We start from the raw sequence: 576,716 nt of genomic DNA, 5'->3' as shown, positions 1-576,716 counted from the left end.
GAAAGCTCTTCAGAATAAACTTCAGAAACTCTTCTCTCTCTTGCCCCTTATACTATAACTACCCAAGTCTACATTAGGACAATTAAAGCCCCCAATTATAATTACCTTGCAGTTTTTGCAATACTCCGTAATTTCCTTACAAATGTGTTCCTTCCCATATATTTTCCATTAGTTGGTAGCCTATACAATATACCCAGAACTTGAAGGGAAGAAAATAGTGAAACTTGGAAATGAAGGGCACCAGTAAAACTTGTCCAAACTGGTCTTGTATACCTTAAATGGAACTCCAGTATTACTGACTTTTACTAGGATTTTAACATGTTGAACTTTTGTTTTTCTTTTAGGGCTGTGTTTTTTCTTTGCTTGAACCAATTAAATTCTGTCTTTGACCACTTGAAGACATTCTTTCCTTTCAGCAATGTATTATTCTCATTCATCTATGCAACTGTCCTTTCTGCTTTCTTTCCTTCTCTATCTTTCCTAAACACCTTCTGTGCAGGAACATTCAGTACCCATCCACTCTTTTTTGAGCCAAGTCTCCATTATCATGATGATAACATGTTTTCTGATGCCCGTCGACACTTTCAGCCTTATCTATGACACTCCATATGTTTAATACATGCACTAATCAGACCCTGTTGCTCTTTCTCTGAGCTCTCCCAAAATCTTATTATTCCTTATTCAAATGTTACCTATATCTCCGAATTTTTGTACACCTTGGTTCTCCTTTATGATGTTGCATTCTCCTCCCAAGCCAATTCAATTCCAATTGCACTGACAAACCACCCCACAAGAATCTGATTGCTAGTGACTGCTTGTGGATCAGTAATGGGGGTATGTTGCATTGGGCTGTTAGTACAGTGTGTTTTTAAAAGATGCATTCAGTATCCTTGACCATTGTGAAGGTTTTGGTAAGAAACGGTAAGTTATTCAGTAAACAGCATTCAGAATCAGAATGGAAGTGCTATTACAATATGGATTCTTTCTATTTCCTTTGGACTCCCTCTTCTGTATATGCATATAACCTTAAGTGGGCAAAATTCATAATGCAATTTTCAATAGACGATAACTACCCATTTGAGGTTCTTGCAACTTTGATGCTAGGTCCTCATGGCCAGACCTCAGGCATTGCTCTCCTGAATATTTGCTCCCATTCTTTTCTCAGGGTATTCATTCAGGGCCTCCTGGATCCTATGAAAGCAGAGCACCTCTCGCCCTGTCATCCTCCTGGACAAAGGCGTCCAGCGCTGCATCTGAGAACCCAGGAGACATCGCTTCATTGTTGTTCTAGTTGAGGTGCTTCTCCTGACAGCTAATTCCTGTGAAGGAAATCAGCAGGAATCTCCTTAGAATCCAATCAATTTTAAAGATGCAGGCTAACCGAAATATGTGCTCGCTATGCACACTGCCCTGTCCCTTCTTCAGTGATCAGTCAGCTAGCAGTGATTGAACACTAACAATTATTCAAATGAAGAGATTAGCTGGGGTTTACATACTGTCTCAACAGAACCAGGGATGGGCTAATCACAAGTCATGATTACTGAAGCATTTGAATTTTTGGCCCATTATATTAAGGCTGGTTTTCTGAAACCATTTATGTGGCTCAAAGGAGATAACTGGCCTTAAAATGGGAAAGGATATCTCAAGCAGGCAAAGATAGAATCTATTTGGCTCAAGCAAAGAGAGAACATAGGTCTAAAAGAAAATCAAAAGTTCAACATGTTAAAATCTTGGTAAAAATCAGAAATGCTGGAGTTCCATTTTAAGGCCTGACCCATATGCCATTTAGCAAAAGATTATAGACACCCTTTATCCTGCTCACATTAAAATGTGAGCAGATTTTCTTTTCTAATGAAAGGTAAATATTTACCAAGTGGTACAGCTTAAGTCACTAACGTACTTAACAATGTACTTAACAACAAAATGTACAATGTTAACAATCTTCAAGTTTTTGAACTTTAGAAATCACAGAAGCATAAGATGGTATGACACAGAAGGGATCCTTTAGACCCATTGTACCTATATTGGCTTTTTGGTAGGGCAGTCCAATTAATCAAAGTCCCCTGCCTTTCCCCATCGCCCTGGAATTTATTTCCCTTTAGGTATTTATCCAGTTCTCTTTTAGATGTTACTTCTGCATTTGCTTCCAGCATTCTTTCAATCAGGGCATTCCCATCAAGTAACCTTTTTAAAATGTCCTCTTTTCCTTTATTTGCTTAAAGATGAACAGCACCAGCTTCTCCAGTAAATCTACAGAAACTGAACTCCCTCACCCCTATTCCATTTTTGTAAATCTCTTCTGCACCCTTATCCTGGCCTTGACAAACTTCCTCACATGTGAAGCCCATAATTGAACACAATACTCCAGTTGAGGCTTAACCAGTGTGTTATGATATTTAGGTATAACTTCCTTACTTTTTCACTCTATTCATTTATTAATTATCCCAAGCATCCCATAATCTTTCATTAAACAATCATCTCAATGTTTCTGTCCACTTTAAAGATTGAGTACATGCACACCCGTGTTTCTCTGTTCCTGTACCCTCTTTAAAACTGTAATTAATTTCAACACTCTAAATATTTCCTGGTACAATGTATCACTTAACACTTTTTTGTGTCAAATTTCACCTGTAACATCTCTGTTCATTTTATTCATTTGTGATGTTAGTGTATCTTTAAGAAAGTTTTTTTTTTAAGCCTGTTCTCTGCAGTTGTAAGTAGACCTTTTTCAGTTTGGTTTCATTGTGGCCGAGTGGTCTATGAGGGGTCCTTTCATTGCTACATCAATTACTTAAATGAGGTCTATTTATTTTAACTCTGGGTTGTTTCATGATCCTGCATTGTTAGGAGGATGGTCCTGTGTTTTTGGATAGTTTTTTCTCTTTCCAGTGAGTTTAGGTTTCATTTTCTGTATGGTGGCAGTTAGAGTGGAGTTTTAGAAGGGAAAACTGAAAAGAAATCATTCTCTCTCCCAGGATTTGGAAGTTATACTGGTTAGCTGAAAGCAATTTCTTGTCTTTCTGAAGGGGAGAACCTGTTGTTGGAAGCTGCCTAGAGTCCCTGCTGTTTTGAGAAGCTGTTTTGATTTCAAACTGTTCTAAGTCTATCCAGAGAACTACAGACTTCATCCAAAGAACTCAAGTGCAGTATCATGTGAGCTTTGCTATGGTTAAACCTGTGAAAAGGACCTTTTGTCTCTGGAATTTGTTTGATTGGAATACATTAGATATATTTGTTAAGGATTATGCATTATGATGGTTGTTTTGGTTCTTGTTTGTAATTGGTAAAAGTTCTTGCTAATTTTCTTACTATCTATATAAACTATATTCTTAAATAAACTTTGTTTGATAAAAGCTCTTTAGTGGGTCATTTGAATCATACCTGAAGTGAGACAGATCATGCTTTTCCTAGCCAAATTCAAGGTGCAAAAATTATGATCCAAGCGGGCTCCATAAAACACTTTGGAGTTTCTGACCTGAACCATAATAATCTACATATGCTCTTCTGAAGTCTGTTACTATTCTTCTCATTCCTAACTACATTTCTGAATTGCTTATCATCTGCAAACTTTGAAACATTCCCTGTATATCCAAATGCAGGTAACTAATAAATATAAAATCATTGGGTTTTTACATAGAACATAGAAAACTACAGCACAAACAGGCCCTTCGGCCCACAAGTTGCGCTGATCATATCCCTACCTACTAGGCCTGCCTTTAACCCTCAATCCCATTAAATCCCATGTACTCATCCAGAAGTCTCTTAAAAGACCCCAGCAAGATTGCCTCTACCACCACCGATGGCAGCCAATTCCACTCACCCACCACCCTCTGAGTGAAAAACTTACCTCTGTACCTACTCCCCAGCACCTTAAACCTGTGTCCTCTCGTAGCGACCATTTCGGCCCTGGGAAATAGCCTCTGAGAATCCATCTGATCGATACCTCTCGACATCTTATACACCTCTATCAGGTCACCTCTCATACTTTGTCTCTCCAGGGAGAAAAGACCGAGCTCCCTCAACCTATCTTCATAAGGCATGCCACCCAATCCAGGCAACATCCTTGTAAATCTCCTCTGCACCCTCTCAATAGCTTCCACATCTTTCTTGTAATGAGGCGACCAGAACTACGCACAACCTTATGAGTGGTAACATTCCTATTATGTTGATGTTTTTCGGCATGTTTGTCAGTTTATCATTTTTTTGTGACTAAGAATGCAACAAAATTTCTTTTGCAAGCACACATAGAGGTAAAATTCTTCATTAAAAAAAAAGTTCTTATTCTCCATACTTAACTTATAGGGTTGCCAACCCTCCAGATTGTCCAGGAATTAAAGATCAATCTCCAGGATACTGCTGTGCCCAACCCTGGAGAAAAATAATCACAACATTAAAAAATATTGCATTTGGTCATTTTTTTTAATGTTTCTCTTCAGCAGATACAAAAACATTGAAAATTGGCATGGGGTGCGGGACTGTTTGTCTAACAGTCAAGCATCATCCAATTGGATAATGACTCTTTTTGTTTTCCAATTGGCATAGGGAGGCATTGCATCACAAGAATGGACACGTTGTCTGAACAATGGGTGAAGCATTGGGGCAGTTACATGAAGAAACCTCTAGTTTAATCACAATTAGCAACCTTAATTGGCAACATTGAGAAGTACAAATACAAATATTCTTATCAAATATTCTTGTCTATATAAAATAATACTTCTGTTAAAAATAATTTTACACCATGAATCAATCGTGGCGATATCAGGTATGTATTATATATGTCTTTGGTGAATGCCATTATTTTCTATGTACAGTTTGTATGAAGTGGAAAAGTTTGTTTAATTGATAAAGTGGTTAATTGTTAAGGCACTAAACATCAAGTTCGATTCATTTGCCTGGATCTCTTAATTTTTATATCTTCATGTAAAACCTTCCCTACTAATAATTTTTTTGTAATGACACTGTGACCAATTTATTAATTGTGTCGCAAGTAGTCTTACATTGACATTGCAATGAAGTTACTGTGAAAATCCTTCAGTCACCACACTCCAGCGCCTGTTTGGGTACACTGAGGTAGAATTTAGCATGGTCAACACACCAAACCGGCACATCTTTTGGACTGTGGGAGGAAACCGGAGCATCCAGAGGAAACCCATGCAGACATGGGGAAAACATGCAGACTAACCAGTTGAACATACATCAAATTGACCATCTCCCTACAATTTGAATGTTAGCTGCTTGTTAAATTCTTGATCCCAACTGCACTAATATAGAAAGGCACTGAACAAAATGCTTTCTCTCCACCATTCGAAAGGCACTGTAATGCACTTTGTTGTATTCAGTTTAATGGAAAGTCATTCAAGACTTGCTGTGGGTTATTTTGTGAAGATAGAATACTGATGGCACAAGGGGGAAACCCAAATGGTCAGGGGTGATGTCGTCAGGGATGTCGCTTGCTGGCTGGACTTCCATTGCAATATCTGTGGTGTGTCTTTTCGGGTAGGTCTGCCAAACGACTTGCCTGTCAGGCAGTGGCAATGCCACTGGCTGGTGTTCCCACGGAATCAAGACCCTGGGGATGGCAGTTCCTCCTAGCACAAGATGCCAGTCAGTCAGAGGTTGGCAGCTCTTATGCGCAGCAGTGCCATGGTTTCTGCTGGATGGACAGGCATGGAGTCCCAGAGCAACCTCAGGCTACACGTAAGTAATGTGGAGGATGGAATGAGGGTGAAGGGAGGTAGTTTTGCATGGTGGGGGCCATGAGGAGAGGGGGTGAAGGAGGTTCAGAATTAACAGCAGAGGGGGAGTCTCAGTGGATCTACCCCCTTTGTCTTGCCCAAGCCCTCCATCAGGCACTGATTACTGTTGACCGAGGAACCCTCCACCCAAGGTGACAAATGGCCCTCAGAGTTTCATGTGTCGTGGTGCTATATGGCAAAATACCCTGCACCTGGGTTAATCCCAGTGGTGGCAAGATGAGGCCCTTAAGTGGTCATTACTTGGTTAGGTATGGAAAGCACAAAAAAAACCTTGTCATTCTTAAAAATACTGATCTGAATAATCACAAATCAGTTCCACCTGTTAACCGCATAATAGCATCAACAGAAATCTTGTGAAGCATCTCACCATTCTTCACTCCTGACTAGTATCTAATCAGGAATGGCATAAGCAAGCAAACAATCTCAAGTAAATCATTAATAATGCTACACTTGCACAGTTACTTCGGATCCATAAATGTGAAATTCCTACCCTATAGCCATCAATCGCAGAGCCTGCATCTCCGTGATCCTTGTCTGGGTTTAATAATTAATTGTGTGCAAGTAGGGGCATGATCTAATAGTCTCATGTCAGTTCTTGCTGCCAGAAGTCCAGGCACCAGAATTGTTTTCAAATGTTGATAAGGATCATGTACTAATGCAAAATTCAAAATATCACTCCCCTTGGGGTATGCCTTCTTCAACAATGCGGAGTTGTCGGATCATGGTATAAGCTTGGATGCGAAATTGCACAATAAAGCTTGCAATCTTACCGCGTATCCAATTCTTATATCCCTTCCCTAAAATAAAGAACATATCACTCCGTACTAATTAAATCCCATCCATAATCAATAGAAACAATTAATAATGCAATAGGAACATATTTCCAAATATGTCCACTTGCTGTCCAAGTGAAGACCAGTTTAATACAATCTACTGCCTTTATTTCTTTTGTTTCTAATTATTAGAGTTTTGACATGTCACAAATATTTTGTATTTGCTGAGCTGGCTACTTTTCCAGATCTCTTTTTAGACATTGTGAGACACAAGTGGCACAGTGGTTAGCACTGCTGCCTTGTAGCACCAGGAACCCGAGTTCAATTCTGGCCTTGGGTTACTGTCTGTTTGGAGTTTGCACATTCTCTGTTTGAATGTGTGGGTTTCCTCAGAATGCTCTAATTACTCCCACACTCCAAAGATATGCAGGTTCAGTGGACTGGCCAAGGTAAATTGTGCCTTAGTGTCTCAAGATATGTTGGTTAAATGGATTAGCCATTGTAAATGTGTGGAGTTGCAGGGAAAGGGCCTCGGTAAAATACTCTGTCAGAGAATCGGTGCAGATGTGATGGGTCTTCTGCACTGTAGGGATTCTATGAAATTCTTCTATGAAGCATTACAAGAATATGACAGTTTTAATACGAGAGGTTGGGAGTCACTTTGCAACCTCATCCATGCTTTTGTTACTTGCACAGTTGGCTATTCCAATGCACTCCTTGCCGGCATCCCATTTTCTGCCCTTCATAAATTTGAATTCATCCAAAATTCTGTTGTCAGTTTTCTGACTTACATTCATTCCTATCATCTATCAGCCTAGTTGATCTCCACTGGCTCCCAGTCCAGCAAACCACTCTCAGGCCTTGCCCTTCCTATCTCAGCAATTCTCTCCAGCCTGAAAACTTTTCAAGAACCCATCACTCTTCCAATTCTGGTTTCTTATGCATTGCCAATTTCTTCTGACCCTCTTATTAGTGGCAATGGCTTCAGTTGCCTGGTTGTAGCTTCAGCAATCCTCTCTCTACACCAATCCCAGCTCTCTAATTCTCTCTTCTCCTCAAATATATTTTTAAAAAATCTATCTTTGACCAAGCTTTGGTCACTTCCTTAAAGAGTCCTTACATCATTTGATATAAAATTTTAACTGAAATCTCGCTTGAGGAGTGCATTGGAACGTTTTAGCACATTCACTGTACATAAAAATGCAAGTTATTGATGTTGATGATGTTGTAAGATTCACACAGTATACCTGTCCCATATAAACCTGAACCATATAAACCTGTGGGTCGGATCTCAAACAATGACGAGACTCAATACAGGAAAGAGATAGAGAATATGGTGAACTGGTGCAATGACAATAATCTCTTCCCCAACGTCAAAAAAACGAAGGAGATTATCATCGACATTAAGAAGCGTAGTAGAGAATATACCTCTGGCTACATCAATGGGGGCGAAGTAGAAATGGTCGAGAGCTTCAAGGTTTTAGGTGTCCAGATCAAAAACAACTTGTTTTGGTCCCTCCATGTGGAGACTACAAGTAAGAAAGCCCATCAACACCTCTACTTTCTCAGGAGATGAAAGGAAATTTGGTATGTCAGCTACAACTCCCACCAATTTTTACAGATACACCATAGAAAGCATTCTTTCTGCTTGCATCACAGTTTGGTACAGCTGTGAAAGGAAATACAAAGAGTCATGAATGAAGCCCGGTCTATTACGCAAACCAGCCACCCATCCATTAACTCTGTCTACACTTTCTGCTGCCTCGGAAAAGCAGCCAGCATAATTAAGGACTTCATGCATCCCAGACATAATCTCCTCCACCATCTTCCATCAGGAAAACGATACAAAACTCTGAGTTCATGTACCAACCAAGCTTCTTCCCTACTGAATGACCTACCTCGCACTAAGTTGACCTTTCTTTACACCCTGGCTATGACTGTAACACTACATTCTGCATTTTCTCTTTTCCTTCCCTATGAATAGTATACTTTCTCTGTATAGCACGCAAGAAGTAATATTTTTTACTATATACTAATACATGTGGCAATAATCAATCAAATCAGTTTTTAAAAAATCAATCCTAAAATTTTGCTCCAACTCTTTGTATCCCTACACTTTGTTTCTCTTCTCTATTTGTTATTTCATCACCTATCTCTTAGACTTTTCAGCTGATCTCCACACATGTTCACCCATTGTTACTTTGAGAGCTGGAATTATAGCATTGAAAAATAGTTTCGATCTCCAATCAGTATGAGGCCATCAGGATTATTCACATTGCAGATGTCTTTCTGCCTGCCTTCTGTCACATTTCCCAGCCAAGACAGCTTCTCCTTTCCCTAACTAAAACAGAAGATGGTAGAAACCTTGGCAGGTCTGATAACCTGTGGAGAGAGAATAGAGCTAACATTTTTGAAACATTGGGTTGGGATTTTATGGCCTCGCTAGGGCAAGATCGTAAAATCCCACCCGAGACTAATGGAGATTTCTGTTCTGCGAGCCTCACCTGTCCTGGGGTGGGCAAGGCAGTAAAATTCTGGCCATTAGCTCTATTCTCTCCCCACCAATGCTGTCAGACCTGCTGAGATTTTCCAGCATTTTCTGTTTTTGTTTCAGATGCCAGCGTCCGCAGTAATTTGTTTTTATTTTTGCTTCTCCTTTCTTTGCCTGATTTCCCAAACCATAATCATTTGCACCTCCTCCGGGTCCACTTTCTCTCTCTGTATTTGTACCACTATCACATCATTTTGCCTTACACTATTATCACTTTTGTCGTGCAATAATACCCTATTATGGACTTTTGCTTTTTGTCCTTTTCTTGCTTGCTTTTCCTATCTGGAAAGTTATCCCTCACATCACCCAGCTCTGATTAAAATCGTCAATCTGGAATCTTAACTCTGCTTCTGTCTCAGACCCGTGCCTGCCCTCTTAGGTGTTTCATTTTTGTAACCTGTATTTTTATATTTTTATTTCAAGTTCACCATTTTGATTGACTGTAAATCACCTTGAATGTTTCCTTGTTCAACGGTTTACTTGTCCACTAATCAGGATTAAATGTGATTTGGTTGTATCAGCAGAAAGACAGGTCAACAACGGCAACTTATTGTTGAGAGTGTGTTCAGATGGCACTTTTAACACAAAAGATTTCTTAAATACTTTGTAGATGTTCAGCACTGCTGGGATGGGGGTGTGAGGTGAGTTCTTATGATCTGGAGAATCATGTAGGGTGGGATTCTCCAGCCCACTTGCCTGAAAACAGGAGATTCCCGCCCAACTTCAATGGACCTTTAAATGATCTGCTCACCGCCCGTGAGGATTCCAGTGGCAGGAGAATTCCAGCTAGCTAAACCAGCTCGACTTCTGGGGTTCAGTTTGAGCTGAAGTTAGTGCCACTGCTATGCATCTGGGAGGCTGAGAGTTTGGTGGATGGCATATTTCTAGAGATGGCTATCTACAACTTAAGGGTGTGCAGGTACTGAAGGAATGAATAACTGCCAGGCACTCAAGATGGACCAGGCACTTTATGCAAGAGTCCTGAGTGCATCTTGTTCTTCAGCCAGTATTCCATTCCGAATGCTAGTGAGAGTGGTGGTTCATCTTTTGAAATGCAGCCAGGGCCAAGTTCACAACACTTCAACTGGCTCATCGTTTGAGGGGAGAGGGGGGTCCAGTAGGGAGTTTGGAAAAGTGTTAGTGTTACTTAGGGGAACAGACAGGCAGTTCCAATGGGGATCTAGGACAGTATGTCTTCCTCTATTGCCCAGGTCAAGGGTTACAGGGGAGGAAGGTGATCCAGATCGTCCTTGTGGGGTAATGCTGGAATGCTGGAAAATCTCAGCAGGTCTGAAGGCATCTGTGGGGAGAGAAGAAAGCTAATGTTCAGAATTTTACTACCTTGCCCGCCCCAATTTCAGTTTATTGATGATGTTGGGGAGGATTTAAATTAAGTTGGCAGTGTTTGGGAACCAAGAAGTAGCATTAGGGAAGAAAAACAAGATGTAGAAAGGATTTGAAGACACATGTAACATTAGAGTAAGAAATAGTTGGGCAAGATAAGAAATAATCCAATAAAGTTTAAATTAGGTTTACTGTTTATCTATGTGAACGCACAGAAAGTGGTAAATAAAGTTGGTTAGTAGCAGGTACACGTAGCCACATGGAAATACGATGCTGTCGTAATAGCACAAATCTGGCTCAAAAAGGGACAGGATTGGTACTAAATATTCCTGGATACAAAATATTCAAGAAAGAGAATGAGGAAAGAAAGGAGAAAAGGTGACAACATCGATTAAGGAGAATATCACAGTGCTGAAGAGAGATATTGGGCAGGATTTTATGACCTCACTTGAGCAAGGCTGGAAATTCCCATCCCAGGTCCATAGAGATTTCTGTTGTTGGATCTTTGTCTGCGCCAATGCCGTAGAGGGCAAAGTGTTAGAGTTCCGGCCATTGTCTTAGAGGGGTCAATGACATAAACTAATTAGTTAGAGCTAAGAAAGAATAGATATATTATTACAGTACTTACTGTATTCTGGAAGGCCACCATTTATGGGAAATATAGAAAGAACAAATTTGCAAGGAAATTAATGAGGTGGAAAAATCATAGAACAGTTATAATGGGGGATTAGTAGTTATAATTATTCAAACTGGGAAAGTAATATTATAAAGGACAAGGAGGAGAAAGAGATCCTGAAGTGTGTTCAGGAAAATTTTCAAGATCAGTATGTTCAGTGTGTTCAGGAAAATTTTCAAGATCAGTATGTTTCAGGTCCAACAGGATAGATACTGCTGGATCTGATTGAGGGGTATGTGTTAGGTCAAATGGATAAAGTGCATTTAAAGGACAGTGATCACAATAGCTATGGAAAAGGGCTAGGATCTATCCAAGGTGAAAATAATTAACTGGGGGAAGGCCAATTTTAATGGCACAAGAAATTGGAATCAAAGATTACAAGGTAATGGGATGGAACAATAGGCCTTCTCTACAGAGTTGATAGTGCGGGTTGAGTTGAGGCGCATTCCCATGAGGGGAGAAGATAGGACAATAAAGTCAAAGCTTCCTCGATGATAAAAGAGGCAGAAAAAAAGTGTGTATACAGATGTCAGGTTGATAACTCAAATAAAAACCAGGCCAAATATAGAAAGTTCAGAGTATAAATGAAGAAAAGAAGAGAAACAAAGGAAAAGTATGAGAAGATATTGGCAGTTAACACAAAAGGAATCCAAAAATCTTCTACAGGTATAGGAAAAGTAAAAGATTGAGTAGGGATGATTTGAAGCCAAAAGGTGGATTTAAGCACGAAGGCAGAGGGAATGCCAAAGGTACCAAATCGTACTGTAGCTCTGCCTTTACCAAGGAAGAAGATGCTGCCAAAGCTGTAGTGAAAATGGGTGGGCTAAAAGATGATAAAGAAGACATATGAGGCTGACAGTACTTAAAGTAGATAAATCACCAGGATTGGATAAGCTGCCCCCGAGCTGCCCCCTTCCTGAGGGAAGTGAGGGTGGAAATTGTGGAGGCGCTAGTTATAATCTTCCAATCCTCTGTAAATACAGGAATGGTTCCAAGAAATTGGAACATTTCAAACGTTACACTCCTATCCAAGAAAAGTGTAAAGATAAACCAAGCAACCACAGGCCGGACAGTTCAATATTGGCGATGGGAACGCTTCTGGAAACAATAATCCAGGACAAAATGAATCGCCACTTGGACAAATATGGATTAAGTTAGGAAAGCCAGCACAGATTTGTTAAGGGAAAATCATTAGCTTGATGGATGTTTTGGCAAGGTAACTGGCCAAATGGGAGTAATGTGTTTGATGTGTTATACATGGTTTTCCAAAAGACATTTGATTAAGTGCCGCAGTTGGAGCTCAAGGAATAAAAGGGACAATGGCAGCATGAATGTGAAGCTGGCTGAGAAAACAGAGAGTAGTGATGTATGGTTATTTTTCGGACTGGAGGAAGATTTATAGTGAGGTTCCTCAGGTGCTTGTATTAAGGTCACTGTTTTTCTTGATCTACATTAATGACCGAGAATGGGCTGTGTAGACACAATTTTAAAACTTGAAGATGGCAAAAGACTTGGGCGTATTATGAATTGTGAGAATAATAGTGTCTGGCTTCAAGAGGACATGGACAGACTGGTAGAATAGGTGGGCACGTGGCAAATTAAATTTCATACAGGGTAGTGTGAAATGATATGTTTTGGTAGGATGGATCAGAAGAGATGATATAAAAAATGAATACAATGCCAAGGAGATGCATGAGCAGAGGGACTGGGGATTTTTATGTACAAATCACTAAAGGTGGCCAGGTAGGTTGAGAAAGCAGTTAGTAAGGCACACAGGATGCTTGTCTTTATAATTAGAGGCATAGGAAGTTATGGTGGACCTTTATAAAACCCTGGTGTGTCATATGAGGGTATTGTGTCTAATTTTGGGCACCAGGCTTTAGGAAGGATGTGAGGGAATAAGAAATTGCAGAAAGGAGGGATGGGAATTATTCCAGGGATGAGGGATTTGAGTTACTTGGATAGGTTGGAGAAGGTGGCGCTGTTTTCTTGAGAGAAGGTTGAGAAATTTAATAGAAACGTTAGATGCACTTTGTTGCTCCCACTTTCGCTGGTTGGTCCAGCAACAGGAGTGAGAAATCATTGAATCTTAGAATCCTGACAGTACAGAAGGAGGCCATCCGGCCCATCGAGTCTGCACCAGCAACAATCCACCAGACCCTATCCTACAACCCCACATATTTATCTTGCTAATCTTGCTAACCTACACACTCTGGGACACTAAGGGGCAATTTAGCATGGCCAATGCATCTAACCCACACATCTTTGGACTGTGAGAGGAAACCAGAGCACCTGGAGGAAACCCACACAGACAGGTGGAGAATGTGCAAACTCCACACAGACAGTGACACGAGGCCGGAATTGAACCTGAGTCCCTGGTGCTGTGAGGCACCAGGGACCACTGTGAGCCACTGTGTTGCCCCAAAATCCCATAGTTAGTAAGTTTACAGATGATACCAAGATTGGTGGCACAGTGGATAGTGAAGAAAGTTTATCTCCAATTGCAACAGGATCTTGATCAATTGGGCCAGCGGGATGACGAATGGCAGATGGAATTTAATGTAGATAAATGCAAGGTGATGCATTTTAGTAGATTGAACCAAACTTACTCAGTTAATGGTAGGGCGTTGGGGAGAGTTACAGAACAAAGAGATCTAGTGGTACATGTTCATATTTCCTTGAAAGTGGAGTCACAAGTGGACAGAGTGGTGAAGAAGGTATTCAGTATGCTTGGTTTTATCAGTCAGAACATTGAATACAGAGTTGGGACGTCTCGTTGAAGTTGTACAAGACATTGGTAAGGCCAAACTTAGAATATTGTGTACAGTTCTGGTCACCCTATTATAAGAAGGATATTATTAAACTAGAAAGAGTGCAGAAAAGATTTACTAGGATGCTACTTGGACTTGATGGTTTGAGTTATAAGGAGAGGCTGAATAGACTAGGATTTTTCTCTGGAACATAGAAGGCTGAGGGGTAATCTTATAGAGGTCTGTAAAATAATGAGGGGCACAGATCAACTTGATAGTTAATATCTTTTCCCAAAGGTAGGGGAGTCTAAAATTAGAGGGCATAGATTTAAGGTGATAGGGCAGAGATACAAAAGTGTCCAGAGGGGCAGTTTTTTCACACAGAGGATGATGAATGTCTGGAACAAGCTGCTAGAGGTTTTAAAAAGCCTTTAGACAGTTACATGGGTAAGAGGGATATAGGTCAAATGCGGGCAATTGGGATTAGTTTAGGTGTTTCAAAAAAGGGCGGCATAGACAAGTTGGGCTGCAGGGCCCGTTTCCATGCTATAAACCTCTAGGATTTTATGATTCTATGAAGGGTCCCTAAACGCAGTTTACACATGCACAAATTCCCATAGTGATTCCCCTCGCCGATGATGTATGGGAATATGGTCAGGCTGTATGTTTGAAAAATGTAATTATCAGGCATTTATGCTCGATAATCCCACCTTGCCCTCCTTGGGGTAGCATGGTGGCACAGTGGCTAGCACTACTGCCTTACAGCGTCAGGGACCCCGGTTCAATTCCCAGCTTGGGTCACTGTCTGTGTGGAGTTTGCACGTTCTCTCCGTGTCTGCGAGGTTTCCTCCGGGTGCTCCGGTTTCCTCCCACAGTGTGAAAGACATGCTGATTAGATGCATTGGCCATGCTACGTTCTCCCTCAGTGCACCCGAACACTGCGCAGAGTCGCTGAGCAGAGATTGATAGCCAAGTTCCGCATACATGAGGATGGCCTCAACCGAGATCTTGGGTTCATGTCACACCACCTGTAACCTCCCTGACTTGTCTGGGATTGCAAAATCTCACTAACTGCCCTGGCTGGAGACAATACACATCTCTCTAACCTGTGCTTAACTCTCTCTCCACTCACATTGTCTGTACCTTTAAGACTTGATTACCTATAAAGACTCGCATTCCAACCATTATTTTGTAAATTGAGTTTGTGTCTTTATATGTCCTGATTGTGAACTGAAATCCCACTCACCTGATGAAGGATCAGTGCTTCGAAAGCTAGTGGCTTTTTCTACCAAATAAATCTGTTGGACTTTAACCTGATGTTGTGAGACTTCTTACTTTGAGAACCACCCCAGGACTTGATGGCCAAGGAAGTTGTGTTCATAATGCAGTCAACAGTTTGAGTATTAATCTGCACAATCCTTCCAGCCCAACCCAATGGCAGGCAGTAAGAGCAGGAGAGACTCCTGGGAAGGGATTTTCCTGCCTGAGCTCGATGGATCTTTGCCTGGTCCGCATCCGCCCACTACAATTCCCATGGTGGGTAGGATGAGAAAATTCTGCTCTTGGTCAGCGATAATCGATGCAGAGTTGTGCCTCTCAAGCTGTGAGCTTCTGGCAATAGACTGGTAACTTATTCAAGGAAAGGCCTGGGAACAGATGAAAATACGCCCTGAGGGCTCTGCCTCCAAACTTTGGCTCTATTCTCTCTCCGCAGATGTTGTCAGACCTGCTGAGTTTCTCCAGCATTTTTTGTTTTTATTTCAGATTCCAGCATCTGTAGTATTTTGCCTTTATTATAATTAAAAATCTGCCTTGTACACCACTGGGTGCAGAAAGAGAAACAAAAAAAAATGGTTTCTAGTGGCTGGAGGGTTGATACTGAGAGGGAAAAGATATAACGTGATTGGCATCAACACTAGTGGGACCACGAGGAAGCATTTTGTTTTCAGCAACAAGAATTTGGTATTTAAAAATGCACTTACCCGACAGGATGGTGGAAACAGGTTCAATGGTAGCTTTCAAAAGGAAATTGTATAAATGTGTGAATGAAAATCAATTGTCGGATTATAGGAAAATTGCCAGGGAGTAAACTAAATGAATTGCTCTTTTAAAGAATTAGCACCGATACATCAGAGTGAATGGCCAGTTTTAGTATTATGCTTTTCTTAAGGTCCAGATTTTCCTTCCTACCAGCCAAATCTTCCAGTCCCACTGAAGGTGACCACCTCCTGCAGCAGGATTCCCAACAGCAGGGTGGGCAAGCCGTGCAAAATGCTGTAAACCTCATGATTTTGAAGGCGTGGCACAGTGACACAGTGATTAGCACTGCTGCCTCATAGCTCCAATGACCTGGGTTTGATTCCCGGCTTGGGTCACTGTCTGTGTAGAGTCTGCATGTACTCCTGTGTCTGCATGGGTTTCTTCCAGGTGCTCCAGTTTCCTCCCACAGTCCAAAAGACATGCTGGTTAGGTGCATTGGCTGTGCTAAATTCTCCCTCAGTGTACCCAAATAGGTGCCAGAGTGTGGTGACTAGGGGATTTCCACAGTAACTTCATTGCAATGTAAGCCTTGTGACACTAATAAATAAACCTAAACTTGAACATCTTGTGAGATTTTCTGCTCCTGTCACCAAGTCCATCCAAAAAAACACAGGAGTGAAAATCCTGGCCTCTAACTCTGTGAATGATTTGCTATAATCTTTGAAATGCTCTGTTTCATGAAGAATGATATATAAGGAGAATAGTTTTTAATTTGGTGCTGGTGCTATACAGCACTCAGCGTTGTTAAGAGTTCATTTGCTTCAGTGCAGACAAGGCATAAAACCTGGAACTGTCCTGCTATAGATGCTTCAAAACAATATCAACAGGTGCATTTACCACTGAACTATCAATGGCATGGTATCGTAATCACTGGAGTAAAACTTGGTACATCACACTAAACTGCTTTATATGCTAAAATTTCTCAGTTCTTCAATTGACATTTAATCACCTTAGTATAAGTCTGTAATCTATCAGGATAGTATTTTTTTACAGGAGTCTACTTTTTAATATGAGCTAAATGTTCCAGTCTGTTGCTACTCTGATGAATAATTTTGTTTCTTTCACCACATAAACAAGGCGTGCTGTGTATGTTTTTGTTTTCTCTTCAAAGCAACAGCTTGTTCGTGACATATACTTGACCAGAACCTCCAGTCATAATTCAGTGTAAATAGGTCAGCTGTCCTGAACCTCTGTTATATTTTAACTTGACGCTTTAGGTCAATGTACATTTCTTAACCAAAGTGGAGCAAAGTAAGAATTTACAAATGGAGAAATGTTAAATTCCATTTACAAGTTGCTTTGCGAGTTTTCATTGACTTGTATACTTACATCCAGTTTACACTTGCTATGGAGGACTTCAAATTTAATTTTCTTTCAATCATTTATTATTTTAATTTTTACAGGGACTACATCTTAAGAAAAGCAGTACTGATTGAAGTAATCACATATTTATACAATAATTGTATGGTTAGAGCACAAAGGAGGCTATTTGCCCATTCTAGCCCTCTGCCAGCAAACTAGGCCCACTCTCCTGCCTTTTCCCTATACCCCCGCCATTTTTTCTCTTCAGACAATAATCCAATTCTTTTCTGAAAGCCATGTTTGAATCTGACCCCACTGCACTCCCAAGTTCTGCAGTCCTGATCCTAAACATAATTCCTCATGTTGCCTTGGTTTCTTTTGCTACTCACCTTAAATCAGTGTCTTCTGGTTCTTGACCCTTCTATCAATAGAAACTTATATCCTTATTTTTCCCTAGGTACCCTGTCCAAGGGCTGGATTCTTCAGCCACATGCACCCCTCGACTGGAAATTTCTGCCACAATTCAACCGACCTTTAAATGGTCCGTTGAATTTTCTGTCTAGAAACCACCCCCCACCCCCACTACATGACACCTATCAAAGGAACCCCCACTCTCTCATGGAACCCTCATACCCAGAAGCCCCACCCATGCAACACTCCCCTCAAGGAATATCCTGTTGGCAATGCCTAGGCACTGCCACCCAGCATGACCTTCTCCCCCCTGAGTGATGCACTCACCTGTATGTCTCTGGGATGGGTGGGGGCTGGGGGGGAGGAGAGAAAGTTCTACTTGCCAGTTGCACACCCTGGGAGGCCTGTTGTGATTCACACTGGGAGGAATCCACAATCTTTTATAAAGTTAAAGTTTATTTATTAGTCACACGTAGGCTTACATTCACACAGCATGTTACACCTGGAGCAAAAGTCGTTAGAGTGGAATGGAGCCAGAGAATTGTTAGTGAGCAGTTAGTGCCTTCTGCACCCCCAATGTGAATTCCCACTGGTATCTTCAATCATAGAATCATAGAACCCTACAGTGCAGAAAGAAGCCCTTCGGCCCATTGAGTCTGCACCAAACACAATCCCACCCAAGCCCTACCCCATATTATACCCACTAATCCCTCTAACATATGCATCCCTGGACACTCAGGGGCAATTTCTTAGCATGGCCAATCAACCTAACCCGCATACCTTTGGACTGTGGGAGGAAACCGGAGTACCCGGAGGAAACCCACACAGACACGAGGAGAATGTGCAAACTCCACACAGACAGTGACCCAAGCCAGGAATCAAACCCAGGACCCTGGAGCTGTGAAGCAGCAGTGCTAACTACTGTGCTACCGTGCTGCCCATCTTCCCACCCATCACTCCCGGACATAACCTGGTCCTGTCGATAGGGACCCAGATTGGAATATTTAATGAGCATTTAAATATGCAGAGTCCATTTGAGGCCTAATCTTCACTGTTCCTGGGACTCTCCATCACTTGGATGCAGTGCGAGCCACCACAAATGGATGGCTACACTGTGGTGGGGGCTGGGAAGCCATTGAAGCCCTCGGTGGTTGGAGAAATGGCTGAGTTTTGCCCATCTGGCAGTGCCAGCCTGGCAGTGCCAACTAGTTGGTCACTGTCAGGATTCCCAGGGTAGTGCCAAGGGGGCTGGGTATGATAGGGGGTTGAAGCCTGAGGGGGTGGAGCTGAATGTGCTGAGGCATGAGGCGGCTGGAATATGTGGGGGAGGCATCATGAAAAGGGAGGGGTCATGGGGGGAGATTATGAAGGGGAGATCATTAGCCGGTGCATAAGATGGCGTAATTAAGGGCACCCAATAGGAGTGCTTGAATGCCCCAGTGCCAGCGCTCTTTGATGTGGAGGGAGGTGGGTAAACGTCCCTTCAATGAGAAGGAGGGGATGTCTGCGGAGGAGGAAGGGACGTCCTCAATTTCAATTTGAGATCGCAGCACCCTTTAATAATGGCATCCGATCACTGTGAAGCCAGGCTCACCAGTGTGTTTAAGGTCCCAGCCCTTTCAGAATTAGTGCAAAACTTTCCTAAAAAATGACTTTGGGGGAGGGGTAACTTTTGCTGCCCTGCCCACCACGGGAATCATAGTGGGCAGTGAGTGGACTATGCTAAGGTCCGTTGACTTCGGGTGGGATTTTCCAGTTTTGGGGTGAGGACGGCCGGAAAATCCCACCCTAATGTGTGGGAAAATTGTGATCTGATTGCAAATCACACTGACTTTCTCATCCAAAAAGGAGGGCATTAGTGAAGCAGATGGGTTTTTCCAACAATCGTCAATGGTTTCATGGTCATCAGCAGATTCTTAATTCCAAATATTTTTCATTGAATTCTAATTCCATCAGCTGCCATGGAGGGATTCGAACCTGAATCATGAGAAAATTAGCGCAGTTTCTGGATTAATAGCCCAGCAATAATACCACTAGGCTGTCATCTTCCCTAGCCATTAATTCAGCCATGAATTTAGTCTCTATCAATAAATTTTCACATTAGCTCCTAATTGGCCACATTATTCCTCTGACAACACTTGTAGAAGATCATTGTATTTAATTTCAGTTAGCTGCTAATTTATTCACATTTTCATTATTTGCCTCTCTCACTTATTTTGTTCACTTCTTCTCTGTACTTTTTATATTCAGCCAGATTCCCTCTACCATTATCATGATGGCAGTTGTCATATGTCCTTTTGTGGAATTCTAATTACAGTGGATCCAAACCATCTTCTCTTTCTTATCAACCCATTGATCCATTATCTTTCTGCTTTCCAGTCTTTGACTCCAATTTACTCAGCTCAGATTCCTCCTCAATTTGCTGAAATTAGCCCTCTTCCAGTTAGATATTTTTATTCTAGATTATTCCTTATCCTTCGCTATATTTAATCTAAACCCTGTGGTACCATGATCATTATTTCTGGGATTTGCCCCCAGTTTACCATTCTTCACTTTAGCCATTTCACTCCTCAGGGCTGGTTCCGAAATGCCCCCTTCCCCATTGGGCAGGAAACTTACTGACTCAGGGAATTCTCCTGAGCTCACATCACAAAACTCCTCCTCTTCTCTGTCCTGAACACAATCACTGCCCCTTTCAATATTGGGGTATTTAATTTCCCAACTACTTGTGTTAGATTCATTGGTCTGTAATTATATGATTTTTCCCTACTTTTCTTGTATAATGCTACCACATTAGCTGTCCTCCAAACCTCTGTGCTATATGATTCCATGATTCTATAAAATGCACTGAATAGCAAAATAATTCTCTTATAGTTTCTTTATTCCAAATATATTGTTCATCTTACCAAAGAACATTCTCTCTTTCCAGCGCTTATTAATCCTGTCTCTTTACTGATTTTTGTGATCTTTCCTGAATACTTGATCATTAAACATCCAACCTATCCCTTTTTTGATGGAGATCTTTCTTATGGCCTCTGAAAAATATTCTGACCTGGCTATTTATGGCTGCAGCTCGCCAGCCTCGTTAACTGCACTTCATGCATTTACAGGAAAATTTGACTGTAGAGCCATAGTGCCAAAGCTTAATAGATCTAAACCTCAGGAAGTGACAATCAATCCAGTGTGGCATATGCAGGGCAGAATATAATCTAGGTGATGTGGGTTCAGTTTATTTATTATTTATTAGTGTCACAAGTAGACTTACATTAACACTGCAATGAAGTTACTGTTAAAATCCCATAGTCACCACATTCCAGCACCTGTTCGGATACAATGAGGGAGAATGTAGCATGGCCAATGTACCTAACAAGAACATCTTTCAGACTGTAGGAGGAAACTGGAGCACCTGGAGGAAACCCAAGCAGATGCAAAGATAAGGTACAAACTCCACGAAGACAGTGACCCAAGCTAGGAATTGAATCCGGGTCCCTGGCACTGTGAGGCAGCAGTGCTAACAACTGTGCCACCATGCTGCCCAGCCCACTGTACAAGAGCCATGCCATTTCCCCAAGGGATGCTATTTAATTGCGAATAGACTCTTAAATGGGAAATGTTGGGCGTCCCACAGAATTAACATCCCAGAATGGTAGAGATCTTGCCTCTGAGATTGGGAATTCTATGTGACAGGTAGCACTATTGGGAGCGATGGCTGATCCCTGTAATGAAATGAGCCCTTTACCAGGAATTATCACTGGATCCCTGGATGCATGTTGGGAGTTGCAGAGAGGGGGCACTGGTGAAATGGGGAGGGGTTTAGAGATGATTATAGGGGGGTTTCTCTCAGCAGATGCCGTCCTTCCCAATGCATGGCAATTGGGCACAGGATGCCTTTTAAAGACGAATACCTTGTGCAAACCGCCCCTCCCCCCCTCCTCCGCTGAATAAATGAGGGTCAGTATTCCTGCTGGTGGGAATGAGCAGCATGGCTTCCCCTGCATTGATGCAACCCTGACCACCACCTAGCCCTCTCCATTGGGCCCCATTAATTCCTAGCTCAGTGTGCCATGCACCACAGGAAACATGCAGAGCAGGCAGACCCTGAAGCCACTCTGCAACTGATTTGGCATCAGACGTGGCACAGTGGCATAGTGATTTGATTTTGATTTGATTTGATTTATTGTCACATGTATTAACATACAGTGAAAAGTATTGTTTCTGGCGCGCTATACAGACAAAACATACCGTTCATAGAGAAGGAAATAAGAGAGTGCAGAATGTAGTGTTACACTCATAGCTAGGGTGCAGAGAAAAATCAACTCAATGCAAGGTAAGTCCATTCAAAAGTCTGACAGCAGCAGTGAAGAAACCGTTTTTTAGTCGTTTGGTACATGACCTCATGACTTTTGTATCTATTTCCCAAAGGAAGAAGGTGGAAAAGAAAATGTCTGGGTGTGTGGGGTCCTTAATTATGCTGGCTGCTTTGCTGAGGCAGCGGGAAGTGTAGATAGAGTCAATGAATGGTTAGCACTGCTGCCTCACAGCGCTAGGGACCTGAGCTCAATTCCCAGTTCCTGTCAGTGTGGAGTTTGCATGTTCTCCCCATGTCTGAGTGGGTTTTCTGCAGGTGCTCCTGTTCCCTCCCACAGTCTGAAAGATGTGCTGGTTAGGTGCATTGACCCAAACAGGTGCTGAAAGTGTGGCAACTAGAGATATTTAACAGTAACTTCATTGCAATGTTAATGTAAGCCTTACTTGTGACTAATAAATAAACTTTTTTAACTTTTTAGACCTGTCAATTTACCCTCTCTAAGCATCCTTGGCTTATGTGTTCAGCTGCAAGTAAGACACAACACACAAGCATTATTTAAATAAGTCAGCTTGGGACTTTCAGGTGAGCAGCTTTTGACTTTCTCTTACTGTTGCAGAATTAACAGAGGTACTGTGTTCAGAGCTAATGGAGAATTTATGAAAAGTTGTTGGAGTCAGGGGAATGTTGTCGCAATTTGCCAAACAGTCAGAGGAATGTGAAGGCCTGTCAGCAGGAAGCCTGCCTGCTATCACTAATGGGGGCTATAGTTGCAGTTACTGGGTACAGCATGACAGGTACATGGAGTACAGCCAGTAAAGAGAAGAAGCTGTGCCTAGAAGGAGGAGGAGGAGAGTTCTTAAAAGAGAGTCATACCCACCAAGGCTACTCAAGGAGCACTCCTCCTGTTTCCACTTAAACTAGCAGCTGTGTCTGAGACATTTACATTTCACCCAGGAGGTAGTTAATGACCCCATGCCACCTCATGTAACAGGACCTACATCACACAGAAGGGCGAGGACAATGATGATTACCATTACCCTCAACTAGATTCTTCTAGGTGGGAATCAACAGAAACAAACCACAGTTTGATGGTCCTGTACACCAGGAGAGGGGAACTCACAATCTCTTCTTTAACTAGGAAGAAGCAGGAGCTGTGGACATGTGGCTTTGCCAGGTTAACGGGCTTTTCCATGGTGCACTGTGCCATCAACAGCACACACTTGGTGAGGTATACCAAAACTGGAAAGGATAGCACTCATTTAAACGGATAGTCAGAATTTCAATAGTGGATTGATTGCATGCATGTACTAGCACTCTTTGAACTGCACTGTTGTGTGACCATTATTGTGGCAATGTTTACAATGTTTTCACTTGAACAGTCAGTCTTTCTGCCATATTTGAGCCATCATGATAAACTACAAGATAACTGCTTGGTAGCAGTGGTTCTAACCTGAGCACTTGGCTCATGACTCCCTTCTATTATGTAACCATACATGTACAATGAGAGTCACAGTGCTCGGAACATCATTCAGACAAAGTCACTCTTGATTTTTGGGATGAAGAGTTTGGCTATATCCATTGGGGTTTAGGCCCAATCTACCAGGGCAAACACTATGTTTGAATGCATTGCATGCCACAGCAAATTTATACCCATCTTCCCATCAAGTATTCTTCAGTACTATGGCAGGGCTTCCATTTCCTAGACTCAGGCCAGTTGAATATTGACAATTTTATAAAGATGTTTTTGAGGGGGGATATTTTCTATTCACTATCTGCAGGGAAATTCCAAGCAAATCTTTTAAATCAACTTTGACAATTTTGCTACAAGTTCTCATTTACCTGTAGGTAGTCAGGTGCCGAATATTTGAGAGCTAAGGGGTAGGGGACATACTTCAATTAATGAGTGGGGTAAAGCTTAGGGCGGGGCGGGGCGGGGAGGGGCTGGGAAGGAGCCAGGGATCAGGGCGGGGCTGGAGGCGGGGATATGGATGTGGTCATAACTCAGGGGGCGTGTCGGACCCTGGGGGGCGGGACGGTCCTAGGGGGCGGAGCTAGTCCCAGGGGGCGGGGCTGGTCCCAAGGGGCGGGCCGAGCCCAGGGGTGGGGACCAGGTGGTGCGGATTATGGGTGTCGCCATCGATCAGATGTGTGGCCATCATCCGGGCCGGGGGGGGGGGGGGGTGGGGGCCGCCGGGAGGGCGGAGCTGGACCCAAGGGGCGCCAAGGGGCGGGGCTGGACCAAGAGGGCGGGGCTATCGTTATTGTCCTGCCCCCTGGGCAGGGCTGAGGGTCAGGGGAAGTGTTATGGGGCGGGGCTATGGGTGCAGCTATTCCCTGAGGGGCGATGGGTGTGGCCTTCCTCTAGAGGGTCCGGGGCTGAGACTCGGTGGGCGGGGCTAAGTTCAGGGGGTGGAACTTTGGGCCCATCCCGGGGGCGGGGCTGAGAGGCAGGGCCTGCGGGGGCTGAGTCCGTGGGCCCCGTCCCGGGGGTGGGGCCGAGAGGCAGTGGGCGGGGGCTGGGCTCATGGGCCTCCGTCCTGGGGGCGGGGCTGAGAGGCAGTGGGCGGGGGCTGGGCTCATGGGCCTCCGTCCCGGGGGCGGGGCTGAGAGGCAGTGGGCGGGGGCTGGGTTCATGGACCTCCATCCCGGGGGCGGGGCTGAGAGGCAGGGCTGCAGGGGGTCGGAGGTGTGATGGCGGCGGTTAGGTGCGTGGCGGCTGGAGCGGAGCTCGACGATTCGGATGATGGCTGGTACCTGGGCTGTGATACGTACGATGACTTCCAAGTAACGGTGAGGAAACCAGAGAAGGAAGAAATTTCCAGAAAGCCTCACTTAGAAAGAGAAAAGAACCTGCCTCTCTGTCTCCAGGCAAAGAGAGAGTCTGAGCACCTGAACCCTGAGTGAGCGAAGAAGCACAAACACTGGCACAGCCCAATTTCCCAGTTATATCCCCAGGAAATACCCCAACCAGTAATACCCAGGGAGGGAGGGAGAAAAATGTCCCAACTTTGACCAAACAGTGGATAACCACCCCTACCAAACTGTGAGGGAGAAATATCTGAACCCACTTGGGTTGAAATACGTGCTTTTCATCTCATATACACTGTGAAAAATATGAGACAAAACCCACAGACATAGTGAGGAGCAAAGCTTTGGATGATGCAGATGGGCTGGTTCGATGGGCAGAACGGTGGCAAATGGAATTCAACCCTGAAAAATTAGAAGTAATGCATTTTGGGAGGTCTAGCAAGGCAAGGGAATATACACGATGATTGGTTAGACCCTAGGGCATACAGAGATTCAGAACAGCCTTGGTGTGTATGCCCATAGATCTTTGAAGACAACAGGACAGGTCGATAAGATGGGACACGACTTTATCAATTGAGGTGTCAAATGTGCAGGGAGGTTACGATGGAGCTGTATAAAACATTGGTTAGACAGCTAGAATACTGCATGCAGTTCTGGTTGCCACATTATAGGAAGATAGTGATTTCATGAAAGAGGGTGCAGTGGAGATTCATGAGGATGTTGCCTGGGCTGGAGTGTTTCAGCTATCAAAAGAAACTGGATAGGCTGGTGGTGCTTGGAGCAGAGAAGGTTGAGGAGGGGCCTGATTAAGGTGTATACAATTTTGAGAGCCTTATGGTGGCTAGGAAGGAACTTTTCCCCTTAGCAGAGAAGTCATTAACCAGGGGGTATAGATTTGAGTTAAGGGGCAGGAGGTTTATAGGAGTTGTGAGGAAAAACTTTTGCACTCAGAGGGTGATGTGAATCTGGAACTCACAAACAGAAAGGATAGTACAGGCAGGATCTCTCACAGCATTTAAGAAGTATTTAGATGAGCACTTGAAATGCCATAGCATGCAAGGCTGTGGGCCAAGTGCTGGAAAATAAGATTAGAATAGATAGGTGCTTGATGGCTGGTGCGGTCAAGATAAGCCAAAGGACCTCTTTCCATCTATAAAACTCTAAGAAGTCTCACAACACGAAGTTAAAGTCCAATACATTTATTTGGTATCATGAGCTTTCGGAGTGCTGCTCCTTCATCAAGTGACTCAACTGATGAAGGAACAGTGCTCCAAAAGCTCATGATAACAAATAAACCTAATGGACTTTAACCTGGTGTTGTGAGATTTCTTACTGTGCCCACCCCAGTCCAACACTGGCACCTGCACATTGTAAAGCTCTTATGACTCAGTGAAATCAGAAAATGACATATCACAATGCTTATATTGTATCAAGTTATTATGTGTTGTATGTGCCAAGATTCACACTGAAGAGAGAAATATGTTTCTTGCTGACACCCTTAATGAGGAGCAAGGTATCACACCACTCAATCTTTACTCAGAGAAGGAAGTGACAGTGAACAACTCCACACACCCAATACAACTACATATAGTAGGGAAGAGTTGGCTCATTTCCTTGCTTCTGTTCTCTTAACACATGGTGAGAAGTCACCATCAAGCCTTGCTGGATGGAGGGAGATGTCTAGTGATCACTATCCCATGCAGCCCACTCTCACAAGTATACACAAAGATGGAAGTAAACTATCTTAACGTAATGAAGAGGCACAACAGGATATTAGGAGCTTGCTTCAACCAAAATATGATATAAAAGTATTCATGTGCATAATTATTAATGTTGTCTGTGTTAAGTGCCTGTTGATGTTTTGGTGACCTGCTTATTGGACAAAAGAGGAGAGAGAGATACTGAAACAAATGCCCTGCCCAAGATGCAATACAGGAAGGTGCTGCCGAACATTTTAGCAGCACTATCTCAAACACAATTCAAAAGCCCAACAGATGTAACAATAAGCACATCCTTAAAATGCGGAGTAAAAGAATTGAATGACAGATTTTCTTTAAGATGTTGAACTATATTCCCATTCAATTAGATGCTGAAGATGTGTTGTATTCACAGAGGGACGTCCTGACCAAAGTTCCCCTCTCAACTGATGCTAAACAGAAAGAGGATACTCATTGATTTCCTAGTTGTATGTTGCTGCATTTGCCTACCTAATAATGAGCAAATTCTTAATGTTAAATTCAACTATTGTAATGGAAAATTATTATTGGCGGCATGGCGACACAGTGATTGGCACAGCTGCCTCTCAGTGTCAGGAACCTGGGTTCGATTCCTGGCTTGGGTCACTGTCTGTGGGGTTTGCACATTCGCCCTGCTTTTGTGTGGGTTTCCTCTGGGTGCTCTGGTTTCCTCCCACAGTCCAAAAGATGTGCTGGCTAGGTGCATTGGCCATGCTAACTTCTCCCTCAGTATACCTGAATAGGCATCAGAGTGTGGCGACCATGAGATTTTCAGAGTAACTTCATTGCAGTGTTAGTATTAATAATAAAGCCTGCTTGTGACACTGATAAATAAACTTTTAAGCTAAAATTATGACTGAGTCAAAACGTCCTCCAACTGAGCATCAGGGAGACCAAAGCCCTTGTCTTTAGCCTTCCATAAACTTCTATGCCACCCTGACTGTATTGCATTCTGTTGGGACATTGTGGCAGGCAGAACATGATGTGAATCTTGAAATTCCATTTGAACCAGGACCAAATTTCAAGAGCCACATCTTTCCCATTATCAAGACTGCTAACGTCCATTTCCACAACTTCACCTGTCTCAGGCTTTCTACTGTTGAAAACTTCATTCAGGATTTCTCAATTTCTCCATTGTCTCTTTGCTGGTCTCCCATGCTCCAAAATCCATAAGTTCCAACTTTGCCATAAAGTGTATTTACATGAATATGGAACAGGAATCCACTTTTTCACAAAACATGGTAGGCAGTTCCAACAGGTGGCAGTGAAGTACAGAAAAAAGAGCACTCGTATTTAAGCACAGAGGGCGTGCAATAGTTTTTCATTGCCAACTTATCCAGTGTTCTTGTATGTAAGAACACTGATTAAAAACTGCTTTATGAATTGATAGACTATGATGCATGTTCCCCAGATTACTGCCACAAATTGGATATACATAATGTGCTTTTGTAGAGTATTTTCTTTAGGTACATTTGAAATGATGTAGAAACAGAAAAAAAGGCAAGTTTAGCAAAATTAATTTCTTTGTGTATTGTTTGTGCAGCTGAAGTGGTGTGTTGATTTGAAACATTTAAGCTTTAGGCATTCTTTTAATTTTCAGTAGCAAACTGGTTTAATGACAGTAATAGGATCACTATTTTTGAAGATAAACAGGTAAGTGGTATGTGTTACTCTTGTTAAAAAGATCTTGAGCAAAGGACAGTCAATTAAATCAACAGCAAGAATGGCTGCTTTGTATGGAAATTTCTCAATCTTCAAATGGGAAAGTAATCTATGTGCAGGCTGCAATAAGTTATGTACAAAATAAAATCCCAATGAAATCCAGTAGGGTAAAGAGGATCCCTCCTTCTCTGTCCTTGACCATTTCATTTCTGTCTGTCTTCATGTGCATAGACACACGTATGAATATGCTAACTTTCAATTAGCATCTTTTGTAGGTGACTGTCCCAATTCACCGTCATTGGTGTCAGTTGCCAACTTTTCCTGCACTAATAATTCTTGATTTTTATGGATGAAATAATGAGAATATAGGAGATGGCAAAATGTTACACATGTTGGGTAAAAAGCTTACGCAATCAGTTACTTTGAGTAATCTATTGAAGTCATTTTGGATATGGAAAAGTAAATCTCACATTTTTCAGAAGTGAATATTTGTACAGATTTGTTTTTTTTGGATCAGGTTTATGAGAATAGATGTGTTTTTTATATAAAAAAGTTTTATGTACATTTAACACAGGAAAACACTTTGCTGCAAAACTGAACACACCTTATAGCATGTACTTGAGAATCTTGTGCAGTCGACTGAGGCTACTCATTTTTTGCTGAGTTCTGCATTCATCATCTTATCTAGTTTGGAAGTTTTGCATATTTCCACTCATTAATTGAAACGTGAATGTTTTCCTCACCCCTGACCTCTGTGCAGCTCCTTGCTTTACTGGATGTTAGAGAGCCAAATACTCTGAACTGACTGGTTGCCATCCAAAACCACTAATTGGAGTCAATAAGGGAATTTTATCAAAATTGAAGGTAACAGAATTGGATTAAATAATACTTAATATACTGTTCTAGAAAGACAAGGAGGCATGAAGTTATATATAATCCAGTAATTTCTTTTACTTACTAAATGTGATGAGTAGTAGCTTCAGATCTGAAGTTAAGGCACAGGGTCCAGTTCCCTCCCTATTTGGGAGTGTAATGATTGGTCATCTGTAATTTAGGTGAAAGTGAGTAATGTGAGTGAGTGTGCTGAAAATGCAAATATTAAATAAACCCAAGCCACTTGATGTGCAGTTTTCCACATTACTCATTACAACTGGATGCTTAACGAATACGGTAAACAGTAATAAGAATACAGTAGCAATTTGCTGCTAGTAGCCAACTTTTGTTGTGACATTTTCTGATGTTACTGATATTTCTGATGTTAGATGTTTCTTAATTGCAAGTTGTTTTATGTTTGACCTAAATTAAATTGGTATATTGATATTGCGTTATTAAAGTTTAACCTCTTTGTTTTTAATCACCAATCTTTCTGACTTAAGTGGAAATGAAAATTGAGCAAGCCATATAACAGGTGGCCAATCTACTGCCAGTTTTCTGTTTGTGCCCAAAAAGAAAAAGACCTCATTGTACACCTCGACTATGAGGTTTAAATGTTGGCTAAACTTAGTGCTACTACATAAAACAAAATATGCACAACATGATGCAAGTCTTATGATTCCAAATTGATTTCAACTTAGCATTGACTTCAAATAGTGATGAAGATTATGTATCATAAAACCATTTTGTGTGCATGCTGTTCCAGCAGTAGCCTGTATTAGTATAATGTCTTTTATATATCATGTCACAGAAAGCTTCACAGGGGCAAACTGAGTCCCAAAGCCTTGTCAAAGAGGTGGGTTTTAAGGGGCACCTTAAAGGAAGAATGCACGGTATGGAAGTGGAGAACTTTGGGGGAGGAGGTGGACATTCCAAATTTTGGGGCAGTTGGTGACTTAGCCATCAATGATAGTGATTTAAAATGGGAGTGTTGAAGAGACCAGAATTTAAAGGAGTGCAGATATCTGGGAGGGGCAGAAGATTAGAAATTTGGAGAGGTGCAACTATTGGAGAGATTTGAAAATAAGGATGACAGTTTTAAAATCAAGGCATTACTTAACACAGAGCCACTGTAGGTTAGCGAGCACAGTTTGGTCATGGGTAGTAGGATGTTGGATGAAGTTTGCAGAGGGTAGATGTGAGGGGCTGATTTTGTTAGAATAGTCAAGAGTAGTGCTAACAAAGATGGGGACGAGAAGTGGTATTTCTGAAATTCAGCTGGCAGTTCCATCTAACATCTGCAAGGCGAATTCAAGCTTTTTCCTCTATTCACCCAATGCAGAGTGGAGTGAAAATCCTCGGAAGGGGCAGTCTTCCACCACTTTAGTTGGGCACAGTAGGAAAGGCAATCTAATGCAGTGCCAAACTGGGTTGGATCCTTTGGATAGTTTGTAAAGTATTTAGAAAGTGGAGATTCTCTTCTCTGCTTTCTATGCATTTATGTTGTTAATTATCATGAAAGAACATTGCTAGTGTAAGAAAAGCAGTTTCATTATAATTGTGAACACATTTTAACGTTGCCGTTATAAATCCATAAGTGCAAAATGTATAACTTTGTAATGGGATTTAAATTATGCATGCGTGCCCAATATAACTGGCCTCTGTTATCTAATTCCCCTCACCTGAGGGCTATGCAAGATCCTAAAGACCATGGAAGATCGACTAATAATTAAGATTCTTAATCTGTAATATTTCTAATTGAATTATAAAGACTCCTATGGAATATGAATTCTCCAACCACACAGAATATAAAACATGTATCACCCAAGTTTGGCAAGAGCTGCTTTGTCAAAATGACATTCTGTGAAAGACTTTTGTGGAGACATAGCATGTTTAAAAATGGGCTTCAGTGAATACCAGTGGAATATTTTTCACTCATACTATCAGGACTGGCAAAGAAAAATACATTTGTCACATTGTGCTTTGGTCATATTGATTTGGAATGGTCAAAAAATTAAGCAGTTCATGAAAGCTGATCTAAGCTGTCTGCAGGTATTATACAAATGAGCTCCTGAATCCACGTCCGAGATTGCTGTCTGACCTTTCTAAGTTCAGTTGCCCTTTCATATCTTATTTTCTCATCCTGGATGAAGTCAGGACGTTGGAACAGAAATGGTGAAGGTGATTTTGCATCTTATTGTGGCACTAGTTCGTTGACAATTGATGCACTATACAATTTTAATATTTAAAAAATCGTGTCGTTTCCCCCCCCACTACCCAATTTAAGGAATGATCGGGAAGAAGCTTACATTGCAGCTGTTTTTTCCCTTGGTTGCTTTCCTCCACCCCCACCCCATATCTACACGGTGGCTTGACATTCGGGAGGCATCTCATTGCCTGAGAAACGTTGCAAAACTGAATATTAGCATACATGGTCAATATTTCAAAATCATTTTTTATTGTTCTACATCAGAGCCTTTGATAAATAGTCATAAGAATTGTTCAAAGAAATATATATTAGAATTATACTCGCATAAAGACCCTGGTCTAATGCCAGAAATAATATAATTACCAAACCTTAAATTTCAAGTCACCACTACAGTATTCAGTTTTATTATATTCCGAATTGCTTTTGATGTGGTTAAGACCTAGAATGTAAATGCACGTCTGCGTTCATTTTTGCCTAATCTTAGTAGAATTTAAGTTAATTTAGCAGACTGGGCGAGCTGGATGGAAGATTACTTTGCTTTGCGACGTAAGTTCCAAAGCCTCACATTTGTAAAACCAAGTAATAAACTTCTGATTTATTAAATATTCTCAAGTAGGTTTGCCTGACTTAGCTGGCTAAACCAACAATGAAGTGAGCTATACGTACCAGTAGGATAGGACATGTTTGATCAGGGCAGTGAAATCGTACCACCTCTAGGTCAGGGAGAGGAAAATCAGCCAGAATTCTTGCAACCAACCACCCTTGCGACGAAATGCACGTGTGGAAGTCAGGTGAGACCTAGACCTGGCTTGGCTGTGGGCCCAAGTTGGCTGATTGTCCAAAAGCCTGCTGACGCTTACTGTTTAGGCATATGGACGAGATACTTGAGGGTGTACGCTACTCTGGAACATACACCAGCAAGAGTCAGGCTTTCAAGGTAGGAGAATATTAATGGTTAAAAGAAGAAATATTTTTGATGTGATTTATACGATTACAATGTTTGATTTTGGGCTTTGGAGATGACCAATTATTTGAGAACCATCTTTGTTTATTTGCCTGCCTAGTGAGTGAGCCACTGCTGCAGTGCGCGCAGCTTGTGTGGAAAATAAACTGCTTTAATAACTGTTTGTTACAATTTATAGTTTGGATGAATGAATTGTGAACTGTTGTGAAGATCATATCTTGTGTTCATTCTTCAAAGGTAAAGCTTACTGTACAGCACTTTTACTGCTTGCTGTTCAAGGACCTCAAATATTAATTCTTGTTTTAACTCTCGCCCAATATTGACTTAATCGGTCAATCTTTGGTTTTTATTTCTATAACTGCCTGATTCAGATTCTGGATCCTAACACCTGTAAATTAACTTCCAGCTTCTTTATCCCAGCAACAAACTTGTAAATCCAAAGGAAATCAATAGGACTACAGGTCTGCCGCCAGGCTAAGGGAGCCAGATTTAGGAATGTAATAGCCAGGGCTGATGATCAGGTATTGGTACCTGGTGTTCAAGATAACATGTTTTAAAATGAATGCAGCATATTTTAGATTCTACCTCATTGCAGACTGTAGCTTTGTTACTTGTTGGAGCTTCTAAAAAATTATATTTGCAATGATATAATAGTATAAGAGAAGACAGAAAAGTTCCAGCTGGAAGAGTGTAATGTATACTTCAAATTTTAATTTCTTATTTTATAAGTATACTTGTGCCTTAATCGTTAGCACTCTAAGGGATTTATTTACATATGCAATGGTACATGTAGTTCACTTACTGCTACTTAATGAGCTGGCAAATTAGACTAACAGTCCTACTTTTATATTTGCGTGATGTTCTTGGCATCTGAAAGAAAGGTGTATTGCAAGTACATGTTTGTAGTTAACCAGTGTTCCCATGCATAGTAGTTAAGATCAGAACCTGTTGATAATTTTTTCTTTAGAATTTCAGAAAGCACTTTTTTTGCCAGACATAAGTAGTTTAGCTCTATTCCATAAGTAGTTTCGTAAGAACACACCCACTTGTTGTCTTAATTGTATATACTTTGTTTATAAGTACTCAGAAATCTTAAGAGTAATTGTCTGTACATTTCATGGTTATCTGCTGGTTTGTGTAGTACAGTACTGTACTATGATATCTGTATATTTACACAGCTTCACAGGAGAGTTGGGTCAGTTTGGTGACGTGTTTTTAACTAGTAATTCTAGTTTAGAATTGCCCTTTTGTCTTGTTCCATTATTGTGGTCATGGCAAATTTTATGGAAGAAAATACAAGAGGCCTTACCTTTTGTATCAGTGCAATCAAGAAAAGAAACAGTTTGCAATGCTAATTTGATCTTTTAGCTATGAACATAGTTATAGTATACTATTTCCATCAGACACCCAAGTAAAATTTTGGCATTTGACTCTGTGCAATACAAAAAAATCAACTCCATTAGTTGATTGTGTGTTTGACAGTATGCTATATAAGCAGCCATTTTGCAGAATGCATTGATTAATTTTACAATTAAAAACTGAAAGTGCCATTTCTCCTCAGATTCTCAGCAACTCTATTACAATAGCATTCAAAGTAACATTGCTAATTTTTACACAGAGCATTGCAGAGTAACATTTCTTGGAGTGGGTGGAAACAGCGTTAATAGGGCTGGTGTGCCTGTAGCTTTCCTTCAACTGATTCAGTTTTTTTCGAGTAGTCTTGGGTTATCATGATCTTTAAAGATTAAATCTCCTAGCTTTGTGTAACTTGAATCAGTTATGTTTAAATTGTAATTCTAGTTGATAATATCGTTAATTCATGCTGATATTTAGGCTTTGTGAGAGTTTAAAGTAGGTATATTGTTTGGCATAAGGGAGGGCATTCTACTTTGTCTCCCATAGCAACTGACAGAGTGACAGTAAATGTGTGGCACTGATGTCATGGAAGGGTGAACAATGGCAGTCGGTATCTTCACTTTGACTATTTGGCATGGAGGCCAGAATTTGTAAACCAACACTTTTGATTATAAAAGTTGGATTTTTAGGAATGAAAGCAATGTCAAATTTATCAATTATTCTAGGAATTTTGTATACTGTTCTATAATAGGGAACCCTGGACGACCCGGGATATTGAAGCCCTGGTCAAGAAGAAGGAGGCACGTGACATGCATTGGCAGTTGGGATCAAGTGAATCCCTTGAAGAGTATAGAGGGCATAGGAGTAGAGTTAAGAGAAAAATCAGGAAGGCAAAAAGGCGTCATGAGATTTCTTTGGCAGATAAGGCAAAGGAGAATTCAAAGTGATTTTACAAAACATAAAGGGCAAAAGAGTAACTAGGGAGAGGGTACAGCCTCTTAAGGATCAACAAGGTCATCTATGTGCAGATCCACAAGAGATGGGTGAGATCCTAAATGAATATTTTTCATCAGTATTTACTGTTAGGGAACTTGAGAAAATAAATAGTGATGTCGCAAGGAGTGTACAGAGAAGGAGGTGCTGGAAGTCTTTAAAGTGCATCAAGGTAAATAAATCCCTGGGACCTGTTGAAGTGTATCCTAGCACACCGTGGGAGGCTAGGGAGGAAATTGCGGGTCTCCTTGCAGTCATATTTGAATCATCGATAGTCACAGGCGAGGTGCCTCAAAATTGGAGGGTGGCAAATGTTATACCTTCATTTAAAAAGGGCTGCAGGGAAAAGCTTGGGAACTACAGGCCAGTCAGTGAGCCTCACATCTATAGTGGGTAAGTTATTAGAAGATATTCTGAGAAACAGGATCTACAGGCATTTAGAGAGGCAAGGACTGATTAGGGACAGTCAGCATGGCTTTGAGAGTGGAAAATCATGTTTCACAAATTTGATTGAGTTTTTTGAAGGGGTAACCAAGATGATAGATGAGGGCAGTGCAGTTGATGTTGCAGTATATGAAGGCACCGCATAATAGGTTGTTGTATGAGGTTAAATCTCACGGGATCCAGGGTGAGGTGGCTAAATGGATACAAAATTGGCTTTTTGACAGAAGATAGAGAGTGGTTGTAGAGGTTGTTTTTCAAACTGGAGGCCTGTGACCCCTGGTGTGCCTCAGAAATCGGTGATTTGGATGAGAATTTAGAAGGCATGTTAGTTTGCCAATGACATCAAGATTGGTGGCATAGTGGACAGTAAAGAAGGTTATCGGGGATTGCTGTGGCATCTTGATCAATTGGGCCAGTGAACTGACGAATGGCAGATGGAGTTTCATTTAGATCAGTGTGAGGTGATGCAATTTGGTAGATCGAACCAGGACAAGACTTACTCAGTTAATGGCAGGGCATTGGAGGGTGTTATAGAACAAAGGGTTCTAGAGATACAGGTTCATAGCTCCTTGAGTCACAGGTGGACAGCGTAGTGAAGAAGGCATTCAGCATGCTTTGTTTCATTTGTCAGAACATTTGAATACAGGAATTGGGACATCTTATTGAAGTTGTACAAGACACTGGTAAGGCCACACTTGGAATATTGTGTACAGTTTTGGTCACCTATTATAGAAAGGATATTACTAAACCAGAAAGAGTGCAGAAAAAGTTTACAAGGATGCTATCAGGACTTGACGATTTGAGTTATAAGGAGGGCTGGACAGACTGGGACTTTTTTCTCTGGAATGTAGGAGGTTTAGAGGTGATCTTTTTGAGGTCTATAAAATATTGAGTGTCATTGATCAGCTAGATAGTCAATATCTTTTCTCAAAAGTAGGGGAATCTAAAACTGAAGGGCATAGTTTAAGGTGAGAGGGGAACAAAGAACAACCCAGCACGGGAAACAGGCCCTTCAGCCCAACGAGCCCGCGCCGCCGCATCACCCTACACCGATTCTACCCTGCATGTCTACGAATGGAACCCTACTCAGTCAGATTCAGGGAAGAAATAGTGTCAATTTGGTAAAAACCGATTAGCCTAAGAGCACATCTTTGGGGTGTGGGAGGAAACCGGAGTGCCCGGAGGAAACCCACACAATCACAGGGAGAATGCGCAAACTCCCACAGACACAGGCCCAAATCCATGTGTCTGCACAGCCAGCAGTGCTAGTCACTGAGCTGTTGCGGCGCCCATCTACCGGTCCAGGATCAAGCACACACACCGACATGAAGTACTAGGCCACTCCTGGACTTCCAAGAGCAGCCCACGCTCCAGAAAGGGTCCAGAAGGACATTTTTTTCGCACACAGGATGGTAACTGTTTGGAACAAGCTGCCAGAAGTCGTAGTAGAGGCGGGTACAATTTTGTCTTTTAAAAAGCCTTTAGATGGTTACATTGGTATGATGGCTAATGAGAGATATGGGCCAAACATGGGCAGTTGGGACTAGCTTAGTGGTTACAAACAAAGGGGTGGCAGGACAAGTTGGGCCCAATGCCCTGTTATCATTGCTGTAAACCTATATGACTCTATGAATACTTTGCAGTTATCAACTGCAACACATTTATTAAATATTTCTGTTGGACTGGGTAGCTACTTTGCAATATGGGGAAGTAGCATCACTGAGTGATTTAAGGTTGAAGTCGTTGGCAAAACATTGATATTGTTTCATACTTTTCTTTACTTCCCTCCATCCTGGCTCCATTTGATTCCATCCATCAACATGAAACAGGCAAAACAGCAGAAAGACATTGGCCTAGAATTTGAGGTAGTAATTATGGCATGGCTGTCAGTACCTTGTAAATCTGACAGCAATTTTTGCTATCTACATACAGGCAGTTAAACACGGAAATCCATGAGTTGCTACGAGGGATATACTGCACAACTGGGTTCACTGGGTTCTGCAATCGATATTGCAGATCGATACAATTCAGAATCACCTATTTGTTGAACTTCATCTATTTTTGTGGAAAAGCAACAAAAATTTGAGTTGCTGTTCAATCAGGATTAATAGCATACATAGTGTGATAACTGCCAAGCAAACTCTTTGGTCCTGAAAAGCTAATGTTATACATGTGGCGTTCCATTCCCCAGTACATTTAAACATTGCAGATTTTCAATTAAATACAACTTTTTTTCAAAAAGATATTGTTCTGAAATTTAAGTTTCTTCCTTAACCCCATGTGTGTATCTAAAATTTATTTTGCTTTCAGTAACAATGATTTCAATACAAACATATGAATTAGCAGGAAGCTTAGGTGGGTCAGTACTTCAAGCCTGCTCCGCCATCAATAAGTTCATGGCTGATCTGATTGTAACTTCAACCCCTCATTCCTGCCTGACCCATAACCTTTCACCACCTTGTTAATCAAGAATCTACCTGGCTCTTCCTTAAAAAATATCAAAGAATCTGCTGCCACTGCCTTCTGGAGAAGAGAATGCTGGAGACCCTCAGAGAAAAATGTTCTCTCTTATTTTTAAACAGTTACCCTAGTTCTAGATTCTCTGGCAAGAGGAAACACCTGCTTCACATCCACCTGTCAACAGCCCTCAGGATTTTTCAGGTTTCGATCAAGTCACCTCTTATTCTTCTAAATGATTCAAACGTAACTTCTCCAACCTCTCCTTCTAAAGCAACCTGCTCATTCCTAGTATTATTTTAGTGTACTTTCTCCCAATATTGTACACAATACTCCGGATGTGGTCTCACCATTGCCCTGCACAACTGAAACTTAGCCTCCCTACTTTTCTAAACAATTCCTTCACAACAAATGATAACTTTCTACTACCTTTTCCAATTACTTGCTATATTTGTATATTAGTCTTTTGTAACCCATGCATTAGGATGCCCAGATCCCTCTGCATCTTAGAGCTGTGCAATCTCTCTCCATTTAGATAATGAGCTTTTTTCATTCTTCTCACCAAAACAAACATATTCGCATTTTCCCACATTATACTCCATTTGCCATAGTTTTGACTACTCACTTAACCTGTCTATGTCACTTTGTAGCCTCCTTGTGTCCTCTTCACAATTTACTTTCCTACCTATCTGTGTTGTCAGCAAATTTAGCAACCATACCTTTGGTCCCTTCATCCAAGACATTTGTATGAATTGTAAAAAATTTAGCTCCCAGCACTGATCCCTGTGGCACACCACTTGTCACAGCCTACCAACCAGAAAAAGACCTATTTATGCCAACTCTGTTTCATGTGAGCTAGCCAATTTTCTCTCCATGACGATGCGTTATCCCTGAGAGCTTTTGTGCAATAACCTTTGATGTGGCACCTTATCAATTGCCTTCTAAAAATCTAAGTACGATATATCCACCGGTTTCCCTCCAGCCACATCACATGCGACTTCTTCATAGAACCCCAAAAAATTGGTTAAGCATGATTTCCCTTTCACAAATCTGTTGACTCTGCCTGATTGCCTTGGATTTTTCCCAGTGCCCTGCTCGAACATCTTTCATAATGGCATGTAATATTTTCCATATGGCAGGCGTTAGGCCAACTAGCCTATAGTTTTCTGCTTTTTGGTTGGAACGCTACCATCTCGCCTGCCACAGAATCAGCATGGGCGAGGTTCCAACAATAGAAATCTCCTTTGACCTCAGGTGAGAATTTCCGGCCTCGCCCAAGCGAGGTTGTAAAATCCTGTCCTCTATTTCCCCTTTTTAATAAATGAGTTCCATTTGCCAATCTAAAGAAACAGTTCCATTTTCCAATCTAAAGAAACATTCCCTGAATCTAGAATGTTTTGGAAAGTAAAACAAATATCTCATTAGCCACTTCTTTTAACTCCTTACAGTGAAGTTCCTCTGAACCAAGGGTTTTGTCAATTCATTGATCCAACAATTTGCTCAGTACCACTTCCCTGGTGATTGCAATTTTCCTGAGTTCACCTCCCCTTTCCAGCTCCTGATTTACAGCTATTTCTGGGATGCTACCTGTGTCCTCTATAGTGAAGACTGATGCAAAATACCTGTTTAACTCATCCAGCATAACCCTACTCTCCATCACTAATTCCCCACAAGCCCTCTGATTTATATTCCCTGCTTTTTACTTCCTGCATTGCTGTTTATGGGAATTCTTCGATTTGTGTGTCAAACTGCTACTGCCTAGCCAGTTGGACAAATTGATCCTAGAAGGATTCAGATTGAAAGAGAGGAAATCTCTGCTGTCAAGCCACCTATCTGTGGACAGCTTTATTCACTTTCAATAGCAACACCATGCTTTTGCCCACTGCAAAGCTAGGATTGCTAATGTTTTTTAAGAACATAGAACATAAGAAATAGGAGCAGGAGTAGGCCATCTAGCCCTTCGAGCCTGCCCCGCCATTCAATAAGATCATGGCTGATCTGTCGTGGCTCAGTTCCACTTTCCCGCCCTCTCCCCATAACCCTTAATCCCCTCTCTTATCAAAAACCCATCAACCCGCGTCTTAAAAATATTTAGCGAGGCAGCCTCCACCACTTCAACGGGCAGAGAATTCCAGAGATTCACCACCCTTTGAGTGAAGAAGTTCCTCCTCAACTCCGTTCTAAACCGCACCCCCCCCCCTTTATCTTGAGGCTGTGCCCCCTAGTCCTACTGTCTTTTTTGAGTGGGAAGAGTCTCTCCACCTCTATCCTATCCATCCCATTCATCATATGTCTCAATGAGATCTCCCCTCATTCTTCTAAACTCTAACGAGTACAAGCCTAGTTTATTCAGCCTCTCCTCATAGCTCAACCCCCTCAACTCCGGTATCAGTCTAGTAAACCTCCTCTGCACTCCCTCCAAGGCCAAAATATCTTTGCGCAGGTGCGGCACCCAAAACTGCACACAGTACTCCAGCTGCGGCCTCACCACTGCCCTATACAGCCGCAGCAAGACCTCCCTACTTTTATATTCAATCCCCCTTGCCATGAAGGCCAGCATCCCATTCGCCTTCCTGACCACCTGCTGCACCTGCAAGCTGGGTTTTTGCGACTCATGCACAAGGACCCCGAGGTCCCTCTGCACCGCTGCCTGCTGCAGTTTTTCACCACGTAAGTAATAGTCCTTCCTACCATTATTCCTACCAAAGTGGACCACCTCACACTTGCCAACATTAAATTCCATTTGCCATTTCCTGGCCCATTTGCCCAGCCTATCTAGATCCTTCTGCAGACTCTCCACACCCTCCACACAATTTGCCGTTCCCCCAATCTTGGTGTCATCAGCAAATTTCGACAGCCTACACTCGGTTCCCTCCTCCAGATCATCTATATAAATGGTAAAAAGCTGAGGCCCCAGCGCCAACCCCTGGGGCACTCCACTAGTCACCATCCGCCAATCCGAATAGCACCCGTTGACCCCCACTCTCTGCCTCCTATTTGACAACCAATCCTCTATCCACGCTAACACCCTACCCCCAACTCCATGTCCCTCGACCTTCTGCAATAACCTCTTGTGAGGTACTTTGTCAAACGCCTTCTGAAAATCCAGAAAGACCACATCCACCGGCTCTCCTCTATCCACCGCCCTAGACACATCCTCATAGAACTCCAGTAAATTTGTCAGACACAACTTCCCTTTAATGAAACAGTGCTGCGTCTGCTCTATCAATTTTAATTGTATTAATGAACAGTTACTTGTTCAATGCACAATGCTACTTTTCTCCTTTATTCTTAGACATCATTCTATTTTCTTTCAGGCAGTAAAAACATACCAAGCAAGAGCTGATTCAGAACTTGAAGTATCAAAAGACCATAAGGAAAAAGGGAACAATAAGGAGACAGGCAGTTTGAAAGAAGCTTTAGCATCACAAAACGCACATTTGGTTGAACAAATTTTAAATTCTGGTAAGAAAGCAGTACTTTATTTTTATACTGTTTTACACTTTGGATACTGTTGTCCTGCTATGCATACTAAATTCAATACACCGGACAAATTACTTGTAACTAATTGAGAATAAAATGTTGTTTTCCCTACCCAATGGAGGGCAGTATATATAACATATAAAACACCTCGAGGTAGTAATAGAAAAGATATTAAAACTGGTTGTCAGAGAGGATACTGGTGCACAGTGCTGCCCATTTTCTTCACTGACAACAACTTGGATTTATACAGTGCCTTTAACATTTGGGTGGGATATTACTGCCCATTCACTCCACCCTATCGCTGCAGCAAAGATGGAGAATTTGGCGACAAGCCAAATCTCTGTTCACTGTAGCAGGATAGGGAAAACCCTGCTGGTGTAAACGGTGGAAAAAGTTTGGCCTAAATGTATCATTTTAAGAACATAAGAAATAGGAGTAGGAGTGGGCCATCCAGCCCTTCGAGCCTGCCCCGCCATGCAATAAGATCATGGCTGATCTGAAGTGGCTCAGTTCCACTTTCCCGCTTTCTCCCCATAACCCTTAATCCCCTTTCCTACCAAAACCTCAGCTGCCCAAATGGTGGCAAATGCTAATCACTCATTATCATTAAGTTGTGAAGCTTGCAGCATGTAACAATAAACCTGGAATTAATGTCAAACCTGTACTGGAAAATTCTTCCCAAATAGTGGAAGAGTGCTTAAGCACATCAACTGGCTACTAAAGTAAAACTTCCAATGATGACATTTCTGTAACTGTGCGTGGGTTTCTGGCAAGAGTAATGAAGAGGGTACGCCTTGACACTCAGTAACCAGTCTCTCTTATGGCCTGTCTGGCTCCAACAGAGTCATGATGTGGAAATGCTGGCATTGGATTGGGGTAAACACAGTAAGAAGTTTCACAACACCAGGTTAAAGTCCAACAGATTTATTTGGTAGTAAATGCCACTAGCTTTCGGTGCGCTGCTCTTTTGCCAGGTAAGTGGCTAACAGCGTCTGTGGTTGTCAAGGGCGTGTTTGTGCCATAAAGGTTGTTGGTTGGAAAATTTTGGCCTAAATGTATCGTTCTCCTCCTCATTATCATAATCACTTATTATCATAATTAATGTCAAACGTGTACTGAAAAATTCTTCCCAAATAGTGGAAGCAGTGCTTAAGCACATCAACTGGCTACTAAAGTGAAACTTCTGATGATGACATCTCTATAGCTGTGCCTGGGATTCTGGTGGAGCAGCGCTCCGAAAGCTAGTGGCATTTACTGTTGGACTTTAGCCTGGTGTTGTGACACTTCTTACCGTGTCTAACAGAGTCATCCAGACTTGACAAATTAGCTCTGTTCTCTCTCCTCAGATGCTGTCAGCCATTCTGAGATTTTCCAGCTTTTTTTTTCAGATTTCAGCATTTGCAGTAATTTGCTTTTATCTTTTTGGCCTGTCTAAAGGCAACACAGAGGATTGGCGCACTGACTGAATGAAACATGACTGCTGCTTGGACACCAGGCGCAGATTTGCAGATGTGCTATCTGTGGTCATGATCAAGTTGGATATTGGGGAAGCGGAATCAATTTCTATTCAGAAAGATGAAGGCAGCACACAAAACCTGGGTGCCATGGAATGCGTTACAATGAAGACAGCCTAGTGCTTCTTGATATAACAATGAACAGCAAACTGGAAAATGTCACTAATGCTACCTGTTGAAGCCTGCAACATCTTTTATGGCACAAACATGCCCTTGAGAACCAAATGTCGCCCATGTCCTGGTTCCAGACTGTAACCGGTGACATAGCTTGACAATAGCCGTGTTAGTGAAATGGTGTCGGAAAGATTATCTTAGTGAAGATAAAGTAGAATAAATGTTTCCCAAAGACACCCTAGCTATTGTACCCTGCAGAATTCCCACCTCTCTACAGATTCTCTACTCTTCCTTGTCGTCTTGGCTGATCTTCCTCAATTTCCAGTTCCAAAGGCAGATCTACCAGGCCACCCATGACTGCAGTTACATTTTTGAAGACAGACAATGCAATCCAGCACTAGCAAAAGTCACAAAAGAATTGTAGAAGACAAAAAAACAAAAGGCCCAGCAGTTAACCAGCAGCTGCAAAGGAAAATGAGCAACTCAATTCTATATGGTAAATGAACTCTTTAAATAGCGCTGCTGAAAGGTCCATCCTGCTTTTTAGTTCAATGATGAGTCAAGCACATGGGCAGACCATCTTCTCAAAGGCATCCCACCGTGAGAACCTTAATTTAAATATTATAATGAGGCTTTTGAATGCATCCTGTGCAGTGCACTCTAGTGTGAAATGAGTGTATGCATGTCAACTGCCACATTAGACATATAGCCACTTGTTTTACAACTGTAAAACAGATGCTACATTGTTTTTTTAGGCCAGAGTTTGAGTGAAAGCAATAAGTGAAATGCTGCGTACATTTGTGATTTACTCCTGGAAATGAATTGATGTCACATTGTATTCAGGCCAGTTTTAGCTTGGATCACCCTTATTGATTATTCCTGCCATGTGTTTTTCAATGCACTTCTATATTTGTACTTATGTGATTGGACCGCTCCTATGCTTGACTCATCATATATAATAAACTCATTAAACTAAAAAGCAGGAAGGACTCTTCAGCAATGCTATTTGACGAGTTTGTTTACCACATAAAATCGAGTTACTCATTTTCCTATTCAGCTGCTGGACCTTTTTATTTCAACAGATTTGCTTCTCAAAAGGCAACGCTGATTTCAGAATGCAAGAGTTATCAGTCTTGGATATTTCTGACATAGTTACGGTTTTGACCAAGCACAATGGGTGTAGAGGCAACAAGCAAATTATGTTGTTGAGAAGTAGTACACAATCCCGAAACAACTGCAGCTGGATGGGATTTTATGACAACAATCTTTGCCATCTATCACTCAACTGCAGAATCTACAAAATATAATGAGGCCGCAGAGAAACTTAGTTTTGTCTATTTCACTCTTTCATAACGGATTGAAGACATTTGTGTTTTGTGCTACCTGATACAAATTGTACTTCTACTGTGAAACAGTAAAAGTGTGACTGAACCTTTGGAAATTTAGTTTGATTAAATTGCCTGGTATAACAGATATTAATCTTCCTAAGAATTGGTGTGGGTGTGTAGTCAAAGCCCAAGTGTAAAGTCAGAGACAATAAACAAAGGCCATTGTTCTCTCAGGGTGTGCTATCAGAAATCACTTTGTGCAGTAGGTCATGCTATGAATCATTAGAGCAAGAGGGCTTGTCTGACCTTTGTAGCACATCAGACAAAACATCTTGTAAAACCTCTTGAAGTATAACTCAACAATATCAAATCAGCGGTTTGTTTAAGGGGTGGGGATAATGAAATGTAAAACTGAAAAATTCACAACTTTCTTTGAAACAGATATCACTGCCTGGTAGCATTAAAATGCTAATGCGTAAATAAAAATGTTTAAATTAGGACCTTTATTCAGTGTTTTCCTTCCAAAATTGCATTACTATGCAATTCTGCTACTGGCTGCTTTTTAAATTCTGTTTCAGAAACGAATGCATGAAACATACCTCTTCTAATCATTTAAAACAGAAAATTGTAAATAATTGCAAAATTTCAAATGTGTAACGTGTGTTTAACATCGATTACTTGTGAAATGTGTTGGGGATGCTGGTAGTTTCTTCATTGATGGACAATGGATGGGATTCACAAATAGCAAATTCTGCCATGTGGTCCTTGTTCAATCTACCATTGGTCATAAAAATACTTTGGGAATCACAAGTACAGCTCATGCTGAAAGTTGCAACTGATTACCTTGTTAAATCACTTCAGCTATTATTGTTTGCTCTGGGAAGTTCCGTAAGTTAAGAAATAGGAGCAGGAGTAGGCCATCTAGCCCTTCGAGCCTGCCCCGCCATTCAATACGATCATGGCTGATCTGTCGCAGCTCAGTTCCACTTTCCCGCCCTCTCCCCATAACCCTTAATCCCCTCTCTTATCAAAAACCCATCAACCCACGTTTCTAAGTAACACCAAGCTTCTCATCAAAAACAGTAGAAGTTCAGATGTTAAAAAATGCTATTGCAAAGGTAATTCATTCGCTTTTCTTCAAATGCTTTTGTTTAAAAATAATTATGTTCTTCATACGTTGCAAAAGTCTTTTGGAAAATGTCCTCTGATTAAGTAAGAAACCAAATATTTGGAATGGTGACATGGTTTCCCCTTTTTTTGATAGATTTTTCTGATCACTTATGTTTGATTTGTTTCTTTTAAAAATCCTAGTAGCTTGTTACAGTTTTTTCTGTTTATCTATCTGGTATCTGATCTGTACATTTTTAGTTGTGCTTTTTTTAAATTTTATAAATGGAACTTGACCATGTAAGCGGCATACAGAATTTTTTTATATGCAGATGCAATGTCAGAAGGCACTGCATCAAACTCTCTCTAGGTGCAAAAATTATATGCAATAACCTTCTGTCTTGCATTCCTTTCCTGTTTGTCATGCTTAACCATTATGCTAGCACTCAAGAATTATGTTCCAGCTCTAGTAACGTAGGTGTCTGATCTAATGTAGTGAATGCAAGTTCAAACTCCATAATGGCAGTTTGAGAACTTGAATTTAGTTGAACATATAATAAATATGTGCGCACACACATGTGCGCACACACATATGCACACACAACACCCCCACACAAAAAAAAACTGGATCGCATCCTGACTTCTCTGTCCTCAACCTCCTGTATTTGGCAGTGAAGTCCAATATAAGCTCAAGGAACAGCACGTCACCTTTCAATTAGATACCTTAAAACCTCCTGGCTCAACATTGAGTTCAATAATTTCAGATTGTAATTTTTTGCCCCTTTGCAGGTTTCAGCCTTAACCTTATTTTTTCTCATTTTTGCTTTCAAGTTGTTAGTTACTCTGCCATTTATACCTCCTCAGGAAGAATATTTTATTTGTATGTCTCATTGCCACTCCCTTTAGTAATTCCCACAAATTGTTTTGTCATTTGATGTCTCCTGTTTTCTATCCGACCACAGACATTTCTTTTTTTCCTTCCTGTCCCATTTTACCTCCTTAAAAGTGATTATGTATCTAACTTCTGCCGGTTCTGATGAAAGGTTACAACTGAAATGTTAACTCATTTCTCGCCACCTATTGCTGAATGTTTTGATTTCAGATTTCCAACATCTGCAGTGTTTTGTTCTCCAATGCCCTTTGTGTAAGGAAACCTTTATTTGGCCTGGCCTATTCCATGTCAATGTACTTGACTCTTAAAAAGCCTAATAAGCCACTCTGTTTTTGATAAATACAGAGCTCAATGACCAATTATTCTGAATAGCCAGTCAGACCTATCATTAAAAAATGCTTAGGGAGCATAAGTGCTGAACAAATCCAATAATTCTGTCTGTGTTGATCACAGAATCTTCCTGCTTTTTTCACTCCAGATTTACTTACAAAATACATCCTTTCTGAGAAAGACAGTAAGCATTTTAGGACATGATCATTTGAAAGCATCGTTATGTCAGTACTTTGACGTAATTCTTGTTTATAGAAATTAAATGCTGTGGAAGTTGAACATAGTATAAATCAGACTCACTGATATTAAGGGCTGTTAATGCTTAAAGGCAATGATCAGCTGACAATGATAAAAGCATTGTGGGAGGACAGGTGACTGTTCAAAAAGGATGACAGATGGGTTGGGAAGAAGTAAAGAAGGAATGCAGCATGAGGCATTAAAAAGGTGCGAGGAGTAGCATTGATCACAATCTACAAGAGCTTCTAACTCTTAAGATAGCTGGATTCTGTGCCAGCACCAGACTTCCAAAAGCCTCCTTTACCTCCAGATTCTTTTCTCCCATCCCTTTCTGATGCTTCATGATCCCAGGTCTCAACCCAATGCTTGCAGGCTTTGCCTCTTGTTCTTCCTGTTATTGTTGGATCCCAAGGTTGCACCCAACGTTGATAAATTATTATTCTTGAAAACACTGCAAAGCATTTGAAAGAACACACCTCTAGCTATCCCTGAATAGTACTATTGTAAATCGGCTTTGTGTATAAATAATTTGCAATTGAATAAAGAGTAATAATTGAACGAATATCCTTGACACAAAGAATACCTAATTCTTGGCACATGGTAATCCCTTCAGATAGGTTTGAACGTATCCCTGTGTTACGTTTGTTGTAGATCATGCACTTTTCTTGGTAATTGTGCTGTTCAAATGTATACGAGCCTAGTTTGAAGATTGAGGCACCAGTTGGTGGCAGCAAAGTTCTTATCAACCATTTATTGGTCCCATGTTCATGCTGGTTAACATTTGGGTATTTTTTTCAAATATCTATACAGTTTATTTTATTCAAAACTTCTCAGAAATTTGCCTTTCATATAACTTCTGCAATATGTGATTAACCTATTCTGATAAAATTCTTTAATGGAACAGCTTTGGTAGATAATAAAATGATATCCAGACTCTAAGGCCAGGATTTTCTGGGATCCCCATGGCAACCTTCCTGGTGGCTGAGCTGGCTCACCATTGGCTGCCAGCAAGCTCTTCTGATGCCCATTTGCATTACTCGCGGGCTGAACCGCCGGGAAACCCATTGCGGGGGGAGGGGGTTTGCCTCCAGCAGGACCTAAACATGCTGCTGGTGGGAAAGGTTGGAAAATCCCAGCCTAAGAGTTATGAGGAGAGATTAAATAAACAAAGGTTGTAGTACCTGAACTTTTGATGGTTAAGGGATGATTTGATCTAAATTTTCAAGATATTAAGGGAGCAAATAAAGCATATTTGGAGGGACTATTTCCATTAGTTGGAAAATGTGGGCTAGGCATTATCAAATTTGGTTATATCCAGAACTATCTGGAATGAAATTTTTTAACGCAGAAGGTGGTAGAAGTTTGGAAATCTCTTCCACACAAGACAGTTGATGCTCGATCAATTATTAAGTTTAAAACTAAGATTGATTTTTTTTTGCTAGCCATAAGATTAAGGAACATGGAGAAAAGATAGATATATATCATTAGTTGCAGATCAGCATTCATTTTGTGGAAAGGCAGAGCAAGCAGGACGGGCTAAATGATCTACCTCGGTTCCTACGCTCATAACGTGGTTAATAGAATTTAGTTTACATTCATTTATTGCTTCCTTCAGCTATTTGGACGTTTTTAATGTTGCTATTTTCAATTCAATCTATTGACTGTACCTTGAATATTTCTGATGGTACAAATCACACCAATGTGCTTAAATGTGTAAATAATCTTAACTGGCATTTTGTTTTCAATAATGTAGCAACAAAATATTAATCATGCCAAATTTGAAAAGCATACTTGTTCTTTGCAGATTTAACTTATTTTTCTCTGCTCATAGAAAACAACAGAGAAAAGAATTCAATGCTTGATATTCTGTATATATCTCCATCCCATTAAAAGTAGGAATGAGTGCCAATCTAGGTGAGATATCCAAGTTGATTTGAGTTTGCAGTAAACTGGATTGAGATTGTTTTTCAACATGAATGTAGGCAGAATCAGTCAAATAAAAAATGTTTGCCTTTAAATAGCATCTTTTAATCTAGTAAAATCACCTAGATCTTGTGAAACAATTTTTGATACTGAGACACATAGGAGAGATTACTAGAGATGGATGCTAAGGAACATCTTTTAAAAAGCAAGAGCATTCGTGAGAATGATTTTAGGAAGGGAATTCCACAGATTTTGGCTTAGGCAACTGAAGGCATGGTCACCACTGGTGGGATGAAACTAATCAGGGTAGTCAGAATTGGAGGAATATAAATATCTCAGCGGGTTGGAGGATGTTACAGAGATGGCAAGTGGAGATGGAGGAATTTGAAAACAATTTGTCTACTGTTACGAACAATTTATAATTTTAAGTTGAATTTATATGTGTACATTTGTGTGTTAAGGTAAAAATGGTTTCAGTTTTATTTAGGTTTTGCTTATGAATCTTGGTGCCTGGAAATCTGCACAGACCTGGGACTAAAAGGTTTCCAATCTTTTGGGTCCGTTTATGAAATATAAATATTTCATGAGGTTATACAACCACTGAAGTTAGAGATGGGTTGAAAGGAGTTGAAAGTTCATTGATTTTGAAGAATCACCAGAATTCACCAGAAAAAAACCATTTGCAACTCTGCCAGTCCCAAGTGAGAAGCCTTTGTATCAATGAGTGGTAATTCTTCACTGGTTTATGGGTCTGTAAATATATTGCTGGGGTGAAGGAATAGTGGGAATTTAAATTGGTGTCTTGTGTTTATATGGAGCTCTTTCTAGCCTTTTTGTCCAGTGTAATATAGTTCACTTTTCTTGCCTTTACAAATATTCTTTCTATTAAATATTAATTGGACTCCTGTGAATATGTTCTGTAACTTTGTGTCTTTGAAAAAAAAGTTAGGAACTGTGAAGTCAGGTTTCACTTTGGGATATAATTTGTCCAATACTACCATCAACTGCTACCATAGTGCTACCAACTGAATAAATATTTCAGAAGGCAACTAAGCGGTTCTCAGTGTCCTGATGCAAACTAAATAGAATTCGAAGCTCGTTGTCATTTCATTTCAGCACAGCAACTTATCATAATTTAAAAATGTACAATTAGATCTACGTCTATGCTGAAATCTTTAGATATTGAGAAGTTCCTATGAAACTGAATAGTGCATGCTTGGTTAATTGCCATTATGAATAAAGTGGGAATTAAGCTGCCACTCTTCATTGATCTTTGTTGAAAGATTTGTAAATTATTTCCTCAGGGCACATGCAGTCGTATCAGCATGAATAAATGTTTCTTGGGACGTGAATAAGTATTAAAAATTCAGGATATTAAAGTAATTTTAGTAGCCACTCTAGAATATAAACTTTATATCTATTTTTAAACCTGATACTCTAACTTACAAATTTTACAACAGGTCTAGATGTGGAAACACGTTTTGGCTTTGGTTGGACTCCATTGATGTATGCTGCAAGTATAGCTAACTTTGAAATCACTCGCCTTCTTCTTGATAGAGGTGCTAATGCAAGTTTTGCAAAAGGTAAGTTTTTTTTTTATTCTGAACTGCAGTTGTCTGAAATGCCTGTGCAATGTATGTGCCTGGATTGAAAGGTCCAAAACAATTAAATACAATTTAAATGTACATTACAAGCTATGTTCAATTGCAGAAAATAGAATTATGTTTTCAGTGGTGGAAGTTAATTGTGATATCATTGAGGGTACAATGTCTTAGTTATGTATGAAACATATGAGGCAAATTCTTAAAGACTAGATATTTTTTAAAGTTCCTGATGGTAATCCAGTTTGTCAAGCTACATATTGATTCTGTGTAAATAACTGAAGAAGTATTTTCTTCAAATAAGCCTTGAAGGCAAGCGTTTTGAAATCCAATCTTTACCAGTAATAACTTTGCTGCTGTATGGTTGTGCCGGTTACATTGGATTAAATGAAAGTGAATTATGATGGGACAATACTGTAAGTTGACTGAAAGAAATATGCTATTTTATAGGATTCTGCTTCAAACGAAAACAGCTGCTAATTTGTGAAGCAATGAAACCCAATTATTTAGAATGAATAGAAAGTGCATTAGTAGTACATTAATGAAAATAATTTGCATGTGATTTGGAAAAATAGCTTATTTTGTATAATACTGTAAATGTTGATGTACCAAAGGAATGGGAGACATTGAATGAAATAACTCTGTACCGGTTTAATTCTATCCATTAATCACTCTGGAAAGCTCTTCGGAAAAAGGCAGAGATATTCAACTCCAATGAGCTGAAGAATGCTAATGAATTAGATAAATGAGTCAACGGAATCTCCTGCCCATGAAATGAATTTGGCTTTTAAACATTCTGATGGAGTTAGATTTTGGATTGATACGGCAGAAGAACATGAAAGAATCCTTAATTTTGGCATGTTTATAAATAATCTGTTCTTTGGCAGCCTTTCTGAATTGTGTATGACTTGCTTCACTCTGGTTGGATGAGTTTTGAGATGGTTGATAGGTCCACTGTGCAGTCTTCACACATGAGGCAGGATGATGCTTGCCTGGTCAGGCTGATAAGGTGTTTGAAAGTTTGTGTGCTTTCTCCAATGCCTCAACTTCACTACTGTGTGCTCCCAATAAGATGTAACGTATTTTTTGCCTTCCCAAAAAATGTTTCTCCATTGGTTAGTCAGAGGCCAGGGAGTCCAATGGGTTGCTGGAATATTTTATCTCTTCAGGGATATCCCTGATAGCAACTCCTGATAGTGTCCTGAGAACCTCCTGTGGCAAGCAATTTCCAAGTAGAACAGTTGCTTTGGGACTCTGGTGTTAGGCACATAAACAACATGAAGCCATCTCCGCTTAGAACCTCAATACAGGGCATATTGGTTTGAGAGAGGATATTGCTGTTGGACAACCTTTTTTGCTACCAGATTTGGAGGATATTACAATGGCATTGCTGATACCTCTCCAGTGCTTTCAGGTGCTTGCTGTAAGGTGTCCAAGCCTCCAAAGCATACAGTAATGCAGGGATCATTGCTGTCTGGTAAACCTTGACTTTGGTTATGGGTTTGAGATCCTGATCCCCAAATAAACTTCACCTCAGTCAGCAGACTACTGACTGAGGATGAGGATGAATTTTGTCATCTACGTCTGTTTTCGTTGAGAGGAAGCGCTCAAAAATATGAAAAGATCCACATTTCCAGGATCTTGCATGGCAAATTTGGGAAAGGCAGGAAGCAGCACCAATCAGTGAGGCCTTTTTTGGCCTCTCTATTAGACATGAAGGTTTAAGGTCCTCCTCATATTTGGCTGTTCTCACATTTGTCACCATCCTCTGCTTACTCCACAATGGGATGCAAGATGTAATCCTTACTGATACCATCACCACAAATCCAGCCACAGTGAAGACTGGAGTCAGATACAGCTGGGTTATTATGCCAGCTCTCCTCTTCATTTTTCTTGCTCCAATGTATTACCTTATCTCTAACAAATTACCCCTTAAGAGTGGTGATAAACTACAGAACAAGAAATTACCCGTGCCACCTTGATCCAAAACTAAAATCACTCCAACCTTTAGTCCTTGAGCTTCAGTATGCAGATTGTATGTCTGTGTGCACGCTAAGTGTCAGATTGTTATTAACTCTCCCTCCGAATCCTGTGAGACAATGGCCAGCACAGCGCCTCTTGCATCTCAGGTCCACGATATTACTGCAAGAGTTCCTCAGGGGAGTGTCCTTGGACCAATCATCTTCAGCTGCTTCATTAATGACCTTCCTTCAATCATGAGGTCAGAAGTGGGGATTTTGCTGATGATTGAACCATGTTCAGCACCATTCGTGATGCCTCAAATACTGAAGCAGTCCATGTCCAAATGTCCCATTTGCTCTCTGAATTCTCCCTTCACTTTCAGATCGTTGAGCTTTTGCCATGTGTTAGTCTGTTTACCTCTTTCTTGTTTGCTGTTTTATTTTTGCTTTAATCAGTTCTGCCATCAGCATTCTATGTTCGGCGATCAATGTCTCGATTGGGAAGATTTTGCAATGATGTAGACATGTATAAAACATAATTTCAAAGAAAGCAGTGCACTTCAAGAGAGCACAGGCTCATGGACATGTGGCTGCTAAATTCAGTTCAGGAATGTGAGATGATCATTTGAAAAGTATTTTAAAATGGTGGGAATTAACACACTTGCTACAGATCTTGTTCAGGGCTTAACTAAAATATCGTCTTATTTTGACCCAGACTATGACTGGGGCACTTTGCTTTGAAATGCAAATGATGATGACATGGTGCTTGCACCTGAGCAAACACAGCCATAAATAAGCTACTATATAATAGGTGTTTCAGATCAATGTACTTTCAGAACCCAGTTCAGCCACCTGGAGCAACAACAAGAACTTGCATTTCATAGAGGTTTACATCATGGAAATAGGCCCTTCGGCCCAACTTGTCCATATCGTCTTATTTTTTAAAACCCCTAATCTTATCCCAATTATCTGCATTTGGCCCATCTCCCTCTATACCCACCTTACCCATGTAACTGGTCTGTATAGCATCTTGTGAAGTTTTCATCAGTTGGTTATACTATAGCAGAGAGATTTTGAAATGTTTTAAAGCAGTACTAGTGCTTTGATTGTAAGTTAATACCTGGTCCATGTTCAAAAGGGGCATGTTGCTTTGTAAGTTGTTGCAAATGAGCGCCAAAGAAAATTCTGAGATCCCTGGTCACCTGATATAGTGCAACAAGACATTTTGGTGGAATTTATAGAACCAAAACCAGTCATCGTGGAGTAACACTTACGTAGATTTTATTTACTGCAATAAATGTTTCCTAAATATGATCTTTTGTTTTAATACATCATTAAGTGTTATAATTTTAAAGTTTTAAAGTATGTTTATTAGTGTCACAAGTAACCTTACATTAACATTGCAGTAAGTTACTGCGAAAATCCCCCAGTCGCTGTACTCCGGTGCCTGCTCAGATACACTGAGGGAGAATTTAGCATGGCCAGTGTATCTAACCAGCATGTTTATGGACTGTAGGAGGGGGTAACCCCGAAAGCTAGTGAGTATATTATCAAATAAATAGGTTGGACTAAAACCTGGTGTTGTCAGACTTTTTACTGTGTTTACGCCAGTCCAACGCCGGCATACCCACATCATGACTGTAGGAGGAAACCAGAGCGCCCAGAGGAAACACACGCAGTCATGGGGAGAACGTGCAAACTTCGCACGGTTAGTGACCCAAGCTGGGAATTGAACTTGTGTCTCTGGTGCTGTGAGGTAGCAGTGCTAACCACTTAGCCACCCATGCATTTTCTGTATCGATTTCTGTAAGTCAGCAGCACTGTATCGGAGTGCTATACCAGGTATGTTCCTGTAAAAATGAAGAATAAAGATGGCAAGATTCAGGAGCCCTGGATGACAAGAGAGATTGTGAGCTTACTGAAAAAGGAGGAGGCATACATAACTTTCGGGAAATTGAAATGGATAAGTCTTTTGAGGAATACAAAAATAGCAGGAATGAGCTTAAACAGGAACTTAGGAGGGCTAAAATGGGCCATGAAATGCCCTGGGCAAGTAGGATTAAGGAGACTCCCAAGGCTTTTTATACGTATGTAAGGAGGAAGAGGGTAGCTAAGGAAAGGGTGTGTTCACTCCAAGGTAGTGGAGGGAATTTGTGTGTGGAGCCAAATGAGCTGGGTGAGGTCCTTAACGAGTACTTTGCATCAGTATTCGCAAGGTAAAGAATGTGGTGGATGGTGAGTGTAGAAAGGAGGATGTTGATGTTCTAGGATATGTAGAGATAAAAAAAAAGGAGATATTGGAGGTTTTGAAAAACATTAAGATGGACAAGTCCCCAGGGCCAGATGGGGTCTATCCCAGAAAACAGAGAGGGAAGGAAAGAAATTGCTGAGGCCTTGGCCAAACCTTTGTTTTGTCTTTAGCCAAGGGTGAAGAACCAGAAGCTTAGAGAGTAGATAACATTGTTCCTCTGTTTAAGAAGGGCAGAAGAGAGAATCTGGGAAATTACAGGCCTGTGAGCCAGTGGGGAGGGGGTTTATTGGAGAAAATTTTTAGGGACAGGATGTATTCACATCTGGAAGAGAATAGGCTTATTAGCAAGAGGCAGCATGGTTTTGTGAAGGGTGGTTGTGTCTCACAAACTTGATTGAGTCCTTTAAGGAAGTGACAAGAAAAATTGACCGGGGCAGGCCTGTGGATTTTGTATACGTGGACTTAAGTAAAGCCTTCAATAAGGTTCCTCATGGCAGGCTGATACAGAAAGGTGAAGTTATACAGGATGCAAGGTGAGCTGGTAAAATGGACATAAAACTGGCTTGGGCAGAAAGCAGAGTGTAGCAGTGGAAGGGTACTTTTCCAGCTGGAGGTCTGTGACAAGCAGTATTCCACAATGATCAGTACTGGGGCCTCTGTTGTTTGTAGTATATGTAAATGAATAAATGATTTGGAAGAAAATGTAGGTGGTCTGATTAGGAAATTTGCAGATGGTACAAAAATTGGGGGAATAGCAGATAGTGAGGAGGATTGTCAGAGCAGGATATAAATTGGCTGTAGACTTGGGCCAAAAGATGGCAGATGGAATTTAATCTGGAAAATGTGAGGTGATGCTATTTGGGAGATCTACTACAGGCCTGTATAAAGTATACAGTATCAATACAGGTACACAGATCTACTACAGGTTTATAAAGTATACAGTAAATGGTAGAGCCCTTGGAAATATTAGCATATGGAGGGATCTAGGCGTGCAGATCCACACAGTTCCTTGAAGGTGGCAACTCTGGTGAACAAGGTGGTCAAGAAGGCATATGGCGTGCTGGCCTTCATTGGTCGGGGCATTGAGTATAGGAATTGGAAAATCATGTTGCAGCTGTGTAAGAGTTTGGTTAGGCCGCATTTGGAGTATCTGTGACAGTGGTGTTGATCTCTCCTTGCTTCAGTCTTTACAGTTGACAGTGCCATTTTCCCTCTTGCTTTTCTTCTGCTGTCTAACTACTTGGGGTTACAATCTTGCTTTTCCACTTTTGCCTGTCTCAACATAGCAGCCAAATTGTAAACACTGCTTCTATTTTCACTTATCCAACATATAGACTGCAACAGTTCAAGAAGGTAGCTCCCCATCACCTTCTCAAGGATAATTAAAGGATGGGCAGTAAATGCTGGCCTAACCAGCAATGCTCCCATTTTATGAAAAGTCAAAAAAAATTCAGCTTCAGCAAACCCCTAATAACACATCCTTCCCCCACCATTCATCCTCAACTGTATGTTATCAATTGGTAACAACACAGACATGAGACCAATTTACATATGAATGCTGTTACCACACCTTCTCCATTGATCCATTAGATTAGTTTTGTGCTGTCTGATTCAGCTGTGCAAATAGTCAGTGAAAATTGGGTGACATAATTCTAGGATTGAACTTCAATTTCTACATTGTCACCCCGACCCCTCCCCCCAGGTGAGTTTCTCTAAAGTTATTGATTTGAGTGAGACCCCTGGATACTCCCAAATTATTGCAAACCTCAGTGAGGAGGTTTGAACTTCAGCAGTCTATATGCTGGATGTGTTGGATAAATGAAAATAGAAGCATGTTTATGATTTGACTGCTATAGTGAAACAGGCAAGAGTGGAAGCATGAAATTGCAACCCAGATAGCAAAACAGTAGAAGAAAAGCAAAGGAGAAGGAGAATTCTTATATAAATTCCAATATTTCCATACATATTTGTGTTTTTTTTTCCCCATCATGATGACAACTTGCTGTTAATGATCAAGACTGCTGCCTCCACCTCCATCATCACCATCTCTGGCCTATTCATCAAGCAAGGAGACATTGAAGCAAGGAGGTCAACACCACCATACCCATGCATCACTCCCAATGTCACTTTTGTCATCTCTAGACTTGATTTATCTAGCACTTAATTTAGATTTATCTGTCACTGTCCACAAATCACCCCCCTGCACCACCAGTGACCGTCATTGTCCTTATTTTATTTAATATCCCCATTAATTCTAGCATTGCCTCATTCTGTGTATTTTAGATAGAATATGAAAAAACAGAAACGAGACTTTTGGCTCAGTCAGTCCACTTATATTCCATTTGGGCATTCTTGCATGTTTCCTCATTTCTATCACATTACCCTCTATTCTCCTCTCTGTCATAAGGATTTTTATTTATTCAAGGGAAATTAGTGTCGCTGAATAGGTTTGCATTAAATATCTATCCGAGTGGCTTGAAAGGGCAGTTCTGGAGTCTTACACAGATCAAGTAAGGATGGTAAATTTCCTTCCCTAAAAGACATTGGTGAACCAGATGAATTTTACAACACTCTGGTAGTTTCATATTCACCACTACCTTTTATTCCTGATTTGTTTAATTGAATTTTAGTTCTCCAGCTGCTGTGGTGGGATTTGAACTTGTGTTTCAGCACTGTTAGTCCAGGCCTTTGAATTATCAATCCAGCAACATAATACTCTACCTGCATGCTACGTACTCTCCAGCATCCCCTTAAACGCATCTACATAATTCACTTCCACTATTTCCTGTGGTGGCGAGTTCTCACTACAACCGGTTAAAGGTGTTTCTTCTGAGTTCTCTCTTTGGTTTCGTGGTGATCTAGTTTTTCTCTTGCCTGCAAGAGAAAATGTGTGCGATCTCCCTCTCTCTCTGTGCTCTTATCAAAGTTCTTCACAATTTTAAAGACCTCTATTTCACCAATCACCTCCATCCTTAAGTTTTACTCGTTCTGCCAGTTCTAACCCGAGTCTGCCTCTCTTTTCCCCGCTTCAGCCAAGCACTATTTTGTTCTGTTTTTATTTTGCTTACCTTTTTAAGTTGAGCCCATCTTTGCACTTGTCATGGCTTTCACATAACTCAAAGGTTCTTGCAAAGAGAAAGAGAAAAAAAAAATTCAGATTTTGCATTAACTTTCTTTGTAGCTATATAAGACATTTTCATATTCAAATTAATGCATACTGGAAAAATCAGTAAATTCCATGGCTCAGGGTTTCTGAAAAAACTGATTCTTAATCCTAGACTATATAACTCAAAATGGGCATTCTTGGATCACGGAGTCTTGTGGAATATGGTCAAAAAGGATATTATATTTAAAATCCTGAAGTGAAACTCCTGTTACAAATACTGACATTAAGAATCTCATCAATACCTTTCAGTCTGAGAACTTTTTCAGACCATAGGCTTCATTTCACTGATACTTAAGGTTTTGTCATTTGGAAACATATTCCCCCTCCAACAAACAAGATTACTATTCTGAATACAGCCCCAAAATGTTAGCTCTGTTTTTCTCTCTCCATAGGTGTTGCTACACCTGACTTTTTTCCTGTAATTTCAGATTTCCAGCATCCGCAGTAGTTTGCTCTTATTAAACAATATCGCAAATTGTTTGCTAACCTTTTTAATCTCTCATTTATGCATCTTGCACAATGAGAATTAGGCTTCTAATTAATCTGTTTTGGAGGGTGTACGAATTAGGGTACGATCTCAAAATTGAGTATTTTCAGGGCTTTAGTTATTGACAACTTTGAAATGTGACAATAGTGAGCAATGGAATAGGTGGGACAAAGTTGCTGCAAATTGGGAAAAAATGAAGTCAAATTGGAAACAGCCCTAAACCAAAAATTCACCAACTCTGTTGCCTATTTAATTATCTGAATGGTTGTGACGTAGGTTAATGTAAAATCGCAGCTACTTTGTTCCGTTGTATATGTTTTCATTTGTAAATTCTGCTTTTTAAATTGACCCCATATGTGATCACAAGCCGACTGTGGTAAGACACTCATTCATATCATTTGTAGTTACTCAACTGAAGAACATTGCATGTAGTGAGCAGATGGTTAAGAGTATGTTCAAGAGGGTAATCAGTGCTTGAGGCTGCAAAAGGAAGCAATTATTGTGCTTGCGTCAGAATCCCAACTTAGCTATTTTACAAAATAACTGTGCAGTTCATGCATTTGTTCTGCAAATCCTGCCAAATATTATACATGGGCTGTTAATTGTATTTTATATTGTGAATTGAAGCTAGGTGTTTTAAACAGTGAGACTGCCTTTTCTGCATAAAATGGCAATCTATTTTAAAATGACCTTTTTTATATTTTGCTAAACCAATTAAAACTTATTGAACTGTTCTGATAGTTTTGGTTTAACAAAATGTTGCATATTGAATTTGTTTGGGGGTGTCAAGTCACTACATTTCATCACATTTGCATTACTTAATTTTTCAATGCATCAATATCACAATTAATAAATATGTAGCTTTATATATTTTGCTTGAAGATTGAAATTTAATCAGTAATTCATAGTGCTAATTATTGTTTGCACCAATATCTTAACTATCTACTGCATAGGTAATTTTCACATTTGCTTCAAATTGTTAATATTCCTTTTCCTCCTTTGTTTCATATTTTAAGTATTTCCTCTTAGTAGTTTCCCTTTTTACACAAAATACATTTTGTGTTTTTAATTCTGTAGATCAGTATACAGTATTGATGGCAGCCTGTGCTAGTAATGAGTCAGAAGAAAAAGTGGTAAAGTGTACAGAGTTGCTGTTGTCCAGAAATGCAAATCCAAATACTTTAAGCAGGTATGAAACATTTATAGCTATAAACTGTATTGTGGAAAGAGGTCCAAGGTTACTATCCTTCTCTAATTATAAAACGCAGAATGGTGTGGAGGTCCAGAAGCAATTTTTTATATGATTGCAGCAGAGAGATGATTAAAGCAGGAAAATTAATTGTGCACGATTACGCCAGAATTTTACCAGCTTACCCCGCCCATCATTGGGTATTGTGGCTCTGGTGCTGGGAAATAAAACATTAGGTGCCATAAGCCTCTGTGTCGAGACCCACCAAGTAAGTAAATTATTCCTAAAGCCTGTTGCCATTTAATCTTGTCATCCACAGTTACCTTACTGAATCAATTCTTTACATAGTGATTGACTATACATCTCATCTTGATTTTGCATCCTTCAATACTGCTGTTAAACAGATATTCTTTAAAGGAGCCCGTGGGCTGAGTCTCTCCAATAACGTAGTATTCTATGGGAGTTTAAAATCCTTCAATATCTATTTTTGAAGTTCGCTCATTTTGCATACATATTTATATGCTCCATCCCTTCACTTTCAGATATCAGCCTTATTAATATCCTCCTGCACTTCTCACTATCTATATAATCTCCCTTTTGCAAAATTGTTTTGGCTCTCTAAAAGGAAGGTTGTAAGAGAGAGGATTTCTAAAATGATGATAAGCTTTCAAATCATTTTAAAGTACTATAGAAACAAACATATGCCTATATGTATTTTGAAAAGCTTTGACTCAAGCTCAGAGAGGACCTCTGGTGGTAGAAATATATAATACATTGTAATTCTGTACTTTAATACGATGTAAACATATCAGAACCATTTTGGACCATAATCACCCTTTCACCCACTGTGTCTTAAGAATAAATATTCTTGCCACAGTGAATTTGACGTGTTTGGGTACTCAGGAACCTTGAACCAGTGAACAGACAAAATCAAATCTGGCTACTGCCATTACCGTTGAAGGTTATCTCGGGATCATTGCTTTCATAAGCTATTGGAATGCTATTGTTCAGTTGAACACAATTTTCAGACTTTTATCAGGCTGAATTGACTTCAGAGCTGCTGTTAATATTCCTCTGATTCTAACTGTGGGTACACTTCATCCCACACCTCAAGTTAACTGTTGAAACAGCTTCTGTCTTTTAGTTCAAACCCCATCCTCTAATCATATCTTATGGACCCTGATAAACACCTGGAAAAGACCAATATTCTACCTTAAATCGCTCCTGGACCCCTCTCACTTCACCTGTCTCCAAACCCAGATAACTGTCCGTTGATGCTTCATGCAGTCTCCTTCCTATTATCAAAATAAACATACAGTGCTGATAAACCTTAACAGCTCTGGCAGCATCCTCTGAATTATCTTGTACCTATATCCTGTTGACTAATAGGTTTCTCTGTATTGTTCGGTGAGTAGGGGTAGATTAGAGGAGAGGGATCTTTGACTCCTACTGGTATTTTTAAAAAAGAATATGTTTGCCAATTCATTGAGTGTTTAACATAAGAACATAAGAAATAGGAGCAGGAGTAGGCCATCTAGGCCTTCGAGCCTGCCCCGCCATTCAATAAGATCATGGCTGATCTGTCGTGGCTCAGATCCACATTCCCGCCCCCTCCCCATAACCCTTAATTCCCCCTCTTTTCAAAAACCCATCAACCCGCGTCTTAAAAATATTTAGCGAGGTAGCCTCCACCACTTCAACAGGCAGAGAATTCCAGAGATTCACCACCCTTTGAGTGAAGAAGTTCCTCCTCAACTCCGTTCTAAACCGCCCCCCCTTTATCTTGAGGCTGTGCCCCCTAGTCCTACTCTCTGAGCGGGAAGAGTCTCTCCACCTCTATCCTATCCATCCCATTCATCATCTTATACGTCTCAATGAGATCTCCCCTCATTCTTCTAAACTCTAACGAGTACAAGCCTAGTTTATTCAGCCTCTCCTCATAGCTCAACCCCCTCAACTCCGGCATCAGCCTAGTAAACCTCCTCTGCACTCCCTCCAAGGCCAAAATATCCTTGCGTAAGTATGGCGCCCAAAACTGCACACAGTACTCCAGCTGCGGTCTCACCAATGCCCTATACAGCCGCAGCAAGACCTCCCTACTTTTATATTCAATCCCCCTCGCTATGAAGGCCAGCATCCCATTCGCCTTCCTGACCACCTGCTGCACCTGCAAGCTGGGTTTTTGTGACTCATGCACAAGGACCCCGAGGTCCCTCTGCACCGTCGCCTGCTGCAATTTTTCGCCACATAACTAATAATCCTTCCTACCATTATTCCTACCAAAGTGGACCACCTCGCACTTGCCAACATTAAATTCCGTTTGCCAGTTCCTGGCCCATTCGCCCAGCCTATCTAGATCCTTCTGTAGACTCTCCACACCCTCCGCACAATTTGCCGTTCCACCAATCTTGGTGTCATCAGCAAATTTCGACACCCTACACTTGGTTCCCTCCTCCAGATCATCTATATAAATGGTAAATAGCTGAGGCCCCAGCACCGACCCCTGGGGCACTCCACTAGTCACGTGTGATTGTAAAAGACACAAGTCAAGTGAATAATATTTATTGTACTTAACACCCACCCTAAATAAAAGTAATAAAAAATCTCTGACTTTCACATAACACACTCAACGTTCACGCATATACATAAATAAATTACAGAATAAAGGATAGATTAAGAAATCATTTTAGAGCCCAATAAAACTTAAAGGTATATGACACTTGTAGATTGACTTAGGTAGTTTCAGGCTGACAATGTAGAAAAATACCCAGCTATGCACTAGCCACAATAAGGACAAATCTAATTATCACCCAACCTTTAGCAATGTAGTGGAAGGTGTCATCAACCGTGCCAATAATCGGCACACTGGTGCTCAGTTTGGGCTCTGCCATGGACACCCAGCTCCTAACCTCATTACAGCATTGGGCCAAACATGGACAAAAGTGCTGAATTTCAGAGTTGACTGAGAATTAACTGCCATTGACATCAAGGCAGCATTTGACTGGATGTGGCGTCAAAGAGCCCTAGCAAAACTGAAGTTGGTGAGTATTGGGGAAAATGCTTCACCGTTTGGAGTCATACCTAGCACAAAGGAAGATGGGTGTAGTTGTTGGAGGTCAAACATTTCAGTCCTAGAACATTGGCTGCAAGAGTTCCTATGTATAGTGTCCTATACCCAACCATCTTCAGCCGATTTATCAATTACATTCCCTTCACGATAAGGTCAGGGGAATGAGCGTTCACCGATGATTGCACAATCCTCTACACCATTTATGACTCCTTAGCTACTGAAGCAATCTATGTCTTTTGTGAAACAAGACCTGGACAACATTCAAGCTTGGGCTGATAAATAGGAGGTAACATTCATGCCACACAAATACCAGGTAGTGGCCATCTCAAATGAAAGAATCTCCTTCCTGTTGACACTCAATGATATTACCATCACTGAATCCCCCACTATCAACATTCTGGGGGTTATTATTGACCAGAACTTAACTGTACCAGCTATATAAATACAATGAACAGATCAGAGGCTGGGAATTCTGTGGTGAGTAATTTAGTTCCTGACTCTCGAAGCTTGTCCACCATCTACAAGGCACAGGTCAGGGATATGATGTAAAATTCTCCACTTGCCTAACTCAAAGCTCAGTGCCATCCAGGACAAAGCAGCTGGCTTGATTGACATCCCATCAACCATATTAAGCATTTAACCCCTCTATCACTGACATTCCCAGTAGCAGTTAAGTGTACCACATACAAGATGCACTGCATCAACTAGTCAAGCCACCTTCAACATCATTTTCCAAACCCTTGCTAGTCCCATACCAATTACAGAGATGGCTATCTCTTATCACTTCCTTGTATCACTCTTACTTGCATCCTTCTTCCACGTCCCAAGCCTAGCTCTTCATGTATCTGTACTGAAAATACTATTGCCCAAATTCACTTACAACTATTTGACATTCCAACTGTTTAGCTTCTGGCCCTCCATTCATCACAGCATTTCTGAAGCTACTGATACTGGTCTCACCACCACATCTAATTCCCAATCCTCAATAAAGCTATTACTCTGTCTCACTCTGGCATTTCATCCTGGGGTTTGGCCCTGATCTCCATCCCCCTAAGTCCCTGCAGCGCAGACTTAGAACCATAGAAAATTTACAGCACAGAAGGAGGCCATTTGGCCCATCTTGTCCATGTCACCCCAACAACACCCAGGTGCCCTATTTAATATCACCTTCATGCACTCAGTCCATACCCTGTAGCTTATAGTAGTTAAGGTGCAGATCCAGGTACTTTTAAAAAGAGTTTAAGGTCTCTGCCTCCACCACTAACTCAGGTAGTGAGTTCTAGACACCCACCACCCTCTCTATAACATTGTTCTTCCTTATGTTCCCTCTACACCTGCTGGCACTTATCTTGAATCTATGTCCCTTGGTTCTAGAATTCTCCACCAAGGGAAACAATTTTTTCCTGTCTACCCTATCTCTTTCCCCTGGTAATTTTATACCTATATCAAGTCACCCCTCAATTTTTGTTTTGTAATGCTCCTGTGAAGCTCCTTGGGACATTTGATTGAGTTAAATGCTCTATCGCAATACAAGTTGTTGGTGTCTTCAATGTGCAGATTATATAACCTCTGGGTAAGTACAACACGTTATAAAGGAACTTGTTGCATGATGTTAAACGCTGAATATGACAGGGGTGTTAGCTGTTTTCCAAAACCAAAGGAATATCATTTCTAGGCAAATACTCCATAGGTCAGCAAACAATAAAAGTTATATTTCAGAATTATTCTTGTAATCATCCTCCAAACGCTTTCCAATCTGTTAGTCATTTTGAAGTAAGGGTGCCTAGTATTGCATGTTGGCTTATGAGTGAGGCCATACAATTAAATCAATTACACAAGGTTAAAATAAGAAGTTTAAACTCCAATCGCCTTTAACGCCAAATCAACTTTGACTGCCGTACGTTAACTAGATAGCTTCAATGTGATAGATTAACAATTTGTATCTGTGCAACTGTTATAAATGTAATTTATTTTGTGACAGAAGCACACCAAACTCAGTTGGAATTTTACTGCCCCGCCCATCACAGGAATTGAAAAGGGCGAAGGGCAGACCATGGCAAGGTCTGTTGACCTTGGGCAGGATTCTACAGTTTCGATGTGAGCGAGACCATAAAATCCTGTCCCCAAGCCTTTTTTTCATTTTTCTTCTCTTTATTTTTCTTTCCATCTGCACTGTTTCTCTCTTCTTCCTGGGTACCATTCTGTCTGAATGGGCTACCATTTGGCGTCCTGATCCTGATACCTCTCAATGCCCATATATGTGGACTTGCAGTAAAGATTGACCTTTCCAACCTGGGTTGCTGAAACCAATAGTAGCTTCTTTCATGAATTCTTCTGAGTTCGACTAACCGCATCAGAGATGCTTCAGTCTGACTCAGGTACTCATCGCTTTAACTAGTTTGGCTACCTGGAGAATGGCTATGTTTCATTCTGTTATTAAAGTGTTGCACCAATTTTATCTTTCATGTTTGTGCTTCACTTGAACACAAGCTCACACTACTGTGACTCCAGTCATTATAATCTGTGGTTTTAGTTCATTTCCATGTAATTGTAACCATATTTTTGTTATGAAGGTGCCAACTATCCAAAAATTAAATACCATAGAATTTATTATTTGCTCTTGGATATTTTTGTGAGCTGATTGTCTGGCAGGGGTAAAATGTTAGTTTGATTAAAGAAAATATTAAGATTAGCAAAATGACATGAGATTGGGTACCAATTAAGCAATGTTTTTGGAAAACTAATATAAATTAGGTTAATAACTTAATAATAACTAAATTATTTTTATTTGATTTTAAATAACTTTTTTCCCTTAATTTAATCTTTAGCTTTTTTTTGCCTGCTACAATTACAATACAATATGTGCAGTACCATATTGTAATTGCCTGGGAAGTTCAAAGGTCTGATGAGCAATTGTTCTGCACTGGGAACTATTTAAAAATGTGATTTTTAAGTCACAAACTTCAGGTGGTTGTCAACTGTGTTAAAATAGCATTATCCAAGAATAGTTAGTAGAATTAAAACCATGTTGCACCCCACCCCCGCACCTCTCCCCAAAGGCTGACCTGACTGATCACTCTAATGAGCAGAGCAACAGTCCAATTCCATTGCCACTCCAATGAAATTTACAGGCCTGGAATTAAGTCTGCGCATCGTTCATTTGGAGCCTGATTTTACCATTTTGATTCTAAGTGCTGAATCTGGGCACAATTCAGACACGATTTGGAAATCTGTTCTCAGGTGCTCCCATATGCACTTAGCCTGAAAAAAAAATCGCAAGTCTGAATCACACTGTGGGTGGAGCTTATCGTGAATGAAACAGCTTTGATTGGAGCTCTGAACTGTGCATGTGCAGTGAAAACAAATTTGAAAAACGTGCCCCTGTCAAATCGCTCCTGGGCTGCAAAAAGTGGATAAAGTGGTCCGAGAGCGATGATCCCACAGATATCGCCCCACCCTCACAACATAACTGTCCCCCATATCCACCCTCCCCCCCCTCTCCAGACTGATCATGACCCCCTTGTCCCCCTTCACTCCCCCCCCCGCCCCGCCCAAAATCCATCAGGCCTCCATCCCCCTTCCCCCCACCAAACCAGAGAATGATCGGGCCACCCCCAAACAACCAGAGATATATCTGATCTGCCTCCTAGCTCCCTCCACTCCACCAGAAAACGACCTGGCCTCCCTCCTTTCCCCTCCCCTCCTGCAAGAAAACCATCTGGTCTCCCTCCCCTCCCCCAACCAGAGAATGATTGAGCGTCTCCCCCCTCCAACAACCAGAGATGCATCTAATCTGCCTCCTTCCCTCCACCACCAGAGAACGATGAGGCCTCCCCTCTCCGCCCCCGCCCCCCCCACCAGAGAATGATCCCCCCCCCGGCCCAACTGGAGTGCCCAGAACAGACCTTTGCTGAGCATGTCTGTTTCGTATCGAATCTGGAGGGGTCAACAGAACGGTAAAGGGGGAAGTGCTGGCAAAGTTGGGCGGGCAGTCCATTAATTCAATTTAAATGCATGCAAATGCATTTAAATTGTCATTGCACCCATTTCGGGTGCATTCGGATCACGGTTAATTTCGGGCCTTGGTAAAGTGGGCATCTGCAGGAGCGTGGGCATGGATCACGCTAATCGCCTCATGCCCGACTTTACCAAGTTTTTGTGCCCGAAAACAGGCACGACACAATGGTAAAACTGATCCCTCGATTGCTTTGCTGGTGTGTTGTTTCTCACTGGAGCTTCAATTCTTGTGCTTAAAGCAAAGATTTAATTTCACTAACTTTTTGCCACCACGGCTAAAAACTTATGTTATGCACTATACAAGTTCTCCAAGAAATACTGTGGTTGAATCATTATTAATGAGTGATTATGTTGAGTTTTAAATGTTTCCTATTTAAAAAGATATCAATTAATGCAGGTGCAATTCTGTGTTAAATGTACATTTTTTCATGAAGTGCGTCTGTGGTAATTTTTAATGTTTTAGAAACGTGCTTTGATTACAGGTTTACTGTTTTTTTTTCTCCTTTCAGGAATCAGATGTCCCCACTGATGTACGCAGCTAGGGAAGGGCATACTCAGACTATTGCACTGCTGATGGCTCATGGAGCAGAAATAAATATCCAGGATGAAAATGGCTATACAGTATGCAACTTTGGTCAAGTTTCATTGTTTGCATTAATATTTGAAAAATATAGTTGATTTAAAATAACTGAACTCTCTGCTTGACCGCATTGTAAAAATGCCATTTGAAAGCTACCTTGTCCTAAACACATTTTGCTTGGGGAAGAGAGGGTGTGGCTAAATTTTGGTTAGAACATTACCAGGATATGAAAACATTATAATCTGTGGATTAATTTTACAGAGGGAATTATTGTCATGTCTCATTCCTTGGTAGGATTTTTTGCCTACTTTGTGGAAGTATTATAAGTATGATAGATAGCTGCAGTGATTTGATGTAAAGCTTGCAGTGACTTGGAAAATTTTGTGCAGCCTCTAAATAGCCTTTTCTTCCTAATAACGTTTAGGCATTGATATGGGCATCAAGTCAAGGCCACCAAAGTACAGTGCTGAAATTAATTGATTTAGGAGCTGATAAAACTTTGAAGACCAAAAATGGCGAGGTGGCAGCTGATATTGCTGAGAAAAATCATCATTCACAGGTAAGCACCAAAAATGCAAGCAGGAGAAAAGGAATTGAATTTTTAGCTTTTAACAATTTCTCAGAACAAATTAGGTTATCAAGATTGTGTTAGTTGACTTTACTGGTGATGTAGCAGTACTTTTAGTGCTCTATTTAGTAGCATATTGGATTGTAAGAACCAGTTGAAGAATAAAAATGGTTCTGAAAGGGCAATAATTAGTTGTTGAGCAACTGAATGTCACTTTATATGGTAAAATATCGGATCAAACCAAGTCCACTACCCCAGAATAAGAGAAAACTGATGCCCAAGTGCAGTGCCTGCCCAATTTGAGCAGCTGATGCCTGACTGTTTGTACTCAAAGCTAATAATTAAAACTCCTGGTTGAAAGTTACGTACTGCAACTGCTTAAGTCAGTAAGTGAATTCTATAGCATTCCCACTGACAGTTGCGTTGGAGAAAACAAAATGAAAAGCACAGAATATGCTTCTGTATTATATTTAATTTTGTTATTGCCTGTGGTTAATAGGTATGCAGTATGGAAGCTAGTGCAGTTGGCTGTGTTTTTGCTAAAATAGTCTATTACAAATTTAAACACAATTTTTGAATTTAAAACTGGTTGTTCAGAGATGCACATGCGGACCACTAATAGCAAATTATATAATAAAGATCGCTATTTGTTTCACTATAATAAAGCAAAAACATTTTTTAGTTTGTTTTTCTTTCTTCAGTTAGCATCATTACTCTCAGTGACTTCAAATTCATCTTTATTGGGAAAACTGCAGAATGTATCTAAAGAGGAGGTGATTTTCAAACACTTCACAAGTCATTCTAATGCAGGAAAGAACACCAGATTCTGGTAATAAACTGTTCAGTATCTTGTTAAAAATTATGCTGGTAATTTTTTGATTTATATTACTTCATAAGAATTTGTCAAATTCTGTATTTTCCTATTGTACTCTGTTTAACAGTCTTAATAATTGTGCCTGACTAAATATTTGTCAATTTAAAACACAGAGCTAGAAGAAATTGTTGCATGGAAATGGTTCTAAATGATAACTACTTAATATAAAGGGAAATAATCACTTACTCCATTTTAATCGCCCTGGAATATTGAATGATGCAGTGGTTGCAGGTAATGGTGATGGTGGTGTTCCCATGCATCCTCAATCCTTGTACTCCTTGGTGGTGGAGGTTGTATGCTTAGGGGAAGATGTCTAAACAGCCTTGATGAGTTCATGCAGAGCATCTTGTGCACACTGCTGCCGTCACCGTGCGTCAGTAGTGGAATGGAGGGTATCTTTGTAGACAGGGTGCCAATCAAGCAGGGTGCTTTTTCCTGGATAGTTTTGAACTTCTTAAGTTTTATTGGAGCTGCACTCTTCCAGGCACATGCAGAGTATTCCATCACACTCCTGACTTGTGCTTTGTAGATTGTGAACTGGCTTTTGGGGAGTCGGGATGAGTTACTTGTCACAAGATTTCTTCCTCTGATATGCTCTTATGACCATGGTTTTTATGTAGAAAATAAGAGCAAAGCTAGGGTGCTTTGAATCTGTTCTGCTATTCAGTATGATCATATGCGATTATCTTTCTCAACACCTTACTCCCACTTTCTCCTTTCATAACCCTTGATGTCTTTAGAGTCTAGAAATTTATTTGTTTTCTTCTTAAATATATTCAGTGACTTGGCCTCCAGCTTTCTGTGGTAAAGAGTTTACAAGTTCACCACCCTCTGAATGAAGTGGTTTTTCCTCATCTCAGTCCTGAATGGCATACCCTGTATCCTAAGACTATGACCCATTTTTCGAGAGCCCCCAACCAGGAGAAACATCATCCCTGCATCCAGTTAGCGCAGCCCTGTCAGAATTTTAAATGTTTCAATACAATCCCCTCTTATTCTTCTAAACTTCAGTGAACGCAGGCCTAGTCAACCCAACCTCTCTTCCCATGACAATCCTGCCAATCCAGGAATCTGTCTGGTGAACTTTGCTGCACTCCCTCGATGGCAAGTTTATCTTTTCTTAGGTAAGAAGATTAAAACTGCACACACTACTCTTAAGTCTGATCTCATCAAGGCCCTGTAAAGCTGCAGTAAGGTATCCTTGCTCTTGTGCTCAAGTTGTCTTACAACGAAGGCCAGTGTACGATTTTGTTTCCTAACTGCTTACTGCACCTGCATGCTTGCTTACAGTGACTGGTGTATAAGGACACAAATACAAGTGTGTAAACATTTTCCAATTTATCACCATTTAAATAGTACACTACCATTCTCTTTCTAAGTAGATTACTTCACACTTATCTACATTGTATCCACCTGCCATGTATTCACCCACTCACAAAACTTGTCTAAATTACTGTGAAGCTTCTTAAAATCCTCTTCACCATTCTCAATTCCATCTTGTGTTGGCTCATCAGTCCAGTCCAGTTCAGTTTCTGATCAATGGTAACTTTAGGATGTTGATAGTGGGGGATTTAGCGATGGCAATGCCATTAAATGTCAAAGGCTGATGGTTTGATTCTCTCTTGTTGGAGATGATTATTGCCTGATACTAATGTGGCATGAATGTTACTTGCCACTTGTCATCCCAAGCCTAGATATTATCCAGGTCTTGCTGCATTTGGACATGGACTACTTCACCATATAAGGAGCCATGAATGATGCTGAACATTGTGCAATCATCAGCGAACGTCCCTACTTCTGACCTTCTGATGGAAGGAAAATCATAGCTGAAGCCCCTGAAGATGTTTGGGCCGAGGACACTACACTGAGGAGCTCCTGCAATGACTTCCTGGAACAGAGATGATTTAACTCCAACCACCACAATCATCATCTTTTATTCTAACCTGGGGACAGATTTCCTCCAATACCTGTTGACTCCGGTTTTGCTAGTGTTCCTTGATAGCATATATTGGGTCAAATGCTGTCTCGATATCAAGGGCAGTCACTCTCACCTCACCTCTGGTGTTCAGTTGTTTTGTCCGTGTATGATCAAGACTGTATTGAGGTCAGGAACTGAGTAGCCGAAGCAGAACCGAAACCTAGCATTTATGAGCAGGTTATTGCTATGCAAGTGCTACTTGATGACTCCTTCCATCACTTTACTGATGATTGAGAGTAGACTGATTGGGTGGTAATTGGCTGAGTTGGATTTGTCCTGCTTTTTGTGTACAGGACATATCTAGGCAATTTTCCACATTGTTGGGTAGATGCCTGTGTTGCAGCCGTACTGTACGTCCTTACCAGGGGGCGTGGCAAATTCTTAGAGCGTAAGAGAAATTGTCAGGGCTCATAGCTTTTGCAGTATCCAGTGCCTGCAGTTGTTTCTTGATGTCATGTAGAGTGAACAGATCGGCTGAAGACTGACATCTGTGATGCTGGGAGCCTCCAGAGGAGGCCAACTGAGATGGATCATCCACTCAACACTTGTGGCTGAAAATGGCTGCAAATGTTTGAACAATATCTTTTGCACGGATGTGCTGGGCACCTCCATCATTACGGATTGGAATATTTGTGGAACCCCAGCCTCCAGTGAGTTGTTTAATTGTTCACCACCATTCACAGCTGGAAGGAATCTAGATTTGACCTGTTGATTGAGGAGTGTTGAGGAGCAGAAGGACCTTGGGGTCTGGGTCCATAGGACTCTTAAATCGGCCTCGCAGGTGGAAGATGTGGTCAAGAAGGCGTATGGTGTACTGGCCTTTGTTAATCGAGGGATTGAGTTTAGGAGTCGGGAGGTAATGCTGCAACTTTATAAGACCCTTGTCAGACCCCACTTGGAGTACTGTGCGCAGTTCTGGTCGCCTCACTACAGGAAGGATGTGGAAGCTATTGAGAGGGTGCAGAGGAAATTTACAAGGATGTTGCGTGGACTGGGAGGCATGCCTTATGAAGATAGGTTGAGGGAGCTAGGTCTCTTCTCCCTGGAGAGACGAAGGTTGAGAGGCGACCTGATAGAGGTTTATAAAATGTTGAGAGGAATAGATAAGGTGGATTCTCGGAGGCTCTTTCCCAGGGCTGAAATGGTTGCTACGAGAGGACACAGGTTTAAGGTGCTGGGGAGCAAGTACAGAGGAGATGTTAGGGGTAAGTTTTTCACTCAGAAGGTGGTGAGTGAGTGGAATCGGCTGCCGTCGGTGGTGGTAGAGGCAAACTCGCTGGGGTCTTTTAAAAGACTTCTGGATGACTACATGGGATTTAATGGGATTGGGAGTTACAGATAGCTCTATGGCCTGGTAGGTATGGATATGATCGGCGTAACTTGTGGGCCAAAGGGCCTGTTTGTGCTGTAGCTTTGCTGCTTGCTGCTTGTACAATTTGGCATGTGAGTTGTCCTGTGTTGTAGCTTCAACAGGTTGATGATTCATTTTTAGGTATGCCTGGTGCTGCTCCTGGCATTCCCTCCTGCACTCTGCATTGAACCAGGGTTGATCCTTTGGCTTGCTGGCAGAGATGGAGTTGTGGATACAGTGGGTCATGAAGTTACAAATTGTGGTTGAGCTGAGTTCGGCTTCTGATGGCCCACAGTGGTTCATGGATGCCCTGTCTTGAGTTAATAGATGTGTGCAAAATCTATCTCTCTTAGCACGGTGGTTGTTACACACAACAATGATAGAGGGTAGCCTCAATGCCTCCACAAGAACTGCGCAGTAGTCACTTCTATCAACATTGCCATGGGCAGATGCATCTGCAGCAGGTAGGTTGGCCAGTACAAGGTCAAGTATCTTTTTCCCTCTTGTTGGTTCCCTCATCACCTGCTTCAGACCTAGTATGTCCTTTAGGACTCAGCATTTTCAGTCAGTAGTGATGCTACTGAGTCACCCTAGTACATCCTGTGCCTTTGCCATCTTGGGTGCTTCCTCCAAGTGATCGGCATGGAGCGTACTTATTTATCAGCTGAGAGGGGTGTTGTACGTATTAATCAGCAGGAGGTTTCCTTGCCTATGTTTTACCAGATGTCATGAGATTTCATATCATCTGGAGTCATGAGGCCCACATTAGTCAGTTTGCTGAGATTTCAACTTGTATATTATGTACTTAATAATTTTTGTTTCTTTCACTCAATCAAAAGTGATCAGTATTGTATAGCAAAATCGCCAGAAGTGAAGAACAGCAGTAAAAATATATAAGATTATCAGGCATATAACATCGAGATGCTGAACAAGAGTTCAGTTTATTTAGTGAGCTCCAACATCGAATTGGCGCCGGACAACATGAAATCCCATGACATCTGGCTGCCTACGTTATCTGATTCCCTGTGAGCTTATCACAGGTACCCATCGTATTGCAGGACATCAGATAAAAGATGGGCAAGGAAACCTGTTGCTAATTACTACGTATAACACCCCATTCAGCTGATGAATAAATACACCCCTTGTTGAACACCACTTGAACGAAGCATGTAGGATGGCAAAGGCACAGGATGTACTCGAGTGGCTCAATAGCATCACTTACAGACTGATAATATCATAAATGCTGGCTGTCGGGACCAATCAGATGTAATGTATTTCTGAAATCCTGTACATGGGACCCCATGTTATTTTGATTTTTGTAAAGATTTTTTGTTGTTTTAATCATTATGCTCCTTCCTGCTGTATATTAAAAGATTTGATGAATTTTTATAGTTCAACTTCAAACTTTGGTGATGTAGAACTGTTTCTATCTGGGCTTGAGCTTGAACATCTGCAGGGATTGTTTGAGGTGAGTTTGTTCATTTTTTTGATAACTAAAAATATTTGCTTTAACATTGGCATTTTGTATAGCCAATGAGTTATCTATTAAATATCCAGTACTGCTACCTTGCTTTTGTGATTTTTATCTTTATTTTGAACAAATGTCAAACCTTTTATGTGTTCTCAAGTACAGGCTAGCCTAGTTTTAAAAATGCGAAACAAGAAGTAATTTTGTTATGGGGGATACCTTTTCAAACTTGAGGTTTTTTATCACTTGCACAGTAAAAATCCAACTGAGGCCAACATAGAACTTGATTTGTAAAATGTTTGCAATAGTTTCTTAAACCTAAAGAAGTATCTAGTCTATACAGTTTGTGAGGCTATAATAGAAGATAGAGTTTAGGATTAATTCATTATGGAAAGGTTAATAATTGTTTTACAAGCTGTTAAATTGGTACTGTAGAATATACTTGCATGTTACTGTCTCTCCACTGGAGTCTAAAATCATATCCATAAAAGAGCATCTGTAAAATGTACTGACTTTTTAAAATGCATTTTATTATTACTTCTGTAGGCAAACGATATATCTTTCAGAGGACTTCTGACAATGGGGAAAGAAGACCTTGAAAAGGTTTGCTCACTGTTTCTTTAAATATCTTTTAGTTAAAGAACAATAATAGTCATATTTCTTCACATTACAGGACTAATAAAAGTTTGATTTCTCCTTATTACCAGAGTAATTACTATTTTGATTTCATCAAAAAAAATTTTATTTGAATTAAGAATTTTAAATAATCTTCCAAGTGAAATATTTTGACATTTATCAATTTGAACACATGTCCCCTATGATAAGGGGACATTTCCCTTATTAACATTTGAATAATAGGAGTCCATGCCACAATGGGTATATCTGTGACATTAGCCATAGCAGGAAACAAAAATATCTGGCACCATTCTGCTTCTTGATCTTACAAATTTTTATCCAGATTTGCAATGGTCTTTCACTAGAAATACACCAACATTTTTGTTGTAACAGTGCCATTGTGCAACTTTCTAATGTTTAAACCATGAACCACTTAATTCATTTGCAATACCATCCTATTAGGATGTCACTTATAAAAAGAAGCAGCTGTGATCAGTATGATCAATATGAACACTAAGAACTTTATTTGCTATGAGAAGCTTACAAGAAACCCAAACTATTTGGGTGAAAAATTCTGAAAGTTGTTTGATAACAGAGAGAAACATAAAAAATCTTACTCAAGTGGACAAAAGTGAGAGATTAAAGGGAAATAAAAGTACAATATTGCGGATGCTGGAATCTAAAACAAAAGCAGAAAATGTTGGAAAATCTCAGCGGGTCTGACAGCATGTGTGGAGAGGGAATAGAGCTAATGATTCGAGTCTGGGTGACCCTTCCTCAGAGCTGAGCTCACCCAGACTGAAACATTGGCTCTATTCTCTCTCCTCAAAAGTGAGAGATTGTTGGCGTTGAATGGAAAATAGTCAACTCTCCAAATATAATCACGGATCAGTGAAATGGGTGGGACAGTCTTAAAAATGTTGAAAGCAAATCAAAAAGAAATACAAGGCAAAACTACAATCATTCGTTCCTTTTATTTAATATTCAAAAACCCAGATGAAGGGCAAAGACACGTAATGAAAGATACTGTCAAAGGATGGGAATTCCAGACTTTGACCCAGTGACAGTGAAGGAACGTCATTATAGCTTCAAGTCGGATGGTGATCAGATAGAAAGACGTTAGAACAAGGATAGAGTGAGAAATTTGCCCTGTTCCAGCTGGGTGGTGTACCATGTAATCTCCCATGTCTCCCGTTGAACAGGTCATGAGACATTTGACAGTTTCATAGTAACAATTTAAAGGGCAAAACCCTGAAATGCGTACAAGAGAATTTTCTTGATCGGCACCATACACAAGATCCCTGTTAAGGCAAGACTTGTTTGACAATACCAACAAGCGTACAACCTCTACCACTTAGAAAGACAATGGCAGCAGATGCATTGGAACAACACTGCGTACAAGTTCCCATCGAAGTCATACACCATCCTGACTTGAAGCTATAATGGCGTTCCTTCACTGTCACTGAGTCAAAGTCTGGAATTCCCATCTTTGACAGTATCTTTCATTATGTGTCTTTGCCCTTCATCCGGGTTTTTGAATATTAAATTAAAGGAGCAAATGATTGTAGTTTTGCCTTGTATTTCTTTTTGTTAGTAGCTATGTGCACAATAATATAATGATATGGATATGCCAGTGTTGGACTGGGGTAAACACAGTAAAAAGTCTGACAACACCAGGTTTAAGTCCAACCGATTTATTTGATAGTAAACTCACAAGCTTTCGAGGTTTCCCTCTTCTTCAGGTGAATGGAGAGTTCTGGCCTCAGACAGAGCATAAAAAGCATAGACAGTTTACAGATTACTGGTTAGAATGCGAATCTTTACACCTAACCTGCTGTTCAAGTCCTAAAGTGGCCAACAGTGTGAGTGGAAGGCGCACTGATCACAGGTTAAAGAGATGTGTATTGTCTCCAGACAGTACAGTAAGTGAGGTTTTGCAAACCCAGGCAAGTCACAGGCGTTACAGAGTGTGACATGAACCCAAGATCCCTGTTGAGACCGTCCTTGTGTGCGGAACTTGGCTATCAGTCTCTGCTCCTCACAAGCTTTCGAGGTTTCCCTCTTCTTCAGGTGAATGGAGAGTTCTGGCCTCAGACAGAGCATATAAAGCACAGACAGTTTACAACTGATAGCCAAGTTCCGCACACATGAGGACGGTCTCAACAGGGATCTTGGGTTCATGTCGCACTATCTGTAACCCCCGTGACTTGCCTGGGTTTGCAAAACCTCACTTACTGTACTGTCTGGAGACAATACACATCTCTTTAACCTGTGATCAGTGCTCCTTCCACTCACATTGTCAGCCACTTTAGGACTTGAACAGCAGGCTAGGTGTGAAGATTCACATTCTAATCAGTAATCTGTAAACTGTCTGTGCTTTATATGCTGTGTCTGAGGCCAGAACTCTCCATTCACCTGAAGAAGAGGGAAACCTCGAAAGCTTGTGAGTTTACTATCAAATAAATCAGTTGGACTTAAACTTGGTGTTGTCAGACTTTTTACTGCGTTTACACAATAATATAATACAGGGCATAACACTAGTATCCCCTTATGCTGTGAACAGTGTATTTATGTCTTTCTCATTTTCAATTTCTCAGAAGAAGCTTAATGGAAACTGTTAAAGCATTTTAATTTGCATCCCATGAGCGCACAGAATGACGGCCGTGATTAGATTCATTTTTAAAAGCTTTTTTTATTGTCAGTAGCCTACTCTTTCAGGTGTCCTGATTGAATTCTGATCCAGATCTCATGGCTCTGCTGTCCTAAGAATTTATCCTGTAAAAAAAAATGTTTAGTTCAGTCATAGCGTTTTAACAAATCTTGCATTGATGCCCACAGTGCCTCTCCTGCCCCCCCACTGGCAGCATAGTCAGGTAACTAAAAGTTGTTAACCACCTGAAAAGCTTACATTTTATGTTTCTTTTTAAAGAGTTGAACTTTCCAAGCCTTCATTTGCAGGTTTTTAATTTGCAGGTAGAATGTTCTCTGGTATGCTAAATGCTCAGTTGATTTGGGGGATGGGAAGGGGTTTTATGTTTTGACGATGTTTTGCCTATACATCTGTGAGCATTAACATATCATTCAATAACTTTAAATGTCATGTTAAATATTAAATAAACATAAGTAATTTCCCACCATTATATATTTCTGAAAATATATTGGGTCTGAAAACACTGCCTTGCACTGTACCGAAGTTGTTAAGCTGTCTGATTGTGACTAATAGCCCATAAACTAGTCAAGACTCTACAGTTTATGATTTGACAGAATCAACTCATTGAGCTCACACCATGTCTTGATGCCGTTTCTAATACCACAAATAATGTTCGTTCAACAGTCTAATGGAGAAAATTACTCTCAATTCTGTATTCATTCGAAAAATGAAAAAGCAACGCTTTCAGCACACTTTTGAGTGGTAAACTTTACTCTGTGTTTGAATGTTTCTTGTCATCTTTCAACTGCATTTGAATCATTTCAGCAATCATACCAATGAGGGTTTAGGAAATATTGACCATAAAAAGCTATTTGTTTGAATGAACTCGTGTTCCAAAGACCTATAATGTACCATATCTAGTTTAATCTTCTAAAGGAAATTTCAGCATTTTTCTCCTGCCCTTCCCAAATGTAGTAGGGTATCTCTGCACCCCCATGCTTGTCCAGCGAGCATGATTGGCGGGAATGGAAGCGGATGTGAAATCTGCTCCATCTGCGATTAGCTTCCAACAGCAAGTTCACGATGCTTTCTTTGCTGTTAACTCACAGCTATTGTGAAACCGCACTGATAGAGGCTCAGCACTGCTGAAGGGGTGGGTAGTGGATCTGCTTCAGAGAGATGTTACGATTTTCCAAGGGACAGACTGCTGTGCTGATATCCTATGCTGTAAAGTGTGGTTGGAATAGGTCTTTTGGATCTGGAACTCATGCTAGGTGGGATGGAAATGGCTAGAGTTAATTGGCCCCTGGCTTTTCAAATGATTCTACTGAGCACAGAGACAGTATCTTGGCTTTGGAGTCCTAATAGAATCAAGGCCTCTCTGCCTTCCATAAGCAAATTCAATGCTGGATCCAGCTCTTAACTCTAGCTCTGATCAGGCGGCTCCTAAGGCTCAGCGCTTGATTCTGTGGCTGCGGTCTCTAGAACAGCATCGTTGGACTCATCCTCCAAAGGGCCCTTGAGAGAGCCAGATTGTTTAAGGCACAGCAGACTCCTATAAGAGAGACATGTTCCAGAAGCTATTTCAGTGATCCCCTGAGCGGTCCAGGCAGCAAAACCTCATCTTGAGTATGTCTATTATCCTCCCAATTATTGCCCTTGTGGAGGCATGACTGCAGTTGTTGTTGTCCTCTGTAGGAGCCGGTGCTGTCATCAGCCAACATTTTAGTGGATAGCCTTTGTCTCCCAGCAGCCAGCCAACACAATGAAGAGTCTTGGTACTGGGCAGTGATGCAAGCATAATGGCAGCTCTGGTTACCTGGCACAAACCTACAGTATCTTATGCTTATGGTAATACACAATCTGCATATTTAGAGAGTGGAATCTCTTTTTATTCATAATGGCACCTGGCTCCTCCGCTGGTGCCATGATGGGCACATGCATGCACTCAATGGCTGTCTGAATTATCTCAGATTCTACTTTTACAATGAAACCTCTGACTACTTGAACTGAATAGTGGTGTTCATCCTTGGGAGTAGTGCACTGCTCCCAACTTGATGCAGATTTCCACAGTGGATTGAGAGACTCAGCAGAGATCACCCACTGACCCCTGGAATGGCATAAAAGTTCAGGGCTACTATCACCTTCAGAGTCACTGGTGAGGGGTGGTGGTTGGTATTCCCATGTGCTGTTATGGTTCTTGTTGGAGTACAGTAAGAGGTGCTGTGGGAGAAATGTTGGTCAGTTGCTGCAGTACATCTTGTAGATGGCACATACTGCAGATGTAGCACACCGGAGTTATTGAAGGTGACATGGTTGAAGGGTTGACCTTGAACATGGGCAGGGGAATCAGCAAGAAGGCAGAATTTTAGAGAGGATAAAAGGACAGTGATTCCAGAGAAGGAAGAAAAAGCACGGTTAATTTGAAGATTGAAATCTTCAATGATGAATCCACCTTACAATGCAGAAGCTGAAGGGAAAAAATATGGTTAAGTCTGATAAGCCCAGGGTGAGAATCAAGTTTCCTAAATACAAACACTGGCCAGGATTTTACCAGCTTACCCCACCCATCGATGGGCGGAGCAAGCCAAGAAATCAGGATTGTGCCTGATTTTTTGGCTCATGCAATCTTATTCTGACACAGTCAGCCTTTCGCTGAAAATGGGCGAGAGGTTGAATAAATTGTTAATTTATTATAATGCTACTTTATATAGCATTAGTGAGCCCGGCGCTGAATCGTTCAGGCTCACCTTGCCCTTGCAACTTTGGGCAAGGTCCTCTCCAGCAAGGAAAGCACCTGCTCCCCTAGAGTGGGGAACAGTCATGTTGGTCTCAGTGAAGGCCATTGAGGTGTCCTCAGGAGGCTAAGGGCAAGGAGGGGGGGTTCCCCTTGACCATTGCCTGGGGCTGGGGCCTGTGGGGATAGGGTCTGAAGGGGCAGCCCTCTAGGGGAGGAAGAGGTGGCCATTGCCACTCTGCATCACAGTCTGAATGGGAGGTGGGCATGGGCGGTGGGGGCTATATGTGCGGTGTGAGGCTCGCGATCGGCCTCTGACCTCCACAGTTGCGGGGACGTTGGTTCAGGCTAGCTCCAGCAGCAGGGGCCTGACAGCTTGCTCTCGCGAACGACCCTTGCTGTTGGAATTGCACATGTGCAGAATCAGAGGTCCGCGCATGCACAATAGCTCCCACTGCAAACTGGCTGGCAAATTAAGCCCATTCCTAGCAGCAGTGAGAAGTGGTCAAGACTATTTTTCAATGTCTACGTCTGTAAGATTGGGGGTGAAAGCTCATCCAAAAAAACGGATCAGGAACTCTAAGTGTCCAGTGGCTGGACACTTAGAATCATTCTCATAAAATTCCGCCTATTAGATTTGTTTGTTTATCACCATTGAGAAATTATGATTTATAACTGCAAATTGCCAAAAGTATGCAGAAGGTATATTATTTTGAATACAGGTAATTATAAAATTACTTGCATGTGAATAGCTTTACACACAATTAGTCTTCGCTGTTGCTTAGGGATTCCGATGAAACAGGAAAATACATTTAATCGTCAATGATAAATTTGTAGATAACTATGAAAGTTTTTAAATTTATCCTTGTCTGAGTCTAAACTATAGAAATTTTAATCTTTATGCAGATTAACATTACTGATCCGGATGAGCAAAGGAAAATTTTGGAAGCAGTTTGTGAGATGCAGCCAGAAGACCTACAGGTTGCCCAGTTACCTTCACTAGACAATTTTGATTGCAGGTAATAAAAAAGTAATGAATTGGCTAACTACTTTGCAGATACTTTTCTATCAGCACAGTGGCTGTTTTAAAAACAAGTGCCATACTGAGTAGCCAAATTAGATTGTATTTTGTAGCAGTCCTGTAGTTTGTCATTCATCTTAACATCAATCTCTGTTACAATGTTGCTCCATGAGGGTAACTAGTGAGTGAATGCTGCATTGTTGGAAATGCTCTTTTTTAGATAGAACATTGAACTGTCTTACTCAGTGGTACTTAAAAGGTCTCAAAATGGGATTTTTCCCATGAATTAGTGAGATTAACTTCTGTTTTTGTGGAAGGGTTGACTGCCACAGTTTCCTATGTAACACTGCACTTCAAAAGTAATTACATGGCTGTGAAGCACATTTGAGGCATTCTGAAGAAATGATGCCATGTAAGTTTCTTTACTCTTTCATGAGAAATGGGGGTTGCTGGCAAGACCAGCATTTAATTCCATCCCTGATTGCCCTTGAACTGAGGACAGGTAATAGTCAATCATATTGCTGTGGTATTGGAGTCACATGTAGGCCAGAACAAGTAAGGATGGCAGATTTCCTTGCCTAAAGGACACTAGAGAACCAGATGGGTTTTTCCAATAATCAGTGATTTTCATGGTGACCATCACTGAAGACTAAGTTTATTCATTGAAGTTAAATTCCACCAGCTGCCAAGGTAGAATTTGAACCCATTGTTTCCAGCGCATTGGTTGGGTCTCTAGATTTCTAGTCAGTTATCATTACCACTACACCACCACCACCTGCCCCTACAAGTTCCATTTTCTTTTAATTCAAGGGAACAATAGTTTATGGAGTCCATTATAAGGAGTCGTGCAATCACCATTTGTATATATTCATCCTACTTACCAGAGAAATTGGAGATGCGTGTCCCAAATGTGAAATGCTTTGCAATATTCTGTGCTGTGAAAGGCACTACTTAAATTTGTTTTTTCTCTCCCTCAATTTACTAGCCTTGCACCTAGCCCTGCAATTTTCTGTTGTATATTACATTAATGGAAGGTAATTCTGTATATGATGGTTTCAAACGATACTTACCAGTGTCCTCCCCAGACCCATCAGATCCTTGATCTTGTCTTGGAGAAAGGAGTAATAATGTTTCTGTTTCGACTGAGTGCAGCTATTAAGAATGTGATTGCTCTTGACTGTAAAATCACTCTAAGTCTTAAAACCAAAATTGCACCATTTTGCTCCTTCAGATAACAATTGCAAAGGCTTACGAAGGGAAATTAGCATTGCATCATCTTAAAATGATTCCCACTAGTTATAAAATAGACACATTTAAAATATTTTAAATATTTACTGGTAATGAGTGAAAATAGTACATTGGCATAGAAATTTCTCAAAGTCAAGGAAAGATTTTGAAAATTTACTTATTGGAACAAAGTTAAGCAGACTGCAGGGGAACAAGCATATTCTAACTCAACAAGTAAAAGTGAAACCATGCTCATTTGAAAGTTTGCCCTCTTAATCATTTTAAAGTTAAGGTGAATAATTTGATCTAACAAAGTTATTGGTATTTTTTGATATTAAAGACTAAAGCATCCATTTAGGTATAAGATCGTTATTGTCACCATGAGAATTATTTTGCAATGAAACCCTCTGTCTCCATTCATGCTATGTCCTTCGAATTCATGAAACTGTTGAGAGTCATTCATCAGCAACAGATTATTGTCAGCGTGTCGATGCAGTTTCTAGCATGTTCACATTATTGATGTTCTTCAAGCAAATATTGCAATTAATTATGTGCTGTGGAAGACCTTGCCGTAAGCAGACAGGCATTGAAACCCTTAATTCCTCTGCCTCTCTGTAAATATGCCTAAGTTCACAATGTCCCTGAGATTGTCAGAAAGTTTGGATTTAGGTTATGGATGACAGAGGGAATGCGATCAACTATTATCCTGTCTTCCAAAATAAGCTGTGCTCGAATTAATCCAACATGAGCACCCTTACCACTTCACTTTTGACAAAATGCTTTTGAAATCAGTGTTTTCAATGAAAACATTTTGCTAAGATAATGTTTATAATATTTGTAATGTAAATGGTTGGCACAAGATCCAGGTTGTTACATTTTACGTTTAGACTGTGCTTGAGATATTTATGTTTTCCTGAAGTATCCCAAAAGGAGGTTTTTCTTGTTCAGTTTTCTTAATTATCGAACATTTATCACCGATATTTCACATTGAAGTTACAGAGAAAATTTTAACACAATTTATTCCTTGATAAATTAAGTATTTTATTAATGTATGAGCACACGACCTTTTTAATCTTAAACTAGGTGTCAGAATAAAGCAGTCCAAACAATTCCAGCTGGCATTGGTGTTTAAATTACTATGTTTATGGTAAAAATTGTTAGACACGCAAGAGTTCGGGAATCTAACCTTGCAATCTGTTTCTGGGATGTGTTTATATACATTTTTTTAGTAATATCTGGATTTCCATCTATCATGAGCTTTCTGTGGTACACATAAGGTAGTCATGCAGTGATTTTAAAAAATTTATGGAAATATGCATTTATTGTTGGTGGTTGGATGGGGGTGGGGGGGATGGGGTGGGATGGGGCAGACACTGCGAATGTTTCAGAAGTCATGTAACTTCAAATGTGTACCTTAATTAATCTGCACGGTGTCAGATCAGAACCTGATCCAAGCAAATATCCTCACCAACCATGACAATTAAAACAGCTAAGTTGGGAAGCTTTGAAATGTACAAGTTTGTCATTACTTATAACCAATTTTAGAATGGTGCCCTCATGGTTAAAATATTTCCATAAAAAGTAATAGATTCCTATTGATTATTCTCTTTTAGTTTGACTGTAAAATAAACAATAGTGTCTTTCGTAGGGATGGATGGAAACAATGCAAGTCTCTCCTTACTTTCCAAATGTCCTTCAGGGAAGGAAATCTGCCGTTTTTACTAAGTCTGGCCTACATGTGACTCCAGAGCCACAGCAAAGTGGTTAACTCTCAACTGCCCTCGGACAATTAGGATGGGCAAACAATGCTGGCCAGTCAGCAACGCCCATGTCCCATGAATGAATAAAATTAGTGAAACTTTAACTTGTAAGTAATGTACCAATCACAAGCTACATGAAATCTGTTCTATGAGTAAACTGGATTCCAGTATACTCCCAAAACTAAATAACACCAAACCCATTTTTGGGAAGTACGTTACCGAGTGTGCTATTCTCTGAAAAATGAAAGGAAAAACTAACATCTAACCAGTTTCCTGGAGTCTATGATGGCAGATTGATAGAAATATTGTACCCTATATGCTTTCAATTGAAAAATCATGGAGAGGCACGATTAGCCTTTGTAGTGGTACTTGAGACATTTTGGAGGCAATCAAATTGAACCATCATTTCTTGAAACATTCATGACTGAGCCATGAATAAAGGCTGGTTCACTAACCTTGTGAGCATTTCTGCAAATAAAATGTGTAAGTCTAAAATCATCAACAATAAGTATTTATTTATGCAAACTGACTGATTATAGATGGTAAGTAACTGGCAAATGTTTATTTTTTTCCACTCCATTATCACTATGAACTTGAACTGTGCACTGATGTGACCTGTCAACTATTTTTAATTCTAAGTTAAAAGAAATGCCAATAAGAACTGAAATGAATTTTAGAATATTTAAAATTTTATTTGGAATGAGCAGACAATTGCATAGCAGGAATTTCTGACGATTTGCTGATACAAATAAATCTTTATAAGAGAATTTATCTGCCATGCAATTCCTTCACTTTTTTTTCTGGTACTGCTTGTTAATGCATCAGGAAATTACATCATAAGTAGAAACGCCATGGGCGGTCCATGTAAATTATTATAATTATATTCTCTTTAATTTATTTTTCCTCACCCTCACCCAGTTTTCTTCCCCCTTCCTCATTTATACACCGTGTTAGACTGGGTCATGGCTTCATTGATTTTGGTCATTCTCAGGGTCCATTCTCTCAATCATTCCATTTCTCCCTGATGTCCTCTCTGGAAATCATGTGTCAGATTTCCATGCAACAGTATATTAACATATTTGAGGTCAAGTAATTAAAGAAGTATATACACAGAGAATGTCATAAGCTTGGTGATTGCTTGACAGCTAACCTAGGACCTGTAACCTTTTGGAATGAAATTTATTTAGCTATTTATCTATTCTCAAGTTGCTTTCAAAGCTTAACCAAGGCTGCAATTAATACATAATTGAGTTATAGAGGTATCATCTTTCTTAGGCAAAGAAAAATAAGAACAAAATATCCCTATCAGACTGCAAAGCCTTATCAACCTCTTCTTGTTTCAAGCCATCAGAAAAAAAACCCATCAACTCTGATATGTTACTGTACCTTCCCATTCCTCATCTTTAAATCCATCTACGAAAAATGGTGTCTCACTGCTAGCTACTGTTAATTTGTTTGTTAACCAAGCATTTGAAAGTGACATATTTTATATTGATGGCTTGGCAGAAATGGTACTTCTGCATTTGATTTGGTTTATTATTGGCATACATACAGTGAAAAGTATTGTTTCTTGCACACTATACAGACAAAGCATACTGTATAGAGGGAAGGGAAGCAGAATGTAATGTTACAGTCATAGCTAGGGTGTAGAGAAAGATCAACTTAATGCGAGTTAGGTCCATTCAAAAGTCTGGCAGTAGGGAAGAAGCTGTTCTTGAGTCAGTTGACACATGTCCTCAGACTTTTGCATCTTTTCCCGATGGAAGAAGGTGGAAGAGAGTGTGTCCAGGGAGCATGGGATTGTTGGTCATGCTGGCTGCTTTTTGGAGGTAGCGGGTAGTGTAGACAGTGTCAGTGGATGGGAGGCTGGTTTGAGTGATAGACAGGGTTTTGTTCACAACCCTTTGTAGTTTCTTGAGTACTTGAACAGAGCAGGAGCCATACCGAACTATGATACAACCAGAAAAAATACTTTTTATGGTGCATCTGTAAAAGCTGGTGAGAGTTGTAGTGGACATACCAAATTTCCTTTGTCTTCTGAGAAAGTAGAGGCGTTAGGTGGGCTTTCTTAACTGTAGTGTTGGCATGAAGGGGCCAGGACAAGTTGGTGATCTGGACACCTAAAAACTTGAAGCTCTCGACCATTTCTACTTGGTCCCCATTGATGCACACAGAAGCATGTCCTCCACTACACTTTGTAAAGTTGATAACTATCTCCTTTGTATTGTTGACACTGAGGGACGGATTATTGTCGTTGCAGCAGTCACCAGATTCTCTCCTGTACTCTGTCCCATCATTGTTTGAGATCCGACCCAATACGGTGGCGTCATCAGCAAACTTGAAAATCGAGTTGGAGGGGAATTTGGCCACAGTCAGAGGTGTATCATGAGTATAGTAAGGGGCTAAGGACACAGCCTTGTTGGGCACCAGCATTGAAGATGATCGTGGAGGTGGTGGTGTTTCCTATTCTCACTGATTGTGGTCTGTGGATTAAGAAATTCAGGATCCAATGGCAGAGGCAGTAACTTCCTTACGATTTTTCCCAGATTCAATGTATTAGACATGTGAAAATCTTCAGCCACTATGCCTTTAAACATCAGGAGCTTAGAATTTCTATCCAGTCATTTTCCAAGAGTCCTGTATGGTTGCTTGTGGATAGTCATTTGTTCAGTAATCATAATTTGCAATATAATCAGTCTAGGATCAGCCTGCACCTTAAGTAGATTGCTGCTACTGAAACTTATTTGGCAGAATGTTTTGTAACAAAAGGTAAATGGTACAGTGGAATCTAGGCATATTAGACGCAAGTTCAGCAAGGCTATGCTGAACAGTAAGGAACTAGCAGAACTGTTAAAAATTAGTGTCTGTTTTGACAGTGAAACAAAGAGATGAAAAATAAGCAAAGGGGAGAAATTTGTTTCTGCAATATGAGGGAAAAAAGAATTTAAGATGGCAAAATATCCAGACCAAATGGTTTCTACTGCTGGATATTAAACGAAATAGGAAATTGCACATTTGTCTTTTTTTGTTCTTTCCTGGAATATGAGTATTGCTGGCGAGACCAGCATTTGCTTCCCATCCCTGATGGTCCTAGAGAAGGTGACGGGTGAGCAGCCTTCTCGAATTGCAGCCCAATTGGTGTAGGTACACCCCATTTCTGTTAGGAAGGATGTTCCATGGCTTTGATCCAGTGACAGTGAAGGAATGGCGATATAATTCAAAGATAGGAGGCATGTGACTTGGAGGGAAACTTGCAAGTTGTGGCGTTTTTATACGTCTACTACTCGTGTCCTTCTAAGTGATAGAGGTTTTGGATTTTGATGATGCTGCTGACGGAAGCTTGACAAGTTACAGCAGTGCATTGTGTATATGGTGCATACCTCTGCCACCCATACCAAGTCAAAGGAGACATTAGGACAAATGACCAAAATCCTGTTGAGAGTTGGGTTTTGAGGAGGAGAAAGAGATGGAGAGGTTTGGAGAGAAATTTCCACAGTTTAATGCCTTCAGCTAAAGGCACAGTTGCCTGCGGTGAGATGATGAAAGTTGGGGAAGAGAGCTCGCTACTGCATAAATAGTGCCGTGAAGTTATTACCATACACCTGAATAAGACTTTCAATATTTCATCTGAAGCACAGTACATCTAGCATTATAGCACTCAGCCTGGTATTGGAGAGGTAAGACGGTGGTTGTGGTACTGATCAAGCGGGTGGTTTTGTCCTGGGCAGTGTTGTGCTTCTTGAATGTTGAAACAATGCATTAATCCAAGCAAGTAGAGAGTATTCCATCACACTCTGTACTTGCGCTTATAGTTGGCGGGCAGTCTGCGGGGAGTTAGAAGGATAAATTATTTGCTGCAAAGTTCCCAGCCTTGACCTGCTCTTGTAACTGCTGTATTAAATGGCTGGTCCAGTTCAATTTCTGGTCAAGGGGTCCCCTGTGATGTTGTGGTGGAGTATTCAGCAAAGATAATGCCATTGAATATGAAGAGAAGGTGGTTAGATTTTGTCTTGTTGGAGATGGTCATTGCCTGGCACTTGTGAGCTGCAAAGATGTGTTGTAATCTTCCAAAAGCTCATTTTGGTAATGACATTAGCTCTTGTACACCTAATGGTGAACATCTCAGTTTAAAGAAATATATGCATTATCAAAACACAAGTCTCAAAACAATGCTCCTAAAGGTGTTATACTAATCATTAGCCCTTTTGGAACATGTTGTAATGGTTTTGAAGCTTGACCGATGTAATGTAACTATTAACGTCTGTCCTCATACCCAGTCAGTAGTTCATTAGTAGAGCTGTAGTATCTGTTTTGTAAGGGACAAGGGTCCACTCTTGAGATAGTCATGGAATTCTGTCATGCCTAGGCTTCTTTTATCTCTGTGAAGCTTTTTGGGATCTTTTTACATTAGTGGAACTATATAAATAGAAATTGTTGCTTTGAAATTGTGAGGTGTCAGCAAGATCTAACTTGCAGTAGCAAAGTGCTAAGTTTCTCCTCACTAGCAAAGGTTACTTTTGTTCAGTTGACAATTGTGATGACCCATATAAGAACCACTGTTCAATTTCTTCCAAGTAAAACTCTAAAGTATTGTGTATGTTGAAATGATTTGTTTCACTAATACAAACTGCTGTGATACACAGTCATCATCATCAACAGCTTTTTTTCTCTCTATCCCTCCCTCTTTGCACATCTCCCACCGAAGAATCTTCTGGGTTTGATCTTTTTTATAAACAACTGCCACTTCTCCCGTGGAAGGAAGAGCTTAATTCCATCTTTGACAACAGCTTAAAACAATTTAATGTGGTAAAATGTCTCAAGGTGCTGCACAGGAAAATGTCCCAGGGTGCTACACAGGAGGGTAATTGGATAAAGATTGATACCAAGTCAAAGGAGACATTAGGATAAATGACCAAGATCCTGTTGAGAGAGTTGGCCTTTGAGGAGAACACAGTAAAAAGTCTGACAACACCAGGTTTTATATATATCTTTGAGGAGAAGACAGAGATGGAGAGATTTGGAGAAGGATTTCCACAGCTTACTGCCATCAGCTAAAGGCATAGTTGCCTGTGGTGAGGTGATGAAAGTTAGAGAAGAGAGCTCGCTACTCCATAAATAATGCCATGAGCTTATTATCATACACTTGAATAAGAACTTCAGTATTTCATCTGAAGCACAGCACATCTAACACTGCAGCACTCTCTGTCTTAAGAGTCAGCTGAATGGTAATTCAAAATCCAAGAGTAGGACTGGACCATATGGACCATTTTGGCTACATGATCTGCTCAACTTAGTTGTGACTGTCTCAATATGGTGTGCATGCTTAGCATACCAGCTCGGGTGAGCCCCTCAGCATCTGGTACTTTGTTTTGCCTTCTGATCTACAGAAACTTTCGAAGGCACCTCAAGTGAATGTTGTTGAGCTCCTTGACATGCCATGGTCCACAGTCCAAGTCTTGCATGTTAGAGCAGAGTAGACAGTAATTTTGCAATAGAAGTGAGATTGAACCAAGCTGACACACTGCTCAGTGAATGGACACGAGGGAGGCGGAAGAGGAATAAATCAGGATTAACAGAAGAATAAACTGTACATAAATAATTACTAAAGCAGGCAATGTTTGCCATAATTATTTCAGATAAAGTCATTTGAAGAAAAATACTCTCTGATCCATGAAAAGATCAGAAAAGTAGGATTGTAAGTGCCAAATTGCCACCTTCTGTCTGGAAATGTCTATGATTCTGTAAACCTCGGAGTTGTGGGGAAGGGTCTGACAGATTTGCATTTGAAGTACTAGTACTAATTGTGATCGCCACTAGGTGGGCACATTTACTGATAGACAGAATGTTGCACTCATTATATGCAGAATTCACTGTGACAAGAATTTGAGCAATAGCTAAATTTGAAAGCAGGGAATAGTGGAAAGCAAGTTGATTATTTATTATATAGAATAAAAATCAGGCTTCCTAAATTTTTACAGTTTTCCTTTTAAACCCATTTGCAGTAAATATGGCTAAAAATTCATGAAGGAAGCTATGTCTCTGCATATGAGCTTGTAAGCTTCCAAATACAGTGTCAATTATTTCCCCCAACCTATGATTGCTAATTTTATTACACAGTCATTAGCCAGAGTTGAACAGGAAAATGTTGGTATACAAAAGGCATGTATGAAATAATCTGATTCATATAATATTCCACCTGTTACAATAACCTAGCCTACTCATCAACTATGTTAATTTAACTTAATGCTACAAAGAAACAGCTGTTTATTTGCTACTTGTTCATCTTTCAGGACAAGACCACGTTTGTCATTTGGGGTGGGTTTGATAGTGTTTGATAGTGTTCCCGTGGCTATATAGGTGACTGCTGTGGTCACTCTGTGTCTGCTAGGTCCTACTGCAAATAGGCAAGCTCCCGCAATTATTTGTTGGATTGTCTGAATTCCTTGGAATTTTTTCTCCTTGCATGTTCTCTCTGTCTCTGATATGCACTTGCTTTTGAAGACAACCACATAGTTGGTTGCGCCGAATGCAGTGATCATCGGCATGTTTCTCCCAGGACTCAATGTTGATATCAAAAACTCCAAAGTGAAGTCTTTAGAGCGCTAACTTTGACCACCGCAAGAGTTGTGCCCCAGACTGTAGCTCTCCATAGAACATTTGCTTTAGTAAGTGTACATCAGGTTTTTTTGGTTACATGATCAGCCCAACTCAGTTGTGCCTAGTCAGTATGGTGTGTGCACGCTTAGCATGCCAGCTGGGGTAAGCACCTCAGTATCTGATATTTTGTCTTGCCTTCTGATCTAAAGAAGCTTTGGAAGGCACTTTAAGTGAAAGTGGTTGAGCTCCTTGACTGGTACACAGTTCAAGACTCTCATGCATAGAGCAGAGTAGACAGGACTATTGCTCTATGGACATTCACATAACAACACCTTAAAGTTTGTCTGAAAATTATCTCCTGAATCTTCAAATGCAGAAGTTATCTGATTTCCTTATTTGAATTAGGTCATTTGGGAGATTAATTGTTACAGTTAAAGTGCTGGATTTGTTGCTTGTACTTTCATTATTTCACCTAATGAAAACAGAATCAGCTTATCTCATGGACAAACAATGTGATCTTGGTTAGACTAAAGAGTACTGAACCTCAATGCAGTTAAACTATTTAGGATTGATGGATTGCCATTTGCTTTCACAAACACTTTTTCCAAGGACCATTAGGATGATTAAACATTCCCCAAAACAGCAGATATTAAATATTTGATTGACATTAAGTCCAGTACTGCAAAGCTCTTACTGTGAAAGGTGTTTAGTGATCTGGTTAAAGTATATATGGTTCGACTAGTGATTAATTAGAAAGATGTCATTTGCTTTGATGGTGACAAATAGCATTTTCCTTGCATTGCTTGAAGTTCTGCCATCTATTCACTGCTGTTCCAGTTTCCAAATCACAATATGACTTTTCTCCTAGAGAAACCAAGATTCTAACTTACAAAATGCTTTTTAAAATGTTGCTATTTCAAAATATTTTTGCACAATTTCATCTGTTTCCCCAGTGTAAAAAATTGTATTTGATTTCAGTGCAGCTGTTAAGGATTTTAAGAAAAGATTTAGTTATCTTATGGGCAGAAATATAAAAATAGAGCAAAGCAGTAAATTTCTGAAGCTCAATGTATTGAAAGAATTTTCCATACTGATTTATAAACTGCATAACAAACTGATCATCTGCCACTGATCACTTTAATCCAGTTAAATTTTAGGCAGAAAATGGTTGTGATAGTGCTTAAAATAATAGACATTGTGATAACTGTTACAGTTCCATAAGAACCAGCTGTGTAATGTATTAGTATGGAACAGGTGGATCAGTGAAAAGACTCATAAACTTCTAAAATATGCTCAGTTTTTCAAAAATATTTAAAAATTGATATTTATTATTGGCCCCTCTTTATTCTCAAACAGAACTCTCAGCAGAACCATTTGTGAGCACAATCTGATGACTTAAAGAAGTGTTAACTTTTTTTTAAACTAAGTAACGTTGATTGACTTTCCATCCTCCAGAATGTTGCTAAATCAGTTCACCAAAAGTGGCTGATTGTCAGTTTGCAATGTTCAATGTGATGAAAAAGTAGGTAGTTCAAATTACAGTAAACAATCAGTGTCCGGATCACAACCTGTTGATGGAGTATGCAGTCAGTTTCAGGTCAAGAATCTGATGTGAAACCAATAGCATTTATTGGCAAAAGAACCGCAATCCCAAGTTCCTGAATCTGAATCACAATAAATGATTTTAAAATATAGAATTCACATTTATTCAGTGAAGATAAATTTTGTAGTTTGTGTTTAAAAATGAGTTTAATTTATATCACTGTTTCTTCAAAGTAATGTAGAATTCGTACCTAACTTTTGCTATCAACATGCATGTTTCTGAGATTATGTTTAGTTAAGTGATGCATTAAAATAATCCATTGTAAATCTGACTTCATTGTACTTAAGTAAACTATCAGCATTTTTCAATGTAGTAACAAAGATCAATTTCTACTCAGTTTATTCTACATTTATACATGTTTTCCCTTTAGTCTTCAAAATTGTGTAAAAGTGGAGTCATGTTCATGGGCTTAACAGCTGATATTTCTTTCATTTTTTAACATGTTTTACATCTTGTCTACAATTGCCTTTATTTGGCTGACAAAATGTATAGAAATACATCGAAATATCCACAATTGGTTGAGAATTTGTTGTTGAAGTCTGAGAAATTATATTTGCCTATTTGTCTTTGTTTAGAAAAATATCTATGAACCCTAAACAATAAAATGTTTTAAAGTTCAGCCTATTCAAAGAAAAATTGTTGTTCACTGAGCAAACTAATTTTCAAGTTTTCAGCTCATACGTTATAGTAATTTACTGACATAAAATATATTGTCAAAATGTAATTAGATAGTGCTGTTTTAATGTCATATTATTAAATTTACCCAACAAAAATATTTAATGTCCATGAAGAAAGCTGCTACAGTAACCATGTTATCTCACTAATGGACATGAAGCCTGATCTCATCTGAATGTGATAAAGCATCACTATGTGTTAAGGGCTAGTAATACCTACAGCCCAAATAACAGCACATGAAATAGGGACAGGAACAGGCCAAATGCCATGCTCGAGCATGCTATGACATTCAGGAAGGTCCTGATTGACCTCAAATAACTTTCCCACCTGACCCCACATCCCTTTGAGTTCAAGTGCTGTTTGTCTCAATCTTAATTATGCTCAAACATCAAGGGTGGGAGCTCACGGCTTGGCTTATCCTGAAACCGTAAAATACTGCCCGAAGTTAATGGGTCTTCCCATTGTCTGCTTCTCGCCTGCTTCAGTTCCTGTGACAGGCAGGGTGGTAAAATTCTGGCATAAGCATCCATGGCCCTTCAGATGGAGAATTCCAAAGATTCACAACCCTCTGAATAAAGAAATTTCTCCTTCTCTCAGTCTGAAATGGTTGACACCTTATCCTGGGACTCTGAGTTAAAGAATCTCACGCCAAGGGAAACAGCCTCCCATCTATCATGTTTGCCCTTTCAGAATTGAATAGATCAAGGAATCATTGCAGCAAGTAAGGAAGCGATTAAGCTCATCGAGTTGTGATAGCTCCCTGCAAGAGCCATTTGACTGGTTCCTTTTCCTTACCCTTGATTTTTTTTTCCTTCAGGTGCTTATCCAGTTCACTTAAGGCACAATTGAATCAGCCTCCATTACCGTTGCAAGCAATGCAATCCAGATTGCAACCATTACTGCATAAAATTAATCCTCATGTTGTCTTTTGACGCTTTTACCAATCGTTTTAAATTTTATTTACCCTCATTTTCCAGAACTGTGAGGAATTCTACACAATCTCTCCTCAGAGGGTATCCTTCAAGCCAAGAGTCAATCTAGTGAGCCTTTACTGCAACACATCTAAAATTTGTGTATACTTTCTTGAGTATGGGTACCATAAGTGCACACAGTACTGCAAGTGTTGTCTCCTCAAAGCCTCTACACTATTGCGGGAAGACTCCCTTACTTTTGTATTCCAACCCTCTGGCAATGAACACCAACATTTATCTTCCTAATTGTTTGGTGTACCTACATGTTTATTTTTCGTGTACAAAGAAAGCAAAATCCCTGTGATCTCCAACATGTGCTAGTTTCTCACCATTTAAACAAGTTTTTCTATTCTGACAAAAGCGAATAATCCCATATTTCCCCACATTTTGTATTTTGTGTCTTCTCTTGTGAAGATGGAAAGAAATGTTTGTTTAACATATGTCTAACAACCACATTGCTGTGGCTCTGGAGTCACATGTAGGCCAGACCAGGTAAGGAGAGCAGGTTTCCTTCCCTAAAGGACACTTGTGAAGTAGATGGGTTTTTCTAACATTCGACAATGGTTTCATGGTCATCAGTAGATTCCAAATTCCAGTTTTTTTTATTAAATTCAAATCCCACCAATTTGCCAAGGTGTGATACAAACCCAGCTCCCCAAAACTTCAGCGGAGTTTCTGAATAAATAGTCTAGCGATAATACCACCAGGCTATGTACAGACAAGTAATGCATTCTGGGGGTTCAGTGATGCAGAAAGCAATTTTCTTGAATTGGTTATGAAGCTTATAAGTGAGGAATAATTGGAGGTTGAATTTTACATTAAGAAAATTACAATGTGTTGAACTTATGCTTATTTTGAGAAATAACAAAAGTGAAGCTACAACATTGCAATGTTAATTAAATGCAAATGCATAGCTCCCTAATACACTCGCAACATCTCCAGAAAATTAATTAAGCAGAATTGCTCATTTGCATGTCACCCTAATCCCATTTATATAGTAAACAAAGAGCTTTTAGGCTTTACAAGCCCACATTGGTAGTCTTGACTGAAAATACTGATATTGATTTTGTGATGGTCCATGCGGTTTTAGAAAATAAGAAATCTAGCGGTGGAATACTCCCGTGCTCAGCCTCAATGGTGGGTAGAGTTTGGCTGGAGGCCCAGAAATCAGTTTTACACTGGTGTGAACTTCCCATGAGGTCTTCTGCTGGAGGCCAGCTTGGTGGATCGGGAACCCTGCTGGAAGCCAGCATTGTGGATCGGGAACCCTGCTGGAGGCCAGCATTGTGGATCGGGAACCCTGCTGGAGGCCAGCATTGTGGATCGGGAACCCTGCTGGAGGCCAGCATTGTGGATCGGGAACCCTGCTGGAGGCCAGCATTGTGGATCGGGAACCCTGCTGGAGGCCAGCATTGTGGATCGGGAACCCTGCTGGAGGCCGGTCTGGTGGATCGGGAACCCTGCTGGAGGCCGGTCTGGTGGATCGGGAACCCTGCTGGAGGCCGGTCTGGTGGATCGGGAACCCTGCTGGAGGCCGGTCTGGTGGATCGGGAACCCTGCTGGAGGCCGGTCTGGTGGATCGGGAACCCTGCTGGAGGCCGGTCTGGTGGATCGGGAACCCTGCTGGAGGCCGGTCTGGTGGATCGGGAACCCTGCTGGAGGCCGGTCTGGTGGATCGGGAACCCTGCTGGAGGCCGGTCTGGTGGATCGGGAACCCTGCTGGAGGCCGGTCTGGTGGATCGGGAACCCTGCTGGAGGCCGGTCTGGTGGATCGGGAACCCTGCTGGAGGCCGGTCTGGTGGATCGGGAACCCTGCTGGAGGCCGGTCTGGTGGATCGGGAACCCTGCTGGAGGCCGGTCTGGTGGATCGGGAACCCTGCTGGAGGCCGGTCTGGTGGATCGGGAACCCTGCTGGAGGCCGGTCTGGTGGATCGGGAACCCTGCTGGAGGCCGGTCTGGTGGATCGGGAACCCTGCTGGAGGCCGGTCTGGTGGATCGGGAACCCTGCTGGAGGCCGGTCTGGTGGATCGGGAACCCTGCTGGAGGCCGGTCTGGTGGATCGGGAACCCTGCTGGAGGCCGGTCTGGTGGATCGGGAACCCTGCTGGAGGCCGGTCTGGTGGATCGGGAACCCTGCTGGAGGCCGGTCTGGTGGATCGGGAACCCTGCTGGAGGCCGGTCTGGTGGATCGGGAACCCTGCTGGAGGCCGGTCTGGTGGATCGGGAACCCTGCTGGAGGCTGGCATGAAATTGATTTGCATCCAGCTAATTGGATGCAAACAAAGACCCAATCCGCAACACCCTGAATCTCCGTGATGGTTGTTCGTGTCATCGCCATCAATGAGGACCTTGACACGATTAGTCATTTTGAGGCTGGTTGCGGTGTGTCCAAAGATGACTGATCAGGCCAATTCGGGCATGGAATGTCCTGGCACATATTGGACAGACTTGTGTAGACACTGTAGTTGTTGCGCTGGTGGCTCTGGACTTGTGCAGCTTGCGCTTAAGTTGTGCTTTAGCAATATGTTGCTTCGTAAGCTTGACAGCCTTTGTGGATGAGGCAGCGCCAGGTACAGCGGTTTTGTGCCAGTGTTTCCCAGGTGGTCGTGTCAATGTCAAGCAACTTCAGGGAAACTTTGAGTGTGTTTTTGAAACATTTCTTCTGCCCTCCATGAGAGCGCCTTCCAGCAGAGAGTTCCCCAAAAAGGAGCTGCTTGTGTATGCACTCATCTGACATACGGATGACATGACCTGCCCACTGAGTCTGTGCTCTCATCAGCAGTCAGCTATTAGCTGTCAGCCAGCGATCCAATGGCAAATCCCCAGGGGAAGATGCCATACTCGCAGAGATCTACAAAGCTGCTGATCCTGTACTTACCGAGAAGCTCAGCGAGTTGTTCCAGTCCTTTTGGAAGCAAGGATCCATTCTTCAGGAGCTTAAAGATGCTTCCGTCGTTCACCTCTACAAGAGGAAGGGCAATAGGCAAGTATGCAACAGCCACCGAGGAATCTTGCTGCTCTCCATCACAGGAAAGACCCTCGCAAGAGTCCTGCTAAATCGTCTCGTCACTCATCTGGAGCTGGGCCTGCTTCCACAGTCAGTGTGGCTTCCGCAAAGGTTGCGGCACTATTGACATGATTTTTGCTGTGCACCAACTTCAGGAGAAGTGTCAGGAGCAGAATCACAAGCTCTACACAACCTTTGTTGACCTCGCGAAAGCCTTTGACGTTGTAAGCTGACAAAGGCCTGTGGAGGATCATGTCAAAGTTCAGCTGTCCCCCCCCAAAATTCTTTCAGATGGTACACCAGTTCCATGATGGCATAATGGCCAGAGTACTAGATAGCGGAGAATCCTCTGAGGCATTCCCAGTCACCAATGGTGTCAAACAGGGCTGTGTGCTCGCACTCACACTGTTCAGCATGATGTTTACTGTCATGCTGAATGATGCCTTCCAGGACAGTGTTGCTGGAATCAGCGTCAAGTAAGGAGTGGATGGGAAGCTCTTCAACCTGAGAAGACTTCAGGCTATTACCAAAGTGAAGGAGAGTGTTCTGAGAGACTTCCTCTTTGCCGACAACTGCGCCCTGTATACTGGCTCAGAACCAGAGATGCAAGTCAGTATGGACAAATTTTCCACAGCTTGTGACAACTTTGGATTCACCATCAACATTAAAAAGACCAAAGTCATGCACCAGCCTGTTCCTCATACACTGTACACAAAACCATAATCACAATCAAAGGACAGAAACTATAGGCAGTGGACTTGGCAGCACTCTCCCCCAGGCAGTGACTATTGATACAGAAGTTAACTGCAGAATAGCCAAGGCAAGTTCTGCTTTCAGTCGACTGTGCTCCACTGTATGGGAACGTCGAGGAATCAGCCCAGCAACAAAACTGAAGGCCTACAGCACCGTGATACTCACCACCCTCCTGTATGCCTGTGAAACATAGACTGTGTATCAAAGGCATGCAAGACAGCTCAATCATTTCCACATTTGTTTTTGCAGAATATTACGCATCAGATGGCAAGGCAAAGTACCAGACACTGAAGTTCTCTGTAGAGCAAGTCTACCATCAGTCCACACACTGCTGATGAAAGCACAGATTCTCTGATACCGTCAGGAAAAAAACACCAGTGCAGAATACGCTTGCACCAACGTGGTGTGCAGATGTCCACACTCACCTGAACGATGCCTGAGACTACATCTGGTTCAGGGTGGAAGCTGTCAGCAACCCTGTACTCGAGCACAACAGCAATAGCTGGGGGGGTGGGGGGGTTACAGGCAAATCTTCCAGATGCAGCATCAAGGAGGAGGTCCATTTAAAGATTAAGTTTTAAAGTTTATTTATTAATGTCACAAGTGGGTTTACATTAACAATGCAATGAAGTTACTGTGAAAATCCCCTGGTCGCCACACTCCGGCGCCTGTTTGGGTACACTGAGGGAGAATTTAGTATGGGCAATGCACCTAACCAGCACATCTTTCAGACTGTGGGAGGAAACCAGAGCACCCAGAGGAAACCCACACAGACACAGGAGAGCATGCTGACTCCACACAGACGGGGACCCAATCCGGGAATCGAACCCAAGTCACTGGTGATGTGAGGCAGCAGTGCCTGTCACTGTGCCACTGTCCCGTCCATCTCTAGCCTCAGGTTGCTCCTGCCTATCTATCTGCTTGCTCTGGGTCAAAAATAGGTCATGATGTGGATATGCTGGCGTTGGACTGGGGTAAACACAGTAAAAAGTCTGACAACACCAGGTTTAAGTCCAACCGATTTATTTGATAGTAAACTCACTAGCTTTCGAGGTTACCCTTCATCACCTGACGAAGGGGGTAACCTTGAAAGCTAGTGAGTTTACTATCAAATAAATCGGTTGGACTTAAACTTGGTGTTGTCTGACTTTTTACTGTCAAAAATAGGTCAGTGATGTTGGGTGCGTTTTCAAGATAATGCCTGAATACAAGCACCATCAGGCCTGCTCTGCCATGAAATATAATGCAAAACCCTGGTTGCATATTTAATGAGGTTGGACTAGAAGATTTGGCATGTTTTCCCACTGCCCTCAAGCAGGAAATCCTGCGTGCTGCAACCTTTCCAAGGGATTTAGTCCCAGGATGAAAGGATTTTTCCCTATGATTTGCTTTGAGGTTATGGTCCCTTTAAGAGCTAGGATTATCTGAAAGATTTCTGGTCAAAAAGCAGCTTGGGTTCCAGTGAATGATCAAGTGACCAAGCTGCCTGGGAGATGAACAATAGGAGAAGAAGGGTCAACCGGAAGCTAATTGTAAGGTGAGTAGGTCCCTGGGTGTAATTTTGTTTTAAGCAGTTTGGTTTTGGGTCTTGGAACAAACTGGCTACAGGGAACATTCCTTTCAAGCAGGATTTAGTTGAAATTCTGTGTGCACTGGCTAAAAGGGTGTTTAAAAGCCTGGTCATCTTTTTTGATTTGATTTATTATTGTCACATGTATTAGTGTACAGTGAAAAGTAATGTTTCTTGCACGCTATACAAAGTAAATAGAGAAGGAAAGGAGAGGGGTACAGGGTATAGTGTCACAGTCATAGCTAGGGTGTAGAGAAAGATCAAATTAATATGAGGTAGATCCATTCAAAAGTCTGATGGTAGCAGGGAAGAAGCTGTTCTTGGGTTGTTTGGGAAGTGACCTCAGATTTGTGTATCTTCTCACTGGAAGAAAATGGAAGAGAGTATCTCTGGGGTGCGTGGGGTCCTTGTTTATGCTGGCAGTGGGAAGTTTAGATGGAGTCCATGAATGGGAGGCTGTTTTGTCTGATGGACTGGTCTTCATATACGACCCATTGTAGTTTCTTGCAGTCTCCAACAGAGCAGGAGCTATACCAAGCTGTGATACAACTGGGACTATCCCAAGAGTGAGTTGGAGTTCTGAGAGAGTGACAGAGAGATTTCACAGAGACAAGGCACCAGAGTTAAAGAAGATTAGGCCTCAGGTGGCTACGTTTTAAAATGCTAATGATGCCCGTGTTGAACAGGGAGTCTGTAACCATAGGACAGTTGGAGAAGTTTTGAAGGGAAAATTTTGCTGGAAGTAAGCAAATGGCCCAAGAAATCACAACTTTCATACTCAGACTGAGTGGTTAATCTTCCAATTTCTGATGAGTGTCAGACTTGAGTTTTTTGGGGGTGTAAATCAAATGGGCAGAAAGAAGTACAAGTTAAGAAGCCCAGCTTTGAGTATAAGTAACTGAGTTCATTTTGCCTTCAATACCTTTAATGTAACTGACTGTTTTGAATGTCATTAAAAGCATGCACGTTTTTGGTTTTCCTGCAGGAAAACTCTCTATTTTGAACAGAGTCTTGTACTTCATTCTTTTAGTAAATACCTGAGTTTTCGATCCTAACCAAATTAAAACACATTACTCTATGTAGATCATAATTGTTTGTTGGTTTATATGTTAGATAATATGCATGATAAATTTATTTTAAATTTCTTTTCAAGCAGTGAAGAACTTAACAAATTTTTGATAAAGCTGAAGAAACACTGTGGTCACCTAACGCTAACAGTTCAAAATGTGACAAGCCAATTAGCAACCAACTCGGAACTGGTATGTTTCAGAGTAAATATTCCTTTATCCCTATAAAGTGATTTTGAAAATTTACAAAACTGGCAGTCCTACTTCCTCAACCAGACATACCTTTTTAAACATGATGACTAATCTTAAATGTTTAAATTTTTAGGAAACATCTCCAACATTATGTTCACTGGCTTTACTGTAATGTGGAAAAGGCAACTATTCTGCCAATATACTAAAAATTTTATTGTGTTCAGTTTTCTCCTCTTACCCCCTTTCTCCTGTAGATGGCAAGTGACTAATTCTAATTAATAGTCTCATGAACATCGACAGTCCATGGTTATTAGCCAAAGTGATCATTTGTCATTTTGATATGACAGTGATCTGGCAGGCCATCACAACTAAACTCATTCTTTTTCTTCCCGTCATCAGTATGCAAATTTCCGTTGAAGTGGAATATTAGGGGACTGAAGTGCTGTCTATACGTTCCTGCTCTTCTTTCTGCCTCTGAGGAATACGGAGTCCCAATATTTTTCTTCACTAAAAGTCAACCAAATCAGTGCAGATTAGGGTTTATGCAAGGAACCTTGCTGGTCTCAATGGCTTAGTTCATCCATACTTTTACTTATTCGGCTGTCTATTTTGTTCAGTTTTTTTGAACCTGCCTTCATGAAAAAGGCGCTTATTTAAATGATTACGTAAAAATTGATGGCAGCACCTAGCAATTTGCAAAAAGTCAATTTCTAGAAATCAGTACAAAAGGTAGCTGGAGAATTTATTGCAAAATGCCTCATCTTAAATGTTCCTCTAAGGAAAACCTCCAGTGTATTTGAGTGACATCAGATTGATTAGAATCATAGAATCCCAAAAGTGCAGAAGGCAGCCATTTGGCTCTTGAGCCTGCACTGACAATCCCATTCAGGCCCTATCCCTGTAACCACACACATTCACCCTGCTAGACCCATGACGCCAAGGGGCAATTTGGCATGGCCAATCAATCTAACCCACTTTGGACTGTAGGAGGAAACCGGAGCACCTGGGGGCAATCCATGCAGACATGGGGAGAATGTGCAAACTCCACAGAGTCCCCCAAAGGCCAGCATTGGATGCGGGTCCCTAGTGCAGAGGCAGCAGTGCTTGCCACCATGCCACCCAAATTGACATTCAACCTTAAGAATATCACAAAGATTAGTTTTTTTTATTGCTATCTTGCCCTAGTATATTCAATTCACATCTAAATTTATCTACTTGCTTTCAGAGAGTGCTGGATTTGGACCCGGACCAAAAATCTGCTTTAGTCTGTGATGACTTGGTTAAATGTATTCAGGATCTAGATAAAGAAGTGGAGAGGTTGAAGAATCTTCTGCTAAAGGTAATGGAAGGTTAACAGATGCTTGTACAGTTTTAAGTTAGTAGATATTAGTAATTTTATACATTTTTTTGAATTAAGTAGAATTTCCCCTGTATCCTTGGACTGTAGATCAGATATAATCTGGCTAACACTTGAGTGGCGACAGAGATAGTGAGGGTGGGAGAGGTCAAGGCTGTATGTTAACAGCACATCAGTCATTTAGGAACTAACAACATATTGACAGGTACTTGTCAGAAAGTGTCACTTGAAAGTAATTGACTGTTGGAGTGGGAATAAATTTGCAGAGATTCGGCAAATGGAGTATTAGTGTCAGCAAAGAATCTGTTACTGAATGAAGCCACGTGCAGATCTAGTAATGAATATATGAGAGAACCCAGCAAAGAGTTAGTATTTAGAGATTTGTTATATGATGTTATGGCACTTAATGGAGCGATATCTGATAAAAGAGTGTTCTATGAAATGTTTTCTGTGAAATCTATAAATTGTTTTGTTTGAAAACTCAATTGATTTAACCATGAGAGCATTTTTTGTTTAACTGAAAATTATGCCTTTCTTCCAGTACTTGAAAAAGAATTGCGAGTTAGCAACCCTAGTTGAGTGAACTTAAGATCCCCTGTACAAAGTGGAAAATATTAATCATTACTTCTAATGTTGCCTCCATTATTTGAAATTAATCAACTGAAGGAGTTGAGCATTGGGAAAGCTTTTCCTTTTGCCAGAATCACATTACAATTTTTTAGCTATAAAATCAAGATTAGTTTGTAATTATCTTGGAACAGCCCTTGTAAAAATTGAGATTAAAGGGTCAATTTGAAGATAGTAATGATTAAAGTTGTTTGAAATGATCATGAATTGCCTTGTTCACTCTTCCAACTTCTGAAAACAGTAACTACACTAAGGATTCTTGTCGACCACTAACACATTCAGCAGTTCCCAGTTCCACTGCCCAGCACAAGTCCTGTAAGGAATTCAGAGCTATGGACAGCCACATTTACTGGCTCACGTGTAGGTACCCACTGGGGGAAAAAATAAATATCATCACTTGAGTTAGATCAAGGTCCTGGCATTTTAAAGGAGCATTCCCCAAATTGAAGGTTGCTGCTCCATTAGTGGTTGTGGTCACGTGGTTTCAACACTTGCACTTCCATATTTCAATTCAAAGTAAAAAGAGGATGTGTTCCCAGTACCACTGCTTTCCAGAGACTATAGGAGGAACATCTACTTACAACTAAACACATCTTTTGAAATGGCCATTGTAGCTATAATCGTTCAGGCCATCCATTCTTAGCTCATTGTCTTTGGACAGATGTCTGAAGGAGCCCCACATCAAGATGAACACAAATTAAGAGTGCGGTGTAACTGCTCCTGCTTCACCTCTTCTTGAGCTACTTTGCACCACTAAGTTACAGGCTTCCTGTTTCAGAGTTAATTTTAAAATAAACAGTCTGGAAATGTGTGTGATAACTTTTCCTAAACTTATGTCACTTGCAATCTTTCTCTAATGGTGACAGCCTTCCCTTGAAATGAGTCACCAAATGTGTACTTCCAAGAGGTTCTAGGTGGGTCTACCTATGGCAACCATTGTTTCAATATTCAGTATTTTACATCTTTAATCTGTTTTAGACTGTTGCACGTTTCAATGGGTGTCCAAATTATAGGAAATGCCTCTCTCCTCACACTCCCCTGAGGACTTTGTTTCACATCTTCCCTTTAGGGTGTGGCCTTGTATGTTTTAGGAGTTTTTTCTGTCTCAGTTTAAATTGCAAATGTTTCAATCAATTGAAAAATCATATTTTCAAAGATGAAGGGCGTAGCCTCTTGACATATTTAACTTCAGTGCACTTTATGGATCAGCAAATGAGTGAATGAAACATTTATGATACTGCAATAACATGTTCCAATTATGGGAATAAGATGATATTTTTCGACTGTGGCTTTAAATTTATGGTAAATGAAGGGGGTTACATGACCTGTTCTGCAGACTGCCTGGCAAACCTGCATGGTTTGATTATTGGAAAATAAAGAAAGGCTGAGATTCAAGATATTTGTGCTTTGGAAAGAGTGGCAGCAGTATCTGAGTTTACACTGTGTACACTCTGGTCTCTCAAAAATCCCATAAAGATGTTGCAGATATTGTATCGTGAACAGTTGTGCTGCAAACTGTCAATTTACTTGTAAAATGAAAATGAATTGTGGTCAAGAATAGCTAACAAGTGCAAGAGAGAGGGCAAAAGATGCCACTTTTGAGATCATATTCCCCTACAAAACAAGCATAGAATCCCTACAGTTCAGAAGGTGGCCATTCAGCCCATTGAGACTGCACAGACAACAATCCCATCCAGGGTCAATCCTCATAACCCCATGTATTTACCCTGCTAATCTTCCTAACACTAATAGTCAATTTAGCGTGACCTAACCTGCACATCTTTGGCGTGTGGGAGGAAACAGGAGCAGTCGGGGGAAACCCATCCAGACACGGGAAGAACACACAAATTCCACACATTCACCCAAGGCCAGAATTGAACTCGGGTCCCTGGTGCTGTGAGGCAGCTGTGCTAACCACTGTGCCACCATGCTGCCCAATATCTCAGACAGCAGCTTCTGGTCAGCAGAGAGGAGAGGCTGCATGGTTTTGTGAACCATCACAGCCGAATGTGGGGGAGAGACAGTCTGAAGTGGGAGATGCATCCTGCAATCATCTAAGGATTCCAAGAGATTTGTCCTGGTATTGGGGGCAGAAGAATCATTGGAACATTGGTTACTGTTGGCAGTGCATTTAAAAAATTCTCCAAAAACTGAGGAATGTGTCTGGAGATGGTACGGCATAGTGATTACACTGCTGCTTCACAGCACCAGTGCCCGAATTCGATTCCAGGCTTGAGTCACAGTCTGTGCAAACTCTGCACATTCTCCCTTTGTTTGTGTGTGTTTCTTCCAGGTGCACCTCCCACAGTCCAAAAGACGTGCTGGTTAGGTGTATTGGCCATGCTAAATTCTTCCTCAGTGTACCCAAACAGACACCGGAAGGTCCCAGTGAGGGGATTTTCACAGTAGCTTCATTGCAGTGTTGATGTAAGCGTACTAATGATGCATAACTAAACATTAAACTTGAAGTTACTGCTCAGAGATATTGGAAATACAGGAAACCATTGACACCCTGGAGTAGCTGTGATTATTGGCTGGTAGAACTATAATTTTGATATGTGATAAAGGAGGAATAATTCCCCTCTATAGTTTAAAGTACAAGTTTAGTTAATACTGTTTTTAGTCACTCATTAGAGTAAAAGTTTTAAAACATGAAATATTGGTGGTGTCAGTCTTTCAGCTAGTAATTGAAAGTTCAAATCTCCTTTTAAAAGTTACTGGTCTCTACGGGGATCAAACAACATTTATGAAATTAATCTATTAGAAAAATACTTCAAAGATTAATCTACATCCTATAACTCATGCTGATTTGATTTTAAACTTGGCCTTCAGGTGTATTCAAAAAGGATTGCATCTGAACAATTTTTAAAATACCACACAATCATGTTTTTCCATTTTAGTTGCAGAATAACCACGAGCAAGCTCCCTGTCGCATGCCACCATCTCACCGTTACTTTCATCACAATCACTTCCTGAAGAAAGTAGCAATTGGCCTATTTGGAACTGGATTTATTTTTTTCCTCATAAAACTACGTGTTCTGAGAAATTAAGCTGGAATTAAAGTTTTATTTTTGGCTTTTGGTTTTATTTATTGAAAAGTTTTTGGATTTTTAGCATCGGTCTGATGACCAAAAAAGAACAGTTCTTGTATTTTTCAGTAACCAAAAATCCTTGGTATGAAGAAAGCAAATTATGCAGATGCTGGAATCTGAAACAGAAGCAGAAATTGCTGGAAAATCTCAGCAGGTCTGACAGCTTCTGTGGAGAGAGAATAGAGCTAACGTCTCATCTGGAGACTGGTTTCAAGTCTCTGACGAAGGGTCTCCCAGACTTGAAATGTTGGCTCCATTCTCTCTCCACAGATGCTGTCAGACTCGCTGAGTTTTTCCAGCATTTTATATTCTTTGTCCTTGGTTTGAGTTGAGTACAATTGTACAGTTTAAAAGAACATTTGAGTAGTTATTGCAGTAGTATCCATGGGATGAAAGCATTGTTGTGAATATTGCTATAACTCTGATTACCACATTGTTCTTGCCTAAAACATCTGAATATGCATGATGTATTATCTTACATCAGAGGTTTTCAAATTTTGCTTATGTGCCCACTGCAAAATTCGAGACACCTCTAGGACTTTGTATTTCATTCGGAAGTTAAGACAATCTCGGCTATCCAAAAGAAAACGATTGTCATTCAGAAAATATTTTATCAGAATAGAAGCTGCACAAATTATGTACTGGTAATTCAATAGTAAGTTTGATGATGGGCTGACAGATTTCTGGTCACCATGCAGGCACCCTAGTGTCTGGGGATTGAGTTTGAAAACCAATTAATGAATGGATCTTTAATCTGATAGTTTGGTGCATGGTCAATAAATACTTATTGCCACAATATCAAATTTAATACATGATGTTTCAAGATGTACATTAGATGTAAAAATGTCAGCACCTGATTCAGTTTTTTTCTTACTGTTGGGAACTATTTGGACCAGTGGGGTAGATTATAAGCATGAGAATAACGTTTTTACTTCACCTATGTAAGATTGAATTACATAAGAACTTTCTGAAAGATTTCTTCCACTGTACAAGAGGAAAACACTCATTCAGGTCCATTTGAAGTTTTTTATTTTGGCCATCAAAGATATTTTTGGATATAGAATAATAAAACTGATTTCACTTTTGAGTTTTCTGCCCAAGGGCAAGTCCACCTCGGGTAGTCCAAAGAAGCAGGTCCTAAATCCACCCCAGCAGGGACGGAGATCAGCTGAGCCCACCGGTCCTCAGGAGTGCTAGTTGCTGTAGCAATATACATTTCTACTTGCATGTTGTAGCCTGAAACTATGGCAAATGATGATCGAAGTACCAATTTCTTTCCATCACATGGCTGATCAATAATCTCTCCCATTCCCAGTGCCTGACATTGGCTTTTGTTGGAAGGATTTGCAAGTTGATACCTGTTTGGTCACATTGTGAACACACCTTCCTTGGCCATCAAGTGCTGGGGTTGGGCTCGAACCTGAAGCTTCTGACTGAGAGGCAGGGATGCTCCCCACTGCACCACAAGATGTATTTCACTGTTATTTTGATATTAATAAATAATTGCAAACATGTTCAAATATCACCAGCTGTAATGTCCTAACTACGCTAGGGGTTGTGGGCTTTACACAAAAAGGAAGAGGAATGATTTACTCACATAGATTCAGGCTAACAACAAATTTATTCTCTTGCCTGTACAGAGTACAGGGTAGAAAATGCAACTAAACAGTAGCGTGTGAAACCTCTGTATTGACATTATCAAACTGTGATCAGCTGAAAACAATCTTGCAACTATTTAAATATACAACACAGGCTTGGTGATTTGTTTTGTGTGTTTAAGGTTTCCTGAAACTCAGCATTCAATTTTGCAGCAGCCAGATACTGCATTGGTAAACTTATTGTAGTGATTAAGGTATTAAATGATTTACCAGTAAGCAAAAGAACTGTTGTTCACCACACATCAAGCCATGTAGTTAGAAGTTGATTTTTTTTTTAAACTTTATTTGTACCACATCAGACACCCAAATTCTCTGATTGAAAAATGTAACAGCTAAGGAACAGGCTGAACACTGAATTCTTAAGGGTTATTTGACTACCATATGACCAAGCATGGATCATAGAATAGGAAGAAATCCCACAACATCAGTTTAAAGTCCAAACAGGTTTGGACTTTAAACTGGTGTTGTGGGATTTCTTTCTGTTTTACCCCAGTCCAATGCCAGCATCTCCACATCATAGAATAGGCACAGCATTGAAGGAGACCAGCTCTCTGCAACTCAGGTAGTCCCAGGTGCCCTCCCCCTTCCTGCAATTTTCTTCCTCTGCAGATAATTATCCAATTCCTTTTGACAGTTGAATTTATGTAACTCACCTATTTTACACTCAGGTAGTACATTCCAGATTCTAACCACTTTATTTAAAAAGTATTTGCTCATGTTGCTTTTGGTTCTTTTCCGAATCATAAACCAATGTTGTTTGGTTCTTTACCCTTTCAGCTAATGGGAGAAATTTATTTCTATCTGCTCTGTCTAGACTCCTCACTACTTTGCACACCACTATTAAACTTCTATAAGGAGAATAACTCCAGCTCTACCAAGTAACTCAAGTTCCTCATCCTTGGAATCATTCTTGTAAATCTTTTCTGCACAGTCTCTAAATCTTCTACATCTGCCCTGAAGTGTAATGCCCAGAATAGTCCTCAATACTCCTTTTGAGGCTCAACCAGTATTGTATAAAGGTTCATAACTTACACACCCTGTGGCTCTATTTATGAAGCTGGTAAGTGTTTGAACAATTTTTTCAACCTGTCATCCAGCTGGCTTCAATGATTTGTGTGAATATACCCGTCCCATCTCGATCTTATACCTCCTTTAGGACTGTACATTTTACTTTGTATTTCATCTCATACTTCCTCCTAAAATATACCACTGTACATTTCCTGCATTAAATTTCATCTGGTTTGTGTCCATCTTTTCCACCAGTTCTCTTGAAGTCTATTTATATCCTCCTCATAGTTTACAATACGAACAAGTTTTGTGATATCTGCAACATCTAGGTCACTCATACATATCAAGAAGAGCAGTGCTCAGAGTGCTGATTCCTGGGGAACCTCACTATATATCTTATTCCAGTTTGGAGAAATAACTATTCACCCCTCCTGTTTTCTGTCACTCAGCTAACTTTGCATCAATATTACCACATCCCCTCTCATTTCATAGGTATTTGACCAGTCTTGAAACAAATACTTTCAGAAAAATATAATCCAGCAAGGGCCAAAAATGTAGTGTCCCTCCCTTCCACTGTTGCCTTGTCTTCCATTGCTCATTATTACATTTCCTTCTTTGACTTTTTGTCACCATATCAGAGGACATAGTATGAAACATTTTCTTTATCCCTTTGTGGGATGTGGGCATTTGTTTCTCATCCTTAATACTCCTTGACCAGAGTGGCTTAGGCCATTTCGAGGACAGCTAAGAGTCAACTACATGATAGAACTCTACAAGATTATGAGGGGTATGGACAGAGTGGATAGTCAGAGGCTTTTTCCCAGGGTGGAAAAGTCAATTACTAGGGGCATAAGTTTAACGGGAAAGGTTTAAAGGAGATGTACAAGGCAGATATTTTACTCAGGATGGTGGGTGCCTGGAACTCGTTGCTGGGGAAGATAGTGGAAGAAGATACGGTAGTGACTTCTAAGGGCGTATTGACAAATACATAAATAGGATGGGAATAGAGAGATATGGTCCCAGGAAGAGTACAGAGTTTTAACTAAGTCAGGCAGTACGGTCAGTGCAGGCTTGGAGGGCCGAAGGGCCTGTTCCTGTGCTGTAATTTTCTTTGCTTTTTGTTCAAATTGCTATGGGTCTGGAGACACATATAGACCAGACCAGATAAGGGTGACAGACTTCTTCCCTAAAGGATTCAGTAAATCAGATGGGTTTTCACAATGATCATTTTTCAATTTTCATGGTCACAATTTTCGGACTAGCTTTATATTCCAGATTTTATCATTTGAATTTAAATGTTACCAGCTACTATGGTGGGATGTGAACCTGCAGCCTCAGATCATTAGTCTGGGCCTCTGGATTATTAGTCCATTGCCACAATCTCTCCCAATATATCCACCACAAGATCACCAATTCCTCTTGGAGGGACTCTTTCCATTTCCTCATGTCTTGTATCCTAATGATGCCATCTTCTTCTGTACTAGTACTTCCAACATGTGTCCTTTTTTTCCTCTCAATAGAGGATCCTCCACTCATCATAACAGGGTCTAATGTATCGATTCCATTTCTGTTCTCATTCCTACCTCTCCCAGAGTCTTGACAGGGTTCTCTTTATCCTCATCTTCCACCTCACCGGCCTCCATATTCAACAGATCATGTCTCGATTTCAACCACTTCCAGCATGATGCCACCACTTCCCCTTCCTTTACATTGTTCCCAAAGGAACTGTTCCCTCTGTAACACCCTACTATGTTCCTCAGTCACCTCCAACAGCCATTTCCCAGCCTTTCCACAACACCATCCTTTGCAGACGAAGGGTAACAATTACCTTTCATCGCCACCACTCTTCTCACCATTCAAAGCTCCAAACGCTCGTAGGTGAAACAACAGTTTACTTGTATTTTTAATTTATTATACTATGCACTCTGTTCCTGCGACAATCACCTGTACGTTGGGCCAGACCAAACGCAGATTGGCTGACCACTTTTCAGACAGCCTTGTGCTCACTGAACTCCTGCAATTCTCAGGTTCCAGTTGCCTGTTAAATCTCCTCATTCTGACTCTGACCTCACTCTCCTCTGCATCTTCCACTTATTCCAATGAAGCTTAAGGTAAGCTTGTGGACAGTATTACATCTTTCCATTAAGTACTTCACTGCTGAGATCTGCCGATGTCTGACAGCAGATTAAAGTCCAACAGGGGGGCTGCCCTCTGAAAGCTAGTGATTCCAAATAAACCTGTTGGACGTTAACCTGGTGTTGTGAGATTTCTTACTGTGCCCGTGCCCATCCCCATCCAACACTGGAATCTCCACATGGAGTAAAAATAGGAACGTTGGAAAAACTCGGCAGGTTTGGCAGCATCTGTGGAGAGAGAAACAGACTTAATGTGAATATGATTCTTATTGGGAACTAGGGGCTTGAAATGTCCTCAATTGGCCCAATTTTTGGCATCGACCTGGTTTGTTCCTGACAGGACCAAATACTTAATAAAGTTTAACGCTTTTAATCCTTTACCGAGGGGAGTTCTTGACAAGTACTTTGTCCTGCTTTTTACTCTGATCAAATCAGCTAAATGATTGGTTCGCCACTGAAGATGAAACCAACCACAAGAACTGTCCGCCTTTCTGGCAGCGTTTAATGTTGAGTAGATTTCTGTCAGTATTTACCTACCTGTTTAATTCATTGCTTGTTGTAACTTGTGTAATTTATCGTGTCATTGTTATTGGCTTTTGCTTCTTGCAACCGCGTACTAAATGATTGTTTCAATGGTTTGAATTTGGGTGTGTTAGATTCTTTCGGGTGTTCCATTTCGATTGGCGACAGGAACTATTTGTAAGTAAAACCCACCCTATCCCTCAGTGATAACGCCCTGGTACACAGTCCCCACATTGCCATGTAGTTACTTCTTGCCAAAACTGACTCCTTGTCAATTAGCGGAATTACGGGTGGAAATTAAATAACCCAACGGGGAATGTGTAAGTGGCATAAACCTACAGAGAATACAACTGGTGTTGCAAGTAAAGCGATTTGAGTGATTGGAAGATATGTAGCAAACTTTACAACTGCCAGGACAATGATCTTTTCAGATTAGTTTGGGCTGGATTTGATTCTGTTCTTTAGCGCAGTTTGCAAGATATCTCAACCGAGATATTGTACTTTTTAACAATTCGCTGTTCAGTATTTTCGTGTGGATATCGGCATGATCACTTCAAGTGTCGCCTCACTTGTCAAAGTGTCAGAGGATCAGAATTCACACTAGGTTCACCCTCAAGAGTAAATCCTTCATTATTCCAATGCTCGACATTTCCATCACAAATGTGTGGCGACATTTGCAGCAAATGGGGGGGGGGGGGGGCGGCATTTGATGTTTTTGTCCCGACATTTTCGTTTATTTAATCGCCACGAGCTGTTATAGAGATGGCCAGGGAGATGTCGGCAGGTGTTACAGGTCTGCGGCGCGGCTTAATGGCAAACCACACATCGCTGGCGAGCAAACGTAACCGAGAGTTTTCTCAAACATTGTATATACCCAGTCCCAGATACATAACAACGCCTTCATTTCTGATCAGAATCTGCTTATATTCCACTTAAATAACTGCCAGCATCTGCAATTTCAAAAGTAATCCCTGGTTTGTGTCGGTGTGTAACAAGAGCTGTTTGTGCTGTCACGTTTGGCTGTTTGTCGGCAGATATTAAGAACAGTTAGTTTCATGGTAATGAGAATCCAGGCCACTGAGAATGGACAAATTGCTGGAATTCGTAGGATGGTTTGAACGAAACACAGCGTACAAGATAATTCGATTCCTTCCTGCTCACGGGCGGGGGGCGGGGGGGGGGGCGTAACAGAAATTTGATGCATAACTTGCGCGTTTTGATAGCTTTGTATATGAAATAGTGTAAAGTTATGTACTTCAAGTAAGATGTTCCCCACGTAACATTACATACCATAAATGTTTTACAGCTAGGGATTAAAGTATTATGCGGAATATATTCCCTCCTCGAAAACTATCAGGCCATTTATCTGTGCTGATCTTTGCATCAATATATTTTTCGACCTCGCTCGGGCGAGTCTCTTAAAATCCCACCCGAGACCAATGGGGAATTCCGTCCTGCGAGCCGCGCCCGTCCCAATTCCGGGGCGGGCGTGGCGGTAAAATTCCGGTTCAAATGATCTCAGTCAGACAGAATAAATCAGGCTGGAATTCAGTTACTGGCGCGCACAAGTCTATCCCAATTGCCATCTGCCAGGTCTGTTTAAAGTTGAACATTCATGTTGCCGTCGCTGAAGTTCATTTCCGATCAACAGAACCGCAGAGTTCACTCATCTATCTGGGGAATGTATGTTCTCATGGGTAATTATCAAAGAGAAATTGCTGACTGCCGCAGGCTACTGGATAAAACAGATATCAGGTCCGTGTATTTTTTTTAAGAAAATCAGGAAAAGATTCTAAAAGTTTCCATGGAACAAATATGACCATTTGTCACACATAAATGTGCAGGTTAATAACTAACCAGATAGGGAACATACATGACTGCATGTCCCAATAACATGATTCTGGAATCAACACGGTCACGCGAGCTTAACCTTGTCCACGTATCCATTATTGAAACGTTGGATGTTGTCTATTTTCGCGGGAAATTTTTCCTGGGTTGCTGCTGGGAAAATGCTGAACTTTATTGAATTCGGAGAAAGCTAACATGTATCCGAGGTATTAGTCCCTTTTCCTTGGGGTGCCCGCCTTTTACTGAAGTGATATTAATGCGATATCACATTTCCAAGTGAAAAAATCTGATGGAATTATTGTGAAGGCGGCTGCAGATATTTGATAATATGAGGCCCCCCTTTGCTGATTGTAAAAGGGAAGGCTAGATTTTGCTATTCTTTGTACCGCGAATGGTGAGAGTGATCTTGAATCTTATAGATTTATTCCTGCAGGTCGATGATCAACTTTACTATTACACGAATTATTTGGTGATAACGGTAAGTGGTCTAAAGACTGGCGTTGGACCTCCCTGGAATTATATTATTTCCACCTTAGTTCAATCGGGGAAAATTGTAAATTCAGTTTCTTTTTAAAAAGCGGTTTCTAGGAAAATTAAGATGAATTAAAATCCATCTATTCTAGCTCATATTTTAAAATATCATGGGGATGCCTTATAGATTGTGCATATGTACAAATTATGGAGTGTCGGAGTCATTCTGAACCAGTACATACAAATATTATAGTTAAATCTTACAGAGAAGATGCCACAGTGCTAAAGTAACCGGACAACTTTAGAATTGGTCGGAGAGACACAAAAACGCAACTGGTCAGAGACTGTGTTTATTCATTCTTAAATTTCAGTAATGGATATAGAATAAAATCCTTGGCAACTCCATGCACACATTATTTATCTGACTGAATTTTAACGTTTTAACTGATTTGGTTTTGCCGATCGGCCTGTACCATCCAACAACAAAACAGTTCTGACAAAGAGCCAAAAGGACTCGAAATGCCCGATTCTCCGACCTCGCCCGCAACTGGGATTCTCCGGTCCCGTTGCACTGAATGGAGACTTGACTGAGTGCCAAATTCTCCATTCTCACTGGGCAGCTGGAGAATTACGGCCAGTTCTCACCTTACAGATATTGTTTAAAGTTTATGAATTAGTGTTACAAGCAGGCTGACAGCAATACTGCAATGAAGTTACTGTGAAAATCCCCTTGTCGCCACACTGTGGCGCCTGTTTGGTACACTGAGGAAGAATTTAGCATAAGCAATCCACCTAACCAGCACGTCTTTCAGCCTGCCAGACTTGCTGAGATTCTCCAGCAATCTCCTATCCTGTTTCAGATTCCAGATTGGCTGTATTTTGCTTATTTTAACATAACTTAGCAGCTTGATTCAGAAATAACTAGTGCCTCGTATTATGTTGATTTCCTTGTGAAAAGAATGGCCAGAATTTTATTCCATCGTTCCAGATGGGAAACTATTAACCCAAATCAAACATCTGAAGCGGAGCAACACCCAGAATGTCCACATTGCTCCTGTTTTCTTGCTGGTTCCACATCCTCCTGAGTGATGTTAATACACTTGAATGTGGAATTGATTACATGGAAACTCCAATATCAACAGAAGAGGTTCTCTAGGGATATCAGTGCTAAATGGACAATCATAAAATGACACCTGTGGGAAATGAGAGGAGCGATATCAGCTCACGAATAATTACTAATCTACTCTAACATGCTGGCTAAAACAACTTGGGATTTTATACAAGTTGGTTTGGTTTATTATTGTCACATGTGCTGGGATACAGTGAAGGCGGCATGCTGACATAGTTGCTTCCCAGTGCCAGGGACCTGAGTTTGATTCCCAGCTTGGATCACTGTGTGGAGTTTGCACATTCTCCTCGTGTCTGCGTGGGTTTCCTCCCACTGTCCAAAAGACATGCTGGTTAGAAGCATCCTCCATGCTAAATTCTCCCTCAGTGTACCCGAACAGGTGCTGTAATGTGGTGACTAGGAGATTTTCACAGTAACTTCATTGCAGTGCTAATGTAAGCCTACTTGTGACAAATAAATAAACTTAACCTTAAAAACTTACGTACTGTTTCTTGCGTATTATACAGACAAAACATATCGTTGATAGAGTACATGGGGAGGAGGAAAGGAGAGGGTGTAGAATGTAGTGTTGCAGTTTGCAATCGGTGTAGAGAAGTGCAGAAGTGCAATGAAATAAATCTTTCTGATGTTGCAGTGCTTGTTAACACGAGGATGTTGCCTCACATTGACCTGTGAGTGTTTGTGGGTGGTAATGGATTAATACTGTCACATTGCTGATTACAGCATCTACTCTGTAGGTTTAGATTGGAAATAAGTGGACACTGATTAACCATCATCAGGATTTGACAATTGACCTATCTGTCCCTCCCTCTCTTCCTGCCTCCCTTCCTCCCTCCCACCCTCTCTTCAGCACCACACAACTGCATTCCCACAACCTTAATGTTGTCCATTCACTCCAGAAACGAGATCAAAGACAGATCTAATGAGTTGTGACAAAACCTCAGGATAGTCTTGAAGGTCAAAGGAATTGACAAACACAGGCACCGACAGGCTGTATTACCAAAAAAAAACCCTTCCTCCTTCTAGCTCTGAAAGATCAATAATAATAACTCCAGTATTGAAAAGACGGTCAATGAATGACTTGCTACTTTCCCCGCTACATATATCCTGGTTTAAGAATTCAATAATTGTGTAGACCCATGGAACTTTCTCTCATTTCGGGATTTTGAGATCTCGGTGAATTCAAACGCCACATTTTCTCGGTAACTATAAGGACACAATGTAATCCGCATGACAGAACATAATCCGAGCCTTTATTCAGATCAAAGGCTGGAGAGTGAGCTCCTTATAAAACACGGCAGCAGAGGCACTAACGATGTGTAACACTGTATTGCAGTTTTATGGCGCACAATCAGAATTCATCTCAATCCCATTTTCCCGATTACATTCCGACCAGTGTCTTCAGTATATCATTGAGCCCGAACTCTTTGCTTTAGTTTGAAAGGGTTAATGTAGTGTGCTCTGTCTAGCTGGAAGATCCAGTCTAACTAAAGGCTGACGGAATTGGTCCCTCCTATGAGAATGATGAACTACTGACGCCTTGGACTAAGGTTTCCTTTTTTTGTTGCTGCTAAATAACTTCACCTCTAACCTTCATCCATCAGGAACCTGCTTGTCCCACCCCGCCCGAGACCACAGGACTGAAGGCAGCCGATATCTGCTTCCAAAAAGTCATTGCAATGTCCAGCAGCCAGCACATGGGAGCTCAGCATCTGTGATTTGGACCGAAGCTTTGCAAAATGTTCCTTTTGGCAAAGTTTCCAGGGAATGTCCGCAAAATCCATGGAACAGGATCCGCTCCGATTCCAGGTCTGGTGAACTGTTAGAGCCACAATCCAGGAGTGTTTGAAGAGGGAGGCACTTGCTCCCCCACAGGTCCTAGCCATTTGGCAATCTCAAAGAGACCGTGGATCGATGGAACAACTTCTACAGACCATGTGCGATCTGGCCCGGATCCGGATTCAAACCTTCTAATATGAGCCCCGTGCTCCGGGGGCTCTGCTTGTCCCTGTTTGTGGTCGCAGTGTGGCTGGCAGCCCCAGTCTACTCATCATGGTGGTAAGTCACTGACTGCAGCGAGAAGCAGCAAACCATTGCAATGCCCCACTGCTCAGTTCCAACACTTGGAGCGAGCAGGCAGCTTAATGTTTTACAGATGCTGCCAGACCTGCTGAGTCTTTCCAGCATTTTCTCTTTTGGTTGTTTTGCACCCTTGGGTCAAACAACACAGCTTCCTCCCGGTCCCAATGCTCTCCCATCTGCACAGTGCTGAAAGCTGAAATGAACAGAGTGGAGAGAAATAGCCCAAGTCACCGCCCTGGCACACGGAGACGCGTTTTATTGCAAAATGCAATGTCTCACTTTAATTATTAACTGATTTTGCACCCTCCTCAGACTTTATTTGAAACATCGATAATCTGTCCCAATTTGTGAATAAGAGTTAACACTTGCAGGTTTTATTTTGCTCCCAATTCGCTTTGGAGAATATCAGTGTTATTGACTCCAAATCCTTGCAGAGACACACAGTCGGAGAATAATGTTCCAGGAACCTCTCCTCTCCAGACAGAAAGGGAAGCTGAGTAGGGCTTTGGAACTTGGTTGTTCAGTTGGAGAGACAGGTTACATACCTTCCGCAGACTGTACTCCACAATCCCGTTTCTGATTCGGATTAAACTACTAATTGCGCTGTTCAGTTCTAATCGATTAGTCGGACACTGGACAATCAGCCCCTCAATAAACAGTTCAAGATTCGCACAATTCCACGTCCTGCCTCTTTCAACCTGGTTTCCCACCGACCCTGCTCTCTTCAAGAATAGAAAAGGAACTGTAACTATTAAAATCTAATCCCGTGTGTGAATTTTTCGCTTTGGTTTGTCCAATTAAATATGAATCAACGACATACTGGGTGGAAAAACTAAAACAACGTCTGCATTTAGATATGGCGTGTATTTTAAAAGCAAAATGATACTGTGGTCCGAATGTTAAAGGGGGTGAGTGCTGTTGGGGGCTGGGAGTGAGTGTTGTTGGGGGCTGGGAGTGAGTGTTGTTGGGGGCTGGGAGTGAGTGTTGTTGGGGGTTGGGAGTGAGTGTTGTTGGGGGTTGGGAGTGAGTGTTGTTGGGGGTTGGGAGTGAGTGTTGTTGGGGGCTGGGAGTGAGTGTTGTTGAGGGCAGGGGGTGAGCGTTGTTGGGGGCAGGGGGTGAGCGTTGTTGGGGGCAGGGGGTGAGCGTTGTTGGGGGCAGGGGGTGAGCGTTGTTGGGGGCAGGGGGTGAGCGTTGTTGGGGGCAGGGGGTGAGCGTTGTTGGGGGTTGGGAGTGAGCGTTGTTGGGGGCAGGGGGTGAGCGTTGTTGGGGGTTGGGAGTGAGCGTTGTTGGGGGTTGGGAGTGAGCGTTGTTGGGGGTTGGGAGTGAGCGTTGTTGGGGGTTGGGAGTGAGCGTTGTTGGGGGTTGGGAGTGAGCGTTGTTGGGGGCTGGGGGTGAGCGTCGTTGGGGGTTGGGAGTGAGCGTCGTTGGGGGTTGGGAGTGAGCGTCGTTGGGGGTTGGGAGTGAGCGTCGTTGGGGGTTGGGAGTGAGCGTTGTTGGGGGTTGGGAGTGAGCGTTGTTGGGGGCTGGGGGTGAGCGTTGTTGGGGGTTGGGGGTGAGCGTTGTTGGGGGTTGGGGGTGAGCGTTGTTGGGGGTTGGGAGTGAGCGTTGTTGGGGGCTGGGGGTGAGCGTTGTTGGGGGTTGGGAGTGAGCGTTGTTGGGGGCAGGGGGTGAGCGTTGTTGGGGGCAGGGGGTGAGCGTTGTTGGGGGCAGGGGGTGAGCGTTGTTGGGGGCAGGGGGTGAGCGTTGTTGGGGGTTGGGGGTGAGCGTTGTTGGGGGCTGGGGGTGAGCGTTGTTGGGGGTTGGGGGTGAGCGTTGTTGGGGGCAGGGGGTGAGCGTTGTTGGGGGTTGGGGGTGAGCGTTGTTGGGGGTTGGGGGTGAGCGTTGTTGGGGGTTGGGGGTGAGCGTTGTTGGGGGCAGGGGGTGAGCGTTGTTGGGGGTTGGGAGTGAGCGTTGTTGGGGGCAGGGGGTGAGCGTTGTTGGGGGTTGGGGGTGAGCGTTGTTGGGGGTTGGGGGTGAGCGTTGTTGGGGGTTGGGGGTGAGCGTTGTTGGGGGTTGGGGGTGAGCGTTGTTGGGGGTTGGGGGTGAGCGTTGTTGGGGGTTGGGGGTGAGCGTTGTTGGGGGTTGGGAGTGAGCGTTGTTGGGGGCAGGGGGTGAGCGTTGTTGGGGGCTGGGGGTGAGCGTTGTTGGGGGCTGGGGGTGAGCGTTGTTGGGGGTTGGGGGTGAGCGTTGTTGGGGGTTGGGGGTGAGCGTTGTTGGGGGTTGGGGGTGAGCGTTGTTGGGGGTTGGGGGTGAGCGTTGTTGGGGGTTGGGGGTGAGCGTTGTTGGGGGTTGGGGGTGAGCGTTGTTGGGGGTTGGGGGTGAGCGTTGTTGGGGGTTGGGGGTGAGCGTTGTTGGGGGTTGGGGGTGAGCGTTGTTGGGGGTTGGGGGTGAGCGTTGTTGGGGGTTGGGGGTGAGCGTTGTTGGGGGTTGGGGGTGAGCGTTGTTGGGGGTTGGGGGTGAGCGTTGTTGGGGGTTGGGGGTGAGCGTTGTTGGGGGCAGGGGGTGAGCGTTGTTGGGGGCAGGGGGTGAGCGTTGTTGGGGGTTGGGAGTGAGCGTTGTTGGGGGCAGGGGGTGAGCGTTGTTGGGGGCAGGGGGTGAGCGTTGTTGGGGGTTGGGAGTGAGCGTTGTTGGGGGCAGGGGGTGAGCGTTGTTGGGGGCAGGGGGTGAGCGTTGTTGGGGGTTGGGAGTGAGCGTTGTTGGGGGTTGGGAGTGAGCGTTGTTGGGGGCAGGGGGTGAGCGTTGTTGGGGGTTGGGAGTGAGCGTTGTTGGGGGTTGGGAGTGAGCGTTGTTGGGGGTTGGGGGTGAGCGTCGTTGGGGGTTGGGGGTGAGCGTCGTTGGGGGTTGGGGGTGAGCGTCGTTGGGGGTTGGGGGTGAGCGTCGTTGGGGGTTGGGGGTGAGCGTCGTTGGGGGTTGGGGGTGAGCGTCGTTGGGGGTTGGGGGTGAGCGTCGTTGGGGGTTGGGGGTGAGCGTCGTTGGGGGTTGGGGGTGAGCGTCGTTGGGGGCTGGGGGTGAGCGTCGTTGGGGGTTGGGGGTGAGCGTCGTTGGGGGTTGGGGGTGAGCGTCGTTGGGGGTTGGGGGTGAGCGTCGTTGGGGGTTGGGGGTGAGCGTCGTTGGGGGTTGGGGGTGAGCGTCGTTGGGGGTTGGGGGTGAGCGTCGTTGGGGGTTGGGGGTGAGCGTCGTTGGGGGCTGGGGGTGAGCGTCGTTGGGGGCTGGGGGTGAGCGTCGTTGGGGGCTGGGGGTGAGCGTCGTTGGGGGTTGGGGGTGGGTGTCGTTGGGGGTTGGGGGTGGGTGTCGTTGGGGGTTGGGAGTGGGTGTCGTTGGGGGTTGGGAGTGGGTGTTGTTGGGGGTTGGGAGTGGGCGTTGGGGGGTCTGGGAGTGAGTGACGCGGGGCTGGGAGCGAGCGTCACAGAGCCAGGGACCTGGGTTCAATTCCAGCCTTGGGTGACACTGTGGAGTTTTCCCATTCTCCCTGTGTCTGCATGGGTATTCATGATGTGGAGATGCCGAGGTTGGACTGGGGTAAACACAGGTTTATTTGGTAGCCACTAGCTTTCGGAGTGCTGCCCCTTCATCAGGTGTTAAGATTTGATTGCCTGTAAAGACTCGCATTCCACCCATTATTTTGTAAATTGAGTTTGTGTCTTTATATGCCCTGTTTGTGAATAGAACTCCCACTCACCTGCCGAAGAGGCAGCGTTCCGAAAGCTTGTGGTTTTTGCTACCAAATAAACCTGTTGGACTTTAACCTGGTGTTGTGAGACTTCCTTCTTTCTGCATGGGTATTCCGGTTTCCTCCCACTGCCCAAAGATATGCAGGTTAGGTTGATTGGCCATGCTAAGTTCCTGGGTAGGACTGTTGTCAATACAGACTTGATGGCCAATTGGCCTCTATCTGCACTATAGGGATTCTATGATTTTCTGAACATGATATAGAATTACACAGGATAACATTCTATGGGGCAAAACAATACGGAAAAAAGCCATTTGGCTCAACAAATCCATCCAGATGTTTATGATCCTCCCACCTTCTTTGCTAAATCTCTCATCATAACCTTCCATTCCCATCACCGTCAAGTATTTCTCTAACTTCCCCTTAAATCATTTCAACAACTCCCCTTAGCTGCAAGTTCTGCATGTTCATTACACTCTGGGTAAAGATGTTTCTTCCAAATTTTCTAATGGAGTTCTTGGTGACTATCTTGCACTGATAGCCTCTGGCTCACAAGAGGAAACATTCCCTCTATCCACTCTATCAAAAATGTAATTTTAAGGACCTCTATTGTATAATTTATTCATTTTTTCATTTTGTCCCTCTGGAAATAAAGCCTGGCACTTGATCTGATATTTTAATGGCCTTGCTAACCTGTGTTGCAACTTTTACTGATTAGTATATCTGTATTTTAAGATTGTTTTATTCCATGGCCTCACCTAGACCTGCAACTTCCAAGTAATGAATTACCTCCCTTATCCTCCATCAGCATGTATTACCTTATATTTACCTTAATTTGCCAATTGTTTACTTGTTAGTAATTAGTCACAGTCCTCCTCAGTATTGACTATTCCATAATCACCTCCATCCCCCCATCCCACAACAATTTGGTATAATCTGTAAATTTAGAAATTGTGCTTTTCATATCAGAATCCAACTCATTAATGTAAATTGTGAATAGCAGTGGTCCCAGTACTGATCCTATGGAACACTGTTTCCCACCTTCTGACATTCTGAAAAGCTACCCTTTATTCCCACTCTCTGCCTTCTGTCTTGGAGCCAGCTAACAATCCATTCTGCCACTTTCCCCCTTATTCCACATTCTCTGACTTTATTCATTGGTCCATTATGGACATTTTATCAAAGGCAGTTTTGCAAATCCAGATAAATTAGATCTACTACATTAGCATTATTTGTTCTCTCCGTTACCTATTCAAATAAACAATAACGCTGGTTGAACAAGATTTTCCCTTTTGAAATGCTTGCTGACTATTCATTGTTATCTTTTCAATTTATAGATGTTCTATGTTATTCTTTAGTTGTGATTCCATTATTTTACCCAACACCAACATTAAGCTGAGTGGTTTCTAATTTTTTGGACATGTCTATTCTCTTTCTTAAATATAGGAATGACATTAGCTATCTGCGAGTCTTCTGGTACCACAGGTTTTTCTAACAAATTACTATGTTTGATAGATTCTTATAAAATATATGATTTCAATGCAAGAACAGGAGTTTTATACTTGCAAGTTTGATTTGTTTATTCAATAAATCCCCTTGTTATTCTAACAACATTATCTCATTGTGTGTCTCACTATTCAATCTCATGTCAATCTGTTCCATCTCCTGATAAAAACTGAAGTGAAATAATTATATGATAATTATGCCATCTCTATTGCTACCTGTGATCTTATTCTGTCTATCCTTTAATGGTCCCATTCCCATCACAGGCTATATTTAATGATATGCTGACAAATTATTTTAAGATTTTGTTTCATGTTTCTTGATAATTGACCTCTTCGTTGTTCTTTGCTTTCCAAATTTTTAAACTTAGCTCCAAATCCTTTTGTATTCTCTGTTAACATGTCCTCCTCTGTGTCTATCTACTTAACATATACCACTTACCTGACTCTCAATTATTTCTTTATATCTGCATTCATCTGTGGAGTCTCACTAGTTTAATGATAGTTTGTCCTTTTCTTTTAGTAGAATATATTATTTACCAATTGTAAATAATGAAATAATGGCATTAAATAGTCAAAAAGAAAAGAGCAAGATGGAAAATTAGAACAGGAAGGGTGCAAGAAAGAGGAAAATAGAATTTCACACAACCACAAATTAGCATTCCGACATTGTTCATGTTCTATCTTCTTTGCATCTTTAACTAGCAGTTCTTGTAAAAGATTTTTTTTTCAAATGAAAGAGCTCTTCCTTCCTCAGCCAACAACAATACACTCATGTAGAAGAAGCCATTTGGCCCATTGAGTCTGCACCAAGTCCCTGACAGAGTATCTTATACAGGCCCACCCATCTCTCTAACCCCACTCATCTCTCTAACCCCACTCGTTTACCATGGCTAATCCACCTAACCTACACATCTTGGAATACTAAGGGGCAATTTCACATGGCCAATCCACCTAACCTGTGCATTTTTGGACTGTGGGAGGAAACCGGAGCACCCGAAGGAAATCCACGCCGACACGGGGCGAATGTGAAAACTCCACACAATGACCCAAGGCCAGAATTGAACCCTGGTTCCTGAAGCTATGAGGCAGCAGTGCTAACTGCTCATGTGTTCCTTTTGTTTGTATTCTGATCATCAACATCAATCATTTGTGTACTAACCTAATGGCTGCAGGAAGAAACTTTCTGTTATAATATTCAGTGCTCTGATTTCATTAATTCAATTTCTACCATATTCATTTCTCTCATTTTTAAGTCTTTCATTCCATGTTCTGTTCTTTTATTTTTGGTTAGGGTTTATCTTCTTCCATCTGTTTTGTTATAACAGTGTAATCATGTGCCAGGATGAACTAGGATTGTTCAATTTTTAATTCTCACACTTCCTCTGGGAATGAGTAACCTCATGATAAAGCAATGGTCAAGTCACAAACTTGCCCTAGGAGGTGTTTTACTGTTATCTGGAAAATATATCAGCGCACATTGCTGCCTGTCAATACATTTTTACTTTATGCGATAAAGATAAATTTCATTTATAATTACGGAATACTTTTTCAACTTTGGAGGACAGAATGGTATGACATACCCTGATGCAAAAATATCATTTTAGTTTGTCCCAACAATTTGCTCTGGAATGGACAATCTGCTTTGAGAACTTTAACATTTTTGAGACATTTTTACATTTTCTCTATTTGTTAAGGAGGTGAAAGTGAATATTGAAGAATGGGATAGTTTTCAGCATTGCAGCACTCAATGACAGAGCCCAGACAGCTCAGATACATCTTAGTTACCTGTAGAGCACAGGCCTTAAATTTGAAGTATTGTCATCTGTGTGGAATTAATGATAAGGGCGAGAAATCATTCAAACTGATCATCCAAAGATTCTAAAAAATAATTTGCAGCTATCAAAACCTGCTGGCAGACTATTTACCTGCTACCTTGAAGGAGAAAGGATTTCTAGTTTCAATCAAAGAATGGCAGTAGTGTCTTCATGTTTTCCAAGCAGGAAAATAGGACCTGATGCTAGTTCACCACTGACTGGTGCTATATTTAATATCATCACACTCCATGTCAGCAGAGCACCCATATTACTGTTTATTCTTATTCGCTTTTATGGGTAACTAAATGATCTGAATTATTCATTTTGATTAGGACCATTGCACTTAACAGAGCAATAAATCTTTCATTAAGATGGTATGTTTACATGCTTAGATGGGGGAGATGGTGGGGGTAGTGGTATTGTCACTGGCCAAGTAATCTGTAATCCCAGCTAATGCTCCGCAGACCCAGGTTTGGATCCCTGGTGAAACTTGAATTTAATAAAAAGTACGAATTGAAAGTCTAATGATGACCACAAAATCACTGTTGATTGTTGTAAAAGACCATCTGGTTCACTAATGCCCTTTAGAGAAGGAAATCTGCTGTCCTTTTCTGGTCTGGCCAACATATGATTCTAGACTCACAGCAATGTGATTGATTCTTAACCGCCTTCTGAAATGACCGAGCAAACTACTCAGTTCAAGGGCAATTAGGGGTATGAGTGCCAGCGGCACTCATATCCCACAAAATAATTTTTAAAATTCCCCTTATATGGGGGAAGGGAAGTGGGGAAGTTGGAGGGGGGAGGTGCTGGGAGTGGTTGGTGGATCGGGGGGTGAGGAGAGGGTGATGAGGGGAAATGCATTTTCTGTTCATTTCCAGTATTTTCCTGAAAATGCTTGTATCGTGCTCAAATTCTGGTTTTGAAATTTGTGTTAACTTTCTGGTGATCCACAACAATAAATTAGTGTGTTTTCCCAGACTATGATTTTGCCTGGTGTAAATTTGTTAGCTCAATAGAGGGACATTCAGGAAAGCCAACTTTGTTACCTTCAAGCTATCAGTTCATTAGTTGCTGATGGTGAAGGTTTTCAATCAAAAGTCAGATCTCAAGTAATCACCTTTTAACTCCCATGTGGAAAGTTCATCTGCAAAGAGACGATGTCAACTTTTGATGTCTCAATCAGCTCCTTTTTTTTGACAAGGAAGATAAAATCAAGTTATTTTAATAAGTCTTTTAGCTCGCACCCTGATTTGGTCTGGAGAAAAGATCAAATGAAGTGTCAGGGAACTGAATGATACTGGAGGCCTTGTTACACTGAAGCTTTTCAAGATCACCAGAGTCCCTGTGGTTACTGCAAAGTCAAATGTTGAGGCAGCAACTCTAAATTTGGTGCAGTCATCAACCTATCTACATTGTTCAACATCAGGAGCATGGAGAGCTGAATCTCTTGGGCCCAGCGAGATGATGTATGCATCTTTTTAGATACATTTATGTTTGGGATGGGGACCATCCATTTTATTGGCTGGCATTTTATTACCCATCCCTAATTTCCCTTGCAAACCACTTCCTGATAACTGCAGAGTTGTGTGTGGCACAGTGGCACAGTGGTTAGTACTGCTGCCTCACAGCACTGGGGAGCCAAGTTCGATTCCTGGCTCAGGTCACTGTCTGTGTGGAGTCTGCACATTCTCCCCATGTCTGCATGGGTTTCCTCCAGGTGCTCCTGTTTCCTCCCACAGCCTGAAAGAGGTAATGGATAGGTGCATTGGCCATGCTAAATTCTCCCTCATTGTACCCGAACAGGTGTCAGAGTGTGGCCACTAAAGGATTTTCACGGTTACTTAATTGCAGTGTTAATGTAAGCCTACTTGTGACACGAATGAATAAACTTTAAGCTAATGTTTGCCAAAAGAGATCTAAATGGTTGCCAATGTTCTGTCTAAATATGGCACCAATCATTGGTGAAGAATCATTAGCCCTATTTTGCTGCATGGGATCCAGCAAAATTACTGTCAATCCCCAAGTAAGGCCAGGAATCAGTTGAAATTCATCCTCCTACACGGCAGCAAGGAAATGGAATGAATATTTTAGTTTGCAGCAGTGGTATTTGCAAAATATTGTTCACAGTGTTTGGAAGATCAGTTCAAATACTTCAACTTCAGTCAACATGCTTTGTATTTGATAGAGGCAAGAGATTCTCCAATAAGTGTTTATCATAATGACAGGATTTCTGAGTCTGAGCGTAATAAATCCCATTAGATATTTACAACATGGACTTTCATGCTTTGAGACTTGGTTATTGTTTGCTTAGAATGCTGGAGTACAGGGGAGGAGGAGGGGTTGGAGAGGGAGGATTGGGGATAGGAAAGAGAAGGGATAGGATGAGGGGAGAATGGGGTGAGATAGAACGATGAGGAGAAAGCAGGGAGGACACCAGCAAAAGAGGAAATGGAAGTTGAATGTGAGATTTAACAGTTTTAAGTTCATAATTATCAATAAAGATTTCACTCTCCGGCAATGTTGTTCTATTTTTGTACCTTGAATGTTGCAGTTGTTGATTATTCCACTAATTCCGGCAGGTATATGGGTGCCCTTGGAACCCGGGTGATTTGTGACAACATCCCAGGCTTAGTGAGCAGACAGCGACAGCTTTGTCACAAACACCCCGATACAATGCAGTCAATTGGAGATGGTGCCAAAGAGTGGATTGCAGAATGTCAGCATCAGTTCCGCCATCATCGCTGGAACTGTAACACTCTGGACAGGGACCACACGCTCTTTGGTAGAGTCATGCTCAGAAGTAAGTAAAAAATGGAATCAAAAGCCAGACTTATTTCTGAGATTATCTTCACAACTGCTATTGTCTTTGTAGGTTGCACTTATACTTTAAATGCTAGTTACAGGCAATAAATGCAGTGGAGCATTGGAGGCTTACAGGTGATCTTATTGAGGTCTATAAAATAATGAGGGACATAGATCAACTAGATAGTCAACATCTTTTCCCAAAGGTAGGGAAGTCTAAAACTAGAGGGCATAAGTTTAAGGTCAGAGGGGCAATTGTTTCACACAGAGGGTGGTGAGTGTCTGGAACAAGCTGCCAGAGATGATAGTCGAGGTGGATACAATTTTGTATTTTAAAAAGCATTTCGACTGAGCAAGATGGATATAGGGGGATATGGGCCAAACACGGGCAATTGGGACTAACTTAGTGGGTAAAAAAAAGGGCAGCACGGGCAAGTTGGGCCAAAGGGCCTATTTCCATGCTGTAAACCTCTATGACTGTATGACTCTAATGGTGGCTGAGAAGTGCGCCCAAGAGCTGGCAATCCAAAATTATATGGCTAGCTGTGCATGTGCCCAGGTCACAATAAGGTCAGCCACAAAGAAACTCTATGTTCACATACATAGACAGATGAATCGTATTGGGCTATCAATCTATAATGTCTGGAGAGTGTACCTGGTTCATTGCTTGCATTATTAAAAATTAAAGTTACAGTTCAAGATCTACTTTGCTTTGATTATAGAATGCAGACTCTCCTATTTCTAAAGTTTTGGTAAAATATGGGTGAATACTTAGGCAATAAAAATCAGACATTAAAATTCTATCCTCTGCTCAGCAGCGACTTACAAATGTTTTTGATTGAGAAAGATAGACTCGAGTTATTTGAGACTCTCAGATAATTACTTGAATAATAATTAAACATAAACTGCACAGTAGCACTGTATTGACTCCGTTTTAACAATCAGACAATCTTTAAAATCTTCAGCTCCCATACCAGATTTTTGTTTAATATTTGGTCCCTTTGAGCAGAGAATCGATCTCAGCTCCATTATATATGGAATAAATGTGAGTGACGGACTGGGAATGAAGACTAACAATGGGTTCAAACAGTCAGAATAATGATGGAAGTTTGAGTGGTTTACAATAAGGCGGCTGTTAAACATAATCTCCACAATTTGCTCAGCTTCCTATTAACATTTAGGGAAATAGGTTCTCTGTATCTTTATTTACATAATATTTCTACTCTTGGTGACCACAATGCAGTCAACTGGAGATAGAGCCAAAGAATGGATTGCAGAATCTCAGCATCAATCCCACCATCGCTGCTGGTTATATAATACTAACCACTGATGAACATTAGATCGTTAATTTATACCAAGATTTCTGCCTTTTTAAAATCTTTTCTCATTATTTTTAAACTATTTGTTTTTATTTTTGTGAAATCAATGCTTAACTAAAAACTATTCTTGATATTTAAGTACCTTTATTATTGTAATCTTGTTTCATCATCACAGTGCTGAAATGTATAAAATCATCACAGTCAATGGAATGGAATTATTCTAATCCTGCTGGAGCTCCCACCATTGAAACTAAAATTAGGCCATTAAAATTAAACTTAAATGGATACTGATGGTAACAAATTCCTGTGGAGGGGACCTCACCTGTGTGTGTTTGTGTGCATGTATGTGCACATGCATGTGTGTGTTCATGTGCATGTGTGTGCACGGGTGTGCACATGTGCATGTGTGTACATGTATGTGTGTCCATGTGTGTGTATGTGTGTGTGCATGTCCATGTGTGTGTTTTTGTGTGTCTGTGTCTGTGTGCGTGTGGGCTGAGATGGCAGTGCAGGGATTTGCCTTGTGACAGTAGGCATTTTAGCCAACCATCTTGTGCTTTCCTGATGCAGGTAGCAGAGAAGCCGCCTTTGTTTATGCCATCTCCTCTGCTGGTGTTGTGTTTGCCATAACGAGAGCTTGTAGTCAGGGAGAACTCAGCTCCTGTTCCTGCGACCCTCAAAAAAAAGGCAGCTCCAAGGACAGCAAGGGAACCTTCGACTGGGGAGGATGCAGTGATAACATTGAGTACGGTATTAGCTTTGCTAAAGCATTTGTGGATGCCAAAGAAAAGAAAGGAAAAGACGGGAAGGCACTAATGAACCTGCATAATAACCGAGCTGGCCGAAAGGTGCGTTCATTCTTACTCCTCAGCTTTTTAAAACCATAGGCTTGTTACATTTGGCAATGGGAAGTTTTATTCCACAAAGAAAAATGTTTGCAAAACACTTTGGCTTTCACAACAGAAAAGACAAACAGCAGGTTGTCACTGCACAGAAGTGAAGTGACAAGCATTTAAACTTTTGGTGATGTGCTTACTGATATTTTTCCATTTCAGGCACCCAGTGTCAACATCAAGGATCTACATGTCAGGTTTAATTAACCAAGGTTGCATTCAAAGTAAAGGTCTCTCTATTTTATCCCAACAATCCATGTATGTACCTTGACTAACCTCTGCACCATTTAGGGTGGAATTGCTAATGATCGTCCATGTACCTCCTCAGGATGTATGTTAGATCACGTCAGTCCCATTGACAGCAACATGTAAACATTTGTGCTCAACAGAAAGACACATTTGCTGCAGTAATCATCATTATCATGTACGCTATGCCCCAAGGCAGGTCCTTGGCTTAGTTGTCTTTCCATGTCTCTATCCTGTGCCAGTCTTTTCATTTGCCAATAACTTCCTTCAATTTTCCATCCATCCTGCAATAAAATTTGCTTCCTTCCTCTTTTTCCTGGAAATCTTCCCATTTCCTCTTAAAATGTGCCCTGCCCACCCGCTCTGCACTTTCCTAATTACATTCAGTTCATTTCTGTGTTCATTCACTCTTGTCCAGCACTCCATCATTTGTTACCTTTTCTGGCCAACTGATCCTTTCCATTCTCTTCCAAACCCACATGTAGATTTGCCATAATAAAAAAAAATCCGAACATCTCTCTAAACTCAGACATTAAAAGCTGGACTTTAATCCAATTAATCCAATTTGATTAAGATCCAGTTCACTTCTTTGTTGGAGATGGTTTAGTATATCAACTGTGCTCGGTGGGGTGGGGGGTGGAAATAAACTTAACACGCTACAAATCTGAAATGAAAGCATAAAAATACTAGAAATAAACCAGCATCTAAAAAGACAAAAGTCCCTTTATCAGTTTTGATGAAGGATCTAGCCCTGAAAGGTTAACACTTCTAGCTTTTCTGATGTTGAGAGATCTGCTATGTATTTCAGATTTCATCTGGCTTTATCCAACATTTCAACTGCTTTGTTTCAATTCCACACATTGTTAAAATCATACTGTGGTGTCCAGCACAGAATGCATGTGCTCTGAGGATGGACTGTGTGACTGAATTGTTAGGACTCTTGCCAAGTATAACAACCAATTAATTCTCCACCCATAGGTTAGAGAAGAGACCAGTGCCTTGCAATAAATTATCTTTTGCTCTTGTGGGTAGGAATGTTGCTGACAACCCTGTGAATATCAGCATTGCCGCAGTCACATTTCTCGGTGGTAACCATCCTGTTTCTTCTGCTGATTATTTCCAGGAATCTAGCGAGAACACTCACAGAAAAACAGATATTTCAAGTACCTTATAAAAAGTAAATAAAACTGTAATTCCAGAACATGTATTCACATATAGGGTTAGTACACTATTGTTAAATAGCAATAGTTTTCTGCAATTAAGTTGTATTCTATTTAATTTGTAATTAGGTTAATCTGGTACCAATTCCATTCCAATTCTCTTCCCAGTGGTGCACTAAGGCAGATTTTCATCTATTTCTGAAGCTATTAATTCCTGGAACAGGGTTGCTTAGTTTGTCACTAGGGACTTATAGCTTGAGGGCCACACTCCACATCAAACATGGCTGACCAGGCATCTCTCCTGCTGTTTTCGCCAGCCATTGGCGTGTTTGGAAGGATTTGCCAGTTGACGCACTCGGCCTGTTTGACCGTGTTTTTTGAGCCATGTTCCTTAGCTATCAAGTCCTGCAGTGGGATTCAAACTTGGAGCTTCTGGTTCAGAGGCAGGGATGCTGCGCCACAAGACCTCCTCCTGATACCAGTTAGTTACTGATTATGCCACTGCTGATGTCTCCCGTGAATTGATGCTTCAATGATATTATTGTTGGGAACTGAAGGTACTCTTATCCTCCTGGCAGGCTGTAAAACGCTTCCTGAAGCTTGAATGCAAATGCCACGGAGTGAGTGGATCATGTACTTTGCGAACTTGCTGGCTTGCCATGGCAGACTTTCAAAAAACGGGTAATTACCTGCGGAAAAAATACAATGGAGCTATCCAGGTGATCATGAACCAAGATGGGACTGGTTTCACTGTCGCAAACAAGAACTTTAAAAAGCCAACGAAGAATGACCTTGTGTATTTTGAGAATTCACCAGATTATTGTGTCATGGACAGAGAAGCAGGTAATCCAATACTCCAATGTTTGTTATATTCCACTGAATGTAAACTCAATTTGGTTGCTGCTATCATAGTGTAAGCCTACCCTGTACGTATTCATCCTGAAATTATAACACCTTTTTACATTACAATCCGTGCCCTTCTTTAGATGTTTTCAATTAGAATTTCCTTAAATAAGAAACACCCCAATTGAATGGTTTCTGCATCAGCGACTTGTTTTTTTCCCATGGGACTTGGCTTTGAATCCAACTCAAACTGATGGGATAGTAGGGCGCTTAAAATTAAATTTCAATCAAATCGATTATGTGATTTTTACAACTTGCAGAGTAACACAAATTCATATTGCATTGCAGTTTCTGAGCACCTGTGGAGAAGTTACATTGGTGCATTGAGGGTGTTCTCTGAGGTAGAAGCAATAAATACTGTTGTACAAGGTAAAGGGGAGATCAATCTGCATTCAAACCAGAGAACAACAAAACTATCATAGAAATCATAGAATCCCTACAGTGCAGAATGAGGCTATTTGGCCCATAGAGCAACAATTCCACCCCAGATCCTATCCCTGCAACCTAACACATTTATCCCGCTGATCCCTCTAACCTACATATCCCAGGACACTAAGGGGCAATTAACATGACAATCAACCTAACCCACACATCTTTGGACTGTGGGAAGAAACCAGAGGAAACCCACGCAGATAATGTGCAATCTCCACGCAGATGGTGACCCAAGCCGGGAATCAAACCTGGGTCCTCGGCACTGTGAGGCAGCAGTGGTACTGTGCCGCCCAAATGCAAATAGTGAGAAACTACTTCTTGGCGCTAATATACTTCTTGTGAATGCAACATTTACCAAAAAATAATATCTCCACATCCTCAACAGATTTGCTTTTTGGACTTAAAACTTTTCATTTGACATTGCAAACAGAAATAGTTTGGTTGCATTGCTGATGTGGTTTTGCTGCAGTAAATGCCACTCTAGTCTTCCTTAAGGAAGAAAAGCTAGGAAGTCAGTTTTCACAATATCCACATAGAAGAATTAAGGCAGGAGACAGTCCTTGTACTCTACTCTCCTCTATGTATCATTCTTGGATGTCATTTAAGACAAGAAGTATTGAAATCTTCTGAGTCTATTGGTATAAAAGCATTCGCTTCCATAACATAATGCCAACATGGGGTTTTAAGAGCATTTGGGATAGTCAGGAAAGAGTTATATTAAAAATGAAGATGAAATGATAATCCCAGCATAATCCTTTCAATCTCAGCATACTTTGTAAAATATTTGCCATTATATCGATTTGAATTCAGCAGTCACATAATGCAGTAGTCAGTGGCGGTTACAACTCTTCATGTATTCACAAATGAATTGGGTGGCACGGTGGCACAGTGGTTAGCACTACTGTCTCACAGCGCCAGGGACCCAGGTTCAATTCTGGCCTCTGATCTCTGTCTGTGTGGAGTCTGCATGTTCTCTCCGTGTCTGCGTGCGTTTCCTCCGGGTGCTCCAGTTTCCTCCCACACTCCAAAATTGTGCAGGTTAGATTGATTGGCCGTGCTCCAGTGATCATTAGGGTCAGGGGATTAGCAGGGTAAATACATGGGGTTACAGGGACTGGACCTGGGTGGAATTGTTGTCAGTCTTCTGCACTGTAGGGATTCGATGAACATTCTTTACTGGACAAAATACACAGTCGTTAAACTTGACCAAATGTAAACAGATTTCCCCAAATGCAATGAATTGTTCTATACAAAGTCCCATATTTTTAATTGTGTTTACTGCTGGAAAGAAAAGAAACTAGTTTGTATTTTAATACAGTTTTGCTTGAATAACTGTGGGTGGCAGTCTTTTGACAGTGGGAGCAGTATTTCTAACACTAGGTTAAGTCTACATAACTCTTGGCAAAGATACAGTGTTCAATCATCTCTGCAAATTTTACAGTCCTAAAGCAAACATTGGTGTACCCTGGAAATGTTTGCCTAACATCTTGCAAATTCATGCTTTTGTTTTACTCACACTTTTTGTTGGCACACACTTGCTTTCTTTAAAGTCCATGTGGTAATCCATCAGAATACATTACAATCTCCTGTCGAGTATGCCAGAATGCAACTGTAAGCTTATGAATGGCAGGAAAGTATTACTTCATTTGAAGGTTTTCACACTTTTTTAAAAATTCTGTACTATGTTCGCTGTTGCTAAGGTTAGCTGATACACTTGTGTGTTTTTCAAGCCTTAGGAACTGTAACTATACAATGATGCAGGTAACATTTTGTTAAAAATATTTGGACTTTTAAGCAGTACATAATTTAATTCTGATATGGATACATCGAGATTAAAGGGGAATTTATAACATCCATGAGGAGTTGACATTCACGGTCTTCATGTTGAATCTTTTTGTGACAGCTGTTAGCTTCATTAGGTACAAATAGCAGTAAATGTGTTAAGAATGAAGAATGTCTGTGGAATATTTCCACCACCACATCTGCTGATGATTTTTCTTTCCTTTATACCTTTCACTTGACCTGACAGAACTGTAATGTGTCAAAGATAAATATCACAGTCAGATCCGCTAGACACCAACCCATTGACCCATGAAATGTAAAGCACTGTCAAGGACTGGCGACAATGTCTTATAGATATAAAATGCAAGGTTCTCCTGGTGGTGGGTGGCACAGTGGTCAGCATCACTGCCTCACAGCGCCAGGGACATAGGTTTAACTCCTGGCTTGGGTCACTGTCTGTGTGGAGTTTGCATGTTCTGCCTGTGTCTTCGTGGGTTCCCTCCAGGTGCCCTGGTTTCCGCCCACAGTCCAAAGACATGCTGTGTAGGTGTATTGGCCATGCTAAATTCTCCTTCAATATACCCGAACAGACGCTAGAGTGTGGCGCCTGGGGGATTTTCACAATAACTTTATTGCAGTGTGAATGTAAGCCCACTTGTGATTAATAAATAAACTTTACTTATTTTCACAATGCAAAAAGTAACAGTAAAAACTTGACCCATCTAAAAAACTGCAATTGTAAAATGGAATGTCCTATGATTAACCCTTTCCTAATCCAAAACTATTTGTGAAATTCCATTAAAAATGATAAACTTACAAGTACATGGAAGATACAACATGAAAACAATCCCTTCACCCAACCAATCCATGTCAGCCTTTATCCCCCATTGAGCAAAAAGTTCCTATTAAATTTATCCACTAGTTCCATATTCCATTTACCACCCATCCAATCTAAGCTTGTATGTTGATATAGTTCTGTTTCAAATACTAATACTGCAAGTGAATTCTACAACCTCACAATTGACTGTGTGAAGAAGCTTCCCTTGTGTTCTGTTCTAAAGCTCTTGAGTTTAAATCTTTGCCTCTCATTCAAGATTTGATTCAAGACCGCTCACTCGCTAGGGCACTGTCTACTTCTTTCTGCCTTGTCCCATTCTTCCATCACTTTAAGAGGTTCTATCCTAATGCTCCATAATCTAATGAACGTTTCAAGCAATACTTTGGCGGGCATATCCCACTGAAGAATTTTGGTGTCTACTTGAACTCCTGAAATCTAGGAAAAGTCTACCATTCAGTATCACGTTAAGTTCAATTGGATTTTTAAAAAAAGATCATATTGAAACTTGTCCTCAAAGTGAGAAATGTCAATGTTGGGGAAACAGTGTTTTCGACTTTTTGCAATGTTAGCGTTGAGCACTGCAAATCAAACGTGGCATAGGTTATGTACAGTTCAAAAAGCTTTCTCCCTTGTGTCCTAAGAATAAGAACGATTTTCCAAGATTTTGCTGCCAGGAATATATTACCAAGAATAATTCAGAATTATATCTGATGATAGAAGCATCAGAAGTCATTTGATTTTTGATCATTCTCTGAACACTATTGGAAGAATGAGCACAAGAATGTCTAACTGGAACAGAATGTCTTCAGTAGTATCCTATTTACTTTAAGAATATGCTTAACTTTGGTGTTGAACGTTCCAGTGTTCTGAAATGTCTCCCCTGTTACACCCCACAATTCCCGCCCGCCACCCCACCCCCCCCCCCCCAATAAGTTGCATTATTACTGACCACTGTAAGAAAAGAGAGGGTAGATAAGTTGTAGAATCCTCAAGTGGACAGATAATTCACTCCATGAACAAATGCATTGTCCTACCTCAGGAATGTTCATTATGCTGCTTGCAGCTGGAGGCTAGAAAATATCACTGGCAGACATTCGGACTTTCCACAAGTTCTGAGCATGACGGGATGTGGTTAAAATTAGGCTCAGAGAAGTTGTTCCCTGCAGTTTCTGGAACTTAACAAGTTGGAAAGCCTCCTGCGAGGATCCAATCCACAATAATTGATTCTTCATTGCAAATATAACGCTGGATAAAACATCTTTTAATTGCCAGTGGCATCTGAACCATATCATTTTCTGTGAAGAATGTATTCTGTTTAAATATAATTTAGTATCATAGAAACCCTACAGTGCAGAAAGAGGCCATTTGGTCCATCAAGTCTGCATCCACCACAATCCCACCCGGGCTGTACCCCACATCTTCACATATTTACTCACTAATCCCTCTAACCTACACATCTCAGGACCCTAAGGGGCAATTTTAGCATGGCCAATCAACCTAACCCACACATCTTTGGACTGTGGGAGGAAACCCACACAGACATGTGGAGAACGTGCAATCTTCACACAGTGAGTGACCCGAGTTGGGAATTGAACCCAGGTCGCTGGAGCTGTGAAGCAGCAGTGCTAACCACTGTGCTGCTGTGCCACCCCAGCTTTGGTACGTAGATGTGTAGGTTAGAGGGATTAGTGGGTAAAATATTTAGGGATATGGGGGTAGGGCCTGAGTGGGATTGTGTTCGGTGCAGACTTAATAGGCCAAAAGGCCTCGTTCTGCACTGTAGGATAACTATGATTCTATACTTGTATTTATTGTGTAAGAGCAGTGACAGCCATGGTAGCATTTTTGTCTGAGTCAGAAGGCTGTGGGTTAAATTCCACTCCAGGAGTTGAGCATAAATACCAGAAACGGGATTTTCCAGCCGTGCTCGCCCCAAAACCGGAAAATCCCATCCAAGGATCTTTCCATGGTCCAGCCCTTGCCCATTCCAATTCCAGTGATGGTCGAGCGGAACAAGAAAATTCACTCCAAGACTGCACGCCAGTGCAGTGCGAAGGGAGCACTGTGCAGTTAGAGTTGCCATCTTTTGTATGAGACATTAAGCCAACCTGCCGTCTCAAGTAGACATAAAAGTTCCCTGGCACAATATTGAAGAAAATGAAGAGGAGTTTATCCCTGCTGGCCTTGCCAATAATTATCCCTCAGTTAACAGCACGAGAAACAGAGGATCTGATCGTCATTGTGTAGGAATTAGCTGTGCACAAATTGGCTGTTGAGTAGTGATGGCACTTCGAAAGACAGAATTTTACAGTCTCCTGTTAGCACGAAAGTAGGCTGGAGAGCCTGTAGAATTCCCCAGCTGGTTATCCCACCCCCAATTAGTGACCATTTCCCTCCTGGCTCCAATTTTTCATGATGTGGAGATGCCGGCGTTGGACTTGGGTAAACACAGTAAGAAGTTTCACAACACCAGGTTAAAGTCCACAGGTTTATTTGGTAGCAAAAGCCACTAGCTTTCAGAGCACTGCTCCTTTGTCAGGTAAGTAGGAGTTCTGTTAATTACAGGGCATATAAAGACACAAACTCAATTTACAAAATAATGGTTGGAATGCGAGTCTTAATCAAGTCTTAAAGGTACAGACAATGTGAGTGGAAAGAGCTTTAAACACAGGTTAAAAAGATGTGTATTGTCTCCAGACAGAACAGTTAGTCAGATTTTGCAAGCCCAGGCAAGTCATGGGGGTTACAGATAATGTGACATGAACCCCTGGTTCTGTAACCCCCACAACTTGCCTCAGCTTGCAAAATCTCACTGGTCTGGAGACAAAAATATGTGTCTTTTTAACCTGTGTTTAATGCTCTCTTCACTCACCTTGTCTGTACCTTTAAGACTTGATTACGTGTAAAGATTTGCATTCCAACCATTATTTTGTAAATTGAGTTTGTGTCTTTATATGCCCTGTTTGTGAATAGAACTCCCACTTACCTGACGAAGGAGCAGCGCTCCGATAGCCATTGGCTTTTGCTACCAAATAAACCTGTGGACTTCAACCTGGTGTTGTGAGACTTCTTACTCCAATTTTTCAGGAGGAGGTCAGGGAGAGTGGGGGGGAGACCCAGCAAATTGCTATGCCTGAGTGGACCTCAGGCAGGAAATGGAAGGGACTCCTTGATCACTGGCTCCCTTTCCAGATCAAGTGCCCCTCCCAAGGTCTGCTCCCTGGTATGGTGGGAAGGTCTTATGAGGAAAGGCTGAGAGACTTGAGGTTATTTTCATTAGAGAGAAGAAGGTTACGAGATGACCTAATTGAGGCATACAAGATGGTCAAAGGATTGGACAGGGTGAACAGTGAGAGCCTTTTACCTTGGATGGTGATGGCTAACAAGAGGGGACATAGCTTTAAATTAAGGGGTGGTAATTATAGGACGGATGTCAGAGGTAGGTTCTTTACTCAAGAGGGTAGTAAGGGCATGGAATGTCCTGCCTGCAGCAGTTGTGGACTCGCCAACTTTAAGGACATTCAAATGGTCAGTGGATAGGCATATGGATAGCATTGGAATAGTTTAGGTTAGAGGGTCATTAGATTGGTTCCACTGGTCGGCGCAACATCGAGGGCCGAAGGGCCTGTACTGCGCTGTAATGTTCCATGGGTGCTTCCTTCCTGCATGGCTTTGCCATCACACACTTCTCCCCACACACCTGGGCATCCTCGCCAATAAAACCCGTACCTACCTTGCCCTGTGGATTCTGGCAGTTAGACAGGGAGTGTTAAATGGCTACAGGTTCCTGTGATTAACAGGGATGCGTTTTCTGCTGACCCTCCAGGTGAAGGAAAATCCACCATCTGAAATCTTTGCATCAACTGAATGTCAAAGAACAAAGAACAGTACAGCACAGGGACAGACTCTTCAGCCCGCCAAGCCTGTGCTGATCATGTTGTGCAATCTAGACCAACCCTTTGTATTTCTCTATTCCCCATCTGTTCAGGTGTCTGTCCAAATAAGCCTTAAATGTCGCACACATATCTGCCTCCACCACCTCACTTGGCTGTGCATTCCGGGCTCCTACCATCCTCTATGTAAAAAAAACCATCCTCCCCATACTTCCACGGAACCTCACCCCCCTCTAAGTGTCCTTTATACAATGTTGACTGAGCGTTCTTTATATTGATCGAGCAACTTTTACATTGAGCCTTCTTTGCATAATCTAGAACTCCATTCACTTAGCGGAACAATGTGACAAATTGTAGAAGGGTTATATTTGCAAGTCACTTATTGTAAAGGTGAGATTTCAGAAAAAATGGTATTGTGGAATTAAACGTTTGTAGTTAATACAGTGAGTTAACAGAATATTCTAACTCAGTCATACACATTGTTCAGCATTCTGATTTCTACCGAGCAGTTGTTTAGTGGGGCAGTGCTGGCTAGTGGTAGTGTCACTGGCTGTTAATATAGAGGCCTATGGCAATGCTCCAGGGCATTGGCTCAAATCCCATCATGACAATCAGTTGAATTTGCAATTCCAAGTTAATGGATTTTTAAAAATGTTATTTTTCATAAATCTGGAATTGAAAGCCAATCTTGGTAATGGTACCATGAATCCATCATAAGAACATAAGAAATAGGAGCAGGAGTAGGCCATCTAGCCCTTCAAGCCTGCCCCGCCATTCAATAAGATCATGGCTGATCTGAAGTGGATCAGTTCCACTTTCCCGCTTTCTCCCCATAACCCTTAATTCCCTTGTCTATCAGAAGCCTATCTACCCATGACTTAAATTGATTGTTGGAAAACCTATCTGATTCACTAATGCCCTTTAGGGAAGTGATCTGCCCTCCTGATCTGTGATACTTGACTCCAGAGCTACAGCAATGTGGTTGACTCTTAATTGCCCTTTGAAATGGCTTAGCAAACTACTTGAGTTATACCAGATGGACTACAGCAGTTCAAGAAGGCAGCTCACCAACACCCTCTCAAAGGCAATTAAGGATGGGCTGTATATGCTGGCCTTGCCAGTATGCCCCTATTCTGTGAAAAGATAAAAGAATAATTTAACTTGGTGCACCTATGCATTAATTCAGGTCTACAACAGTGCCTATAATAAATATTGTATCAAATTGACAGTACAACATGGTGTAAATGTTGAGGTCAGCATATATGCCTCTCATTTCAACATGCATTGTTTATTAATAATTGCTAGGGAAAAATAATCTAGTTAGCATTTTTAATGGGGCTAACTCTTCTGTATCCTAGAACACTCAGACCAAATGATAAAACATGATTTTGGATTCTTTTTCAAAAAGACTACACATGTAAGCATTTAGCAGACCTCAGGGACTGTGACTGACTTTGATATTTAAGATTTATGAATGTAACGGTAATATTATCTACAGTATATGGCCATTTAGAAACCAGTTGTGTTGAAGTACCAGTCCCTGGAAGGTACCTACAAATAGCAACTTTATGCAGCTGGTTCCCGAGTTGTGCTTTGCCTAAAGACAATACCGTTCAGTAAATTTATTGTCGGACAGAACAGGTAAGTCTGCTGACTCTCTCTTAAACACCAAAAGCTTTTTTAAAAAGTGTATAATCGGGTAAAGTGCTAAACCATCCAAATTATAAGATCTCCGGTTAAACATCTGATCAGTGCTCAGGTTATTAAAGTTTATTTATTAGTCATAAGTATGCTTAAATTAACACTGCAATGAAGTTATTGTGAAAATCCCCAAGTCGCCACATTCTGGTGCTTGTTTGAATATACTGAGGGAGAATTTAGCATGGCCAATGCACCTAACCAGCACGTCTTTCGGACTGTGGGAGGAAACCAGAGCACCCGAAGAAAACATACAGACTCTGCACAAAGAGTGACCCAACTGGGAATCAAACTTAGGTCCCTGGCGCTGTGAGGCAGCAGTGCTAACCGCTTGCCACCATACTGCCAGTTCAGACAGAATGACAGTTAGAGCACCTCTTGTCGCAATGTACTCTGTGGTAAGATTACCAAGCTGAATGTCCAGGCATACAATAATTTTAACATGATGCCTATCTGAAACATGGTAGCAACATTTTAGATATGAATCATTTTATGTATGTAATTAACTTGGCTGATTTTCATTTAAACATCCTTTTTCTGGCCTCTTTCTCATCTTTTATTGTTCTGAATTCCAAGGCAGTATTTATTGTTGGTCGGGCTTTGCATATTCCTGAAATCATTGTAGATGAGTAGATGACAGTCCTTTCCACCGATGCCCGAGTTCTTATTCTCTGTATTTTCCACTGATCTTTTTATTCCTCGCAGAATCCCAAAAAAGGCCCAGCAGTAAATTCATAGAGTTCATGCAGCTGTTCATTTATTTTGGAATCTGAGAATAATTCTGTGCTCTGAAAGCACAAAGTGATGATTAACTGTCTAATGATGATAGCACAGTTGCTAATTCTGTGACAGGTTATGACAGGATAAACACAGATACTGCAGTCACTCAGGCACCACATTTTCTCAGCTATTGCCAATTCACTCATTATTGGCAGATTTATGAAGGAATAAAATGTTGAGGCTGTTTGTATCGAAGGCTTTAATCAGAATTCTGGAGTTACATTCCATGTTTCCATTCTGTAATTAAATCCGAATATTCCACTTTCTAAAGCTCAAGTTTAATACTCCGTTTCATGGTAACGTTACTTCAAAATCAAATGCTTTAGAACTTGGCTCCCTGGGGTTGTCCTCGGGACGTTTCCCTGTCTTATCCGTAAAAGTTGAACATTTACCTCTGGCTTGGATTATTGAGACCAGTACAGGGCAGCCAGTACTCTCACAGGCCTGAAGGTTCCACCATCCACAACTTCCTTAGTTTATTTACTCTGGGCTCAGGCATCTATAATTTTTTTTTGTTTTGCTTGGTTGAAACTTGAATTATTGCATTTTAGTGGCGTGGCTATTTTTTTTAGTACCCTTCTGTCTCCCAGCCAGGAAAGCCACAACTAGCCTTGGTGCCACAGTAATTGTTTTCACTTGTTATCTGTTAAAATGATGGTGCATCTGTTGAGAACAGACAAGAAACAAGCAAGAGTGCCATACATTACATTGGGATCTTTGTTAAAGGAAGAGGAAAGCAGAATGCCAACAATGCTTTGTTAAGGTTGTTTTGTGATATAACAGGGTTACAACCAATCCTTCTTTCTCCTGATTCAGTACTTGACAATTTCAATACATTGAACTTCTCTGACCATACAGCCAAAACTTTCCTTAGAAGGGTGCTTAACGCCTCACCAGTTGCTCTGAAAATAGCTTGTGGTCTAGAGACAATGTCTATCAAATTTCTTCAATCAAAAGAATCCATAGTTTAATGTTTATTTATTAGTGTTACAAGTTGGCTTACATTAGCACTGCAGTGAGGTTACTGTGAAAATCCCCATACTCTGGTGCCTGTTCGGGTACACCGAGGGAGAATTTAGTATGGCCGATGCATCTACCCAGCTCGTCTTTCAGACTGTGGGAGGAAACCAGAGCACCTGGAGGAAACCCATGCAGATACGGGGACAATGTGCAGACTCTGCCCAGACAGTGAACCAAGCTGGGAATCGAGTCTGGGACCCTGGTGCTAATCACTGTGCCACCCTCGGTGTTTCTGGCTTCCATATGATTGTGATTTATAATCCAAGTGGACCATTTCAGAGTACCCTGAGTAGTTACATCTCTGCTTTTACCATTGAAACATGTCTTCATATAGGATTCCCAATTGACATCCTGTTTTCAGGTGTTGCTGAGTCATTTTATTGATGAAGGCTTGTAAGCTGATTAAAAATATTGTTTAAAAAGTTGCATTTTTGTAACAGCAAGTTCATTTTTTTTTCCCTGATCTGAGTAATATGGACAGTGATGATAATAGCCAACCTCTAAGCTGATTTTCGTCTCCAGTGTGATCAAAAAGAGCCCAGAATGCCACCATGTCCCTAGATTACATTGAGCTAGTATGGATTAGAAGCACAATGCTTTTCAAAAGCTCCACTTTCATGGATCATTTCACTGCTGACTGATGGCACATCACATTAGATTAATGCGGGATCGCCTCCAAAAGTGCTGTACCTATGAATAAAGCTGGAGGTCACCGTCAGCTCTCAGGGGGACTCTGTAAAGTTTGAGATATTAGCGGGCTAATCAAAAAAGTTGGGGGCAGAGGCACAAAACAGATACTAAAAGGAAGATGGTAGAAATGCTTTAACGCAATCATCGGTGGCGCCCACATGTTGGGTTAGCAGTCAGCCCAGAGGAGTTTACATGAATATGAAGGTTCCAACTGAATATATTTGAACAGCCTGTTTTCCAGCTCCCAATGGACTTAATTACAAAGGCAGTGTTGATTTATTGACTTAACAGTTGACATCTAAAACATTATCACTAATTTTTAAAATGAACCTCCAGTCAGCAAGATGACATGATAATATTCATAATTCTTTAACAAGATGATTCTTGCTCATTTATCAGGATGTCACAGTTGTGAATTATATACTTATCACGAAATTAATGTAGCAATGTAAGATTATACCTTCTGTTGTAACGTTAGCACTAGTTGCCTCACTGCTCACCATTAGGAAATGTAGATCCCAAGCATAGTAACATAGCAAATAGGAGCAGAGTGAGCCATCCAGGCCCCTTCAGCATGCTCCACCATTCAAGTACCTCATAGCTGATCTCCAAATGAATGCCATTTTCCTGAACTATCCCTATATCTCTCGATAACTTTAACATCTAGAAATCTACCGATCTCTGTCTTATGTGTGCTCATAACTGAGCCTTCACAGCCCTCTGATTTGGAGAATTGCAAAGGTTCACTATCCTTTGAGTAAGGAATGCCTCAATGCTAACTGGCCTACCTCTTTATTTGGAACTTTGTCTCCCTGGTTCTAGATGTGCCCCCTCAACCCTGACCAGTTAGGGATGCATCCTTCCTGCATCTACACTGACAAGCCTTATAGGAATTGTGTACACTTCAGTGAGATTGCCTCTCACTCTTCTCAATTCTAGAGAAAATAGAACCAGTTCTCAATCTTCCCTTGCTGGACAACCTGCCATCTCAGAGATCAGTCTGGTGAACCTTCCTTGCACACTCTATGGCAAGTATGTCCTTCCATGTGTAAGGAGACCAGAACTGTACACAATACTCCAGGTGCAGTCTCACCAAGTCTATACAATTGCAACTTACCATTTGCCTTCTTAGTTGCTTGCTGCACCTACATTGTGGCTTTCAGCAACAATGAATGTGGACACCCAGGACCCTTTCGACATCATCACTTCCCAATCTCTCACCATTTAATAAATAACCTGCATTTCTGTTTTTCGACCAAAGTGGATCACTTCACTTCTTTCTACGTTACATTCCACCTGCCATGTTCTTGCCCACTCACTCAGTCTGTCTAAATCTCCTTGAGGCCTAGAAATCATAGAAGCCCCACAGTGCAGAAAGAGGCCATTTGGCCCATCGACCACAATCCCATCCAGGCCCTACCCCCTTCTCCCTACATATTTACCCACTAATCCATCTAACCTACACATCTCAGGACACTAAGGGGCAATTTTAGCATAGCCAATCAAGCTAACCTGTATATCTTTGGCCTATGGGAGGAAACCAGAGCACTTAGAGGAAACCCATGCAGACACCAGGAGAATGTGCAAACTCCACACAGACAGTGACCCAAGCTGGGAATCAAACCCAGATCCCTGGAGTTGTGAAGCAGCAGTGCTAACCACTGTGCTATCGTGCCTCTTTGTATCTTCCTCACAATTCACATTCCCACCTAGTTTTGTGTTATTAGCAAACTTGGGATTTTACATCCCTCACCAGTGGGTTCTGAGGTGGGAAGAGCATAAAGTTGCATGAATGGGATTCCCTCTGGTATCCTGCCCACCCAAACCTAGTTGCAATTTGAAGTGTGGTGGGCAGGCACCTTGCTCCAATTAAGGCCTTTATGTGGCCACTTGAGAGCCCTTTCCAGCCAACTTCAACTTTTAGGCTGGTGGGTGTCAGCTGGATTAGGATGTCACACTTAAAAGGTTTTCACCCTTGATCTCAGGTGGCAAAGACGATGGGGGAAGGAGGGGGTGGTTGCTTTAATCAGAATGCATTCAGATTGCATTTCCATTCCCTCAAGGACCTGGAAGATCTGGTCCTCCCCCTCTTTCCCCCCATTGGCCTATATGCTCCGACCACCAAGATCAAATCCCCCCCCCCCACCAAGATCCCTACTGGGGCATCCCTACCCTCCCCAGAACCCCTGGTACTCACCTAAGGTGGGGTCCCAGGACTTAGTTCAGTCACAGCGCTGCAGTGCCTCTTCTGGCCATTTCAGCACCCTACATGGATGGGCTGGAGAGCTGTCGACCATTCTGATTCACCTAAAGCTCTCCAAGGTGAGACTTCCATCCAAGTGTGCTGAGCACTCCCCATCCTGAAAATTCAGGCCTTGGAAATATTTGACTCCCACATCCAAATCATTGATATAAATAATGAATAGGTGAGGCCCAAGCACTAAGCTTTGCAGTGCCTCACTAGTCATAGTCTGCCAATTTGAGAGTGACGCGTTCCTACTCTCTGTATTTTGTTGGATCACCTTTCTCGCTGGATTTTTGTGCCTAAAAGGAATGTATATTTGTTGTAAACCATGCATTAATTGTTTACACATTAGCCCTTGCCTGTCTATGGTCATACATTTCCCAATCTACCACAACCAATGTGCCCCTCATACCTACAGAGCTTCCTTCGTAGAGGTTAAAGACATCACTGTTAAACTTATTGCAAAATTATATCATATTATGGTCACTCCTCCCCACAGGTTTCTTTATAATTAGATTATTAATCAGCCTTTCTCATTCCACAATCTAAAATTTCCCATTCTCTCGTTGGTTCCTCAACAAATTGTTCTAGAAAACAGTGTTTGATATGTTCCAAGAATTCTTTCTTCACAGCATTAGTGCTAATTAGGTTAACCCATTCTCTATATGGATTGAAGTCCCCCATGATTACTCTATTACCTTTGTTACATGCACCTCTAATTTCCTGATTTGTATCATATCTTACGTTACTGCTTGCTGACATATAAACAACTTCCATCAATGTTTTCAGCCCCTTGCGGTTACTTCCACTCAAACTTATTCTACATCTTGATCTTCTGATCTAAGATGCCTCTCACTAATATACTGATTTATTAATAGTGCTACCCAACCTCTTTTTCCTTTTTGCCTATCCTTCTTAAATGGTGAAGACCTTTGAACATTCAGTTCCCAGCTTTGATCGCCCTGTAGCCAAGTGTCCATAGTGGCAATTAGATCATACCTGTTTACTTCCATTTGTGTTGTCAATTTATCTACCTTGTTGCCAGTGCTGTGTGCATTGAGATAGAGTACCTTTAATTCTGTCTTCTTATTACTTTTGCAATCTCAAGCTTTACCCTCTGGTAAGTTTGTATATTCTATTCCTTCCCAGTAGTAAGATATAGGTGAAAGTGGGGGGTGGGGGAGGGGGGTGCCGAGGGTGTTAAATTGGTCAATCACAGCAGCACAAAATGGGCTCATGGATGATTTTTTGTCCTGTCTGATCTTTCTACTCAGCTTCACAGAATGATAATTCTATCTTATTTTTGGTGACTCAATTCCTAGTTTTATTTCATTTTTCATTCCCTCACCCTGCAGTATAAATATCTCCCACTTTCTATGCCTTTTAGCTTTGACAAAGGATCATCGGGACTCGAAACGTCAGCTCTTTTCTCTCCTTACGGATGCTGCCAGACCCGCTGAGATTTTCCAGCATTTTCTCTTTTGGTTTCGGATTCCAGCAACCGCAGTGATTTGCTTTTATCTAGTTTTATTTTCATTTTTATATGGTTTCTAATTAACTTGATGAAAAATAAAAGCCAGCACTGTGGAAAGATTGGTTGCCAATTCATTATGAGCTCATTTCACAATATTGGTGCAGACCCAATTTCACACGCAGTACCTTAAACAAGAAATACAAGACTGTAATCAAAAGGCAATTTTACTGTTGTATGAGTGAATTCACAAATATTTTATATTATTCTTGTGTTTAAATCTAAATGATGAAATAATGTGAACTCCAATCATAATGTGGCTGGAAATTTAGACCAGTTAATAAGGCTTTCCCAGTTTGAAGTAAAGGTATAGCTGCACAATCCAGGGACTCTAATTTAACACTTGGCTTGTCTTACGTTTGCAAGTCTCAGCCCGAGGATACAGAGAAAGTCCAGTCCATGCAGAACTATCCAGTGACCATTGCTGGAAAGCACATGTGATACATCCACTGGGTGAGGAAAAGCTGGAACTCAGCTGTAATGTTTTTAATGGTTATTGTGACCCACTGTCTAGGTACGAAGAAGAAGAATAACCAGATGAGTGAGGTTCCTGAGGGCGCTGACGAACACAAATGTACTCCCCGGCAAGAGGCAATGACTGCTTCAGGGGAGGAGGGAAACAATTAAAGGATCTATATACACTCAAGAAAATGTTGAAGCAGATTCAGCTAAGCTGTCCTCTGTGCTTTCCGCGACCACTGTTTTAAACTTGAGTCAAAGCCTTTACCTTCCTAGGCACTCAAACCATCAGTAAATGTTCAGTTTTTAAAAGGGATCACCTGCCTGCTTTAACGTGACAATGCAAAGTGGAGATAAAGTGCCTCATTCATCATTCACAGTCAAATAGGCCACAGTTTGATATCTTTGTGTGCTATCATATATCAGACAGCTGCATGCTAATCAGATACTGTAAACTGGACTCCAAAACAGTAGAAATATAATCTTTATCATGGTTCATATAGCTCGGCATTTTTAAACACGCTGCAGGTTCTTCACGTGTGAGAAATTATCCTCCAATGTTAAAGGGACGTTTTGTGTCAACTATCAGTTACTTGTTTTCAGTGTTGTAAAGAACTGAGACATTTATTCCTTGTTTGCCAGGTTCTTTGGGTACGGCAGGCAGAGTGTGTAACAGGACCTCTCGAGGAATGGACGGATGCGAAGTGATGTGTTGTGGACGGGGCTATGACACCTCCCGTGTCATGCGAGTGACAAAATGTGAATGTAAATTTCACTGGTGTTGTGTGGTCCGCTGTAAGGAATGCCATGAAATGACAGATGTGCACACATGCAAAGCTCCAAAGAATGCTGATTGGCTAGATCAGACATGAATGGCAAGGGGAAGCTCAAATATTCATCATGGGACAGACGACACTCTTACCTGTTTTCTCATTATTGACCAAGCAAAATTATCCCCAGTTTTCATCCTATCCTCTGAATTTACAGCAGCATCTACTTCTACTAGCATCCTAAATTATTTATGTACTGAAGATGGCCATTATTTTCAATAGAAACAGGGTACTTGTTTTGGAGTCTTTGGACCAGGGCTATTATGAAAATAAATGTGGCCTTTTCCCTATTGAAAATGCAGAATATTGTCCTAGGTACATGATTATACAGTCACCCTTCGCTACTAAGCATTGATAAATTGTAGTGAGGGTATAAAAGTTAGGGTGAAATCAAAAGATTTTGAAACCAGCAAACAGCTCCAGCTTTAGAAATCATAAACAGAAAATTCCTGGGATCAAAAAATTGCTGAATTTGATTTTATTTTGATAGCATCTTAATACAGGTAAATATTCTGGGTACCAGCCACAAGATATTGCAGTCCTATTTTGGAATAATCAGTATGTCTTTGTCCTCTGCCGCTATTGGCTTTCTACAAATTTGGCCTGAGGCAAACATGTTCCCCAGGTATTTATTCAACTGACTAAATCACTGCTTTCTATTTGTTAAGTTTCTACATCAGTTTAGGAAGATCTCAGGTAACCAATTTAATATCAAGTTCTACATCACCTGCAGCAGCCTTTTCATAGTCCTGCAGCTCCAACCACACTCAAAAAGTTTGACACAATCCACCAAAGCAGCACACTTGGTCAACAACCAATCCACTGCCTTCAAACTTCTCTTCACCACTGATGCACAATGACAGCTGTATGACCTACAAGATGCACTGCAGCAACTCACCAATGCTCCTTCAACAGCATCTTCTAAAAAAACCTGTGACCTCTACCACCAAGAAGGACAAGGGCAGCAGATAAATGGGGACACCACCACCACCTGCAATTCCTCTCCAAGCCACGCAGCAGCTTGACCTGGAAATACATCACTGTTCATTCACTGTCACCGGGTCAAAATCCTGGAACTCTGTCCCTAACAGCGCTATGGATGTACATACACCATATGGACTGCAGTGGTTCAAAAAGGCAGCTCACCATCACCTTCTCATGGGCAATTAAGGAGGGATATTAAAGGCTGGTCTAGCCAGCAATGCCCACACATCCTATGTAAAAAAAATTTAAAATGCTACTGCAACCTTTTCATATTCCAGGTGCACTGGTGACTAATTGATTTGAAATGTTATGTTGCCATAGTGCATTTTGCCAGATTTTAGTTACACTTCATTCACAGCTGGAGTAAATCTCACCTCATAGAATATAGAATCCCTACAGTGCAAAAGGAGGCCATTCAGTCCATCGAGTCTGCACCAACCACAATCCCACCCAGCCCCACATATTTATCCTAGCTAATCCCCCTGACACTAAGTAGCAATTTAGCACAGTCAATCAACCTGACCCACGCATCTTTGGACTGTGGGAGGAAATCTGAGCACCCAGAGGAAACCCACACAGACATGGGGAGAAAGTGCAAACTCCACACAGTGACCTAAGCTGTGAATTGAACCCAGCTCCCTGCACTGTGAAGCAGCAGTGTTAACAACTGTGCCACCCACCTCAACTGCACATTTGTGATTTCAGTCAATTTTTTTCCCCAGGGTGCTGCAATCTTTGTCATTCAACGCTGTGTGTCAGGTAGATATGATCTTCATGTTGAAGTTCCAATCGTTAAGTTAACTATTAACTTGTTGCACTGAGCGTCTGTTGAATTCTGTCAGGGCAATACTGGTGACACATTCATTATTCTTAATGGTCCTGGACCAGGGAGAGGTAAAATCATCAACATTCCTATTCCTGATTGCTATCCAGTGACTAATGCTGGAAGGCATGGCGGCGATCTTGTCAGGTTGCTGGTGGCTATGATAACAAGCTGGAAAGCTGGAGTGGGAGGCAACCTGACCACAGCCACAAATGGGAGCCCCAAACAAATTTAACGCCCATTGTGCTGCTGGTTGTGCTGCCATCGGAGCTCATGCCATTCACTGAATCAGCTTGCACAAGAAGAAAGACTATATTTTCAACAACTTCAATTATTGTTAGCAGGATAGGGAAGAAATATCTTTGTTGTAATCATTACACAAACCTAAGATGCAAATAATGGAATTAATTTTATTGACAATTAAAACAGTGCCACTCTAAGTTTCTGCTCAAAGTTCAGGAAATTTGAACTTATTTATTTATCGACAAACACCACACATGCAAATGGCAGCTTCAGCGATAAGGCCACCTTGAATAAGGCAAAGGAAATTATCTGACATTAACTTACCCTCAATATTAATACTGGAGGAGCAATGCTCCCCATAAGATCACTCCATTAGATGACATATTTGATATATGTGAATGTAAAACCCACACACACTTAGGAAGTCACTAAATTATGCAGTTTTTATAATGTGCAAATTTGATGCTTTAAATTAGGAATTCTGTTCGGAAGAAGACTTATCTTTGGGGAATACAAAGACTCTGCCACACTTGAATTTTAAGAAAAGTAATTTGAAAAACTGCTATAAATGAAAAAGTTCTGTATAATTTTGTTGTCTTTACAATCTAGATGAGGGCATAGTTAATAGGGATAATAGCTTACATTTTCTCAGGTACCTGTTGATTTCCAACACAGATAAATCAAATTGATGGACCTTGTTGCAGTGAGATACTCATAGCTTTATTTCCTCAGTTATCTGATATTGAAATCAATTTTTTTTGTAATTGTAGTACTAATTTTATTTTATATAGCATGTCGTATTAATCCCTGTTGCTGAATAAGTAAACCTATAACACTTCAGAAATGTGTACTTTTAAGTTGAAAAAAATCTATAAAAATAAAGCACAAAATTACATGGTTGTTTGCTTTGAAATCATTGGATTATTAACATTGCAATGCGCCATCATCATATTTATCTGAAATTCACTGACCACTGTCCATACTGTATTATTTAAGAATAATTTGGCTATTTTCAGTGTTCTCCTGCTGTGTTATTATGAAATTGAGTTTTCAACTATAGAAACAAAAACTCTGAAATAAAATTGTAATGGTTACTAAGAAAGAAATTATTGTGACAAGAAATCTGAATTATGAAGATTTTAAAATGTCTGTTGGATGATGGTTGACGTGATTCTGTAGAAAATGCTATAAATAATTATTTTTGTTGTATTTTTTGTGCATTTTACTATGATATAGTTATGAGGAAAAATATCAAATCACAGCTTCTTAATATTCCTGCGATTCTACCAAAAATGACATTTCAAACTTCATTTAATGCAGCGAAAATATTTTTTTGAAGAATCAGTTTCCACTTGGGCGAACACAATGCGATTAATCCCTGTCCCATTGCACAGATAGTTACCATTCATTTTTAAGACTGAGACATTGCATTCTATGGAAACTATGGGCAGAATTCTCCAGCTGCTCTGGTCTAAAAGCCATAAATTCCCACCCGATTGTCAATGGCGTTTCACATTGACCGCAATCCGCCCGCTAAAATTCCAATAGTGGGTGGGATGGGAGAATTCCGGCCTAAATACTCCATGTATAAAAACAGCAGTTTTTATCAGTGTCTGTCCCTGTGAGAAACTTTATTGAACTGGCTGGAAATGGCAGCCAACAGTGCTTGCCTCGTGGCACAGTTACATGACTACAGCAGGCCAGCTAGTTACATCTCCAATACCCAAACACCCCCCTTTCGTAGAAAAATAAATACAAACATTCCTTTATCCTGGTGACCAAAATATATATTTGCATGTATGATCCTGTGTGACTGAGAGTTATTCAAGGTACCCACTATACACCCACTGTTCTCATGCATTAATCACTATTTGTTCCACCAGTCTCTGCAGTTTAAACCATCCAAATCTCTTAATAGAATGCATGTGTGTTGACATTGGCCATTCAAATGGCTGATGTTCCTTGTCTAGAGTGTCATGTCATTCCTGTGGCCTCTGCTGCTCTGGTAACTTGTTACTTTGTGGTTGTTGGGGACTCATGGACCTCTGGGATTGATAGTAATTCTGTATTCAGTCTAGGTGGGGAGATCCCTTCCTCCTGGCTGGCTGACTGATGTGAGGGAGCAGCTTCACTAATTGATCAGATATGTCTGTGTTTTCACTGGTATGTTTGGTCATTCCCTTCCACTGCGCACAATTGAAGTGATAATTTCTCCATGCATGTGCCACGTTTCCACATAGGGTGACTTCTGTTTAGTGCATTGAAGGTTTGCATCCTCTCTGGCTCTCTAATAGTTGGCTCTGGCAATGGTTTGGCAGTCTTGTCAAACTGAAATCTGACATTTTGTCATTCCATTTTGATCTTTTTACTCATGGCTGTGATTATGTCTGGTTGTAGTAATGTCTTTGCTATCGGAAGAGTAAGACATTATCTCTGGGCAGGATTACTTTCTGTGCAGTCATTGTGTTTTTTCCATTCAATGATTGCCTTGTATACATTTGACTGGATTTTCTCAATTTCTTGATGAGCCCTTTAGCAACTTTCATTGCTGTCCCAGCCTTTCCAGAGATGATGTGTAATGATTGATTTCCCAATCCTTTGTGAGTCAGCTCACTTCTTCACTTGTGAACTGAGGGCCATTGTCACTCATCACAATGTCCGGAATGCTGTACCATCTGATGTGTGCTTTCAGGTACGTCATTATGTCAGTTGGTCTAACTCCCAGCAGTCAGAATAGTAGTCTACAGTGACAAGATACTTAGTTCCTAATATAGTGAAGAGGTCTACTCCTAGTTTTATCCATGGGTTGTATGCAATGTCATGAGTCAATTGCTTTCTAGCTTGTTTAGCTTCTTTCTCATTATTAGCCAAAATTGTCTTTAATTTCATGTTTAGCCAGTTCCTCAGACTTGATTCAATTCCTTGATGGCTTGCATGGATCCATTTTGACATCTTTCCTCTCATCTCCCATGGAATAATGATTATTTCCTTTGTATAACACGTCATCTTGGCTGTTAATTCATCTTGATGTACCTAATTTCAGGACATCCTTTCATCACTAATTCTTGTAATGCCTGTAAAGTTGCATCTTTTTGGGTAGATCACTTGATTTGAGCAAGATGCTTGCCTGTCAGATTTAATGGCAGGGGAGTGGGGGTGCTAATTCTAAGTCCAGAATGAGCGTTGAAAAGATTTCAGATCTGTTTCTTTGGCAAGGCCACCAAGTCGAATCTTATGGCATAGTGTGCAATAAGAAACCCTCAATCTATTTTCTACCAGTAGGGGAGTGGGTGGGGCTTAAGTCACCCGAAAGCTGGCTAATAGCAGCAGAGGGTGCCATTGCGCATGTGCAGGTTTCTGTGACCTGAGTATAGGTAGCTATGTCACTGCCTCTACTGCCATCAACCAGCCTTTATGGCTGAAACCTACACCCCCTGCTACTATGGGGCCCTGCAGGCAATCGCGAGCTCCGCCACCTGAATCAATCGCCATCCCCCCTCCACCTGGACCGATCGCAGCCAAAACCACCAGGCCTTTCCCCACAACCCCCCCTCCCCCCACACAGACCGATCACTGAGTAGTGTGACTTCACTTCACAGGAAATTTCCATGTTCTTCTTCCGATTGCCCCTCCTTTGTGTCTACCTGATCAGGCAGGAGGGGCTGCATTCTTATAACTCAGCGCAAAGATCTTGTTAATGCAGTAGATTTTTCGTACAGTATTGAAACACCCATTTAACTTTATATCCGCAAGAGCTGGGCTAGTGTTTGAATTCATAGCCCTTTGACTCATTCACATGAATATCACTACAGGGTCAAGTACAAAAATATAATTTAATCTCATTTTTATAGTATACATTAAAAAATTGATTAATACTGAATTTACCAGAATACTATGCAAAATGCTTCCTTTAAACTACATTTTTCCACATTATTTGTCACTGCATACTATCGGTCCAAGAAGTACTGCTCTGTATTTAACCTGCTAATGTTTTACTACTATCAAAGGTGATTCAGTAGCTATCAAAAAAGATGAACTTGCATGTTTTCATTCATGCTGAAAGCTCAAATAACTATTTCTTTCAAAACACAGAATGCCCTGAATGATACAGTTACACAAGTTAAAGAAGATGAATGATTCCTGTCTTGCTGCAGAGAGATCAGATCACGATTGATATTAATACCCAGGAATATTTGTTTGAAATAAGAAACCGAGCCCTGTGAGGCCTTCACTTCGGAATTCCGCTTGCACACCTCTGAAATATTTACAGTGGATCCTGCAAAATCACTTCATGCTGCCAGTGTGAACAAATAAACAGCACAATGAACGGAATTTAGCCAGATCAGCATCGTTGGGTTATGAGAAACAAGTGGAGGTAGAGAGTGGGGATAGGGTGAGTTAAAAAGAGAACAGGCTGACTGACATATGCATTTCAGTCCAAATATAGCAGTGCTGACCTGTCTGTAAAGGAAATCTTCACCATCTCAGATTTATTACCTCTCCCCTATTTTGTGATCTGCTTCTATAATGGGTTTTTAGACAAGTCACTAGAAGCACTAACAACTTGAAATCTGCTTCCAAAACCATGCCGGGTCAAGCAGGTTAGCTACCCTGTGACAGAAGAAATTCCTCCTCATCTTTGCTGATGATCCAAGGATAGGTAGAAAAGCAAATTGTAAGGACAGGAAGGGCTGAGTTCTATGGCCTCTGGGAGGCTGGAGAGCTAATAGAATTGCTGGGAGCTGGGTTGGATCGGCTCTCGAACATGGACATGTTGTCACATCACAAAGGGTGGCACAGTGGTTAGCACTGCTGCCTTACAGCACTAGGGACCCTGGTTCGATTCCCGGCTTGGGTCACTGTCTGTGTGGAGTTTGCACATTCTCCCTGTGTCTGTGTGGGTTTCCTCCGGGTGCTCCAGTTTCCTCTCACTGTCTGAAAGTTGTGCTGGTTAGTTGCATTGACCCAAACAGGCGCTGGAGCGTGGCGACCAGGGGAATTTCACAGTAACTTAATTGCAGTGTTAATGTAAGCCTTACTTATGACTAATAAATAGACTTTAAACTTTATTTTCGAGACAAGGCAATCTCTTATTTTGCAACTGTGCCCCCTAGTTCCAAACTCCAAACAAGGGGATACATCCTCTCAGCACTCATCCTATCAAACCCTGTCAGAATCCTAGCTGTCCCAATAAGATGGTCTCATTCTTCCAAACACCAATGAGTATAGGCCCAACCTGCTCCAACTTTCCTCATAACCAATCTAGTGTACCTTTCCTGAACGGCCTCTGATGCAAATATATCCCTCTTTAAATAAGGACACCAAAATTATACAGTGTGTTTCAGATGTGGTCTCACCTGTGTCCAGTTAGAGCAAGACTTCTCTTTTATATTTTCATCCCCTTCCAATAAAGACCAATATTAAATTTACCTTCCTAATTATTGCTGTACCTGCATGCTAAACCTTTATGATTCACATATGGGGACACCCAGATCCCTCTGTACTGTTGCACTCTGCCATCTCTCTCCAGTTAAAAAACATTCTGCTTTTCTATTCATCGCATCAAAGTGGACAACCTCACATTTTCCCACGTATATATTCCATCTGTCAACTTTTTACCCACTCAATTTGCAGCCATTTTGGGCTGGATTTTATCAGCTTAGTGGGGACCCCAGAGTCGCAATGAGTCATTGTGAGTCCTTGCCAGCAGTGGACTCATTCAGCAATTTTATCACAAGCAACCTCCAGTTAAGACTGGTTGACAGACTATCCATACTGATGGCCCAGAGGGTCAGCAGATCTGAAAACCCAGCAACGTGAGCGGGAGCGGTGGTCACTGCGAGGAATGTCGAAAACCTCAGAATCACAGATAGATCAGTGATTTTATTTTTAAGTATTCACGGAGTCAAAGGTTAGAATGGCAACCTCTTCATGGAGGTTGTTGGGACTGGAGATGCAGGTTTCCCTGCCTGCAGTCTCTTCTTCGGCCCATGAAGCCTTACTCCTGGAGTGCTCGTGGAGATCACTCCACTGTTGATAAAATGCCAATGGCACAGTATTGGTTAGCAAAATTGGCTGCTCGCCTCCTTGGGGAGAACAGCCAGCTTGCATCCAATCTCTTGTCAGGAAAATACTGGAGAAGATTCTGAAGGAGAGAATCTATCTCCATTTGTAGAGGCACGGTTTGTCCAGGGATAGTTAGCACAGTTCTGTCAGAGGGAAGTCATGTCTAACAAATTTGATTGAATTTTTTGAGCATGTAACAAAGTGTGTGGATGACGGGAGTGTGGTTGATGTAGTTTGCATGGATTTCAGCAAAACCTTTGACAAAGTTGCATGTGGGACATTTATTAAGAAGGCTAATGCACATGGGATACAGGGTGATCTGACAAGGTGGATTCATAACTGGCTTAGTGGTAGTAGACAGAGGGTGGTGACAGATGGCTGGTTTAGTGACTGTGACCAGTGATGTACCACAGGAATCCACGCTGGGCCCCCTATTGTTTATCATTTATATAAATGACATAGATGATGATGTGGGGGGGATAGGGTCAGTAAGTTTGCTGATGATACAAAGATTGGCCAGGTGGTTAACAGTGTGGTTCAGTGTCTTGAGTTACAGGAAGATATAGAAGAGATGATCAAATGGGCAGATAAGTGGCAGATGGAATTTAACCCTGAAAAGTATGAGACATTGCACTTTGGAAGGAGTAATTTGACAAGGAAGTATACTAGGAAAGGTCTGCCACTGGGAAGTTCCAAAGAACAGAGGCATCTTGGCATGTTTGTCCATAGATCTCTGAAGGCGGAAAGGCAGGTTAATAGGGTGGTGAAAAAGACATATGGCACACTCTTCTTTATCAATCAGGATATAGATTACAACAGCAGAGAGGTCATGATGGAGTTGTATAGTGAGGCCACAGCTGGAGTACTGATAGCCACATTATAGGAAAGACATGAATGCACTGGAGGAGAGGAGATTTACCAGGATGCTGCCTGGGATGGAAACTTAAGTTGTGAAGGGACATTGGATAGGCTAAGGTTGTTTTCATTGGAGCAGAGAAGACAGAGGAGCGACCTGATTGAGATGTTCAAGATTTTGAGGCGCATGGACAGGCTGGATTGGGAGCAGCTGTTCCCCTTAGTTGAAGGGTCAGTTATGACAGAAGTTACAAGTGAAGGGTGGGAGGTTTAGGGGGGGAATTTGAGGAAGAACATTTTTACTCAGAGGGCGGTGACAGTCTGGAATGCACTGCTTGGATGGGTGGTGGAGGCGGGATGTCTCACATCCTTAAAAAGTACCTGGATGAGCACTTGGCACTCCATAACATTCAAGGCTATGGGCCAAGTGCTGGCAAGTGGGATTAGGTGGGCAGGTCAAGGCATTTCATGCATTGCTGCAGACTCGATGGGCCGAAGGGCCTCCTCTGCACTGTGGTATTCTGTGATTCTGTGAAAACGCAGACATGTCCATGTTAAGAGTCAATTCAACACAGTTCCCAGCAAGTCTACCAGCTCTCCAACCTCCCAGAGGCTATAGAATTCAGCCCTTTCTGTCCTCCTCACAACTTGCTTTGCTACCTATCCTTGGATCACCAGCAAATTTGGATACAATACACTCAGTTCCTTCATCAAAGTCATTAATACAGATTGCAGTCAAGAGATTTGTGACAAGGCACATTCTACTGGGTCAGTAATGGCTGTCATCAGAACAACAGCAATCACTGGCCAAGTAGCCTGTCAGTCTACATGCCTGTTTGGCTTCTTTGAACACTGGCCATCCTGAACGACAGATTACATGTCTAAGGAATGCCGGCCCACTTCAAGAGCTTAGGTCCCCCATCATTTGTTGGGCGCCAAACTGGCTGCTGTCATTTTCTCATAACCTTGGCCCACAAACACTTCTGACATTAATAGATTTTTCCCACAAACTCTCTGAGACAGTTAACGAACACCCCACCCAAGGGCGTCATGAACCACAGTTTGAGAAGCAATGTGTTTTGAGGACTGTAGTTTACAAATTCAACACGGCTGTTGACGCCTGACTAAAGTTGGATTAGGAAACACTTAATGAACAGTTTTTCAAAACACTTTGAATGAGTGGAACTACTTCCAAGGCATTTCCACTACAGCTTCCGAAAGGTAGTGCGATCACACTGCATGGAAGGTTTCATCAGCTACAGTTTAAATATGTCCACTTATATAAACACTTACCCAAGTTCTTCCTCCCTTCTCCAGTACTCAGTTTTGGGGCATTTTATTTCAACTGAAACATTCTGAATTGGGAAAAGATAAAACTTTGTCAATTGTCCAGAGAGATTGAAAAAGAATGGTTACCTAACTACACAATTTACCACATTTACAGTTCGTTTCTAGCATTGTTAGGACATACGTTCAATACTATAGGACTGGAAAGGGTTCACTGCACAGGGAGCACAGCAGAAACTGCAATCACACTTACACAAGATATTCTTTAAAACTGTAGCCCATGCACGGGTATGCAATTTAATCACAAGCAAATAAAGTTTACTTATTAGTGTCACAAGTAGGCTTACATTCACACTACAATGAAGTAACTGAAAATCCCCTAGTCACTGCACTCCAGCGCCTGTTCAGGTACACTGAGGGAGAATTTAGCACAGCCAGTGTACATCTTTGGAATGTGAAAGCAAATCGGAGCACCCAGAGGAAACCCACGCAGACACAGGGAGAATGTGCAAACTCCACACAGACGATGACCCAAGCCAAGAATTGAACCCAGGTCCCTGGCACTGTGAGGCAACAGTGCTAACCACTGTGCCGCCCTATCAAGTCAGAAGCCAACTGGGTTTCAGTTTGTTACAATTTCAGCAAAGACGCTGCAATGTTTCATTCTGTTCAAAATAAGCCTTAGAATCACTGGTGAAATCATCCTTAAAAGTAAAATTAAAAGCAATTTAGTAAGGCCAACTGATTTTCTGCAACACACCACATGCACTTTCCAGTATAAATGTCGACAATATAAAAATATATATCTGACAGTTTTAGGAAGTAAACATGCAGGATAGAGCCAGGGGAATTGCAAAATGTTTTGTTTCCCATGGCTGGACAGTCCAGAACTGGGAGGGGGGAGTGGGCATGTGGGGGAATAGGGTCAGGATAAGGGGATGATTATTTAAGTTTGATATGAGGAGGAATTTCTTCATTGAACTGAATCTCTGATGGCTAATGAGGTTGAGTACATTCAAGGCAGAGATCAATAGACTTTCTCTCGGAGAATCCGGAATATGGGAATTGGGCAGAAAAGGTGAATTGAGGTCAAAGGTCAGCCATGATCCTATTAAAATGGTGGGTTGGCTGGAGGAGCCCACTGCCGCTTATTAGTTTTTCCTTTGAATATATACTTCATAGCAATTTGTGATTCGGAAATTTGCCTACATTGTGTAGAAAGACCGAATTAAACTTCTTACACAGCCTTTAAAATATGGTACGTTACTTGACAGAGGCACTGGTTTGATAACCCATACACCTCAGCAGATTCTGGACCCATGCCACCAGCTTGAAGTGGTGGTTGGCTGAGTTTCCTTTGGATAGAGTTTATTGACCAGACAGGAACATTCAGTATCACAACATCCAGAACCAACATCTTCCCCTCTTCAGCACACAATGCATGACAAAAGACCGGTATGATGAATCTTTGTGCTGGGTTAAACTAACAAACCTATCAGAGCACTGATGTTAGGAGATTGTAGCAACTTCTGTATTCAATGTGGTTTATCCTCTACAAACTCCAACAATGAACATGACAGAAATATTAATACCTGATTTCCTAGCCACATGCATAGCAAGGACACAAGCAAGATTACTAATTATTCTTAAAAATTATGAAAGTAAATTTACTCATATTATGAAATACAATTTTAAAACATTTTCATTTTTATAAATCTTAGTTTTAGCTCTCAGCCACTAATAAAGTTTAATTGATAGCCAATAAAACTTATTTATAAGTCACAAATAGGCTCACATTAACACTGCAATAAAGTACTGTGAAAATCCCCTAGTCGCCTCACTCCTTTGCCTGTTCAGGTACACTGGAGGGAGAATTTGGCATGGCCAGTGCACCTAACCATCATGTCTTTCAGGAGGAAACCGGAGCACCTGAAGGAAACCCATGCAGCTGCGGGGAAGAACGTGCGGACTCTGCACAGACAGTGATCCAAGCCAGGAATTGAACTTGGGTCCCTTGAGTTATGAGGCAGCAGTGCTAACCACTGAGCCACCGTGCTGCCCAATAATGATGCTACCTCAGATGGGACCCCTGTGTCCACTAAATTAGTAAGACAAAGATTTGTTATGAGGGTTACCATCAAAGTTATTGATCTCAGCTGTGCTATGAGAAAAGATTGTTTTGTTTCCCATCGGAATGAAGAAAATAATTGAAGGATAGGATGAGGCACCCCGATTCACCCTTCACATCTGCTAGCAAGCTGATCAACAGTGTCAGCGCGGGAGAATAAGTGGCATAACAAGTTGGCACACCCAGATTGCTGTCTGCTAACAACTATTACTTTGGAACTTAATCTGCTTCTAGTGATCATGGCTCCCATAAACCAAATCTCTCCTTAATTTGTACAAAATGCAGTCTTACTCAGGGAGAACATTCAGAATGCTGGTGTAAGGTAAATATATATATCGTAAGAGATGGCGTGGTGAAACTGGAGAGTGGAGAGTTCCATTTTGCACTTGGCCACAGAGATAGTTAACACTAAAAACCAAAAATGAAATTTTTCCCCCGCCCCATCCCGTCTCCTTATTCTCCAAAATATAACCTCCCCTAAGAGATTAATTCAATGCATAAACTGGAGTTGGCAGAGTTCGGGAATGAATGTCCATTCCACTGGGTGGGAAATGGTATGTTATCTGTGGGGGGAGGGTAGAAAGCATAATAAATAAAAGAAAAATACAATGTTAAAGAAAAGTCCCAATCCTCTTGTATTACACAAAATTTAAACTTTATTTTTAGGGCCTTTTTTGTTTTTTTTTTGTAGAATTTTGCTAACGGCAAAATAATAAAATAAAACAACAACAACTTTGTTTGGTACAACAGAAAAACATGTTCACATAAGAACAAAACATAGCATATAGAGTCTTAAAGTCACAGATTCTCATCCCTTTTTTCATGCTGTTTTGCACTCTGCAAGAGGCGAGCTTGGCACAGGTGTCATGGTGAGTCAGTCCATCACAGCTCCTTCTTTCTTAGATCCGCGTCAATTGATGCCACAGGCTAGAAGGTAAAATACTTTCAACCTTCTCCATCACAAAATTTAATGGAGCAAACAGTGTGCTGAGAAACTGGAGAAACAAAAAGTGGGGAAAAGAAAAACACTCACTTCAGGAGAGAATTTAGAATTAAGTACAGTATACAAATGTTCGATAGATGCAGTAAGTGAACCTCAGAGACTCTGATTTAAAAGGATATTTTAGCAACTGGTCATTTTCAAATATAGAATCCTTACAGTGCTGGAGAAGGCCATTCAGCCCATCAAACTTGCACCGACGGCAATCCGACCCAGGCATGATCCGTGTAACCCCACGCATTTACCCTGCTAATCCCCATGACACTAAGGGGCAATCTGGCCAATCCACCTAACCTGAACCTCACTGGGAGGAAACTGGACCCGGAGGAAACCCACGAAGATACAAGGAGAACATACAGACTCCACACAGTCACCCAAGGCTGGAATTGAACTCAGCTCCATGGAGCTGAGGCAGCTGTGCTAATCACTGTGCCACCTGAACAATTACATGCTCTCTTCTTCTCTTCACCCCATCAGTAGCTGCAATACTATATACAGCACCCTATCCTTTCCTTCTCCCTCATGTCTGTACAGTGCGCAAGAAACAATACTTTTCACTGTATGCCAATACATGTGACAATAATAAATCAAATCAAAATCAAAAGTTTGCTTTAACACACGTTTAAAAAATTGAAGAGCTTTTACAGATTTTTCTTTGACGTTGCTAAGTGTTATCTGTGCTGATGCTGCATTCTTGAGAGAACGTTGCAGTTCCATGTACAGTGTTTCAATGGGATCCAGGTCACAAGGTCACATTTAATGATAGCCTGTCTTTGGTGCAGTGGGGAGGGAGCTATCAGCTCAGTTGGTAGTAAGTTTTGACTGAGGTAGCGCTATTGAAAGAGGGGTATAGAGCTCTCCTGGTATCCTGGCCAACCGTTCTCCCTTCAACAACATTACCAAATTAAATAAACTGGTCACCCATTTAATTTGCTGTTTGCGTGACCTTGCTGCACACAAAATGGCCTTCAATTATCTTCAAGAGCCAGACTGATGGTACCTCCATCATTTCCACTGGCTACGAAGGGCTTCAGGATGTCAGAGGATGTGATATGCTCCTATTTGCAAATTCTTTTATTTCCCCATCATCTGATGCATTAATGGGTAATCGCTAAAAGATTTCGTCACAATTGTCAATTGTGGTGCCTCCCCAATTCAACGAGATATTAGCTCATACTATTTTGAGTCACCGAATCGAACTCGTAAATTAATTGTTTAATCAACGGATCTACCCCACTTGGAAAAGCAGTGAAGAAATATAAAGTGCAAAATTTAAGGAAAGATTGCATGTGAGAACTAGTTTGTGCGATTGGGTACATTTATACAGTATTTTCAGACGTGGGCCACAATTCTCCTGAATTGGGACTCAGTGCCCACACCAGAGGTTTTCCTGCTGGCATAAGCAGTATCCACCAGGTGGGATTCTCTCAGCTGATGTTAATTTATTCATAGTGGATAACCCATTGGCCAGCCCCACTGTTTAGAGGCCGGGCTGCTATTTTTAAATGGTGACCTGATCTTCGTGTTCGGAGATAGGTAACCCCCTCTCACAAAAATATAAATGGTGGCCCCATAATAACCAGGGGCGCACTGCCAAGCCCTCAAAGAGGAACATCCTATCTCTCCCACCCACAAAAAAAGGGTAATGACCCCACCCACACAGGCATGAGGGCAACCTGATTGGACCTTGTCCTGCCCCCTCCCCACTCAGGCCACCTCTTCCCACCCTCCAGACCACCCAGTCAGGCCGCCTTTTCTCTCAGCCACCCACTCAGCCTCCCTTCTGACCAAGCACCTTGTCAATGCCAAAAGTGCACTGTCCCCGGGCACCCTGGCACTAACACCCTGGCCTGGTGCCTTGGTACCTGAGGGAGTTCAAGGATTTAGGTCCAGTGGCCATTTGCCCCTCCGTTGCGGCCAGGCTGCAGAGGAAGAGCCCCTCAAGGGTCCTGGGGGTTGGGTGGGCTTAGGCTGGGAGCAAGGAATTGGCCTCGCCACTCTCTGCTGGCATGGATGTGTGGTGGCTGGACTACATTCTAATGGGAATATTTCACCCATAGCCAGGCATATTGCTGGAAATGTAAATCAACTGCAGTAGAGGAAGCAAAGCAGCATTATGGTCCTCCACCCTTCATTCTCCGCTTCGCAATATATGCACACATAATGCAGAGGAAAATTGTCTCCACGTTTTTCCACTGAATTCTGTTCAGAATATCAGAGTAGAGTAGATAGAAACCTGCTCGGCAGGTCTGTGAGCGAATTCTGGCGAATTAAACACCCACTGAGACACTGAAGTGGGAATGAAATCTCATGGAATAAAATGTCTGATCTCATTCAAAGCAACTGTCTGTTGTTTCCTCAGTCTCAGGCTGGAAAGCTCCGTATCTTTCAGACACCATTCAAAAATAGATTATCAGATAATTGCTGGACCAACAGTTTTCCTGCATTAACTGGCCACGGGCAACACTGACACTCAAAGAATCTTACAATGCACAAGGAGGCTATTCGGCCCATTGAATCTGCACCGCCCACAATCCCACTCAGACCCTATCCCCATGCACTTACCCTGGCTAATCACCCTGACACTAAGGGACAATTTAGCATGGCCAATCCACCTAACCCGCTCATCTTTGGACTGTGGGAGGAAATTGGAGCACCTGGAGGAAACCTACGCAGACACAGGGAGAACGTGCAGGCTCTACAGTGACCCAAGCCAGGAATCCCTAGCACTGTGAGGTGCTAACCACTGTGATACCGTGCTGCGTTTAACTCCATCTCTGCACTGTACAGCTAAACATACCTATTTCAAAAGCTGGTGCTAAATGACACACTGTGTGCCAGCATCATTCCTTGTAATGCCCTTTGCAGAAAGAGCAAACCTAGTGTAATTAAATGCAAAAGGTGGTTAAGGGTTTATTTTTAATGCTGAGGATAGACAAAGGGCTTTAACTCTTAACAACTAATCCACAGTAATGACAAAACTTCAAAAAGACTTCACTGTCTGTAAAGTACTTTGAGGTACCCTGTGATTGTGAATGGCACGACACCAATGTGAATCTTTCATACAATCACACAGTGCATAACAGGAGCTTTGGCCCATTGAATCTACACCCACAAAACTACCCTAATCTCACTTTCCAGCACTTGGCCCATAACTTTGAACGTTATAATATTTCAAGTGCTAATCCATATACTTTTTCAAGGTTGTGAGGTTTTCTAGTTTTACTACCCTCCCAGGCAATGCATTCCAGACTACCACCACCCTCTGGGCTAAAACACATTTCCTCAAATCCCCTCTAAACCTCCTGTTCCCCAACCTAAAAATATGTCCCTTGTTATCAGCCCTTCAACTAAGGGGGGCAGCTGTTTCCTATCCATCCTGTCCACGCCCCTCATTATCTTACACAGCTCAAGCATGCCCCGCTCCCATACTCTTCTCTGCTCTAAAGAAAACGACAGGAGCTTAACCAGCCTCTGTTGATGGCTCAATGTTCCATCCTAGGCAAAATCCTGATGGATCTTCTCTGCACCCTCTCCAGTGCAATCACATTCTTCCTACTGTGAGGCAACCAGAACTGCGCACGCTACTCCAGCTGTGGCCAAACCAATATTTCGTAAAGCTCCAAAATAATCTCCTTGGTCTTATAATCTATGCCGCATCTAATAAAGGTCAGTGTCCCGCATACCTTCTTATCCTTCCTACTAACCTGTCCTGCCGCCTTCAGGAATCTGGGGACAGGCGTTCCAAGATCCCTCTGTTCCTCTGAGTTGCCTGATGTCCTGGTATTAATTTCTTTAGAAAAGTATCGTGGCACATTTCAGTAGATGTGAGAAGAACCTGCAAACTTTGCGCAGTTACCCAACTCTGGAATCAAACCTGGGTCTCTGGCGCTGTGAGGCAGCAGTGCTAACCACACTGCCACCGTGCTGCCCATCAAGAGCAACTTAAGTGCATCTCCTGCATTAACTCTAACCTAAGAATGACCCTCTAAACATTGTTTCTTAATTCTACCATGGCCTACTGAAATCACTAGGCCCTCTGACCAGGCTCAATGTAGACTGACTAGTAAACTGAGGCCAGGCTGTCAAATCGAAACCTAGAAATCAAAGCTTGAGTGCACAGCTGTCCATCAGAGAATCAAGGACCTGGTCTCTCACAAACTTAAAATGTATTCAACATTGAGACAGCTACCAATCAAATTAGTTACTTCAAAACAAAAAAAGAAATCCCTAGAGTCAATCACATGGCTTATCTGAATTGAAGACTTCACTCACTGCCTATGAACAGACTATCCAGTCCCACTGGGGAGGGAAGCGATGGCCTAGTGATATTATCGCGAGACTATTAATCCAGAAACTCAGCTAATGTTCTGAGGACCTGAGATCAAATCCCACCATGGCAGATGGGTGGAATCTGAATTTGCGTTTTTTTATATATTCTGGAATTACGAATCTACTGATGATCATGAAACTGTTGTCAATTGTTGGAAAACCCCATCTGATTCACTAATGAACTTTAGGGAAGGAAATCTGCTGTCCCGACTTTCAACTGCCCATAGGCAACTAGGGATAGGCAATAAATGCTGGCCAGCCAGTGACGCCCAAGCCTCACGAATGAATAAATAAAAACAATGCAGCAGAACAATTATTATTATCTGCTTTGAAGATGTCAGGTAGAAAAAAGTGTGCCGAATATAAATATCAAGGAGAGGGAGACAATCATTTGGCATGATGAGAAAGCCTATTCTTGCTTTCTCTAAACACAGCTTACTTTTAACCATGTGCTGGGGCTATTGAGGTAGAATCAATAACCAATCAATCACAGATACAAGTGCTTTATTTTACCATAGGTTTAAGGTGGGAGGGGAGAGATCCAAATCGGTCCAGAGGGGCATTTTTTCACACAGAGGATGGTGAGAGTCTGAAACAAGCTGTCAGAGATAGTAGCAGAGGTGGGTACAATTGTCTTTTAAAAAGCTTTTGGACAGTTACATGGTTAGAATGAGTATAGCGGGATATGAGTCTATCATGGGCAACTGGGACTAGCTTAGTGGTTTTAAAAAAGGCAGCGTGGACAAGTTGGGCCAAAGGACCTGTTTCCATGCTGTAAACCTCTATGACTGTATAAGAAGCACACTGGAGAGGGAGGTGGATGGGCAAGAGAACTGATAAGACAAAGCCACTAAGGAATCATTTCTAAAATATTTCAACTGACTTACGTTCTAATTATTCAATTCAGTCATTACTCAAGCCCATTTTTAATTCTCTTCCTGCAGTTGGAAATCTTATCAATAATGAAGAACAGCTTGCACTTACACGGTGCCTATAGTGCAGCAAAATTTTCCAAGGCGTTTCACCGGAGTATTCCAATTAACCTTGACACCAAGTCACAAAAACAGATATTAGGATTTTGCTTGGTCAGAGGTAGGGTTCAAGAAGTGACTTATAAAGGAGAGAGAGGGGTGAAGAGGCGGAGAGGTTTATTTACAGAGGGAATCCCAGAGCCCAGGGCCTAGGCAGCTGAAGGCATTCTGACATTAAATCAGAGGATGTGAAAGAATGGCAGGACCAAATGAGTACAGAAAGTCATATAGAACCAAAAGGAGATTACATAGATAGGGAGAAGTGAAAACAATGACAAGGCAAGATTTGGAAGACAATGGTGAGAGTTTTGGAATTGATACATTGCCAGGTTGGGAGCCAACGTGGATCAGCAAACACAGGGACCACTTAGTGTCCATTAAGATCCAGGAAGCAGAGTACAAGATGTACTCAAGTTTATGGAGGATGAAAATTTGGATATTAACTATTAAACAAATTACCTGCGCTTTCTGCTTCTGTATTAAATAATCCATGATATTTCTTCTAACATGTCAAGCATGAAGTGTTTTTTTCATAAGAAATAGGAGCGGGAGTAGGCCATCTAGCCCTTCGAGCCTGCCCCGCCATTCAATAAGATCATGGCTGATCTGTCGTGGCTCAGTTCCACATTCCCGCCCTCTCCCCATAACCCTTAATCCCCTCTCTTATCAAAAACCCATCAACCCGCGTCTTAAAAATATTTAGCGAGGTAGCCTCCACCACTTCAACGGGCAGTGAATTCCAGAGATTCACCACCCTTTGAGTGAAGAAGTTCCTCCTCAACTCCGTTCTAAACCGCGCCCCCTTTATCTTGAGACTGTGCCCCCTAGTCCTACTATCCTTTCTGAGCGGGAAGAGTCTTTCCACCTCTATCCTATCCATCCCATTCATCATCTTATACGTCTCAATGAGATCTCCCCTCATTCTTCTAAACTCAAAAGAGTACAAGCCTAGTTTATTCAGCCTCTCCTCATAGCTCAACCCCCTCAACTCCGGCATCAGCCTAGTAAACCTCCTCTGCACTCCCTCCAAGGCCAAAATATCCTTGTGTAAGTACGGCGCCCAAAACTGCACACAGTTCTCCAGCCGCGGCCTCACCAATGCCCTATACAGCCGCAGCAAGACCTCCCTACTTTTATATTCAATCCCCCTCGCTATGAAGGCCAGCATCCCATTCGCCTTCCTGACCACCTGCTGCACCTGCAAGCTGGGTTTTTGCGACTCATGCACCAGGACCCCAAGGTCCCTCTGCACCGTCGCCACAAGTATTTTTCAACACAAGTATTTCAACACAAGTATTTTTAGTGCATGTGGGTGAGTGTGGAAATTGCTGTTTTTGGATGAGCAAAACAAATCAAAAAGAATATGGGAAAGCCCAGATCTAAAAGCATTTGCATCTTAAAAGGAACGTGTTCATGTTTGCTTCAAGAAGGACCTGGACAGAGCAAGGCACTTGGAAGGCAAGAATGGTCCATGGTTTGGATGGATTTTCAGGAGCCATTTCTCAGCTTATCACCACTTAGGGCCTGTGATAGGGGTGAGATGTGGGGTGAGTGAAGACTGAAGGCAAGAGAGGCCCAAGGCAATCTGCTACTTTGGCCCAGAAGGAAACTAATTTTTTTAAAAAAGGAATTTAGCTTGCTGGATCTCTTTCTGCCCTTGATCTAACTCTTAGCAAGTTTGGCCTAGCAGGCAAGCCACCACCGCCCCATTGCTCAGGCCTCAGGATAAAATGTGGCGGTCAGGCCTCGACTGCCATTCCCACCTGTGTATTTAAAGGGGGACTCCACTTGCTTTGGTACTCTTGCCAGCTCACAAGGCAAGAAGCCAATGAGTACGTCTCCAAATCCATTTTAACTGCTCCAAAGTCTGGTTTCCACAGGTTTGTGGGGGCAGCGAGTTAAAATACCCTTCTAGGTGTCAGACTGGAGAACATTTAAACTGGCATTAAGAATGGGCTAGTATCTGCACTTCACTGAAACTTGAACCTATGCTATTGAGAGTTAATAATCACTTGAACTGGGCACCTTATATCTTTAGTCATTTCCCTGAATTTGAGTACTTAAAAGCTATGCAAGAAAGTAGCAAAAAAAAACTCTCTCTCTGGCAACACCGCATACATATTATATGGAGCACATGCCCCATAATTTTAAAGATAAGTGGGGCCTGGCACCCACAGAGCCAAAATAACCAGCTTGCATTATTGAGGCTTTAAACAATATTCTACTCAAAAATCAAAGCTCAATCTACTGACATTGCGCACAGATGAAAAACCTTTGATCTGAGTTTGCTTGATCTTTCCAACTGCCCTTTTGCATCCGGATTTCATGTAAAGAAAAATAAAAAACCAAAAATAGTAATTAAGCAGTCCCGGTTTGTTAAAAATCAGATGATTTTGTAGTATTTCCGTCCAACACCTTTTGCACATAAGGGTGACCTAACAAAGCCCTTGCTTCTTTCTTAGCAAAACCGATCAGCAAGATAAGGGCAAGATCAAAAAGGACTTGCATTTTAAGGATACAAAAATAATTCTGCATTGTTTGCTCATTCCATCTTCTAATACCATTGATCTGCAAAGGTATTAAATCACCCTTAAGGCCAGGTGCAAAAAGCACACTTCAAAATAAATTTTGGAAAGTGAATGTAATAATGTACATTGAGTGGTTAAAGGGTTCTGCCCATTTTTATACCAGAGTAATCCCATTTCTCAAGCAGATGGTCAGTTTATCAAGTTGTGTACTACACAAGTGCTAGATAGATACATTCTTAACAACAGCAGTGGTGAGTCAACAGCCATCTTTCAATACTTGTCAATGTAAACTACCACTTCAGTCACACTGTTTCCAAATCAGATCTTAACTGTTGAACTCAAAAGAGGCATTTGTGCCTGAAACAAGTTTAGTTCTACTGGAACCCCTGCTGTCAGCCAAGGTAAGGGTCAGAGAAAGATCAAAGAATTGCGATTTTGATATGTCTACAGTAGTCACAGGGGTCCTTTAGGCACCCACACACAAACATCATCACTTTGGAATCAAGGGAACTTCTATCATTAGACTTATTGAGTAACACAATGGACGAACACTTCTCCGGACAAGAAAGTCAGAAACTATGCACCAGGGGCTCAGGTGGTTCAATGCGTTAAGGTCACAGACTTTCATGTTGTGACCTGGGTTCAGATCTTGACAAATCTTTGACATCAGAGCACAGCTGTTACCTGAAGCCGAAGACTTTGCAAAATAAGTTTGTCAGCTCAAGGTTCTCTGGCTCATACGATCTGTCCGTATTACTAAAATGAAAGATCTGAAAGTTCCAGCAGTTCTTCGCAATACCTCAAATGTGCAACGGATTTCATTTTTTAAAATTTCCCTCCCAAGAGGCACTCAACTCCAGTCAGTAGTTTGCACAGAACTGTTATTACTGCAACACTGCGACTGACTGCCATGATTTGAAAATGTAATTTTCTTCCTTAGTTTGCTCTCCTGAGCACAAAAAGGTGCAATGGGGCTTGCTTCCTTCATTTATTGGACCGACTGTAAATCTCTACAAGTCATCCTCCGTTGGAAACACAGAATCTGCCATGCAATTTTGCAGCTTTCTGCTTGAAGTCATGACTCTACTGATTGAGCTGCTATGCAAGCAATCAACGTTGGCTAGATTGTTCCTTTCCTTTAACATTAGTTACAAAAGCATGGGTGGGATTCTACCAAAAAAATTCTAAGGGCTGAATTCTCGTAAAAACTGAAGTAAATTACGCTGGGTTTTTTTTCAGCTGGTGTTTTAGAATGAATCTCCCACAGTCTGTGCACTGCAGAGTACCCTGGTGGGATTCATTCCAGAAATCAGTGGGCGGGTTCTATTCCTGCTGGGGAGTTCGGCAGCATGATGCTGAATGAGCAACCGTGTATGCACCGATCTGTCAGCACTGAGATCGACCGCTGTCTGCCAGACTCCCAAGTGCTGGCCAGCAGCAACCCTCACATTGCCGGCTGTGCACCCCCCTCCCCCACAACCCAATCACTGGCCCCCGAACATGCCTGGGCCCAGCCCTGAAATCCACCCCCCACCCCTCCCTAACTGGCCTGCCTCAATCTCTCTCCCCCCACCGACAGCTCTGATTTCCCCGACCTCCCATCACCCGCAGCGTCGACCATTCCCACCCTCCGGCCCTACCCCGACGGCCAGCCCCAATCGCTGGCCTCCCATCCTCTCCCACCGATCCCGATTGTAGAGTGGCAGTGGGACATCCCACCCCCACCGATCTGCCCCCTCAGAGGCCCTGCCCCCATTAGCCCCCCTCCCCCAACAAAATTAGGCCCCCCCCCCCCCCCTTGGCACTGCCTGATGCCCGATGGGCAGTGCCAAAGTGCCCCAGGGCTTTGGCACTTTGTCCCTTGGGCAGTTCCAGGAGCTCAGGCTGGCAATACCCAGGGGGCACCACCCCACCATCACCTGACCCTCTGGCGGGGGGGGGGGGGGGTCGGTCTCAATTGCTCCCTCCTTCACTCCAGTAGGGTCGGATGCCAGGTCTCCACAAGTGGGAAGCTATAATAAACCTCACTGCAGTGAGACACTCCTGGCAGTGGGTAGAGACTAGCGGGCCTGGAGATTTCAATCCCAGGCCTGCTAATGGGACGCTAATCGTGATTAGCGTAATTTGTCCAGCTCCACACTAATTTCTCACATGGAGCTTACGATGCTGGAGATCCAGTGCTGGGAGATGCATGGAGGTCACAGACCCAGCAGGGAGTCCGCAAAACGGCCTCCACTAGAGTCTCCTGGCCCAGTGCGCCAAAGAAGCAGTGCAGCGGGATGGGAGAATCACCCTCCCCGCCATGTGTTTCCATTCTATTGGGACCTCTAAAGTAAAGCTCTACCCTGTAGAAAAAAGAATTTCCCAGCTTCAAAATGGGCAAATATAAAGTGCAATGGGCAAGACTGTTCACTGATCCCCTCTAAATATTAGAGAATTATGAGTTCTGATTAACATTACTGTTTGAAATCTTCATGAAACGCTTTGATTTAGATAGAAGACTGAAAATTGGCAGAGTTATCTTCGTCTTCTGCTTTTCGAAGAACTGTGCAGTTGCTGCGATCCAAGATTCAAACATGACTGCATGCTTGACTTCCTTGAGGTGGCAAAGAAATATGTAGAGGCTTATCTTACTTAATTGACGAAATTAGATAATTTGTTTCTGGTTTTATTATAAAGTCAGATTAACCTGCATTCATATAATACTATTAGCGTTGCAAAACAGCTAAAGGTGCATCACAGGAGCCTTTAACATTAGAACAGGTGACCAAAAGCTTGGTCAAACAGATACATTTTAAGGAATGTCTTAAAAAGAGTTGGTAAGGCAGAGCTTTAAGGAGGGATTTCCAGAATGTAGGGCCTAGATAACTGAAGTTTCAGCTGCCAGTGGTGGAGCTATTGGCAATTGGCAATGAGCAAAAGGCCAGAATTGAAGGAATGCAAATATCTCAGAGGGTGGTAAGCCTGGGCAAGGTTACAGCGATAGGAAGGAACAAGGCTGCGGGGGCAACTGAAAACAAGAAATCTGAATTTTAAAATCAAGGCGTCACCAGACTGGGATGGGAATAGACAGGCTACGAGCGATCTCAAGGTCCATACTGATTGCGGAGTTCATACAAAGGGAGAGGTTAAGGGAGGAGCTTGAACTCAGAGGAGAGAGAGCATACTGAACAATAATGTATCCTGAAATCACTGAGAATGAGAAATCACTCAGTGCAGAGGTTGAGAAGGAAAGCAATGAAGATACTTCAGTTAGAAACTTGGCATGGTATTAACAAGGCTGCACAGAATGAAGATCTTAAATGACAGATGAGAGAGGTCAAAGAAGGTAAGATGTTCAAAAGGGGAGGGCTTGCTGGAGGACTAGGAAGGTAGACCAAAGTATAGGTTGGTAATAAGAGCCATACTGTTAATGTACGATTTGGGTAAGACAATTGGTGGAAATATAGAAAAGGAGACATCACTAAGAGTGATGGTGTATTTACCCCTCAGCCATGTTTCTGCCAAGGACATGTTGTCAATATATATGATCCCTAATAAGCTCAGGGATGACCAGGGCCTATTCACAAGTGGACAGATATTATTGGAGGGTAATGCGGACTGGGTGGTGATAACTGACCATCTAGCATTATCCTGGGAGATGTGAGAGGGATTGGCCAGAAAGACATTGCCAGATTAGGCTCTGCTGGTACACTAGATGAAAAAGTCAGTGAGAGAATATAATGGTTGCTGCTCAAAAGGAGGTGGCTTTCAGAGAATGATTAAAGAGGCACAGAGAAAAGCTATAGGCTTAGTTAGGAGGGAGTCGAGCCTGGGATAGTGGCAGGAGAGTCAGAAGGTCGAAGAGCGTTGAAGGATTTGGGTAGGGATTTAGATGCCTTGGCCGCCTGAACTAGCACTGATGATGCAGACGTTTATTTGACAGCTCTGTATGATTGCCATGCACAATTTAACTGCTGCATCTGTCTACATTACAACAGTGATTACATTTTAAAACTACTTCGTTGGTTACCAAGCACTTTTGACATCCTAATGTTGTGAAAGGGCTTTTCCAATACAGGTAAGAGGTAAGTCAACTAAAGTAACAGATACGCTCTGGCACTGTGTTCCCAAATGTAAGATCTTGATAATTCTACTAATTTTTAGAATGATTTTGTAGTACTTTCGTCCAATACCTTTTGCGCATAAGACTGACCTAACAAAGGAGAGAAACACCAAGGCAACTTGGCAACAACAAGAACTCCCAGAATCCTGAAAGACGAGAAACCTTTATGTTGTCTTCACTGCTGCTTGTTAAAATACTTGTAAAATCGTGCTTAATAAATCATACTTGATTCATAAATACTAGTTATTCATACCTCATAGATTAAGCACAACCGAGGACTCTAGTGTTATAAATGAAGAATTCAGACCTTGGAGTTTTTTTTGAATTAGAAGGGTTTTATATATCGCAAAGCCCTAAACCTTACACAAAGGGAGTGATTTTGCGACTCCTTTTACCATGAATGCAAATCCCATTATGGCTGCTACCTCTCGCAAAAGGGCCAGAACGAATTTTGCACTGGGGAGATCTCAGAATGAGATCTTCCCCACGTCTTCCACCCACCAACAACATAAACAAGCTCATGCCCAGCAAGGGGCCCCTGATACCCCAATGCTAGCACTGATGGGGGATGGGGTGTCTTTAACTTGAGATCAAAGTCTGTGGGGCCAGGACTGCTGGCATCTTTAGACCTTGCCTCTCAGACATGATGGTGCCATACCACCAGCCCCCTACTTTTTTTTTTAAACAAGGTGTCAGAAGATCTGAGGAGAAAACCAATCCATTTCTCTGGGGAGAGACATGCCGGTTTTCTGTCAGAACCTGACACTGCCATTTTTGGGAAAACTCTGCCCAAAGTAATCTCAGAGAAATAGGCAAATTAACTCTCTCCACAGAAGGAACAGAACTGAGGAGCTGAATGGACTACGATTGTTCCTAATTTCAGAATATGAAAAGAACAACTGTATAAAATATTTAGAATAAGATTAATGCTACGGATCTAATGAATGTCTAAACTTGTGCTGCCAGTAACATGCAAGGAAAACATTCTTTATGTCTGCAGAGCTGGCAAAGTGCAAGAAACAGGTGTGCTGTGTTGTAGTTAAACTGAAGAGGTACTTACAGCTTTTGCAAAGACGCCCATGAGCTCTGGAAACTGATGTGTGAGGAGAGCCAACATGGCGGTGAAGGAGCACAGGCCGGCTGTGAAGAGGATGAAGAATGGCAGCTCCTTCTTGGGATACACTGAAACTTCATGAAACGCTGGATATGAACAGACAGCATCAGATAGGCAGACAGAAAGGAACAGAGAGAAAATAAAGTGAAAAGAAACAAAAAATAAACAGATTGCCAGGAACAATGTGAAAAAATAAAACACAGATGGAAAGGGAGAAGGAGAAAGAAAAAGGGAGAAATAAGGACATAGCAAGGCAGGACAGAGACAGAAAGGAAGACGGATATAAAAATACATCTTTACTAAATATTTGCATGTAACATACTGCCATAGAATCCTTCCTGTCTTTTGTCTTTATAAATGCAGAGATAAATAAATGCCCATCTTCAGATCCAAGCCATACAATTCAGAAGGAAAATATCAAGAGATTCAAAATGGATGCAGATATAGTAGTCTAATGGTTTTGTTACTGAGTTAGTAACCCGACCGTCTAGAGATACAAATTCAAATCCCATTATGGGAATTGGAGGGATTTAAATTCAGTTAATTCAATAAATTCTGGAATTAAAAGGTGAGTCTATCAGTAATGCTGACATTGAAACTACTGGGATTATTATTTACTCAGGAAAGAAGTCTGTCATCTTTACCATGTCTGTCTTATACATGACTACAGACCCACTACAATATGGTTGACTCTGAATTGCCCTCTGAAATGGCCTAGCAAGCCACCCATTTTTATTCAGAAAGCAGGGCATCATCATTTTCTTAAGGGCAATTAGTGATGGGCAATAAATGCTGGCTTTTATGGTGACATCTATATTCTGGAAATGAATAAAAATAATGAGGAAGTGGCAGAAGTGTTAGAAGAAAGGAGACAGGGGAATTAGGCCAACACGGAAGCTGTGGAGCTGAAAAGTTGCAGGGGTTTAGTGATACATTGGGGATGTTAGCGGTGACAACAATAACCTTCATAATTCAGCGCCTTTAATTTGAAGAAAATTCATTCAAGGATGCAAGTGTCACTAGCTGGACCTATGTTTAAAGACTTTTCATAGAGGCTTATGAAAAACAGATGACGAGCTAATATAGGAGAGATGACAAGGGGTGACATAAGGCTATTGAGTAGATAGCTTTCATTTGATTTTGAAGGAAAAGAGGTAGAGCAGATCAGCGAATCAATTCCAGAGAGTGGGATAAACATAGGTTTCTGAGTCCTGTCACCAATGATGGGATGAAGGAAAACGGAAAGTATAAAAAGCCAGAGATGGAATGCTGGAATATTTGTTCAGTGGAGGTGTAACGGAGCTGAAGGAGATTGCAGATGTTGAAGCAAGGTCATGGAGAATTCAAAGGTGCCAGAGATTTTAACTTAATGTGTTGGGAGATTACGGAATCATAGAATGCAGGAAGCCATTCAGCCCATTGTGTCCGCGCTGGCTTTTTGAAAAAGCTATCAAATTAGTCACACTCACTTGCTCTTCTGCTATTGCCCTGCAGTTTTCTCCCTTTCACGTATTTACTCAATTTAATTTTTGGATGTTACCAAATAGGGAGCCTATGAAAATAAGGGTGATGGGTAAGAGGCAAGAATATGTGCAACAGAATTTTGAACAACTGGGGAGTATAGAATATTGGACAAAGATTTTGAAGAACATGAAAGGGGATGGGTAGATAGACGATGAGCACAAACAATGCAGAAGATATAAGACAGCACACATAAATAAGGGAAAGGAAATAACAAAATGGTAAAATATTACATGGATTTTACATGCCCACATTAAAAGGCTCCACACGCAGATTTTTCCATGGGATGTACAATGTGACAAGCATCCTCTCACTTTGAGAAAGTGTGAGATGTTCCTGATTGTGGACATCATTCACGTCTAGGTCTAATCACAATGCTAAAGTCTATCAGAAACAAATCTGGTATCACGAAGAATAAGTTAACCCTTTGCCTAATAAGAAACCAGCTTGGTTCATGTTAATTCTAAATAGGAACTTAGAAATAATTAACAGAACTATGACAAAAAGTGAATACAAACATGATTTTCTTCATGAACTTACATGGCAGCAATTCTCTGTCTGCAGTCTCTGTGCAGATTGGATATGGATAAAAAAGATGACCTTTTTCCAAGGGATAGGGGATCATTCGGAATGCTGAGGAAAGAATGTTTCATTCCATTTCTGTTAATTACAAGTTGTAAAAATGGACAAAATTATATCTAGGCTTAAAAAAAGCTGCAGTATAGTGCATAAATTTCCCTGGTTAAGTAGACATTTATAATTCCATACTACCCAGAAACTGATAGCTTACTTGAAATACAAAAAGCTACAACAGAAGTATGTGGGATATTTAAAAGACAGTTCATATTATTTGCATGTTAGACCTGTTACTTGAACTGCATGTACATAGTTAAAACTTTAACACATGCCTAATTTTTTAAAAATTAAAAACCAATTAACCATTTTAACTTAATACTTTGATTTTAACTTATTTTGCTTTCACCAGACCAGTATTTCTGTGGAAAGTCTGCAGAGGGATCTAGATAGGCTAGGCAAATGGGCCAGGAACTGGCAAATGGAATTTAATGTTGGCAAGTGTGAAGTTGTCCACTTTGGTAGGAACAATGGTAGGAAGGACTACTACTTACATGGCGAAAAACTGCAGCATGCTACGGTGCAGAGGGACCTCGGGGTCCTTGTGCATGAGTCGCAAAAACCCAGCCTACAGGTGCAGCAGGTGGTCAGGAGGGCGAATGGGATGCCGGCCTTCATAGTGAGGGGGATTGAATATAAAAGTAGGGAGGTCTTGCTGCAACTGTACAGGGCACTGGTGAGGCCGCAGCTGGAGTATTGTGTGCAGTTTTGGTTGCCGCACTTATGCAAGGATATTTTGGCCTTGGAGGGAATGCAGAGGAGGTTCACTAGGCTGATACTGGAGTTGAGGGGGTTGAGCTATGAGGAGAGGCTGAATAAACTAGGCTTGTACTCATTAGAGTTTAGAAGGATGAGGGGAGATCTCATTGAGATGTACAAGATGATGAATGGGATGGATAGGATAGAGGTGGAGAGGCTCTTCCTGCTCAGAAAGGACAATAGGACTAGAGGGCACAGCCTCAAGATAAGGGGGGGGGAGCAGTTTAGAACGGAGTTGAGGAGGAACTTCTTCACTCAAAGAGTGGTGAATCTCTGGAATTCTCTGCCCGTTGAAGTGGTGGAGGCTGCCTCGCTAAATATATTTAAGACGCTGGTAGATAGGTTTTTGATAGGCAAGGGGATTAAGGGTTATGGGGAGAAGGCGGGAAAGTGGAACTGAGCCACTTCAGATCAGCCACGATCTTATTGAATGGCGGGGCAGGCTCGAAGGGCTAGATGGCCTACTCCTGCTCCTATTTCTTATGTTCTTATGTTCCAATGTTTTCTAATATATAATCTTTGCAAATTGAGTGCATTTGTTGTTACAAGCAAAAACTACCAACAAAATTGATATCTTGAAAAACAGTTACAAAAGTAAAGCTAAAACAATTGTATTGAGGAACATGGTTTCACATTTACACTCTAGCTTCCTATTGAAATGCATTGAGTAGTGTAAAGTCACTGTACTTGCTGTGGATACAAATTTAACTTGTCACAGAAAGTTGCAGCTGGACTGAAGTGGTGGAGAGAGCTTGTTTTGAAACTATGTAGGGGCTGTGCCTATTTACTTAAACTGGGATTAATTGCTGGAGAGTCATTTTAATGATGTGTTAATAGTTAATTATTAGTCAATGAGTCTTGCCCTTGTTTTGACAGTGTTACAAGGCAATATTTGCAGAATAAACAGGAACCACAGATACAACCAACCAAGCAACTATTGGTTATGTGACTGGCACAGGCAGAAGACCAATTTAGTTGCTGGGCTGAAGTTAAGTTTATTTATTAGTCACAAGTAGGCTTACATTCACACTGAAATTAAGTTCTGTAAAAATCCCCTAGTCCCCACACACCGACGTCTGTTCAGGTACACTGAGGGAGAATTCAGCATGGCCAATGCACCTAACCTGCACATCTTTGGACTGTGGGAGGAAACCGGAGCATCCGGAGGAAACCCACACAGACACGGGGAGAACATGCGTAAACTCCATACAGACAATGACCAAGCCGGGAACCAAACCCAGGTCCCTGGAGCTGTGAGGCACAGTGATAAGCATTTGGTAATGAAAGACAGTAATTAATAGTTTGCTCATAACGTTGAGCAGAACAGTGGCTTGGTTTATGATCAGAAATATTACTCTACCATTAGGTTTGAGGGAAACAAACTAATTACTCTGGCCTTCTGGAGACTAAACCATGTTTTTGTTAAAACATAAATGTTCTCCAGGAACTGTCTGCCCTACACTGAGTTTTGTTAAACTGACCATTGCTGTCTGAAATCAGAAGGCACATTTACAATGCCACCTAGTGGCAAAGAGGGGGAAAAGCCACTGCTGCAGTATCTTTTATCTTGAGGCATATTTGGTAAAAGACAGTAAAGCTTTATGTTTGAGATACTGGCAAAATCAGGTCCACATTTAGCCACTGGATGGGTATGCCAACATCAGCAACTACACAGAGTTTGTTTCCTTGAATTTTGCAAGGCAAGACTTTTATGTTATCTGAATAGTCTACCTGATCATGGAAGTTAAAAGCAGGGGATCTGACATGAAAGGTAGATGGGACACTGATTACAAAACCGTACAAGTCTACAGCTACTACAGAGTTACTGCTGGTACTTTAAAAGTCAGTAACCTTGAGTTTTTCTGGAACCTGATGGGAGCAGCATGAGAAGCTACCAGCAAGTTCAAAAATGAGTAAATATCCAAAATGACGGATATTCTGCCAATTGCCATCCAGCCCCTAATCTACCTTATTCTGTTCCTTTAGATGAATATGAGTTTCAGGTGCCTTATCATTTAACTGCTCAGACACTGAAAGTTTGTAATGACACCTGTTTAAACTTGATGAATGGTCTGTAATAGTTTGACTGCCATGTTGGTGAACCACTGTCTTGAAATCACATCCTTCCCACTCTTAATTGCCCTTTCTTTTATAGTAGATGAAATCCTCCAGATTAAAAATTATCTTGGATGTCTTATACAATGCCTTCGAGCTCTCTGAATTTTTTTCCAAGGCTTCATCTTTGATGAATGCCCTTCTGCAAATAAGGCACTCAGGTATACAGGAAAAAAGTGAACTAACTGTGGTCCCTTCTAGAGCAGAGAGATATTACTCAACGCAGAAGTTAATTTATGATTCTTCACACAGACCAATTGGTGAGAACTATCACCCCAACCATCTGAAGTGAATTGATTGGATGGACTGTCCATATCTGGGCAGCTGTTAACCAGCAGTCTGGCTGATCAGCTAAGATCTTATGGAGCAGGATCATCTCGTTAATCACCATGTGATTTACTGGGAAGTGTGAATGTACGAAGGAACCTGGGTGTCCTTGTGCACCAGCCAATGAAAGTGAAGAGGCAGGAACACCAATCAATTAGGAAGGCAAATGGTATACTGGCCTTCATTGTAGGGGGATTAGAGTTCAGAAGTTAAGGATGTTTTACCGCAGTTATACAGGGCCTTGGTGAGACCACACCTGGAGTATTAGGTGCAGTTTTGGTCTCCCTATCTAAGGAAGGATATATTTGCCACAGAGGGAATTCAATGGAGGCTTACTAGGCTGATACCAGGGACTATCTTATGAGGAGAGATTGATTTATCTGGGCTTGTGTTCACTAGAGTTTAGATGGATAGAAGAGATCTGATTGAAACATATAAAATTCTAACAAGGCTAGACAGACTAGGTGCAGAGAGAATGTTTTCCCTGGTTGGGGAATCTAGACATGATGTGGAGATGCCGGAGTTGGACTGGAGTAAACACAGTAAAAGTCTCAGAACACCAGGTTAAAGTCCAACAGGTTTATTTGGTAGTAAAAGCCACTAGCTCTGGGGTTTGCCCCTTTGTCAGCTGAGTGGGAGTTTATGATCAGAACTCCCACTCACCTGACGAAGGAGCAAACCCCGAAAGCTAGTGGCTTTTAATACCAAATAAACCTGCTGGATTTTAACCTGGTGTTATAAGACTTCTTACTGGGAAATCTAGAACCAGGGGACACAGTCACAGGATACGGGGTAGACCATTTAGGCTGGAGATGCGGAAAAATTGTTTCACTCTAAGGGAAGTGAAACCTTTCCTCATCAAAATCATTGATATATATTGTGAATAGCTGGGGCCCAAGCACTGATCCCTGCAGTACCCCACTAGTCACTGCCTGCCACTTCAAAAAAGACCCATCTACTTCTACTGTTTCCTGTCTGTTAACCAATTCTCAATCCATGCCAATATATTACCCCCAATCCCATGTGCTTTAATTCTGCACACTAACCTCTTATGTGAGACTTCATTAAAAGCTTTCTGAAAAGCCAAATACATCCACTGGTTCACCCTTATCTATTCTGCCAGTTACCTCCTCAGAATGCTCTATCACAGAAGGCCAAGTGGAGGCCAAGTCACTGAATGTATTTCAGAAAGAGACATTTTATTAGATTTTAATGGCATCAAAGGATGTTGGGAGAAAGCAGGAATATGGCTTTGAAACCAAGGATCAGCCAAGTTCATACTGAATGGCAGAACAGGCTCGAAAGGCCGAATGGCCTACTGCTCCTCCTAGTTCTTATGTTTTTAATGTACTTAAGTCGTCCTGCAATGAAGGCCAACATCACATTTGTCTTCCTAACTGTTTGCTGCATAGTATACAGTGAATGCTTGCTTTCAATGACTGGTGTACAAGGACACCCAGGTCTCTTTGTATGTCAGCATTTCCCAATCTGTCACCATTTAAAAATACTCTGCCATTTTGTTCCTCCGTTCAAAGTGGATAACTTCACATTTATCCATGTTTTAATGCATGTTATAATGTGGGCAGCACAGTGGCACAATGGTTAGCACTGCTGCCTCATGGCGCTAGGGATCAGGGTTCGATTCCCAGCTTGAGTCACTGTCTGTGTGGAGTTTGCACATTCTCCCCATGTCTGCATGGGTTTCCTCTGGGTGCTCCGGTTTTCTTCCACAGTCTGAAAGACATGCTGGTGAGGTGCACTGCCCCGAAAAGATGCCAAAGTGTGGCGACGAGGGGAATTTCACAGTAACTTTGTTGCAGCGTTAATGTGAGCCTTACTTATGACTAATAAATAAACTTCAACTTTACTATACCTGCCATGTATTTGTCCACTCACTCAAATTGTCTAAATCATCTTGAAACTTCTTAACATCCTCCTGATTGCTCACATTCCCACAAAGTTTTGTGTAATCAGCAAACTGGGAAATATTACGTTTGGTTTACTCATCAAAAGCATTGATATATATTGTGAATAGCTGGGGCCCAAGGACTGATCCCTGCAGTACCCCACTGGTCACTGCTTGCCACTTCGAAAAAGACCCATTTATTTCTACTGTTTCCAGTCTGTTAACCAATTCTCAATCCATGCCAATATATTACCCCCAATCCCATGTGCTTTAATTCTGCACACTAACCTCTTATGTGGGACTTCATTAAAAGCTTTCTGAAAAGCCAAATACATCCACTGGTTCACTCTTATCTATTCTGCCAGTTACCTCCTCAAAAACGCCAACAGATTTGTCAAACATAATTTCTCTTTCATATAGTCATGTTGATTCTCGGTCATTCAGTCACTGATGGTTGTTGGACCTGACTGCGTGCAAATTAACTGCAATTTTCTCCCACATCACAACAGTTACTTCAGTACTACTTCATGAGCTGTAAAGTGCTTTGTTATGTCCTGAGGTTTACAAAAAACAGTACAGGAACAGATCCTTCAGCCCTCCAAGCTTACAGTAATCACATTTACCTATCTAGACCAACTGCTTATATCCCTCAATTCCCCGTTTGTTCATATGTCTATCAAAATAAGTCTTAAATATGGCTAATGTAACTGCCTCAACCACCTCACTTGATAGAGCATTCCAGGCCCTGACCATCCTCTGTGTAAAAAGATTTCTCTCGCACATCTCCACTGAACCTTTCCCCCCTTATCTTGAACTTGCATCCCCTTGTAATTGTCATTTCCACCCTGGGAAAAAGCTTCCAACTGTTCACCCTATCTATACTTCTCATAATTTTATAAACTTCTATCAGGTTGCCCCTCAGTCTCTGTGGGAGAACAAATCCCATTTATTCAATCTCACCTCGCAGCCAGTACTCTTCATACCAGGCAACATCCTGGTAAACCTGTTCTGCACTCTCTCCTAAGCCTCCACATCCTTCTGGTAGTGTGGTGATCAGAATTGGACAGAGTATTCCAAATGTGGCCTAACCAACATGTTACATGTTTCTGTCAAGCAATGTAATTTCATGGAAATGCTGGAGATATTTTCAAAGGCAATAATTGATTTCTGATGTATTTCCCTTAACAAGAACAATTTGATAAATTGGGAGTACTTCTTTTCAATAGGTACAAGCCAATTATCAAGGTGGTCATCAGGACTGTGAAAATGATGGCAATTTTACTGGGAAAGGCATATATCAAAGAACTAGTGAAACACTCTGTGGTTGGACTAAATAACTCAAGATAGGCAACTCCTAAAAGGCACTTACTTCCTTCCCAGGTACAATGTAATAGGTTGAGAGCTCCTTCTACCCGTTTCCAGTGCTGAAGATGGAAGAACGCATATGCTATTGCTTCACTGTCTCCTCGCTTCAAAATATGTTCTGGTGGCAGTATTAAACTTTTCATTTCTAATAAATACTAAAAAAAAGAAAGATAGCAATTTTTAAAAAGACATTGTTGTAAGACCAGGAATTGTAAATACAGTGATTAACATTCCAAAACCTTAACATGTTTTGCATGAAATATTTTTTTGTCACGTAACTGAGTAATAGCCTATTTGTTATTTGACTCGTCAGGCACCAAGGGTGGGATTTTCCAGCCACGCTCGCCCCAAAACCGGAAAATCCCGCCCGTGGTCAACAGGACTTTCCATGTTCCGTCCCTTGCCCACTCCAATTCCCGTGGCAAGCAGAATGGGAAAATTTCTCCCCCAACCCCAAGTGTTTAACAACATTATTTCAGAACTAATTTATCTGTTAGTTTTAGACAGACATGTCAGTCACAGAGATCTCCCTCATTGCCTTCCACCTCACCACATTTACAAACAACTTCAATTTCATGCCTTCTCTGTTGACAAGTGATCAGATACTGCAAGCCAATTACAGATCACAGAAACATTAAAATTAGCATTTCCAGACAAAGCTGTTAGCTTGCAAACTAATGGAGAAAAGAGCAGCCACTCACTTTAGGTACATGTGGGTTAAATTCTACTGCCCTGTGTATTGCTTCTACAGCATTCATCTCTGCAGTACTCAGCCCTCGCCTGGAGGCAGCCTCTGGTGAGAATCTACAACAATAGCAAAACCATTCGTCACAATTCACATCATGATACCACACAACTCAGTGGACCACTGAGGAACATACAAAATGACACAGAGGGTTCCCGGATACTTAGTAGCCAGGACAGGGGCTCTGTACATCTCACTGCACTCTCTAGTGATTGGTGATTGTTCCACCCTGACAAAGTCACACACCCATCACTTACCTCTCTCCAATTTCCATCAGCCAGGACTTGTACATTACATTCACAGATTCACACACTCACAGACTTAGAACGGTTTCAAGCCTCATACCCATATCTCACCGTCTGCACACTTTGCTATCTAATCAATCATGACAGCCACATCAGGCAAACAGATACTGACACACCTCCCTCTCTCCCACTCGTTAGCACACAACTGGAGGCAACAGGAACTACCTAGACAGGGAGAGGAATGCTACATGTCATTATCCCTTTGGAGGAGACTGTGGTGGCAATCATTGGAGCAGCCATTGATGAGGCCATGGCCAGTGATAGAGCTGATATTGATACATACAAATCCTTCTTACACTCCAGTGTACAGTAATTGAGTGCATAGTTGTGTTCAGGTGGTGGCCATTTACTGAGGATTGACTTGAATAAACTGTAAAAATTAGACTCCAATTCTATCCTTCACCACAAGGCTATCTGGAGAACAACACTCACATTTCCTTCAACCCACACTTCCTTTTGATTTACAAGCTGTTGATAGTGTAAAACTACATCTCTTACTTTCTCCCCTTCCCCTCACTACAACCCGACACTTCTGACGTTCACTTTTCAGAAACAAATAAAGTACAACCTGGCTAGGCAGTGGTGGAAGAGTAAATGGTGGGTGGGCAAGAAAACTGCAAAGATGAAGGAACACTATCACTCATTCTCACACTTGCAGCCACCAGTTGAAATGGTATACAGTATGTACTTTCGAGGATAGTAAACAGGCTGAATATGAGGCACTAGACATGAGTGGCTTCCAGCTGAGGCAAAGAGCAAGTAAAGCAAAGCTGTCAAGTCACCAGCAGTGACCTTGCTGTTGCCAGCCAGCCCAGACTGTTGCCACCCATGTCAAGTTGGTGCAGTCCCAGGCCATCTGCACCCTCCACTACTGAAAGTCATCAGCTTTCAACTAGCCACACTGCAACTACTGGGGCAGCACTGCGTAAAAGCGCCAGAACAAGCACATGGAAGACACTAAGGGAACAATTAGTTGATGTTTGTATGTAATATTTGCATGTTTTTGATTGATAAATTTGTTTGGAATATTTATTCGATGTTGTTCAAAACTACATGAAGAATTGATTTATTCTATTTGAGGTGTTACACTCCACTTCATTGCCACATCTGACTGTTTCATGTTTCCATGTTTTTAAACTGATTATGGCTCACAAACAAATTTTTAATGCAAGTTACACCCATGTCTGGGAGCAAGTAGCTTGTGCAGAAGCCTTGAAGTCAGGACCAAGTCCTTTAACAGATGCCACACCACTCGGTGCAGGCTTTAATAACTTTAAACAACTTCAAAAAGCACCAAAGATTTGCACAGTCAAAGCAAAAGCCAATAAAAATTCATCAGAAAATAACCTAAAAGTAGTTGATGATCCTTTTAAATAATCATAGTGCCAGTTTTCTCCTGCTGCTGAATGTATGTTTAGCTATGCATAATCGAGAGAGATCTTGGAGCGCCAAAATAGCAGAAGTGGCATCAAATCAGTGTTGTGTTGATTGATATCATGAACTGCCAATCCTGCATACTTTGGTGTACACTCACTGAGTGCACACTAACACTTTGGTCAATATGGCGTCCAGTGTGATACGGGTTCCACTTTGGACTTCTAAGGCTACTCTTCGTGTGTATTTTATTCTGTGCCACATATCTGAATATTGTGCCACGCATACTTAATCTCTTTCAGTCTTTTCAATCCATAATGTCATTCTTGGCATTATGCTAATATTAGCTTCATTGAGAATACCTACTTGTCAGAGACTGCTCTTGCTTTAAGTAGTGCCGCTGTGTAACATATTGTTGCTGACTTTGGTAAGCTAATATCTGTCACAAAAAAGAGAAGAAATCATGATTAAATTACTTTGGTACATTACAAAAGTCAAGGCACTCCACTTCCCTCTAGAGTGGAATAACAAAACATATGCTCATAGCTAAGACTTCCTTTCAAAAGTTCTCTTTCTATTTTTTCTCAAATGATCCAAATCAGTATATTGTGCAGGCAAAACCCAATAACTCATCTATCACAGACAGAATTGTTCAAATTGTCATCTATTCATGGGGTCTAGATTACTTTACAAGGGCTTGACTGTGTTAGCCTTCACACTGATTTACTTTGTTCCGCCAGATTTTGGAAATCGTAAAAGTAAAACAGTAACACACATCCAATCAGGATGATGTATGATCTGGGGGGAACTTGGAGAAGATGGTACTGTCATGGAGTTGGCAGGTGCTGGAAGTAAGGTTAAGGCATGTACTGAAGAAATGGGGTAGGTTTATTGATGCAAACATGAAGGGCTTTCTGGTGGATCAACTCCAAACTGTTTCAGGATGAGTTCAGATAGAGGACATGAGTTATAACCCTACAGTCCACATTTCGTTAATCTCAAACACGAACAAGTGTCATGAAATTAATAGTTCTCTGCAAATATGAATTGCTTGAGGCTAAATGCTAAAGATTTTGGAATAAGTGTTACTCCTGTGGTTGTATAAACAAGGCACTGAATCTTCTACTCTCTCTGGTGGTGAGCTTGGGGGCAGGAAGGGCATTTACTTAAATGGGATGGTAGTGTACTTGAAACCCACCGCCTTTTGGCCTCCTCCAGAATTAAGATGGCCTTCTGGCCTCTGCCACCAAATGAGAGGTAGGGGTGGCCTTTGAGTGCCATGATCAAAGGCAATCAGCACCTGATTGAGGGGCCAGGAACTGGGCACTGGAGAGAGGCGGGTGCTGAGAGCCAGACCTCTTCCCTGGCTTCTGATCCCCTTACCCCCTCTCCCTCAAATCCCCCATCCAAGTAACTTCCAACCCCCCTCCCCCGCATTCCTTAGCTGTAGCCTGAGCTCTCTGTGATCCTGGGACTGAGCGGGAGTGGGGGTCTTCCAACAGCAGCCACAGCCTCCTCAGCAATGCTGCTGAGCACGAGTTGCTTGGTAGGTGGAACTTCTGCCCCCAGTGTCTAGATTCCAAGGGAAGGCCTGTTGGTGGACTCACCATTGCCTGATTGGTATGGTGACCTGACTAGCCCTTACGACTCCACTCAAGACCTGATAACCCCTCCCAAACTGACCCACCCGTACCCACGCACCACCTATCACCCTACCCAGTTGTCACTGTATCTGCTTACTACCCTGTCCACCCGCCACCCTAACCACCTGACACCCGACCAAGCTGCCACCCCACCCCTTTGCACACTTCTCTTAATTTAAACTCTACTTCCCAGGACATAGCAGCAAGTGCCATGAAAAGTGAACATGGCTAGTCTTCCGCTGATAATCTATTGCTACAAGTAAATTGTTCAATTTCAGGAATGCTTCCATTTCTGGAGAAGCCAGAATTAGAAGTCATGGCCAGAAACACGGAGCTCCGGTGTGGCACAGAAAAGTAGGATGGCTTTTATCCCTCCTCTGATGATTTGAGCCACTGAAGTAAACATTAATGAGAATATACTGTATGTTATTATGTTGATATATTGCTTGTTTTTGCTGGCATCTGAGGTGGCATTAGTCTTCATGGATTAAAATAAGATCAGGTTGGAAAATAGTTGGGAATCACTGGATTAAAGGAAATAGCCGAATAAAAGCAAAATATGGTGACGATTAACTTACTGTCTTGGCAATTGGCCCTTACCAGCACGACAACAACTAATTGGCCCAGCAAACAAAACGTGCTTCAGTCTTACGGAAAATACTGGTATTACACTGAATGAACTATATCACAAAATACTGGAAACGTAATGGTTCCCAAAATACAACAGCATTTAGGTGTTTTAAGTGAAGGATGTGGAAATCAGTGTCGGATTGGGATAAGCACAGTTAAGAAGTTTCACAACACCAGGTTAAAGTCCAACAGGTTTATTTGGTAGCACAAACTTTCGGAGTGTTGCTCCTTCATCAGGTGAGTGAAGAATTGTGTTCACAAACAGGTCATACATAGACACAAATTGAGTTTGTATTTAGCAACAATGAATTTCAACAATGGCATCTTCAATGGATTTTAAGATCAGAATATTTGGAACAAACAAATTCTTACTCAGTGATGGTTTCAAACATGGACTTCCTTTAGTATCCCCCATACACCCCTGACATGACCCTCTCGCCCGAGTCTATACTCACCTGTTCACCTCTGGTGGGCTCTGCTGATCAGATGCACATCATGATTTGTCATGATTCAAGTTGGCACGCCAAATCCAACAGGAGGAGGAGGCAAAGTAGTTGGATGCGGGGGCTATCAGGCATAAAGGCCTGATTATGATGCTTGAGTCGATTCAAATGGGGATACCGACTTTCAACGTCATGATCTCTGTAATATGACTGACAGAGAGCAGGGAAAATATGAAAAGTGTGGAAAATCCTGCCGGCGTAAAAGCCGTTTTGGGACTCCCACAGGAATTTCTGGTTCTGCTGCCATTCCACACCCCTCCCCCCACTGAAAACAGGAATGGAGAATCCCCCCGCTCCCCACCCCCCCCCTCATTAACTCTTTTTCACAGACCTGCTGAGTTTTTCCAGCGATTTCTGTTTTGATTTCAATTAGCCAGAATTTCACACGTAAAGTTCTGGCACAATCTTGATCCAGAAGTGTGTAGAATCGTGCGGGAAGACGGTGAGGCCAATCTCCCGACATTATCATGCCCTCACACGATATTTTGGCCGGTTAGTGTGTGAGCAAGTGCGTCCACTATCAATCAATACGCTGATTTAAATGAATTAAATAGCACTGGGGTCTTACATTGCCCGACTGACTTTACAATTGACAGGCAGGCCAATTGGCAAGGTAGCCTTTACATTCAAGCTGCAACCTCGATCCAGGATGGGATGAAAGGTCAGGGCTCAAATAAAATTAACAAGTGTGTCTGTGGGTTGAGGTCCGTGTGGGATTGTGCTGCCCAGACACTGGGGGAATAGCTTTAACACTGATATTAATTTCTTCACTGGTCAGCAGTTCGCTGAGACAGCTCCGCAACAACTGTGCCTCGGGGGGAAGCACATTGGAAGTGCCAGCTTGCACACGCCAACTTCCCTCTTCTCACCTTCCCCGGAAGGGCTCAGCCTTTCACAGAGCGTGTTTTATGCCGGGTGGCCATTTATTGCTAAACTGCTCCTTAGTGTCAGGGAGATTAGCAGGATAAATATGTGGCGTTATGGGAATAGGGCCTAGATGGGATTGTTGTTGGTGCAGGCTTGATGGGCCGAATGGCCTCCTTCTGCACTGTGGGAATTCTATGTTTGGCCAACCAGTGTGAAATTGCGTCTCAAGGTCAACCATGGCAGGGAGCACATTTCACACTCGCTTCTGGGCTCACCAAGTGCATGCACCCAATAGGCAAGAAATTCAACCTACTGTCTAGTTGCACTTACTCAGAAAGGCTATGTAGCTAAGGTACTGAAAGCTGCAAGCCTTCGTGGAACAATACCTGCAGCCAGGGTCAGTACCTAGAAGCGGCAAGGCAGCACAGTGGTCAGCTCTGCTGCCTCACAGTGCCAGAGATCCAGGTTCAATTCCAGCCTTGGATCATTGTTGGTGCAGAGTTTGCAACATTCTCCCTGTGTCTGCGTGCATTTCCTCTGGGTGCTCAGGTTTCCTTCCATACTCCAAAGATGTGCAGGTTAGGTTAGGTAGACTGGCCTTGCTAAATTGCCCCTAAGTGTCCCAAAATGTATAGGTTTGTTAGGTTAGCCATGGTACACGTACGGGGTTACAGGAATTGTTTGGGGAAAGGGCCGGGATAAGGTACTCTGGGAGAGAATCGGTGCAAACTCAATGGGCCAAATGGTCTCCTTCGGCACCATAGGGATTCTATGATTCTAGGAGAACATGCGAGGGAAAATCCTCTGGAAATGAAGGCAACAACATCAAGTGATGCAGCAGCTTCAGACTCTGACTGGAAAAAAGGCTCAAAGAAGTATCTTTGCATTTATTTGCTATCAGGCAAAATCGTTAACAATTTAATGAAACGCCATGGGATGTTTTGCATTGCTTACAGGCACCATACAGATACAGGTTGCTACTAAACAAAACTCTGCCAACTATTTTCCCACCTTTACTCCTGTGTATAAAAATCTACAAGGACTCACCATCATATTTGGCTAAAACTGCTTGAACATCAGCATAAGCCTGTAGCTCTAAAAGTGCCTCCAGTAAATTTTCATGAATGTTGAACATACTGAGAAGAGGGAACTCCTTCATCAGCTGTAAAACAATCAAACCCACAGTTAAACTGAGAAGAACAGTCAGTAATAAGGTCAGGACTTGTAAAGAAAAAGACATTCAGGTCACCACAAAGTAAACTGATGCATTTGGATTATGAATTTTCAACAGACTTTTGTCCATTCGGCCTAACCGTCCACATTTTTAAATCAATACATGCAAGTTTGATTTTGGATTCTCCCGCAACATCTGAATTTTGCTATATAACTAGTACAGGCTGCACGGTGGCGCAGTGGTTGGCGCCAGGTACCCCAGGTTCAATTCCAGCCTGAGGTCACTTTCTGTATGGAGTTTGCACATTCTCCCGACATCTGCGTGGGTTTCCTCCGGGTACTCCAGTTTCCTTTCGCACTCCAAAGATGTGCAGATTAGGTTGATTGGCTATGCTAAATTGACCTTAGTGTCAGGGGAATTAGCAGAGTAAAAAAAGTTGTGTGAATGGGGCCTGGGTGGGATTTTAGTCGGCGTAGACTCGATGGGCTGAATGGCTTCCATGAGTACTGTAGGGATTCTATGATTAATTTGTTCAGCTAGTTTGCTGAAGTTCCAGAATCTAACTTCAATAAATGAGAATGGTTACATCATTCCTCTAAGATACTTGTGCACAATATTGATGTAGCAAACCAGGCATATCGAAGGAAACTGATGCATTATTTGCAAGGTAGGATAGCAATATTTCTTAATTGTGAATTTATTTGTTCTATGGAGAAGCATAACATGCTTTGAATATTATACTGGGGGATAATTTTTAATTTGAATTCAATATGATGTTCATTTTGATACGTTTGTGTTCTTAAGTGATAAATAGTGCAGATGGAAAGCATCAAGTGTCAACAACGTCACACTGACTTTGGCATATGTGGGCAATATTACTGGACACAACTTGGGAGTGTCCCAAAGTTCACTTCAGCCCAAAAGGCTGGTGGAACTGGTCAAGTAGGACTGGATTTTAGTTCTGAGGTTAGGATCCTGACATTGGGTGACATTTCTGGGTCCCCACAGTGCAGTAGCACCTGATTCATCCCACGTGACTTTTTTTTCAAAAACTGGTCCATTGGTGGACAGGAAATGCTCTCACTGTCCAACCGAGGTGGGTTGCCTGGGTGGCATAACCTGGCTTGGAGGCATAAAGTGGCATGGGAGTTTGCGTGGGGTTAAGGGGTGTGAGGGCTGAAGGGGCTTAGTTTTTTTTCATTATAACAGGGATGAAGGCCCATAATATTGAAGCAGGTCTTTTAAACAGTCTACCTCAACACCTGGCGATCCCGATGGCTGCCTCCGACCTCTTTCCTTGATTAGCTAGACCGACTGCAGGCCATGCCCGCCAACCCACCAGCAATGAAGATCCTGCATTTGCAGGCATGTTCTCCCAAGGCAGGTAGGGGATTTTCTCCCAAGGCAGGTAGGGGATTTTCACAGTAAATGTAAATCTATTTGTGACTAATAAGTAAATTTTAACTTTAACCTCAGGCAGGCCGAGTTGGGAATTTCCTGATGTAAGCTATCTACCTTTGGTGTTGAAAACTCAGACCATTGTCTCCAGAGTGCTGACTGATTAGGAATAATCCACCTTCCTAATAATCAGTTCAAGCGTTTCAAGCCCTTTTAAAACTGATCATCACATACAACCAGCCACACCGGCACTGTTCTGACAGTGCCCATTTTTACTCACATCTCGCATCATTTTCACTGCTTCTCTTGTCCTCCCCAGTTTTCTCGAACACATTGCCAATCTTCTTTTAATGTAAACTAATACATTTGTGTCCCTCCCTGAAAGACAGAACATCTCATCTCCATTTTCAGTGGTGAAGACAATGATTTACCATGAACCTAGCAGCAGAAATTGATCATTCAACTCCACCAGCCCATTCCACTGGATCCTGATTGATCTACCTACTCCATCCTTCAACTAATTTCCCACACAAACATCAGAATTTAAAAAATGAACCTTTTTAATTCAATTACAGAATGCTATAAATTACACCTTAGGATAGCTAGAAAATATTTTATACTTTCAAAGCACAGTTTTCTTTTAAAATAGCGGAGTGCAACAAACATTCAGTACCTTTGTAAAAGGATAAAGATTATGTTACAATGTAAGCTAAAGTGACAACTACTGAGAACTTCACTCAAATCACATGCTAATTTTTAAAAAGTAATGTGATCCCAACAGGATAGTTAGATTCTGAACAAATAGGTGTAAGGAAGTGGAATACTATAGCTGAGTGGATTCATAGAGTTTGTGCTTTCTTCAATTTCTTCTTTTTTGTATGTATCTTACAAATTTGTATAAACCAATGTCAAAATGAATACAAAAAATGCATTGTCTAGACGGCTGCAAAGGAATCATTCCATGTACACTCAAGTGGATGCATGGCTCAATGGCTTCTTATCCCTTGATCTGAATCAACAGGGATTTGTTCAATAACCAGTCTGATATTACAGAACCGCCAGGCTTTACAAAGTCTCCATTTAACAATCTCCCTCACCTAATTATTCAGCAAATTATTCATCTGACAACTTGCAGGGCTTACAAAGGAGTTAGAAGTGGAAAGCAAAATAAATAATGGTGGGCATTATCACATTATCTCTCCGATACATCAGCATTACCCCTCGCAGCAATCACGGCCACCTTTTCTTGCGGGACGGGGGAGTGGATCGGGAAAGTTAGAGTGCATCTTAATGTAATAATAGAGATTACAGCCAGTGACATCTGTCAAACTCTCTGTCTTAGATTCTGTCACCCTTTCTTTATTTGGCATTTGGTGTTATTCACTTTCCTAATTTCATTCCAAGTCATTTTATGCTACAAACCATTACCTGGGAAAAGCAGCTACAGACATCCTATTCCCCAGACTCCTGTATTATGTTGCTTCTAATTTAGCTGCCGGAGCAGGGGAAGAAAAAAATGATTTTACGTAGTGTAAAATAAATACATGACATGCTCGAGAGGAAAATGAAGTAGGGCATTAATTCCATAAGTGAGTTATGTCCTGATTTGTAAATAGTGATAAAATACTTATTGCCATCTCCCTGCAGATTCAATTTAGAACACTCCAATGGTTTTAAATTAACATAAAGGTTATTTAATTGGGCAGCTTTATTTTTTTAGTTTTAATTGGGCTGTTACAAGCACAGCAGGTGCTTTCATATTCCACATTAGGTCATGTTTCTCACCTTCTAAAAGGAATGACCAATAGCTTCCTTGCAAATCTCCTGAATGACGATTAAATGAGTACAGCTACCTCAAACCAATCTGCTGCAAAATTATTAGGAATATGTAGCTGAGACTCAATGTTTTTTTTTGAATGAAAGAATTTCTTTGGACGCAACCCTTTAAAGATACAACACACTTTGCTTGGTACATAGAAAATCAATGTCTGAAACCATGCCCCAGTAAATTCCTATGAAAAACTCCGCTCCGTACTCTGAAAGGTTCAGTGCCGCCATCATAGAACTTCTACATTCTCTGATCCCAAGAGGGATGGTTGGTTTCTGAACAAATATTCAGAAAGAAGTTATTTATCTAAGTGAAGGATCTCCACATTCCAAACCTTTATTTTAGGAGACATTGTTATTTTTCCCCAGCCACAACACAGGACTACTTACATGCCAAATAGCAGAAGCAGTGTGCAACAGAGAGAGCTAAGTGATCACAACCAAGGAATCAGATTAAAGCTCTGTAGGCCTGCACACTGATTCATGGATGGTGGTGATACCAAGTAATCAGAGGAGGAGGGTCCACAAATATCACCATCCTCAATGATGGGAGAGCCCAACAAATCAGTACAAAAGGCAAAGTTGAAGCATTTGCAACTACCTTCAAACAAAAATAGTTAAGTGAAGGATCCTTCATGGACTCCTCCTGAGGTTGCCACCATCAAAATAGGCCAATTCTCAGCTAATTTGATTCACTCCACCTGCTATCAAAAATCAGATTAATTTATTGAATATTGCAAAGGTTATGGGCCCTGACAACTTTCTGTCAGTAATACGGAATGAGCTGCACCCCTAGTCAAACTGTTCCCATACAGCTACCTGACAATGTAGAAAATTGCCCAGGTTTGTCCTATCCATGAAAAAAAGGGCAAAGCAGACAATCACTGCCCCATCAGTCTACTCTCAGTCATCAGCGAAATAATGGAAAGTGTTGTTGACAGCATTATCAAGTGGCACTTACTCAGAATTAACCTGCTCACAGAGTTTGCATTCCACCATGATCACTTGGTTCCTGACCTTATTAAGGCCTTGATCCAAACATGGATAAAACAGCTGAACTCAAGAGGTGAGGTGAAAGAGACAGACCTTGACATCAAAGCAGCATTTGACGAAGCGTGGCATCAAGGAGCCTTGGCAAAACTGGAGTCAATGGAAATCAGGTGCAAAACTCACCATTGGTTGACTTTGAAATATGTTGCCATTCCTCCACTGTTGCTGGGTCAAAATCCTTCCTAACAGTACTATGGCTGTACCTACACCACACAGACCACAGCACTTCAAGATGGTGGACCTCACCACCTATTCAAGGATAATGAGGGATGGATACAAATGCTGGCTCTGACAGTGATGTCCACATCCCTTGAAAGGATAAAAAAAGAACAGAGGGTGGAGTCCCATTCTCTTCAAACTAGAAAATGCCAGTTTCTCTTGAAGTTCATGTTTTCATATCCTCCATTTAACCAAAATAAGTGCAGCAAAGTGCCTTAAAGTTTTCTTTGACTTGTATACATTCGCTCTTCTTCAATTTTATACAACAGCTGAAAGTGTAATATGTGTAAGCTTCTGAACGCAAATAACAAGCAAAGAGATTGTTGGAGCATTTTTGCATAAAACGTTTTGTGCAATTTTTCTTTGTGTTGCCTGAGTCCTGCTGACAATCACGCCTGTGATTCAAGAGATTTTTTGATTTGAGTTATTATTGTCGCATGTATTAGCATACAGTGAAAAGTACTGTTTCTTCCAAGCTATACAGACAAAGCATACCATACATAAAGAAGGAAAGGAGAGGGTGCAGAAGGTAGTGTTACAGTTATAGCTAGGGTGTTGAGAAAGATCAACTTAATACGAGGTATGTCCATTCAGAAGTCTGACGGCAGCCGGGAAGAAGTTGTTCTTAAGTAGGGTTGGTACGTGACTTCAGACTTCTGTATCTTTTTCCTGACGGAAGAAGGAAGAGAGAATGTCCAGGATACATGGGGCTTGATTATGCTGGCTGCTTTGCCTAGGCAGCAGGAAGTGTAGACAGAGTCAATGGATGGGAGGCTGGTGTGTGTGATGGACTGGGCTTCATTCACGACCCTTTGTAGTTTCTTGCGGTGTTGGACAGAGCAGGAGCCATATCAAGCTGTGATACAATCAGAAAGGATGCTTTCTATGGTGCATCTGTAAAGGTTGGTGAGAGTCATAGCAGTCATGCCAAATTTGCTTAGCTTCCTGAGAAAGTAGAGGTGTTGGTGGGCTTTCTTAACTATAGTGTCAACATGGAGGGACCAGGACAGGTTGTTGGTGATCTGGACACCTAAAACGTTGAAGCTCTCGACCACTTCCACTTTGTCCCCACTGATATAGACAGGGGCATCTTCTCCATTATGCTTTCTGAAGTCGATGACTGTCTCCTTCATTTTGTTGATATTGAGGGAGATTACTGTCGTTGCACCAGTTCACCAGATTCTTCATCTCTTTCCTGTACTCTGTATCGTCACTGTTTGGGATCTGACCCACTACGGTGGTGTCATCAGCAAACTTGAAAATTGAGTTGGAGATTGGGCCAACAGTTTTCCTCATGACACCAACAATAATCCCCAAGTGACCCTTGAGATACGATCTACACTTCCTATTTCTCTCTCCCTTCAAATAGTGACATTCTGCAACTTCCTCTCAGCACCTTCAAGAAATGAATCAAGTGAAGCAAACTAGAATTAAGATTGCTCATCATCAGGATGATGGTTTTAACTTTCTACTTACTGTGCTGAGCTTCATACTGAGCCCCGTGGTGCTGCAGTTGTTGACTACGTCTGTAACAAACCTCCCCTGCTTTTAGTGCTTGTTTAAAAAGTCTTTCTGCTTCAACAATGGTAGTGGCTTCCTCTTCAGCCAAAAGAATGTAGGCAGTGGCACACCTGAAAAAGATTACCCTCTGATTAGTCTTGGCCTCACTTGATGCTATGGTGCTGATAAAATTGTAAAGTAACATCCATGAGTAGATTTTCTTTCCTGAAGATAGAAATGCAGACATCTTAGACTGCAAATAAAAACTGCATTTTCTGCATCTAATTAATGTGTTCTACTTCCCATGTGCATTGCTCACCTTGGCAGATAAATCAGTGGAAATTCAGTGGAGCACTACCTAAAAGACTATTCACCCTGATGAAAAAGATCATCTAATTTATTCATGGCCATAAATAAGAAACATATAATTTATGCAAATTGGTGCATAATTGCATGTTTGCAACTACACCCTTATCAGTCTTAGATCTGCTTTCAATTGCATATGAACAAAAATCCGTGAGCTTCCATTCCAAGTCCACGCCAAGTTAGCTGGTAATAAAATACAGTAGTTGGCTAGCTAGAAATAACCTCAGTGCCCATCAAATGCTGAAGGAAGGAAATTAAAACAGGAATAAATCCTATGCCCAATGATTATGCAGCCCCACTATTGGAAAACATTAATAGGTCCGTGTTGATAATTAGATACTGGCAGAGCCATACATTCCTGCCATTTTCTTTGTTGTAGCACAGTGGGTTGATATTTACTGTCTACACTCCACACATAAAATGGCAACGTAAGCAAAGCATCAAAAGCTATGCCAGCTTCCAAGGAACTATAACCCAAGGGGCCTGCAGCTTTAAGAAAGGACAAAAAAAACGATACCCATGGCATTTAATAAGCTTTACATTTTAGGCTGGAGATTTTGAAAGACTGCAAATGTCTGAATGTTTATTTACTGATTTGATGAAAAGCCACATGAAAGCTTGTCTTCCATACAGTAACATGGCACTGTTTGAAAAAAATCCATTCAGATTTATTAGATCCATGATTGTTCATAGGTACAAATGCAATAATGAAAGGTTTCAGCAGCCAGATTGGTTTTTGAGTCAATCAATTATCTCCATCTTTGCTTATAGCTAAATGTTGGTAAATCCTCTATATGATATTCATCAATGTTTTTAAATTCAGTTATAGTTACTACAAATTCACAAGAACTTAAGAGATGGAAGCAGGAATAGTCCATACTGCTCATTGAGCCAGCTCCACCATTTAGTATGATCATTGCTGATCTTGGGTTTCAACTTCCCTTCCCTAGCCACTCCCCATACCCCTCGAGAGGCCATAAATCTGCTGATTTTAGCCTTAAATGTAGTTAACAATGGAACATCCATAATCCTCTAGGGAAGAGGATTCCAAAGATAACCCGTTGAGTGAAGGAATTTCTTCTCATCTCAGTCCTAAACTCCTTATTCTGAGACTTGTGTTCTTTATTCCCCAGCCAGCAGAAACAATCTCTTAGCATTGGCCCTTTAAATTCTTGTATGTTTCAAAAAAAAACACCTCTTATTCTTCTAAACTCAAGTAAATATACGCCCAATTTACTCAGCCTTACATCATGGCACAACACTCTCATCCCAGCATACTATCCAGTGAATCTACATCGTACTGCTTCCAATGCAAGTGTATCCTTCCTTAAATGTAGAGACCAAAAAAGGAAATTCATTATAAATTGGTTTATAATTTAACTGCTTAACATGGGAAATCTTATCCCACAGGTCCACTTTAAAGTGATCTCCTTGTATCACACAAGTCTGACATTAGCCATGAACTAAATCAATCTACAAAACATCATAATGTACAGCTCAATCTAAGTTTTATGTTAAATACATCGCAATTTCAAATGTTTAATTGATCTTGTTTAAGCAAAGCAGAATCACAACATAGAAAAATATATTCCACAAGGGTAAAAGAGGTGGCAGTGAGTTACAGTACAGTGATTCAATTAAATGTCACAGAACAGTGGCTGAATCCCAAGAATTACTTTATTAAATACAAGTAATTATTCTCAGGAGGTGGGCAATGCTGAAAAAAAAACTGCATGTGTTACCCAATCATGGTCACTCTGAATGGCTTCACAAAGCACCAAACTGTAGGACTGGGGTCATGTAGCGGGCAGACTGGACAGCAATTTCAGGTTCCCTCTTTGAAGGACATTCGATGAATTTAGACAGCTTTTCATGACTTCTCTGGTTCATTCATCATGTGTTCTCTGCCCAAAGGCAGGTCGTTGGCACATTGTCTCCAAATGCTTTCATTCCTGGCAGATTTTTGTCAGTGGTGGTTTTGCCAATGCCAGGGATAGGGCAAGGAGCCGGGTTCTAAGTCCACACAAGCCAGAACAACACAATTGCGCTGTTAATCTGAATCACATTCTATCTATCTAGCAGATCTGAGCTAACTGGCCCCCATTTAATTTAATTGAATTTTTTGAAGGGATAACCAAGAAGGCGGATGAGGGCAGTGCAGTTGATGTTGTCTACATGGACTTCAGCAAAATCTTTGACAAGGTACCGCATGGTAGATTGTTGCATAAAGTTAAATCTCATGGGATCTGGGGTGAGGTATCTAAATGAATACAAAATTGGCTTCTTGAGAGAAGCCAGAGGGTAGCTGTAGAGAGTTGTTTTTCAAACTGGAGGCCTGTGACCAGCGATGTGCCTCAGGGATCAGTGCTGGGCCCACTGTTATTTGTCATTTATATTAATGATTTGGATTAGAACATAGGGGGCATGGTTAGTAAGTTTGCAGATGACACCAAGATTGGTGGCATGGTTAATAGTGAGGAAGGTTATCTGCAATTGCAGTGGATCTTGATCAATTGGAAAAGTGGCAGATGAATGGCAGATGGAGCTTAATTTAGACAAATGTGAGGTGATGCATTTTGGTAGACTGAACCAGGGCAGGACTTACTCAGTTAATGGTAGGGCGCTGGGGAGAGTTACAGAACAAAAAGATCAAGGGGTACATGTTCATAGTTCCTTGAAAGTGGATCCACAGATGGACAGAGTGGTGAAGAAGGCATTTGGCATGCTTGGTTTCATCGGTCAGAACACTGAAGATGTTGGGACATCTTGCTGAAGTTGTTCAAGACATTGGTAAGGCCACACTTAAAATGCTGTGTGCAATTCTGGTCACCCTATTATAAAAAGGATATTATTAAACTAGAAAGAGTGCGGAAAAAATTTACAAGGATGCTATCAGTACTTAATCGAATGAGTTACAAGTAGAGGCTGTACAGACTGGGACTTTTTGCTCTGGAGCGTAGGAGGCTGAGAGGTGACTTTATAGAGGTCTATAAAATAATGAGGGGCATAGACAAGGTAGATCGTCAATATCTTTTCCCAAAGGTAGGGGAATCTAAAACTAGAGGGCATGGGTTTAAGATGAAAGGGGAGAGATACAAACATGTCCAGAGGGGCATTTTTTTTCATACAGAGGGTGGTGAGTGTCTGGAACAAGCTGCCAGAGGTAGTAGCAGAGACAGGTACAATTTTATCTTTTAAAAAGCATTTAGATAGTTACAATGGGTACGATGGGTACAGAGGGATATGGGCCAAATGCAAGCAATTGGAATTAGCTTAGGGGCTTTTAAAACAAAAGGTGGCCAAAGGGCCTGTTTCCATGCTGTAAACCTCTATGATTCTATTTCGTGGTGTCAGCTCACAGATCATCAAATTTTACTGAATGAGTTTCATACCCTGCGATGGTGAGATTTGAACTCATGACTTCTGAGTTGTTGACCCAGTGCCATGACCATTAGGCTACGGTCGCCCCAGCACTGTACTGACTAATAACTCACTACCACTCTTTACAATATTTTCTCTAATTTAATTTGAGACTATTTGTAACTCTTATGAATGCCCTACATAATGCACAGGCACTGTGACTTAGATAAAGGGTAATAAAAATGGCAGTGAAGAAGTTATATATATAAGCATATATTTATTTATATTGTATAAAACTAGATACAAGATATATTGCACGAGGCTAATTTTGTTTCCTGCAAAATATGAAGAAGCCAAACAAAATTCAGATCGAGGACAATTCTTTAACAGTTGCTGCTCAAGGATCTGTATACACTGACAACTAACCTACTTAACAAGTCACAGGTCTAAGAGATAAGACAGGAATGAACTTAGAGCGAAATGTCCTGAGTGCCTGGCGGGTAGCAGCACTGTTAGAAAATGTCAAATAGGCTGCTGGAACTCAGACTAGCTCAGGGCTAAATTTTCCATTTGCTGTTACTTCAACAGGTCCAATCTGAAACTCTTAGCTTAATTTGTCCCAGGCTCGCACTTAAAGGATGGCAGCTTTTGTCATTTTAATGAGAAAAATGATCTGCTGAGCTAGTCACCAATGGATCGCTTGACCTACAGATTACAGAGGTACCAGCAGTGTTAAAGTTTTCATCTTAAAATACAAGGTTGAATGGGTATTCAACAATGGGACTGTGTTACCTGCCAACTGGCATGGTCAATGTATGTTTTTGTGAATATTGAAAAAGATTAATCAAATAGGGGGTTATAAGGATATTAATTCTGTTACATGTGCACACAGGGGCATGTTGATGTCGTGCCAAACAAGCTTTACCTTGCTGCTTGTTCTGAATGTATACATGTTCATGAGCAGCTAAGAAACCAAACACTGAAGCCTTTCTGTTAATGCATGATGTCAGAAGTCTTCTGTGGAACAGGATCTAAGTGAGTGAATTAAACATGAGTGCCAGATTGTACAACTCTCAGCCTGGCTGATGTGACGCTAAAGCAAATAAAGTGAAATGGGGAATAATGGACACCCAGGAGTGATTTAGACACAGTCATTTCTTTGAGTAGTTCAGATAATGTCACAAATCACAAGAGCAGAGCTCCAGCAATTTATAATCACCATCTGACTTCTGAACTAAAATCACAGTCTTGAAATCACTCCCAGGTGACTTTTTAAGAACATACATTGTGAAGTTTATTCCATTTTGGGTCCTTCTTTTTGCTTGCAGCGGCTGTAGCAGTGGACGCCAATGGTAAAATATCCTGGATGAAAAGCGGACACGGGTCTTGTCAGAACACAGCAGAAATGAAAAAACTGCACAAAAGTTGATCATACTACATCAGCATTAAAATATACAACCATCCTTATGGCATCGGTAAAATATATTGCTTCAAAAAAAATACGATTGAAATAGCAGGTAGAAAGGACATGTTTGGAATACAGACCAAATTTCTGGAAGAACTGAAGTAAAAAGGATTTGAGCCCACAATGCAAAAAAAAGTCACTCACTCATTTAATTCTAAGGCTTCATGCGCCGCTGAAATTCTTGCTTGCGGGTTCCTCTCTCTCCAAGCTTTCTGCATTACTGCTCAAACAAAATAACAGCACTTTTTAAAACAAGATTAATGTCCAGGATGGAACATATCACTGGGATTCGAAAGCTTTCCTACCCTTTTCCTTGCACTACACTACAAATAAATTCCAACTGAGATTTATCCAACATGATAAAAGCAAAATATTATGAATGCTGGAACTGAAACCAAGAAAAGAAAGTCCTGGAAATTCTTATCGCAAATTCTTATTGTTGTCTGATTGCATCAGTGGAGAAAGAATAGAGCCAACGTTTCGAGGGATGACTCTTCATCAGAGTTTTTGCCTAACAAAATCATCCAGACTTAAAACACTGGCTTTATTCTCTCTCTCCACAGATACTATCAGACATGCTGAGATTTTCCAGCATTTTCTGTTTTGGTTTCATCCAACATGACTTATTTCCATTCTGCGAAAATTGATATAAGTTTTGGTAGTATTCCACTGAATGAAAAACTAAGTGATAACGTAGACCGTAGCAAAATTCTCAAAATAACAACCTCTCAGGAAAATTAAAGATGTGCTAGCCTTGAGATTAGCTTCACTGCCCTGACTATAGCATTTCACTGAATCCAGCCACCCAATGCTGAGATAAACCTGCAGCACTTACAGAAAGAAGATAAAACACTGTCCTGGAGGATAGCAATCTGGAAGTTAAGCATGGTCATTTTTGAGAAATGTTATAAATCAGATTCTGTAAGACACAGCTGGTTTTCAAATTTATTTTAGATGATTTGCGTATATGCTGTCCTCAAAAACAGAACACATTCAAACCAGCTCCATAAGCCTACTCCCAATTGGCAAAGTGAAAGAAGGGGATGTCAACAGTGCCATCAAGTGGCATATACTCAGCAATATCCTGTTCACTAATGCTCAGCTTGAGTTCTGCCTGAACCTCTTGGCTCCGGGCCTCAATACAGCTTCAGTCCAAATGTGAACACAAGAACTGAACTCTAGAGGTGAGGCAACTGTAATTGTTCTTAATGTTAGAATACCATTCGACTAGATGTTGCTCCAAGGAGTCTTAGCCAAATTAAAGTCAATAAGAACTGGTGGAAATCTCTCCCATGGCTCACCATGCCTGGCACAAAGCAAAATAGTATGGCTGTTGGAGGCCAATCATCACAGCCCCAAGACATCTCTGCAGGACTTCCTCGGGGCAGTGTCATAGGTCCAACTATCTTCGGTTGCTTATCAATTATCTTCCCTCCTTGTTAAGATCACAACTATGTACTCATAGTTGCACATTGTACAGTTCCATTTGCAGTTCTTCATTCCAAACTTGGGCTGCTAAGTGGCAAGCAACATATTTATGCTGCATAAATGCCAGGTAATAACCATCTCTGGAATCTCTGCAATTAAAGGAACAGTAGCAACATTGATACAAAAACATAAGTTGAATAATAGGAAACAGAGATTAATGGTCAATGGATATTTTTCAGGCTGAAGGGAGGTTCGTGCTTGTGTTCCCCAGGGATTGGTATTAGGGAATATTGATCCCTTGCTTTTTCTGATATATATTAATAATCTAGAACTTGATGTGTTTGCAGATGACATGAAACTTGGAAGCATTGTAACCTGTGAAGGGGACACTGTAGAACTTCAAAGGGACATTGATAAATTGATGGAGTGGGCAGATAGATGGCAGACAAAGTTCAATGTGCAGAAGTGTGTAGTGATACATTCTGCATAGGAAGAACACGGACAAACAATCTAAAATAAGGGGTAAAATTCTTGCCGAGAGATCTGGGTGCACATGTGCATATATCATTCATCAGGTGAACAGAGCAATTAATAAAGCATACAGTAACCTGGGTTTCATTAAAAGGGGCACAGAGTACAAGAGCAAAGTGTTTATGCTTGAACTTATACAAGACACTAGTTAGAGCTCAACTAGAGTATTGTGTACAATTCTGGGCGCCACACTGCAGGAAGGGTGTGAATGCACTGGAGAAAGTGCAGAAGAGGTTTACAAGAACGGTTTTAGTGATGAGAAACTTCAGTTATGAAAATAGACTGGAGACGTTGGAACTGTTTTCCTTGGAAAGAATGTGGTTCAGATGAATTTGATCGTGGTGTTCAACATTATGAAGGAGCTGGATAGAGCGGATAAGAAGAAACTGTTCTTGCTCATAAAAGGATCGCAAATGAGAGGGCACAGATTTCAAATGATTTCAAGATTTTCAAAAGAAGTAAATGTGATGTGAGAAAAAAGCTTTTTCACATTGAGCGGTTTGGATCCAGAATGTACCACCTGGACTATGATGGAAACATAGGCATTCAAGAATACATTAGATGATTATTTGAATGGAAATGATGTGCAAGGGTACAAGGAATAGGCAGGAAGATGGCACTAAATTATAAAGCTCATTTGGAGAGCTGGTGCAGACATGATGGCCAAATGGCCTCACAGTGTACTATAACAATTCTGTGATTCTGTGAAGAGAACACCTACCCATTTCCCCAAGTTAATCAACTGCATCATCAACATGATCACCTATCACCAGTGGCTTCACCACTGATCAGAAATTCAACTGCACTATCTGCACAAATGCCGATGCTATCAGGTTAGGGATTCTGCATCGAGTGACTCACCTCCCATTCCCCAAAGTCTCATCACCACTTACAAGGTACAACAAAGGATGCTTGGCTTAGTACAGCTGCAATAACACTCAAGAAACTCGGCATCATCTAGGGCAAAGCAGTCCACTTGATGGGCTGATTATCTACTTGCCTGGACTTCCACCTCCAATGTGCCATGCCTCCAGTTTTTTCTATCTACAGGACGTCTTTTGCAGCACCTCCCAAACTTGCAATCTTCACGGCTAAATGGTCATTGGTTAATAGGTGGATGAAAACACCATCATCTCCAAGTATTACACCATCCTTACCTGGACACGATGGGCCCAATTCTATACGATCAAAGGGTCAAAATTGGAATTTCCTACTCAACAGCATTGTGGAAGCACCATCACCCTCACAGGCCATAGAGGTTTAAGAAGAAAGCCTGTTATCAACTTCTTACTGGCAACTCATGGTGGGCAACAAAGACTGACCATGCCATTGAAACCCATTACCTGAGAATGAACTAATAAAATAAATCCTGACCAAGAGGATCCCAATGTACTACCACTAACAAATGTTAGAAACATACTCAAATATTTGTTTGGCAATGCAGACAGATGCTGCATATTGCTGAATAAAACAGCAGCTTTGGTGAACGGACATGGTCAATAGAATCCATCCCTGAGGTTTCAATTTACAAATTATTTCCCATCTGGCAGCTTTCCCCTTTTTCAGATCTCTGGGCTTTTTTTTGGCTTAGATAGTTTAACATTGGTTACAAGTAGCATTAAAAATTTTGATTGTTTCAAATCCAGATGTCAGGGTTAGGCGAGATTACACTCCAGTAACTTGTGTATATGAAATTAATGGTCCAAACCTTGAGCTATCAATGATGGCAAGATGGTCAACATTTGCCAGCATTACTTCCCTGAAACTGATTATTTCTGGAGCCTACATATCACTGTTAAACATGAGAAGTTGCTGTTTAGTATTCTATGCTGCTCCAGAGCACTGTTGAGGTCCCCCAAAGTCCCTATAATCCATAACCAAGCAGTAAGCATTGGACTGATGAAAGTTTGCCCTATTAGCCTCACTGTAAAAATCCTTTAAAAAGTTACACCTTGACGTATGAGGTAGAACTGGGTTTTTAAGGGCATACTAAGTTCACTGGCCCTGAGAAATTAATTTTATGTTTGTAGAATGTCATTTTTTTCCATGATGATTAAAAAAAACACATCATTAAAATAATACATGTTTAAAAATAATTGGTTATAATATCCCACCTTCTACCTTAATCGCATGCAATGCTCCAATCATTTACGTCACACTGGGTAAAATTTAATTAAGAGTGCAAGCTAAAATCAGTTCATTTTACTTCCTGCTCTGCTGTCTGTGAGAATGCTTCAAAGTGAATGGCTGCTTACCTGTTTGATAATGTCACTATTGCTGGACACCTGGAGATCCCTGTGGCTGATTCAAACTGATACCAGGGAAAGGAAAACGCATGTCGCAGCGATTGCCAGATTTTTGTAAGCAGCTTTCCTGGAGGTCAGCAGTGAGCACCGTCACTTTGCTGCTGGCCATGAAATCTGGGCCAATGCTAATGATTTTCAAAAGTGGATTGTGGCTTGTCGCATTTTCCAGCTTTCGCAAAATTCCAAATCAACTTTATGCTTCACTGTGTGAAATACTTGTTTTTAAAATGTACAGGTGTGTATATAAAACAGGAATTACCATTCCTCGTGGACTAAAAACTGCATGGCTAAAAAAGACAGAGAAGTTCTGGATCTTGGTCAACTGGGCCAGTGGGGCAAGGAATGGCAGATGGAGTTTAATTCAGATAACTGCGAAGTGTTGTATTTTGTTAAGACTGACCAAGGCAGTACTTACACAGTTAACGGTAGGGCCTTGGGGAGTGTTGTTGAACAAAGAGGCCTAGGGGTGTAGGTACACAGTTCCTTGAAAGTGACGTCACAGGTGGATCGGGTGGTGAAGAAGGCGTTTGGCACACTTGCATTCATTGGTCAGAGCACTGAGTACAAGAATTGGGACGTGATATTATGAGTGTACAAGACATTGGAAAGGCCACATTTGGAGTACTGCATACAATTCTGTCGCTCTGCTTTGGGAAGGATATTATTAAATGGAAAGGGTACAAAAAAGATGGACAAGGCTGTTACCAAGACTGGGAGGGTTGAATTATAAAGGGAAGCTGGATAGACTGGGACTTTTTTCCCAAGAGCATAGGAGGATGAAGGGTGACCTTATAAAGGTTTATAAAATCATGAGTGGCATAGAAATGGTGGATAGCCAAAGTCTTTTCTCCAGGTAAGGGAGTCCAAAGCTAGAGGGCATAGGTTTAAGATGAGAGGAGAAAGACTTAAAAGGGACCCGAGGGGCAACTTTTTCAAACGGGGTGTGAGGCGTATGTGGAATGAGCTGTCAGAGAAGGTGGTAGAAATGGGTACAATTACAACATTAAAAAGACATTTGGATAGATACTTGAAGAGGAAAGGTTTGGAGGGGTATGGGCCAAACACTTGCAAATGGAACTAGTTCAGTTTAGGAAATCTGGTGGCATGGATGAGTTGGACTGAAGGGCCTGTTTCCATGCAGTATATCCCTATGGCTCTACTTAAAACATCCAATTAGTTAACAGAAATGTAACTATTTGTAAATTTAGAATCTAATCATCAGAATGCACAAGACGGATCAGCATTTCACTCAATACGATATCTTTTCAGATCATTACACAGCAAAGCAAGATTACCATCAGTCACAAATAAGGAGTAAATATTTGCTGTAACTGTACAAGAATCAAAAGACATTTGGAGAATGTGTAACAAGTAGAAGTAACAGAATCATAATTTACTGTAGCACAATCCTATTTGACTTTCGCAATTTGTGAGACAGGCGGTTATGGGGCAGGGAATCGTTTGCAGATACTTTAGGCAATAACAAATCTCTGAGATGGCCAAGATGTGGTCTTAAGCTGTAACACTGGTTTAGTCTGCATTTAGTGCAAGATACCATCTTAGTTAAGAAATTGAAGCTTTCATTAGGAATAGATGTCATTTAGCAGTTGATTGCCATTTAAATTGCCTGCCTGCGCTCATTGACAATGCTGCATGGTATTTTAGTGGCTGGTGCTTAATAATGCCTTCTCATAACACCAATGGACAGATTGGAAATCTCGTCACTGGAGAGGGTTGAGCATCACCTAAAGGCATGTCACATTTTCCGATCCAATGCCGCACAAGGTTTGAAGAAGATTTTTGGAACACATTTGGAGACAAGACTTTATCATAATTTATTCTGGAAATTATGAGGACTTCATCTAAAAAGAGAGTATTACTGGGTTTCACCTGGGGAGAAAGGGGCTGCTTGGTCATCAACATATTGCTAAGGACCCCACAAGGCATGCAGCAGGGATGGGAGGAAAGCAAGAAAAAGGCATGAGAGTGAATATAGGGGAATGAAGGGGATTCTTTCCCTAAGTTCCATCCCCCAACAGAGCCTCCAGTTCTCCTTCTGAGAACCGGTGCACCTTCTCAATCAGCTCCTGACTAATTATGAAACCTCACGTTGTGGTTAGCAAATGCACATCACAACTTCAAGGGAAGTGGATGCGCAAAGTTCACATTACTGCTCAATGAAAAATAATTGTGTCTATTCAGCACTTGGGGACTAACCCTGCAGCCTTCTGATTTAGCACATCCAGGCAAGTTCAAATTATGGTGAACATTAATTAGGCCCAAAATGGCAAATTAAAACCAGACTTTCAAACAAACTTTCTTATTAGCACAGAATACATTCGGTGCTTGTTTTTACTCTTCCATCAAAATAACCCCATATATATTTAGATGATTGCCTCTGTGGTGGCAAGACTCAATATCACGTACAGCCTATCTCAGATAAGTTCCATTGCTCAGTATCATTACACATCTAAGTTCCATTCTGTGAAAATTAACCTCCTCGTGATATGACCAATGATTGTGACAATAAAACATTAATGTAGAAAAGGGAATTCTAACTCCTTGAAAGAAGGAAAACTTTTTTTCCCACTTCTGCAGAGTTGTCATTAGGAATTTGACTAATAATGAAAGGTGTTTCACGAATGGCAACTTGGGAAATGCACAAGACTAGTATGGTACTGACCCATACAGAACAATAACATGCCAGGTTTACTCCCAGGTCTACATCACGGTTAGCAAGAAGGGTAATGACTGATTTGAACCTTTCCCAATAAGGAAAAAGGAAGAGCCCCCATCTGTCAAGGATTTCCTCTCAAGAGTAAGACCTAGGATGGGATTTTCCAGCCACGCTCGCCTTAAAACTGGAGAATCCATCTGAGGTCAATGGATCTTTGCATGGCTCCTCCCCCTCGTTACAACTCGCATGGCAGGCGGGACAGGATGGGACAATTCTGGCCCTGCTCTCCTTCAAAAACAAGTGTAGATATTTAGCTATCAGGTGATGACAGAATCAAGATTGGCTGAGATCTCCCTCAATGGAGTAGCTGGTTTCCACTATTCATAGTTTAAATAAGAACTTCGGCCAGGTCCCAGAGGGATCTCGCAGCCTGTGGAAACGTGCACCAATACAAACCAACATGTCTCATGGATGAAGGGGAACAATACTGAAAAGAAAATCAGTAGGAGAAAACAAATCAAGATTTTTAAAAATGTTGGCAAGCTCCTTGTTCTAAAATTGGAGGGTGTGGTACCTACTAAGCTTAAGTAAGGTCAAAAGATTAATTAGCAATACCTGAGGAGAAACTATATAGATTTTTAGGAGATACAAAAATAATGCTGATTTTGGAATTACAAGTCAGACAGGCAAATAGTATATCAAGAAGACAATATTCATAAATGTCTGAATTCTAGATCTTACAGTCCTTCTTACTAGCGTCTGCAGGCCGTAAGTGGTCGGTCTCACAAGTGAAGAAAGTTTGATGATCTTGTGCAGAAAGATTCATGTCATAATATGTCAGAGGCTCTCTTCCTGTTACCCACGTATACCTTCAAAAGAATAAAGCAAAGTAAAAGAGACCACTGAACGAACATCCTATAAGCTAGAGCCAAGGTGAGCTGAATAGCGGCAATCAATGCATCCTTTAACTCCCAACTCTAAAGAACAGATACTGGTGCAATTAATAACGTACAGAGGTGATCATTAGAAATTACACTGCACCCAATAACAAAATCGCAAATTAACCACAGGATGTGAAGCACTTGGCCCAAACATGAAAGCTCAGTTACTCTCCCTCCTCTTGAAGAATGAAAGCCTGATTTTCTATAATTCTGCACCGACACAGGAAAAATTCCACAGAGGAGGCAAATCCTAATTGCATAATTACTTCCTAGACCAAAAAAGATGTGTTTGTCCAGTCAGTGCTTCAGTCAGTATCACACTTCTAGAACTTTTTATAGGTGCACATATAGCAAATAGACTCCTTTGCAGTATTAAATATGCTGGCCAAAAACTGAGCAACTCAGGAGCATAGCTGAACATTATAGCTGCCTCTTGTAATACCACATGTTATAAAGTCATTCATGCAGCTTAAGGTTAATGAAATGAGAATCATCCATATACGCTGTGGTGCCAGCCACTCAATGCAAAATGACTCACCGATTGTATTCTGCTCCTCTAAATAAATTTAGTGGATTTCGCCACACTTTGCATTCTGTCAGGATAAATAGAAACCAGTTAACAGTATGCATTTATTGTCTATTTCTCTGGACTGAATATAACATATTATTGTTGTACATAAAACTGCACTGTATGTCTGAAAGGCCATCCCGAGTTTCTTAACTGCACAATTCCCAATGGTGGAAAATATAACAACAATGTATATTGATGTAGCTCTGACGAAGGGTCATCCAGAATTGAAAAGTTGACTATTCTCTCTCCATCGATGCAGTCAGACCTGCTGACGAAAGGTATTGCGTGGGTGGGGTGAGGACTGTGTTTAATTTTATTCCCTTTTAGTATCATTGACAAAGTGCCACAGCACCAAGGCAGATCTTCCACTCACACTGGCTCCACACCTGACAGCCTCTAAACTCTTTCCAGGGTCATCCACCACAACTCCCATTTTCACCTGCGCCCAACTACCTCGGAGTGAAAATTGGAACTGTTGGGACATTTTTTTCCGAGCTGGGAATTATCCAAATCCGTGCTCCTTAAACCCAGGAGTAAAAATTCATGTCTATGTATTTGAACTTGATTGATCGGCAGCTCTAAGTTTACAGGCCTCCGGACTGTGATTTAGTGCAGATCTTTCTTTATATTTTCACTTTCATCTTAATACAATCAATCTCAAACAGCAAATTCAATGCATTGGGCAATACTGTCTCAACTCACATCGCTGAAGAAGTCTACTGAAGATTGCTTCGTCTAAATGCCTTGCATACGATTAAGTAGTATAATAAATACTATGTAGAAAATGTTACATTTCTGAATGGATTTGTTTTGTTTCCTAAGTAATTGCACATCACCAACTTGCCGCGTTTTACTGCATCTGCACAATTATCCTGTAAAATAAATCTGACTATTAATTTAACCTGAATGCAATGGTCTACCAATGGATGCACTGGCATTTGGAATACACACTAATAAATATAGTAATCACTACACATGGTCCCGTCAGCCATGGCAATCAGAGTGGGCGAGGGGCGGACAATGGAAAAGTCTGTTGACTTCGGGCGGGATTTTACGGTTGCGGGACAAGCGAGGCAATAAAATCCCGCCCGTGGTCTCTGGTGCACTGCATCCAATTCTTGGCAAAACATTGCAGGTTCTGGTTAATAGGAGACTGGTTCTACCTTTAAAAACTACCTTTGCTTGGACGGTAGTTAAATCTACTGGTAGAAACTGAATTATGACATCTCAGGCGGAATTCTCCTATCTGGGATCAAGTCCTGTGGCAGGGGTAGGGACTGTTTCCTGTGGAGGCCAACATGAAACCACACCATTAGTTTTGTCCCTGACATCATTAATTATGCATTTGGTGTTTCTGTGCCATCTTTTGTAGTGAGGCAGGCCTGATGGCATGTGTCCTGGCATAACACCCGGTGCCATATTGTAAAGGTGCCTCACGTCACTGATTCACCATTGAAGAAAGAAGATGGACCCCCTGGAGTGAGGCTGGTAGTGGGACCTCCTCAAAGAACTGAAGCTGAAAGATCCATCTGATAGATGCTCCCTCACCCACTGCTGTGGTGTTTCTGAGTCGCTGGCGGCTTCTATCCTGAAATCCTGAGACAGCTCCCAGCCTTCTTCAGCTACGTTCCAATTTCTCCACACCACACTGTTCCAGACATGTTCAGGACCGGTTTGTTTTCCTGCTGGTGTAATGGAGAACTGGACGTGGGGGGAGGTTTCTGGTCCAGCCTGCATCAATATCCCATCAGCAGGATGCAAATCAGTTTCACTCTGGCCTCAGGACTAGGGACCAGGTGGTGGCAGATGGGATTAGGTGGGAGGTCAGCTGTTTCTAATTTGTTGGTGCGGACTCAATGGGCCAAAGGGCTTCTCTGATTCCAGTAGGATTCCCTGAGTAGCATCAGAAGATCCCTCTCTAAATTCACACCAGCGTAAAACCAATTTTTTGGCTCCCTATTGAACTCTCCACTGCCCACCAGTGAACCTGCTAGCAGGGCATGAGAGAAATCCAGCTCGAGTTTTAAGTTCCCATTGTCACTAGGTGATAAATTAAGAGGTGAGTTTCCCTGGAGAATCTCTCACTTATCCACTTTTCATGGAAAATTATGTAAACACCATTCCGCAATTTCTGAGATGTCGTCCACTTTTCTGATGAGATTTCAGTAAATGAGTTGGAGAATCTCAATGGAAATTCATCTCTTCGTCTAATTTAATCATTTATGATTCTAGGATTTATTTTTTCCCCTGAATATATGGTTTGGTACTTTCTAGGTCCATGTGGATGGCACATTCCCTTTCCTGATCAATGTCCAATGACTAACAAACCAAAGCCAAGTAAAGACCATTTTTGAGGACCTCCTGAAAGATTCTTATCCATTTCAGTCTATACAGAATGGAGAATGAACAATATTGATCATAGTTTATGCACGGGGAGAATGCACACCCATTTCCAACACCCTCCCATCTGAAAAGAGTGTGCGAACAGAGAAGGAGTGAGAAGAAAAGAACGTTCAATGCTGATTCAAGAGCTACAAGACATAAAACGCAGCTGCTGACACTTTCTATGCTGAGCTGACTACAGCTACCCGAGAAAAATGGCTTTTTACAATCTCATAATCACCAGCCTTATCATCAAAACCAATTGAACTCCTTCAGGGATAATCTCTTAACAATTAACGCACAGAAAAACTAATTTTCTATTGTGCACATTCACTGTGCTTCAGATCACATGCATCGCTGATACATCAGAAGTAGTTGTTCAGCTGGTATCTTCAGTATCCAAGCCTCACAGTTCAGTTACTGTTTAATACAAGCACCCAAGGCATTGAAACAGCCACATATAATCTTCATCTAAATCACTTAAGCATTATAACTTGAATCCAAATCTTTTGCTTCACTCCAATTGCAAACAAATCTGGATTTAAAAGATTAAAGCTGCTCAATATGCAAATCATCGCTAAAGTAGCAGACAAAGGCCCCCGGCTTCCCCCGGATCAGTCTAACAAAGCCGCCTGGATCACGGCATTTTACCTGACCTCACTCCCGTCACAAGAGTGCTTACAAAAGCCTGTTAAATTGACTGTTGAATTAAGTTGCAGTGGAACAATAAGCCTAGCTTTCAAAATCCCAAATTAAACTGAAAGAGTCTGCTCGCGTTGTACCTCAGAGGGAGAGGTCCCAAAAGCTAAACGTCAGTGCACTGTTTATCAAGGACATCAGGTAAAATTAAACTTCCCCAGTAGGAATCTGCAACAGCTACAGAACTGTCTAGAAGCATGAAGTTTTCATTAAACAGTATTGGCCTGTGAAAGATAACTATATTTAATTGATTAGGCAGGTTTATCCTGCAAAGTAAATAACATATCAGCTACACCACTAGCGTTGACAGGGCGTCTACATAACATTTCTCTTTCACAGTCTTCTTGTGACAAAACAGACATTTTGTAGATTTCTCAAAATAGTTTGGTAGGCAGTCTGCTGTGCTATCTTAATTGCTAAATGGAGCCAAAGTATAAACTTCCTGGTGTTAATTTCAAATATATTAAACATCGGAAGATATTGGTGTCGTGGTAATGTCGTTGGACGAGTAATCCAGAGGCCCACTTTACTGCCCTGGGGATGTGGGTTCAAATCCCACCATGACAGCTGGTGGAATTGCAAGCTAGCCTCAGTAATAGTGACCACAGAACTATCGATTGTCGGAAAAACCCACCTGGTTCACTAATGCCCTTCCGGGAAGGAAATCTGCCATTCTCACCCCACTCTGGTCCACGTGTGAATCCGGACTCACGGCAATGTGGTTGACTCTTAGCTGCCCTCTGGAATAGTGGGGCAATTAGAGATGGGCAACAATGCTGGCCTTGGCAGCAGAATCCCATGAAAGAGTGAGAAAAAAACATACTCTGCAGATAATACTCTACAGGACAATACTCTTCCAATATTTGTTCACCAAATGACTTTCAGGACATAAAATTAGGACATTTATGATTCACTTGGCTGCCTGTTAATTCTCTCTGAACATTACTTCACCCTAGTCCAACAATATACATTTCTATAATGCTTTCCCACGTGTAAGGGACTATCTGAAAGTTTCACAGGATAGTGGGCAAATGGTAGTCCCTAAGCAAAAGGAAAAGACAGTAAAATTGTTTTTGGGGCGGAGGCAAAGGTAATGGTAAAGAGAAGCATGTCAAGGAGACTTTTAAAAAATCAGGAAGATGCTGAGGAAGGAAACTCTGATGTGGAGATGCCAACTTTGGACTGGGGTGGGCACAGTAAGAAGTCTCACAACACCAGGTTAAAATCCAACAGGTTTATTTGGTATCATGAGTTTTTGGAGCACTGCTCCTTCATCAAGTGACTCACTTGATGAAGGAGCAGTGCTCCAAAAACTCGTGATACCAAATAAACTTGTGGGAGGAAACTCTGGGGAAGAATTGCCTGAAAAAGAAGCCTTGATTGGTGGAGAAGATGGAGCTTCATGTTCAAATTTTACATCAATGCATGTTTGGACCTCAAATATGGTCCTGTTTGCTATTAGTTATGCAGGATAGCATTACTGATAGCAAATAGGTGTTTTAATGGGGAAAAAAAAATCTGAACCAGAAGAGTTAGGTGACACTGAAAGCACCCACAGCATTTTAAAATTAAATGAGGAATATTCTCAAGGAATGGTCATGCTGTGGTTACCTGATACACTTTGTCTGTTGGAATCGGTATCTCCATTATTGGAGGTGGAGTTGCTGGGGGCAGTGTTGTCCACTCCACCAAGCAGTGGTCTTAAGTGGCTGACTGAAACTTGCTCAATAAACGATGTCCCATACTTTCGAAAATACCACCATTCAAATATCTGTGGATCAAAAAGAAATAAAATTCAATATGTTGATCAAACCTAAAAATTTGGGATAACTTTTAAGATTGCTTCTATAGTGGACACCTGCCCTAAGTATCTGGTCATTGATCTCCGTAATGCTTGTGAATCCTACAGTGATGCATAAATTGACTCCTACACTCCAACAGAGACTAGGTTCCAAACCAGTGTAACTGGCTGTAAAGATCTGGGTCATGAAAGATGCTAATATAATGCAAGTCTACTCTTACCTACAGGTGGATAATGGTCAAAATGAGAATTCTAATACTCCATCGAATAAAAGTGTCCTTAGAGACTTCTTATGTTTTCTTCTGCACCTTTGACTAAGGTCATAAGCATTCATATATAAGTAATGGCACACCAAAAGAAGCAATGGGGTAGAATTTCAATGAGGGTCCTCCCAATTTCCTAGTGCAACCTCAGCAGAAACCCTGAAGGAAGGATGGTGGATTATGCAGCTTCCCAGGGATTTCTGCCCCTGGGCAGAACTGGGAGGACAACTATATGAATCCTAGCCATGGACTTACATTTGTGTTTTTAAACACTTGATAAGGGATGAAAGGAGAAAGGATTGTTTCAAGATATTCAAGCTGTACTATCTATGTTTAATATATCTCTTTTCAGTTTGTGAGAGCATGCATGTGCACACGCACGTGTGTGAAATGTGAGGGGACAAACTTTACTGCCATGCCACAATGTGTTGGATACACCCAATAGTAAACACCAAACTTCCACTCTACATAGTTAAAAGTAAAGCAAAGTTTACTTACTAGTCACAAGTAAGGCTTACATTAACACCTCAGTAAAGTTACTGCAAAAATCCCCTAGTCGCTACAGTCCAGCGCCTGTTTGGGTCAATGCACCTAACCAACACATCTTCCCGACTGTGGGAGGAAACAAAAGCACCCAGAGGAAACCCATGCAGACATGGGGATAACGTGCAAACTCCACACAATGACCCAAGCAGAAATTGAACCTGGGTCCCTGGCACTATGAAGCAGCAGTGCGAACTGCTGTGCCACTGTGCTGCCCAAAGTGTGATCAGAGCAGAGGCTGTAAACATTGGATGTAAACATGGCTGTAAACCATGTCATTGGATTTCAGAACACAATGTGGTCCTGCAATAAAACAGAGATTTCAAAATCACCTGGAAGAGCTTTTATATTGAAAAGATTCATGTGCAATTTCCTGACAGATCCTTCATTTATCAAAGGTCATTGAGGGCGGTAAGTGGTAAATTATCTAAAGGAAAGAACTCACAGCACCATCCATAGCACCATCCATATGACATGCAGAGCTGAGAACACAAGTTATGAAGCCTATCAGGTGGCACTTTATTATCTTTGATCCATCGCTTATGGATAAATGTCACATACTCCATTTCTCATGCATTACTGCCTCGTCAGCTCACTTTATGACCTCTGAAAACAGAGGCATATACAGTGAGCTTAACTAATCACCTGTCCCAACAAATGTCTTTGAATTCAAATACATTAAACCAAAAAAAAACATTTGGCACAAATTTGGGTCTTGCTCATCCCACATTCGGTGCAATGAGATAGATACAAACTTAGTGAAGAAATGGCTGATCATTCTACAAAATAAAAGCAAAGCTCTTAAATCCAAAAAGCTCAAGTTAACATTCTGAATTGAGGCAAAGCCAATTTTGATGATATTAGGCAGGAACTTTCAAAGCTTAATTGGGGGAGTCTGTAGGAAGGAAAAGGGACGTCTGGTAAGTGGCATGCTTTCAGAAGTGTGTTAACCAGGGTTCAGGGTAAACACATTCCTCTTAGAGTGAAGGGCAAGGCTAGCAGAAGTTGGGAACCCTGGATGACTCAGGATATTGAGACCCTGGTCAAGAAGAAGAAAGAGGCACGTGACGTGCATAGGCAGCTGGGATCAAATGAATCTCTTGAAGAGTATTGGGGGTGTAGGAGTAGAGTTAAGAGAGAAATCAGGAGGGCAAAAAGGGAACATGAAATTGTTTTGGCAGATAAAGCAAAGGAAAAACCACAGAGCTTCTTCAAATACATAAAGGGCAAAAGAGTAACAGGGGAGAGAGTAGGGCCTCTTACGGATCAATAAGGTAATCTATGTGCGGATCCGCAAGAGATGCGTGAGATTCCTCATCAGTATTTACTGTTGAGAAAAGCATGGATGTTAGGGAACTTGGGGAAATAAACATTGATGTCTTGAGGAGTGTACATATTACAGAGGTGGTGGTGCTGGAAATCTTAAAGCGCCATTAAGCTCGATAAATCTACGGGACCTGATGAGGTATATCCCAGGACGTTGTGGGAGGCTAGGGAGGAAATTGCGAGTCCCTAGCCGAGATATTTGAATCATCGATATTCATGGGTGATGTGCCTGAACATTGGAGAGTGGCAAAGTTGTGCCTTTATTTAAAAAGGGCTGCAGAGAAAAGCCTGGGAACTACAGACCAGTGAACCTCACATCTGTGGTGAGTAAATTGTTGGAAGGTATTTTGAGAGACAGGATCTACAGGCATTTAGAGATGTAAGGACTGATTAGGGACAGTCAGCGTGGCTTTATGAATGGAAAATCGTGTCTCACAATTTTAAATGAGTTTTTTGAAGAGGCAACCAAGAAAGTAGATGAGGGCAGTGCAGTTGATGTTGTCTACATGGACTTCGGCATGGCCTTTGACAAGGTACCACATGGTAGGTTATTGCATAAAGTTAAATCTCATGGGATCCAGGCTGAGGTATCTAAGTGGATACAAAATTGGCTTCTTGACAGGTGGTTGCAAAGAGTTTTTTTTCAAACTGGAAGCCTGTGACCAGCGATGTGCCTCAGGGATCAGTGCTGGGCCCACTGTTATTTGTCATTTATATTAATGATTTGGATTAGAATATAGGGGGCATTGTTAGTAAGTTTGCAGATGACACCAAGATTGGTGGCACAGTTAACAATGAGGAAGGTTATCTCCAACTGCAGTGGGATCTTGATCAATTGGAAAAGTGGCAGATGAATGGCAGATGGAGTTTAATTTAGACAAATGCAAGGTAACGCATTTTGGTAGATTGATGGCAGGACTTACTCAGTTAATGGTAGGGCGTTGGAACAGTTACTGAACAAAGAGATCTAGGGGTGCATGTTCACAGCTCCTTGAAAATGGAGTCACTGGTGGACAGAGTGGTGAAGAAGGCATTTGGCATGCTTGGTTTCATTGGTCAGAACACTGAATACAGGAGTTGGGATGTCTTGTTGAAGTTGTACAAGTCATTGGTAAGGCCACACTTGGAATACTGTGTGCAATTCTGGTCACCGTAATATAGAAAGGATATTACTAAACTAGAAAGAATGCAGAAAAGATTTACTAGGATGCTACTGGGACTTGATGAATAGACTGGGACTTTTTTCTCTGGAGTGTAGGAGGCTGAGAGGTAACCTTATAGAGCTCTATAAAATAATGAGGGGCATAGACAAGGTAGATAGTCAATATTTTTTCCCAAAGGTAGGGGAACCTAAAACTAGAGGGCATAGGTTTAAGGTGAGAGGGGAGAGATACAAAAGTGTCCAGGGGGCAATTATTTCACACAGAGGGTGATGAGTGTCTGGAAAAGCTACCAGAGGTAGTAGTAGAGGAAGGTACAATTTTATCTTTTAAAAAGCATTTAGATAGTTATATGGGTACGATGGGTATAGAGGGATATGTGCCAAATGCGGGCAATTGGGATTAGTTTAGGGATTTCAAAAAAAAAGGGCAGCATGGAAAAATTGGGCTGAAGAGCCTGTTTCCATGCTGTAAACCTCTATGACTCTAATCTTTGTGCACATCGATTCCAAATTAATAGGAAAAACAAGCACAAGCATGGCAGCATGGTGGCACAGTGTGAATGGTGGTTTATGCAGCTTCCCAGGGACTTCTGCCCGAGTTAAAGCAGATGATTGGGAGAACACCTGTGTAAATTCAAGCTATGTAAATACCATTGTGTTTTAAACACCTGATAAGAGATGAAAGGAGGAAGGATTATATTAAAATATTCCAGCAGTACCATCTATGTTTAGTACATCTCTTTTCAGTTTGCGACAGTGTGTGTGAAATGTGAGGGGGAGAATTTTGCTGCCGTGCCATAATGTGTTCAATTCAGCCAACAGTAAACACCAAACTTCCGCCCTACATAAACAATCCAGGGTGTTACCAGAAGAGAGGCTGTTCACATTGCGACCATATCATTGGATTTCAGAACACAATGTGATCCTGCAATAAAACAGACATTTCAAAATCACTTGGAAAAGTATTTATATTGAAAAGATTCATTTGCAGTTTTCTTTCCCTCTGCTGGTGAATTAAGCTGGCTGGTGAGTTAAGCCCCGCACATTGTCTCCAGTAGCTAAAAACAGTCTGGTCCATTTTTTCAAGCACCATGTGCATAGGATTGGGAGCAAAAGCTCACCGAAAAAACTGTCCCATTTTCACTGGACGCTTTTTTATCTTGTAAAACTCCACCCATTGGGTGGGAAAAGCGAGAGTAGCCTGCCAGTAGCACTGCCAGGTTTTCCCACCATATTTTGAAATACGTTGCCAAACAAAATGTGAATGGATGGGTCCCATGACTTCATGGTAAGTTTTCAAAAGCGCTTCGATAGAAAAATACCATCCACCATGGAACGCCCCCTGAAACTGCTCCTTCATACTTCCCAGATAGTGCCACGGTACTTCCCGAATATGACTCTCTCCGCCATGGAGTTGCACTCACCTGCCCGCCTCCGGAGGGCTCTGCTCGCCAGGTGCAGGTCATGGGGGAACCTATGATGATTCATGTCGATGTGACCGGACAATTTAATGTTGGGGCGAGTGGCTATCAGGTGTGAACGTCTGATAATGATATGTAAATGTATGCAAACAAGTATCCCAAATTTTAAAGTCAGGATTCCCGTTGTGTCACTGGTGGGGAATGGAGATGTTCAACTGAGGAAATTATTCCAGCATACAAGTTATTTTGGGATTCCCGTGCTATTCTTCACCCTTTACCACCACCACACCACACGCCCCACATGCCCCCCCCTCCCCCGCCCCCAACCACCCCCCGCCCCAAAAACAGGAGCAGAAAGCCCGAATCAACCCTGTTTCGATCTGCACGGATGAATTTTTCCAGCACTTTCTCTCTCAATGAGAATTTAAACAGGCGCGAAGCACCAGCAGCTAAATACAGCTCAACACAACAGCATTGCTGCCACCTGACCATAAACACTGTTTTCTCAATGCAGGGGAACTAGACTATGACAAGTTAGGGAATGACTTATACAAACAAACCATCACACCAGGCAGCTAACAATGCCGCAGCAGAGGAGGAGGTAACAATAAATTCAATGCCAAACTCCAGAAATAGCAATAAGACATGTTTGAACTGTGTGAAGAATTACAAAAAGTTAAAGTTTATTTATTAGCCACAAGTAGGCTTACATTAACACTGCAACGAAGTTAGCGTGAAATCCCCTAGTTGCCACACTCCAGCACCTGTTCGTGTACACTGAGAGAGAATTTACCATGGCCAGTGCATCTAACCTGCACATCTTTGGACTGTGGGAGGAAACCAGAGCACCTGGAAGAAACCCACGCAGAAACAGTGATTACGTACAGACTCCGCACAGACAGTGACCCAAGCCGGGAATCGAATCTGGGTCCCTGGCGCTATGAGGCAGCAGTGCTAACCACTGCGCCGCTATGCTGCCCCTGACAATTGAATAATAATGAATATGCAGGCTACTACACTATCTGCAGAATGGCTCCAAAAACACTGAATATTGCTGATTGCAGCAACACTGGACTTGTGCAGCAACATAAGCATATATCTCTGGCAAGCGTGCTCATGTTTCCTGAGATTGATAGATATTAATGAGAATGTTCAATGATATAACACAATCTTCAGGAGGCTCAGCTTCAAAATCCATTAAAAGCTGACCTCAATTTCTGCAGAACAGGCAGTATGATCTCAGATGAGCTGCTGCATTGTTTGGAAATGCATCAAAATATTACATCATGTTTCAATAAGCTAAGGATGGAGTGATGTGAAATCAGCAGCAGATGTGTAAAGGAGTACAGTAAGTGCAATAATGTGCCAGTAAATACAGTGTGAGCATAATCCTTCTGTGAAGTCCACTGAATGAAAGGCGTGCTCTCCACTGCTGTGTCTCCTCCACTTCTAATTATTCAACATCCTAAAGGTATTTAGTCCTTTGAAAAAGGGACAGGGGTCCATCCTGTGGCACAAATGCAAACACTCAAAATTCACAATTGCCAGCTGCAGCTCAGCTCATAATACAACGCAGCCTCCTCATAACACAATGGTTGGGGTCCATAAAATGTTATCGCGAATGTTATCAGGGTCGCACTAAATCACTAAACCGGAAAGAGCAAAAAAAAAAGGACCCATCCATCATATCCGATTTTGTGCTAAATCGGGGTGCGTAAAATCAGGGTTCTACTATGCTCTCACCATCTGAGTCAGAAAGTTGTCAGCTCAAGTCCCACTCCAGAGACTCAAGGACAGTAATGTAGGCTGGCACACTCCACTGAGGGAGTGCTGCACTGTTGGAGGTGCAGTCCTTCGAGCAAAGCGTTAAAAACAAAGCCCAGTCCGCTTTTTACCCTCCATGGCACGATTGCGAAGATGAGCGGGGGGAGCTATCCATGTTGTCCTGGCCAATATCTATCTCTCAATCAAAATCACTGCAGTGGCTGGTCCAATCATCAGCACATTATTGTTTGTTGGGGCTTGCTGTTTGCAATTTCTACATTGTAATGTTTCCACCATTACCACACTTCAAAATTATTTCATTGACTGTACAGTGTTTTGAAATGTCCCAAGGTAATGACAGGTGTTGCACAAAGACAAGTTTTCATTTCTATGCAATTGATAAAAAAAAGCATTCAGTTCCAGGGCTCAAGTCCAGAGACCATGCAGTCCCAGTCAAGGAGCAGTTCCAAGAAACCTCTTTAGGAACCTTTCGAATTTCAGCAGCAGGTATGCCGTGGGTGGAATTTTCCATTCTGGACACCAAGTCTGGTGACGGGTGGGAAAGTTGACACAATTCCTGCTGGGCATCGGCACGACAGAACACACACAATCTTCCGATCAGCCTATTACTTATGCAGCTGCGTGAAGAGCAGCGAATCTCATGGCGGGTAGCAGGAAGTCGGTCGCCCCACTGTCGCCTCATGGGATCAAAAGTCCTGACGCCATTTTCAAAAGACACCCAGACAGGCATTCACTCATTGCAGGCCAGGAGCTCTGCATTACTCCTCCAAAGTTGTTATGGCTGTAGCTCACACTGAGAAGCTGGCAACCACAGCCCAGGAAATACGAGGGCACGCCTGCAATGCCTTCCGCTCATTTCTTGATAAGAGCACTACCAGCAATTGCACCAATGCTTGCCAGTGCAGAGATGCAGGTCTACTAGCCTTTTAACGCTATAGAAACTCCGTTGCTTCTTCCTGCTCCAGCCCTAGCTCCTCTTGGCCTTGTGCCAACCAGCAATGAGCCCTCCTCTCCTCTTCTCGATTAGAGCCATTACCAAGGTAGGTTGCCTGCAGCCTGTGTCATTGATGTCTCAGTAAATGTGTGAACAGATTGAACTAATACAAATGGTTAGCATGACCTTTACAGGGTTTCCTCCAACTCAAAGCCAACAGGTCAGTGCTAAGCCTTGCGCCTGGCCTCCATCTAGACATGGCAAACCCATCCCACTCCTTCCAAATAAAGGACACCCTGGAAGACCAGAGATGTGGAGACATTGCTCTGTGACCAGGATGATGAGAGCCAAGTGCAAGAAGCTTCACTCCAGCACTATTCTGCTTATCTCCACTACCTTTGAGACTCTATAGAGAGCCCATTGCGTTGGCAGGAAGGAAAGACAAACTGCATGAGGACTTGTCAGCCAAAACCATTCATCCAGGAGGATGGAGATGTGGAGTCACAAGTTGGCTGTTATCTAGCAGCTGCTTTCAGAGATATCCACTTCCCTGCCTCCGAATGCAAAATGAACAGCAGCTCCAGACTTTGCTGGGATCTTGATGTCATGAGTTGGGAGTAAATCTGCTGCAATGTGTGAGAACACAACTGTGCATGAACGACATCCAGTTGTCTTAATTATTAGGGTTTCCCTTTTGTCAGCCACTTGTGCTGACTGTGAATCCACCCAGAAAGATCCTCCCCCCATCTTGTGAGATCTCATTGACTAAATAGCTGTGTACTCAAGGTCAGAATGGAAAAATGGTGCTCTTCATCTTTCAAACTCACTACTTCTAGCCTCTCCCTGTCACCTACCAACTTCTCCCCATCACCACAGACTACCCAATATCACTATTCCTCTCCTCTCTGTCACCCTTGAACTTCCTCCCATTACCCTGGATTCTATCACAATCTATCTCCATTTGCCTTTCATTCCCTCAGAATCAACACGCATTACTGTTGTCATGCCCACCCTGCGCCCTCCCAGTACCTAAGCCATCTATCTAGCCCTTGTGACCCTCCCGACAACACCTTCACCTACCACTCCCACCCTGGACCTGCAACCCCACCGTATCCCATTATCCCCTCTGACTGTAACTGTACCTCCTATCACTGGTATCCAGACTTCACCCCCCCAACCCCGGCACCTGAATACTCTCTTCCGCTTCCCCAGTAAGCCTGCCTCGCGTGTCCAGCCACCACTGCTCCACCCTTCCATCCTACCACCATACCCCTTCATCCTTCCAGCCTTCACATGCCTTATCTCTCCAGCCTTGGCATTGCTGTTGCTACCAGCATTGAGTGAAGTTATCTGAGGTCCCCAAGAAGGCAAAAGTAACATCTAATAATCTCAAAGTGTGGAAGAGATGAAGCTCGCTACTTATGTACACTCGTAAATCTGAACGTTCTAAATTCTCACTGGGGGAGGGGGAACTTAATCCGGAGGATATTCTGGCACGATAACCTTCTAATTAACATACATGAGATGCTAATGATTGCAAATGGGGTTCCCAACATTGTTGATTGGGAAATTCGATCTGCCTTTAGCCCACTATCAAAGTAGGGAGAACAAAATTCCAAACTAATTCTCCTTCAGCAGCAAACAGACTTCTTTAAAAAAAACACGCCAAATTAACTGCCCCATCTAACACAAAATCCCGCTGTTGGCGGGATTGGAAAATTCCACCCCATAACCAAAAATGTGAGCTTTCTTGATTATAATGGAAGGCAAATACACGTGTTTAGTCATAGAGTCTATAGAAGCAGTAGTATCAAAACGCTTCCAGAAAAAAGATCAAGAAATTACAGGAGGTGGAAGAACTGAAATGGTGCAGTATGTTAGACAGGATCATCAGCAAGCTGGACAAATCCTCCACGTTTATTTATGCCCATATTATTATTAATGTTACTAACAATGATGATACTGACTCACCAGAATAAGCCCGGAGATCAAAGATGATGTGCCTGTCAGAGCAACGTAGAATTTGGGAGTTAACGTATTCAAAAACATACTCACTGCAAAAGAAAGAAGGGTAAGATGTATTAACATTCATCTTTAAAGGCAAAAGCACAGTTCTACAGGATTTAAAAGCACTTATAAACAGTCTTGAACTTCAATGCTATCCAATTTTTGGATCTGACCTGATAGAATATGTATGTATGAATTGCAGATTTCAATATATGATTTTGCAATTTACAATTATGAATAGTTTTCAGAAATCACCGTTCGTCTCAGAGTTTAACTACTGGTTACAGTCGTGTGCAGATTCTGCTACTGAGCTTTCTAAAGCAGAGGCAAAGATTGTGTTTGAGAATTTGAATTTAGTTTTCTAATAGGAAAGAAAAGCCCTGAAAATTAAAAATAAACTAGTATCAATAGACATAAGGCTGTGGAGATTGTTGTAAAACCCGACTAGTTCACTAATTCCTTCTCTGAAACCTGGCTTTCAGTGACTCCGAAATGCCACCTGAAGAGGCGTAGCAAACAACTGCTGCCATTCAAGAGGAACACCCACTACAACCTTCACAGGGCAAGTCGAGGCGAGCAACAAAACACCCATATCCAGAGAATCATAGAATCCTTGCGGTGCAGAAGAAGGCCATTCAACCCATCGAATCTGCACCGACTCTCTGACAGACTATCTTACCCAGGCCCACCACTCCATCTTAACCTTTGGCTAATCCACTAACCTACACATCTTGGGAAACTAAGGGGCAATTTAGCTTGGCTAATCCACCTAACCTGTGCACCGTTTGAGTGTGGGAGGAAGCCGGAGCATTGGGAGGAAACCCACGCAGAAACGGGGAGAACATGGAAACTCCACAGTCACCCAAGGCCGGAATTGAACCTTGGTCCCTGGCACTGTGAGGCAGCAGTGCTAATCACTGTACCACTGTGCTGCCCTTATAATTTTTCAATTAATTTTTCAAAAAATAATTGTTCAAAGATATTCAGCTTTATATTTACTTTCTTGATTTATCTTGTGCATGAGAGGAACAGGTGCAGAAAGCTACAGAACGGTGAGACGGAGAATCTTTCGAGCTGAGGCACAGAAATATTGATGCACAAATGTGCAAACAATCCCTGCAGATTTCCTCACTTCCCTTTCACACACCGCCCCCCCCCCCCACCCCCACCCCACCCAACACTGCCTCCCCCTGCTATTTCCCCATCCCCTTCAGGCCCCAACCCCCTCAGGCCAAGCATCCTTGGCACTGTGAGTGTGCCCTGTATCCAGTGCTAAACAGATACTACCAGGCTGACACTGTCCCATGGACACTGCCCAGCCCTGCCCACAATCCCTCTTGGCTACAATGGCCTCTGAACCCACGATGAGGCCATCACATCCGGTCCCCATTAGTTGGGGACCATATGTGGTTCTCACCAGTGAGGGCCGTTAAGCGAGCAGCTAAGTTCAAATGACCCCGGAAGATAGTGCCTGGAGTCACTAATGATATTTAAACGATTTCCAGGCACAAAAGCTGATTTTGCCAGCAAAACAGTGCTGGTACGATCGGGAGAGGAAAGAAATTGAATGCAAACCGGTTTTTTTAGCCTTTCGCTCTGACTTACCAGCTCACGTTGCCCCCAAAATCTCAACATTCAGTTCAGGGTCAATTATTCCCATTTGGTAATACATTGCAGACTGACTTTACACAATGGATTTATAACTTCCACCACCTCATAGTCAACACAAGGGGGCACTAATGATCCAAGAGTGGGGCAAAGTAACTCTCAGGCCATTCCTTACAGGCAATTTATTAGAGTAAGACATTGCTCAAAAATGTGACAGAAGCCAACAAACTTACAGATCTTTTTAAACTCTAGTAATGCTCTGCATTCTAACACACCAGGCACACTACCAAAGTGCATAACTAATTGTTTCAATAAAAAAAAGACAACTTCCCACATTAGTTTATACAGTAACCTGATTATATAAAGTCTTGAACGTTCAGAGTAATTTGCAGTTATGCACTCAGTTTCAGGCTGAAAATGCCTAATGGCAGTCTACTTAGAGATCAAGCTTGTCCGTAAGTACCATAGTGTCAGTCCTCTGACAAGACTTGCTGATGTAAGTTCAGAACAATATTTTTCCAATTAGTTTGTGTTGCAGTCGACCTTTCATCTATACTTTTACATGGAATGCAAACTGCGTTGATTTTGTCTGTATTCCGATTATGCTACTGAATGAAATATCTGCTGTTATAAAGGGCAATATAGTTGAAAGAATGTAAATATAGTAAACAAGTCTTAACGAATGAGGGTTTTTTTAAAAAATAAAGTCTGCAAAAGATACTTGGAACTTCATTTAATCTCAGCACGGGTTCTGAGATCTTCCCAAGGTGGATACTGGCTGAGTTAACATGGTGGGTGTGAGGGCAAAAGGTGGTGGCTGGGAAGCATGGGTTGACATGAGTTTTTGCTAAGTTGGCATTGGGGCTATGAAGGGCCATGAGGATGAGTGGGGGCCATAGATTGGCACAGAGGGTATGAGGGGCCATGGCAGTGGGCAGAAGAATTGGGGTTTGCATGGAGGGTGAGGGGGCATGGGGATGGGTGGGGAGTATGAGGTGTGCTGGTATAGATGGGACATGGTGAGTATGAGGGGATGCAAGGGGAGAGGACTATGTTTCTCTGTTTCTTTTTAAAGCTTTGATATTCATCTCCCTATCCGGCAGCCTTCACACTCATTTAGGGTCACCCGTGGAACCTCATCACCCCAGATCAAAAGATCTGACATTCTAGGCCATGTTCTCCGTCTTGGGTTTGCAGAATGAGGTAAAATGTCTTGACTTTGCATTTCCCACCTGAGAGCAAAAACCCAGGCTTTTCATTTGGTATCCAAAATCTTCCAATTGAATTAGTTGGTTCAAGATTTCAGTAATTCCCTTTGATGAATTAATAGAAGACTGCTAATGTAAATTTTAGAATATTCTGGACATGTTAATACAAGGTGGCTCACGTAAGTCAAATTCAAGCCTTTAATACGCTACAGCATGTAGGCAACATATTCCCAGATGGATGTTTCACGCAGTGTTATGGTCGAGGGTTTATAGTTTATATTTATATTTATAGTTTATAGCTGTATAGGGCATTGGTGAGGCCACAACTGGAGTACTGTGTGCATTTCTTCCCGCTCAAAAAAGACAGTAGGACTAGGGGGCACAGCCTCAAGATAAAGGGGGGGCGGTTTAGAACGGAGTTGAGGAGGAACTTCTTCACTCAAAGGGTGGTGAATCTCTGGAATTCTCTGCCCGTTGAAGTGGTGGAGGCTGCCTCGCTAAATATTTTTAAGACGCGGGTTGATGGGTTTTTGATAGGAGAAGGGATTAAGGGTTATGGGGAGAGGGCGGGAAAGTGGAACTGAGCAACGACAGATCAGCCATGATCTTATTGAATGGCGGGGCAGGCTCGGAGGACTGGATGGCCTACTCCTGCTCCTATTTCCTATTTCTTATGTTTAAGAATTAAACCAGTGTACTTTAATTAATATTCCTCACAAGGTTAACCAATCCTGTGATCTTACATGGGGGTGGGATGGGCAATGAGAGCAAAGAAGTAGAAGTAATGGGGAGAAGATGATGTAGTGGTATTATCCCTGGTCTTGTAATTCAGAGATTTGGTATTCCACGTAATACTCTGGGGACTTGGGTTCAAATCCCATCATGGCAGATGGTGAAATTGGAATTCAATAAAAATCTGCAATTAAAAGCATAATTGTCACCACGAAACCATTGTCAACTGCTGTAAAAACCCATCTTTAAAGAAGGAAATCTACCATCCTTACCCTGTCTGGCCTACATGTGACTCCGGACCCACATTAGTGTGGCTGACTCTTAAAATGCCCTCTGAAATGGGCTTAGCAAGCTACCTATCTCAAGGGTAATTAGGGATGGGCAATAAATGCTGGCCCTGGCAGCGACACTCACATCCCATGAACAAATTGAAAAAAAGATGGGAAAGGAGCTGCTGAGGGCTGCAGGCCACATTTAACCCAGCTTCCCAACAGGAAGGTGCAGCATACAGCCATTGGGGGCTCCTTTCCTTGTCACACACAGCACTCCACTCACCTCCCGCAACCCAAAAGCAACAAAAAAATTTGAATGGACGCAGAGGGCCAGCAATACATCAGGATGGCAAGAGGGACACAATAATCTGAATTTACTTGACAAAACAGTGACGCAGCAGTTAAAGTAAATACGAACATCAAAGTTCGTAAGAGTAAACACTGTTTTTCCTTCTGATTTACACCACGGACAGCTGACGTTCATGGCAGTTCTCAGAGGTCTGCATGAAATTATCATTTACGATCACTGAGTTCCCTCAAACTGCAAACTTATTCAAGTAAGTGAGCAGTTTAAAACCGAGTTTAATTCAACCAGATATCTATCTCACTGCACAACAGATGGCAAAGACTTTATCCAATAAATCTCATTCCTCACAGCTGAGATGTGATTTCTTCAAGCCGAACATATACTGGTTGCAAACTCTTGTGGACCTTTCAACAGCTGCAACTCACATGGAGTTACGCACCACTGTGTTGCACAGATTAAAAACAGCTGCAGTATTCAGTCCGTTGCTTCCTCACACTGTACACCATCTTCTCTGATCAGTGGCTGTTTGGGGGATATAGTCTGCTCAGATGAAAACTTTAGTTGGAGAGAGAGCCCTAAGGGCACCCCAATCAAGAATACCTCCAAATCGGTGTCAACTTGGACACCTCCAGGAACCACCTGGACGCAAGCTGTCTTGCAGGAGGATCTAGAAAGAAAATCAACCTTGGCTTCCAAAGGGCCTGGCACAACATGCAAGACAGATATAGTGTGCAATATAGCACATCCACAATAGGTCCTTAACTGGTGCAGTAGGTGACCCTAATTATGTTTCCTCCTCCAGTTGTGAGGGCAAGCAAGATGAAAAATGAACGGTTGTCTGTCAGTTCTCAAAGGCTTTCACATGAAACTGAATGGTGACAGGGCTTTTGAGCAAGGGACTAATTTTCTTCTTACTATTTCACTCACCACACCATTAAAGACAACTAAATTCTGCTAAAATGCTCCCTACTCACAAATGCCAATACAGCAATTGCTTGTGTAATTTTTTTCTTAACATCTGCAGGCCAGCAGTGCCCTCAGCATTCTTCCTTGTGCCCCTGCCCATTGGTCCGTGTAGAATCTGGTTAGAAGCTGATGAAAATGAATGGTGACAAAGCAGGCTAAAACACTGAACTCTCATCTACGAGCTTGATTTGATGCAAGCCCTTTCTTTTCCAATCATCCAGGGGAACCACTCTCTTCGAAGCTGGCTCCTCAATGCTGTCAAATTGTATCCGTCATCCTCACAGATCTACATTGACATCCTGTCCTGCAAAGAACAGAATTTAATATCCACATCCGCATCTACAAATGCTTACACAGACTCACACCGTCTTATCTTTAGTCTCCTTGAGACCCATGCCTCCTGTATCTTTCAGCCCTCAGATTCAGGCCTTATCAGCTTCTCCCCTTCTACTGTCTAATCATTGTGGGCAGAGCCGCCACAGCAGACAAGAAACCTCCTATGCACTCCCCCCCCAAACTCCCCACATCTCCCGCTTTAAAAACTTTCCCAAAACCATCTATTTAACCAGATTTCAGACATTCTTCCTAATAGTTCCATTCATGAGTCAACATTCATTCTCTTACCTGCCTCCACTGAATAGCACCTTGAGAAGCTTATCAAAGGTGCTACATGTTTTCAAATTGTTGTTATTTTGCTGTATTAGGTGCACTGGGCTCGACTGTTAAAGAGTCACACATCTCTTGTTCATTTTATTCAAAGTTGCTTCCTTAATCCAATAACGAGCTGAGGGCGGCATGGTGGCACAGTGGTTAGCACTGCTGCTTCACAGTGCCAGGGACCTGGATTTGATTCCCGGCTTGGGTCACTGCCTGTGTGCAGTCTGCACATTCTCCCCGTGTCTACATGGGTTTCCTCCAGGCACTCCAATTTCCTTCCACAGTCCCAAGATGTGTAGGTTATGGGGATTAGCCATGGGAGATGTGTGGGATAATGGGGATAGTGCCTAGCTAAGTTCCTCTCCTCCACCCTTCTCCCCACATTCCCAATTGGAGCCAGCATTTCTCCTCCCTACGCCCACTTGGAATCAGCATTTCTTCCCCCCCGCAACTTCCCCCACCTTCTTCCTCCAGATCAGAGCCGTCATTTCTCCTCTAGGTAAACCTGTTGTAAACCTTTTTGAATATATAGTGGGGAAAGGGAGGGCGGGGGGCTAATTTCATATAAATAAATTAAAATGTATTTAAAGCAGGTTCACGCCCTCAGGATCAGGATCTCGCCAGCATGAAATGCGACTTCTGAGATATCACCAAATCTTCAGTCCCTGCCGTCATTCCCGGGGACGGTGAGCATGGGCTCAAGATTGCCCCCATGATAACATGACACGAAAATCAGTAACCAAATTGCAAACAGTAAGGTTCTACAAACAGCAATGTGGTCAATCCTGAATTAGTATGTTTGATGCTAGGAAAACTATTGCTCAGAGGGCAAGAACTACTACCCTGCCCTTCTTCCCACTGTACAAAGAACAATCTGTATCCACCTAAATAAGTAGGTAGAAACTTGGCTTTAACATCTGATTGGAAAGATTGCATTTCCAACAAAGCCTGACCACCTCTACAAGGCACAAGTCAAAGTGTGATGGAATACTCTCCACTGCCTGGACGAGCGCAGCTCCAACCACAGTTAAGAAACCACCCAGGCACAAGCATCCACTCCCTTTACCACCGACACACAGTGGCAGCAGTGTGTCCCATCTATAAGATGAACTGCAGAAACTCACCAAAGGATCCTGTGACAGAACCTTCCAAACCCGTGACTTCCACCACCTGGAAGGACAAGTGCAGCAGATTCATGGGAAGACCATGACCAGGAAGTTACTCTCTAAGCCACTCGCCATCCTGACTTTGAAATACATCACAGTTCCATCACAATCACTGGGTCAAAATCCCTGGAGCACCACCACCACCACCACCTCTCTCCACCACCTCTCTCCACCACCCCCCCCCCCTCAAGGCAGCATCAAGGGTGCACCTAGGCCACATGGACTGCAGCAGTTCAAGAAGGCAGCACCTTCTCAAGGGCAGTTAGGATTGGGCAATAAATGCCGGCCTAGCCAGTGACGTCCTCACCCCATAAATGAATGAAAAAAAAATGCAGCATTTCCTCAGTGTTTTATGAAGCGTTAATTCAAACATATCATCAAATTATTAAAGCACAGCTTGACCCATCAACCTGCCGACTACAAACCAAGCTGACACTCAATAGTTACTTCTTTTATTTAGAAATGGAAACAGCAAATGTTGCTGACAGAGTTGAATTGGAAGGCTGATCAATTTGCTCTGTAAATGATTGTGCCAAGTGCATGCAGGTGAGCATGCAGCACATCTCATACAGCAGTGGTAGTCTCAACCTATTCAAATACTAATCACAAGCTCTTCAGTATTTTGCCCTTGGTTTGATTTTACTTCACAATATCCCGGGTTATGTGCCAATGCATCTTGAATAAATTTATGGGGCATTCCTCACTTCAGAAGAATGCGGAAGAGGAATCCAACACACTGGTGCGTGTAATTCTCCAGGATTAGGCAGACGGTTTTACTGCAGATTACAACTAGGTGAGTAGTTCCCCGCTCCTTTACAAAATGCTTAATGCAGCTTGACAAACAGGAACAGTACCCAATTGAAGGAGTCCTTGTTTCAAGGATTTCACCGGGAGTATGCAGGTTGATGCTGCAAATCCCCCTCGAGGTCCCTGAGCGAGTATGATTAAAAATGATTAGTGAGATTTCCACCTGAACAAATCCAAGTTTTCTCCTGATAGCCTGCAGTGTGGAGGAAGGGAAGAACTCTGACAAAGCTTCTTTGTAATAATCTGGATGTTAAACGTTGATTCTTATCCTTAGGCTATTTCACATTTAAAAATAAGGTATTGCTAGCACATACCGAACACAAGCACCTTTTTTCTCAATCTGAGTTTGGGCATGAGGCATTTTCTTCAAATAATTGCAGCTGCATATTCATCAGTATAAATTAACACAAGTCAGGAGTGGCATCATTATTTAACTTCGGGATCAATTGGATTAATCTATTTAATCACCCGCAATAAACTAGAAGGAGGCCTTTGATGGAATGTAAAATATTTCTACTTCTCAGCAGATTTAGCCTTCAATCAACTTGCTGCTCTTTCCTCATCAACAAATATAAATTTCACAGCATCCCCTACAATTTTAAAAAACATAAGACTGGTGCTGTCTAAAACAGAGTAATTCACTAATTTTCAACAGTAATCAGACCAAAAGTAACAAAGTTAGTTTATCTGCTTTGCTGGGTTTTGTTTTGGAGAAATATATTTCCAATGGGTAAAAGGGTTCAGAATACAAGGAAAAAAATGAATAGGGTAATCCTTTTTGTAGAGAGAGACGTTTTTTTCATACGACAAACTGCATTTGAGGTGCACTGACTCTCATCGAGTAGGTAAATTCAGCAACCAGTATGTGATTGCAATATCTTCCAGACATAGAAACTAATGTCCTTTTAATGTTTGAGAGGTTGGCAGTAGTAAAAATGTCAGTTCTTCTCTGATTAATAAATGAGATCTTTATCTTCTACGTAGAGAAACAGACAAGATCTCAATCATGTTTCGTTTAAAAGCCGGCACCACTAACAATATAGCACTCACTGAATGATGTACTGTAGAGTTAAATGACATGCCAATAAGACAGGAAAGGAATCAGAAACTGTGTATATCAAACTTAAAAAAGAAATTAGCTGACCCAAAGTATGCTGCCACAAGTCACCTGATGTCTGGAATTGTAAAGTGACCACAAAGGCATTTTATAGATTGCACTCGATGCATGCCCTGTCATGTTGCTCAGAGAATCTCACATCTGGAACCGTCAAGACACATTTCAAAAAGGAATTGCTGAAAAGAAATGGACGTAATTTACATCTTTATAAACTTACCCCTCTATCAGAGTGTGATGATCTACCAAAATAATAGCTACACAGAACAGGTTTCCAATGTGGTAATTACTCTTTCAGCAGCTGATGAATGGGACATTATAAGTCACAAAACAAAAGCCAGATCTAGATAAACATCGCTTTATGAAATTGTTGTGGAAAGAGGTCACATGATTTGAGCAACCATTTTGAAATCTCCATGGACAGTTCAGGATTCAAGCGCAGTCAGTCTACTGATTTAGCTCCAACCTGCAAGCATCTGACAGCAAGACTCCAGGCTGACCAAGCAGCCTGCAACAAGCCCTCTTTGAAAACGGTTTATCTGGAAGCTGTTAGCTACTGCCTGCCGAGCAGACCAAGTCTATAAACAGCAATGTAATCTCACTCTGTCGCCATCCAATTTAAAGGAATTCTGCACTTCTGCCTTCAGCCAGGAATACACCTGAACTGGATCTTCTTCATGAAGTACCTCCCCCCTCCCACCTCTCCTTTAGGTGTTGACTTCCTGGACTCGGGCAAACTCGCGGGCTGATATCCACTTCTGTGTTTTTTACTGTTTATTAATAGTTATAATGCAATCTCTATTCTATGCCCTTACTGCATACTTCTGTATGCCTGTATGTGAAATTGCAATTATCCCCACTACCACCCTACTCTACTCAGGTTTGAATGTGTGAATAAATTAAACTCGTGATTTAGTCCTGACAGTTTGCTGTGAGCAACTTTAAAAATTTAATGCACAATCAAAGGGTTGTTGGAATAAGCGCCACAGGCTACTTTTAAAACAAAAAACAGGGTTAAGTGTTGCCTCTCTCTCTTGCCCGCAACACAAGTTTAAATAAGCATTGATCAATGACAACAGTTTAAGAAATAATTTTAAAACAAAGGCTGTTTTGCATTGCAAATTTGCATTCGCTTTTCCTATAATACGAGGTCCTTTATCCACTTATGAATTGCATTACAATATGCAGATCAATGTACTTACTCTGGACATCTGGCCAAATTGTAAGCAGAAACATTAAGTCTCACGAGATAAAGAATGGCCTATCTCTATTAAAATAACAAATGCTGCTCGAAAATAAGTCATGATGTGGCGATGCTGGCATTGGACTGGGATGGGCACAGTAAGTAGTCTCTCACAATATCAGGTCAAAGTCCAACAGGCTTATTTAGTATCATGAGCTTTCAGAGCGCTGTTCCTTCATCAGGTGAGTGGCGAAAATAAGTCCTCTTCTACCCACACTTTCTGCTATGTGTACCATAGAATACCAAGGTATACCAATGTATACCACAGAATACATTGGTTTCCAGTATCTCCTGATGGGCATATAGTCAGGAACAAAGGAACACAATCAGCCCCTGTTCATCAGATCAGGAACAGATTCTTATGAAAGAAGGATAATCAGATTCACAACTTTCACTGCAAGATATTCCATTATCAATCCTATCATACATAGTGCTTATTCCATTCCATCAATTTTGACAGCTCTTAAAAGGCAGAAACTTAGATCACATCCCTAATCATTTCGACATAATTTCTCTCAATTGGAGAAATTCAATAGGCCAGAATTTGTTGTCAAGGTAAGTGTGCAGCTAACTCTGCTCTCTGACATTTGAGTATAAATGGTATAGCATTTTGGACAAGGAACAGGTGTGCGGTTAAATATTGAGGTTCAAGTTGTGCTGTTCTGCCTTTAGCTTCACAAAATAAGCAATTTACTGCCTGCCTTACCACTACTCTGCATTAAATGGTGTGAAGTTGCTGTATCTGCACGGTGGATACAACCAAACCCAGCTGCAGATATTTAATTACAAAAATAAGGACCCTTTTAACAATGTGATAAATGTTATTTACTTCTGATCGACATCCATGGCATCGAAAATTAACTATTATGAGAGCAATGTCTCATTCCTTCAAATTTTCAATTTTCTGAGATTTAAAAAGTCAAATAAGTTTCCTGATTTTTTTCCTGGTTTTGTCTCTTTCTCTCTCTCAATCGCATCTTTCCCTCTTTGTTTCTCTTTCTATCCCTGACTGAACATGGATTCGCCCATTCTGTCCATATCATTTCTTCTGTTTATTTCCCAATCGTTAATCGTGACTGATTAATGAGATTCCCCCATTGGCTGCCCTGTTCATACAGGTCCCTGATGCCCTGCCTCCCCTGCAGTGTCACCACCAGCTCACATATTGAGCAGCTTGGTGGGGAAAAAAATCTTCTGAGCTGAAGGATGCAGGGGCGAATCTAGCTAATAACACTATGCCATTAGATTCCCTACTGCAACAAAATCAGGCTCATTAACTCTGTAATCCAAACCCCCACCTCCTTCACATCCTGTACTGCTTCATCCCAGAAAAGATTATCCAGCCTCCGTCTACAGAAATAGAATTACCAGAACCTTTTAGGAAATGCAAAAGGCTCAGAAGTTAAAAACACTAATTACTATAATGATGTGCCAGAGGTATATTGTTTTAAATATTTGGCCTTTCTTATTTCTTGCACAATTGCCCTTAAACTGAGTGGTTCGTTAATGCATTTCAGTGGCCAGTTAAGAATTACATTGCTGTGGATCAGGACTCACATACAGGCTGGACTGGGCAAGGATGGTAGAATTCTTTCACCAAAGGACATCAGTGAACCAGGTAGGCTTTTACAACAAAAGTCTTAAAGTTTATTTATTAGTGTCACAAGGAGTTCACATTAACACTGCAATGAAATTACTGTGAAAATCCCCTAGTCGCCACACTGTGGCGCCGATTTGAATACACTAAGGGAGAATTTAGCATGGCCAATGCACCTAATGAGCACGAATTTCGGACTGTGGGAAGAAACCGGAGCACCTGAAAAAAAATCTACACAGACACAGGGAGAACGTGCAGTCTCCACGCCAACTGTGACCCAGGCCTGGAATCGAACCTGGATCCCTGGTGCTGTGAGGCAGCAGTGCTAACCACAGTGCCGCCCAACAATTGATGAGGCTTGCTTTACCGTCCAGATTTATTTACTGAATTTGAATTCCAGCAGTTATGTGGTGGGACTTGAGCACATGTCTCTAGAACATTAGCCTGGGCCTCTGGATTACTAGTCCAGTCATGTTACCACACACCAATCTCTCCCCCTACTGTCTTCTATTCAAGCAGTAGACATATCGAACAAACAGGGCCTTCGTCATCCTAAGTGCTCTTGCAGTGACGCGCTTTCAAGTGAGCCAAATAGAAAGCTCATCTGGTCCAGCTGAACACACTGTAATTATCTGTGAATTGACAAAGCAAAACTGGCAACGCAAGACAAACATAATGCATAACGATTTAACAGATTAAAACTACAGAGGGAGTTGGCACGAATGGAGTGATTTAATAAACTGGGTTCTGGACAAACAAATGCACCAGTTGTGTGTAATAAATGAAACAGTTTAGCTGGCTGCTGACAACAAAGCCTTTTGTTTGCCATTGGCCTGCTCTGATTTCGTCAACCTGCAGCTTGACAATCTAACACACTAATTTAGCCTTTGCAATAGGTGTCACTTCCGCACAGTCATACTGTATACCAAAGCTTCTGTAAATTTTGTTTTAGCTTTAGCTTCAGGGAGGTAACAATTTAGCTCGTCATATCATTTGAACTTACTCAGCAAAATTAAACCCTTAAGAGGAGTCGTGGCTGCCACCCAGCAAATCCAGCTATCGCTACTTATTTTCCCAAGACAAGCTGGCAAGTATTATTGACACATATCACGCACAGATTTGCATTATTTTGTTTGCCAACAGCATTATATACTATGACTCCTGAAACTGCACCTAAAACCAACATACTTTTGCTCTCATCCTTTGTTTAACATCAAAAATCTAAAAGGAAAATACCGAGCTAGATTATTTGGCCCAACAGTTTATCTTCCCCAGCTAAAACATCTAAACGCCTCTTTAGTCACTATTATATCGTATTTGTGCCACCAGATTATTTTCTGTAAAAGGAATTAGCGCATTAACCATCAACATGTCTATGGGCTTGTGCTTACAAGCCTGCTAAGCACTCCAAAAGATGAACTTGTCAGATTCACTAACATAGAAGCTGTGAAGAGATTTTTTTTAATACGTTCTGCTTGGTGTTAGGCACATACTGGAAGGGAAAATGGGCACCACACGTATACTGTGATTGCAGTAGAAATTGCTAAAGATGAAAATGAAAGGAATTAGTCAGACTAGATCAGTGAGAGGAGGAGGGCATGGAGGAAACAGAATCCCTGACAAGACAGGTCATAAGGAAAGGTCTTAAGCTGGTCCTCAGTGTTAGGGGTCTGAGTTATAAGGAGGTAGTGGGGTGGCACAGTTAACGCTGCTGCCTCACAGTGTTAGGAATCCAGGTTTGATTTGCAGCTTGGGTCGCTGTCAGAGTGGAGTTTTCACGTTTTCCCCGTGTTTGCGTGAGTTTCCTCCGGGTGCTCCGGTTTCCTCCCACAGTCCAAGAGATGTGCTGATTAGGTGGACGGCCCATGCTAAATTCTCCCCCAGCGTACCCAAACAGGTGCCAGAATATGGCAACTGGGGGATTTTCACAGTAACTTCACTGCAGTATTAACATAAGCCTACTTGTGACTAATAAATAAAATTTGACTTTTAGTGGAGAAACATGGGTCTTTCAGCTGAGGTATAGGTAAGCCCAACATGAAATTTTACTTCAGGAGGGGAATAAAAAACACAAGTTCAAACTAATAAAGGGCAACTGTAGGACTGGTATAGGAAATTCTTCTTCACAGGAAGGGTACACACATAGAACAGGCTTCCCAGGTGGCATAATGGAGTCCAAAACTCCGGAACTACTTTAAAAAAATAATTGGATGCTGCAGTGGCAGAGAACGGAGGGCGGAAGGAAGGGGAGCTGTTTCACAGAGATCTCCCCAAATGGATGAATTAGGATAGGCTGAATGGCCTTCCTTTTGTGGAAGAAAAGAATGAAGTATTATTTGAAAGAGATTAGGGAGCGTCTTTTTAGTCTTCACTTCCTGGATGATAATCTGGCAGGGCATTTGAATGGAGCAAAAATCAGCTAGGCCCTATGATGTGTGACTCATTTTGCTGTATTATGGCCCAGGTAGTGAACATGAAAATCTATCAACTTTAAAGTTTATTTATTCATGTCACACGTAGGCTTACATTAACACTGCAATGAAGTTACTGTGAAAATCCCCTAGTCACCGCATTCTGGCGCCTGTTCAGATACACTGAGGGAGAATTTAGCATGGCCAATGCACCTAACCAGCACGTCTTTGGGACCGTGGGAGAAAACCGGAGCATCCAGAGGAAATATGCAGACTCTGCACAGACAGCAACCCAAGCCAGGAATTGAACCCGGGTCCCTGGCGCTGTGAGGCAGCAGTGCTAACCACTAGCTAGCCACCAAGAAGTGCTCAATGTTTTCGCTTAGGAAATGTGAATGGCAAGAAGAGCCATGAGTTATTTTCATTGGAATGATGGGATTATCATGTGGTATATTGCAATGTAAACTAAATCCTCATGTGTCTGTGGGAGTTTGCGCATTCTCCCTGTGGTTGCGTGGGTTTCCTCTGGGCGCTCCAGTTTCCTCCCACACCCCAAAGATGTGCTCTTAGGCTGATTGGTATACCAAATTGACACTATTCTCCCCTGAATCTGGCTAAGTTAGGGGTTCCACTCGCATACACGGAGGGCAGGGTAGGTGTAGGAGGATGCGGCGGCGCGGGCTTGTTGGGCCAAAGGGCCTGTTTCCCGTGCTGGGTTGTTCTTTGTTCTTGAAAATGAAGAAAGGATAACCAGATCATTTTCACCAAATGTCCTGCTGTTGTGGGGGAAAAAGGAGTTGTGATAATGCATGAAAAAGTGCAAAATGGTTATATATGTTAAATCTGCTAGTTATTTGTGAAGACCGGTAGACAAAGTGTGGCCCTAGGGGCAGATATACTCAATTTGAGAAACTTCTTTTTTGAAATGTTGATCAACAAAGAAGCAAATCTTCTGATGCACAATAGTTAAATGCAGCATATGGTGCTGTTAGGTCAAAAGACTATGAAGGTCTTAGATTCAATCAATAGGCTGTTCAATGAGTTGATCAGCTGGGGCAGCTTTGGGAGTATTACATCCATATTTAGCAGCCAAAGCCCTGAGCAGACTAAATCAGTCAGGGTTTTTGCTACTAATCGATGTCTAGTTGTTCCTGCTAATGTGCATGTGTGGACAAGAACAGCATGGAGTCTGGTGTCTTCCATGATGAAATAGTTTTCCAATAGAAATTCAGATTGATAACTGTAGAAGTAACTCCAAACCACATCATCACCTTTGTTCCTACCAGCTAGCTATTGCTATCCTCAGCAACACCCGTCACACGGAAGGATGATGTAAACCAAAGAAGCTTTGAAGAGTAAAGGTTAAGAAAACTAACCAGAAATCAAATTTTTAAACAAATCACCAACCTCTCCCCCTTCCTGCACTGCAGTTTAATCTCCTAATTTACTGTCAGCTGCCATTAAGATGGTGCGTGAATGCCTGCCCATCTATTTGCATCTAAGAAATAAATGCACAAATAGATGCAGCTTCTTCCCTGCTGCCATCAGACTTTTGAATGGACCTACCTTGCGTTAAGTTGAACTTTCTCTACACCCCTAGCTATGACTGTATCACTACATTCTGTACTCTCTCCTTTTCTTCTCTATGAATGGTATGCTTTGTATAGCATGCAAGAAACAATACTTTTCACTGTATACTAACACATGTGACAAGAATAAATTAAATCAAAATCAAATCAAGGACTGGACTGCCATCATATTTTATAGACAAATGCCCTGACGAATAAGTGTTTTTTTCAAATTATATTTCATCTTTTTGTGCTCCTGACTTCTTTAAGTTTTTCCCTATAAAGCCCTGGTACTTTTCATTAGATTTAAAAGTACTTAATGAACTCTGGGAGGGAAGAATTCTGCTTTGGAATTTCTTTAAAACATCACATCACATTGGTTTAACATTGGGATTGTGTCCTGCAGTGCAAATGCCCAATTACAAGCTTCAACAGCTGGCGTATTTGGTAACAACCAAATCTGTGGACATAAAGGGACTGGATTTCCAAAACGGGGTTGGGAACCTAAAACCTGGATATGAATCCAAGGTCTTGACAGCACGCACCGCTGCAACAAAGCTACTTATTAACATAAACAGGATGGTCATGGTCAGTGTCCAATTATAGGTGCCCCTTGGAAGCCAGAGCAGTTTGTCTGCTGTCAGTGGCAAAGTTAGGAGGCAGCCATGGTGGAGGCTGCTGCTGGCTTGCTGAGGAGAGCAGGCAACACATGCAAGGATCAAGAAGATAAAGATGGCACAAAGTGCCCATGGGCGCCATGTCAAAATTCAGTACTCAACACAATACTAGTTTGACCTCTCAAATTTTACAAAAAAGCACTTCCTCTTGCCCTATGGCAACCCTGACAGCTATGCACTAACATGCAACAGGCAGCTTGGTTTTGTCCAGAAGAAAGAATGAAAATCCCATTCAATTCCAGTTAATAAGCTCCTTGAGGAGCTCATGGCACCATTTATTGACGGCAAATGAGTTTCTCACTTCCTTCCATCTGAAGGCCTTTGAAGATTACACACAGCACTGGAAGCTGTGTGATCCAGCGCCACTAGTTCCCCGGGCAATTTACAAATTCCGCCAGAACCACTCATGCCTCTGTCAGCAAATGAAAATCCAGCCCATGTTATTTGTGGAAGACACAGTGTCCCAAGCAACATTCGGTTATGAGCTGAGGAAGGAAGTAGATGAGTATTCTCATCTGTTTCTGGTTAGTAGGGTGTCTGTAGATCAACATTTCAGGGTGTGGGAAAATATTCTTCAGTGTCTACTGTTCAAAAGTGTTTGTTGTCATTGGACTGAGCTTCATAAAAAAATGCTGTACATCTACATAACAGAATTCTCAGAAACCATGGTTGAGTGTTGCTCTTCCAATTAGTTCAATTTGATTCACAAATTTCGATATTCAGAGCTACCTTATATATGTTACTAAGCTCAGACAACATTATGCAAAATCAAACAGTGCACTGCACTATTAATATTCAAGGAATGCTCACAGAACTTCTGTGCAAGTGCTGGCTGCTGACAAAAGCAATATGCTAGCTCCCAAAAGTAATTGTTCAAATGCTCTTATATGGAGTACAGAATAACTCATTGCCAATTATATTAATAGTTTCCTACAATAGTCATTCCATGATAACCTGATCAGTGGATTAACTTGACATACTTCATGTTGTTTTTATCATACTTTGTGGATCCATAGACATAAGGAGCTAGTTACACCTGAAACAAGATCTCAAAACAGCAGGTCGAACAGAATATTTGGAGAGAACAGATGGCTTAACATTTCAGATGTAGACATGTTGTCAGAATTTGATGAAAGATTTACACCTGAAACATGAACTTACTTGTTCTTTCCACAGAGGTTGTTTGACCTGTTTCTCACGTTTTCTATTTTTGTTTCAGATTTCTGACATCTATATTATTTTACTTTTTACACCTCCAAGTGATGTGGTTTTGCTCCTGTCACCTTTGATACAGACTTCAAATCTAATCTAAAACACCTCGGGGGCAATCTTACCTTCTTGTCCAGCTGGTTGATGGGTGTGGCAAGCCAGTAAGGTAACGCGACAGACGAGAAACTGGATTTGTGTCCAATTTCGTGCCTTTTGTGATTTTACTGGACATCTGGCGAAATTAACCTTGTGCCCCCCACCCCCCAATTCAGGTGGTCAGGGAAAGGCACTGCCAGCCTGGCACTAATCCAACAGACAATAATAACTTAGCAAATTATACTTTTATTTACTGCATACTTCAAGAATAACTCAATGTTTATTCCAAGAATAATTCAAAATGCTTCCTATTAACATACAACTAATAACTTATTTGTTCAAAGAAAACCTGATATTGCATTGTATGCTTGGCATCTAGACAAGGGTTTCTGGGATTCTCCCAAAGAATATTGCTCGAGTCTATAGTTTCTTAAAACCATTACTCTCTATTAAATCATGTATTTACACAACTGGGGATCTCGTGATTGGAGCTTTCCATCCTTTCAGATCCCCTTACTTCATAGTCTTGTAGTCTGATTTATTATTACATATATGCTTCTGATGGTTACTCTTTACTCTATATCTCCCCCAAAGTCTATCATATTTACAACCTTCTGCATTCCCTCTGCAAAGTCTCATGCAGACACGGGGAGAACATGCAAACTCCACACTGATGGTTACCCAAGGCTGGAATCAAACCCAGGTCCCTGGCGCTGTGAGGCAGCAGTGCTAACCACTGTGTAGCCACAGCACTTATACCACTTGTCCAAGTGAGTTTATGGCCAACAATAGCCCCCACGATGTTGATAGTAGGGGATTCAAAGATGGTGGTACCACTGAATGTGAAGAGGTGATGTTTATTGGAGATGGTCATTGCCTGGCACTTGGCTGGTGCAAATATTTTCAGCCCAAACCCTGATATTGTCTAAGTCTTGCTCCATTTTGACATGGATTGCTGCAGTGTCTGAGGAGTTGTGAATGGTGCCATATATTGTGCAATCATCAGCGAATATCTTCACTTCTCACCTTATGATGAAAGGAAGGTCAGTCGTAACCTAAGTTTCTAGTAGCCTTTTCCCCAATGATTTAAAGGCACTGTGGTTTCTTTATATGATAACTCGTCTGTCTCAATTCTGTATAATCTTGGCTAAGGAGCTTTTTCAATGATTGCAACTACCTTCTGCTGGTGTCAGACGCAAACTCTCTCCTGAGCTGCAACACTAGTAACTCAAATGCTCCGTACATGTGATTGAAGTTCCAAAACTAGTTGTTTCTCTGTTCTTCCTCATTCTGTTTTACCCTCTTGCAGTTGTTCATGATGATTCTGAAGTTTGAATTTTTGTGCTAGAGATGAAAGCTGTGTTCTCACTCCTATTACCCATAAGTGACTCTAATGGCGAGAAGCCATTTTGTAGCGGTGAGGTTCAATAAATCAGAAGAGTGAGATAAAGGTCTTTGTTTCTCTCCAATAAATCTTTAATGATCTGCACTCCTCTCTCAGCTTCTCCGTTCACTTGGTGAAATGGTTACATGAATGAAGCCACGTTCATCTGCGAAAGAAATTGTGGAATAGTTCATTAGCAAAGTTCAGCCCACTGTTGGACACTACGATGTCCAGGATGCCATGTGTTGTATAAATTCTCTCGAGGGATTGGAAAACTGTTCCTGCTGTACCAGTATGCAATATGTTTCTTCAGTCCACCGTAAGTAGTAATCAACAGCAACAAGGAAGGTTGTCCCCTTAAATTCAAATAAATCCATTCCCAGGTCACAGCCTTGATACAAACGTAGAAAGTGATAGTGGTTCTTTTTGTTTCTGGCTGTTTATGGCACAAGTAAAACAGCTAGAAATCACTCCTTCTATAGAAAGGTAATGCCTCATCACCTGACTGACTGATGTGTTCTTGCATGGCATTTTCCTATTTACAGATGGCCTTATTGAAGGTTTTGAAGAATATCAAATCGAAGTGCTCAGGGTATCACAACTTTCTTGTTGAAGGCCAGTAAGTCATCAATGATGGTGAGATGTGCTTGTACTGTTCAAAGTACTGCCACAGTATTGTATTAGTGGGGATACAGCCTGGCATTTCTCCAGACAATATTTTCAGATTTAGAGACATTCTTCACCTTGTTGCTGGGCTTGTCTTATTTCCTGCAATTTCCATGCAACAGCTGCGGAGTGCTGAGTGATTATAGATGTATGTGCATCATGTGATGAAGTGCAAATCGTCTTGCTTAATTCCTTCTGATGGTACGTGTGATAATAGCCAGAGTTTTACTGTCCCACTGCCACGGGAATCAGAATGGGCGAGGGGTGGACCATGGACCTCAGGCGGGATTTTACAGTCTCGAGGCATGCAAGACCATATAATCCCGCCCAATATATCTGTTGGGGTCTGATACTTGCCTCGCACATACTCAACGATGGAGTCACATCTCATTGATCTCAGTCTGAACTGCCAGATTCTGGATGGAATCTTAAAAACTCCATTGATGTTCAGAAGAGTGACATGTGACTTATGGTCTGTTTTGATTTTGAAGCACAATCCCATAACTCGTGGTAAATCTTTGCACACGCATATTATTGACAATGCTTCTTTTCTACTGTGGCATAGCATTGTTCTGTTTCTGTTAGTGACCTGGAGACATAGTAGACTCATCTAGGCTTGATATCTCTTTGTACTTGAAATAAAATTGTCCTTAGGCATGTAAACGAAGCATCTGTTGCTACTACGGTCAGCAATCCTGAGTCATAGTGTGCCGATATGTCAGAAGAAATTAAGAGTTGTTTAATCCTTTCAAACGCATTTTGCTGGTCCACATTCCAGCACCACTGTTGATTCCTTCTCAACAACTGTCTCAAGAGCTCACTGACCACTGCTAAATTTGGTAGGAACATTCCAATTTGGTTAACCATCCCAAAGAATCTTTGAAGCTCAGTTATGTTCCTAGGTTGTGGAAATTCTCGGATTTTTTTCTGATTTTTGAGGATCAAATGTCATTGCAGTGGCTTGTACTATGTAACCTATGTATCATAGGTTTGGTGAACTCACATTTTTCATTCCATGTTAGGTCTGTATCCTTTAAGATTTTCGTGACTGCTTTAGCTGTGTGATCATGCTCTTCCCTCATGGAGCCATTTACAAGTATGTCATCCATATGGCACATTACTCCTTCCACGCCTTCTGCAGAATGAGACATTGTTCTCTGGAGAATTTCTGGAATGGGTTCTATTCCAAAGGGAAATCTACTGAAAAATTAAAGTTCCGAATGATGTTATAAATGTGGTCAGCAATCTGGACTTTTTGCCCAGAGGCAATTGCCAAAATCCACAGTTCACACCTAGTTAGGTAAATAAAATATTCTTGGGCAAGTCTGGCAAGAATCTCATCCACTGAGGTTACTGGATGGATCCCATGTTGCACTGATTTGTTTAGTTACATCTATGCAGATTCATATAGTTATTTTGGAATGTAATCATTTCAGAACATAATTCTGTTACCACAGTGACCAGTGAGATAACCACTTGCTGCTGCATCTTTTCAATCTCACCCTTGATTTTGTGCAAGACTGGGCTGGGTGAGGGATCTTCCCCAGAGTAAAGGTGGCAAACTGGATTAGCATCAATTCGAAAGGTGATCTGGCACTTGATCTTTAAGGTCACTACGTCTGGACACAATTCTGGCGGTTTATTTCAAAATATATTGCTGTAGGTCTCATCTGCAACACTGTCCACTTTACAGAATAACTCAGCTTTAGGCATGCATTTCTGCCTAGCAAAAAACAATCGGGGGGGATTCTCCCATCCCGCTGCACTGCTTTCTCAGTTGGAAATCGGCACACAGCTGCATAATAGATGGAGTGCCTAATTTGCATACTATTTAAATGCCATTAGCAGACCCGGAACTGAAATCCCTGGGCCCGCTAGCATCTCCCACCTCCCCACCAGGAGTGTTTCACTCTAGCAGGATTTACAATAGCTCCCCACTTGCCGTCTGACCCTCTTCACATCTCTACCTTTCTCTTTACTTTAAGGGTCTCCCTCAAATCTACCTCTTAGACCAAGCTTTTGATCACTTGGTTTAATATTTTCACATGTAGCTCAGTATCAAATATTGTCTGATATCTCTCCTGTAAAGTGCCTTGGGTCATTTTGCTAAGTTAAAGGCACTATATAAATACAAGCTGTTGTTTTTGCTGCATTGTAGTCATTTTTCAATCCTTATTTGATTATCAAGAAATCCTAGCTTGACAGACTTACTTCTTATACTACTGAGAAAATTGTTCAGTTAAGATGACACCTACAACATAGAAAAATAAGGCTGCCGTTCAGATGTAATTCTTCAAAGCGAATTCTGCGTTGGTGCTTGTGAAAGCTAACTGTTTAGATTTCAACTACTCTCTACCGCCCCCCCCAAGCATAGTCAAGGTTAATCAACCAAAATCTAACCCACATCAATCCAATTACACTATTAGATTAGCTCCTTTAGGCACATTAGGGGATTGGCAGAGAACTGGGTCCTTTAATGATCACATCAAAGTCTCGGAGCTACATCAAAAAATGCCACCTTTTAAAAAGAGGAACTTTACTCAGATGCACCACTGAGTAAGCAGTATTCTCCAGGTGTCCTTCATTAACTAGTGTGTGAGGAACTGTCTGGTGTATGTCTAAACAATACGGGTCAGATCATTCCCAGATCTGATTCTCCATTTGTGCAGTTATCTCAGCCAGGATAACCACAAAATCAATACAATTAACCACACGTCCATGAGTGGAATGGGAGAAGAAATCATTAAGGGTTCCCGCTCCTGATTGGTATCTAGTGGTTGTCACTAAAAAGGATTCACAAAAAGCCTCCAACTTGGAGAATTCTCACAAAAGCCTACGGTTCAGTGAATTGAACTGTCCTTTGGAAGGTGCTACAGCATACTGAAGTCCAGCTATGTTCACAAACATATTTTGTCTCCCACATGACAACAGAAAACAATAATAACTCCACTATAGAATTTTAGGACAACGTCAGAAGGGGTGTGTCACTGCACCAAAACAATTCTCTCTCTCTCTTATTGCTGACAAACTTACCTCAAAGTGTGGTAATGACTCATTGCACTGATGGTAAACTCTTCAAACTCAACCAGCTGAAAGCCAAAAACAAGACAGCGACCACTTCTATAATATCATATAATATCTTAAAACTACAATAAGCTGACGATGCACAAATTAGTAAAGACTCTGACGAATACCTATAACAGATAGCTGATGCATTCATCAAAGCCTACAAGAGCATGGTACCTACCCTGAGCACCAGGGCAACTAAAGTCCTCTCCCAACTCACACTAAATGTATCAAATCCAACACCTTTCATTGCGATTCATGATGAAGTGTTGGGAAATGGTCCTCACTTCCCATGTCTTGGAAGTATCTATGACATCAATGAAGAGGTATACCACCAAATCCTGTCTGCTAGCTCAGACTATGGTACATTACATTCTCAGGTTTTTGAGAATCTGACACTAAACTCAAAGTCTATCGGGAAATGATTGAAATATCGGAGCTTGAACAACTTACAGATAGCATATCAATGCCCTAGAGCAACACCATAAACACTGGCTTAAAAGGAACTTGCAAATCCAGTTGAAGGACAAAAGAACAAATACAAGCATCCCCAAAGGCACAGATATGCCAAGTATCGAGGTCATGATAATCCCACATCAGCTGAGATGGATGTTGTTGGAACGTCCAACTCAAGACTGCCCAAAAGATGCTCTACTCAGAACCACGCCAGGGAGTTCCTTCTTAGCCAGTGTTTATGGTGTTGCTTTAGGGCATCAATATGCCATCTATAAGTTGTTCAAGCTTCGATATTTCAGACAATCATTTCCCGATAGACTCTGAGTTTAGTATCAGATTCTCAGAAACCTGAGAATGTAATGTACCATAGTCTGAGCTAGCAGACAGGATTTGGTGGTATACCTCTTCATTGATGTCACAGATACTTTCCAAGACATGGGAAGTGAGGACCATTTCCCAACACTTCATCATGAATCACAATTAAAGGTGCTGGATTCAATACATTTAGTGTGAGTTGGGAGAGGACTTTAGTTCCCCTGGTGCTCAGGGTAGGTACCATGCTCTTGGAGGCTTCAATGAATGCATCAGCTATCAGCTACTAAAGCAAACATTTTGACGACAGGCTCAAAGCCTCCATTAACACTTTCAGATGGGAGGTAGCCAACCAATCACAACCAAAAAGACAATTCGTTATCAAAAGCAATGCCAGGGCTTTCCAATCAACAAGAGCAGCCACAAAGAAAGTACTGACACAGGTTAATGAGTCCATAAAAAAGCCAACAAAGCACTTGGATTCATTCCAGAGGTACAGAATTGAAAAAGGAGAAATATTATTGCACTTATTAAAAAAAAGGATAAAGAGACATTGGAGAAGATGCAAAAAGATTTAGTAGAATGTTAGCAGAACTAAGAGATTTAAGGCAGCAGTAAAGAATGAGCAAGGTGGATCACTTTATTCTATAGGAAACAGAAGACTGACGAGTGGTCTGCTAGTAGTTCATAAAGTTTTAGAAGAGTTTGAGAAGGTACATTTGCAGGCCAGACCAGATGAACAGGCAATAGATGCAAGACAGTCACAAAGAAATCCAATGAGAATTTAGGAGAACTTTCTTTAACCAGAAAGTATATAAAATATGCTACCACAAGATGTAGTTGAGATGAAAAGGATAGATGCTTCTAAGGGGGAGAAAAATTAGCACATGGGAGGAGACGTGTGCGGACCATAAATATTTATATGGACCAGTTGGGTCAAATGGCCTGCTTTACTGCTGTAAATACCCTATCTTGCTTTGTAGTGACATGGCCTACAATACAGAAGTTAGAAATCTGACACAAAATTGCTGGAAATATTCAGCAGATTGGATAGCACCTGTGGAGAGGAAAACAGAGTTAATGTTTGACAAGGGGCCATTAACCTGTAACACTGGCTGGAATTCTGTCAGATCTATGGGGTGGTGGTCTTGCCACCAGTCAGAGAGCAGGTGGGGAGTGCCAGGCAATTCTGTGGGGGAGACACAACAGAATTAAGTGCCCTTCAGACTGTTATGTAATTGAGAACCAATCAGTGGGGGTCTCACTCGCTAAGATCTGCTGGTCAATCAAAGCCCAGCAGCTCCTCATATCGACAGCACCATTAGGAGTAGTCGTAATGGGTGGCAATGCGCCCACCAGAAGCCCAGGATCATCATGGGACCCCGGGTGAAAGGTGAGTGAAAGCAGGGTGGCAGTCATGGGCAAGGGGATTAGGAGCAAGGGAAAGGCAGTAGTTTTCAGCAGACAGGACCACGCTGTAAGAACGTAACTCCGAGTCATTGCCCCTGATGTTTGTTGTATTTATTGATGTGAACTAAGATAATGACCTTTATATGCCAGTAAGACTTTTAACTATTAGTCTTTCAGCCGCATGTTCAATCATTGGAACTCTTCACTTAGTTCTTCACTGGTCTTCCCAATGTCAGGTCCCTCGATCATGCATAGACTGCCTGATATCAAGCTGTCCCCACCACTCCACTGGCCATTGACAGGACTTGCTGGACAGCCTTCGGTGGTGTGGGTAAGTCTTGTTGTTCTGCATTAATCCTTCAGCCACCATTGAATTGCGGTGGATTCAGGGATTAGTGAGTCAGAATGACATCTGTCTGCCAATGGTGGGAATCCCACATGAGCCCTTTCCACTCTCTGAATTAACTCAGGGGAGGTTTTGGCACTACCACAAGACTGGAGCAGGGCCCCTCCTGCAATTATGTTGGCCCAGATGCCATGGTTACATTGGGCATTAAGGTAATTATAAGATATGGGGATAGTGCAGGAAGCTGGAATTGATGTAGATGATGAGCCAAGATCTTGCTGATTAGCAGGGCAGGTTCAATGGGCCAAATAAACTACTCCAGTTCCTACTTCTTGCAATCTTTTGTCCTCTCTAAAAATGCTGCCTGACCTGCTGAGTATTTCCAGCATTTTATATTTTGGTTTACAGTGCAGTTTATCATGGGTGTAGAATTGAAGTCATGAACTGAAAGTTATTGAATATATTTGTGGAAATAGTGTCTAAAACTCAATTGCCTCATTCATTGATGACTCCCACAACTTTCCATTAACTAAATGAAGTATTCCAATGATTAAACATGCAGCTGAAAGACTAATAGTAAATATTCTCACTGACATATCAAAGTCATTATCTTTTATACTAATATCAATAAGTTCAACAAACACCAGGGGCAATGCCATGGAGCTACATCCGCAGAGCTTGGTCCTCTTATAGGAGATCAGGGGAATAGATCCAATTGCTCAGCAAGTAATGCATTTGAAAGGGACCTTAGAAATACTGTAGCTTCAGACACTACTCGATAGCATTGAAACTGTGCCAACTCTAAATGTACTACTTGTAATTTAAGAACTACTAATGCAATGTAAAATTTTAGGTTTTATTTCATTCCAAGTAACACAGGAGTCATTCATCAGCTGAAGGTGCGCTGACAAACACGAACTGTGTTAATACCTGAAAGAAACAAAATTTTAGTTGGAGACAAGCCTTAAATGCAGAACTGAGAATTCACTGGCCCATAAATCAGGCCTTGTATATCTTGGAACAACAAAGTTAAGCTACTTAAACTGGCACTCCCAAAATATCCCCTTGCTTCCCAGACTAAAAAGAGCCAGTAAAGTTCAAGGTCCACAACAGAATTTTTTCAAAAAGCAAAAGGTCTATTTTGTGCTGTTTCTCCAGTTAAAGTAACTCTGGTGTGCTATTCTTCGATTACAGCTCTGCAAACAGGATAGCAGTAATTTAGCTCTTACCTTCCCAGCCGAAACACTGAGGATTACAATCTCCCAGCCTTAAATTTCTGTCAGCAATGCAAGTACAACTCTGAAATCATGCGAATCAGCAGTCAAAAATATCAGAAGGATCTGTGTCAGATATGTCAGATAGTCTCAAAGCATCCACAGGATATATGAGACCACATTAACTGTGTTTTCTGGTTTGATACCTGGAATATTATTTATTGGTAAATAAATCGAATCTGTCATTTACCATTCTATGCATGACTATTAGATTCCAAATATGACTAATCTGCATGTTGTAGACAATGAAAAGGACCTATTCTGCGTGGGAATAGTCAAATTAAATATTACATTTACAACTGCAGTTCTAGAGTAAGAGTTTGCTATTAATATTTAAGTGTATTTATTATAAAATTCCTTCAATCACTTAGCAACAAAATGGCTGAACTACAGAGTCCAGGAGAATTATTTAGCTGTGGGAGACCAAATGCAAAATGACAGATCTCAAGGTTTCCTCCTGTTTTTCAAAATTTGCTAAACTATTCGATCAACATCATAAACATCCAGGAGGGATTAAATTGCATAGCCCCTGAAAACAGGGTTGAGAATCATTATGTGTAAATTATCCTGCACTTGTTCAATATAATGAAGACACAGTTGCATCTGCATTTTGGTCTCCCTATCGATTGCCTGCACAAATCAACAGGGAGCCCTAAAACGTAAAGTGTTAGCGCCACTTAAGGCTTCTTAAAGTAGAGGTGCGCTCTGCCTGCTGCTGCTGGAGGACTTTAAAAGCTGAGTCTGACCTGAGAAAAAGGAGAAGAATGGTCAAATAGGAGAAAATGGGCAGCCAGGTTTTCCAGTGCTGCACAGGACATCTTAGTGGAGGAAGTGAAAAGGAAGGGAGATACCCTGCGTGCACAGGAAGTCCTCCTGACATGGTGAAAAGGCACTCAGAGCAAATAGCCATGGAGATCAATGCCACAAGTGAAGCCCCAAACACGTAGATAAGTGTCGTCAGAAGTTTAATGTCCACATGGGAGGTTAAAGTGAGCCAATGCATCTGCAAATGCCACAACATACCGCCTGCAATACCACCAATCTCAGCCAGCACTCAAATCATGAGTCTCCCATCAATCACCTTCCAGAAATCTGTCAGTCAGGATCATACTGACATTCATACACCTTGTCTCAAGTATGTATCACTGCAATCATACCCACATCTGACAAGTGCATCAGACAAACAGATGACACAATAATAACTGATACGTACACCTCAGTCTTGAAGGACAAGGTGGCAAACAACCGGAGACAGTAGGGGCTAACTAGAAAGGACACGCTACATGTTCTAATCCTTGTGAAGGAGACAGGGCCCGTGGGCCACTGTCGAGGCAGTCGCCAGAGGCAGGTCTGAATCCACTGAAGTTGGCAGTTTCTCTTCATGCACCTAAAGGTGCACAAGGCAGATTTTCAGCTGATTCCATAAGGAGTTTTAACCTGGAACAGGTCACCAGACCTGTATAAGCTTCTCACCAGAAGCTTATAGATTGAGAGATACCACTCCATACCAAGCATGGCTGACCAGGAGTCTCTCTCATTCTTGCTGCCTGCCTGCCATAGGCTTGTTTGAAGGATTTTGCAGGTTAATCTGTTGGCTGCACTATGAATGCACTTTCCTTGGCCATCAGTTCCTGGGGTGGAACACGAACTCACAGCGTCACAAGACCTCCTCCAAGATAACAGTATAGCTATACTTAATCCTCCTTCTCAGGTCTCATTCCCCCTCATCCTACAATCTCTTTAGATTCACCAGCTGCAGATGATGCCACCAAGCATCTTCCACTTTCTCCGTCGTATCACCACAAAGTTTCTCTTCCATTCAGATACCCAAAAAGTATAACCTTGCCAGGCAGTGTAAAAAGACTAAGAACGCAGTGACAACGAAGACACACTCTCACTTGATTTCAAACTCGCAATCAGCTGTTACTGACACTGCATGAAGCTTAGATGATTAAAGGCAGAATCTGCATATCGTGAGACATGTAATGGAAATGCTCTGTAGCCAGGATCGGGGTTAAAGACAACACAGTGCCAACTCAACAGAGGGCAAAGTCACACACAGGTTCTGCAGTAGAGGACTCCTGTGGAAACCTTAACATGGAACTGTCTGCAGGAAATAGCAATGGTTCTCCATCACAAAATGCTCAATGTATTGGAAAGCCTATCAAAAGCCCTTGGTCAATGTTTAGGAGTAGGAAGGAGTCCACCACACTGCAAACAACTTTGCACAGTGTTTGGAGCATGTCTTTTGCCAGTATGGAAATGGTAACCAAGGCTATTTGTTATTGTAGACAACTTATGGCCAATGTCTCAGCTTCCATCGTGCAAGTAACTGCCACCAGAAGTCTGGAGTGTTGCAGTGGAAGACACTTGAGTACAGAGTACGGCCATTATGGCTGTAGATTTCAGTTTCAAAACGATCTAAAGGGATGTCACAGCAGTCCAGCAATCTGTCCTCCAACAGATTACTATGATAGCCAACTCACTGAACTTGGGAAGCATCAATCGTTCCATGGCACACAATCTGCTGTCCTCTCTTGGGATGACAGCATTCATGTTACAATGGTCCGGTTTGTAAGATTGTTCTGTTTTGTGGTTGTGGCCTTAATTTAAAACAAAACGAAGGGGATCATGTGACTTGTTTTGATGTCTGCCTGACAGCAAGCCTGGTCAATTTGATTGTTAGAATTTAAAGGGGGCTCATACTATCTTATTGAGAAGATGGTGCAAGGGGTTTACACTTGGGAGACAATGGCAGCAGCTTGCGTGCTAACAGTGGAGAGTCCATGAGTCTCCAAAAGAAAAAGTGTTGAGAATGTGATGGTATAAACAGTGCTTTAAGTGCCCATTTACCTCCAAGCTAAATGAGAGTTGGGGCCTCAAGGATGGTTCATCAGTATTTCTACCTGGATGCAAGACTCATCTGATTCACACTGTCATGGAAATGGGTTCAACATAACAAAAACAGATTATGTTGTTGTCACATTACTGTTTGTGAGTTTCTACATTACAGTGGAGACAACTCTTCAGAAATGTTAGAAAACTCTTTAGTCCTGATGCCCTGTGGTCGTGAAAGGTGGCACATAAGTGTAAGTTATAAGGAGAGGAAGTTTTTGAGATATCCCTGAGAACTTTCAGACAAGGTCACTCAGGCAGGATCCGGGAGAGAGAGAGGAGCTTTTGGTGGCAAGATATTGTGGTTTGCCACATAGGAGTGTGGGCGGGAGCATGTGCTCTGATTGAAAAGCATGAATTCATGAGCAGGTAAAACATGGATGGTATTTTCACCTAGCCTACACTGGAGAAAAGATCCACAGGGGACAAAACAATCTCACAGTGAAATACAGTTCTGGGATTAAAAGACTAAGAATGGGAAAGAACAGAACTAAACCTCCAGGAGCTAAGAATCAGTGGCTTTGGGAAAGTTAGGGAATATATCTGTGAAATGTGTTCTTTATTGTGCTAAAAGGGGGAATATTCTATTTTTATGGTTAAAGTATAGGCTGCCCACAAAGATAATTGCCAAAGTATTGTTGCCATTTATGCCAGCAGGATCTTATGGTCCCGCCGATGGCACAACCCCTCTGATATATCATCACTGTGACCATCACAGCATAATCGTTTTTTTTTATGTTGATTAAAGGATAAATATTGGCCAGGACATCAGCAATAACTCCCCTGCTCTTCCTCAAAATAGTACCACAGGATCTTCTGCATCTACTTTAAAGTGCAGATGGGCCTTTGGTTTAAAACCTCACCTGACAATCCAGTTCTCCCTCAGTAATACACCAGACTGTCAGACTTGTTTATTGCACTCAACTCTGGAGTGGAACTTGAACCAACAATCTCCTGATTCAGAGGCAAGAGAGCTACCAAGTGGGCCGCCACTGAAACATAGATAGGGTGAACAGTTGGAAGCTTTTTCCCAGGACAGAAATAACAATTACAAGGAAGCACAAGTTTAAGCTAAGGGGGGGAAAAGTTCAGTAGAGATGCGCAGGGAAAGTCTTTTTTTTGACACACAGAGTTGTGGGGGTCTGGAATGCACTGCCAAGTGAGGTGGTTGAGGCAGACACATTAGCGACATTTAAGACTTATCTGGATAGACACATGAACATGCGGTGAATTGGAAGGATAGAGGCGGTTAGTCGAGATAGGACAACGTGATCGGCACAGGCTTGAAGAGCCAAAGGACCTGTTCCTGTGCTGTACTATTCTTTATTTTTCTTTCTTTGTTCTTTTCTCTAATACTGAATAAATATGTGTTGATCTCTACCAGCCAGTCGAGCGTCAAAGTTGTTCATTTTTCCATTTGTCAATTACTGTATCTGTGTCAATAATATGGTATTGTCTCACACAGAAGCAATCTCAGAACATTCCTTTCCCTCTCTCATCAACAAACACACACGCTACTAGCATTTTAGAAAAAAGGCTAGAGAAGAATTTATCTTAGTGAAGTTTTTGAAATTTATATTTGGAATCTATGCTCATCAGCTGAAAAATTTCAAGATGTTGAATCACCCAATTTCTCATTATAGGTTCTAGTAATTTCCCAACAACAGATGTTAAGTTAACTGATCTATAATTGCCTAGTTTTCATTGCTCATCTTTCTTAAATAGCGGAGTAAGAATTGCAGTTTTTCAATCTAAATGAACAGCTTCCAAATGTAGGGAAATTTAAAATTATAGTTGCAGCATCCGTAATGTTCGCACCTAGCCCCTTTAAAATCCTGGGATAGAAACCATCTGGTCCTGAAGGTCTGTCAATCTTTCATGCCGTTACTTTCTTCATCGTTGTTATTTTGTCTACATTACTTTTGGTGAGTCCCTGTCCCTGATCATAGAATCATAGAATCCAACAGTGCAGAAGGAGGCCATTCCGCCCACGGAATCTGCACCAACCACAATCCCACCCAAGCCCTATCCCAATAACTCCATGTATTTACCCTAGCTAGTCCTTCCGACACTAAGGGGCAATTTAGCATGGCCAATCCACCTAACCTGCACTGAGAGATGAAACCAGAGTGCCTGGAGGAAACCCACGCAGACACGGGGAGAATGTGCAAACTTCACACAGACAGTGACCAAAGTCGGGAATTGAACACGAATCCCTGGCGCTGTGGGGCAGCAGTGCTAACCACTGTGCTGCCTGCGCTGATACAATATTAATTTTCATTTATCACTGTTATCAGTTAAAAAGGACCCGCATTGCTCCTGACCAGCTTTTGTTTCCTTATTGACATGTCCAGTAAAATTGTGATGATTTTTATATTCCTTGCAGGTTTCTGTTTTATACTTTATTTTTATTGCTCTTAATGTGCTTTGGATCTTTCCACTTTGCTAGGATTTATGCTTTTTTTGCATTTGTACATGCTTTTTCTTCTTAGTTACATGTTGTCTCTGTAGTCATCCAAAATTATTTATCTCACTTGTTGGTTCTGGACATACTGGGGGCAATTCTCCAAAAAGAATTCTAGGTGCCAAATTTATGTAAAATCTGGAGTAACTCCTGCTTTTTTTAAGCAGGATTTTCAAAATGAATCTCCCATACTCCGCATCATGGAGAGTCTCAAAGAGATTCATGCTGAAAATCTAGGGGCAGGCCCTACTATCGCTGGAGAGGCTGGCAACATTGCACTGAGTAGGCTGCTGCACATGAACCGATCTGTCAGTGCCAAGATCAGCACATGTGCAGTGGCCCCACAACGCTGGCCTCCCGACCCCGCACCGCTGGCTGTGAGACCAACCCCCCTCGATCGCTAGTCTCCCAGATCTCTCTGGGCAAGCCCGGATGTCTCCTCTCCACCCCCCGCAGCTTTCAGTTTTGGGCCTGCTAATAATATAACTCCGGAAATCCTCTCCCAGGGACGCGCAGAAGTCACAGCGTCCAATAGCGAGCCTGCTAAACGGTCTCCAATGATGTTTCTTGGCCCACTGCACTGCTAGAGCAGCACAGAGGACTGGGAGAATCACCCCCATTGTTGCAAAAGGCTATCCGATACAACATTCATTAAGTTCACTGCCTTTCTGACATGCACTAATCTGCTCATCCTAGTCTAAGTGAAAGTTGAAATCCCCTATTAAACCAACTCTGTCTTTGCCACACACTTGTCTAATCTCTGCTTTTATGCTATCAACCACTTCACAGGATCTACCAGGGCAACAATACACAATCCCTATTAACATCCTAATTTCTTTTTCATTTCCCAGTTATACCCATAAAGTTTCCACTGCTCATACACTGTTGTTATATCTGCTCTTATCACTAAAGTGTTTTCAAGCTTAATCATTCTTAATCACTACTCCTCCCCTTCTGACATTTTTCTTATCATTCCTGTAATATACTTCCTTATAGTCTGGTATGTTTAGTTCTCAGTCCTGACTGTCTTGCTGCTATGTCTTGCTAATGGCTACCATGTCATAGCCCCCATGTTAAAGTTGAGCCTGCAATTCATTCCATTTGTTCCTTCTGAAGTTTTTCACTCAGAGGGTGGTGAGTGAGTGGAATTGGCTGCTGTCGGTGGTGGTGGAGGCGAACTCTTTGGGGTCTTTTAAGAGACTTCTGGATGAGTTCATGAGATTTAATGGGATTGAGGGTTATAGATAGGCCTGGTAGGTAGGGATATGACCGGCGCAACTTGTGGGCCAAAGGGCCTGTTTGTGCTGTAGTGTTCTATGTTCTTATACTTTGTGTGTTTGTATGAAGAACGCTTATTTGGGCCACACACCCAAAACTGTCCTTGTGTTCCAATATTTTACTCACTTGAGTCTCATTTCTCTCTCTTGATTTAATTGTTTTACATCTTTGAGTTTTCCCTTTACCTGTCTGTGCTTTCTGACTGTCACTCTATATTTTTTCCCATTACATTGTTTCCTAAATATTATTTCTACCACCTCTGTTGTTATTATTACTATTAGGACTTATTATTTTGTTACCATATTCACCTGGGAAGTTACACACATCGCAAAATCAAAATTCAGCTCACAGCATGACACGTAGGACTTACGGTCTACTACTGCTCCTTCAGTCCTTCGAGCCTGCTCTGCCATTTAATAAGTTCATGCAAATGTGACACCACTGTTTAAAAAAGGAGGTAGACAAAAGCCGGGTAACTATTGGCCAGTTACTTAACTTCTGTAGTAGGGAAAATGCTTGAATCTATCATCAACGAAGAAATAGCAAGACATCTGGATATAAGTTGTCCCATCGTTAAGATGTAGCATGGGTTCATTAAGGGCATGTCATGTTTGACTAATCTGATGGAATTCTTTGAGAACATTACACGCGCAGTGGACAATGGAGAACCTGTGGATGTGGTGTATCTGGATTTCCAGAAGACATCTGACAAGGTGCCACACCAAAGACTGCTGCATAAGATAAAGGTGCACGGTGTTACATGCTAATATTATTAGCATGGATAGAGGACTGGTTAATTAACAGGAAGTGTGGGGCTAAATGGTGTTTTTCTGGTTGGCGATCAGTGACTAGTGGTGTGCCTCAGGGATCAGTGTTGGGACCACAATTGTTTATGATTTACATAGATGATTTGGAGCTGGAGATCAAGTGTTGTGTATCAAAATTCGCAGATGACACTAAGATGAATGGCAGAGCAAAGTGTGCAGAGGACGCTGAAAGTCTGCAAATGGATATAGGAAGTCTATGTGAGTGGGCAAGGGTCTGACAAATGGAGTACATTGCTGGTAAATGTGAAGTCATCCATTTTAGTAGGAATAACAGCAAAATGGACTGTTATTTAAATAGTAAGATATTGCAGCATGTTGCTGTGCAGAGGGACCTGGGTGTCCTTGTGCATGAATCACAAAAAGTCGGTTTGCAGGTGCAGAGGTAATTAAGAACGCAAATAGAATTTTGTCCTTCATTGCTAGAGGGATGGAGTTTAAAAACAGCGAGGTTATGTTGCAGCTGTATAAGGTGCTGGTGAGGCCACACCTGGAGTACTGTGTAGAGTTTTGGTCTCCTTACTTGAGAAAGGATATATTGGCACTGGAAGAGGTGCAGTGAAGATTCACTAGGTTGATTCTGGACTTGAGAGAGTTGACTCATGAAGAGAAACTAAGCAGACTGGGGCTATACTCATTGGAATTCAGAAGGAAAAGGGGAGATCTTACAGAAATATAAAACATTATGAAGGGAATAGATAAGATAGAAACAGGGAAGTTGTTTCCACTGGCGGGTGAAACTAGAACTAGGGGGCATGGCCTCAAAATAAGGGGGAGCAGATTTACGACTGAATTGAGGAGGAACTTCTTCACCCAAACGGTTGTGAATCTGTGGAATTCCCTGCCCAGTGAAGTAGTTGACGCTACCTCATTGAATGTTTTTAAGGCAAGGATAGATAACTTTTTGAACAGTAAAGAAATTAAGGGTGATGGTGAGCAAGTAATTAAGAAGGCAAATGAAATTTTGTCCTTCATTGCTAGAGGGATGGAGTTTAAAAACAGCGAGGTTATGTTGCAGCTGTATAAGATGCTGGTGAGGGCATACCTGGAGTACTGTGTACAGTTTTGGTCTCCTTACTTGAGAAAGGATATACTGGCATTGGAGAGAGCGCAGTGAAGATTCCCTAGGTTGATTCCAGAGTTGAGAGGTTGGCTCATGAGGAGAGACCGAGTAGACTGGGGCTATACTCATTGGAATTCAGAAGAATGAGGGGAGATCTTGCAGAAACATATAAAATTATGAAGGGAATATCTAAGATAGAAGCAGGGAAGTTGTTTCCACTGGCAGGTGAAACTAGAACTAGAGGGCATGGCCTCAAAATAAGGGGGAGCTGAGTGGGTAAATGGAGCTGAGTCCACAAAAAGATCAGCCATGATTTTATTGAATGGCGGAGCAGGCTCGAGGGGCCAGGTGGCCTACTTCTGCTCCTAGTTCTTATGTTCTTATGGCTGATTTGGTTACGTCTCACGTTCACTTTGCCATCTGCCCTCCATAACCCTCAATTCCCTGGTCTGTCTAATTCTGCCCTGAATAAGTTCAATAATCCAGCCTCCTCTGTTTTCTGGGGAAGAGAATTCCATAGGCCAATAGCTCTTTGAGAGAAAGAATTTTTAATTTCTGTCTTGAACGCTAGACCTCTTATTGTTAAACTGGTTCTAGTCGCACCCACAAGTGGAAACATCCTCCTGGCATCCATCCCATCAAATCCTCTCAGGATCTTATATAATTCAATACAAATCAAATTTAAAAAAAGATAAGTTCTCATTCTTCTAAACTCCAACAAATATAGGTCCAACCTGTCCAGTCTTTTTTCACAAGATAAACCCGCATCACAGATATGAGTTGACACATGACCAGCTCTTACCAAATAAGACATTAACATTCACATTTTTTGGACAGGCTAGATCTTCAAATAGAAGATTTAATAAAGATTTAAAATATATAGAATTATTTTAATAGATAAATACAGTTCTTGTTGTGAATATTTTAGTTAGGTTCTTAGATTGGACTTTAAAAAATTCAGTTACTGACAAAAGATGCGCAAGTGGGAAAAAAACTACAGGAAAGATTTTGAGAGAATTACAATCACAAGTTGCATAGGCATTTCCTATTATTAATGTGGACACAGGAATTTATTATAATAAAACAGATATACCCAGAAGCCCTTCCACTTTGCTCTAATCTATACTGTTGATCCCATTACCCTAAGAGACCAAATCCAGCTCTTATTTCTCCACCCAAAGTATTCTCACTCCTCTTAGGTGTCTCCCAGAAAGAATCAGCTTAAAGCAAAAGTCCCCAGTCCGTTTGCAGTATAGTCAGTTAAAAGTTAGGATCAAAAGATGAGGATTTATATCTCATTTCTAGTCCACTATGAATCTAAATAAATCTACACTTTGCACTTTTAAAATTTAAAATAGCTATAAACTTGAAGCAAATTTCAAAGCACTGGGCGATAGTTCTGTCTCTGTAGGAAAACCAAAACTCTTAACCATTGTTCTTTTAGTTAGGAATCTCTAATCAGTGAAACAGGACAATATATTTCTGTGATTCCAAGCAAAGACAGAACTGCAACATCTGCAGTTACAAATGTCTGTAATGCCCTCTAAGCCATGAATGCAAACGGGGCACAGTATTTTCACTGCAAAATACTGCCAAAATTCTTCAGAAGAAAAAGTCTTAAAAGGGTGCAAAATGAGCACACGAGTTCCAGTTAATGAGAATCAACTGCCTGTCATTTTAATACCATAACTGAGTGAAAGGCATCAGCTGAGCCAGCCTGACGATGCTTTGACATCAATCATGCTTTGAGGTCACATTGGATTAAACCACATCCAAAAAAATGAGGGGGGGAGGTGGTGGAAGAGATGGCTGGCTGTTTCAATTGCACAGCTTTTGGCTTTTATTTTCCTCCAAAGCTGCAAGTAGAATTTAGTAGTATCAGGCCTTGAGAACAAAAATGAGAAAGTAATGCTTCACGGTGTCTGTTCGGTAGATGAAGTTTAAACATTTTTGACTTTAAACAGGATTTTTTAAAAAATTAAACATGAATGAATAGCTGAATGAATGTTCTGTGTGTGAAGTATCACGTCAAATGAAGATAAGGGAGTTCTGCATTGTTTGTTTGAAAAGAGTCTGCTCCCAATTTGACAAAACTGATAAATGCTGGTATATTTGAACATTTTATATATATTGGGCCACTAAAAACATATCAATTTGACCAAGTCAAAAGGGTTAAACTCATAAAACTGACTGGTCTAGATGTCTGAGGCAGCTGTCAAATTGCTTTTGGCACTGAAGCGTAATGCGTGTGAATCTGTGTTGAAATAAGCTTTTCCTGAAGTAATTTTCCAACATCACAACTGTTACTGTTTTTTCAAGCTTGTCTCCACAATATCAATGCCATTTTTTTCTGCTGGAGGTGATGATCTCCCTCTCGGATTTGAGAAAATGTATCACTACTTCTCTGATTTCATCAGTTTACAAATCAATGTCCGCATTAGCAAGGCTTTTTTGACCTATTTTATGAGACCCAAAGTTAGCTTGTTCTGGGCAGAGGTGGGGAATTACAAATGCTGACCCAAAACCCCAGGAGTTTAGGATGTGTAGTCCTGCATTTGGAACTCTTCGGGCCAGAGTCAAGGATGCCTGTGCGAAACGAGAAATGGCGCCAAGACTCCAATCATGTGACAGAGGAGTAGGGCACCACACCCGAGGAATCCCAGACAGTGGACAAGGAGAGGTCCCAGAGAAAGAAAGAGAACTGGGGAAGAAAACACTGGGAAGAAGAGACCACTGGTAGGAACCATTGGGAATTCAAACAAAGAAAGAGGCTCCAAGTAGTAAAAGTGCTGCCTTTAGCAAAATTCAAGTAATGAGTGCTCGAGGGAAGTCCTAAAGATGAGAAGGCAGAAGAGTGTTGGCGATTCTATGCTGCGGGCCACTGGGGCAAAGATATTCCCTTGAAACAGCTCAACATATCTGAAGAGCTGAAGCTGTGCTTGTAACTTGGTGCTAGAGTACAGACTTGGGAATCCAGGGGAACACAGACGTAGGGGTGGGTGACAGAGAAATCCGTGGGATCTGTCTTGGTCACATTTACTATTTAATGTGCATTGAGGATGTTTGTCTGTTATTCATTTGTACTGCATGTTAATCCTGAATGTTAGATTATAAATATAAATTAGATATAGTAAATTGTTTTACTTTTCTGTCCTTGCATAGTAAAATTTCTTCAGAAACCATGGCATTTTGTGGCTTTATTCTCTTCACAAGTATCTTAGATCTCAAATGTGTCTACTCTGAACAAAAAGCTATTGGTCTCAAATTGGATCACACCAAAAACCTGGAGGGTCTGAATCAGATTCACATTCAATCATCTGAAAACACAAAAAAAGTCTTAGTTTTATAGTAGTCACACTAACACCGGAAAGCAAAGGCTGAATTAAAGTTCAAAGCTGTCCATCAAATCAAGCTCACTCTTCCTATATGGGTTTCCCAATAAGATTTTTGAAAACATTAAAATTTTTGGAGATAATATGACAACTGGTTCAAAATCCTTAACATACAGTGTTCAAAATCTTCATTAGTTGATTTATTCTTCATATGGACAACCATCCTCATATCTGCCTGGTGTGAAGGCATTCAACAGGGTGCTGCACTAAAGGCTGCTGCATAAGACAAAGGCACACACCATTACAGACAATGTACTTGCATTGACAGAGGATTGGTTAACTCATAGAAAGCAAAGCGTGGAAACAAATAAGTGTTTTTCTGAATGGCGATCAGTGACTAGTGATGTGTCTCAGGGATCAGCGTTGGGACCGCAATTGTTTACAATTTATGTAGATGATTTGGAGTTGGGACCAAATGTAGTGCGTCAAAGTTTGCAGATGACACTAAGATGAATGGTAGGGCAAAGCTGGCAGAGAACATTGAAAGTCTGCAGAGGGAAAGAGATAATTTAAGTGAGTGGGCAAGGGTCTGGCAGATGGAGTACAATGTTGTTAAATGTGAGACTATCCATTTTCGTAGGAATAACAGCAAAATGGATTATTATTTAAATGGTAAAATTGCAGCATACTTCTGTGCAGAGGGACCTGGATGTCCTTGTGCATGAATCGCAAAATGTTGGTTTGCAGGTGTGGCAGGTAATTAAGAGTAATAGAGGGATGGAGTTTAAAAACAGGGAGATTATGTTGCAGCTGTGTAAGGTGCTGGTGAGGCCACACCTGGAGTACTGTGTACAGTTTTGGCCTCCTTACTTGAGAAAGGATGTATTGGCAGTGGAGGGGGTGCAGAGGAGATTCACTAGGTTGATTCCAGAGTTGAGAGGGTTAGCTTATGAGGAGAGACTGAGTATTCTGGGACTATACTCATTGGAATTTAGAAGAATGAAGGGGGGATTCTTATAGAAACGTATAAAATTATGAAGGGAACACTAAGATAGAAGCAGAGAGGTTGTTTCCACTGGCAGGTGAAACTAGAACCAGGAGGCATAGCCTCAAAATGCAGCAGATTTAGGGCTAATTTGAAGAGGTACGTCTTCACCGAAAGGGTTGTGAATCTGTGGAATTCCTGGCCCAGTGAAGCAGTTGAGGCTATCTTGGCGAATGTTTTAAGGCAAAGATAGATAGATTTTTGAACAGTAAAGGAATTAAGGTTTATGGTGAGGGGCGGGTAAGTGGAGCAGAATCCACAAAAAGATCAGCCACGATATTACCGAATGACGGAGCAGGCTCGAGGGGCCAAAAGGCCTACTCCTGCTCATAGTTCTTATGTGGCTGCTACTTCATTCTCTACAGCAATTTGTGTAGCATACTCATGAACCATTAGCACCTCGTTCGAAACAGCCTATTTTCGAAGGGAAAACTCAGCAGGTCAGGCAGCAACTGTGGAGAATTAAACAGAATTAATGTTTCAAGTCCAACAATCCCAAAGATGAGTCACATTGGACTTGAAACACAAACTCTGTTTCTCTCTCCACAGATGCTGCCAAGTCTGCTGAGTTTTTCCAGCATTAGTCTCCTTTCTCCCAATTAACTTTGATGGGATTCCTCTCATGGATGGAAAGTACCACATGGTTAAATTTTATGCCATATCATGAAGGTCCCAGGTTCAAGTTAATACCAGTTACGGTGATGGGATGCTGCAACAATTAGTGGCAGGATGCGCAAGCTAGGGAAGAATAAAGAAAAAAAAAGTAATTGCTATCCAGTAATGCTATTAGAAATTGGAACTGTGCGGATGCTCCAGTAAGGACTGGATCTGGCTTAGCTGTGATGTCCAGTATGGTCTTGTACAGTCTGTGGTGTGAAAATGTACTGCCCCACTGGTGACGTACACTAGCAGCTAGTCAGCCTCGGCTTATGGTGGTGCATTTGTCGCTGAGCCAGAGGTCATGGGTTCAAATTCCACTCCAGAGATTTGAGCATCTAATTATAAACTCAAGTAATAGTCAATCTTGTGTAAAGATCAACCCCGATCTTTGGTCAAAAAATCCTTAATTTTTTTATATCCCAAATCATTATTCATTAAGAGTACTTGTAAATGTCAACTCAGTAAAACTTTGCTACACTAAGGCTTAGATCTGGGAGCTGTCAGCATCACATCTTCCAATGACTTGGCCTTTCTCTTCCCGCTGACCCCGAGCAACATTGAAACCACAAGCCCAGTCCTACTACTTCTTCTCCCAGTTCTGAGGAAGGCTCCTCAGAGCCAGAACACAGCCTGATGAAACCATATCAGGCAGTGGGCTCTAGTTGGATGCCTCTATGGGATTTTGATGAGAGCACCATGTTGACGGTTGTTGCATTTACCTAACGAACGCAGCAAAAAGTGGATCAATCTGGAACTGAGTGCCATTCTACCTGAAAGACTGGGTAGCTCAAAGTTCAAGGGACTGGAAAAAGAATCTTCATGGTGACGGGTTAGTGGTCTGCCACGTGAAGGACCACTCAGACACAGGCACTGTGTTTGTAGGCAAAGTTTTGTGTACTAAAAACCAAAAGAGAAAATGCTGGAAAATCTCAGCAGGTCTGGCAGCATCTGTAAGGAGAGAAAACAGCTGACGTTTCGAGTCCAGATGACACTTTGTCAAAGCTTTGACTTCTTGAGCTTTGACAAAGGGTCATCTAGACTCGAAACGTCAGCTCCTTTCTCTCCTTACAAATGCTGCCAGACCTGCTGAGATTTTCCTGCATGTTATCTTTTGGTTTCAGATTCCAGCATCCGCAGTAATTTGCCTTCATTTCATGTGTTAGAACCGTTCATAGACACATACCCAAATTATGAGAGCACTGAATTGGTGTTCTCATACATGTCAATGATGGCTTTCCACATTACCTTTTAGTTGAAAGCAAGCCCCTCAAAAACATTACTCATCTAAAAGTTGACCTCCTAACCTTTTGCCTAAAAAAAATGTATTTCAGACATTTGACTTTTACACGAGTAAATATGATAATCTAGGCTGATTGCTGGTACACTTCAGTTGGCACTGTTGGTGTAGTACTGAGGGAGTGCTGCATTGTTGGAATTGCCATCTTTCAGGTAAGACATTAAACCGAGGTTCTGCTTTCACCCCCTGCTCTCAGAGTAGGCAGTGTTCCTGGTGTCCTGGATGGTATTTATCCTTCAGCTAGTACCTAAACATAGACTGTTTGCTCACATATCTCATTACTTTTTGTCGGGCCCTCACTGTGCTCAAATGGGCTGTCACATTTCTCTACATTACCACAATGACTACACTTCAAAAGTATTTCATTAGCTGTAAAGCGCTTTGGGACATCCAGAGGTCATGAAAGGTGCTTTATAAATACAATTTCCTTTCATCACAAACTTCAGTAGAGGAAGGAAAGTCACAGATTCTTTAAAAAAACTTTTCAAAGTACTTCAAACCCAATCTCCAGCGCAAAAACAGCAAAAGGGAAACAATTTCACTACTTTAATTACAGCTTAAACTCTCGTAAATGATGAGTGCTGAACAAAGCTGTTCCTGTTTATTTTCATCATTTCTGTTTTAAAATGCACCAATGTCCCACCATTATTGAAAAGCGCTTTCTTTTCTTCCAGCACAAAAGGTAGAGGCTGAGGAAGCCAGATTATTAAAATAAAGATCTTTCTTGCAGCAAATTCATGTTTTAACCCTGGATATTAATTTCAAAACTGTGCTTTTGAAAATGACCTCTGTCCCTCGCCCCCAGGGTTCCTGTCAGTTGCAGAGATGTAACCAAAAAGTCACCGCAAAGGTCAGCAGATGGCACAAGCAAGATATATTCCTCGAACCTCTACCTGCACAATGATGGAAAAGCAGCAAAGATTGCAAGGTGCTGTAACTTTAATTATTTTCCAAGGATCTCAACAAATTTGTGGGGCAAGCAGATATTTTTCCATTTGAAGTAATGAGGCCGAAGAGTTCTTACTGATAAGACAATCAAAAACTAAACAAAATGATTGGAAATATAATTCAGGCTCCTAAAGAAAATAATATAAAGATAAAACAGCCAGATATGTTGCCATTGGGCTCAGGGTTTTAACTTTTAAATACTTTTCATAGAATATTTATCTATAAATGCACTTATTACAAAATAATTCAACAGCTCAAAATGAATATTAAAAATCTACATTTAATAAAGCATTGGAAGCGAAGTGTGCCTACTTGTAAGTTTTATTAAAAATCCTCCATGGCGCAATCCATAAGATATTCATATTTTTGCAGTAGATGTTAATTTTAGAGTTGTGCAATTCGTGTCCTTAGGTCTCATGTACGGTATGGCGAAGGTTTTTTTTAAAACTTGCTTTGATGATTTCACCCTTCTGAAGCTGATGATGTTGACTCTTGGCTCTCATAGTATTCTGCAGGTAATGTCGCCCTCTTACCAGCTGAGTAATGACCATCACTGCCACCCATTGAAAATGTCCAGTGTCCAGACTGCCCCTTTCAAAATGAGGCAATGGATAGCAATCAGCCACAAGATTGCTGGGCTCTGGGATCAAATGTAGCGTCCAATCACCATGCCTGCTCAGGATTAATTTAGTAGAGAACAGGGACTGAACCTGGGACCCATGTGATTTATGAAACAAAGCTAGCCACTGTATAAATTCTCTCTGCTGGGCTATCAGTGAGAACTCCATGTATTAGTGTTAAAATACTTGTAATGGGAAGAGCACAAAAATCACAACCTGAATTTAAAAGCTGAGTTGCGCCAGTGGCTCCTGCAATGTGGTACTGAACAAGACACACATTTAAACTCCTAATTTGGATGACTGTCTTAATAATTTCTGTGTTGAGGCTAAGTTGGAAGTCGGAAAGAAAGCTACTCCTGACCTAAAAGAAAGTGCATCGTTGATGGATTTTGGAGTAAGGAGAGAACAGTGCTCAACTGTATATCCATACAGTCAGAAAACCTGCTAACATTCGGGGCAGATTTTCACAAAGTCTTTCTGACTCCTCACACCTTTAAAACCGAAGAAGTCCCATTCCCATTTCCAACAAATCCAACTATTGGTCTGGGTGTGATTCACACAGGACAGAAAGTCAAACTCAGCAGGGCCATTTGAACTTTGAGCTGAGTTCAAACGGACAATATTTTGGCTATCGCAAAGGCCTTAATTCACAGAGTGGAAGTCATGAATTAAATACTCTTGAAGGGTGAAAAAGGTCTGTATAAGTCATGATCTGAAGGTTTTTAAATCTCCTGCTGTTTAAATGTAAAAAAAAAGTCACAAACTTTCCAAAAACCTCTGCTGGACTGCTTTGATTGACACGCCACCTGATGAAGTTTGAATAACCATGGTAACAGCTGGCCAGTCTTGGTAGAGTTCTTTGCTGAAATTCCCCCAAAGGTTGTGGCTGAATTGGCTGAGTTTCAAATGCCACAATTATCTCAACAGAGGATTCTGAGTTCACAGTTTGAACGACTGTTTAAATAGACTATTAAAGAATTACTTATCTTTGACGTGGTGTCTGAACAGAAGTTTCTTTGTTTTTACAACAAATTAACCACTTGAGGGGATTTTAAAGATTCAAATGGGTTCTTTGAATAGGAGTTTTCTTCACTATCAAATTTATCTGAATGAGAACTGTATTAGATTTTTAGAAGTTTATCTTTTCTCATCTCCATTTGGCTCCTGAGATCTGCCCATGGTAGATACTGGTGAGTAGCCATAGAGGTGGCAAGGAGGGTATTAGGAACCATGGGGGGTGGGTCGAGCATGAGTGGGCATGCAAGGTATGAGGAACAATGGGGGGGAGGGGCACAGTGAGCTAGGGGCATAGATGGTCATTGATATGAAGGATACGAGGGGCCATGTGGTGTGGGGTGTGTGTGAGGGTGATGGCTAGAGTACAAAATAGCTTCTAAAACAACTCAGACAAAGTCCCAAAGAACAAAGGCTGGCCTTACAACCAGCCAACCTCAGTACTTAACCATCCCTGTGGCCATCTATATACTCTTTCCAGGATCAGTGGGTCCAAATCTATAGTGCACCCGCCCTCCCGCAGCAAAAATTGCATGATTCATGGTACTGAAAGTGGGTTGGGTAATCCAGGAAATTTCCTGACTCGAGTGACCTGCCTTGGCAAAGAACATTCACCCCTAACGTTCTAACATACTTGAGCTGCCTTTTGAGCAAGAAATGGGAGGATTGCTGATGCATATGGCAAAGTGCACCAACATGAATCACTGCCTTCAACAATTAAAAGAAGGAAAGATAGCAAGGTGAAAAAAGTTGCAGTGATACAGCAGAGTTCTGTGCCGTTATTAAATTATTCCGCTCAGGAGGCAATGCAGAAATACCTCATTTAACAGCATGAATAGACACAGGCTCCCTGATAGCCAACTATCTACACATTCCATAAAGTCAACAACAGAAGAATAAGCAAGTATAAGTCAACTGCATGTTTCTTAAACTGTTATACCATTGTTGGAGAACATAGCCATAGTATGTTCACAGTATTAGTCTTTTAATGATAGTTCAAATTAAAGCTCTTGCACGATCAAAGTGAAGAAGCATCTTTGAGATTCTTTGTCAGATCTTGTTTCATGACTGGATATTTAAATCTGAAGCATCCAGATATGTACCTACTCCAATGCTAGGATTATTATAAGACAGCAATCGCATCTCACCAGGGAGGAATACAGAAGTCGCATTTCCTTCGTAGCATCCTGCTTAATTTCCCCAGTGGCCCATATTATCTCTTTATTGTTTTACAAAGAGGGCTCCTTGAGATTTTTTTCATCAGCTCATGTTTGTAAACAGGCCTGACCAGCGCTCTACAATAATTTGCTGTCATGAATATGTGCAGACATTCCTCAGTTCTTGTCACAATATCCCCTCCGCCTTTTTCACTCCAACTACTTCAATCCTACCCTCATCCCTGGATTTGTTTTTACTGAAAAGCTCCACGTGGAAAGCTAATTTCTCAGGAGCCGCTATTATGTAATGCCCTCTTACTGGGATTTTTCCAAGAGACAATGGCCAGAATAGTGTTTCCAATATCTATAAGAAAAGTCTAGCTGAAAGAAGTTAATATCACATTTTGTATGTGACACAGTCACAGCCATTTTAAATATCTTCTAATCAATTCTCTCATCATCTTCTTTGCCCCTTCTCTTGAAGTTGTTGACTCTTTGTTTGGATACAGTTCCATCAGCTCCACTGATCCTTCAGAATCTCACCTAAGTGGCCATTATCCTTTATGAGCCTTGGCAGAGCGTGTCAGGCCGCTATTGAGTATCACAGTTGACTGAGCCAATCCAATCCTCCCTTCACATCTAGACACACACACAGGTCACTAAATGGTAACCACAAGAGTAAATCCTGGCTTGTTTTTCCTCCCTCACTCAAGTGGCTGAAGCAATTATAATGCCAGTGTGTCAGCTGAACTCACTAAGTCACTGGGCATTTCAGAATTTAATCCTCATCACCGTATTTTAAGTTGATAAACTGAATCTACGTCATTATTATACGCATACCTCCAGTTTAGCAACAGGAGGTTTAGGATTGATTTGTCACCATTTCATCCAACAATTCTGTCTAATTTACAGTGAGTGTTCTACACCATAAACATGGGTATTGTGCACAAATTAAAGTTCACTGTGACAACACCCACTTTACTGTTCCACCACTTTATTGATATCCACCACAAAATAATAGTATGTTCTCGCTTTAATTTATATTCTTATTGTGATCTTCATGAAAAAAAGTTGGAGAACACAGAGCTGTTTGATCCCAATGACAGAACCGTTACTCAGATCATAGCCTATCATGCCAGAAATCACTTAATTAGTCAATGATCAGAGCAACTGTTCACTACAATCTAGGAAGAGCAACTATTTGCTCAACTGCCTAATTACATGAGATTCCACAAACAGATTGGTGGTACAGTGGCACAGTGGTTAGCACTGCTGCCTCACAGCGCCAGGGACCAGGGTTCAATTCCGTGTCGGATCACCGTCTATGCACAGTCTGCACGTTCTCCTCGTGTCTACGTGGATTTCCTCCGGTGCTCCGTTTTCCTCCCACAGTCCGAAAGATTTGCTGGTTAGATGCTTTGGCCATGCTAAGTTGCCCCTCAGTGTACCCGAACAAGTGCTGGAGTGTGGCAACTACGGGATTTTCATTGCAGCGTCAATATAAGCCTACCTGTGACACTTATAAATAAACTTTAAACTTTAGATTAGCTTCTAACTATTTTAATAATTATCCTTTGGCCTTCTGCACAGAGCTGGAGCAAATAAAAATCAAAGACCTCAAAAATGTACCAATCCAAATCACAGGTAATTCTCTCCTTTGTTTCAATATTATTTTGCATTCTTTCAGAAGCAGTTCAAGTATCAAAGTGGAAATAACGTGCCAAGCCATAGATATGTAAGAGGTACCATCTTATACGAGAGAAAGAACCTCAATCAGGAAGCACGAAAGTACAATAATTCGTTAACTCAGAGTCATTTTCATTCTAATAAAATAACAAATTGAATGCAAAATTTGTAAACACCCAATAAACTAGGTATTGTTTCCTCCTAGCTCTGTTAAAATCCTTTCAACTGGACATCAGGCAAGAATTATATGTTACATACAAGAATTATATGTGGAACAGACATTTTTACTAGCATTTGGGTTTTTTGAAAACAGATTCCTATTTGGTAATAAAAGATTAAAGCCAGAGCTGTCAGTGCTCAGAGGCATGTCTGATCATTTTGTCCAGAAACTGACACAACTTTAACACTTTAAGCGGAGTTCCTGTTATGTGTGTGAGGGTTCTCATCCTTTTTCTCAGAAGAGCAGGAAAAGCCCTTTTTTCCTGCAGGTCTGAAAAAAATGAAACTTGACAGTGCAATTACGAAATGTATTAAAGCTCATTTACAGGACTAAAAGTGAAAATAAACCACGGAAAACTACCATTTTGTCATGCTGCTCCTTAAAGGGTGAAAGTGTGAAGCCAATATAAACATTTCTTCACATTCTTCTAATTCATTTAGGTTGTTAAAATTAAGAGGAGAGAAATTATTACCTCTGGTCACAATATCAGCACACTTCATGGGAAGAGTCCAATCTATTTGCTTTGAACAGTATCTAAAACGCTATTTTATGTGGAAACCAATTCCATTTTATTTTGAATGTGAGCCACATTGCCGATAAGCAGCCCTCCTCCTGCGTGAAAAGCTAGGGCCATTTAACACCCACAGACTTAATCAAAAAACCTCATACTTAGTACGCCAGCTTGTGAGAGATATCAATTTTCAGCCATCACAATCTGGTTACCACAGCAGCAAGTGACATCGGCAAACACCATGGTGTACCGGGCAAACCGCGGACAGCTTTATCAAACAAGGGAGCGCTGTAAATAACAGTTCACTTCGTGATAACAGGCCCTCTCCAGCCTCACGCAAACAACGGTGTTCTTTCAAAAGACAGGCAACTCACAGCAGCACACACACATATTCATTTGCCCAGCTGCTCGACTGATTCCATGCAACTCAATGCCGTAGCATCTTATCAAACAGACAACTATGGCACCAAAACATTCAGGATTCAAGATCTTTACACAGTGTCTTGATCTCCTGTCAATAACGGCAACAGTAAAAATAATACGGCGGATGTTGGGGGTAGGGGTAAAGCTTCTGTTTCCCAGCCACCAATTCTCTGCTGAGAATATGATCATCTATCGGTGCACTTGCGGATCTCACAAGGAATATTTAGGGTTTTTCAACTTCATGAACTCTACCACTCAGTCCTGTCACTAGGCCTCGGATTATACAACAAAGCGTATCTTAATAAATTCACTGTATAATTTATGACTAATGAATAGATACTATGTAATGCACTTCTGTAACAAAGTCAGCCTTTGCTCTGTGATTTACTGCTTTTTGCCAGAAAGGCTCTAATTTTATTATTTTGTGCATCGTGATCGCATTTGTGTCCTTAATACATTTTGTATAAAATCATCGTTAAAACCCAAAAAACTATTCTCTCAAATTCTCAACAACAGAGAGAGTGACGTGAATCTTTCAGATCTGATTCACGCTGAATGAATTCTATTCTAAGAGAAGCTGTGAATTCATTGTTCGAAGTGGCCCTGACTGCAGCCTGCATTCTGTGCATTTAAACAAAGCTTTGGCACAACGCTAGAGATGGTACTAATCGTCGGACTGTTGCAGTACTGTACTTACATGAAGACTCCGTGCCGAACATGGCTGGTTCAGATGCTGCAAAAAGATGAGGCAGCTACACAGCAGGGGTCATGAGACTAGACAATGCAGCCCAGGCTCTGCGGCTGCCAGCTGCCTTGTTCCAGCCTGAAAGCTGATACAACACTCAGCAGCCCTCAACAAAATGCTGTTTATGCTTCTCTCACAAGTGAAAGCCAAAAGCTTCTGCTGGAAATTCAACAGAAACGAAAGACCAAGTACTCCCTTGTCTTGCTGCAGTGAGTCTGAATGAAGAGCTGAGCCCAGACACTGCGATACACAGTACAGCTCAGAGTAAGACAATGGCACAGGCTGCATACATTGAGTGACGTCAAAGGCACTTACTGCAAAGACTGATTCCTGCTAACCGGGACCAGCGGCAGGGAGAGAATGAATGGAAGACAGGATTCAGGAGAGAGAGATTGATGTTACAATATCAAGACTATATACCCTCCTCTGGGAACATATATATCACTGGAAAGCACTTTCTGTAGCTTATCAGTCATACAAAGCCATAAAATAATTAACTGTAATGGGAACATGTAAATTAATGGTTAAAATGAAAATAACTTAGAAGAAAACTGCAGGTGTTGTGTGGTGTACACTACAATTGCACAGTGCAAGGGTATCAACATCTCAAAAACTCCCTTGTTATTTGTAAAGCAGATCTTCTCATTAATTCTACAAAACACAGGTAGTTAAAACGGATTAGCCTTTCTCTATTAAAACGACAAAAGAAATCCGACAAGTGATTTCTAAATAAATGCCATGAGCGAAAAGAATAATAATTTCGGACTAAATTGCTGAGCAATTATTAATATAAGGCTTAAGAACATAATGTTAAATTCTGGCAATGAACCATTACGGGAAGATTATGTGTGACAGATATACATAGCTTTCTGAAGAAGTAGAAAACTGAATACAGGTAACGATACTTAGTAGATGCAGCGAATATGGGGTGCACATTATGGGGGCACTGACAGCCTGCCCCACTGGAAGCAAAGTTGGCAAGAAGTTGATTTGCTTCACACAAGCCTGCTTTGCAGTGGGACTGAGGCCCCTCACCGGGAAGGAAGTCCTGCCCAATCGGATTGGCTGGCATTTCCAGTAGTCCCTGCAGTGACAAGAAATACGTAGTGGGAACTGCCGGGACTGCAGTAAATCCCAAGAAGATGGCCAAATGGATCCCAGAGCAAGGTAAATCCAGGGCATTGAGCCAGGATGGTTTGGCCAGGTTAGGAAGGGGCAGATTTTGGTGAGCAGGCAGGTAGGAAGAAAGGGGTACTATTTTAGAGGGGGCTGCTCCCTGATGCGCAAAGTGCACTCCTTGGAGCTGTTTCTGAAAAGACCTACCCAACCCTGCCTGACTGTCCAACAAACCATATAATGGCATGGGCATTATCAGGGTCAACTGGCTCATGAACAAGCTCAACTGACCCTTGATTATTTATTTAAATATGGTGGAGCAGGCATCAAAATATTATGAGGGTGAGCTTGTTGGGAAAGCGGAGGTTGGAGGGAAGATGGTGATGTGGGTATCCAGCCTGTTAACCCCCCCCTTTGATTTGATTTATTATTGTCACGTGTATTAGTATACAGAGAAGAGTATTGTTTCTTGCGTGCTATACAAACAAAGCACACCGTACATAGAGAAGGAAAGAAGTGAGTGCAGAGTGTAGTGTTACAGTCATACCTAGGGTACAGAGAAATATCAACTTAGTGGCTTGTCCTCTTCAGCTGTTCATGCCAGTGGTATTCTCCAGTTCTGCTGGCAGGGCATCCCCGCCCATGGGTTGGCCGCCGGCGTGAGGAATTCCCATTGACAGCTGCAGGGCCAGAGAAGCCCACCGCTAGGAATCAATGCACCACCTCCTGACTGCGGGAAACGCGTGACTGAGAGGTTGGAGAGTTTTGCCCAATATTCCTACATCCAGTCTGTTGAGCCCTGTCAGAATTTTATACATTTCAGTTGGATCCATCCTCATTCTTCGAAGTTCCAGTGAATGCAGGTCCAGTCAATCATATCTCTCCCCATGCCACAATCCTGTCATCCGAGGAATCAGTCTGGTGAATCTTCATTGCACTCCTCTAAGGCAAGTATATTCTTTCTTAAATAAGGAAACCAAAACTGCACACAATATTCCAGGCATGGTCTCACCAAAGCTCTATCCAGCTGCAGTAAGACATCCTTATTCCTGTACTCAGGCCCGCTTGCAATCAAGGTCAACACACCATTCGTCTTCCTAGTTGCTTGCCGGACCTGCAAGCTTGCTTTCAGTGACTGGTGTACAAGGACACCTGGGTCCCTCTGAATGTCTGTTTTTCCAAATCTATCGCTATTTAAATAATACTCTGCCATTTGTTTCTTTGTCAGAAGTGGAAACTTCACACTTACCACATTATACTGCATTTACCATGTGTTTGCCCACTCACTCAACTTGCCTAGGTCACCTTGAAGTCCTTCAATATTATCCTCAGTACTCACATTCCCACCAAGCTTCATGTCATTAGCAAACTTGGTAATATTACATTTGTTTCCTTCATCCAAATCATTGATGTATATTGTGAATAGCTGGGGGCCCAAGCACTGATCCCTGCAAGCCCACAATAGATTGGAGCTAAGAGCATTTGAAGTTTTGTACGTAGGATATTAAAAAAAATAAAAAATGAGATATTAGGCCTACAGTTAGAGGATTGTGTGCTTTTGCAGACACCCCATTATAGGAAGAGCCAGAGAGAGTTACAGCATGGAATTATAAAGATGCTGCTAGGATTGGGAAACTCATAAAGTTAAAATTTGAGATACTGGAAATGTTGCACAGGTGCAGCGTTGTCCATGGGGAGATACAACATGGATTTTCATAATTATAAACTATTTTGACAATGTGAATACAGAAAGATTATTACATCCAGTTTGGAATAGTGACAAGTGATCGTCATTTTAAAATTGACATTAGGAGAAAGGAGGGAGGTTAAGAATTTCCTTCTTAACCAGAGACTTGTTGGAGCATGCATGTAATTCTGTGCTACAGGGAGTGGTTGAGGAACACACTATTTGTTTGTTTTAATGAAACTCAGATAAGATTTGAAGCAAAGGTCCTGAATGCTGGTATGGTGGCACCTGGGCTGTCTATCTGTATGGAATTTGCACATTCTCCCTCTGTTTGCGGGGGTTTCCTCCAAGTGCTTTGATTGATTGGCAATGGTAAAGTGCCCCTCACTGTCAGGAGGACTAGCAGGGTAAATACGTGGGATTACGGGTATAGGGCATGGGTGGAATTGTTATCATAAGAACATAAGAACATAAGAAATAGGAGCAGGAGTAGGCCATCTAGCCCTTCGAGCCTGCCCCGCCATTCAATAAGATCATGGCTGATCTGTCGTGGCTCAGTTCCACTTTCCCGCCCTCTCCCCATAACCCTTAATCCCCTCTCTTATCAAGAACCCATCAACCCGCTTCTTAAAAATATTTAGCGAGGCAGCCTCCACCACTTCAACGGGCAGAGAATTCCAGAGATTCACCACCCTTTGAGTGAAGAAGTTCCTCCTCAACTCCGTTCTAAACCGCCTCCCCTTTATCTTGAGGCTGTGCCCCCTAGTCCTACTGTCTTTTTTGAGCGGGAAGAGTCTCTCCACCTCTATCCTATCCATCCCATTCATCATCTTATACGTCTCAATGAGATCTCCCCTCATTCTTCTAAACTCTAACGAGTACAAGCCTAGTTTATTCAGCCTCTCCTCATAGCTCAATCCCCTCAACTCCGGTATCAGCCTAGTAAACCTCCTCTGCACTCCCTCCAGGGCCAAAATATCCTTGCACAGGTGCGGCGCCCAAAACTGCACACAGTACTCCAGCTGTGGCCTCGCCAATGCCCTATACAGCTGCAGCAAGACCTCCCTACTTTTATATTCAATCCCCCTCGCTATGAAGGCCAGCATCCCATTCGCCTTCCTGACCACCTGCTGCACCTGCAAGCTGGGTTTTTGCGACTCATGCACAAGGACCCCGAGGTCCCTCTGCACCGTCACCTGCTGCAGTTTTTCGCCACGTAAGTAATAATCCTTCCTACCATTATTCCTACCAAAGTGGACCACCTCACACTTGCCAACATTAAATTCCATTTGCCATTTCCTGGCCCATTCGCCCAGCCTATCTAGATCCTTCTGCAGACTCTCCACACCCTCCGCACAATTTGCCTTTCCCCCAATCTTGGTGTCATCAGCAAATTTCGACACCCTGCACTCGGTTCCCTCCTCCAGATCATCTATATAAATGGTAAATAGCTGAGGCCCCAGCACCGACCCCTGGGGCACCCCACTAGTCACCAACCGCCAATCCGAATAGCACCCATTGACCCCCACTCTCTGCCTCCTATTTGACAACCAATCCTCTATCCACGCTAACACCCTACCCCCAACTCCATGTCCCCTGACCTTCTGCAATAACCTCTTGTGAGGTACCTTGTCAAATGCCTTCTGAAAATCCAGAAAGACCACATCCACCGGCTCTCCTCTATCCACTGCCCTAGACACATCCTCATAGAACTCCAGTAAATTTGTCAGACACGACTTCCCTTTAATGAAACCGTGTTGCGTCCGCCCTATCAAGCAATTCCCTTCAAGATGCCTCGCAATTTCCTGCTTAATGACGGATTCTAACATTTTACCTACCACAGACGTTAAACTAACCGGCCTATAATTCCCCGCCTTTTGCCTGGCACCCTTCTTAAACAACGGCGTAACATTAGCCGTTTTCCAATCTTCCGGCACTTCCCCGGAATCCAGCGACGTCTGGAAAATAACCACCAAGGCATCCACTATCACCTCCGCCATTTCTTTCAGAACCCTCGGATGCATTCCATCCGGTCCTGGGGACTTGTCCACAATCAGCCCCTCCAGTCTGTCGAGCACCACCTCTCTAGTAACAGTAATGTCATTAAGACCCTCCATTCCTACCACCTTTCCATCGCTAACACCCGGCAAATTATTCACGTCCTCCTCCGTGAAGACAGAAACAAAAAAGTTATTCAAGACCTTAGCCATATCCCCATCCCCTACCACTAGCTCCCCTTTCTCATCCTCTAAAGGACCAACGTTCACCCTAGCCAGCCTCTTCCTTTTTATATATTTATAAAAACTCTTGCTATCCTTTTTTATATTAAGTGCTAGCCCAGCCTCATAGCTTCTCCTACCCTCCTTTATCAACTTCTTTGTCAATCTTTGTTGACATTTAAACCTTTCCCAATCCTCTTCTCGCCCACTACTCTTAGCTACTCTAAATTCCTCCGCTTTTAATCGATGCAGGCTCAATGGGCCGAATGGCCTCTTTCAGTACTGTAGGGATTTTATGATTCTACGATTCTAACTATGCAGAGATAGGAGAACTATGAGGTTAGTTTTGAGTTTGAGATTCAGTACAAACGTAAAATAAAAATAAAAGCAAAATACTGCAGAAGCTGGAAATCTGAAATAAAACATTGTGTTGAAGAAGAGTCAAATGGACTTGAAACATTAACTCTGTTTTTCTCTCCACAGATGCTTTCAGGCCTGCTGCGACTTTCAGCATTTTTTGTTCATTTTTCAATCATATTTCTGGTCTCTGGTGTTACTAGCCTGCCCCTGTTCAAATTAATAATTTGGTTTGAGCGTTTCAAAGCTGTGTAATATTTTATATATTCCAATTTTCCTGTTCCTGTTGCGATCAACTTTGTTAACCTTTCACATATCCCCCCCCATCACATTTTGAATCACTCTAGTTATTCTCTGAGACTTCTGCAATTTTTACACATCACTTCGATAAAGTGGTGACCAGGCCTGCACATAGAACTCCAGGCCTGGTCGCCACATTGTACAGCCATAATATCACTTCAGTAGATTTACATTCTGCTACTCCACCACCAATGTTTAATTGGACATTTTAAGAGTTCACTGTAGCTTTAGAATCACGGTTGAAGCAGTTTCTGCTTTGAAGGGATTTCAAAGTCACAATTTGACTTGCAGATAACACACTGCTCTGGAGCCCAACATTGCAAGAGTATATCCAATTGGATTGAATCTCTACTTTGTTGAAAACAACATTCAGCTGCTTGTACATCCCTTTGTTTTCATACCTTACATCAGAGGCAAGCTATTTTGATATCAAGCTAATATAAATTTCAAACTGGTCTGCTGACTAAGATCAGACATCAGATATTAATATAGCAAGCATCTGCTCCTATAATTTTGCAGTAATACACAAAATCAGATAGTTTACTGGGAAGCGGAAACTAGTGATGGGGTGCCAATCAAGCGGACTGCTTTGTCCTGGATGGTGTCAAGCTCCTTGAGTGCTGCTGGAGCTACGCTCATCCAAGCAAGTGGAAAGTATCCCATTACATTCCCGTTTGTGCCTTCTAGATGGTGGACAGGCTATGGGTAATCAGGAGGTGAGTTACTTGCCACTGGATTCCTTGCCTCTGACCTGCTCTTGCAGCCACGAGGAGAACGTGCAAACTCCACACATACAGTGACCCAAGCCAGGAATCGAACCCAGGTCCCTGGAGCTGTGAGGCAGCAGTGCTAATCACTTGCCACGGTGCTGCCCAGTAGTCAACAGAAATATTGACAAATGTTCCTCTTAATTTACAAAGTGTAAATTTAATTTGCCCTTATTCCTCCTGAGCGTATATCTTATTTAAAAAAAAACAAATTTAATGACTCAGTTTTGAGGCCTCAGCCAGACTTACAGCCCTCTGGGTCAGTTCGAGTCACAATCGTGAAGTAAGCCCATTGTATCTGTGACTGCACCACGAGCTGTCTGGGGAATGGGGTCAGAAATCTGTAGTAAAAAGCACTCAGTCATCCATCTGTTATATGACAACCCTTGGGAAACAGCTGCAGTGCTTTCATTGGGGAGATTGTTAGCTGTAGAAATATTAGCAGTTTTACTGACCACAAGGCCAAATATTAACGAATACAGAACAGAGTCCAAAGAATATAACCCAACTTTACTCAACAGTTACAGAGTTTAGTGGTCTATACCCAAACAAAACCACTGTTGGATGTTCTAAAATATGGGAGGGCTATTTAATTGGCAGTAAAAATATGGAGAGAAATATATGTGAAAGGAATCCAGTTTGTAAATCCACTGCCACACCGTCCCCTCGCCCTCCCCACTGCCCCCCACCTCTCACACCAACTTCTCTACAGCATGCTTCCTCTTTAATGTAATCTGGAGGTTCTTGCCTTGGGCTATATTGCGTATCTGCAGTGAACTTGACAGGGTATGGCTGTACTACAATTCTAACTTCTGAAACTGATCTTTATGGACACTGTTTTATAAGCATAATTTCTATCAAGCGTCTTACAGTACATTTATTCATTTACAGGATGTTGGCATTGCTGGCAACACCAGCATTTATTGCCCATGCCTTATCATAGAGTCATATAGATTTACAGCATGGAAACAGGCCCTTCGGCCCAACTTGTCCACACCGCCCTTTTTTTTAAAATCACCCTTGAGATGATGACGGTGAGCCACCTTCTTGAACACAACTGAGTGACTTGCTAGGCCATTTCAAAGTTACCATTCAGGCCAAACCAGGCAAAGACAGCAGATTTCCTTCTCTTGATGGCATGGGGGGAATCAGATGGATTTTTATGACAATCTGATAGTTATCTAGCCGGGGAACTGGTTCAAAGAAATTAAAACAAAAACTTCTCAGCCACCCATCTATTTTCATTCCAAATTTTATGTAATTAACTGAGTTTAAATTCCCCAGTTGCAGTTATGCAATTCAAACTGATATGTTCGGCCATTGATCCAAGATTCTTGATTGCTGCTAAATATTTTTAAGACGCGGGTTGATGGGTTTTTGATAAGAGAGGGGATTAAGGGTTATGGGGAGAGGGCGGGAAAGTGGAACTGAGCCACGACAGATCAGCCATGATCTTATTGAATGGCGGGGCAGGCTCGAAGGGCTAGATGGCCTACTCCTGCTCCTATTTCTTATGTTCTTATGTTCTTAGTCCAGACCTATAACTAACATACTGCCATATCATAAAGATATTGAACAATATCCAAGCCAAGTCATACTATTTGTACTAGAGTGATGCCTTATCCTGGTAATGAATATTATAAGCTGCACTTCTTCACAATGCTCACAAAATGGAGTTCAAGACTCTTTGTAAATTATTTATTTGGAAAGCAAAATTATTCAGAAAAAAAGGGCAGAGTTGTTCAACAAAAATCAGCTTGATATAACAGGGAAAGATGGTTTACATCAGGCTGAGTCTTTACACTATGTCATTTGTTATGTACTTTGTTTTTTACCTTTTGGATCAAGGCTCAATGATAATGGGTTTATACATTTTATGCAATTCACCTTGTATTTCTTTACAGACATTTATAGCAAGCAAGTATCTGAAATATAACTGAATATGGTTTATGCCATTTCTTCTTTCTTCATTGATGATTCCTCACTAACAAAAATGATCGTTCACTTACAAAGCCCCATGTTACTGGTCATGGGTCCTTGCAAGGCTGATGAGCCCAATGATTGAGCCACTTCTCTGATTACACACTTAGCAGGTGTTTCCAGGAGATGGAATTGGTCCTTGGACTCCAGATCACTGGCACTCCTATTCCAGATTTCCTCTTGCTGTCAGGCGTTTTTGAAGAATTATCTCCCTTCAATCAAGAGGTTCCTCCAGTACTTTTCTTTTGAGCAAGGGTATCCCAGGCGCTGATGTCTAGATTATATTTCTTGAGGTCAGCCTTTATGATGCCTTTGAAGTGCTTCCTTTATCCTCCTTTTGTTCAGGAGCCTTCCTTGAGCTGGGCAAAGAAGATTTGCTTTGGGAGCATGTGGGAGCAACCTAAGCACGTGGCTGGCCCAGAGGAATTGGTTTCAGATGATCATGGCCTCGACACTGATGCACTTGGCTCCTTCAAGGATGCTGATGTTAGAGACAGCTGGGAGGACATGCATACTAAGAGCATGAAGGTACCTCTCCAGGGCCTTGAGGTAGTGTCTGTACATAGTCCAAGTTGCTGAGCCATACAGAAGAGGTGGGAAAACAACTGCCTTGTCAACAAGGATCTTGTTGTCAACATGGATGCCACAGTCATCAAAGGCTTTTATCCTTGGGCATTTGAAGGCGGTGCTCGCAGATTGGATACACTGTTGGATCTCTGCATCAATGTCAAGATTAGATGAGAAGTAGCTCCCCAGGTAGAGGAAATCCATGTTTGGGGAGGGGGGGGGGTGGGGGGGCGGTTTCTCCATTGACCTTGATGGAAGGAGACACCGGATCTTTTCCTGGACAGTTTGGTAAAGGACTTGAGTCTTCTTGAGGTTGAATTTAATGCTGAGACTTTGGCGATGCTTCCACAAAGGTGTCAAGCATGCTTTGGAGATTTTTTTCTGAGAGAGCAGAGAAAACAATGTTATCCACATACTGAAGTTCCACGAGCAACATCACTGCCATTTTATTCTTGGATTTCAATTGGCTGAGGTTGAAAAGTTCTTCGTCCATCCTACAGATGATGTCTGCTCCATTAGGAAGCTTCTTCTTGACAAGATGATGGATGGTGATGATGAAGATGGAGAAAAGGATGGGGTGATAACACATCCCTGCTTGACTCGTTTTGACCTCAAAGGTTTCGTCATATTTTCATCAGTGAGGACTGTCATTGGCATCTTATGGAGGAGTAGGAGGATGCCGATAAATTTCTCTGGCTTTTGACACGTCTTCCATTGTGCTTCCCAACTGCCTGGATCAAAAGCCTTGGTCAGATCAATGAAGGCCATGTACAGTGATTGACGTTGCTACTGGCATTTCACCTGAAGTTGACAAGCAGTGTAAATCACGTCCATTGTTCCATGGTTTAGTTGGAAGCCACACTGGTTTTCTGGAAGGATTACTTCCCAGGGTTAGAGAAGATGCCTTGTGAGCATTTGGGCGATGAGCTTCCCAGCAATGGAGAACAGGGAGGTTCCTTGCACAGTCCGCATTGTCTCCTTTCTTGAAGATGTATGTGATGACGGAATCCCTGAAGTCGGCAGAGCTTTCTTTTCTGTCCTACTTCTTCTTTGTACCTTTGTCTTTGTTGTTTGATAAGTTCTCCTCTTTGCTTCACTGCTAATGTAGTTTCGCCAAGCACACAGAGTGTTTTTCTCTTCTTGTCGATGAGGTATTGGATGGTGTGGTTGTTCTTGTTGACGAGGTATTGGATGGTGTGGTTGTTCTTGTTGAACGAGTTTTGGTCTTTCCTTACCTTGTAGCTGATGATTTCCTGTGGGACGTAATCCCAATTGCCTTGGTTCATAAGCCAAAAATGGTTACCTATGTGGTCCTCTCTTTTCACTTAGCTCCGAGTTGCTTATATCCCTTCAGCAAAATCTCTTTCATTGTTCTACCTATGTCATTGGTACCCACATGGTCCACAGCAAATGGATCCTTCTCTCCCACTCCCACGTTCCTCTCCATCCCCAAGGGAATATCCTTAACCTAGCACTAAGCAAGCAACACAGTCTTCAGGATTCATTCTCTCAGCTTCAGAGAACAGCAACTATCCCCCTCGCTATACTGTCCCCTACTACTGCTACATTACTTTTAACTCTCCTATCTTGAATAGCTTCTGGCATCACAGCGATCAGTTTGCTCATCTTCCCTGCAGTTCTTGCTCTTGTCCACACAAGCTGCCAGAACACTGAACCTATTGGAAAAGTGCAAGGGCTGTGGTTCCTTCACTGTAACCTTCTGGATCCCCATTCCTGCATCACTTTCAGTCACTCCCTCCTGCCTCGGATCATGGACCAAATCAAAAGTACCTAAACCAAGTGGCATGACTACCTCCTGAAAGAGTGTCCAGGTAACATTGCCCTTTCCTGAGGCACTGCATTGTCCGAAGTTCAGTCTCCAGCTCATCAGCTCTGAGTTGAAGTTCCTTAAGCTGCAAATGTTTGCCAATTCTATGTATCACACAGGTATTCACCAGCTCCCACATGCTACAGCTGCATCACATCACCTATCTTGCCATCTTTATTGTGTTTCCGTTAACTAATTAGCTTTCAAGTTTAGAAGTATTACTCAACAACAATCTGTAATTATATTAAGTAGTTTCACTGGTTAAACTAATAATTAGAGCAGGTGACCAAAAGCTTTGTCAAAGGTAAATTTAACGGCCAATTTTAAAGGAGGGAAGTGTGATAGAAAGACAGGAGGGGAATTCCAGATCTTAGGTTCAAGGCAACTGAAAGCTTGGCACTAATTGTGAAGCAAGGATTCACAAGAGACCCGAACTAGATGAACATTCTTGGAGGATATTGGGACTTGAGGAGATGACACAGATAAGGAGGGGAGAGGCTATAGAGGAGGTTGGAAAGTGGGTAAGAATGTTAAAAAAGATTTTGCTTGACCAAGAGGCAGCGTGTGTCATCAAGCACAGGGATGAAAGGTAAACAGGACTTGGTGCAAATTAAATTGCAAGCAATTGAGCATACAAACTCAAGTTTACAGAAGGAGGATGTGGGAGACCAGTCAGGAGTGGAATGGAGTAGTCAAGTTGAGAGTTAACTAAGACAAGAATGAAGGCTTCAGCAGCAGATGAACTGAGATGGGCAGAAGCTGGCAAAGTCGGGTGCTGTCACACCCCATTGTAGTAATGGCATGAATACGTGGGGCTGGAAACTCAACTCGGAGTCAAATATGACACCAAGGCTGTGAACAGTTTAACTTGGTCTCAGACTGTTGTGAGAGAGAGGAAGACAAAGGAGAAAGAGATGGGACAAAAACAAAGTACTGGAAAGCAGGTCTGACAGCATCTGTGGAGAAAGAACAGAGCCAACGTTTCGAGTCTGGATGACACTTTGTCAAAGCTGAGAGCAAAGAAAGGAAAAGATGAGATTGATACACAGGATTCCAAAACGCAAATTAAAGAGATACAATCATTTAGCTTTTAGCACAGAATGCTGTGGTTAGCACTCCTGCCTTACAGTGCCAGGGACCCAAGTTCAATTGATTCACACTGATTCACAAGAGACTTGAACAAGATGAATACTCTTGGAGGATTGTGGGACTTGAGCAGATCACAGAGATAGGGAGGGGAGAGGCCATAGAGGAAATTGAAAACCTACGCAGACACAGGGAGAACATGCAGACTCCACACAGTCAACGTGTGTCAGCTAGCACAGGGATGAAAGACAGGAGCCACAATTTCCCTTTTTCCATTATTATTTGATGATGCGCCCATCCAAAGTTTTTAGAAATGCTCTCTATTATAACTGTAATGTTAAGCAGACTTGATGTATGTCACTCACTTACAAAGTAGCCAATTAATCCGACAAAAGAGTATGAACAACTGAGAGGGAACATTCAAATGAAAGCAACCTATCTTTGTTAACTCTCAATTTGACTATTCCTTTGCACTCCTGGCTGGTCTCCCACATCCTCTTTCTGTAAAATGGAGATAGCATGAAACTCTGCTGCTCGTGCCTTAATTTGCACCAAGTCCTGTTTATCTTTCATCCCTGGGCTCGCTGACACAGTGACTGTGCATAGTCTGCATGTTCTCCCCATGTCTGCATGGGTTTCTTCTGAATGCTCCAGTTTCCTCCCACAGTCTGAAAGACGTGCTGGATAGGTGCATTGGCCACACTAAATTCTCTGTCAGTGTCATTGTTTGCTGGAGCAGACGAGGAAGGAGCATCAGAGAGAAAGCTAAGACTTTACCTGTTAAAAACCTGTTTAAAATAAGTTTAAAGCACTTTGTTCTTTGTAGAACTGTTTAAAGCATTTACTTATTGTATTTACTGCTTTAAGAATTGTGAGGGAGTGATTATCAGGCAGTTGTGGCCCATCAGCTTTAATTATCAAGTGTCCACACGGTGAAGCCTTACATTGTTTGCTGGAGCAGACGAGGAAGGAGCATCAGAGAGAAAGCTAAGACTTTACCTGTTAAAAACCTGTTTAAAATAAGTTTAAAGCACTTTGTTCTTTGTAGAACTGTTTAAAGCATTTACTTATTGTATTTACTGCTTTAAGAATTGTGAGGGAGTGATTATCAGGCAGTTGTGGCCCATCAGCTTTAAATCAGCGCCAAGTTTAAAAGGAGGCCTGGTGTAGATAGCAGGCAGCGTCGGAGCGGGCAGCGGAGTGAGAGGGAAGCAGAGTGAGCTATTAGGGCTTAATATCAAAAAGGGCTTGAAGGTAAAAAGGCCAGGTGGAAAGAACAAGGAAAAAAAAAAATTTTTTTTTCAAAACTACTACAGCAAAAAACAAGGAAAAAATTTTTCCCACAACAAATTATATTGAATAATGGAGGGACATGTGATGTGCGGTTCCTGTATGATGTGGGAACTGGTGGACCCCAGGGTCCTTCCCAGAGACCATGTCTGCAGTAAGTGCAGGTTGCTGGAGGAGCTCCAGCTCAAGGTGGATGAGCTGGCCTCTGAGCTACAGACACTGAGGCTCATCAGGGGGAGAGAGGGTGTCATTGTCAATGGGGTGCAAGTGACATCCACCCCCTCTAGACTGTCTAAATCTAAGGGTCAGGAACAAAAGGGGGCTGCTGGGAGGAGGAAGGGGGGTGAGGAGCGGAGGCCTCAGCCTCTTAATCTGCATAACAGGTTTGAGGTTCTTGCTTCCACTCTGGAAGAGGACGAGGCAGGTGAGGTTGGTGAGCAAACTGCACACGGTACAGTGATGCAGCAGGACATAGGCAAAGAGAAGGGGAAAAGGAACGTAGTAGTGATTGGGGATAGTGGGGTGAAGGGTATTGACACTGTCCTTTGTCACAATGACAAAGTGCACAGAAGGGTGTGTTGTCTGCCTGGTGCTCGGGTACAGGATGTCGCAGCTGGGCTGCAGAGGAATCTGGAGTGGGAGGGTGAGAACCCAGTTGTGGTGGTACATGTGGGTGCCAGCGACGTAGGCAAAGTGCGGACTGAGGATCTGGGGAGGGAGTATGAGAAGCTGGGAATGGAATTAAAAAGTAGAACCGACAAGGTGGTCTTCTCTGGGCTACTGCCTGAACCGAGTGCAGACGGGCGTAGGGTTGACAGGATAAAGGAAGTGAATGGGTGGCTCAGAGATTGGTGTGGGAGGAATGGGTTCGAATTTATGGGGCATTGGCACCAGTATTGGGGTAGGTGGGACTTGTTCGGGCGGGATGGGGTTGGTCTGAATCGTGCTGGGACCAGAGTGCTGGCGAATCGAGTAAAGAGGACTGTAGACAGGGCTTTAAACTAATTAGGGGGGGGGAGGGTGCGAGGGTAGGTGATGTTAGGAGGTCTACAGTTAAGGATAGGGTACAGGTAAGTGAAGAGGCTGAGGATGTCCCAAGTGGTGGCGTTACGGCAAATAGGGTCCAGAAGAAGGCTGGGATGAAAGCGCTTTATCTGAATGCACGAAGCATTCGGAATAAAGTGGATGAGCTGGTGGCGCAGATCGACACAAATGGATACGATCTGGTGGCCATTACAGAGACGTGGCTGCAAGGTGACAGGGACTGGGAGATGAATGTACAGGGCTATCAAGTGTTTAGGAAGGATAGGCAGGAGGAAAGAGGGGGTGGCGTAGCTCTGCTGATTAAGGACAGCATCAAGGTGGTAGCAAGGGATGATATCGGAGCCAAAGAGCAGAAAGTGGAATCGTTGTGGGTGGAGATTAGGAACAGCAAAGGGAGGAAGACGCTGGTGGGTGTCGTCTATAGGCCCCCGAATAATGATCTGGAGGTGGGGCGGGCTGTTAACGCGCAAATAAGTGCGGCGTGCAGGAATGGGACGGCAGTAGTTATGGGGGATTTCAATCTGCATATTGATTGGTCGACCCATGTTGGACGAGGTGGGCTCGAGGAGGAGTTCTTGGAATGCTGCCGGGATAGTTTCCTGGAACAGTGTGTGTTGGAGCCGACGAGGGAGCGAGCTATCTTGGATCTGGTGCTATGTAATGAGGCGGGTAGAATTAGGGACCTTGAGGTGAAGGATCCTCTTGGAGAGAGTGATCATTGTATGGTGGAGTTTCTGTTGCAGATGGAGGAGGAGAAAGTGGGTTCCCGGACACGTGTCCTTTGTTTGAATAGAGGGGAGTATGGTAGGATGAGAGAAGAATTGGCGAATGTGGACTGGGGGAGCGCGTTGGAAGGTAGGTCTGCTGAGGAGCAGTGGAGGATCTTTAAGGAGATCTTTCTTGGTGCTCAGCAGAAATTTATTCCGATGGTTAAAAAGGACAGTAGGAAGAGAGGTAATAAGCCGTGGATAACGAAGGAGGTGAAGGAAAGTGTTAAATTAAAAGCGGAGGAATTTAGAGTAGCTAAGAGCAGTGGGCGAGAAGAGGATTGGGAGAGGTTTAAATGTCAACAAAGATTGACAAAAAAGTTGATAAAGGAGGGTAGAAGAAGCTATGAAGCTGGGCTAGCGCTTAATATAAAAAAGGATAGCAAGAGTTTTTATAAATATATAAAAAGGAAGAGGCTGGCTAGGGTGAACGTTGGTCCCTTAGCGGATGAGAAAGGGGACCTAGTGGTAGGGGATGGGGATATGGCTAAGGTCTTGAATAACTTTTTTGTTTCTGTCTTCACGGAGGAGGACGTGAATAATTTGCCGGGTGTTAGCGATGGAAAGGTGGTAGGACTGGAGGGTCTTAATGACATTACTGTTACTAGAGAGGTGGTGCGCAACAGACTGGAGGGGCTGATTGTGGACAAGTCCCCAGGACCGGATGGAATGCATCCGAGGGTTCTGAAAGAAATGGCGGAGGTGATAGTGGATGCCTTGGTGGTTATTTTCCAGACGTCGCTGGATTCCGGGGAAGTGCCAGAGGATTGGAAAACGGCTAATGTTACGCCGTTGTTTAAGAAGGGTGCCAGGCAAAAGGCGGGGAATTACAGGCCGGTTAGTTTAACGTCTGTGGTAGGTAAAATGTTAGAATCCGTCATTAAGGAGGAAATTGCGAGGCATCTTGAAGGGAATTGCTTGATAGGGCAGACGCAACACGGTTTCATTAAAGGGAAGTCGTGTCTGACAAATTTACTGGAGTTCTATGAGGATGTGTCTAGGGCGGTGGATAGAGGAGAGCCGGTGGATGTGGTCTTTCTGGATTTTCAGAAGGCGTTTGATAAGGTACCTCACAAGAGGTTACTGCAGAAGGTCAGAGGACATGGAGTTGGGGGTAGGGTGTTAGCGTGGATAGAGGATTGGTTGTCAAATAGGAGGCAGAGAGTGGGGGTCAATGGGTGCTATTCGGATTGGCGGTTGGTGACTAGTGGGGTGCCCCAGGGGTCGGTGCTGGGGCCTCAGCTATTTACCATTTATATAGATGATCTGGAGGAGGGAACCGAGTGTAGGGTGTCGAAATTTGCTGATGACACCAAGATTGGGGGAAAGGCAAATTGTGCGGAGGGTGTGGAGAGTCTGCAGAAGGATCTAGATAGGCTGGGCGAATGGGCCAGGAAATGGCAAATGGAATTTAATGTTGGCAAGTGTGAGGTGGTCCACTTTGGTAGGAAGAATGGTAGGAAGGACTATTACTTACGTGGCGAAAAACTGCAGCAGGCGACGGTGCAGAGGGACCTCGGGGTCCTTGTGCATGAGTCGCAAAAACCCAGCCTGCAGGTGCAGCAGGTGGTCAGGAAGGCGAATGGGATGCTGGCCTTCATAGCGAGGGGGATTGAATATAAAAGTAGGGAGGTCTTGCTGCAGCTGTATCGGGCATTGGTGAGGCCGCAGCTGGAGTACTGTGTGCAGTTTTGGGCGCCGCACCTGCGCAAGGATATTTTGGCCTTGGAGGGAGTGCAGAGGAGGTTTACTAGGCTGATACCGGAGTTGAGGGGGTTGAGCTATGAGGAGAGGCTGAATAAACTAGGCTTGTACTCGTTAGAGTTTAGAAGAATGAGGGGAGATCTCATTGAGACGTATAAGATGATGAATGGGATGGATAGGATAGAGGTGGAAAGACTCTTCCCGCTCAAAAAAGACAGTAGGACTAGGGGGCACAGCCTCAAGATAAAGGGGGGGCGGTTCAGAACGGAGTTGAGGAGGAACTTCTTCACTCAAAGGGTGGTGAATCTCTGGAATTCTCTGCCCGTTGAAGTGGTGGAGGCTGCCTCGCTAAATATTTTTAAGAAGCGGGTTGATGGGTTTTTGATAAGAGAAGGGATTAAGGGTTATGGGGAGAGGGCGGGAAAGTGGAACTGAGCCACGACAGATCAGCCATGATCTTATTGAATGGCGGGGCAGGCTCGAGGGGCCAGATGGCCTACTTCTGCTCCCATTTCTTATGTTCTTATGTACCCGAACAGGAACCGGAGTGTGGCGACTGGGGGATTTTCACAGTAACTTCATTATAGTGTTAATGTAAGCCTACTTGTGACTAATAAATAAAGTTTAACTTGTATCTTTTCATTTTAAATCTTGTAGACATGCCTCACGTCTGCACAAGAGCCATAATTTCCCTTTGTGAGTTATTATTTGGGGATGCGTCTTTCCAAACTCTTTAGAAATGTTCTGTATTATAGCTGCAATGTTAAGCAGACTTTATGACATCACTCACTTTCAAAGTAGCCGATTAATCCGACTAAAGAGTATGAACAACTGAGAGAGAACATTCAAATGAAGGCAATCTGTCCATTACCAGTCCCAATTACAAAGCACGCATCCCTCCTTGTTAATCCTCTGAACTCTAGGCTTCTGAACTGGCACTTTGAAAATGAAGCAGCCAAGAGAATGAAAGAAATTCAGATTCAGTAGAACAGCACTGATAGCTATAAACTCACAGCAGCACAACATTACATTCAAAAATGAGCCAAGCACATTGCAAGGAGTGGGTCAGTACTCATGGTTTTTCAATGGAACTGATGCAGCAATCCTCCTGGAAAAAAGGAGTGGCAGCAACAACCTTACAGGCAATGATAACGTCACTGCACCAATTGAGGGGACTTGCTCCAAATGGAACTGCGCAAACATCTCATTAACAATAATTATGGCCAGTTTTCAACTGGTTCCAGTTGGCTGATTAGCTCATATGGTTAGAATGTGGTGCTAATAGCACCAAGTTCGCTGGTTTGATACCTATACTAATCAATTACACTCACCTGCGTTAAAACAATCATGGCTTCTGCTATGTTCAGTATCAATCGCTTCTTGATTTTTTGGTTAAGACCAAGCATCAGATCAAGCACAAGATGGGGTGCAATGCCTTTTCTTGTCAGTTTGTCTTTTTTGTGGGGACCATGAATTGGATTCAATTTGACTTTGACTTTTGGAGCAAGCAAGAAGATAGATTACGATCTGCCTGATCCAATCTGAACATTGCCATTGTAACTTTTAAGAATGGAGTAAAAATTTTTCCAAATCAAATTAATTATCCTTTAACAGCATGCTACCATATTTGCATTCTTGCACAAAGAATTCCTCAAGACTTCCTAGTGTACCCAGAGCACAAATGTTACTGTGTTAAAAAATTAATTTCAGGTTATAAAATATTGGTCTTAACAAATATCAATGCATTTATTGAATGGCTCCTACATTTAATAAATCATAATTTCTTCCAATGGCATGCATATTATTTTCTTGCAAATGATTTTGTCATAACCTATGAACTATAGTTCTTGGTATCAATCAACATATTTTTAATCAATTTCATTCAATGGCAAAGCAGGTTATATTTCAATTTTTTTTAAAAAGAGCAGTTTTAAGGGTCACAATTTCCAACCAGAACCAAGGCTCTAATCTATGCTTAATCAACTGACAGAAACTCAACAAACCTCAATGCAGAGGGTACCAATTAGTCAATACTCTAAATTTAAGCATCCTTACAATGAACTCTTTAAGCAACACCTATACCAAATATTTCCAAACCATTATGATTCTTTGCTTAATGACCACCATGTCAAATGATTCCTGTCACTGATTTCACGATTTATTAAAAACACACAAGTATATCAGCCTTGTTTTTTGAAGTAAGCTGGGTGCATGAACTGAGCTGTACGATTGCTGCACCATGAAAGAAAAAAAGATGCCCTTTTTAAGGTCTCAATTTAAAAGTTGTTATTTCCTGTTGCATGACATTTTAGATTTTCCCACATTATATTTAAGACTGCTTTCCTCTGTATTAGTAGATGCATATTTTATGGGGAGGGGAATGCAATTTGCTCAGTACAAGATAACAAATTCAAATGAAAAGCCTGAACAGGAGCTGCATTCACTGATAGGAATGATTCAACAAATTAACTCAAGAAATTAGATGTGATCCACTGCAATAATCTGGGTGCAAACAGTTCACAGATACACTTTTTTATGGCTCTCTTAATGGATCAGCTGATTAATGGAAGGAGTAGCTGAAACATACAGACAGGGAAAGGTCCCTGAACCTTAATTCACTGGGTCACCTGTAAATCACAGACCAAATGAAATACTACGACTTTCCAATCAGCTATTCAATTAACATCCAGACATATTTTACCACCCTTAGGCCTTTAGCTGTCAGTTCTCCAAAGACTCACTCTTGTGATCCCTATTAAACCAGCACCGGTCCCCACCCACATACTCCAAACTTCACTAGATAATTTTTCAGATTTATTGCCCCAGGCAAATTTGTCTGTGAGCACGTTTCGGTGAATTGGAAGTAACAGGAGTTGACAGATTTGCCTTAGGAAGGGGAAGAAAGGAGACCGTAAGCAAATTCAGACAAGAAAAGCTGAGAGTCAGATACCAAAAGCATCAATCATGCCTGCATTAGGGTCAGGCCACCTTGAGGCCTTTCATCCTTTACGTTCCGGGAAGAATAAAACTAACGTGAAATGTCACCATGTTAACATTTTGTTTTGTAAAGGAATTGTGTACCTCGCTTAAGATTTCTTAGCACTGCTACAACTAATTGTATGAATCCAGCAGAAATCATGGAAGGTTCTATTGGTTCACCCAGTTATGAGCTGGTCCAATTTTCCAGGAAATACACCAAGTCAAAATGAGATTATTCATCTTCTTTAAATGTAGTATACGAACATGACATGTGCTCTTTTAGAAAAAATGTTGCCTTTAAAATGGATTCAGCCACTTTACACTGAAAAATTGACCATCTTCCATCATAGCGCAAAGGAACAAAACAAACTATTAACCAAAATGCAAAGCATTAAACTACAACAGAGATTGCTGGAAAGACTCATTAGGTCAATTAGCACCCAGGGAAGGTAGAGTCAAGTTAATGGGCTCAATGTTAAACTTCCAATCACTGCACAATTTGGGAGGGGGGGATCAAGCAGTTCACTGGGAACTTGGAAGTTTCAGCCTCATGTTTGCCAGTGACTTTTTAATTCAGTCATTGCAATTGTACCTGGCTTTCGGATTTCCTGACCAGAGAAAAGTAGCATATAATAACCTCTAACTTTCTATTTAGATATTATTTAAAGGGAATATGCTAGGATCAGAGTTAACGTGTGGTAGAGATCTTCAGGCAGAGTGAGTAGCCACAGGAATGGAGACACAAAGAAGCAAGGCAGCACTATACTTCAGCAACACATCTCTGGACATGATGCTGCCTTCTACATGTTTCTCTGGGAGAATTTTTCTCACTCAGGCAGGAGGGAGAATTCTGTCTCTCAAAACAGGCATGATCAAGAGTGCCAGAAGAGGAGTGTAGATGATGGATGCAGAACATCAGTTCAATGATCTAATCAAGGCAGAAAAATGCCTTGTGGTATAATACATTCCACCATGTCCTTGGGATCTTCACTTTGCCATCCATAGCCTTCTCCTACACAACACTGCACATCAACCAACACACTTTGCTGATACACCCACTCTCTGTCTAGGTACCTTCTCATATTTCCATCTGACCAAGCCCTATCACAATTATTCTCATCCTCCTGTGGGGAGGTGTTGACCTAGTGGCATTATCACTGGACTATTAATCCAGAAACTCAGCTAATGTTCTGGGGACCAGGGTTCGAATCCCACCATGGGAAATGGTGTAGTTTTAATTCAATAAAAAATACCTGAAATTAAGAATCCACTGTAGATCATGAAACCATTGCTGATTGTCAGAAAAGCCCACCTTGTTCACTAATGCCTTTTAGGGAAGGAAATCACAGCAATGGTGGACTTTCAACTGCCCTCGGGCAATTAGGGATGGGCAATAAATGCTGGCCAGCCAGCAACACCCATGTGGTGGGATTCAAACCTGGGTCCCCAGACCATTAGCTGAATTTCTGGATGAATAGTCCAGCAACAATACCACTGGGCCATCGCTTCCACATATACCACCTGCAGATGACGTCTCAGGATTCAAAGTACTTCCTATCAGTCAACAGTTCAACTCACTACCTCCTGCCATCCGCTCACCTCATTTTCCCTGATGGATTCCAAGAAGCTCTGGAAACTTATGCACACAAGTTCTAGTCAGAATTCAGGTTGAGAAAATAGATACTGAATAGTATCAAACATATTCAAATAACCAACTCTAGCCCATGGGGCCCTCCTTGATACTGCACATTGTACCCAGGTTAAAGTTGGAAATCGGTGTATTTCTGTCAGATTCCTGACCCATTAGCAAATTCTGTTCCCTCAACTCCCCCATCAACCTGCCTGCCTTGTCGAATTAAAATTTCCACCTTGTGTTTTAGACATGCAGTAGTTTGCAGGAAAATGTTGTTTTTCCAAATGTTTTACAAAGTGTGTCCACATTTCTTCAAAACATATGCTGTTGCGAATATGAAAAGTTATTGTGAAGGGTACTTTTTTTTGCAAAGGAGCCCAGTGCGACTATTATGAATGCTGCACCCAATTGTCATTTGATTCTTGAATGTTCATTCTGTGTACAACACTGAATAAAACATGACGAGCACACTTTGTAAATGCAATCGTTCAAAACAGTTCTTAATTGGAATAGGAGTGAGGCCAGTAGCTCTTGTTCCCTTTCCCCTTTGACACATTATTCTTCAGTCCAACATCTCAAAGCCATACCCCTAAATGAGGGTCACGCATTTTCTCGAATTCATCTGATTCGAGAAGTGGCTGCTAATTTGCCAGGAAGGTAACATGACCAGGGCTATTTATGAGTCGATACATACTTTGAGATGTAGTTAGAAATAAATTTAAACTACAGATACAATAATAATGGAAACAGGTAGTAACAGTTGGGGATGTTCTGCCTTTATTGCTTTCTGTATTGTCATAGAGTTAAAAATAAATGTTAAAACTGAAATTATTATGGACGGCATGGTTAGCACTGCTGTCTCACAGCTCCAGGCACCTGCGTTCAATTCCAGCCTCAGGTCACTGTCTGTATGGAGTTTGCACGTTCTCCCCATGTCTGCATGGATTTCGTCCGGATGTCCAGAATCCTCCCACAGTCCAAAGATATGCAGGTTAGGCTGATTGGCCGTGCTAAACTGACCCTAGTGTCAGGGGATTAGCAGGGTAAATATGTGGGGTTACAAGTATAGAGCCTCAATGGAATTATGGTTGGTGCAGACCCGATAGGCCAAATGGCTTCCTTCTGCACTGTAGGGATTCTATGAATATATGTAAAGCAATGCAGTTTAGGAAGAATAAAATGCAAAGACTGGCCCAATTTTGAAACGTAGAGGGAGCAGAGAGACCATGTAGCCACTTTTTTTATCTGTGGGATAGGGGCATCGCTGGCTGGCCAGCACTTATTGCCCATCCCTCGTTGCCATTAGAGGGCATTTGAGAGTCAACCACATTGATGTGGCTCTGGAGTCACATATAGGCCAGGACAGGTAAGGACAGCAGATTTCCTTCCCTACAGGACATTAGTTAACCAGATGGGTTTTTCCTACAATTGGCAATGGTTTCATGGTCATCAGTAGATTCTTAATTCAGGTATCTATTTTTATTGAATTCAAATTCCACCATCCACCACGATGGCGGGATTCAAACCCAAGTGCCCAGAGCATTAGCTGAGTTTCTAAATTAATAGCCTAGCGATAATACCATTAAGGCCATCGCTGCCCCTCCTTTTCAATGTAGCAAGTAGATAACAGCTGGTTAAAAAAGTATATCCATTAAAGATAAGACTAGATTACAAAAGCAGATTCATGCTGGAGTTCTATAAATCGCTGGTTAAGTCTCAGCAGTGACATTCTGGCCATGGCACTTCAGGTACAAGGCTGAAGGGATAGAGGAAGTTTCACAGAATGTTCCAAGGATGGGAAGACTTCAGTTATGAGGGGAAGATATAATGACATGAGTTATAAAAAGTAGAAACCATTCGACCTCTTAAGATGGCTCGACCATTCAATACGATCATGGCTGACCTCCTGCCACAACACGACGAACCTCCCTGTTCCCCATATACCTCAATTCCCCAAGAGACCAAAAATCTATCTCATCTTTATCAGATGAGCATCCGTCCTAATAATGGACATCACTGAAGAAATCCCCAGAGCATCCACAGCCCTCTGAGGTAGAGAATTCCCAAGATTCACAACCCTCTGAATGAAGAAACTTCTCTTCCTCTTAGACCTAAGTGGTCAACCCCCTATCCTGAGACTATTTTAGATTCTCCAGCCTGGGAAAGCAGCCTCTGTCTCCAACCTGTCAAGCCCTTTTTAGAATCTTGAATATTTCAATAAGATCATCTCCAATTTCAGAAAGAAGGGATCCAATTTATTCAACTTCTCGCCACAGGACAACCCTCTCATTCCAGGAATCAACCTAGTGATCCTTCATTGTATTGACTTCAACGCAGATATATCCTTTCTTAGATATGGAACCTAAACATCACACAGCACTCCTGGTGTGGTCCCACTAAAACTCTGTAAAATTTCAACAAGATTTCCTTATTCTTCTACAGGAAATCCCAGTTCAGTGCTGCCCCATTTGCAGTTGTTTAGCTTCAATGTTGCTCAGTTAATGGGCCTGTATTCTCATTTAGCATCACGAGATCCTTTCAAAAGTAATTTTCTCCAGTCTGGCCTAGAGGTGTTTGACTCATTTGGCACCGTTTTGGAGAGGTCTCTCCCATTCCATGACCTTTTCTCTTGCTGCGACCTGCAGCTTGTAACCTCTCCCATTCACTAGCCCACCTTGTTGTGGCTCGCTTGCTACTCCCGTTCCTTAGTCCATTCTCTTGCTGCTGACCTTACAGCTTGCGGCTACAGTGTTGCAAAAGTGGTTAGCACTGCTGCCTCATGGCGTCATGGACCCACGGTTAACTGCAGTCTGGTTGCCTATCTGTCTGGCGTTTGCATGTTCTCCCGGTGTCTGCGTGAGTTTCCTCCGGCTGCTCCAGCTTCCTCCCACAGTCCAAAGATATGCTGATTAGGTGCACTGGCCATGCTAAATTGCCCCTTAGTGTCCCAAGATGTGTAGGTTAGATGGATTTGCCATGGTGAGTGTGCAGGTTTATGGGGATTGAGCAGGAGAGAGGGCCTGGTTAACACACTCTGTCAGAGAGTCGGTCGAAACTCAGTGAGCCAAACGGCCTCCTTGTGCACTGTAGGGATTCTATGAATCATCTGCAGTCAGCAAGAGGAAGCGCAGAGATAGCATAAAGGTATGTGGAAAGGTGTAGTCGGGTATCCATTCCCTAAGGTACTGAGGATCTGTGTGTTCAGGGATCTGATGTTTGCCAACTACTGTCAGCTTAACAGTTTACAGTCCAGCGGAGTGGAGAGATGTGCCACAGTAAAAAGGTCTGCTAAATGCCCAGTTGGGGTGGGGCAGGGGGCGGTGCTTTTGGAATAGTTCTCAAGGGGGCTGGAACACTAATGAGGCTTTCTATTGTCCCATCAGAAGCAACTCACAATACCGTGGAGCACCACCAAGGAATTTGCTGGTGCTGGCTAGGACCAAGAGAGATGCTCTAAAGTTGGAGTGCCACTGGCCAGCTCACTCTCACAGCCTGGGTGAGACAGGGTCTGGGATGAAAGTAGATTGCAGGTGCCAGATGCATATACCGTGAGTATGGGAGAGTTCACCGTGTCCTCTGATCAGAAAGTGAGCTGTTCCAGCAAGGATGCTCATTGAAGCTCCAATATAGATGGTGCTATGCAGCATCTCTCTATTGTCTCAGCAGGCCACCCAACATGTATAGTGATGATGATGACTGAATTCGCTGATGTTGTGCCTTCCTTCTGGAGATGAACCAACCACACCATAAGATGATGAATGGGATGGATAGGATAGAGGTGGAGAGACTCTTCCCGCTCAGAAAGGACAGTAGGACTAGAGGGCACAGCCTCAAGATGAAGAGGGGGCGGTTTAGAACGGAGTTGAGGAGGAACTTCTTCACTCAAAGGGTGGTGAATCTCTGGAATTCTCTGCCCGTTGAAGTGGTGGAGGCTGCCTCGCTAAATATATTTAAGACGCAGGTTGAGCTTGCAGGTGCAGCAGGTGGTCAGGAAGGCAAATGGGATGCTGGCCTTCATAGCGAGGGGGATTGAATATAAAAGTAGGGAGGTCTTGCTGCGGCTGTATAGGGCATTGGTGAGGCCGCAGCTGGAGTACTGTGTGCAGTTTTGGGCGCCGTACTTACGCAAGGATATTTTAGCCTTGGAGGGAGTGCAGAGGAGGTTTACTAGGCTGATACCGGAGTTGAGGGGGTTGAGCTATGAGGAGAGGCTGAATAGATTAGGCTTGTACTCGTTAGAGTTTAGAAGAATGAGGGGAGATCTCATTGAGACGTATGAGATGATGAATGGGATGGATAGGATAGAGGTGGAGAGACTCTTCCCGCTCAGAAAGGATAGTAGGACTAGGGGGCATAGCCTCAAGATAAAGGGGGGGCGGTTTAGAACAGAGTTGAGGAGGAACTTCTTCACTCAAAGGGTGGTGAATCTCTGGAATTCTCTGCCCGTTGAAGTGGTGGAGGCTACCTCGCTAAATATTTTTAAGACGCGGGTTGATGGGTTTTTGATAAGAGAGGGGATTAAGGGTTATGGGGAGAGGGCGGGAATGTGGAACTGAGCCACGACAGATCAGCCATGATCTTATTGAATGGCGGGGCAGGCTCGAAGGGCTAGATGGCCTACTCCTGCTCCTATTTCTTATGTTATGTTATGTTAGGTACTCATACGTCAGTGGGCATTAGGTTATGTCTCTGTGCTATTGCACAGTGATGCAGGGACATCACACTCATGTGAGGAGATGGCAGAGGCAGAGAGAACGCTGACAGTGGGGGCGCTGCTGGAGACCAGAACAATGGTGTGAGTGAAAAGGATGATGAGCTTCTGGAGATATCCAGCAGACAGCAGATGATCTATGTCCAGCAGGAGATCTGACAAAGTGTCTGCGTGCCATTGAGTCCACAGAGAGGAGTCCATGTGGAATATGAGTGTTGCATTGACCCTGAGCACTGAGGAAAAAGCTTCTTCCAGTGAGAGTGATGACTCTCATGGAGAGGTTGCTTCAGAGACACCCACACCGACCCCCCCCACTGGACAATGAAATGATCTGGAAGTGTGGAAGTTGAGGGCCACTGTGACCTTCAACGTCACCGGCATGGGATGGGTGCCCACACAGTCGGTGGTGATTTTGGGACTTATCATGTTGCGAAGAGATGTTACCTTGAAGAGAGGTACATATTGGAGATATGCTAGACATACCTCAAGCAATTTGATAATCCCAAAGGTGAATCTCTTGATTTGGGAAAACTCAAATCACTTGGTCTGCAGTTTGGGAACATGAACCTCCAGAGGTGCCAAACGCCCCTTGTGAAGGGGGTCACAGCTTTCTCAGAATCCACAAACAAAAATACACTGCATGAAATTCAACAGGGTGCTATTGCTCTGCTAACCAATGGCAGCTTCGAGCTGAATCAGCTCAGGAAAGACCTAATAGAGCCGGATCGCAACTCACGATATACAGATCTGTGAAAACCAAGCACAAAGACAACAGAATGGCTGTTCAGAGATGCTTTCCATGGGTTTGTAAAAGAAATGGATGAAGAACAAAAGACAGCAGGCCTGATAAGAAGCCGCATTCAGCTTAGAGCACGCTACAATCTGTATTGCAATCCAACTGCAGACGGTGCAATCAGACTTATTCTGTCTCAGAACTATCAGGATGCTGGGTGGCATCCAAGGGGAAAGTCCCTGGGCCTTTTTTAGTGGTCAAACACTATTTAAACCACCCACAGAATCTTCAAAACAGACACAGACAAGGACAAAAACTCCCAAGGCACAAGCGTGGGAAAGCACCTGCAACCCATCAGCTCTCTGACAGAAGTCAGCTGAGCCAGAATTAGCCTATACTAATGCATCTCAAGTAAGTGAAAGTGTACAGGCTTATTTTCCTATCACAACTGAAAACAAGCAGGATAAGAAGTCTCACAACACCAGGTTAAAGTCCAACAGGTTTATTTGATTTATTCCACATCATCGAAAATAAGCACATCAAAGGTCGGCTGGGGAGCCACGAAGCTGCTTGGGAAGCTATTACATCAGATCAAACCATTCTGAACACTGCTTCTGGAAGATGATTGCAATTTGAAATTAATTACCTAGCCGAGAAAGCTTTTATACTTCAACCATAGAAGAAATTAAAGAAATTAAAGGTTGGTGAGGAAATTTGTAAACATCAAAGCAGAGGTGGTGACTAAAAAGATTATGCTGCAAACATGGGAACTTTATTTCAAATATTTTTACTCAACAGAAAAAAGGTGGTGGAAAGCACATGGTTCTATATTCTCAGTGCTCAGGATCAACACAAACACAGAAAATATCGCCATTTTAAATGAGTACTTTAGGCATTGCTGTATAATTCTTCACCAAAGGCCGCTTTATAGCTTCAACAGACCTCAGAGATGCATACTGTTATAAAGGGGAGGTTTATCCCCTTTCTGAGAACTAACACCTAACCACTCAAAGAGGAGTACTTCACCTCGTAATCTGTTAAAAGTGTGTGAGAAATAGTACAATCTGCTTTTCAGCAACTTTTTGTAGTTAAATCAAATATAACTACCTGAGACTCACTCACTCTTTAAAATCAATAATTAATATTTTATTTATCTAACTAACAGTGAGCAGGTTAACTAAACAAATCAAATAAAATACTAGTCTAATGGAATGCTGTTTAGATAAATACAATTCCTATTTACTAACAAAAATATAAAATTTTTAGTCACTCTTTAAATTACAACCAAGTCTGGCATCTTCTGGAATCTTCTGTCTTCTTTCTTCTTTCTGGAACCTCTGTTTTCTTTTGCTATCTTCACTATTGAGATGAAGCTTTCTTTTAAGACATAAATGCAGCTATGAGAGCCAGCAAGTCTCTCTCTCTAGAGCTGCGAGCGGTGACAGATGGCAGGCACTCTTCCTGTTTGTCTCACTGCTCCCTGTCTCTTATACCCCTGATGACATCTCAATATTTCCTACAATCTGACTGGTTCTCAGGTTACCAAAACATTAATTTCAAATCTAATAGGTTGCTGGTAGCTAAGTGCCTAATTTAAACTGATCAGCTAAAATTCAAAAGCAATCTGTTGTCTTGGCAACACTACTGCCTGGCCTGTGATATAATGTTTCAGTTTGTGTACTGGCATCATATGCACCTGCATCATTTTTTTAAAAACTTTCTAAGCACATCAGAAATATTATCTTTTTAAAGGGACCATGTAATACTTTCAGTTCTCAGCATTTTACAATTTTTTTATAATTCTACAAACACCAACTTCGCAACAATACTATACTGCACCAATCGCAAGACAACATAGAAAATATCTAAAATTCACATAGAAAGGGGAACTATGACACTTTGGAGCATTATCAAATCATCTTATCTCAGGATCTTGTGTCTTCATAAAGTTGTTGAAACAAACCATTTGCAACAATGAGGAGCAAAGATCATCCTGTAGTGGCATACAGTGATGATATCTGACTGGTCATCAAAATGAAATGTGGAGTAATGGATGCAGTCAGAGAAAATGACCAAATGCTGTCTAATCTTGGATTTCTCATACACCCACACAAATCATTCCTTGACTCAGCGGGGTGAAACCTTATTGGGGGCAGGCAGTAAGGTGAAGTTGATGTTACAACCAGGTCATCCATGATCTTATTGAATGGCAGAGCAAGCTCAAAGGGCTGAATGGTCTACCACTGTTCCTAATTAGTATGTTCTTAAGTATGGACACAAAATAACCTTTCTAGGATTTGTACTGAACTCTTGCACAATGCAAGTTAGTCTCACTGAAGCAGAATCAGAAGAAACACGTTGTCTCTGAAAACATTTAGTGGCCTCACATTCATCACCAACATGATTTCTTTCCCCTGTGACTGACAAATGAGTGGCTGCTATCCTTGGTGTTCAATGTGGGCCATTGCATTGCAGAGAGGTTGCAAAGGTAAAAGCATGGGCTTTGAAAGAAAATGAGCATTTTGACAGACCATGTCTCTCGGAACTCGTGAAGAACTAACTTGGTGGGATGACAATGTGTCAACCACAGTCCATAACACTGACAGAGGGACATCAATAACACATATCACAAACAATGCCTCAATTTTAGGATGAGATGCATCTAATGGTACAGCATCAAATGGAGGAAAATGTAACACTGAAAAGAAAGCACGTGCAGAAAGAAATGAAATTAATTAAGTGGAATTGAAGGCAGCTTTCATTGTTCTTTACAAGATATCTGTACACAAAACAATCATGTAGATATTGCTATGTAGCTGGATAACACAACTGCAGTGGCACACATAAACAACATGGGAGAAACAAAATCGCAGGCACATAGAAACACAGAAACTAGAAGCAGGTGTAGGCCATTCGGCCCTTCAAGCCTGCACTACCATTCTTTTTGATCATCAAATTCAATATCCTGATCCCTCCTTCCCCCCCATATCCCTTGATCCCTTTAGTCCCAAGAGATATATCTGACTTCTTACTGAAATCAGACAAAGTTTTGGCCTCAACTACATTCTGTGGTAGTGAATTCACCACCATCAGTTCCCTTTATCCTCAGATTCTGACTCCCTAGTTTTGGACTCCCTCACCATTGGGAACATTTTTTCTGAATTTACCCCGTCTCACCCTGTTAGAATTTTATAAGTTTCTATGAGATCCCTGCTCACTCTTCTAAAGTCCAGCAAATACAATCCTAACTGACTTAATCTCGCCTCATTTCATATGACAGACCTGCCATCCCAGGGATCAGCCTGGTAAACCTTTGCTGTACTTCCTCTATAGCATGGAAAAATTTTCCTCAGATAAGGACACCAAAACTGCACAAACAGTACTCCAGGTGTGGCCTCACCAACACCCTCTATAATTGAAGCAAAACATCCCTATCCTGATTCTCAAATCCTCTCGCGATGAAGGCCAACATACTACTTGGCTTCTTTGCTGCCTGTTGTACCTGCACACTTACTTTCAGCGACTGATGTGTGAGAAATCCAAGATTTCATTGAGTAACCACTTCTCAATTTACACCTATTCAAGTAATAATCTGTCTTCTTGTTATTGTTACCAAAGTGGATAACCTCACATTTATCCACATTACACTGTGTCTGCCAGGCAGATGGCCATATACTCAGCCTGTCCAAATCATACTGAAACATCTATGCATTCTCCTCACAGCTGACCCTCCCACCTAACTTCGTATCATCTGCAAATCTGGAGATAATACATTCAGTTCCCCCTTCCAAATCATTAATATATAATGTGAACAGTTGGGGATCTTAGCACAGATCCCTGCGAAACCTCACTAGTCATTGACTGCTAATCAGAAGAAGACCCATTTATGCCAATGATTTGCTTCCCATCTGCTAGCCAGCTTTCTGTCCATCTCATGATGAACTAGCCAAGATTTTCTGGAAATGGTCCTTACCTGGAGATATTTGGGTCATTGCAAAACAATTGACTGGCATCTTGAATCAAGGATTTTCAATAGCTAGCTTGAACGAAAGCTGGATGGGACTGTGTCCCCCCAGTTGTGTTAAGCTGAATAAAAAATCCAGACGTTGATTTGTTTCCATCCCATTCAAATGCACACAGGTGGAAAACTATGTTCCTTGGCTACCTGATCAGGGTGCCATAGCAACAGATGCTTTTTCAATCACCTGGCAAAATTATTTTTTTCTCTGCAAGGATTTTCCTCCTTCAGCCTGATAGGTAGACGCTTACCAGAAAACTGAAATGTAGGAAACTGATGGTTTTATGATCATACTTAGATAGACAACACAACATACTTTGTAAGGTTACTAAATTTACTAGTGCAAGAACCAGTGATACTCCCAGCAACAAAGAATGTTCCCAATGGTTGGGTGCGGGGGTTGGGGGGGGTGGTGGTTCAGCTTAATGGGTCATGGTTTGAGGACAAAGGAGTAAACCTTTTAGGACTGAGGTGAGGAGAAATTTCTTCACTCAGAGAGTGAAGGGCTGCCAAAAAAAGGCCTGGCAGCCTAACATCTGTCGTGGGTAATTTGTTGGAAGGAGTTTTGAGAGACAGGATCTACAGGCATTTAGAGAGGCAAGGACTGATTAGGGATAATCATCATGGCTTTGTGAGTGGAAAATCATGTCTCACGAGCTTGATTGAGTTTTTGAAGGGGTAACCAAGAAGGTAGCTGAGGGCAGTGCAGTTGATGTTGTCAACATGGACATTAGCAAGGCCTTTGACAAGGTACCGCATGGTAGGTTGTTGCATAAGGTTAAATCTCAAGGGACCCAGGGTGAGATAGCTAATTGGATACAAAATTTGCGTGATGGCAGAAGTCAGAGGGTAGTTGTAGAGGGTTGTTTTTGAAACTGAAGGCCTGTGACCAGTGGCATGCCTCAGGGATCGGTGCAGGGTCCATTGTTATTTGTCATTTATATTAATGATTTGGATGAAAATTTAGGAAATATGGTTAGCAAGTTTGCAGATGACACAAAGATTAGTGGCATACTGAACAGTGAAGAAGGCAATGGGGTCTTGATCAATTGGACCAGTGGACTGATGAATGGAAGTTGCAGACTAATTTAGATAAATGCAAGGTGATACATTTTGGTAGATCGGACTAGGGCAGGACTTGCTCAATTAATGGTAGGCCATTGGGGAGAATTATAGAACAAAAAGATCTAGGGGTACACGTTCATAGTTCCTTGAAAGTGGAGTTACTGGCGGATAGAGTGGTGAAGAAGGCATTCGGCATACTTGGTTTCATTGGTCAGAACACTGAATACAAGAGTTGGGACGTCTTGTTGAATTTGGAATACTGTGTACAGTTCTGGTCACCCTATTAGAGAAAGGATATTATTAAACGAAAGAGAATGCAGAAAAGATTTACTAGGACGCTACAGGGACTTGATGGTTTGAATTACAAAGAAAGGCTGGATAGACTATGACTTTTTTCCCTGGAGCGTAGGAGGCTTAGGGGTGATCTTATATAAGTCTATATAATAATGAGGGGTATAGATAAGGTAGATAGTCAATATCTTTTCACAAAGGTAGGGGAGTCCAAAACTTCAGGGCACAGGTTTAAGGCGAAAGGAAAGATACACAAAAGGGTCCAGAGGGGCAATTTTTTCAGAGGAATGGTGAATGTCTGGAACAAACTGCCAGAGGTACTAGGCAGGTACAATTTAGTCTTGTATAAAGCGCTTATTCAGCTACATAGGTAAGATGGATATAGAGGGATATGGGTCAAACACAGGCAATTGGGACTAGCTTAGTGGTGAAAAAAAAAGGTGGCATGGACAAGTTGGTCCGAAAATGCTGTAAATCTCTACAATCTATAGTGAATCTGTGGAATTCACTACCACTACCAAAACACTGTCATTTCAACAAGGAAATGGGGCTAAAGAATCAAGGGATATGGGGGGGAAGGTGGGATCAGGATATTGAATTTGATTATTAGCCATGATCATAATGAATGGCAGATCAGGCTCGAATGGCCAAATGGCATACTCTTGCTTCTATTTTCTATGTATGTTTCAATGTATGTATGAAGAAGTTTATTACTCAACCTATGTCGACAATATGCCACAGTCTTTATGACTGTTTTAACTTTAAATCCTACATCTTATCAGGCAAAACCTACAGGACAAGGGCCTTTCAGCAGTAAATGTTGACCAGAAACTGTACACTACTTCACTACTTCCATCCAACAGCAGACAACAAGTTAATCCACTGAAAACATCTGTGGAAGCTGTTTTGGAGTTTTTGACTTCATTATTTCACAGACTGGGCTACAGGACACATGGATACAGCAAAATCAGCTTCGTCTTCTTTGTTTATGTTGCCAGAGGGACACACTTTGGGCTCACCTCTGCTGGTTACTCATTTTACAAGGTGTGTGTTTAATCTCGAACCACCAGTGACAAGATCATACCACGTGGGATGTGAAGCCTTTGCTAGACGACCTCCGAGAGCTTTCGCCTGTTCCATCACTTACTCTCGAGAACTGTCATTTAAAACAGGTATGTTAATTGCCTTGGTGCTTTCACAGCATCAGCAGACCGTACAACTACTACTTACAAGTATTACTTGAAAAAAGCTCTTACATGCTTTATTTTTTTCTGTTGAAGCAAAGCAGACCAACGAAAACTGGTTGCCAACCTCTGCTGAGAACGTACCCATCAGATCCATGTTTATCTGCTAACGAATATATGTGAGAATATTTGCTCTGTACTGAACACCTTTGGAGTCTCACAATACCAGGTTAAAGTCTAACCTGGTGTTGTGAGACTTCGTACTGTATTTACCCCAGTCCAACACCGGCATCTCCACATCCTGAACACCTTTGAAACAGAGAGAAAAACCTTGTTCGTGAGTTTCAGAGGACCACATAAAAGGGTGACCAGGGACGCTATAGCCAGATGGATACGTCATATCATGATCAAAGCTGGAATCGATATCAATGTGTTCAAACTCATTCTATAAAAGCTGCAGCCGCCTCTAACACACCCACCCGCAGTGTTGGATCTTATTGGCTGTTTTTTTACACCTGTCAATGGATTGTATCAAAAGTGTTACAGAAACTGCAAAATTTAACTAGATTTGTTTTCCACGTGTACTGTGTGGATATTAAGTGTAATATTTTTTCCCTCCTTCTCCTTCCCTCTTTCCATTGAGTACAATTTCAAGTGATTGGTTGGTTGGTGCATTGTGTTGGTGTATTGTGTCTTGTACACCAAGGTACAAGATTTTTTTCCCTCCCACATGCACCCTTAGGTGTATGGGGTAGGTTCAGAGGAGCAGCGTTTTGCTTTAGCAGGAATGAACTGAATCGTGGTGTTCCATCAGAACCATTCTTGCCTATCGATTTAAGCACAGCACGGGCCTGCGCAGTAGCACAACCCATCAGAGCTCATGTTGAATGACAAGTGTGTGTTGCTAGGCTACCTGAAGGGAGTCAGTGGAAGAACAGCTAATTTTACAGATAACATGTCTCTGTTAAAATCAATGCCAACCAACATATAAAAACTGTATCTCTGAATCACAGGCTGCTGTAAGCCGCTCAGCCTAGCTGTGTTGGGACAGAAAGCTAGAGTATCCCTAATGGCAGTGCTTTACGTTTGCCACCTAGCACACTTATAGTTCCTCGAATGCAACTTCACTTGCTGCTGGAGAACCCCTTCAGCACAGTACAACACTGCTACTGGCAGTAGTGTTATTGCACAAGGGAGGAATTAAATCAGATGTACTTTGATAGGAGTGGAAAAAGGTTCTGGAGAAATGCTGTGTGTTAAATACAAGTTGACTGGAGCTTGCAGTGTTCCCTCTCACTGCATCCTATTAATGGCTGAAAAAAGGTTGAAGCTATTAACGTTTTGTAACATAACTCTGCTGGTGATTTAACAACTCGTGATGTCAAAAAGATTCATCCATTGACGGAGTTATATCCCTTCTGCCCATCAAAGCACTTGGATCTGTTGTTCTTTTGAAAAACATCACCCGCCTTTTTTTTCTCTCTCACATCATCGGAGGATTCTAGAGATTGATTGAGCCAAACTGGATCTCTTATGCTGTAAATCCAATAGCGTCTTCCCAGCAGATGAGTTCTACCACAGGTGCTGTTGTCTCTGACATCAATGACATTATAAAGAGATCAATGACATTATAAAGAGAAACAGAACACAATTCAAAGACAAGGGTAGCAGACGTAAAATGGCCAATGAATTCAGTCCTATTTCCAAGTTTGCAAAATGTGGAAAGGGGCCTGGGGGAAACTAAACGAAACGTCCAAATCAGAAGGAAAAATTCCCAGTGCACCTCCAAACCACATAAACACAATTCGACCTGTTTAGTTACTGGAAATCAATGACCCTAATTAGAAACGGACAGAATTCCGAGAATTCAATTCCAAAAACAACTTGAAAAGAATCCCATTTTCTACACCGAAATTCTAACTTCTTCAATCACAAGCAGCTGACTGCCTGTGAAAATTTAAACTTCTGCTAAACAGCAACACGCAACCAAATCAATGCAGCTCACGAGTACTTTCACATTCTTCATTAAAGTTTTCTTTCTTTTGTTTAGATAACTGTCCCTTGTGACTGAGAAAGATCAGTACAGAGGCAGGGGGGAGACAACTCCTGCAGGAGAGTCTATACAACATCAGAAGTGACAATATCTGTAGTGGAAAACATTTACTAACACGGGAGTTGCTAGTGTTTAAAGACAAGTCACTCAGGTACACACACCTTCACTGTGAACAGGAAAGCTGCTCCTGCTGTATAAGGTACAGTGCCAATACAAAAAAGAAATCTGCACAGAATATCAGTGTTTTTCAGTGAGATTTTAGCAGATGTACTAAATTGCCTTTGGCATTTCCCATGGTCACTTGATAAATGCAAGTTCATTATGTACAAAAATGGCAATGGCGCAACACTGACTTCAGAAATTCTCTCCACGCCACCATCTGTCGATGGGAACATGTAACTACGGCAATACAAGTAACAGCTTGGAACATGAGATTTGGATGCTTGCATCGGCAGTCTGAATATTAAGTGTTTCCTAAAGTGAATATCCAAAGTTATGTCAGCAAATAGCTGGAGAGTAACCGCAAATAGCATATAGAGGATTTTACAGCCGTATAGATGATGCTCTTAAAAAAAACCCAAAATCAATTTGCTTCCTCCTGGAGGTGGTGACACACAGATCACAGCTACGGGTAGACTATTTAACTGTGAAGTGCATCACACATGTCTGCAAGTTATTACTGACATCAAATCAATTCCTTTTCAATTGTGCCACTGGCAAGGTTCCCTATAAACTGTGCAGGCGGCCACATAACAACCTGAAAGTTTTCAAGTGGACCATGCACACATCCACTTCTTTCGGTGACGGTGCATGCAAAACTGTTTAAAAGGATCCACACAAAATAAATGAATTGACTATGAACTAAAACAAAAGGATACATTGGTCATTGGAAAGCAGTAAGGACAAGGGACCCTTATTAATTCTACTGCCCCTCGCAAGCATGGGAAAACAGAAACCAGCCAAAACACCACTAATACTGTCCCAGCTGAAATCAGCCAATTCAGAGATCTTCCTGCTGTGTATGGCTCAGCACAATACCACACAGCACTGGGTTGTTGTGGGGAGGGGGGAAACTCTCCAAAAAATTAAATAGCTAAAACAGAAAAAAAAATTCATCAACTCTGTGGATTTTCACAATTAAAAATGTCTTCTTTTTTGTGGAAGTTAGTGTAATCCTCGGGTAGTTAAGTATGACTTCCCAGTGCAACAAAGTTGAACATGCCTGAATCGGCTGCTGCTGTTAAGATGGACTGCCCAGGATTGATCCTGGGACAGCCAGGAAATCCATTAGTCAAGAGAGCCATGGTCTGACCAGTATGTGCTCTTATATTAAAAAAAGCAAGTATGTACAAGCAATTTGACCACAAATATCCCAGCTATGTCGGTGGCGGTGTATGGGCACATTTCCAGCAATCTCAAGGGAAGGGCTCAATCAATGTTGAGTGCAGTGAGACAACTAACATGAACTAACAGGCGCTTGATACAATGCTGCTGTCTTTATTATTTTAGTTCATTTTAAAACTTTTATTCCTTTCCCCTGTGAGTGGCGTAGCTTTAATTCACGAAACCTGACCTCGACAGAAGGCCCTAAAGTCCTGGCAGCAAATTCCACTATCCACAACACGGAGTGGAGAGAAAATGATCTCACTGTGGATTGACCACTCCCACATTTCAAGATGGCATTGGAGTGTGGCGACTCTTTGTTAGCTATGTATGTATGGTATGATTTGTACCGATTGCATGCAAAACAATACTTTTCACTGTATCTCTGTACATGAGACAATAATAGATCAAATCAAAACAAAATAATCATCAGTATCTCACAGGGAAAAAGTTTTAGTTAAGACATTAGGTTGGATTTTAATGGACCCCCAGTTCCTCACTCCCCATACCTACATCACCCCGACCCTGCCACTGTCATCCTCCCCCTCCACAAAACCCCTAATCTCCCACCAACCAAGATGTTGGTCTGGAGCCTGCCCATCAAAAAACTGGCCGTCCCGCAACCAATTTACTTGGGCAGGGAATTAACTGGCTGAGGGTAGGACTGTAAGAAGTCTCACAAAACCACGTTAAGGTCCCACAGATTTATTTGGTAGCACAAGCCTCAAGCTTTCGAAGCGCTGCCCCTTCACACTTGGTGAAGGGGTGGTGCTCCAAAAGCTTGCGGCTTGTGCTACCAAATAAACCTGTTGGACTTTAACCTGGTGTTGTGAGACTTCTTATTGTGCTTATCCCAGTCCAACACCAGCACCTCCACATCACTGAGGGTAGGACTGCCATTGCCTCCTAGGAAGGAAGTCCCCGGCTTAGACAGCTGCCCGTTAATCCAATTGGTCAGCACCTCTGCAGATCCCAACAGCAACCAGGTTCCAGCAGTGAACATAAGAACATAAGAAATAGGAGCAGGAGTAGGCCATCCAGCCCTTCGAGCCTGCCCCGCCATTCAATAAGATCATGGCTGATCTGTCGTGTCTCAGTTCCACATTCCCGCCCTCTCCCCATAACCCTTAATCCCCTCGCTTATTAAAAACCCATCAACCCGCGTCTTAAAAATATTTAGCGAGGTAGCCTCCACCACTTCAACGGGCAGAGAATTCCAGAGATTCACCACCCTTTGAGTGAAGAAGTTCCTCCTCAACTCCGTTCTAAACCGCACCCCCCCTTTATCTTGAGGCTGTGCCGCCTAGTCCTACTGTCTTTTTTGAGCGGGAAGAGTCTCTCCACCTCTATCCTATCCATCCCATTCATCATCTTAAACGTCTCAATGAGATCTCCCCTCATTCTTCTAAACTCTAACGAGTACAAGCCTAGTTTATTCAGCCTCTCCTCATAGCTCAACCCCCTCAACTCCGGTATCAGCCTAGTAAACCTCCTCTGCACTCCCTCCAAGGCCAAAATATCCTTGCGTAAGTGCGGTGACCAAAACTGCACACAGTACTCCAGCTGCGGTCTCACCAATGCCCTATACAGCTGCAGCAAGACCTCCCTACTTTTATATTCAATCCCCCTCGCTATGAAGGCCAGCATCCCATTCGCCTTCCTGACCACCTGCTGCACCTGCAGGCTGGGTTTTTGCGACTCATGCACAAGGACCCCGAGGTCCCTCTGCACCGTCGCCTGCTGCAGTTTTTCGCCCCGTAAGTAATAGTCCTTCCTACCATTATTCCTACCAAAGTGGACCACCTCGCACTTGCCAACATTAAATTCCATTTGCCATTTCCTGGCCCATTCGCCCAGCCTATTGGGAATAAAGCCGAACCCCACAGAGGAGGACGTTACTGAGGTTGGACTGACAGTAAATCTGTTGTATTGGCAGAACGTGGCTGACAGGCCTCAGTGAGAGGGGAGGTGGGTGGCTGAGGGAAGTGGGGTGTCACTTTGAGAGGCTCAGGGATGGGTTAAACAGGGGATTAGGCTTTAGAGAAATGCTGTCGGTCATACATGGAAAAAGAGGCACATTCCCACCGTTTGCCCAACTCCAGCCCATCCAGTAAAAGCTATACTGGTCTAGCAGCTTGGCGCACGCCCACGCCTCCACCATCACAGGTAAAACAGCAGCTATGGGACATGGCACTGAAACGGCCATTAATTGGCCATTTAAAGGCTTCAATAGGCCCAAAGCTGCCAGACTATCCAACACCTCCACTTCCCACCAATCCTTTCCCTATCCCAGTAAAATGGGTAACAGATCGGGACAGGCAGAAAGGCCACATGCTACAGTTTACGCGGCCTCCTGCCTTCAAACATCAGCAGGGAAAGGCAATATCCAGCCCGTCGTTTTTGCAACACACTTGTCTTAATGTTTCACCAATAATTCATATGTAACAGCAATTCTGCACCAAAATGTGATTGAGGTTTTTACAGCACCTGTACATGTTCAGAGCCAGGTTTGAAATAAACAATAAGACTGGTCATGTCTGAAGCCAACCCCAGACTAGCGCTGAAATTCCACCAGTCACTGTCAACACTGTATAAATTCTACAATAAAAAGACTTTGCTGCAGGATTTCCTCAGGGTGGTGTATACATTCCAGCCAGCTTAACTTAATTGATGACCTTCCCTCCATCATAAGGTCGGAAGTGGGGATGTAAGGTCGAATCCTGGAACATCCTCCCTAACAGCATTGTGGGCGTACTTACACCAAATGGACCTCAGTGGTTCAAAAAGGCAATTCATCACTTTCTCAAGCGCAATAAGCACTGGCCTCACATTCCATGATTGAATGTAGTAAAAACTGTACCGAAATGCTACTGATTAGTAATTCACATGGGCACATAATGAAAGCAGTGTGTGAAGAAGCCTGTTTCAAATCACTAAGTTAAGAATAGGTTGTATTTATTAATAATCCTCATTCACTCCACACAGCATGTTCCAACTGACTGGGTGAACTCTGCTCTTACCTTATTTCTGCAGCACCGTAAAATCACACAAAAAACTGATGAAGTTCTCTTAAATTGCTATTTAGTCAACTCTGTTTCCAATGGAAACGGGTTCTGCATCTAAAGACTCTCCTTGGAACTCTCCTTATTCCTGGCATCCCCCTGATGAATTGATGCTATACACTCTTTGCAGCTTCAGTGCCCTTTTATAATGGGTGCCCAAAATGGCACACAATAACCCAAATGTGGCCTTGCCAATCTTTTGTAAAAATGCAATCACTTTTTGGCTCTTGTACTCCATGTTCACATTTGTGAGCAACAACTTGCGATCATACTTTATAAACCTTTAACATAGAAATAGGTGCCAAGGAACTCACTCCACAGAGGAATAATGAGAAAAACAAAACAAAACACTGTGACCTTTGTAGACCTTTATCTGCTTTCAAAAAATTGTATATTTCAACTATGGGCTGTACTTATGGGGCGGACACAGTAAGAAGTCTCACAACACCAGGTTAAAGTCCAACCAATTTATTTGATCGTAAACTCACAAGCTTTCAGGGTTTGCTCCTTCGTCAGGTAAATGGGGCAGCACAGTGGTTAGCACTGCTGCCTCACAGCTCCAGGGGCCCGGGTTCAATTCCAGCTTCAGGTCACTGTCTATGTGGTGTTTGCACATTCTCCCCATGTCTGCATGGGTTTCCTCCAGATGCTCTGGTTTCCTCCCACAGTCCAAAGATGTGCGGGTTAGGTTGTTTGGCCTGCTAATTAATTCTAGTGTCAGGGGGATTAGCAGGGTGAATATGAGGGGTTACGGGAATAGGGCCTGGGTGGGATTGTGGTTGTGCAGACGCGATGGGCTGAGTGGCCTGCTTATGTACTGCAGGGATTCTACGAATTTTCATGTGCAGCAGCACCTAGGTTTGGGAATGGCAGGGGATAGGGAGGCACGCAGGTTGAGTGTGTGTTTAAAACCAGGGAAATTGACAGTGTGTCAGGAAGCCAGCTCCAACCCCTTATGTGTGAGGAGCTCTCTCAAGAGAGACAGGTTATCATGTTCAAGTTGTTAATTGCTCAGTTACACAAGTATTAACAAGGTTTTTACAATTTAATTGTGCGCTCACAGTTTTGCCTGACATTGTGGACTGTTGTCAATGAAAACAGAACAAGAGCACTGTGCCATCTGAGGAGGCTAAAGACATGACTGGGAACTGTACCGATGGGTACTAAAACTTCACCACTGCTTTCTTGCAGATCACGTGCAAGACTTTGGTCAAAGTGCTTGCGATCAGAGGTTACTTTACACACTTCGGGGATTGGCAGGTCTGATCTCCACTTTGCCTACTACTCAGAATTAAAGCTCCACTGGGGAGAGCGGATGGATAGAGATGTGCTGCTCGCAGGAAGCCAGAACCGGCAGGAAGGGTGTGCAGGCTGAAGATAAGCTTCTTAAACATTTTGATACTCGTGTCCCAGGAGGATCACAGTCTCCAGTTAGACATTTGCCTGACATTTGAAACCTTTACCTGTTGCCAACTGGACCTGGCTAACAGTGGCTGTAAAGGTCACCATCACGTTTTGGCCTCAGCATTCTATCGTGGCTCTGCTGGAGACATGCAGGATCTCACAGCTGGCAGCCTACGTATGCATGACTGACACCTTGTTTGCTAGGGTCAGCAACTATGTCAACCAATGATGCCATCAGAATGAGTTGGCATTCATATTTCCAGCTCTAGCTTGTTTCCCACAATCTAAAATGGGCATCATTAGAAAAGGGCAAGAATAAAGAATACTTACATGGCTTAAAAATAAACCTGAAACTGAACAATCTAACATTGTGCAACATACCTCTATGCACTTACAAATCTATATTCCTTCTCTTCACAACACCTGTAAGTTTCTGCTGAATTAGAGGCAGGCTGCTCAGATCCCGGTTCCAGTTGCCGAGATGCTCTTGGCCAGCATCCTCTGGATTTTGGAGCTGAGGGCCCTGCCAAAGACTGCTCCACCTACAACTGTGCAGGACCCAACCTTGGTCACCACAATACAGACAGCATGTGGGACACCGACTGATCTAAAGGGGAGTGGCAGTGGGTAAAAAGTCAAAACACTTTGCATCGAATTCCCGTTATCCATGTCCCCTTTCACCATTATCGTTCTCATGGCCCAGTCACACCTACCTCAAAGCAATAAGATCTAGAACACTTTGCAGCAGATCAGTTGGATGATGAATGGTAAAGTCTAGGGCATATTGTATCCTATTTAAGGTGGGATTCAGAGTGTGCCAGCCGCTGGTGAGACCCTGCATGCATCAGTTCGATTTCAGCGTATGATGCTCCTGGTGCAGCCCACTCTTTCAATGGATAAATACACCACGACAAAGGTCATGGCCATCATGTAACTTCTACTTGAGACAGAATCTTCCAACCTCTCTATAAGTATGCACAGGGACACTGCAATACCGAGCAGTACTTCACACATTCTTCACTACTGCTCCAGAAACATCCTTTTCCTTGATGGAGCCCAAGGTACAGAATCTGCGTCCAGCAGAGCAGAACTTGGACAGACCTGTGGCCTCCCATGCAGACTTTATGTGACCTATTCTTGCTTATTTGTGACATACAAGGCATCAGATTAGAACCCCGCCATCTGCCTTACTGAACCCTCCGAAGTGTGAGTATCTGAGTGGCTGCATGGTGTGCATCAGTCCCATAATGGTGTAGCTTCAGAGTGAGTGACTTCCTCTGAGGAGTCCTTCTATGGGAGGCTTGAAAGCCCTGAGGAACACTAAAGACATGAATTGGAAATGTCAAAGTGAGAACGTTTCAAGTAATCATTGTGGGCATGATCATATTTCACTTGCGGCGGACATCAAGTCAATATGAGTGAGTGCTGTGGCTGGAGGCCCCCATTCAGCCCAATCCATTCATGTCATTGTTTATGCTCCACTGCAACCTTCCCACATCTTTCCTCATCTAACTTTATCATTGTAAGCCTCTATTCCCTTCTCCCTCATATGCTTTTCTAGCTTCCCCTTAAATATATCGATACTATTCATTTCAATCAGTTCCTGTGGCAGTGAGTTCCATATTCTCACCATTCTAAGGGTAAAGTTGTTTCTTCTGAATTACCCCACTGCAGTTCTTGAGTGCCTTAGATTAATGGCTTCTAGTCATGCTCTTCCCCACCAAGAAAACATTCTCTCTATCTCCATTCTGTCAAAAAAAACCCTCATAACCTTATGGACCTCTGTTCGGTCATGCCTCAGCGTTCTTTCTTCAAGAGCAATGAGACCGAGCCTGTCAATCCTTTCACAATATGCACTGGCACTTCAGGCATCAATATAGGAAATCTTCTCTGCACCCTCTTCAGTCTCTCTATATCCTTCTTATAAAAAGGCAACTACATGCAATACTCTAAGAGTTGTTTAACCAAATTTCACCACAATTTGAGCATAAACTTCAGTACTTTCAAATCCACACCTCTAGTTTGGACAGGGATCTTGTAGCACAGTACATAGCTTCCATGCTTCTGAGCTAGACGCTCCAGGTTCGAGACCAATTCTAGAGCTTGATAGCCATGGAAGGTGCATTATTAGTGCAGCCAACCATATTGATTATCAACCTGCAAATCCTTCCAATACACTTATGGCAAATGGTAAGAGAAAGAGATTCCTGGTTAGTCATGCTTGAGGTGAAGTAATGCCCCTCAAGATATGGGCTAACAACTTGTTCACGATTGAAAAAACAAACTGCAAAAACATGTATGTAGTTCACAGAATCCCTACAGTGCAGAAGGCGGCCATTTGGCCCATTGAATCTGCATCAATCACAATCCCACCCAGGCCCTATGTTCACAACCCCCATGTGTTTATCCGAGCTAGTCCCCCTGACACTAGGAGAAAATTTAGTACAGCCACACCTAACTTGCGTATCTTCGGACTTTGGGATGAAACCGGAGTACCCACAGGAAACCCACGCAAACACGGACAGAACGTGCAGACTCTGCACAGGCAATGACCCAAACAGGGAATCAAACCCAGGTCGCTGGCGGTGTGAGGCAGCAGTGCTAACCTCTGTGCTACCGAGCCGCCCAAGGTTGGTTAACTAAGATTTTCCCTTTTGAAATCCATGCTGATTATTCATTATACTTTTAACTTCTCAATTTTTTAACAGACAGAATCAGTTGGTTAGACGGCTCGAGTAACAGTGGTTCTTGGGGAATAAATCCTTGTCTTGTCATATATTATCCGGAGTTCAGAAGAATGAGAGGCAATCTCACTGAAACCTACAAAATTCGGAAGGGCTTGGCAGGGTGAATACTGATATTGCTTGACCAGCTGAAACAATCTAGGACTCAGGGGCACAATGCCCGGATAAAGGGACAATCACTCAGGACTGAGATGAGGCGAAATTACTTCATTCAAAAAGTTATGATGAATCTTTGGAATTCTCTACATCAGACAGTTGTGGATGCTACATCGTTGAATACATTTTAGACTGGGATAGACAGATTTATGGTCACTCAGGGAATTAAAGAATATGAGGAGCAAGCAGGAAATGGAGTTGAAGCCCAAGATCAGCTATAATCACATTTAATGGTAGAGCAGGCTGCGTGGTCTATTCCTGCTCCTATTTATGGTGTTGTTGTGTTTTTCATCTATGGAGTCTCACTGGTGTTTAGTTTGTTGTCTCAGTTTAGTGGAATATATTTTTCCTGCACTGTGCTGAATACTATTTTAAATGTTTCCCATTGACGTTCTATATTGTTGTTTATTGTTGCCCATTTTATTTTTCCAAGTTCTATTTTCAGCCCCATCATACTTAACAGTATGTTCTTCTCTATCACCATCTTAAAGCATACAACATTATGGATACTATTGCTGAGGTGTTCCCCTACTTTTACTTCTCTTATGTACTTTGGTTCATTTCCTATTTCTAGATCCAATAGAGAATCTCCCTTGTTGGGGTTTTTATACCTGGGTTAGAAAGCAAGTTGGGCATTGTAAGAACTCTATTCCCTTATCCAGTTAAATTAATACTCGAGTACAGTGTAGTTGAAATCCCTCATGATTATTATTCTATGTTATTAATTTCAATTTCTTAATTTGCCTGCATAATTTTCCCTCCACTTCCTTTCTACTATTCAAAACTAACATGATTTGCCTTTATTAAATCCATGCTGACTTGTATCCATACATGTATGGGCTTCTAAATGTTTACTAAATTTACATTAAATTATCGATTCTGTGGGTGGAGTTTTCTGGTCCCACTACAAAATACCCACCCCAAGTCAGCAGACCAATGGCTGGTCCATCAAGCTTTCCATCCCTCCCATGACGATTCCTGTCACAGGAAGGGCCAGAAAATGTTGGCCTCAGAGCTTCTCCACAATTGGCATTAAATCAACTGGTCTTTTGTTAACCCGTTAATCTCTCTCTTCCTTCTTGAATAAAGATGTGTGACCTAGTCTCCCTGGCATAATTTACAAATTTAAAAGATTTTTAAAAATAGCGACCTTTGTTATCTCCACATTGATTTCTTTCAGCAGTCAGAACCCAGTGACACATCCAACAAGTCCCATTCGCCCACCACCTTTTTGCTCCTATTCATCTGTCCTCTCCAAGCCATAGGCTGCAAATCAGTGACTACAATCATTGAAATATTGTTTGTCAACTATACTGCATGATATCAAAAATAAGTCTATCTTTGTCATTGGTTTGAATAGGGATGTCATTTTTGGCTCCTTTCCCTTTCTTTCTGAATATTTTTCTACCCATCCCATATTATCTTTCACCCTGGCACAAGAACATAAGAACTAGGAGCAGGAGTAGGCCATCTGGCCCTTCAAGCCTGCTCCACCATTCAATAAGATCATGGCTGATCTTTTCGTGGACTCACCTCAACTTATCTGCCCACTCACCACAACAAGTGAGCAATAACATGTGAAACTCCACAGTTTTGCTCAGAGCCTCAATGCCCACCTCGCACTGCTCCAACACCATGTATTTATTTTAAGTCAGGTGATTCCGCGAACCGAGAGCCCCCGTACCAGGATGTTTAGGCAACAAATAATTGAATTTCTGGATACTCTGACCCCAATTCTATATCTAATCCATGTGGCTTAGTGTTCAAACCGCCCCTTTTCCGAGGGAAATAAAATTAGTCACTGAATGAACTAGTCACCGAAGACCTCTCATTGAAATGATTTTTTTTTGTTTAAATTATGTGTAGGCAAGTTCTTGGCAATGAAAATACTCCTGCTTGGCTTTCCTCCTTCTCCTCACACAATGGCTGCTACATTAGGAGAAGGAGGAAAGCCTGACCGCAAGTTAATTCCTGAAGGGGAGAAGTGGTATCCTTACGATTGTAAAACCACAAATTATATGTGAGTCATCATTTCCATGAATCTGAAAACTGGCCAGAAGATTCTGCTTGTAAATGAATAAACATGGTCACTAAGTCCAAACAGGGCTAAGTTTCCGTTATTAAATGCACATATCAACTGAGAAACTGTGGTATAATGATGTTCGATTTTATTCAAAATGCTCGGCTTATTTGAAGTAATAAGGAGCACAATTTTCTGTGAACCACTGAAGGTATTTAATTTCCAGGTGTACCAACTCACGATGCCACTGAGTGCCTGTAAAAGATTCACAAAGTTGCCTCAATCTTTCTGAAAGAAAGAGGTACAGAATGGAAACAAGTCGGGGGAAAAAAGGAAGGCAGTGGACTGCTTTCAAATAACTAAAAGAAGAGGTCAACTTCTCACAACCTTGTTGGGACCAGTTCAAGAACAGCACTGACGAAGATATTCGAAAAAGGACAAAGAAAGCTACACTGATATAGAGCTTAATCAACATTGTATTCAAATGATTTTCTGCTTCTATTTCAATATGATGTGCAGCTTTCTTTAAAGAGAGACAGCAAACAGAATAAAGATATGCAGTAAAATGGTAAACTATACGCCCATATTAGCCGTCAGTGCAAATGGCGACATGGGCGCAAAATCTCATTAGAATTGGAAAATGAGATTCTCTCCGGCAATATTTTTTTTCTGATTTTCCCCATCCCCTCCTGTGGTGTAATGTCATTTCAGTATATTTTTAAAATGTTATTATAACTAGAGGGCTATCAGACATATATTCCCTCCATACCAACATGACATGACATCAGCAAGGTTTACCTTTGCTTTTTAAAAACATGAAACAATCAAGGAGCCGCGTGGGTGGCACTACCAGGGTGTCGCTGCCAAGGGGTCAGTGCCAGGGACAGGACATCTGGGGAGCTTCAGTGGAGGGGAATGGGTGTTTGTGGGTGGGGGGGGCAGTAGTTGTCAGGTACTTGTAAGGGATGGGCGTTCCTCTTATTTATGGAGGTGGGAGGGGGAAGTTTCCTGGTGTGTGGTGATTGGGAGGGAGGGGGTAGTGGGCTGGGCTGGGGTTCTCCATATCTGTGGTTGGTGTGGGTGGTGTAATTTCTTTAGCATAAATCGGGGCACCCTTTAAGAACGGCTCTTTCAGGCCTCACCCCACCACTGTGATGGTGAAGACCAAATCTCCTGATTTTTTTGTGAGCATCACTGCCTCACAACGCCAGGGACCCGGGTTCGATTCCCGGCTTGGGTCACTGTCTGTGTGGAGTTTGCACATTCTGTGTCAGTGTGGGTTTCCTCTGGGTGCTCCAGTTTCTTCCCACAGTCCAAAAGACATAAACTCACTCCAGGACAGCAGCTAGTCAACTCATTCTCCAATTGCTCTTCAAGAGTGTTTGGCATTCAGTCAGCTCAGTACCTTCCACACAAAAGAAGAACTCACTAACAAAAAAGGAGCAGCAGCAAACCCCACTCCCCATCCATCTATGGTGTAGCTGGTTACCACTTATTTGCACAATGCTGAGGGCATAGACTGCTGCTACAATGATCAATAGAGAAAGATTAGCAAGGTAACCAATGTTTTCTAGATGTCCTGTCACGTCGCTTTCCCCAAAGCAGCATCTCACTAGTCCTTGAACACTTCAAGTTTCTGTCTCAGAGTACCATTCCAGGATCAAAATTAGTCTTTGCTTGAAAAAATGCTTCCCAATGTCAGGCCAGCATTTCCTTTTTACAAGATTGTCCCAGTGTCCTGCTATTGTGTGGTAATCAAAAATAGTGTTTGGATTCAGCCTGTCCTATTCTATTATTTTGTATTCCTCTGTAAAAGATCTCCTCTCATGCTAATGTTCTCTGCAACACTTCACACAAAGTGAATGTTTCTTTTGCATCATAGGTGACACGGTGGTTAGCGAAGTCTGCACGTTCTCCCCATGTCTGTGTGGATTTACTCCAGGTGCTCCGGTTTCGTCCCACAGTCCAAAAGATGTGGGGGTTAGGTGAATTGGGAATACCAAAATTGCCCCTTTGTGTCAGGGACTAGCTAGGGTAAATACATGGGGTTATGGGGATAAGGGCTGGGTAGGATTGTGGTCAGTGCAATCTCAATGAGCTGAATGGCCTCCTTCTGCATTGCAGGATTCAAGGATCTATGATCTCCATGACCAGAACCGAATGAATTCAAGATATAACCTGATCAGTGCACCAGACAGCCTCAGGGTGGAACTTTCCCATCCTGCCTGCCATTGGAATCGTAGTGGACGGGACACAGACCCTGCAAAGGTCCACTGACCTTGGGGTGGGCGCGGCCGGAAAAATTCCATCCTTAGACTTTTATTCTATTGTTCTGTCAGGATAATCCAGCCTGTATTTCCTTTGTTAATAGACAGCACCCGTTAAATTTAGAATTTTTCCAATATTTCTCCTTGCCAGTTCAATATGATTCACTCCCATAGCAAACTAATGCAGATGTCGGAATCTGAAAGAAAAATGCTGGAAAATCTCAGCAGATCTGACAGCATGTGTGGAGAGAGAACAGCTAATGATTAAACTCTGGATGACTCTTTGTCTGAGCTCAAAGAGGCTGCTGAGCGTGTGAAATTCTCTACCCATTAGGCTGTGGAGGCCAACTCACTGAATGTACTTAAGAAAGAAATAGATTTCTAGATGCTGAAGGTGTCAACAGATATGGGGAGCAAGTAGGAGAGAATCAGTCATGATAACACTGAATGGTGGAGCTGCCTCAATGGGTCGAATGCCTTACTCCTGTGCCTATTTTCCATATTTTTTGTCTCCAAGTGAGTTTAAAATTTAAAATATTTAAAGTATTCATAATATTTAAAATACTAAATAATTAAAAATACATATTCAATACTGACTAGACTAAGCCCTTCTCTGCAGAAAATAAACTTTTACAATACCACCTACTGGTAGCTGCTTTTACAAATGGTATTCAACACGGTCTGAAGACCACATTATCACAATGAATAACAGGATTTATAAATTCTTCCAAACATAATCCAGATAACAACTGTACATGCAGCAGAGTTTGTTTAAGAAATAAACACGGGCAAGGCCAACGATGGAATATAAAAACACGGACAAATATTTTAATTTTGACATGCCAGGGTGTCCACAATTCAACACAGATTGGCAAGGGCAGGGTGACGGGTAAAAGGGCTAGGATACAAGTGACAGAAGTTTGAATGAGCCAATAATGGTCATGGAGAGTGGAGGATAAGACTGTGAGAGAGCAATGGAGTTCAAAGATGACAAAAGAATAGACAAGGGTTTCAGAAGCACACAGGCTAAGGCAAGCAATATTATGGAGATGGAAACAGGCAGTCTTTGTGACATACGGAGAGCGTATAGCGATTGAACTCTACCTCAGAGTTGAATACGTTCAAGCTGAGGAAGTGACTGGGGGACTTGGGGAGATGGAATCTACGGTGGGGAGACAGAGTTTATGGCGGGGCACCAACCACGATGACTAGTCTTTCCAACCTTTAACTGGTGAAAGCTGGATATTGGACAAGCAGCCGAACAACACAAAGTAGCATCTAATTAACACAAGTGGAGGCATGAGGTCATTGTGGTGAGTCATCCGTGGTTGCCAGCCAGCTTTTACAAACTGAAAGCAAACAAGGAACAGCTTAGTCTGGAATCAACTGGACTTTTGGACCTATAAAAAAACTAAATTGAGTTACTTCCTCTACCCCACCTCATAATCAGGTAAAAGACTTTTAAATATAGTTATATTTAAAGGAACATACCGTTCTCGGAAAAAAATTACCTGCCTCCATAGATTCCATATTCAGTGCTAGGGAATGAATTGAAAAAAAACTTCAAAGATAATGGACAGAATACTCTCATTTTGAAACTAAGTGCCGTGGCGGGGGCAGGAACATGAAGTGTTTCCCACTGTGATGATCAACAAAGAAACACGCCAAATTCTCCAGCCGTCATCTCATTAATTACACACCCAAAGTTTCACATCATATTCAGTGGCGAGGCCTGGATGGTGTGAAACCTGCAGACCTGTCCAGGCGCCACACTGAGAAGGTGTCCAACATCACTGACCAACCGCTGAAGAAAGAAGGTGCACCTTCTGAAAATTAAGTTGGATCTGCGGGAGCACTCTGAGACCAGAAGGTGAATCTCTTAAGAGGGAAGTTGGATTTCCTGGAACATTCTGAGGTTGGAAGATGGACACCTAACCTCGAAGACCCACCTGCAGATTTTGCCCCCACCCACACCTGTGGTGTTCTAGGGTTGCAGGAGGTCTTCATCCTGAACTTTGGAGGGAGCCCAGATGAGTTCCGACATTTGCACGCCACATTGCTCCTAAGGCGTTTTCCCACCGGCATTGCAGAGAATCTGGAATGGGGCGGCTGAGTCTTCATCTGCATCTCATTAATGGGATGCTAATAAGATTCACACCAGCCTCTGGAGGGTTTTCTGACCTGCCAAGGTGGGCACCAGCAAAATATACCACTGTAAATTCACAGTGGCACGAAACCGATTTCTGGGCCTTCCGTCATATTCTCCCACCGGGTCCACCATTGGTCATGCCAGTGGGGGCTTGGAAGGATTCTCTGTATTATCAGGCACTGTACATAGTTAAAGTGGCTAAAACATCTCCAGAATTCAATGAGTTGAACGGCTAAAACATTTTTAACTATTGGACTGAATGAAATCTGTTAGTTTGCCATGACCTCCCTTACAAAAGTAAAGCATACTGCTGCTGAAACATTGGAAACCCAGAGTTTCGCAAAACACACAAGTGGCAACAATTACTGACCAGATCCATGAAAACCAAAAATCAGAGAGTTCTTAGTAAAACAAAGATGCATTCAATGCATAATATAAGTATACACACATAGTCACACACACATAACAAATATATAGACAGCAACATAGATCACATGATAAGTAGAGGTTTATGTTTTACATTACAAAGTAATGTAAAACATGCCATACGAACTAATGGCTTCACTCCAATGCAAAGCAAGATATGTCACTACTTCTCACCCTCCAGTGATAGAGGAACTTTGAGTCACCAGGAATTTCTCATGTCAGAATCAATAAACATCAATAGACCCATGCAAAATTTAATGTTGACATACTTGAAACAAGCATTTTAAAATGGTCCAAAATCCTGCCATGAGCAAAGATTAAAATGAAGAACAGAAGAGAAAAGCAAGCACCAGCCCTACCATAACCGCCACAGAAAATTCCAATAACGTAGTCCACCTCAGCTAATTTTAACTCACATTCTTGAATTCCACCACTCGGAAGCCGTTAGTTTGTTATTATCTCTTGATGTGCTGCCTCAGTGGAGTTTGCAAGCTGGTGAATTTGTGAGCCAATTTAGGCATCTGTTTTGGAACTGATTGTTCTTCAACTTGCAAACTCTAAATTGATGCTTACATAGAAACAAGGCTGGGTAGTTCAGCTCCTCACAATATCACCATAATTTCAGTGAACATTGGAAAATCTGTACTTCAATTCTATTCATCCACATTTGTTTCTATCCCTTGATGGCCTTACCCATCAAAATTCGATCAGTTTCATCTCACCCAAAACCCACAATCCTTTGTGAGAGAAAGTTTCCAATTTCCATTACACTTTATACAAAAAGGTACTTCCTGGTGTCACACATAAATGGCTTGTCTGTAATTTTAAGATTTTGTACACTCTCATTCTAGATTTCCCCACCAAAGAAAATGATTTTTTTTCTCTGTTTTCTATCCTATCCAATCCGGTATAATTAATCCCACACAAAATCTTTGAATGCCTCATCCTTCAGCATATATCGCCAATCCTTAGCATCAACCAAACTGGTTTCCTCAAAAACCGCAGCAAAGGGGAACAGGTACCGACCTTCACCACTTACATTGAAAACGCCTTTCAGGAAAATTCAAAGACGGGTGCTGTGTTCCTCGACCTCACACGAAACCGTTTGGCACACCGGCCTCCACCTGAAGCTGTCATGGGCCTCCCCATTTAGCATTCGCTAAATAAATAAATAAATATAATTTTAAATACCTTGCTCAGGTGCCCTTCTAAGCTCAAGGGAATACAAAGTAAGTTTATGGAACTGTCCTCATAGTTTAACCCAAAGTTTGCGCCCGAGTATCATATCCAATGAATGTGCACGGTACCCGAAGGCAAATACAGCATTCCTGTGGTTGAATGGGCAAAACTGAAGATATAATAATACTGTACTCCAATTGAAGCCTAACCAAGGCTCTGTGCAACTGAAGCCTCACTTCTTCACTGTTCTATTTCAACCCTTTCAGATAAAGACCAATATTCTTTAGACATTTAGATTCATTTGGTAGCTCTGCACTGGTTTTGAGGGATTTATAGACACGGGCATTTAAATCTCTGTTTCTGCTCATAGCCTCTGGTCCCTCAATATTAGAAAATATTCTGATTCTTCTTTCTAACATCCAAAGTAAAGACATCACAGCTCCCTACATTAACCTATATCTGCCTTGGTTTTTTTCACCCATTCAACTGTTCTGTCTATGTTCCCTTACAGGTTTCTGCTCCCGTAACTGTGCTTCCTGGCTTATATGATGAAAAGTTGAGATATCCTTGTTGCGTTCAGCCAGATAATGAGCTCACTTATCTCTCCTCTTTCCATCCCATTTGCTATCCAACAGACTTCTAAGATCACTTCTCAGGGACTGCCTTTCACCTTTTTTCCTCCCAGCTCTGACGCCTGTCACTAGACTTTAGCTCCATGGCTGTTTCTTGCTCTTGCCTCCAGTGATTGGGTGTCCACCTTCGTGACTATGGGATCAGACCCAGATGCAGTGCTCGAGGTGGGTCTGACCAGAACTGGACACAGTGCCCAAGATGGCTCTGAGCAGAACTGGACACAGTTCTCGAAGTAGGTCTTACCAGAATCGGACACAGTTCTCAAAGTGGGTCTGAGCAGAACTGGACGCAGTGCTCAAAGTAGGTCTGACTACAAATATCAGGTTAGCAAAACAGTTTTAAATTGAACTGTAACTACTTCAGTATTGTTCATCTTTGAATGCTGTATATTTAAAAGGGAGCACTTGAGGTGCACTGGGTTGCATCCCCACCTTTGGGCCAGAAGATCTGGGTTCAAATCCCACCCCAGGACTGGATGGCCAAGAAAGGTATGGTCAAAATGTGGGCAGATAGGTTGAATTTCAGCTCATAACTCCTTCCAACATACACCAATAGCAGGCAATAAGAGCAGAAGAGATTCCTGATCAGTTATGTGATTAAACAAATTGGAGTCTTTTAGCATGACTATCCATAACTTCAGGCTACCACATGCATGTAAAAGTACATACTGCTGCAGCAACTCAGACTCATCGGGGAGCTGGTTCACTCAGTTGGCTTGGACAGCTGGTGTGGACCAGACTGGTACCAATGGGTTTGATTGCTGTTCTGGTTGGAGTGTATTCGAGACCTTCCACCTGCCCTACTCATGGTGAAGATCGTGATGCTGTGAACTCAAGAAGAATATAAATGTAAAGAAAAGAATTTTATTTCTATCACTGTTTTTATATATTATTGCTTTACCTGGGCATAGTGGATTCTTAGCAACAATACATTCCACACTGCAGTGATCAGGCAGGTTTGCCTTTTAGATCTGCTGTCATGTCATTACCTTCAGGCAGCATTTGTTTAAGTACAGCCCCAATTTTTGCCCTCTTTTTCCCTTTCCTTTTGCTCCTCCGTTCTTTCCCCACTTATATCACAAGTCAGAGGACAGGCAACCTGATCCAAAGCCTTTTGCACCTCACCATCCATAATTAGCTGTTTGGAAGTACATGAGAGTAAACCAGAGTGATTCTCTTAACTTTCTCTCTCTCCTTCTCAAAGTCATGCATCTCAGTTAAATATCACTTCACAATGTACCAGCTGAGATCTAAAAGTTAGTTTCTGGCAAAAATTGGGAGCTTAAAGAAAACTGTCCAAATACTTGCGGGTTAGGGTGATTAGCCATGCTAAATTGACCCTAATGTCAGGGGCTTTAGCAGGGTAAATGAGGGTTGCAGGAATAAGGCCTGGGTGGGATTGTGGTCAGTACAAACTCAATGAGTCAAATGGCCTCCTTCTGTACCGTAGGGATTTTATGATTCTATAATTCAGTGCTATCTGGTAGCACAGCAACACCATTCCATCTTCTCAAGCTGAAGAATCTAACTGTTTACTACCCTTTCCTCTTCATCACTGCACATTACAAGCATAATTATACAAAACAGTTGCCGTAATGTGCACAACATGCTTTTGATAAGGACAATGAGTGATGAAGCGATTAACACAACTGTTACAAGTGAAAATAACATGATTGGTAATATTCAGTGCATGATACAATATCTCAACACTTTCACTGAAATATTTCAGGCATTCCATGCAGGATAAACTAAGGCACATTAATGTACTTAAAACACCTGGTAGATTGTACTTTTAATTTATATACAGTTGTTTAGATATGTCTTGCAACTTGCATTTCCATCACATTTCAGCTGTCACATTTCAAAATTTTTCACGTTATCTTCCAATGTTAACCCAGAAACTTACAAGCAACTGCTAGTGCAGATTTCCATCCTGGACAATTGGCATTTACAGCAATTAAACATTGGAGCAGTAGTGCATCAGGGCTCTAAATGCAGCCGGCAAAACATTTTGTTAACCGTTGCCCGCACACACGCTGGCCAGACTCTGCTGGTTTCTATCCGCATAGCGTTTTTGTCCCCTATGGTATTACAAATGTAATGCACATGCAAAGCAAGAGCACATGAAGTGAGGTGTGTGCAGATCACACACAACATTGACTGCGAGAGCTGTGCAATCCCTCTGCATCCGATCAAAGCTCTGCTACAGTTCCATGTGTTACTTTTGTACTCCAAGTAAGGTGAGTATAAATATTTATTTTGTTTTTAACCATTTGAAGTTGATGACAGTTCTATTAATGTATGAATGATTAAGCATTTCCTGTAACTTGTTATGAAATATTTAGCAAGTATTAAGTATATTTATCTTATTCATAGTTAATGCAGGTGCCTGGTTTCAATCTTGCAGCCCACTCACTAACCTAGGATGCCTCTCACTGTTTGGAAGCTTTTAAAAGGACAAGTTAGTTTAAACACTGCTCCGTTATAACAGCCATGAGCTTGCATTTACAGTGCACCTTCTGCATAGAAATCAACCCCCCCAAGATGCTTCACAGAGGAGAAACGGATGTCGTATATTTGTATAAAGAGCTAAGATACCCGAACACATGGTTGAAAATAGAATGATTTGGAACTGGCGAGAGAAGTAAGATGGCAGAGGATCACGGAGGGAACTCCAGAAAGTAGAGCTGGGAAGGCTGAAAGTTTTCCAATGAATGGAGGAGGAGCAGCAGCTCAGAACGGGTCAGTGGGGAGATTGTGAGGAAGATACTCAGGAAGCTGCAATGTAGTGCTGGAAGGCAGGCATGAAGGAGATGAGGCCATGGGGAGGAATCTATGAATGGGGACAAGTGTTTAGAATTTAACGCATCAAGGACAGGGAGGTCTATAAGGATTAAATGATGAGTGAACAGACTTTACTTCAGGACAACACATAGACAGCACAGTTTTAGATGAATTAGGGTTGGTGTATGTCAAAACCTGGGAGGAGAGCCCAGCATAATGTATTGCCTGTTACTATATTATATTCCTCTTTAAAAAATGTATAATTTGACTTTCCATGTATAACTCACAGGAAATCCACTAATCTATATAATTACATGTTTTGTGATCAGTGCAATCTATGTGGCAAAGTAGCTGTGGGGCATGAGGTACACTTAATACTTTCTTGTAAATGTGAAATTCAGGCCAATCATAACACTTTCACTCACCCAGGCCCCTCTTCCTTTCTGCTGCATTCCCAGAGCTACAATACTTCTGCTGGGGCTTTTGGTCCTGATGTTCCACAAATCTAACTGTATGAAATTGCACTGGCCCACAGCACCAGCTGCTCACACATAAACATATGAACTCAAAAAAAGTCAAACACACACGACCTCAAGCTTATATCTGAGAGACTGAATTAGGTTTAACCAGGGAAAAAAAGTATCAGAGGAAGTAACAATAAACATGCCTGACGAGAATAGAACAAAAGAAAATATGCCGGGGGCAAAAGAAATTAAGTTTGAGGGAGAAAAGACAAAACATGTGAAAATGCAAAAGAAACAGCAAAGAGCAACAAATTGAGAAGCAATGAATTCCGGAAAGTGAAGGGAGAAAAAACAAACAGCAAAAACCAAATTCCAGTGAATAAGGCTAAAATACCAAATACCAAAAGACCAAATTCCAGTGAATAAGACTGGTTGTTTAAAAATCTACTCAAGAGAAGCCCACCATCACATAAATCAAGCTTCATGAAAGTTGTATGCAATCCACCACATTAACTGACCAAAGAAACCGCCATTTATATCTGGAGAGCAAATTCGCTCAGATCACGTTCCAGAGAGGCCTGGGCTGAAGTGGCAAGGTAGAATCATAAAATCCCGACAGTGCAGAAAGAGGCCATTTGGCCCATCAAGCCTGCACCGACAACAATCCCAGCCGTAACCCCAAGTACTTACCCTATTAATTCCCCTGACACTAAGGGATAATTTAGCCTTGCCAATCGACCTAACCCAGATATCTTTGGAGTGCAGGCGTAAACCAGAGCACCTGGAGGAAACCCATGCAGACAGTGACCTGAGGCTGGAATCAAACCTGGGTCCCTGGTGTCATGAGGCAGCCGTGCTAACCACTGTGTCAAAAGTAGAAGTTTTTAAAGTTTATTTGTTGGTCACAAGTAGCTTATATCAACATTGCCATGAAGCTACTGCGAAAATCCCCTCACTGCCACACTCCAGCACCTGTTCGGGTACGTTAGCATGGCCAGTGCACCTAACCAGCACGTCTTTCGGACTGTGAGAGGAGGCGGGAGCATCCGGAAGAAACCCAGGCAGACACGGAGAGAACGTGCAAACTCCGCAGCGGAGAGGCGGGAATCGAAACCGGGGTCCCTGGCGCTGTGAGGCAGCCGGGCTAACCACGGTGCCCACCGTGCCGCCCTGAGATTTAGAGCTGAAATGTAACAATCAAAATCTGTCTACCTGCACACCAGCCCATCTGGAGAAAAAAATGTGAGGGATGGGGTAACTCAGCAGCCTCCCCCCCCCCCCCCCCCAACCCATCTTCTGTACAACATCAGGGCGGGCACTAGGACCCTGCGGAAGAGTTGCAGCCTGCGCTCTTTCCCACAGTTTAATTTTTGTCCAGCCCGATGGTTTTGGAGTGAAAGTGTGCAGTGGGAGAGGGGAGAGGAGGGGGGGGCGGTGATTTAGCCGATTGCATGGTCGGGGAAGGTGGAGGGGGGGGGGTGGAGGTGTTAACAGTGGCTTCTGACAGTTTCCAGGCCCCTCTCCCAAAGAGAGAAGGAGGAGGGGGGGGGGGGGTTAAAAAAACACCAACAACAGAAACTTGTTGAACTTTTCCTCACCCCTCAAACCCTCCCCACTTCACCTGTACTCAGATTGTCGTTGATTTTCAGGGGGACCCTCAGGATGTAAACCAGGAAGAGCATCAGGAAGAACCAGAGCGTCCACAAGTAGGTCCAGGAGCAGACGATGCAGGATTTGAGCTGCTCCAGCAGGCTGCTGCTCACTTCAGCCATTTCCCAGCTGCTGTCAGCTCAGCACTCTCTCAGTGTATTCTGGGATCTATCCTGCCTCCAGCCCACACTCACTCACGCTGCCCCCCCCAAACCAGACCAGCATCCAGCAAAATACTCCAAAAATGCATCTACGCACTGCAAAGAGAGATTGTGTCCGGGGAGGGGAGAGAAAAATTGTGCAACTAGACCTACAGATTGCAAAGGTGCAAACAGAGAGAGAGAGAATCCAGGAAAATGATGCGAATGCACTTATAGGATTGCAAAAGCGCAAACAGAGAGAGAATCCAGGAAAATGGTGCGAATGCACCGATGCATGCAAACAGAGAGAGCATTCAGGAAAACTGCGCAAATGCACCTAGAGGATTGTGAAGATGCAGACATATAGAGCGTTCAAGAAAATTGCGCAACTGCACCAATAGGATTGTAAAGGCGCAAACAGAGAGAGAATCCAGGAAAATGGTGCAAATGCACCTATAGAATTGTAAAGGTGCAGACAGAGAGAGCATTCAGGAAAATTGTGCAAATGCACCTACAGGGCTGTAAAGGTGCAAACAGAGACAGAATCCAGGAAAATTGCGCAACTGCACCTATAGGATTGTAAAGGTGCAAACAGAGAGAGAATCCAAGAAAATGGTGCGAATGCACCGATGCATGCAGGCAGTGAAAGTATCCAGGAAAATTGTGCAAATGCACCTACAGGGCTGTGAAGGTGCAAACAGAGACAGAATCCAGGAAAATTGCGCAACTGCACCTATAGGATTGTAAAGGTGCAAACAGAGAGAGAATCCAGGGAAATTGTGCAACTGCACCCACAAACTGCAAAGGTGCAAACAGAGAGAGAATTCAGGGAAATTGTGGAAATACACCTATAGACTGCAGAGGTGCAGACAGAGAATTCAGGAAAATTGTGCAACTGCACCCGTGGGATTGTAAAGGTGCAAACAGAGAGAAGCCAGGAAAATTATGTAAGTGTACCGATAGATTGCAACGGTGCATGAAGAGAATCCAGGGAAATTGTGCAACTGCACCCACAAACTGCAAAGTTGCAAACAGAGAGAATTCAGGGAAATTGTGGAACTGCACTTATAGACTGCAGAGGTGCAGACAGAGTGAATTCAGGAACATTGTGCAACTGCACATTTAGACTGCAAAGGTGCAAACAGCAAGAGAATTCAGGGAAATAGCGCAACTGCACCCATAAACTGCAAAGGTGCAAAAAGGGAGATTTCAGGAAAATAGTACAAATGCACCTGTAGACTACAAAGATGCAGACAGAGGGAGAATTCAAGGAAATAGTGCAACTGCACCCATTGACTTCAAAGGTGCAGAGAGAAAGAATTCAGGATTTGTGTAACTGGACCTATAGACTGTAAGGGTGCAGACTGAGAATTCATGAAGATAGTGGAACTGCACCTAGAGACTACAAAGATGCTCTCAGAGGGAGAATTCAAGGAAATAGTGCAACTGCATCTATTGACTGCAAAGGGGTAGAAAGGAGGTTTCAGGAAAATAGTGCAAATGCACCAATAGATTACAAAGGTGCAGACAGAAGGAGAATTCAGGGAAATAGTGCAATTACACCTATAGACTGCAAAGGTGGGGAGTGGAACCTGGAAAACCATGTACTCTATAGACTGTTATTGGATCTAGGGAATACTAGAAGGTCAGAAATCACACATCTACAGCAGCCAGATCTTTTAAAACTCTAGCATGCGGATCATCATGTTCAGTGTATTGTCAGCTTTTAGTCCTATTAATTTCTCCATCACCTTTACTAATAATTATTATTTTCTATTCCCCTTAGTTCCTGCAATTTTTTATACATTCCTTACATTTTTTACTATGGAGACAGACACAAAGTATTTGTTGAATATCTCAGCCACTTTTTTATATGTCATTATAATTACATCTGTCTCAGTCTCAAGAGATATTTACTTCCATTATTTTTTCCCTTTTTACATACTTGTATAAGCTGTTACAATCTGTTAATATATTTCTTGTTGGTTTACTTATTTTATTCTTTTTTATCAATTTCATGTTCATCTTACGCTGATTTTTTTTAAAACTCAAACCTCAGGATAATCACATTTTGGCAATACTTTAAAGCCACTTTTTAAAAATCTAATACTACTTTAACTTCCCTAGTTTAGTGGTTGTAACACTTTTCTCTCAAGGGAAAACATATGCGTTGAGAATTATGAATTGTTTCTTCAAATGTTTGTATTGGTAATCTCCCATTGTCTCTTTTAATCTAATTTCTGAATCACCTCAGCCAACCCACTCCCCATTGTTCCATAATTGGAAAGGTCACTTGAAGCGCTGAAGTAAGAGTAAGTCATTGCATCCAAAACTGGGGTAAACGCAGTAAAAAGTCTCACAACACCTGATGAAGGAGCAACGCTTCGAAAGCTAGTGGCTTTTGCTACAAATAAACCTGTTGGACTTTAACCTGGTGTTGTGAGACTTCTACCCGGTTGTTGGAAGGTACAAATGACATCTCCATGGAAACAGATAGAACGGCACTGCCTGTGCCTGAAGAGGCACCTGTCATTGTGGTTTCGGCTGACAGCAGTCCTGTGGAAGCACCCCAGATGGAAGAGTTACTCTATTCCACAAGGGTTTGGAAAACCCTTGAAAGGCTAATTTGTAATTGACTAAATTCATGTACTAAATGTTTACTTATCTTGGACTGTGTAAATTGATTATTGACATTTGTATAAAAGGACTTGGGGGGGAGGGATGTGGTGATTGTCCCTTTAAGGATCCATCTGCAGAGAAAGGGTCACATCACCCAGGGAACCAATTGAAGGGTGAGCTGGTGAGCTTGGGTTTCTGTTTTAGAACCTCTCAGGAGCTGACTGACAGCCACAAGGCTGTAAGCCTCTCTATTATAGTTCCATGTAAATAAACAATGTAGTTAATATTTACCTAACTGGTGAACTGGAATTATTACACCACCCCACCCCCCGCCCTCCCGTGCTGCATCAGGGCCTAGTTGAAGACCCAATAGGTCCAATAGCATGGCGGGCTGGATTAATCATTCTGGCTGGCCGCATTCAACCTGCGGTCAAGCCTAATCTATGTTCTCCAGAGGTTATGACTCCAATAGACCTGTCACCATAGAAACCTAGACTGAAGAAAGAAACAGTGAGGAAGCTGAAATTATAAACCAGCAGATTTCAAGGACGTCAGGTGTTCATTCCTCGAATAATATTGAGCCCATCAGGTGTAAACCTGCCTTTTCAAGTCAGGAGAACACAGACCCAGTTACATTTTCATATATTCTATGATTATACATAAGTCATGAGGCCGGGCTCTCAACAACATTTGTATTCATACTGCTGGGCCTGTTTGTACACTTGGACAGCTCTATGTAGGTTTTTCAAGAGCAAGGTGTTTTGACTCTGTTAAAATTTGTGGTGAGAGAATAATTAGAAATCCTGCGTTTAAAGAAATATTGCTGCAATAAAGATACCAGTTTGACTGCAATTTTGTTTTCTCTGCTGGTTAACTAGATTACAATCATTCTTTTCTATGGGATCCTTTACCACAAGATTACTGATTGACACTATCTCATTCCTAATGTGGGCGGCACAATGGCTAGCATTGCTCCCTCACAGTTCCAGGAACCCGGGTTCAATTCCAGCCTTGGATGATGGCCTGTTTGGAGTTTGTATGTTCTCTCCATGTATTCGTGCCTTTCCTCCAGGTGCTGTGATTTCCTCCCACAATCGAAAGATGTACCGGTTAGATGGATTGGCCATACTAAATTGCCCCTGAGTGTCCAAAAATGCATAAATTACATGGATTAGCCATGGTAAATGCATGGGGCTACGGGAATAGGGCAGAGGGGAGGTTGGGTTGCTCTTTCAGAGAGTCAGTGCAGTCAAAATGGGCCAAATGGCCTTTATTTTGCACAATAGGAGTCCTATGCAATACTAGATCTGAAATATTTAGTTTCCTAGATGGATCTGCAGTCACATGTAGGCCAGATCAGGTAAGAATGGCAGATTTCTTTCCCCTAAAGGACATTAGTGAACCAGATGAGTTTTTACTGACAATGGTTTCATGGTCATCATTAGACTTTTAAATCCAGATGTTAATTGAATTCAAATTTCACCATCTGCCCTGGTGGAATTCGAACCCAAATCCCCAGAGCATTAACCAAGGTCTCTGGACTACTGGTCCAGTGACAATACAACTATGCCATTTCTTTCCTTATACTGTGAGCAAATTGATACTCAATTTACTATTATCATATAGAATTTGTAAAAAAAAACTGCGTATGTAATGGCAGTAAAAGCCAGCAAAGCCTGGATAAAAGGTGATCAACCCGAAGCGTTAACTCTGTTTTTCTCTCCACAGACACTGCCTGAATGGCTCTCATGAGGACCTTGTGAAACTGTTTTCCCTTCCTACGTATGGAATCTTACGACTCCTGCAAAGATTGGTGAATAAAATTGATTTTCTGAAACTCAGTTTGACAGAATTATTTGTGTCTTTGTCCTTATTGCAAGGTATCATCTCATCTATTACTGTACTTAATAATGCCTTAGAAAAGTAAGGCTTTTGTTCAAGCTACTATGGAGCTTAGAAGGCTGGGGAAGAAGCCATGAGGTCAAATGGAAACTTGTAAATTAACTGCTTTCTGGAAATTCAAAACAAAAAAATCAAAATGTGTTTTAACTTTATCTGAGATTACTTGCTGGTTTGCAATTTGATGCTTACATCCTAGTCAAATGTGACAGACTGCACGTTACAAATTGAAAAGCTAAAGGAGCTTTGTTACTACAACATTGGAACTGTGTCTTTGCTGGACCCTTTAGTAACGTTGCCAACTAAGTGTGAAAGATATGACCAAGGGCATACCACAACCTATTGTCTGTTCCATTTGATTCTAACAATAAAAACAAGCCAAACTTTGTTAAAGTTTCACATTGACCGATATAGTGTTGTCATCTGCAACACAAAGTTACCTTTGTCAGCCAAAGTAACAGATTTCTACTGGTTGAAAGAACAAACTGTTCCAGTGTTTTTAACCTGCTTGAGAACTCCACAACTGCTTTTAATAGAGCTCTTACATAAAAGATTGATGATCCTGATAACTTTCAGACTCTGCTGTCACCAGTGGAATCATTTGAACCTTCTGTAGGTAATAGAAATCCTACAGTGAAGAAGGCCATTCAGTCCATTGAGTCTGCACTGACCACAATCCCACCCAGGCCCTATTCCCATAACCACACATATTTACCTTGCTAATCGTCCTGATGTTAGGGTCAATTTAGAATGGTGAATCAACCTAAACTGCACATCTTTGGACTGTGGGAGGAAACCAGAGAACCCCGAGGAAACCCACACAGACACGGGGGGAAGGTGTAAACTGTACACAGGCAGTGACTTGAGGCTGGAATTGAACCTGCGTCCCTGGTGCTGTGAGGCAGCAATGCTAACCACTGTGCCACCATGCCGCCAAGATTATTGACAGTAACACAATGCATTACCTCATAAAACTTTTTAACAGAGTGTTTTTTTAAATCATGTTATACAGCTTATTCTCAAAGCAGAGAATTACATACTTAACTGCTCAGCTGGGTATTTTCAAACCTCTGTATCTGGATCCAACTTTTGTCATCAATATGGAAATCTAGAATTGTTCATTTTTAGATCACCTTTAGCTTCCACAACACTCTCCTCACTCACCCCTGCATCTCCAACCAGTCCCGTTGTGTATTTTTTTTATTTAACAGACTTTATACCAATCAATTGTCACAATGGCTTCATCATTTGACCTTTGGTGTTTAATATGGAGGTGCTCCCTCTCTTGGCCTAGCCAGCCTTTTAGTGCCATTACTCACACTGTTTTTTCAAAATTCTCCAGTAATGGTGCTGAGTCCAGACTTTCTTGTAATAACCATGGCAAATTGGGGCCACCCCATCTCCATCAAGACAGTTTATTGATTCAGAAAAACAACCGTGATCTTATTACTTGCAGTAATTAATTACAGAATAGTAACTTTGAATTCACAAATACAGATGGAAATCCTGTGGAAAACATAATTAAATGACAGCACAGTGGTTAGCTCTGCTGCCTCACAGCGCAAGAGACCGGGTTCAATTCTGGCCTCGGGTCACTGTGCGGAGTTTGCACGTTCTCCCCGTGTCAATGTGGGTTTCTTCTGGGTGTTCCGGTTTCCTCCCACATTCCAAAGATGTATAGGTTAGATTGATTGGCCATGCTAAATTGATCCTCGTGTCAGGGGGATTAGCAGGGTAAATGTGTGGGGTGGCGGGAATAAGGCCTGAGTGGGATTGTGGTCGGTGCAGACTCGATGGGCTGAATGGCCTCCTTTTGCACTGTGGAGATTTATGATTCTATGAATAGAATGACGTTTGTTCTGGCTTATTAAAGGCATAAAGGAATTATGTTCCTATTTGGGCATGCTCAGTTGTATGTCAAAGCACTTGCATTTCTGTGTATCCATAGGTAATTTTACCAGAAATCACTACCTGACAATAAGTTGGCCTATTTCTTCCATGAACAAATGTACACCTGTAAGGATATGAGCAAAACGTTTACAGTAGTGTCACTTTCCAATACGTCAATAGTTGCAGATTTAATCTGTTGAATATTTGCCAAATTCAACTACTTATTATTTACTAAGCTTCATTACATCTTTATTTCTGACTAAAAAGAACAGTGCATTAATACAACATAGCTTCCAGTACACTCAAATGCACACTTAGCCTGACTGATAATCTTAAATTGATTGTCAGTATTATTTTTAGCAGACAGAGCATTATTTAAAAAAAAGTCCAATGACAGAACCATATCTAATGTTGGACACTGTTTTGAGTTTGCAAGCACAGGCTGGTTGTGTATGGTTTGTACCTTGCCTGTTGTGAACACTGGAAGGGGTATGCTGTTTGGTATGATCCGCCAGACTTTGGGACGTATGGCCGACATAACTGGCATCACATTGGCACTGAAATTAAAATTTATCATTACTTATTTTTGTGTTAGGCAGGATGTCTTTTTGGCTTGATGGCAGCTTCCTATTAGTCAGAAAGAACATGGTGCCTGTTTCAGCTGAACAAAATAAGTGATAGCCATTCACTGGTTCATTCCTCAGGGGAATGCCTTCACCTGAGAATCAAGAATTAGCCATAATTCTGTCAGCTTCTAACTCTTTCTTTAATGCCTACCTTGCCAACCACCCAAGGTCCATTCTCCAATATTCCACTGGATGCATCCTTCCTGCACAAAGTCCAACTTGTCAATCCTTAATCCTTGCGAATCTGCACAAGTACCCGATCGTCAATGTATTAACTTCGACATCCAAATCCTCTAGTGTGAATCTGTCTCCAGCTTTGTTTATATTAGTCAGTGTTCACACCGAGTCCTTTATTCTATCTAACACCGGCCTCTTGACTATCAACCATTTTACTCTCATTCAACTCTCTGTCCTTCCCAAACCTCCAACCCCACTTCACCTCTTTCCATCTGAAACCGCCTCAAAACCTACAAATCCAACCATCTCCCAATTCCTTCAATTATCCCATGTCTGTTTCCCTCCACATATTTTTATATTGAATACACAAATATAATTTTGTTGCTGTGGCACTGCACAAAGTCCATCCACAAATTAGGACAAGGCACAAACTGATCCTTCCAGAAACTAACAAAGAGATTATAATATCTGGGTTCTCTGCGTACCCATTTGCTCAACAACTTCTCCAATTTAGTTATTTCAAACCCATCAGCCAAGGTCAAAGTGCCCTTAACCACAGCTAATGTCTTTTTACGAGGTTTCTAGAGCAAGCAAGTCAATCTGAACAGCCTGAGAAAATATAAGGCAAGGAAACATAAAATATTGTGGCTGCATAAGTTGATGTGTCTTTGTTTTCTGGAAGAACTCTTATTACTATCATTTTACCAATCGATTATAGTACAGCTCTTTGATCTGAAAACATGCCAAAATGCCCTGTATGGAACGCATTAGCAGAGTCAGTTTTGTGATCAACATTGCAAAATTCACATCAGGGCAGCTTCCTTAAAATGTGGAGAGAGGAACAGAGTTGACATTTCAAACTGATGACTTACTGTGAGAACTTCAGAGTTTTGACAAAAGGTCACCGGCTTGGAACATTAACGCTATTTCTCGCTCCACAGATGCTGCCAAATCTGCTGAGTATTTCCAGCACTTTCTGTTTTATTTCAAATTTTCAGCATCTGTAGTATTTTGCTTTTTCCTATAGATGTCTTCACCCATGCATTTACATCAAGACAGGTGAGTGTTTTGTGGGAGGTCCATTATTGGGAGGGACAATCCTAAACAATTAGCTTTATTTCCTTCTGAGGACTGGTGCTCCTATCATTTGGCAATTAGCAGAGTAGTCCAACAGCATGGAAGTGATGCACCTAATTTTTGATGTGGCTTTAGCACATAAATCATTTGGAGTTATATAACACCTTTCATGACCTCAGGACATTCCAAAGCACTTCACAGCCAATAAAGTACTTTTTTTAAAAAGTGTGGTCATCATGACAATTTAGGGACACAAAGCAACCAAATTGCACACAGCAAAGGTCCCGCTCAAAGAAATGAATACTTTTTTGATTAAAATAAACTAAATAAACATGCTTTAATGATTCAGTTCAGGAATTATGCTGTATAGATAACCTCATATGTGATTCTGACAAAGGTAAATTGTCCCTTCTTGACCTATCTGCAGTTTTTCACACAACTGACTACACCATCCTCCCCTCTAATACCTCTCCATTCTCATCCAGCTGGGTGGGACTGGTTCCATTCTTATTGAATCTGAGCCAGTGTTTCACTTGCAATGGCTTCTTTTCTTGCTCCCATACCATTATTTCTTCTGTCCTTTCCCACCCACACCTATCCCATTTCTCTCCTACATGTTGTCCTGTGATAACATACTTGCAAGCATAGAGTTATTTTCACACATGTGCTGTCTATATCCAGCTCTCTTGACTCCTCCACTGCTGTTAAATCCAGCAGTCTGTATGTCTGATATTCAGTGCTGGATGAGCAGAAGAATTTCAACTGAATATTAGGAAGATCGAAGCCATAGTCTTCAGTCACAACTATTACCATAGATTTTCAGGGGGCAGCAGTGGCCCCACCAAGGTCCAGGGGGTTAGGGTGTTGATGGTGTTAATCATTGGGTCTTATGCTCTAGGGGTCCCTGGGCTGATTGGCCAAGTAACCTAACATTCTGGATGATGTGTCCAAAACAGCCAATCTCGTATGTGCATTCCAACTAATAGGCTACATGATCAATAATTGTGACTATTCTGAACAGCAGCAACTGTTGGCCTTGTAGGGCATGCCAGATTCCTCAGTCCTTCCTTTTCTTGCCAAGCTCTCAATGGATTTCTATTTGGGTCTTGTCAGACTCATGCAGTTGCGACAATACTGTGTCTTTAAGAAATGTATTTCTAACATGTTTCTTGTGCAAGATCTGTTATGGCAGTTTGTTTTTAATTATTGGAGCCATTTTGTCTGGATCCAGAAGCGCTGTATTGTTACTGCAGCAACATAATTGATGCAGTGTTTGTTTTGTTTAAGTTAGTGCAGGGTTCTGTTGTTTTGTATTTTCCATTGGGATATTGCTGAATGGGGCTTGATTGACAGGTAAGGTCATATGAGTGGGTGCAGCTAATTTTTCACAGGGAACTCAAGGCAGTCTATTAGAGAGTGGTTACTTTCTCTGTTTGAAGTGGAGACTGGAATATGTCAACAAATAAGTATTTTTCTTTGCGATTCTACTGTTCAGGGGTAGAGATTTCTTTAAGTGTTGCAGGAGGTGTCAGTCTAGATCAGTCTCCAGCAAAGTCAAAGGGCTGGAAATCTAGTGACCACATAAGCATCCTTTTTTTATACTAACTGGTTCTACAGCAGGGTTTTGGGTCTGTTGGAAAATAGAGATATCTAGCTGTTAAGAATTATACGTTGTCATGTTTAAGTATTTTAACTGGCAAAAGATGTGCTAATTTTTTTGTTATATTCTAACTGTGTTCTTAAATAAAGTTTGTTTTGATAGAAGCCTCCTTGTGGGCCAATTGAATCATACATGGAGTAAAACCCCTTATGCTCACCATTGCCAAAATCAGATATAAAAATTAGGGTCTAGGCTAACTTCATAAAATACCTAGGAGTTTGAGCTGGTTCTTAACACTTTTTCCTTCCTGGTTGGAGCACAAGGTAAGTGCCTCTACATTTACTTTACCCCCACCACCCACACCCCCCCGGCACCCCCAGGGCTATCTTCTCTGAGTCCGGAATGCCTCCCTGAGTCCAGTCCCACAACATCATAGACAACAATGTCTGTGGCCTAGGGTCCTTTAATTGAGAATGGGAATATTCCTACCCATGTTTCCTAACTACTTTCTTCATCGTCACCTTGGCAACTGTCAAGGCTGAACCAGCCTGTTCATGACCTTGGGATCATATCTGGCCCCAGATGAACTGTTAATCACTTGTACCCCATCCTTAAACCATCTTTTTTCACTTGTGTTACAATATCTCTATGCTTAACTATACAAATACATTCCTGGCTCATCTCCCACACTCTACCTTTCATGTACTTTATGGTTATTCAAAAGTCTGTATCCTGTGGTTTTACTCAGCAAATCATGTCATTCAGTGATCTAGATCAACATAGAATCAGGAGTAGGCTATTCAAAATGAATATATCTGATTCCCTATCTCAACACCATACTCCCATACTCTTCCATTGCTGCCTTTAGAGTCTAGACATCTATTTCCTTCTTAAGTATATTCAGTGACTTGTCTTCCACAGCTTTTTGTGGTAAAGAATTCCACACATTCACCAGCCTCTTAGTGAAGAGATGCTGAGTGCAATGGCACACGCATATAATCCAGCGACTCAGAGATTGAGGCTATCGGATTGCTTGAGATCAGGGGTTCTGGGCTGCTGTGGACTATGCCAATCAGATGTCCTCACTAAGCTGGGCATCGATATGCTGTCCCCAGAGGAATCTGGGATCACCAGGATATGTAAAGAGGGGTGAATTGGCTCAGGTCAGGTAACGGAGCAGGTCAAAGCCCCTGTGCCTATCAGTAGTCAGATCATACCTGTGAATAGGTGTTGAAATGCAGCCTGGTTGACACAATGAAACATAGTGAAGTGATTTCTCATCTCCATCCTAAATGGTCAATCCAGCATTCCGAGACTGCAATCCCTTGGTCTAGGCACTCCAGCCAGAAAAACAACCTTCCTGCATCCAGTGTTCCAGCCCTATCAGAATTTTATACATTTCAATTAGATTTCCTCTCATTCTTCTAAATTCCAGTGAACAAAGGCCTAGTCAGCGCAGTATCTCCTCGTATGATGATCCTGCCATCCAAGGAATCAGTCTGGTGAACCTTCGCTGCACACCCTCTATGGCAAATATATCCTTTCTTAGATAAGGAAAACAAATCTGAACACAATACTCCAGGTTTGGTCTCACCAAGGCCCTGTACAGCTGCAGTACAACATCCTCACTCCCACACTCAATCCTCTTGCAGTGAAAACCAACATATCATTTGCCTTCCTAACTACTTGCTGTAACCTGCATGCTTGCTTTCAGTGAGTGGTGTACAAAGACATCCAAGTCATTTTGCAGGGCATTGTTTCCCAATCTATCACCGTTTACACAGGATAGAGAAACACAATGGCAGGATATTAAGTGTATAACTTCTCATCCACATTATACTGCATCTGGCATGTATTTGCCCATTCAGTCAACTTGTCTAAATTATCTTGAATCTCTTACCATCCTCCTATGATTCCCACTAAGTTTTCTATTGTCAGCAAACTTGGAAATATTACTTTTGGTTCCCTCATCCAATCATTGATATATGTTGTGAATAGTCACCACCTGCCTTATCAAAAAAGGGCTATTTATTCCTTTCTCCATTTCCTGTCTGAGGGGACATAGCTTCAAATTAAGGGGTGGTAATTATAGGACTGATGTCAGAGGTAGGTTCTTTACTCAAGAGGGTAGTAAGGGCATGGAATGTCCTGCCTGCAGCAGTTGTGGACGTACCAACTTTAAGAGTGTTCAAATGGTCAGTGGATAGGTATATGGATAACATTGGAAGAGTTTAGGTTAGAGGGTCATTAGATTGTTGTGCTTACTAGTGGAACCATCGAGGGCCGAAGGGCCTGTACTGCGCTGAAATGTTCTATGCTTTATGTCTGTTAATCAATTCTCAATCTATGCCAATATATTACCCCAATCCCACGTGCTTTAATTTTGCACATTTGCTTTTTGTGATACTCCATCAAAAGACTTCTAAAAATCCAAATACTGTGTCACCTTTATCTCTAGTTATTTTGGCACCTGGTCAAGTAATGCCTTGATTTAAAAATTCTCATCTTTGTTTGCAAGTTTGCCCGTGATCTCACCTTCCATCCTTCTCCCTCTGTAATTTCCTCCAGCCTTCCACTCCTGATGTTATTTGCATTCCTCCAATTCTGCTCATTCACTCCTATGTAGTGCCTTGGGAAATTTTACCACATCAAAGGCACTCTATAAATCTAGTTGGCTGTTGGGCAGGATTTCAAAAAGGAAATTTCTTGAATTATGCCATTGGATCTTATACAAACATGAATTGGTAGTCTAGATTGACAAAGATTGACAAAGAAGTTGATAAAGAAGGGTAGGAGAAACTATGAAGCTGGGCTAGCGCTTAATATGAAAAAGGATAGCAAGAGTTTTTATGAATATATAAAAAGGAAGAGGCTGGCTAGGGTGAATGTTGGACCCTTAGAAGATGAGAGGGGGAACTTAGCGGTAGGGGATGGGGAAATGGCTGAGGTCTTGAATAACTTTTTTGTTTCAGTCTTCACGGAGGAGGACGTGAATAATTTGCTGGGTGTTAGCGATGGAAAGGTGGTAGGACTGGAGGGTCTCAATGACATTACTGTTACTAGAGAGGCGGTGCTCGACAGACTGGAGGGACTGATTGTGGACAAGTCCCCAGGACCGGACGGAATGCATTCGAGGGTTCTGAAAGAAATGGCGGAGGTGATAGTGGATGCCTTGGTGGTTATTTTCCAAACGTCACTGGATTCTGGGGAAGTGCTGGAAGATTGGAAAACGGCTAATGTTATGCTGTTAAGAAGGGTGCCAGGCAAAAGGCAGGGAATTATAGGCCGGTTAGTTTAACGTCTGTTGTAGGTAAAATGTTAGAATCCGTCATCAAGGAAGAAATAGCGAGGCATCTATGAGGATGTGTCTAAGGTGGTGGATAGAGGAGAGCCAGTGGATGTGGTCTGTCTTGATTTTCAGAAGGCGTTTGACAAGGTACCTCAAGAGGTTATTGCAGAAGGTCAGGGGACATGGAGTTGGGGGTAGGGTGTTAGCGTGGATAGAGGATTGGTTGTCAAATAGGAGGCAGAGAGTGGGGGTCAATGGGTGCTATTCAGATTGGCGGATGGTGACTAGTGGAGTGCCCCAGGGGTCGGTGCTGGGGCCTCAGCTATTTACCATTTATGTAGATGATCTGGAGGAGGGAACCGAGTGTATGGTGTCGAAATTTGCTGATGACACCAAGATTGGTGGAACGGCAAATTGCGCGGAGGGTGTGGAGAGTCTGCAGAAGGATCTAGGTAGGCTGGGAGAATGGGCCAGGAACTGGCAAATGGAATTTAATGTTGGCAAGTGCGAGGTTGTCCACTTTGGTAGGAATAATGGTAGGAAAGACTATTACTTACATGGTGAAAAACTGCAGCAGGCGCCGGTGCAGAGGGACCTCGGGGTCCTTGTGCATGAGTCGCAAAAACCCAGCCTGCAGGTGCAGCAGGTGGTCAGGATGGCGAATGGGATGCTGGCCTTCATAGTGAGGGGGATTGAATATAAAGGTAAGGAGGTCTTGCTGCAGCTGGAGTACTGTGCGCAGTTTTGGTTGCCGCACTTACGCAAGGATATTTTGGCCTTGGAAGGAGTACAGAGGAGGTTTACTAGGCTGATACCGGAGTTGAGGGGGTTGAACTATGAGGAGAGGCTGAATAAACTAGGCTTGTACTCGTTAGAGTTTAGAAGAATGAGGGGAGATCTCATTGAGACGCACAAGATGATGAATGGGATGGATAGGATAGAGGTGGAGAGACTCTTCGCGCTCAGAAAGGACAGTAGGACAAGGGGGCACAGCCTCAAGATAAAGGGGGGCGGTTTAGAACGGAGTTGAGGAGGAACTTCTTCACGCAAAGGGTGGTGAATCTCTGGAATTCTCTGCCCGTTGAAGTGGTGGAGGCTGCCTCGCTAAATATTTTTAAGAGAAGGGTTGATGGGTTTTTGATAAGCGAAGGGATTAAGGGTTATGGGGAGAGGGCGGGAATGTGGAACTGAGCCACGACAGATCAGCCACAATCTTATTGAATGGCGGGGCAGACTCGAAGGGCTAGATGGCCTACTCCTGCTCCTATTTCTTATGTTCTTATGTAGATCATGTTCTCAAGGCTCTGGAGTCAAGTTGAATAATCTTCTGACTCAGACAAATGTGCTACCACTGAGGCAAGTCTAACCCTGTGACGCAAAGTAAATAATACATATTTCATACAAGTGTCACCTTCAACAAGCAATCAACTATCAAAACTGATAGAGAATTTTAGTCTTTCATGACTTGAAACAAAACAGATTTTGATCCTTAAATATCAATTACTCCTTGGTTCTGGCCAACCTCTGGAGAATGACTTATAGGTCAAGATATTTCTTGTTTAAGGTTTTTAATATTGATCATGAAATTAATCATTATAATGGATTCCTTGCAGGGTATCTGTTCACACACTGAAATTGATGTGCTCTGATGTGAAAATGGAACTAAAGTTCTTCCATAAAAATACATTAAATTATCTAGCAATAATTAAATATGCTTCCTCATCACCATGTGTCCTCAGCCCAAAAGCAGGTCCTCAGCCTTATTCTTCTCCGTGCCCTCACTGCTCTGTCATTTCATTTTCCAACAACTTCCAATTTTTAAACCATGAAGCATTGATATTTTTGTTCCTTCTTGAAATCTACTCTCCATAAACCTTAGTCTGTATCCTCTGTCCTCACCTAGTCTCTCTGCCCTTTCCAGATTACATTCAGCAAATTTTTGTTCGTTCAGTCTCAACACTTCATCTGCTACATAAAGTTTTTAAAGTTAAAGTTTATTGGTGTCACAAAAAGGCTTACATTAACACTGCAATTAAGTTACTGTGAAAATTCCTTAGTCACTACACACTGTTGTCTGTTTGGGTACATTGAAGATGAATTGAGCATGACTGATGCACCTAACCAGCACATCTTTCAGGACTGGGAGGAGGAAACCAGAGCAACCCCATGCAGACATGGGAAGAACATTGATTCCACAGTGATTCGAGCCAGGAATCAAACCTGGGTCCCTGGTGCTGTGAAGCAGCAGTGCTAACCACTATGCCACCCATATATTTGTTTTTTTACAGGTATGTTGCTGGAAAAATTGCAAATCAGGTACAGTACACTGGCCAAAGGCTATGCTGATATGTTGGTCTAGAAACTGGTTTCACATTCAGGTAAAAATATTACTTTGTGGAAGCCTCCAGCAGTCCCACTGGTCTAGCTGTTTTTTTTAAACATAGCATGTGTTGTGGTCAATCATAATCAAATTTCCAAAAAAGGACCTGAAATAGACATCAGATTGCAATGCTGAATTCTGTTATGCTAGTTAATCCCAGAGTTACAGAAGAGAAACTGTAATATTTCCAAGGATGGTATCCAGGCAAGTCCTGCATGTCTAGACTAGGTCTCTGCTCAATCTCATGTTGTAGAGGCATTTGCATAGAGTCCAAGTAGTGCAAATTAGCCCAATGGAAAATTAAACTTCCCAGATAATTTCAGCACATGTACATAAAACATAAAACAGTACAGGCCCTTCGGCCCTCAATGTTGCATCAGCCAGTGGAACCAATCTAATGACCCTCTAAACTATTCTAATATTATCCATATGCCTATCCAATGACTATTTGAATGCCCTTAAAAGTTGGCGAGTCCACAACTGCTGCAGGCAGGGCATTCCACGTCCTTACTACCCTCTAAGAACCTACCTCTGACAACTGTCCTATAATAATCACCCCTCAAATTTAAAGCTATGTCCCCTCGTGTTAGTATCACCATCCAAGGAAAAAGGCTCTCACTGTCCACCCTATCTAATCCTCTGATCATCTTGTATGCCTCAATTAGGTCACCTCTTAATCTTCTAATGAAAACAACCTCAAGTCCCTCAGCCTTTCCTCATAAGGCCTTCCCACCATACCAGGCAACATCCTGGTAAACCTCCTCTGCACCCTTTCCAATGCTTCCACATCTTTCTTATAATGCAGCGATCAGAACTGTATGCAATACTCCAAATGTGGCCACACCAGAGTTTTGTACAGTTGCAACATGATTTCTCAGCTCCTAAATTCAATCCCTCTACCAATAAAAGCTAACACACTGTACGCCTTTCTTACAACCTTATCAACCTGGGTGCCAACTTTCAGGGATCTATGCACACGTACACCGAGATCTCTCTGCTCATCGACACTACCAAGAGTCCTTCCATTAGCCCTATATTCTGTAATCCTGTTACTCTTTCCAAAGTGAATCACCTCACACTTTGAGGTTGTTTTCACATGTTTAGCACAACCTGGACAATAAGAAACCAGCACTAGGATAGGAAAAACAACTATGATCAACTTTTTGCAAATGTTGGAATAGTTACATTTTATCAATGAAAGATTTGAGTTTCTAAAACACACTCGTAATTCTAAAAATGAACTGTCAACGTCAATTCAAGTGAAATGGGGGCTGAAGGCATTGAAAAATTTTTTCATGGAAAATTAATTTTAGAAATTGTAAATGGAAAATGGCTGTGTTCCATTTATTTAGCCAGGTTCAATTAACTTGTGCAAAATAACCAATACAAACCATAGGGTGGAGCTGTACCCTCAGGAAGAACTTAGCCCACCGAGCCTGTTCCAAAATTCTATCACATCATGGCCAATATGTACCTCAACTCCATTTACCCACTCTTTCTCCATATCCATCAATACTCTTACCGATCTCAGTCTTTCAATTTAAAATTTGTCTGTGTTCAATTTTTTTGTAGGAAATAGTTTCAGATTTCCACTTATCCATGGGCAAAAAAGTCAGTACTTCCTCACTTCACACCTAAATGGCCTAATTCTAATTTTAAGATCATGTCCTCTTGGCTGGAATTCCCCCTCACCATGTAAACTTAATTTCCTGCCATAGAGAATTTCAAGTCTAGATTGCTAGCCTAGTACCAGAATCATAAGGCACCCCAAGGCCAATAACCTAGACCCTTAGAACATTTCCAAAGGCTAACATACAGGGTCACTGTATTTACTGGCAGACCTGCCTGACTTAGAAGTGGTTGCAGCTTCCTGGTCATTTCTCATATCTTTCCTCAGAGCTGCCTGACTTGCCAAGATATCTGAGCAGGCCACTAAAGTGTAAATGCACTGTTGTCAGTTTGAAATACAAAATATACTACTTTGAAATTATTTACACTTAGAGGAAACTGTAGTACTTCATCTAGAACTAATCTACACTAATCCAAGTTCTATACATCCTTTTATAGTGTCCAAGTATTTGAGATTCCACTTCAGTAGCTATTTGTAATTACTTGTGCATATTCACTGAATGATTTATGGCATCTATATGCTAACAATTTCAATTAAATTATCACTTGTTTAATCTGAAGCTGGGTGGCACACCATTCAGGGTAGAGAGAAAAAAAGTATGGGAAAGAGCAGCAAAAGATTGCCTTGTGTTGAAATTTCTATAACTGTTTCCTTGTAACTTTCATGGGAATGTTTTTCTGGACCAAGGTCATTTAAGATGACTTCGCTTTTTAAACATTTTTTTCATTTCCAGTGATAATTTGAGTCAGGATGGAAGAATCTGAACATATGTTTTAAAGTTCATTCATTAACATCCCTAGTAGGCATACATTAACACTGCAAAGAAGTTGATGAAACCCCTTAGTCACCACACTCTGGCACCTGTTTGGATACACTGAGGGAGAATTAGCATGGCCGATGCATCCAGCCAGCAAGTCTTTCAGACTATGGGTGGAAACCCATGTAGACACGGGGAGAATGTGCAGACTCTGCACAGACAGTGATTCAAACCAGGAATCGAACCCAAGTCCCTGGTGCTGTAAAGCAGCAGTGCTAACCACTGTGCCACCGTGGGACAATATTTTTAAAGCTACAAAAGTTGGCCTGGATTTTTGTGCATGTTTTTGTCCTACTTATCTGATTTTTGTATATATACTAATTAGCAAGATCCCCAGGGAGTGGCTAATGTAACTCATTTTATTTAAAGTGTAAAGAAATGTACTCAAACCTATTAAGTTTTAACAACTGCTGTACATAATATCTCCAAAGAGTTAGACCTAGTGGAAATGACCTAGAAAATAATGCATATTTGGAAACATTTGGCTTGTTAAATGTCATGACATGGAATATCAAATTTATTGGCAATTTGGTTTTAGATAGCATGCAGTTTGCTTAGTTGAGGCAGAGGAAAGCTAGGGGTGGAGAAGGGACATGTATATCTGGACCTAGCCTCATGTCTGGGTCTTTTGTGGACAGATAAATTGTCATGGTTAACCAACACCATTATCGTTGCAACTTATTTTCAGGATGGTAGACTGTTAGAAACAGAAATCATTAGAACAAAGGTGGCTAGGATCCATGTTCTCACATAGGTATCCCTCAGTATAACTACTTTTGAAAATTAAAGGAAAATAATCAGGATTGTTGATTCCAAAAATATGGCTGGAACAATTACATTTTCATATCTACACACATACACAGGGTAAACATTTCAGTCAGGTGATTAAGTTTGTGTACACCTCTATATATAAATATTGAGGAGAAACTGACCCCACAGGACAGTAAATACAGTGCTCACTCTGGAAATTTTAAATCCATTCATTTTTTTAAAAAAATGGTCACAAAATGCAGTTAGTAAGCTTCCGGATACTGAATGGATTGCCCCTGTTGTTGTATGTACCAAGTGTTTGGGGGGAGGGAATGAAATAGTCCAATCTGTCCTGATGAGGCGTATTCCTCAGCCTTTGCTGAAGAAATCTCCCAAGTCCGAAAGACATGCTGGTTAGGCGCACTGGCCATGCTAAATTCTCCCTCAGTATACGCGAACAGGTGCCGGAGAAATTCACAATAACTTCATTGCAGTGTTAAAGTCAGTCTACTGGCAATAAACTTAAACTTTAAAGAATACCACAGCCAAGTTAATCAGCAGATCTGTATCTTGGAGACCCCATTAGTCGATCACATGATCCACTCCAATAGACTTCATAATTAAATCACAATTAAGATTGGTATAGCGTTGAGCTTCTAATTAAACTTACCACATGGTAATCCAGGAAACAGTCCAGAGAATATGGCACAAGATATGGAAAGCCACGGAAAATTGTACAGTCAAAAATACAATAGCACCCGGAATTAAAGGGCAAATTTACTTTGTCAAACAAGGCTTCACCATCAACCATTAACAACTGAGGCATACTAAGGAGGTAGAATGGAGAGCTGGATAGAAAATTGAAGGGTAGTTGTAAATAGGAACAGGGTGAAAAGAGATTGTCAAAATATCCAAGTTTTAGTCTCAGAACCTTTCATATTTTATGAATAATTTGTACATTCATGTAGCAAGCAGAATTCTAAGTTACCAAGAAATACCAAACTGACAGCGTAAACTATGAGAAATATGGCAAATAACGAGATGCATTGAAGGATTTTGACTCTTTCAAAAACTGGTTCAACAGATGGTAAATGCAATCCAATATGGATAAGAAAATAAATGTGTAGTTATATAGTACCTTTTATGTTCCCAAGTGCTTCCAAGTCAATGAATAACTTTGCTGTGTTATCACTTGTTTCCAAATGCTTCTCTCAATTTACACTCAGCAAGGTCTCAAACAACAATGAGAGAGATGACTAGTTAATCTATTTTGTGTTTTGAGATAAATCTTGTTCAATACCTCCCTCTTTCAACAATGACAGGACATCTTTTATACCAATTGAACAGCCATAATTTGATGTTTCATTCAAATAGGGCCCAAGATTATGGGCTTAAATCCTGGAGTAAGTCACATTTCAAGAAAAACAGCAGATCAAGTAAAACATAACCAAACGACAGTAATTTCCCCTTATGAATGGTTTTCATAAGGGAACTTTTGACAAGCACTAGCAACTCTTATTATCAGTTTAGTGCAGTTGGTGAACCTCGAGACTGAATGAACTGCTCCTGTTATTATAGGTCTCTATTCCAGTCCATCTAGCTGAGACAATGAAATATTTCAACCTATCCTAGTGAGATATGACTCATCCCTAGCCTCTACTGTTGAGACTAAAATGGATTCTCAATCTCTGCTGGTCGAACAAAAACAATTCCTGAACTTTGAGGAGATAGGGTCCAACTCCCACCCTCCTTTTCTGTCTCCCTGCTCAGGTTGTTTGCCTGTAGCTGTGCCAGGTACTCCTGGTGATAATTCTGGCCATGATGCCGGCGTTGGACTGACGTAAACACAGTAAAAAGTCTGACAACGCCAGGTTTTAGTCCAACCGATTTATTGGCTGTTGAGACCGTCCTCGTGTGCGGAACTTGGCTATCAGTCTCTGTTCAGCGACTCTGCGCTGTCGTGTGAACTCTCCATTCCCCTGACGAAGGGGCTAACCCCGAAAGCTTGTGAGTCTATTATCAAATAAATTGGTTGGACTAAAACCTGGTGTTGTCAGACTTTTTACGATAATTCTGGCCACAGCCATGAATATGCCTATCCAAAGGCCCAGCCCAACAACAACTGGTAAAGGTGCGAGGATTATGGGCAGAGTGTGTTCATTCCTTACCTCCTGTATGTTGTCACTAGCCAGCTGTTACTGCGGCTGAAATCTGGTAATATCACCATTTTCCACTCTCCCCCATCAAGTGAACAGACAGCAAACCCGTGACTGATAGGAGGTGCAGTCAGTCAGTTCACACCCCAGAATCAGTTTACTACTTAAATCTTAAAAATTACTGACCAGGATTGTAATCCCCCATTATTCCATGGTTTCCTCTGGGAAAGTTTTCATTTAGCGTCATTTTTAGGGAAGACAGTAGCTATGCTAGTAATATCAAAGGAGCTTGTATCATGTATTTCAAAGGAGCTTGTATCATGTATTTCCAAAATGGTCATTGGTGTAAACCAGATCAAATAGCCCCAGTCTGACAGTAGTTCAGTGTTTTCTCACCACTCTCCTCACTTTAATGTGAATGCAATGCACTGCCTCAAGAAATCTGAATTGCTCATGTCCCTTTGTAGAGCATAAGAACATATTTCTATGCAGATTCCGAGAAGTATATGAAAGTACATGTAGAAAAGTTCCTGTTTTTTTGCAGAATGGCAAATTCTTTGTCCAGCATCCATAGTGGGATAGATAGAATCATGTAAGTATTAAAGTCGTAAGATAGAGATTTCTTTCACACTATGGATTCCTGGTGAAGTAACCCCCATTCTACTAGACACATTTCATCTACTGCTTCACCCTCTACTTAGCTGCATATCTCATGTTTTAAGTTAGAAATGAACTTGGTGGATTGCGAGCAGTTCATAGTTCGTAATTTGTAAGTTTCCCTGGTTTCAAGATGCACAAGGCAAGTTATTTGGAACCATTTTCCCAGTTAACCTAGACAACAATGTCAATTGTCATTTACAAATTGATCATATGTAGAAGAAAGATTTCAATGCTGAAAATTACTGAAATGAGGAAATAAAACAGGCTGGCACACAAATTAATGAATACAGGTTTATATTACAATGTGTCTTGTTCTGGTACAGTTGTGTCTGCTTCATAAAAAATAACTCATGGGTAACTTTTAATACACAGCTCATTGAAGGAGGAGTTTATGTGGGCACAAAGCAGTAACTGCATTTTATGTATATTTTTGCAGGAAATAGTAACTACATCTGAGACAGTGCCATGTCAGTAAAGCATAAACATTACTAACCACATTGAATTATTTACCCATTAACTCAATATTTTCTGTCCCATGCCATTTACCCCTGAACAGAATACTTCTTTATCGAGAACAAAGGCAAATTCAGAAATTAATGTGGAAGTGACTGCAATCTATGAAGGGATATATTTCAGATATAAATGATTAGTAACTGTCAACCGTTCATCGAAATAAAGGTACTGGGAAGAAACAGGCCCATTCTGTTAAGTTTAAAATTTGCTTGGATCCTCAGCAACTTAATTGTACTAAGCAGGAACCAAAAAAAACCTAAAAAAGGCATGGTCTCACCATGGTACTGTAAACACAAGTATGGCAACTAAACATAATGGCTGCAGTGACTGCTTCAGAAAGTGAAAATACATTAAAATGAAAATCACATTAATGAGTAAACCAAGGAGTCAAACTATTTTAACATTGTTAGAAAGGGAAATGCTGCATTGAAAGCCATGTGCTTTGTGCACAGTAAATCTATCATGAGCGCTAATGGTATTCAACTGAAAGTGTATTAAAAAAGGTTATGAGGCAATTTCCCAAATTATTTATAAATGTAATTCAACAATTTCACACTTGTGAGACCAGACCTTTTTAAAACAGACACGAAAATTATCCAGTCATGCAAAACTTCCTCTTAAAGATTTTGCATTTCTTTGCCAATCTTGTAGCTCAGGATTTTGTTCCAATCGATCTTGGTGCGAGTGACTGGCAGCTGTCTACGCAAGGCTTTAAATGTAGTGTCCGACATGGTCTGATAGTTTTCATTGATAGCAGTCTGGAGAAAGTAAACATTTAGATTGTGAGAACGGGAAACAAAATCATTTGCTACAAGTTCTATAAAAAAGGAAAGGACAAACAACAATGACTAACTGGTGCTCACCTACAAATTCCTCTCAAGCTGACAAATCAAGATTCACTATTTTATTTAGCACGGGCTAATATTTTGAGGGTGATGCAGTAATAAAAACCCTTAGTTTACTGTAGCAATAGACTTCCACCATTAACCAGCACACAATGCCCACAGACTTAGGTATTAAGACTCTATCCAAAAATTAAAAACGGGAGAAACAGAGAATCAATATATATCAATGGTGATAACTAATGCTTCTGTGTGTGTCAGATTTATCAAAACACCATTCACAGTAATCTGGAATATACACTTTTGAAGGTCAGAAGCATTTCCTGCACTATGTTATTTGCTGCTAAAGTACAGATGCACGCAACTTAGCAGTCTTCAGTTCAATAAGAGGCCATTCTAGCTTTCTTTATGTACTTTTACGTGTGACTCCTGAAATCAGTTCAGACCTATATTCAATTACTGGGGTGTGGGGGGCTTTTTCTGGATATATCTGTCAATTTGCTTTTTAAGCATGTTTTATGAAAGTGTTGGCAATCTGCTAAACTAATTCATGTGATCCTCACCTGACACTTCAAACACTGCTCAATGAGGCAATCGTGACAACTGGGGTAGATATCTTACTTACCATACAAGAACAAAATAATATGAAAATCCTGAAGGGCAAATACATAAAAGGCGTTGATATAAAAATAACACAAAGGAACGTTTCGGCCAAACGACTGCTGAATTGCTACAGAGTTCATTTTTTTGCCTCAACTACTAGAATGGCATCTGAGGGCAGTTACGACCGTGCACCAGCCAGACTTGCACAAGCTCAAAAACAGATATTAGAATCAGTCCAATTGTTTCATCAAGATAACCATACCTGGTATTCATTTTCTACTGCTTCTACAAGTTTTGTGAATTCTTTTGCCATCTGGGCTTCATTCTGGAAAAGAAAGCCGAGCAATCGTGATGCAAAAATATAAAACAAGTCTGATTTAGAATGCAGACTAGCCTAGGGCGCATTATGTTCACATGGATACAAGTGAAAACAATTAACCTGAGCTTCATTAAAGTTTCAGAGTCATAAAGACTCCCATGATAGCCAAGATGGTATAGATACCACCTAGTGTACTATTAGGCAAAATGGACTTGATTTGTCTATGCTGAATTAGCTGATCTAAACATTATCTTGGTACTCTTCAACAAAAGGTGGTGGGGAGGGGTTAAAAAAATAAATAAAACTACTCCAATTTGCGTTTGCTAATCAGAAAAACTGAATAAGGACAGGACGATTGAGAGGGGTTTGATGTCTCACTCAGTGGAGTAGTTAGCCAATGCTCCATTAAGGTTGACAAATGACAAATCAGCTACTTGGGGTGGGTCTCAGAACTGATAACACCAATGAAACAGTGCAACAAGATTCAGCGTTCAAGAAAAACGTGGTATAGAAGAGAGAAAACAGAAGCGGGCTAGGGAGAAACAAAACTGTAAAAATCATTCATTAATATATAAAAGATGGTGCAATTAAAAAACATGCAACACAGTCAATATTTAAATAAAAAACAATTTGCAGTTATCCCAAAGAATGTTGTCAAAAACAAGAGAAAGAAATTATGTTTAGTTTTCTTAGAATGTGGCATAATAGTTTTACTTACAGTGATAGACATAGTTTCCTGTACATCTTTATGGCTGACCAGTTGGACATTGCCATCTTCATAATAGTGAACCTAAAAAATAAACTTGAAAAGGTTTGGATTTGCAATTTATTACATTTATTAACATCTAATTTGACCCAAAAGGATTTTAGAATTTATCTTAAGTACAGCCTTCTAGCAATCCAAACTTCCATTTACAATATTTTAGATTTGTACTCAGACGTTTTGAAAAAACTGTACACAATTTTCAAACAAAAAATTATAACTACAGCATGAGGTATAAAGTCTTAAGTTTGTTCCTTTGAAAAAAGTCTACAAGATATTTATAGTTGACAGTCACACTAAGAAACCAAATTATGGAACATGTTCAGCAATTTTGATAGTGATTGCATCAAATAGTACTAGAAAATCAGGCACAAGAAATTAAATACATCTTATGCATTTTTAAGATCTACTAAAATGTTTGTAAAATGGTAATTAGTATCATAGGTTAAAATTGCCAATGAAAATATCCATTGTTGGTGATTTAATAATGACATTATCAAAGCAAGAGATTTCCATTTAGGAGTACAGTATCTGAATTTTAGTCTAGACAGTATGGTCATTTGCCACCTGGGTGTTAAAATCACTGAACAACGCACTTCACCCTGACATGCAGAGCCCACTGTAACTTGAGTGAATTGGAAAACAGATCCCATGTTTTTCTGTAACAACCCAAAGTGCCAAATAATTGGTCCTCAAAAGGGCAACTGGAGACTACTCAAAATGCTTCAGGTTAAATTTTTTCAATTTTTTTTGTAGGGCTAGGACAAGCACTAATTCTCCTCTTAGCCCCACAGAAAGCTACCCAAACATCCAGTCTTCAAGTGGTCTCAGCCTGGTCTTCCCTTTAAGGGGAAGGTTGCTGGCTTGCTTTGCGAAGGAATTGGTAAGATTTCTGCTCTAAATGTGTAGGTATTATATGGACAATATTTGATTAAAGGTTTGATGTTAAAATGGGTGGAACTAGAGTGAAATGCACTAATTCAAGATTAGAGTTCATATACTATTGTTTTGGCAGATACAGTTTAGATGGAAGAAGTTTAGCATGACCTTTTTTACAAAAACATTTGGTGGAGCCTGTGATGGGAGCAGATGGTGCATAATCTGAGGAAGGGACAGGTTTAGAGAAATACACAATTTTGATTCCTGCTTTATTTCTTAACATTGAGAGAATCAACAGGGACAAATGATCTTTAAAAGCTCTCTGAATAGATGTGGTTATGGATTGAGACATTCACAGCTATCATACAAACCTGAATCTTCAAAATGCCTTCCACCTGAGTTGAAGAAGAAGCAATAGTAAACTTCCATTCTGATCGCCAACGTCCATTCCTTCATTCAATTAACAGAAAATGAAATTGGTCAAACAGAAGTGTGTTATATACATTTAATTTGTCACAATTGATATTTCTGTTGCAAATAAGGTAGCTTGAATCCAATTTTGATGAAATCAACATGGAATTTGTTTGAAAGACGACATACATTTGAGTGCAACATTGACTACGTGGGTTCCATTAGAGAAGTTTAGCTTACTAGGTAATGAACGTTAAAGTCCTTTGAGTTTTTGCAAAGAATTGGAAATCTAATATAGCCAAGTCTGGATGAAAACCTAGCAGAAGGAATAAATGTACAGATATGCCTAAATGTACATGGACTATACACAAATCAAAATATATCAATAGCTCAATTAGTCAACATGATCATAAAGTACCTAAACAATCAGTCTCTCCGTCAATAATGCAAACTGCTGGGGAACTCCTCTCAGAACATCAACTGTCCATGCTAATCTCAAATTGGAAATATTGCAATCTTAGTCAAATGAGACAAAAAGATGCGTCCAACTGAACTAAGAATTTTATCTTCTACTTCCCTTGATTTTGATTTGTCCTCATTTAACCACTTTTTCCCATTTTGTCTGGCACAAAGCAAATTCAAAATATTTACTGTTGTTTTAGGATTGAGATTTTTGATCAAATAGCTAGATCAGCCTTAAAGATAAGGTGGGTCCCAATTTCAACTCCCAGTCTGCCAAATTAGTTGATTATTGTCTGGAAGAAGATAGCTTGCTACAATTGGCCTCAGCGATTCATGGTTAAAATTAGAGCTTAAGTCACAATTACCAAATGTAATTGCTACACAGCAGCAAGTGTGTGCATGGAACGGACACTGGGCAAGGACAAATTTGGGCTAGGTGCAACGATGCATTCAGTCTGTGAACCTTCCAATATCCACTGCCATAGATAGATAAATAGCATCCACTCAAGAGAGTGACCAACAACTGTAAAATCATATTGCAGCAAAAAGGTTATCCCTGTTCGAAAGAGGGCCAGAGTGATAGAGGAAAGAATTGGCAAGAACGGAAAAAAGTTGTGGAAATATCAAAGATCCTAGCAAAATAGCTGAGCTAGGATGGTTTGAAATAGAATATAGTTGTCTACATAAAAATCAATGACAGTTATATTTCACAATCACAAGGTTTTCAAATAGCGTACAATCAAGATTTTGCTCAAGTACCTCTTACCCTGGATAAATAACAATTATACATTTTTTGAAGATGTACAGAATATGTTTATATTACAACTGTGGTCATACATCAAAAAGTAATGACTATAAAGTCTGCAGTATCTTCATATCATGAAAAGGAGTTGAGAATTTATAAAAATTTATTCATCAGGTGAGCATTGCTGGCGAGGCCAACATTACCCATCCCTAAGTGCCCTCAAGGTGGTCAATGGTGAGTTGTGTTCTTGAACCGGTTGTTGCACATTATGACCATAGCCCTATTGAGGAGTTTCAGGGTTTTAACTTGATGATTGAAGGAACAGCAATATATTTCCAACTCAAGAGCATAAAACTGCAGGAGTAGGCAATTTAGCCCCTTGAGCCTGCTCCGCCATTCAATACGATTATGGCTGATCTCAATTTGGCCTCAACTCCACTTTCCTGCTCTCTATTACCCTTCAACTCATTACTAATTAAAAATCTGTCTATCTCCTCCTTTAATTTACTCAAATGTCTTGGCATCCACTGCACTCTGGAGTAGCGAATTTCACAACCCTGAGAGAAGTACATTCTCCTCATCAGTTTTAAATTTGCTACCCCTTTATCTTAAAACTATGACCTCTTGTCCTAGAATGCCCACAAGAGGAAGCATCCACTCTATGTCAAATTTATCAACATCATTTATCATTTTAATACCTCAATTAGATCTCTCATTCTTTTAAACTGTAGATAGGTCTAAATTGCTCAATCTCTCTTCATAACACAAACCTCTCATCTCTGGAATCAATCTAGTGAACCTCCTTGGAACTGGGGATGGCATGGTAACAGTAGTTAGCACTGCTGCCTCTCAGCACCAGGGACCTGGGTTCGATTCCCAGCTTGGGTCACTGTCTGTGCAGAGTTTGCACATTCTCCCTGTGTCTGCATGGGTTTCCTCTAGTTCCCTCCCAGTCTGAATGGGCTGGTTAGGTGCATCGACCAGAACAAATGACAGACTGTGGCAATTAGCGGAATTTCACAGCAACTTAATTGCATTGTTAATGTAAGCCTTACATGTGACTAATAACTGCCTCAAATGCCACTACATCCTTGTGGGACTTGGGAGAGACCTTGAAATGGTGTACCCATGTTTTTGCTGTCATTGTTCTAAGTGATAAATGCCACAGATTTGGAAAGTGCTGTCAAAAGGAGGGTTGGCAAGTTTCTATACTGCATTTTGCAGATGGTACATAGTTTTGCCACTGTGTAACAGTGGTGGAGGAAGCATATTGTTAAGGTAGTAGAAGGGGTGTCGATGAAACAGGCTGCTTGATCATGGATGGCGTTGAGCATGGAGTATTGTTTGGAGCTCCACTCGGCCAGGAAAGTGGTGTATTTTTATCACATTTTTGACCTGTGCCTTGTAGACGATAGACAGAGTTTGAGCGATCAAGAGGTGTGTTATCACTGCAGAATTCCAAGCCACTGATTTGCTTCGGTCCTGTAGCCACAGTATTTAGATGGCTGGACCGGTTAAGCTTTTCAACCAATGATAACCCTCAGGATGTTCATAGTGGGAGATTCAGCAGCAATAATGCCATTGAATGTTAAGGAGTGATGGTTAAAATTCTTGCTTACTGGAGATGGTCACTGCCTGGCATTTGTACAGCACAAAAATTATTCAGCAACAATCAGCTTGAGCTCAAAATGTTGCCCAAGTTTCACTGCATCCAGATACGGATTGCCTCAGTATCTGAGGAATTGCAAGAGATACAGAACACTATAATAATCAGTAAAGGTGTTTATTTTTTCCAGAGATCCTCCTTTTGATTTGCTTTATATGCATCAAATCAAACAGAATGGTAGTTTTGACAACACAGTTTATTGTGCCATGATAAATTGCCACAAGTACCAATCTTAACAATGCAGGCTACTTTTCCTCCTCGGGGGTTTCATCTGAAAAATACCTTCCAAAATGTTACAAGAAAAGTTCAACATACCAGAAATTTTTGGGTTGAAACTGATGGCTCTCAATGCATACTATGATGGTTTGATGTCCTTCAATGGTTTTACCATATACCTGGAAAGAGATTTTAAAAATTAAGATAGGATGCTTAAAACAGAATTTGAATACTGGATGAAACACACTTTTTACAGAACATAAAACATATGATTTAATGAGTTTCAAAATATGGCATTAATCTAAAATCTGGTGTAGCTAGAGTAAATTCTCAAGTTGCAATGAAAAAAATTTACAACTGGATGCTCCCCAAGCAAACTTTCCTTCAAGGACAGGGAAAGCAGCTGCCCCAAAAGGAATGAGCTTCACTGACAAAATTGGCAGATTAAAAAGACTTTACTATCCCAGAGTTCTAAGTACCCCACGAGATAATACTTTCACCTGGTGACATAAATTCAATAGAGAATTCTGCCACACATGGCAAAACCCACAAACACATTTTGTCCACTTCCAGAACTCCCAAGTGTTGTTGCCCTTTATAACCCAGCAGCTTCTCAACTGTGCCAGCAAACGGAAGATTCCCATTTTAGATAGAGCAATGGTGGAATTGAAACTTTCTGCCAAGCCTGACCTTGCTATGGTTATTTCCTACAAAAGGCCTGGAAGAACGAACAACAGTGTGAAATGAAACAATCTGAAATGGGGATCTTCCAAATACATTTTGTCATACAGTAACAGAGGGTCAGCCAGCACTAACTAAGACTGACATCAGTCTTCTGATGCTATTGGCCAGGCTAACAAATAGAATTTGATGAGAATCAATGATCAGTTATCTAACAAATGGTCAGAAAAAAGCAGAGGAATGCAGACTCAGTATAATGCCTCAGAGACACCAGTTCCTGTGTTCATAATGGCAAACATGTGGAGATGCTGGCGTTGGACTGGGGTAAAACAGAAAGAAATCCCGCAACATTTTGGACTTTAAACTGGTGTTGTGGGATCTCTTTCCATAGTGGCAAAGACAGACATCGTTTTAGCAAGTACACTATACACACACTTTTGGAAGACAGCCTCCCATATAGGTATGAGGCTAGTACTCCAAAAAAAATCCCAAACATTATACAGCACAATATACTTAGACTGCAATAATTGTTGGTAATGGGATTGACCACCTTGCTACCCTTAAAAGGAACAACTGAATTTAGTTGTAATGCTTGACAACCTTATTTTAAAAACAGTCAGCTGACGATATGAGTGAGAAGAAAATGTATCTGCACAATCGCAAAGTCTAATAAGAGCATTCAAGATGTGAGAAATTTAAAAAGGTTAGCCCTGAGGAAAAGGTACTTTATTTGGCATGGAGCAGAATAGTAACACAGGCATTACCTTACAATGAAAACAACATATGTAAAGTAGACCATCTTAACAACAATCTTGGTTGATATGCGGCGACAAAACCAAGTGAGATGAACATTAGCAAATGGGCACCCTCACTACAGAAAACCATACTGAATGTTTCAGACAGCTGAGTTTCAAAACACTGGTGGAACAATGACATTCTGTAATGCAAATGAATAACTTTGTTGGCCACTATTACTTTGGAATGAAATACTTACAGTGCAGACACCATTTGCATAATGTTCTTTTACATATGCTCTCATAGCGTTATCCACAGCACTTCTCCAAGATTCCAATGCATTCTCGACATCATGGGGCTTGGGATCACTTGCTTCTTTTCGTAAATGATCAAATTTGAATGAAATCTTGTTTCTTGGATCCAAAAATCTACCATTGCCAAGATCGCCATGCTCTGTTATTAAGACCTGTATTATAGCAATACCAAACAGTATGACTTGAAGCATCTTACTCTTCAACTATGTAAAATTGATTTCATTGTGAAAACATACCTACCCATCAGCGAGATCTTGCATTTTCAAAGCTCACTGAATAAGCCAATGTTATTCAAATTAATTTGATTGCTAATTATGACACTATGTAAAAAACTTTGCAACATGTTTGTACATAAATTGACACCTGATTCAATAAAGTCAATAGAATTAGGTTTATTTTTTAAATAATGCAAACTGGCCATTTTATCTGCCATGAGTCTGAGTCGAGTTAGTAATCCAAAAAATTGGCACCGCTGTGATCAGAAAATAATCAGATTCATCCGTTTCAACTTCATTGAAAAATTGGGCAATGGAATAGGATACAATGTTACAGGTAGCTATGTCATTCACTTCTAGTTAAGCAATAGTAGGTGGCAGCTAAATTATTCTCTCTGTAGGAATACAAAATCAGCAGGCTGCTGCAGGAATTAGATCACCTTAAAAATACAATATGTTCAATTACTTGGTCACAGCCTAGAAAAGTTATGAAAAGATTTTAGCTCATCAAGTTGATTAGCTGATGTCATTAGGAAAATTCACAAGAATCAAAATAAATATTCTGTTGAAACACTTAACTGGCTAACCAAATATTAGGTCAGAAGCTCACCATCTGTGAACTGGAGGTTCAAAAATCACAAACAGGCCAGTGACCATAGCTTTAAGCCTGTTGCTAACAAACATCGGAGCTTGCTCACCCACAGACCTCCTCTTCTATCCTCATGAGAGGAATTAGAATACTTGGATTGGAAAGTGCAGCACACGTGATAAAATTACAGTACGTGATATTAAGCACGTTCATGTCAATTTTATATATTAGCAATTTCAAGATAACCAACAAATTATTTCATACCTGATCATCGTATCCATCAATTTTTGCTGGAGTAAACTGGTCCACATTATATTGTGCAAAGGCACTAAAATTACATAATGAATAGAACTATTAGATTACAAGGTACAGAATTGCAAGAATTCCAAAGTATATAGATATAGCTATAATAGCCAGTTCCTAAATGTGAATTTTTAAAAATTCTATTCATGGAAAACGTCATACAATAAAAGCAATTTAGAGCATTTAATACTTCGTAAAATGGAGGATTTTAATTTTCAGAATTATAATCTTAAAATGGTCATCTCCATTGCACAGTAAAATACCTTCACTTTAAATACAAAAGCTGCACATAAGCAAAGATCAGGTGGGGTAGGATCAGGCTGAGATGTGATACCTTATACTAAACTGAATTGTCGACATTCACAATTCGTCAATGCCCTCTAGGGCATAGTATCCAGCAACAATGCAATATTGGTGGGGTGGGGGGGGGGGGGGGGAGGGAGGGAGGGAGCAAAGTGCTGAAAAGTCATTATTATTCTTCATATTTTTGCTGGCTTTCATGGACACTTCAAACAGTAATCATCTAACAGCTCCTGCATTTTGTTCCAGGAACTTTGCAGTATTCTGGATATGGCAGTGAATGATCTTGCTTCCAGGACCTTGTTCTGGGCAGGGAATTTACTGCAATGTCATGGGGTTCCCAAGATCTCTGTGGATCATATAGAAATTGGCCAAAAGCCAAAGGCTTGTGAGCAAGGCACCTGACCAACTGCCTCACTGCAGGCCAAACTAAAGCACTGGTGCAGAGCAGAATGCAATTATTATTGAAAAGAAAATCTCCTCGCATTTAAGGTCATGTTCTACATAATTTGTTTTTGATGTATCACATTATTAGCAAATAATTATAAGAAACATTTAGCAATAATAACAGATTGAGTATTTGTATAGTTAAGCCACATCTCTACTTACTGTGCTGTACCCTCCCTGAGTAGATTATCCTCATTGAGCAGCAACCGCACATCTGAAAGTTTAACAGAATAGTGCTGAGTTAGTCATGGCTACAAAAAGCACAATTCAGGTATGAGAGTTATGCTAACAGGCTGTATATAACAGCAGTAATGAACCTTCAAATTAGTGCTGCACAACTTTATTTTTTATATGATGTTACTGGCTAGGCTAGCATTTGTTACCCATTCCTAATTGCCCTTAAGGTGGTTGTGAGCCCATTTTAAAGGAATATAGTTTCAAGTCAAAATGGTGCAATTGAAGACAAGACACAGAATCCTCAACCACTGACCTATTTTTGCAGCTACACTGTGGGTGGCTGGTCAAGTTAAACTTCTAGTCAATGGTCCTCCCCTGATGTTGATGGTGGGGGATTCAGCAGTGTTCATGCTGTTGATCATCAAGGGAAGATGGTCATTACCTGCCACTTAGTGACGTTACTCGTTATTTATCAGCCTATTCCTGAATGTTATCCTGGTCTTGCTGGATGTGGGAAGACTGCTTCAGTATCTGAGCTGTGACAGTACTGAACACTATACAATCAGCAAACACACTTTTCTGACCCAATGAAGGAAAGGTCATTAAATGAAGCAGCTGAAGATGTTTGGGCCTAGATCAGTAATCTGAAGAACTCCTGCAAGCAATGCCCCGGAGCTGAAATGATTAGTCTCTAATAATCCCAACCATCTGCCTTTATGCTAGGTATACGAACATAAGAAATAGGAGCAGGAGTAGGCCATCTAGCCCTTCAAGCCTGCCCCACCATTCAATAAGATAAATGGCTGATCTGTCGTGGCTCAGTTCCACATTCCCGCCCTCTCCCCATAACCCTTAATCCCCTCGCTTATCAAAAACCCATCAACCCATGTCTTAAAAATATTTAGCGAGGCAGCCTCCATGACTCCAACTAATGGAGAGAGTTTTTCTTCTGATTCCCAAAGACTTCAATTGTGCAGGGTTCATTAATTTTACAGTCAAATGTTGCCTATGTGTCAATGACAATCATTTTACCTTGCTTTAAAAAATTAGTTTATAAGATGTGGGCATCACTGAGTAGGCCAGCATTTAAGAGCCCATCCGTAATTGCTACTGGGAAGGTGGTGTGAGCTGCCTTCTTGAATCGCTGCAATTAGTGATGTTTAGATACACTCACTGCTATTAGGGAGAGATTTTGACCCAGTTACTGAGAAGGAACAGATACAGTTTGGAAGGAACTTGCAGGTGATGTTCCCATGTAGCTGTCACCTTCTTGAACCACTGCAGTCCGTGTGGTGTTAGGGACCACCAGGAGTTTGATCCAGCAACAGTGAAGGAATGGTGCAATACATTACTAAGTCAGGATGTGTGCCTTGGAGCGGGACTTCCAGGTGGTGGGTGTTTCCTTATGTCAATGAGTCCCCTTCTAAAATGGTGGTGGTCATGAGTTTGGAAGGTGCCAAGGAGCTTAGTGAGTTCCTGCAATGCATTTGCAGATGGCACACATGGTTGCCATTGCCTGTTGATGAGGTAGTGAGTAGTGGCAGATGGGATGTGAATTAAGCAGGTTGTTGTGTCCTGGATGGTCTCGAGCTTAAGTGTTGTCAGAGCTGCATTCATGCAGGAAAGTGGTGAGTATTCCCCTGACCTATGCCTTGTAGACTGTGGACAGGCTTTGGGGAGTCAGGAGGCAAAATAGTCCTGCAGGATCTCTAACTTTTGACCTACTCATGGCCACAGTACTTATATGGCTAGTTCAGTTCAGGTCAACAGTAAACCCCAGGATGTTGACAGTGATGGTCATACCTTTAAACGTTAAGTGGTAATGGTTGGATTCTCTCTTATTGGAGAGTCATTGCCTGGTGGTTGCATGACAAACGTTACTTGCCACTTGTCAGCTCAAGCCTGGATATCATCCAGACTTTGCTGCATTTGGACACAGCTTCAGTATCCGAGCAGTCATGAACAGTGCTAAACATTATGCAGTCATCAGCCAACATGACCATCTCTAACAAAGAAAGATCACAGATGAAGCAGTTGGACCTCAGGAACCTCTGCAGTGATGTCCGCCCTCCAATGAGCACAACCATCTTCCTTTGTGCTAGGTATGTCTTCATGTATGTCTAGGTATGTCTTGTTCTCCAATCCCCACTGATTCCAGTTTTTGTAGGCCTCCCTGTTGGGACACTTAGGCAAATGCTGCCTTGATGTTAAGAGCAGTGAAGTTCACCTTACATCTAGAGTTCAGCTCTTTTCCTATGTCAAGCACAGGGTGTAATGAGGTTAGGGAGCCAAGTGACTGACAGAAACCAAACCAAGCAGCGAGCAGGTTATTCCTGAGCAAGTGCTGCTTCATAGCACTGTTGATGACCCTTATTATAATGGAATACAATGTGGAAAAGTGAGAGGTTACGCATTTTGAAAGGAGAAATGGAGGCATAGACTATTTTCTAAAATGCTCAGGAAGTCAGAAACACAAAATGACTTGGGAGTCCTTGCTCGAGATTCTCTTAAGATTAACGTGCAGTTCAGTTAGGAAAGCAAATGAATGTTAGCATTCATGCAGAGGGTGCTAGAATACAAGAGCAGGAATGTACTTGAGGCTGTATAAGGCTCTGGTCAGACCTCATTTGGAGTACTGTGAGCAGTTTTGGGCACCGTATCCAAGGATGGATGTGCTGGCCTTGGAAAGGGTCCAGAGGAGGTTCACAAGAATGATCCCTGGAATGAAGAGCTTGTCATATGAGGAATGGTTGACAACTCCATCTGTACTCTTCGGAGTTCAGAAGGATGAAGTGGGGTGGGAGACTCTTATTGAAACCTACAGGATACTGTGAGGCCTTGAATAGAGTGGACATGGAGAGGATGTTTCCACTAGTAGGAAACTAGAACCTCAGGCTAAAAAGGGACAATCTTTTGAAACAGAAATGAGGAGGAATTTCTTCAGACTGAAAGTGGTGAATCTGTGGACCTCTTTGCACAGAAGGCTGTGGAGATCAGGTCACTGAATGTCTTCAAGGCAGAGATAGATAGGTTTTTGATTAATAGGGGGAAACAAAATACAAATATCAGCCATGATTGGAGCAGAATTAGGCCAATGTCTTATGGCCTACAGTCTTATTACAGGTAGTACAGTGGCATGGTGGTTAGCACTACTGCCTCTCAGCGCAAGAGACCTGGGGTGGGGATTCCTGCCTAGGGTGACTGTGGGGTTTGCACATTTCTCCTCATGTCTATGGATTTCCTCCCATAGCCCAAGATATGTAGGTCAGGGGGGCAAGCCATGGTAAATGCACGGATTTACTGGATAAGATGCTCTGACAAATACTTGGTTCAGATTCAAAATGCCAAATGGCCTCCTTCTGCATTGTAGTTATTCAATGGTACTTTGCTGATGACCGGGAGTAGAAGAATGATGGGACAATAATTGGCTGGGTAGGATTTGTTCTGCTTTTTGTATACAGGACATGTCTGGGTAATTTTCCTCATTGCTGGGTGGATATCAGTGTTGTAGCTGTACTGAAATTTGGCTAGGAGTATGACAAGTTCTGGAGCACGTCATCAGTATTACTGTGGAAATATTCTCAGGGCTGGTAGCCTTTGTGGTCTTCCAGTTCCTTCAGCCATTCCTTGATAATGTGGAGGGAATCACATTGGCTGAAGACCGGCACCAGTGATGCTGGGAACCTCCAGGGTAGGCCATAATGGATTACTCACTCGGCACTTCTGGCTGAAGATTGTTTGCTTCATATTTTGTACTGATGTGATGGGCTCCCCATCACTGAGAATGGAAATATTTATGGAGCCCTCTTCTCCAGTGAGTTGTTTAATTGCCCAGCAACATTCATGACTGGATATGGCAGGATTGCAGAGCTTAGATGTGATTCCATTGGAAGTCACTTACTGCTTATGCTGGTCAGCAGATTAGTCATGTGTGGGACCTTTACCAGATGATACCTTATTTTTAGATAAAGTTGATGCTGCTCCTGTCATGCCCTCAAGTTTTCTTCAATGAACTAGCACTGACCGAGACTTGGTGACAATGGTAGCATGGGGTATATGCTGGGTCATAGGGTTACAAATTACGGTTTCAGTACAATTCTGCTCTACAGCAAATAATGTATTCCCAGTGTTGAGTTACCATATCTGTTCAAAATTGATCCCATTTAGCTCTGCTAGTGCCACATAACATCATGGAGGGTTTCCTCTACATGAAGTCAAAGGCAGTCTCCACAAAAACTCTACAATGGTCACTCCAACTGATATTGGCATGGGCAGATAAATCTGCAGCAGACAGGTTAGTAGATGGTACACACTTCTGTCACTGTCAGCGGAGGGATTGGTGCCAATTAAGTGGGCTGTGTCCTGGATGATGCCTAGCTTAGAGTTGTTGGTGCCGCACTTATCCAGGCAAGTGGAGTGTATTCCATCACACTCCTGACTTGCAGATGGCAGACAGGGGTGAGTTACTTACCTCAGAATTCCTTTGGAATTCAGCTCTTTTGTCCATGTTTGGACCAAGGCTTTAATGACATGTGGAGCCTAGTAGCCCTAGCAGAATCCAAACTGAGCAAGTTATTCATGAATACATGTCACCCAAGAACAAAAAAGATGCCACCCATCACTTTATTGATGGTGACAGGAGACAGTTGGGGCGATAATTGGCTGAATTTGTCCTTGAGAACAGGATATAACTGAACAATTTATGATGTTGTTAGGTAGATGTTAGCATTGCAGCTGTATTGCAACAGCTTGGCTTCAAGCAGAATTAGCTCTGGACTACAAAACCTTAGTGCTACACCAAAGATGTTGTCACGACCACGGCGTTTGCTGTCTCCTTCAGCTGTTTCTTGATATCACAGGAAATTGAATTGGTTGAAGACCTCTGAAGATGTTGGGGAATTCAGCAGGTGGCAGGGGATAGATTATCCACTTGGTACTCCTGGCTTAAAAAGGCTACAATTTGTTTGCTTCAACCTCATCTTCTGTATTGAAATCATTGAGGATCGGGGTGTTGTGGAGCCTTTTCCCACTGGTTAGCCAAATTATCCACCATCGCTCATGACTAGATGTAGGACCGCAAATATTTGATCTGATCCCTTGGTTGTAGGATTGTTGGGCACACTGCTAAAGTTGTTCTGAACCTATCCCAACCAACATAACAGTGGTACTACACATGATGGAGGGCACATCCTCAGTGTGAAGACAGAACTTTGTCTCCCCAAGCACTGCACTGTAATCAATCCTTTCAATACCGGCAATAGGTAGATTAGTGAGAGAGAGGTCAAGTTAGTTTTTGCCTCACTTATTCTCTCACCATCTGCTGCTGGCCAAGTCCATCAGATATGTTCCTTCAGAGCTCAGCCAATAGTGATGTTATGAAGCCACTCTTGATGATGCACATTGATGTCCCACAGCCTGGGTATGTTCTATACCCTTGTTGTCCTCAGTGATCTTTCCAAGTGATGTTCAACATGGGAGTGAAGTGGTCAGTGGAGGGGCCTTTAGTATGGTGGCATTCAGCAGGCTTCCTTGCCCATGTTTGACCCAATGCCATGACATGGGGCCTTGAATGGACGTAGAGGACTCCCAGGACTATTTTCCTCATTGCGTACTGTGACAGTGGATCACAGTGTACCCAAGGAAGTGTTAGAGGAGTCAAGGACGTTGTCTGTTGGGGTTGATTCCCCAAGTATGGCTATGTCAGGCTGTTTCTTGATAAGTCAGTTGGACAGCTCTCCGAATTTTCATGTTCCCAGGTGATAGCATGGTGGACTTCGCAGGGTTGACTGGACAGTGTGTGCTTTGTCAAATTCAGTCTATTTGGGATTTTTATTCTTTCCAATGGTTTGACACAACGGGTTTATTAGGCCAATTCAGATAGCAGTTCCAAGTCAACTGTACTGGATGACATATCTAGACCAGTTTGGGAAAGGACAACAGTTTTCCTTTGTTACGAGGCCCATGAAGACTGATAACTTCTACATATATTTCCCAATGACTGACTAAAAAAAAATCACGACAAGTTTTCACGATTTAAGACTTTAATTGTAACAAAGTAAAATGAACAATCGGCTAAGCATTAAGTAGGCAAGTACACGGAACCACTTAAAAAGGTACTCCCAATTGACAACTGAAAATCCCATTCCACATTTATACAGTACACCACAGTCAGATGTAGTCTTGTAAATCCCACTAGGGGACTCTTCCAGTGTCCTTCTAAACTTTGTCCCTCCACTCAATCTTTTGAACATAACCAAATGGACTTCCAGTAGCAAAGTACTCTCTAGCAATCCCCTTGGTTCTTAATTCTCCACAAGTCTTCTCTTCAAACAGTGAAACTTATCTCACCAGCACTCTGCTTGGTGGTCAATTCAAAAATAGTCCTTTTCATTTGCTGGGCATAGCAGCGTTTTTGTTTGGTTGGGAATAAGAGCCAGAGTCTATGCATAACAAGACCAGCTTGGCACCTCCTTTGCATCCAGGTGTTAAAACTTGCACCATACTTTATTTCAATAAGTCTTGACCTTGGCCTCTGTTCCATGACAATCAGGTCACATGGGCTTAACCTTGGCAGATTTTGTAGGTCATACTATCTTCCAAACTGCTCCATTTCACTTTTAATTAAAGGAACCAATTTACAACACTCGTCTTAGAAAGTCCAGTGGATGTAACGCCTTCCATGAAAGCCAGAGAATCAGCTGGGTTTTATGACAAACTGGTAATTTCATGACTATCATTACTGATACAAGCTTTAAATCCACATTTAATTAGTCTAATTAAAATTCTACTTGCTGCCCTCGTGGGATTTGAACTCTTCTCTGGAGTATCAGTCTGGGTCTCTTGATAAACTGTGCAACATTATCACAATCCTACTGTATCCATATTATACACAAGAAAAATATTTCACATTTTAAAAATACTTCAAATTAATGATAGTTGCCACACTAAGTCAAGAAAAATAAATCTGAAAACAGTACCTTACTAAAAGAACAAGTATTTTACATGGTCAATATATCTATCTGGTACTTGTAGTGAACAGAACAGAACATCTCATTATTCAAATAATGTAGGAGTAGAAATACAAGAATCACAGCTTTGTCTTTCTGCATACCCCCTCTCAACTGTCACGGGCATAAAGACAATATGGGAGGTAGAAAAGATTGGAGAAAGAGGAAAAAATGAGATATATAATACTCAAATGGTTCACCATTGTGGGGGAAGAGATGATCCAGGAAAATCACTGGAAATGAACTCTCGGCCAACCAATGACATGTCTGTGCAAATTTGGCAGTTGGAGTTTACTTTATTTACAAGTAAATTAGTCACAAAGTTTCAAGTCTCCTGCTCTAGCTTTCGTCTTCACACTACCTACATTTGCTCTCCTTTCATTGCTAGAAATGCCTAATAATCTCTGTACAAATAGACAAAAGCTTTAAATACGCGATTCCACAATACCTTCTGATACAGAATTAAAAACACATGACAACTGATGTAAGCACAGTAAGAAATCTCACAACACCATCCAACAGGTTTATTTGTTAGCACAAGCCACAAGCTTTCAGAGCACTGCTCCTTCATCAGGTGAGTGGGAGTTGTGTTAATGAACAGGGCATATAAAGGCAGATAAAGATACAATTGGATATCCAGAGGTCAGTAACTGATTCCAGATTAATAACTTAAAACAAAAAATCAGTAAAGTTGCAAAGCCAATGCTCAGAGTGAACCAGGCAAGCCCTTAATCCATTTTCTTGCTTGCTGCAAGAACCAAGACAAATTGAATTAACTTATGGTCCCCACAAGAGAGACATACAAGATCCAGGCAGACAAGAAAAGGCATTATACCTGATCTCGGGCCCGGTCTGACACTTGATCTTAGCCAATAGTCATTCATCTTTTCACTGTTCTATGCATTTGTTGGTAAACTAGTAAGACAAGAGTGCACAAATATTTTGATAGTTGAGGGCTTGTTATCCTTGTTAAATCAATTATTGCCGTGGCTGTGACTGGACAAATAAATAAACGAATAGGAGTTCAAATTCCAAAATAGGCTTGAGGATTTGAATGGAGTTTTTAAAAAACTGAAAATATAAAGAAGGTAACAGTAAGAGATGAAGTTATCGATCTTAGTCTGCTCACTAATTCTCTTTACAGAACGAAACCAGCTGCCATGCCCTGTATGGGTTGTGACAAAATTTCAAACCAACATTGTTGACAACTTATCTGCCCAAGAGAGCCTAGCAAGCCACATCAGTTGCATAAAACCACTCCGAAGCTTGAACATTGTGGCAACCTCTCTGGTCCTGACAATTATATCTTGAAATCACATACTCTCATTTCTCCAGAAGTATTCAGTATTGGAAATTTAATTACTTAAATCCTTCTCATTTCTCTTAATCCCATTTATCGCTCCCAACCTTTATGTCACTTTATCGATAGGATTTGAATCTAATTTAAACTTTGTTTTGCACATCCACCACACATCTCAGAACATTTCAATCTGATATTTTAAAGAACTATAATATTTCCTGCCCTACTCACTGGCCACAGATGTCCTCCAGAGGGGGCTGGCTGTATTAAAAGTTATTAGATCAAATTTCCGTTCAAAAGCCTGCAAATACTTTATGGGCAGCAGTCAGCATAGAATGGCAAGCACCAATTCTGACTGACAGCAACATCTGGACCAATGAATAATAAGGGAATCCACACTAACACTCCAGTACAAAAGGAGTTTCTGTTGAAGCAGAAGCCATTTAAAATAGTGCAAAACAGACTGTTTCAGATACATGTACACCAATGAGTCTAGTTGCTCAGGTTGCATAAATAATCAGGGACATGAACAAGTAAACAGAATGCAGATCAGGAGAGCAAAAAACATGTAATACTGATGAACTACCACCCAGACAAGTAGCACAGTTCACGTTCCACCCTTCTTTGAAAGGTTATACCTCTGTTTTACCCAGATTGACAAGGACTTTAAACTCATTCTGGCATGCAAATATACAAGGTTACCACACTATTTCCACAACCTTACATGATAACTACTGTAAATACAGAAGTCATCTCATAATTTCTGGCAGGCTTGGATTGATTAACGCACAACCATAATTAAGAATTAATTCTCAACCATAATTAAGAGTTAACAATTAGACGGTCGAGTTGTAGCCTTACAAGTAAAACGAAAAGGCAGAGTCACGTTATAAGCAATTGAACAGAACTTACCATTAAAAACTTCATTGAATTCTCCTGGTGGAGCATGAATAATGAAGTTTGCTGCTATGCGCACCTGTAATTAAAAGAGACTTTAATTAATTTTCATCCATAACTTACACTTGAGTTTAAAATAGCTCAAGTTTTACATTGCTACAATTTTTCTTAAAAGGGAACAATTTTGGCAGGAAAAACGTAGTAATTTTTTCAAAACAACTCTTTATTGGGGCAGCACAGAGATAGTGGTTAGCACTGCTTCCTCACAGCACCAGGGTCCCAAGTTCGATTCCTGGCTTGGGTTATTGTCTGTACAGCGAATACACTTTCTCCATGTTTGTGTGGGGTTTCCTCCCACAATCCAAAAGAAGTGCTGGTTAGGTGCATTGGCCATGCTAAATTCTTCCTCAGTGTACCTGAACAGGTGACTCAGGGATTTTCACAGTAACTTCATTGTAGTGTTAATACAAGCCTACTTTTGACACTGATAAGTAGGCTTTAAACTTAAACTCTGAATGAAATGGTTTGTTTTTTTGAATCTTCCACATATTGACCTTTTGCAAAATGAAGACGAAAATTAATCAGTTTTCACAGCATTCTTCTGTCTTGCAACAATATTGAAAATGTCTAATGAGATTTACAGCATATGTTCACAAGTCAAATTTTTGAGCAACTTTTTAGAAGAAAAGTCATAGGCCTAGTTTGTACATTGATCATGTTTGAGGCTGGCAGGCATGATTGACTTGGGTCCTAGTGAAACTCAAAACAGATTGTCCACCAACACTAAACCTTATACAATTCATAATCTGATCACTAAAAATTCAAACAGAAACATGTATTTTACTTATTTTCATTAATATTCATACATTTACAATGAAATGAAATCATGAACATCTCCCAGATTATATTTGGTTGTGAAATCTTTGGACTTCTCAAAATACCAGCTTTGCCTTTACACGTGAATGAAAGATTATTGTTTTAAGCCAAAAATGGAGTTGACAGTTACATGAGATTGACATTTATACTAGTATATGCAGTACCACTGCACTGCATTGCAACACTACCTTAAATATACTTGTTCCCTTTGTTTTGCTTTTTCAGTCTGATTTATAAACTCAGTATGGTTTATTGTCACTTTTGTCACCATATAGGCATACACAAACTTGCCACAATTCCATCTAAAAAATACTCTGGTAAGGGATAAACATTGCTCATTCGCACTTGATACTGATTAGCGTTCACAATAAAATTTTCCCTAACACTTCTCTTTCAACCAATCCATTAATTTATATTGTTCGTCCCCTTACATTACTGGTTGCAATCCTTGAACAAATATTAGTACAGCACACCAACAGGTCCTTCGGGCCACCAAGTCTGTGCCAAAACAGATGCCACTCTAATCTAATATTTTCTTGCCTCTATGTGGTCCATATCCCTCTATTCCCTGCCTATTCGTGTATTTATCCAGATGCCTCTCAAATGTTATAGAACCTGCTTCCATCTCCACTTCTGGCAACACATTCCAGGCATTCATTACCCTCTATAAAAAAACTTGCCCCTTACATCTCTTTTAAACTCCGCCCCCCCCCCCTCACTTTTAACCCATGCCCCTAATTAACTGACCCTTCGACCCTGGGAAAAAAGATTCACTATCCTGTCTATCCAAGCCCGTAATAATCTTGTCAACTTCTATCAGGTCCCCCCTCATCCTCTGATGCCCCAGTGAAAACAATCCAAGTTTCTTCAACCTTTCTTAGTCCATATCCTCCAACCGGTCAACATCCTGGTAAACCTCTTCTGCACCCTTTCCAATACATCAACATCCTTCCAGTAGCGTGGCGACCAGAATTGCACGCAATACTCCAAACGCGGCCTAACCAAAGTCTTATATAACTGCAACATGATTTTCCAATTCCTGTACTCAACACCCCAAACAATGAGGGCCGGCATGCCGTATGCCTTCTTGACCACTTCGTCCATCTGAGTTGCTACCTTAAGGGAACTGTGAATCTGCATGCCTAGCTCCCTCTGTAGGCTAATATTTCTATGGCTATTTATTGTATACTTTCCTTCTGCAGTAGACCTTCCAAATCGCAACACCTTATTTGTCTGGGTTAAACTCCAACTGCAGTTGGAGCTTGGACTGAAAGCAAGGAGCAAGTTGCCAATTAAATAACATAATTCAGAGCAGTGGAGGAAAACAACTTCTGACCTCTCTAGTCAAGAAGAATGCACTATGTTGCTACTGCTGGGTTCCGTTTGCGGCACTATCACACGGAAGTGGAGGAAAAGAGAATTTTCACATATACAGCATTGTATAGTCAATAAATTACTTTTGCAGGTACTGTTGTGAAGTAGGAAGTGCAATAGCCAATTTACACACCAGCAATTTATGGAAAATAATTGTAATTCGAGATCAAAAATAGAAAATGCTAGAAAATCTCAGCAGATCTGGCAGCATCTGTGGGGGAGAACAGAGCTAACCTTCGAGAATCTTGTTTTAAGTCATGCTGATAGTTTCTTGGCCAATATACATCTTTCAAAGACGAATCCCTGCACTTCTTGAACCAGTACTGTGGAACATTTTATACCCGCCTGACTGAGCAGACTCGGTCTTATTTTAGTATCTCATCTGAAAGGTCGTCCTCAGTCGTGCACTGAAATGTCAGTCTAAATGATGTGGTCAATCTTCAAACCCACAATCTAACTACAACTGAGCCATGGTTAAAACCCATGTTACTACAGGAGTACCTGAGCGAGGGCAAGACTAAAATAAGCCACATGAACATAAGAATTAGGAGGACTCGGCTACTCAGTTCCTCGATGCTGCTCCACTATTCAATAAAATCATGGCTGATCTGATTGCAACCTGAGCCGTACATTCCTGCCAACCCCCAATAGCCTTGTAAGCAAGATTCCATCTAGCTGTGTTCCACAGGCTCATAACCCTCAAAAAAAAATTTTCACTTTTGTCTTAAATGAGTGACCCCCTATTTTTAAATGGCGACTCCTAGTTTTAGATTCACCTCCACCCTGTCAATACCCCTCAGGATCTTAAAGGTTTCAATCAAGTCATCTTTTCCTCTTCTAAACTCTAGTGGATATAAGCCTAACCTGTCCTTCCTTTCCTTATAAGAGGACTCGCTCACCCCATTCATCCAGTAAACATCCTTCGAACCGTTTCTAACATATTTACAGACTTCCTTAGTAATGGAGACCAGTACAGTCACAATATTCCAGATGTGGTCTCACTTATGCCCTGTACAACTGAATCTTAACCTCAGTTATTAATTCCCCTCATTCTAATGTTCTATTAGCTTTCCCAATTACTTGTAGAACCTGTATACTAGCCTTCTGTGATTCATGCACAGGACATCCAGATGCCTCTGCAATCTCTCACCATTTAGATAATAAGCCTTTTTAAGTTTTTTTCTGCCAAAATGGACAATTTCACATCTACCAACACTACATTTCATTTGCCAGAGTTTTGTCCACTCAATCTACCTTTGTCTTTGTGGCATCCTTATGTCCTTTTCATAGTTTACTCTCCTACCTATCTGTCGTCAGCAAATTTCACAAACATACTGTCAGTCCCTTCATCCAATCCAATTATATAGATTGTATAATGTTGTAGCCCCAGCACAGATCCCTGTGGCATACCTCTGGTCACATCCTGCCAATCAGAAAAGGATCCATTTATGCCAACTCTTTCCTGTTTGCTAAGAAATCTTTAATTCATGCCAATATGTTGTCCCCGCACCATGAGCTTTAATTTTCCACAAAAGCCTTTGATGTGACACCTTATCAGCTACCTTCTGGAACTCAGGTTCCCCTTTATCCCACAGCACATGACTCCTCAAAAGAAGTCCCATAAATAGGTTAAACATGGTTTCCCTTTTACAAAACTTCCCATCTTATTCTTAATTTTGGTCTCAAAGGGAAATGAAAAATTTAGAGTCTCAAGTATGAAAAATGCATTTACGATTTGTAAATTTTCACTCAAAATGAATTGGTAAATTACACTTTCACAGGTATTCTAATCTTTTGAAATGTGGTCAACTATAAAACTAAAGCTCTTTAGTCACGCTGCTTTTAACTTTAAAACGTAGTTCACTGATCACCTTCATAATGAAATATTGGAAAAGCTGAAACTTACTAGTCTGCAGTGGAACTCTGCAGAGTGTTTCAATTATGTATTCTCAAAAGCCTGCTTTACTTTCATCACAGATCAATGCTGGTGCAGTGGTTGGCACTGCTGCCTCACAGCACCAGGGACCTGGGTTCAATTCCAGCCTCAGGTCACTGTACATGGAGTTTGCACATTATTCCAATGCCTGCATGGGTTTCCTCTGGGTGCTCCCACTGTACAAAGATGTGTGAGTTAGGTTGATTGATAATGCTAAATTGCCCGTTAGTGTCAGGGGTACCTAACTAGGATAAATACATAGGGTTATGGAGATAGGGCCTGGATGGGATTGTAGTCGGTGCAGACTCGATGGGCTGAATGGCTTCCTTCTGCACTGAAGGATTCTATGGTTCTAATGTTTTGCCAGCAGTACAACATGATGCATCATTCAAAACAGAAAATGGCCCTGCATGGCACTTGGGTTATAACTAAAACATAATACACACATTTAGAGACTCAAGGCAGCTTGATGAACCTGTGTCAAACATGCATATTATCTTTGGTTAAAGCTACCTTCGGAAATATTCTCAGAAGGAACAGGCAAATCCCAAATCTCATTTGGGACAATGATGAATTGCAGCCAGGATGGCAGCAAAGATGTGTTAATCAGCCTCAACAATTTGCGTTAGAATAGGTGGGAACTGATCAGGTGAATAGTCACCAACTATAACCTACAGCGCTAGATGAATTTATAGATTTCCATCGAACAAGGGTTCAGGTTCATTTACTTGAGAAGGTGAGAGGGCATGGGATCCAAGGGCCTTTGGCCTTGTGGATCCAGAACTGGCTTACCTGCAGAAGGCAGAGAGCGGTTGTGGATGGGGCTTTTTCTGAATGGAGGTCAGTCACCAGCGGAGTGCCTCAAGGATCTGTTCTGGGACCCTTGTTGTTTGTCATTTTCATAAATGACCTGGATGAGGAAGTGGAGGGATGGGTAAGTAAGTTCGCTGATGACACGAAGGTCGGTGGTGTTGTGGATGATCTGGAAGGATGGCAAAAGTTGCAGCAGGACATAGATAGGATGCAGGACTGGGCGGAGAAGTGGCAGATGGACTTCAACGCGGATAAATGTGTAGTCGTCCATTTTGGCAGAACCAACGGGATGAACGAGTACACTATCAAGGGCAGAAGTCTGAGTTGTGTTGAGGAGCAGAAGGATCTTGGGGTCCGGGTCCACAGGACTCAAATCGGCCTCGCAGGTGGAGGAAGTGGTCAAGGCGGCGTATGGTGTACTGGCCTTCATTAATCGAGGGATTGAGTTTAGGAGTCGGGAGGTAATGCTGGAACTTTATAAGACCCTTGTCAGGCCTCATTTGGAGTATTGTGCGCAGTTCTGGTCGCCTCACTATAGGAAGGATGTAGAAGCTATTGAAAGGGTGCAGAGGAGATTTACAAGGATGTTGCCTGGACTGGGAGGCATGCCTTATGAAGTTAGGTTGAGGGAGCTGGGACTCTTTTCCCTGGAGAGACGAAGGTTGAGAAGCGACCTGATAGAAGTTTACAAAATGTTGAGAGGAATAGATAGGGTGGACTCTCAGAGGCTATTTCCCCGGTTTGAAATGGTCGCTACGAGAGGACACAGATTTAAGGTGCGGGGAGGGAGGTTCAGAAGTGATGTTAGGGGTAAGTTTTTCACTCAGAGGGTGGTGAGTGAATGGAATCAGCTGCCGTCAGTGGTGGTGGAGGCGAACTCGCTGGGGTCTTTTAAAAGACTTCTGGATGAGTATATGGGGTTTAATGAGATTGAGGGTTATAGATAGGTCTGTAGGTTGGTAGGTGATGATGTGATCGGCGCAACTTGTGGGCCGAAGGGCCTGTTTGTGCTGTAGTGTTCTATGTTCTAATACTCCTTGTTAAATTAGTGAAATGATGCACAAGATGGCTTGGGTGAAAGCACTGAAATACACAATGCCAATAGTGATATGAATGACAGAACTTCTCTCTGCCATACCCACCACTGCGCCTTTTCAGATAAAGTAAATTGCCTGCCCCCACCTTTGTTAAAAACTGAGGCAAAGAAAATTTTGTGACCAGTTTGTGACATTTCTTGTTTTCATACCAACATTGGCCTATTTTTCTTCTTGGCCTTAAATACATTTATTTGTAAGTTATTTGGTTATCCTCTTCAACGAGACAGGTGAGACTTTGAACTTGACCCTTTGCTTTGCATGGTTTACTGCATTCAGAGTCACCTTAAAAAGTACGTTGATAGTTTCTCCATTCTTCTACTCGTACGTAAACCTGCCAAACTCACACTGACGAGACTTCAAACACATGCCATTGGTTGTCCTAAAATCTGGTATTTTCTTTGGGTTTTTAATGACAGACCTGCCATCACAGGAATCAGCCTGGTAAATTTTCTATAGCAAGGACATCCTTCCTCAGATAAGAACCCAATCTGCACACAATATTTCAGTTGTGCCTCACCAATGCCCTATAAAACATCCCTATTCTTATACCCAAACCCTTTCATGAAGAAGGCCAAATTATTTGCCTTTTTTACTGTCTGCTGCACCTGCATGCTTACATTTGGAAAATTAAAATGTAGCTTTATATTTAAAGTGAAACCGTCCATAAAGAAAACTTGAAGAATTTCAAGGTGAAACAGGGTTCCTTCTGTGCCTTCTAGCACATACAACAGCAGTGAAATGACCCACCTCCAACATCACTGAAGTAAAAACATAAAACAAGAATGAAAGAAAATTGTCTAGGGGATATGTTCACTTAAGCCTGATTTAAAGTTGGCAAATTTTGTCAAAGGAAACTATTCCAAAAAGGGGGAACTCCTTTCTTTTGCGAATGTATCCAACTGCAGCATATTCCTTATTAGTTATAACATTGTAATGATCACTGAAGCTACAACATCCCACTATCTTTACCTTAAGCTAAAATTCAATGAGGGTTCTTAAGTATGCATTCATTGTGTATTTCAAAACCTCAAAATGTTCAAAAGTAGCTGGCTGCAAGCGTTTGAGGTATTGTCATATTGCAATGTTGGGAAACAGGGCAACTTGCACCGAGCAAGATTCCAAAAACAGCAATGAGATAACAAATAATTTAATGTGTTGTCTGAGGGATAAATATTAGCCAGGACACAGGAAGAACCCCTCTGTTTTTTGAATAGTGCCATGGGATCTTTTACGTCAATATGTGTTGCAAACACCATCTGTTTAACATTTAAAGGGAAATCCAAACACCAAAACACTTTCTGTAATCACTTCCAATATTTAGAGTAGATGCTAATTATGGATCATTTAACCATTATAAATCAGACCAAAATCAAAAAACTTAGTAGCATAGACTTCATATTCTGCAGGCTGCTAGCCAGATTAGTCATAGTCCATTAATACCCATCATTAACTGAGGCATAATTACTGGCTCAAGTGGTAATTCCTTCTCCCTCACTGAAGCATCCCTATCTCACTCATCCTATTATCCAAATAGCTGTGGTGTAGCCTCAATCACCAAAACACACTTGGATTTTTTCCTTAATTCCTCTGCTTATCCTGCCCCATCTCTCTCAACTCAAAAATCCATTTTCTACCTTTCCAAAGCTCAAGACAGCATGTTCTCAATGAATCTTCTTTTGTCTTTGTACTGATTAACTCCTGATCCTTTGTGACCTAACCCGAATTCCTCCCTCCAACAGACCAGTCAGCCCAAACCATGGATTTGTACACTAAGCACCTTTGATTGTGACCAGGTACTTCTGTGAATAGGCCTCTTGGTCTGAAGTACACTCTTTGCTATCTGATGTCGATATAAATGGTAGCAAGACACCCAGAATCAAACAGAAAATCTTTACACTGTACTTCAGCTCCTGGATTCTCATGTGGGATTGGATACATCAGTAAACAAAATAATTGTCTAATATTATATTGCTTACCTTCCACCCTGTGTTTTGCAAATTTCAGAGCTCAATGACTGATCAAGAATAAATATGTTTTCATATTTTATACCAAACCCCCTTCCAGTGCTTCCATTTATATGGAGCCCAAGTAACCTCTTCAATCAAATAATTTCTAGCCCCTTTATTATTTAAAAAAATCCTTAAAATCTACAGATTCAATGGACAAATGTCACTTTTCAGAGCCTGACAACAAGCAAAAACCACAAACTTAATCATTAGTGTGGATTTAGCATCCTGGGAGCTTCTCCCAAGAAGGCTGCCTTCTAGAATTTCCTTTTGAAACTTCCATTTTTTTCTTACTTAAAATATAAACCCATCTTTACTCAAGTCTTCTTTGATCTTAATTTCTCTCCCTTGTCCAAGTCTCATTCTCTGCACTGTGAACTGTTGTAGAGCAATTTGAATGTCACCAACACTCCACTAATTTGTTTTTTTATTCATGGGACAAGGGCATCGCTGGCCAGCATTTATTGTCCATCCCTAGTTGCCCTTGAAATTGGGTATCTTGTTAGGGCAATTGAGAGTCAACCTCATTGCTGTGGCTCTGGAGTCACACGTAAGCCAGACCAAGTAAGAATGGCAGATTTCCTTCCCTAAAGGACATTGGTAAACCAGGTGGGTTTTTCTAACAATTGAAATGGTTTCAGTCATCAGAAGATTCTTATTTCCTGACTTTAAAAAAAATTGAATTCGAATTCCACTATCTACTGTGGTGGGATTCAAACTCGGGTCCCCAAAACAGAAACAGAGTTTCTGGATTAACAGTCCAGCGATAATACCACTAGGCCATTGCCTCTTCATACTACCATTGGTCCATTATTTTATTGTCTCACTACTTCCAGTGGCAGAACAAACAACTTGGGAGCAATTAAGGTGAAGCCAGAAAAGTAAATGAGGGAGCGAGAAAGAAATAAAAGGACATGCTCAAAGAATTAAAAAAGGTGGAGATGGTTCAGGTGAAGAAAGCATGGACCTTAAAAGCAAAATGTAATTTATATCAGAAAACAAAATAAGAACATAAGAAATAGGAGCAGGAGTAGGCCATCTAGCCCTTCGAGCCTGCCCCGCCATTCAATAAGATCATGGCTGATCTGTCTTGGCTCAGTTCCACATTCCCGCCCTCTCCCCATAACCCTTAACCCCCTCGCTTATCAAAAACCCATCAACCCGCGTCTTAAAAATATTTAGCGAGGCAGCCTCCACCACCTCAACGGGCAGAGAATTCCAGAGATTCACCACCCTTTGAGTGAAGAAGTTCTTCCTCAACTCCGTTCTAAACCACCCCCCCCCCCAGCCTTTATCTTGAGGCTGTGCCCCCTAGTCCTACTGTCCTTTCTGAGCGGGAAGAGTCTCTCCACCTCTATCCTATCCATCCCATTCATCATCTTATATGTCTCAATGAGATCTCCCCTCATTCTTCTAAACTCTAACAAGTACAAGCCTAGTTTATTCAGCCTCTCCTCATAGTTCAACCCCCTCAACTCCGGTATCAGCCTAGTAAACCTCCTCTGCACTCCCTCCAAGGCCAAAATATCCTTGCATAAGTGCGGCGACCAAAACTGCACACAGTACTCCAGTTGCGGCCTCACCAATGCCCTATACAGCCGCAGCAAGACCTCCCTACTTTTATATTCAATCCCCCTCGCTATGAAGGCCAGCATCCCATTATAGCCTTCCTGACCACCTGCTGCACCTGCAGGCTGGGTTTTTGCGACTCATGCACAAGGACCCCGAGGTCCCTCTGCACCGTCGCCTGCTGCAGTTTTTCGCCATGTAAGTAATAGTCCTTCCTACCATTATTCCTACCAAAGTGGACCACCTCGCACTTGCCAACATTAAATTCCATTTGCCAGTTCTTGGCCCATTCGCCCAGCCTATCTAGATCCTTCTGCCGACTCTCCACACCCTCCTTGAATAACTTGAATACTTCCCAGCATCTAGCCAAATACATTTTCATATCTTATACCAAACCCTCAGCAATGTATTACAACATATTTACAGCACAAACAGGTCATGCCAGTCGTTATGCTCCACACATACCTCCCCTCTTCCTTCCTCGTATAATTATTTAGTTTCCCCTTGAACGCATCTATGCTATTTACCTCAACTATTCATTATGGCAAGGAATTCTATATTTTCACCACTTTCTAGGTAAAGAAGTTTCTCCTGAATTCCCTACAGGTTTCATGGCTATTTACTGCACATAGCTCTGGTTTTACCCGCAAGTGGAAACATCTTCTATAGGTCTATGGTTCCAGCATCATTCTCACCATTTTCTGAGTAAACGTTTTTAACTCTTACTTTCCCTACTCTGATTTCTGTTTTGTAACCAGCTTGCTACACATTTTGCTGCTGCAGCCCCATACACCACACCACCTGTAGCTCTACCTCAGTCATGCATCTTACCGTATAAATGATGTTTAGAAATCCAAATATGTCCCCTATATGATCCTGATTTAATCCTCTGGTAATTCTTCCTTCAATCAGGTTGGCAAGCATAACACTGCCCACCCACACCCCCCTTCCCTCCTTTAGGGATCAGTGCTGACTGTTATATTTTTCATTTTGTGTTCTTCTGATACATCTGCAAGTAAGGGTTCCATTATCTTTCCTGTCACCAACCTTGCGCTAATTGGCCTAATATCCACTAGATCGGCTCTATATCCTTTTTAAGCACAGGAATCATATTCATTATCTGCCAGTCTTCTGGCATTACTCCCTTTTTTTTTTTACATATTCATGGCAGTGCCCATTCTCTCTTCCTAACTTCTAATATGTTCAGATATAAACCACCCTGACCATGAATTTTATTTTAAGATTTATTAATGGATTATCTCCCTTCTACAAAGAAGCCAATTATCTTAACTAATCTCAGAAAAGGTGCGGTCTTCATGTGACAACGTCTGAACTTTCTGGATGTTGGGGATGGAAACTGATTATTGATCAATTAAAAAAATGACTCAGTGTGCATATGTCAACATTAGATAAAACTATGGTGCTTGCCGCAACAACCAAATCAACATGCCATGGTTCATAACATAAGAACGGACATTTGAATAAGATGTCTGAGAGAGTGGGACCATAACGGAACACAAGTTACGACTTATTTGCCAACTTAATTTGTCACCTCAATCTTGACATAGCACAACAACATATTACAGGCTAGAATATCACCTCAGCATTAAATATTGGCACACTCGGCATCTGGAAAGACTACATCAAATATGGCTAGGTGGTTCAGCATATTTCATGTGAGCATATGAAATTTCACATATGCACCACTGGTTTCACTGAACTCCATATTCAGTCCATCACCATGACAGCTTACTGCCTTATCACTTTCTCATTGCTACAGAAACTAATCTATATATTTGCCATCTCCAGACTTTACCCAATACTCTCCTTGCTGGCATCTCAAGTTCTGACATGCATTAACTCTAACTCAAGTCGTTTCATCCTATCCCATTCATCGAGCATCCAAATCTTTTGATCTCCTTTGCCTACTCATGAAATCTGTAAATTCCTTAAATAGCTCCCCTAATTTCTCTAGTCCGGTTTTGTTTTTAATGGTAGCTGAGCCTTCAACCATCTTACTTGCGTACAATCTGCCTACATCACCTTTTAAAATCTGCTTTAAAAGATACTTCTCAACAACACCAACCACAACCTCCAATCACCCCAGATTCCAAATCAGGCATTTATATGCATTGAGAAAAATACAATGTAGCACTGACTCAACTTAAAGCTTTCAACTTTTTTTTGTTTTTATTCCAATTCAATCAAATCAAGTCCAATTCAGAACCTCAACATTTGAGACATTCCCGATCCAATCTGACAAGACAGGGCTCTCACCTCCTGTCTTGGGCTTGATCTACATGATCTAAGTTGATTGGTGTAGGCATAGCTCCTCCTCCAAGGCTTGATCTCATCTGCATCTTAACCAAAAGGCCGAGATGCTGCTTTTAAAAATTGCTTCAAATGAAGCTCAAATATAACCTAATGACTTCAACTAAGCACAGCATGTCGATTTTTAAAATTTTTAAAAAACTTTATTCCAATCCAATCAAGTCAAAGCCAATTCAGAGTCCCAACAAGTTGGGACATTCCCGATCCAAGCTGACGAGACAGGGCTCTCACCACCTGTCTTGGGCTTGATCTACATGATCCAAGCTGATTGGAGTAGGTGTAGCTCCTCCTCCAAAGCTTGATCTAATTTGCATCTTAGCCAAAAAGCCGAGATGCTGCTTTAAAAAATTGCTTCAAATGAAGCTGAAATGTAACCTAATGACTTCAACCAAGTGCAGCATGTCGATACTACACGTGACCTTAGCCAAAAGGCTGAGATGCTGCACAAGAATCCATCAAAAAAGCATCAATTTCTACTTTGTTTACCCCTTTCTAACCAATGCTTACATCCAGTTTGCTATTCCCCTTATTCTATATCCCTTAATCTGCTCTGATGATCTTTCATGACCCCCTTGTCAAAGATTTTCCCAAGGTCCACGCATAGTACATTCAATCCCATCTACGGCATGTTAGGTCAAGGAATTCTCCGAGGTTCGTCAAGCACCATTGTCCCTTCGTGCTGGCTACTTCTATTTTCCTCCAAACAAATCTGTGGTAGGGAAAGTTAACAAAATTACCATAAATGTCAAGTTAACCCGTCTGCAATTACCTGGATTATATCTATCTCCCTTTAAAATATTGACACTACATTATTTGTCAGAAGACCAGGGAGTGGCCAATCACTCTACCTTGAAATAATTTTTAAGTACTGCAATTTCCTCCCTCAAAGTACTCAGATGCATCCCATAGGATCTTAGTGCTTTGTTTTCTTTTAGCTTAACTAAAGCGTCTACATTTCTTTCTATCTTAGTACTGCTCATCTCACTCAACCACTTCTGGAACTTCATTTCACCAATATCATTCTCTAAAGACCAATGATATGTACTCAAACATGGCATTTTCATCATTTACAACTGTCAATCTTCTCTTTGGGATCACACCTCACTGGTGTTTGTCAAATACTTATTCCTTTAGATGTTTTCTGAAAGTTCTCCCTATTCCTACTTAATGTATTATAACCAATTATTTTCTCATTCTACTTTGGCTGTTTTCATTATTCTTGAGAGCAATCAATGGCTCACTTCTTTAACTTTAGCAGGTTCCTAACCTTCATTTATCCATTGTAATGGAATATACTTAACACGTAACCTGGCAATCCCCATTTAAAAACATTCCACTGTTGCTTTGGAGTTCTGCGCACCATTTTTCCTTCCATCTTACTTCAGCTAATGTGCTCAACTTTCTAAAATTGTCTTGATCCAGGCCAGTGATCTAATCTTTGTTTTAACTTTGCCTTTCCTAGTAGGACCTTAAACCTCATTGAATCATGGTCACCAATGGAGGATGCTGACCCTTACTCACTTCATCTAATTGACTTATTTGTTACTCAACCAGATCTAGCAATGTTTCTTTCCGTTTTTGGCTGCCAATGTAATTCTATCCACATCTGAGGAATTTCATTACCTTGTCACCATTTCCTCTCTCGCAATTAAAATCTTTTAGATTAATTTTGTTATATCTCTCATCTCCCTAATCTGACTTTCCTTTTTCGTTTCATTCTATCTATATGTCATACATCCCTAATAATGCAACAAGGTCCTTTCCAAAATCCTTCAGCTGTAACCTTATTAACCATCATGCTTCATTATAAATAACTACCTCTGGTTCTCCCAGTCCTTGCACGCTACGTATTTTGAAACATGTATTTGAACTTTTTTACATTTTCCATGCTTTGCTGCCTAAGATGCCTTTTGCCTGTCACTTACATGCCCGTATGATACAAAGCTAGGTAGGAATGTATATTGTGAGGAGAATGTAAAATGGCTATAGGGGAATTTGGTCAGATTCCTATGAATCAGCAAAAGCATGACAGATAGGATATGTGGAAAATTGAGAGTTAATTCACTCTGGTGGAAGGAACAGATATATAGAGTATTTCCTAAATGTTAAGAAATTAGAAAGAGTAGACGTACAAAGGGACCTGGATGTCATTGTACATAAGTCACTGAAGATGACAGCAGGTGCAGCAAGCTGTTAGGGAAACTAATGGAATGTCAACCTTTAATGCAACAGGATTTGACTACAGGAGTAATGAGGTCCTGTTTCAATTGTATAGGAGCTTGATTAGATTGCACCTGGAATACTGCATGCAGTTTTGGTTCCCTTATCTCAAAGGAAATTATTGCCACAGGGAGTGCAATGAAGGTTCACCAAAGTTGTTTGGGGAATGGTGGGTCTGTCTTATGAAGAGGGATTGGGCAAACAGGGCATGTATTTTCTGTAGTTAGGAAGAATGAGAAGTGATCTCATTGAAACCTACAAAATACTTAAATGAATAGACAATGTAGATGCACGCAAGACATTTCTCTTGGTTGGGGAGTCTAGAAACAGCAGCAGAATTTCAAAACAAACGGAATGCCACTTAGAACTTGGAGGATTAATTTCTTTACACAGGTGGTTGTAAATCTTTGCAATTCTCTAACCCAGAAGGCTACGGAATCTCAGACATTATCTATGTTTATACTGGATATTGTTAAGTACCTGATCAACAATGTAAAGGGTTATGGGGATGGTGTGTAAAAAAAATTGAAATGTCTGAAAGCCATGATCATATTAAATGCTGGAGTGGCATACTCCCGTTCCTATGTTCCTAACACATTCATTTAATTTTATTCCTCTACTCCACATTCTTCTGGTAAATTGTTTTCTGCATTTTTTTTTACTTCTTAACTACCTGATTCCATTTGTTTTTCCTTTCCTAGCTGAGTTTAAATTGTTTAACTATGGTGCCAATATATTAGCACCCTACCTGTTTGAAAAGTTAGGTTACAGCTGAATGTAGGCTGTTATAAAGTGAAGGTTGATCCCTCAGAACTAACAAACGCTAGAGTACCACCTCGTCTGAAAATCTGTAAGTATGTGAAGTGGTGTGACCTGACCTCAGCAACTTCTGATGGTTAGATACAAAATAAATCCCTGACATTCACTCTAAAATCAACACGTAACAATTTATTTAACAATGAACAAATTAATTAAACTATTAACAAACTGAATAAATCCCTAACTATTAACTATTCCTGAATAAAACAAGGTTCTAATGGTGTGCTGTTCCAGTAAATACAATTCCCACTTAATAATAAAAAATAGAACTTAGTCACTCTCTAAACTACAGCCAGGTTTTGTCTCTTCTGGGTCTTGCTATCGAGATGGTGATATTCTAAGGCATAGATGAAGCTACGAGAGCCAGAGATTCATTGAGCTGAGCTGTTATTCAGGTAGATGGCAGTTGCTCTTTCGTTCTATCCTGCTGCCCCCTACTTTTACACCTGTGATGACATGTTAATATTTCCCACAATAGGATTGGTCCTAGGTTGTCAAAATATCGATTTAAATTTAATAGATTCTTGGTATCCAAGTGCCTGATTCAAATTAATTGGCTAAATTCAAAAGACTGTCGTCTTGCTAAAAACCACTGCTTGGCCTGTTGATACAAATGTTTCAGTTTGGGGCTCCCAGTGAGCTTGCATTTTGAAAAAAGAAACTAAGCGCAAAAAAATCACCAACCTTTAAAGGGAGCATGCAATGCTTTCTCCCTACCATTTTACAATTTTAAAAACACCAATCTACAATTATTGTACTCAACTTCACAACAATTCCTTTGCACTGGCACAATTTGGCTAAATGCTTATTTTTCTTGTTTCCTTGTCCCATTTTACTACATGGCTGGGGCAATAAAACAAAGGCTACCACTATAAGATTCTGCTCCTATACTTATCTAAATTTACCTTCATATCTTACCTACATGTGCCACGATAACTAGTGGTATGTTATCTCACATTTTACACAATCTTTTCCAGTCTATTTAATGTTCCCTTTATATTGGGATAGGACACAATGAAATATTTGGGACAGTTGGTCTGGACTGCAATAGACTAGCAGACCCCTTGTAACAACGGAATTCTCTACACGATCGCATTTCTAGCTATGCTGCTGCTAATCTCTCTCCTTTGAGCCTCTTGTTTGTCGACGTTATTGATGTCAATTGAAAGTCCATAATGGATTCAAATACCAATTTCCCAAATCATATTTAATATTAAAAACTGAACATCTATAATAAATGAATGCCAATGAATATTGCAACAAAAAGTCTGCTAGAATGTGTTTTTCTGAAATTGGGTCAGCAATGCTCAAAAGGACCATAAATGTCACATGATGCATACCAGGCCAGACACCGAATATTGCTCCATTATTATAAACCTGATAACTGTAATTATTTGAGAATTGCTAACAAGAAAGATTCCTAATTAATTTTTATAAAGAGAACATAAAAGCCAGGATGGAGGAAAGAGAACATAATTGTTCAGACTGACTTCTATCAATCACCAGAGTTTGCTAATGAAAAGTGAAGGGACATGTTTACACTGTGAGTCAACTACCTGACTCCCTGTAATCTCCTTTAACTTGGTTAGGACACTTTAGGGAATAGAAATACGGTACAGCTTAGATGTAGTTAGCTGATTTATCCCTTTGTCATCACGCTCTATTCTAGTGAAAACACATCTGATTGCCTTTGGGACAATGTGGCTAAAATGTTCTTCAAAATTGGCCAATGATGATTTCTTTTCTTATTGCCTTGCGTGCGCACAGGCATGTATGTTCAGGATCGGGGAGAAGGCGGCTCAGAGGGCAAGTAGGAATGGTGTCTAGAGGTTATACCACATCAGGATGGGATAGGATCGGTAAACTGATGGATCTTTCTTTACCTTATATTGTCCAAAAATTGGTTCAGCATTTTGTTGTTCTAAGCAAAATATTTTTCAAGCATAAAATATTTTGTTAGAATTTTGTAGAACATGTAGAAGTCTGGAGAAGCTTTTTAAAAATTGACTTAGTGGTAATGGTGGAAAAACAGGAGAAGTTGTGTTGGCAGTAAATTTAAAATACATTTCACCAAGGAGCAGGATACATGGCAATTTACAAAGCTATATTTTCTTCTCAAAAGACTGGCAACTGATAGATCACTGATTAAGTCCATCAGTCAATGCTTGTGATTTCAGTACATAGTTCCAAGACCTACATCAGCAAAGGCAACAGTCAGAGACATGTTGGTAAACTGGAGGAAGTTGTTTTATATGCACACTTCTTAATTTGATGGAATAGAAATGAATTTTAGCACATTTCCAATAAAAGAACTGTAACATGTAACTGTAAAACTAAAAAGATTACTGTAACATGACTACATTTACCATAATGTTCATTAAACTTAGCACACTACAAATTACAAATTGTTTGATATGCTTTAGAAGTAGTACGGTATTTCATTGTGTCTCTGGATAGTTTATTGAAAGGATCCATGTCACTCAGAAATTAAACTCCTTTACAAACTTAAAAACTTGACTAAAGCTCTTTGTTCTTGTCAAAGAATGTAAGTGAATCATGTGCATAAAGCAATATTTCAAAGACTGAAAAGAATTCCAGACAAGAAAGAAAGTGTGACATGTATTTGACATACCTGATTGCAAATCCACAATTTCAGTTTACTAACCACTGCTCCACAAATTATATTCTCTTGCTCCAGAACTAACAAAAACAATAGTTATAGGAGCACCAGCTTATAAATGGACTTTGAAATTTCAATATTGACATTTCACAAAACAAATACTATAAATGGTTGAACGTTCACTTAAGAAACAAACTTCATTTAAGACTTCAGATTGCTACATGAACAAGAACGCCAACTTCTTATTGCTATGCATTAAAACAATCTAAAACTATACTGAGACATTTAAGAATTAAACAATTCAGCTTCAATAAGCAGCTCTAATGCCAATCTTAGTTAACAAATTAGTCACAGGATGCTCCTTCAAACATTTCAAGCAATTCTTAATGTTAAATGCTCTTGCTCCTCACCTAACCGTGGCAGAGTGAATTAGATTTGCTACAATCCTATTTTGCATAATGTCACAAAACACTATGCAGCTTATTAAACCATTAGAGGAAAATATTTTTAAGTACAGCAAAACTACTTTTAACAAACTGGAACATCACAGGTCTACAGTTTTGTCCTCTGTAAGAAAGCCACCATTCTATTTACATCATGTGACAGGAACAAAAGTGTACAAGACTCTGATGAAGACCAAGTGACAAGAACAAAGTGTTACTAGGGAAACTAAAGTTAGCCGCCTTGATATTCACTCTTCTAAGTCTTAAAAATAATTTATGACAAGCATCAAGTTGCAAATGCAGTTAAGTGCCTAGTGACATCCAAAACAGTGAGATTAAAGCTCAATGAATTTCTGATCCAAAGTAAAATATGATATAGTTTACGGCCTGCAGTTCTAATTTTGCAACGTTTGGCACTGAACTCCTTCAGATGCTATGATTCCAATTGTATGTGCTTGTTGGGGCGGCGGGGGGGAGGTGTAAGAGAAGAGCTTTCATGAAAGCTGCCACTTCTGGTAACTGGGAACAATAGGCGTCGAAGCCAGTTAAACAAATCACAGTTTTGTCATCTTAGCTGGTGGGAAATGTATCAAAACGTGATAAAATGGGAGGAAAACTATGTGCAGTACCAGGCAGCCCAAGCATTTCTCTCAGTACTTGCTGACTGTTGTTACGCTAAAAGCAGCTACTTCAGCTTCCTCGCTGGCTCAATCGGCTGGGTTTTGGGATTAACAATTTGTGAAAAAGATCAGAAACAGGCAGACACCCGGCTTCTGATCCGCGCCACGCCCCGGTCACTGGACCCAAAGCCAACCACCCCAGGAGCTAACCTCTAGCAGGCCGGCTATCGCCGTCTGGGAGCGGCCACCCCACCGTTTTATCCAGTCCCCAGCCCAGACCAGAAACAGATGGGGGCTGACAGGTCGGGGGACCCCGCCCCGAGCGCCCAACCCTGCTTCCCGGGCCCTAACCCAGGCCCTGCCCCCCTCTCCGCTTTATTTCTGAAAAGGAAAGGGGAGGACTGACCAGATGGGTCAGCATGAGAGGACCGTACAAGGACTGCGGCCGGCGGCGGCCGAGCTAAAAATAAAGTGGCTCCGGCCCAAAAAAAGAGAGGGAAAAAAAAAGGCAGCCGCCCTGGGCAGGGTAGGGCCGGGACCCCCTCCACACACATACACACACCCACCCTAACCTCGCTAACAGCCGCTGCGGCCCGGCGATCCTCACACCTTTCTGAAGGGGGTGCACAGAGAGACAGAGAGAGTGAGCAGGGCGGCTGGTTCCCTCACTCCCTCCCTGAGCCGTTCGCAGCAGCCACCGCCGCTCTCACCTTCTCCTCCTCCGATACCTGCTCCTCATGATCCGCCATCTTGGCCCGGCCTGTAAATAACTGACGCGCAGCCCCGCGCCCGCCCGCTGCATGCTGGGTAAGGTGCCAGCACGCGCGCGCACTCCCCCTCCAGTACGCGTAGGCGCGCGCCCATTCACCGCCACGCCCACGCGCGCGCGAGCGAACGGGCCCGCTCACATCCTTCCGCAGGCGCAGTTAGATGCCTCAGTAACTTCATTGCAGTGTCAATGTGTGCCTACCTATCACATCGAATTGTGGCCTCCTTCTGCACTGCAGGGATTCTATGATCCTAACTTTTTAAACATTAAATCCATACATTTTTTAAACTTTCTGTCCCATTTTCAAAAAAGGTTTTATTTTGTGGCAAGTAGACTTACTTATTTAACACTGCAATGAAGTTAATGTGAAAAATGGGCAGCGTTGTGGCACAGAACTCTCACCCACCTCAGAAATCATAGAAACCCTACAGTACAGAATGAGGCCATTTGGCCCAACGAGTCTGCACTGACCAAATCCAATCCAGGCACTACCCCGCTATTCCTATATATTTTACCCACTAATCCCTCTAAACTACACATTTCAGGACACTAAGGGCAATTTTTAGCATGGCTCATCAACTTAACCTGCACAACTTCGGACTGATGAAGGAACGGCCAATTCCGAAAACTAGTGGCTTTTGCTACAAATGAACCTGTTCGACTTTAACCTGGTGTTGTGAGACTTCTATTTGTGCCTCACAGCGCCACAGACCCGGGTTTGATTCCAGCCTCGGGCGACTGTGTGAAGTTTTCACGTTCTCCCTGTGTCTGCATGTGTTTCCCCTGGTTGCCCTGGTTTTGTACATTAGGAGTAGGCCATTTGAGCTTGCTCTGCCATTCAATAAGATCATGGCTGATCTTTTCATCGACTCAGCTCCACTCACCCACCAGCTCACCATAACCCTTAATTCCTTTACTGTTCAAAAGTCTACCTATCTTTGCCCTAGAAACGTTCAACGAGGTAACTCAACTGCTTCACTGGGCAGGGGATCCTACAGATTCACAACCCTTTGGGTGAAGACGGTTCCTCCCACAATCCGAAAGATGTGCTGTCGAGGTGCGTTGGCCATGATAAATTCTCCCTCAGTGAACCCAAATAGTTGCCAGAGTGTGGCAACTAGGGGATTTTCACAGCAACGTCATTGCAGTCTTAATATAAGTTTACTTGTGACACTAATAAATAAACTTTACAGATCTCTCCATCCTGCCTGTTGCTTTATAAAGAGGGATTTTGTTTGTTTATTTATTTGTGTCACAAATAGGCTCACATTAATGCTGCAGTGAAGTTGTTGAGTGGCACGGTGGCACAGTGGTTAGCACTGCTGCTGCCTCACAGTGTGAGGGTTCATTTCCGGCCTCGCGTCACTGTCTGTGTGGTGTTTGCACGGTTTCCCTGTGTCTGCATGGGTTTACACTGGGTGCTCCAGTTTCCTCCCACACTTCAAAGGTGTGCAGGTTAGGTTGTACATTTGTTTGGCCCTACTAAATTGCCCATTAGTATTAGGGACTACTAGCAGAGTAAAGGTAAATGGTGGGACATACAAAGTGAATGGTAGAACACTGAAGAGTGCAGTAGAACAGAGGGATCTGGGAATACAGATACATAATTCCCTAAAAGTGGCGTCACGGATATATAGAGTCGTAAAGAGTGCTTTTGGTACATTGGCCTTTATAAATCAAAGTATTGAGTGTAAGAGTTGAAATGTTATGGTGAGGTTGTATAAGACATTGGTGAGGCCGAATTTAGAATATTGTATGCAGTTTTGGTTACTCAATTACAGGAAGGATATTAATAAGGTTGAAATAGTGCAGAGAAGGTTTCCAAGGATGTTGCCGGGACTTGAGAAACTGAGTTACAGAGAAAGGTTGAATACGTTAGAACTTTATTCCCTGGAGTGTAGAAGAATGAGGGGAGATTTGATAGAGGTGTATAAAATTATGATGGGTATAAATAGAGTGAATGCAAGCAGGCTTTTTCCACTGAGGCTAGGGGAGAAAAAAAACTAGAGGACATGCGTTAAGAGTGAAGGGGGAAAAGTTTAAAGGGAGTATTGGGGGGGTGCCTTCTTCACACAGAGAGTGGTGGGAGTGTGGAATGAGCTGCCAGATGGAATGGTGAATGCGGGCGGGCTCACATTTAATATTTAAGAAAAACTTAGACAAGTACATGGATGAGATGAAGGTTGGTGGGATGGTGGGATTAGGCAGAAAAATGGTTCAGCACAGCCAAGAAGGGCCAAAAGGCCTGCTTCTGTTCTGTAATGTTCTATGGTTCTAAATAAGTAGGATTATGGAGATAGGGCCTGGGTGGGATTGTGGTTGGTGCAGACCTAATGGGTCAAATAGCCACCTCCTGTGCTGTAGGGATTCTATGATTCTGTTTTATGTTTCTAAAGTTACTGTGAAAATCCTTTGGTCATCACACTCCAGTACCTGCTTGGATATACTGAGGGAGAATTTAGCATGGCCAATGCACCAAACTAGCTTATCTTTTGGACTGGAGGGAGGAAACCGGGGCATCCGGCAGAAACCCACACAGACACAGGGAGAATGTATGAACCCTGCACAGACAGTGACCCAGTCAGAAATTGAACCTGGGTCCCTGGCGCTGTGAGGCAGCAATGCTAATCACTGTACCAAATTTGTGCACAATGGAGAAACCATACACTGAAATAATAAGCTCCGGGTGCTGGAAATCTCAAATAAAAATACAAATGAGTGTTGGGAACACTCTTTCGCAGCATCTATGGAGAGGAAAACAGGTAACTTTCAGAGTGGTGAATGATTCTTCAGTTCTAGAATTGCGCTGCTGGGCTGACAGCTTGACTTGTTGCAGAATGCATTTGCACAATCATAGAATCCCCACAGTGCATAAGGAGACCTTTCGGCCGATTGAGCCTACAGTGACAACAATCCTACCCAGGCTCTATTGCCATAACCGTATGTATGTATCCTGACACTAAGGGGCAATTGAGCATGGCCAATCAACCTAACCCATACATCTTTGGGCTGTGCGAGGAAACCGGAGTTCCTGGAGCAAGTTCACACAGATACAGGGAGAAGACGCATACTTCACACTGTCATCCAAGGCTAGAATTGAATCTGGATCCCTGGCGCTATGAGGCAGCAGTGCTAATTACTGTGATGTTCCCTCTCTAACCCATCAAAGTGCACAACACTTGAATAATAGCACATGGTTTCGCCCTTTGCTTTGTATTAACAGCTATTCATTGATGCACTTGAGAAAGCAACCCAGTGCAGTGCAGTACTATAAGAGACCACAAGTATTTATAAGTACTGCTGAAAATGGACTTATTGCAAGAAACTATTAGAGTCCTCCATCTGCAAGTAAATGATTTTAGATAACTCAACATGATTTGTTAAAAATGTACCAAGCCATTTTTACTGGTTTGATTGCTGTACACTGGTCAGTTTCTTGGTAAATTACATATTTTTCTTTGAGTTTTAAAATGTGTCTATGAATAAATGGGCAATGAAGAAAAGAAGCACAATTTGAAGCAAGAACTTTCAATATTCAAAGGAAACTTTCAATGATGATCTGGTGGATGTGGCCAATTTGGGTGGGGCCTGATTCAGATCGATTGACTCAATCACAGAGCACATATCTTTTGTGCTGGAATCTGGGTCTAAAACTAACAGAATGAAGCAGAAGTTCTCCCCTACTTTTTCTAATGAACTTGTTTGGAGACACTGGGCTGCCTCAGTGTGATTGGAGAGCATAGAGTCATGGATGTATACAGCACAGAAAAAGGCCCTTCAGCCCATCATTCCTGCGCCAATCAAAGACCCTTCATAACGAGAGGATTTGAGTATCGGGATAAGGATGCTCTGCTGCAATTGTATAGGGCATTGGTGAAGCCATATCTGGAGTATTGTGTGCAGTTTTAGTGTCCTTATCTGAGGAAGGATGTCCTTGCTATAGAGGGAGTGCAGTGAAGGTTTACCAAGCTGATTCCTGGTATGGCAAGTCTGTCTTAGGAGAGACAAAGTAGGCTAGGATTATATTCACTGGGTTTAGATGAGTGAGATAGCACCTCATAGAAACTTAAAAAATTCCAACAGAGCTAGACAGGGTAAATTCAAAAACAATGTTTCTAATGGTGGGGAATCCAGAACTAGGGGTCATAGTTTGACAATAAGGGATAAATCCTTAGAACCGAGGTGAGGAGAAATTTCTCCAGCCAGAGGGTGGTGAATGTGTGAAGTTCACTATCACAGAATGTAGTTGAGGCCAAAACATTGTCTGATTACAAAAAGGAATTAGATACAGCTTTAGAGGCTAAAGAGATCAAGTGGTATGGGGGGAAGGGGGGGTCAGGATAGTGAATTTGATGATCAGCCATGATCATAATGAATGGTGAAGCAGGCTCAAAGGGCTGAATGGTCTTCTCCTGCTTCTAATTTTTATGTCTCTCAATCACCCAACTATTCTAATCCCATTTTCCTGCACTTGACCCATAACCTTGTTTGCTTTGGTATCACTAGTGTGCATCAAAATTCTTTGTAAAGGTTATGAGAGTCTCTTCTTCCACCAGCCTTTTAGATAGTGAGTTCCAGTCCACCATCCTTTGCGTGAAAATTTTTTCCTCACAGTCCCTCTAAAAGTCCTGTCCCTTATCTTAAATCTATGCAATCGACATAATTGATCCCTCCACCAAGGGGAAATGTTTTTTTCTGTCTTCTCTATCTACATACTTCATAATTTTATACATTTCAATCATGTCTTCCCTCAGTCTCCTCCGCTCCAAGGAAAACAACCCCAGTCTATCCAATTTTTCTTCATAATAAAACTCTCCAACCCAGGCAACAATATTCATATATTCATGTGGCATTTTTATTAAAATTACATTATGGGATTTAGAAACAAAATCACAATTAGATTCTCATTGCCAATATAGCCACATTTCTTTGTTTCTGCTCTGTTTCACCCATCCGCATCCAACAATTTCATTAGTTGGGCTTCAAGTCCATCATTAACAACTAATCGTGTCTTAGACGTGCCTACATGGCATGAGGTTTATGTTTCACACAATCACTTATTTTTCTACTCAAATGAATAGTTTTGATTTTAAATTACCAACAGTGCAGTAGTCAACAATCATGCTGGCTGAATCTTGCAGTATACAGAATGGTGAATTTTAAACTGTGAAACAGTCCTATAAGCTTATAGAACTCTTTCATCTGTTGTTTATTCAGTAAAATGAAGAGTTATCCTGCTTTGATTTGTGTAACAATGTGTACCTTCACAGAATTCAAATGTTCAGTTTGAACTTGAAATCCGAATACTCCGCATTCTTGAACAGTGCTTTAAAAGTGGCTTTTCAAAAAGTTCTACATTTCGAAGGGCAATGCAGGCATACTAAATGCCCAGCATCCTTTTAAAATTGCATTTCGCTGTGTTTACACAGAACAATGATTTTTGAAGTAGCATTCAATCATGGAGCTGAAATAATTTTACAAACAGCCATGTGATAATACAGAACCTGAATATCGCTGAAAAGAGAAACACATAGCTGAAACTTTTCATCTTGTACTCATCAGGACAAATGCAAAAATACCAAATTTCAAGTAGTCTCTACAATATATACTACAGGAGAAAAGGATGCTGATTGATTAGCAAGCTGACCCTGATTGACCAAGGCATTGCTATGGAGAAAGTAACAGGGAATGAACAATAAACTCCCCAAGCTCCTGGGTAGTTGAAATATAACACAAGGCTTGAACATATTCCTTTTGTTTTCAGAGACCAAGTCCCTGCATGTGGCTTGCTTTGAGCAAGCATAAATGAGCCAGTTGCAAGTTTAACTGATTATCTTACAATGATTGTTGGGGTGGCTATTAGAACATTCAGGATTGTTCAGGATTGCTCCCCCTTTGTGGAATCACATCTAACAGTCGATATTTTGTTTTAAGTTTTCAAGCGGGAGCTGGTTGTGTATAGTCTGTGATCTGCCTAATACAAACAACTGAAGGAACAATAATTTGATGTTCAAATTGTTTGTGATCAATGAATTTGCAGCTGTGTGAAAGAATGTCCGCTATGCACCTTAATGCAGTACATCATACATTCCAACTCACTCTTGAGGTGGAGCTGTCTACACGCACCCTTTTCTCAATGTGCTAATGAGTTTTCCACTTTTGTCTTCCTCAACCACTGCTCAATATACATGATGGGATTCATATAGATCCTTGATTGACTTTATCATCAATCTTGTAAGTAGGGTCCTAACTATTTGCTCATCTTGCAAGTTTGATGCAGAAAAGAAGTGCATCAAAGCTAGGATAATGCCTTTATTGATCAGATCACTGATCACTGTGCATCGTGCCAACTCGAAAATGGCCCAAAGGACACCAATTTTGGACTTGCCCGGTCTACCTTAAATTGCCCTGGAAAGTTGGAATCTCATAAGATTTGCATTACAGGGCAAGCAAGCTGTTTCTTGCTGTTGCTATGCTGTGGTTATTGCAGCGGTATTTCCCACCAATAGAATGCTGTCATCAGTCCAAAAAGATGTTCATCCTACCACACAATTGAACAATGTTGTGTACAAATTTCAATGTCATTGCGACGTCAGGTATCTAGGCTGTAAATCCTAACAATTGCGTGTTCCTTTGGTTATTCATAATGGGCAAAGTACCTGCAACATGTCTCTATTTTCGGATACATGAAAAAACACTGACTTGTAAGATTTTGATCCTTGGTAATCCTGTGCTCTCAATTGTTTCCTTTTTTTTCTCTCACAAGCTGTACTCATGTTGGGTTAGAACAATTCTGACACTTCTTCAAGTGAGCCATCCTTTATGGCAACCTAGAGCAGACTATTCAGTTATGGAGGGCAGTGGAAGTTTTTATAAATTGCTGCCTCACTGAATTCCGTAGTGTCCGGTCTGAGTTATTACAGAGGAACTCTTATCACAGTATTCAGTGCAGTCCATACGCTGAGTCTCCTATGCTGTCTATCAGTACCATAGGCCAACACAGCAACATTTTTATCTGACTTACAAAACCTGGAACATTTAATTCACCAAAGGGACGTGGGTGTCGCTGACTAGGCCAACATTCATTGCCCATCCCTAATTGCCCTTGGTGGTGAGCCGCCTTCTTGAGCCATTTTAGTGTGTAAGTACAACCACAGTGCTGCTAGGGAGGGAGTTCCAGGATTTTGACCCAGCCACAGTGAAGGAATTGCAATGTACTTCTAAGCCAGAATGATGAGTGGCTCAGAGGGGATCTTCCAGGTGGTGGTGCCCTTGTCCTTCGAGATGGTGGTAGTTGTGGAGGTGCTGTCTAAGAAGCCTTGGTGAGTTCCTGCACGGCACCTTGTAGATGGCACACACTGCTGCTATTGTGTGTCAGCGATGGAGGGAGTGGATGTTTGTGGAGGGAAGCCAATCACCAGGCTGCTTTGTCTTGGATAGTGTAAGATTGTTAGAGCCATGCTCATCTAGGCAAGGGGAGAATATTCCATCATACTCCTAACCTGTGCCTTGTAGATTGTGCACAATCTTCGGTGAGTCAGAAGCTGAATCATTCGCCATAGGATTCCTAGCCTCTGACTTGTTCTTGTAGTCACAGTATTTATATGGCTAATCCAGTTTTGTTTCTGGTCAATTGTAACCTCCAGGGCGTTGATAAGTGAGTGATTCAGTGATGCGAATGCCATTGAATGTCATTGTTAGATTCTCTCTTTATGATCATTGCCTGGCACTTCTGTGATGTGAATGTTACTTGCCACTTATCAGTTCAAACTTGGATAATGTCATGGAGTTGGTGCATTGGGACATGGACTGCTTCAGTATCTGAAGAGTCATGAATGGTGCTGAACATTGTGTAATCTTCAGCGAACATCCTCACTTCAGACCTTGTGCAACCACAGAGTCCCTACAGTTCAGAAAAAGACCATCCCACTCATCAAGTTTGCAGAGATTCTTGAAAGAGCACCCCACCCAGGCCCTCCCCTTCACCCAATCCCTGTAACCCCAAAAATTTACCATGGCTAATCCACCTAACCTACGCATCTTTGGACACCAAGGGGCAATTTAGCATGACTAATCCATCTAGCCTACACATCTGTGGGAGGAAACTGGACCACTTGGAGAAAACCCACACAGAAATGAGGAGGATGTGAAAACTCCACACAGACAGTCATCCAAAGCCTAATCAAACCTAACTCCCTGGTGCTGTGAGACAGCAGTGTTAATCACTTGCCACCATGATGGATGGAAGATCATTGATGAAGCAGCTGAAGATGGTTGGGAAATCCTGCAATGGCATTCCAACCATCTTCCTTTATGCTAGGTACGAGTCCAAACAGCGGAGGGATTTTCCCATGATTCCCACTGGATGGAATCGTACCAAAAAATGGCCAAGTGTCAGGATCTAACAGAAAACCAGCATGTTTCTCCCCAGATTTCCTCCTCAGATCTTATGAGATTTTGTTTAAAAAAGGGGGAGGCATGTTTCATGCCGTCATTTTGAGAAGTGGGGCCTAAACACACCGGCAAAGCCTGCTGCACTGAGATCAGGGTGCCATTTTTAAAGGACGCTCCAGTTAGAGCAAAAATAACCTCCCTCCTCTCCACCGTGGTGGTCTCAGGGTCTCCCCCTGGTGTTGTCATACTTTTTACTGTGTCTCCCCCAACAGTCATCGTTGGCATCAACTCCCTTCCAACCTCCCATCAAACAGTCATTGCTGGCATCCCCCTTAGCCCTGTAATCATCGCCGGCAATGGCCCCCTTTCCCTCCCCTCCAAAACAGCCATTGCTCTCACGTCCACTCTCTGCCGGGCACTGCCTGGCCATGTCCCTCTTCCCTGGGGGCTATACTCACCTTTGTGCTCCTGAGGGGGAATCCTCACACAGGTTCATGTCTGGGTGAACCTGTTGTCAACTGTGCTGGTGTAACGTCATAACGGCAAGGTCCAAAAATTTAGTGAGGGGGAAAGGTCTAGTGAAGCATTGTACAATTATGCTTAAATTTTTAAAAAGGGGACTAAAATCAGGTTATGGGCCATTATGGGCACAAACCTGATTACAGTGCTGGCGAAGAGCTGTGATAATCAGAAATTGTGATCTCGCCATCATTGAGCCCTGCTGCTGATCCCATGGACGGAGGGTTGCTGCTCAGAGCCCGTCTATTGACTCTAGTTTTGCTAGGGCTCCTTGATTCACACTCAGTAAACTTAATACTAAAAGCTGCCACTCTCAAAAGGAATTAAACCAGACAAACCATCCAGCATTGGCCTAGGCACTGGAAAAGACAGCAACAAACACAACCCTGTTGACCCAGCAAAGTCCTCCTTCCTAACATCTAGAAGCTTGTGCCAAAATTGGAAGAGCTGTCTCACAGACTAGTCAAACAACAGTGTGACATAGTCACACTCATGGAATCATAGCTTAGAGACAATGTCCTAGACACCACCACCACAATTGCTGGGTATGTCTTATCCCACCAGCAGGACAGACCCAGCAGAGGTGGCGGCAACACACTGGTTATTGGCCAGGTTGGATTTGTCCTACTTTTTGTGTATAGGACATCGCTGGGACAATTTTCTACATTGCCGAGTAGATCCCATTGTTGTAACTGTACTGGAAGAGCTTGGCTAGAGGGATGTGGCAAGTTCTGGAACACAAATCCTCAGTATTATTGCCAGAATATTGTCAGAGCCCATAGCCTTTGCAATATCCAGTGCCCTCAGTGGTTCCTTGGTATCGCATGGAGTGAATCGAATTGATTGGACGCTAACATCTGTGATGCTGGGGACTCCAAAGGAGGCCGAGATAGATAATTCACTCGGCACTTTTTGTTGTGAATACTTCACCCTTTCCTTTTGCACTGATGTGCTGAGCTCCCCCATCATTAAACTTGGAGATATTTGTAGAGCCTCCTGCTCTGGTGAGTTGTTTAACTCTTGGGATTTGCAAGAATAACTCAATTGAATAACTCAGTGATGTTCCAACATGAAGACTTTACATCAAAATCTCTGGATAGCCTTGAAGAATGGGTGGTCTGATCAATTTTTCTCTCTTAAAGTTTGTGCCTAAGAGTTGCTGCCAGCAATTCTGGCACTCAGCTGTTTAAATGCAGACCAAAATTCAAAACTGAGACTCTTGTGGATATAAATAGGTTTTGAACACCCTGGAGGTAATTTTGGTCTTTGAGTGACTTTAATAGAAATGAAAATCTGGAGAAGTGTTTTTTTTTAGTAACACCTGTTTCACACTACCGTCAAAAGGCAGAATTACCCCCCACTAACTTCAAAGCATTGGGTTGCAGGATTGGTTGCAGCTCAGAGGAAAGTATTCCAGCCTTAGTAACAGATCCACCCTCTTAAAACTCATTAGCCAGCACGGCTGGTTTGTAAATCAACAGCATTTTGGCATGCAGTAGTCTGGTCTGAAACACAAAGTGGATGATTGAATCTGTCATAGATGGCAGCCTTGATTCTGGACGACGATCAGAAGGTGAGTCAACTTGGCATGAAAGGAATCCCACTAGTCTCTTCCTCCATGGAGGACAGTCACTAGCTGGTCAGGAAATGATACAGTCGCCCACTCTGCTGACATGAACACCATACAAAATTGCTGGTCCAACAAAGTGACAGAATGAGCAAAAATGCCAACATATTTCAGAACAGTAATCATTAAGCAAATTATGACTTTAAAAATGAGAGAAAACAGGATGATTTTGTGGATAGATAATAGTGGCGTATTTTTAAATGAATGTTCACCAGCCACTGTTGGGTGTGGGGAGGGGAGGCAGATGTAATCAGTTCTGACAAAAGTACAAAGTTTGAGTTCTAAAATTACCTGCAAAGTTCCCAATATTAGAGAAATTGACTGAGCCTGATCCTGGAACTGTGTGCAATTTAGCTGCCTCATTTGCCTACTTAACTACAGTGAGTATCTTACAAATGTAATTAATTGGCTGTCAAACACCTTTGAGATGTCGAGTGTTCAAAAATGCATTATGCAAATACAAGTTGATTCCTATTTGCACTTGAGTATGGGGTGGCAGGGTTTGGGGTGGGGAGGGATTCGCGGAGCTGAGCGTTTGCACTGACCTGATTGGCGACCTCTGTCCAGACAGCTGAAAGCTATCTTGGTGTATCCCCTGCAGCAGGACTTAAATCTCTGCAGAACAAAGAAAGATATTTTTCTCATATTTCCTCACTGTATTCACTGTGAACAATGAGCAGGTTACTTTTCTCTGATTGCCACAGCTTCATCCCTTTCAGGGAGGTGCAGTTCTTTTGTATTTTGACTATCCATCCCAAATGTACTGCGGAGAGGACCTCCCATTACAATATTCAATGTGGTCTACTTGCTGAGTGCTGTTTATCTACACCGTTGGCCAGTTCAATTTAAAGTTTATTTATCAGTATCATAAGTAGGCTTACATTAACACTGCAATGAAGTTACTGTGAAAATCCCCTAGTCTCCACACTCCAGCACCTCTTCGGGTACACTGAGGAAGAATTCAGCATGGCCAATGCACCTAACCTGCACGTCTTTTGGACTGTGGGAAGAAACCAGAGCACCAGGAGGAAACTCATGCACACATGGGGAGAAAGGTGACAATTGGTGAGAATGTCTTTTTTTAGCAGTGAATAAATTGTTTTTACAGATTGTGCACATCATGGATTTAATCTGGTCCATTCTATGTCCTAAAATAAGGTTCTGCAAAGATTCTCCATGTCCTGTAATGGTAAAGCAAGTGAAACAGCGGGATACATTACATTCAACATGATACTGTATATTTAAAACCTGCAGCATGACACTTCTGTATTTCTAATAGCTTAAGTGTTGCTGTGCTCCAACAGTATTTCATGAAGCCTCTCTTTGCTTATCCTTGTATCTCATATCTGAAGTCTAGAAAGCAGTCGATTAGATAATTCATCACACAGTGATTTAGGCAATCTACTCTCAAGCTGATTTCCAACCAGCAAATGAATAGTGGACAAAAAAAAATGACACATTAGATTTATGGCATTTACATAACATTATTTTTGTAGAATCCCTACAGTGCAGAAGGAGGCTATTCAGCCCATCAAGTCTTAATCGACTCTCCAACAGAGCTTCCCACCAAGGCCCTATCCCCTTGACCCCACTAATCCCCCTAACCGACACTAAGGGGCAATTTAGCATGGTCAATCAATCTACCCCGCCCATCTTTAGAGCATGGACGGAAACCAGAGCACCCAGAGGATGCCCACATAGACACGGGGAGAATGTGCAAACTCCACACAAACAGTGACCTGAAGCTGGAATTGAACCTGTGTTCCTGGTGCTGTGAAGCTGTGCACAAATCAATGAGATCAATAGTTGAACAATGGAAATATTCTCTTAATGATGCATAATCATTGGTTCATCAAGAGTTGCATATTTGCCAAATATCAACTCCATAAGGTGATGCTTATAATTTTCAGTGTACAAAATCAAAAAATTTGAAAATATTCCAGATATAATGACATGGTCTCCATCTAGTGGCTGTTGTGTGAAGGGCGTTTTTTTTTCCTACACTGCAACTTCACAACAAAAGTTTAATGAGACCCATCACTGGTGACTCAATATTGATGTACACTACATAAATGTCACATATTGTTTAGCAGCAGAAGTGTCATTGCTGTGACGCAGCAGTGCTAACCACTGTGCCACCCCATGTTATGCCCCTTATGCTGTCATGGGATGTTTCCAAGCAGAAGCCAGACACTTTACTCTGTCTCCTAAAAAAAGCAAGAACAGGTTCCCAATCATCCCTGAACCACCTACCTTTGAATTACTGTTTCACGTTGCAGAGATATGACAGCAATATAAGTGTCATTATTGCACATCTAATATTATTACTAAGTTCCAGACTGCGTCCTGCATTGCGTGTGTATATAGCACGATGAAGCCACCTAAGACAGGATACTGAAAAGATACAAGCAAAAGAATTGTTCACTGGTGTTGTGTTAACCAGAGGCCAAGACTGGAAAGGACATTCGATGGGCTGAATGGCCTACAGTTTCTTGTTTGTCTCTCACAGGATGTGTGTGTTGCTGGCTAGGACCGCGTTTATCGCTCGCAGTATATCCTTCTCTTAGACGGGACAGACTTAATTCTCACAGAAATACCCAAATTCATGTGATATTTATTCAGTAAAATCCAGTAAAGCAAACTGACAAAATACCCAGTGTGTGGGCTGGCAGCAGCTCGTCAAAGAGGCAGCTTTCTATTAATTTTCGTTCTGCAAATCAGAAATTCTTGTAGGTAAAAAGGGGTAATCTGAGATGTGAAAAAGCACTGCAGAAGTGCAACTTTTGCTGTTGCTCACTGTTCCTCTTGTAAAGTTCCTGTGATATTTTGCATTGAAATTATTTTCTCAGTTACATTTCATTTCTCTGAGCAGCTTATAGTGCATTGGTTCACTGTATCCTTATGATAATTATTAATATATTAGAATTGAAGGAAATAAAACAGGATAGAATTTTCAGAGGAGGTTTCCAGGTTACACGGTTTTAATGGTGCAGTATGCAAGAAATAGTCCATCGTACCTGGACTTAGAATTCATTAACTTATATGACAATGTAATTGTACTTACTTCGCCAAATATTCTGTACATTGACATAAACCCCCCAGGGTGGAAAGGGCAACTACAGAGGGGCACAGGTTTAAGATGAGAGGGGTTAAGTTTAGGGGAATTGTGCAGGGGAAGTTTTTCCCACAGACGGTAGTGGTACCTGGATCACACTGCCAGCGGAGGTGGTGGAAGCAGGCACGTTAGCAACGTTCAAGGCGTATCTTGATAAGATGCATGAACAGGAGGCGAACAGAGGGATAAAAACAGTATATGGCTTGGTGGGCCGAAGGGCCTATTCCTGTGCTCTATTGTTCTTAATTATAATCAGCAATCAAAGAACGTGAGATAACTGTGTTGTTAGTAAAGGGTTCTGTGCGACCTACCCCCACCTCTTATGGAAGGAAGGGAAGAGTAAAAGGTAAAAAATAACAATCAGTTCATTCAGGTCACTTTTCAGTGCATCTCCTTCCTCAGTTGTCTGTATGGTTTTCCTAAATCACCAATTTAAACTAACAATTATGTTTATATCTTTACAATTCTGAATCCTTATTAGGAACAGGTTCAGATTCAGTTTCTTTACAAAGGAGTGAATGGCATGGCGCACTCCCAGCAACATCACCCGCTGGTAACAAGCATTTGTGTGAAAAATATTGCATTTTTGTTTTGTAAAGCTGTATGATTTTATGAATCACACCTCCATCAAAATACATTAAACTCAAGATTTACAAGTTGCTCTGATTGTATATGATTGGTGTCCAATATTAGTAACATTGGCACCTGGTTTGAGCCTGAGAGATGGATGAAACAAGCCAGAGGGATGAGCTGAAGTTCAGGGAGGGTAAAGGATGGCAAGTTGGGCAGATGTGCATTGTAACTGTTGACAGAGGTAGGAAAAATTGCATTTGCCCCTTGCCACAAACACTATAATGTTATTACTAAATCCATTCTCTTCCTTGGCCATAATCAGGCTCAGATTGTTTGTAACCTTAACATCCCATCAATCTGCAAGCAAGCTTGCAGGCTCTTCATTATAAAGACCACCTACTTCCACCTGTATTACATTGTCCACCTCTGCTCCAAGCTTTAGCCACTGAAACCTCCATTCTTAACAATGACACCAAAGCTCAACTATTAAAATGCACAGCTGCCCAACCTCCGATCCTTCTTCACCCTCCCTGAACTTCATCCCATCCAAAACTCTACTGTCCATATTCCATCCCACGCCAAGTCCCACTAAACACTGTTCTCACTGAGCTACATTAACTTCTGGTCTCCCAACATCTCACAAACTTGCTGCTCCTTGGCCTCTGGCCTCTTGTGTGCCCATTCCTCTCTTTGCCTGATCATTGACGGTCATACCTTCTGCTAACAAACCAGAGGGATAAGCTGAAGTTCAGGAAGGATGAAGGATGGGAGGTCAGGCAGGTGTGCATTGTAATAGTTAACAGAGGTAGGAGAAAGTGTACAATGGTATGGAATTCTCTCCCTAAACCTCCCCACCTCTCTATCATCCTCACCTTCTTCAAGGCCTACCACTACCTCTGATCAAAATTGTGGCCATCTCTCCTAACATCAGCATTTTATGTCTTGGAATTCATTTTTTTTCCCTTTATGTCTCTACAAAATGCCTGTATCAATATAAAATGTTGTTATTATCTAAATTTTCTAAAGTACATGAAGGATATTACATACCTGGTATTAGATTTCTGTTTGAACAAAATTACATTTTACTACATTTAGTCATAGATGCAATTAACCTCTGAAAATGTCATGGAAACATAAATTCGTAAACTTATTAAATGTTCGTGTATCTGCTCATATTGAATACATAGATAAAACTGATCATAAGTTTGGACAACCTTTATTGTTTATTATTTACTTAAAAATAAAGACATACTCTTAAAAATGAAATGTACCGCAAAGTTTCTCAGTGATATGTACACTTTCAGTAACAAAGCCCCCACGTTAAGACAAACTTTTAGGGATATTTTTAATCTTATCACTAGGTGATGTAAGTTAAAAGTAGCCCTTTTTTAATGGATAATATTCTAGAGACTTGATTTTAATAATTTAATACCTACATCATTCTTTTCAGGTACAGTCAGTTACATCCACCACTGTGACCATTTCAATATCTCACTATTACTGAATTCTATTCAAGACACTGCAATGCTAGTAATACTGGAAAAAAAAGTGTTATTTATAAACATAGCTATGCTGCAGATGATGTGGGAAAATAAGAAAAAATGTTAGTTCAGAAAAGAATTTTTATGTGCAATAATAAAATGATTCGATTGTAACGTTGCTGTTGATGGTTCCTACTTAATTAAAAATAAACCTATTCTTAATAAAAAAATAGAACATTTCATTAACTTTAAGAGGACGGAAGTAATTTTGATTTTAGATCTGTCATAATGACTTTTTTCTTACAGTTAACAGCACAATGTTTTACAACAGTGACCACAAATGAGTTTCCCAAGGATGATAAACAGCTAAACAGTCTTCAAATATGATTCATCTCATTCAATTTCTCTTTAAAGTAATTTAAGGTTCACACGTTTGACATTGTTGACACAAACAGCTCATTTTACATAGAGCTTGTATCTTGTAGCTGCCAGAACTGATTTCCTGCATCGTCTGCTGATAAAATATCCTTTACAAAAATCTGCCTCTGATCACACATGAGCATCTCTATCCAAATTATCTTGAGATGAATAAACAGGTGGATAGGGTACTCTGCAACTTAGGTTCACATAAGTTGTATTTAACTGTATGTAGTGATCCCCAGCAAAAGTGGAAAGAATTGATGATATTTTTGAAACAACTTCAGAGAAAGTTGGTCGTGCTTCAAGTTTTGGGTGCCAACATTTTAGCATTACTTCATATCTGCAATGGAAGAATAAGGTTTCTATCATGTAAATTATTAACAGCAAAATCAACATTCACATCCATTTGCTTCAGAAATGTAGACTTTGGCCAGAAAAAACAACGGACCTGAGGATTGGGAGCAGCTTAGTATTCAGCAAAGGAGAACCAAGCGATTGATTAAGAAGGTGAAAATAGAGTACGAGAGTAAGCTTGCAAGGAACTGACTAAAAGTTTCTATAGACATGTGAAGAGGAAAAGATTGGTAAAGACAAATGCAGGTTCCTCACAATCAGAAACAGGGGAAATAATAATGGCGGACAAGGAAATGGCTGACCAACTATATACATATTTTGGTTCTGTCTTCACAAAGGACGACACAAATAACATACCAAAAATGTTGGGGAACACAGGGTTTAATGAAAGGGAGGAACTGAAGGGCATCAGTATTAGTAGAGAAATAGTGTTGAGGATTGTGATGTGATTGAATGCCAATACATCCCCAGGACCTCGTAATCTACCTCACGGAGTGCTTAACAAAGTGGCCCTAGAAATAATGGATGCATCGATGGTTATCTTCCAAGATTCTATAGACTCTGGAACAGTTTCCACAGATTGGACCATAGCTAATGTAACTCCATGATTTAAAAAGGGGGGTAGAGAGGAAACAGGGAACTATAGACTGGCCAGCATGATGGCACCAATTGGGAAAATTCTAGAGTGTATGATCAAAGTTTTTTTTAGCAGATAACTTGGCATACTGTGATAGAATCAGACAGTATCTGCATGGATTTATGAAAGGGAAATTATGCTTGATGAATCTACTGGAATTCTTTGAGGTTGTCACTAATATATTTGATGCGGGTAAGCCAGTGGATGTGTTTATTGGAATTTCAGAAATCTTTTGATAAAGTCCCACATAAGAGATTAATTTGTAAAATGAAAGTGCATGGGATTTGGTGTAGTGTATTAAAATGAATAGAAAACTGGTTGGCAGACAGGAAACAAAGAGTAGGAATAAATGGGTAACTTTCTGAATGGCAGACTAGTGACTAGTGGGATACCACAGGGATCGGTGCAAGGAGCCCAGCTTTTCATAATATATTTTAATGCTTTAGATGAGTGAACTAAATGTAATATCTCCAGATGACACAAAGCTGGGTGGGAGGGTGCTGTGAAGAAGATGCAGAGGATATTTCAGTGTGATTCAAACAAGCTGAATGAGTGGGAAAATGCATGGCAGATGCAGTATAATGTGGATAAATGTGAGGTACAGAAACTGGGTAAACCTTTTAGGACTGAGATGAGGAGAAATTTCTTCGCCCAGGGAATTCGCCACTGCAGAAGGCAGTTGATGTCAAAACATTGGAGGTTTTCAAGAAGAAGTCAGATATAACTCTTGTGGCAAAGGGGATCAAAGGATATGGGGGCAAAGACGGGATCAGGCTATTGAGTTGGATGATCAGCCATGTTCATAATGAATGATAGAGCAGGCTTGAAGGGCTGAATGGCCTACTCCTGCACCAAATTTCTATGTTAAGTTATACTGATCAATCTACTTACAGTGAATCAGGACAGTATTCCGGCTGCAGTAACCTCCTCCCTTGTAGCAGGTACACAGTAACATCAAATGAGTCAACATCAGGATAAGGTGGCGCCCCTCGTGTCATCAATTCCCACAACAGTACTCCAAAAGACCACTGGCGGAAAAAGAAAATGCTTTTATTCTCATAACTAAAGAACTGCTGCAAAAATTAAGTGGCATAGATTTCTGGAATACATGGTTATCCTCCAAGAGTTCAAATGGCAATAGATGGGGGCATGGGAGTGGGTGTAGGTGCCCTGCCTTTCTAATAAGTCTATATATATCACATCACACTGTATCTAACATGACAAAGCGAGTGTGTTACCAAACAAAATTCAGCACCGTTATCACGTTTGATTTTGATTTGATTTATTATTGTCACATGTATTAGCATAAGTGAAAAGTATTGTTTCTTGCGTGCTGCAGACAAAGCATACCATTCATAGAGAAGTAAAGGAGAAGGTTCAGAATGCAGTGTTACAGTCACAGCTAGGGTGTAAAGAAAAATCAGCTTAATATAAGGTTGGTCCATTCAAAAGTCTGATGGTAGCAGGGAAGAAGCTGTTTTTGAGTCAGTTGGTATGTGACCTCAGACTTTTGTATCTTTTTTCTGATGAATGGATGTGGAAGAGAGAACGTCTGGGATGTGTGGGGTCTTTGAATATGCTAGCTGCTTTTCCGAGGCAGCTGCAAGTGTAGACAGAGTCAATGGATGGGAGGCCGGTTAGCGTGATGGACTGGGCTTTATGATTAAGACAGGTGTCCATAAACTTGGTTTCGAAGAGCATCTTAATGGAAGAAAGAAAGGTAGAGAGAGGAGAATTCCAGATTTAGGGCTGAGGCAGTTGAAGGCAAGCCCATCAATAGTGGATAACTAAATCAGTGATATACAAGAGGCAGGAATTAGAGCTTTAGAATCATAGAAACTCAACAGTACAGAAAGAGGTCATTTGGCCCATTGGGTCTGTACTGACCACAATCCCATCCAGATCCTACCCCCATACATATTTACCCACTAATTTCTCTAACCTACACACCTCAGGACACTAAGGGCAACTTTTTTAGCATGGCCAATCAACCTAACCTGCACATCTTTGGACTGTGGGAGGAAACCAGTGCACCCAGAGGAAATCCACGCAGACAACAAGAAGATTGTGCAAACTCCACACAGACAGTGACCCAAGCCGGGAATCGAAGTAGGTCCCTGGAGCTGTGAAGCAGCAGTGCTAACCACTGTGCTACAGTGCCGCCTACGGTAGCTTTGCAGAGATTCTGTGAGGGTTGTAGGGCTGGAGGATGTTACAGAGATCTCGATGGGCAAGACTATGGAGGATTTGAAAACAAGGACGAAAATTTTTAAAATTGAGGTGTTGTTGGACCAGGAGCCAATGTAGAACGGCGAACACAGGAGGACTGGCAGAATATTATAATACCTTGCACAGGAGGCTGGCTGGCAGTTTAAATTGTAGCTGCAGTAACCACTCCTTTAAACTGAAGAGAATGCATATAATGCATATTTCAATTTGATAGACAAGAGATCATTTTGATCATTAGCGTAAGAAAGCTGGTTTGCTTTTATGATATTCTGAGGAGAGCAGTAAAATCTGTAGTTATTGTGGTTGTATTTAACATTTCTGGTATGGAGATGTCTTTGAAGATAAAGAACAGATTTTCCAATCTCATCCTTGTCCGCCCTGTTGTAAGTGAGAATGGAGAATTTGGTGTTCCAAACAAAACTCCATTCACTTTCAGCATCACCGGAGAATTTCAGCTATGAATGAGGACAGAGATTTTTGGCAAAAATCTTATAGATACAATGGGTGGGATTTTCCACTCAACCCACTGTGTGTTTTGTGTCAGCAGAGGCAGCCTGCCATTGGCTGATGGATGGTCCTGCCATTGTCAGTGTGGTTTCATGTCGAATGCATTCTTCACCGCCAGGAAACCCACAGTGGAGCTACACCATTATTCTACACTGACACGACAGTGCAGAGTTGCTGAGCAGAGACTGAAAGCCAAGTTCCACGCACGAGGACAGCCTCAACCAGGATCTTGGGTTCATGTCACACTATCTGTAACCCCCACAACTTGCCTGGGCTTGCAAAGTCTCACTAACTGTTCTGTCTGGAGACAATACACATCTCTTTAACCTGTGCTTAACCCTCTCTCCACTCACATTGTCTGTACCTTTGAGACTTGACTACTTATAAAGACTCGCATTCCAATGATTATTTTGTAAATTGAATTTGTGTCTTTATATGTCCTGTTTGTGAACAGAACTCCCACTTACCTGACAAAGGAGCAGCACTCTGAAAGCTAGTGGCTTTTGCTAGCAAATAAAGCTGTTGGACTTTAACCTGGTGTTGTGAGACTTCTTACTTCATCTATTCTAACCCCATTTTCCAACATCTGGTCTGTAGCCTTGTATGCTATGGTGTTTCGAGCACTCATCTCAATATTTCTATAACTTTGCGACAGTTCCTCCCTCTACCATCCATTCAGGCAATGAGTTCCAGATTCCCACCATCCTCTGGGTGAAAAGGGTTTTACTCAAATCCCCTCTAAATCCTTAACTTAAATCTCAGTTATTAGCCTCTTTACTAGGGGAAAATTTCCTTTCTATCTATTCTCTCTCATAATTTTGTTCACCTCAGTCAGGTCACTCCTCACACATCAGCTTGGTTGTGTAGCTGTCACATGACTGAACATACTCGGCAAGATTCAAAGTAGTTTTACGCCGATGAAAAGGTTATTTGAATCAATTCTTCTACTGAGCCATGACTTGAAGATAAAAAAGAATAAGCTTTACAGTGGACCTGCTTTAAATTATTACTAATTTACAAGAAAAATGAAACAATACTCTACCACATCAGACTTGGTTGTGAACTTCTGTGTCTGCAGGCTTTCCAGTGCCATCCACTTCACTGGCAGCTTGGCACCATTTTTGTTATTAATGCTGTAATATTCCTTCTCATAGATGTCTCTTGCCAGCCCAAAATCAGCAACTTTAACAACATAGTTTTCATCCAACCTACAGCACAAACGACATCAGGTTTCATACAATAAGAGAATGGAGAAATATATTTCACTGACACTGGTATACAGGATTAATGCTTTCTTAAGCCTGCCAGGCCTTCTTACTGAAACATTCCGAGGCAACAATGATAACATTTGCAGAACTTCCAATCTACGTACTCATGTTGTGGGAGGAAATAGATTTGTTCCATAAATAGAGAGCCCTGATGCAGAGCGAAAACCAGGCATTTACTGGTGGGTGGAAGGGAAGCATGTGTGGGCCTAACCACCTCCATCTATCCTCGTATGTGAATTAGCAGCCAACCACACAGGCACAGGCCTGGCAGCGAGTTGCTTGTCTGTCTTCTAGTTAAAGGTGAGGTACTGCACAGAAATAGGAGGCAGGGAAATGGAATTTTTCACTGGTCATAACGAGAGTGTCAGTACCACCCCTCAAGCTGACAAATAATTAAAATTTAACTCCTAGTCTGAATGGATGAATCAAATATGTTACCAGTGAAAAACACATGAATTGTGAATGCCTACTGGAGACGAGTGAGGAGCCACTGTTATTTGTGGGGGCAACGATGCTGCAAGTGAACATTTCATCTTATCTCTTGAGGTACAGTGCTAAAGGGTGAAAATCAATCATCTTTTCCCATGACCATGTTGGTTTGTGTATAGATTATGGGGGTGATCTTACCTTTTCATCCCACTGGTCGATGAATGGCTGGGGGAGATAGTAAGATCACAAGAGAGGCAAAAAATTGGGTTGGTACCAGATTTCTTGCCTCTCGCGATCTTAACCAGGGCCTGGACTTGTGGTGAGATCAGCCTTGCACCTGGGAAAAGCATGAGGCTGATCTCAATATTTAAATCCATGGTAATGTGGATTTTGAATATCATTAATAAACCCAGGAAGCATTTGCCTTAGAGGCCTGGCCGATGAAGGTCCTTACCAGTGAGGATCACGTACGATCCCCATCAACGGAGACCTTTTGTGATGAATTCCCTAAGGAGGGGCGGAGGGGAAGCTGCACACTCTGCAACTGGCTCTCGACATGGGGTGTGATGTGGGTGGCAATCAGCCGGAGAGGGGAATTGCACCTTTACTGTCAGCTGCTGGTTTTCCAGCAAACTTAGCCGCTACACCCTTCCCTTACTGATGGGAAACAGATTTATGCGCTATTTTTTGCACAGATTGGTGTAAGATTGGACTTGTGGCCTCGTCATGAAAACGGATCTGATACTCTTCCATTTTCACGTGCGTTTGGGGTTTAGAATTCTTTTAGTAAGATTACCTTCTATGAAGGTGAAACAAACTCACTAGTTATAATTTGTGTGTTCAAAACTATATGTCATGTTGCATTGAAGACTCAAAGTTTATAGCAATCTGCTTTTATTTTGGCACAGTTTAACCAACAATTAAATTTGCACAGTGACTTTAATGTGGGAAATATTGCAAGGCTCATGAGGGAGAGCAAATGGACACTAAACGATATTGGAAGAATGAGTGGAAATGACGATCGCAGCAAAGATAGGTTTTGAGGAGACTTTCAAAGGTGGGCAGAAATGTTATAAGACTTTAAGGGGAAGTTCCTGCAAGAAATGGCTGAAGGTTCTTCCATCAATGATGGTGCTGTGAGGAACACAGAACTGGAAGAAACTGCAGAAGATTGGCACAGAAAGGAGACACCTGGAAGTAACAACAAGAATTTTACACTAAATGTATAATGCAAGATGGAGCAGATCGGAGACAGTGAGCAGGAGCAAGGTGGATGATGTAGAGGTAGAACAAAGCATTCTATGGTGGAGAAAATGTGCTGTGTTTGTTAGGGGCAAAAACATCCAGTACAAAGTCAAATTTAGCAGTGTGACATCAGGGCAAAGTGTGCAGAGGACACGGAATGACTGCAATGGGATATGGATAGTTTAAGTGAGTGGGCAAGGATCTGACAGATGGAGTGCAATGTTGGTAAATGTGAGGTCATCCATTTTGGTAGGAATAACAGCAAAATGGACTATTCTTTAAATGGTTAAAAAAATTGCAGCATGCTGCTGTACAGAGGGACCTGGGTGTCCTTGTGCATGATTCGCAAAAAGTTGGTTTGCAGGTGCAGCAGGTAATTAAGAAGGCAAATGGAATTTTGTCCTTCATTGCTAGAGGGATGGAGTTTAAAAACAGACGTTATATTGCAGCTGGTGAGGCCACACCTGGAGTACTGCTTACAGTGTTGGTCTCTTTACTTGAAAAAAGATATACTGGCACTGGAGGGAGTGCAGTGGAGATTCAATAGGTTGATCCCAAAGTTGAGAAGGTTGGCTTATGAGGAGAGACTGAGTAGACTAGGACTATACTTATTGGAAGTTAGACGAATGAGGGGGGATCTTATAGAAACATATAAAATTATGAAGAGAATAGATAAGATAGAAGCAGAGAGGTTCTTTTCAATGCAGGTGAAACCAGAACTAGGGGGCATAGCTTCAAAATAAGGGGGAGCAGATTTAGGACTGAGTTGAGGGGGAACTTCTTCATCCAATGGTTGTGGATCTATGGAATTCCCTGCCCAGTGAAGGTGTTGAGGCTATCTCGTTGAATGTTTTTAAGGTAAAGATAGATAGATTCTTGAACAGTAAAAGAATTAAGAGTTATTATGAGCTGGCAGGTAAGTGGAGCTGAGTCCATGAAAAGATCACCATTATCTTATTGAATGGCAGAGCAGGCTTGAGGGGCCAAATAGCCTATTCCTGCTCAGAGTTCTTATATTTTTATTCTATGACAGTAAATTGCGCCACACCATAGTGTTCTGTATGATTGATAGATAGCCTTGTTAATTGAATTTTAATTGTGTTTAGTTGAATGTAGATGGTGGGCATTAATTCACTTCAATACTTGTTGAAGAGACGCCCATTGAAACTGTGGGGTAGAGTTAGGAGATGTGTGTGTGTGTAATGTTTAACTCTGTAAATAAATGTCAGAGAGTAAAGACTAGTTCCAATACTTTCATTCACCAATTGGCTCTCTGAGTTACAATGCCAACAAATGAAGGCATCATTTAAGTATGACAAACACGTTAAGTATCTGTGTTATCGCAGCAACAATGTAGTACAAAGTTCAGGGTGTAACTTAAGTGCTCTACAAAGCAAAATGCACACTACATTCCTATTAATTTCGACTTTCATACTTACATGCAGTTTCTTGCTGCAAGATCTCGGTGAACAAACTTTTTGCTTGCAAGGTATTCCATTCCTTTTGCAACATGAAGCCCAAAGTTAATCAGATCCTTTACTGTTGGATTCTGTGAGAAACATGCAATAATCAAAGGCTTTTAAAGATACTCTTACTGAAATCATTAACTATAGCCTGATGAGCCGGATATAAAATGTCCTGCAATGGAAAATTTTCATTATATTTTCGAAATGTTGGCTTGGCTTTCTTAACTCATCTCACCTGAGTGAAATGAGTTAAGAAAGCTTAAGGCTAACTCCACTCATGACTTGAGTACACAATCTCATTGAATCCCTACAGTGCAGCAGGAGGCCATTTGGCTCACTGAATCTGCATCGACAATAATCCCACCTAGGTGGGATGATCCCCATAACCCCATGTATTTACCCTGCTAATCCCCTAACATTAAGGAGTGATTTAACATGGCCAATCAACCTAGCCTACACATCTTTGGAGTGTGGGAGGACACCACAGCACCCAAAGGAAACCCATGCAGACATGGGGAGAATGTGCAAACTCTACACAGTCACCCGAGGTCAGAATTGAACACGGATCCCTGGCGCTCTGAGGCAGCAGTGCTAACCACTGTGCCACCATGTCGCCAACTGGCATTGGAACCCAATATATACAATGTCTAAGATGAGACCTAACACAGCATCAGGGAAATACTGCGATAAGTGACACCTTTTGGAACTGTTTGTGGGATCATGCTCTGCAATTTGGCTGCCACATTTCTCTACAAGATAAGGGTAACTCAGCTTCAGGCAGAATCCAAGGCAGCGAGACGCTTTGGGGTGTCCTGCTAATGGCCTGGATTTACAAACTGTGGCGAATGAATGGAACTTGCTATTGACCTCAAACAAAAGCTGCCCACAAAAATCATGCAAACTTTCTGGCATGGATTTCCCCTTCCCAAAATTAATTTGAGTTTGGTGCCAAGTCCTGTGGATCTCAGGCATTGAGCAACAATGACGTCATTATGCAGGGTAAAAGCCAAACACATCAAAGAATTGTCACAAACAGCAAACGAGTAAGTAAAGCGCACTGATTATCCTTTACTTTTGATATACATTTCAGGGAGTGAAATAAAGATTGGTTCATATGTATTAGCAGCTAAATAAAAATGATTAAAACATCTTAAAAAATCGTAATAGAACAATAGGATGCATTAAAAATGAGATTTTCTGGATAAAGTGCAGCTGTAGTGTAGCTTGGTTTGCTGCTTAAAAACCAGTTTCACTCCGTTACCCAAGTGTACCTTTCTAATAATGGTTATACAGTGTAAACAGGGATGTTCTATCGTGCAGCAATTTCTAAAGGTTTGCCACTGTAGGGACTTCAACGCTACGAAGGAGCAAAGAATCACTGATAGCAATTTTTACATTCCTGTACATCTTGTTATTATAGACATGGTGCATTCCAGACAAATTAGGTCCAAAGTGATAAACCTGTCTCAAGTATTTTGTTCAAGCTTTCCCCATAGCATTACGACGCTCTGATTTTACTTACATGACTTTCATCTCTGATAAAGTTCCGTAGGTCACCATGTTTCATATATGGCAGTACCACCAATGGGGATCCTTGGTTCCGAAGACAGATTCCCAGCAGAGAGAGAACATTGGTGTGTTCGAAATCTTTCATTATTAATCCTTCCTTCAGGAATTGGGTTACTTGTTCTAAGCAAGTGATTCCTGTGCAAATGGATATGGCATAATTAGCACTTAGTGTATTTGTGCACCTTCACTTCGCTGCGCTTACACAAAGTTTTCATTATCTGATTCAAGGCGCATCTTCAGTCACGCATTGGAAACAATGATATTATAAGTCCTATTAAAACTTGTTTACTTACGATTCAGACATTTCACTGCACAATGTATATTCGCCCCATCTTGGGTTAAGAGAGTTCCATGGAATACGCACCCAAAATGACCTGTTAAATTTTGAGACATTAACCGAAGAAGAAAAATACAGACCTTAAACAAAAAGACAAGTAGATCATTATGGAAATACATGCAGAAGAAAGAGCAATCTGAACAGCAGCTGCAGTTAGATGCAACAACATATTTACTTCCTGTTTGAACCTTAAATTATTATGGGAATGATTTTTGCTGCATCTTATTTTCATTGGCCCTTGTCTTGTTAATGGTAACAGATACTTAGAAATGCTTGAAAGAGTGTTACGCAGAGCAAGCTGGAGTCCTGCTCTACCACATTTCCCACATTGGATAATGAGCCCTTGAATTTCAGTCTTAGTGTCTGTGTGATGCTGTTTCAAGCATTTCCAAGTATCAATGACCATTAACAAGTCAAGGATCAATGATTCTATAGTATTGGGCTGTGTTGATGGCTCAACAGATTAAGGCAACACTTGTCATTGTATTTAGTTACATGACAAAAATCCAAGGTCTGATTTTTAGATTATGCTAAATTAATAGGCCTCCACTAGCATGGAGTAAACTCATTATTTAAGTGACATGGTTGTTATTTATGCATTCAAGGAATTGTGCATTAAATTATTCCAAGATGATCAACTTCCTTTGTGTCCTAGATTTTATGGCAGAATACGTTTGGGAACTTGCCTCTTCCAATCACTTCTGTGGTGTGTGTTGTGAGATGGTCAGAACTGATAACCATGTGCTGCACTTCTTTCAGGAGTTCAGAGTCCAAGCTGCAGAAGTTGATATTCACGTCATTCTGAAGCAATGGCACAGTTGAGTCCGAGTCTCCGTTTGATAATATGCAAGTGAGATCTGAATGTGAAAATTGAGCTTGTCTGTGTGAGGCAACCTGTGCCAAATTCTGAAATGGATCTATTAATAAAAAAAATACTTTCAACTGAAAAGATCTTTTACATTTAATGAGTATTTCAGAATAAAAAGAAACACTGATTTCTGATGACACACTCTACTGTTTTTCCCCTCAAGTTCAAGGAGTACTCCTTTTGTTCATCATTCCCTGTAACAATGGACAGTATAGATTTAGAGCCCAGCTTCTGTTGCTGGAAGCAATGATAGATAGCTGAACACATTTCAGAAATGTGTAGCATGCCAACCCTTTTCAACATTATGTTTTGTGATGACAATTATGAGTATACTAACTTAAGATATTTTAGTTGTCCCTTCAAAAACCAAATCCTGAAAAATCAGAAACTCTAAAGACATAGAATCATGGAATAGCACAGTACAGAAGAAAGCCTCTCAGCCCATTCAGTCAGCAGTAGCTCTTTCAATGAACATTCCAGTTAGTTCCACTCCCTGCCTCTTACCCCATATTTATCCAATTCCCTGTTGAAGGCTACAAAATTATCTCTGTCCACCACTTTACATTAACAGTAATCACATGGTTCAAAGGCATAAACAGGAAGAAATGATAGGTACTTATCAGAAAGATATTGCAATAATCCTGGGGGATTTTAATCTACATATAGACAGGAAAGAATCAGGGGGCAAAGGTAGCCTTGGTGAGGAGTTGATTTTGGGTAGTTTTTCAGAAGAGCATGTTGTTAAGCCAAACAAAGAGCAGGCTGCATTAGACCTGGTATTGTGCAATGTGATAGAATTAATTAATAACTTCATAGTGAAAGTTCCCCAAGTAGCAGCATTCATAATTTGATTGAATTTTATATTCAGTTTGAGGGAGTGAAGAATGGGTCCAAGGAAAGTTTTTTAAACTTAAATTTTAAGCGCTTGAAAGCAGAGCTAGCTAAAGTAAACCAGCAAATTAGATTAAGGAATAGATTAATAAGAGATCTAGTGGCAGACATTTGAAGAGGTATTGCAGAATACAAAGATTAGGTACATTCCAACAAAAAAGAAAAAATTCCGGGGGAGGGGTGATGGGCACCATCCATGATTAACTCAAATATCAAATATAAATAGAAAGCATGAGAATGGATGGCAGACCAGAAGACTGGACACAGCAAATAATATCTAAAGATTGTAAGGAGGGAAGAAATAGAGTACAGGAGAATGATAGCTAGAAACATAAAGATGAATAGTAAGGGTTTCTATTGCTAAATAAAAAAGAAAAATGTTAACAAAGTGAGCAGTGGTCCTATATAAACTGAGTCAGGAAAATTAATGGAAAATGAGATGGCAGATTAATTGAACAGGTATTTTGTATCAGTCTTCAATACAAAGGATATGGGTAACTTCCCAGAAATAGCCGTATCTCAGTAGGGGAGGGAGGAACTCAATAAAATTACAATCACCAAGGATGTGATACCGAGCAAATTGTTGGATCTGTGGGTTGATAAGTCTTTGGGTTCTGATGAATTTCATCCAAGATTACCAAAGGGAGTGACTCTTGAAACAACTGATGTTTTGATTTTAATTTTCCAAAATTCATTCAATTCAGGGAAAGTTCCATTAGATTAACAAATAGCGAACATAACTCCTTTATCCAAAGAGGGGACAGAGAGCAAGTAAGCACAGGCCAGCTATCTTAACATCTGTCATATGAAAAACATTAGAAGTATTATTAAAGACATTATAGCAGGGCAGTTACAAAAAAATCAAGGTAATCAGGCAGAGTAAACATGGTTTTGTGAGAAGGAAATCACGTTCCACCAATTTATTGGATTTCTTTAAAGGGGAACTGGTAGATGTACTATATTTAGATTTCCAGAAAGCATTTGATAAGCACCACATCAAAGGTAATTGTGGAAACTAAAGCTCATGAAATAGGAAATAACATATTGGCATAGATAGAAGATTGGAAAATTAACAGGAAACAGAGGTATTCATATAAAGGATGTTCTTCTGGTTGGCAAGCTGTAACAAATTATGTGACACAGTAATCAGTGATGGGGCCTAAATTTTTTACAATTTTTATGAGTGACTTGGATGATGCGACCAAAGGATTGATTGCTAAATTTGCTGATGCAAAGATAGGTAGGAAAGTAAGTTGCAGACAGGACATAAGGAGGCTACAAGGGGATTGAAACAGATTAAGTGAATGGACAAACATCTGGTAAATGGAGTATGGAATGTGAAAATATTTAAAACTTACATCTTATAAAATTATACTTAGCACATCAGATGTACAAGTTTCAAGTATCATTTCAAACATTATACAAGTTCAAAGGTATCTTAATGCAGTCTAGTTTTTATACAGTGTGTTTATAAGCACTAGTACGATAAGTGAAATTGTCTATTTTGGCAGGAAGGATAAAAAAGACGCAATCTCCTGAGAGATCTGAATGAATTAATGCTTACATTACGAAAGTTTAGTATTCAGGTGTAGCAAGTAATTAGGAAAGCTGATAGAACATTAGCATTTATTACGAGGGGAAGTGAATTCAAAAATTAGGGAAGATATGCTTCAATTATACAGGGCATTGATGAAACCACATCTGGAATACTGTGTAGAATATTGGTCCCCTTTTTAATGGAAGAATTAAATGAATTGGAAGCATTTCAGAGAAGGTTTACTAGACCAACACCTGGAATAGGAGAAGTGGATAGATTCTCGATAAGCAAATGCGTGAAAGGTTTTTGAGATAGATGGAAATCTGGAGCTGAGGTTACAATCAGAACAATCATATTAAATAATAGAGTAGGCTTGAGTGGCTGATGACCTTCTCCTTATCTTAATTTGTAAGTTTGTATAGTAACCCCTCACTGTGTTAAAAAAATGCTTCTTCACTTGGCCTCTGGTTATTTTCCCAATCACCTTAAATCTGTGCACCCGGCCATTAAACCATCAACTAATGGAAATATGTCATCTTTATTCGTTCCAAAAAATCTCTTCATGATTTTTTTCAAACACCTCTGTCAAATTTCCTCTTGGCCTTCTCTACTTTAAGGAGCACAACCCCAACTTCTCCAATTGACCCAACTCATCAAAAACCAAAGCCAGTGAAAAAATTATGTGCACTTAAAAATGCCCAGATATCTCAACAAGGACAATTTTGATCACTGAATAGTTGGGTAACATTTTAATTTTATTTTTGAAGTAGAGCTCTCTGACCAGAAATGGATGGTATACTAAAGTTTTAAAGTTTATTTATTTATTAATGTCACAAGTAGGCTTACATTAACACTACAATGAAGTTACTGTGAAAATCCCCTAGTCACTATACTCCAGCGCCTGTTTGGGTACATTGAGGGAGAATTTAGCATGGCCAATGCAACTAACCAGCACATCTTTTGGACTGAGAGAGGAAACTGGAGTACGGAGGAAACCCACGCGGTCATCCGGAGAATGTGCAGACTCCGCACAGACAGTGACCAAAGCTGGGAATTGAACCCAGGTCTCTGGTGCTGTGAGGCAACAGTATTAACTACTGTGCCATCTCAAGTAGTAAATGAACACAGAGAATTATAGTAATACCAAAATATTGGGTGGGATTCTCTAACCACCCCCCTGGCTGACCCCACCACTGTTGCATGGTGTAACGAGGTGGCCTGTCATTGGCTGGTGACTGGATCTTCTGGTCCTGCTGCTGCCAATGGGATTTCCCAGTGAATTTAAGAAGAACAAAAAACAAAACAGCCCGGGAAACAGGCCCTTCGGCCCAATGAGCCCGTGCCGCCATTTTAATATTACCAGTCCCCCCCCTCCACCCGTGACCCTTATCTATTGTTTTATGGCAATCCACGTTGAGGGAAACTAATTTAGGGACAATTTATTACTTCCAATCAGCCAAATAGCACATCTTTGGGGAGTGGGAGCAAATCGGAGCACCCGGAGAAAACCCACGCAAGCACGGGGAGAATGCACAAACTCCCACAGACACCGGCCCAATTCCATGTGTCTGCACAGCAAACAGTGATAGTCACTGAGCTGTCGTGTTGCCCAGCATCTGGTCCAGTTTAAGCACACACTAACGACATGAAGCACTAGGCCAATCTCGAACATTCAAGAGCAGCCCAAGTACGACCCATCGCGTGTACGCCCCTCGTTGGACAACAAGGCGGACCGACTTAAAACCTGTGAATTAAAAGAGAAAAAACATTATTATCATACCACATCCTTTTACATTACCAGGGATGTCCCAATGCTAATGAACCTTATTTAAAACAATCTCCTATATCCTCCCATCTCCAACCCACTCAGGTGCCTGTCTAAGTTACTCTTAAACAACTCCAGCGTGCCTGCCTCCACCACCTTACTTGGCAGAGCATTCCATACCCCCACTACCCTCTGTGTGAAAAACCTCCCTCTAATATCTGTGTTATACCTCTACTCCCTCACCTTAAGCTCATGGCCCCTCGTACTGTGTGTCTCTAACATAGGAAATAGCTTACCTCTGTTTACTCTATCTATACCCTTCATAATCTTATATACCTCTATTAGATCCCCCCTCAGTCACCGTCTTTCAAGGGAAAACAGCCCCAATTTGTTCAATCTTTCCTCATAACCCAGTCCTTCCATACCAGGCAACATCCTGGTAAACCTCCTCTGCACTCTCTCCAGAGTCTCCATGTCCTTCCGGTAGTAAGGCGATCAGAACTGGACGCAGTACTCTAAATGCGGCCTAACCAACGTTGTATACAACTGCAACATTAGACTCCAGCTCTTATATTCTATACCCCTTCCTATAAAGGCTAACATACCATAGGCTTTCTTCACAACCTTCTCCACTTGTACTGCCACCTTCAAAGACTTCTGCACTTGCACCCCCAGGTCTCGCTGCATTTCTATACTCTTTATGGGCTTACCCTTTATCATATAACTCCCCCCTACATTATTCCGGCCAAAACGCATCACCTCACATTTATCCGGATTAAATTCCATTTGCCATATATCTGCCCAATATACCAGCCTATCAATATCCTGTTGTATTGCCAGACACTACTCCTCACTGCCTGCCAATCCAGCCATCTTGGTGTCATCAGCAAATTTGCTGATCACACCACTTACTCCCTCTTCCAAGTCATTTATATATACCACAAAGAGAAGAGGTCCCAGTACTGAGCCCTGCGGCACACCACTAGTGACAGACCTCCAGCTAGAAAAGGACCCCCCCACTCCTACTCTCTGTCTCCTCTTAGCAAGCCAGTTCTCAACCCATCTAGATACCTGGCCTCGTATCCCATGAGCCATAATCTTTTCTACCAACCTACCATGAGGGACTTTGTCAAACGCCTTACTGAAATCCATATAGACAACATCAATGGCTCATCCTTTGTTGACTGTTTCTGTCACCTCCTCAAAAAATTCTACCAGATTTGTAAGGCAAGACTTCCCCTTTACAAAGCCATGGTGCGTATCCTTAATCAGATTGCAACGCTCTAAGTGCTCATACATCCCTAAGAATCCTCTCCATCAACTTGCCTACCACTGAAGTCAAGCTCACCGGCCTATAGTTACCCGGGTTATCCCTCCTACCCTTTCTAAACAACGGTACCATGTTCGCTATCCTCCAGTCCTCTGGGACCTCACCTGTGTCCAAAGAAGAGACAAAGTTTTGTGTCAGAGGCCCAGCAATTTCATCTCTCGCCTCCCTAAGCAGCCTAGGATAAATGCCATCGGGCCCCGGAGACTTATCAGTTTTAATGCCACCTAAAAGCCCTAACACTTCTTCCCTCATAATCGATAGTTCCTTCAATTGGTCTACAGCTCCCTCGATGACCATACCAGACATCACACCCCTCTCCTTCGTGAATACCAACGCAAAGTATTCATTCAGGATCTCCCCCATTCCCTCTGCCTGTAAGCACAATTCCCCTCGTCTGTCCCTGAGGGGACCGATTTTTCCCCTAGCCACCCTTTTGCTCCTAACATAGGAGTAAAACGCCTTTGGATTTTCCTTAATCCTACCTGCCAAAGCTATTTCATGCCCCCTTTTTGCCCTCCTAACTCCCCTTTTGAGATCCCTCCTACTCTCTCTGTACTCCTCCAACGCTCTCTCCGTTCCCAGTTGCTTAGACCTGACATACACCTCTCGTTTCTTCCTGACCAGGTCCTCTATATCTCTAGTAATCCATGGCTCTCTAATCCTACCTTTTCCATCCTTCCTCCTAACCGGCACATGCCTTTCCTGCACCCATTTCAGTTTTCCCTTGAAAGACTCCCACATGCCTAACGTGGACTTGCCCTCCAACAGCCTATCCCAGTCTGTATCCTTAAGCTCCTGCCTAATCCGGCTGTATCTAGCCTTCCCCCAATTTAGCACCCTCCCCTTAGGACAGCACTCATCTTTTTCCATTTGTATCCTAAAGTAGACAGAGTTGTGGTCACTATTAACCACATGTTCACCTACTGCAACCTCAACCACCTGACCCAGCTCATTGCCCAAAGCTAAATCTAGTATAGCCTGCTCTCTAGTCAGGCTATCTACATACTGCTCCAATTTAACTCACATTCCCAGGAAGGCCGCAGTGGGGGTATTGTCAGTGGAACCCAAAGATCCCATCAGCGTGAACAGTTGGAAGATCTCACCCATTGTATCACATCCACAATTAACAACTAGCTTAAGGAAAATGGAATAGGGAGCAATGGGTAAAATGTAGTGCAGAGTTGAGCAGACGCATCAGAAACATTCTAGGTCTATGTTGAATTTGTTGACACCACATGTTCTTATGTTCTTACATGGGAGGTAGTGGCAGTGCCATGATTTAATTCATTCCCTCAAAACAGGGAAAATCAACCCAAGCGTCCACTGCCTTTTGATATCCAATGACTCTTGCCGCATCGTATGGATATCAGATGAGGAAAGGGTAGGGTTTTGCTGTGTAGTCAATATTCAAATTCACAAAGTGTAGAATGTCTATTTGGGTGAATTATTGGAGAACAACTGGCAGCAGTAGAATCACTACCACAGCACAACTTATTAGCTTCAGGAGGGAAAATTGAACAAGTATGTGATTTCAAAATTGAAATTGTAGAGCACTTAATAATGAAACCATCCATACCTTCTTGAAGAGTCGTTCGATAGTCAGAGGAGTCATGAGAGATCATTTCCGCAGTGATACTGTTTCGTGCTCTTGTATTAACCAGCCTATCCAGGTGCAGAGTATGTGTTCTCCCATCATTTCGCACTTCATCTGAGTTTAACTCTTTTGATAAAGCAAAGCAAGTTTACAGCGTACAACATGAGAATGCTGCAACTTGAATTAATACCAAAATTCAGAAGAACATTGGCCAGATTTTGCCAACCTAATAAAGACACAATTGAACACAGAACTCCAGAAGGTGCAGCCAATGATTGCCTGCTCTTCCACAGGGTACGCTGTTGCAGCCCCCACAGACATCGGTCTTTTGGAAATCATGGAATTGATGAGAACTTTCCCTTTCACGCTGTAATGTCATTGTTAAAACCACATGAAACTTATTTTTAATCTTTCACAGGATGTGGGCATCGCTGGCTAGGCCACCATTAGTTACTCACCCCTGACTGCCCCTGATAAAGCGGTGGTGTGCTGCCTTCTTGAAATGCTGGAATTCATTTGGTGTAAGTACACCCATAGTGTTGATGGGTATTTCAGGGCTTTGACCGTGCGACAGTGAAGGAACAATGATATAGTTCCAAGTCAGGATGGCGTGTGGCTTGGAGGGGAACTTGCTGATGGTAGTGATCCCACACATCTGCTGCCCTTATCCTTCTAGGTGCTAAATGTTGTGGGTTTGGAAGGTGCTGTTGAAGTAGCATTGTTTAGTTGCTGTATTGCACCTTGTAAGTGGCATACACTACTGCCACTGTGCGTTGGTGGTGGAGGGAGTGAATGTTTAAGTTGATGGACCTGGCACCAGTCTGTTGAGCTGCTTCGTCCTGGGTGGTGCTGACTTTATGAGAGTTGTTGGAATTGCACTTATCCACTTAAGTTGAGAATATTCCATCACACTTCTGACTGGTGCCTTGTGGACCGTGGACAGGCTTTGGGGAATCAGGTGACTTACTAGCTGCATAATTCCCAGCCTCTGACATGCTCCTGTAGTCACAGTATTTAAATGGAAAGTCCAGTTCAGTTTCTTGTCAGTGGTAATCCCCAAGGGATTCAGCGATGGAAAAACGATTGAATGTCAAGGGGAGATGGTTGGATTCTCCCTTGTTAGAGATGGTCACTGTTTGGCACTTGTGTGGCATGGATGTCACTTGCCACTTATCAGCCCAAGGCTGAATGTTGTCCATGGACATGCACTGCTTCATATTCTGAGGAGTTGCAAATGATTATGCCTTGTTAATGTGGCTAAATGGATTTTTAACAATGTCCCATGTCATAACTACCGTTGAATATGCACTCTTGCCCTTGAAAACTAAGTTCATAATTGTGTAATTTGAAATTATCTCTCATGATGATTGATGTTTTAAGATGCTGGGGGTTCAGCATTCACCACCCACGAATCAGTGGGGCCACATCCTCGCCAACTCCAGCAGCCCCAGTACCTTACTATATTCTAATGAATGTTTATTGGCGTAAAGCGCGACTTCTGCCCTCACTTAGGAGGAGGTCCTGCCTTGGAGAACTGCTGGCCAATCTGATTGCTTCCAGGCACTGTGCTGTAGTGGCTGGAAGAGGCCCAGAACTAAGTCCTGGGACCTGGACGATGGATAAATATCCATGGTTCTTGAGCAGGGATGGTAGGGAAAGCATGGCGGGGGTGAGGGTTGGGGGTCTTGGGGAACAGTCTGAGGGGGGAGGTTTTGAGCAAAGCCCAGAGTTCACTGGGCATTATGTGTAGGGTAGCCCAGTCAGGAGAGGGTTTCTGAAGGAGGTGCACCCTTTTCCACTTTCCGCCAGAGATCCAACATTTTTTCCCCAACTGCTTTTCTCCCGTAGGTTTCTTTGAGGTCAGGATAAAAGGCAGCAAAATTCAGGCCATTGTCATTTGTAGAATTATTCACTAAAACGCACAGGTTATAAATGGTTTATCAAATGTGTTATACCTTTTATCTGTTTCTTTCTGCATCTCCAAACCAATACTCCAAGTAGCAAAAAAGCCAGCAATATTACTCCAATTACGCCAAAGAGCCCAGTAAGATTCTTATTTTCAAGGACGATTACTCTGCCCAGGTGAATTGATGAATTGACTTTTCTCCACTGAAAGGAAACAATTATATTAACAAAGAACTGGAATGTCATGGAAAATATATAACCAATGCTTTTCTTGTTGATTAAAAACCAAATTGCCTGAAATACAGGTGGAGGACTCTGTATCCGACATCCCAAAGTCCGGAAAGACCCGAAATCTGAATCCTGTCCTGGAAGCTGCAATCCCATCAGGCATTTCTGTCTATCATATCTGGGTTGCGGGAGCTGATTCTCTGCTCTATAGGTCCATGATTAAAGGTGGAAGCTGAACTGGTTTGTCCCTCATTCTTTCCTTTTCCTGCCCCAGCAGCTCGAAGGAGAAATCAGCGTCAAATTATTCTATTCTGCCCCTCCAACCCCATCCACCCAAAATCTGGAAAGACCCATATCTGGTACACATTCGATTATGAGCTTCCCAGATATTGGGGGCGATTCTCCCATCCTGCTGAGCTGCTTTTTTAGCGCAGTAGGCTGGCAAACTCGAGCGGAGGCCATTTCCAGGGCTTCCTGCTGGGTGCCACAGCCTCTGCGCATCTCCCAGCGCCGGATTTCCGGCACTGTCAGCTCCACTTCAGAAATGGGTGTGAAGCTGAATAAATTATGCTAATTGCAATTAGCATCCAATTAGCAGGCCTGGGACTGAAATCTCTGGGCCTGCGAGCATCTCCGCCACCCCACCCTCCACCAGGAGTGGTTCACTCCAGCGGGGTTTACAATAATTTCCATAAGTGGGGAGCTGGTGGTCCGACCCTGCTGGAGTGAAGGGGGGGGGGGTGTGCAATCACAGGGGCCCACGGCCGATCAGGAGCTCAGGCATGTTTGGGGCGCCAGTGATGGGGCCACGGGGGGTGGGGGGTGGTGGGGTGAGAGGGCTGATGATGTGGGGGTTGTGGGGCTGGCCAGCAATAGGGAGGCTGGCAGACAAGGGGGCACTACACATGTGGCGATGTTGGCACTGAAAGATCAGCACACGCGCGATGGGCCACTTAGCATTATGCTGCCAGCATCTCCAGCGGGAATAGGCCCCATCCACTGGTTTCTGGAGTGAATCACGCTCGGGCACTCTGTACTGCATAGAATGTGAGAGATTCATTTTGAAACACCTGCTGAAAAAAGCAACGGGATTTACTCCAGATTTTGCGTGAATTTAACACTTTTTTGGGAGAATATCACCGATGGTGTCCGGTATTTGTACTTAATTTCAGATTCAGCTGGATTTTACATTTTTCAGTGGGGTGAGCGAGGTGGAATGGAAACTAACTCACTTTTTATAATCATCATTTGATTTTTATTCAATTCAAATTTTATCGTCTGCTAGGGTAGGATTTGGATCTGGGTCCCTGGAGTTGGGGGTTCCTGGATTACTACTCCAGTGACAATACCACTACCCCACTTCCTCCTCTGTAACTATCCAGTAGGAAGGAGACTAATTAGAGGTTGGGGGAGGGGGGTGGGGGGGGGGGGGGGGGGGTGGGGGTGGGGGGGGGCTGTGGGGGGGGGGTGGTGGGGGGTGGGTGAATCTGCGCCCAGTTGGGACAGTAGGCAGGGACGTCTCGGGTTATGTCGCAAAGAAGAAGTCAGTCATGGATACATGTTAAAATGTTATTAAAGGCTTACAACATTTCAGAGACAAGTTAAACAAAACATGTAGATGCTGCCACACCTTCAGCAGCAGAATCCGTTGGTACTTTCAGCCATGGTGCCAGTGGCCAGTCTTTCTTTCTACCCTTGTGTGGCCTTGTCAAAGCTGCTGTGAAACACTCCCAAACTCCTTCAGGGCTGGCGCCCAAAAAATGCAGTGGGCAGTGAAGAGGTTCAGGCAATTGGGCTCAATAGCTTGTCAATCAGTGATTGCAAAAATGGCGGGGGTTGGTTTCCATGGCAGCTAGCCTTCTGTAATTTGGAGACTGATTTGATGACATTATATTGCTGACCCAGCGTCATGCATTTGCGGAGGGGGTGGGGTGGGTGGTGGCCTGCACTGTTTGTGCATATAAAATCTAGCCCATAGTATTTCAAGAAACGCAATTCTGTAACAGCATCTACCTCAGGCTAATTCCCTCTCTCATATTCTCCCCTCGTCTTTCTGCTCACTCTGGACGTAGTTAAGCATGAAATCCAATGCGATAAAATCCCAAAGCCACCACCAGTAGTTCCCAAATAATTGATCCAATCAGCAATTCTACCTGCTCAGTAAGTGCCAGCAAGTTACATTTTCATTGATAGAGAAGCCATACAAATGCACATTACTACTGAATACAATCCTTGTTCATCTAACACTTGTTCCTGTCTAGCAGAAATCATGGGACTGTTGTGATTTTGTTTGAATGAACATTGTATTTACTGGAAACCCAAATGGAAAGATATCAATGGTTAGTATGTGTTGACACCTTCACTCATTACCTTCATATTTCAAAGGGGCAGACAGCAGATTCACAGAGGCCCAGAAAGATTAGCAATCTTTCTTTCGTGTAAAGCCAGCAGGATATACATTGATGTTCAGATTATTAATTAACCACTCGTCTCTGATGAGGAAGGAAAGATCTATGCATTGGAGTTGAACTCAGAAGTGAGATGGGTAGCTGGGGAAATATTAGCCCCCAGCTCCCCACACTACTGTGTGGAGAAAGATTGGCATCTAATATTCAGATAGAAGTTACAGGGCATTCAATGCTGTATGAAGCTCAATTCTCGATCAAAAGTACATGCAATGGGGGGCGGGGGGGGGGACTGGGAGCACAAAAATACAATGGGCAGAATTTTACAAGAATGATTCTAGGTGTCCAGTTAGAGTGAAAAAGGGAGTGTTCCTGATCCATTTTTTGGGTGAGTTTTTACTCCCAGTTTTATGCACTTCATGGAAGAGTATCATAGAATCCCTAAAGTACAGAAGAAGGCCACTTGGCCCATGAAGTCTGTACTGGCCACAATCCCACCCAGGTCTTATTCCCGTGACCTCTCACATTTCCTGCTAATCCCCTGACACTAGGGTTAATTTAGCATGGCCAATCAACCTAACCTGCACATCTTTGGACTGTGGGAGGAAATCGGAACACTTGGAGGAAATCCACGCATTCAAGGTGAGAACATGAAACGTCATATAGGGGGTGACCCAAGCCAGGAATTGATCCTTGGCGCTAAGAGGTAGCAGTGCTAACTTAGTTATTGGAAAAATGGTGCAGTATATTTCTTGCTGCTGCAGGCAATGGGCTGGGCTTAATTCACCAGCCAGCCTGTAGAAGGACCTAATGTGCATGTGCAGACCTCTGATTCTGCGCATGCTCAATAGCAACTGCAGGGGTCTGACAGACAGAGAGTGAGTTGTCAGGCCCCTGCTGCTGGATCCAGCCTGAACCAATTCCATCCCTGCAATCGTCGGGGCCCACGGCCGATTGCGAGCCCCACAATGCATGGGTAACTAGCCCCCGCTGCTCCCCCCACCCCCCAGACCAATCAGGCCTCTCCCCCAATCCGATCTCATTACAGAGTGGCAGTGGGCTCCTCTCCTCCCGAATTGGGCTGCCCCTTCATGCCCTGCCCCATAGGTCCCATAGGCTTGGTAGGCAGTGACAAGGCACCCGCTGGGCATTGCCCAGGTGCCAAGCTGGCATTGGCCAAGGACCACCCCTCTTGCTCTTGGCTTCCTGGAGGGGGGCATTAATGGCCTCCGGTTCCACCGGCGAGGCCAACAGGATTGTTCCCCTTTCGGGGGAGCAGGTGTTTTCCTTGCCAGAGGGAACATCTCCCAGCGAGGTCATAAAGACAAGTGAGCCTGGATGATTGAGTACTGGGCTCGCTAAGCAGATGCAAAGTGTGATTTAAATATATTAAATAAATTATTCAGCCTCTGGCCCATTCCCAGTGATAGGCTGACCTCGCAGGAAATCTGGCTGTCATAAAATCGTGAGAGCTGTGAAATTGGGCATGATTCTGATTTCTTGGCTCTTGCGCAACTTCACCAGCCCATCAATGGCTGGGGTGTGCCGTTAAAATTCCACCCATTAGGTTGTTCTGAGCTACAGTTAGAATTTGAATCATGTCTGAGAGAGTTGGTGCAGACTTGATGGGCCAAATGGCCTCCTTCTGGACTGTAAAGATTCTATAGTTCTATTCTGTCATTGGGAGCATTAGAGACTTTGGTTACTGTCCGCAACAGGAGGTAGAGGGCTAGACATATCATGGAAATTCTTATACTCAGGGCTTGAGGAATGAAGGGCAAGGCTGACAGTAGTGGAAGAAGCTGGGGCTCTGCAGTCAAGATGGCGGGGTGGGGAGGTTTAGAGGCGATGACAAATCAACTGATATCTAAAAGATTTTGAAAGGTTATTGCAAGAATTAATCATAGAATCCCTGCAGTGCAGAAGAGGCCATTCGGCCCATCGGGTCTGCACTGACCATAATCTCATCCAGCCCCTGTCTTCATAACCTCATGTATTGGCCCTGCTAGCCCCCATGAGCAGCAATTTAGCATGGCCAATCCACCTCACCCGCACATCTTTGAACTGTAGAAGGATACAGGGCACCTGGAGGGAACCCAAGCAGGCTGTGCACAGTGACCCAAGTCGGGAATCGAAGCCAGGTCCCTGACGCTGTGAGGCAGCAGAGCTAACAACTGTGCCACCGTGCTGCTCAAACCATAATTCTGACACCAAGTAAGAAACAGGGGGCACCCTGTTTTGTATCTCAAGGTACTATTCCTGCTCCTATTTCTTATGTTCTTATGTTCTTATATCTGAGATATTTTGTATCTCAAAATATATCTAGGCTTGTATTGAGTTCAACAAGCTTCCATTCAGATGAAATACAGACAGCGCAAGAGAGTCAGTATTTCATTCAGCCTTCAATTAAGGATTTAGGGGAAAAAAACACATTCAAAAGTCACTTTATCAGGCTAAAATTTCTTCCAGTGTACACTTGTAATTCTGAGGAGACTATCAGTTCCTGCTCTATTTTAACTTGTGACTCTCATCAGTTTTTATCCATCACAGTCAAGTGTTCAGATCAAGATTATCTAGAGAGTGCATCTTTAGTCATATAATCACCATGTGACCACATATAATGTAATCATACAAAATATGAGCATAAAATATCTTACCTCTACATCCAATTCATTTCTTGAATGTAAGAGATCCTGGGGTATGATACAAATCAAGGTATGCGGTTTTATATAGACGTTCTTGCAACTTTGGTTTCCAACTGTTAGGATTTTACCATCAACAGCTTCAGGCTTAACCTCTGCCCCTTCAAACTTAAAAACAAAGCTCTGATAAAGTTATTTGCAAGTATCATTATAAATAGCATCCTTAATTACTGTTAAATCGTCAAAACAAGTCCTTTAAAAAGGCAAGTGCCCCTTTACTATAAAATAAAACCATCTTCTTGACAAAACAGACTGTTATAATGGCACGGACAGACATGTGATAGTTTCTGGTTTCTGGAGCTGGTGAACAATTAGAAAGTTTGAGCGTTGCTCACTGGAAGCCTATATGTTCATGCTTTATGATTAATTGGAAATGAACAAAGACCTGGGCCAGAACTTTGCCCTTCCCCCCTCGCCCCCAATGGGTCTGAGGCGGGTTGAGAAGGGGGCAATGCGAACTTGCTTGGATGGGATTCCCTCCAGGTTCCCGCCCATTGAGACCTGGTAATGGATTTTACACCGGGGCAGATGGGGCATCAAAAGGGAAACCTGCCCTTTCCCTCAGTCAAAGCCCTTCAAAGGACATTTAGGGCGGGATTTTCCGGCCACACTCGCGCCATGACTGGAAAATTTTGCCCGAGGTCAACGGGCCTTTGAATGGTCTGTGTCCCCCCTGCTACACTTCCCCTGGTGAGTGAGATGGGAACAGTCCCGTCAAGGGCCTTTTCCTGTTTAGCCTTAATTTTCTAGGCTGATGTGCCGATGACATTAGGGGGAAGGCTAGATAAAAGCGTAATTTGATCTCGGGAAGCAGGAGGTGGGCTCCATAAGTAGGCCCCTTGTGACTAGAGGCACCCCCTCCTTAAGGCTTGAGTGACCCCGGGTCCTCACCCCTCATCCCACCTGATTTATCCCCTAAGATCCCAATCGCCCACCACACCTCACAACAAAGCAGACGTTTCCAACTCTCCTACCCCTGCGACCACTGCCACTTAGCTGTCCTCCATGTCCCAGGACTTAATTCCAGTTCCTCCAGTGGCCACTGCAGTGCTCTGCCTTGAGGGGCTGGAGACCTTCCAGCCTATCTGATTGGCTGGCAGCTCTCCAAGGCGGAGCTTCCTCCTGAGTGAGATGGAAGTCCCGTCTATTGCCATTCAATTCTCGTTAGAGCATAATATGACTGAGCATCTAACATCCCAAAAATTCAGGCCCTAGCCACAGCACTCCTGCTTCGCGAAATCGGATTATGTTTTTATCCACCCTTCCCCCAACCACCTGACTTGTAATCTGCACATTGGCCTAGAAAATTAAGGCTAAGCAGGATAAGGCCCTTGACTAGACACGAAAGGCAGACTGTTCTCATCCTGCTCGCCATGAGAAGTATAACGGGCAAGATACGGACCATGGAAAAATCCATTGCCCTCAGGCAGAATTTTCCGGTCTTGGGGCAATTGTGGCTGGAAAATCCCTCCCTAAATGTCCGCTTAAGGGCTTTGATTGGGGAAAGGGCAAGTTTCCGTTCCAATGCCCTGCCCACCCTAATGTAAAATCACTACCAGGTGATAGCACATGGTCAACTTATTTTCTATTCTATATTGCCTCTGGCTGGCAATTGTAGTTGTGCGTAGTTTAAAAAAATCTTGTGTTATAAAATCAAATAGCTGAATTTCTCAAGCAAGAAACCATTTGGAAGTAAAAGGCCAACTAGGCACGGAAAGTAAATGACACAAAACCTTCTCGTTAGATTTGAATCTTAATTACATTCTTACAGGCAACATCTGCTGAGATTCTGGTCACTTACTTCAATCTCAAGAGCATTACTGCCACCCTTTCTGATTTCCTTGGGGACTTTAAATGTCTGAAGCAAAGGATCTTCTGTATAGCCAAAATCAAAGGATCCCACAGTGACATTATCAAAGATAAAGGAAGCTTTGCCGTTTGCAGGTAGTGTCAGATTAAAGGGATCCAGAGTGGGAGTTTGACAGTAGATCACCTCTAAGTCATCCACATGTCTACATGTCTATTAGAGAAGAAAACAAACGGATATTAGCTTTTCACGAATCAATATTTTAGTGTGTATACATTTAACTTTGTGAATTAAAACTGCATAGACACACTCAGAAAAGACAACATAATATATATATGTCATAGAAGAATCAAAGAATCCCTACAGTGCAGAAAGAGACCATTTGGCCCATCAGGTCTGCACCCATTCTCCAATAGAGCATCCTACCCTATCCCCATAACCCCACACATGTACCCTGCCAATCCCCCCCACCTACACATCTTGGAACACTAAGGGACAATTTAGCAAGGCCAATCCGCCTAACCTGCACATTTTGGAGTGTGGGAGGAAACCGGAGCACCCAGAGGAAACCTAGACAGACAGGGGGAGAATGTGCAAACTCCACACAGTTACCCAAGGCTGGAATTAGACCCTGGCATTGTGAGGCAGCATTGCTAACCACTGTGCCACCCATACGTATCTATGTAGTTTTAAACACAAAAACAGCTTTAGCTACATTCCATAGACCTGGTGACAATTTTAATCCTCACCAGGAAATATGAATAATTCTACTGTCATCAACACTTGTGCAAAGTAACTCCATGGTTACACATTATTTGGCATTATGTCAAAGGATATATTTTTTTCAGTGTTCTTTGTAAAATTGTTTGTTACGTAACACAGCTTTGAGGTGGAAATGTAACTAAAATACCTGCCTTCTTCAACTGGAAGACAGACTTGAAGGTGATTTGTTCCTTTAGACCATTCTTTGGCATAGAGACAATTTGAAAAACTTACAAGAGTAACTGATGCACACGTCAGAAATAAGATAAGGCAACCACCACTGAAAACTTCAGGAAATTCAAGGCTTGCAGGGCCACCCTTTTATTTAAAATATTTTCAGAATCATAGTATTCAAAACTTGTGTTCATTCAGTTCATACACTGATTGCTAAGACAAACATAAATATCATTGTGATAAAGCTAATTCAACGTTAAGAGAATCTTTATCTAGGCTATGTAGAGTGAATGTTGTAAATTAAGAATAATTTGAACAAAGAAAATGCTTGATGTCCCCCCCCACCATTCTCCTCTTCCTCACTTTATGTTTGCTTTGCTGCTTCTTATTAATGAAACCTATTTTAACAATTCTATTATTTGTCTATCTATACATTTAAAAATCTTGCATTCAAAGCCTCGGGTTTAGCTCACATTCATTGCAACTCTCAAAGCAGTGAAATCTCTTCAATGTGAAAGTCAGGAATTAACAAAAACTTGCTCCACAGTGGACCCCTGCAGACTCATTCAGAACTGCTGAATGGTGGAGGCACATAGAGGATTGTGCTTCAACCAGGCAGTGAAGGAGACATCCCAGGGGCATGATAGCAGTGCTAGATTGTGCAGAGCACAGCAAACAATGTAAAAGGAAAACTACGCTGGAGATTACAGTGGGGCTCTATCAGGTTGGTCCAAGCAACAGACCATCTCAATGGCGCCTACTCGATGCTCGCTTGGGTCGACCATGACAGGCTATGTACCCTTCCTTGGCTGCAATGCAATGGCATCTCACTGGCAGCCAAGTCTGTCCCGTCTCTGAGGGTAGGTGTAGGGCTGGAACAGTTGTGGCAACTGGGAGTGTTGAAATGGCCTAGCTATTCTGAGAAACCCTGTAGAATATGCAGACCAATCAAATGTTGATGGGATGAAAGCCATCTTTGTTGACGAAGGTCGCTGGCTGGTCTGAAGGAAACGTGATGGTCACATGCGTGCAACCTGCCCCTATGGGAACCCAGCAATGGCCCTGAAGCTGATGAACTCTCTTCCTCATGGTCCGGGCTAGTTTGGAAGTGCAAATAGTTCGCAGCCCTCTGGAGCAAGGCATTGGTCACCTCCTTATCATAGAATCATAGAACCCTACAGTGCAGAAAGAGGCCCTTTGGCCCATCGAGTCTGCACCAAACACAATCCCACCCAAGCCCCACCCGCACGTCCCTCAATATTATACCCACTAATCCCTCTAACCTACACATCCCTAGACACTAAGGGGTAATTTCTTAGCATGGCCAAACAACCTAACCCGCACATCTTTGGACTGTGGGTGGAAACCGGAGTACCCGGAGGAAACCCATGCAGACACGAGGAGAATGTGCAAACTCCACACAGACAGTGACCCGAGCCAGGAATTGAACCCAGGACCCTGGAGCTGTGAAGCAGCAGTGTTAACCATTGTGCTACAGTGCCGCCCACTCCTTGGTGCAGCAGTGGCTGGCAAAGCCCCCACATGTTCCCAGTCAACCTGCAAAAATATCCAGATGCGTTGAAGTCAAGAGCCATGGTGATCTTCATGGCCTTGGCATTGGGTGCCCTCCAAAACACCACTGGGTTCAGCTCATGCTTCAGCATGGCAGCTAGACTGACAAATGGCCTCCCTCAAAAATCACACTCTTCACTGACACTGTCACTTGGAGATCTGCAGGTCGCTTAGGTGAGTGTGGTGCTGTCTCACCAGTGTTTAGACCCTTCTTGGTGCAGCCACCTGCACTGGAATCCTCCACCTTCTTCTGCAGCTTGCCCAGCCAGAGGTGAGGCTACCCCAGATGCTTCCTAACCAAGTACTTCCCCTACCTGTTTTCAGTTCGCTCTGTCCTGTAACAGTTCTGGACCACGTTACCTGAGTACTCAGCCCCTGTGCTTCCAATTTTGTCCACATGCCAGGCAGCTTCCTGCTGCACTGGGAAATGAGGCAGCGGGAATTGAGTGATCAATCAAAAAGCACTCACTGCTTCTTTGGTAAACCGGTTTTCAAATCCTCTCCTGAAACTCCCTCACATCCAGAAGCTGGTCTCCTCCGCGGTGATTGTGTAATCACTGACTCACACTGAGTGGAGCAAATTTCTTTATGTCCAACAGGTTATGTTCAAACTTGTTGACATACCAGCCAGATCCTTTCCAAGATGTTGAAAGTGTGGTTCAGCAATCTGTCTGATACTGTCAGTAACATACGCCAGTCTCAAAAATTAAATCACGGATGCCTAAGTATGTACAGCTTGTGCAGTGTGACTGTGAATGGCTCATTAAAATCCATCACTTGAGTCTTTAACTCAAGTGGTGTGAAATTCAGATCTGTAACGATGCTGAGAACAGTGGTATGGAACTTGGAGGTCATGTTGTGCCTGCTGCCATTTCTGGTGCCTTCCATGTGGCATGCCATGCTGGTAAGGGCAATCATGAGGACATCTCCTTCATGGGCCAGAAGCTGCCGTGCCGGTGCTGTTTTGATGTTATATTTGAAAACTTGACCATGCTGGCACATTCGTTGGGTGGGATTTTCCACCACCCTCCTGGCATGCCATAACATTCAAGGCTATGAGCCAAGTGCTGGCAAATGGGATTAGGTGGGCAGGTCAGGGCGTTTCATGCGTTGGTGCAGATTCGATGGGCCGAAGGGCCTCTTCTGTGATTCTCTGCCCCGGCAACATATCCCGTGGCAGTGGAGGTGGCCCAGCCATTGGCTGGTGGCAGGATCTTCCGGTTCTATTGCTGTCAACAGGGTTTCCTGTTATTCACACCCTCCACTGCCAGGGAACACACTGCAGGGGTTCACCATTGACGGGACCACAAGAAACATTGGCAGGAATGGCCAGAATATCCTGCCCAATGTATTTTCTTCTCACTCAGCAAAGAACATGCATTCAAGTGCCAGGAGCAGCAAGCATCAGTGTTACTTTAAGGGCCAGATAATAAATTACAGGTGAGACACTTCTGACTTCTTGCTGCTTAGGCTGAGTTTGTGTACGTACTGGGCTGTGATTTTGAGAGCTGATATCTACAATCCAGGAGAGTGCAGGAATTGCTACCAGGGTATCGAGGCCATGGTTGCTGTGTCTCTTGGTCTGCCACATGGCCAGCAGATTGAGCAGAGGCTGCAGAGACGGAAGCTTTGTAAGGTGGGAGGGAGAAAAGGGCTCTACGCTGAAGACCTTACCTGCAAAGGGCGTCCCAGGTTTCTCCCACCCACACCTGATCTGCAACAAATAACTAAAGAAAATCAGATTCTACAACCTAACTTGGGAGTCTCATTTTTTAAATTCTTTCATGGGATGTAGGTGTCACTGGCTGGGCCAGTATTGGAGACTGCCCTGCCATTGCTATGACCTTCAACTTTTATCCATCCAAGTCCTCCAAGACAGGAACAGCAGACAGCACTAGCAATGACATGTTTCAGTACATTGTTCCTTGGAGCTTCTGGTGGGGGATGTATCACAGAGACCATCTACCCAAAAGAGGAGGATATATTATCTTCTCACTCAGGATGAAAGAACTGGCAGCTTTGCCAGGGTATCAGGATACCCAATGGTGTAGGACACCATTGCTCAATGGATTCCACTAGAGGAGAGGTACACCAACCACGAGAGGCACAACTCCATTCACATGCAGTTGGGTGTGAGAACATGAATGCTTATATATCCTGGCAGCGTTAAATAATGCATTCATCCTGTGCCAGTGAACCCTACCCACTATCTTTGGCCTTTCTACAGGAGCCTGAGATTAGATGCTCAGGGAAAAGAGCCCCATGTGGGGATGATAACACTCCAGCCTCACATTCCTTCAGACACGAAGAGTGAGCAAATCAGGAAACCCACCCGTGAGCACCACTAATCTGCGTTTGGGGATGGGTGGGGGAGGGGGGGTGCTGATTCTATCCTGCCCCTGCCAGCCTCCAGCCCCTTCCTGAAGTGAAGATCCCGCCACTTAGGGCACTTTTTCCTTAGGTGGGTGTGACAAGCCAGGAGATTTCCCAAATGCGGAGAAGTGTGAGGTAATTCACTTTGGTAGGAATAACAGATGTGTTGAGTATAAGGCTAACGGGAGGACTTTGAATAGTGTGGATGAACAGAGGGATCTAGGTGTATGTGTACATAGATCCCTGAAAGTTGGGAATCAAGTAGATAAGGTTGTTAAGAAGGCATACGGTGTCTTGGCGTTTATTGGTAGGGGGATTGAATTTAGGAGTCGCAGCGTCATGTTGCAACTGTACACAACTCTGGTGCGGCTGCACTTGGAGTACTGTGTGCAGTTCTGGTCCCCACATTACAGGAAGGATGTGGAGGCTTTGGAGAGGGTGCAGAGGAGGTTTACCAGGATGTTGCCTGGTATGGAGGGGAAGTCCTATGAGGAGAGACTGAGGGATTTGGGGTTGTTTTCACTAGAAAGAAGGCGGCTAAGAGGGGATCTTATTGAAACATATAAGATGATTAGAGGTTTAGATAGGGTGGATAGTGATAGCCTTTTTCCTCGGATGGAGAAAGCTAGCACGAGGGGGCATGGCTTTAAATTAAGGGGGGGTAGTTATAGGACGGATGTCAGGGGTAGGTTCTTTACCCAGAGGGTGGTGAGGGATTGGAATGCCCTGCCTGCTGCAGTTGTAAATGCGCCTAGTTTGGGGGCGTTTAAGAGATCCGTGGATAGGTTTATGGACGAAAAGGGATTGGTTTAGATTAGTGGGTCATTGTTTTTTAACTGGTCGGTGCAACATCGTGGGCCGAAGGGCCTGTTCTGTGCTGTAATGTTCTATGTTCTATGTTCTAATTCTATGCACTCAACTCGGGAGCGAAAATCCAGGCCTACATTTCGGGGCAGGTCATTTATGCAAAGGTCAGTAGAAACTTGGTGCCTTCACCTCCACAGATATTAAGTCAATCGATATCTTCAGGACTGAGACTGACAGATTTTTATGGTAATGGCACAGAGGGAGGTGGAGCTAAAGCAGGAAATAGAAGTTTAGGTACACACCTGTCACAATCCAATTAAGCCCACCAATGCTTCTACCTTCTCAAAAGACTAAAGAAATTTGGCATGTCCGCTACGACTTTCGCTAACTTCTACAAATGCACCATAGGAAGCATTCGTTCTAGTTGTATCACAGCTTGGTATGGCTCCTGCTCTGCCCAAGACTGCAAGAAACTACAAGAGGCCATGAATGAAGCCTAATCCATCGTCCAAACCAGCCTCCCATCCATTACAATGTCTACACTTCCCACTGCCTCGAAAAAGCAGCCAGCATTATCACGGACACCACACACTCCGGACATTCTCTCTTCCACCTTCTTCTGTTGGGAGAAAGATATAAAAGTCTGAGATCACGTACCAACCGACTCACAAACTTCTTCCCTGCTGCCATCAGAGTTTTGAATGGACCTACCTCGCACTGAGTTGATCTTTCTCTAAACCCTAGCTATGACACTACATTCTGCACTCTCTCCTTTCCTTCTCTATGAACGGTATGCTTTGTCTGTATAGTGCGCAAGAAACGATACTTCTCACTGTATGCTAATACATGTGACAATAATAAATCAAATCAAATCACAGAGGAAGTTTGAGGAGTTGAATGGCTGACTCCTGGTTCTGTGTTCCGATGCAGCAAGTTCGGGTCATGTCAAGATATTTGGAAAACTTACCACTTGGAAAGCCTTTGGTATTTGCTGTACTGTGATGACCATCTGGGGGGATTGTACAAAATTCAAGTTAATTCCTTTCACTGTCACTGTGCTCCCTCCACTGCAATGAAGAGAAGTAAACATGAGTTCCCAGTGTCCAGTTCTTGAAGAGAGACACAGATTAACATGGAATAACATATTACATCTCACCTGCGAAATGACCAGACTGGATAAATGTTGCGGATGGATGGATTTTCCACACATGTGAAAGAGTCTTTGACCTCGCGTATGGCGGAGTCTATTTTCAAAACCACAGAATGTGTCAGCAGCAAAGTGTGGGCAGGAGTAGAGCACTCAATCTTCGTTTCGGAGACGCTGGAAGGAATATGCAATAAAACAAAGAGAGAAGCAGGACATGAAAGCTTGGCTTAAGAGCTAACACTCTGTCAAGTAAACCACAAAAAGATCAGAGACATTAGTCTGTGCAAAGTGATCTGGTGGAAATGGTCAGGGTGACGCATTGACCACAACAATTCTGAGGTGAGTAAAAATAGAAGAGAGAGACTTTCGCTTTTGATGGCTAGTCGTCAGCTCCTGCTGGAAATCGTATACTTGTGAACATCAGGAAAAGAAATGGGTATTAAAGTGGGAATGGAATTGGGCCCAGTTCTGGTGACCTCCACAGCCTGATAGACTGCAGACACTCAGCACCAAGGCTCGTGCTTAGATAACTGGCACTCGTGTGAAACGCTGGAAGTGCTATTTGTAAAGGCACAGAAGGAGTCAGCATCGTGAGAAGCATATGAAAATATTGTTTCAGGGGCAGAGATAAGGGACTACTTGTGAGGCTGACCAAAATAAAGGCCCACATCAACAAGTAACAAAAATAAATAAAGGAAAAATGTGGGCAAAGCAAACACAACCTATTTGACTGAAATGGTCACACATAGCTTCCACTATAGAATCCCTACAGTGTAGAGAACGTCATTCAGCCCATCCAGCCTGTACATTCTCTCTGACAAGACTATCCTGGCCAGGCCCTCTCCCCTGCCCTATAACCTCCTGCATTTACCCCATTAATCCACCTAACCTACACATCTTGGGAACATTCAGAAGCAATTTAGCTTGGCCAATCCACATAACCTGCACCTCTTCGGAGCGTGGGAGGAAACCAGAGCACCCAGAGGAAATCCACACAGACACAGGGAGAATGTGCAGACTTCACACAGACAGTCACTTGAGGCAGGAATTGAACCAGGCAATGTGAGGCAGCAATGTTAACCTCTATGCCACCATGCTGCCTCAATTTCAAAGTATCTTAATCAGCTGAGTTTAACAGTAAGGCACAGGATAAAATGATCTTTCTAACCTCTGTAGAGTCAGTATAAATACACACTGGAAATGGATACATGCAAACAATCAAATAGCTGGATTTAGCAATAAAACTTTCAATATATACTTGACACGAGTAAAGCACCAAGTGTGCTGCTGACATGGTTATAAATGGAATAAGCAGTTCTTAATATGCTTCAAATATAGAAATTGAATAAAAATATTGTCACAATTACAACACCAATATAAATTGGTGGCATTCAGAAGTAATTCAGTAACGTTGCAGACATTCTGATTAACAAATTAAGACACATAATGTAAGACCTCATGAAATAATCACTGATTCCTCAATGGAGGAGGAAAAGGCAATGTGCTCACTTTTCTTTAAAACAAATTGTTATATACAAAAGCCTCTCTCAGTAAGGCTCTATATTTCTGATCATAAAATACTGAACTGAGTCAACAGATCTAACTTGATTCTTAAAGATCTTCATCTGCCATCATTGGGTAAATTGTGACAGTTTTCTGCTGGAGCAGTAGATGGAGCAATTGAGCTAGCAGACTGCACACCTCCTCATTTTAGGTCACTACATTAGAGTGGCAGCAAGCTTTGCTGGGCATTGAAGAGAGAACTGTGTGCAAACTGCTCTGTCTTCCAACAGCACCCTGGTCCTCAGGTCTGCGTCCCCATTTGGCTGCTTTCAGGTGAACAGAATAACTGCATTAATATACCATCATACAACAATTCTGTGAAGCGTCAGATCAAGCCCAAGAGCAATGCCTCATCTGGTCAGCTTGGATCTTGTCTGTCTCCCTCATGGGGGGCCCATGAACTGGATTCAGTTGGAACTTGAATTTGGTCTTTGGGGCAAGGAAGAAATGGATTTGGATTTGCCCGGTCAATTCTGAACATTGACTTTGTAATTTTAAGGATGGAGTAAAAGAATTAAAAAAAAACATTTGATTTGATTTTATTTATTATTGTCACATGTATTGGGATACAGTGAAAAGTATTGTTTTTTGTGCACTATACAGACAAAACATGCTGTTCATAGAATATAGACAGGAGAAGGAAAAATGAGGGTGCAGTGCTGTGTTGCAGTTAACAATAGGGTGTAGAGAAAGATCAGAGTTAGAGCCAAGTTTTAAAAGCATAGAATGAGAATAAAAGATAGAATTAGAGGGTATGCTGGGGACAATTCGCAAGAAGTCACCTCACTCCGGCGCCATCTTGCTCAACAAGTAGCAACTCTAATAAAAACAGAAGATGCAGGAAACACCCAGGAGCTCCAGCATCATCCATGGAGAGAGAAACAGATGTAAGGTTGAACAGAGTTTCCAACATTTACTGCTTTTGCTTCAGATTTCTAGGAACCACAGTTTCTTTTTGGTTTATGTAACAGCTGAAGCACTAAAGAAAATCAATACAAACTTTCAAACAAATGGGAAAATCTTTAAAAATAAGATCTTGCACTCGGAGCATTTTTCAATACTTCTGAAAACTAACAGTACGTTCAAAGATAATGGAAAGCATACCTTTTTAGATCGCACACTTTTCCTCCAATGAAAACCTGTCTTCTGCTTCCACTATTCAAATACTTTCCTGTCAGAGTGAGTAAGGTTCCTCCTGATTTGGGGCCATGAGTTGGGGAGATATGGGTTATCACTGGATTCTGTACCGCACACCGCGAATGCAAAAGAAAGAAAAGTGAAACTTGGCATCATTTATTGTTGGTAAAACAAAATCCGCTGGACAGCTGTCGGCACTGAATTTTTCTGATCTTATTTTGGTTTTGTCCCCATCTCCCTTTTTTATACACCAATTTTCTTCCACTCCTCTTATGAAGGATAGCATTGTTATGCAATGCTTCCATAGTCAGCAGCTGGCCTTGGCTTCCTTCACAATTTGAACCTCTAAGTCAGTGTTGGCTGGCTGTTTAGTAATGGGATCCTTATTGTGTCTCATTAGGAGCAAGAACCTTGGGCGATAGAAGCATGGAACCCATACAGTGCAGAAGGAGGCCATTTGGTCCATCGAGTCTGCATTGACTGTCTAAAAGAGCGTCTGACCCAGGCTCAATCCACCCCACCCTCTCCCCATAACCTCATGCATTTATCATGGCTAATTCACCCAACCTGCACATCTTTGGACTGTGGGAGGAAACCGAAGCTCCTGGAGGAAACCCACGCAGACACGGGGAGAACGTATAAACTCCACACAGTCAGTCACCCAAAACTGGAATCGAACCCAGGTCCCTGGTGTTGTGAGGCAGCAGTGTTAATCTCTGTGATGTTCCCTCTCTAATCTGGGTGACACTAAAGTCAATCATATGGTAGCATTTAGTGGAGGTGGCAAATTCTGACCTGCTGGTTAGAGAGCTGGTGATGCCCTGCATCACTTCCTTTGGGGAAGGCCTGTCAAATTCAGTGGACCCTGGTGGCCAGCGGATCTAAGGGGTGGCGATCCTGCCCCTGAGGGCTTCCGGCCAAGTAGAAGCAGTGCGTTGTGCATTGAGAAGTACCTCCACTGGGGGAGGCAAGAATCTTCGAGGCCCAGGCTGACCAAGGAACCCAGGTTGCAGGATGGGGTTCGTGCAGTGCGGATGATGGGAGTGGGGTGAACAAGCAAGGGTTGGGAGAGTGCAGGAACACGGTGGGTCTCGGTGGACCCCCACATCCTCTTCCCAATTCCAGCTCCCTCAATCAAGCATTCCGAGAAGGGCATCCCCAGCCATCATTTGTTGAACATCAGTGGTGACAGAATGAGGTCCTTAATTATCCACATAAGGGCCTCAAATGGTATTGGGGCAGGCAGACCATCTACACGCTTTCCCATTCCAGGTTTAATCATGGCAGAGATGGGAGGTTGGCACGGATACTCACCCACCAACTTCCTGACCTATGAAATGTGCCCATCCCCCTTTCCAAACTTGCAAGGGGGATGATATAAAATTCCACCCATCCTGTCTGTGCAACACCTTCAGCTTAGATCAGTTAGTTGCAGCTGAACTCTTGGTCGGTACAATTAGCTGCACTGGGCTAACTGATAGAGCTATTAGGTAGGTAGTAATTCTCATCTTCACAGTTACAGGTTATTACAAAGATGCACTCAGATGGTCCCTTATGAAAAACATCAACCAGAAAGTAGTAAAGAAAATTCCCATGATAAAACATGAGAGGGTGCTGCAGCAATCATTGAGAAGTAAAGGCAAAAAGATATCAAGACCAAGAAAAATTGAACATAAAAATAACTCTGTGGAGACCCTTTTTAAATTGCAATATTCTCTTTCTTCCTGCACAACACACAATCTGAGTCGTTAGACATGACGGCAATTTGCATGAAGCCAGTTTGATCAAATGAAAATCAAGTGTCGCCAGTTTTGTGACAGTTAAGATCAAAAGATTTGAGAAGTTTTCCTCTCCCTTTAGTTTTCACAGTAGACAGCTTACAGCAGCCCATGCACATTTTTGAAATAACTGCCTAATGAGAGCACGGCACCTCAGACATTTTCTCAAATCTTAATTGGCTAATCTTAACTGCTGGTGACAGCTCGGTGCTTGTTGATGCATGTACAGGTTTTCCCGTACAACAACTTTCAGAAGGAACCGAGGACCAATTTGTGAAAAATAGGGTGGAGGATATTCAAAGTGTGGACATCTTTGTAGATCAATGCAGCGAGTAATGGATGACACTGTTCGCCCACCTCTCTTCATTGGGTGATGACTGGGCTTGGATTGTGTGAAAGTGTTTTTAAAAGTCTTATAAATGTGCCTGCAAAGACAGACCAGACCCATAATGTTACAGAACAGAGTTCAGTAAATGTTCGGTTCCGAATACTCACAATTAAGTCTCACATCATCACGTTCTAGAAGGTTAGAAATTCTGAATAAAAGAAAGTGGATTTCATAACTTACCACAAAATGGAAGCCGTGCATTTGTGTAGACAAACTTCTGTTCAAAGTTAAATTAATAGAGACAGGATTATAATCTCGTGTGGCATTAACTGCTTCCAATGTGCACAGGAGTCTTTGAAAAAAAAGAGAAATTTGCTTTCATAGGGCAGAAAACATGTTTCTAAATAGTAGTTATTTTATTATTTACATTCTGCTGAGCAAATAATCTGGATACACTGGCTTGTTTCTACAATTCCCATCTTTCTCTTGGTAAAGCGTATTCTTTTTCACTGACAATTCAAGTCTGAAGTTTCCAATAAGGTGACTGGGCTTTTAGACAATCATCAGAACACACTAGCTGGAAAATCATGGTGTATAAATGAGGGATAAATTCTGCAGCCATTCATGCCCCATTGCCACTGCCAGAGAGCATGGAAAATTTGGCTGTCAGCCAAATCTCTGGTTCACTTGCAGTGGGACTGGAGAATCCCATTGGCATGGATGGTTGGAGAATCCCTCCCAAAATATTGTAAATGTGCTTCGCAAGTAACGACTGTTAATTTAGAATTGCTGAGAATATGCAATGGGATGAGGACGAGATAGGCAGTAATAGTAGTCTCTCAAAATCAGTAACCTTGACACACGCGTATGCGCGTGCACTCACACACTTTGCCATTATTTAGTGCCTAGCTGAATTGTCCAGGTAAGTTTTTCAATATTAAAGTTGATACATGGCACATTCTAAAAGTGTCAGGTTATCTGACAAGTCTGGCTTTTGGACAGCTGGATTTAAGTCAGTGCACTCTATTAGGCGCAGTGTCACAAGGGTTAGCGCTGCTGCCTCACAGTTCCTAGGACCTGCGTTCAGTTCCAGCTTTGGGTGACTGTCTGGATAGAGTTTGTAATTTCTCTCTGTGTCTGTGTGGGCTTCCTCCAGTTTCCTCCCACAGCACAAAGATGTGCAGGTTTGGTGGATTGGTCATGCTAAATTACCCCTTAGCTGTGTAGGTTATGTGGATTAGCCATGGTAAACGTGTGGGTTTACAAGGATAGGGTGGGGGGAGACAGCCTGGGTAAAATGCTCTTTTGGAGAGTTGATGCAGACTCGATGGGCCGAATTTTCTCTGAATCTAATTGTTTTCATCCCTCCCTCCTTTCTCTAGATGTCTAGCCCTGATTTTAACCTGCAATGGAAGTAAGGTGTGGGCAGAAAGGAAGCATCTGTGATGGCAGCACCATGCAGCGTGACCAGACTGAACTCCTGGGCCTAATTTATATGTTGTGATGCTGATTCCTGAGGCAGTGGCTATGCAGCCAGTGAGACTCTGGCTTCAGACAAATCCATTTGTCATTGGAAATCCAGGAGAATTGTTCTTGGCACTAAGATAAGTCTAATAAGGTTGGGGTCAGATGAGAACTGTGGTCAGGGAAAGCCCAGATCACAGGAGACACAAATTTCCCTTGACAGGCAGAGAGGAGCACATCTTGGTTCACAAGGAGACATGTTAGGCAAAAACAATTTGTTAGCTGGATCTTTCTTTCCTGGCCCTAATCAGTAATTTTTCCTAGTGATTCTGGCACTTGGCATTGTAGCTGCATTAAGGTTTGAAAGACGTCAATAAATATTGATATTTTGATCATGAAGAGGCTCCCATATGCATGGGCTGGGCAGTCTCATTACTCCTGAACATCCAAGAGTTAAAATGGCGATGGCTATAAAAGTGGGAGGAACAGGCAACTATCTTATATTCTGTCTGCACCGTTCCTAGCAGACAAGACAGGTTAGCATTGGCTCTGAGGTGTCTCATATCCATGTTGAGCTCCAACTAGCAGCCCCAGTAGAAAGAGATAACATTAACCTAACCATGGTAGATCGTTTTAAACCTTGTGCCACATATTTCTGTTGGCTTTTATGATCTATAAATCTGGAGCAAGACTTGTCGCCTAATGCAAGTGATCATTTATCGATCAGTGTAGGCGATGTTGGGACAAGTTTTCTCTTAATTCCGGTTAGATATGACTCTTTGACCACAGCTAAAAACACAGAAGCAGTTGGTATTTAGTCAGAATCGTATTCTTCCTACCGCACCTGTTTTTATTGCTTTTGTTTGCCTCCAGTTTGCAGGAAGCATTTCCCACTTCGATGGCAATCATTTTAGCACTTATTTTTCCAGCTTTCAGTGCTCCAAAATCCTTTCCACAAATGGATAGTCTTGTTCCTCCCTCAAAAGGTGCAGTCAGTGGGGAGACCTACAAATATTGAAAAACAATAATATATAAACAGTAGACATTTGCAAATTTACTGTTGTACAACACTCAAAATCAAAAAGATAAAAACGCAATACAGAGAATTTCCAAAAATTAATAGCTGCATTTCTTGCTTTCAGTCCCCAACCCAAACTCTATTCTCAAACTCCCAATTCCAGTCCTCTTCCTGGTAACAGTCAGAGTCAAAATCAATCTGTTTGCAATCTTGATGCAATATTTGACCCCAGGATGAATTATTAGGCACATATTCATACATATTAGAGTCATAGAAACAGCAAGGAAACAGGCCTTCGGTGCCCAATTTTTACCATTGGGCTAGTCCCAATTGCCTGCATTTGGCCCATATCACTGTGTACCAATCTCACCCATGTAACTGTAAAAAGCTTTTTAAAAGACAAAATTGTACCTACCTCTACTACTACCTCCTGCAGCTCGTTTCAGACATTCTCCACGTTCTTGTGAAAAAATTGCTCCTCTGGACCCTATTCTATCTCTCCCCTCTCACCTTAAACCTATGCCCTCTAGTTTTAGACTCTACTACCTTTGGGAAAAAGATGTTGACTATCTATGCCCCTCATTATTTTATAGACCTCTAAAAGATCACCCCTAAGTCTCCTACGCTCCACGGAAAAGAGTCCCAGTCTAACCACCCTATCTGTATAATTTAAACCATCAAGTCCTGGTAACATACGAGTAAATCTTTTCTGCCCTCTTTCCAGTTTAATAATATCCTTTTTATAATAGTGACCAGAACTATACACAGTATTCTAAGTGTGGCCTTACCAATGTCTTGTACAACTTCAACAAGACATCCCAATTCCTGTGTTCAGTATTCTGACCAATGAAACCAAGTATGCCAAATGCCTTCTTCACGACCCTGTCTACCTGTGCCTCCACTTTCAAGGAGCTATGAACCTGTACCCCTAGATCCCTGGCTTGGGTCACTGTCTGTGTGGAGTTTGCACATTCTCCTTGTGTTTGCGTGGGGGTGCTCTGGTTTCCTCCCACAGCCCAAAGATGTGCAGGTTAGGTTGATTAGCCATGCTAAAATTGCTCCTTAGTGTCCTGAGATGTGTAGGTTAGAGGGATTAGCGGGTAAAATATGTAGGGATATGGGGATAGGTCCTCAGTGGGATTATGGTTGGTGCAGACTCGATGGGTTGAATGGCCTCTTCCTGTAGGGTTTCTATGATCTTCTTGTAGCAGCCCAACACAAATTAACGCACAATGTAGGAAATTTGCAGATAAAATTAACACTTGGGATTATGGGGAATGTGGCAATATTGATTGAGACTTGATTAAAGGCCAAACAGTTCGTAATAGTTAATGGATGTTTTGTTTTTGGATTGGACAGATACAAACTGTAATTTTATAGATAAATATTCCAGATGACATCAAAAGAAGGACTATGGTTAACTGAACAGGACAGCAAAACTTCAGAATTCACTATATACCAAACAGTTGGGGGAAAGAACAGACAATTTATGTTTTGGGATTATGTCTTACTCAGAATTGAAAAAATATGACCTAGAAAAGCAGAAAGACAGGAGGGAAATATCTTTTGAATGATTGTTGGGATACAATTCATTTTAATCCAATCACAGGAACAGGAATGTTTTTGGGCCCAGTGCATTTCTCATTTTCTATCTCACTCTTTAGGAAATTATCATCCCTTTTCTGGAAGAGGCAACTCACCAGCCCACTTCCTGCCTAATCCCTGTGAGACCACTCCCAATCCATGCCCAGATGGGGGCGGAAGTCTGGCCTTTAGGTATTCCTCCGAGCATTAAATGTCTGTGGAGTGAGCCACCTGAATGGGGGTGGGGCTCCATAGAACCATAGACATTATATAGCATAGAAGGGGATCATTTGGTCCATCTTGTCCATGCCAACCCAAAGACTTCCAGATGCCCTTTCTAATCCTATCTTCCTACACATGGTCCATAGCTTTGCAAATTACAGCACTTAAGGTGCAGATCCAGATACTTCTTGAATGAGTTTAGGGACTCTGCCTCCATCACCAGCTTGGGCAGCACATTCCAGACATCCACTACCCATTGCGTAAAAAGGTTTTTCTCATGTCCCCTCTAATCCTTCTGTCACTTAGTTTGAATCTATGACCCCAAGTTTTTGAGCTTTCTGCCAAGGGAAACAGGTTTGTCCGGTCCACTTGATGTCTTCCCATTAAAAAATTTTGTATACCTCAATCACATCACACCTCAGCCTTCTCTGTTCCAAGGAAAACAGCCCCCAACCTCCCCAGTCAATCCTCTAGTTACCATAGCTCCTAAACTCCCCTCGTAGCTCAATCTTGGCTTTATCACAGATACTCTGGTGCCCCATTAAATCCAATCCTATGAGTGGGTCATCACTTTAACTCCTCCTAACCTCTTGTTGGCTTCTGATCTATTCCAACAAAACTCAAAGGCAGCTTCACAAACAATATCCTAGCTTGTAACTCATACCCCAATGGCCTGAACACGGACTTCAGATTCCAGTCTCTCTTTCGTTTTCTTCACAGCAGGATTACTGGTGTCTTGCAGGTTGATAAGTGTAGACTGGGGGGATGGGGCTGGTGGGGAGGTGGGGTGGTGGTGGGGGGTTGGAAATAGTTTGGGTGGCGGGAGACTTTATCAGACACACTTTTGTCCCCTTCATGCTGACCAACACCTCTACTTTCTCAGAAAACTAAGGAAATTTGGCATGTCCGCAGCAATTCTCACCAATAGAAAGCATTTGTTCTGGTTGTATCACAGCTTGGTATGGCTCCTACTCTGCCCAAGACCACAAGAAACTACAAAAGGTCATGAATGAAGCCCAGTCCATCATGCAAACCAGCCACCCATCCATTGACTCCATCTACACTTCCCGCTGCCTTGGAAAGGCAGCCAGCATAATTAAGCACCTTACGCGCCCCAGGCACACTCTTCTTCTATCGGGAAAAAGATACAAAAATCTGAGGTCACGTACCAACTAACTCAAGAACATCTTCTTCCCTGCTGCTGCCATCAGACTTCTGAATGGACCTATCTTGCACTAAGTTGACCTTTCTCTACACCCTAGCAATGACTGTAACACTACATTCTGCACTCTCTCCTTTCCTTCTCTAGGAACTGTATGCTTTGTCTGTATAGCGTGCAAGAAACAATACTTTTTACTGTATACTAATACATGTGACAATTCTTCCTGCTGGAGCTGTTTTCTCTCCTTCCTGACATGGCAGACCTAATGTATTTTTGCCAGCATCATCTGTTTAAGTTTCAAACCTAGTTGAATTTATACCATCACCGCCAATTTTTTAATGATTTCTATCTCTTTCAGTCACTTAGACATATATTGTCTCTTTAATGCCTATATTCTTATTGCTTTTTCCTACTACTTGACTGAGATAATGTGTCGTGTGACCAGAGATCATGCCACTGACTCACTGACTGAAAGAGACAGATACAAATATTGGGAGGATAAATTGATAAAGCTGTAAAAACAATGAAGGTTTTGATAATTTAAAACTATTTATTCTGGTCAGTGATTCAGTACCTAGATGACATATAATATAGCTAGATGGTTTCAATGCATCATCATAAAAGAATGAGTGAGAATTTTGCAGAGAGGGCACTCAGGCAATGAATATCTGGCCAGAAAGTGCAGTACAAGCAGAATCTATAATATTCATAATAAATTTGCTATGTATGCATGCTCCTCATTTGGCCATCACTATTCCATGACATATATTCTACACATGTGACTAGATGGCACATCATAAACTCCAGAAGCTACAGAACCCCAGTCTATTCCCACAGCATTAGCCATTTCCTTGAGGACAATATGCTTATATCCTGAGTTGCCGTGGGGAAAAAGCATAGGAGAACCATGAACAACTCTGAAAATTGAAGGGGATACCTAGTTAAAAATGTTTGGAAAATGGCGGTAGGGAATGGGACTGAGTGGGACTTGAAGAGGTGGCCCAGGTATGATGGGCTAACTGGCCTTACGCTAGAAAATTCTAGAAGTTTAGCACAGTGAGGTTGGAAATTGACCCTGCATCTCCCAACACTATGGGATCATCAATCCAGGATGCTGTCGAAACATACTGCAGCTTTACATGTTAGAGAGCTGCACTAACCATCAAATATTTAGGGCTGGACTTTACAGCTTCCCTTAACATGGGTGTGTTTTCAGTCAGGGGGGCACGCAAAATATAAGGAGTGGTTGGCCTACCAACTTCCCGCCCACCCCAAGTTGACTCCATTATAGGCTGAAATTGGCAGCCTGTGCACCATTTTTAAATAAAGAATTAACAATGAATTGATCTTGTGAGTAACCCAATGTCCCAAATATTGTGTTGATCAGGCTGGTGTGGGTAGGCAGGCGGGAATGGACAGGTCATTTCCTGAACATGTGATGGGAAGAAAGGCGGGACACCTTTTGGAAGGTGCTCTTGTGCATATTGGGACACACATTCCCTCCCCCCAAGATGTTATCCTCCTTTTATTCCTCTCTTCTACCAATGCTCCCAAGTCTCTAGGCTGCCTAATCCCACCCTACCCTAAAAGCAAGGGTCTTACCTGCCTCTGGGACCCATTGAAGTTCTGTGTAGACCTCCTTGCAGTACCAGCAGTGGCCACTATTCAGTTCTGGTACTGCTGGCACTGCTGGAGCTTCCAGCCTCTGAAGGTGCGAAACCCACTCTATCCCTGTTCAGCCCACCTGCAGTTGTGTTATAATTGTGGAGTGGGCTATTTTTTTAAGATGTGTTGGCTGCTGGTCACCTCATGCTATGGTGGAGCGCGGGGTAGCAATACCACCCCATCCATTGTGAAATCCAGCTGACAAAAATTATTTGCGGCCCAGCAAATGTTCTTGGTCAGATTTTAAACTTTAAGCCTATATGAATTTTAAAAAAAAATCTTTTTAGAGGCTTTATTTTCAAATCAAGCTTAAAACTGGGAGGATGATTGGAAGTTTATTTCATGGGCTTTGTATAACAAAGCACAAATATGATGAGAGTTGATCTATCTTACAGCCTACATGTGATTCCAACAATGTGTTCTCAATGAGTACATGTGACTCAGTTCAAAGGCAAATAGGAATGGGCAATATATGTCCAGCCAGCCGCACCCATGTCCCATAATGAATAAGGAAAAGAATCAGATAAAAGGATGAGTTTCTTGACCATACAATCTTCCGGTTGGTGAAGTTAGATTTAAATGCTCCCAATGTATTTTTTTATCAAAAGTACTGCAAATGGAATGTAACCCAAAGAGAAACAGTTAATTAGTCAGAAACAGTAGAAAAGCTTACCTCACTGATGATGGGTGAGCAGATATTCTGGGTCCATTTCTGGTTCGTACATTCCTGTATCCTGGAACACCTAGCACCGCACCACCCACACCGCATAAAGGAAGGAGCTGTTAAACACTTACTGCAGGATAAGAAATGGCCACACCCTGGGCCTGTTAAAGGTATTCTGCTTATCTAGCGAGAAGGAAGACAGTAAATTTTTACAGTGCAATTAGTTTTTGTGTACAGTTGGGAATTTATTACATCAATAAAAAAGCTTCTCTATTCCATTAGTAAAACAGATAAGTAAACTATTAATTTATTATACATTTGAACTGAGTGCCCATAACATTCCAAATGTACTGAGCCTACAGGTAATGCTGTGAGGGTCTTGTTAAGTACACTGGGGCCTACTTTGTACAGAGCCTCATTCACAGTTGCCTCATCCAGCATCGTTTCACCTTAGGAACTTTGGAAACCCAACACACTTAGAATCACTTCGAAGGTTAAAGTTAAAGTTTATTTATTAGTCACAAATAGGCTTACATTAACACTGCAATGAAGTTACTGTGACAATCCCCTAGTGCCACCCTCCAGCGCCTTTTCGGATACACTGAGAGAGAACTTAGCACGGCCAATGCACCTGATCAGCACATCTGGGGAGAAACCGGGAGCATCTGGGGAAATCCACGCAGACACGGGAAGAATGTGCAAGCTCCACACAGACAGTGACCCAAGCCTGGAATCGAACCCGGGTCCCTGGGCACTGTGAGGCAGCAGTGCTAACCACCATGCCACCGTTTTGTGGAATTTGTGTGTGGAGTCAGATGAGGTGGGTGAAGTCCTTAATGAATACTTTGTATCAGTATTCACAAAGGAGAAGATGTGGTGGATTGTGAGTGTAGAAAGGAGGATGTTGACATTCTAGGATGTGTCGAGATAAAAAGGGAGGAGGAATTGGAGGTTTTGAAAAACATTAAGGTGGACAAGTCCCCAGGGCCAAATAGGGTCTATCCCAGAGTACTGAGAGAGGCGAGGGAAGAAATTGCTAAAGGCCTTGGCCAAAATCATTGTATCCTCTTTAGTCACAGGCGAGGTACCCGAGGATTGGAGAGTAGCTAACATTGTTCCTCTGTTTAAGGAGGGCAGAAGGGACAATCGGGGAAATTACAGGCCTGTGAGCCTTACATCAGTGGTGGGGAAATTATTGGAGAAAATTCTTAGGAACAGGATGTACTCACATCTGCAAGAGAACATGCTTATTAATGATAGGCAGCATGGTTTTATGAAGGGGAGGTCATGTTTGACAAACTTGATTGATTTCTTTGAGGATGAGACAAGAAAAATTGACCAGGGCAGGGCAGTGGATGTTGTATACATGGACTTCAGTAAAGCCTTCAATAAGATTCCTAATGGCAGGCTGATACAGAAGGTGAAGTCACATGGGATTCGAGGTGAGCTGGTAAGATGGATTCAAAATTGGCTTGGCCATAGAAAGCAGAAATGGAAGAGTACTTTTCTAACTGGAGGTCTATGACAAGCAGTGTTCCACAAGGGTCAGTGTTAGGGCCTCGGATTGATTTGAAAATGTAAGAGGTCTGATTAGTAAATTTGCAGATGATACACAAATTGGGGGAATAGTAGATAGTGAGGAGGATTGTCAGAGGATACAGCAGGATATAAATCAGCTGGAAACATGGGCCAAGAGATGGAGATGGAATTTAACCCAGAAAAATGTGAGGTGATGCGATTTGGAAGTCTATTGCAGAAGGAAAGTATATAGTAAATGGTAGGGCCCTTAGAAATATTAACATACAGAGGGATCTAAGCGTGCAGATCCATGGTTCTCTGAAGGTGGCAAACTCAGATGGTCAAGAAAGCATATGGCACACTGGCCTTCATTGGTCAGAGCATTGAGTACAGGGATTGGAAAATCATGTTGCAGTATGTAAGACTTTGGTTAGGCTGCATTTGGAGTATTGTGGACAATTCAGGTCGCCACAATACCGGAAGGACATTGATGCATTAGAAAGGGTGCAGGAGAGATTTACCAGGACATTGCCTGCTTTGGAGGATATGGATTATGAAGAAAGGTTGAACAAACTTGGATTGTTTTCACTGGAGCATCAGAGGATGAGGTGGGACCTGACAGAGGTTTACAAGATTATGACAGGCTTGGATTGAGTAGATAATCAGAGTCTTCATCTCAGGGTTGAAGGGTCAATTAGTTGGGGCCGTAGGTTGAAAGTGAGAGGGGAAAGTTTAAAAGAAATGTAAAGGGCAAGTTTTTCACACAGAGATTGTTGAATGCCTGGAACGCACTGCCAGAGGAGGTGCTGGAAGTAGATGCTGTAACAATGTTGAAGAGGCATCTGGATAGATAAATGAATAGGCAGGGAATAGAGAGATATGGACAAGAAAATATTAGAGTGGCATCTGTTTCAGCACAGACTTGGTAGTCCGGAGGGGCTCTTTCTGTGCTGTACTGTTCTTTGTTTTCTTTGTGCCAAGGCTCTCGCCCGTTCCCCTTTCTGTGCCAGGTTTAACTGGTTTTAGCTGTGCAAATGAAGCAGTTTCTTGAAGTTGATGGTGAGCTACCGTTTTCACAAGGTTAATAACGGAGCCATGCAAATTGTTTAGTAATTTGGACAATTGGCAAGTCTTCTTGCTCCAAAATTGTTGTGTTCCTGGCACACTAATAATCGCATGAAACTCGTTGCTGACTTCCCAGCATAATTCGGGACCATGGTGAAAATATTTGTACCTTTAAACAGCATAGGAAATCAATTTGCACTTTTGTATTCATAAAAGACAAATTAACTAGTTGTCATGTCACACTGTAGCTAAAACAAGTATTTGAAGGTGAAATAATCTTAAGAAATCACTGTTTCATGTGAACAGATACTGTGTGTACTATGAAAGCCAAAATGTACCTTTTTCCCTGTGACGACCATTATATAGCCTTCTTCAGATCCAGACTGTTCAACTATTACTTCCGGCGACACTGGGCTGGAATCCAACTGGAAATTTACATGGGGGGTCAATCGCTCAGTTCGGGAAACCACCACCTGAAATGAAAGCATTTTGAACAGGTTTCAAACATCTGTGGAATTGCTGAGTATTCTATCTGCCACAAGCCATTAGTAATGCAATGACATCAAAAGGGAAATTAATTATGACTGGAATGTCACAAGGACTTTAATGTCCGCTCCAGAGGAGGAAATTAATTGTGAACCTTTATATTGATTTTGAAAAGGTTTGCGAGCCAGTGGAAACTACTTACTGTCTCTTATCATTCAACGTAATGAAGCTGGTTACAATCAAGCCTTGTGCACAATGTGGATTGATTCACTGGTCACAAGTCAAACTGATTCTGTACAAGTATCTGCAAGAATCTACTGCACGGAAGTAAACGCGGTTCCACCTTTGCAACCCACTGCAGCTACCTCCAAATGCAAGTCGAGAAATCACTTCCCATATGGTAAGGGGTCATGATGATGCAATTAGTCACGGTATTGTTGAATGTATCTGCAGGAGATTTTTTAGACGGTAAACCACAGCTATAGGAGGAGTGAAGGACTTGGGACGCGATGGCAACGCAATTTGGGTGGAGTGGTAGGAGATGCTGAAATGGATGGACATATCAACAATGAGAGTTCATTGTTTTCTTTGCTACCCTCCCTCCTAGTCACGGTCAATGAATCTAAAAATGTCAACTACCATGACATCAGTAAGCAGCTGAACTGGAGGATTAAACCCATTTCTATTTATTCATTTATTAATTTTTCTTTGTGTTCATCCTTCTTTCATTTCCATGGATTTCTGTTCCTTTTCCATCTTGCTGCTGCCTGAAACTGGGGAGATAATGAGAGAAAAAAAAGTCTGTCCCTCCTCAAGTCTCCAAGAAACACTAATGTTGAGAATAGTGTAGAGGCCCCCCACTTGCCCTTTTTCTACAGCTCCCCAACTGATGCCATCGAAAGCTTCTGATGCTTATTGCAAGGTGCAGGAACGAGAATGATTCTAGAGACAAGGAACTTTTGCCGCATGGAGAAATTAAAGGGGCAGTGGCTGAGCTCCTTGGAGAAGAGATGATTGAGAGGAGATTTGACAGAGTGCTCAAAATCATAAGGGGCTTGGACAGAGTAAAAACACTTTTTTTAAGTGGCGAGTGGTTAGGATCTGGAATACACAGCCTCAGCATGTGATGGAGGCAGATTCAAATGAGGTCTTCAAAAGAGAATTGGATAATTATATGAAAATATCTCTTCCTGAAATTGAGGAGATAGCGGCCAGGATCCTCCCCGCTCCTCTTCCGCCCCCCCTTGCCCAGGAACCCATTGCAGGGGGTCGTCTTCAGTATGACTGGAAGATCCCACTGACAGGAAGGGCTGGAAAATGCCACCCAGTGTGATAAAAATCCCCTTCCCTTGTAGCTAAACTTTTAAAAGTGCAAGTTGTAGTAATGGTTATTCTAACCATGTTCAGATTCTGTTGAACAGCAATTAAATCTTAGACATCATTGTTTAGTGATATTAAGTCAGGGATCACGATGATCCTAATGTCAAATCAAATTTTTTTTTAACCTGAAATCAATGTTTATCATGCAATGAGCGTAATAAGTGATTAACCAAAACCACTCCAATTATAGACGGATGCCTAGAATTGGCCTGTTTCTCTGGGTTCAGTATCACAGATTCGCTACAGTGCTGAAGAAGATCATTTGGCCCATTGAATTTGCACTGACCACAATCTCACCCAGGCCTTATTCCCATAACCCCACATATCCCTGCTAATCCCCATGTAACCCTTGCTAATCCCCCTGACACTAGGGTCAATTTAGCATGGCCAATCAACCTAATCCACACATTTTTGGACTGTGGGAGAAAGCTGGAGCACCCGAAGGAAACGCATAGGGAGAATGTGCAAACTCCACACAGACAGGAACCCGAGGCCTGAACCTGAACCTGAACCTGGGTCCCTGGAGCTGTGAGGCAGCAGTGCTAATCACTGTGCAACCATGCCGCCCCTGTGTCCATGTATCATGTTTTGCTTCTTCTGTAACCAAAACACTGCAAGAGTTACTTCAGTTTGAAAGTATTTTTTATTGGCATTGTAAACCTGGACTGCGCCAACGAATGGTACAGTCAGGTTCATACTTGTAATTCAAGACCACAGCATTTCAGACAGCAGTAATGCCAGGAAGGGCTACATGATAAAGCGAATAGTCACCTTAGATCGTGAAGCATTGCAAGTCCGCCAATATGTCTGGTCCTGAACATTGACTATAACCATGCCACGCATACAATTTGCTGCCACACAGGCAATTTAAACAGAGTTGACACTGAATATCGGAAATGCAGCAGGGTCATCTTTTTTGTTAAAGCTGTTAGTCAATATGTAAAACAGGTTATCGGCAAAGGTGATGGAACTAGAAACCTTAACCTGTGTTCACAAATGGGGTTCACGATTATTAGACAAACCCAAAAGATGTGCTGTGGCTAGGTTGGTCGAAAGGTCTTCTCCTGCTTGATACCTTTAAGGGCAACACATCCCGGTACCATGGAGGGAATCTTCACCTCAAAACAAAGTAGGTTTGGATTGGTATAGTAGAGAGGAGGGAGCTAAACAGTTCAAAATCTCAACTACTTCCTATTTCAGCTTGTCTCCAAACTGCCCACTTCCTGTCTTACTGGAGTTAAAAGAGGGATGGTGATCCAATTGTACAAAATTTAATGTTGGACAATGAGATTTCTTGGGCTTTGGAAAACCAGTCAGCTGAACTAAGTTGAGGGGTTGCTGGAACCAGCATGCCCACCTGGCCAAACCGCCAACCCTTTCTGATGGAACACTTCCCCATAAAACCTTCAAACTCTAACTATCTGAGCCTTCCCCAACACCCTCACACAAACACTCAATGCCGACAATTCCAGGTCTTCTATTGTACTTGTGAACCTCCCCCATCACCCCACTGTCCCCCTCTGTTCCTTTTGCCATTCTCAGAATTGGACCCTGCCCCACACTCCGAGAACCAGAGGCTCTCAACCCCTACCTCAGGATCAGCCTCTTCTCCAATCAGGGCATAAACTTCTTGTCCCTGCAGCCTCCTCTGGCCTGTTTCCTGTTCAAATGAATGGTTAGCTTGTCTATTAGGCTTGCCTCTGGACAGGGTATGCTGTTATAGGCACACTGTGGAGTTAAAGCCCCATAACCCGTGCCAGAAGCCCAAGTTAGATTTCCTCCAATGTTACTGAAGTGTAGTTCCCACTCCATTTTGTTCCTCACCTCTCTTGTCAAAGTGAGAGGCTGAACCCAATTCCCAATTCCACCATGGAGCTGCGATTGAAGATTTAGTGCCACACCAAACTGCTTAGCTCTTTAAATCCTCAAAGCACATTGTCTACTATTAACATTGCATCTTTAATAAATCAGAATAGCCTTTGAATACAATATTTGCGGCTTGAAACTTGGATTGAAAGAGGTAACTTAAGACTTTGCAAGAAATCACCACCCCTGACAAATTAGTCAACTCATATTTGTATTATCTGTGTTCTCCAAATTAAATGGTCTACCTCAAAATCTAGGTTTTTGAGCCTTAATTGACAGCTTTTATAATCAAAGATGTTTCCTATTATTAATTTGCATTTCATTTTGTTATGGATTCCGTGTTATTACCTCTCCACAAATTATGCAACAGTCATGCTTCTACATGCCCTTCTTCTGAGAAAACATACGTGATTTCTGAATCATTATGTGCATTGAGTAAGGAACATCTCTTTCATCACTAATCCCAGTGTTTTGAAGCCCTGAGTTTCACACAGGATAATAATAATCATTCATCCAAAACTACAGAGCTATAAAGTGTGTAGCATTGAGGAAGAACATTGAACCTCAGTGTGTCACAGGTCTCTGTGCCTTCTGTTTCTTAAAATTAATGAATATTAATATACTGCCTTGCTTTCTCCACACATCCTGTGTCTTTTTCTGCTTCAGTCATTTAACCTTTCTCCCCTTAAATGACACAAAGTCTCTGACTTAACTACTCCCTGATCCATAATCGAAAAATTTCCCTTAACTTCTTTCTTCCTAACAAAGCTAATGCTATTACGTAAAGTTTTTTTTTATTCTTTTGTCAGACATGGGCATCTCTGGCTGACCAGCCAGCATTTATTGCCTATCCCTAGTTGCTTTTGTTCAGAGGGCAGTTGAGAGTCAACTACATTGCTGTGGCTCTGGAGTCACATGTAGGCCAGACTGAATAAGCAGAGCAGATTTCCTTCCATATAGGACATTAGTAAACCACATGGATTTTTCTAACAATTGACAATGGTTTCATGGTTATCAACAGATTCTTAGTTTTTTTTATTGAATTCAAATTCCACCATCTGCCATGGCAGGATTTGAATCCAGGTCCCCCAGAATATTAGCTGAACTTCTGGATTAATAGTCTAGTGATAATGCCACCATGCCATTGCCTCCCCTGCAGTTAAAGCACACAGGATTGCAGGTGATGTCTTGAGATGGATAGAAAGCTAGTTCGCAGATAGGAAGCAAAGAGTTGGCATAAATGTGTCTTTTTCTGATTGGCAGTCAGTGGCTAGTGGGGTTTCGCAGGGATCTGCGCCAGGACTCCATCTGTTCACATTATATATTAATGATTTGGAAGAGGGAACTGAATGTATTATCTCAAAATTGGCAGATTTAACAAAGTTGGGTGAGGGGGTGAGCTGTGAGGAGGCTATAAAGACGCTGCAGTGTGATTTGGATAGGCTGTGTGTGGGCAATTGCATGGCAGATGCAGTACAATGTGGATAAATCTGAAGTTATCCACTTTAATAGCAATAATAGGAAGACAGACTATTACTTGAATAGATATAAATTGAGAGAGGTGGATACTCAACGAGGCCTTGGAGTCGTCGTGCATCAGTTGCCGAAAATAAGTGTGCAGGTATAACAGGCAGTAAAGAAGGTATGTGGTATGTTGGCCTTCATAGCAAGAGAATTTGGGTACAGAGATAGGGATATTTTGGTGCAATTGTATAAAGCGTTGTGAGGTTACACCTAGGGTATTGTATGCAGTTTTAGCGTCCTTATCTGAGGAAGGATGTCCTTGCTATGGGGGGAGTACAGGGAAGGTGTACCAGGCTGAATCCTGGGATGGCAGGTCTGTAATATGAGGAGAGACTAAGTCGGTTGGGATTATATTCACTAGAGTTTAAAAGAGTGAGAGAGCATCTCATAGAAACTTACAAAATTCTTACAGGATTAGACAGAGTAGATTCAGAAAGAACGTTCCTAATGGTGGGGCAGTCCAGAACTAAGGGTCATAGTTTGAAAATAGGGGGTAAATCTTTTAGAACTGAGGTGAGGAGAAAATTCTTCACCCAGTGGGTGGTAAATGTGCGGAATTCACTACCACCAATGAAGTTGAGGCCAAAGTATTGTCTGATTTCAAGAATTAGTATAGCGCTTGGGGCTAAAGGGATCAAGGGATGTGGGAAGAAGGGGGGATCAGGATATTGAATTCAATGATCAGCCATAATCAAAATGAATGGCAGAGCAGGACTGAAGGATCGAGTGGCCTACTCCTGCTTCTAGTTTCTATGTTTCTATTAAATACCCTTCCTAAAATCCTAAAATGAAATGACCAAAACTCCACAGATTAACTGATGACCTGACAGTTACCTTGTACTAATTTATCATATGCTGTGAACTTATACTCTATGCCACTATTTATGGAATCAAAAACGTGAATAGCATTGATCATGAATAAATCTCCCTTCATCATATTTTCAAGAAATTGTGTATTTGCCACACCTTGGTGTCTGTTTTCCTTCATACGTGTCACTCTTCATTGTCTGTGCATTAAGTGTCTGCTTCCGTTCACTGTTCTTCCTCTCACAATGCATTGCTTCATACTAAATTGGACTGTAATCTATCTACCCATGTTTACTGCAGTTCACAATGTTATTCACAATGCTGATCACCCCCCTTTGTGCAATTAGGCAGTGCTACCTCACAGCACCAGGATCCCACTTCAATTCTGGCCCTGGGTCAATGTCTGTGTGGGGTTTGCATATCTCCCTGTGTCTGTGTGGGTTTCCTCCAGCTGCTCTGGTTTCCTCTTACAGTCCAAAGATGTGTGGATTAGGTTCATTGACCATGCTATACTGCCTCTTGGTGTCTGGGGGACTAGCAGGGTAAATACATGGGGCTCTGGGGATGGGGCCTGGGTTGGATTGTTGTCAGTGCAGTCTTGGTGGGCAGAATGGCTTCCTTCCGCACTGTGGGGATTCTATGAATATAGGGGAAGAGAACACAAAAATGGACCCAACACCAGTTTTTTTCAGTATGCCACTCTCCACTTTATACGACTTTGAGCGACGCTCATTAATTGACTATCAATCGACCTTCTTAATCTGCTGTTACATATTCTCTTCTGCTATGACCTGAATGTTTCCATTAATTATCCAGACATCGAAACAAGTATCTTCTGAAAAGCTTTTGTGATTCCTCTTATCTACAGAGACATGCGTTTCAAAATGCTCACAAATTTCAATCTTGAATCAAGGATTACTGGAATTAAAGCAGCTGCAAAGGAAGGCAGAACTGAGAGATTAATCACACAAGGAAATGTTTCACTCAAGACTGAATTAGTGAAACTCTACCCAGTCATACAAGCTAGCCGGTCATGCTTTCTTACGGCCTTAGGAGTGATTCATTGGTTAAGGGGGAATTTTACAAGCAACATTCATTCACCTGTTAAACAATCACCAAATCTGTCCAGCACATGGACTGCTGGAAAGACCAAAGATTCAGCTATGTGATAAATAAGAACCCACTACCTTTTCGGTGAAAGGTAATAGCTGGGATTCTCCCATCTCGCCCTCAGCTGTGATTCTCCAGTCCTGCTGCTGTGACTGGAGAGCCAAATTCTCCATTCTCGCTGGCATTGGTGCATACAACTTTGGAGAATTCCAGCCCACATTTTCCACTTTCTCTTTCATTTATGAAAATTTAAAGGATGTGAAAGCTTCAATGTTACACTTGAAAGTTGCACAACCCCAAAGTGTTAGGCATATTTAAAATACTTTGGGGGAAAGCTTTCAAATCGATTGAATAGTTGCAGAGATACACTAGTTTAAAATCAATAAATCTAAATCTTTATATACCAGGCTAGACTTGCCTATCATCACTGAAGATTGCTAACCACTCAGCATGAAATCCTAAAACGACTGTCCCGATTCTATGGTTAATATACCAGTTAGAAATTGCCAATGTTTGAAATTGAATGACCTTTATATGTAAAACCTTGAGACACCCTAATTAAAATAATGTGTTTCCTTCTAGTTAAAAAGAAATAACTTGCATTTATATCATGCTTCTCATGACCTTAGGGCATCTCAAAGTGCTTTACAATAAATGGAGTGCTTCTAAGGTGTAGTCACTGTCGGAAGTACGCTAGCCAATTTATAGGCAAGGTTCCATAAACTGCAGTGAGATAGTGACCAGATCATCTGTTTTCGTGATATCTGTCTCCCAATAAATATCACAAGAAAACTTCCTTTTTTCTCCCTTTCTTGCTCTTTTTCAAATCCTCCATAGTACCCGAGAGGCTGATGGAGTTGAACAGCACATCTGAAATGTGATACCACTGACAGCGCAATGCTCTCTCAGTGCTATACTGGAGAGTTACTTACAAATGTGCTCAAGTCTTTGGAGTTGAACTTGTCCGAACTGGAATGTGCTCTTCATATCCAGCCCTTTCATTGCTAAATGAGTCAATATTATCTCTTCAAACATCTTTTGAGCTCTCATGCTTTTGCTATAATTTCCTTCTGGTGGTTCACTTCAACTTAAATCAAAGAATCATAGAATCCCTACAGTGCAGAAGGAGGCCATTTGACTCATCGAGCCTGCACCGACAACAATCCCACATAGGCCCTATCCCTGTAAGCCCACGTATTCCCCGCCTGACACTAAGGTATAATTTAGCATGGCCAATCAACCTAACGGACCTGCACATCTTTGGACTTTGGGTATAAACTGGAGCATCCGGAGGAAACCCGTGCAGACATGGGGAGAATGTGAAAACTCCACACTGACACTGATCCAAGGCCAGAACTAAACTTGGGTCCCTGGCGCTGCAAGGCAACGGTGCTAACCACTGTGAAACCTGCGGAACTAAATTATTATGACATGCAAGTCCGAATCTACTAAAAGGGCTCTTCAGGAATTAATGATAAGCACTAAGAGGGTAAACTCTAACCCCCAGAAATGGGTGATTTGGGTTGGGTGCAATGCTGAAGTGTATAAAAACCTTAAACCAAAACCCAAGCTGTTTTGTATCTCTTCTGGTTAATGGAGGTGGATTGCTCGTTTAGATACTTTAGTGAGGCTGCTTGGGTTTAATCTTACTTCCAGCTTTAATTTTCATCAGTCGTGTTTCCTGAGTCTTAGGAATGCCAGCAGCTGAAAGGAGGCAAGGACTGCTATATACAGGAGTTCAGTACTTTTCCACCACGGCCAGTGGTCCAACAGGAGCAGAAATACTCTTCCTGGTCCCACAACTAAACCTTGTGTCTACTCCACACAATTCAACCTCTCCCTCCTCTTATTATCAGGACCTCCTCCCCAGCCATAGATCCCCATTACTCCCATTCCTCCAATCTCTGCCCCTCTAATTTCTCTCTGTAACCCCACTGTGATCATCTCAACTCTTCATAACATGCTCTATCCAACCCCTTCTACCCCAGGAAACTTGCCTGGTCCTGGGCCTTTTTCTGGAAGCTTCAAACGGGGAGCTAAGCCTGCCGTTCCTATGGCACTTGGGGAAAAGTCACACCAGAACTCCTTCCCTGGCTTACTAATCCTGCCCCAGCAAATATCAGAGCCCATTTCTCCAGGAGTGAAGAATAAGATTAGCTGGAGATTTGTGAAGTATTAGCATTTGTAATGTGGAAGCTACTGGACACTGTATTTGGAAACAACTGATTATGTAAGTCAGGCAATAAAGCAGACGCAGGCAACGATAAACCCACTACTCTAATTGTAAAATAATAGAGTTGGTCACTGGAGTACGTGCTAGGCTTCTTACACAACAAAGATCCAGTAAAGAACAGTCAACACGGGGTCAGAAAGGAAGGATTCAGCCTGACCAATTTCCTCCACTTGCTTCAGGCCGTGACGACCAAGAGAACTGTGAAAAACCCTTTCAATAGGCAGCTGACAAACTTCCACATGAAAATGAAAACTGTAGTGTAGAAAGTAGTGGGAGAATACTGCGACTGGGATTGGGAAATGAAATACGGAGCCCGAGGCTTGGTGTTGAAATCATTATTGCTTCAAACTGATCTAATCAAAGACGGGAATTCAGAAACTCAATGCAAATGAACCAAATTTGCAGGGATTGTCAAACCAGAAGTTCTAATAAAATTGGAGAAGCTAATATTTAGAATGGGCTGGATATATCTTGTATGTAAAAACAAATGAGGCGGTACAATGGGTGAAATATCACTTATTAGGCCATGTTTGTGAATCTCTAAGATTTAAAGAACTATTTACAGTCGGCAATATGTTATTCGATCAATCTTGCCATTTCTTTTGAGAGTGTGAAGAACAGACATCCAGCCATCGTCATGACTGGGTAGCAGATGGATCAACTCTGAGAACAGTTCTCGATTTAATATTTTATAGATCCAAAATACAGATACCAACAAACTTGTTTCTGATTACAAACAGTCATATTAACCAAATTTTACCACCTGTCCTCAAAACTATTTCATTCCTCGCCCAGAGGCACTTAATGCCTGACTGGAGTACCCAGCAGCAGGAAGGGGGACGGGTGCCGTTGAGAGTCAGACCGCTGACCTTGAAGCTGACCCCCCTTCCCCACAACCCTCGCCTCTCCTCCACAACTTCCCCCCTCCTCCACAACCTCCCTCCCTCCTCCACGACCTTCACCCCTCCTCCATGACCTCCACCCTCCTCCACGACCCTCAACCCTCCTCCATGATCCTCATCTCTCCTCCATGACCCCTATCCCTGGAACCTCTTGCTAGCCTCACACATCTTTGCCTGGCTCCCTCCTTGGTCAGAGGGCTTGGGTTGGTGTCATACTGGCAGCATGCATTGTCTCTCTGGTGGTGCCAGTGAGTTGCTGGCCTCTATTTGGATACCAGCTCCTGGTGGGCAGGAACTCTCCCCCCAGAGTCATTGATCTGGGGTGGAGGAGGTGAGGGGAAGGCCCACCACTGGCCTGTTAAATGCCTAAATGGTACAGGGTGTGGCGGGCCTACCTGAATAGAAGGCGACATGGACCCAGCCAGTGGTTGAAACCCCATTGCTGCCACAAGACTTTGCCCACTATTCCTTTCACTTCTTCCATCCCCTCTACACCCACCAGACTGAGCAAGGTGAACATTGTAGAGGTCCTGCTAAACTTAATGGCAAGCCCTCATGAACATTTGTTTGCTCCATATTGACTAAGAACCTCTCCATTGCATTCAAAATCCGGGCCTGAGTATATATACCTCTTCTGATCTGCAGTGCAACACCATGTCTCGGAGGCAGAGCAAAGGAAGGAAAGGGGGATGAGAAACCTGGTGTTGCTGATTCTTCTTCGGAAAACCAGGAGGGCCAAAGGGATCTCAAAATGATGGATAAGTAGCTACTGTCATCATCAGGGGCACCACTCGGAGCGCTTCTGATGGGGACAGCCTCTCCTCTGCCCGTGACACTTAGGAAGTGCCTCAGCAACAGGCGAGATTCTTGCCTCAGCACAGGAGACGCCCACCAGGCAAGGCTGGCAACCAGGACGGTAGCACCACACCTTAGCAACTGCAAGCCAAATGAGAAAACACATTGGTCACACATCGGTGCACAAGGGTGGCATTTGCATTTGAGATTCACCAATGAAAACAGTTATTTAATACTTGTGTCTAAGTGTGTGCTTGCTGTTCTGGCTTCAGTTGGGTTTCATGAGTGTGGTTTCCTGTTTGAGATTTGAAATGGACTGACTGCTACCAAGGGAATTATTGCTCATCTGGACCCCTGTGAATAGACTCACGGTGCGCCTCATCTTGGCACGTGCACAGCTGGCTCTGCTGTTGATAACTCAGTGATAAAAGTGAGGTAAGTGAGTCAATGGTGGTTTTGTTTAATGAATTCCATATTTATCAGTAAAACATCGTAATACAGGATCCCTGTGTCTCTCTGCCAATGCCTGTCGTAACTCAGGTTCCACTGTTGGCCGGCCTGACACCTCCTGCTCGTCCTCAAAATCCTCTTGAGACTTGTTGTCAGAGGATGTGGCATGCTCTGGTGGATCACTCACTGCCCTGGGTGTCCTTCTTGAGAGTACCGGGTTGTACATAGTGCAGCAGACCAGTATAAGCAGCAAGAGATAAACTAGAGAATATTGTAGAGAGTCTGCACAATGATGTCCCGGCTAGATGTGTGGCCCTTATTTTACCACATCTCTTCAGTAGATCACCCTTGTCTCCAAGAATCTAACTGTCCGGTGGCTCTGTTGGACAGAATGCTTGGAATGGACCACTTCCAGGAAAATGGATACATACCTGAAAGAGCCTTTGACAATGGTCACACATGACTGGTGGAAGGATGACCGTCATGAGTGACAAATGCCCCCGGCTTGTCTGCTGCAGCCTTAAGGGCCACATGCTACAGTCTATCACACCTTGAACTTGGGGAATCCAGCAATACACATGAAACCTCCGGCTCTCTCAACCTGATTATTGTCACTGGTGCTGAAGGGGATGAAATCACTTGTTGCCCTCAACATTGCACTTGTGACTAACGTTATGTAATGGTGAGCTGCAGCTTGAGAAATGCCGCAAAGATCCCCGGCTTGCAACCAAATGCTGCATAAATGTTCAAGGCCACAGTCATCTTGAGAGCAGCACGGTGTGGCTACCCCACATTTTGAGGAGACTTCCACAGTGAGCATTTTACAAAGGAAGATAAATGATCTCTGCAGAGAGACAGTTTGCAAAGACACTGTTGCTTGGAGAACGGAAGGGGATTCATCCTTTGCCTGTAAGAGTTTCTGCGCAGGACAGTGGCTTCTACAAAGGATTGTCTGCTCTTGTCTTCCGTCTTTCTCTGGCCCTTCTGTAGCAGCAGATCCCTCACCTGCCTGGACCTCAAGGGTGCACCTGTCCCAGGACAGCTGGCCTCCTCTGTCTCCTCCTCACTGGTGGAACTACCTTCAGAGTGTATAATCCCCATGGGGACAGCAGACTCGGGTCCTCTGTTGGAGTCCTCATGCCCTGGAAGGCCCCTGATTCCAGATCCCCTGCCCTCTCACTCTCTCCTCAATTATTGTGTCAGCTTAACAGTTTGCATTTACTCTCAGCCAAATGCCTTGAGCATCAAACTCTGCTGCTACATCTATCTTGCAGGATTTATCATGTGCTAGCCTCTGTACATCTGGAGTAACTTGTTCTCCACAATTTTCCATAGGACTTCTGTAAAATAAAATGGGCCATGAAAAATTTAGATCAATGGCATTATTAACAAACTGAACCACCTCTGAACTAACCTCTACATGAAGGCTGGTGGACTTCAAATTTATGGTCCTTCGCTTCTGTATTAAAGTTTATTTATTAGTGTCACAAATAGGCTTACATTAACGCTGCAATGAAGTTACCGTGAAAATCTCCAAGTTGCTGCACTCCAGTGCCTGCTTGGATACACTGAGGGAGAATTAAACATGGCCAATGCATCCACCCAGCACATCTTTTGGAGTGTGGGAGGAAACCAGAGTACCTGGAGCAAACCCACACTGACATGGGGAGAATGTGCAGACGCCACACAGACAGTGACCCAAGCCACACACTGAACCAGGGTCTCTGGCAATGTGAGGCAGCAATGTTAATCACTGTGCCACTGTGTTTATCAGGACTGGTGTTATGCTGATGGATTGCCAACCCAACGCCATCTTGTATGTAGGTGCGAGGGAATGGGGGTGGTGACCGCTTACCTCTGTTTAATTTAGCCCGAGGCCACATTCAGATGGGTGTTCATCTGTGACTGACTGCTGCTGTTATAATGCTACGCTGGGGTGTGAAGCTGGTTAAAGAGGTTAAATGCGGAACTGAGAGTAAGATGGGCACAGATTTGTGAATGGAGAGGAAAAGGAGGCTGGAGGCAGATACTTGCAAGGATGGAGGGGTCAAAGGAGGGACGACTGAGGAGATGGTGATGCCGATAGATTTGAAAAGAAGTGGGAACATACTGGAAATTAATGAACCATTTTCTATCATTGTATCAGGGTTAGATAAAAGAAATTGCTTTTAGTTGTATTTTAGCAGTGTCTCTCTCTCTCTGCCACTGTAATTTGAATTTAAAAGTTTATTTACCTGAAGGAAACCCACACAGATCCAGGGAGAACGTGCAAACTCCACACAGACAGAGACCTAAGCCGGGGATCGAACCCAGGTCTCTGGCACACTGTGAGACACAGTAAGAAGTCTCACAACACCAGGGTAAAGTCCAACAAGTTTATTTGGTAGCAAACGCCACGAGCTTTCAGAGCACTGTTCCTTCATCAGGTGAGTGTGGAGTTCTGATCACAAACAGGGCCTATAAAGGCACACATTCAGTTTACAGAATACTGATTAGAATGCGAGTGTTTACAGCTAATAAAGTCTTTAAGACAATGTGAGTGGTGATAGCATTAAGCATAGGTTAAACAGATGTGTATTGTCTCCAGATGGGACAGGAAGTGGCATGCTGAAAGTCCAGGCAAGTCATGGGGGTTACAAATAGTGTGACATGAAACCAAGATCCCAGTTGAGGCCTCACCATTGGCACCCATGCCTGTGTCTTCAGTTCTGGAATTCCTTCATTTGCTTTCTCCTCTCTCTTTCCTCCTTTAAGATGCCCCTTAAAGTCAACCTCACTGACCAAATTTTTGGTCCTCTGGCCAGATATATACTTTGGTGTAAATGAGATTAAATTCTGTTCTATAACATTCCTATAGAGTTTATTAAAGGCCATATATAAATGCAAGCTGTCTTTTTGTTGTTTAGATATCGTGTACTGCAAACCACAACCTTTTGCTAAGACAATATGTTACAGAGATGAAGGAGCCACTATCGCTGGGATCTTTTCTTTAGCACAGTGATTAATAACTATTTTTAGCAATAAGATTAAATGACACCATTGTAACTCTCCTCAATTACTCATGTATGACATTAGTGATGCTGTCAGACCAGCCTTTCCTTTCATCATTTTCTTAAGAATTAGGCCGATTGTTCCTTTATTAAAATATCAATCAACCCATGAAAGAAGAGATGTTCAGATTTGTTAAACATTAACATCTCTGACCATGTGCTAACTTCAATGTATTTTCAGATTATTCGTCAACTTTAGAAATAATTACTCAAACTTTTGATGGGCTGCTAGGTGGGAAATCACTTTCCAGGTAAAGTTAAGTAAAAAGAGCATCTGGGATCAGAAGAGGACATTAAAAGTAATTTTTTTGATGGGAGGTAGTGTTGGATCCAAAGGTCATCCATGCTTTCCTCCTGCGAGACCATCTCAAAACCTACTTACCATTCAGTGAACGAGTAGTTACTGCAACTGATTTCTTAGTAGGACGAAATGTTGCAGCATTAGTTATTTATTAGTGTCACAAGGAGGCTTACATCAACGCTGCAATGAAGTTACTGTGAAAATCCTCTAGTCACCACACTCACGTTCGGATATACTGAGGGAGAATTTAGCACGGCCAATGTACCGAACCAGCACGTCTTTTGGATTGTGGGAGGAAACCGGAGCACCCAGAGAAACCCACAGGGAGAACATGCAGACTCTGCACAGACATGTGACCCAAGCCAAGAATCAAAACTGGGTCTATGGTGCTGTGAGGCAGCAGTGCTAACCACTGTGTTACCATGCCACCCAGCATGTTTGAGATTTGGGAATTATAATACTACAGGTCTGTTTTATGCAACGGCGAGTGTGCCTTGAACTCAGTCTACGCACGTGTGTGCGTGTGTGTGTGTGGTGTGTGTATGGGATGTGGGGTGTGGTGTGTATGTATATGTGTGTGTGTGTGCGCGCGCGTGTGTCTAAGAGGTCAGAATTTAAGACTGCAACAGAACTGTGTCAATTAATTTTGGCTTCTGGTTTTTGTGTCTCCATGTTGTACAGTGAGCATGATGCACACCCACGTGACACAATCTTAGCAGTGTTTAAAGGAATGGTGTAAATATTGAAATTGGAGCTGCTCAGGTTAAAGACATGGCAAAAACAACACCCAAGCTGTAATAACTGAACTTGCTGCTGGGTTCAGTCAGGACAATGAGGGACTATACCATCCATAGCAAGGGAAGGAGGAAATTGGCTACTCTCACAGTTAGACTTAGCTGAAGAGGTGAGCAGCAGGAGGAGCATGGAATCCAAGTTGTGGATACAATAGAGGAAGTGGTTTAATGAGTACATTTGCTGATTCATCTACATCCAATGCTTTAAGCATCCCTCCTCCTTACTCTGTTTTGCTGAATGCTCACTCCTCACACCCACTCAACTTTCAGGAGCACCCCACCTCCACTTTCTACTGACTTCATTGCCTCTCCATTTATCCATCCACTGTTGACACTTACTCCAATTCTCAAGCAATGTAATGCTTGTGACTCACAGTCGCCTTCACTGAAGGCACTGTTTTGCCTCATTGCCCTATTTATACACAGCTTGACCTGCAAACAGCCACAAAATTGGTCACACATCAGAACAAAAACACAAATCCTATTGTATTCTGATAAGGTTGCCTCAAGTTCTGCACACATGAGGATGGCCTTAACAGGGATCTTGGGTTCATGTCACACTATCTGTAACCCCCATGACTTGCCTGGGCTTGCAAAGTCTCACTAACTGTCCTGGCTGGAGACAATACACATCTCTTTAGCCTGTGCTTAACCCTCTCTCCACTCACATTGTCGGTACCTTTAAGATTTGATGACCTGTAAAGACCCGTATTCCAACCATTATCTTGTAAATTGAGTTTGTGTCTTTATATGCCCTGTCTGTGAACACAAGTCCCACTCACCTGATGAAGAAGCAGCACTCCTGTTGGACTTTAACCTGGTGTTGTGAGACTTCTTACTGTGCTTACCCCAGTCCAACGATGGCATCTCCACATCATAATTTAAATACATCCAGCCAACTAATTGTCCATGACATTCACCTTGCTAACCTAATGCTAATTCAACAGACAATAAACAAGACAATCACAAACACGTTGGGCGCAATCTTACTGGCCATTCACGCCACACTCTCACTGCAGCAAGGTTGGAGAAATTGGTGCCCAGCCAAATCCCCATTTACTGCAGTGGATTTGGAAAATCCCACTGGTGTGAATGGTGGTAACGTTCCAGTCATTGTTCTAAACACTTAATAGAGCAAAGACAAGGTTATGTGATTATTTATTTAAGACAAAATCTAAATGTAAAACTTTCAAAGACAGCCAATGAAATAACAAGCGTTATTTTAGTGACCCAGATTTTGCAGTGATAGTGACAAATGATCATCCAGACTCGAAACGTCAGCTCTTTTCTCTCCTTACAGATGCTACCAGACCTGCTGAGATTTTCCAGTATTTTCTCTTTTAGTTCCTGTTTTAAGGTTTGGCTGTTCTTCTGCAATATTCCAAGACATGAGGTTCAATACAGTTACCTGTTCAAATACTCTGGCTAGATTGCAGAGGGAAAGTTGTCGATTTTTAGTCATGTAGGAAAGGTGATTTCTTTGAAGTATCAGCTTCTAAATGCAATATTAGTTGACAGTTAAATTCGACAAAAGCGGCCTGATTTTTTTCCCCGGCCTGGAGTTGCACTCATTTCAATATGTTAGATGTGGCCTTAACCTGTATGTTTCCTGTTGCTTCTTTGTCAAAACTGTAGCTTTTATAATGCCTCTAATGTGGAAGAAAACAACCACACACACACTTAACAGAGACATAATCAAACATAAATAGACACTGAACCAAAGCAGGTGATTGTAAATGGATGCAGAGGCATTAGAGAATGTGTAAAAAAAATTTGTAAGAATGATACTCAGACTAAGAGGACATACTTATTAGGAATGCCTGATTAGGTTCGGGCTCATTTCTCTGCAGAAGAGAAGTCTGAAGGTGACTGAACAGTTGCCTTTAAACTTCTTAGAGGTTTTGATAAGGTAAATGTTCTTGGCCCAACCATCTTAAGATGCTTCATCAGTGACCTTCCCCTCCATCACCCCCCCATCATAAGGATAGAAATATGGATATTCATTGAAGACTACACAGTGTTCTGTGCCATTTACTACTCCTCAGGTTATGAGGTTCGTATGCAGCAAGACTTGGATAACATTCAGGATTTTGCTGATAAGTGGCAAGTAACATTTGCACCATGCAAGTGCCAACTAACTGACATCTCCAACAAGGAGAATTACCATTGTGGAATCCCTACCATCAACATTATACGATTACAATAGATCAAACTGGATGAGCCATATAAATACTTCAGCCACAAGAGTAGGTCAGAGGTCGGTAATTCTGCAATGAGTAACTCATTGCCTGACTCCTCAATGCCTATTCATCATCTATTGTCAAGAGTGTGATAGAATACTGCTCCACTTGTCTGAAAATGAGAAAGGCATGAATAAAAATTTCAGCAGCAGTTCAGCTGAGGCAGGTGACACTTGACAGTTTTTTGTGTATCTGTTTTTGGAAGCTCAGTTCAGGGTTGAAGACTGTGAACAGTCTGATCCAAACCGGGACAGTGTTTGGAAGGAGGGGGGCGGAGGTGGAGGGGAATTGGTAACTCTCCTGAAAGTTGAGGGCACCACTCCTTGGCCATTTGTGGGATATCCTGGCTGAATTTTCCCTTGCCCCAGCAACTAGTTCACTGTTGTCCTGTCCCTTTAAAAGGTTGGAATCCTGCCCCAAGGACCCCTGGCCAGCCAAGTGAAGGGCAGGCAGCTTTTTAGTTCCAGCAGCGCCACCAGGAGCACTGGTTACTGCTGGGACTGCATCAGCAGACAGGGAACAATAAAAGGACACTGCCCTTGTTACTGCTAAGGTTGTTTCAGCCGGAATCCGGGGGTAGGGGTGGTGGCTATGGGGATGTGGGGACAGTTGATAAGAGTAAGGGTTGATTAGGTGGGAGGTTACTGCGGGGCCAGCCACGACCACAATGGGGCCCCCTCAGTGGGTCACAGTATGCCCAGCCATCTCCAGTAGAGTGTCAATAGTGGCAGGAAGAGGGTCTTAATTGGTCACTTAAATGGCTAATTAGTGGGAGGGCTGCTGGTAAAATCCATGGCGGCAGAAAGGAAATGGACACTCAACCCCACCCCCCCCACCCCCACTTCTCCCCCCATTCCTGCCTTCTCTCACAATTTTACAGATCCCCCATACTGCACCCCCCCCAACCCCACACCCCCACCCCTGCCTTCTGTCACAATTTTATGGGTCCCTCTATAGCCCTCTCCCAGCCTATCACTCGAGGGCTGATAAAATCCTACCCAGAAGGTGGGGAGGGAAATGGAATTGATGGTGAGGTTATAGAGTATGTGGTGGGGTCTGAGGGCAAAGGCTTGTCTTCTCAATATTTAATTGGAGGAAACCAGAGTTCATTCAGGACTGTAAAATCAATCAGTCGGAACACAGGCAGTGGAGAGGTTGAGGAGGAGCCAAACAGCCTGGTGCCATCAGTGTGTATGTGGAAATTGACCCTATATCTGCAGATATAACTGCCAAATGGTGGTATACATAGAAAATAAAGGAGAGAGAACCAAGAACAGATCTTCAGGAAAACCCATCTGGAAACAGATATGGAAGGCATTGCTGGAAATGCCCGAGTTACCATTGAAAGGTAAGATAGCTGGGGTAATCCCACTGAAGGGAAGAGAAAGAGTTTGGAGGTCAATGGTATGGTTGATTGTCAGAAAATCATGTGCCAACTGTCTCAAGAACAGCTTCTTCCCTGACTCAAGACCAGCTTCTTCCCTGCTGCCATCAAACCTTGAATGGACCTCTCATATACTAGGTTGATTTTTCTCCACAGCCTGATTTTGATTTTTAATTGTCACATGGATTAGTATACAGTGAAAAGTATTGTTTCTTGCTTGCTATACAGACAAAGCTTACCATTCATAGAGAAGGAAACAAGAGAGTGCAGAATGAAGTGTTACAATCATAGCTAGAATATAGAGAAAGAGTGCTTAATGCGAGGAAGGTCCATTCAAAAGTTTGATGACAGTTGGGAAGAAGCTGTTCTTGAGTCAGTTGGTACGTGACCTCATACTTTTGTATCTTTTTCCCGATGGAATAACACTATATCCCGCACTCTCTTCTTTCCTTCTCTCCTATATATTCTGTGAATGGTATGCTTTGTATAGCGTTCAAGAAACAATACTGTATCCCAGTACATGTGACAATAATAAATTGCAAGTTGCAGAAAGGTCGAGCAGTCTGAGTATTGAAAATGTACCGTTGCAGACAGAAATAAAATCCTTTTTGCTATTGAAGCTGGGATAGAAATTTGAGGGGATAGATTTGAATTTGGAGTTATGGGGAAAATAGGAATGGGTTTGGGAGGCAACAACAAGTTCAAAAACTCTGCAAATAAGAATATTGGACAGTAGATTGCAGTGGTGCTCATTTGCTGATGAGTGGCTACATCAGTTAAATATTGATATGCTCACGTCTGCACTTGAAGGAGAAAATATAGGAACCACATCAGCAGGAGCCACGTGAATGGGTAAAGGTATCAAAGAATGAATGATTGAGCAGATGGAAGGCTGAAGATGTACGGTGGCAAATAAAGGAACAACAGGCTAGGAGAGTGAGAACTGCAGCTGCACAGGATTTGTGGGAGATTTTTTTCCAGGGGCTGATGGAAAGTATAGAGGATGTGGGTGGAGGAATGGAAAATAGCTGGAAACAGCCCTGCCTGTGATCAAGGCAAGAGGAATAAAGAGGCCAGGTGAGACGGCAAGGCAGATAGGGCGGATGTGAATGTGAATAGGAAGGTTTTAACTGAAAAAGCAGATTGAGGGAGGTCAAGAAAGTAATGACTTCAGAAGAGAGAGGGTGAAGGGAACCGAGATGACGCCTGATTTCAGCACGGATGAAGAGTTAACCACTCAGAACAGGTAATAAGGGAGGGGGGGATAAATTATTGAGAAACTCACGGTGGGACTCAAGGGTCAGGGGCTGCACGTAGAAGAGGAGTACAATCATAATAGGAATAGCATCATCCCAAGCCTACCTGTATAATACGACCATTACCAGTTCCAAGACTTGCAATAGTTAGATTGCCTTGAGTGAAAACTGCGATTGAAGTCAACAAGATATTTCGGAATTGCCCATAACACAGAGCCAGCCGTTTTATAGGGAATTTAATTTCCACCTGGAATCTATCGCTCTGTCCTCCACAACTTGTCGCCTTGGTTGATGAATTCTACAGGAAGAAAGCAACTTTCAGAAAGCTATACTCAAACAATCAAAATTCATTATTCAAGGGGGCACTCGAAAGACATTTAAACATTAGAACATTAATCAGACATTGGGACTTAGGGTTAAAATTAAGAAGTCAGAAATAATCAAAATCATCTTTAAAATATTGTTATATTTCCCCTATTCCTTTATAAAAAGGGACAATGTGGAGATGCTGGCGTTGGACTGAGGTGGGCACAATAAGAGTACCCCGAAAGCTCGTGACACCAAATAAACCTGTTGGATTTTAACCCGGCGTTGTGACATTTCTTACTTTATAAAGAGGGAACAGATGAAATAAAAGCTTTCATTTTTCCTTGTTGCCATGACTGAGGTCAAAGGATTGTGGACACCTCTAATGACCTTCACAGATACAGTCCTTTCTTTTTAAAACAAGAAGTGTGATGCAGTAAAGAGATAACCATCCTGATTTTACTTCCCATCAGCAAAGTGTGACACCTTGCTCAACAATTCAAGGTCAAAAGCACATCCCGAGAACCACTCTGGTGTTTCAGTTTGCGGCATGCCATCATCTTGGTACGAACACTATCGTCAGATTAACACCTCACACTGGTTTTTCAAGAACCTCCTCCTTCTTCAGGCACCATGCCCTAACAGCACATTAGCGACCATGGACTTCCATTGGATTGGTCCATGATTGTAAAAGCCAAAATACTGCAGATGCTTGGATCTAAAACAGAAAAACAAAGGATGTTGGAAAAACTCAGCGGGTCCGGCAGCAATCAATAGGGAGTGATCAGTTTTTCCAGCGTTCTCTGTTTTTGGTCCGTGATTATGTTTGGCAAAGTGGTTTGCCATTGCCTTCTGCAGTACGGCTGGCCAGGAAACTCTCCTGCCCTTTACCACCTGCGATCACGCACATTGGAAGAATTTACAGAGATGTCATCATAGAAACTAGAAGCAGGAGTAGGTCATTTGGCCCTTCGAGCCTGCTCAGTTATTCATTATGATCATGGCTAATCATCAGAAACAATATCCTGATTTCACCCCTCTTCCCTCCATACTCATTGATCTCTTTAAAATCACACAAGTTTGGGCCTCAACTACTTTCTGTGGTTGTGAATTCCACACGCTCACCACACTCTGGGTGAAGAAATTTCTCCTCACCTCAATCCTAAAAGGTTTACTCCTTATCCTCTATCACTGCACCACAACACCTTTTAGGAAGTGAGATACGTAAATTCGGAATTCCACCATTGTGGATCTCTATCCAGGAGAGAGATTTTAGGCCACACATTAGTGAACAAGTCATACCATTTATATAATACTGTGCTTTGATGTAGGCCCTGATTCCTGCTATTCTCTGGCTGTGGAAGAATGAACATAAGAACAGGAACAGGCCATTTAGGTTGATAGGTCTTTTCCAGAATTCAATAATGTTAGGCTTGATTGATAACCCAACTCCACACATCATATAAGCGCAAGGGACAAGGGAATGCTGGGAGAATTAAATAAGTTTAATTATTAGCCTCACAAGTAAGCTTACATTAACACTGCAATGAAGTAATTATGAAAATCCTCTAATCGCCACACTCTGGCGCCTGTTCGGGTACACTGAGGGTGAATTTTAGCACAGCCAATACATCTAATCAGCACATCTTTTGGTCTGTGGGAGGAAACTAGAGCACCTGGAGGAAACTCACGCAGACACAGGGAAAACATACATTGTGGAATTTTACATCTCGCCTGTCTGAGGCTCGTAAGATCCCGCCCTAGACCAACGGAGAATGCTGTTCTGTGAGCCTCACCCGCCCTGATTCTTGGGATGAGGGGACGGTAAAGGTCCGTCCGCAATCTCTGCGCAGACAGTGACCCAAGCCGGGAATGCACCTAACCAGCATGTCTTTCGGACTGTGGGAGGAAACTAGGCTACCTGAAGGAAACCCACACAGACACGGGAAGAATGTGCAAACTCCACACAGACTGTGACCTAAGCTTGGAATTGAACTTGAGTCCCCAGTGCTGTGGGGCAGCAGTGTTAATCACTGTACCACTGTGAATGAGGAAAAATGGGAGAAGGTTCAAGTGGAAAATGGATTGATTGGGCTTCTATTTGGGACTTTACCACATCCTTTCAGAAATTCATGAAAATAATATCTATTCACATTCCACTGTGCACTAATGTAGTCACTTCTTCAAAAAACTCAATTGGGTTTGTCTGGTATAAAACACAACTGAAACAATATTTCCAAAGATAGGCACAGTTGCAGCAGTTATGGTGCAGGTCCAAGCACATACCATTAATCAGGATTATGTGTACAAGCTACATTTGAGCAATGCCAGCTATATCAGCTGCCATTACTCATTGTTTATTTTGCAGATGGTTCAGATTCCACACGCTACGCACAGATAAGATTGAGTATAGATTATCCATTTGCACTGACCTTTCACACTATTTCCCTTTAGGGAGGCTGCATCAGTCAATTTTATTACTGTTAGGCAGGGAATATTGGCAGTTTTAAAAAATATATTTCTGGCGATAACTGCTAAGCAGCAAGCGGAAGGCATTATAACTGAAATTATCAATAGTAGCGCCATGCGTAGAAACTTTCAGAGCAAGTTAAACTCATTTAATGGGAGAAAACAGATTGCTCAGTGTAACTGAACAACAAGGCTAAGAAAGCTGATCACTGGTACCTGTGGGATTAGCAGAAATGGGGATGGGGTGATGCAATTGGCTCGGATCTTATCAGGAGGAGCAGGAGGAGGGACTATGGAAGAGGAAAAAAGGAGGCTGGCAGAGTTCTCACTTCTGATTATTGGAAATTGATGCCCATTGGTAAATGCTCCTGAGCTAGTCCTGATTAAGACTAGAATCAAGCTCCATTGTGAACAGACCTGCAGCACATCATTAGGATATTCCTGAAGCAACAGCAATCCCACTGCTGGGGTCGGAAGTAGACCGGTGGTGGGGCAACCCTGCTTTTGTGGATGGTAAGACCCTGGCCGCAGCTTACAAGCCAAATAAGTGCCATCCAGTGTCTCAAGGGCTGTCAGCCCAGTTGGTCAAAAGATCAGTAACTTCAGCTGGGAGCTGCAGTTGCTGCACCTGGAGGAGGAGATTGCAGAGATGGACATGTGTCCCCACAGCCAGGCAAACCGGGGTCAAGCAATGGGGCGTGGTTGGTTGATGAAGGCAGGTGGCACTGATAGCATGGGATCAGCTAATTCCCGTGGAAGGCCCATCCAAAGGCCAAAGAGTGCACAAAAGTGAGGTCTCTCTATTGGGTGACACTATGGTTCACACTGCTGCCTCACAGTGCCAGAGGCCTGGGTTCAATTCCGGCCTTGGGTCACTATCTGTTTGGAGTTCGCACATTCTCCCCTTTTCCTCTGGATGCTCTGGTTTCTCCCCATACTCCAGGGATGTGTGGGTCAGGTGGATTGGCTATGCTCAATTGTCCCTTAGTGAATGGGGGACTAACAGGGTAAACATGTGGGCTTAACGACCTGGGTGGGATTGTTGTTGGTATAGGCTCGATGGGCTGAATGACCTCCTTCTGCACTGTTGGGATTCCATGAAATTGGCCTCCTTGGTAGCTCAAGGGACTCCATTTAGGCTGGTCATTGTCAAGGTGGAAGGGCAGCTAGAAGTCAAGAACATTTCATCCTTCCCATGCTATTTCGTCAACTTTCTCATCTCCCATTCAATCCGTAAAGGGCCCTGAAAATCCCAGGCACCATTTCAGTTCAAATATGACCAGACACCTTGGCAAATCTTATCTGGTAAATGCAGAAAGAAGGAAGAACCTCTTGTCTGAAGGAACAATTTTAAAAACTGAAGTTCATCTTTAGCAGGGTTTCATTAATGCTTCCTGTTGCTTCTCAGTTCTTAGCTGCTGCTGAGTCCTTTAAAGGGAAATCCAGGAAATAATGGGACAAAGATTTACAGCCTGGAAATCTCTTGGGAAGAGATTTCCATTTATGTAGTGTCTTTCACTTTAAAACATCTCAATGTATTTCTTGGTGGCATGGTGGCACAGTGATTAGCACTGCTGCCTCACAGCGCCAGGCACCCAGGTTTGATTCCCGGCTTGGGTCACCGTCTGTTGGAGTTTGTACATTCTCTGTGGGATCTTCAACCTTGCCTGCGGCTGGGATTCTCTGACCGCACCTGCAGCTGTAATTCTCCAGTCTCGCTGCAGTGAGTTTCCTCCCACATTCTGAAAGATGTGCTGGTTAGGAGCATTGACTTGAACAGGCGCTGGACTGTCGTGACTAGAGGAATTTCAAAGTAATTTCATTGCAGTGTTAACGTAATCCTTACTTGTGACTAATAAGAAAGCTTTGTACAATGAATTCCTTAGACAGGTGTGGACTGTTGAGTAACTTAATGTGATAGTCATTTTTGCATGTAACAAGTTCCCACAAGTAGCACTGAAATCAATGACCGGTTATTTCTGATTTTACTTTTAAAAAACAGGAAGGAATGTAGGCAGACCTGAGGACCAATTCCTGACCTTTCTTCAATTGGTGCCACATGATCTTCATAATCCAAGTGAACCAATGACAGAAATGTGGGCCAGAATTCTCCGGTTTCGTACGTCCCACTATCGCTGCCGGCGAGAGTGGAGAACTTGGTGCTCAGCCAAATCCCCATTCACTGCAGCGGGACTGGAGAATTGCAGCTGCAGGAGCGGTCAGAGAATCCCAGTCGCAGGCGAGGTTGAAGAATTCCAGCCGTGGTTTACTCAAAGCACTTTTGTCTCCCTTTGAGGAATAGTGGAGAAATGTTGGGGAGGATCACTAGACTGAGTATCAACCAATTTAAACCAAGTCATATACACTCCTTCCATGGTCAACAAGTCCTAGAGTGGGACTTAACCCCATGTTTGAGGCAGGAGCACTGTGGCTTCTGAGCCACAAGACCCTCTGTGCAGTGGATATACTGAGGGCCAATTTCAGAGTCTCGCACCCCACAATTGTTTGAATGTTGACTGGCTCAATGCTGTGTTGGCCGTTTTCCAGTTGCTTCTGGTGCGCACCCAGAATCAGCAAATGGGCCCCTTTACAAATACAGAGAAGCATAACTGTGGTTTTAGAACTGCCATGCTAAATGGAGTTGTGATAACTGTCTTGGCATTCTCCAGCAGGATTCTTCAGCAACCACCGGGACCTAAGCAGCGAATGCCATCAAAATGTTATTGTTTTTAAAAAATCTTCCATTGGTCACCACAGAGTCCTACCTAGGTCTCCTGCTGTTCACCTTGCCTGTTGTGAATTACTTGAGGGCCACTACTGGTGAGGTAGGTGGCCAGAAACTAGATACCGTAGTCAAGGAAGCTGCTTCTGACAGCATGAAGGGCAGCAGTAGCTAGCTTAGATTAGGCAAGGAAGGCTTGAGGCCTAATTACATTTGTGCCAACTGGACCTCCAAGTTAAGGTGCACATTTCATGGGTGTCACTGCACCTGACAATGCACCATAACAAATTTCTCTCTGTTCTGTGCTATGCCATTTGAAGGGCTTGGCACGTCTCGGTGAAAATAGCATAGTTCTTGAACTTTGAACGATATTTATGCAAACAAATGAAAGTCAACAGGTAAAGTTAATTATCATCCACATTTGAAACAAGGAGAGTTTAAAAAAAAACAAGAGACAATGTTCCCTGTGTCTTGGTTTAATGCTGACATTTTGTTTTGCTCTATTAATTACTGAAATTCAAGCCTGCCAACTTAGTCAATCATCAGCATATCACAATTCCATTTAACATAGCAGTTCTAAAACCAGCATAACAACTGCTTGGAGCTAAATACATGGTCTAGATAACAATAGGAAACAGTGTGCAGGCGTCAACAGTTGAATTTTACACTCTACTTCCAAAATCAGTGTTTTCATAAGCTCTTCTTGGTAAAAAAACCCACAAGCATGTGAATCTCTTTAGGGAATCAGGAATGATCCCTGGAAAATGAGAACATTTTAAAAATAAAGTGGCATTTTTGGTCAAATTTATTTCATAATTGGTAGATTTTTAGTTTCTAACCAAATAGTTAAAATAAATAACATGTAGAGTCATAGAGTCATAAAGGTTTACAGCATGGATACAGGCCGTTTGGCCCAATTTGCCCATGCCAACCTTTTTTTTTTAACCCCTAAACTAATCCCAATTGCCCACATTTGGCCCATATCCCTCTATACCTATCTTACCCATGTAACTGTAACTGCTTTTTAAAAGACAAAATTGTACCTGCTTCTACTACTACGTCTGGCAGCTTGTTCCAGAAACTCACTACCCTCTGTGTGAAAAAAATTGCCCCTCTGGAGACTTTTGTATCTCTCCCCTCTCACCTTAAATCTATGCCCTCTAGTTTTAGACTCCCCTACCTTTGGGGAAAGATATTGATTATCTAAGTAATCTATGCCCCTCCTTATTTTATAGACCTCTATAAGGTCACCTCTCAGCCTTCTACGGTCTGGAGAAAAAAGTCCCAGTCTATCCAGTCTCTCCTTATAACTCAAACCATCAAGTCCTGGTAGCATCCTAGTAATTTTTTTCTGTATTCTTTCTAATTTAATAATATCCTTTCTATAATAGGGTGACCAGAACTGTACACAGTACTCCAAGTGTGGCCTTACCAATGTCTTGTACAACTTCAACAAGACGTCCCAGCTCCTGTATTCAATGTTCTGGCCAATGAAACCAAGCACGCTGAATGCTTTCTTCACCACTCTGTCCATCTGTGACTCCACTTTCAAGGAGCTATGAACAGGTACCCCTAGATCTCTTTGTTCTGTAACTCTCCCCAATGCCCTACCATTAACTGAGTAAGTTCTGCTCTGGTTCAATCCATCAAAATGCATCATCTTGCATTTATCTAAATTAAACTCCATTTGCCATTTGTCAGCCCACTGGCCCAAATGTAGATTTGTCCATATTCAGATCTTATCAGATTAGGTTCCAGGGAGATGTACAAAATTATGAGGGATGTAGATAAGGTAGACAGGAAGAAACAATGGTCAGCACTGCTGCCTCACAGCACTGAGACCTGGGATAGATTCCTGGCTTGAGTCACTGTCTGTGCGGAGTCTGCATGTTCTTCCCTTTTCTGCATGGGTTTCCTCTGAGTGCTCTGGTTTCCTCTCAGAAGTCCAAAAGATATGTTGGTAGGTTCTCTAGCCATGCTAAATTCTCCATCAGTGTACCGGAAAAGGCACCAGAGTGCGGTGACCAGGGGATTTTCACAGTAACTTCATTGCAGTGTAAATGTGAACTTACTTGTGATATTAATAAATAAACTAAAACTAAGATAGTAACCCAAGCTGGGAATCAAACCTGGGTATGTGGTGCTGAGAGGCAACAGTGCTAACCACTGTGCCACCATGCTTTTAAGACTGGATCTCCACCATTAGCCCCTTCCCCCACCCCTGTGCAAAATCTACACCTGGATTTCTCCATCCACTGTTTCTAACTAAAAGTCTGATTCAGACTGCAGAGTGTTTCCTTGATTTTGCCGTACACTCCCTCTGACCAGGGTTCACCAACTAACTAGTGGAAGCTATATTGTGTCACATTTCACTTCTTGAATATTATTTGGAAGAAATATAAAACCCTGATATCTAAAATGTAAATAACTAGTGTGTGCCATCTGGGTACAGTTTTCATTTTGGTGCAATTAACCATCTGGGGGTAAACTGTGCTTAAATTGCACGAGCTTTCTGAATGTAAAATTGGTTTTGCACATGTTTCTACTCAAATTTATTTGCATCATTGCAAAGGTAAAACATTCCATCAGACTTTTGAATGGACCTTCCTTGCATTAAGTCGATCTTCCCCTACACCCTAGTGATGACTGTAACACTACATTCTGCACTCTCTCGTTTCCTTCTCTATGAACAGTATGCTTTGCTTTTGTAGCACGCAAGAAACAATACTTTTAACTGTATACTAATACATGTTACAACAATAAATCAAATCAATTAAATCAAAAAAATCACTGCGATGGGGAGGGACTTGAGAATGGGATTTTAAATAAATTGGATTAAAAATTCCTCAATATATTAGAATGGTTTGATGAGTAGAGCTGAAAATGGGAATAAACATAAAAAAAATGTTTTTAACCAAAATGTCCAGTTCACCTGTGAGTCATCCAATTTCAGATAATTGAAAATAACTTTTAAAACAAAAAACCTACACAAACCATTGATGCACAGTGCTCAGATTCTCAGCAAGTTACATAAAGTAAAAAGTGTATTTATTAGTCACAAGTAGGCTTAACTTCACACTGCAGTGAAGTTACTGTGAAAATCCCCTAGTTGCCACACTCTGGCACCTGTTCAGGTACGCTGAGTGAGAATTTAGCAAGGCCAATTCACCTAACCTGCACATCTTTCAGACTGAGGGAGGAAACTAGGCGCAGGGAGAACGTGCAAACTCCACACAGATAATGACCTGAGCTGGGGATCAAGCCCGGATCCCTGGTGTTGTGAGGCAACAGTGCTAACCACTGTGTCACCCTATGTACTTTGTCATTTAAAAGCATACACAACTAGTGTTCTTGTGCTTAAATAAAGGGTTCAAATTTTAGGCCTCTGATGTAAATGTGTGGATATTTGTATCACAGTATCCATGTTCCCCAGCTCGCTGCTGCTCTTGGTCATTTTCCTCAGAGATGGAATGGATTAGACAGGGCTACACACCCATAAGTAATGGGTAGCCTATTCACCTTGTTGAAGGTTTATTCAGGCCTATTGCTGGAGGCCAGCAGGCTGACAGGAACTTTGCAGTCAGCCTCCAGCTCCCTAGAGGTGTTGGAGAATGAAGTCGCTGCCTTGATGGCAGCCTCTCAATGGCAGCCCAAAGTGGGTCTTTTATTATTTAAAAAGAGGCTTAAATGGAAAGATCCAGGAATAGATTTTTTACACTCGGATAGCAGAGATCCAGCACTCAAAAAGAGGATGTGAATCTTAAACCATGGTCCCTTTGAAAGTTGGAAGAAAAGACTTGCATTCATAGATTGCTGCTCTTGACCACCTGACATCTCAAGAAGCTTTACACCCAATGACGTACTTTTGGAGAGTATTAATATTGTAATATGGGAAATGCAGCAGGCAATTTGCAGAGAGCAAGCACAGTTTAATCAGGCTCTGTGTCTGGCCAAAGCTGTCATTGTGCACAATTCTCAGAAGACGTTTCCCCTTCCACAACGGTGATTCAGCTGCTTAGATTCATTTTGACTTTAAATTTGCACACTCTCTCACCCCCCCTCCCTCAGTGGTATTAATGGCCTCATGGTACTACCGCTAGACTATTAATCCAGAAACTCAGCTAATGTTCTGGGGACCCAGGTTCGAATCCTGCCACAGCAGGCGGTGGAATTTGAATTCAATAAAAAAGATCTGGAATTAAGAATCTAATGAATGACCATGAAACCATTGTCGATTGTCGGAAAAACCCATCTGGTTCCCTCATGCCCTTTAGGGAAGGAAATCTGCCTCCCTTACCTGGTCTGGCCTACATGTGACTCCAGAGCCATAGCAATATGGTTGACTTTCAACTGCCCTTGGCAAACTAGAGATGGTCAATAAATGCTGGCCAGCCAGCGAATCCCATGCCCCATGAATTAATAAAAAGTTGGTACAATGAATTCCACGTACAAAAGGAAACAGCAGGATATTCATTTGGAGTTTAGTGAGAAATTCTTACCAGAATTGATCAGTCAATAATGAATCGTACTTAACAAAAGTGTCTGGCTACTTGCTCATAACACATGGAACAGACTTCACAAGCAACCTTGGAGAGGGGAGCTGTCAGCATGCTCACCCTCACCACAACAAGGCCATCAGGAGGCACAGGAACGTCATGGTGACACAGTGGTTAGCATTGCTGCCTCACAGCACCAGGAACCTGGGTTCGATTCCTGCCTTAGGTCCCTGTCTGTGCGGAGTCTGCACATTTTCCTCTTATGGGTTTCCTCCAAATGCTCTGGTTTCCTCCTATAGTCAGAATGCCATGCAGATTAGGTGCACTGGCCATGCTAAATTCTCCCTCAGTGCACCTGAACAGGTGCCGGAGTTTGGCGACTAGGGAATTTTCACAGTAACTTCATTGCAGTGTTAACATAAGCCTACTTGTGACTCTGATAAATAAACTTTGACTTTAAATAGCAGTTGCGTAAAGAAAACAGAAAGCTTGGCACAGGTTAGAAATCAGAATTAGCAACAATAGATTAAAAGCAAACACATACACACACTCAGAGTCATATGCTTCCGATGAACCACAGCCTTTTTATAGCTTAAATATCTCGGGGGACACAGGCTTTCGGCTGTGTTTTACACCATACAATTGTGAAACAAAGTCTATTGTACGAAACTTGCTGAAGCATAGTCTCCTTCCTATCTTGCCACAAACCACAGCTTCGTCCACTCATATAATGCAACCAACAGATGGAAGTTCTTGATCAGGTTACAGCACTTGTGTGGTGAAAATTATTGCTGCAGGCTAATAATGTTGCAAGCTAACTGGGTCACTCGACTAGCTACAGAATTTCAGAAGTAGCAAAGTGAATAGATATCTTTATGCAAGTTTGAGGCAGTGTTGTCTAACAGAGATTTCCGACAGCCACAGGCACTGGCTACAGTGACACCATTTTAGCCACACGCACTAAATTTAGTAGAAATGCCTTACGCACAATGCAAGTCAATGTATTTCAGGGGCGGCACGGTGGCACAGTGGTTAGCACTGCTGCCTCACAGTTCCAGAAGCCCGGGTTCAATTCCGGCCTTGGGTCACCGTTTGTGTGGAGTTTACACATTCTTCCTGTGTCGGCCTGGGCTCCCTCTGGGTGCTCTGGTTTCCACGCACATTCCAAAGATGTGCAGATTAGGTGGATTGGCCATGTTAAATTGCCCCTGAGTGCTCTAAGGTTAAATGGATTTGCCATGATGAATGAGAGGGGTTACAGGGATAGGGCTGTGGGGAGAGGGCCTGGATAAGACACTCTGCCAGAGATCTGGTGCAGACTTGATGGGCTGAATGGCCTCCGTCTGCACTGTAGGGATTCTATGATTTACATGTCTGGCAAATAAGGAAAGTATGACCAACAATCAGAAACTTGTATATTCTGCTGTTCGTCCTATTGGAGGGATTTTCAATTGTGGGTCAGGAACCCGACTGCTAGTTTAGTTCCAGATCCTCCACTCAGATCTTTAAAGAGGTAATTAATGGCAAGGGGAAGGCTTATCGATCATGAGGCTCTGGAAGTTGGAGGGCCAATAGGAGGTTGTTGGGGGGAGGGGGAGGCTAAGACCTCATACTCTATATTTTCAATATAGAGTATATTTTCAATATTTTCAATAAAAAATAGATATCCTCATGGCTAACTTCTAAAATTTTACAATCCTGGCTCTTCTTAAGATGGCTGAAAGTTTTATGCATCTCTGAACCTTGAATGATAGGAGCTAACATGGCAGGCTTGCAGAAACCCACATCTTGTTAACACTGAAGAGACACTCATGACCCCTGTAGTCTGCAGAGACCAAATTCAAAAGTCATCTGTATTTTATGAGCCAGCCTGGCCAATGAAAATCTAGTCATCTGCTAGGGCAAAGGACCCCAGAACCCTCCTTTCAAATCCTTAAGGGTTGTAACATTTAACCATCTTGGGAATGTGGAAAGGGGATACACAGGCTTTGTCAAAAACAAACTGGGGAAGAGGAAGTAATGGGACATTGAATCCTCTTGTGTGTCTAGTTGGCAAATTGTACTGAAAAAAAAAGCTCAAGTTTGCCATTTTTACCAGCAACACAGCAAAAGGACTCTCCCCGAGGCTGTTTCTGCTGGAACTTGTGTACCATCGCCTTTCAGACTGATTCACTCTGCATACTCATCATCTTCTATGAAGTCAACTCCTCTGGAATAGTGAATTATGCAGCATCGGTTATCAGCCTGCTGACCTCCGTGAAAGAATACCTCATTGGACTTTGATTCTGGACTCTGACCACATGTGAATTACAGAATCCCAACAGTGCAGAAGGAGGCCGTTCGGCCCATTGAGTATGCATCGACCATAATCTCACTCAGGGCCTATTTCCGTAACTCCATTTACCCTGCCAATCCCCTAACACTATAGTTAATTTAGCATGGCCAATCAACGTAACCCACGCATCTTTGGACTGTGGGGAGGAAACTGAACCCGCCCCCTTCCAGGGAAAACTCACGCAGACATGGGGAGAATGTGCAATCTCCAGACAGATAGTGACCCGAGGCCAGATTTGAACCTGGGTACCTGGTACTGTGAGGCAGCAGTGCTAACCACTGTGCCACCGTGCCGCCCTTGAAACAATATTTATTTTCTCTGTGAAAAAGGGTCATCTGAACTCGAAACATCGGCTCTTTTCTCTCCTTTCAGATGCTGCCAGACCTATTGAGATTTTCCAGCATTTTCCCTTTTGGTTTCAGATTCCAGCATCCTCAGTAATTTGCTTTAATTATTTTCTCTGTGTTCTTTGCTTTGTAAATCTTTCTTTCTCTATCCCTTTTTTACTGTATGAGTGCAGAGGGGGCACTGTAGAGATCCCCTCTCCTGTTTTTGGAGTGTGTGTGAATAAACTAACCCTCTGAGTTAATCATATCATGAGTTTGCTGTGGGGTTATCAATAGAAAATTGGATCAGACCAAAACTGAGGTTTTGGGGAACCATGTCATGACTTTTAAAGAAGAAGCAAATCAAAAACACTTTTCTGTTTATGGATGGCTGGTTAGAGATAAATTCAGTACTTTTTAAATTAACATCCTCCTTTCCCTAACAAGGTAATGTTTTATTCTGCGTGCAGTTTGTATAAAATGTTTGGCTCCACATTTCACAAAGTAACTCTTGACATTTACTTAGTAAGGCTTATAGAAACTACAAGCGCATACAAGTCACCAGCACAAAACTGGATCAAAATAAAAGCAAAAACGCGCTGAAGCAACAGTAAGCACTCTGAATCAGTATCTGCCGACCAATCAACTATATCCGTTTGGATATAATTCTCAAATGTTTCTGACTTCTGTCAGCAGCGCAGGCTGCAAGCCTCTTCCTGCCATTCGTTCTGCCATCTACTTTATAGGTTATTATGTTTTATGCTACACACCCCTATAACCAAAGTTCTGGCAAGGAAATAAAATCTAAAGTTTTAAAGTAAAGCAAACTTTAGTTACTAGTGTCACAAGTAGGCTTACCTTAACACTGCAGTGAAGTTACTGTGAAAATCTCCCAGTCGCCACACTGACACCCGTTCGGGAACACTGAGGGAGAGCTTAGCATTGCCAATGCACCTAATCAACAGTGAAAAGTGGGAATCTGCCACCACCTTCGCACAGAGAGGATTGGTCTCCTATATTTTACAAACACGAGACAATGTGTGGATCGACTTTTGACAACAAGATCTGGATCTTCCTGAGAACATGATGTGAAGATGCTGGTGTTGGACTGGGGTAGGCATGGTAAGAAGTTTCACAATAACAGGTTAAATCCAACAGGTTTATTTGGTAGCACGAGCTTTCGGAGCACTGCTCCTTCTAGGCAAGTTCCGCACGCAGGAGGACGGCCTCAGTTGGGGTCTTGGATTCATGTCATACTACGTGTGTCCCCTCATTTAGCCTGGCTTGCAAAATCCTACTGAACTGTCCAAGCTTGAGACAATTAATACCTCTTTAACCTGTGATTATCCCTGTCTCCACTTGCACTGTCTGTACCTGTAAAGACTTGATTACCTGTTAAGACTCGCATTCCAACCATTATCTTGCAATTGAGTTCCTGTCTATATATGCCGTATTTCTTAACCCAACCCTCCCCTCAACTGACAAAGGAGCAGTGCTCCAAAAGCTCATGATACCAGATAAACCTGTTGAACTTTAACCTGGTGTTGTGAGAATTCTTACTGTTCCTGAGAACATGATACTACCCGAACCAATTGGGGAAGACAGTATCTCAGTTAAGAAACAGGCACTGAGTCAACCTCAGGATATTACATCGACTCCAGTTAGGACAACCACAGACGGCATCCAAACCAAACCAAAGACCTTGGAGGCTGCAGCAAACACTAAAAAACAGACTCCTGAGGTTAGCTGACAACCACACAGAGAGCGACGGCCTCCGGAATGTCTGACCTAATGAGTATTGTTTATTAATTGTTCATTTTGTTAACATTATACTGTTAATGGCGTCGGGAACATTTGATTTAAAGGGTGAGGAGAAGTGTTGTGTGGATCCCTGTTATTTCTCATGTTTCCTCACCAGCACCTTTGCAGTGGAGCAGGGGCACTTTAAGAGACGAGAACATTTAAAAGAAGCCCTACTGTCAAAAACGACAGGATATTCAGGAAACCTATTCTTTTAATTTTCCATATTTCACAACATGCCAATATTGAAAGGTCAGTTTAGAGGAAGAAATCAGTCCAAGTGTCTCATAGAGTGAACCATGTATTTGGGGCACTTTAAGAGACGATTATGTGATGTCACTGATGATGTTATTGGCTGTTTGCGCGGGCAAATGGACAGTCTATCTTAGCAGCCTGTAGTGTTAAAATCCTTTCAATAAAACTCTTGGGTTGTTTGAACTTCCGAGAGCTGCAACCTATTTTTAAAACCACTGCAGTACCAAATACATGGTTCGCTCTATGAAGCACTCAGACTGATTTCTTTCTCTAAACTGACCTTTCAATATTGGCATGTTGTGAAATCAGGAAAATTAGAAGAGTGGGTTTCCTGAATATCCTGTTGTTTTTAACGGTAGGGCTCCTTATAAATTTTCCGTCCAGATGGCTGGCGACCATCTTGTTTCACAAGGCTGCAGTTAACAAGAGTAGGTGGGTGTAATGGGAGAGATTCTGTGCCTATTGCTGGACCTTGTTGGTCAGGGGGACAGATGTTGGTGGGTGTGAGGGAGAGGTAAGCAGGTGGATCATGTGGAGAGCGGTATTTGCTGGGCAGCTCATTGGCGAGAGAGGATACATTCCTTCTCCTCGTCACCCGTAACCAGTGTTACAAAGCCACATTGTTCTTCAGGCCTTCTCCCCTCCTTGCCAAGTTTCTCAAGGCCTGGGAAACCAGGCATGTTCTGAGGCGGGGGAGGAGTGTGAAACAGTTTGCCCTGACCTGGACACAATTTTACAGTGAGGTGGGCAGGGTTTCAGATGGGAAGCTCACATTAAGGCACTTAAGTAGTCACTTAAAGGTCTTTTCGTGCCCAACCTCAATTTTAGGCTGACAGACGTCTGATGACTGAGGGTGGGAAACAGATAAAGGTCTCACCCTTAAATTCAGGCATGAAGTTGCACCTCCATCGGAAAGCACTTTCAGACTGAGGGTACCTCACAAATCAGAGAAGTATGGTCCTCCCTCCCCAACTGACAGCAAGATCACCCCCCCTTGCAGCAACCCTTGCAGATAAAAATAGTTGGAGGGGGGTGGGGAAAAGAGTTAATTCAAATTTTCTATGGTCATCACACTGGTGACCCCAACCTCAGAAGAGATTCACATGCAAGGTTTGCAATCAAGGCTTTCCCGATCTGCGAAAAGGCCACACAAAAATGGTGTGGGGTCATGAAGGGATTGTGAACTTGCTGCCAGTTCCTAATGTTTTCGCTTTTTCGGCCCCATTCCCACCTCCGTTGAGAGACATACATTCCGGACGTCAATTCAAATTCCCAACACAGTGACTACGGACTTTAAACATTGTACATTGAATAAATCTGAAAACGCTAGTATCAACAATGGCGACCATGTACCCACTAGTTTCTTGTAAAAGTCCACCAATGTCCTTTATGAAATCTACTCTGCCATCCTTGCCTAATGGTATTTATTACACTCCAGACCCACAGCAATGTGGCTGACTCTTAACAGCCCTCTGAAATAGTGAACCCCTCAGTTGTTAAGAAGATGGCTCAGTACCACCTTTCACAAGGGCTTGGAGTCAGACATAGACCAATTAGAGATGGGTGACAAATGTTGGTTTTCCAAATGATTCCCATGATAAATATAAAAAAAATACAGTCCAGCTTTAGTGTACTCGGACTAAACTCAGCATGCCACCTTCAATGGAAGTTCAATATGCATCATTTGATGTCACCGGGAGTTTGTTGGTTTTCAAATTAATATTAAAATGTCCTCTGTTGAGTCCACCAGTTTTTCCTTGCATGGTACGTGTAGAGTTTGCTTCATTTGGACAATTACAGTCGAGACAAATCAATACCGACCATTACCAGACACTAATCTGAGCTCTTAAGGGACATGGTCTATCACAATGTAAGTGCCATTACAAGCAGAAATCAATTTGCTATGTCAATTTGTGTAATCAAACAAAGAGGTATGGATATACTCACAGACTTAATGAATTCAATGTCCACATTATGTTGCTTCAAAAAATTTAAAGGATTTTAATCAATATTCTTTAAAACAATATTGCCAATGCTTACGCTGTATATAAAATACTCATGCTGTAAGTTTCAGGAAGAAATAAAACTTGGACTAGTTGATTCGACAAAAAAAGGAACATGTAATAACATTTATCCATATCTGTTTCAATAAATCAGGAAACAAGTGTAAAGTTTCCGAAGAACGTATAGCTATTCCACTACTTCACGCAAAGCTAAAAGCAACTGATTGCTAAATTAAGATCAAATAATTACTTTGGAACAGTGGCGTTTTATGCAAAATTATGTGGCTCTGCCATACTGGTTAGGATTTCTTAACATTTTAATGAAAGCATCTGTGTTAAACTTTTAGAGGGGTCCTGACAAAAGGCAATCCTTTACACATTGCTAGTTAAAGAAATGCAGATGTGTATGTAACTCTCGGAAAAGAAACCTCAACTTTGCACTGGCATCATAGAATCCCCGCTGTGCAGAAGGAGACCATTTGGTCCATCAAAGCTGCACCAACAACAATCCCATCCAGACCCTATCCCCCGAACCCTGCATATTTACCCCACTAATCTCCTTAACCCACTTATCTTGGGAAACTAAGGGGCAATTTAGCATGGCCAAACCATCTAACCTGCACATCTTTGGACTGTGGGAGGAAACCGGAGCGCCCAGAGGAAACTCATGCAGACCCGGAGACAATGTCCAAACTCCACATAATGTGGGTATGCCGGTGTTGGACTGGCGTAAACACAGTAAAAAGTCTGACAACACCAGGTTTTAGTCCAACCTATTTATTTGATAATATACTCACTAGCTTTCGGGGTTACCCCCTTCGTCAGGTGAATGGAGAGTTCTGGCCTCAGACAGAGCATATAAAGCACAGACAGTTTAGAGATTACTGATTAAAATGCGAATCCTTACACCTAACCTGCTGTTCAAGACCTGAAGTGGCTGATAATGTGAGTGGAAGGAGCACTGATCACAGTTTAAAGAGATGTGTATTGTCTCCAGACAGTACAGTAAGTGAGGTTTTGCAAACCCAGGCAAGTCATGGGGGTTACAGATAGTGCGACATGAACCCAAGATCCCTGTTGAGACTGTCCTCATGTGTGCGGAACTTGGCTATCAGTCTCTGCTCAGCGACTCTGCGCTGTCGTGTGTCGTGAAGGCCGCCTTGGAGAATGCTTACCCGAAGGTCAGAGGCTGAATGCCTGTGACCACTGAAGTGTTCGCCAACAGGAAGGGAACAGTCTTGCCTGGTGACTGTCGAGCGATGTTCATTCATCCGTTGTCGTAGCGTCTGCATGGTCTCCCCAATGTACCATGCTTCGGGACATCCTTTCTTGCAACGTATCAGGTAGACAATGTTGGCCGAGTTGCAAGAGTATTTACCATGTACCTGGTGGATGGTATTCTCACGTGTGATGATGGTATCCATGTCGATGATCCGGCATGTCTTGCAGAGGTTGCTGTGACAGGGCTGTGTGGTATTGTGGTCACTGTTCTCCTGAAGGCTGGGTAGTTTGCTGCGAACAATGGTCTGTTTGAGGTTGTGTGGTTGTCTGAAAGCAAGAAGTGGGGGTGTGGGGATGGCCCTGGCGAGATGTTCGTCTTCATCAATGATATGTTGAAGACTCCGGAGAAGATGTCGTTTTCTCAACATTTTCTCAACTTGTGCTCAGGATGCAGACCAACTGCGAAACTCTGCCAAGCAGATGAGACAAAGAAACTACACCACCTACATGCACACCAAGAACAGGAAACTTGAGAAACTCGGCATCGCCGCCAGCAACAACCAAGCCTCCCCCGGCACCACAGTAGAAAACAGCACTACCGCAGGGAGGTCTATTGTCAACTTGTCGGACTACACACTTCAATCAGATGAAATCGAAGTTCTCAGCCGAGGGCTCAATTTCTGCCCCACCACCAAAATGGACCCCATCAGTCTCGCAGCGGACACAGAGGAATTCATCAGGCGAATGAGGCTGCGGGAGTTTTTCCACAAACCCCAAGAGGCCAGCAACGAACACAATGAGACAGTCGATGAACCAGAACAGCCGACAGAGAGATCCGCAGTGCAACAGCCTAAGAGGAAGGAATCCAATTGGACTCCTCCGGAAGGCCGCTGCCCTCGACTGGACTTGTATGCCCAAACCATCAGGAGGTGCGTTAACACCAGATTCATCAGCCGCAGTCACAAGACAGTCCCGAACATCACCCAAGCACAACGCAACGCCATCCACGCTCTCAAGACAAACCGCAACATTGTCATCAAACCAGCAGACAAAGGAGGGGCCATCGTCATACTGAACAGAACGGATTACTGTAAAGAAGTGTACTGACAACTAAACAATGAGGAACACTACAGACAATTACCCACAGATCCGACCAAAGAACACACTCGTCAACTCAACAATCTGATCAAGACCTTTGATCCGGACCTTCAGAGCACCCTCCGTGCTCTCATTCCACGTACTCCCCGCATTGGAGATCTCTACTGCCTCCCAAAGATACACAAGGCAAACACACCTGGCCGTCCCATTGTATCGGGCAATGGGACTCTGTGTGAGAACCTCTCCGGCTACGTCGAGGGCATCCTGAAACCCATTGTACAAAGAACCCCCAGCTTTTGTCGCGACACTACGGACTTCCTACTGAAACTCAGCACACACGGAGCAGTTGAACCAGGGACACTCCTCGTCACAATGGATGTCTCAGCGCTCTACACCAACATCCCCCACAACGATGGCATTGCTGCGACTGCCTCAGTACTCAATGCTGACAACTGCCAGTTTCCAGATGCAATTTTACAACTCATCCGCTTTATCCTGGACCACAATGTCTTCACCTTCAACAACCAGCTGTATAGGGCATTGGTGAGGCCGCAGCTGGAGTACTGTGTGCAGTTTTGGGCGCCGCACCTGCGCAAGGATATTTTGGCCTTGGAGGGAGTGCAGAGGAGGTTTACTAGGCTGATACCGGAGTTGAGGGGGTTGAGCTATGAGGAGAGGCTGAATAAACTAGGCTTGTACTCGTTAGAGTTTAGAAGAATGAGGGGAGATCTCATTGAGACGTATAAGATGATGAATGGGATGGATAGGATAGAGGTGGAAAGACTCTTCCCGCTCAAAAAAGACAGTAGGACTAGGGGGCACAGCCTCAAGATAAAGGGGGGGCAGTTCAGAACGGAGTTGAGGAGGAACTTCTTCACTCAAAGGGTGGTGAATCTCTGGAATTCTCTGCCCGTTGAAGTGGTGGAGGCTGCCTCGCTAAATATTTTTAAGAAGCGGGTTGATGGGTTTTTGATAAGAGAGGGGATTAAGGGTTATGGGGAGAGGGCGGGAAAGTGGAACTGAGCCACGACAGATCAGCCATGATCTTATTGAATGGCGGGGCAGGCTCGAAGGGCCAGATGGCCTACTCCTGCTCCTATTTCTTATGTTCTTATGTAACCAGTTTTTCATCCAGACACATGGAACAGCCATGGGGACCAAATTTGCACCTCAATATGCCAACATCTTCATGCACAGGTTCGAACAAGACTTCTTCACTGCACAGAATCTTCAACCGATGCTATACACTAGATACATCGATGACATTTTCTTCCTTTGGCCTCATGGTGAACAATCACTGAAACAACTATATGATGATATCAACAAATTCCACCCCACCATCAGACTCACCATGGACTATTCCCCAGAATCAGTTGCATTCTTGGACACACGCATCTCCATTAAGGACGGTCACCTCAGCACCTCACTGTACCGCAAGCCCACAGACAATCTCACAATGCTCCACTTCTCCAGTTTCCACCCTAAACATGTTAAAGAAGCCATTCCCTATGGACAAGCCCTCCGTATACACAGGATTTGCTCAGATGAGGAGGATCGTGACAGACACCTCCAGACCCTGAAAGATGCCCTCATAAGAACAGGATATGGTGCTCGACTCATAGATCGGCAGTTCCGATGCGCCATAGCGAAAAACCGCACCGATCTCCTCAGAAGACAAACACGGGACACAGTGGACAGAGTACCCTTCGTCGTCCAGTACTTCCCCGGAGCGGAGAAGCTACGACATCTTCTCCGGAGTCTTCAACATATCATTGATGAAGACGAACATCTCGCCAGGGCTATCCCCACACCCCCACTTCTTGCTTTCAGACAACCACACAACCTCAAACAGACCATTGTTCGCAGCAAACTACCCAGCCTTCAGGAGAACAGTGACCACAATACCACACAGCCCTGTCACAGCAACCTCTGCAAGACATGCCGGATCATCGACATGGATACCATCATCACACGTGAGAATACCATCCACCAGGTACATGGTAAATACTCTTGCAACTCGGCCAACATTGTCTACCTGATACGTTGCAAGAAAGGATGTCCCGAAGCATGGTACATTGGGGAGACCATGCAGACGCTACGACAACGGATGAATGAACATCGCTCGACAGTCACCAGGCAAGACTGTTCCCTTCCTGTTGGCGAACACTTCAGTGGTCACGGGCATTCAGCCTCTGACCTTCGGGTAAGCATTCTCCAAGGCGGCCTTCACGACACACGACAGCGCAGAGTCGCTGAGCAGAGACTGATAGCCAAGTTCCGCACACATGAGGACGGTCTCAACAGGGATCTTGGGTTCATGTCGCACTATCTGTAACCCCCATGACTTGCCTGGGTTTGCAAAACCTCACTTACTGTACTGTCTGGAGACAATACACATCTCTTTAAACTGTGATCAGTGCTCCTTCCACTCACATTATCAGCCACTTCAGGTCTTGAACAGCAGGTTAGGTGTAAGGATTCGCATTTTAATCAGTAATCTCTAAACTGTCTGTGCTTTATATGCTCTGTCTGAGGCCAGAACTCTCCATTCACCTGACGAAGGGGGTAACCCCGAAAGCTAGTGAGTATATTATCAAATAAATAGGTTGGACTAAAACCTGGTGTTGTCAGACTTTTTACTGTGCAAACTCCACATAGACAGTCACCCGAGGCTGGAATTGGACTCGGGTCCCTGACGCTGTGAGGCAGCAGTGCTAACCAAAGTGCCATCAGTTTATAAATGCCTGCAATTCTAACAAAACTTGTAAATAGAACATCCAAGGAGGTGCGACAGAATTCAGTGAGCTTGTTTTCTCAATGAATGGATGGATTGCACTTACAAACCAGGACCAGTCGCATTGCTACTGCTGAATGCATCTGACCCACACTTGCTTGCTAGTGTCAATGGAAAGCTACAAAATATTCTCTTTCAACATATGCATGTATCCACAATGGCTATACAAGACAAATGATCCCTTTAGAAATAAAACAAAGGAAAAAGAAAGGTGAGACAAAATGCTGAGTAACTAGGGTATAAATTGACAATCTGGTGTAACTTGGTTTAAAAATTGCTTGCCAAATTTTCTGTCCTCAGCGGATCACCTATTAGATCACTCTATCCTTTGCATTTCTGCAAAAAATATTGTTTTCTTGACAATACTATATCAGTACGACTAATGGACTGTGTTTATTGATATTTTAGTAAAACTACCAACATAGTGTCACACAGGAAATTGGTCTGTGACACTACAAGGCACAGGATAGGTGGAGTACTGCTGAAATGCTGAATCAATAATAAGCTGAAGGAGAGAAATCAAATGGTAGTTTATACATGGGAGACATAGAAAGAAGTAATTAGTCAGATGCCTCAGGGATCTGTTGCTGCTATTTACAAATGTACCAAAGTGATTGGATAAAAGCAAAACTCTCCCAAGTTTTAAAATGACTCGAAAATGGAAAGGATTGAATGCAATTAGGAATTGGCTGATGAAATGCAAAGATTGAGGAGTGAGGCTTATACATGCCAGATGTTGAGGCAGGCAAAGGACTTGCATCATTATTGCATTTTTCATCACCTCAATATGCCACAAAGCACTGTCCAGCCAAAGAGGTATTTTTTGAAAAGTAGTCACTGCGGTAATGAAGGTAAATTCAGCAGCCAATTTGCACAGTGCAAACTTGCATAAGAATCACAGAATGTCTACAGTACAGAAGGAGGCCATTCAGCCCATCGAGTCTGAACCAACCACAATCCCACTCCATGCTCCCGTAACTCCACACATTTACCCTGCTAATCCCCCTGACACCAGGGGCAATTTTAGCATGGTCAATCAACCTAACCCACACATCTTTGGGCCGAGTGAGAAAACTGGAGCATCCCGAGGAAGTGCACACAGTCACGGGGGGCACTTGCAAACTCCGCACAGACAGTAGCCCAAGCTGGGAATCAAACCCGGGTCCCCGGTGCTGTGAGGAAGCAGTGCTAAACACTGTGCCACCATGCCGCCTCATAAAGAGGTAATTGGTCTGTAACTTCCTCGGATGGCAATCACTGGCAGGTTTCAACTCTGGAGGGACTTACCTCCGCGGCAGTTACAAAGCCCCTGCCTCTCTGGACATTTCTCACCCAGGCAGGGATGAGAAAGAAACAGCAAAATGTGCTCCTGGCTACATCAATGTGGAATAAATGGAGTGCAATGAGGAAAGATACGCCCCCTTTTAACAGCACCAGCTATTTGGAGTCAGACTGGGAGAATGGGGTGGATTGGGGGGTAGATGTCAGATTGGACAGGCAAGTGATGGGGTGATTGATTGGGGGAGAGGGAGTCGCTGGCGTGGTGGGTCCCCTGGGGGGGGTGGTTTCAGATGTGGGTGTCCAGTGTGGGGCTCTTTATGAAAATAATTACTCTGGAGTTATAAGTTTTTTTTTCCTTTTTAATTCTTTCAGAGAAACTGTGAAAGTAAAGTTGGCAGAAGCATCTTCGCTCAAACTGGGGATTGTTGGTGTGAAGATAATATGAAGCCATCAGCACTCTGTGCCCCGGTCTTAAAGAGAGCAAATGTGATCACACTTTATATAGCCAAGAGGATAGTGCATAAATTTCAAGCAAAAGTTCTGAGTTTGCACAGAATGCTGTTTTGGCCCACCAGCTGTGCTGTCTATAACTGTGACTCCTTTATTATGTGAAGGGCCCTCATGGGCATTGGATAACGTGTCAATTACAAGGGGGCACAGGTTCAAGATGAGGGGGAAAGTTTAAGGGAGATATGCGGGGGGGGAAGTTCTTCCATGTAGAGAGTGATGGGTGCCTGGAACGTGCTGCCAGAGGAGGTGGTGAAAGCAGGCACTTTAGCAAAGTTTCAGAGATATCTGGATGGGTACATGAATAGGGAGGGAATAGAAGGATATGGATTGAGTAAGGGCAGAAGGTCTTTTTTTTAGTTTAGTTAGGGCATTATGAGCAGCACAAACTTGTAGTAACCTCAAACTTAGAAGAGGGGAATGTAAGAAGGCAACCTAGGTTTCAAACAGAGGCTAGTCCATACATGGAATAGATCATCCAGGGAGGCATTTGCACGTGGGCAGGTGGTTGAATTTTTGTCAGAAAGCATTTGGAAATACTTGGCTGAAATACTGATAGACGGGCATGAAATATTATATTTCCTAGACGCTGGGACTAGCCTAATGGTCTTATGTGGTCTTGTACATTCCTACACTCCCACATTTTTACATAAGCAAAATGATTCTTGGCAAGGACGTGTGATTTTTCTCTCTCTACAGTGTCTTATCCCTTGCCAATGTTTCTCTATCATTCTAATGGAATTGTTAATCAGTTTAAAATAGACCTGTTAAAAAGGCTGTTAAATAAAAGAGAAAGGAAATTGATATCAGCATCTTAAGCATTTGCACAATAACAGCACTGAGAGTCTTCCTGTCATCTCTTTTATTCTTATCCATTATTAGAGGAAAAAAAACCTCATTTGTTGCTGTGATCAAATTGATTTCTGAAATCAATCTGTGAAAGATATTACAAGAGCAACCCACAGGAAAGAGCCGATGCACTAAAATGATAAAAGCCAGTTGCGCATGATCATTTTTACTTCCATTTAAAGTTTAATGTCTTAATTATAAACATCACATGAAAACAAACCCTTTTATGCATCATAGCTGGAATCATAGAATCCCTACAGTGCAGAAGGTGGCCATTTGGCCCATCGAGCCTGCACCAACAACAATCCCATCCAGGCCCTATCCCTGTAACCCCATGTGTTTACCCTCTAATCTCCCTGACACCAAGGAGCAATTTATCCTGGCCAATCAACCTAACCTGCACGCCTTCTGGAGTGTAGGAGGAAATCAGAGCACCCAGAGGCAACCCACACAGACATGGGGAGAATGTGCAAACTCCACACAGACAGAAAGTCAGTCACCCAAAGCTGGAATTGAACCTAGGTCTCTGGCGCTGTGAGGCAGCGGTGTTAACCGCTGTGCCAGATCATGTATCATGTACTAGATCATGCACTTGCAACATCACCATTAAAATATCTCACCTTATTCGCACAGTATCTATCAGTTGTGTTGTAGAAGTGATGAAGACCTTTTGTGAGACCATTTTTGCAACAGTGATCAATGGAATGTTCAAAATATTTATTGATGATTTGGACAGGAAATGCACAGACAGCTGATCTATTGGCTAGTTCAGTCGATCCTGGTTTACTTTGTGTGAATACTGCAAAAAGGACATCGTCTTCAGTAGAAACAGTTAATTGTTTAGCAAGATCTGCGCCTGCTTTCGTCACGTATGCCGCCTGCATGATATTGAACTCTTCGTTATTTAAGGATCTCTTCTTCCGTCTGTCAGTGATAAGACATTCAATTGGCATTTCTATATAAGAATGTAAATATGGATCGGATGAGCTTAATCGAATAATTCTGGTGTGAGATGCTTGAGAGTCCAAAGATTCGTGCTGCACTGTTAAAAAATAAACATAGCCACTACTTTCAAAAGCATAAAGATACTTAATAGGATAGGCACCCCTCAATTGTGGAATAACATCCATGTAAGAGCGTTCAGTGAGGAACTGAAAACCATCTTCAGATTCCTTTAGCCTTTTTATAGACATTGAATGCAACTGGAATGGTAGCGGGGTAGAACTTAGTGTTGTCCCTGCATACAACTTCAGAAATCCAGACTGCTTTGTCATCAGCACTCTTGTACCAAGAGGGCTGGCAACACAATCCGGGCACTTGCTTGGTTTGTTATTCTGGTGTGAGTACATACACTGGACGTTGCTCGAGATATTAGCAGGATCATTGTGCTGGAGATTGTGGAGGAAACAAATGCCATTCCTTGCGCTGCCGCAGTTAATGAGCTGATCCCCATAAAAGGTTTCTATAAGTAAGACCACATTGGTGTTGTCTTTCCACACAACTGCAGAGCTGTTATTGCTCCCCTCGCAGCGGTCACATGGCGAACAGTCCAGGGATTCCGACACGGGGCCAGTTTTGAATTCTGAGAGCTTTTGCAGGTTATTGTTGACCACGTATATCTTATTTGTTGCTCCAACGTATATATGCTGCTTGTGGAGGACTACGTTCTGTATCGGTGTTTCTGAACTGAAGCTGGGAAAGTTGTACTGCACATTCAAGTCTAAGTCTGCATATTTTTTCGCACGTTCGCATTCTCCATTGCTCAAGTGCACTGTCAAACCCCCCAAAAACATCAACAGGCAAGAAACGCTTGCTGGGTGGTTCATTGTTGAAAGTATCATCAACTGCAAGATAAAAATATAGTTTAATCAGTGATAGATTACAAACAAAGGCAAGACTAATTACAATTTGTAATCTGCTTAATTTTAATAATTCCTAAGGACATGTATAATATCAGAATATCTGCAGTCTCCTGATGGCTAAACTAGTTAAGGTTAGTCAATTCATACATAGCACCAAGAACACTGGGTTGAATCGAGTTAACTAATCTCAGCCATGGTGGTGGAAAGAATTGATTTCAGTTTGCTTAGATGAAGGAAGAGAGTTATACAACCAATGGCTATGTATGGATTCCTGCTGGAAATCGAGACAAAAGGTTCAGTCAGAGAATCATAGAATCCCTACAGTGAAGAAGGAGGCCATTCAGACCATTGATTTAGCACCAATCCCAGGGCTACCCCGTAACCCCATATATTTAGCCTACTAAACTATATATATCTTGGAGCAATTCAGCATGGTCAACCAACCTAATCGCACACTGTGGGAGAAAACTGGAGCACTCAGAGGAAACCCACACAGACACAGGGAGAAAGTGCAAAGTCCACGCAGACAGCGACCCAAGGCCAGAGTTGAACACGGATCCCTGGCACTGTGTTGCAGCAGGGCTAACCACTGTGCCACCATGCCGCCCCAAACGAGCTGAGGGCTCAGGTCTAGTGCCTGCCATGCTGTTGACCATCTTATAACCTATTGACACAGCGTGAGAAAGGTATCGAAAGGTTACCAACACCATGGAATCACACTCCAGTAAGGGTCAGATTCCAGCATCCACAGTAATTTGCTTTTATCTAGTAAGGGTCAGTATCTTTCAAATAAAAGGTTATCAAAAGTGGTTAAAAATTTGAGGAAAATAAGTAATTTAAGAGTATTATTTCAATTTTCTCCCTCCTTTCGGTTGGAAGACATTTTCTCTTCCGGGGATACGATTCCCACGGCAACTCACCCAGGAGGCCATACCTCAGGCTGCATTCTGAGATAGTTGGAAGACTTTAAAATGAAGGTAGCAAAACTGCAGAGTGTTCCATTATTCATATTTTATAAGCACTCTCCAGCAAGGATTACCAGCAATCATGGGCTGGAAAGCCCTTCCTTTCCAGAACCAAGAGCATCAAAGGTTATGTTCCAATTGTTCAAGAGATCAGATAACAATGTCCAGATGTGATAGTGCACTACACTCTCTCTCGACATTTCCCGCCACTACATACAGTGTGAAAGACCTGGATACATAATTAATGAGTTTGGGGTCAGAGGATTTGGAACGTTTTCCCACTGACCTCCACAGTGGGAAACACTCCACTTCCCCGTCCCACCATGGGACCCAGGGCAGAATTCTTCGGCCGTTCACACCAGCGGGATCCTCTGATCCCACTGGCAGCGGACAGCACTCGCGTGTTCTCCAGTAATGTGGAGCACCTTCAATGGGACTGTGGTGCGACCAGAGAATCGTACTGATTTCTACTGCCAAGAAACCAGTGATTGGGAGGCTGAGAATCTCACTCTTAGGCTGGAATTTTATTGGCATGCCCACCCCCCACCCACCCCCACCAACCCAGAATCGGGCAGGCGAGGGTCGCAGAAAGGAATTCTCCACTGGCCTCAGGTGGGCTTTACGATCTCGCAGAGTGTGAGCCTGCCAAAAAACATGCAGACTTAGACTTGAGCGAGGTCGTAAAATACTGCCCTTAATCTCAAAATGGGAGCATTTCACCCTATGCCTGCATTCTGAAAATTTGTTGTGGCTCAGTACGAATCAGAACAGTACTGCAGAGCATTGCATGCATTGGTAAGGCCACTGTTTCAATTTATGTCATTCATTCCTGCAGATTTTTGTAAAAGGACATCAAGCAATTTTAATTTTAGCCCAATTCTGCCTGTGCGGTTTGGGTTACACAACACTCATTTCTCTGCTAGCCATTCATTGTCATTTTGCTTTTGTCATCCAACAAGAACACAAAATGCATATTTCCTCCCCCTTTGAATGGAAGCCGTGGTATGTTATTATCCCGCACCTATCAAAGATATGCTTTCACTAGTCTTAGTAATTTCCCCAAGGAATTGATCAGTGGTTTTGTGGATTTTATTTATAATACCACTATAAACACAGACGACTGACTCATGGAAGGCAATAGTGCTTATATTATAGTTGTGTCCACTGATGTGGTGTAAGGCTGCGCGACAAATTAACTAATTTCATTAAGCATTACAACACAATGAAATAACAGCCCTTTAGAAAACTGCTACCCACATATATAATTTGATTAACAGCTTTTAATTTGGTATTGATGAAAACAACCCGTGCGGTTGATCCCAACTAGAACTTTATGACAATATACTAGGGCAGGGTGCTTCTAAAAACTTACTGCCTTTCTGTATGTAGGTTGGGATGAAGACTCTGCAATGGAAACTAAAGTGGCTACTTTTTAATGCTCGGCTAAATCAAAGTTACAGAGTGCCAGTTGACATGTACGCAATCAATTTGCTGTGCAGTTGTCTGATTAATGTGTGATACTGGCGTCGGGTGGGACTGCAACTCAAAATCAGAAAGAAAGCTTGAAATACTAATTGTGACTATAAGGAAGGGAAGTAATCCAATTTCCTTGGCCTCCTTCGATCGTCTGAAGAAAAGGATCAAGACAGTTCTATCACTGTCGAATAAACAAGATGGACAATTAGAACAATGGTCTGCAATTTCGATTTGTCAATACAGTTGGATGCCAATATGGTAGATTACTTTGGGCAGAATTCTCCCAATTCACCCATGAGAGGTTTGATAGCAAGCTTACATAGGAAATCTGAGGGGATGCAAAAAGGTCAGAATACCTGCCGAAGCAAAAACATGTTGCAATTCTCCCAACGGTGGGTTCATAAGGCTCACTCTTCCCACTGGGAGGAGGCACAGATGACAATTGAATCTCATGAATGTTCATTAAAACAAGTGGCCACCAGAATCCTATCAGGCTGTTCAACCTTGCATCATGCCAGAGAGGAATTAGGTTGGCATTAAACCCTATTGATAAAGTCTGACATACTCAACATGGTCCTCAGTTCACCAGAGACTGTGACGTGAGTGCAACATGCAAAGCCTTACTGCCCTGGTGCTGTGCTGCTCCTAATATGCTGTACACCAGCCTGCTGGGGTAGACTGATTCCTGCCTAACTCCATGCCAGGCTAGTGTTCATTGACAGCACGGTGCTGTTGCACCCATGTAACCTCCTGTTTTATTGAGTTGGATCATTACTGTGCCTGGTGTTGGGGAGTACAGGGATCTCCTTGCCCTAGGTGCCACACACCAGTATCTACCCGGACAGTGATTGAGTCTCTTGGTTGCTGTTCAGTAAAGGGGACAGGAGTTCTGCTTCTTCATAAAATACCTTTATTTCTTTGAACCAACTCCACACAGAATTCTCCACCAACAACCAGTATCACCTGAGGCCCCTTTATATATCAGTTACTTCCATTGATAATTGACATGAAATTAGGACTTAATGTGAAGGTCTGTTAACTCAGTCCTATCAGACAGGACTGTGCTGCAGGATTCATGCAGCCACCACGAGAAAGGTCCCAAGTTCAACGGGAGGTAGGCAGACGAATACAAGGGGGTAACAATATGGAAGGAGGGATGTGCAAGGAGTGGTGCGGGGAAGGGTAAAAAGAAGGGCAGGGAGAGGGGCTAGAGGTGGATGCAGAGGACAAGCAATGGAAGGCAGAGAGAAGATCGAGGAGAGGGAAGTTAGACCCCAACAAAGTTGTAAGACATGCGGACAAACAAGGGGATCCAACGACAGCACACACATTACTGGAAGGAGATGCATGCAGACTGCAGGTTATGGGGTGGGAGCCTGTAACTGTGGCAAATTAGAGATGGTTCATATTAACACTAAACAGGTCGGGACTGCAGTGCTCTGTGAAGGTCACTGTCGTCCATAGTCCTCTTTGGAAACGGGAACTATCTCAAGGCTCCTGTTTAAGTTCAGGGGCTGGCAGGCAGGAGTCAGAGAGTGCAGACTTTCTTACTGTGATGTGCAAAGCAGTTATAGATGTTAGGTTGCTCAGGGCCGATGTGGACTTTGGTCTGAAGTTAGAGAGAGGAGACAGAACCGCAGCGGCCATGCAGCAGGAACATGGTGTACCCTAGATACAGGGAGGGCTGAGGGCTGCACGCTTCAAAGGATAAAGGCACAGTTTGATGTAAGGGTTGTGCCGAGGTCAAGGACACCACAGGGAGAGGTTAGGAGGTGATTGAATAAACTGACAGTTGCAGACGTTATTGTGTCAAATGGAGGGCCAGAGCCTGGGATGAAAGGAATTTTCCAGTATCATTATAGATACCTGGAAGGGAATACTTTTTCCTCAGGACCAAAGCAGACGGGAGTGTGTTTGGAAGGGGATAAGAGTGGTGAGCAATATTTGGAGTTGGTCAGAGATGGCCTTGTCTGTGATTGATAAGGCCCAGGTCACGGGGGTGGTCCCAGCCACTAGCAATACCCCATCAATCGACAGTTGAGCTGAAACTGCAGATACAGTACTTCTGGAGATATAGATTTTTCAGTCACTGCTAATCCAGTAAAAAGGAACACATTGTGGCAATTATTTGTGATCCAATAATCAGGACTGAGTTTCAACCACTATAAAGGAGTCAAATCTTTACAGCCTCTCCACACCACAGGTCTTGTGAGCTGTAAATCTTGATAGATTTAATTCCCCAGGCAAATACTTTTAGAATAAATCTATCCCAAGCCATCAGTCTTTCCTTCACTGCTAAATGCAACAGTAAATAGTTTTTTCTGATGGGGTATTTCCAATTTCGCTGTCACGCTAAAGGTTTGTTTAACCTGACGGATCGGGTGTCTCTTGCATGTTTCTCAATGCTTATTTGTGGGCTGGATTTTTACAGACTCCTGTTTGGTCAGTTCGAGACCCACTTTCCTTCTGGGAGTGGGGAGAGCGATCCACCCCCCAACCCCATTCAGCCCCCACCCCCACCCTCCCATCCGCTCCACCTTCCGCCATCCAGCTCCCCCCCCCCCCCCACCCCCACCACCACCCTCCCATCCACCCCATCCCCTAATCCAGCCCCCACCTCCACCCTCCTATCCACCTCCCATTCCCACCCGCCATCCCACCCCATCCCCGACCCCAGACCACCCCCCTCCCCCTCAGCCCACGAAATTCAGCGGAACGTTGTAATCAATATATCTGAGGTGGAATTAAAATGTGTAGAGTAGCTTAAAACTGGCATTGAAAAGTCAATGGGAAAGCTGAAAAATTGTAAATAAACTTGGTGGTGGTTGGGCACTCAGCCCATCTCTGTCCTGCCCATCCCCAAAGTATTGTGGGGTTGGGGGGGAGGTAGTGTATGTTGCCCACTGCTGTCAAGCCCAATGAAGTCCTTAACTGCCCAATGCATTGGCAATTAAAGTTGTCAATCTGCCTCCACTACAACAATGGCAAGTGGGCCAGAATGCAAAGGCCATGTTTGAAATGGGTTCTTGGAAAGGGTGGGTGGGTGGGTGGGAGGGGAATCCATATTAATTGGGTGGGGGAGGTGGGTTTACATTGGGGGTACCCCAACTTCATTTCTCTCCATCTACCTCCTCAGCCCCTTTGTCCTCCATCCCTCGACTCTCTCATCCCTTTCTACCTACTACCCAGTTGCTGGGACTGTGAGAGCTGCTGGCTAATCAGATTGGCAGGCAGCTCTCGAGGGTGGACTCCTTGTCCACTGACCCTGTCTAGCCTGCCCCCACCTTTTCAAAAATTCAGGTCAATTTGAAACCAGAATTAGGGAATGGTTGCCATTTAATTCTTTCACAGCCCAAAGCATCCCAAACAAGCCCAAGGGTCTTGTCAGGAGAGGAGGGTGGGCACATAGGACAACAAAACCCCCTAACTCCCTCCGTCACTCAGGGTTTGTTGCTGCTCAGCAAAAAATTGGGAGGTGTAAGAGGCCCAGATATAATAGGAATACCTTTCCTGAAATCTTCCTGAACATTGTGTCATTATTGAAGGATCATTGACAATCATAAAAATAGAAATCATAGAAACCCTACAGTACAGAAAGAGGCCATTCGGTCCATCGAGTCTGCACCAACCACAATCCCACCCAGGCCCTCCCTCATATCCCTACATATTTACCCACTAATCCCTCTAACCTACGCATCTCAGGACACTAACGGCCAATCAACCTAACCCGCACATCTTTGGACTGTGGGAGGAAAACAGAGCATCCAGAGGAAACCCACGCAGACATGAGGAGAATGTGCAAACTCCACACAACCTCCAAGCCAGGAATCAAACCTGGGTCCGTGGAGTTGTGAAGCAGCAGTGTTAACCACTGTGCTACTGTGCCGCCCTAAACTGACAACTCAGACTTCCTGGCGTTTCTGACTTGTTCAGATCAGGAGATTACTTGTGAGTCTTTAGTTTTGCCTGGAGAAGCAGCTACATAAGATTTATTATCACAAAGGTCAGTGGAAGAAAAATTGTTCCATCTAAAACAACCTGCTGGTTACCACTCCCTGTAAAAAATACAATAGCTCTTGTGGACTCATTCTATCTCTGTTTTCATAAGTATTGTACTCCCTATAATGTACCACAATATCTCTTTGTATAAAGAAGTCGATTTGCAATAGCTTGTATACATCTGTCCAATGGAATGTTATTTCCTTCCTTTTCAAATTGCCAGGAAAACTTAGTGGACATCCTATGTAATGTTCAGTGTATTGTGCACCACAACAAGGAGTAATTGTTAATCTCATGACATCCTAACCCAATCAAGTTTATGTCTAAAGCTACAAATTTTAGTTCGTAGGAGATTCAGTCTTCATATGGATATTGTCTTTTTGCTGTGAGCAAGTTTGAAACATAAAAGCATTCTCTCTTCCATCTAAAACATCAATTTATTGTTCTTGACCAACCACGAAAGCACTAACACTGGCCATCTAAATCATAAACAGGGAATGTAGGAACAGTTCTGTCCGATACATGAACCTGTTTTTGTCTAATGACTGATAATCCATCATACAGTCTACTCTTGTTAAACCACAGTTGTTATTTGTTTTAAGAAAACGATCTGAAATATTGAATTAAACAAGATAAATAACATGATAATGTGAAAACTACTTCTGAAATTATTTGGATTATCAGATCATTTGAATTAAGCAACTCCCACTTACGATGATATATACATTTTGTTTGTTAATGGGATGTGGGTGTTGCTGCCAAGGCAAACATTTGTTCTTAATCTGTTAATTGCCCGTGCAAAGGTGGTGGTGAGCCGTCTTTTTGAACCACTGCAGTTCATGTGGTGTAGGTACACCCACAGTGCTCAGGGAGTTCCAGGAGCTTGAGTCAGTGACATTGAAGGAATGACAAATTCCAAGTCAGGATAGCGTATGACTTGGTGGGGAACTGGATAGGATGGTGTTCTCATGTGCATGTTACCCTCATCCTTCTAGTGATAGGGGTCACAGGTCTGGAAGATGCTGCCAAAGGAACCTTGACAAGTTGCTATGGTGCATCTTGTAGACTGTGCACCCAACAGTCATAGCTTGTGGGTGATGGAGAACTGAATGTTTGAGTTATTGGATAGCAATGCCTGCTGCCTCGTCCTGGATGGGAATGAGGACTTTCACCTCAGCAACTCCCCTGCCACCACCCATCTGGAATTAAGCATTTTAATCCTCATTCAGAATAAGGTGGTAATATGTTCGGCAGTTGTGTGTGCCTGGTGGAATCCAATTGAGTAGGGGGGAGTGGTTTATTGGTATCACTTTCCATCACTTTATTGATTACTTTGAGCAGTCGATGAGGTAAAAGTTGGCTAGATTGTCCTGTTTTTTATGGACAGGACAAACCTGAGCAATTTTCTACTTTGTTGGCGTAAATTCCAGTGTCATAACTCTACTGGAAAGGCTTGGCTGGCAGTGCATCTCAATTTGGAGCACAAGTCTTCGGCACTACAGCGGAGGGCAGTTCAGAGTCAACCACATTGCTGTAAGTCTGCAGAGACATGTAGGCCAGTTCAGAAAAGGATAGAGATTTCCTTCTCTATCTTTTTCCTATCCTAGGGAATTAGTGAACCAGATGGATTTTCACAATTGATGGTCAGCATTACCAAAATTAGTATTATATTCCACATTTATTAATTGGTTTAAATTTCAGCAGTTTCCATGGTGGGATTTGAACCAGTGTCCTCAAAGCCATTAGCCCGGGCCTTTGGATTACTAGCCCTCTGTATTCCCATCTCCCCGAAATGAAGTGACACTCTACATTGAGAAGCATTGATTCATCAGCTGAGGGAGAGCAGACAGGGGTGTTCAAGAGAAGGTTTTCTTGCCCTAATGATCCTGAATCTACAAGACTTCATGGGGTTTGGAATTAATGCTGAGGACCACTTTCTCATGCCTATGAACCACTGTGCTTCCACCTCTGATGGGCAGGACACAGGATGGGTGATGGATGAATCTGGCTAAAGATATGATTCAATGAATAGAACGATGTCAGGCTGTGGGAAAGCTCTCCCAATTTTGGCAGAAGTTATTGACTTAATGACTGATTTATTATTATTGTCACATGCATTGGGAAATAGATGTTAGTGAGAAAGACTTTGCAGGAATGACTGGGTAAGATGTGTCTTTGTAGTCTTCAGTGTCAGAGATCAGTGCCGCCTCGTTTTAATTTGATTGTTTTATGGCTTGGGGGACCATTTCAGATGGCAATTAAGAGTCAACAATGTTGCTATGGATCTGGAATTACAGATAGTTAAACCAGAAGATTTCCTTCTGTAAAAGGAACATGAGTGATCTGAACTTTTTTTTTCCACAACAATCTTAATATCCATTTCCGCTATTAGCTTTTTAATTCCAGATTTTATTTAATTAACTGAACTTAAACTCCAGGTCAGATTAGAATTCGTTTCAAATAGATAACCACAAGAATACTGTAGCATACTGCCAGCATCTGCTGTCTTTGCAAGGGAAATCCTCATTGCCGATGACATCCTCACCTTTGTATATTTTAATTATGTTTCAGCTCTTTTATATTGCCCAACACTGGGTCCTTTTATCACATCCCGGCTAACTTTATCTGTGGGCTGATGCCGACTGCGCAATACTCGTACGTCATAAACCAACATCAGTAGCACAGGTCAAATACTATATAAAGGCAGTTCATGTATAAGAGCTTGGCTCAACCCATCCAAATTACTAAGAGAGATAATAGTTACACCCTTCATTCAAATCCTATGCAACAATCTTTGTCAAAAAAGGTATCATTATGACAAATCAATTTTCAGGCTGGCACAATTTATTCAGAGCAACGAATAAAGAAATCTTTACATAGTTTGTAGGTGCAAACTTGCTTCTGGGATTAAAAGGCACAAGTTGAGAGGTTAAAAGCTAATCACTTTTCTACTGACTGTGTTGTTTCATCTGTTTCCTTTGTTTAAACACATTCCACCTGCTCCAACTGGGGTTATGAGAAATCGCCCTCATTTTTTAAGGTGCTGTTTTGAGCTGCTCTGGTTGCCAAAAGACTAAAATACTTACCTTCCTCCATCTAAGTGAAAGCAGGCTTCAATACCTAGTGAAGGTTAGGAGGGAGTGGAGCTAATTTTAGCAGCCGGGAATTACGCACATATGGATATCCTGCTGAATGTCACAGCAGGCCCTCATCTGATTAGCCGTTTCCTGTGGGCAGCCAGCTTGATTGAGAGGTGGCCAGTTGTCAGGTTGGCAGGCCTACAACTGAGAAACCACAGCCAGGGACCTGAACGGAGTGAGGAAGTCAGCGAGAGCAGAGGATTGGGGGTACAGAAGGCAGGATCACTGGGTAGAGTGAGCAACCATAAAGGAAATGGAGCAATAGTGTTGCAGGAGAAGGGATTGCCAAGGAAGATGGACAATAGTGGGAGGGAAAGGTGCGATATCAGGTGAAAGAGACAGAAGGTCGGGGCTGGGGAGAAGGGTGTGGTGCTGGAGAGGGAACAAAAGCTGGTGGGGAGAAGAGCAGTGGCCAACGATGGGGAAGAGAATGATAACTGGGAGTGGGGGGAAGCAATGCCTTGAATGAGTAGGCAAGGTTTAGAGAGGGAGCAATGTGTGTGGAAGTCTGCATCTATCTTCAAAGCAGTTTGAAGTATCTAACTCACAGAATACTGAGAGGCCTAGGTAGAGTGGACGTGGAGAGTATGTTTCCACTAGTGGGAGAAACTGGAATTTGAGGGCACAACCTCAGAGTGAAGGGACACTCCTTTAAAACTGAGATGAGAAAGAATTTCTTCAGCCAGAGGCTAGTGAATCTGTGGAACTCATTGCTGCAGAGGGATGTGGAGACCAGGTCGTTGAGTGTCTTTAAGATAGAAATAGATGGGTTCTTGATCAATAAGGGGCTCCAAGGTTAAGGCAGGAGAATGGGAATGAGAATCATATCAGCCATGATTGAATGGCGGAGCAGACTCAAGGGCCGAATGGCCTAATTCTGCTCCTACATCTTATGGAAGTGGACAGAGGGGGAAATAGCAGTTGGGGAGTGGTGTGGGGTGTTTTGGGGTGAGCAAGAGCAATGGCAGGGGGCATCAAGAGGCTAGTGATCAGGGGCACGAGAGAGTGAAGGCCTGGAAAGAGGAGACAATAATGGAGGGAGCAGATGAAGCCCACATAGGAGAGTAATAGCAGTGGTAAGTGTGTGATTGTAGGGTAGAAAGAGATCACAGGGGAGAAAGGGTAAAGAAGGCATGAGCAGAAAAGAGAGAGGAGAGACAGGTTGTGGGAGAGGCAGAGACGATGGATCAGCATCAAGCCATGGTGTGTGTATTGGCATCAGATAAAGAGAAAGCAGGTTAAATTTTCTTGAGGGTTGAGGTGCTGGGTCAGGGGGTGATGAAGGAGTCCTGTTCTTGCTACTTCACAAGGCATGCTGGAACTGTATTCAACTGGTACACCTAACAGTTCTTCAGCTTTCTTCAGTTGTTAGAGATCCTGTGCCCCGGAAGCCAAGCCCACAGCTATTAAAATTCCAATAACTACAGAAGTCTGAGGCAAGTCTCATTAACATTTAAAATTATAACCTGCCTCCCGAGAACAGGTTATTAGCATGGTTCAAATCGACTCAGTTAAATTGAAAGCAAGCATTTTTGTGGTGGGTTAATATTCCCATTTTTTAAGAATTTAAGCCCCCTCTCTCTGCCTCCCCCCCGCAACCGCCCCCCTCCCCCCAATCCTGGAAAGGTGCTGAGATTGCCGCACAGAAGTCTATATATTGAGATTTTCAATGCATGTTTACAGTTGTATTTGCCAGAGATTTCCCTGTGGGATATTGGAACAAACATAAAAGGTTGCTGAAGCATCTCTGAAGTGATTTATCTACACGTAACTGCTTCTCCCCTCACTCCCTCACCCCTTTGAGCTGATGAGAAAATGGTAACTGGACACATTGTTCAAAAGATGAAAAATGCTGGCAATCTTTGCATCTCCTTCCTCTCTCAGCATCACCCATAGGTACCCTGCAGAGGATCTGAATCAAGTATATATTCCTGATTCATCTGGAGCCCAGAGGAAGGAGTGTATACTCTCGTAAAAAAATGTTTTCACTCTCTCACACTTCAAGCACTTTCACAAGTGCTGCTGAATTGCTGCAGTGCTGAATCTCTCTGACAACATACTGATGTCTCAATAAACCTGCAGCAAGTGGGTAGGTCACCTATATGAATCCTCCCTCAGTGAAAGAGCCCAGCACACATTAACCATAATGTTCAGGGATGACATTTTGCTATCAAAAATTACATAAAATTTCTTTTTAACTTTAGCAGAATGTATGCACCGCATTAATGAAAAGAGATTAGTGTGATTTTCCAATGCAGCAATCTAATCATGGTTTTGTCCGTAATGGTATAACATGATCTTGAAAATTTTCTCCCTGATTTCATTCCTCTATCAATACCTTGTATAATCAAGTTCTACAGTTCTCTAAGAGGCCCACAATTTTTGCAATTTGGGCGGCATGGTAGCACAGTGGTTAGCACTGCTGTTTCACAGCTTCCAGGGTCCTGGGTTCGATTCCTGGCTAGGGTCACTGTCTGTGTGGAATTTGCACATTCTCCTTGTGTCTGCGTGGGTTTGCTCTGGTTTTCTCCCACAGTCCAAAGATGTGCGGGTTAGGTTAATTGGCCATGCTAAATTGCCCCTTAGTGTCCTGGGTTGTATAGGTTAGAGGGATTAGTTGGTAATATATGGGGATAGGGCCTAGGTGGGATTGTGGTCGGTGCAGGCTCGATGGGCCAAATGGCCTCTTTCTGCACTGTAGGGTTCTATGATTAATAAACTAATGTGAAGTGCTTCCACTGCTGATGTGTATTAAAGAAGTTTTATCCTTAGATTATTAATTGCGGTGTCACTGACAGGCCAAATTCATAAAAACACGATTCGATGTGAAGAAAACCCATTCAGTTCATCCAAGCTCATCCCCCTCACATGTTAACTTGCCCATCATGAACGAAACATTGGGGGAAAGAGAAACAAATTCTAAGGGTTCACTCTTGCTAGGCTGGGTTTAAAGGTTATTTTAAAGGTTCTCCTTTGGGACAAACTGCAAATGGACTATTCTGTTCGTTTCTAACCTGGTTCCATTTCCGACAAGAGCTGCATCATAACAAGGTTTCAACATGATGTTCACTCTCAATTGATGCAAAAGTTGAAGACGTGGCATAACCTTTCCAAAACAGTAGACGTCAGAGGAAGTTCTGTTCAGACTGTACAATACTCTGGTCAGACCCACACCTCGAGTATCGTACGCAATTCTGATCATTGAGTCACAGAGGTGGCATTTGAGCATGGAGGACAGCACAAAGAATAGAGACACCATGTTGTTTCCTAGTCTTAACAGGTCTCAGTTGTGAACTAAGCAACTTGGGCTCTGTCACAAAAGAAAATGATTTGGGAGATACTTTTATAGAAGTATGCAAGACTGTAAGTAAGATTTGAAAGTTTTTTTAGGCTGTGTCTCCAATTCTGGGCACCACACTTTTGGAAGGACATCAAGGCTCTGGAAAAGGTGCAGGATTTACCCGACCAGTGCCAAGAATGGATTACATTGAGAGACAAGAGAAACTGGAATTCTTCTGCTTACAGCAGAGAAGGGTGGAGGGAGGTAGGAAGAGACTTAATGGAGGTGTTCAAAATCTCAAGGGGGTGCAGCGAAGGTTTACCAGACTGATTGCAGGGGGTGGCGGGGCTGACATATGAGAAGAGATTGACTAGGTTAGGATTGTTTTTGCTGGAATTCAGATGAATGAGGGGGGATCTCATAGACTCGTATAAAATTCTAACAAGACTTGATAGGATAGCTACAGGGAGGATATTACCGATGTTGAGGGAGCCCAGAACCAGGGGTCACAGTCTGAGGATTCGGGCAGACCATTTAGGACAGAGATGAAGAGACATTTCTTCACCCAAAGAGTGGGTGAATTAATTACCACAAGAAGTAGTTGAAGCCAAAACAGCGAATGTATTCAAGAGGCGGCTAGTTATAGCACTTGGAGCGAATGGGATCAAAGGTTATGGGGAGAAAACATTTTGAGTTGGATGATCAGCCATGATCGTGATGAATGGCGAAGCAGGCTCTAAGGGCCAAATGGCCTCCTCCTGCTCCTATCTTCTATGTTTTTATGAAGGTTTTGATGGGAAGAAAATGCTGGCACTTTTTCAGACCTAATCTAATGATGTAAATCAGGCACTGGAATCCATTAGCCATAACCATACTTGGGTAACTGGGCAGTTGGAGAGAGCAGGTCGTGTGACAAGACAGCTAACTCTTGTATTTTTAAGCACCTGTTTTCTCTGCAGACCAGCAAAAACAAATGAGGTGCTGAAGAAGCAATGTCCATGCGTGGGTCTTTCTCTCCACCTATTTCCACAAGTTTGAACCCTTATGCTATTTGACTTTCCATGTGCTGCAGACAGAAATATTAAAAAGATCTCAGTTGAGCAGTTGCAGTCTCCAGAAGAAGCATTAAATCGGCCTATAACATCTTATCAGTTCGATGCCAAACCTAAAAGGCTCGTCCAGCTCAGTCTGAAGGCAGCTAAATCACCAACTATCAAGAATCATATATCCCTTAACTTCATTGGACTTTAAATTGCTTAACCTATTTGTGTGTGTGTTTACTTTTGAGTGTGTGTGTGTGTGCGTGTGTGCTTGTGCCTGCCAGAATGTTATTATTATTTTACTTACAACAGGTTAAGTTCAACAAATATTATTCTTTTTCATGTTAAAATTTAAAGGAATTCTGAAATTTGCATTGGATCAGGATCATGAGATCTTCCGGAATTTTGCAGGGAACGTTCCTAGATCTGTCAAGTAAGTAACTAAAGTTTATTTATTAGTCATAAGTAAGCTTATATTAACACTGCAATGAAGTTACTGTGAAATTCCCCTGAGGAAGTTGAGAAATGAATTGGGAACTGTTTTAATCCCAAAATCTGGATTGCAGGGCACTTATTTTCAGGGTCCTTGAGGCAAACGAACAATAGAAAGCATTCCTCCAGTAGGAGTGAGATGTTGGGAATGCTTTGATCACACTGTAGAGCTCTAGTCATGGCCAGGTGAGAGACTGCTGTGTCTTCTCCCAGGCAATGCTTACAGCTGCTTAACAGATGATTGTTAATTTATTGGATGGCAATTCATCTATCGACACTTCACACTCCTCCTTGGTTACACTTCCTTGCTAGCAGCCTTCATCATGGCATGATAGCAGCTTATACAGCTCTGCCTTCCATTCCAGCTGAAGGGGCAAGAGGAGAAACAAGGCTTTCACTGAGGGCTTCAACAGCAGCCTTCCCCATGCCTGCATGGCAACAGTCATGATGTGGGTATGCTGGCGTTGGACTGGCGTAAACACAGTAGAAAGTCTGACAACACCAGGTTTTAGTCCAACCTATTTATTATATTATCAAATAAATAGGTTGGACTAAAACCTGGTGTTGTCAGACTTTTTACTGCATGGCAACAGGGCAGAGGGGATTGGATCTAGCTGGAAGGAGACATGAAGGAGATAAGGCCTCCATCCTCCTTGTCCCCTTTCTCCCCCCTCTCCCCTTCCCTTCTTTCCCCTTCCTCTCCTTCCCCTGCTCCCCTTCCCCTCTTACCCTCTACCTTCCCCCCTTCTCCCCCTTTCCCCTCCCTTGCTCCCCTCCACTGCCCTCCCTCTCCCTGGGTGAGAGTGAAAACCTGGAAGTGAGGAGGTGGGTGCAGCCGGCCCAGGTTTCCTCTCTATTCCTGTGGTTGCTGAAGCCTCAACGGAGCGCCTTTATCATGGTTCCTATAGTCAGAAATCTTTCCTTTGACAAATCCAGTGCATCATCCCACCTTCGCTCCCTGTCCAAACCTGGGGCAGGATGCTAATGCCCTTGGTCTGGGAACGAGACTCGGCTAAGTCCAGCAATTTGTAAACTGGGTATCTGACCCAAAAAGGTCTCTGCTGGAACAGGGGACCAAAATGCAGAAGATTGTTTCCAATAATTCGAGAGAAGTATAAAATGCCTGGCAACCTACCATCACCTCTTTCCATTCGTACCCAAAGTAAAGATGTAGGAATCCATTCAATACCTTGTGTATATGAAGAACTTCCTGAAATCAGTCCCAAATTTGCTTTTATTAGCTTAAATATTTGGTCCCTTATTCTACTGTCTTAGTTTAATTCAATTATCTGAATTAAGCTTTGTGATACCGTTTGCTGTCATATTTAACTCATAGTTCACACCTCAGACACCTCAGGCTGAATTTTCCTGTAGGCCTCTGGAAGTCAAACTTTGGGATCAAATGGGAACCAGAGCTTTACTTTACAGCAGCATGCCAGCCACCTAATTGGCTGCCTCTGACCTCGCTGTACGATTAGGCACTGGGCGTAGGGTATAGTACAGCTTGTTATGCTGCCAGCCCAATCAGAGGTCAGGGATTGACGAATAAGCGTCACTGGAGAGGTAAATTTCCCATAAAAGTTCTGAGGGGCTAAGCGAGTAAGCCCCTCTGATCAGAGGGGAAACATTTCTGAATGGCTTGTCGGAACACTGGGGGTGGCATTTCTTACCCGCAGTCCCTTTCTTAGCTTGGACAGCTTCCCCAGTCTATAAAGGAGGCCACATCCACGGAATTGGTAGATGCTTTGTGAGTCATCTAAATCACTCTTTATTTGTCTGTTTCTGTTCATTGGGCAGTTGATCCAGGTTTCTGCCCAACCCTGGCAACATTACTCATCGTGGTGTGGCTCACCAGTATTCTTCCGGCTTCCCGGCTCCCCTTTCCCCTACCCAAGGCCAGGGAAAATTCTGCCCCTTCATTCAAGGCTGTGAAATATGAGTTCCTGCGGCCTTTCCTCAATGCAGACCTCTCACACTTGGGATTGGCCTTCTGGCACAACTACCTCTAGCTTAAATATTCCACATGTGCCTGGGTGATTAAAATTAGACAGCGTTCTCGAAGAATGGTCTAATCAGCACATTACACTGTCAGCTCAATTTACTTAGCTTGATGCTTTGGGATTCTATCAGTTTGGTTGATAACTTCTTTGTTTGGCATTTTGATCTCAAGTCTATCCAGACTTTGCTGTCTCTTTCATTCCATCATTTACTATTCAGACACAATTCATGGAGTATTCGTGTTGCCAATTAGTCAACCCTACTTTCCACTTGCCTGCAAGTAATTTCACTCACCTTTGATCTGCCTACAGACATATTTTCTCCAGGCCTTTCTGTAATTTCTGAGATTAAATCAAAAGTGACCTTATGAGCCCATCGCCCTTTTATGTTTTACCATTTATTGAAAGATTAAGTATTACATTCCTAATATGCATTTTGTCTGGTTCAGAATGCTTTTGATACAGCTCAATATTACTGGAACCTCTCCCCACAATGACTCATATCATTAGAAATTTTCTTACAATATCCTGACCAGTGAAAACTTGCCTCTGTACACACTTAAGCACCAACTTTTGACTCCATATCCCCTGCAGCCACAACAATATCCATTCATAATCTTGCCATTTGCACTGGAATGGATTGTCAACAATGTAATTAGACAGGCTGCACCCATCATTTCGAAAGACTCCTTTTTTTTGTATATCTTTTAAATTATCAGAAGATTTCCCCAGTCAGCAATAACTGTAACAAAGCCCTTTTCTTTAGTTATACATTGTTCTTTGACCAGAGTATTGATTATCATAGAAAGCCTACAGTGCAGAGGGAGGCCATTCAGCCCATTGAGCCTGCACTAACAACAATCCCACCCAGGCCCTATCCCTGTAACCCCAGGTACTTACCCTGCTAATCCCCCGACACTAAAAGGAAGTTAGCATGGCCAATCAACTTAACATGCACAGCAGGAGGAAACTGGAGCACCTGGAGGAAATCCATGCAGACATGGGGAAAATGTGCAAACTCCACACACACACACACACACACACACACACACACACACACACACACACACACACACACACACACACACACACACACGAGGCTGGAACTGAGCCCAGGATCCTGGCGTTGAGAGGCAGCAATGCTAAGCACTGTGCCACCATGGCGCTCCATGACAGTGAGCAAACAGTACAACATTGCAACCATTATTTTTCCAATGGACTGCATACCTGGTGTGCCAGAAACTATTGTTCATTGTGATATAGAGATCCATGATTAATTTAAGTATGTTTGAAATATGGCATTACTGTTATAAAATGGTAATCTCTGTCAATTGGCACAAAGTGCAATTACTACACCAAATGATGGCACTCTGCTTAGAATTCAATTTCTGTGTCTTTTTTCATAGAAATAATAAACTATTACTATGTGGGGCTGCACGGTGGCACAGTGGTTAGAACTGCTGCTTCACAGCGCTAGGAACCCAGGTTCAATTCTGGCCCCGGGTCATTATCTGTGTGGAGTTTGCACATTCTCTCCGCATCTGTGTGAGTTTTCCTTGGGTGGCACTGGTTTCCTCCCACACTCCAAAAATGTGTGGGTTACAATGATCGGTTATGATAAATTGCCCTTCAGTGTCAGAGGGATTAGGAGGATATGTGGATTATGAGGATAGGATCTGAGTAGGATTGTTGTTGGTGCAGGCTTGATGGGCTGAATGGCCTCCTTCTGCACTGTAGAGATTCTATGATTCTACATTAATTCTGCAATAATTTACTGTGCGTCTTATGTCCATGTCATCCATGAATTCAATCTGATCCACCACAAATCCCCCAGGTTTCATTGGAATAAGTTATAAACCCAAAATCCAAACAAGGAAAATAAACACACTTCCTCTGCAATGACCAGGTCTGAACTATAGTGTAAATAGATTGCATACTGATTTTCTGACAAACTAGGTATTTACACTACTCGATGTCTTAACAGATTGTTGACTTTATCATCCATGCCATCATTTCCTGGCAGTGTACACAAGTTGAAAAACAACAACCAAACTTGTGTTTAATATCGTAAAGGTGCTTCACAGGAGCTCTCCACATCTGTGCTCCAGAAAACCTTCCACTTTTACAAAGCCTTTGCTTGCCTGTCGTAATATGTTCGTACGTGACACGGTATAAAATTTTGTTTGAGAATGATATAGAGCACCATGGGATTTTTATTTTAACCAAGTTACAGGTGGTACAGAAATGCAAATTGTTGTTTTTGCTTCTGTTACTTCAGAATCAATGGCGTCACTGTTCTCCCAGCTAAATTCACATCGTCTACCTTACATAATCTTCAGCTCACTGAAATCTAACCTACACCAAGTCCTTTCCACCCATCACTTGTGCGTTCACCGACCGACTTTGACTCCCAGTCCACCAACATCAATATAATGTCCTCATCCTGGTGGCCTTACCTCCCCTAGTCTTTGTTAGCTCCTCCAGCCCTATGTTACTCACAAAGATTTGTGTTTCTCCGACAATGACCTTTTCTACATCCCCATTCTCTTTGCCACCATTGATGGCCATGCTTTTCACCACTTAAGTCCAAGATTCTGGAATTCCCTACCTAAACTCTCCATCACTCCCCTCTCCTTCAAGATGTCCTTTATCACTGAAATAGCTCCTCAGAGGCTGGTGTCCCTTCACCGGATTCCCTTTATTTGCAAACTTATCCCCACTCCTAAGAGTGTTTCAGGTACAAAATCAGAATCCAGAATTTCAGTAGCCCTGACACTAAGGCGAGACTCCCTGATAGGGCAGGCAATCATTACCTCAATCAGGGAGCTCATAGTCTAAGAGGCCCACCTCAATGGGCCTTGTTGATGTCATTACGGTAACCTAACTCTGATCAAACCTTTTGCCACACATTCTAATATTGCCTCCTTTGTCTCAGTGTCAATTTTTGACTGATTTTGCTCCTGTGAAGTCCTTTGAGACATTTCCCTTTGTTAAAATGCTATATAAATGTAGAGTATTAATGACATGGACAAGCATATGGTTCATGAACCACTGTCAATATTTAGTCCTATTCAGCTTTGAACTATGGTCCAAATAGGAGAGCACCACTAATAAATGCAAAGTAATATCAAAAGCAGTGTCCATGCTGTTGCCAGCCAGTGCCAAACTGATGCAATCTGAAGCCGGGTTCAGAAGGCAGAGCTACTTGAGGTCAGCATGCAGGATCATCTGCAGTCTCTCACAAAGTCATCAGCCTTGCCCCAGAAATGTTGCAGCTAATAGGGGACGAAGCACTCGGGCATTAGGCCAGGCAGCGGCACATTGAAGGCATGAAGTAAATATGAAAGGGTAAATGGCTGTCATTCATATGCAATTTGACATCGTTTGATTCAGAGATTTGGTTCAAAATGTTTTTTTTTATTTTTGCGCTGTGGCTGAACAGTTGCTGTACCATTCAGTGACCAGGGGAAGGTAAGATGTGGAACTGCAGCTGAATAGGAATTTGGGATTGTGCTTATTGTTATTGCAGTTAGATGAGTTGCTCATGTCCTGTCCAGCGAGAAAGTGGTTGTGTTGGTTGTCTCTCCATGTCTTCCTCCCCTTCCTCTGCCTCAGCTGGTCATTATATAGCTGATAACAGGGCTGAGCCCTTATAATAGCCAGACTGTTTAACTGCATAGACCACCATGTATCTTGATATCAGCTCTGTTGAGTTCAGTGCTCCTTCACAGTGATCCTGAGAGTGAAATGCTGTTTAACCACCCCCATGGTCGCTCTACCACTGCATGGCTTTTGTTATATGCAAGGTGCCATGTATGCAAGGAGTGCACACTGGAACAGTGAATCATTTTGTCAAAGGATAGTCCTTACAACACCTTGGTGGCTGAAGTGCAGAATGAAAGCATCACCTCTGGATACCAGGTACTGACCTGAATGACACACTGCATTGATCACCTACCAACTGCCTGTTGATGGAATGGAATTCCTTCTTGATTGTGGGCTATCTCAGAGTTGACATGCAGTAACTGCAAAGCAACATGCATGCAATCAATGGCACCCTGCACCATTTGGAAGCCTGCACTCCTCAAGAATCATATGCTCACTTCAACTGCTTCTCTCTGGCAAGACAGTATGAAATGTATTTAACTCTTATGGAATACAGAACCTTAGTGGCCTCCTTTATGGAACAGTGGATGGCAGACTAGGAGTTGTTGCAAATATTGCCCACCACAGTCTGGAAGAAGATGCTTTAAAAAGGTTTATGTCAACTGGCATCTCTGCAGCCACTGCTAATGTCCCTTTGCATGACTTTGTTCATGTAACAGGTGACAGACTTCAGTCATCCATGGACATCCTTAATTAAGTGGAGATATCGAATTATTCCTCAGTGACTTCAGGTATGAGAGTTTTGCCCTGTACAGATATGGCCTCCTGCTGAAAACCCTATCCACTGCCTCCTCCAGCAGTTTTTCTCTTCTTCCCTTCATTGTCTAAATCATATTGCAAGCCAGGTAAATTACTGCAGCCACCTCTGAAATCAAATGCCTTGTGCAGAATCCTTGAAGGCAGGACAAAGTCTCATATCACTTGACACCCCACTATGTGTAGAATCATAGAATAGAATCATAGAATCCCGACATCGCAGAAGGAGGCCATTCGACCCATCAAACCTACACTAAAACTAGCCTACCGAGGCCCTAACCGCAACCCCACATAATTACTCTGCTAGTCCCCCTGACACTAAGGGGCAATTCAGCATGGCCAATCAACATAACCTGCACATCTTTGGAGAGTAGGAGGGAACCAAAGCACCTGGAGGAAACTCACGCAGACACAAAGAGAACATGGCAACTGCACACAGACTCACCCAAGGCTGGAATTGAGTCCCTGGCACTGTGAGGCAAGAGTGCTAACCACTGTGCCACTGTGCAGCCCGTAATCTTCAGCAACTTTAAACCACCCTAAAAACCACTAAGCACTTTTCCAATCATAGCAAGAATCAATAGACCAACCTGAACATTGTTGATGATAGCCATAAACTATCCCACCCAGGACCTATCCCCATAACTTCACATATTTACCCTGCTAGACCCCCTGACATAAACAATATCATTGTTTTGAAAGTCATTTTGGAAACAAAACTGCACTTGTAATGCTGATAAGCCCAGTAATACAGAGTTGGGTTTTGCAGCCATACTCTTTTCACTCACAGAATTCTGGGTTAGAGATTTGAAACTGACTGGATACAAACAAAGGAATGACCAAGCTAAACCGATCCTCCTCACTCCTCTTCATTTGTCTGCGGCGTTTGGCATAGGTGGCCAAGAAGTTCTACCCCAACGTCAAGCACTGGATGAGATTGCACTTGTTTGATTTTATTTGTATCTATCAGTTGTAAACAGAGAATCAGCTGAAATGGCTTCTCTTCTCACTCCTGCACTGTTACCTTTGGTACTCCCCAAGGATCCATCCTTGACCTGCTCCCATTTCTCAGCTACATGCTGCTTGTCAGCAACGTCATTCCAAAACTGCTTCCATATATACACTGACAGTACCTAGCTCTACCTCTCCACAACTCTATTAACCTCTCCTTCTCCAAATTATCAGTTTGTCTAACACTCAGCACTGGATGAGCAGACATTTCCCCCTGTTAAATGTTTGGAAGGTAGAAATCATTGTCTATTGGTCCAATTCATAAACTTTGTTTCTTTGTGGATGACTTCAACTATCTCCTTGTCAAACCTCTGAAGTTGAACCAGACTGTTTGCAACCTTGGTGTTATTTTTGACCTCCAGATGATCTTCCCCCCACACATCTGCACCATTCTCCACCTCCATAACACTGCCCAAATGCACCCCTGTCTTAGTTCATCTGCTGCTGAAACTCTCATTCATGCCTTAGTTACCTTGAGACTTGATTAATCCAACACATTCTTAGCTGGTCTCCCAGCTTTTACCCTCCATTAATTTAAATGGGTCAATAACCTTGTTGTCCATGTTCTGACTTACACCAAGTCCTCTTCATCTAATGAGCATCATGCCTGTGCTTGCTAATCTCCATTGGGTCTTGGTTAAGCAGAGAATAGATTTTAAAATTCCCATCCTTATTTCCAAATCCCTCCATGGCCTTGCCCCTCCCAATCTCTGCAATATCCTCCAGATTTAAACTCAGAGATATCAACACTTTTCCAATTCCTGTGACATACAGAATCATAAATGGTCACATCACAGAAGGAGACCATTCAGCCTGTCATGTTGTTCATATTGGTTCTCTTGGAATATCAACTTAACTGGTCTCACTCTCCTTCCTTTACCCCTTTGTCTTGCAATTTTTTTTCGTTTGATGAGTATCCAATTCCCTTAGAATGCCACAGTTGATTCCGCAACAATGACATTCTCAGCACATGCATTTCAGACCCTAAATACCAAATGAGGAAATGCTGGAAAATCTCAGCAGGTCTGGCAGCATCTGTAAGGAGAGAAAAGAGCTGATGTTTTGAGTCCATATGACCCTTTGTCAAAGCTGGGTGGATGGGGTGCGGGGAAAGAGGCATATGGAAATCCTGTCGGAGAGAAGAGCAGTACTTCAGAGTAGGCATTCCTGGAAGAGAAGTGACAGTGAGTTAAACACTGGATGAAAGCAAATTACAAGCAGTAATTTCATCTGTAGTAATTTGCTTTTATCCAGATCCTAAATACATGCTGTGTAAATAAGTTTTCCTCATGTCACCCTTGTTTCCCTTGTCAAACATGTTACTTTGTGTCTTTGTGCATATTTCCAATTTTAATCACTCCACCACTAGTGGCTATTTCTTCAGCTTGCTGAGGCTCTAAGTTTTGGAAATGCCTTCTAGATCCTGGGTTCAAAGGTAGCATTCCCACATCTGAGTGAGAAAGTTATGAGCTTGTGTCCCATTCCAGGTAACACTGGACAGTTGAAACAAAAGCTCTTCACTCTAAATACTGACATCCAGCTGAATGCAAATAGATCAGGCTCCCTTGCTGACACTATCCTGATGAGCAGGAAGCCCAAGTTTAGAGTTCCAGCATCTGAATATTGAATTGACATTAGATATGATACATGCCTTCAAATGGGAAGGAAATAATGGCCTCACCCTTTGCACCTAGTCCATTGTCCTATTGAGGAGATGGGAGTCAAACTAAAAATCTTTCCATATGAAAAGGATTTAGTTACAAGTCTCGTACAAAATATGATTTACTGAATTTACAAATGAAAGGGAAGAAATTAGTTGCTTCATGTGGTCTGAAGGGAAGAAGTATTGAGGAACATAGGAACAGGAGTGGGCCATTTGAGGCCACTCCGCCATTCAATAAGACCATGGCTGATCTGTGGCCTAACTCCTGCCCTAGGCCTAGGAGCATAGAAGTCAGTTGTGTTCGTCAATAACTTCACATTCTTTTTTTTAAATTTTAAAATTAAAGTACTGCTGATTAATAATGAATATTCTTTCCATCAATCTTGTCTATCAGCTGATATGGCAGTTAGACTAAAATGAAGATATTACGGAATGGTCTTTCACAACCTTTACATTGAGGGATCTGTTCTCACCAGATATGAAAATGTCTCTGAATATCAATGAAATATTCTGTGCCAGAACTCAGTTCTCCAATTGCTGCAACTGTCAGGATCAGTATTTAAATCCTACAGTTTCTGCAGGTAGGGAATCTCCCATTAAACCAAAGGCTTGTTTTGCTATCCAACTGTAGTAGTTACTATCGCCCTGGGTGAGAACAACTAATTCAGCAAAGTTCAGGGGCCCAATTCTCCCATTGCAAAGTGCTAGTTTTTGGCATGTCAGGTTGGGAAATGCGAGTGTTGGCCATTTCATGGGATTCACACGTATTCCTGACACATACCCGTCTCCCAAAGCGGGACATCAGGTGCAGTTGAGGCCACGCAGGAAGACAAGGTAATTTTAATCTATTTTAAAAATCCTAGGCCTGATAGCATCTCCCACTCCGCCAGGAGTATTTCACTCTGGTGGGGTTTAGAGTAGCTCCCCACTTTTGGGGAACTAGAGGGAGACCCTGCTGGAGGGAAGAGGGGGCAACTGGACCCCTCCCAGGGATCAGGTGGCAGAGGAGGTAGTGGTCCCTGTGCATGGACACCCTGGCAATGCCAGCTTGTGGGTGCCCCAGGCTGGCCAGTGGTTGAGCTGGCTAGCATAGTGTAATCTGACAGTTCAGGGCCACTGCACATGTGCAGAGGCTTGGAATTGTCAGACTCTGGTATGAATAGGTCCTGCCCCCAAGCTTTTAATGATATTCACAATTCTGACCTCTGCATTGCACAGAGTGTGGGAGATTCGAGTCTGAACTCCCACTGAAAAAACAATCGTGATTTACACCATTTTTCCTGCAATTCAGCACTTAGAATTTTTTCGGGAGAATCGACTCCCAAGGACTAAACTGGTAACCTTCTGGTGCATAAGGCTGGCTGATCTCCAAACCATAGCTGACCCAACCAGTAGTGATGGATATGCTTACCATTGCCAAGTAGTCGAACAACCTGAGGAGTAAACAAGCAGGTACATTGCTGCTATTGTGCAAGGATCATACATGTTGCAGCACAGAGGCAGAAGGCAGACTGACAGGGAATCTATTTTCCCCCCTAATGAAAACAATCTTGTTTCTTGCTGATCTTTTATTTTCAGAAATCTATTCCTGTGCTCCAGATTTGCATATCAAATCTCTGCAAGATTCACACAACCTTTGCTTGCCAGCAAATTCACATTTCCTTCCTCTAGTGACACACTCTTAACTCAATCCAGAAAGCAGTTTGCAAGGACCAAGTTTGCAAAGAGGCCACTACTGAAGTTTGATCAGATGAACCACACACTCAAGGTAAGGTTAACTGCTGAAACTCTTTGTGAGTGTAGCCAGACTGATAATTAATCCCTCAGTGCTGAGCAGTACTGTGGCCCTGATAACTGTTCTCTTTGTGTATGCGTGCGTGAAATAGAATAATAGAAACCTACAGTGCAGAAGAAGGCCATGTGGTCCATCGAGCCTGCATCGACCACAATCCTACCCAGGCTCTATCCCCATAATCCCATGCATTCACCCTAGCTAGTCCCCTTGACACTAAGGAGTAATTTAGCATGCCCAATCCACCTAACTCGCATATCTTTGGACTGTGGGAGGAAACCGGAGTACCTGGAGGAAACCCATGCTGACACAGGGGGCATATGCAAACTGCAGAGTTTCTGTGTCAGCTCCAGTTGCACATGGAGGGGGCTGTAAAGTGTTGCACAATCCTACCCAGCACTAATTTATTTTTAAAGACCTAACTGAAACCATTTATCCTCGGCATTCCAAATAAAATGAATTGTCTCTTTGGGGAGGGGTGGGGGTGTTGCTCACTTTCAAACCCGTATAAATAAGGAAATAAAACTCAGCTTCTTCAGGTCAGGGAGATGTGTCGATCAAATGACTGGCACCAAATCCCTACTGTACCAAGTCTTATCTTAACACTTTTCCTGTAGTCTCCATAGAGTGGATGCAGGAAGATGAATCATACATAGTGTGCACATGATCTCATTCCACCACAACTGACTCTTCATTTGTAACAGTTGGTGCAAAATAAAATTATCTACAGCTCGTTTGAAATTTCGCAGAAAAAAAATCCAAAGTAACAAAAAGTATTGGAATGCACAATTAATCCAACCTGAACTCTCTCGCACATACAATAACACACATTGGCCATGAATGATTTCAGGGTGAAAAGCTGTCTGGTTATAAATTGGTCATTGCTCACATTGGCGTGGAGTTAAAACGAAACACAAACCTGAGTGCGTCCTGAAATCAAAGCCAGGATCTTTCTCCTTGTCAGATCCCCAGACAGCGCTTCTCATTCCAGTGCACACTCCGCATTCCTCTCCCCTCCGCCAGGTTTCAATCAATAAGTGCTGTAACAAATGCTTTAACTAAACAGATTTCTCTCCCTGCTAGATATTGCAGCCTCTCCACGGTGATCGGTGCTAAGTCAGACTTTCTTTAATCCTCACTGCCCACAAGTAGCAGGCTCCTGCTCCACAGGTGAGCCTCCCTCCTCCCCCGCCAGGGATGGCGAAACACAAAGTTAAAGATTCTCTCGGTGAAACCGAGTGCAAATGCCAGCTGTGCGTTTCAGCATGAGTAACCTGCTGCTCCTGACGCAGCCGCTCACAAACTCTGAGCGGATTCGCTCCTCCTCCAAGGAAGTGTTAATATAACAAGGTGTACAGCTCCGCAATCCCATTCCCAGAACTGTGCTCAGTCAGACTTTATCTCATCAATCGTCTGATCCTCATCGAATCGGACATGCGGCTAGATCAGTAAAGCACAGAATCATATCTTTGTACAATCATTACACAGGATCGTATCTTTACTATATACACTCACTACATGGGATTATATTTTTAGTATAGACACACTACATAGGATCACATATTTAGTATATACACTCACTACACAGTCACATTTTTACTATATCCACTTACTACACATCTTTAGTATATTCACTCACTACATGTGATCATATCTTTAGTATATACTGTCACTATATGTGATCATATCTTTAGTGTATATAAACTCACTGTACAGGATCACATCTTCAGTATACAAACTCACTATACAGGATCACGTGTTTAGTATATACACTCACTACATGTGGTAGTATATACACTCACTACATCTTTAGCATATACATGCAGGATCACATATTTCATATATATACTCACTACACAGATTACATCTTTAGTATGTACACACACAACATAGGATCACATCTTTTACATATTCACTCACTGTATGCAATCACAGCTTTGGTATATACTGTCACTACATATGATCACATATTTAGTATATTCACTCACTGCACAGGGTCACATCTTTAGTACACATACTCTGCACACAGTCATATCTTTAGCACATACACCCACTAAACAGGATCACTTCTTTAGTATATACACACTACATGTGATCATATCTTTAGTATATTCATTCATTACACAGGGTCACATCTTTAGTATATACACTCACTACACAGGATCACATTTTTACTATATGCAATCACATCTTTAGCATATGCACCCACTACATGTGATCACATCTTTCATAGAAACCCTCATTATACAGGATCACATATTTTGTATGTGCACTCATTAAACAGATTCACATCTTTAGTGTACAGTCTCACTATACAGCATCACATCTTTGCTATATACACTCAATACACATGGTCACATCTTTAGTAGATACACATACTACACGTGGCCACACTTTTAGTATATACTGCCACTGTACAAGCTCACAACTTTAGTATATGCACTCACAACACAGGATCACGTATTTTGCATATATACTCACTACACAGATCACATTGTTAGTGTGTGCACGCGCTGCACAGTATCACATCTTTATTATATACACTCACTACACGCAGTCACATCTTTGGTATATTCACTGTCTACACAAGATCACATCTTTAGTATGTACACTCACTATATGTGATCACATTTTTAGTATATACACTCACTACATGGGATCACATCTTTAGTATATTCACTCACTTTATAGGGATCACATCTTTCGTATGTACACTTAGAACACAGGATCACATATTTCGTATATATACTCACTACACAGATCTCACCTTTAATATGTACACATAGTACACAGGATCACATCTCTAGAATATACACATGGTCACATCTTTAATATGTATACTCACACTACAGGATCACATCTTTACTAAATTCACTCACTATAAGTGATCACATCGTTAGTATATACACTCACTAGTATATACACTCACTACTAGTATATACACTCTGTATTATATACACTCACTACACAAGGTCACATCATTAGTATATTCATTCACAACACATGGTCACATCTTTAGTATATACACTCACTACACAGGGTCACAGCTTTAGTATATACACTCACTACACTGATTACACATGATATGCGATCACATCTCTAGTATATACTGTCACTACCTGCAATGACATCTTTAGTGTATACAGACACTACACGGGATCACATCTTTAGTTTATTCACTCACCACAGAGGATCACATCTTCAGTATATAAACTCACTATATGTGATCACATCTTTAGTATATTCACTCACCATACAGGATCACATCTCTAGTATATACAGTAACTACACAGGATCACATCTCTAGTATATACATTCACTATACATGATCATATCTTTAGTAGATACATGCACTACACAGGATCACATCTTTAGTATATGTATTCGCTACAAATGGTCTCATCTTTAGTATTTACATACTACACACAGTCAGATCTTTAGTGTATACACTGTCTGCTCAGGGTCACATCTTTAGTATATACACTCAGTACACACTGTCAGATCTTTAATATATTCACTCACGACACAGGATCACATCTTTAGTATGTACACTTACTACATAGGGCCACATCTTTAGTATATTCACTCATTCTTCACTACACAGGATCACATCAGAATCCAAGAAAGCCAGGTACGATTTAAGGAGATCCATCAAAGATGCCAAAAGACAGCAGTGGACCAAACTGGAATCCCAGGCTGGCCACAACAACCCCTGCCGACTATGGCAAAGTCTGCAAGACATAACAGGCTACAAGATAAAGGCATGTAAATTTGCTGGCTCCAATGCATCCCTCCCTGATGAGCTCAATGCATTCTCCTCCCATTTTGAGGAAGAGGTCAGCAAGAGCACGCCCTCTGCCCTGGAAGCCCTGGATGAACCTATATCTGGGGTCACCATTTCAGATGTCAGAGCAGCTTTCTCGATGGTCAATCCATGAAAAGCGACTTGGCTGGAGGGGGTACCTGGATGAGCACTCAGATCCTGCGCGGATCAGCTGGCGGGGGTATTCACAGACATCTTCAACCTCTCCTTACAACAATCTGAGATCCCTATCTACTTCAAGAAGGCGACCATCATCCCGGTACCTATGAAAAACCAAGCAGCATGTCTTAATGACTATCAGCCGGTGGTTCTGATATTAATTGTTATGAAGTGCCTTGAAAAGCTAGTCATGGCACGAGTCAATTCCAGCCTCCCAGACGACCTGGATCCAATACAGTTTGTCTGCCACTGCAACAGGTCAACAGCTGACGCCATCTCCCTGGCCCTGCATTCAACCCTGAAACACTTAGATAACAAGGACACCTATGTCAGACTCCTATTTATTGACTACAGCTCAGCCTTCAACGCCATTATTCCCACAAAACTCATCTCCAAATTCTGTGGCCTGGGCCTGGGCACCTCCTTCTGCGACTGGATCCTGAACTTCCTAATTCACAGACCACAATCAGTAAGGACAGGCAATGACACTTCCCCCATGGTCATCCTCAACACCAGTGCCCCACAAAGCTGTGTTCTCAACCCCCTGCTATACTCCTTGTACACCTATGACTGTGTGGCCAAATTCTCCTCCAATTTGATTTTCAAGTTTGCTGATGACATGACCGTACAGGAATGAGATAGAGAATCTGGTGAACTAGTGTGGCAACAATAATCTCTTCCTCAATGTCAACAAAATGAAGGAGATTGTCATTGACTTCAGGAAGCGTAAAGGAGAACATGCCCCTGTGTACATCAACGGGGATGAAATAGGAAGGGTCGAGAGCTTCAAGGTTTTAGGTGTCCAGATCACCAACAACCTGTCCTGGTCCCCTCCATGCTGACACTATAGTTAAGAAAGCCCATCAATGCCTCTACTTTCCCAGAAGACTAAGGAAATTTGGCATGTCAGTTATGAGTCTCACCAACTTTTAGAGCTGCACCAAAGAAAGCATTCTTTCTGGTTGTATCACAGCTTGGTATAGCTCCTGCTCTGACCAGGACCTCAAGGAACTACAAAAGGTCATGAATTTGGCCCAATCCATCACCCCATCCATTGACTGTCTACACTTGCTGCTGCCATGGCAAAGCAGCCAGCATAATTAAGGGTCCCACGCACTCTGGACATTCTCTCTTCCACCTTCTTCAGTCGGGAAAAACATACAAAAGTGTGAGGCCGCATGCCAACTGGCTCAAGAACAGCTTCTTCCCTGCTGTTGTCAGACTTTTGAATGGACTAACCTTGCATTAAGTTGATCTTTTACTACACTCTAGCGATGATTGTAATACTACATCCTGCATTGTCTCGTTTCCTTCTCTATGAATGGTATGCTTTGTCTGTATAGTGCGGAAGAAACAATAATTTTCAATGTATGCTAATACATATGACAATAATAAATCAGATCAAATCAAATCTTTAGTATATACACTCACTACACCTGGCCACATAATTAGCATATACATTCACTGCACAGGATCACATTTTTGTATATACACTCACAACACATGGTCACATCTTTAGTAGATACACTCATTACACCTGGCCACATAATTAGCATATACTGTACATCTTTAGTATATTGACTCACTAAATAGGATCACATCTCTAGTATGTACACTCACTACATGTAATTACATCTTTAGTATATACACTAATTACACAAGGTCACATCTTTCGTATATACACTCACTATACAGGATAATATCTTTAGTATATACACTCACTACACAGGATCACGTCTTTAGTATTCACTACACAGATTCCCATATTTAGTATATAAACTCACTACATGGGATCACATATTTAGTATATATGCTCACTGTACAGATTCACATCTTTAGTATATACACTTACTACATGGGATGATGTGGAGTTGCCGGTGTTGGGCTGGGTAGGCACAGTTAATAGTCTCACAATGCTAGCTTAAAGTCCAACAAGTTTATTTGATAGCACAAGCTTTTGGAGCGTTGCCCCTTCATCAGGTGAGAACATAAGAACATAAGAAGTAGGAGCAGGAGTAGGCCATCTAGCCCTTCCAGCTTGCCCTGCCATTCAATAAGATCATGGCTGATCTGAAGTGGCTCAGTTCCACTTTCCCGCTTTCTCCCCATAACCCTTAATTCCCTTGTCTGTCAAAAACCTATCGACCCGTGACTTAAATATATTTAGCGAGGTAGCCTCCACCACTTCAACAGGCAGGGAATTCCAGAGATTCACCACCCTTTGAGTGAAGAAGTTCCTTCTCAACTCCGTTCTAAACTGCCCCCCCCCCTTATCTTGAGGCTGTGCCCTCTAGTCCTGCTGTCCTTTCTGAGCGGGAAGAATCTCTCTACCTCTACCCTATCCATCCCTTTCATTATCTTATATGTCTCTATAAGATCCCCCCTCATCCTTCTAAACGCCAACGAGTACAGACCCAGTCTATTCAGTCTCTCTTCATAGTCTAACCCCCTGATCTCCGGTATCAGCTTAGTGAACCTCCTCTGCACTCCCTCCAAGGCCAAAATATCCTTGCGCAAGTGCGCAAGGTGCTGCACACAGTACTCCAGCTGCGGCCTCACCAGTGCCCTGTACAGTTGCAGCAAGACCTCCCTGCTTTTATATTCTATCCCCCTCGCTATAAAGGCCAGCATCCCATTCGTCTTCTTGATCACCTGCTGCACCTGCAGACTGGGTTTTTGCGACTCATGCACAAGGACCCCCAGGTCCCTCTGCACCGTAGCATGCTGCAGCTTTTCACCCTTTAAATAGTAATCCCTCCTACTATTATTCCTGCCAAAATGGATAACCACACACTTGCTAACATTGTACTCCATCTGCCAGGTCCTCGCCCACTCGCTCAGCCTACAAGATCCCTCTGCAGACTTTCCACACCCTCCGCACAATTTGCTTTTCCGCTCATCTTGGAGTGAATGAAGAGTTTAGTTCACAAACTGGACATATATAAACACAAACTCAATTGTAAGATAATGGTTGGAATGCGAGTCTTCACAGATAATCAAGCCTTTACAGGTGCAGACAATGTGAGTGGAGAAAGGGTTAAGCACAGATTAAAGAGGTGTGAATTGTCTCCAGCCAGCACAGTTAGTGGGATTTTGCAAGCCCAAGCAAGTCATGGGGGTTACAGATAAAATGACAGGTCCTGGTTGAGGCCGTCCTCATGTGTGCGGAACGTAGCTATCAGTTTCTACTCAGCAATTCTGCGGTTGTCGTGTGTCGTGAAGGGCGCCTTGGAGAACACTTACCCGAAGATCAGAGGCTGAATGCGCTTGACTGCTGAAGTGTTCCCCGACTCTTGCCTGGTGATTGTCGAGCGGTGTCCATTCATCCATTGTTATAGTGTCTGCATGGTCTCGCCAATGTATCATGTCTCGAGACATCCTTTCCTGCAGCATATCAGGCAGACAATGTTGGCTGAGTCACAAGTGTATGTACTGTGTAGCTGTTGGGTGGTGTTCTCATGTGAGATAATGGCATTTGTGTTGATGATCCGGCATGTCTTGCAGAGGTTAGCTGTGGCAGAGTTGCATGGTGTCGTGGTCACTGTTCTGCTGAAGGCTGAGTCATTTGCTGCATATAATAGTCTGTTTGAGGTTGCAAGGTTTTTGAAGGCAAGTTCTGGAGGTGTGGGGATGGCCTTAGCAAGATATTCGTCTTCATCAGTGATGTGTTGAGAGCTCCGGAGAAGGTGCTGTAGCTTCTCCACTCTGGGGAAGTACTGGGTGACAAAGGGTACTCTGTCCGCCATGTCCCGTGTTTGTCTTCTGAGGAGGTCTGTACAGTTTCTCACTGTGGCGCGTCAGAACTGTCGATTGATGAGTTGAGCGCCATATCCTGTTCTTATGAGGGCATCTTTCAGTGTCTGGGGGTGTCTTTTGCAATTTAACTTGGTGTTGTGAGACTACTTACTGTGCCTACATGGGATCAGACCTTTAGTATATACACGCACTACATGGGATCACATCTTTAGTATATTCACTCACTATACGTGATCATATCTTTAGTATAAACACTCACTACACACGGTTTCATATTTAGTATATACACTCACTACACAGGATCACATCTTTAGTAAAAACACTCACTACACATGGCCTCATATTTAGTATATTCACTCACTACACAAAATCACATCTTTGGTATAAACACTCACTACATAGGATCACATTTTTAGTATATGCACTCACTACATGCAGTCACATCTTTAGTATGTATATTCATCACATGGGATTACATCATTAGTATATACACTCACTGCACAGGATCACATATTTTGTATACACACTTACTTCATGCGGTCACATCTTTAGTATATACACTCTCTGTACGGGATCACATTGGGACAGGCGCATGGGTAGGAAAAGTTTAGAGGAATATCGGCCAAACACAGGCAAAAGGGACTTGTTTAGTTTAAGATACGTGGTTAGCATGGATGAGTTGGGCTGAAGTGCCTTTTTCCGTGCTGTACATCTCTATGATTCTATTGTAAATGACTATTTATTAGAAAAATACCAGTATATCATCTCATTTGAATAGGTGATAACCTGGCCGGTTTCCAAATGCTTTTAAATGGACAGGAACTTGATATGGGAGGTTATCAGAAGCACAGAAAATTGAGAGCTACATCCTAATAACATAATTTGTATACCTTCTCAGCTTTTCCATATCTGCTTCATCGATCAACATCAATGAGCAATTATGTATGCAGTCTTACCCTGTAGATAAAGCAGGCCAAACATGACTTTGCATGTCCCACCATTTCTGGTGATTGGAATTGTTACCCTTTTAAAACATGTGACCTTTGTTTTTTGTTCATTCACAAAATGTCGGCATTGTTGGCTGGGCCAACAGTTATTGCCCAGCCCAAATTGCCCTCGAGAAGGTATTATGGTTCATATAGGAAACTCCATAATGTTTTATGGACACCTGATGCCCTAATACAAGAATTCTAAATTAGTGTAATGATGTTGCACAACACTTGGAACAATGACTTATTAATTAAAGTTTCCAGAAAAAAATCAAAGGCAAAACCCCAACTTCCGACCCAAACCTCAACTCAGACCTCCTCAGGATTTAGTTGCGCCCCTTGAAGTATCCTTAAACCCCAGCCCCCAATGTCTCATGGATCTGGCTGATACTTAAAACCCCCTGGATGGCTGGTTGTTTTGATGTGAGGTGTCGATTGTGAATCAGGGTGACCAGTCCTAGCCCTCCTTTGTGACTACAGGCAAGACTTAAGATGGTCTTTTTGTTACAAACTCTATCACAAATTCAAAACATGTTTCCTGGAGACATCCTGTTTGGATGCTCAGTGCTTAGCAGCTTTTAATCTCCTTGGGCCTGGCTCCTGCCTTGGTCCAGACCAACCATTCATTGCGATGCTGTTTCCACGATTGAAAAAATGGACCTTATTCTATTGAGAAGTCTTTGGGTCCCAAGTTGTTATGTATGTGATAAAGGCCATTTTTCCTTAGCTGTTGTTGATGTGTGTTTGCATACTGGCTGTTTCGGTCCATCAACTCTGATGATCTCCCAATTCCTTTAATTGGATTATCTGAAGCTTTTGTTTAGTCTTTGAGGTGATAATGTCCCGGTGTCTTGGTTTTGGTATCAATATGTTTTAAAGATTAACCCCTTACAGTTATTGTTGAGGTTTGGCCTCTTTGCGGTATTTATGTCCATAAAATGTTTTGGGGTTCTATATTTAATAAAAGTGCAGTTGGAGGGGATTCTGATCCTGCAGTAATGTTTGTGGCTTTGGAGCCTTGGTGAATTACTGCAGTGCATCTTGTTGATGGTACACATTGCTTATGTAGGTGGTAAAGGGATTGAAAGTTTGTGGGGTGAGGTTTCAATCAAGCTTTGTGCTGTATGATGTCATTGCTTCTTAAGTGTTGTTGGAGCTGCACTCATCCAGGCAAGTGGAGAGTATTCCATCACACTCCTGACAGGCTTTGTTGAGCCAGGAGGTGAGTTACTTGCCACAGAATTCCTAGTCTCTGCCCTGCTGCTGTAGTCACAGTATTTATATGGTTAGTCTAGTTCAGTTTCTGGTCCATGGTAACCCCAGAATGTTGATAGTGGGGGATTTAATGATTGTGATACCATTGAATGTCAAGGGGTGATGGTTAGATTCTCTCTTATTGGAGATGGTCGTTGAATGGCACTTGTGTGACATGGATATGACTTGGCACTTGACAGCCCATGCATGGATTTATCCAGGTCTTGCAGCATTTGGGCATGCACTGCTTCAATGTCTGAGGAGTCACTAATGATACTGAACATTGTGCAGTCATTAATGAACATCCCTACTTCTGATCTTATGATGGAAGGAAGATCATTGATGAAACAGCTGAAGGTGGTTAGACCTAAACACTTCCCTGAGCGACTCCTGCAAATGATGTCCTGGAACTGAGAAGATTGACCTCCAACAACGACAACCATTTTTCTGTGTGTTAGGTATGACTCCTGCCTACGGAGTTTCCCCCACTGACTCTAATTTTGTTAGGACTCCTAAAGTCATTAGGTCAAATGTTGCCTTGATGGCAAAGTCAGTCACTCTCACCTTTTGCTAATTAATTTTATCAGTCTGACACAAACATTTTGTTTCGGTTAATTTTACCATTTGAATGTATCCCACAAGTAAAATGTATGCAAATAAAGATCATTAAGGAATGGAAAATCTTGATAACATTACATTAGCAGCAAATATACCTAATGGAATTCTGCTACCGACACTAAAAGGCCACACAATAATGGCAGTAATATATTTCGATTAGTAGCTCTGCTATCTCAAAGAGCGCATGTAATCAGTCGAAGTACCAGTGGTGTATGCTAATAGCTAGCATTTGAGAAACAAAAATCATGTTTCAAGTAGAATAGTTACAGTTAGTCAGCTAATGGCTATACTGAACATCCCGGTGTGTTCTATAATGTACAAGCTAACTGGATTGATTACAATACTTGGCCATTTAGTCTCCCTACATTCCTCTATTCCAGCACAATACATAGTGAAGTTGGCATTATGATTATATTTGGACACAGTATTGTGATTAGTCATTGGAAAGAACCATTAGTGACTGCAACAAGCATGAAATCCCATTGCAATATATGTTTAGTAATAATTCGCCTTCTTGTCTATCTGTTTTTGAAAGGTAATTCAGTCTCACCTAATTTACCAACTACATTGCTGGTGGTTGGCATGTCGAAGTATAATTGCATATTGGAACATCCCAACTATGTAATTCATGCAGATCCTTTAACAATGGAAAAAAAAACTAAAGTAATGGTTTGAATTATAACTGAACTATTTCTGTTCCAATTGTTACACCAGTTTCTATACATGTCTCAAGGGTTTGCAAACAGGTTTTGTTCCCACTCTTCTTTCTCCCAAATATACATTGCCACCTGGGTGGTAAGGTGGCAGAATGGATTACAGGCTCAATGTAGAAAATGTCCAATTTTCATTCCATTGGAATCAGACTGGTTCTATATCAGGCTAGACATCCATTTGGCTGAGCTCCCACACAGGCAGTGGGTTGAAAATTCCTCCATCTCATATCACCGTCTATCAATAGGCACAATATAAACCTGCAGGCTGGTGTTTCTCTCTGTTTTTGGGTATCTTAAAATAATTCTCAAAGGAAAAGCAAGAATTGGCAATGCATAAATCTACACAAAAATAGAAAAGAAAGGTTAATGCTGTGAGCAGAAGCCGTTCGTCAGAATCTTTTTAATTCCTACCACCAAAGTTCTCTCAATAATATGTCACCAATGGAATTCTACACATACCTTTTGCAAGCCTTTTCACTTGCATCATCGGAGGTCGGAATGTGCACTGCACAGCATCCAACCACTCCAACAAAAATGACAATCTGAGCTCCATTTCTTTTTGTTTTGTATTCTTTCACAGGATGTGAACATCGCTGACTTGTTGCTCACCCCTAATTATCCTTGGCAAGGTGTTGGTGAGCCTCTGTCTTAAACTGCAGCAGTCCATGTGGTGTAGGTACACCTACAGAATTCCAGCATTTTGACCCAAAGACCTCCAACAACCACAACCATTTTTCTTTGTGTTAAGCACGACTCCTACCTACGACCTATGGAGTTTTCCCCTAAATCCCATTGACTCTAATTTTGCTAGGGCTCCTTGAAAGCAAAGTCATTAGGTCAAATGTTGCCTTGATGTCAAAATCAGTTACTCTCACCTTTTGCTAATTAATTTTATCAATCTGACACAAACATTTTGTGTCAGTTAACTTTACCATTTCAGTGTATCCCACAAGTTAAATGTATGCAAATAAAGAATCATTAAGGAATGAAAAATCTTGATGACAGTACATTAGGAGTAAATATACCTAATGGAATTCTGCTACCGACACTAAAAGGCCACACAATAATGGCAGTAATGCATTTCGAGTAGTAGCTCTACTGTCTCAAAGAGCCCACGTAATCAGTTGAGGTACCAGTGGTGTATGCTAATAGCTAGCATTTGTGAAACAAAAGTCATGTTTCATGTGAATGAATGGCGATATATTTCCACGTCAGGATGGTGCCTGCCTTGTAGTGGAATTTCCAGATGTTGTTGCATGTGCTGCCTTTGCCCTTCTAGGTGATAGAGGTCACAGGTTTGGAAGATGCCATTGAAGGAGCCCTCTCGAGTTGCTATAGCACATCTTGTGTATCTTGTATTATGTATATGGGACACGGCAGCCACATTGCAATGGAGGAGGGGGGTGGTAGTTTAACATGTTGAATGTGGTGGGCTACTTTGTCTGGATTGTGTTGAGCTTCCTGTGTGTCACTGGAGCTACACTCATTCAGGCAATTGGAGAATATTACATTACACTGCTAACTAGTGCCCTATAGCTGGTAGACAGACCATGAGAGTCAGGAGGTGCATTCGTTCCTTCAGTATTCCCATTCTCTGACCTGTTTTTGTAGCCGCAGAATTTATATGGTTAGTCCAGTTCAGTTTCTGGTTAATGTATCCCCCAGAATGTTGATAGCGAGGGAGTCAGAGATGGTGATGCCATTGAATGTCAACAGGAGATGGTTAGATTCTCTCTTTTTCAAAATGGTCATTGCACTTGGATGGTGTAAAGGTACTTCCATTTATCAGCCCAAGTCTGAATGTTCACCAATCAGGTCTTTCTGTATATGGACATGGACTGCTTCAGTGTTTGAGGAGTCACGAACGATGATGAACATTGTGCAATCACCAGCGAACATCCTCACTCCTGACCTTATGAGGGATGGAAAGTCATTGATGAAGATGGAGATGATTGAGCCTGGAGGATCTGTCAGGGGATTCCAAATTCCAGAATAAGAGAGGCCAATTGCTTGAAGAATTTGTGTACTTTGGACACTCAATGTTTGACCCCTTTATGAATACAGCCTGATGCTTGGCCTGAGTTAATGAGGTGGTAAAGTTATTGATACCATTTTGAGGCTGTTACCATGCTGTTAATGCCAGATGAAAGCAGTGAAAATTAAGGCTGCGTATGTTGCAGTTGTAGTTTCCCTCTGGATGGTGTTTAGGAGAATAGGGCAAGGTTGCAATCAGGAAACCAGGGAGCGTGCATTTCTTGCACTTTCTTTGAGCTTCCAATTGTGCTCTTCCTTTCAGCTGTAACTTTAATATGACAGCCTTTACTGGGGCCTTCCCATACAACCCAGACCTCAGGAAGGAGTTTTCCCAGGCAAAGGGACGGGAGTTTGTGTCATTGTTCAGGATTCCAACTGAGATTCTCCACTCCCTTTACCCATTGATTCATTTTGCTTGAACTTGTAGCTCTCCATTCCTAACCCTGCTGAGAAGACCGTCACTGCTTTCTGATGGAAAGATCTAACTACCCCAGGACAAATTGCTAACTGACTACCATCTCTTCCTGGACCATAACTCCACTATTAATGCCAAACTATTACTTCCCTGAGGCTGGATCCCTGTTACATTGTCCTGCCCTCCCCGCAGGCCATGTCTGAACCTTTGCTGAACAGTGTATATCTTCCATCGGGTGTCGGTGGCCATCTTATGTTGGCAGGAGACGCACTGGAAAATGAAATTTAATCAGTGGAAAAGTGGTGGAGTGAAATGTTATACTGAAAACTTAATTTGATTATTTCCTTACCAAAATTTTCCATTATACTGTGTTTATTGCTGGAAATCTAGGATAATATAAAACTGTGGTGATTGTCCCTTTAAGGGCAACAGATCAGACAAGGGTCACCTGGCTTGGAGGACCAATTGGGACTGTGAGTGGGTAATCATTCCAGGGGCTGCAGTCTTCTCATAAGAAGGAGGCATGTCGGGAGCTTTCTCTGTTCCTGACAAATTCTGTGAGCGTGCATCACGCTGAGCTTAAGAGGACTATTTGGGGCAATGTGTTCACACTGACAAACAGGAAGGTTTTGACAGGGACAAAAATCATAGAAAAGTTGCCTCAGATTCACTTGACTCGATTTTCAAGCAGGCCTCGAAATGTGAAGCCAGTGTTCCACTCTAAACAACAGTGAGAGCCTTATCATAGTGACACTGCCCCCCCGCACCTTGCACTGGCTAAGAGTCATACATGGAAGTTCCTTATAGTCATGCTAGTTGACAATGAATGTAGAATTAAACCAAGAATCTTAGATGTAACTAGAACATGTTGGCTGGAATTTTCTGGCAGTTCTTGTTTTGTCACCACTGCAAGCAAGGACGGACAATTTGGTGCTCAGCCAAATCTCCATTCACTGCAGTGGGACCAGAGAAACCTGCTGGCGCGAATGGCCATCATGTTCCTGGAATTTTGCTGTTATTTATGGGGCATTTTGTTTTAATGGTCCACACATGGACCTACTTGAATATCTGTTTACTTAAAATATATTGTAGGGCATCAGTGTAAATCAGTTTAAAAATTAATTGAATGCTCCTCTGATGTGAGCTCAGAATTTTGCCCTAATTATTTCTAGTGAATTTCACTTGTTTACTCTGATTTTTACATTGGAGTGTATGAAATTGAGGACAACTGGGAGTCAATGGGTAGGAGAAATGATGTGTCTGGGCCTCTCATTCACTATCAAGCTGTCTTATGCTAAGGTGTTAACCAATTTCACCCCATATATTTATCAATCCTCCTCCAAATATAGGAGGTAACATTCAGTCACACATCTTGTATTAAAATTCAAATTGCACCTCAACAACATACCTATCAGGACATTATAAAGTTTTAAGGTTTTTTTTATAGTCACAAGTAGGCTTGCATTAATGCTGCAATGAAGTTAACGTGAAAATCCCCTAGTCACCACACTCTGGCACCTGTTCGGATACACCGAGGGAGAATTTAGCATGGACAATGCACCTAACCAGCATGTCCTTTGGACTGTAGGAGGAAATCGGAGCATCCACAGGAAACCCACGCAAACATGAGGAGAATGTGCAAACTCCACACAAACAGTGACCTAAGCTGAGAATCCAATCTGGGTCCCTGGTGCTGTGAGGCAGCAGTGCTAACCACTGTGCCGCTGTGCTATTCCATGTGATAATTAATGGAACCCTATCTTTCTCTCTATTTCTGTCTCTCTAACTTCAGAAGGGTGAATGAAGGTGGTCAAATATTAAACTCACACTGAAGGGTTTCTGGTTACACAGCTATATATGGAGAGAGGGAGATAAAGAATCATAGAACCCCTCCCCAACCCTCACATATTTGACTGAAACCCTCCCTTATTTTCCAGAACAAAAGGGAATTAAAACATTTACCCACATACACAGCTGCCACTTACATTAGTGTCCACAGACATCTGACTGATCTTTCTGTCTGAATCTATTGAATTGAGATGTCAAACTGACAATTAGCCAGATTAAATAGACCAACATCTAAACCAAGAATATTGGAAAATGCTTTGTGGGAGAAACCAATGTTAACATCTTTGCAATGAATGAGTTAGTCACAGGTTAGGAATACCTTTTGTTCCATTGCAAAAATCAACAGATGCAGCATGTTGGTTTCTGTACTGATGTGAATAAGTCAAACTGGGTCATTTTTTTAGCCGGATATTTAGACTCCATTGGGTGAACTCAGAGCAGACAACACATGCATTTGCTTTGATTTTGGTGTGGGTATTCACACTGGCGCCTCCAAAACCCCAGAGGCTTGTTAATGTGATGGTGTTTTGATGTCATGTCGCATGTGTATGAAAACATTTTGGATAATTTTGCAGCAAGGAAACATATTTTCCATGTTATTATCTATAGAAGGGACAGGTGATCAGGGAAAAATATGAGGTGTTTAAAAAGTTTTCTCTATTTAGTTTTGTCCTTTGAGATCTAAACTCAGGATATTTTACTTACACTGTGATCTGAGAACTGCGATTCATATCCAAAAATGTAGGTGCTGGTGTCTGAATGTAACATGTGATTTAAGCACACAACTGGAGTGGTGCGTTGGGATAGTGGTCAGCACTGCAGCCTCACAGTGCCAAAGACCTGGGTTCAATTCCAGCCTTGAGTGACTATCTGTGTGGACATGATGCAGAGATGCTGGCGTTAGATTGGGGTGGACACAATAAGATGTCTCACAACACCAGGTTAGAGTCCAACAAGTTTATTTGGAATCAGGAGCTTTTGGACCACTGCTCCAAAAATGACCACTTCATCACCTGATGAAGGAGCTGCGCTCCGAAACCTCATGATTCCAAATAAACCTGGCATTGTGAGCTCCTTACTGTACTTGTGTGGAGTTTGCACATTCTCCCTCTGTCTGCATGAGTTTCCTCTAGGTGCTCCAGTTTCCTTGCACAGTCCAAAGATGCATGGGCTAGGTGAATTAGTAATGCTAAATTGCCCCTTCGCATCCCAAGATGTGTATGTTAGGGGGATTAACGAGGTAATTATGTGGGATTACAGGGATAGGGCAGGTAGGATATGCCTGGGTGGAATGCTCTGCTGCAGTCAGTATGGACTTGATAGGCTGAATGGCCTCATTCTACACTGTAAGGATTCTATGGTGACTGCTTGAAGATGAAAAAAGGTTCCTTCATTCCACTGATAATAAAGCATCTGCTTCCCTATTTTTAGCCTGATAACAGTCAATAGGAGTGTGGGTAAAAGCCTTTGTACTGGGTATCTCGGAACGCTCATTTGCTGAGATGCTTTGCAAGTTGGGTAAAATAAACTTTGAGGCTTGAGGCTGGATTTACTCCCTTCATTAAAATATTAATGAGGCCTGCATTTACTGCAGGCTCCTCAGATAGTTTCTAGTTGCTGGCCAGGGTTTGGGTGGGAAGGGGCGTGGGGAAGTGGTTAGTGGGGAAGGGGTGTACTGAATAAACCTGGATGAAGCAGGCCCGAAGCCTGCACTGCACACTAGGCACACAACTCGCGAACGGGTCTTCCAACAGGCCACACCAATTCACTTGCGGTGCTTTGTCAAATATCTTTTCAACATTCAAGTAAATTACCTCCACTACATAATTCTTGTTCAATAGAAAGCATTCTTTCTGGTTGTATCACAACTTTGCATAGCTCCTGCTCTGCCCAAGACCGCAAGGAACTACAAAAGGCCGTGAGTGTAGCCCAATCCATCACGCAAACCAGCCTCCCATCCATTGGCTCTGTCTACACTCCCTCGGCAAAGCAGCCAGCATAATTAAGGACCCCACACACCCAGGACATCGTCTCTTCAACATTCTTCTGCCGGGAAAAAGATAAAAAAGCCTGAAGTCACGTACCAACCGACTTAAGAACAGCTTCGTCCATGCTGCCATCAGGCTTTTGAGTGGACCTATCCTGTATTAAGTTGATCTTTCGCTACACCCTAGCTGTAACTGTAACACTACATTCTCCACTCTCTCGTTTCCTTCTCTATGAACAGTATGCTTTGTCTGTATCGCGCGCAAGAAGCAATGCTTTTCATTGTACGCTAATACATGTGATAATAATAAATCAGATCAAATCAAATCATTAGCTTCATTACCATCTGAACGGATGGTTTTGTTTTCGCCATAGATGGCTGGTTAACTGGCTTTAGTTATAGGGTGGCACGATAGCACTGCCGCTTCACAGCTCCAGGGACCTGGGGTCGTTTCCCAGCTTGGGTCACTGTCTGTGTGGAGTTTGCATATTCTCCTCATGTTTGCGTGGGTTTCCTCCACGTGCTCCGGTTTCCTCCCACAGTCCCGAGATGTGCTGGTTGGGTTGATTGGCCATACTAAAAAATTGCTCTTAGTGTCCTGAAATACGTAGGTTAGGGGAAATATGTAGGGATATGGGGGTGGGGCCTGGGTGGGATTGTGGTCAGTGTGGATTCGATGGGCCAAATAGCCTCTTTCTGACTGTAGAGTTTCTATGTTTGTGTCTTGCTCAACAGTTGTTGTTCCCCAGTCTCCAACTACTTCTACAGTATTTATGGATTTCTTAAAATAAATCATCTGGGACATTATTATTCCTTCAGGACCTTAGGATTTATCTGATCTGGATCTTGGATTTTCTGGATGTTTTGAGTGGAATGTTTTGTAAGCCTTTTGCTTATTGGAAAATGGACATTATGTTGCTTATGATTTTCTGCCCACTAATATCATTGGACAACAAAATCTGAGCAGAGTATTCACATGTATGTCATCAACTGTGTTCAGACTTGCCAGTGATGTGCAACATCAAGAAGTTCCACCTCTCTATAGTACAATTCTTCCTAACTTTAATTTGTGCTATAACAGTTGATAACTGGTGCTGTGTTAAAAAAAAATTGAAAGCATGCAGGTCGTAGGAAGCAGGAAAAGCTAAAAGGGAGCTCCATAGTATTGAAACTGGGGAAATTGTGACAAAATGAGAGAGAGATCACCTACAAGCTTTTCCTTGCATAGGATCCTGCAGTGCAGAAGGAGGCCATTCAGCCCATTGAGGCTACATCAACCACAATCTCACCCAGGCACTATCCCTATAACCCCATGCATTTACCCTAACTACTCCCCCTGACACTAGGGATCAATTCAGCATGACCAATCCACCTAACCATTTGGGGATTTAGTTAAGTCGGGTAGCATGGTTGGTGTCGGCTTGAAGGGCCTGTTCCTGTGCTGTAATTTTCTTTGTTCTCTGTTCTCTTTTTCTTTGGACTGTGGGAGGAAACGCACGCAAACATAGGAGAATCATACAAACTCCCCACAGACAATGACCCCAAGCCAGGAATTGAACCTGGGTCCCTGGCGCTATGAGGCAGCTGTGCCACCATGACATGCTATCTCAGCCAGAGAGCAAAAAGTGTCAGTAGAGTCGCTCAGTTTGTAAGGTACCCAAAAGAACCTGTCTTGGAGGAGGCAAAGAAAAGAACTGAAGATCAGGGAAGGAGTTTTGACTCAGCAATCCAACCAGTGAGTCACAAACCACAAGGCAGTCTACTCAAAGCTTTGTCTTCCTAACTGTCCCTCCTGTTTTTCCCAACGGCATGTGGATTGGATTAAAAAAAAACTGTGAGTTTTATTGAGATTTGAAGAAAATAATTGGGAGCTGCCAAACAAAGCAGGAAGAATGTATAGGGAACACGTGATATTAAGTCATAGTCACAATATGTGGTATTTTCAGCAACTGCAAGTTGCTAGTTGCTTAGTTTAATGAATAACTGCACTGGAATCTTTTTATGAAGGCGATTGAAACAGAATGCCAGAAAGATGCCAAAATCTCAATGTCTGATTATCTTTCAGTGACAGGCTTTAGATGAGTAGCTAATATCTCAGCATTACTGGTAATGGAGTTTAGTAGGCTCCAGCAGTAGGTTTACGATTGCATTGGGTTAGCATTGGTTCAAACTGCTGCAAACCCCATACCATACGCTGACTTGTATCGGACAAACGTGACTCAATATTTAGCACCTTTAGGATTGCTTTAAAAAAATGCATAGCCCCACAGCATTTTGGTTTACCACATGGACTGTGACTCCAGTGTAGTGTTAAACCATATGTAAGATGTGGTCAAGTGGTTCCTTGCACCACCTTCTACAGCTACCTAAAGTTAATTTAAAGGCTAAATCAATCTGGTTGCTGTCACACTGCAAGCCTGTTTAAAATCAAATTACTGGGAGAGGCACTTTTCACCTATGAAAGTGCATTGGGCAGGATTTTCTGATTCTGCTGCAGTCAATTAACTTTCGAGTAGCTCGCTGCGTTTTACAACCCTCCCCACCACCATAACAGGGCCATGAAGGTCTGCCTCAAACTGGCAGAGTAAGAAGTCTCACAATGCCAGGTTAAAGTCCAACAGGTTTATTTGGTAGTAAACGCCACTAGCTTTCGGAACGCTGTTCCTTCGTCAAATGAGTGGGGAGTTCTGATCAAAAACAGGGTATATAAATGCACACACAGTTTACAGAATACTGATTAGAATGCATCTTTGTAAAAACTTGATGTCTGTGTCGATATGCGCAATCTTCTTGGAGATCCTCTCCACTTGGAGCCAGCAGTTTGCGGTATCGATGGTAGTCATGATGTGGAGATCTCCACGTCAAAACTGGCAGAAACAGTCTCAATACACGTTAGAATTTAAATATTGTTTGAATTAGGTGAATTACGCATCAGTTAATCTGAGGCCAATAGCAACAAAAGTATGAGAGACTGTTACGAATGAAACATAAAAATCATAAAAATAAGAATTAGGAGCTGGAGTAGGCAATTCAGCCCTCATGCCTGCTCTGCCAATTAGTACAGATATGGCACTGATCTCATCTCAGCCTCAACTCCATTTTCCTGCCCGTTCACCAAAGCCCTTCAAACCCTTACTGATTAAAAATCTGTCCACCGCTTCCTTAAATTTACTCAAAGTCTCGGCATCAACCACACTCTGGGGTAGTGAATTCCACAGGCTCGCCACCCTTTGAGAGAAGTCATTTTTCCTTATCTCTGTTTTAAATCTGCTCTCCCTTATCCTAAAACTGTGACCTCTTGTTCTAGGTTACTTTACAAGAGGAAACATTGTCTCCAATCAAGTTTGTCAATCTGCCAAATTTTGACTCATTCATTTAACCTGTCCGTATCCATTTGTGAACTTCTTATTTCATTACCGCAACTTACTGCCCCAACTATTTTAGTGTCATTTCCAAATTTGGCTTTGGTACCTACTATGTTTGCATCCAAGTCATTTTCTCTGCATTGGCTTCACCTGTCACCTATATTCCCATTCCGCTAAGCTGCCTATGTCTTTTTGAAGTTCTGCACTGTCCTCTTCACAGTTTACAATGATTCCTAGTTTTGTATCATCCACAAAAATTGAAATTTGCACACCAAATTCTAAATCATTAATACATAATTAAATGTGATTTAAATTAATGCAAATTGTATTCCCACCACCAGCCAGTGAGTAAACTAATCTGCTGTTAGCTCCCTATCCAGAAAATTGCAAACTTGTGGGTTTCTGGCTTTTCACTTGCTGCTGGATTAGAACATAGAACATAGAACATAGAACGCTACAGCACAAACAGGCCCTTCGGCCCACGAGTTGCGCCGATCACATCAACACCTACCAACCTACAGACCTATCTATAACCCTCAATCTCATTAAACCCCATATACTTATCCAGAAGTCTTTTAAAAGACCCCAGCGAGTTCGCCTCCACCACCACTGATGGCAGCCGATTCCATTCACTCACCACCCTCTGAGTGAAAAACTTACCCCTAACATCACTTCTGAACTTCCCTCCTTGCACCTTAAATCTGTGTCCTCTCGTAGCGACCATTTCAACCCGGGGAAATAGCCTCTGAGAGTCCACCCTATCTATTCCTCTCAACATTTTGTAAACTTCTATCAGGTCGCCTCTCAACCTTCGTCTCTCCAGGGAAAAGAGTCCCAGCTCCCTCAACCTAACTTCATAAGGCATGCCTCCCAGTCCAGGCGACATCCTTGTAAATCTCCTCTGTACCCTCTCAATAGCTTCTCCATTCCCTCTGTACCCTCTCAATAGGATTCTCCATTCCCACCCACCACAAAACACCACAGATGTCTTGGAAAAATTTCTCCCATGGATTCTGCAGCACAGTGGTTAGGACTGCTACCTCACAGCGTCAAGGATCTGGCTTCAATTCCCGGCTGGATCACTGTCTGTGTGGAGTCTGCATGTTCTCCCCATGCCTGCGTGGGTTTCGTCTGGGCGCTCCAGTTTCGTCCTGCAGTCCAAAAGACCTGCTGGTTAGGTGCATTAGCCACGCTCAATTCCCTGTCAGTGTACCTGAACAGACAGTGGAGTGCGGCGATTAGGGGATTTTCAGAGTAACTTCATTGCAGTGTTAATGTACGCCTACTTATGACACTAATACATAAGCAAACAAACAAAAAATGTTCCTTAGAGGTGAAAAAGAGTTTCTTTCAGTGTTCCTGTACTTCTATTTCACAGCCAAGAAATTATTTTTAAAGTGTAATTAACTTTGTTTGTCGGGGAAGGTCTTCAGAGAAATTCCAGAGGGGATATTTAGAGTCAGAGAGCAATACTGCACGGAAACAGGCCTTTAGATCTAACCGGTCCATGCCGACCATGGTGTCCTCCCAGCTAGTCCCAATTGCCCGTGTTTGGCTCATATCCCTCTAATCCTTTCCCATCCATGTACTTATCTAAATGTTTTTAAATGTTACAATTGAATTTGCCTCAAATACTTTCTCTTGCAGCTCACTCTATGTATGCACCACCCTCTACGTGAAAAAGTTGCCCTCCGGTCCCTTTTAACTCTTTCCCCTCTCACCTTAAACCCACGTCCTCGAATTCTCAATTCTCCTTCCCTGGGAAAAAGGACTATGTGTATTCATCCTTTCTCTGCCCCTCATGATTTTCAACACCTCAAAAGGGTTACCCCTCATTCTCCTACATTCCAAGGAATAAATCCCCAGCCTGGCCAACCTCTCCCTCTAACTCAGGCCCACTTCTGAGTTTGAAAGACAGTAAAGCAACCTAAGCAGAAATCCCTTTATGAAATAGAAATCAATGGAACCTATCAGCCTTTGAAACATCAAACACTGCTTGGTGTAAGTTTTTCCAAATTGGTTTTACAACAGTCCACTTACTGGATGCTAAAATTAAGTATCACAAATCATCATGATGTCATTAACAGCATCCTTGGTTTTTTTCCCCTGATAAGCTGTGGTTGGACCTCCAAGTGAGATACAATCCTTACATTGCATTCATCAAAGGAATTCTGCGCTGAGTCAAGTGTATGTTCAGTGCCAGAGCTTGTGCCTTAGGCAATTCCCACAATGTGAGCCCCACACTCCCATGTCTTTTCCTCTTCTTTTTCTTCTACTTCAGATGAGGTAATGAAGTCTTCATACTGTGAAATATCCTTTGGGCAATATGGATTATGTCAAAGAGCTCCTCATTTCAGACAGACATGTCAAAGTCGATGTCTGCTCTTTGATGTCTCACCTTCTCGGCATTCTGAGTTTCTCTGATCTTGGCTCCATGTAAATATCGGGGCCATTGTGCCTGGCAAAACAATTATTGAGCTCACCCAAGTGCTTGAAACAAATAACTTGTGGAAGTGGGCTCTAATTGATGATACTGTTTCATCAAGAAAGCAATGACAAAAGGCAGAACTTGTTGAATATTTATTTTAAAGAGAATCCACTGTGAGGGAAGGAAGAGAAACACTAATGGTCTAAATTTCAGGTTAGTGATAATACAAAGGTCCAGCAGTATTTTGTTGGCATATTGCAATATTCCTGGTGTAGCTTGTACAGCAACACCCTGTTGAGAATGACACCTGCATGGACATCCTTAAGGGCAAAGGAAACCTCTGAAGAAGAGCCATTGTGATGCTACTCAGTCTAACTGGCTGATGAGATACTAAAATAATCCCCCTGACACTAAGGGGCAATTTAGCATGGTCATTCCAACCTGCACATGTGGGGGGGAAGCTGGAGTACCTGGAGGAAACCCATGCAGACATGAGGAGAATGTGCAAACTTCACACAGACAGTGACCCGAGGCTGGAATTGAGCCTGGGACCCTGGTGCTGTGCTGAGGTACAGTAAGTACGTGTGCTGAGGCTACAGTACTAACCACATGAAGAAGGCATTCACACTACAAACATGAGCAGCAAATTTGGATGCTGTTCCTCCACCCCCAGTGGAAACAGTGCATGTAAATTGTGACACCTGAGCTGAGCAAATGGGTAAAAGAAATTTTTAGCCCTAAAGGTGACATTGCAAAATGATGTTTACCTATCAAAAAACTGTGAAAGGTAACCTGATGACGCAGAACAAAATTCTGTTGAAAAGATGACATTTATTTGCAATGTAGAAACCAAAATTAAGAATAGTTTCTAAGGGTTACTTCTCAGTGGAACAAGAAAGACCATTGGATGAAGGATTAATGGTTGTATCTTCAACAAAAGAATTTGGAGTTAATTATATTTTACATCTCAATATGAAATGGCAATTAGTAAGGCAAACAGAATGTTAAGGCACATTGCCAGGAACATAAAATTCCAACCCACTGACATCCTGTTACCTTGGTATAGTGGATTGAAAAGACTGAATTTAGAGTAATGCATTCACTTTTGGTTATCATATCTCCGTAGGGACATTGGTACATTAGAAGGAGCAGAGGAGGGTAACAAAGAGGAACTCCAGACTTCGACTGCTGTTGCTTTGAAAATAGGTTCAAGGAACAAAGAACATTTCTTTAGCACACAAAGGATAAAAAGCGATCCGACAAAAGTTTAAAAAATTAATGAACGTGTAGACAAAGCAGAAACTCCAGGGACTCCTAAAGGGGTCAAATGCACGGCGATGGCAGTAAATTCTGTTAATTGAATTGAGAACGTCAAACAAAAGGGAATGGTTTTAAATTTGAGAAAACATTAGCCAGCGTCAGAATTTCCAAGTGTCTTTTTACATTAACTTCTTAAATTGTGGAATGACCTGCCCCCTAGTGTATTCACTTCCTCTTGGATTTCTGTCACAAGAAATTGCTGAGGGTTTAAGTCAAATCCAGGGCAGGATACCAGCAGGAGCAGGATTAGGCCATTCAGCCCCTTGAGCCTGGTCTGCTATAAGACCATAAGACAGAGGAGCAGAAGTAAGTCATTCGGCCCATCAAGTCTGTTCTGCTTGCCAATCAATGACATCGTGACTGATCTGAAATGATAATCCTTGAAGTCACTTTCCCGCTTTATCCCCATAATCCTTGATTCCCCTACTGATTAAAAATCTGTCCATCTCTGCCTCAAACATACCGAATGGCCCAGCCTTCACAGCCCCCTGTGATAAAGAATTCCACAGATTCACGATCCTGAGAGAAGATATTCCACGCTACATTCTGCACTCTCTCCTTTCCTTCTCCACGAACGGTATGCTTTGTCTGTGTAGTGCGCAAGAAGCAATACTTTTCACTGTATACTAATACATCTGACAATAATAAATCAAATCAAATCAAAATCTTAAATGGGCAACCTCTTACCTGAGATTATGCCCCCTAGTCCTAGACTGTTGCACAAGGGGAAACAATCGGGGATCTATCCTGTCAAGTTCCCTGAGAATCTGATATATCTCAATAAGATCACATCCCATTCTTCTATACTCCAATGAGTACAGGCCCAATCTACAGAACTTCACCTCAGAAGAAAATCCCTCCATACTCACCATTTAACAAGATCATAGCCGATCTGATAGTAACCTTAAATTTGCGTCTTGATTACTCTTGCTAACCTATCATCCATCCCCTAGTTTACCAAGAATCTTGCCACCTCAGTCTTAAAAATATTCAAAGACTTTTCAGGAAGAGAGTTTCAAAGAATCACAACACTCTGAGTGAAAATATTTTGCATCATCTGTGTTTTAAATGGATGATTGCTTATGATGATGTAAGTCGGTTAAAAGTTGGCAGAACTGTGTTTTGAAGCACACAGGCCTTACCCCACCCTGAAGCTGAGGTGCACCAATCCCCCAATGATTGCTCCTGCTGCGTGCTCACTGTCTCCTGTCTCTGATTTCAGACTGAAATCCACCTAGCCCCGGGACTGCTTTCCATTGCGCAGCAGGAAAGTCTGCACTCTCAGACTCCTGCCTTCCAGCCCCTGAACTTTAACAGGAGCCTTGAGGTAGTTCCCATTTTGAAAGGGGACTATGGACAACAGTGATCTTCACAAAGAACTGCTGCCCCGACCCGTTCAGTGTTTGTGCAAGCCAAACCTTGTGTGCTACACTAAAACATAGCCAGTCCATAATCTGCAGTCTACATGCATCTCTTTCGAGTAGTACAGATGTTTTTCTTAGACCCCTTGTTTGTCTGTGTGTCACACAGTCTCATCAGGATCCAGTTTCCTTCCCTCGATTTTCCCTCTGCCTTCCATTGTTCATCTTCTTCATCCATCTCCTTGTCCTGCTGCCTGACATTGTGAGCCCTTAACACACCCCCTCCTTCCATTCACATTGCCCCCTAGTGTTTGCCCCTTCCTCCACCCCTCTACTTGCAGAACCCTCCTTCCAAATTGCCTCCCCTTCCCCCACTTGTCTTCATCTGCCCACCACCCTCCCCCCCCCAACATGCAAATCACCCGGGGGAACCTTGTTGTGATGACTTCATGAGACCCTCAGCACAGTGCTGTCCAGATAGATACTGGTGTGTGGCACCAGGGGCAAAGAGACCCCTGCACTCCCCAACCCCAGACACAGGCACTGATCTGATACCATGATACAAGTCAGACTGTGAGCCCAGCAGATTGGTGCTGTCTATGAAGACCAGCTTGGCATGGAGATGGAAGGCAGGAACCGGTCTGCCCTGGCAGAATGGTGAACAGCACATCAGGAGCAGGACAACACAATGGCAGATAGGCTTTGCATGTTGCACTTATCTCAAAGCCTGTGGTGAACTGAGGATCATCCTGAGCACGCTACTCTTTATCAATCAGTTTTGACACTTATGTGACTTCCCGCTGGTGTGACGCAAGTTTGGAAGGCCAGGCAGGATTCCAGTGGCCAATTGTTTTAATGAACATTCATGAGATGCAAATTAATGCGGTTGTGGGTGGCATGGTGGCACCATGGTTAGCACTGCTGCCTCACAGAATGAGGGACCCAGGTTTAGTTCCGGCCTCGGGTCACTCTCTGTGTGGAATTTGTACTTTCACTCCGTGTCTTGTGTGGGTTTCCTCTGGGTGTTCCAGTTTCCTCTCACAGTCCAAAAGTCTGTGGGTTGGGTTGATTGGCCATGATAAATTGAGTCTAATGTAAGGGGGATAGCAGAGTAAATGCATGGGGTTACGGGAATAGGGCCTGGGTGGGATATGGTCAGTACAGACTCAATGGGCCAAATGGCCTCCTTCTGTACTGTAGGGATTCTATGAGTGTTGTTTGTAACACCAGTCAGCAGGAAGAGTGACCTGCCATTGACCCCACTATTGGGAGAATTGAGACAGTATTTTGTGCTGGCGGGTTTCTGAGTTTTAGTTTCCTGTCAGATTCTGCCATGACCGTCTGCTACAAAACCTGCTGCAGACCTTTTGGGAGAATTCCACCCCCAATATTTTATTTCTTTATTTGTTCTATTACTACCTCCTGTTTCCTTGCTTCATCATTTCCTTGTCATTTCATTTCTCTTGCCTTCCACCTTTTCAAAGTTCTTGGCTGCGATCTCATCACTTCGCCTTGCCGGCCGATGGGTGGGGTGAGCCGGTAAGATTGCAGGAGATCTGAGGAATCAGGCTCGTGCCGACTTCCTTGCCTTTCATGATCTTACCAACCCCGGATATCTGGTGAGAATTTAAATATTACAAGTGAGCCTGGGACACTATCGTCTGGCCTCATTCGCCTTAGCGGCCACACTGGTAAGGATGACATACGGTCCCCAGCAACAGCGACTAGATGTGCTGGCCTCGCTGGTAGGACGGGAGGCCATTAAGGCTCCCCCAGGAGGTCAGGGGCAGAGGGGGGACGTCCTGGTACTGCCAGCCTGGCACACTGGCAGTGCCCGTCAGGCAGTGCCAAGGGGGTGGAGCCTGAGGGGGTGGGGACAATTGGTGGGTGGGGCCTGAAAGGGGCAGTTCAATCGGGTGGGAGACATTACACATTCTGCAACAGTGATTGGGGGGTTGGGGGTGGGTCGTAGTGTGCTCTGCACTTTGCGATTGCCTGGTCTGTGCATGTGTGGGGGAGGGATTGGCCAGTAAGGGGGTGGGGGGGGGGTGCGCCCATCGGTCTGGGCAGGGGGATTGGCCACAGAGGCCTGCGGTAGCTGGGAATTGGGAAAGGGGGACAACTGGGTTCAGAAGTCAACAGTAGCTGTGGGAGGCAGTGAATGAAAGATGAATACGCAATTTTGCCTCCTTTTGTTACCAGCTGGCTTTCAGAGAGCTTAGGCCTGCTCCTCCCCTGCTGTCAGGAAACAGATTTTTCTTCACAGAGTGAGGTAGGAAAAAACACTTCAATTTTCTCCTGTTTTCCTGCCCATGTGTAGGGAAGGGATTGGCCACTAATGGGGTGGGGGGGGGGCGGGGGTGCCCACTGGTCTGGGTGGGGGGGACTGGGCAATGGCTAGTTGTAGAATGCACTGTGTCCCTGTCCCCGCGCCAATCGCTGTTGCAGAGTGTGCAATGACCCCCAACCCAATTGGACTGCCCCTTTCAGGCCCCACCCATCAATCGTCCCACCCGGACTCCCGCTGCAGTGTACAGAGATTTGACTGTGCGTCAAATTGTTCAACCTCGCTGGCAGCAGGGACAGGGTGTGAACACCCAGGGAATTCATGCCAATGTCTTTCTCATTGCTCCCTCTCAATAGTATTACTCCACTTATCTCCTCCTCTTTCATGCCTCACCCACCAAGAATCCCACCGGCATGAACGGCTGGAGAATTCTGGCCATCAAGTGCAGCGAAACACTGAAAAAGCTGGAAATCTGTGGTTGAGGGAATGGGGAACATTTGAACTTTTAGCTGCTGTGTTGTGTCAGATTAGCTGCCAGTTGTGTACCTATCCCAATTTCTGAAGAGTGCAGAAAGCTCGGGAGAGACATTTAACAAGAGATAAACAGTTGCTGAGAAAGAGAAGCAGGAATTGAGGGGAATTAGAGCATTCCACAATTCTCCAACAAGCAGCTGACTGACCTTTCTGTGCTCTGGGCAAGCTAAGCCCCAACTGAAATATAAACAGGCAAGTTTCCAAAAGCAATTAATATCAGTGGATGTAAGATCTCTGGATGTTGTGTTGCCAGTTTGCAGGGTTCTCTGTCAATAGTGGATACTTGGAAAATTACCCCCAGAGCTTTGTGAATATTACAGCCATTGTATTGTCTATGTCCGTCCGACTTTAGACAAGATAAGGTTACAACAATTACTCATATTGTCTTCAACCGTTGTCACTTAAGGATTGTTCCTTCAATTAACCAATATGTTCACACAGCTCCATTTTATTCCTGGAGTTCTTCTTCTCCAGGTTGTTTAAAAGCAAAAAGCAAAATCATTATCGTCACCACTGGCAATTTGTTGTTTGCTCCCGAGAATTGAAGGGCAGATTTGATTTGATGTATTATTGTCACATGTAATGGTGTACAGTGGAAAGCATTATTTCTTGTGCACTATACAGACAAAACATACCGTTCATAGAGTACATAGAAAAGAAGGAAAGGAGAGGGTGCAGATTATAGTGTTACAGTTATAGCTAGGGTGCAGAGAAAGATCAACTTCACGTAACGTAGGTCCATCCGAAAGTAGGGACAGCACAGTGGCAAAGCGGTTAGCAGTGCTGCCTCATAGCGCCAGGGACCCAGGTTCGATTATGGGCTTGGGTGACTGTCTGTGTGGAGTTTGCACATTGTCCCTGCGTCTGCACGAGTTTCCTTCGGGTGCTCCAGTTTCCTCCCACAGTCCAAAGATGTGCGGGTTAGGTTGATTCGCCATGCTAAATTGCTCCTTAGCGTCAGGGGGATTCGTAGGGTAAAATGTAAGGTTGTGGGGATGGGGTCAGGGTGGGATTGTTATCAGTGCAGGCTTAATAGGCCAAATGGCCTCCTTCTGCACTGTAGGTATTCTGTGATTCTATGAAAACTCTGACAGCAGCAGGGAAGAAGCTGTCCTTGAGTTGGTTGGTACGTAATCTCAGACTCTTATATCTTTGTCGTGATGAAAGAAGATGGAAAAGAGTATGTCCGTGGTGTCCTTAATTATGCTGGCTGCTTTGCTGAGACAGCTGGAAATGTAGATGGAGTCAATGGGTGGGAACTACTTTGCATGACAGACTGAGCTTCGTTCACAATCTTTTGTAGTTTCTTGTGGTCTTGATCAGAGCAGGCGTTATACCGAGCTGTGATACAATCAGAAAGGGTGCTTTCAATGGTACATCTGTAAAAATTGGCGAGAGTCATAGCGAACATGTTGAATTTCCTTAGCCCCCATGAAGAAATAGAGGTATTGGTGGGCTTTTTTAACGAGGGTGTATAGACCACAGTGTAGTCAGTTTTGATTACTTTTAAAACAATGTGAGATAATGTACCCAAATAAGTATTATCAGCATGTAGAAATTATTCAGGTTTTACATCTTTGCAAAAAATTTGCACACGGCACATTAACAACTTGGGGAAATTGTTGGTCAGTTGTTCAAATATTTGTGGCATTTATGGTATAATAAGCAGACACTGAATGTCCTTATGTTTACATGGGATCGCTCAGTGAGGTTGACAGCTGGGCATGTGCAGTACACAAGACACAATGAAATGCTTCGAATTCCAGCTGCCGGTTTAGTGCAACAGAATTCAACAGGCAGCTTTGAAGAAATGATTCAGAAAAGGAAAAGTAACTTCACACTTCACTTAAAAACTGGTTGAGTTTCATCAGCTTTGTTGATGGACAATAATGAAAAGGGCAGAATGATTTTCAGCGCTCTGCTATGGGATAGGAGCAGTGAATTGTGTCCCAGACTGTCCCAGCCTCAGGAACACTGTTATTCCCGGCGCCAAGCCCATGTGTCTGTTTCAAGCCAAATGCTGCAGATGCTAGGAGTCTGGAATAAAGAATGTGGTTCTGATGATTTAGTCTGTCCAGCCACGTTCCAGGGAGGCTGTTTCCCCTGGGTGGGGAATCGAGAACACAGTCTCAGGATACGGGGTAGACCAACTGAGATTTCTTCACTCCACGGGGAGTGAACGTGTGGAATTCTGTGTTGCAGAAGGCTGTGGAGGCCAAGAAGGAGATAATTAAATGTTTTAGACTTTGATGGTTTCAGCTGGTCTGAACCAGATACATGGGATTTACCCTGGCACTGAAGTAGAAAATATTAAGCAGTTAAAAACCTGGTCTAACAGTTGGGTAACTCTACAACTGACTCTCCGATTATACCCCACCTGACCACCTAGGTAACCCCCTGTAAACATTTCCAATTATCCCCAAAATATACCATCCAACTACCTTCAATCACCCAATTACTCCTATGAACACAGTTACCCCTGAACTGACCCGACTAACTCTCTTCACTCAACTACCCCAACCACCTAACAACCCCCGATCAGACCCCACTACCCCCCAACCACCGAACAACCCCCGATCAGACCCAAATACCCCCCAACCACCTAACAACCCCCGATCAGACCCCACTACCCCCCAACCACCTAACAACCCCCGATCAGACCCAACTACCCCCCAACCACCTAACAACCCCCGATCAGACCCAACTACCCCCCAACCACCTAACAACCCCCGATCAGACCCAACTACCCCCCCAACCACCTAACAACCCCCGATCAGACCCAACTACCCCCCAACCACCTAACAACTCCCGATCAGACCCAACTACCCCCCAACCACCTAACAACCCCCGATCAGACCCAACTACCCCCCAACCACCGAACAACCCCCGATCAGACCCAACTACCCCCCAACCACCTAACAACCCCCGATCAGACCCAACTACCCCCCAACCACCTAACAACCCCCGATCAGACCCAACTACCCCCCAACCACCTAACAACCCCCGATCAGACCCAACTACCCCCCAACCACCTAACAACCCCCGATCAGACCCAACTACCCCCCAACCACCTAACAACCCCCGATCAGATCCAACTACCCCCCAACCACCTAACAACCCCCGATCAGACCCAAATACCCCCCAACCACCTAACAACCCCCGATCAGACCCAAATACCCCCCAACCACCTAACAAATCCCGATCAGACCCAACTACCCCCCAACCACCTAACAACCCCCGATCAGACCCAACTACCCCCCAACCACCTAACAACCCCCGATCAGACCCAACTACCCCCCAACCACCTAACAACCCCCGATCAGACCCAAATACCCCCCAACCACCTAACAACCCCCGATCAGACCCAAATACCCCCCAACCACCTAACAACCCCCGATCAGACCCAAATACCCCCACAACCACCTAACAACCCCCGATCAGACCCAACTACCCCCCAACCACCTAACAACCCCCGATCAGACCCAACTACCCCCCCAACCACCTAACAACCCCCGATCAGACCCAAATACCCCCCAACCACCTAACAACCCCCGATCAGACCCCACTACCCCCCAACCACCTAACAACCCCCGATCAGACCCAAATACCCCCCAACCACCTAACAACCCCCGATCAGACCCCACTACCCCCCAACCACCTAACAACCCCCGATCAGACCCAACTACCCCCCAACCACCTAACAACCCCCGATCAGACCCAACTACCCCCCAACCACCTAACAACCCCCGATCAGACCCCACTACTCCCCAACCACCTAACAACCCCCGATCAGACCCCACTACCCCCCAACCACCTAACAACCCCCGATCAGACCCAACTACCCCCCAACCACCTAACAACCCCCGATCAGACCCAACTACCCCCCAACCACCTAACAACCCCCGATCAGACCCCACTACCCCCCAACCACCTAACAACCCCCGATCAGACCCCACTACCCCCCAACCACCTAACAACCCCCGATCAGACCCAAATACCCCCCAACCACCTAACAACCCCCGATCAGACCCCACTACCCCCCAACCACCTAACAACCCCCGATCAGACCCAACTACCCCCCAACCACCTAACAACCCCCGATCAGACCCCACTACCCCCCAACCACCTAACAACCCCCGATCAGACCCCACTACCCCCCAACCACCTAACAACCCCCGATCAGACCCAACTACCCCCCAACCACCTAACAACCCCCGATCAGACCCAACTACCCCCCAACCACCTAACAACCCCCGATCTGACCCAACTACCCCCCAACCACCTAACAACCCCCGATCAGACCCAACTACCCCCCAACCACCTAACAACCCCCAATCAGACCCAACTACCCCCCAACCACCTAACAACCCCCGATCAGACCCAAATACCCCAAGCACCCAACCACTCCCCTGCACACGACAATCCCCTGATCATATCTTCCCATCTGATTACATCCCCCAACCACCAGACTAAGCCCCCAGTCAGACTGACATATACCTCCATACCCGATTCCCCACAGATTACCTCATTATCGTCCAATCAGTCCCAACTATACTCTCACATCAATTACTCTCCTGATCAGACATGACTATCCCCAACCAACTATCCCTCAACTATCTAACAACGCCCTGACATTCCAACTGACCCCCACCAGACCTAACTATTCCCCAACAACGTGACTATCCACCTTGACACACCTATCCACTCATGCACCTACCCATCTTATCCAGACAACCAACCTAGTCATATCACCAACTCACTCACCCATCCAGTCACTCACCCACCCATTCATTCACCCATCCACCTACCTATACACCTACTCACTCACCCACCCATCCATTTGCTCACTCACCCACTCACCTACTCACCCATTCATCCATCCATTTACTCACTCACCCACTCATCCCCTCACTCACTCACCTACTCACCCATTCATCCATCTATTCGGTCACTCACTTAGCTATGATGGTAACACTACATTCTTCACTCTCTCTTTTCTTTCTCTATGAATGTATGCCTTGTCTGTGTAGCATGCAAGAAACAATAATTCTCACTGTATGTTAATACATGTGATAATAATAAATAAGTCAAATCCAACCAAATCAAAATGACTCATCCACACATTCACTCACCCACCCACCCATTCACTCACTCACTCACCACTCACTCACCCACCCCTTCACCCACTCATTCATCCACCCATCCACCCTTTCACTCACTCATTCATCCACCCATTCACTCACTCACTCACCCTTTCATTTACTTACTCTCTCATCCATCCATACACTCACTCACTCAAAGACTTGAGATCTTTTAAAAATGTACCTGACTATGGCAGCTACATGTTGTTAGAAGGGGTATGCTCTCCCCTTCCCTGGATTCTCACTGAACCTAGCTTGGAGTGCCTCTGCTGTCTATATCTGCCTCAGCTAGGATTGGATGAAGTGGGTAAAATTGTCAGCGGTGAAGTGCCCATCATTGACGCTGATCCAGGCCTTGATCTATTTAGCTAATCCCCCAGCAATTCCCAAGTTGCTATTGCCCGTTTCCTCACAAGGCACCACCCTCACAATATCCAATGCCTCTTCCTCCACTGTGGTCACAGTGCTGACCCTGGGCACTGTTTATCCTGTGTGCACAGTAAGAAGTCTGACAACACCAGGTTTAAGTCCAACCAATTTAAATCGGTTGGATTTAAACCTGGTGTTGTCAGACTTCTTACCGTGTTTACCCCAGTCCAACGCCGGCATCTCCACATCATATCCTGTGTGCACCCTCTCTCTGTCTTTGCATGCTCTGATCTCTTGCAAGTACAAAAGAGCGAGATAAGGCAATGCTGGTACCTCTCCTTATTTCCAGCAGCTCATTTAAATCCGAAGCTGCATTTATCAATGCTGCCAGGTCCACAGCAGAATCGAATCCTCCTGATAACACTGCAAACAATCACATTTTCTGTCACCTCCAGTCACCTCAGCTTTAGTTTGGCTGGATGGCCTATCTCCGACAGTCTTCAGGAACAAGACCCCTTGCCTTTCATGCCTAGTCTCCAACGTAATGTTAAAGGTGGCATCATCTTGGGGAAAGCCTGGCCTCAGCTCCTGCTCCTGCTCCTCCTCCCTTCTGCCTGCCATTGATTAACAAGATGGCTGACACACAGTGGGCTGCATCAGTCCTTTAAACCAAGGCCAACCTCCCTCCCACATTCCTTGCTGTCGATTGGCTGACAAGCCTGCTGTCTAGCCAATTAGGGCCAACTACACCTAATTAAGCCCACCCCCCCCATGAGTAGACTTACATTAACACGGCAACGAAGTTACTGTGAAAATCCCCTAGTCACCACACTCCAGCGCCTGTTCAGGTACACTGAGGGTGAAATTAGCAAGGCCAATTCACCTAATCCGCACGTCTTTTGGATTGTGGGAGCACCCGGAGGAAACCCAGGCAGACACAGGGAGAACATGCAGACTCCACACAGGCAGTGAGCCAAGCTGGGAATCGAACCCAGTTCCCTGGCGCTGTGGGGCAACAGTGCTTAAGTTGAGAGTTTAAGGGTTCAACGTCACTTCGAGGAGCTACGGAGAGAAGGTAAATGTGTAAGGTAAGCCAGTGAGAGGATATGGTGGCAAGTGAGTGGGTGAGGGGCAGGGGGGTGATTAGTGGGTGAGAGGGTAAATGGAGTGGCAGGTAGGTGGGGAATAGGATGGTTCGAGAGGTCAGGGGTAGTCAGGGAACCATGGGGGAATTTGAGGGTTAATGGGTAGTCAGGAGATCAGGGAATAGCCATTTTGGGGGATTTAGAGCAGGGTAGATAGGCAGGGTGTAGGGGGTAGCCAATTTGGAGGGGCGGGGAGTTGTTGAGATTCAGAGGAGGATAGTCAGGTGTGGGGTAATCATGGGAGTGGTTAATGGGGGGGGGGATGTCGTGGGGGTATGTGGGAGGTGTTCGTGAGATCGGGGACAATTAGGAGGTCAGGAGATAATTTGGCTGGAGTTAATCAGTGGGGCTAAGGGTAGACCGGTGGGGTGTTGGGGGTCAGGGAGATAGTCAGGCGATTGAGGGGTTGTTGAGGGGTTCAGGCGGTGTGGGGTTGGTAGTACAGTCAGGTCGGGGGCGGTGGTAGCAGAGTCCCAGTGAGGTGTTGGGGGCACAGTAGTATCGTGAATTACCCATTGGAAGTCCAAACTTCCAGGACAATTCCTGTGTACTCAGTGCATCGGGATCCTGTAGCCTGTCTTGGCGGGTGGTGGGGAGAGGCCTCAGGTTACAACCATGTGGAAATTGGAAGCTCTGGGCCACTTTAACCAGAGCTCAGCAGCGAGACTGTATTGGGGTAATATCACAGTACTGCCACCAGATGGTGCTGCTCTACAAGGCAGCTTATGAGTTGTTGGGTCTATTAGAACGAAATTGTTCTAATTCAACAGTGGCAATGATTTTGAGTCCGCGTTCTCCATCTACAGGAATGACGGCATCTGCTGAAAGACTGGAGAGCGCGATTCGCGCTTACGAGTTTCCCAGTTCCAATCTTACCAGCCCCTCGCTGGTGAAATGGCGTGAAACGTGTCACGGGACCACAGAAAGCTCGTTTTAATCCATTAGTGTGTTATTAGTGAGCAGTCTCTCTGGGAGTTCACCCCTCACCGGCTATTCAGTGGGTTCCGACGCTCTCCCCGGGAGCGTAAAGGCAAGGTATGGCCCCTGGGGAAGAGGGACATAGCCAGGCAGTGGCCTGGCAAAGCCCCCTGGCATTGCCCTTTGGCACAGGTTGGCACTGCTGGGTTGGCATCATGCCCGTGTCAACCTGTGCCAAGGGCAGGCCCCAGTGGGAGCCTTGTGGGGGGTGCGGGGAGGGGGGGAGGCTTAATTAGGTACAGTGATTTTCCGTATTGGAGGGAGAAGTAGAGGATGTCAGCAATGACTGTTATTTTGTAGACGGGGCCTACTCCAGGCAAACTGATTCATAAACTGGCTAAAAGATAGTTGAAATCACAAATGTAAATGGTTTTGGCAGCAGTTGATTTATGTTTAACACTAACTGATTTTTCACACTGGCTTGACTGTTCCTGCCCAGGTTGTACTGAGATATTGGAGGAAACAAGTGGAAACTGCATCCAGCTTTTAACCACATTCTTTACCTCTCTATGTTTTCCCTTCCCACTTCTGAAGGTTGGATTGATATTTCTCAGGTGCTATTATCATCATATACTTTAGTTAAGTGGCCACTGTATAAATGCAATTATGTGGTGGTGGTTTTTTCCACCTTGCAGGCATTTAGATGGACAACCCATACATATATATATTCTTTTCAGCATGAGTTACAAGGTAATGATTTGCCAGGATTTGTCCTTCCTTGCCTTAACCAAGATGATCTTGTACAGCTCTGTGTAATGATTGTACTTGTCTTTCCTTGGCATTATACTGATGAACTTGTATTGTAATATCACGCACATATAAAGGGCTAGTGTCACAGAATCATAGAACCTACAGTGCAGAAAGAGGCCATTTGGCCCATCAAGCTTGCTCTGAGAACAATCCCACCCAGGTCGTATCCCCCTAATGTCAAATATTCACCCTCCTAGTCCGCCTGACACTAAGGGACAATCAACCGAATTCACACATCCTTGGAATATGGGAGGAAACCGGAGCACCCAGAGGAAACACACACAGACACGGGGAGAATATGCAAACTCCACACAGACAATGACCCCAGTGGAAATCGAACCCGGGTCACTGGCGCTGTGAGGCAGCAGTGCTAACCATTGTGCCATCACGCTGCCCTTACTAAAACTGTACTAAAATATCCCAGGACATTTCATGGGAGTGCAATTACTGAGCCAAAGAAAGAGATAGTAGATAGAATGGGTGACTAAAAGTATTTTAAAGAATGAGAGGTGATGAGGTGGAGAATTTTGTAGAGGGGAGGGGCGTGAGGAGACTTAGGGCATAACCATTTGAAGGCACATGACGAGGCAATGATGAGGTGAATGGACTGGTATTTGTGATATTATGGAGACCTCAGCAGGAGGCTGAGAATGAATCATTCATTCGGCACTTAAGGTGAAGAGGATGCTTCAGCCTTATTTTCTGTCCTGCCATTCTGGACTTTTAACACCTCCTCCTGCATTTAGTCGTCCACTGACATTCATGACTAGTTGTGTCAGGACTGAAGAGGTCTGATCTGTTGGTTATGGAATTCCTTAGTTTGTCTGTTGCATGTTACCTCAGTTGTTTAGCATGCCTGTAGTCCTGTGTTGTAGCTTCACCAGATTAGAATCTAATGATTGGGTGTCCCTGGTACTGCCCTGGAATACCCTCCTATGCTCCTCATTGAATCAGGATCAATCGCCTAGCGTGATGGTAATGGTGGAGCAAGGGTTACACCAGCTATGATTGTAGTTCAATGAATTCTGCTGCTGCTAATGGTGTGAATATATTGTACCTTTAATAAATGTATTTGTGTCACATTTCTTGTGCAGTATTTGTTTTAGTAGTAAGTTCCATTTGTTGCTGCTGTTTTGTCTGTAACCGATGGCCCTTGTTGTTACTGCAGCAGCATAATTGATCCTAGTTGCTAGAATGTTTGTTTAATCTGGACTAATGCTATTCTTTTATTTTAGTGTTTCCCCTGGGTAAGAGTAAGGCCTGATTAGGTTGAATGACAGGAATAGTCATTTGACTGGGCAGGATTGGGCTTAGACAATGAAATCAAGTCAGTTGTGGCTTGGAATTGTTAGAGAGCCGTGCCTCTCATTTTCTCTCTGCATTTGGAGCCTGGGATTTGCCAGGAAATAAGTATTTTCTCTAGATGCTGCTGTATGGGTGTCAGAAGACAGGTGTCTTTCTGCATCTGTCCAAAGAGGTTAAAAGGCTGGAAATCTAGCATCCACATGAGCCGATTTTTTTTTTTGTGCGAACTTATTCTGAAAAGGGATTTATGTCTGTGGGGATATTGCTTACATTGGAACTATGGAGATAGCTGGCTGTTAAGAATGGCCTTACTTTTTTAAATATTTCACTTGGTAAAAGTTATGCTGATTCTTTCTGTTATATTTTGACTGTGTTGAATAAAGTTTGTTTTAATAAAGGCTTCCTAGTTGGTCAATAGAATCATACCTGGAGCTAAAAACCTTATGTTTGCACTAATGCCAAAATCAAAAAGAGTCGGGGTGTACTCTGACTTCATAATATATCTTGGAGCTTCTGATCTGGTCCCTAACAATGGCCACAGTGTTTCATGGATGCCCATTTTTGAGCTAGGAGATTTTACTGAGTCAATCCCATTCAGCATGGTGGTAGTGCTATGCAACACAATGAAATGGATTCTCAGTGTCAAAACAGGTTTGTGCACCAGCCACTCCTAACAATACTGTAATGGGCAGATGTGTCCGATAGGTAGAATTGTCAGGACCAAGTTAAGGAGAGACTGGATAGTCTGAGACATTTTTCTCTGGAGCGTAGAAGGCTGAAGGCTGATCTTACAGAGGCCTATAAAATAATGAGGAGCACAGATCAGTTAGATAGTCAATATCTTTTCCCAAAGGTATGGAGTCTAAAACTAGAAGGCATAGGTTTAAGGTGAGAGAAGAGAAATACAAAAGGGTCCAGAGGGGTCATTTTTTTCACTCAGAGGGTGGTGAGTGTCTGGAACAAGCTGCCAGAGGCAGTAGCAGAGGCAGGTACAATTTTGTCTTTTAAAAAGCATTTAGATAGTTACATGAGTAAGATGGGGAGAGAGGGATATGGGCCAAATGTGGGAAATTGGGACAAGTTTAGTGGTAAAAACTGGGTGGTATGGGCAGGTTGGGTTGAAGGGCCTGTTTTCAAGCTGTAAACCTCTATGACTGTGTGAGTCTAAGTAGGCTTTCCTCTTGTTCATTATTTCACCACCTTCTGCAGGCAGCAGTGGTGCCAGTGAGTCACTCGTGGTGAGAGAGAGAGTGGAGTTCCCCTATCCAGTTCTGCACACTCAGAACAATCAATGTTTCTTAGTTCAACATGGAGCAGTAATGATTCACCAGCTAACAAAGGGCGGTAGATTGTAATCAACAGCAGATTTCCTGACCCTTATTTAACCTTCATGGAATCCAGAGTCAATGGTGAGGAGATCCAGGGACCCTCCATCTGGACTGTATACCTCGTACCGCCACTGGTGGACATACAAAAGGAATTTAGTTGCAGTTATGTTCACAGACAGTCTGGGACGCTGAGAAAGAGAATCAGTGATGCAGAGACCAGTGTTTGCGACAGGGCTTTGGTTTTTTTTCCCCAATGTTTAACTGGAAGAAACTGAGGTTCATTCAGGACTGGAAGTTAAAGCAGTGGACTGACAACACGGAAACTATTGCGTTACAACTCACTCACTCTGAGCCGTGTGATCTCTTGGGAGAGATGAGAAACAACATAAAAACACAGACCAACTTGGAGAAAAGTTCTTCCCTCAGCACATGAGTGAAATGGCCAATATGTATGCCCTTAGAGAATCAATGATGGCTTCTTTGGCCATGGGGCTATTGGAGCTAAGGTTTATTGACTGCATCCTCACCTGACATGGATAGACTTCCACAGCTTCCGGTAGACGTGAAGTCCATAGGCCCCCGGAAACTGCGGATTGTAATGTGGGACTAAGTTACAACCGTGGCTTCTGATACAGGCAGTATGACGCTTGTGGGCAGTTGATTGGTTGTAGCTTATAATTCCTCTGATTATGTCGGACCCTTCCTGCACTAAACATCTGTGTTTAAGAGAGGGCATTTGGTGGAGCCAAATTGCAGCTCCAGTGCCAAATTAGCTTTGGCTAGTGCCATACCAAAATGTGGCCAGTGCCAGCAGTCGGCACACACGCTGTGGCCGCCACTTTGGAGGCAAAGTGTCACTGACAGTGCTGAAAATCCAGGTGCTACACTGACAAGCTTTACGGACACCATCTCTTGAACAAAAACAGGGATCCTAGCCAATATTTTCCCAGATGTTGGTGTCAACCGTGGCATCCAGCAAACAAACCACAAAGCAAGGACTGAAGCTTAGATTTTCCTGGTTTCTTTTGTTCAATTACCTCACTGGATAAACTTGTTGAACCATTAGGAGAGCTTAAACTGGCTCTCCCTTTCCTTCTTAAGTCAATTAATCATAAGGCAACTCACTAATATTTGACTTGACAACTCAACAGTCAATGCCAGCTCAGCACAGCGGTGAGGTTTTTGAGTTCAAAGTCCACTCCATAATTTAAGAACAAATTTTAGTCTGGTGCTGCATTGTAATATTGAGAGATGGTTCATTGTCAAAATACTGGCTGGGATTCTCCGATGTTGTACCCACTGCCACCGCTGACAGCGAGAACGGAGAATTTGGCACTCAGTCAAATCTCCATTCACTGCAGCGGGACCGGAGAATCCCAGCTGCAGGCAAGGTGGGAGAATCCCAGCTGCGGGTGAATGTGAGAATCCCAGCCATGGGTGAGGTAGGAGAATCCCAGCTGTGGGAGAGTTCGGAGAATCCCAGCTGTGGGCGAGTGGGAGAATCCCATTGTGGGAGAGGTCGGAGAATTCCAGCTGTGGTCAAGGTCAGAGAATCCCAGCTGCGGACAAGTGGGAGAATCCCAGTTGCAGGAGAGATGGGAGAGTCTTAGTTGCGGGCAAGGTCGGAGAATCCCAGCTGTGGGTGAAGTGAGAGAATCCCAACCACTATTTTCCAGAAAAAAATTTAAAGGTAAACCTAGTCAACTATTTCTGTGGTGCACCTTCTGGGCTTAATCCCTGCTGGAACAGACCACTTTCTGGCTGGAAACTGTATTTGCTAATTGGCGGGCTCTTTGCAGATTCATGGCATTAGTATCCAATTTCCACAGCCAAGCAGCGAGGGCGGGTAAAATGATGCCTCCATTCTGTCAAAGGAGGGATTTTTACATGACGTGGGTTACAATTGCGCACCCACCTGGAGTGCTGCAGTACATAAGAACATAAGAACATAAGAAATAGGAGCAGGAGTAGGCCATCTAGCCCTTCGCGCCTGCCCCGCCACTCAATAAGATCATGGCTGATCTGTTGCTGCTCAGTTCCACTTTCCCGCCCTCTCCCCATAACCCTTAATCCCCTCTCTTATCAAGAACCCATCAACCCGCTTCTTAAAAATATTTAGTGAGGCAGCCTCCAGCACTTCAACGGGCAGAGAATTCCAGAGATTCACCACCCTTTGAGTGAAGAAGTTCCTCCTCAACTCCGTTCTAAACCGCCTCCCCCTTTATCTTGAGGCTGTGCCCCCTAGTCCTACTGTCTTTTTTGAGCGGGAAGAGTCTCTCCACCTCTATCCTATCCATCCCATTCATCATCTTATACGTCTCAATGAGATCTCCCCTCATTCTTCTAAACTCTAACGAGTACAAGCCTAGTTTATTCAGCCTCTCCTCATAGCTCAATCCCCTCAACTCCGGTATCAGCCTAGTAAACCTCCTCTGCACTCCCTCCAGGGCCAAAATATCCTTGCGCAGGTGCGGCGCCCAAAACTGCACACAGTACTACAGGGATGGAGAGGAGACCCTGTGGCAAGTGCTCTCCAGGTCTCTCACTCTTACCTGCCGTGAGATATGAGAGGCTGCAGTGAGGTGAACTCTCACAAGGACAGGAGGAAGAGGACAAACTCTCTAACTGAACAGCTGTGGATGAAAGTGGCTGAGAAAGTCAGCAGCAGATATGTCAAATCTGGAGACGGTGCGCCTAAAGGATCCAGGAGGACGGGAATAGTGATTGCTATCACGCTCACTGTCAAACCTCACACACTGACATCCTCAAACTTGTGCTCTGCAGCACTTGTCAGGACAACACACCTTGCAGCTCCACTCACTCCTCTCTCTCTCTCCAGGCATCTCACATTCCCATCTGAACAACCAACCCTCATCTTTGACCTCTTACCCTTCTGCATCCATGCCTCCGTGCTTCCCTCATCTCCACTCACCGGGAATTATAGTAAAGAGAAAAGTAATGAGGTGACACACTTAAGGGTTTAAGTCAAAGACGTTGCAGATTTATTTTGGAGATGTTGCTTGCTCCTGGTCCAAGTTGGAAGAGACACAAAAGCCTGCAAATCCCTCTGCTTACATCATTACAGGTCACGTGACGTTATGTCACGAGTGATGCAATCACTTTAAATACATAACATTTCGCCCCCTTTACTTCTTTAGTCCCCAAATGATAACTTTTATTAATGTTTCAACAGCACAGGCTGCACGGTGGTGCCTCGCAGTGCCAGGGACCCAGGTTCAATTCCAGCCTCGGGTCACTGTCTGTGTGGAGTTTGTATGTTCTCCCCGTGTCTGTGTGGGTTTCGTCTGGGTGCTCCGGTTTCCTCCCAAACTCCAATGATGTACGGATTTGGTTGATTGGCCAAGTGATGTAAGGCTTGAGGCCTGGGTTTTTATGATGTGCTTCAGTCATTGTTCATTTTAGAACCATAGCCGTAACCTTCCCCATCACTGCATCAGTTCTTGTGTGTCTCTGAAGTTGAGATGAAGTCAAGACTACATAATCCACTTGTGAGAAATATAGGACATTGACAAAATTTTCTCCAGGTTCTTGCTTGATTTCATAAGAGTCATAGGAACTAGGAGCAGGAGTAGACAATTTAGCCCCTCGAGCCTGCTCTGCGTTTTAATACGACCATAGCCGGTCTCACCTCGATCTCAATTCCACTTACCTGCCCGTCCACCATAGCCCTTCAAACCCATACTAATTAAAAATTTGTCCACCTCTTTGAAATTATTCAAAGTCATAAGAAGATTTGTAATGGCAATCTTGACAAAATATCAGCATTTGTATGTTACTCCAATTGATGATTAATTAATATTGTAGATGTGTGCTGATAATATCAAAGACCATCTCTGTAACCTACTGGCTGCTAAAGAAAGAATATCTTTATAAGGCCTGAAGATTGTCATAAAGGGTCAGTGATCCATCAAAAGTTTTAAATAATGCCCATGAAGGTGGTGATGGTATCTTCTTACTCTCAAAATAATACTTAAAACTTCTTTTTCCAGATGACGCTAATTGATTTCTACACTAGTTAATGAAGTGAAGGATATCACTGACTCTTCTTGTGAGGGCATGATGTGAGAGACAATTATATCTACTCATAGAAAACTGAATAATGGCTTCAATAGTTAACCAAACCTAGAAATGATCTCAGTTGCATCACATTTTGAGGATACAATGTTTCTAAAATTGCAACCATCTTTTTTGGTTCATTATGCAAGCCATCTTTATCAATGATGTGATCCTAGTAGCTTATAGATGTATTGAAAAAGTTGCACATTTCCTTTTTACCCTAGAGATTCTTTTTTGCAGATATTTCAATGTAGCTTCCAAGTTCTCCAACTGTTCTTGCTCACTTGAACCTATGATGAGGATATCATCTAATAACACTCTGCACCATTTAGCACAGTCAGAATTTGATCCAAAGATCTCTGGAACAGAGAAGGTGTGGATGTTATACCAAATGGCAATCTTTGGTATCGAAATAGACCTTTGAGTGTCACGATAGTGAGTAACGGTTGTGAACTTGAAGCAACATTCACTTATAAGTACGCTTATGATACATCTATTTTGTTGAATTTCTGGCCTCTTGATTGTCCAGCAAATAAGTTTTTGAAATGACAGTGGATATTAATCAGTGCACAATACCAAGTTAATTATTGTCTTGAAATCTCCACATATCTTTAATAAACCACCAGGTTTTAGTGCACTATTTATTGATTTAGCCTAATCACTTGTAGCAACTGGTTCAGTGATTCCTGTTTGGACTTTTCTTTTAGTTCTTCTTCACCTTTTGGTCTGATGGCATATAGAACATAGAACATAGAACGCTACAGCACAAACAGACCCTTCAGCCCACAAGTTGTGCCAATCATATCCATACCTACCAGGCCATAGAACTATCTATAACTCCCAATCCCATTAAATCCCATGTACTCATCCAGAAGTCTTTTAAAAGACCCCAGCAAGTTCGCCTCTACCACCGCTGACGGCAGCCGATTCCACTCACTCACCACCCTCTGAGTGAAAAACTTATCCCTGACATCTCCTCTGTACCTGCTTCCCAGCATCTTAAACCTGTGTCCTCTCGTAGTGACCATTTCAGCCCTGGGAAATAGCCTCTGAGAATCCACCCTATCTATACCTCTCAACATCTTATACACCTCTATTAGGTCGCCTCTCAACCTTCGTCTCTCCAAGAAGAGACCTAGCTCCCTCAACCTATCTTCATAAGGCATGCCGCCCAATCCAGGCAACATCCTTGTAAAAATCATGGCAGCATCCTTGTAAATATCCAGATCAATATGGTATTGATCTGGCTTTGAGACATTCTGGCGTACTGGTTGGCTTAATTTTCAGTGGAATTTCAATTCCTGTCACTGACACCAGTGATTTCTCAAACACACTTTTGAACCTATCCAGAAATAGCTGTTGGTCAATCTTGTTGTTGACAAGTTGATTTGCAGCTCCCAATTTGAGTTTAATTTTTCCCAACTATGCTCTATCGAATAAAGCAGGAAAGTTCCCACGTACAACATGGAGAGACAACTCCACTGTTTGTCCATTCACTTCCACTTGTAGCCTAGTGTATTCTTTTAGTTGTACAACATCTTCTGTGTACGTGTGTAGGATAACATTTGATGGTTTCAAGGACAATGTTTTAACTTCTGAATTTAGATAGTCTCAAATATCAATGACACTGCAGTCCCAGTATCCACTTCCATTTCCTAATTTACCACCAAGTTTTGGGAATACCCAAAAACATTGTGAATTGCCATGTACCAACAAGATGCCTAGTGTTAACTCTTGAACTTGTCTTGGCACATTATCTTTTAAGGTGCCTTCACGTTTACCTGTCTTCTTATAGATTCTTCTTGCAGAATTCTTTTCCTTACGCATTTTTGGTGTAGAGAAAGTGCTCTGTGTCCAGTATCCTCTGGCACTATATCTCTTTTTGCTACAATTTTTACACTTACTTTCCCTAATCCAGCATTCTTCCACTGAGTGTCCGACTTGCTTGTAGTTTTGCAGATTCATTTGTAGAGGTCTCCATTTTGTGGATTTTAGCCCCCAGCTCCTATCTGCAAAACCTCTTTAGTAGCCAGCTCTATTTTTTTACAGAGAGAAGGATGCCAATCATTGATCTTCAGCTCTGAAAAGGGCTATCTTTGAAGCATAGGACTTTCAACATTCAACATCCAAAGAATCAAAAACACCCACATGTCTCCGCTATGTAAAAATGATCAATGACTCCACTTCTGCTTTACTGGGCAACTGCTGCCCTTTAAGCAGCTTCTCCCTTACAGAATTCCCTAATTCTGGCATGTGTTCACAGGCCTGTTTCTTTGAGGGGTACTGTATTTTTTTTAAGTACCTTCATCCACTTGGCATTATGGGATTTCACCAAAGGAACTCTCAATGGCTGGAACAAAAAAAAGGTACAAAGCAGCCATTGCAAACTCTGTGGCGTTGGGTTAAGTTTGATACTTCTATCTCAGCAGCACTTCAGTCAAACGCTAAACTTATCTGTATGATAAATTGTTGCCGAAGGCATTGAGGTTATAATTGCAGTCAAATAGAAGTCAGACTTCAAAACCGATCAGGCATCTTTTTACTCATATGCAAGATTTTAACCACGTCATCGCAGAGAATTAATTCCAGTTTACTCATGGAAAACAGATTCAAAATTACCGTTTTGTTTTCTTTCACTGTTAGATCAAGCCAACAATCTAACCAGCGATAAATGCAACATACTTTTTGAATTAGATAGAGTTTGAATAGATGTAAAGAATGTAAAGCTGATCTAGCTATTTATGTTAAATGAAGTAACTAAATGTGCATTAGTTCTCATTCTCTCTTGGTGCATATGCTGCAATAATGTAAGATGGCTTTCTGTGAGTGTTGAACATTTTTTAACGCTCTGCATAAACACTTTTCATTTTAAACAATAAAAATGTCTTTGTCATTGGTAATAAGTCTGCTTACTCATAACATTTATTCCCAGAACCAATTCTCCACATTGTACAGCAGATTCAGCATTCAGATCAATTATAAAAGCACCAAATTTGTTTTAAATCAAAGTGCCCAAGTCCTTCATCAAGGACTGATTGAAATGGGTTTTTGGAAGACCCAACTTTTATCAGCACTTAAAGGCTCTCTGAACAGTTTCCTCTCTGTACCACAGATGGTGGGTTGAGATTGGTGTGCAGTAACTCATTGAGAGTTCTTTCTCAAGTGCAAAAAGATGAACAGAATTCCATGCCTAACCTTGGAAATGCTGAGAAAATGACCATCATCAGAATCTGGTCACCTTTTTGTGAGTCAACTTTCTTTTTTCTCTTTCAGGCCCACATCAAAGACCCACATACCGTTTTGATACTTTAGCACCTCGTTATTCCCACTAAATATTTTTCCACCTCTTCCACCGTGAATTCATTGCTGTCTTGTTAGGTAGCAATTTGGCCCTCTCGTACAGTCATCCCAAATAGTCCTGATTCACAGATAAGCCTAACCAGTGAAAGTCAGCAGGTCACAGCTGGACCTCACCCTGACCTCTGCTGATATCCACCCACCCAGCTAAATTCAGTGGCTTAGGTGTAGGAACCCTGGACAATTCTCCTTTGCCAGGAGATGTACTAACTGATCCAACACCTCTATTAGTCTCTTGGCTGAGATCAGAAATCCAGCACAGCCCAAGGACTGGGCCTAGATCCATCTTCACCTGTATGTACTAGTCACTGGATAAAAAAAACTCAGTCTTTGGGGAGCTGTAAAATTACTCATTAAAGTGTTGATTCACAGTATTTATGATTAGAGTTGAGCTTGATTAAGTATAGTTATTTTTAGGCAGCATGGTGGCACAGTGGTTAGCACTGCTGTCTCACAGTGCCAGGGATCCGGGTTCAATTCTGACCTCAGGTGACTGTGATGTCCGCACGTTCTCCGTATGTCTGTGTGGGTTTCCTGCCACACTCCAAAGATGTGCAGGTTAGGTTTATTGGCCATGTTAAGTTCCTCCTTAGGGTTAGGGGGATTAGTAGGGTAAATACGTGGGGTTATGGAGATAGGGCCTAGATGGGATTGTTATGCAGGCTTGATGGGCCAATTGGCCTGCTTCTGCACTGTAGAGATAATATGATCCTATAAGTGCAATATTTAAGTATATTCTATTACTCATGGGCCACATTTGCTGGATAAGCAAATGTATTCGGAATTTTTCCAGATCCTTTGGACAAATTTTCCTAAATTTTAGACTTTTCTTGAAATAGACCCACACCCAGGATCTAACAGATGTTGTGCTTTTTGCATGAAATGCAGAAGGTGTAAGGAAGCAAACTCTGAACATATTCTTGCCAGCTGAAGTTTAAAATCCCCTCAGTGCAGAGGGAAAATCATTCTGATTCCTGTTCCTAATTATTTTCCAGATGTCATTTATATCTCTTTCAAGTGAGAATTTTATAACGTACAACCTCTCCCACAATACAGCTCCAGCTTTGCTGCTGGCCGCTCACTTTCAGAACTTTGCAGCATGTTTCTCATTTTAATAGACTCCTCTGTTACGGTTACATTAAAGGGATAATTAAAGCTTTGGGGGGAACAAGTTGCATCAGCATGGCTGTGTATATGTGCTAGTCGGAGCCCAGTCTGAGAACTGTATCAGCACAGATTCTGTAATGAGATGGCTCTCCTGGAGACTTTTCCACCAACGTTACTGACTTACTGGTGATGACTTTATTGAAGTGTGGGGTGGAGATGGGGTTATACTAGCAGATGACATCTGGGAAGTGGTAAAGACAGCTGAACAGATGGTATCAATTTTGGTGACAATGTAGTCTGTTAGCTTTACATTTTTGTTGGAGGTGATGGAAGAAGGGGCAAAGGAGATCGGTAGTGGAAAAAAAATTGCCAGAGGTTATTGATTTATAGCAAATTCCTGGAGTATCAGTGCAGCAGGTTTTGGGAAAGGAGAAGAGGCTGATTGGGAGCTGAAAAATACAGTTGTCTTTAGCTGGGAGAAACTTTCTTTTGCCCTGTGTTGAATAGAGGAAGAAGTGGAACAGGGAATGGGAGGGGCCCACGTCAGTGATTAAGATGCTGGAAGTACAGAAGCCAAGGAGATGGGAGAATTAGTAACTTGGCTATTAATATAGGAAGGAAGGTTTATCTGGGCAGAGAGAGGTAAGGAGGGCGGTAAATTCAGAGGAAAGAAATCATGAGCTGAGTTAGAGACTGAAATCACTGAGAATG

At 42.3% G+C, this 576,716-nt stretch overlaps 5 protein-coding genes across 12 annotated transcripts; 2 read left to right on the top strand and 3 right to left on the bottom strand.

The window, feature by feature from the left end:
• Positions 1 to 24,593: 24,593 nt before the first annotated feature.
• On the top strand, positions 24,594 to 104,510 carry asz1 (ankyrin repeat, SAM and basic leucine zipper domain containing 1). 2 transcript variants are annotated; one of them, XM_080191716.1, is made up of 13 exons: positions 24,594 to 24,702; positions 40,732 to 40,879; positions 49,803 to 49,925; positions 58,886 to 58,997; positions 66,594 to 66,705; positions 67,089 to 67,223; positions 67,934 to 68,061; positions 72,828 to 72,903; positions 73,450 to 73,506; positions 79,812 to 79,924; positions 99,245 to 99,347; positions 100,573 to 100,686; positions 104,232 to 104,510. In XM_080191716.1, the coding sequence occupies exons 1-13, from the start codon at positions 24,604 to 24,606 to the stop codon at positions 104,379 to 104,381; spliced, it is 1,470 nt and encodes a 489-aa protein (XP_080047842.1). In that variant the 5' UTR covers positions 24,594 to 24,603; the 3' UTR covers positions 104,382 to 104,510. The 2 variants fall into 2 exon arrangements, with proteins under 2 accessions (XP_080047842.1, XP_080047841.1); XM_080191715.1 differs by having other exon boundaries at positions 99,242 to 99,347.
• A 10,659-nt stretch (positions 104,511 to 115,169) lies between these two features.
• On the top strand, positions 115,170 to 146,363 carry LOC145344173 (protein Wnt-2-like). Its single transcript, XM_080191097.1, has 5 exons — positions 115,170 to 115,252; positions 124,887 to 125,107; positions 126,999 to 127,276; positions 129,306 to 129,570; positions 145,641 to 146,363. Exons 1-5 carry the CDS (start codon positions 115,170 to 115,172, stop codon positions 145,868 to 145,870), a joined length of 1,077 nt encoding a protein of 358 aa, XP_080047223.1. The 3' UTR covers positions 145,871 to 146,363.
• A 12,484-nt stretch (positions 146,364 to 158,847) lies between these two features.
• Positions 158,848 to 328,730, bottom strand: LOC145344172 (suppressor of tumorigenicity 7 protein homolog). Of its 7 annotated transcripts, XM_080191096.1 has the most exons (17): positions 328,558 to 328,639; positions 322,917 to 323,036; positions 222,118 to 222,200; positions 212,523 to 212,682; positions 207,798 to 207,852; positions 207,060 to 207,187; positions 199,521 to 199,596; positions 199,196 to 199,273; positions 194,162 to 194,316; positions 189,870 to 189,967; positions 188,065 to 188,179; positions 183,741 to 183,813; positions 181,652 to 181,754; positions 180,955 to 181,105; positions 174,386 to 174,478; positions 172,271 to 172,410; positions 158,848 to 159,209 (listed from the first exon to the last, which is right to left on the bottom strand). In XM_080191096.1, exons 3-17 carry the CDS (start codon positions 222,193 to 222,195, stop codon positions 159,114 to 159,116), a joined length of 1,599 nt encoding a protein of 532 aa, XP_080047222.1. In that variant the 5' UTR covers positions 222,196 to 222,200; positions 322,917 to 323,036; positions 328,558 to 328,639; the 3' UTR covers positions 158,848 to 159,113. The 7 variants fall into 7 exon arrangements, with proteins under 7 accessions (XP_080047222.1, XP_080047215.1, XP_080047217.1 ...); XM_080191089.1 differs by lacking the exon at positions 322,917 to 323,036 and having other exon boundaries at positions 328,558 to 328,730; XM_080191091.1 differs by lacking the exon at positions 322,917 to 323,036 and having other exon boundaries at positions 172,271 to 172,398; positions 328,558 to 328,730.
• A 21,843-nt stretch (positions 328,731 to 350,573) lies between these two features.
• Positions 350,574 to 390,197, bottom strand: LOC145344171 (F-actin-capping protein subunit alpha-2). Its single transcript, XM_080191088.1, has 10 exons — positions 390,115 to 390,197; positions 370,696 to 370,759; positions 361,462 to 361,513; positions 360,514 to 360,577; positions 359,391 to 359,597; positions 357,815 to 357,894; positions 354,587 to 354,665; positions 353,292 to 353,363; positions 352,517 to 352,579; positions 350,574 to 351,567 (listed from the first exon to the last, which is right to left on the bottom strand). Exons 1-10 carry the CDS (start codon positions 390,151 to 390,153, stop codon positions 351,427 to 351,429), a joined length of 861 nt encoding a protein of 286 aa, XP_080047214.1. The 5' UTR covers positions 390,154 to 390,197; the 3' UTR covers positions 350,574 to 351,426.
• Positions 390,198 to 405,601: 15,404 nt separating this feature from the next.
• met (MET proto-oncogene, receptor tyrosine kinase) lies at positions 405,602 to 528,831 on the bottom strand. Its single transcript, XM_080191087.1, has 21 exons — positions 528,477 to 528,831; positions 501,039 to 502,262; positions 476,063 to 476,254; positions 455,717 to 455,851; positions 452,805 to 452,978; positions 447,325 to 447,485; positions 445,257 to 445,368; positions 442,878 to 443,014; positions 440,220 to 440,384; positions 440,031 to 440,130; positions 433,370 to 433,588; positions 431,524 to 431,676; positions 426,284 to 426,437; positions 424,311 to 424,454; positions 417,030 to 417,260; positions 416,300 to 416,380; positions 415,960 to 416,141; positions 414,411 to 414,520; positions 411,072 to 411,237; positions 408,185 to 408,321; positions 405,602 to 406,642 (listed from the first exon to the last, which is right to left on the bottom strand). Exons 2-21 carry the CDS (start codon positions 502,257 to 502,259, stop codon positions 406,432 to 406,434), a joined length of 4,185 nt encoding a protein of 1,394 aa, XP_080047213.1. The 5' UTR covers positions 502,260 to 502,262; positions 528,477 to 528,831; the 3' UTR covers positions 405,602 to 406,431.
• Positions 528,832 to 576,716: the final 47,885 nt, after the last annotated feature.

This window comes from Carcharhinus amblyrhynchos, chromosome 6 (genome assembly GCF_965287045.1).
Source record: "Carcharhinus amblyrhynchos chromosome 6, sCarAmb.v2.hapA, whole genome shotgun sequence".
NCBI classification, from domain to species: Eukaryota; Metazoa; Chordata; class Chondrichthyes; order Carcharhiniformes; family Carcharhinidae; genus Carcharhinus; species Carcharhinus amblyrhynchos.
The sequence above is the reverse complement of the archived record's forward strand: the minus strand, read 5'-3'. Positions and strand labels throughout refer to the sequence as shown.

Bases quoted from the DNA above. Each gene is read 5' to 3' on its own strand.
- met (XM_080191087.1), bottom strand. From the start codon at position 502,259: ATGATACTTTCAACAATGAACCACCCAGCAAGCGTTTCTTGCCTGTTG. The intron at 414,521-415,959 runs GTAAGTAAAATC...TGTTTCTCACAG, and splicing joins TTATCAGAGATGAAAGTCAT to AATCCAACAGTAAAGGATCT. The intron at 411,238-414,410 runs GTAAGTATGAAA...TTTGTGCTGTAG, and splicing joins CTTGCAGCAAGAAACTGCAT to GTTGGATGAAAACTATGTTG.
- LOC145344171 (XM_080191088.1), bottom strand. From the start codon at position 390,153: ATGGCGGATCATGAGGAGCAGGTATCGGAGGAGGAGAAG. The intron at 359,598-360,513 runs GTATGAAATAAT...GCTATAATACAG, and splicing joins TTGATGGATACGATGATCAG to GTCTTAATAACAGAGCATGG. The intron at 354,666-357,814 runs GTATGTTGAACT...AATTGAATGAAG, and splicing joins TTTCAACCCAAAAATTTCTG to GAATGGACGTTGGCGATCAG.
- LOC145344173 (XM_080191097.1), top strand. From the start codon at position 115,170: ATGAGCCCCGTGCTCCGGGGGCTCTGCTTGTCCCTGTTTGTGGTCGCA. The intron at 125,108-126,998 runs GTAAGTAAAAAA...TTCCTGATGCAG, and splicing joins TGGTAGAGTCATGCTCAGAA to GTAGCAGAGAAGCCGCCTTT. The intron at 127,277-129,305 runs GTGCGTTCATTC...TCCTCCTGGCAG, and splicing joins ATAACCGAGCTGGCCGAAAG to GCTGTAAAACGCTTCCTGAA.
- LOC145344172 (XM_080191089.1), bottom strand. From the start codon at position 328,708: ATGGCTGAAGTGAGCAGCAGCCTGCTGGAGCAGCTCAAATCCTGCATC. The intron at 207,188-207,797 runs GTGAGTCATTTT...ATTCTTTTGAAG, and splicing joins AGAGGAGCAGAATACAATCG to GTATACGTGGGTAACAGGAA. The intron at 159,210-172,270 runs GTAAGTACCTCT...TTGTTTCTCCAG, and splicing joins TGGGCGTCTTTGCAAAAGCT to TTTCTCAGCACACTGTTTGC.
- asz1 (XM_080191715.1), top strand. From the start codon at position 24,604: ATGGCGGCGGTTAGGTGCGTGGCGGCTGGAGCGGAGCTCGACGATTCG. The intron at 24,703-40,731 runs GTGAGGAAACCA...ATTTTCTTTCAG, and splicing joins ACGATGACTTCCAAGTAACG to GCAGTAAAAACATACCAAGC. The intron at 58,998-66,593 runs GTATGAAACATT...TTCTCCTTTCAG, and splicing joins AATCCAAATACTTTAAGCAG to GAATCAGATGTCCCCACTGA.